Source organism: Bufo gargarizans, chromosome 1 (genome assembly GCF_014858855.1).
Source record: "Bufo gargarizans isolate SCDJY-AF-19 chromosome 1, ASM1485885v1, whole genome shotgun sequence".
In the NCBI taxonomy this organism is placed as follows: domain Eukaryota; kingdom Metazoa; phylum Chordata; class Amphibia; order Anura; family Bufonidae; genus Bufo; species Bufo gargarizans.
The window spans coordinates 247,308,490-247,885,205 of record NC_058080.1 but is presented as its reverse complement, the minus strand read 5'-3'; the positions used below and the strand labels follow the sequence as shown (position 1 = coordinate 247,885,205).

Genomic DNA, 576,716 nt, shown 5'->3' with positions numbered 1-576,716 from the left:
GACTGTTGCAGTGGTGGCTGACGTGAAGCCTGATTCTCTGCTATGACATGCAGACTAATTCTCTGCTGACATGAAGCCAGATTGTCTGTTACGGGACCTCTCTCCTCTGCCTGGGTGCTGGGCCTAAATTTATGAAAATGGACTCTTACAGTGGTGGGTGACGTGAAGCCTGATTCTCTGCTATGACATGAAGACTGATTCTCTGCTGACATGAAGCCAGATCCTCTGTTACGGGACCTCTCTCCTCTGCCTGGGTGCTGGGCCTAAATATCTGACAATGGACTGTTGCATTGGTGGCTGACGTGAAGCCTGATTCTCTGCTATGATATGAAGACTGATTCTCTGCTGACATGAAGCCAGATTGTCTGTTACGGGACCTCTCTCCTCTGCCTGTGTGCTAGGCCTAAATATATGCCAATGGATTGTTGCAGTGGTGGCTGACGTGAAGCCTGATTCTCTGCTATGACATGCAGACTGATTCTCTGGTGACATGAAGCCAGATCCTCTGTTACGGGACCTCTCTCCTCTGCCTGGGTGCTGGGCCTAAATTTATGAAAATGGACTGTTGCAGTGGTGGGTGACGTGAAGCCTGATTCTCTGCTATGACATGCAGACTGATTCTCTGGTGACATGAAGCCAGATCCTCTGTTACGGGACCTCTCTCCTCTGCCTGGGTGCTGGGCCTAAATTTATGAAAATGGACTGTTGCAGTGGTGGGTGACGTGAAGCCTCATTCTCTGCTATGACATGCAGACTGATTCTCTGCTGACATGAAGCCAGATCGTCTGTTACGGGACCTCTCTCCTCTGCCTGGGTGCTGGGCCTAAATTTATGAAAATGGACTCTTACAGTGGTGGGTGACGTGAAGCCTGATTCTCTGCTATGACATGAAGACTGATTCTCTGCTGACATGAAGCCAGATCCTCTGTTACGGGACCTCTCTCCTCTGCCTGGGTGCTGGGCCTAAATATCTGACAATGGACTGTTGCATTGGTGGCTGACGTGAAGCCTGATTCTCTGCTATGATATGAAGACTGATTCTCTGCTGACATGAAGCCAGATTGTCTGTTACGGGACCTCTCTCCTCTGCCTGTGTGCTAGGCCTAAATATATGCCAATGGATTGTTGCAGTGGTGGCTGACGTGAAGCCTGATTCTCTGCTATGACATGCAGACTGATTCTCTGGTGACATGAAGCCAGATCCTCTGTTACGGGACCTCTCTCCTCTGCCTGGGTGCTGGGCCTAAATTTATGAAAATGGACTGTTGCAGTGGTGGGTGACGTGAAGCCTGATTCTCTGCTATGACATGCAGACTGATTCTCTGGTGACATGAAGCCAGATCCTCTGTTACGGGACCTCTCTCCTCTGCCTGGGTGCTGGGCCTAAATTTATGAAAATGGACTGTTGCAGTGGTGGGTGACGTGAAGCCTCATTCTCTGCTATGACATGCAGACTGATTCTCTGCTGACATGAAGCCAGATTGTCTGTTACGGGACCTCTCTCCTCTGCCTGGGTGCTGGGCCTGAATTTATGACAATGGACTGTTGCAGTGGTGGCTGACGTGAAGCCTGATTCTCTGCTATGATATGAAGACTGATTCTCTGCTGACATGAAGCCAGATTGTCTGTTACGGGACCTCTCTCCTCTGCCTGGGTGCCGGGGCCTAAATATCTGAGAATGGACTGTTCCAGTGGTGGGTAACGGGAAGCCAGATTCTCTGCTATGATATGAAGACTGATTCTCTGCTGACATGAAGCCAGATTGTCTGTTACGGGACCTCTCTCCTCTGCCTGGGTGCTGGGCCTAAATTTATGAAAATGGACTCTTACAGTGGTGGGTGACGTGAAGCCTGATTCTCTGCTATGACATGAAGACTGATTCTCTGCTGACATGAAGCCAGATTGTCTGTTACGGGACCTCTCTCCTCTGCCTGGGTGCCGGGGCCTAAATATCTGAGAATGGACTGTTCCAGTGGTGGGTGACGGGAAGCCAGATTCTCTGCTATGGAACCTCTCTCCAATTGATTTTGGTTAATTTTTATTTATTTAATTTTTAATTTAATTCATTTCCCTATCCACATTTGTTTGCAGGGGATTTACCTACATGTTGCTGCCTTTTGCAGCCCTCTAGCCCTTTCCTGGGCTGTTTTACAGCCGTTTTAGTGCCGAAAAGTTCGGGTCCCCATTGACTTCAATGGGGTTCGGGTTCGGGACGAAGTTCGGATCGGGTTCGGATCCCGAACCCGAACATTTCCGGGATGTTCGGCCGAACTTCTCGAACCCGAACATCCAGGTGTTCGCTCAACTCTAGTTCAGACAAAACGCTGGCCGCCGGGCAGGCCAGCACCTCCAAGGCATAAAAGGCTAGCTCTGGCCACGTGGACAATTTAGAGACCCAGAAGTTGAATGGGGCCGAACCATCAGTCAGTACGTGGAGGGGTGTGCACACGTACTGTTCCACCATGTTAGTGAAATGTTGCCTCCTGCTAACACGTTGCGTATCAGGTGGTGGTGCAGTTAGCTGTGGCGTGTTGACAAAAGTTTTCCACATCTCTGCCATGCTAACCCTGCCCTCAAAGGAGCTGGCATTGACACAGCTGCCTTGGCGACCTCTTGCTCCTCCTCTGCCTTGGCCTTGGGCTTCCACTTGTTCCCCTGTGACATTTGGGAATGCTCTCAGTAGCGCGTCTACCAACGTGCGCTTGTACTCGCGCATCTTCCTATCACGCTCCAGTGCAGGAAGTAAGGTGGGCACATTGTCTTTGTAGCGTGGATCCAGCAGGGTGGCAACCCAGTAGTCCGCACAGGTTAAAATGTGGGCAACTCTGCTGTCGTTGCGCAGGCACTGCAGCATGTAGTCGCTCATGTGTGCCAGGCTGCCCAGGGGTAAGGACAAGCTGTCCTCTGTGGGAGGCGTATCGTCATCGTCCTGCCTTTCCCCCCAGCCACGCACCAGTGATGGACCCGAGCTGCGTTGGGTGCCACCCCGCTGTGACCATGCTTCATCCTCATCCTCCTCCACCTCCTCCTCATCCTCGTCCTCCTCGTCCTCCAGTAGTGGGCCCTGTCTGGCCACATTTGTACCTGGCCTCTGCTGTTGCCAAAAACCTCCCTCTGAGTCACTTCGAAGAGACTGGCCTGAAAGTGCTAAAAATGACCCCTCTTCCTCCTCCTCCTCCTCCTCCTGGGCCACCTCCTCTTGCATCATCGCCCTAAGTGTTTTCTCAAGGAGACATAGAAGTGGTATTGTAACACTGATAACGGCGTCATCGCCACTGGCCATGTTGGTGGAGTACTCGAAACAGCGCAACAGGGCACACAGGTCTCGCATGGAGGCCCAGTCATTGGTGGTGAAGTGGTGCTGTTCTGTAGTGCGACTGACCCGTGCGTGCTGCAGCTGAAACTCCACTATGGCCTGCTGCTGCTCGCACAGTCTGTCCAGCATGTGCAAGGTGGAGTTCCACCTGGTGGGCACGTCGCATATGAGGCGGTGAGCGGGAAGGCCGAAGTTACGCTGTAGCGCAGACAGGCGAGCAGCAGCAGGATGTGAACGCCGGAAGCGCGAACAGACGGCCCGCACTTTATGCAGCAGCTCTGACATGTCGGGGTAGTTGTGAATGAACTTCTGCACCACCAAATTCAGCACATGCGCCAAGCAAGGGATGTTCGTCAAATTGGCTAGTCCCAGAGCTGCAACGAGATTTCGCCCATTATCGCACACCACCAGGCCGGGCTTGAGGCTCACCGGCAGCAACCACTCGTCGGTCTGTTGTTCTATACCCCGCCACAACTCCTGTGCGGTGTGGGGCCTGTCCCCCAAACATATGAGTTTCAGAATGGCCTGCTGACGTTTACCCCGGGCTGTGCTGAAGTTGGTGGTGAAGGTGTGTGGCTGACTGGATGAGCAGGTGGAAGAAGAGGAGGAGGAAGCCGAGAAGGAGGAGGTGGCAACAGGAGGCAAAGAATGTTGCCCTGCGATCCTTGGCGGCGGAAGGACGTGCGCCAAACAGCTCTCCGCCTGGGGCCCAGCTGCCACTACATTTACCCAGTGTGCAGTTAGGGAGATATAGCGTCCCTGGCCGTGCTTACTGGTCCACGTATCTGTGGTTAGGTGGACCTTGCCACAGATGGCGTTGCGCAGTGCACACTTGATTTTATCGGATACTTGGTTGTGCAGGGAAGGCACGGCTCTCTTGGAGAAGTAGTGGCGGCTGGGAACAACATACTGTGGGACAGCAAGCGACATGAGCTGTTTGAAGCTGTCTGTGTCCACCAGCCTAAATGACAGCATTTCATAGGCCAGTAGTTTAGAAATGCTGGCATTCAGGGCCAGGGATCGAGGGTGGCTAGGTGGGAATTTACGCTTTCTCTCAAATGTTTGTGAGATGGAGAGCTGAACGCTGCCGTGTGACATGGTTGAGACGCTTGGTGACGGAGGTGGTGGTGGTGGTGTTGGTGGTACATCCCCTGTTTGCTGGGCGGCAGGTGCCAACGTTCCTCCAGAGGCGGAGGAAGAGGCCGAGGCGGCAGCAGCAGAAGAGGCCGAGGCGGCAGCAGCAGAAGAGGTAGCAGGGGGAGCCTGAGTGACTTCCTTGGTTTTAAGGTGTTTACTCCACTGCAGTTCATGCTTTGCATGCAGGTGCCTGGTCATGCAGGTTGTGCTCAGGTTCAGAACGTTAATGCCTCGCTTAAGGCTCTGATGGCACAGCGTGCAAACCACTCGGGTCTTGTCGTCAGCACATTGTTTGAAGAAGTGCCATGCCAGGGAACTCCTTGAAGCTGCCTTTGGGGTGCTCGGTCCCAGATGGCGGCGGGCAGTAGCAGGCGGAGTCTCTTGGCGGAGTCTCTTGTTCTGCTTTTGCCCACTGCTCCCTCTTTTGCTACGCTGTTGGCTCGGTCTCACCACTGCCTCTTCCTCCGAACTGTGAAAGTCAGTGGCACGACCTTCATTCCATGTGGGGTCTAGGACCTCATCATCCCCTGCATCGTCTTCCACCCAGTCTTGATCCCTGACCTCCTGTTCAGTCTGCACACTGCAGAAAGACGCAGCAGTTGGCACCTGTGTTTCGTCATCATCAGAGACATGCTGAGGTGGTATTCCCATGTCCTCATCATCAGGAAACATAAGTGGTTGTGCGTCAGTGCATTCTATATCTTTCACCGCTGGGGAAGGGCTAGGTGGATGCCCTTGGGAAACCCTGCCAGCGGAGTCTTCAAACAGCATAAGAGACTGCTGCATAACTTGAGGCTGAGACAGTTTCCCTGGTATGCATGGGGGTGATGTGACAGACTGATGGGGTTGGTTTTCAGGCGCCATCTGTGCGCTTTCTGCAGAAGACTGGGTGGGAGATAATGTGAACGTGCTGGATCCACTGTCGGCCACCCAATTGACTAATGCCTGTACCTGCTCAGGCCTTACCATCCTTAGAACGGCATTGGGCCCCACCATATATCGCTGTAAATTCTGGCGGCTACTGGGACCTGAGGTAGTTGGTACACTAGGACGTGTGGATGTGGCAGAACGGCCACGTCCTCTCCCAGCACCAGAGGGTCCACTAACACCACCACGACCATGTCCACGTCCGCGTCCCTTACTAGATGTTTTTCTCATTGTTATGGTTCACCACAACAACAAAAATATTATTTGGCCCAATGTATTGTATTCAAATTCAGCGGGATATAAATTTGAGGCCTAGTATTTAGGCGCTGGGTGACCGGTATGGATTTACTAACAGAATTAGACTTGGAAATGCACAGTAGCGTGTGTGTTAAGTTATTCTGAATGACCCTATGTGCACCTTGAATATTATATACCCTTTTAGGGATAGATTTCAAATAGCTCTGATACTGCAGAAACCACTAAATTTTTAAATTGCTAAATTGGGAATTGTATTTCAACCCAGAACAAAAAATGTGCTTTGACGGACACTAAATAACTTTCCCAGCCACAACAGGACAGCGGTAACGAGAGATTTAGCGGGATATAAATTTGAGGCCTAGTATTTAGGCGCTGGGTGACAGGTATGGGTTTAGTGACAGAATTAGACTTGGAAATGCACAGTAGCGGGTGTGTGTGAAGTTATTCTGAATGACCCTATGTGCACCTTGAATATTATATACCCTTTTAGGGATAGATTTCAAATAGCTCTGATATAGCAGGAACCACTAAATTATGAAATTGCTAAATTGGGAATTGTATTTCAACCCAGAACAAAAAATGTGCTTTGACGGACACTAAATAACTTGCCCAGCAACAACAGTACAGCGGTAACGAGAGATTTAGCGGGATATAAATTTGAGGCCTAGTATTTAGGCGCTGGGTGACAGGTATGGATTTAGTGACAGAATTAGACTGGGATATGCACAGTAGCGTGTGTGTGTGAAGTTATTCTGAATGACCCTATGTGCACCTTGAATATTATATACCCTTTTAGGGATAGATTTCAAATAGCTCTGATATAGCAGAAACCACTAAATTATGAAATTGCTAAATTGGGAATTGTATTTCAACCCAGAACAAAAAATGTGCTTTGACGGACACTAAATAACTTTCCCAGCCACAACAGGACAGCGGTAACGAGAGATTTAGCAGGATATAAATTTGAGGCCTAGTATTTAGGCGCTGGGTGACAGGTATGGGTTTAGTGACAGAATTAGACTTGGAAATACACAGTAGCGGGTGTGTGTGAAGTTATTCTGAATGACCCAATGTGCACCTTGAATATTATATACCCTTTTAGGGATAGATTTCAAATAGCTCTGATATAGCAGAAACCACTAAATTATGAAATTGCTAAATTGGGAATTGTATTTCAACCCAGAACAAAAAATGTGCTTTGACGGACACTAAATAACTTTCCCAGCCACAACAGGACAGCGGTAACGAGAGATTTAGCGGGATATAAATTTGAGGCCTAGTATTTAGGCGCTGGGTGACAGGTATGGGTTTAGTGACAGAATTAGACTTGGAAATGCACAGTAGCGGGTGTGTGTGAAGTTATTCTGAATGACCCTATGTGCACCTTGAATATTATATACCCTTTTAGGGATAGATTTCAAATAGCTCTGATATAGCAGGAACCACTAAATTATGAAATTGCTAAATTGGGAATTGTACTTCAACCCAGAACAAAAAATGTGCTTTGACGGACACTAAATAACTTTCCCAGCCACAACAGGACAGCGGTAACGAGAGATTTAGCGGGATATAAATTTGAGGCCTAGTATTTAGGCGCTGGGTGACCGGTATGGATTTAGTGACAGAATTAGACTGGGATATGGCCAAAAAATAACCACACTATTGCTGGTTAAATGCACTTGGTGACGGGCGCAGCTTGCCCCTGATGTAGTATATGGCCAAAAAAAAAACAGACTATTGCTGGTTAAATGCACTTGGTGTCACAGCTTGACCAACCACACTACTGAGGGTTAAATGCACTTGGTGACGGGCGCAGCTTGCCCCTGATGTAGTATATGGCCAAAAAATAAACAGACTATTGCTGGTTAAATGCACTTGGTGTGACAGCTTCACCCTGATGTAGGCTTTAGCCAAAAAACAACTACACCATTGAGGGTTAAATGCACTTGGTGACAGGCGCAGCTTGCCCCTGATTTAGTATATGGCCAAAAAATGAACAGACTATTGCTGGTTAAATGCACTTGGTGTGACAGCTTCACCCTGATGTAGGCTTTAGCCAAAAAACAACCACACCATTGAGGGTTAAATGCACTTGGTGACAGGCGCAGCTTGCCCCTGATTTAGTATATGGCCAAAAAATGAACAGACTATTGCTGGTTAAATGCACTTGGTGTGACAGCTTCACCCTGATGTAGGCTTTAGCCAAAAAACAACCACACCATTGAGGGTTAAATGCACTTGGTGACAGGCGCAGCTTGCCCCTGATTTAGTATATGGCCAAAAAATGAACAGACTATTGCTGGTTAAATGCACTTGGTGTGACAGCTTCACCCTGATGTAGGCTTTAGCCAAAAAACAACCACACCATTGAGGGTTAAATGCACTTGGTCGCAGCTTGGATGCACTTGGTCGCAGCACCGCACAAGACACAAAATGGCCGCCGATTACCCCAGAAAAAAGTGACTGACAAACGGTCTGGGCAGCCTAAAAACAGTGAGTGAGCATTTGAATTTCAGCAGCTCAATGATGCACACCTGCAGATCGATCGATTAATCAAGTGAAGTCCTTTGGAGGAGTTAATCTGCCTAATCTCGCCCTACTGTCGCATCCGCAACCTCTCCCTACGCTAATCAGAGCAGAGTGACGGGCGGCGCTATGTGACTCCAGCTTAAATAGAGGCTGGGTCACATGGTGCTCTGGCCAATCACAGCCATGCCAATAGTAGCCTTTCAAAAAGCGCCAAGAAAGCGTCACAAAAGCGCCAAGAAAGCGACGAACACCGAACCCGAACCCGGACTTTTACGAAAATGTCCGGGTTCGGGTCCGTGTCACGGACACCCCAAAATTCGGTACGAACCCGAACTATACAGTTCGAGTTCGCTCATCCCTAGTAGCCAGCTTTAGTAATTCCCTAAGGCTTGATCTAGGTAATAGGGAGAAAGGAGGTGGGGGAGGGGAGGGAAGGGAAGGGGAGAAGAGGGACGGGAAGCAGGGGGGGGGAGGCGATGAGATGGGTCTTTAAAGCTAGCACATAGTAAAAGCACATTTATAAGTGGTCGATAGAGATCATTGCCCTAAAAGAATAAACTGGGTTAGCAGATAACATACGTAATATACTCATGGTGATTCAGAAGGAGACTGTAGAGAAGCACCTGGGCGTGATTGAAGTAGCTTTTTCCCTCAGACACTGTGCCAAAAGAATATGTATCTGGAGGAAGGAGCATATCTCCGCCTTCTTAATACTTAGGTTAAGTAGAGCTACTTGCTAAAGTCTAGTATAGCTTAGTTCCGTGTAGCAAGGGGGGGAAGGAGAAAACGGGGAAAGGGAGGGAGAGGGGAGGGAGGAAGAAAGAAAGAAAGGAGGGGGGGTGAGAAGGAACAGGTTATGCAAAGGGAACTTTGGCTGGAGATACTATATTTGGACTTTATGAACAATAAACTAGTAAGAGAGAGAAATCAAACAGTTCTGCAATCTCTTCCATGGAGAGTAGGTCAGGTTTGGCAGTCAGATGGCACTGCGGGCTCCGGATAGATCAAAATGAGTCTGTGGAAAGACGTCTAGGAGTGATTGAGGTAGCTTTCTTCCTCTGGCGCTGGGACTTGGGGGTCCTCCTGGGTTCAAAAAGCTGCGGCCTGGGAACATCTGGTAAGGAAGCGACATCCTGGATTAAGTCCCAGTTCTCAATTTCCATGTTAGGGATCTCCAGATGCTGGAACATTTGATCCAGGTCAACATGGGACCTGATTGTGATCCTACTCCCGTTGTACAGGAACGAGATGCCAAAGGGGAAAGTCCATCTATATGTGATTTTCCTCTGGATAAGCCATTCTGTCAGAGGTTTAAGGGCCTTGCGCTTTTTCAGAGTGATCGGTGCTAGGTCTTGATACACATGGATGCGATAATCTCTGAATAAGACTTCGGATTTCTTTCTGGCGCATTCTAGAATAGCTTCCTTGTCTTGGTAATTCAGAAACCTGCAAATTATGTCCCTAGGTGGTTCGGTTGGTTTCGGTTTGGGCCTTAGGGCTCTGTGAGCCCTTTCAATGGTCGGGCTGGGGTAATCAGGGCCTAGTAACTGCTCGCATAAAGCCATCATTACCTCCGGTATTTCTGAGGAGATGATTGATTCAGGCAGACCTCGGAACCTTAAATTATTCCTTCTGCCCCGGTTCTCCTGGTCTTCTAGTGCCGCATAGACGTGATTCAGATGGGTTTGAACCGTCTGCAGGCTATTGGAAGTCGCCGCCTGAAAGTCTAACACTGCATCGTGCGCCGTCTCCAGGTCTTCCACCCTTCCCCCGATATGTTTTAAATCATGTCTCATGGAAGAGACTTCACTAACCAGAGGTTCCAGGGCTTTAGTGAGGACCGATTTCAGGTATTTCCTGGAGATGGGCAGGTTTTGACGTCCACTCGTTTCTTCCGAGTCGCTGTCTTTTCCCTCTGAGATCATGCTCTCATCTTCAGGAGCAGCCGCGGGCGCCATTTTAGTTTCTTTCGCGACATGAAGTACCGCCGCTTTTTTCATGAATTTGTCCATGTCCCCTGAGGTGACGGATGGCTTCTGTTGTTGCAGGGTGTCCCCCTGTCTCGGATTGCCGATTTTGACCATGATCTGGCCGTTGTAGCTAGCGTAGGCTGCGATAGAGCACTGCAAGTCAGACGGAGCTCAGACGCACACCACCATCTTCCTCAGGCGCTAGCTCCGCCCCCCAAAATGGGTGTTTTTTTAAACCGTGAATATAACTGTAGTATTTAAAGCTTGTATTTGACTGTGACAAATGCAGCAAATGCCCCAAATGTAGTGTCTTGCAAAAAATGGGTGTTTTTTTAAACCCAGAATATAAGTGCAATATTTAAAGCTTGTATTTGTCTGTGACAAATGCAGCAAAGGCCTCAGATGTAGCGTCTTGCACAAAATTTGTGGGTTTTTTTAAACTAGAATATAACAGCGGTATTTAACACTTGTATTGAACTGTCACAAATTAAGTGCAGGGTGCAAATGTAATTTTTAGCTAAAAATACATAAATATTTGTCCCCACAGAATCTAACAGATGGATTTACTTGGATTGTACTTTACAGAAAAAAAAATGTGAACGATTCGCTATATTATTTTGCCTTCCCCTGGGACATATGCAGTGCAGTGCAAAATGGGTATATGTTGCCCACTGAACTTAAAGAACAGGGTTAAATTATTGTCCCTGGCACATATGCTGTGCTGGTGCACTGCACTTACACAAAATGGCCGCCGACGCACGCCTAACTAACAGACGGATAAAAGTTATTTTTCTGTGTCACTGGGCTCAGGGCAGGGTAAAAAAAATGTTGCACTGCACCCACAAAACAAAATCACTGTAGATCGCTGAGTTAACAAGAACTGATAACAGATAGATTCTGTCACGACCATGGTTGTGGTCGTGACTACTTGGTTCGCATGCTGTTGTCAGCGGTTTGTCTTATGTTGTTTTCCACAGGTGTGGGCTCTGTATCTTGCCTCACGTGTGGTTGCCGCTGGCAACATAAGGTTGTTGGCAGTGGTGCGGCCTGAGCGGTTGCTAGGCGCTCGCTGTCACGGCATGTGGTTGCCTCTGGCAATGTGTGGTTTTAGTGTTCACTTTTTATGTTTGGTGAAAGGGAGTTTGATGTTTGTACACTTCCCCTTTAAGTGACACTTAACTGGTTTGGTGATGGAAGGGTTAAACTCCTTTCCTAGTGTGTGTGTGGGTGTGGCCACTTGGGCTATTTAGCATGTTGCTGGAGTCGTTCGCCTGTTATCCTGTTACCATTCTTCCAGTAAGGGCCACCCTTGCGGTCATAAAACTGAATCCCTGATGTTAAGTTGATGTCCTATGCTTTTGGTTTTTATTGCAGCTATGGATGTCCTGGTTCCTGTGTGTTCTTATGTGTGTGCTGTCTTCTTAATGTTTGTGTGGACAGCGTATCTGAACACGGGTTCCAGTCAGCAAGGCTGTGGCAGGTTAGTCTGGAACTGTTTGGTTCACCTGTCATATTCATAGGTCTGTTCATGTTCCCCTTCTCCTTGCTGCTTGGCCAGTGAGACTCCTGTTCCTCCATGCCTAGGAGGAATAGGTTGTCTTACCCTGCTCCTAGTTCAGGGCCACCCTGAGGGCTTGTAGGGACTATTAGGTTCCAGAGTATGAGCCCTCCTACCATCTGGGTCGGCTCATACGGCTAGGAGACAGGGTCAGTGTTAGGGACACAATAGGAGGTGACCTGCTCCCTAATTCTGTCATCCTGGCCGAGTAGCGACCGGACATCTTCTGATCATCGCACGGCTGAGGGTTTCCCCCATCCTCAGCTGTGACAGATTCTTTCCTATTCTCTCCCTCACAGAAGCAGCATCCTATCCCTACACTAGTAAAAGCAGAATAATGTGCAGTGCTTGGTGACTCCAGCTTATAAATAGGCTGGGTCACATGCTGCACTGGCCAATCACAGCCATGCCATTAGTAGGCATGGCTGTGATGGCTTCTAAGGGCACAAGAGTTAAATGCTTGTTGATTGACTGCTCTGCAGCCTTTCAAAAAGCGCCATTAACTCGCCGAACACCGAACCCAAACTTTTACTGAAAAGTCCGGGTTCGTGTCCGGGGTCCAAAAATCCAAAAGTTCGGTACTTAGAATAATTGTATACCTTGAATTAGCATCAGGACGGGATGGCAGCCTGTCGTCAATTTTTTCGTCTTTTGATCTGGATTCGGACTTGAGTGATGTCACGAGGGTGTCAAGAGCCACGGCTGATTCCGTTGTACCCGGGGTCAGGAGGTCGCAGCGGTTGGCTGCACGCTCTATGTAAGATAGGGATGTTTCCTTATTGTAGCTTTCTGGGTTTGCTTTGCAAACCCTTTTGGCTCACTCAGGGATCCGTAGCTCCTTCTCTCAGCTGTTCCTTGTCCAGCACTCCCAATCCTCCTTATATTCCCCTCTCACACTTCTCTGGTTGCCAGATATAGAGCTTCCTACCTGGACATCTATTCTGACCCACTGAAGCTGGGTTGCTGCGTTCTCTGATTGTTGCCTTAGAATGCTACCCTCCGGATCCCTGTTGGACCTTTGTGGACAGTTGTTGTCGTCCACCTGGGTGTTTGTGTTTGTCTGTGTTTGTCTGTCCTCTCCCTGGTGTTTCCCTCTTAGTGCAGTGGTGAGGACTAGCAATCCCACCGGCCCGTTCATTATCTAGGGTTCATTTCAGGGAAAGCCAGGGTTTAGGCACGTGATCGCCGCACGGGTGAGGAACCCGTCTAGGGACGTCAGGGCAGTCAGGTGCCAGCCGCAAGGCGAGTTAGGGGTCACCACCTTTCCCTCTCCCTTGGGCGGGACTTTCCTTTTTTCCTCCCTGTGCGTGTTGCCGGTCATTACAAGTGAGTTTCTTTTAACCATGTTGCGTTGCAACATAATTTTTTCATTTTTAAAGATCGCTTTCTCCTACAACTCCAGGACGTGGCTATGGGGGCAGCTTGCGCGCCCTCTTATGCAAATCTTTTCCTGGGGCTGTGGGAAAGACAGATCTTTCTTACTGAGCCTGCACACTTATTGACAAGGTACAACAATGGTGTCGATTCATAGATGACATGTTGTTCATCTGGCAGGGTTCTTTGGAGGAACTTAATGTTTTTGTGGACAGATTGAACCACATTGACATGAACATTAAATTGACCTATAATGTGGATTCATGGTTAATTGAATTCCTTATTGTGGAATTTTGGGTGGCAGATCATGGGACTATAGTCTCAGATCTCTTTAGAAAATAAACATCTGTCAAGGCATTATTGCATGCTGATTCTTCGCACACCAAATCTTCGCACACCAGGAGGATCTGTTCTAATTTGAAGCGATTTGAAAATCCAGTGGCTGATCAACAATGGAAATTCCTGGCACGTGGAAATAAGGAATGTGCCATTAAGGTAGGTTATACTCAGGCAAATAATTCTAATAGGAATCCTTATTGTTCTCACAGAAGAGGAAGACCCCCAAGTCATATTTCCCACATTTCATCTCTACTTATACCTCTCGGCACCATGATATGAGGAATGCAGTGGGTAAATATTTTAACAGTAGATCCCGTTTTGTCATGGTCTCTACCTACAACTCCATTAATTACATTTAGGTGTCCTCAAAACTTTAAGGACCGACTTGTTAGAAGTTATTACTCCGGTCCACCAACTGTCAAAATCTTTGGTTCCTCCAAATCACTGTGGAGGTGTAAACCTTGCAACCACTGTGTCTCATGCAAGAATGTTGACAGGGCAACCCATTTTACCAGCTAGGACAGGTTAAAAGAGTTCAAAATCACCCATGCCATAACATGCTCTACATCTGGCATAATGTATTATGCCAAATGTCCCTGTAATTTGATTTATGTGGGCCTTACATCACGAGAATTCAAATGTCGCATTTGTGAACATGTGTTGAAGAATACACTGAAGAGGCAGCAAAAGATACTTCCACATTGAAAACGATTCCTAAACACTTTCACAAATACCATAACTCTAGGGGCGATTTGCTAAGGTTTATTGGCATTTATCGGCTTCTGATGTCACAACGGGGAGGAATGTGGAAAAAGCTATTATCACAAAGGGAGACGAAGTGGATATATATTCTTAACACCATGATACCTGCTGGTCTAAATGAAAATCTGATGTTTGCCTCTTCCTTGTAAATTTAGGTTTTAACCCCTTAAGGACTTGCGCCGTACATTTAAGGCTCATCCCGACGTGACTAAAGGACCAGTGCCGTACATGTTTGGCGCAAGGTCCCCGGGGCTCTGGGGAACGAACGGGTGGAATCGCGGCTCCATGGATGATCTTACCGGCAGGCAGCCATGCAGAGAGGTTCTGTGCCTTTCTGTTCTGCTTCTGGCTTGCTGGGACTTGTGGTGCACACCACTGCGATTTAACCCCTTTCCTGCTGAAAAGAAGAAACCACCCTTTATCCCTGTCCAGTCCCTTTTGTTGCAGAAAATACATTTTTTTTTGTGCAGCAGACTTTTTTGTGCAGAAAATACTTTTTTTGTGCAGAAAATAATTTTGTTTTGCAGAAAAAACTTTTTTTTTTTACAACTTTTCTTCAAAATTTTATTTCAAATGTATTGCACATGTGAAAACACTACATACACACCCCTCACACTAAATAAAGGTTTACACATTTCACACGTCATATCCCAATAAAATTAAAATGGTACTCAGCTGAAGAGGCATACGCCATGCTTGCCTTCGATACTGAGACTGCCAATGAGGGAGAAGAGGATGCCACTTTCCTTTACTCCTCTACCCTCTCATCATCATCATCATCCGCTGATGAGGGACCCTCTAGAAGGTGCTCCAGGGTAGCAGAGGAGGCATCCCCCCAGAGTGAGCCCACATTTACCCCACCCCCTGATGATTATTAGCCCTATTATCAGCCCCAAATTCCTGAGTTTCTGGGCAACTCAGGAATTCAGATAGTGTGTGGGCTTCACTGATCTAGATTTTTTCAAAATCTTCTTCTCTGAAGATTTTGTAAATTTAATGGTGGCCCAAACCAATTTATATGCCCAACAAATTATTGATCAGAACCGTACCTCGGCATACGCTAGACCCCTAGGTTGGACCCCAGTAGATGCAGCAGAGCTGAAGTTTTTGGGAAAAAAAAAAAAAGCTAGGCAATATTGGAGTTTGGACATTTTGTACCAGGCTCCAATTTACAGTCAGACCATGACCCAGAAGCAATTTGAGTAAATTCCTACACTACAACGACAATGGACAGTGCCCACCCCAAAACAACCCAACATTTGACAGTCTGTTCAAAGTTAGGCCTGTCATTGACCACTTCTGCACCAAGTTTGGAGAAAAATGTCAGTGTAGAAGAGTCCCTATTATTGTTCAAAGGGAGGATTAGATTCCGCCAGTACCAGCCTAGCAAACAGGCAAGGTATGGCATAAAAATATACAAACTCTATGAGATTTGCTCTGGGTGCACCCACAAAGGGAAAGATTCCAGGACCCCCAGAATTCCCTCCCATCCTAGGAGTTAGTGGGAAGATCGTGTGGGACTTACTGCACCCACTGCTGGATAAGGGTTACCACCTCTTTGTGGATAACTATTATACCAGCATACCCCTATTCAGGTCCCTAACTGCCAGAGGTACTGTGGCTTGCGGCATAGTGCGCAAAAATCAGAGAGGGCTCCCTATATCTATGGTAGGGCAACCACTGAGAATGGGTGAAAGTATTGTTTTCCACAATGAGAACATGCTGTTGGTTAAGTACAAGGACAAGAAGGATGTCCTTGTACTGACCAGCATTCACACTAACGTCATTTCCCCTGCTCCTGTAAGTGGTACCACTACCACTGCCCCCAAAACAGTTTGTATCCTGGACTACAACAGGCACATGGGAGGGGTGGAATCTGCAGATTAACTTATGAAACTCTGCAGTGCCCCACAACAAACAAAAGTGTGGTCCAAAAAGCTGGTCATACACATTGTACAGATGGCAATTAGCAATGGGTACATGCTATTTTATTCTGCAGGCCACAGAGGAACTTTCCTTCAGTTCCAAGAGGTGGTAATCAAGGCCCTAATGTTTCAAACCCAGGCCGAGGAGGATCCTGGTACTTCTGGAAGTTATGGTGCATGTGTTGTACCAGAGCAACATTTTCCAGGTCAAGTCCCCCAGACAGCAAGGAAGGGAAGGACCCCAAAAACATACAGGGTGTGTTCCAAAAGGGGGATAAGGAAAGACACCATTTACCACTATGAAACCTGCCCTGAAAAGACTGACCTGTGCATGAAGGAGTGCTACAAAATCTACCACTCATCCAGTATTAATTTAATTTCATCCTTTATGCTCCCTGTAATATTTCCACTTTATATCTCTGATTTTAGTCCACCTCGCTTGCATATCCACTTTCTAACAACCAATACTTATTTTTTTCTGTGAGACAACTGTTAGGTCAAAAGTGCCCTTTCCACCCCTTAAAATGTTTATACGTGGGGTGCTATTTCCGAAATACTTGGGGTTTTTAATTTCTGGGGACCTCAGGAATTTATTTAATGTGACATGGCAGCTAAAATCCATGTCTGCCAATTCAGGCCAGCAAAATTCATATTTTGCAGTTTGCCTGCTGTGCACCCATACAGCAGGCTACAAGGTGTTTCCTGAATGGGTAGAAAATGGGGAACACATCCTGGGTTGAATTTTCTCTTTTAACCCCTTGTTGAAAAAAAATTGGGGTCTGCTAGTAATTTTTTTCTCTCACAAATGTGTGCTTTGAAATGCTTTCACAAGTGTTTCTGTCTTCTGTGAGACACCTGTTTGCTGAAAAGTACCCTTTCTACCACTTAAAATGTTTGTGCTCTTTTCGAAATGGGGTCACTTGTTGAGGTTTTTCATTTCTGGGGAATTTATTTAATGTGACATGCCACTTATGCAGCTTGGATGCGGACCCATTCAATTCAATGGGGTCACAAAAGATGCAGACAGCACTCCGTTGGGGCTGCGGACCGCAAAAAACTGCACGGTCATGTGCATGAGGCCTTAAATACATGCGCCATGCGCCCATACATAAGTTTTGAGCACATATGGGGTGTTAGCGTATTCGGGGGGGGGGGGGGGAATGAGGAACAAAATGTGGGGTGCATTTTGTCCTGAAAAATGTGGGTGTAAAGCAACTTTTTCTGGAAAAAATTGTAATTCTTCATTTTCACAGCCAAGCGTTTCCTAATTCTGTGAAACTTCTGATTGGTCAAAGTGCTCACTACACACCTTAAAATATTCCTTGAGGGGTGTAGTTTCTGGAATGGGGTCACTTTTTGGGGGTTTCCACTGTAGGGCCACCTCAGGGTATCTTCACATGCGACATAGCTCCCAATTACCAATCCAGCTAAATCCTCTCTCCCAACGCCATATGATGCTCTTTCCACTCTGAAGCCTGCTGTGCGCCCATACATAATTTTTTTTTAGCACATATGGGGTGTTGGAGTATTCAGGGGGAAATTGGGAACAAAATGTGGGTTGCATTCTGTCTTGTTTCCCCTTGTGAAAGTGAAAAATCTGGGTGTAAAATATATTTTTCTGTAAAAAAAATTATCATTTAAAATTTTCACAGCGTTTCCTAATTCTGTGAAACGCCTGATGGGTCAAAGTGCTCAATGCACACCGAGAAATATTCCTTGAGGGGTGTAGTTTCCTAAATGGGGTAACTTTTTGAGGTTTCCACTGTAGGGCCACCTCAGGGTGTCTTTACATATAACATAGGTCCCAATTAGCATTTCAGCTAAGGCTACTTTCACATTTGCGTTTTGGGCGAATCCGTCATGGATCTGCAAAAATGGATCTGTTATAATAATACAACTGCATGCATATGTCATGAACGGATCCGTTTGTATTGTCTGTAACATAGCCAAGACGGATGGACTCCGCATGCATCCATCATGAACTGCATTGAACTCCATTTAAAGTCAATGGGAGACGGATCAGTTTTCTATTGTGCCAGATTGTGTCAGAGCACAATCACAGAGTGTCATGTAGTAGTGTGAAAAGCTATCATCAAATATATCACAGAAATATCAGCTATTCAATTTAAAATTTAACATTTACTGGATATTATTTAAGAGAAGTTTTGATTCCAAGTATTTCATGATATTATCAAATGCCAGACTGAAGGTAGAATCAAAACCCACCGTAGACATCAAAAGGCAGTAGGTCACTTGGTATTGAAGGGATATAGCACTTACAGTTAGATGATTCTCATATATAGCTGGATCAGATCTGGTGAGGTCAGGAGGAATAATTATCCCTAATGATACCCTATGGTGTCTACCCCTGCCTACAGGCAGAGCACCCGCCCCGAAAGGGGCGACCCCACCTCTCGGTGGCTAAACCCTTTCCTTACCCTCACGTGACCCTAAGGTGTTACCTCACGGTGGGCTATTTGGTTCTCCCTCTATTTGAAGGACAAGGATGACAGTCCTAGATGGTATAAAATTTGTTGTCCCCTCAGGGGACTTTGTTGGTTACATTCACCATAGCCGAAGGATGGTGGCTATATACTGGCGATGATAGTGGCTGATGATACGCAACCTCTATGTATTGAAGCAGAGTTTAAATAGCAGAGTTTTTGGCGCCAGATAGATAGTACCGCCCCCTCTGACTCATAAGTGAATGATATCTAGAGTGGCCAATCATTACTAGTGCCGCACAATGCCGGTCATATCATTGGTTTTAGGTCTAGATAGCGTGGTGATGATGTACCTGTCATCCAGCCCCGCTGTTGGTTCCTTCAGAGCACGCCGATAATGCTAGGCGTCACATCCGTTCATGTGATCGGGAGTTCAAACCTCACATGATCACTACTTCCTCTCTGTGGAACGCAGGCTTATCCGGCTGTGGAACGCATCGTGTATTACATATGTATTCACTACGATCGGTCTAGTTTTAAATATATATTTACTAATATTAGCATGGTCCAATACTCTGTGACTAGGTAAAAACTGAAGAAATTAGATTGGAATATATATTATATTAAATCGATGTCTCAATTCAATAAGTCATGTAAGAAAATGTATAAGACTTGTGAACCTATTACGGTTCAGATATACTCTAGAATCCTGGTCTTATTAATGAGTTAACGGATCCCATGTCTGTGGTTAGTTGGCTGGAGACATAGTTGGAAATGAGGGAGGAGTTACATCGGATGAAGTATGTATAGGAGATTTGTTCGTTGAGTCCCTGGGGGTAAACTCTTTTCAATCTATGGATCCACTGGGCTTCCTTTCTCAATATTTTGTTATCCCAGTCACCACCCCTAGGTGATTGTCTAACTACCTCAACCACCTGGAACTTAAGTGTTTTAGCACCCCCACCATGATATTCATTAATGTGGAGTGCTTTTGTTCCTAATATCGCCTAGGTGTTCACATACCCTCCGCCTAAATTCACGTTTGGTCTTTCCAATATAGTTTAGTGGACAGTCACATGAACACATATATATTACTCCTTGAGTACGGCAGTTGGCAAAGTCATAGTTTTGATATGTAGTACCCGTGCTACTGCTAGTGAAGTAGTTGGATTTTAATATGTGTGTTCAACATACACAGTTGTTTCCACATTTATACGTTCCTGGAGGTCTATTCCCAAGCCAGGTGGGGTCACTCCGTGGTCTCTGGTAATGACTGTGTATCAGTCTATCCCGTAGTGATCTACCATGTCTGTAAGTGATGGCGGGGGTAGTTGGTAAAAATTCGGCTATATCAGGATCGGAGAGTAAGATACCCCAGTTGTTATTCAGGATGTCCCTCACTTTCCGACTTTGTTTGTCAAAGGTACCAATGATTCTTGTAATCGTGGTATCAGTTTGACAGCAAGGGGCATTTGTCGCAAGAAGAGAATGACGATCTGTCTGGTTGGCATGTTGAAATGCCTCCCTTAGTACCTGATCCGGGTACCCCCGCTGTAGAAACCTATCCCGAAAGTCTGCAGACTGTTTATAGAATGCAGAGTGGGAAGAACAATTTCTCTTCATGCGCAAATATTGGCCCCTAGGAATGCCTCGTTTGAGGCTTACTGGATGGTGGCTGTCCCACTGAAGCAAACTATTGGTGGAAGTGGGTTTCCTATAGGTTTCGGTATGTAATTGACCCAGATGTTTGGATATACGAACATCAAGAAATGCCAGTGTTTCGTGGTTAATTTCAGATGTAAACTTCAGGCCTATCTCATTGATATTGAGATGTTTTACAAAGTTTGAGAATTCCTCTCTCTCACCATCCCATAGAATGAATATGCCATCGATGTAGCGGCCCCAGTATAAAATATTGGGGGCCCATCGGTGACATGACTCATTGAATACCAGCGTATCCTCCCACCAGCCCAGGAACAAATTAGCGTAACTGGGCGCACAAGGGCTACCCATCGCTGTGCTCCTCAGCTGGTGGTGGAAACGTGTTTTAAACAAAAAATAATTGTGCGATAGTGTGAATTCCAAGATCTTGATGACAAAATCTGAATGTCGCTGGTATTGTGTACCACGAGTGCTTAGATAATGCCTAATCGCAGTGATCTATAGAGGCTAAATAGATGGTATCTGCGACTTCGATATTTTCAATTTTAACCTCTTAAGGACATAGGGCGTACAGGTACGCCCTTGTGCCCTGGTACTTAAGGACACAGGGCGTACATGTACGCCCTGTGTATTTCTGATCACTGCCGTGCGGCTGGCAGTGATCGGAACCCGGTGCCTGCTCAAATCATTGAGCAGGCACCTAGGCTAAATGCGCGGGGGGGTCCCGTGACCCCCCCATGTCGGCGATCGCGGCAAACCGCAGGTCAATTCAGACCTGCGGTTTGCTGCGATTTCTGCAGTTTCTGATCCCCGCGGTCCCTGACCGCGGGGATCAGAAACTTTAGGATTCCAAAAATGTTCCTGCATCCCTCCCCCCTGCACCCCTAAGTTATTTGAGCACGGTGGGAGGTGCAGGGGGAGGGTTGCGGGCGGTGCGGGAGGCGGGCGGTGCGGTAGGCGGGATCGCGATCCCCCGCCCGCCTCCCCTTGAATAATCGTTGGTTTCTAGTGGGTATACCAGGGTGCCAGCACATTGCTGGCACCCTGGTATAAACGGCTGACATCTGTGCTGCGATGTCAGCCGTTTAACCCTTTCCATACCGCGGTCCGTACGGACCGCTGTATGGAAAAGGTTAACAGCGCAGGGAGCTCCCTCCCTCTCCCATCGGGGGGCTGCTGTGCCTTTGCAGCCCCCCGAATGGAGAGGGAGAGAGCTCCCAGGCAGCCCCCCCAGAGCCCCGTCCTTACCCTTCCCCGTCTGCGCAGTTCTGACCATAACTGAGCAGACGGGGAAGGTTCCCATGGCAACAGGACGCCTCTCAGGCGTCCTGCTGTCCATGGTGCTGAACAGATCTGTGCTGAAAGGCATAGATCTGTTCAGACAAAGTGTAAAATACAGTAAAGTACTATATATTGTACTGTACTGTATTATACAGACATCAGACCCACTGGATCTTCAAGAACCAAGTGGGTCTGGGTCAAAAAGAAAGTGAAAATAAAGTAAAAATCAAAAAACACATTTATCACTGATTAAAAATAAAAAAAATTAAATTCCCTACACATGTTTGGTATCGCCGCGTCCGTAGCGACCTGATCTATAAAACGGTCATGTTACTTTACCCAAACGGTGAACGCCATAAAAATAAAAAATTAAAAACTATGATGAAATTGAAATTTTGCCCACCTTACTTCCCAAAAAAGTTAATAAAAGTGATCAAAAAAGTTGTATGTACTCCAAAATTGTAACAATCAAACCGTCATCTCATCCCGCAAAAATCATACCCTACCCAAGATAATCGCCCCAAAACTGAAAAAACTATGGCTCTTAGACTATGGAAACACTAAAACATGATTTTTTTTGTTTCAAAAATGAAATCATTGTGTAAAACTTACATAAATAAAAAAAAGTATACATATTAGGTATCGCCGCGTCCGTATCGACCGGCTCTATAAAAATATCACATGATCTAACCCCTCAAGTGACCACCGTAAAAAAAAAAAAAAAAAAACGGTGTAAAAAAAGCAATTTTTTGTCATCTTACTTCACAAAAAGTGTAACAGCAAGCGATCAAAAAGTCATATGCACCCCAAAATAGTGCCAATAAAACCATAATCTCATCCCGCAAAAAATGAGACCCTACTTGAGATAATCGCCCAAAAACTGAAAAAACTATGGCTCTTAGACTATGGAGACACTAAAACTTTTTTTTGTTTTAAAAATTAATTCATTGTGTAAAACTTACATAAATAAAAAAATTTGTATACATATTAGGTATCGCCGCATCCGTGACAACCTGCTCTATAAAATTACCACATGATCTAACCGGTCAGATGAATGTTGTAAATAACAAAAAAAAAAAACGGTGCCAAAAAAGCTATTTCTTGTTACCTTGCCGCACAAAAAGTGTAATATAGAGCAACCAAAAATCATATGTACCCTAAACTAGTACCAACAAAACTGCCACCTTATCCCGTAGTTTCTAAAATGGGGTCACTTTTTTGGAGTTTCTACTCTAGGGGTGCATCAGGGGGGCTTCAAATGGGACATGGTGTCAATAAAACCAGTCCAGCAAAATCTGCCTTCCAAAAAACGTATGGCATTCCTTTCCTTCTGCGCCCTGCCGTGTGCCCGTACAGCAGTTTACGACCACATATGGGGTGTTTCTGTAAACTACAGAATCAGGGCCATAAATAATGAGTTTTGTTTTGCTGTTAACCCTTGCTTTGTAACTGGAAAAAAAATATTAAAATGGAAAATCTGCCAAAAAAGTGAAATTTTGAAATTGTATCTCTATTTTCCATTAAATCTTGTGCAACACCTAAAGGGTTAACAAACTTTGTAAAATCAGTTTTGAATACCTTGAGGGGTGTAGTTTCTTAGATGGGGTCACTTTTATGGAGTTTCTACTCTAGGGTTGCATCAGGGGGCTTCAAATGGGACATGGTGTAAAAAAAACAGTCCAGCAAAATCTGCCTTCCAAAAACCGTATGGCATTCCTTTCCTTCTGCGCCCTGCCGTGTGCCCGTACAGCAGTTTACGACCACATATGGGGTGTTTCTGTAAACTACAGAATCAGGGCCATAAATAATGAGTTTTGTTTTGCTGTTGACCCTTGCTTTGTAACTGGAAAAAAAATATTAAAATGGAAAATCTGCCAAAAAAGTGAAATTTTGAAATTGTATCTCTATTTTCCATTAAATCTTGTGCAACACCTAAAGGGTTAACAAACTTTGTAAAATCAGTTTTGAATACCTTGAGGGGTGTAGTTTCTTAGATGGGGGTCACTTTTATGGAGTTTCTACTCTAGGGTTGCATCAGGGGGGCTTCAAATGGGACATGGTGTCAAAAAAACTGTCCAGCAAAACCTGCCTTCCAAAAACCAAACGGCGCACCTTTCACTCTACGCCCCGCTGTGTGGCCGTACAGTAGTTTACGGCCACATATTGGGTGTTTCTGTAAACGGCAGAGTCAGGGCAATAAAGATACAGTCTTGTTTGGCTGTTAACCCTTGCTTTTTTAGTGGAAAAAAATTGGTTAAAATGGAAAATTAGGCAAAAAAATGAAATTCTCAAATTTCATCCCCATTTGCCAATAACTCTTGTGCAACACCTAAAGGGTTAATGAAGTTTGTAAAATCAGTTTTGAATACCTTGAGGGGTGTAGTTTCTTAGATGGGGTCACTTTTATGGAGTTTCTACTCTAGGGGTGCATCAGGGGGCTTCAAATGGGACATGGTGTCAAAAAAACAGTCCAGCAAAACCTGCCTTCCAAAAACCATATGGCGCACCTTTCACTCTACGCCCCGCTGTGTGGCCGTACAGTAGTTTACCTAAAGGGTTAACGAAGTTTGTAAAATCAGTTTTGAATACCTTGAGGGGTGTAGTTTATAGAATGGGGGCATTTTTGGGTGGTTTCTATTATGTAAGCCTCGCAAAGTGACTTCAGAGCTGTAGTGGTCCCTAAAAATTTGGTTTTTGTAAATTTCCGAAAAATTTCAAGATTTGCTTCTAAGCCTTGTAACATCCCCAAAAAATAAAATATCATTCCCAAAATAATTCAAACATGAAGTAGACATATGGGGAATGTAAAGGCATCACAACTTTTAGGGGTATTACTATGTATTACAAAAGTAGAGAAACTGAAACTTTGAAATTTACAAATTTTTCCAAATTTTTGTTAAATTAGGTATTTTTTGGTGCAAAAAAAATATTTTTTTTTACTTCATTTTACCAGTGTCATGAAGTACAATATGTGACAAAAAAACAATCTCAGAACGGCCTGGATAAGTCAAAGCGTTTTAAAGTTATCAGCACTTAAAGTGACTCTGGTCAGATTTGCAAAAAATGGCCTGGTCCTAAGGTGTAAAAAGGCTGTGTCCTTAAGGGGTTAAGCAGTAAATCTGTGGTGTCTCTAATATGGGATGGTAGAGAGAGAACAAAGGGTCTCAAAACCTTGTCAATATACGAGCTGACGCCATATGTGAGGGAGTCCACGCCGGAGACAATTGGACGTCCCTTTAGTGGTGGATATCCCTTGTGGATCTTTCAATGCACTTAATCTGTCGTCAAGTGCCTGGATCAGTATGGTCTCTAACTCCTTATTAAATTTAATCGTGGGATTTGAGGGTAAGATGGTATAGCACGTAGTCTCATTTAACAAGCACAGACACATATCCCTATACGTATCATGATTCATAATAACGACATTGCCCCCTTTATCAGATCGTTTAAATATGATTGTGGGATCTTTTTCAAGCTTAATAAGGGCCTGCATTTCATCCTTGCTCAGGTTACTATTCTGGATCTTTTGTGATTTCTCTAGTTTGCTCAATTTGTCTGTTACCAATTTAACAAATAGATCTATAACTAGAGTATCCTGAGGGGGTGGAGTTCTCCTACTTTTCATTTTGTGTCAGAGAAAACACATCCATCCCCATTGACTTACATTGTGTGCCAGGACGGATCAGTTTGGCTCAGTTTTGTCAAGCATACAGGAAAACACTGCAGGCAGCGTTTTGGTGTCCTCCTCCAGAGCGGAATGTAGACTGATTGGAGGCAAACTGATGCATTCTGAGCAGATCCTTTTTTTTAGAATGCATTAGGGTAAAACTGATCTGTTTTGGACCGCTTGTGAGAGCCTATGACAGTTCTCACAAACTGAAAGCCAAAACGCGAGTGTGAAAGTAGCCTAAATCCTCTCTCCTAACACCATATGGTGCTCCTTCCACTCTGAAGCCTGCTGTGCGCCCATCCACTACTCTCTCAGTAAAGTAATACTTCCTGATATTACTTTTAAACCTTTGTCCCTCTAATTTAAAACTATGTCGTCTTGTAGCAGTTTTTCTTCTTTTAAATATTTTCTCCTCTTTTACCTTGTTGATTCCCTTAATGTATTTAAAAGATTCTATCATATCCCTTCTGTCTCGTCTTTCTTCCAATCTATACAAGTTAAGGTCCTTTAATCTTTCCTGGTAAGTTTTATCCTGCAATCCATGTACCAGTTTAGTAGCTCTTTGATATGAAAGCACAATGAAATTCCAGCACTCACGATTTTGGTAGCTAAAATCTTCGTCTTTTATTCAGGCAGTAGACATATAAACAGGACATCCACCCACAAGTGCAGCAACCTTGACGCGTTTCGAACAGTAGTTCTTAGTCGTAACAATGAGCAGTGTCTCCTCTGGCACCTTTATACCAGTCTGTACTAAAATGTAATTGCTTTTCCCCTCCACCTGAGGGGTGGGGGAGTGTAGGAGGCAGGGAACACTTTAACCTCTTGTTTTCCAGGTGAGGCACTGCTCATATGTTTCACAATAGAAAATTCATGCATCTATACAAAGTCACTGATTATTACAAAAATTTGTGTTGAAAAATAACCATTGAATAAAAACAGTGAACATATTAAAATTGTCAAAGAATGTCAATTGTCAGGATAGCATCAGAACACCATATTGGTTATATATAGCCAACTTATTTGTATGGATCCACATATATTAGTGCTGTGTTGCTAATTCTGGCATGGATCCCTTTTCTCTATTACTGCTCTTGATTGAATTGAAAAAATGCATGCATACATAGCCATGATGAAAGGAAATGTGAAAAAACAGGAAAGTCATGAGTTAGTAGAAATACATAAGTTCATTTTTCTTATTGAGGCCATTTGGCGCACCTGGCTTTCGTGTTTACTAATAAAATGTTTAGCCGCATTGGATGTGTTCACACTATGCGGATTTTTTATGTAGTTGAGGTGCTCCAGAATTCGGACCTTAAATTTTCTAGTGGTACATCCCACATATAACATGTCACAGGCTATACATTTTATGATATATACCACCCCCATAGAGTTACAATTAATATAAGATTTGATTGGATATATGTGTGAATTATTCGCATCGTGAAAAGTTTTGGTATTTACTGCGTATGTACAAGTGCGGCAGCGCAAACTTCCGCATTTAGTGAAACCCTTGTATATAAGCCAGGGATCCCGTTTATATTTGTTTCGATGTATATACATGGAGGGTGATAAATCATTCCCTATAGTTCTTGGCCGTCTTGACACAATTCTACAACCTTGTTTTAGCGCACAGTGCAATATTTCGTCATCATGAAGAATAGGTAAATATTTTTTAATAATTTGTTGAATTTTTTCAAATTGTTTACTGTACGTCAAAACAAGTGTAGGTAAATTATCTTTTTCGTTTTTATTTACATTTATATCTGAACTCTCACTTTTTGGTATCTGTTTAGAGATATTTTTATTTTTAGGAGTTGAAAAGAGTAAAGCTTCTCTATTTTTCTTTTTAGTTATAGCTAGGCCTCTGGATATCATCCAGTTTGGATATGCTCTTTGTTTTAATCTATTTATAATAGTTTGAGCCTCTATTTCAAAAGCTGCTGCGGTACTGCAGTTTCTGTAGGCACGTGTGAATTCTCCCACAGGAATTGATTTTATTGTGTGTAGGGGGTGATGGCTATTTGCCCGTAGTAATGTATTTCCTGTTATTTCCTTGCGGTAGGTTTTAGTTTGTATAATCTGGTTCAGTTTTCCTGTAAGTGTTAAATCAAGAAAATTGATACTTTGCGGATGTTCCGTATATGTAAATTTTAAATTATATGTGTTATTTTCCAGATATTGCATGAAGTGTTGTATGGCAGGTACATCACCACTCCAGATAAGGAGCATATCATCGATGTACCTGCCATACCACACCACATGGTCCGCAAATGGATTTTTAATATTATATACATATGCCTCCTCCCAATAGGACATTGTTAGATTGGCCAGGGAGGGTGAGTACTTCGCACCCATTGATACACCAGATATCTGTACATAGTATATAGAGTTGAATGAAAAATAATTGTGAGACATCAGAAATTGAGTAACCTCCAGAGTATAATCTATAAAATCCTCAGAAAAATTGCTGTATTTGTGCAAATGGAATTCAAGTGCTAGCATCGCCACATGATGTGGTATTGATGGATAAAGCGATACCACATCAATGGACAACCATCTGTAGTTTTCAGCCCAGGTCATGTCATAAAAAGATTGCAGAATTGATGTGGTATCTTTAATATACCCTGGGATTCTTTTGACAAGGGGCTGTAAACTACAGTCTAGCCATTCACCCAGCCTCTCTGTTAGGGATCCAATCCCGCTGACTATGGGGCGTAGAGGGGGAGGAAATTGGCCCTTGTGGACTTTAGGGAGGGCATGCATTATAGGTGTAACTGTAAATTCTACATTTAAATAATTAAATTGTTTTTGGTTAATGTGATTATATTCCAAACCTTTTCGTAAAATCTCAAAAAATTCCCCTTTATATTTGGGTAAAGGGTCAATATCTAACCTTTGATATACTGAGAGATCAGAGAGCAATTTATTCATTTGTTCACAGTACATGTCACAATCCAGGACGACGACGGAGCCTCCCTTATCGGCCATTTTTATAACAATACGTTCATTATCGGCTAGTTCCTTGATTGCTTTTTTATATTTCATAGGCAGGTTGGTATATCCCCCCTCGTCCTGGATGTGACTATGTATTTCTTTTAGCTCCCTCTCTATGATATCTTGAAAGGTGTCCATATTGGTAGTTCTGGACATGATAGGATAGAAATCCGGATTAGTGATTTTAAATTTCTGAGCATCAACACATCTATCATATTCCAGTGATTCCCCTTGAAGATCGGTGAGACATGTTAGGGCCAATTGTTCTTGGAACGATAAATGAAAATATTCATTTTCAATTCTACTTTCCGAACATGTCTGATCGATATTTCGTATGGGCTCATTCATATCCACATCACTGAAATGTCTGGTCACTGTCAGTTGTCTTATAAATCCATTTATATCTAATAAAGTAGAAAATAAATCAAAATTGACAGAAGGTACAAAATTTAAACCTAGTTTGAGAACTTCAATTTGTTCAGTTGAGAGGATTGTGGCAGACAAGTAGCTCTTCTCTGAACTCTCTCCAAAGTATCAATATCCTTCTGGAGATATGGTCTCCAGTACTGCGCACAATACTCCAAATGAGGTCTCATTAGTGCTCTGTAGAGCGGCATGAGCACCTCCCTCTTTCTACTAGTAATGCCTCTCCCTATACACCCAAGCATTCTGCTAGCATTTCCTGCTGCTCTATGACATTGTCTGCCTACCTTTAAGTCTTCTGAAATTATGACCCCTAAATCCCTTTCCTCAGATACTGAGGTTAGGACTGTATCACTGATTTTATATTCTGCTCTTGGGTTTTTACGCCCCAGGTGCATTATCTTGCACTTATCAACATAAAATTTTAGTTGCTAGATTTTTGACCATTCCTCTAGTTTTCCTACATCCTTTTCCATTTGGTGTATCCCTCCAGGAACATCAACCCTGTTACAATTCTTAGTGTCATCAGCAAAAAGACACACCTTACCATCGAGGCCTTCTGCAATTTCGCTGATAAAGATATTAAACAATATGGGTCCCAGAACAGGTCCCTGAGGTACCCTAATGGTAACAAGACCATATAGTGTTAGATAGTGTAGGTTAGTACAGTCATGGCCAAAAGTTTTGAGAATGACACAAATATTAGTTTTCGCAAAGTTTGCTGCTGAACTGCTTTTAGATCTTTTTTTCAGTTGTTTCTGTGATGTAGTGAAATATAATTACACGCACTTCATACATTTCAAAAGCTTTTATCGACAATTACATGACATTCATGTAAAGAGTCAGTATTTGCAGTGTTGGCCCTTCTTTTTCAGGACCTCTGCAATTCGACTGGGCATGCTCTTAATCAACTTCTGGGCCAATTAATGACTGATAGCAACCCATTCTTTCATAATCACTTCTTGAAGTTTGTCAGAATTAGTGGGTTTTTGTTTGTCCACCCGCCTCTTGAGGATTGACCACAAGTTCTCAATGGGATTAAGACCTGGGGAGTTTCCAGGCCATGGACCCAAAATGTCAACGTTTTGGTCCCCAAGACACTAAGTTATCACTTTTGCCTTATGGCACGGTGTTCCATCGTGCTGGAAAATTTATTTTTCTTCACCAAACTGTTGTTGGATTGTTGGAAGAAGTTGCTGTTGGAGTGTGTTTTGGTACCATTCTTTATTCATGGCTGTGTTTTTGGGCAAAATTGCAAGTGAGCCCACTCCCTTGGATGAGACGCAACCTCACACATGAATGGTCTCTGGATGCTTTACTGTTGGCATGACACAGGACTGATGGTAGCGCTCACCTTTTCTTCTCCGGACAAGCCATTTTCCTGATGCCCCAAACAATCTGAAAGAGCCTTCAACAGAGATTATGACTTTGCCCCAGTCCTCAGCAGTCCATTCACCATATTTTCTGCAGAAGATCAATCTGTCCCTGATGTTTTTTTTGGAGAGAAGTGGCTTCTTTGCTGCCCTTCTTGACACCAGGCCATCTTCCAAAAGTCTTCGCCTCACTGTGCGTGCAGATGCGCTCACACCTGCCTGTTGCCATTCCTGAGCAAGCTCTGCACTGGTGGCACTCCGATCCCGCAGCTGAATCCTCTTTAGGAGACGATCCTGGCGCTTGCTGGACTTTCTTGGACGCCCTGAAGCCTTCTTAGCAAGAATTGAACCTCTTTCCTTGAAGTTCTTGATGATCCTATAAATTGTTGATTGAGATGCAATCTTAGTAGCCACAATATCCTTGCCTGTGAAGCCATTTTTATGCAACGCAATGATGGCTGCGCATGTTTCTTTGCAGGTCACCATGGTTAACAATGGAAGAACAATAATTTCAAGCATCACCCTCCTTTTAACAGGTCAAGTCTGCAATTTTAACCCAATCAGCCTGACATAATGATCTTGTGCTCGTCAACATTCTCACCTGAGTTAACAAAACGATTACTGGAATGATCTCAGCAGGTCCTTTAATGACAGCAATAAAATGCAGTGGAAAGTTTTTTTGGGGATTAAGTTAATATTTATGGCAAAGAAGGACTATGCAATTCATTTGATCACGCTTCATAACATTCTGGAGTATATGCAAATTGCTATTAAAAAAAACTTTTCCAATTTCCAATATTTATGTAATTCTCAAAACTTTTGGCCACGACTGTACAGTGTAGCTGCTAGGTTCCAGTGTAGGGTGTTAGGGACATTATATAGTTAGCTCATATATATAATCCAGATTGTTAGTGTTAGTCAATGTAGGTTAGTGAGTGAATAGTGTAGCTGATAGGTTCCAGTGTAGGTTGTTAGGTACATTAGTTAGGTAGCTTATATATATAATCCAGATAGTTAGTGTTAGATAGTCAGTATAGTTTAGTGAGTGAATAGTGTAGCTGATAGGGTCCAGTGTAGGGTGTTAGGCACATTAGTTAGGTAGCTTTTATATATATATATATATATATATATATATATATGTATATATATGTATATATATATATACATATAATCCAGATAGTTAGTGTTAGATAGTCAGTGTAGGTTAGTGAGTGAATAGTGTAGCTGATAGGGTCCAGTGCAGGGTGTAGTGTAGGTTAGATAGAGATATTGCTGTCTGTTTCTTCTGTGGAAAAAAGTTTTTTCTGTGTTTTAGAGTTAGTGTTTTAAGGTTTCGTGTGGGTACTGATTAGCATCAACGTCCTTTGTATGTGAAAAAAAAAAGTATTTTTCTGTGTTTTAGAGTTAGTGTTTTAGGCCCCTTTCACACGGGCGAACATTCCGTGTGGGTGCAATGCGTGAGTTGAATGTATTGCACCCGCACTGAATCTGGACCCATTCACTTCAATGGGGCTGTGCAGATGAGCGGTGATTTTCACGCATCACTTGTGCATTGCATGAAAATCGCTGCATGTTCTATATTCGGAGTTTTTAACGCAACGCAGGCAAGCAAGTGCGGATGCAATGCGATTTGTACGCATGGTTGTAAGTAGATGATGTTAGTAAATTGATTAAAGTCAATTTACTGTATTATTTTCCCTTATAACATCGTTATAAGGGAAAATAATAGCATTCCTTATACAGAATGCTTAGTAAAATGTTGCTTGAGGGGTTAAAAAAAAAAAAAAATCACTCACCTCATCCACTTGATTGCACAGCAGGCATCATCTTCTTTCTTCTTCTTTGAGGACCTGCAAAAAGACCTTTGATGACATAATCTTCTATCTTCATCCAGCAGGACCTGGCTGATGTCACTGCGCTCACCATGTGGTGAGCGTGATTACATCATCAAATGTCCTTTTGCAGGTCCTCAAAGAAGAAGAAAGAAGATGATGCTGGCTGTGCGATCAAGTGCATGAGGTGAGTTAATTATTATTATTTTTTAAGCCCTCAAGCAACATTTTATTAAGCATTCTGTATTAAGAATGCTATTATTTTCCCTTATAACCATGTTAAAATAATAACATCTACACAACACCGAACCCAAACTCGAACTTCATTGAAAAAGTTTGGGTCTGGGTACCACATTCAGTTTTTTTTACAATAAAAACTGAACGACGCAGCACAATCGCAGTCAAAACTGACTGAAATTGTGTGCGCACTCACACTGGTTTCCCGCAATGCACCCGGGACGCATCCAGAGCAAATCCGGGACACACGTCTGAAAGAGGCCTTAGGGTTTTGTGTGGATAGTGATTACTGTCAGTGTCCTTTGTCTATGAAAAAAAATAGCTTTTTCTATGTTTTAGGGTTTCGTGTGGGTAGTGATTAGCGTCAGCGTCTTTTTTCTGTGAAAACCCCCCCAAAAAAGTATTTTTCTGTGTTTTAGGTTTTTGTGTATATTTTATTTTACTTTTTTTCCCCATTGTCCCCAACCCAATAAAGTTTGCCCAAATTCCCTCATTATTTTCCTTATATATTTTTTTATATATAAAAACACATCATGAGTGCACGTGGGCGTGCCGGCAGCCTTGGGCGTGGTGGGGGAGTTGGTTCCAGTGCAGGACCTCTGCAAGCACGGGGCCGCTCCTCTACCCACGGAGAGGGGGGCGTAGGTGGCAGGGGCATCAGCCTTATCTGTGATTTTTTTGGGCATGGCAGCTGCCCCATTTTATCTCAAGACGCCAAGGCAGTGATGTCATTCGTGACACAAACTAGTGGCACGGAGTCCTCTGCCCCAACTCTGAGCAGCAGCAGCTCTCCGCCTCCTGCAAGACCAGCCCCCAAGAATCGACCCTGATGCTGGTTGACAGCGACAGTAAAAGGGACATCTTGGGGGTCGTAACGCAGGAGCGAGCTAGAGCTTGATCCGGATTCTCAGGACCTTTTAGCAGGGATGAAGGAGGAGGAGGAGGAGGCAGGGGCATAGCGTGGGGGGGCCGGGGGGGGGGGTGCCACACTGCAGGGCACAAGTTAAATTTTTTTTTTCTTCACACAGCGTCCGGCTGCAGAGCAGAGTGAGGAGGGGATAGGGGGCGGGCTTGCACGGCAGTTCCCGATAGGCTCCGCCCACCTTCCAGACGGGAAAGGCAGTGCAGAGCCAGTAGCCGGAGCATGAATGAAGATGCAGAAGTCCAGACTCCAGGCCAGGCAGAGAGTGATTCAAGCGACCCAGAGTGAGTGACAGTCTGAGTCAGTGACTGTCCCAGAGTGCAGAGTCCCACCCTGTGTTATTAGGTGAGAGGAGGGGAGAGGCGGCCATTATATTAATAACAAAGAGGGGGACAATACATTAGTATTAATATAATGGCCCCCTCTTTGTTATTAATATAATGGCCCCTCTTTATTATTAATATAATGGCCCCTCTTTATTATTAATATAATGGCCCCCTCTTTATTATTAATGTAATGGCCCCCTCTTTATTATTAATGTAATGGCTCCCTCTTTTTTATTAATATAATGGCCCCCTCTTAGTAACATACTAACATAGTACATAAGGCCGAAAAAAGACATTTGTCCATCCAGTTCGGCCTGTCATCCTGCAAGTTGATCCAGAGGAAGGCAAAAAACCCTGTGAGGTAGAAGCCAATTTTCCTCACTTGAGGGGAATACCCTTTCTTGCCAGCCACGTTGTGGAGTACTTGGACGCGTGTGATGGAGCATTGTCCTGCATGAAAATCATGTTTTTCTTACCTTGCAGACGTCTTCCTGTACCACTGCTTGAAGAAGGTGTCTTCCAGAAACTGGCAGTAGGACTGGGAGTTGAGCTTGACTCCATCCTCAACCCAAAAAGGCCCCACAAGCTCATCTTTGATGATACCAGCCCAAACCAGTACTCCACCTCCACCTTGCTGGCGTCTGAGTCGGACTGGAGCTCTCTGCCCTTTACCAATCCAGCCATCTGGCCCATCAAGACTCACTCTCATTTCATCAGTCCATAAAACCTTAGAAAAATCAGTCTTGAGATATTTCTTGGCCCAGTATTGACTTTTTAGCTTTTGTGTCTTGTTCAGTGGTGGTCGTCTTTCAGCCTTTCTTACCTTGGCCATGTCTCTGAGTATTGCACACCTTGTGCTTTTGGGCACTCCAGTGATGTTGCAGCTCTGAAATATGGCCAAACTGGTGGCAAGTGGCATCTTGGCAGCTGCACGCTTGACTTTTCTCAGTTCATGGGCAGTTATTTTGCGCCTTGGTTTTTCCACACGCTTCTTGCGACCCTGTTGACTATTTTGAATGAAACGCTTGATTGTTCGATGATCACGCTTCAGAAGCTTTGAAATTTTAAGAGTGCTGCATCCCTCTGCAAGATATCTCACTATTTTTGAGCCTGTCAAGTCTTTACTTTTCTGAGCCTGTCAAGTCCTTCTTTTGACCCATTTTGCCAAAGGAAAGGAAGTTGCCTAATAATTATGCACACCTGATATAGGGTGTTGATGTCATTAGACCACACCCCTTCTCATTACAGAGATGCACATCACCTAATATGCTTAATTGGTAGTAGGTGTCAGTATGGGATCTGCATCTCCATTGCAGGGTGGCAGATCGCTGTCTACACATTGCAGCACTATGGGTCCCAGTACTGGCTTACCTTGTAGGAGATGCAGGTGCCCGCCAGCATACCGTCGCATCCGTCCTCTTTGCCAGGTGTCATCTGATGAGCTATAGCACGCGCGCGCGCACCTCTCCCTTTCTTATAGGAGTAGGCAGCTGGTTCCTGATTACCATCCCCACCCGGAGGCGGGACTATTTGTATTTAAGGCAGCTTCACTCATCATGAAGTGCCCAAGCGTGGTTGTTGTACCTCTTGACTCCCGCTGAAGCACTCCACTGTGTCTGTTTATTGGATTTCCTGGATTCTGACCTCCGCTTCATTTGTCTACGCATCTGCCTGCTGTCTGTTTATTGGACCTCCTGGATTATAGACCTCTGCACTGCCTGACAACGCATCTGTCCATCTCTTCAGGTAAGTCTGCCTGGATCCAGACCCTGTGCTGCCTATGAGACTGCTTATATCTGCACTGCCTGACAACGCATCTGTTCATCTCTTCCTGTAAGTCTGCCTGGATCCAGACCCTGTGCTGCCTATGAGACTGCTTATATCTGCACTGCCTGATTACGCATCTGCCCATGTAAAGTCTGCCTGGATCCAGACCCTGCGCTGCCTCTGAGACTGCTTATATCTGCATGCTATATTGCTCTGAACTTTGTGTTGCCTGTATCTGTCAAGTGACTTTTGAATACTGTCTGCCAGTAAAGAACATCTGTTACTTTATTCTGCCTTTGTTGGACTCTGTTCACACTACTGCAGGTAGCTGCATTCAAGGTAACAGGTGCAGACACCAGGGTCCTGTCTCTGAGAGTCAGCAGTCAGCAATATTGGACTAATTCCAGTCCTCTATCAGCTGACACAGAGGATCCACATCCTCTGGTCGTAACAGTACGCTTGGGCCATGGATCCCGCTGGCTCTAAACCAGGAATGTCTGAAGTACTACATGAACTTGAACAACAGCGTACCACCCAGAAACAAGTGATAAATTACTTGCAGCATGTAGCTGCTCGTCTGGACTCCCTTGCTACAGCACAGTCTGCACAGGCTCCTACTGCTCCTGCTGTCCCTGTTGCGGCTGCAGCACTGCCAAGCGTTTCCGGACCACAATTATCTGCTCCGCCCCGTTACAGCGGCAACCCGAAAGCCTGTCGTGGGTTTCTTAACCAGTGTACAATTCACTTTGAACTGCTTCCTCATCACTTTCAATCAGACCGCGCCAAAGTGGCGTTCATTATCTCTCATCTCGAGGGTGAGGCTCTGGCCTGGGCGAATCCAATATGGGAGAGATCTGGTCCTATCACCAATAATGTGGCACTATTCATGGGCTCTTTTAAGAAGGTAAATAAAAAGATATGAGTCTCTGTTTAAAATACTTGTTCTCTCTAGCGCTGCAAATCCAAAAGACGATGTGGGAAAAGTCCGCTATGTAGATAAATGTGGAGGAGGATTGCGCTGCAGGAGAAAAATCTTCTTGTAAATATAAGTTCCTTATGGAAATCCTAAACCATTAGGATCACAGACCAACTTTGCAACCTTCACTGGTATGGAAATCTGTGGTATAGAAAACGCACTATGGTGTAGCGAGTTCAGACATCAAACGCACCATGTGAACAGGATATACTCACAAGATTCCAGATGGGTGAGTGCCCGTAGAGATCTAGACGATGTTTCCTATAGGGCTCTGCTAAAAGAAAACACTATGGTGCAGTAGGAAAGGACACGGTGCACGCCTGCAGGACAAATGTACTTACAGAACTTCTCTGGAAAAATGCAAAAGGAATCCTGACAAGGTCTTCACATGCGGCCGGGCAGATCGAACGGACAGGAGTCCAGAGACGTCAGCATAGGATTTCTCAATCGCCAATTGGATACTCCCTTGCCTGGATGGTGACGAACCACAACCTTCAGGACGCTCTCAATAGAGGAATCGCATGTATGATACACACCAAAAGGTCAGATGAAAAATATTTTTAATATACTAGATAAAAACAAAAATTACAGCAGGAACTGCATATAAAATATCTGAAAAGCCCGACCCGGGTTTCGCAATGCTGCTTCGTCTGGGGCATTGATTGGTAACAGGATACCGCTGAGTTTTAAATTAGCAGAAACACCTCCCCCATCCCACATCATTGGATTAGTAGAGGGGTCATAAAACACACATAAAAACAGATTAAAACTGAACAAATAAAATACAGCAAAAAACACAGAAACTGACAGGATGGCGAAAATAAATAAATGCGAAAAATACACCCTTACAAATACATTTAAAATAAACATCTAAAATAAGCAGGCATTAACATCGCACTCAATGTTTAACCCTTGCGGTTGGATGGTGCCCAAAAGGAACATCCATTCCACCTCTTTTTTATTTATCAAGGCAATATAATCCCCTCCCCGAATTGGGTTATGTACCAATTCTAATCCAAAAAACCGCAGACCTTTGGGATTTTTATTATGATGGATCTTAAAATGCAGTGAGACACTATGTGTCTCAAGACCTTTTTTGATATTGCGGATGTGCTCCTGCACCCGAGTTTTTAAACTCCTTGTGGTTCTACCAACGTATTGGAGCCCACAAGGGCATTCCAACAAATAGATTATACCAACATTGTTGCAGGAAAAACGGCCTCTAATTTTCAAAGTCGTATCTGTAGTTCTTTTAATTACAACAGTGTCTACTGATCTCGCTCGGTCTTTTAAATTGCGGTTTTTACATGGCAGACAGAAGCCGCACCATGTAAACCTGCCTTTATTAGTACTAGTGAGATTTTTATTTTTACTAGTAGCAAGACTGGCACTACGAACTAGTTTGTTGGTAAGATTGTCCGCTCTTTTGAAGACTACAGGAGGCCTTGCTGGCAGGTCTTTTTTCAAAATTGGATCATTTTGAAGGATATGCCAGTTTTTTTGGATTATATTTTTAATACAGCCCATTTTGCTGTTATATTGGGTCAAGAATGTATATTTAAAATCCTTATTAAATTCTTTTTTCTTTATTGCCTGTGGCTTCACATTGCTGCGTTTTAATTCTATTTCATCCTTACACTGATCTAAAAAATCCTTTTCGTATCCTTTTTCCAGGAACCTGTTTTTGACCATCTGTCCCTGTTCTCTGTAGTCCTCCACCTTACTACAGTTTTTTGAGACGCGTTGGAATTGGCTTTTGGGAATATTTTTAAGCCATGATGGATGATGGCAACTTGTCAGCTCAATATATGTATTAACGTCCACGCTTTTGAAGAAGGTCTTGGTCTTAAACCTACCCTCTTCAAAAAAGATGGTCAAATCAAGGAAATCTATAGCAGTGTCATTGATATTGCTAGTGAATTTTAAATTATAATTATTCACGTTAATGCTTGCTATAAAAGCGTCTAGACCCTCCCTCTCACCAGACCAGATGAGAAGGCAGTCATCTATATACCTTCGCCACACTAACAGTCTCCCCCCTTCTTGATCTTTTTTGAGGATATGGTCAATCTTCTCCCTCTCCCACATAGTCATAAAAAGGTTGGCGAGGCTTGGGGCGAATTTCGCCCCCATCGCCACGCCTGAGTGCTGCAAATAAAAATTGTCTTTATACAAAAAATAATTATGAGTGAGACAGAACACTACACACTCCAAAATAAAATTTTTCTGTTCTAGACCCATCTCTACATCTTGATCCAATGCTTCCTGAACCCCTCTAATACCCAGAGCTTGGGGAATACAAGTGTAGAGTGATGAAACATCAACGGTGGCCAACCACACCGGTCCATGCACCTCACCCATGTCTTCCATAAGATCAATGACATCAGTAGAGTTTTTAAGATAAGAGGGAGCCACTGTCACGTATTTTTGCAAAAAGAAATCTATATACTCAGATACCCTACTGTTCAGGGAATTAATTCCTGAAACAATAGGTCTCCCTGGTGGATTAATGGGATCCTTGTGCATTTTTGGCAAAAAATAGATGACAGGGATAACAGGGCTTTTTTGGAAAAGGTATTCATATTCTTTTTTATTTAACACCTCTTTCTCCAAACCCTTCTTTAAAATAACCTCCAATTGTCCTTTATACAGAACAAGTGGGTTACTTTTCAAAACTAAATAGGTATCTTCATCAGAAAGCAATCTATCCATCTCTCTAGTGTATTGCTCGACATCCATTATGACAACCCCTCCCCCCTTGTCAGCCGGTTTAATCACTATCCTATCATTTTTTTCAAGCTGTTTTAGTGCCTCCTTTTCCCCTCTAGAAAGATTTTGTTTTCTAGGTTTATGATCTATTTTCTCTAATTCATTTAGGAGGCTACGTTTAAACGCATCAATGCACTCATTATTTTTATTTTTTGGGCAAAATCTGGATCTATTACGTAGACTGGTGTGTACGACCCCTATACTGGTCACACTATTTGCCGGCAAAGACGGTTGTGAACTTAAATGATACTTAGCTAGATTTAATTTTCTAATAAATCTGTGTATGTCGAGAAATAGACTAAACTTATTAATGCCATTACTGGGCGCAAATTTTAATCCCTTTTGTAAAACCAATTTTTCTTCTTTAGATAATGGATGTCTGCTTAAATTGAAAACTCCTATTGGCTCCCCTTGCTTTTCTTCCCTCCTGGGATGGGATTTCCGTCCCCTACCTCTACATCCTCGATATAACTTCTTTTTTGAGGTGTCCTGGTTGTTTCTTTGATCAATTTCTCCTGGGGATGGTTCCTCTGTATCCCCCGTATGCCCTGGTGGGGAAAATTTTCGCTCAGGTCTCTCTCGTGTATATCTGCTATGACTAATATCTTATCCTTACCATCCTCTATCCCTATTTGTTCAATGGTATTCTGCCGTGTATTTTTAATCATCCCACATGTTTCCGAAGGAGTGGATTGGTCTAATTTAGTGGTGTTTACTCCATAGATTTTTTTAGAATTATTAGCTATATTTTTTATTGTCGGACTCCTACAATTATTAAAGCTAAGTTGATCCCTGGTAGGGTATGTGGGAGCATACCCAGACCTGGGTGGCTGTTGTTGAACTCCACTATTATATGGACGCTGTCTATATGTTTTATGATTGTATTTATTAAAGTCACCTTGATGGTAATAGGGTATATACTGATTTCTACCCCCATAGGGGGCATGATAATAACTATCTCTGCGTTCATCGGGATTATAGCCTTGTTGCTGATATTGTTCAACAAATCTTCTATTATCGTAGGTGTCCCAATTTTCATAAGATTGTAGTGGGTGCTGTAAATTATTTGTAGTTATCTGTTTTCTATTTACTACTTGTGCAACAGATATATCCATACTCTTATCATTAGATCCTTTGTGTTCCATACTGGTTGGCGACTTCCATTTATAGACTCTATTTTTCTGATAGTCTTCACAAACTTTTAGGAACTTTTTACATTTTTTTGTTTTTACTTCCGCTTCCATTTTTATAATCTTTGTTTGGCATTGTTTAGAAAATCTTATATATTCAGCAGTCTCCCTGTGTGGTGTCAAAAGGGCCTGTAATCTCTCGATATTGGCACCAATCTTTTTTAATTTCTGTTTCCTTTTGCTTACAATGAACGCTATAGCTCTAAAGCTACATTCGTTCATTAGGAGTTCCCACTCCTCTTTGTCTTCCTCAATCTCAGAGTTTAGAGGTAGTTGCCATCTTAAGCCTTCTGGGATCTTTTTTTCTGAGAGGTATTTTTCCAGAGATACCACATCCCACATTGTTCTAACCTCCTTGGAAAAATCTCTCTCAAGTTCTAAAAAAAGACCCTCTATGGCAAATTTTTCATTAATGACACCCTCACTGGGAAAAACAATATCAATATCACAAACCAAATTCGCACGGAAGTCAAAAATATCCATTATAAAAGTAAAAAACAGAGACAACCCACAATAACAATTCAGGAAATAAAAAGATATGAGTCTCTGTTTAAAATACTTGTTCTCTCTAGCGCTGCAAATCCAAAAGACGATGTGGGAAAAGTCCGCTATGTAGATAAATGTGGAGGAGGATTGCGCTGCAGGAGAAAAATCTTCTTGTAAATATAAGTTCCTTATGGAAATCCTAAACCATTAGGATCACAGACCAACTTTGCAACCTTCACTGGTATGGAAATCTGTGGTATAGAAAACGCACTATGGTGTAGCGAGTTCAGACATCAAACGCACCATGTGAACAGGATATACTCACAAGATTCCAGATGGGTGAGTGCCCGTAGAGATCTAGACGATGTTTCCTATAGGGCTCTGCTAAAAGAAAACACTATGGTGCAGTAGGAAAGGACACGGTGCACGCCTGCAGGACAAATGTACTTACAGAACTTCTCTGGAAAAATGCAAAAGGGATCCTGACAAGGTCTTCACATGCGGCCGGGCAGATCGAACGGACAGGAGTCCAGAGACGTCAGCATAGGATTTCTCAATCGCCAATTGGATACTCCCTTGCCTGGATGGTGACGAACCACAACCTTCAGGACGCTCTCAATAGAGGAATCGCATGTATGATACACACCAAAAGGTCAGATGAAAAATATTTTTAATATACTAGATAAAAACAAAAATTACAGCAGGAACTGCATATAAAATATCTGAAAAGCCCGACCCGGGTTTCGCAATGCTGCTTCGTCTGGGGCATTGATTGGTAACAGGATACCGCTGAGTTTTAAATTAGCAGAAACACCTCCCCCATCCCACATCATTGGATTAGTAGAGGGGTCATAAAACACACATAAAAACAGATTAAAACTGAACAAATAAAATACAGCAAAAAACACAGAAACTGACAGGATGGCGAAAATAAATAAATGCGAAAAATACACCCTTACAAATACATTTAAAATAAACATCTAAAATAAGCAGGCATTAACATCGCACTCAATGTTTAACCCTTGCGGTTGGATGGTGCCCAAAAGGAACATCCATTCCACCTCTTTTTTATTTATCAAGGCAATATAATCCCCTCCCCGAATTGGGTTATGTACCAATTCTAATCCAAAAAACCGCAGACCTTTGGGATTTTTATTATGATGGATCTTAAAATGCAGTGAGACACTATGTGTCTCAAGACCTTTTTTGATATTGCGGATGTGCTCCTGCACCCGAGTTTTTAAACTCCTTGTGGTTCTACCAACGTATTGGAGCCCACAAGGGCATTCCAACAAATAGATTATACCAACATTGTTGCAGGAAAAACGGCCTCTAATTTTCAAAGTCGTATCTGTAGTTCTTTTAATTACAACAGTGTCTACTGATCTCGCTCGGTCTTTTAAATTGCGGTTTTTACATGGCAGACAGAAGCCGCACCATGTAAACCTGCCTTTATTAGTACTAGTGAGATTTTTATTTTTACTAGTAGCAAGACTGGCACTACGAACTAGTTTGTTGGTAAGATTGTCCGCTCTTTTGAAGACTACAGGAGGCCTTGCTGGCAGGTCTTTTTTCAAAATTGGATCATTTTGAAGGATATGCCAGTTTTTTTGGATTATATTTTTAATACAGCCCATTTTGCTGTTATATTGGGTCAAGAATGTATATTTAAAATCTACTGATCTAATGATAAGAGTATGGATATATCTGTTGCACAAGTAGTAAATAGAAAACAGATAACTACAAATAATTTACAGCACCCACTACAATCTTATGAAAATTGGGACACCTACGATAATAGAAGATTTGTTGAACAATATCAGCAACAAGGCTATAATCCCGATGAACGCAGAGATAGTTATTATCATGCCCCCTATGGGGGTAGAAATCAGTATATACCCTATTACCATCAAGGTGACTTTAATAAATACAATCATAAAACATATAGACAGCGTCCATATAATAGTGGAGTTCAACAACAGCCACCCAGGTCTGGGTATGCTCCCACATACCCTACCAGGGATCAACTTAGCTTTAATAATTGTAGGAGTCCGACAATAAAAAATATAGCTAATAATTCTAAAAAAATCTATGGAGTAAACACCACTAAATTAGACCAATCCACTCCTTCGGAAACATGTGGGATGATTAAAAATACACGGCAGAATACCATTGAACAAATAGGGATAGAGGATGGTAAGGATAAGATATTAGTCATAGCAGATATACACGAGAGAGACCTGAGCGAAAATTTTCCCCACCAGGGCATACGGGGGATACAGAGGAACCATCCCCAGGAGAAATTGATCAAAGAAACAACCAGGACACCTCAAAAAAGAAGTTATATCGAGGATGTAGAGGTAGGGGACGGAAATCCCATCCCAGGAGGGAAGAAAAGCAAGGGGAGCCAATAGGAGTTTTCAATTTAAGCAGACATCCATTATCTAAAGAAGAAAAATTGGTTTTACAAAAGGGATTAAAATTTGCGCCCAGTAATGGCATTAATAAGTTTAGTCTATTTCTCGACATACACAGATTTATTAGAAAATTAAATCTAGCTAAGTATCATTTAAGTTCACAACCGTCTTTGCCGGCAAATAGTGTGACCAGTATAGGGGTCGTACACACCAGTCTACGTAATAGATCCAGATTTTGCCCAAAAAATAAAAATAATGAGTGCATTGATGCGTTTAAACGTAGCCTCCTAAATGAATTAGAGAAAATAGATCATAAACCTAGAAAACAAAATCTTTCTAGAGGGGAAAAGGAGGCACTAAAACAGCTTGAAAAAAATGATAGGATAGTGATTAAACCGGCTGACAAGGGGGGAGGGGTTGTCATAATGGATGTCGAGCAATACACTAGAGAGATGGATAGATTGCTTTCTGATGAAGATACCTATTTAGTTTTGAAAAGTAACCCACTTGTTCTGTATAAAGGACAATTGGAGGTTATTTTAAAGAAGGGTTTGGAGAAAGAGGTGTTAAATAAAAAAGAATATGAATACCTTTTCCAAAAAAGCCCTGTTATCCCTGTCATCTATTTTTTGCCAAAAATGCACAAGGATCCCATTAATCCACCAGGGAGACCTATTGTTTCAGGAATTAATTCCCTGAACAGTAGGGTATCTGAGTATATAGATTTCTTTTTGCAAAAATACGTGACAGTGGCTCCCTCTTATCTTAAAAACTCTACTGATGTCATTGATCTTATGGAAGACATGGGTGAGGTGCATGGACCGGTGTGGTTGGCCACCGTTGATGTTTCATCACTCTACACTTGTATTCCCCAAGCTCTGGGTATTAGAGGGGTTCAGGAAGCATTGGATCAAGATGTAGAGATGGGTCTAGAACAGAAAAATTTTATTTTGGAGTGTGTAGTGTTCTGTCTCACTCATAATTATTTTTTGTATAAAGACAATTTTTATTTGCAGCACTCAGGCGTGGCGATGGGGGCGAAATTCACCCCAAGCCTCGCCAACCTTTTTATGACTATGTGGGAGAGGGAGAAGATTGACCATATCCTCAAAAAAGATCAAGAAGGGGGGAGACTGTTAGTGTGGCGAAGGTATATAGATGACTGCCTTCTCATCTGGTCTGGTGAGAGGGAGGGTCTAGACGCTTTTATAGCAAGCATTAACGTGAATAATTATAATTTAAAATTCACTAGCAATATCAATGACACTGCTATAGATTTCCTTGATTTGACCATCTTTTTTGAAGAGGGTAGGTTTAAGACCAAGACCTTCTTCAAAAGCGTGGACGTTAATACATATATTGAGCTGACAAGTTGCCATCATCCATCATGGCTTAAAAATATTCCCAAAAGCCAATTCCAACGCGTCTCAAAAAACTGTAGTAAGGTGGAGGACTACAGAGAACAGGGACAGATGGTCAAAAACAGGTTCCTGGAAAAAGGATACGAAAAGGATTTTTTAGATCAGTGTAAGGATGAAATAGAATTAAAACGCAGCAATGTGAAGCCACAGGCAATAAAGAAAAAAGAATTTAATAAGGATTTTAAATATACATTCTTGACCCAATATAACAGCAAAATGGGCTGTATTAAAAATATAATCCAAAAAAACTGGCATATCCTTCAAAATGATCCAATTTTGAAAAAAGACCTGCCAGCAAGGCCTCCTGTAGTCTTCAAAAGAGCGGACAATCTTACCAACAAACTAGTTCGTAGTGCCAGTCTTGCTACTAGTAAAAATAAAAATCTCACTAGTACTAATAAAGGCAGGTTTACATGGTGCGGCTTCTGTCTGCCATGTAAAAACCGCAATTTAAAAGACCGAGCGAGATCAGTAGACACTGTTGTAATTAAAAGAACTACAGATACGACTTTGAAAATTAGAGGCCGTTTTTCCTGCAACAATGTTGGTATAATCTATTTGTTGGAATGCCCTTGTGGGCTCCAATACGTTGGTAGAACCACAAGGAGTTTAAAAACTCGGGTGCAGGAGCACATCCGCAATATCAAAAAAGGTCTTGAGACACATAGTGTCTCACTGCATTTTAAGATCCATCATAATAAAAATCCCAAAGGTCTGCGGTTTTTTGGATTAGAATTGGTACATAACCCAATTCGGGGAGGGGATTATATTGCCTTGATAAATAAAAAAGAGGTGGAATGGATGTTCCTTTTGGGCACCATCCAACCGCAAGGGTTAAACATTGAGTGCGATGTTAATGCCTGCTTATTTTAGATGTTTATTTTAAATGTATTTGTAAGGGTGTATTTTTCGCATTTATTTATTTTCGCCATCCTGTCAGTTTCTGTGTTTTTTGCTGTATTTTATTTGTTCAGTTTTAATCTGTTTTTATGTGTGTTTTATGACCCCTCTACTAATCCAATGATGTGGGATGGGGGAGGTGTTTCTGCTAATTTAAAACTCAGCGGTATCCTGTTACCAATCAATGCCCCAGACGAAGCAGCATTGCGAAACCCGGGTCGGGCTTTTCAGATATTTTATATGCAGTTCCTGCTGTAATTTTTGTTTTTATCTAGTATATTAAAAATATTTTTCATCTGACCTTTTGGTGTGTATCATACATGCGATTCCTCTATTGAGAGCGTCCTGAAGGTTGTGGTTCGTCACCATCCAGGCAAGGGAGTATCCAATTGGCGATTGAGAAATCCTATGCTGACGTCTCTGGACTCCTGTCCGTTCGATCTGCCCGGCCGCATGTGAAGACCTTGTCAGGATTCCTTTTGCATTTTTCCAGAGAAGTTCTGTAAGTACATTTGTCCTGCAGGCGTGCACCGTGTCCTTTCCTACTGCACCATAGTGTTTTCTTTTAGCAGAGCCCTATAGGAAACATCGTCTCTACGGGCACTCACCCATCTGGAATCTTGTGAGTATATCCTGTTCACATGGTGCGTTTGATGTCTGAACTCGCTACACCATAGTGCGTTTTCTATACCACAGATTTCCATACCAGTGAAGGTTGCAAAGTTGGTCTGTGATCCTAATGGTTTAGGATTTCCATAAGGAACTTATATTTACAAGAAGATTTTTCTCCTGCAGCGCAATCCTCCTCCACATTTATCTTTTAAGAAGGTGTTTGAGGAGCCAGGTCGAGCCTCTTCTGCGGCCTCCTCTCTGCTGCACGTCCGTCAAGGAAGCAGGTCGGTGGGCCAATATTCGATTCAGTTCCGCACCTTAGCGTCTGAAGTTTTGTGGAATGAGGAGGCTTTGGTGGCGGCCTTTTGGGAAGGGTTGTCTGGACGTATTAAGGATGAACTTGCAGGTCGTGATATGCCTACCTCCCTTGAGGCTCTGATCTCTCTGGCTATTAAAATCGACATACGGTTTTCGGACGAGCTCGGGAGGCCCGTCAAGAGAAAAGACTTCCACAACAACTGTTTAAGTCTAATATGTCTCAACCTCCATTACGCACCTCCTTTTCGGATCCTGAACCCATGCAGGTGAATTCCACTCGGCTCTCGGATGAGGAACGTCGTCTTCGCATGTCTTCTGGACTCTGCCTCTACTGTGGTGGTTCGGGTCACCGTGTCCGCAACTGTCCCCAGAAGTCGGGAAACTCCAATGCTTAGGGTCTTTGGGAGAGGCGGCTCTAGGCGAAAACTGCTCCACTCTCCAAATTCCTGTGACTCTGGTTCTTGGGGGCATCAAGGTCTCCATATCTGCTTCCTTGGATTCCGGGTCTGCGGGGAACTTCATACACCAAGCTATGGTGAGTCAATACCACATTCCTGTACGCCTGCTTCAAAATCCCCTGCTGGTGACTGCCGTCAGTGGACAAGTACTGACGGATCCAGTCCGGTTCATCACTGAGCCGTTGGAACTGCAGGTAGGGTGGTTACATGTTGAAAAGATTTCTCTATATGTGCTCCCTGAACTGTCCCATTCTCTTTTGCTGGGGTTGCCCTGGCTTAGGATGCACAATCCAGTAATCGAGTGGAGCTCTGGAGAGGTTCTTCAATGGGGACAGCTGTGCCAAGGCAAGTGCTTATGTTCCATTCAACGAAGGGTCTCTATATCCCTCCCTAAAAACCTGGAGGCCTTGCCGGTGGTCTATCATTCCTTTGCGGATGTGTTCGATAAAAAAGAGGCTGAGACACTACCTCCCCATCGCCCCTATGACTGTCCAATTGATTTACTATCTGGGACTTCTCCTCCTCGGGGTCGTGTTTATCCTCTGTCCCCTGCCGAATCGCAGGCAACAGCAGATTACATTAAGGAGAACCTTGAGAGGGGTTTCATCAGGAAGTCTTCCTCACCTGCAGGGGCAGGATTCTTTTTTGTGAAAAAGAAAGATGGGTCTCTTCGCCCCTGTATAGACTACCGTGGTCTGAATAAGATGACCATCAAGAATAAATACCCTTTACCGTTAATTTCTGAATTATTTGATAGACTCCGTGGGGCTCGGATCTTCTCTAAGTTGGACTTGCGGGGGGCATATAATTTAATACGGATTCGTGAGGGTGACGAATGGAAGACAGCTTTTAATACCAGGGATGGCCACTATGAATACCTCGTGATGCCCTTCGGGCTCAGTAATGCCCCTGCTGTCTTCCAGGAGTTTGTCAATGACATTTTTCGAGATCTGCTCTATTCTTGTGTTGTTGTCTATTTGGATGATATTCTTATTTTTTCCAGAGACATCAGAACTCATCGCAGGCATGTGCAGATGGTCTTACAATGCTTACGAGAGAATCGTCTGTACGCTAAATTGGAAAAGTGTGTCTTTGAGAAGTCGTCCCTGCCCTTCCTGGGGTACATCATCTCGGATCATGGTCTCAAAATGGATCCTGGAAAGGTGGCAGCAGTGCTCGACTGGCCCCGTCCCTCCGGCCTGAAGGCAATACAAAGGTTCCTGGGTTTTGCCAATTATTATCGTCAATTCATCCGTAATTTTTCTACCCTAACACCTCCTATTTCTGGCCTGACCAAGAAGGGTGCCAATCCCAAACTATGGTCCCCTGAAGCAGAGATAGCATTTTCCTCCCTCAAGCAAGCCTTTTCTTCAGCTCCAGTCCTTAGACGCCCAGAAACCAACAAACAGTTCTTCTTGGAGGTGGACGCATCCTCTGTGGGAGCCGGGGCAGTCCTGTCACAGAAGAATGCCTCAGGTCGTATGTCTCCTTGTGGTTTTTTTTCTAAGTTATTTTCCGCTGCCGAAAAAAACTATTCTATTGGGGACAGGGAACTCCTAGCAATTAAGTTGGCTCTAGAGGAATGGAGATATCTTCTGGAAGGTTCTAGCCTACCAGTCATAATTTACACCGATCATAAGAACCTCACCTATTTGCAGACAGCTCAACGACTTAATCCTCGTCAGGCCCGTTGGTCTCTCTTCTTTGCCCGATTTAATTTTCAATTGCATTTTCGGTCCGCTGACAAAAATATCAAAGCGGACGCTCTCTCCAGGTCCTTTGAAACCACAGATTCAGAAGACGAACCCCAGTTTATCATTGAACCAACTAAAGTAGTCCCAGTGGCTCCAGTTAACCTGTCCAAGGTTCCCCCAGGTAAGATCTTTGTTCCGGAATCTAAACGAAGGAAGGTTTTACAGTGGGGGCATGCATCCAAGATTGCCGGCCATCCAGGTCAACGTGGGACTTTGAATCTCATCTCCAGACATTACTGGTGGCCATCCATAACAGCGGATATTGTAGACTTTGTGGCTTCCTGTACCTTGTGTGCCCAGAATAAGTCTCCCAGACTGAAACCTGCAGGTTTATTATTGCCTCTTCCGGTGCCTGAGGCCCCCTGGCAGCATATTGGTATGGACTTCATAACCGATTTACCTGTCTCTGAGGGCTGTACAGTCATTTGGGTTGTCGTTGACCGTTTTTCTAAGATGTCGCACTTTATTCCGCTTCCAGGTCTGCCATCTGCTCCTCGTCTTGCTGAGCTATTCATTTTACATATCTTCCGCCTTCATGGATTTCCCCTCCATATCGTCTCGGATAGAGGAGTACAATTCACCTCCCGGTTCTGGAGATCTTTATGTAAGTCTCTGAATGTCTCTTTGGACTTCTCTTCTGCCTATCATCCACAGTCTAACGGCCAGGTGGAACGCATGAACCAAATATTGGTCAGCTTCCTGCGACATTTCACCAATGCCCATCAGGATGACTGGGTGAAGCATCTTCCCTGGGCAGAATTTGCTCATAACAATAGAGTCAACCAAGCCACAGGTAAATCTCCATTTTTTGTGGTCTATGGACGATATCCAAGTGTTCCTCTTCCCGTGCGGCCTTCTTCTGGAGTTCCTGCGGCAGATTCCTGTGTGGAGCAGCTGTCTCGGGTCTGGTCTGACACTAAAGTATCGCTTCGGAGAACAGCGGACCAGATGAAAAGGTCTGCGGATAAGAGGCGCAGACCTCCTCCTCAGTTTGCCATTGGAGACAAGGTATGGCTTTCTTCTAAGAATATCCGTCTCAGACTTCCCTCTTACAAACTGGCTCCGCGATTCTTGGGACCTTTTTCTGTGATCAAGAAAATTAATCCTGTTGCCTACAAGCTCAAACTACCTGCTACCTTGCGGATTCCCAACTCATTTCATGTTTCATTACTTAAGCCAGCTGTCTTTAACAGGTTTTGCAAAGGCACTTCACAGAACCCTCCTCCTGTCACTATGGATGATGAGTTTGAAGTTAAGGACATTCTAGACAGGAGGATTATCAGAGGTAAGACCTTCTATTTGGTGGACTGGAAGGGCTACGGGCCTGAAGAAAGGTCATGGGAATCTGCAGAGAATATTCATGCCCCTCTGTTGCTGAAGAAATTTCTCTCCAGGTCAGCCGTGTGGAGGAGGGGGCGTAAGAGGGGGGGTACTGTCAGTATGGGATCTGCATCTCCATTGCAGGGTGGCAGATCGCTGTCTACACATTGCAGCACTATGGGTCCCAGTACTGGCTTACCTTGTAGGAGACGCAGGTGCCCGCCAGCATACCGTCGCATCCGTCCTCTTTGCCAGGTGTCATCTGATGAGCTATAGCACGTGCGCGCACACCTCTCCCTTTCTTATAGGAGTAGGCAGCTGGTTCCTGATTACCATCCCCACCACCTCTGCACTGCCTGACAACGCATCTGTCCATCTCTTCCTGTAAGTCTGCCTGGATCCAGACCCTGTGCTGCCTATGAGACTGCTTATATCTGCACTGCCTGACAACGCATCTGTTCATCTCTTCCTGTAAGTCTGCCTGGATCCAGACCCTGTGCTGCCTATGAGACTGCTTATATCTGCACTGCCTGATTACGCATCTGCCCATGTAAAGTCTGCCTGGATCCAGACCCTGCGCTGCCTCTGAGACTGCTTATATCTGCATGCTATATTGCTCTGAACTTTGTGTTGCCTGTATCTGTCAAGTGACTTTTGAATACTGTCTGCCAGTAAAGAACATCTGTTACTTTATTCTGCCTTTGTTGGACTCTGTTCACACTACTGCAGGTAGCTGCATTCAAGGTAACAGGTGCAGACACCAGGGTCCTGTCTCTGAGAGTCAGCAGTCAGCAATATTGGACTAATTCCAGTCCTCTATCAGCTGACACAGAGGATCCACATCCTCTGGTCGTAACAGTAGGCTTTCGAGCCTATACAGCTTGGAGTAAGACAACATGCATAAAGAGGATGATGTGGTCAAAATACTAATTTGCCTAATAATTCTGCACGTAGTGTAATTGAAGAACATTTTAGGGTTAGTTTTACTCTCTTTGGCAATTAATATCTCGGTCTCTAGTTTGGCCGCTTTTATTTGTTTTTTACATGTTCTATTTTTTTCCTTATAGTTTTTCAGTGCTTCCGTGCTACCCTCCTGTTTTAGTGTTTTATATGCTTTCTTTTTGTCATTTATTGCTTTCTTTACAGTTCTCTTTATCCACATTGGTTTCTTTTTGTTCCTTAACCTTTTATTCCCATACGGTATGTACCTCTCACAATGAGATTTTAGGATGCTTTTAAAGATATCCAATTTTGTGGCTGTATTTTTATTTGTGAGGACTTTATCCCATTTAGTTAGGCCTATGGCCTCTCTTAGTTGGCTAAATTTAGCTTTTTTGAAGTTTGGTATTTTTGTTCCTCCCTGTAGAAACGCTCTTTTGAATGATAATTGGAAGGTTATTACTTTGTGGTCACTATTTCCCAGGTGTCCCGCAACCTGCACGTCTGTTGTTCTGTCAGGCCTATTGGTTAATACTAAGTCCAGTATGGCCGTCCCTCTAGTCGGGTCCTGAACCAGTTGGGAGAGGTAATTGTCTTTGGTTATTGCCAAGAACCTGTTTCCTTTATTATATATACATGTTTCAGTTTCCCAGTCTATATCTGGGTAGTTGAAGTCCCCCATAATAACCACCTCATTAAGATTTGCCGCCTCATCTATCTCATTTAGTAGTAGATTTTCTGTGGACTCTGGTATATTAGGTGGTTTATAGTAAACTCCTATTAGTAATTTATTATTGTTTTTAGCGCCATGTATCTCTACCCACAGTGACTCCACATGTTCATGTCCCTCACTTATATCTTCACGGAGTGTGGTCTTTAGACAGGACTTTACATAAAGGCAGACCCCCTCCCCCTCTCCGGTTTTGACGATCCTTTCTAAACAGACTGTAACCCTGTACATTAACTGCCCAGTCATAGCTATCATCCAGCCATATTTCAGTTATTCCCACTATGTCATAGTCCTCCTCACACATCACTAATTCCAGTTCACCAGTTTTATTAGTCAGGCTTATGGCATTAGTATACATACATTTGAGAGGTTTATGTATATTTTTTACTCTACACCTTTCCTTCTGAACTGTTCTAGTCCCTCCTACCATTCCTCCCTCAGTCTCACTACCTTGACACTGGTCTCTATCTGCACTATCTTCCCATTCTATAACATAATTACCCTCCCCCCCAGTCCCTAGTTTAAACACTCCTCCAACCTTCTAGCCATCTTCTTCCCCAACACAGCTGCCCCTTCCCCATTGAGGTGCAGCCCGTCCCTACGATAGAGCCTTTAGCCGATAGAGAAGTCGGCCCAGTTCTCCAGGAACCCAAACCCCTCCTTCCTACACCAGTTCTTGAGCCACTTGTTAATTTCCCTAATCTCCCGTTGCCTCTCTTGTGTGGCCCGTGGTACAGGTAGTATTTCGGAAAATACTACCTTTGAGGTCCTTGCCCTCAGCTTTTGAGCTAAATCCCTGAAATAATTTTTAAGGACTCTCCACCTACCCCTAACTTTGTCATTGGTTCCGATATTGACCATGACCGCTGGATCTTCTCCAGCCCCTCCCAGTAATCTGTCAACCCGATCCACGATGTGTCGAACTCTAGCGCCAGGAAGACAGCACACTGTTCGGCGATCACGGTCTTTGTGACAGATTTCCCTATCTGTTCCCCTAATAATTGAGTCTCTTTGTTATTAATATAATGGCCCCCTCTTTATTATTAATGTAATGACCCCCTCTTTATTATTAATGTAATGGACCCCTCTTTATTATTAATGTAATGGCCCCCTCTTTATCATTAATGTAATGGCCCCTCTTTATTATTAATGAACTGACCCCCTCTTTATTATTAATGTAATGACCCCCTCTTTATTATTAATATAATGGCCCCCTCTTTAATAACAAAGAGGGGGCCATTATATTAATAATAAAAAGGGGGCTATTATATTAATAATAAAGAGGGGGCTATTATATTAATAACAAAGAGGGGGCTATTATATTAATAATAAAGAGGGGGCTATTATATTAATAACAAAGAGGGGGCCATTATATTAATAACAAAGAGGGGCTATCATATTAATAACAAAGAGGGGGCCATTACATTAATAATAAAGAGGGGGACATTATATTAATAATAAAGCAGGGACATTATATTAATAATAAAGAGGGGGCCATTATATTAATAATAAAGAGGGGCCATTATATTAATAACAAAGAGGGGGCCATTATATTAATAATAAAGAGGGGCCATTATATTATTAACAAAGAGGGGGACATTATAATATACAGGGGAAATAATATTATGAGGAATGGGGGACTATCTGTCTGGCTCTAGCACAGTATTGGGGGACAGCAGGATGAGTTGTTGAGACACCAGGAAGGAGAGGATGATAGTAAAGTGAGGAACCTAAAAAAAATTCTGTGAAACTCTGCAGAGACGAGAAGCAGCAGACAGAAAGTATCATGGTGGTCTTATCTCTGAATGAAGACGTCGAGGAGAGTCTACATCACAGGAGACGCCACTGGATGTAACAGGTATGGGGCGGTATTATACTGTAATAATAATGTCCATGCACATATCTGTTTCACAGTAGGGTTGGGGGAGGAGATTGAGAATATGGCCCACCCTGCCGCATTCGGCCCCAGACTTCAGGTCACACTGTGTGTATTCTGAATTCTGGGGGCTTACACCCATCTACTACATTATCTGTTATCACTGTGTTATCTGTGGTGTTACATAGGACTGCTAGTGATCCACTACAGTATCTGTTAAAAGGGGCGTGCCTGGGGTGGGGGTGGGCGCAATTTTTGGCTTGCCCCGGGTGCTGGCAACCCACGCTACGCCACTGGGAGGAGGGGTACCGCCCGTCAATACCCCAGTGACATCCCTTCCAGCAGGTGCCGCCTCCACCCGTGCACACCGAGCCCAAACAGGCGCAAGTAGGCACCACCCCATCTGACAGGAGGTGGGGGTGTAAGTCACCTGTTTTGACTTACTTCACCCTGGCAGCAGACGATGTGACAATATCCATCTGTCAGCTGTACCATGTCAGGGTGCAGAGAGGGAGGTCTGTTGCTCAGCTGAGTACCACTGCCCTTACCCAGCACCTGAGAGTCAACCTGGCGGGAGTGTTAACAGATTCAGGGTGGTCGCAGCAGCAGCAGTGCGTAGGGGACAGCAGCTCCTGCCACCGTCCTGCAGCCACCCCACCCCCTTCCAACAATGCATTTCCACTCCCCCACTCCCTCTCCTAGAGGTACTGGTGTCGGCAGCTAGACCTCTGCCTTTTCTGCACCCTCCTCTATCGCCTCCACAGCCACCCGGCACCAGCCGTCGGTTGCCAATGCATTTGAATGCACCACGCCCTTTGCCCCCGGGGACTGACACGTGCTTTCACTCAATGGGCTCCTGGCAAGGGTTATCGCCCAACATCTGCTGCCCTTCAATATTGTGGACTGCAATCCATTCTGGCAGATGTTGGAGCAGGCCCAACCCAGATGGCGTGTCCCCAGCCGCCATTTCTTTGCTAGGATCGGCATCCCTGCACTACACCAGCACATTGTGCAGAATGTATCCTTGTTTCGGAATCACGCTGTCAGTGACAGGGTGCATCTGACAATGGATGCCTGGACCAACAGACATAGGCAGGGATGATACATCAGTTTTACAGCCCATTGGGTGTCCCTCTAAGGCGTCGAGGAGGGATCATCAGATGTGGCAGAATCTCAGTTTGTGGTGCCGCCCCGGGGTGTCCGGGGGGAAACTGCTGCTTTCCCTCCAGCCACTGTCTCCACCGCTGCTGACACCCTCAGGAAGCATCCCCGTAGCTACGCAAGTGTGGGGCACGTCCGCTGCCAGGCCGTGCTCCAGCCTTTGAGCATAGGCGAACATAGACACACTGGCCCGGAAGTTCTGCCCGCCCTCCAGTCTCAGCTCCACAAGTGGCTGACACCCCGAAGGCTCCAGGCAGGTATGGTTGTCTGTGACAACGACAGCAACCTCCTCGCCTCCCTCAATGCTGGCAGTCTAACACACGTGCCCTGCATGATACATGTCCTCAACCTCAATGTACATAGGATTGCCAGCCACTTCTGACACTCCCCAACTGCTAACGCGTCCCTGTCTAAACTGCAGCAGGACAACTGCCTGCCACCTCACAGGCTGATTGTTGACAGGGTTACGTGGTGGAACTCCACCCTTCACATGCTGGAGTTGTTGTGGGAGCAGCAATGGGCGGTAAAAGAATACCTGCTGGACCAAGGCACTTCCGGGCCATCACACCCACTCCCCTACAGCATCAATGCGGAGTGGGGGCAGATACACCAGGTCTGCCATGTGTTGGCCCCATTTGAGAAGGCAACCAAGATGGTCAGCAGGGAGCATGTCGGCCTCAATAATGTGCTCCCCATAGTGTTCCTATTGGACAGGACACTAGAGCGCATGCTCAATGCTGGGGAGAGTGCCTTGGTGGAGCAAGAAGAGGCAACAGTGCTCCACCAAGACCAGGCCCAGGATGAGGAGGAGGAAGAATTTGTTGAGGAGTTTGCTGACGTCCAGGAGTCTGGGCCTGGTCAGGAGGGAGAGCCGATGCTGGGGGCACCGTTAGTCCGGGGGTGGAGCGGCTCCCACAAGGAGCAGCAGGAGGACCAACATGCCATGGTCCCGGGTGCCAAGAAGAGTCACAGCAGGATGTCCTCATGCTGTCCACATGCTGAGATGTCTCAAGAGGGACCCCTGGATCAAGAAAATTAAGAAGAGGGATGATTTTTGGTTGGACACCCTTTTAGACCCTCGCTGCAAGGGGAAACTGGAGCAGTTCATCCCAGCCCGCCGAGGGATGCACGTATGAATAACCTGAGGGCCTGTCTGATCCTCCGGCTGGAGCAGGCAATCCCCTCAGCCTCACGCTCCAGTTCTCCGCGCCCATCTCACCCAGCAGGTGGCTGGCCCATACAGCTCCAGCCGAGAAGGTGATCTTATGGGTGAGATGAGGTTGTTCTACCAGTCTGCGCAATCCAGTAGCAGCAGCAGTCACCACCACAGGCTGACCTGCATGGTGGCAGATTACATGGGGTCCGTCGGTGCTTCCGACAGCATGAGCACCAACGAACCCATGGAGTACTGGGTTGTCAGGCTGGACATTTGCCGTGAGCTACCTCAGTATGAGCTGGAAGTACTGTCTTGCCCCCCTCCAGCGTACTGTCTGAGCGTACATTCAGCGCTGCAGGTGGGGTCGTCACTGACAAGCGGAATTGTCTGTCCACTGACTCCGTGGACAGACTGACATTTATCAAAAAGAGTCCTGGATAGGCAGCGACATCTTGGCTCACGCCGTCGGTTCCAGGTGCTCAATCCCTCTCCTTGGCTCTCCCTCCCAAACTTTTTTATTTTTTTATATATATATTTTTCTGGATGAATTTATTTGTTCATTTATTTATGGATGCATTTTTAATATATTTATTTATTGATGACTTTTTTTTATATATTTCTAGATTGTTAAATTCTTACTTATTTTTTTTGGCCAACAATTATTATTATTTTTTCCAATCGATGAGTTTATTTTTATTTTTTTTCATTAATTTATTAAACCTCTTATTGATTTATTTATTCATTTAAGTAATTTTTTTAATATATATATGTATATATACTACACATTAAGCCCGTTAGAATGATGGGCGCTATAACAGTAGTGCATAAACATTAGTAGGATCAGTAGATCTTAAATGTCAAGGGAACTTGACCACATTGGCTTTTTGTGTCGAATAACACACATTAAATTGATTAATCGTTTCAGCCCTAGTATAGTGTAACCCTTAGTCCTCTGTGTGATCTCTGGACAATGCCCTCCATACATAAACCATACTGGAAAATAGACCTCTCAGATACCAATTTGTACACAGCGCTCCACGCGCTGCCCACACCGGTCTGCTCTCAGTTTCCATTACGGGCGCATTGAGTCTGGAAAAGAACACTGCAGTAACGCAGCCTGCTGCGCCGTGTGCTGATTCCTTCAAGCCAGAGGGCAGCAGGACTGGCGTGGTTGAGCAGAGGCTCTCTCATCCTCCTATTGTCTGTGAAGAGTCATGGTTACCGACGCTCGCACGACCCATATATGATCGGCGCCACACACACGCCGTGCTCCATCCATCGGCAGTACACAGCCGTCCTCTGCCCGTCAGAGCACAGAAGCCAGTAAGGAACCAGCTTGACTCTGCCCGGGTGTGAAAGTGTCCCCGGCTCTGCCACCGGGATCAGTTCCCCTCCCCTCAGTGATGACTCAGTCATGGTCCCCGGCTGTTGGCAGGGTCCTTGGCGGATGTCTCCAGTGCGCAGCCCGGATCATTGATCTCAGGTCATGCTGCAGAATAAGCCTTAATCTGCGAGGCCTGGCAACACATGGGGGTAGTGTCACACAGCCTGGGGCAGACTTCAACAGGAAGAGGCTGACAGGCATCAGGGAGCACCTACACTGTCATCCAACAGAGCAGAGTTTGGAGTCTCTTTTGAAGGCACCATGTGTTCTGGAGTAACATAGAACTGCCGGTAAACTAACCCCACAAAACGAATGCAGCTGTGCTTCATCTTTGTGAACATATTCCTGCTACAAACAAAGAACCGGCTCCAGTCTGTCCTGACTGAGTTTGGCCCAGCTATGTGTAGGACTTATACTACACCATTACCATTTACCTACTGATGTCTGTCTGAATGAGTTTGGGCGAGCTATGTGAAGGCCTTATACTACACCTTTTGCCATGTACCTGCTACTATTAATGTCTGTCCTGATCCTGCTGAGTTTTGTGTAGGCCGTTTACTCCACCAATACCTTTACCTGCTGCTACTGTCTGTCCTGATCCCGGAAAGTTTTCCCCAGGACTAGAGATGGCCTTGTGGTTCTCCCGGCAGTCGTTTCACGGCGAACTTTGCTTGTTCACTGTTCGCCGAACGGGCGAACATATGGCGATATTCGCGCCCGCCATATTCTTTAACATTGTGAAGAACTTCCATCAGGTGGTACAGGACAGCCAATTGAGATGTTTCAGCCCATGGACATACCCCCTACCTTATAAATAAACCTGATCTGGCCGCCAATTTAGATTCAGTCTTTTGCCAGTGTAGGGACAGGTTGCTGTGTGGAGCAGGGACAGACTGTTAGGGACACAAATCACTAGCTAATAGGGCCACAAAAGCCCTTTTAAGGACTGATATAGGTGTGCCTATTGCCTAATTTTTGGGGCCTGCACTGGCCGACAGTTATATATTTATCCTGTGAACGCCTAATGTACCTCCAGCCACAGAATCCAAAGTTATTTGCTGTCAGGTGAATGCCTATTGCCTAATTTTGGGGGCCTGTACTGGCCGACAGTTAATTTTTTTTATCTCTAGCCACATAATCACACCCTTGTCTCACTCCTCTGCCTCTCATTATGACGGCGTATGAACAGCATTCGCCATAAGGACCTTCTAATGTCAGAGGGTCATGTGACTGTGCCCCCCACCCTGTACTGTGCCCCTCACCCCGTACTGTGCCTCTTTATACCCTGCATTGTGCCCTCTTACCACACCCTGTGCAGTGCTCCTAGTCATTCCCTGTACTGTATCTTCTTATACTCTTTGATCCGGTCACGGTATGGCGGTGTTATAAAAACGTGGAGTGCTGCACATTTATATACATCAAACCGATAGGAAATAAAATCTCTCTAGGCTCCAGCAGGGCACATTTCTGAGAGTTTACCTTTAAGATGCCTAAAAATGGCCCCTGATTAAAATACATATTTTTTGTGGGAATTTTTGCCAATGATCCCCCTCTGATATATCACTGTCCATGTTGTGGGACTATTTGTGTAAAGGGGCCTTCCTGCAACCTTATAGGTAAAAATTAATAAAAAACATAACAATATGTAAAAACTAAAGAACACGTTAGAACGTAAAGAAATATTTATTAACAATGTTGATGAACAAATATGCCTTTAAGGCAACTTTTTTAGTTGTTTATGGAGGTGCAGCAACTCCTGGATTCCCTTACAGTGCGGCTCCTCCAGCTGATGCACCTTTTTATCCAGATGCCTCTGCTGCTGATGTAACCTTCTTTGCTGCTCCCGTATTATCTTTTGCTGGGCACTGATCTCCAGCATTGCCGTTAGGTCGGCCTGCTGCAGCTGCATAATTTTTTTCCTAATTTACCGAGTACTGTTAGGATTTAAAAAGAAATATTAAAATTACTTTCAATTAAGATTAAGAGGCAATTAGTGCATTATGTGTAGTATTTGTTAAAGCACTGATGATTTACATTACAATTTGTTAGTTAATGATATTTATGATGATTATATAGTTTGTTAGTGTCACAACCAGACAGCTGAGAAGCTCTGACAGAGGCCTTTCAGAACCTCCTCCTTGAGTTTTCTTTGTTGTGGTATTCATTTCCTCATCTCGTTAGCCTCTCTCAGCTGTCATGTAGTTGGACTGATTGCTTCCCTTTAAATTCCCCCCCATAATGCTTTACTGGGCGGCTTATACTTCTTCCTGGAGTGTGTGTGCATGCTGATCCTGTTTCCCAGTCTGCTACAAAGTTAAGTGCTGTACATTCATTTTTCTAAGCTTCAAGTGACCGGTTCAGCTGGCGTTCATGGAGTTTGTTCTGAGCCTAAGATCTCGCTCCCGGATATGTTTTCCGGGGGTAGTGAGAATTTTGTGCGTTTTAGAGAGGCTTGCAAACTCCATTTTCGCCTTCTTCCCCATTCCTCTGGTGATGAGGAATGGAGGGTGGGGATCATTATATCGCTGCTCAGGGGTAACGCTCAGTCCTGGGCCTTTTCGCTGCCGGAGGGGGCACGGCCCCTTCGTTCAGTGGATGAATTCTTTTTAGCCCTGGGTCAGATATATGATGATCCGGATCGTATTGCTCTGGCTGAGTCTAGACTACGTCTATTATGCCAGGGTAAACAATCCGCAGAGATATACTGCTCAGAATTTCGGAGATGGGCAGCTGATACTGGTTGGAATGATGCTGCACTCCGAAGTCAATTTTGCCATGGTTTTTCAGAGGGATTGAAAGATGCATTTGCCTTTCATGAAAGGCCTATTTCCTTGGACTCTGCAGTGTCTCAGGCCGTTCGTATTGACAGGCGTCTTAGAGAGAGAGGAGAGATCTCTCCTTCCTGTCATACTCAGTCCCAGGACAGTGCAGCGGTCCCATTCTGTGTGCAGGGGTCTCAGTCGCTGTCAGCCCCTTCTGAGCAGGAGCCCATGCAGCTGGGGTTGATTGCTTCTGACAATAGAAGATTCAGCCAGCTTGGGATGGTTTGTTTTTGTTGTGGAGGTATAAATCATTTGGCAAATGTTTGTCCCTCTAGGAGATTCAGGCAGTTCCCTGGGAGTAATAAAGAAACAAAGAGAAATTTTCTTTTTTTAAATGTTCCGTCTGTTTCTATTGGCAGGGTTGAGGCGAAAGATGAAGGTTTTCCGTTTGCTTGTAGTTCCCGTTTTGTCCTGCCTGCTAGGGTGGCGCTAGAGAGCAAGAGCATTTTTTGTGAAATTTTTGTGGATAGTGGAGCAGCGGTCAATCTCATTGATAGTCAATTTGCAATAACTAATAGTTTCCAGGTGTGCACTTTGGGAAAGGGTATTCCTGTTTTTGCTATTGATTCTGCTCCACTTTCTCAGAAATCATTAAAGGGCATAGTTCACAATATCCGTTTAATTGTGAGTGATGCTCATGTTGAGGATGTGTCATGTTTCGTCCTTAGCGGTTTGCCTACTCCTCTAGTGTTGGGACTACCCTGGCTCACTAAACATAATCCCACCATTGATTGGCAAGCGAGGCAAATAAATGGTTGGAGTGACTTTTGCAGAGAGAATTGCCTCACGACATCTGTTTCTGAGGTTGCTACTAAGACTGTACCATCTTTTCTCTCTGAATTTTCGGATGTCTTCTCTGAGAGTGGAGTTCAGGATTTGCCCCCGCACAGGGAGTACGATTGCCCTATTAATCTCATCCCAGGCGCCAAGCTGCCTAAATCTCGTTTATACAATCTTTCCCAACCTGAAAGGATCTCTATGCGTGCTTATATCTCTGAGAGTCTGAGAAAAGGACACATACGACCCTCGAAGTCACCTGTTGCCGCTGGTTTTTTCTTTGTTAATAAAAAAGATGGTTCTTTAAGACCTTGTCTGGATTTCAGGGAGCTGAACAGTATCACTATTCGTGACCCTTATCCGCTTCCTCTGATCCCGGACCTGTTTAACCAGGTTGTTGGGGCTAAAGTCTTTTCCAAATTAGATCTAAGAGGGGCATACAACCTGGTCAGGGTCAGAGAAGGAGACGAATGAAAGACGACCTTCAATACCCCTGAGGGCCATTTTGAAAATTTGGTTATGCCTTTTGGTTTGATGAATGCCCCAGCCGTTTTTCAGCATTTCGTGAACAGCATTTTTTATCATTTGATGGGAAAATTTGTATTAGTGTATTTGGATGACATTTTGATTTTTTCTCCTGATTTCAAAACTCATAAGGAACACTTACGTCAGGTCTTGCTCATCCTGCGGGAGAATAAATTATACGTGAAACTGGAAAAATGTGTGTTTGCGGTACCAGAAATTCAATTTCTGGAGTTTCTTCTCTCCGCTTCTGGTTTTTGCATGGTCCCCGAGAAGGTCCGCGCTGTGCTTGAGTGGGAGCTTCCTGAGAATCAGAAGGTGCTGATGTGTTTTTTGGGCTTTGCCAATTATTACAGGAAGTTTATTTTGAATTATTCCTCTATTGTTAAACCACTCAATGATATGACCAGAAAGGGGGTAGATTTTTCTTCTTGGTCGGTAGAGGCGCGTAAGGCTTTTTCTAATATCAAGGAGAGTTTTGCTTCCGCTCCCATCTTGGTGCAACCTGATATTTCTTTACCCTTCATAGTTAAGGTTGATGCTTCTGAGGTGGGTGTGGGTGCGGTCTTGTCTCAGGGTCCCTCTCCTGCCAAATGGCGACCGTGTGCCTTTTTCTCGAAAATACTCTCCTCCGCAGAGAGAAATTACGATGTGGGAGATAGGGAATTGTTGGCCATCAAGTTGTCTTTTGAGGAATGGCGCCATTGGCTGGAGGGAGCCAGACACCCTATTACCGTGTTTACTGACCATAAAAATCTGGCCTACTTGGAGTCAGCCAAGCGTCTGAACCCGAGACAGGCCAGATGGTCTTTGTTCTTTTCAAGATTTAATTTTGTTGTCACGTTCCGCCCTGGAGTTAAGAATGTGAAGGCAGATGCCCTGTCACGTTGTTTTCCGGGAGGCGGGAATTTTGAAGACCCGGGTCCCATTTTGGCTGAAGGTGTGGTAGTCTCTGCTCTTTTTTCTGAATTGGAGGCAGAGGTGCAGGCAGCCAAGTCAGAGGCTCCTGATCTTTGTCCTCCTGGGAGGTTGTTTGTGCCTCTCGCTTTAAGACACAAGATTTTTAAGGAACACCACGATACGGTCCTTGCTGGGCACCCGGGGGCAAGAGCCACACTGGATCTCATCGTTCGGAGATTCTGGTGGCCTGCGCTTCGTAAGTCGGTTGAGGGTTTTGTGGCAGCCTGGGAGACGTGCGCTCGTGCCAAAGTCCCTCATTCACAGCCATCAGGTCCTCTCCTTCCCTTACCCATTCCTTCCCGTCCTTGGATACATCTGTCCATGGACTTCATAATGGACCTGCCTCGTTCCTTGGGGAAGACTGTGATTCTGGTGGTGGTGGACCGTTTTAGCAAAATGGTGCATTTCATCCCTGTTCCTGGTTTGCCCAATGCTAAGACGCTGGCGCAGGCATTTATTGATCACATTGTAAAATTGCACTGTATTCCTTCAGACATAGTCTCTGATAGGGGCACGCAGTTTGTTTCCAGATTCTGGAAGGCTTTCTGTTCTCGCTTGGGGGTTCGGTTGTCATTCTCTTCTGCTTTCCACCCGCAGTCAAATGGCCAGACAGAGCGCGTCAATCAGAATCTGGAGACATATCTGCGCTGTTTTGTGGCGGAGAATCAAGAGGATTGGTGTTCTTTTTTGTCCCCTGAGTTTGCTTTAAATAACCGTCGTCAGGAGTCCTCTGATAAGTCACCATTTTTTGGTGCATATGGGTTTCATCCGCAGTTTGGGAATTTCTCGGAAGAGGGGTCTTCTGGTTTACCTGATGAGGACAGATTCTCCTCGTCTTTGTCATCTATTTGGCAAAAGATTCAGGATAATCTAAAGAGCATGAGTGAGAGATATAAGCGTGTGGCAGATAAGAGACGTGTGCTTGGTCCGGACCTGAATGTTAGTGATCTGGTGTGGTTGTCTACCAAGAATATCAAATTGAAGGTTCCCTCCTGGAAGTTGGGTCCTAGGTTTATTGGGCCTTACAAAATCCTGTCTGTCATCAATCCTGTTGCCTACCGTCTTGATCAGACTTGGAAGATCCATAATGTTTTTCATAAGTCCTTATTGAAACCTTATGTTCAACCCATTGTACCCTCGCCTTTGCCTCCTCCTCCGATTATGATTGATGGGAATCTTGAATTTCAGGTCTCTAGGATTGTGGATTCTCGTCTTGTCCGTGGTTCTCTTCAGTACCTTGTTCATTGGGAGGGTTATGGTCCTGAGGAGAGGATGTGGGTCCCAGTGACGGACATTAAGGCCTCTCGTCTCATCAGGGCTTTCCATAGGTCCCATCCTGAGAAGGTGGGTTCTGAGTGTCCGGAGTCCACTCGTAGAGGGAGGGGTACTGTCACAACCAGACAGCTGAGAAGCTCTGACAGAGGCCTTTCAGAACCTCCTCCTTGAGTTTTCTTTGTTGTGGTATTCAGTTCCTCATCTCGTTAGCCTCTCTCAGCTGTCATGTAGTTGGACTGATTGCTTCCCTTTAAATTCCTCCCCATAATGCTTTACTGGGCGGCTTATACTTCTTCCTGGAGTGTGTGTGCATGCTGATCCTGTTTCCCAGTCTGCTACAAAGTTAAGTGCTGCACATTCATCTGTTATTTTCTGTTTGCTGGATCCCAGGTGACCCTGACTCCCTCCGTGTCTGGTGTAGGGAGCCGGTGGTCGTGCTCCCTCACTATTGTAGGGTGTTCAGGGGTTATATAGTCGAGGTACGTGGATATGCAACCATCCACCTTTGGGATCTTTGCATAGGCTGAGCAGCCAGGGAAAGTGCTAGGTCTTGTGCAGGGGTCTCCCTTTGGTTCCATAGCTTTGGATCCAGTGAGTCATATATGCATGTTGCTTTGTCTTGTTTCCTGTACACCGTCCGTGACAGTTAGTTAGTGACAGTTCAGTATAGTATAATGTTATTTAGTTTGGTTAGTTAGTGCTAGTTCAGTACAGTATATTTGTATTTAGTTGGTTACTTTGTGATAGTTATGTAGATCACAGAAAAAAAATGCACCAAACGGATATGCCACTGACTATACTAGCTAGCCATACAAGCAGATATTAAAAGCTGAGACTTTTGCCAATATATTCCTGTCAGGAACATATCGGAGCCCATCATGCACCACGTCACGGTCTCTCAGCATGGCAAGGGTCCTACCACTACTCTAACTATGGTGTGAACACGGTCTGAAGGTAATGAAATCCAGCTCACAGCCAAGCTTCCACACAACCGCATAGCAAGACAACTAATGCAATGTGACTTACAGTCTTGCTTTGTTCACATTGCATTTGTTGTCCTGCTATGGGGTTGTGTGGAAGCTTGGCTGTGAGCTGGATTTTATCACCTTCAGACCGTGTTCACACCATAGTTAGCGTAGTGGTAGGACCCTTGCCATGCTGAGAGACTGTGACGTGGTGCATGATGGGCTCTGATATGTTCCTGAGAGGAATATCTTGGCAAAAGTCTCAACTTTTAATATCTGCTTGTATGGCTAGCTAGTATAGTCAGTGGCATATCCGTTTGGTGCATTTTTTTCTGTGATTTATATTATATTTTCATCCGCACAATGCTCCGTTTTGTGTAGGATGCCTTTGTAGTGCATGTGGACCGTGTCGGCATCCTCCATTGTACGCATTTTTTGCTGGGGATGGTCATTTGCTGCGGTCCACATGCGGTGGAACTGCTCCCCCAATGAAAAACACGCTACAGTGTTTGGGGATTGAGCAGTCCCCCCATATTTGCCACTATATTTCTGTGATAGTTATGTAGAGTATAATGTTATTTAGTTGTTTAGTTATTGGTATTTATGTATATTACATAGTTAGTGTCCAGAATAATATTGTTGTGTGCACATTTACCCTCCTGGCAGGGGCTAGTGACAACCTCCTCTTCTTCCTCATCAGGAGTTGGTGGAGGAGGGGATGCGGCTGCAGAGAGGGACCAGCCTCTTCGGCCTCCACGATTTCACTAACATCAGGTGGTGGTGGAGCATTTGTATGCTGGGAGGGTTCAGCATGCTCTCCCTCCTCCTCCTCCAATGCCGAGACCACAACCACCACCATATCCTCTGTAGAAGGCCTGCACCATACAGAGGGAACTGGAAGCCCCTGTAATCACACAGTGTTCAGAATTTAGACAAACAACTCAGAACAAATGCAAATTCACCCCTCAATGACCAGGCCATTTTTCTAATTTCTGCCCAGGCCGTTTTGAGCAAATTTGACATGTGTCACTTTATGTGATAACTGAATCTACACAGTCCCTTTAGAGATCCTCGGGATATAATTCATAATACTATGTTGGTCTGTGGGACCAAATAATCCCTTTAGGGATCTCTTTTTAACAGTTAAAAAGTTTTACTTTATTGTTTATAATATTTACTCACAAGACATAGACAAAAATTAGAGAAAATATAAAGAAAAGTTCTTTTAAAAATCTCAGTTGTGAGGAGTTAGGAGAAAAAGCAATAACTAAGCCTAGTTGCCTAGTTTTGCAACCTTTGCTGGCAATATCTTGCTAGATACAGTATATTGACAATTATCACATGGTATGGTGACTGTAGGTGTGTGAGAGCCTCACCTTTTGAATAAGAATCACTTGGATATCTATTTATGGGTTTAGCACTGGGACTATATGCTTTATTTATTTGGAGTGCAAGTAGAAAACCTTTATTTGAGGCCTCCTGTATTCAGTTCCTATTGTACTGGGGCTCACAGATTGTTTCCAGTCCCCTGCTTATGATACTTTTATGTCTGCACAACAATTGGATACAGATTGGCTTACAATGTTGCCTCTATTTATGCCATAGAGGTCAATGTAGCCGTATCTCTCTGTCCATACAGCTGCCAAACTTCTATTTCCTGACTTGCTATTCTAGCTATCTGACACTAGGGGTCGGCTTCACACACCGTATCTAATCAGTCACAATCTGCCACTATATGCTTTTATATAAAGTCTGTATCTCAGCGTGAAAGACTCCTCTTATTTCCTCACAAACTGCCTAAAACCGACATCACATAACTACACCCCTCCCGACATGTTTCGCCGCTGTTGCGGCTTCGTCAGGGGATGCGGGGTATATGTGTGCGCTCGCTCACTGTGGCCTCCCTTTATGCCTTCCAGAGTCCCACCCCCCGGAACCATGTAGCCAATCCCGTCTACACGTGTGGCCCGGTCAGGTTTCAGCTGCATGACGTGTAAACTGGGCGCTTCTCCTTTTCGGTCTCCAGGTGATGACGTCCGGTCTCCTCTTGACGACGTCAGGTAATGTTTACATGTGTACGATAGATATCTAATATAGTAGACAATCATACAAGATTCACCACATGGACCATTCGATTTTTACAATACTTAATTTTTTATGTAAGCGCTCATTACTCAGTATACAGATAGTAGTTATTACCCGATTTTCATTTTTAAATTTTTAAATGGCTATAATTAAATAGATCTACCAAATTGGATTCAGGGTGAATGAGTATTTTTTGAGATGAGGAAGAGGGGGGGGGGGGGGGATGATATGGAGAATAGGTATACACTCCTCCCATAGCTTTCAATTTCGATTTTAATAATCAAGCTTATTTTTTTATATATTTATATATTTCTTATTTTTTATATTTGTTTAATTATTGTGTCATTAATACTTGAACCAAAAATTAATGGGTAGATTTTATTATATAAAAACAAGGGTTGGTTGGTAAATTTCTGGGAATTTATATATTATATTGGTTTTATACCTAATAATAATATTTGATCTTGATTGATTCCATTTGTTTTTTTATTTTTATTATCATTAATATTATTTTTGTTTATATATTGTATCATTAATACTTGAGCCAAAAAATAATGGGTAGGATTTATTATATAAAAATAAGGGTTGGTGGGTAAATTTCTGGGAATTTTAAGGGTATCACTAATCTTCATTTCTTCTCCTTTATGTTATTTTAATTTGTCATTAACAAAATAAGTTTATTATTAGTATTCAATGCGCTATGACATTAAATGAAGGCTGTATATGAAAAGCCCTCATTTAGACCTACTGGACTTAGGGTTTGTAACCTTTGAATCCATCTGGCTTCTTCTTGTAAAAGTTTGGTGTCCAGATTTCCACTCCTAGGTCCCAACGTCTTTTTTGTCAGACCCCAAAATTTTAGGACTTCAATATTTCCCCCATGGGCATATGTAATGTGCCTATATAGAGAGGTGTCTTTCCCTGTATTTATTGCACTGATATGTCCGGATATTCTCCGCCTTAATTCCTGTGTGGTTTTACCCACATACAGTTTTGGGCAATTACATGATGCAATATAGATGATTCCGCTACTGCGGCAATTGAAATATTCTCTTATTGTATATTCACGTCCGTCTGAGGGGTTTCTGAATTTTTTTACTTTGGGTAGGTACTTACAAAAAGTACAATTCCCACATGGGAAGGAGCCAACAATACTGGATTTTAACCAAGTTTTGTTTATTGTTTCATTTGTAGGCAGGAAGCTATGAACCAATTTATCCTTCAAATTTTGTCCCCTCCTGTACGTCACACTGGGATATGATGACAGAACAGATCTCAGTTCATCATCGCTGGTAAGTATTCTCCAGTGTTTTTTCAAAATTTTCATTATTTGTTGGTTATTGCAGTCATATGTACCAATACATCTTGGACGTGAATATACAATAAGAGAATATTTCAATTGCCGCAGTAGCGGAATCATCTATATTGCATCATGTAATTGCCCAAAACTGTATGTGGGTAAAACCACACAGGAATTAAGGCGGAGAATATCCGGACATATCAGTGCAATAAATACAGGGAAAGACACCTCTCTATATAGGCACATTACATATGCCCATGGGGGAAATATTGAAGTCCTAAAATTTTGGGGTCTGACAAAAAAGACGTTGGGACCTAGGAGTGGAAATCTGGACACCAAACTTTTACAAGAAGAAGCCAGATGGATTCAAAGGTTACAAACCCTAAGTCCAGTAGGTCTAAATGAGGGCTTTTCATATACAGCCTTCATTTAATGTCATAGCGCATTGAATACTAATAATAAACTTATTTTGTTAATGACAAATTAAAATAACATAAAGGAGAAGAAATGAAGATTAGTGATACCCTTAAAATTCCCAGAAATTTACCCACCAACCCTTATTTTTATATAATAAATCCTACCCATTATTTTTTGGCTCAAGTATTAATGATATAATATATAAACAAAAATAATATTAATGATAATAAAAATAAAAAAACAAATGGAATCAATCAAGATCAAATATTATTATTAGGTATAAAACCAATATAATATATAAATTCCCAGAAATTTACCAACCAACCCTTGTTTTTATATAATAAAATCTACCCATTAATTTTTGGTTCAAGTATTAATGACACAATATATAAACAAAAATAATAATAATGATAATAATAAAAATAATAAAAAAATAAATGGAATCAATCAAGATCAAATATTATTATTAGGTATAAAACCAATATAATATATAAATGGAAGAAAAAACAAATAAAAAATAAAGGGGAGGATGAAACTATCAGGGAGGCGATGATAGATCCCTAAAAGAGGGACCACATATAATAAGAATTCACTCAATAAAACCATAGACTATATATATATATCAAAAAAAAAAAAAAAAAAAAAAAAGAATAATTAAACAAATATAAAAAATAAGAAATATATAAATATATAAAAAAATAAGCTTGATTATTAAAATCGAAATTGAAAGCTATGGGAGGAGTGTATACCTATTCTCCATATCATCCCCCCCCCCCCCCCTCTTCCTCATCTCAAAAAATACTCATTCACCCTGAATCCAATTTGGTAGATCTATTTAATTATAGCCATTTAAAAATTTAAAAATGAAAATCGGGTAATAACTACTATCTGTATACTGAGTAATGAGCGCTTACATAAAAAATTAAGTATTGTAAAAATCGAATGGTCCATGTGGTGAATCTTGTATGATTGTCTACTATATTAGATATCTATCGTACACATGTAAACATTACCTGACGTCGTCAAGAGGAGACCGGACGTCATCACCTGGAGACCGAAAAGGAGAAGCGCCCAGTTTACACGTCATGCAGCTGAAACCTGACCGGGCCACACGTGTAGACGGGATTGGCTACATGGTTCCGGGGGGTGGGACTCTGGAAGGCATAAAGGGAGGCCACAGTGAGCGCGCGCACACATATACCCCGCATCCCCTGACGAAGCCGCAACAGCGGCGAAACATGTCGGGAGGGGTGTAGTTATGTGATGTCGGGTTTAGGCAGTTTGTGAGGAAATAAGAGGAGTCTTTCACGCTGAGATACAGACTTTATATAAAAGCATATAGTGGCAGATTGTGACTGATTAGATACGGTGTGTGAAGCCGACCCCTAGTGTCAGATAGCTAGAATAGCAAGTCAGGAAATAGAAGTTTGGCAGCTGTATGGACAGAGAGATACGGCTACATTGACCTCTATGGCATAAATAGAGGCAACATTGTAAGCCAATCTGTATCCAATTGTTGTGCAGACATAAAAGTATCATAAGCAGGGGACTGGAAACAATCTGTGAGCCCCAGTACAATAGGAACTGAATACAGGAGGCCTCAAATAAAGGTTTTCTACTTGCACTCCAAATAAATAAAGCATATAGTCCCAGTGCTAAACCCATAAATAGATATCCAAGTGATTCTTATTCAAAAGGTGAGGCTCTCACACACCTACAGTCACCATACCATGTGATAATTGTCAATATACTGTATCTAGCAAGATATTGCCAGCAAAGGTTGCAAAACTAGGCAACTAGGCTTAGTTATTGCTTTTTCTCCTAACTCCTCACAACTGAGATTTTTAAAAGAACTTTTCTTTATATTTTCTCTAATTTTTGTCTATGTCTTGTGAGTAAATATTATAAACAATAAAGTAAAACTTTTTAACTGTTAAAAAGAGATCCCTAAAGGGATTATTTGGTCCCACAGACCAACATAACTTTATGTGATAGTAACTTTAAAATGATTTTACTTATCCAGGCCATTATAAGATTGTTTTCACATATTGTATTTCATGACAGTAGAAAAATCCAGTCACAAAATTTCATTAGTATTTAAAAAAATAATAATAATTTACAAAAAATTGGTTAACTTAACAAATTGCTTTTTTGACGCAGTTTTTTTTTTTTTTTAACGGTGTTCACTTGAGGGGTTAGGTCATGTGATATTTTTATACTGCTGGTTATTACGGAGGTGGCTATACCTAATATGTATATATATATATATATATATATATATATTTTTTTTTTTTTTGTATTTTATTATTACACAATAATACAATTTTTGAACCAAAATAAATTATGTTTTAATGTCTCCATATTCTGAGATCCATATTTATTTTATTTTTGTGTGATTGTCTTAGGTAGGATGAGGTGACGGTTAAATTAGTACTATTTTGGGGGTCATACACCGTTTTGATTGCTTCGTGTTGTACTTTTAGTGGTGTAATGTGACAAAAAATTTTTTATTTAGCACCGTCTTTATTTTTTATTTTTTAACGATGTTCACCTGAGGGGGTAGGTCATCTGATTTTTTTATATAGGCGGTCAATACGGATGCGGCGATACATAATATGTGTCACGGAATGTGTACAGGTAACAAGGCCAAGCAACATGTATAAACGACTCGCTGGATCCAAAAACTAAGGAACCAAGGGAGACCCCTGCAGAAGACCTGGCACTTTCCCTGGCTGCTCAGCCTATGCAAAGATCCGAATGGTGGAGGTTTGCATATCCACGAACCTTGACTATAAAGCCCTGAGCACCCTACAATAGTGAGGGGACACGACCACCGGCTCCCTACACGAGACACGGAGGGAGTCAGGGTCACCTGGGATCCAGCAAACAGATATTAACAGATAAAGGTACACTTAGCTTTGAAGCAAACAGGAGGACAGATCAGCGTGCACACACACTCCAGGAAGTAATATAAGCCGCCCAGAAAAGCATTCTGGGGAGGCATTTAAAGGGAAGCAATTAACACATGACAGCTGAGAGAGGCTGACGAGAGGAGGAGCTGAATACCATAACACAGAAATTCAAGGAGGAGGTTCTGAAAGGCCTCTGTCAGAGCTTCTCAGCTGTCTGGTTGTGACAATATGTCTACTTTTCTCTTTCTTTTTTAATTTTTTTTAATTTAACTTTATTTTTGAAAAGGACGCTTTTTTTCTAGATTTTTTTTTAAACCTATATATAGATTTTTTTTCTGTTTATTTTTTGGCCCCCTCTGGAACTTCAACTTTTGGGGATCTGATCCCCTTTACAATGCATTACAATAATTCTGTATTGTAATGCATTGGCTATAAGTGTATTACCAGTGTAATACGGGGGTTGGATCCCACAGGCCCTCCCGGAAGGCAGCCATGATGCCTAAGGAAGGCATCGGGCTACCTTCCCTGCCATCGGGTCCCTGTCACAACAGTACGGGGACCCGATGGACACTATCAGTGACTGCTGGACCCCTGCCCCTGAGCGGGTGGGCGCAGCTCTTGCACCCGCCTGATCACCATGCAGTATATTTACGTCACTAGGCTTTAAGACACATCCAGATCTGACGTACATGTACGTCATCGAGCGTTAAGGATTTAAGTGGGGGATGTATCTAATGTAATGATGTACAGGGCCTTTTACTGGAATACAAAATGATGATTGCAGTTTATGTATATACACACACATATATATATATTTCTGTGTGTGTAAAGTGCACCAAATCAGCTGGTTAAATCATACATTTGTACCTCGCCGTGTATATATATATATATATATATATATATATATAATGCAAAGAGAGAGCAGCAGCACTTGTAGATGTAGTCGGGTGCAGAAATCCTCTGACCTTAGGCAACTCGGTCAAGTATGGCTATAAAACTTTCAAAGAAGTGGCAGCACTCCAGAGTATCCGTAAAACGACCCACTTTATTTTCCCCTGTGCAACGTTTCAACTGCTCCTTGCAGTCTTTTTCAAGCATAACAATCAGTGTTACAGCATATATTTATACCCACAATCCTTAGTGGGTTCAATTAACAGAGTGATTTAACAATAACATGATCAATATCATATAAAGAAGACAAATAACATAAATTCCTTTCAAATTCATCTGTGAGGACCTGACTTCATTTCATATACTGAAACAACAATTTTATACATAGTGAAATTTCCTAGGTCATATATAAATGTATATAAACATTACCATATTAATAAAGTGCCTCGTGCTTTCAATCAATGTGGTCACCTGCATGTGCTAATTATGCGGTCAATAGGCCGCGTGGGTTAAAAACTTACAGCAAGAGGTAAGATGATGGCGGCAGTCGTCTCCGCGTCCCCATATCTCCACTGCGCATGCTCCATATCTTGGCAACCAAGTCCAAACTCTCAGGCCGCGCTCCATAATGACGTCAGCCATGACGTTAGCACCAGCCGCCAAGCCCCGCCCCTGAAGCGTGACGATGCGGGAGGACGCCTCCATGTCCGGCCCCCGGGTCACATGACTAGTCATGGGAACCGTAGCCTGGCAACAGGAAAGCGCTCACCCTCACTTATCACAATCTCCAGGGCCGGAGTGAGCCAGGCAGTGAGGCATACAGGGGGAACGGAAGCCTCATATAGGGAGTAATCGAGTTGTCAATCAATCCGAATTCGAATCTTCCTAGGTGATTATTCACATTATTGCACAGGGGAAAATAAAGTGGGTCGTTTTACGGATACTCTGGAGTGCTGCCTCTTCTTTGAAAGTTTTATATATATATATATATATATATATATATTTTTTTTTTTTTTTTTTGATATTGTAGAAGAGTACCTGGGGTGGTGGTAGACGGGAGGTACGTGCCACCGGGGGTTCTGGCCCCAGTGGAGTAAGAGCCGGAAAAGGCATTTTGCAGCGGTTATGCTGCTAACACAGCGGATCTGGGCCGGCTCTTACTGGGAGTAGGCAGATATGCGGGCAGGTGCCTGTTTCCCCACGGTCCAGGCCAGGTTTTGCAGGGAAGGGTTAAAACCCGACCAGCAACAAGGGTGTGGTGTGCAATATGGAGCTTCTGTGTTCTCTGGCTGTGGGAGTGAGAAGTGGAAGTGAGCTGGGCTGTGTGCTGAGGCCTTTAAAGGAGTGTGCAGGAACCCGCAGCTGAAGCCAGGAGGGATCCGTGTTCCCGTGGCTAGAAGCCGGACCCATGGACTTACTTCACCAAGGAGAAAAAGGTGACATTACTCCTGGCTTTAAATAGACTTTGCTTTATGTGACGGAAACAGGCCTCAAGTAGCCTGCAGCAGGGACCTGCTATGTTTGAACTATTATTTTGCTGTTGTGTGTGACCACCCTCCATATGAACTGCACCGTCTTTCATTTGTATGCACCGTGTGAATAAACAAAGCATTGTGTTTTACACCAAGACCGGTCTATGTTGCCTCTATACTGCACTCGCTACCACTGCCTACCAGAGGGGATCCCCACTATATATATACTTATGGTGAGGTAGAGCTGTATGATGTAACCGGCTGATTTACAACATGCCACACCAGTTAATAAGTAATCATTTGTAAACGGATGAAACACTTATTTTCATAACTGTATATATACATAACAGAGTGTTGGCGAGAGATATAAAAGTAATGTAAGCATTGTACCTTTGCATATTCTGTCACGAATGATCCGCTCCGAATTCCTCCTCTTCAAATCCGACCATTTTTTTAAAATATGGTCATCCTAGGGTGATTGCCCTTAAACATCCTCTTGATCTTGGAAAGAATCTCCCTCATGATGGCCTGCTTCTCAGGGTGGACCCGGGTTCAGTCATAGCCCCGCTCCAACATGCGCTGCAGGATAAATATATATAATCCCAATTTTTTTTAAATACAAGTATTGTAAATAATGTCCTCAGCAAAACATCAAAAAGTATTTTGTCTTCGAAGGGGAAATTTCGATTGCATGTGTGTAAGGTCTGAGCAAACGGATATTGGCCAGCTGAGCAGAGATGTACCTGTCTAGTGAAGTGATGGTATGGTAGGGGTGTACAGCTGGTTCGCCTCCCCTTGGTGCATCCTGGGTAACTCTAAATGAACCAGCAATCATTCGCTGGCAGGCTGTAGATGCAATTTTTTAAACCCCAAAAAGGTATATTAGACACTGTTTTGTTAGCGTCTAATATACCTGCTACCTGGTCTTCTGGTGGTCCCTTTTGCTTGGATCGACCACCAGAGGACACAGGCAGCTCTGTAAGTAGCACCAATCACCACACTACACTACACCCCCCGGTCACTTATTAACCCCTGATCACCCCATATAGACTCCCTGATCACCCCCTGTAAGGCTCCATTCAGACGTCCGTATGTGTTTTACAGATCAGCGGATCCGCAAAACATGGACACCGGCAATGTGATTTCCGCACTTTACGGATCCGCACATTGCCAGAACTATATAGAAAATGCCTTTTAGGACATGTTCTATAGGCTCTACAAAAAACGCAGTGTTCGCCCGATCAGGCCTGATCTTGTGCGCACACTTGAATTCAGTCCGCCCCACTGCAGTGACAGAATTTTTTTTTTCGATCACTGCAAAAACACCATAAAATTGCTGCGGCTCTATAAAGATCACTTTTGAGGGGCATAGCGAGTTCATAGAAGATTTTTATTTTTTTGGGCACAAGTTAGCGGAAATTGATTTTTTATTTTAATTTTTTCTAACAAAGTCTCATATTCCACTAACTTGTGACAAAAAAATAAAATCTTACATGAACTCACCATACCCCTCACAGAATCCAAATGCGTAAAAATGTCCTAAAGGTACTCATTGAAATTTGGGCCCCTTTGCGCATCTTTGCTGCAAAAAAGTGTCACACATGTGGTATCGCCGTACTCAGGAGAAATAGGGCAATGTGGTTTGCGGTGTATTTTTACATATACCCATGCTGGGTGAGAGAAATATCTCAGTAAATTGACAACTTTGTATAAAAAAAATGTAAAAAGTTTACAGAGATATTTCTCACACACAGTATGGGTATATGTAAAAATACACCCCAACACACATTGCCCTACTTCTTCTGAGTACGGCGATACCACATGTGTGACACTTTTTTGCAGCCAAGATGCGCAAAGGGGCCCAAATTCCAATGAGTACCTTTTAGGAGGGCATTTTTAGACATTTGGATTCCAGACTTCTCACGCTTTAAGGCCCCTAAATTGCCAGGGCAGTATAAATACCCCACATGTGACAGAAGACACCTCAAGGAATTCCGTGAGGGGCATGGCGAGTTCATGTAAAATTTTATTTTTTGTCACAAGTTAGTGGAATATGAGACTTTGTAAGGAAAAAAAATAAAAATAAAATCATCATTTTCCGCTAACTTGTGACAAAAAATAAAAAGTTCTATGAACTCACTATGCCCATCAGTGAATACCTTAGGGTGTCTACTTTCCGAAATGGGGTCATTTGTGGGAGTTTTCTACTGTCTGGGCATTGTAGAACCTCAGGAAACATGACAGGTGCTCAGAAACAAAAAACATTTTCAGCTAACTTGTGCCCAAAAAAAACTTCTATGAACTCGCCATGCCCCTCACAGAATACCTTGGGGTGTCTTCTTTCCAAAATGGGGTCACTTGCGGGGTATTTATACTGCCCTGGCATTTTAGGGGCCCTAAAGCGTGAGAAGTAGTTTGGAATCCAAATGCCTAAAAATGCCCTCCTAAAAGGAACTCATTGGAATTTGGGCCCCTTTGCGCACCTAGGCTGCAAAAAAGTGTCACACATGTGGTATCGCCGTACTCAGGAGAAGTAGGGCAATGTGGTTTGGAGTGTATTTTTACATATACCCATGCTGGGTGAGAGAAATATCTCTGTAAAATGACAACTTTGTATAAAAAAATGGGAAAATGGTCTTTTACAGAGATATTTCTCTCACCCAGCATGGGTATATGTAAAAATACACCCCAAAAACACATTGCCCTACTTATACGTACGGCAATACCACATGTGTGACAATTTTCTGCAGCCTAGGTGCGAAAAGGGGCCCAAATTCCAATGAGTACTTTTAGAATTTCACAGGGCATTTTTACGCATTTGGATTCCAAACTACTTCTCACGCTTTAGGGCCGCCAAAATGCAAGGGCAGTATAAATACACCACATGTGACCCCATTTTGGAAAGAAGACACCCCAAGGTATTCCGTGAGGGGTATGGTGAGTTCATGTAAAATTTTATTTTTTGTCACAAGTTAGTGGAATATGAGACTTTGTAAGAAAAATAAAATAAAAATAAAAAATAAATAAAAATTATCAAAAAAATAATAATAATCAGCGAATACCTTAGGGTGTCTACTTTCCAAAATGGGGTCATTTGTGTGAAACAACTGAAAATATGTCATATTCTAGGTTCTTCAAAGTAGCCACCTTTTACTTTGATTACTGCTTTGCACACTCTTGGCATTCTCTTGATGAGCTTCAAGAGGTAGTCACCTAAAATGGTTTTCACTTCACAGGTGTGCCCTGTCAGGTTTAATAAGTGGGATTTCTTACCTTATAAATGGGGTTGGGACCATCAGTTGCGTTGTGGAGAAGTCAGGTGGATACACAGCTGATAGTCCTACTGAATAGACTGTTAGAATTTGTATTATGGCAAGAAAAAAGCAGCTAAGTAAAGAAAAACGAGTGGCCATCATTACTTTAAGAAATTAAGGTCAGTCAGTCCGAAAAATTGGGAAAACTTTGAAAGTGTCCCCAAGTGCAGTCACAAAAACCATCAAGCGATAGAAAGAAACTGGCTCACATGCGGACCGCCCCAGGAAAGGAAGACCAAGAGTCACCTCTGCTGCGGAGGATAAGTTCATCCGAGTCACCAGCCTCAGAAATCGCAGGTTAACAGCAGCTCAGATTAGAGACCAGGTCAATGCCACACAGAGTTCTAGCAGCAGACACATCTCTAGAACAACTGTTAAGAGGAGACTGTGTGAATCAGGCCTTCATGGTAGAATATCTGCTAGGAAACCACTGCTAAGGACAGGCAACAAGCAGAAGAGACTTGTTTGGGCTAAAGAACACAAGGAATGGACATTAGACCAGAAAATCTGTGCTTTGGTCTGATGAGTCCAAATTTGAGATCTTTGGTTCCAACCACCGTGTCTTTGTGCGACGCAGAAAAGGTGAACGGATGGACTCTACATGCCTGGTTCCCACCGTGAAGCATGGAGAAGGAGGTGTGATGGTGTGGGGGTGCTTTGCTGGTGACACTGTTGGGGATTTATTCAAAATTGAGGGCATACTGAACCAGCATGGCTACCACAGCATCTTGCAGTGGCATACTATTCCATCCGGTTTGCGTTTAGTTGGACCATCATTTATTTTTCAACAGGACAATGACCCCAAACACACCTTCAGGCTGTGTAAGGGCTATTTGACCATGAAGGAGAGTGATGGGGTACTGCGCCAGATGACCTGGCCTCCACAGTCACTGGACCTTAACCCAATCGAGATGGTTTGGGGTGAGCTGAACCGGAGTGAAGGCAAAAGGGCCAGCAAGTGCTAAGCATCTCTGGGAACTCCTTCAAGACTGTTGGAAGACCATTTCAGGTGACTACCTCTTGAAGCTCATCAAGAGAATGCCAAGAGTGTGCAAAGCAGTTATCAAAGCAAAAGGTGGCTACTTTGAAGAACCTAGAATATGACATATTTTCAGTTGTTTCACACTTTTTTGTTATGTATATAATTCCACATGTGTTAATTCATAGTTTTGATGCCTTCAGTGTGAATCTACAATTTTCATAGTCATTAAAATAAAGAAAACTCTTTGAATGAGGTGTGTCCAAACTTTTGGTCTGTACTGTATGTGTGGGCCCAAAGGGTGTATCAGTGTTTTTTTTTAAGAGACCCGGCCCGCCAGGTCTCAGGCATATGACTTGCTGCACCTGGTGAAGAAGTGGCTCCAGCCAGAGACCTTAAGCCCCTCACAAATGATTGAGTGGGTGGTAGTGGACCATTTTGTGTGCACGCTGCCGAGGGCCATACAGTGCTGGGTAGGCCAAGGAGACCCAGGCAACCTTGATCAGCTGGTTAACCTGGTCGAGCAGTATATGGTGACCCAGGACTTGATGCAGGACTCTGCTCAGTTGAGAGAGACATGCCAGCCCCCCTCCCATCCTAGAGAGCCTGGAACAAGGTCCCCGGACTTCTATGGAGGAGAACGCTACCCAAACTCCTGGGAGGCGACTCCCAGGGACCCGCAAGGCCACTGTGATTTGGTGCTGGCGCTGCCAAGGCCCAGAGCATGTTGCGGCTAACTGCCCTATGACCTCGGAGCCCATGGACTGCGGGTTTGCTAGCTATTCCTCATTAATAGGTACCCAGTCAAAGAACTGCTGGACTCAGGGAGCCTGGTAACCCTTGTGCATGAGTCACTGGTTTCAGATGAAATACGAGGAGAGCAGAAAGTAGCCATAGTGTGCATCCATGGAGACCTCCGGTAGTATCCCACAACAAGGGTTACCCTGTCCGCGTCAGGCAGGGAAGTAGAATATGTTGTCGGGGTGGGGTGACATCTCCCTTATGATGCCATATTGGGAAGAGACTTACCCATTTTCTGGACACTGTGGAAGAACGGTATGCAGTCTCTTGGGGAGGAAAACTGTCCGGGCCCTGAACCCGACGACCCCAATGCTGGGGTACCAGCCATAGGGGTCACCCCCACAGATATAGAGTGTAATCCCCGTAGGTTTCCCATAGAGGTGTTGGATAGTGAAACAGTAGAGACCCCATCCATCCCGGACCTGGAGGTGTCCAGAGAAATGTTCGGGACAGCCCAGTTCCAGGATCCTACATTGGTGCATGCGAGAGAAGGGGTAACCGTAATCAATGGCATGGCTCAGCACCCAGGAGCTGTGTTTCCCCGCCTGGCTTTTAACCAAGAACTATTGTACAGGGTGGACAAGGTGAAACAAGAGGTAATAGAGCAGCTGGTGGTACCCCACCCGGATGGTGGTATACTTGGCCCACACGCATGTACTGGGAGGTAATCTCGGGGTGAAAAAGACCCAAGAGCGAATATTGCAGCGTTTTTTTTTGGCCCAGGATATATGAGGAGGTTAAGAGGTTCTGTCAGCCCTGTCCTGTGTGCAATAGTAACAGTCCAGCTCACCTGCATCAGTAGTTTGGAAGGTGCACGGATGGGAAGAGACCCAGACTCATATACTTGAAAGGAAAAAATCCAGCACCTCGATTTTTCGTGCTTAACGATGTTTTATTCCACAAAACCAAATATACAGCGGTGAAAAATCCTCAAGGTGCAAGCCCCAATACGGTCTACGCGTTTCGAACCAGATGGTTCTTAATCATGACCTTCATAATAATAAAGGAAGTATATATAGGAGTGAACATAGAAAATCCCTCCCCCCTTAAACTAGCTTGGTGGTGCAAGCCATCCCAGGTGTTACAATCAAAAGTGCTAGCAGAAATTTAAATGTACCAAACAAGTTTAAAATCTAACATGAGCTCCTATGAACAGACATTTCATGACATTAAACCCAGCAAAAATGGAGGAGTAACATAGCATTAATAATAAATATATAAATAAGTGAATAAACATGATTATAAGTGAGCAGCAGAAAAAACGCTCCATGTGAACACTCCTCAATACTTGCTGGCTGCAATCTAACTCTGACCATTCAGGCTATACAATACATTTTTTTTTTCTTGAAGTTGCAGCATGATGTGATGGTTAATAGCTAGAGGTTCAGAGTTAGATTGCAGCCAGCAAGTATTGAGGAGTGTTCACATGGAGCGTTTTTTCTGCTGCTCACTTATAATCATGTTTATTCACTTATTTATATATTTATTATTAATGCTATGTTACTCCTCAATTTTTGCTGGGTTTAATGTCATGAAATGTCTGTTCATAGGGGCTCATGTTGGATTTTAAACTTGTTTGGTACATTTAAATTTCTGCTAGCACTTTTGATTGTAACACCTGGGATGGCTCACCTCCCAGCTAGTTTAAGGGGGGAGGGATTTTCTATGTTCACTCCTATATATACTTCCTTAGAAATTTTATTATGAAGGTCATGATTAAGAACCATCTGGTTCGAAATGCGTAGACCGTATTGGGGCTTGCACCTTGAGGATTTTTCACCGCTGTATATTTGGTTTTGTGGAATAAAACATTGTTAAGCACGAAAAATCGAGGTGCTGGATTTTTTCCTTTCAAGTATATGAGCCCTGTCCTGTGTGTCAGATAACCAGGCCCCAGCCCCATTACCATAGTCCATTGGTGCCTATGCCAATCAGAGAGGTACTGTTTGAAAGAATAGCCATGGATCTGTTAGGCCCCATGAATAAGTCAGACAAAGGTCACCAGCATACCTTGGTGGTTTTAGATTTTAGGTACGCTAACAGATATCCTGAGGCAATTCCCCTGCACCATACATCGGCTAAGCTTATAGCCAAAGAATTTATGGGCATGTTTTCCTGGGTAGGGATACCTAAGGAGATCTTGACAAACCAGGGGACTCCCTTCATGTCGAAGGTCATGAAGGAACTCTGCCGGTTGTTAAATGTTAAACACTTACACACGTCTGTTTACCATCCCCAAACAGACGGACTTGTGAAAAGGTTTAACAAAACTTTAAAGACCACGCTCAAGAGAGCAGTATCCCTTAATGAGAAGGACTGGGATCTTTTGCTGCCATATGTATTTTTCACTGTACGAGAAGTGCCCCAGGCCTCTACTGGGTTCTCGCCCTTTGAACTGTTGTACGGAAGACATCCTCGGGGCTTGCTTGACGTAGCTAAAGAAGCATGGGAGCAACAGCCCACTCCACACAAGAGTGCTATCGAACACATAGAGAAAATGCAAGTAAGAATAAGGACACTTCTGCCGATTGTCTGGGAGCATATGTAGGAGGCACAACTGGCCCAAACCCGGGTATACAACCGGGCCGCCCAAGTAAGAACTTTTAACCCAGGTGACTGGGTACTGATATTTGTGCCCACTGTCGACAGTAAATTCCTTGCTAGGTGGCAGGGACCATACGATGTGATGGAGAAAGTAGGACCAGTGAATTACAAGATATACCAGCTGGGTCGGCGAAAGCCAGAGCAGGTATACCATGTTAACTTACTAATGCTCTGGAGAGATAGGGAGAGTCTGTTTGGGGACCGCCTACTTTCTGTCTTGACTGCGGGGAAAGCTCCAGTGTTCCAGAGGAAAGCCTCCTCCGCGGTGAAGATAGCGGGTGGCCTGTCTACTAAACAGGTTCAGGAGGCCAGATAGTTTGTGAGTCGGACTAGGGATGTGTTCTCCGAACTTCCTGGACGCACCTCCCAAGTCCGCCATGACATTGTCACTAAGCCCCAGGTCAAAGTTCGCTTAAAGCCATATCGGGTGCCTGAGGCTCGGCGACAAGCCATCTCTAAGGAGGTGAAGTCGATGCTACGACTAGGGGTTATTGAAGAGTCTCGGATTGAGTGGGCTAGTCCAATAGTCCTCATACGAAAGCCAGACGGAATGTTACGGTTCTGTAACAACTTCCGGAAGCTCAATGAAGTATCAAAGTTTGATGCCTACCCCATGCCTCGGGTCGATGAATTGATAGAACGACTAGGGCAAGCCCAATACTTTTCGTTCTTGGACCTCACAAAAGGGTACTGGCAGGTGCCCTTAATGGAGGCTACAAAGGAGAAAACTGCCTTTGTCACCCCTGAAGGGCTGTTTCAGTATAAGCTGTACCCTTTGGCTTACATGGCACTCCGACCACCTTCCAAAGGTTAATGGATATCATCCTCCGGCCCCACAGTCAGTATGCTTCGGCCTATTTAGATGATATTGTACTGTTTAGCTCGGACTGGGAGAGTCACTTACCCAAGGTGCAGGCGATGGTTGACTCTCTCCAGAAAGCAGGATTGATCGTCAACCCGAAGAAATGTACAATAGGCTTAAAAGAAACTCGGTACCTGGGGTATGTAATTGGACGGGTAGTCCTTAAACCCCAGGTAAATAAAATAGAACCCATACAAAACTGGCCCAGACCCCTTACGACAAGGCAGGTAAAAGCTTTTTTAGGGTTAGTAGGATATTACCGGAGGTTTGTTCCCAATTTTGCCACATTGTCATCTCCGTTAACAGACCTCCTGAAAGGGCGGAAGTCTGTGATGGTCCACTGGAGTGTTCAGACAGAGGAAGCCTTCAGGTCATTGAAGTCGATTGTTGTGTGGGATCTCGGTCCTAGTTACACCCAACTTCAATAAGGAGTAGTTTATTGTACAGAAAGATGCCTCTGAAGTAGCTCTAGGTGCTGTACATCCCGTTAGCTTCCTGAGCTGCAAACTAAAGCCAGCTGAATCCAGGTATAGTGTAGTCGAGTGGGAGTGTCTCCCCATCAAATGGGCACTTGAATCACTACGCTATTATCTGCTCGGGAGGTTGTTCTGCCTGGTGACCGATTATTCACCTCTCACGTGGATGAGTCAGGCGAAGGAGAGGAATGCTCGGGTCACCAGATGGTTCCTTTCCATGCAAAACTTTAAGTTTACAGTGGAACACAGGTCGGGGATGCTGCAGGGGAATGCGGACGCCCTGTCCAGAGTCCACTGTATGACATGTGTTCACCCCCACAGGTTTGAACAAGGGGGGGTGGTATGCCAGGCGGTGACAGGAGTCATTAATGAGGGGAGATATGTGTCACCCAGAATGTTGCAGAAAGTATTCTAAAGTGGCTTGCTTATACCCGGAATTTGTCACCAAGGTGTCCTACCTTGGTAGAGTAAAAGCCCTAGTCCAGATGTCCACTAAAGTAGTTGGAGGACACCATATAGATAGTGTAGCTGGTTCAGCTAGTTCAGAGCGGGCTTTTACAGGGAACAGGCAATGTGTTAGGTGGGTGCCTGTACTGATATGAAAAGCCTAAATAAAGAGGACTTTTGATGAAGGGTTTGGTGCCCCTGCCTTTGAACACTGGTCTTGTAAGTACGGTTCCCCACAGTATATAGTCAGATTTCTGACTGAATAGTGAATAGCGCGGGGTCTATTAGCTGATAATTATCTACTTGCTTGTGGTTACATATGTCTGAGGTCTGATCATGTGACATTTCGGTCACATGATACATCTGCTGACTGTGCAGTATGTGACACGGAGATGTGAGGGTGCGCCCAGTGGTCTAATCAATTATGACATGCTGAGGTGAGAGGCATATTATACTAATCAATTAGATATCTATCAGATGGGACCAATTGACCTATGTTGGATATTTATAGGGGCTCTATGCTCTGTGATTTCACTCAGACTGAGGAAGCTGATGCGAAACATGTGTCGGGGTCTACTTGGAGGTACTACCAACTTGGTCTGTATTTTTATATGTCAATGATTGTAATTGTGATGTTTGGAAGGGTAAACCATATGGTTTGATCAGGTATTTACTTGCAACCCTACTAATATATTTTATACTAGTGCTTTTTGCTGCCATGAATATTTGACCCCTTGGGTTCGTTTGGTTGCCTCCTTGTGTTTGTGTCGGTCATGCCAATTTATTTTTGTGTCTATGTATTTTGTTAACTCTAATAAAGATATATCTTTTATATGCTTTGTCTAGGGACCAAAAGTAATTGGACAATTGACTCAAAGGCTGTTTCATTGGCAGGTGTGGGCAAATCCTTTATTATTTCATTCAAAATTAAACACATAGAAGGGCTGGAGTTGATTTGAGGTGTGGTGCTTATATATTTTTTACTTTATTTAGGAAAAAGTACGCTTTTTTTTACTTGAAACTTTTTTCAATTTTGTATTACTTTTTATAGTTGTCCCACTGTACATTCTGTATTGTACTGAATTGAACTGTCAGTGTCGTACACAGTAAGACGCTGACAGTTACCTGAGACCCTGTCCTCAGGCTGGATCTCCTGGGCTTCTATAGCTGGCAGGCACCAATGCCTGTGGAAGGCATCGGGGCTTCCATGGCAACCATCGGCCCCATGCCAGCACAGCGCAGCGGGGCGATGGAGTCAGAGGGAGCACCCTCCCTCTGTAATCCCTGCACGTGCCGTGGTCAGTGCTGACCGCGCATGTGAAAGGGTTAATCCACCGGCATTACCACATACAGTGATGCTGGCGGATGCAGCAGGGGTCCGGCTATCAGTAACAGCTGGGCCCGTGCTGCAGGATCTGCACCCGCCCGATCACATCATGTACATGCATGTGGGAATGCGGTAAGGCACCACATTCCCCCATGTGCATGTACGTGAAAATGGGGGAAGGGGTTAACAGACATAGACTCCTATGGAAAATAACTGATGCCAATTGGTCTATTTTGCATTCCTGTCAGTTTATTTTAAATCTACCCAAAAAATATATAAAAATAAATACGGATGCAAGTTTTTCAGTTGCAATCAGGCAAAAAAATCAATTGAAGATAATAGGAGCATCAGTTAGTAGAGATGATCGAATTATTGAAATTTGTTATGGGTCCTATTCGAAAATTTGTGTAATAAGACTCTGTTTCTCTCTTTTTTATTTGTTTACATTTTTCTCTCTCCTTCTCTTTATCTTTTAAAATCTTTAAAGCAATGACAGAATGAGACATACATTGTAATAGTCCTTTGTAGAATCCAGAAATTGTCCCCTTCCTTACAGTTCTATTATTCATATATTCAAAAATCCAAGACTTTCTAACTGCAAAATATGTATTTACCATTTCCATTTTTACAGCATGAATTTTCTGCATATCTAAAAAAAAGTGACTGAACTCTGTGTTCTGTTTTAGGTTTCAAAAGTTTTAATCTCACCAATTATAAATAGATGCCCAATTTGAAAGATACTCAATCTCCTCCAGTATTTCATGTCCAAATTTTTTAAAACTCCTCTATAGAAAATGTATTCCACAAAGGGGTGAATTTTAGAAACTGCTCTATTCCTTCAACTATTTTGTATTTAATTTCACACCTTTTGCTGTAACTTATAACCTCATAATGAGTATTTAAACCAAAAACCCAAATATCCAACCACATAAACAGATTCAATCGTCTTAAGAAGACCCTTTTATAGACCAAAACTAGAGAATGAACATAGATGTGTATAATTTTAGGAAGGAGTACCATCATAACTAATGCAATTTGAGGCACATTTACACTGGGAACTCAGTGCATACCACTTATCACCAGGATGTGGCTGCCAAGTGCTAAGCAGCATTTATATTTATGAATTGTGTCACCAATAACAATTATTTTTACAGCATCGTAATTAATGATTAATAATAAGCAGTGGTTTTAACACTGATCTCCTTTATTAATGCTAAAAAGTAACTTTTGTTCAGAACTAGGCTTCATACCTAAGGTAGCATGTGCTGAAAGCACTCACATCTTTTATTTCTACTTTCTGATGCTTGGCACTATATTCTGCACGTAATATCTGGCACTGAACTCTGGAACTAGTTGTGTAATACTGGGTAACTGTTCCATCTCTGAAGAGGACTGTGGGCATTTCCTAAAGGGATATCCTGTAGTAATTTATTTCCCTATGAAGTGTGATATGCACTTGAGCACAGAAACAATTATAAGTACTGCTCGATAGCAGAGGAATACCCGGGATATCAGGTCTTTTTCCCACAGGTATGTGTCCCACATTATCCCCACGCAGATACAGTTGAATGTAGTATAACAGTGGCATATGCCACAAATACTGGTTATGTGTCTCGTTCAGAATTCCCTGTGCCTGTTTTGTATTCTCATTGATCTTGCTCGATTTTGATATCCATCCTTACTTGGAAACGTATCAGATGCTATTTGTCCGTTAAGTCTGAGGTCTATTACGTGTGGTATACTACATAGGATATGTTGAAAAGTCCATAATTTTTGAAAGCAGATACCAGGATTATTAGTCTGAGGATGCTTTTCAACATGCTATTTTGAAGTTTTTAAAGCTAAAACCAGGATTGGTTTTCCAAAAATTAGAAATGACTATAAATGGTTTGTTTAATTTACAATTCACTTCACAATTTAGATTCCTATCATTTAGACTTCTAGTTGCTAAGCTGGAAAATCACTAGGGGAGTAAAATCTGGAAGTGACAGATTTTTTATCAATATAAAAGTTATGAGCATCCTTATGGATACTTACGATACATTTTAGGAAATCTGGTCCCTGTGGATTGCTTAGACCCACTTTTGGTTTACACTGGAAACTTCTTCTAGATGTTTACTCCTTACCTCCCTTTTACCTTTTTTATTTTTTCATTTTCTTTCCAAATGTTTTCTTCCAAATGGATTTTTTGTTTACTGTTGTTTTACGTAGCTACACAATATCTTAACATTTAGTATTTTATGATGCTCGATATAACTGACTATATTAAATTATGCAAATGTATTCCTACAAATTAATAAAAATATTGTACAGGAAATAGAGAAGTACAATGTTTTCTTTAAACTCCTCAATTCTTTTATAATTCACTTCTGATAAGGACCACAAAACGGTATGTAAGAGAGTACCCAATGTCCCAGCTTCAGTTTAGCTCACATCTATTCCAAGAGTCAAAGTAAGTCCCGTTGCCATCAGAGCGAAAGCAACCCAGTAATTCATTCTGTTGTTGGCCCTATTGATAGGTCCAATATTCCCTAACTCCATTGACACCTGGTATTTCCTTTCCATTGCATACACAAAAAACAGGGAATCCCTTTGTCTACAACCTGAAAGGAACTCAGAAAGGAATTCCTTTAAATGATTTATATTTCATTTGTCAAAAATTAAATATAGTTTTGCAGGATGTATCATAGGAAGACCATCACATTAATAAATAAAAAGGTGGAAAGGGGTTTATAAGGAAATGGTTTTCATTCATGCAAATAATCTAGCAGCTGAAAAGACAATGGGACATAAATTGTGTACTTTGTGCAAGGCTAATAAATCATTCAAGCTGAAAACCTAGCCAAGTTGATACCGGGAAGATTCTCAAGGTGAAATTATGCATTTTTACTATACTACTTTTGACCAATAAATTGGTTCTAGATGAAATATTTAAAATGTGTAATGATAATTTATATAAAAAAACAAGACTCTGGTTCAAAGCAGGTAACTGCAGAAAACGTTTACATAGTCTATCAGATCAATACTTTTTGTCTGTTCCCTTGGTATTTCTAATATTTACAATCAATGGGAAGTGTTAGAGTCATGTTCTAATACCTTGAAGTGCATTTTAGGTGTTTAATGCATTAACTGGTCACTCACTACGACAGTAAATGTAATCTTTAATGACACCATCAATTCATGTGAACAGTGCCGTTGTTAGACTGAAGACTAGTTATGAGCGGGAGGTGCCATATTCGATTTCGACGAAATTCGCAAATATTTGCTAGAATATTCGTTTCATATTCGTCGAAATTGAATATTCGTCATTTTTCTAGTTATCACGATTATTATGCGATTTAAATAATCATGTATTGCGATTGTAACTTAAGGCTACTTTCCTATTGGTTTGATATCTAGAATTAGCAAAGATGACGAATATGACGAATGTATTCGTCATAGTCCTCAAAACAAAGATAACAAAGTATTCTCCATCTTCGTTTTAGCTCCATATTCGTCAACTTCGCTAATTCTAGCAATCAAATAGGAAAGTTGACTATAGAGTTGACTATATATTTATAAATAGAATAATCATAATAATTATCAAGTATTATAATTATTCTATTTATAAAATAAAAAGCAAAGTAATATAATCGCATAGCGAATTAAACTTAGCTGTCTCTATAGTCAACTTTCCTATTTGATTTCTAGAATTAGCGAAGTTGGCGAATAGGTAGCTAAAACGAAGATGGAGAATACTTCGTTATCTTCGTTTTGTGGAATATGACGAATACATTCGTTATCTTCGTTTTGTGGAATATGACGAATACATTCGTCATATTCGCTAATTCTACCAAGCCAACCATCGAAAACCATACTAGGTCCAAGTTGAAATCGCAATGCGAATAATTCAAGTTATAATAATCGAATTGCGATTTCAACTTAGAGCTGTGTTTCTAATGGATCAGCTTGCTAGAATTAATGAAGTTATGGAATATAGCAGTGCTAAGTTGAAATCGCAATTCGATTAATTCAAGTTATAATAATCGAATTGCGATTTCAACTTGGACCTGGTTTTCTATGGTTGGCTTGGTAGAATTATCGAATATGACGAATGTATTCGTCATATTCCACAAAACGAAGATAACAAATGTATTCGTCATATTCCACAAAACGAAGATAACAAAGTATTCTGCATCTTCGTTTTAGCTACCAATTCGTCAACTTCGCTAATTCTAGCAATCAAATAGGAAAGTTGACTATAGAGACAGCTAAGTTTAATTCGCTATGCGATTATATTACTTAGCTTTTTTTTTATAAATAGAATAATTATAATACTTGATAATTATTATAATTATTCTATTTATTAAAAAAAGCTAAGTAATATGATCGCATAGTGAATTAAACTTAGCTGTCTCTATAATCAACTTTCCTATTTGAGTGCTAGAATTAGCGAAGTTGACGAATAGGTAGCTAAAACGAAGCTAGAAAATACTTTGTTATCTTCGTTTTGAGGACTATGACGAATACATTTGTCATATTTGCTAATTCTACCAAGCCAACCATAGTAAAAGCAAGGTCCAAGTTGAAATCGCAATTCGATTATTATAACTTGAATTAATCGAATTGCGATTTCAACGTAATTCTCAAATCCGACATTCTAGTATGGAGACGTTCCCATGGTGATGGGGACGCTCCATGAGCACGGAAGTCGGCAGAAGCGGCAACAGGAACTGACTGGAGCAGCCAGGAAGCCAGGAATCCTAAGGGCAGGTAAGAACAAGTTTTGGGAAGTGGGAAAGAAAAAAATATAACAATAAAAAAAAAAAAGAATATTCGAAATATAGAATTATATAGCACTATATTCGAAATATTCGCGAATTAGCGAAGTACCGATATTCGCTAAAAAAATTAGATATTCGAATATTCACGCTCAACACTACTGAAGACCTAGTCAGCTACAATCCATCCAACAGAAAATCTAATAGTTTTTTGTTTTAAACTAAAGCAATCCTACATGCTTTAAGTCTGCAGGACTTAGCACAAGGGGAGTACTTTTTTTGTATAAGTTGATACTGGAACTGAGAAGGACTGAGTTTGCCAAATTCAGTCATATTCATTATTTCTTGGATACTGTTTAATATTCTAAAGCAGAAGTGCACAACCTGTAGGTTGGGAACCATAGGCGGCCCTCGATACCGTTCTTTGCGGCCTTCAATCATCTGGCAACACCATGTATGTCTAATCTATATCTTGTTGCTGCTTACATGTATTTTTCCTATATGATAGGAGACCTGGAGGTGTAATCAGACATTTATGGTATATACTGTATGTTTAATATGACATGAAATACAGTATTTCAGTTTGTTATATCCTTTTAAGTTTTGGTTTTGGGATTGGTGTAGTCTTACAATTTGGCCACCAACTAAAAAAAGTTGTGCAACCTTTTCTAAAGGGTATTTATGGCAGGGCATAGAGGATCCATAGTAAATGGATGGCTACAAAAAAAAAAATATCTTTTAAGAATGGAATCTTTGTTTTATTTTATGATATAATGCACATACATACATACTTAGACACATAGACCTAGACAGATACAAATAATTTCAATTAAATATGAATACCATTCTCTGTTATAAAACCAGAATGCCTTTTAATATTTATTTTATCTGTGAGACAGCGGGAAAATAAAATGTATGTCTGTGAAGGTTCTTATACTTCCATGTCATGGCATATTAGTATGTTAGGAGAAAATATGGCTTGCTCTCAGTATAATTGATATACAATTTATTAGGCCACATCTATACATAAAAACACTTAAAACAATAATATATCTAATATGCAGTCACGGTCCCTTCACAGTGCTTTACTGCAGACTGCTAGCAATTCATGCATAACTTCTAGTAGAAATAATAAAGGAATGGCACAACATAGAGTCATAAGAATAGATGTTCGAGAATTGCTATTACATGGGGAATGTATGAAGCTATTAAAACAGGCATGTCAGGAGTGGTGATAGTTCCTTTTTAAAGTTCAATTGATTAGAGTTAATAGCTTCTATAAACTGTATGAGTTCTAATTGTGACCAGTGCCAAATTAATAAAATATTGTCTATATACCAGCGGCAGAGCACCAGGCCGTCCCCCAGCCTTGGTTCTATCACCTCCTGCTCCCATGCCGGTGATAGCAGGACATTCTAAGTATAGAGCACTGATTGGATCTGTATGCTTACAAGGAGTGTTTAACTCGTAAAAGCAAATACCACAATGAAGCTACCTTCTTTTGCATGTTTTTAAACCTGCACACTTAATAACGCAAAGAAGCCACTAACATTAAAGGAAAGAAACACTGTTATATTGCAAAGGAACTCTTCTTACTATCTGGTTTGATTTTAAAGTAGCCGTAAATGCGATAGCTCCACAATTCGGCACTGTGTAGTGACCATAACTTCATATTAGACATAATATACATTTTTTTTTATATATATAGATGTGACTTATTATTAAATTGTATATCAATCATACTGCGAGCCAGCCATATTTTTCCTATTATTCTAAATGGTATTTAGCAGGCTGTACACCAGTACTTAGAGTGAACTTTGGTGAACGTTCCTATTTTTTGTATATTGAATATTAGTATGTTACTAGTAATTAGTCAAAGTAACAGGACTTGTTTTATATATTTTTCTCTTGATGATGTTTTGCTAGTCATCGGAATGGCTTTCTCATTTTAAAAGCCAGATGGATGAGCAGCGACACATCTTCAAGAAAAAAATATACAAGTGCAGTTGCTCTGACTTAATACTACCAATATGAAGTGAAATCTACTTTTACTATGAGATTTTTCCTTCACAGCAGTATTTCCTTCTATTTCATGCTATTTCTTCCATCATTTGCAGCATTTAAGTGGCACAGTGTGCATCAAAACTTGGAATACAATGCTTAATAAATGTGGGACCCAGTGTGTAGGCATTAAACTGCAGGTTTACAAAGGATATTATACATTAACCTTTTATAAATACAATTTTTATACATAACATTTCTAGTACATTGCACCCAAACACATATTTACTTTAAACTTTGATCTGCAAGAAGCACTTAGAGAGACATTTATTAGGACTGGCGTTTTAGACACTGGTCTTAATAACCCCTTGCAGTCGCAGTGGATCCGCCAAAATTATTTAGAGGAGTCGGCCTATACATAACTTCAGTGCGTCAACCACCGGTGTAAATGTAAGCCAGCTTCCCTGCTGGCTTAAATTTAGACCATTTTCTATGCCTAAGGGCTCATGCACACGACCTTATGCATTTTGCAGTCCACAAAAAACGGATCCGCAAAAAAAAGGATGACGTCTGTTTGCATTCCGTATTTTACGGAACGGTACAGCTGTTCCCTAATAGAACAGTACTATCTTTGTCTGTAATGCGGAAAATAACAGGACATGTTCTATTTTCATACGGAAACGGAATGCACACGGAGTAACTTCTGTTTTTTTTTTTTTTTTTTTTGCAGACCCATTGAAATGAATGGTTCTTCTTTATATGGTCCACAAGAAAAAAGCGAATGGACACGGAAAAAAAATATGTTTGTGTGCATGAGCCCTAAAACAGGAGTAGAAAATGATAAATGACATGGGTCTACAAGACCGTCCCATACCTTGCCCACGCCTTGCTCCATTTTCAGACCTGGTGTGAGCGGAAATTGTGGTGCAAAGAAAACTGGCGTATATCACTTAGTAAATGATCACCTTAGTCTTTTTCAACAGTAAATCAGTAAAAGCAGCAAAAACTAAACAGAAACATATTTTATCAAGGATAAGACTGTATATCCAGAGAATGCCACTTGGCAGAATTGAATTGAAATTTAGTTCCATTAAAAATTTCACTGTACCCTAACAATTAGTGTATTCACAAACAATTACCTTTCACAAGATAATGAGACTTTATTTGCTTAAAGGGGTTGTCCGAGTTATGAAAAAAAAAAAAATATATATAGCACTGAAAATCTGATGGGCAGAAATATATAACTAAGCTAAGCAAGCTTTATGCAAAAAAATATCTATTTCCTCATTTCCTTGGTTCTTTTCTGGCCCTTTGTTTACATGCAATAAAAACAATCTCTGCCCCTCCCCCTGCACTGCTAAGGGAGTGAATATAAGAGCTGCCCTGAGTGACATGTCTGCCTGCTGGGAGACTCAGCATCATGTTGTATGTGTAGAACTACAAGTCCCAGCTGTAAAATGACACTGCTAAGGGAGTGGATACAAGAGCTGCCCTGAGTGACATGTCTGCCTGCTGGGAGACTCAGCAGCATGTTGTATGTGTAGAACTACAAGTCCATCCTGTATAATGACACTGCTAAGGGAGTGAATACAAGAGCTGCCCTGAGTGACATGTCTGCCTGCTGGGAGACTCTGCAGCATGTTGTATGTGTAGGACTACAAGTCCCAGCTGTATAATGACACTGCTAAGGGAGTGAATACAAGAGCTTCCCTGAGTGACATGTCTGCCTGCTGGGAGACTCAGCAGCATGTTGTATGTGTAGAACTACAAGTCCCACCTGTATAATGACACTGCTAAGGGAGTGAATACAAGTGCTGCCCTGAGTGACATGTCTGCCTGCTGGGAGACTCTGCAGCATGTTGTATGTGTAGGACTACAAGTCCCAGCTGTATAATGACACTGCTAAGGGAGTGAATACAAGAGCTGCCCTGAGTGACATGTCTGCCTGCTGGGAGACTCTGCAGCATGTTGTATGTGTAGGACTACAAGTCCCAGCTGTATAATGACACTGCTAAGGGAGTGAATACAAGAGCTTCCCTGAGTGACATGTCTGCCTGCTGGGAGACTCTGCAGCATGTTGTATGTGTAGGACTACAAGTCCCAGCTGTATAATGACACTGCTAAGGGAGTGAATACAAGAGCTGCCCTGAGTGACATGTCTGCCTGCTGGGAGACTCTGCAGCATGTTGTAAGTGTAGAACTACAAGTCCCACCTGTATAATGACACTGCTAATACACACAGGATCTTCCCCCTACCTTCTTGTGCAATGCTCTCTCTAGTCCTTCAGCTCCTGTTCCCAGAATTGTCACTGCTGCAGATACCCAGTGTGTGCAGCTGAAGGGGTTAAGAAACCTAGGAGAGAGAGCAGACGGCAGTGAAGGGGGTGTGGCCAGCACAGTGACATCTCGTTTACAGGCTTGTAAACAAAGTTTATCAGAGCAGGGAGAGAAACTGACATCACAGGTCATGTGTGAAATCTGAGAAACCAGCCACTGGAGATAAAGTGAGTTAATTGGAAAGCTGTTACATTTGCTTAGTTAGGAACATAGAAAGAATAAAAAAATAACTCGGACAACCCCTTTAAATAAAATTGGCAGTAGAACTCATATAAAAAAATATTGCAATCTAAATATAATACAATATAAAACATACAAAAAATATATCAGTGGTCTTTAAGGCAGTTGAGTAAAAAACACATTTTGTTATTTTGCTATTTAAGATAAGTTTCGAATGCTTAATTTATTTTCTCTAATGATACACATAGATGGCTTCCATGTGTGCATTAATTATTATTAATAGCTTTCTTTTATTAAAATAAAGCTTGCTATGCCCAAGCTTAATAATAAAACGTCTACAAAAATAGACAAACAAGAGAGTGAACTCAAGGAATGGAAGTATCCATGAAAAGTGAAGTTCCATCTTTGACTTACATTGCTTTGCCCGCTCTTGTAAAGTGCTAACATATCCTACTGTGCAGAGATTGTCACCACACTCATCATTGTCTGAGTGGGCTCAGTAGAATCTGATGCGTCTATTGCAGATGCACACACATACACTAGAGCAAAGTAATCTACTATTATGTACTTTGAGTATGGGAGAAAACCTGCAGGAAATACAAGAAAATACAAACTCCATGCAGATATTATCTTGGTTAAATCTGAAAGCAGGTCTAAATGCTCCAAGGCAACAGAACTAGCCCCTGGTCTACCCATGATAACATTGAAAATAGGGTCAAAACATATCAATTAGTATTTTCCAATGCAGTATAGAAACAAATCAAACCAGAAACAGGTAGCTGCCAATAGCAGATTGTACTGTTTTTATTCATTTTGATATTTTGGAAGAACACGATGGACAAGGGGCTTTGGCTCTGATTGAGCTAAACGCTCATAGGTCTCATAGGTGCAGACACTGGAGCTATAGTCCCTTCCCTCAACTCCCTTATAATCAATTGCTGCCAAGGCTGGGGCTACATGGTGACATGTGTTGTGTGACCTACAGAATCCATCAGGTCAGGATTTTTTGTGACTCATGAGCTGCAGTTGCAGCATTTCGCATGTCACACAGTAACACCATTGAAGATCGTTAGATACAATATTGCACGGCTTTTATGTTGCGTGACATGTGTTGCTGTGTAGCCTCAGCCTTAGGCCTCTTTCACACGACCGTTTTTTTTTTCCGTTTTGCGGGCCGTTTTTTGCGGTCCGTATACGGTCCGTATACGGAACCATTCATTTCAATGGTTCCGCAAAAAAAACGGAATGTGTTCCGTATGCATTCCGTTTCCGTATTTCCGTTTTTCCGTTCCGTTTAAAGATAGAACATGTCCTATATTTGGCCGCAAATCACGTTCCGTGACTCCATTAAAGTCTATGGGTCCGCAAAAAAACGGAATGCATACGGAAATGCATCCGTATGTCTTCCGTATCCGTTCCGTTTTTTGCGGAACCATCTATTGAAAATGTTATGCCCAGCCCAATTTTTTATATGAAATTACTGTATACTGTATTTGCCATACGGAAAAACGGAACGGAACAACGGAACGGAAACGGAACCACAACGGAAGCAAAAAACGGAACAACGGATCCGTGAAAAACGGACCGCAAAACACTGAAATGGACATACTGTCGTGTGAAAGAGGCCTTAAACTATAACTAGGGATGAGTGAACTTCAGTTTTTGAAGTTCGAATTCAAGTTTGGGTTTACGGCGAATTGCGTCATGGAACAACGCAATTCAATGACAGATCCATTATGCTAGTGATAGACTTCTATAATGACGAAAAGCATAACGGAATGCTTTTCCTATGACCTTCACATTGACTTTGCAGGAAGTATGTGACAAGTACGTTCTGCTTCTAGGTCACATACTTTTGAGGTATCTTAAATGTTTTTTTTGTTAGCAACAAGGTCTATATGTCTGCTTTGACGTGGTTAATATTTGACAAGTAAAAAATCTATAAGGTCAAGAAGAATGACTCTGCTGTGTGATACTATTTCTACTTGAAACATGTAATTTTTTCTATTGAATATTTTTCCCAATGAATGCTTCAGAAAATATTTGCAACCAAGACTACACAGCTAATTACATTTATTATATATACAGTATATAGGCTTTTTTACATTTGATCCTTTTCCCATAAGTACAAGCAATATTGTCTGCAAGAAGCTGGAGTTAATTTCTCAGCCAGCTTCTGGTCTTAAATAGGGATGAGCAGACCCATGGATGTTCGGGTTAAAATTTAAGTCAATGGGGACCTTAACTTTGGTGCACTAAAATGGCTGTAAAATAGTCATAGTAAGGTCTAGAAGGCTGCAAAAGGAAGCAAAATGGGGGTAAGAGCAGGGCAATTGCTCTGCAAACAAATGTGAATAGGGAAATGACTAAAAATAACATAGAATAGAAAAAATATATATATAATCTTGAACTAGGAGGCGGAGGTAAAAGTAGATTAGGAGGTTGAGGAGGCAGTAGACGTAGTGGTGCAGGTGGAACCGGCGGTGGAGGAGATAGTCAAGTTTTAGTTTTTTTTCCATTTATATATTTATTTTTTCTAAATTTGGGAAGGCCCAAAAACATTGGGAAATGGAAAAGAGAATGCAAAGAGAAAGTGCGCTGGAATATAACAATGGCTGGGTGAGGCGGTATACTTGTCTACTCAGCACAAGGTACGGACAAGTCCTGAGGGATCCATGCCTGGCTCATTTTAATGAATGTGAGCTTGTCCACGTTGGCTGTGGACAGGCGGCTTTGCTTGTCTGTGATCAATCCCCTGCCGTGCTAAACACACGTTCGGACAATACACTTGCTGCAGGGCAGGCCAGAACCTCCAAGGCGTAAAGTTCAAACTCAGGCCATGTGCCTAATTTGGAGATCTAGAAGTTGAATGGGGCATAACCATCTGTCAGTACGTTTAGGCATGTGCACACGTACTGTTCCACTATGTTGCTGAAATGCTGCCTCCTGCTAAGATGTTCCATATCAGCTGATGGTGCTGGTTGTTGTGGCGTGCTGACAAAGCTTTTCCTCATTTTTGCCATACTAACCCTCCCTTCTGAGGTGCTGGTAGTGCCCCAGCTGCGTTGGCAACTTCTTCCTCCTCCTCTGCCTTCGCCTTGAGCTTCCACTGAGCCTCGGCTGTCAGGTGGGAATGCCATCAGTAGCGCATCTACCAGTGTGCGCTTGTATCTTCTGATCACGCTCCAGTGATGGAATTTAAGGATGGCACGTTGTCCTTGTAGCAGGGATCCAGCAGAATGGCCACCCAGTAATCGTCACTGGTTAGAATGTGGGCGGCAACTCAGCGGTTGTTGCACAGGCACTGCAGCATGTAGTCGCTCATGTGTTCCAGGCTGCCCAGAGGAAACAACAAGCTGTCCTCTGAAGGAGGTGCATCATCTGTATCCTCTGTATCCCCCAGCCATGCTCCAGTGATGCCTATGAGATGCTTTGGGTGCCACCCTGCTGTGAACACGGTTCATCCTCCTCATCATCCTCCAACTCCTCAACTCCAGAACTGTGCCCTGGCTGGACAGTTGTGTACCTGGCCTCTGTTGGTGCACTTGTGAATGAATGGAGTGATAATCGTGGAAATGATCCCTCTTCCTACTGTGCCACATCTTCTTCCATCATCGCCTGAAGCGTATTTTCAAGGAGACATAGAAGTGGGACAGTAACGATGAGGACAGCGTCATTGGCACTGGCTATGTTGGTGGAGTACTCGAAAAAGCGCAACATGGCACATACGTCCTACATGGAAGTCCACTCGTTGGTGGTGAAGTGGCTTTGTTCCGCAGAGCGACTCAACCATTTGTGCTGCAGCTGACACTCCACTATCGCACAAAAATGACAGGCACTCAATCAAATAGAACCACAAGAGAGAATGATCAGGAATAATTAATTTATTATGATGAATTGGGGAGTCAAGAGGTAGAAAAAACTGTGTAAAATGCCATCCTATATGAGAGCACTGGCAATAAAATAGACGATAAAAGTAATGATAAAAAATATGAAAAACAATGTGCAAGATCCTTGAGTCAAATAGTCCAATGAAGAAAGTCTATCAAGGAGGATGTGAGGCTAGAGAGAAGTCTTGGATAACTGCCTGTATAGTTAGGCAAAAAAACTTCCCTTAGCTGCTGATGTAGAGGTTGTGAGAATAGGTGCCGGGTAATAATCCGTAGCTCAAACTGGTCTGGTGGACCTAGTAGATATAGGTTTAGTATATCAAGCTACTAATAGTCCCGGACTTCTCAATGGACAACAGATGGGGCGGTGATATATATGTATATACAAGTTCGATGCCCAGATAAGTATGTCTAGTGTGGCGTCCCACACGATCGTAGTAGAGAAGATATTCGTACCTTTCTCAGCGTTTTTCACCAACCTGTACCACTTGTGTTTATGGTCCTTCTCTTTCATGGTTAGACGTCCCGCGTGAATGGAGTATTGGCATATTTTCCTCTCGTGGTGGATTGCGATCACTGGGGCTCACGTGATCTAAGCCGCTCATGTGACCTGTGACATCCACGTGGTCTGTGACGCACTATGTCACGTGCTTCTGTGTGCAGCAATTCATAGTCTGAGGACGAAAAAGTGCTGAGTCATGGTGATAAAGTTAAAAGCGCTTTCCCAAAAATGATTATTTTGCCGGAGTAGGTTTCAAAACTTCATAGGAAATTTCTTCTATGAATCCTGGATATGAGTGCTACTTAGTATTTACCAGATACGTTTCGGAGTGTATACTCACTCCTTCTTCAGTGGTAGCACTCACTGGGGTTTCTTCCATTTATATAGGATATAGTTGAAGTGGGTCTCTAAAACATGGAGTGGACAATTAAGGCCAGATATCATCAGGATTTTCTTGCGTTTTTCTTGTTTTTTTATGCGTTTTTTTATTGCTCAGTGCATTTTTTCTTCTATATATTCATTAGTAGTTGTATATCATTGGTAATAGTTTAGTTGTTTGATATAAGGTTGCAAAAAGTAAAAAATTTTAAAATAACTGAAAAAGTATAAAGATATATTAAAAAAAGGTTTATTCAAAAAGGGTATACTAAAAACATAAATAGTTGACTCGAAGTTGTAATTAGTGAAAAAGATGCCTTATCTTTTATTACAAGTAATAGTGATCAAAGCTAATTGTGTCCGAGTGGTGATCATATGTCCAAGGTTTGTGTATGGATTATAAGTCAGTCGATAAACTTGGTGAGTAGCTGGGAAATTTGGCATGAGTGACTGGGAATTTAGCATGTGTCGCATAAGTTTCTCATAGAGTAACAAGGAGGGGGGGGGGGGACTCCACTATTGCCTGCTGCTGCTCGCACAGTCTCTCCAGCATGTACAAGTTGGAGTTCCACCTTGTGGGTACATCACATATGAGGCGGTGAGCAGGAAGGCCGAAGTGACGCTGTAGCGCAGACAGGCGAGTAGCAGCAGGGTGAGAACGCCAAAAGCACGCAGAGACGGCCCGCACTTTCTGAAGCAGCTCTGACATATCGGGGTAATTTTTCAGGAACCCCTGCACCACCAAATTTAGCAAATGCGCCAGGCAAGGGATGTGCGTCAAAGATGCTGGGCCCAGAGCTGCTATAAGATTTCGCCAATTATCGCATACCACCAGGCTGGGCTTCAGGTTCATTGGCCCCAACCACTCATCGATCTGTTGTTCCATGCCCATCCACAGCTCCTGCTCGGTGTGTCCCCCCCCCCCCCCCCCAAACAGATGAGTTTCAAAACAGTTTCCTGCTGTCTTTTCCCCCTGGCTGTGCTGAAGTTGGTGGTGCAGGTGTTACGCTGACTGGATGAGAAGGCGTTAGAAGAGGAAGGGGAGTAGGAGTAGGAGTAGGAGGAGGCAACAAGAGGCAAAGAGAAACATCCTGCAATCCTCGGTGGCAGAAGGACATACACCAAACTGCTATCCGCCTCAGGCCCAGATGCCACTGCATTTAACCAGTGTGCTGTTAGGGAGATAAAACATCCCTGCCCATGCTTACTGGTCGACGCATCGGTGGTTATGTGGACCTTGCCACTGATGGCGTTGAGCAGTGCACAACTAATATTGTCCGCCACTTAGTTGTGCAGGGCAGGGATTGCTCGGCTGGAAAAGTAGTGACGGCTGGGAACCACGTACTGTGGGACAGCCACCGCCATATGGTTTTTAAAAGTCTCCGTCTCCACTAGACAGAATAACAGGCCAGGAATTTTGAAATGCTGGCATTTAGGGCCAGGGATCGCTGTTGGGTAGGGGATATGGACAGCTAAACGCTTCCATGGGACAGTGTGGACATGCTGGGTGACGGTGGTGGTGTTGCTGCAAAATCCTCTGTTTGTGGGGTGGCAGATGTCACTGTCACTCCAGAGGGGGAGGAAGAGGCTGAGACTGCAGCAGAAGTGGGAGCACGAGGAACCTGAGATCTTTTGTGGTTTTTGAGGTGTGTACTCCACTGCAGTTCGTGCTTTGCATTTAGATGCCTGGTCATGCAGGTGGTGCTCAGGTTAAGAACAATTATACCTCACTTCAGGCTCCGATTGCACAGCGTGCAAATCACTTGCGTCTTGTCATCAGCACTTTGTATGAAGAACTGCCATGCCAGGGAACTCCTTGGAGCTGGCTTTGGTGTGCTCACTCCCTGAGCGCATTGGGCAGTAGCAGGCGCACTGGCTATGGGACGGCCACTCTACTTTTGCACCCTGCTCCCTCTTTTGCTGTGCGGCTTGCACTGTGTGACCACCACCTCTTCCTCCGGACTGCACATGTCACTCGCATGACCTTGATTCCATGTGGGGTCTAGGAACATATCATCCTCCACATCATCTTCCACCCACTCTTCACCCCTGCCCTCCTTACTGGTCTGTACACTGTGGAAAGCCGCATCATCAGAGACATGCTGCGGTGGTCCTCACATCTCCACATCCTGAAACATAAGTGGTTGGGCATCAGTGCACTCAATCTCTTTCACTACTGGGGCAGGGCTAGGTGGATGGCCCACGGAAACATAAGAGATTGCTGCATGACTTGAGGCTCAGACTGCTTGGCTGATTTGCAAGGGGGTGAGGTAAAAGATAGATGCCCATGGGCTGCACGTGCCAACTCTGCGCTTTCAGCAGGGGATCGGGTGGGAGACAATGTGAAGGAACTGGAGGCACTGTCAGCAATCCAATCTACTACCGCCTCTGCTTGTTCTAGCCTCACCATTCGTACACCGGTATTCGGGCCTAAAAAATAATGCTGAATGTTCTGTCACCTACATGCACCTGAGAAAGGTGTTTCATTTGGGTATGTAGCTGGCACAGATTGACCACGTCCTCTCCCTGCAACAGGAGCTTCACCAACACCATCAGCACCACGACCAGGGCCACGTCCCTTATTTGATGCACTCCTCATTCTTTGAGGTCACCCACTGAACTAACAGACAGATTAACTATATTAATTTAATTGTCACTTATGCAGTGCAGGTGTACGTACCTCACACCAAAAATGGGAATATGTCACCCACCAAACTAACAGACGGATTAACTATATTGATTTTCCTGTCATGTATGCAGGGCAGGTGTACCTCACACCAAAAATGGGTATATGTCACCATATCTAACAGACGGATTAAGGATTAACTATATTCATTTCCCTGTTACGGATGCAGTGTTATAGTGGATAACAATTTTACTGTAGGCCAGTGGACTACAGGCCCCAAACATTAGGCATTCACCGGACAGAAAAGAACAAGTGATTATGTGGCTGGAGGTATATTAGGCGGTCAGTGGATAACAATTTTACTGCAGGTCCGTGGAGTACAGGCCCTAAACATTAGGCATTCAACGGACAGAAAAGAACAAGTGAGTATGTGACTGGAGGTACATTAGGCGTTCACTGAATAACAATTTTACTGTAGGCCAGTGGAGTACAGGCTCCAAACACTGAGCAATAGGCATTAAACTGACAGAAAAGAACAAGCAATTATGTGGCTGGAGGTATATTAGGCAGTCAGTGGATAACAATTTTAATTCAGGCCAGAGGAGTACAGGCCCCAAACATTAGGCATTCACTTGACAGAAAAGAACAAGTGATTATGTGGCTGGAGGTACATTAGGCGTTTACTGAATAACAATTTTACTGCAGGCCAGTGGAGTACAGGCCCCAAAAATGATGCATTCACCGGACAGAAAAGAACAAGTGATTATGTGGCTGGAGGTATATTAGACAGTCAGTGAATAACAATTTTACTGTAGGCTAGTACAGGCCCCAAAAATTAGGCATTCACCTGACAGAAAATAGCAAGTGATATGTGGCTGGAGGTATATTAGGCGGTCACTGAATAACAATTTTACTGTAGGCTAGTGAAATACAGTCCCCAAGAATTAGCCATTCACCTGACAGAAAAGGCCTTTTATGCTACTGTATATACATAAGACAATGACTATTCTTTGTTCTGGGTAGTGGCGGATATGTTTGGGCTGGCATGAGGAAATTCAATCACACGTGGTCATCACATGTGTAGAATTCCTCCGAGATCAATGCCTCATTAATTTTTAGAAATGTGAGGTAGTCCACACTGCCGTGAGTTAAGCGAGTCCGCTTATCGTTCATGATCCCCCCTGCTGAGCTAAACGTCTATTCGGACAGGACACTCGACGAGAGGCAAGCCAAGAGTTCCATGACAAATTGTGTCAGCTCTGGCCACAGGTCAAGCCTGCACACCCAGTAGTCCAGGGTTCCTCGCTTCTCAGAGTGTCCACATCGGCCATTAACCCGATGTAGTCAGACACCTGTCGGTCTAGGCGTTCCCTGAGGCTGGATCCGGAGAACGTCTGTCGATGGGTTTGCTGCAAGAATGATCTCATATCCGAAGTGACCAACACATCTCCAAACCGCCCTCTTCTTGCCGGCGCGGTAGGATTGGTACCCCCACACCTGTTTCGCTGTGGGTGGAAATTCCTCTGCAGTGCCCGCAAAAGCAGAATGCAGCATCTCTTGCAGCAAGGTCTGTAAATGCTGCATTCTGACAGCCCTCTATGATGCTGGTAACATGTCCCCCATTTTGCGTTTGTACCGGGGGTCTAAGTATGCTGCAACACAGTACTGGTCCTTGCTCTTTATGGTTTTTATATGGGGGTCCTTCTTCAAACACAGGAGCATGAAGGCCCCCATGCACTAAATTGGAAGCGGTGGAGCGACCTGGCTCCTGCTCATTGTCCAGAAGAATGTCGTCCTCGGTCTCCTCCCCCAGCCACGGACAACACAAGGGATCCCCGAAAAGTTTAAAGCCCCCTCAAAGCCTGCTCTTCTTGCTCCTCCTCCTACCCCCAGCCACCATCCTCCTCTGACTCTTCTTCAGACTCCTGCTGACTTGTCTCAGATAGAGTAGCCCCCCTTGGGAATTAATTCAGCATTGCGACTTCCTCATCTTCCAGCTCCTGCTCCTCGACGGCTTGATCAATGACACGATGTAATGCATGCTCCAGAAATAAGGCGTATGGTACGATGTCACTGATGGTGCCCTGGCTGCGACTGACCAATTTGGTGATCTCATCAAAGGGCCCAGAAGTCTGCATGCATCGCGCATGAGCTGCCACTGGCGAGGTGAAAAGAAACCAAGCTCCCCAGAACCTTTCCTGCTGCAGGAAATTCGAACAGATAGTTGTTAACGGCACATTGCAGCTGGAGCAGCCAATAAAGCATATACAAGGTGGAGTTCCAGCTCATCGGACTGTCACAGACTTCTGACGGGCAGGTGGTGTTGTCGCTGAACGTGAGCAAGGCGAGCCATGACCTTCTAAAATGGCCAGAGATTTTCCTGGCCTGCCGTAAGATATCCTGGACCCCGGGGGTATTTGGCAACGAATCACTGCAAGACTAAGTTGAGGACGTGTGCCATGCATGGCATGTGTGTAATTTTGCCCTGTTTCAGCGCGGTCAGCAGATTGGCACCGTTGTCACACAGCACTTTACCAACTGTCAAATTGAGCATGGTTAGCCACTTATCGGCCTGTGACTGCAGAGCTGAAAGCAGTGAAGGACCGCTGTGGCTCTTAGCGTCCAGGCACAACAGCTGCAGCACAGCATGACATCGTCTCACCTGGCACGTCGAATAGTTTCTGGGGCGCTTGGGGGGTGCAGAGGAAGAGGCGGTAGCAGTGAAAAAAGAGGAGTCAGCCAAGGAGGAGACGGAGGATGGATAAGTAGGAGGAGAATAAGAGGCAGGCCTGCATGCAATCCGTGGCGGTAACACCAAATCCACACAGGTGCCACCGGTTGTATGCTTGACGGCTGTCAGAAGGTTCACCCAGTGGGCAGTAAAATTTATGTATCTTCCCTGCCTGTGTCTTCTAGACCACGTGTCTGTGGTCAGATGTATCTTGGCACCGACACTGTGTGCCAGAGATATATTCAATTATGCTTGAACATTTCAACCACAGAAGCCTGCCTTCTGCCAGATGAACACGACGACAGCATGGTGGAAGGTGGAGTGGAGGACTAATGAGAGGAGAGAGGAGAAGGAGAAGAGGCAGGATGTGGAGCGTCCGAAGAGTGGTGCTTTGTGGGTTCTGACGGTGTTGCTCCCACTGGGCTCGGTGATGGGAGGCCAGGTGCCCTTTTAAGGCTGTCGTCCATAGGTGAGTGTTGGGCTTTCTGCGACTTTATGCATTGACAGCACAGGCTGCAGATAGCAACACAATTGTGCAACCTACTAAATCATCCAAAGAATGAACTTGATGTATGCCAATACGTTATAACACAACCAATTAGACAAAGGACACACATGTACAAATATATAACACATTTTATTTAAGTAATGAATATTACAATAGATCATAAACAATGATAAAAAATGAGTAGCAGCAATACAGGCAATCGCTGCGATAAGCAGCTCGTCCGCCGGACCCTGGGTATAATGAATATAGATAAATGGGGAAATAGGACCAAACATGTGCCGCATAACGCAGGCAATAGGACCCCACTCCCAAGAAGTAAGTAGTGGCCTCAGCTCACACACATATATGTGATAACTGCACCATACAAGCCAAAAGAGGGTCAACAATACGGCACCTAGCCCAAGCCTTTGGGCAGTATGAATAATCAACAGAAGTAGCAATATACATCATGAAATTGATAAAACATATTACCTAAAGTTGTATGGAGGCACCACTAGACAAGACAGAGAGCACACCCCGACGCACGTTTCGTTCCTCCGCTTTCTCAGGGGACGTATTGTCAGCATCTGACACATTAAAAAAGCCTACACTGCAGAGCCATGTACAGGCGTCCTGGAACGCAAGATGTGACCGTGCATGGTGGATGGCTCACTCCAGATACATTTGCAGTCTGCTTTTTGCCTCCTGTGCACTGTGAGTTCTGCCTGCTTATCCTTCTTTTCCTCCCTATCTGCTGTTCTCTGTCTCCCTCTGAACCCCCCTCCTCTTCCTCTCTTGTGGGCACCCACGTGATGTCCATCAACACGTCATCATCATGATCTTCATCACAACTGACATTAGAGATCTCGGAGTAGGCAGCAACAGCGGGGACCACCCTCCTTGGGCTAATCTGAGTACTGTCGTCAGACAGCTGTGTGGCGGTCATTACTACCTCCTCTTCCTCATCCGATGCCAAGAATGGCTGCGCATCAGCAAGGTCTGGGAATGGATAGAAAAATAATTTGGCTGACACGAGTGGAGGGGCTATGGTGGTGGTGATGGTGTCTTTGCATATAGCAGAGAGTGAAGAGGGTGCAGAAGCAGAAGGCTGAGTGAGCCACTCAACCAACTCTGGTTATTCTTTTGACATAATCGCACGCACCTTCTCCAACTTCCCACTTAGGCTCCAGCCTGGTGCACCTGCCCAACCCCAACCACCTCTGGAAAGACCTGCCTCTTCCTCTGCCTGTCATTTTCAAAATGACGCCATGCCAAAGTTCCTAGAGAAGAGCAGTATTTGTGGAAGCAGGTATATTGCAGGCCTCATTCAGTATTTGGTGGAAGTAGATATATCAAACCCCTTAATCAGTATTTTGTGGAAGCCGGTATATAGAACCCCTTAATCAGTATTTAGTAAAAGCAGATATATTGCACACCTCAATCAGAATTTTGTGGATGCAGGAATATAGAACACTTGAATCAATATTTGGTGGAAGCAGGTATATTGCATCCCACAATCAGTATTTTGCAGAACCCAGTGTATCTCAGGCCTCAATCAATATTTGGTGGAAGCAGGTATATCGCACCCCTCAATCAATATTTTGTGGAAGCAGGTATATAGAACCCCTGAATCAATATTTGGTGGAAGCAGGTACATCGCACACCTCAATCAGTATTTTATGGAAGCAGGTATATCGCACCCCTCAATCAATTTTTTGGGGGGCAACAGGTATATCACACCCGTTGCAAATTGTTGTTTCAATAATGCTTGTCCCTCTATATACCTGCGGTATCGAAGCAGAACCGAACACAACTGCTGCATAATACAAATGCACTATAATATACTTTCTCTGTTACAAAGTATATTATAGGTATATCACACCATCATTCAGTTTTTTGGGGGCAACAGGTATATCACACCAGTTGCAATTAGTTTTTCAATAGCACGTGTCCCTCTATATAGCTGCAGTATCGCAGGAGAACCGCACACAACTGCTGCACAGTACAAATGCTTTCCAAGTTAGAAAGTATATTATAAGTATATCACACCCCTCAATATATCACTCCTATTGATAGCACTTATACCAGTTCTTAAAGGGACTTTTGTGGCCGTATTAGCTAGCATTTGGTGTCATTAACAGTCTGTACCTGCTTCACAAAGCAACCTCTCCCTACAATGGCAAAACACAGAATGTAAAATGGCTTCCAGATTGGGTTCTGTTATATGGTGGGGGGGTGTCCATGTGCTGAAATGTCTCAGTTGGCTGTCCTGTCCCACCTGATGATTGTGTCATGGGTCAAAGTTTGGCGCAATGCAAAAGAATATGACGCTTGCGAACATCGCCATATGTTTGCATGGTCGGCGAATCGCGAACGAGCAAAGTTTGCCGCAAAACGACAGCCAGGCGAATCACAAGGCCATCTCTTTTAAACAATTTTAAATTCAATAATATGCAATAACACACAGTGATTTTCAGTGGCCTAAATTCGCCACTAGATGGCTCTAACACAAATACCAACGTTCCATATTACCTCTCAAACATAAAATGTAATACAACCGTCTCGATCACAATTATGAGATATACAATCAGTTGATTATACACAGTAACTTAATAGGGATAAGGATAGATACAAAACCCCTGCTCTGCTCAAACTATGACCAATCTCGGATATCGGGGAAGTATTGCTACACAACTTATAAATTATCTAGCCAGCGCTTGATTATGGAATGTGAATATTCCAATCAGAGAGTTTCTCCGATATCAATATTAGATCTTTTATTTAGTAATATGCATCCTTACTTAATCGTGATAAAATTGATGTAACACATTTAACATTACACATCTGCACTAAAGTGGGGAGTTACTAAATATCAGGCCAATTAGTTCAATCAATACTACACATAATAAAGTTATACGTTGCCTGAAAATGCAGATGATATGCAGAGTCCAAGGGAAGTCGGCTCTAAAGTCTGTTCTGATCATTGGGATTTTTCTCCTGGGGTCTCTCTCCTTTCTATTCTGTCTCTCTCTCCCTTTCTTGTGTGTGGTTTTTTTATCAAAAACTTATCAGTTAGACACACCTTCCCAACTTGGAGTTATCCAATCATTGTCGGTTAGGCGTGTACATATGATAATGACTGTGATGTCACTGTATTACCCAGAATGTATTTCTGATGTTGGTGTAATGTTACTTATTTATACCTAGGTGACCCCATTGCAAGCTATTAAGCTAAATGGGGAAATAGGACCAAACATAAGCTATTAGCATAATTACTAGTAAGGGTTAAATGTCCAGGTCTGACTTCATCTTACATTCTATACACATAACATATGGAATCCTAAATCAGAGCTACAGGGATTAACTTTGACACATGTATCAATTAAAGCATAGACATTAAGGTACAATTTTAGACATCTCCAAACTATAAAATTTATGGTACCGATAAGAATATAATAGACCTTGTACTCTCACAGACATATCTGTCTCCCCTGTCACTTCAAGGGGTAATTGATTGTTAGTTAAAATAACACCGCTTGCCCTAAATGGAGACTCATTAACAAAGTCTATACTTAAAATTCTTCTCATTATATTTTAGGAGTACATGCATTCCTAGTGAGAAATATATAAGATAGTAGATGCATTGATGTCCTCCATAATATTTAACAATATATAACAATACATATGTCCTATTGATTATCTTATTCTAAAAAAACTAAGGTTTATTATATGTATATACAGATACCAAAGATTTTATGCTTCACCAATAGACATCAACTGTAGGGGTAATTAGTACCAGATATGTCTAGAAAATATCTTTATCTCAGTCATAAATCTATAAGGAGACAAGAATGACTCTTCTCAGACTGGTACATCTATTAAGAAGAAACAATACATATGTCCTAATTGATTACATTATAAATAAAAAAAAACTAAGGTTCATTATATGTGTATACAGACACAACATATTTAGATACAAATATTATACACCTATGAAAAAGGCACAAATCCCCCTTCTTTACAATCTAATCCATTGAAATAAATTGAATTAAATTGGAATGTTAAAAGAGCTTTTCATGCGTGTTCCTCAAGAACTGGGGTGTTTGGACCCGGTTTGTAATGTTCCAGCCAGAGTTTTGATAAAGTCTTTTTGAAAATTTGCATCCAACGCATTGCTTGGATGGTTAGGAAACTCAACCATGCCAGAATAATAACAATCAACATACCCCAAATATAATCTGCATGAATAGTCATCAGATAATTTTTTAGCGAACTGATTCCAAGTTCCAATGTCTTAATAGAGATGGAATTAGCAGCTGATACACCGGTGACAACGACAGCGCCTACTACACCATAGATTATGGCAGCTGCAATAGTAGAAATGAACCGCTTTGGTCGTTGACTGGTGGGAAACTCTTCCCTAGTCAGGGTTTTTCTTGTCTGTTCCAGGATCTGTGTAATCCGTTATTGGGAATAACTGACGTGTACTTGATACCACATCTTTATCTCTGGAGACTGAATCTCGGAAACGCTGAAATGTCTTTCAGTGGAGATGCGTAGATACAAACTGACGTAGATCTTATGGGATAGAATCTTCTTATTCGCCACGATTAATCCCGTGGTATTCTGCAGCATGATCCCAGATGAAGGGCCTGGTACAGCGATCGGTTCAGCATGGAACTCCTTCCCCTTCCCTTCCATCTTGTGCCCGTAATATATTGTATGGCAAATATGAGCACATACATCTTTCCACTTTTCTTTTTATCAACTCTACAATGAAAGAAGTCATACTACCATACATCTTCAATTTGGCATAGTTTTCTTTCTTTAACAGAGCAAGTTCTTGGCTCAGAAGTGAGTCAAGAGATTAGTTACAGAGGAAAAATACATGAGGATAGGTTAGTACACTTGTTTGTTTATATGATACCGATCCTGGGTCTTTAGCTGGAACCTTGATATCTCTTCACTCCTCATCATCCGGTAATCCTTCCATTTGGTGAAGTTCTGACCTAAGATGACAAACACGTAACTGATTAATATGCACCCATTTCTCTATCCATCCATCCCACTTAGGAATTCTGATCTTGTAGACCACAGGTGACAATTTGTCAACGACGACATAGGGTCCCTTCCAGGAAGAGAGGAATTTTCTTTCCTTCACCTGATCCTGGGCAAAGTTATAGAGATAAACCTGATCGGAAATCTGGTATTCCTTTTAAGTAGTCTTCAGAGGTATGGTAGGTTTTGGCGCTTACCGTTGCTTTCTCTAAATTCTTCAGGGCATTCTCCACATACTGATGAGCTGTTGAAGCATTTATCAAATTGTGGTCTGTTGTCCGGTAGAGTAAATGCTGGGGTAACACCATCTTCCTGCCTGTGATAATTACTTAAGGGAGCGCATAATGGAAGCGCTTCATTAGTATCCGCCCCATAAGATGCAGAGGCATTTTCCCTCCACTTGGGGGGGGGGGGGGGGGGGGTGCGTCTTATGGGGTGAAAAATATGGTAATTTAATTATATTGTGCAATCAGTAAAACATGGCACAAGTGTCCATGCAAAAATATAAATGATTTATTATGCAATAACTTAAAATACAATCATAGCTTAATCAATATAAAATTCAATAATATGCAATAACACAGTGATATGGAGTGCTGCAAATTTGCCACTAGATGGGTCTAAGACAAATGCCAGCGTCCCATATTACCTCTCAAACATAAAATGTAATACAACCGTCTCGACCACAATTATGAGATATACAATCAGTTGACTATACACATCTTCTATCCCATCCAGGTTCTGTGCTCCTATCTCCCCACTTCACCATCTTAGGGAGTTTAGGGTTTGGTCAGCCCAGGCTGGAGGACACTAGCACACCTACCTTCAAGGTCTGCTGTGGGCTGAGCAGTGCAGTGAAAGAGGTCAGGGATTAGCTAGGAGGTGACCCTTCCCCTGTCTCTCGTCCAGAGCCTGGTTGGTGTGTTATCTTTTGTACAAAGTGTACGTCCGCCGTGACATTATAATCCGCCATACTGTGACGGCCATTGCTCAGCACTTTTGTGATGGCGTCAATTGATGCACTGGTTGACCACATGCAGGGTTTATCCCTAGAGGTTGCGGATCTGCGTAGTTCGGTCACACAGTGTCAGAGGGTGCTGGCAACAGGTACAGGTCAAATTGTTGGGGAGCCTAAAGTCGCTCTTCCTGAGAAATTTGCAGGGGGTACTGATGATTTTTTCCGCTTCAAAGAGTCATGTAAGTTGTACTTTAGATTGTGCCCATTTTCTTCAGGTAATGAAGATCAGAGGGTGGGTATCATCATGTCTTTGCTTAAAGGGGACGCGCAATCCTGGGCTTTTTCTCTGCCGCCCGGTTCTCTGGCACTCCGGTCGGTGGAGGAATTTTTTAAAGCTCTGGGATTGATTTACGATGACCCAGATCGAGTTTCGATGGCAGAATCAAAATTACGTAACTTACTACAGGGTAAGCATACTGCTGAGGTTTACTGCACAGAGTTTAGGAGGTGGGCTACTGAGTCGAGGTGGAACGAACCCGCGTTACGTAGTCAGTTTTGTCAGGGGTTATCTGAAAGGTTGAAAGATGCCCTGGCTTTTCATGAATACCCAAATACTTTGGAGAATGCAATGTCTTTGGCTATACGTTTGGATAGACGTATCAATGAGAGGTGTAAGGGTCCCTCTGTGCAGGGGATTCCTCCCATGTGCGGTTTTGTTTCACCAGCTGCCCAGGGTGATATTGCTTGTTACTCTGGGGTAGGGGAGGAACCCATGCAGTTAGGTCAGATTTCCGGCCATTCTGATAGTAGAGACTTTCGAAAAGTGCACAATCTATGTTTCTATTGTGGGAAGAAGGGTCATTTTATTTTTTCTTGTCCTTATGTTAAACCACAGGTGGAAGAGAAAAAGAAAAAAGAAAAAAAAACTCCCCTCACACTTGGTTGTATGAATGGTGTGGTGGAGCAGACAGGTATGCAAGCTCCCTACAGTTCCCGTTTTGCTATGGTGGCGCTAGAGTCTAGAAATGTGTTTGTTGATGTTTTCCTTGATTGTGGTGCTGGGGTAAATTTAATTGACGTTCTTTTTCTTCAGGACCTGGGACTAAGTACTTGCACGTTAGAGAACGAGATTCCTGTTTTTGCAATTGATTCTTCCCCTCTTTCTCAAAGGAGCCTTACTCACATTGTTCATGGTATTCATTTAAGGGTGGGTGATTCACATGCTGAGATTATTTCTTGTTTTGTTATGAAGGATTTGTCAGCTCCAATAGTGTTGGGGTTGCCATGGTTGTCTAGACATAACCCAATTATAGACTGGCAAGCAAGACAAATCATTGGTTGGAGCAAGTTTTGTTCGGATAATTGTCTTGTCACATCTATCGCTCAAGTGTCCATTACGGCCTTGCCTCAGTATCTCTCGGAATTTTCGGATGTCTTTTCGGAGGGTGGGGCTCAGGAATTGCCCCCTCATCGAGACTATGATTGTCCAGTGAATCTCATTCCGGGAACTAAGTTGCCTAAGTCTCGGCTTTACAACCTCTCTCAACCGAGAGAGAGGTCATGTGAAAGTTTGTTGCCGAGAGTTTGGCAAAGGGTCATATCACACCATCTAAGTCTCCAGTGGCAGTAGGTTTGTTCTTTGTGAAGAAGAAAGATGGATCACTGAGACCGTGTTTGGACTTACGGGAGTTGAACCGTATTACAGTCCGGGATATATATCCCCTGCCTTTGATCTCTGATCTTTTTTATCAGATTGTTGGAGCCAAGGTTTTCTCCAAGTTGGATTTGAGAGGAGCATACAATCTGATCAGGATCAAGGAGGGGGATGAGTGGAAAACGGCCTTCAATACGCACGAGGGTCATTTTGAGAACCTGATAATGCCTTTTGGGTTTACTACAGCGCCAGCGGTATTTCAGCGATTCGTCAATGATATTTTTCATCACTTGGTGGGGAGGTTCATAGTAGTTTACCTAGATGACATTTTAATTTATTCTCCTGATCTGAAGACCCATCAGGATCATGTGAGACAGGTTTTGACGATCCTTCAGGAGAATAAGTTATATGCTAAATTGGAGAAATGTTTGTTTGCGGTGCAAGAGCTTCCGTTCTTGGGATACATGCTTTCTGATTCCGGTTTTCGTATGGACCCCGAAAAGATCCTGGCAGTTCTGGAGTTGGACCGACCGGAGAATCAGAAAGCTTTGATGCGGTTCTTGGGGTTTACGAATTATTATAGAAAATGTATTTCGAATTATTCCACCCTAGTCAAACCCCTTACTGATATGACCAAGAAGGGCGCTGATGTCTCTGTCTGGTCGGATGAGGCATTGCAGGCCTTTTCGGCTATTAAGGAGCGTTTTGCGTCTGCTCCCATTCTGGTGCAGCCGGATGTATCTCAGCCATTCGTGGTGGAGGTTGATGCATCAGAGGTGGGGGTTGGGGCGGTGCTTTCGCAGGGTTCTTCTCCTGGCAAGTGGGTCGCGTGTCCCTTCTTCTCCAGGAAGCTCTCGGTCGCCAAGAGGAATTATGATGTTAGAGATAGGGAGTTGTTGGCTATCAAGTTGGCCTTTGAGGAATGACATCACTGGTTAGAGGGGGGGTCCCACCCCGTTACGGTGTATACAGACCATAAGAATTTGGCCTACCTGCAATCTGCCAAGCGTCTGAACCCTAGACAGGCCAGATGGTCATTGTTTTTTACCAGGTTCAATTTCGTGGTTACCTTTCACCCAGGGGTCAAGAACGTCAAGGCAGATGCCTTGTCTCGCAGCTTCCCTGGGGGAGGTGATTCAGAAGATCCAGCGCCGATTTTGTCAGATGGGGTGGTGGTCTCCACTCTGTACCCTGAATTGGAGATGGAGGTATTGGGAGCTCAGGAGGGGGCTCCTGGTTCATGTCCCCCAGGGAGGTTGTTTGTTCCTGAGGGCCTACGATACAAGGTGTTCAAGGAGCATCACGATACTGTTCTCGCTGGACATCCTGGTGGTAAGTCCACCTGTGATCTGGTGTCCCGGAGGTTCTGGTGGCCAGGGTTACGTAAGAGTTTTGAGAATTACGTGACAGCTTGTGAAACCTGCGCTCGGTCAAAGGTTGCTCATACTCGACCGCCTGGTTCACTTCTTCCATTGTCTATTCCATCTCGTCCTTGGACACATTTGTCCATGGACTTTATTACGGACCTGCCGAGTTCCTCCAGGAGTACAGTGATTTTGGTGGTAGTCGACCGTTTTAGTAAAATGGCTCACTTTATACCACTAACGAGTCTGCCTAACGCTATGACTCTTGCGCAGATCTTTGTGGATAATATTGTGAAATTGCACGGTATTCCTTCGGATGTGGTCTCTGATAGGGGCACGCAGTTTGTCTCCAGGTTTTGGAGGGCGTTCTGCTCTCGGCTTGGCATTCAACTTTCTTTCTCGTTGGCTTTTCATCCACAGTCGAAAGGTCAGACGGAGTGTACCAATCATAACCTGGAGAACTACTTGAGGTGCTTTGTGGCTGAGAATCAGGAGGACTGGTCCTCATTCTTGTCCTTAGCAGAATTTGCATTGAATAACTGTAGGCAGGAGTCCACGGGTAAGTCGCCATTTTTTGGCGCATACGGTTTCCATCCTCAGTTTGGTACCTTTTCTGGGTCTGGTTCCTCCAGGATGCCAGAGGAGGAGAGATTCTCTTCTGCCTTGTCTTCTATCTGGCGGAGGATTCAAGGGAATTTGGAGAGGATGGGTGAGAGGTATAAACGAATGGCTGACAGGAGACGTGTGACTGGTCCGGACCTGTGTGTGGGTGATCTGGTGTGGTTGTCCATTAAGAATATCAAGTTGAGAGTGCCATCTTGGAAACTGGGTCCAAGATTTGTTGGTCCGTATAAGATTTCTGCGGTGATCAATCCGGTGGCGTTTCGGCTGGATCTTCCGCAGACTTGGAGGATCCATGATGTCTTTCACAGGTCTTTGCTAAAAAAATATGTTAAACTGGTGGTACCATCGCCATTGCCTCCTCCTCCTGTTCTAGTCGAGGGAAACTTGAAGTTCGAGATCTCCAGGATTCTCGACTCGAGAGTTCTTCGAGGCTCCCTCCAGTACCTGGTGCACTGGAGGGGATACGGTCCTGAGGAGAGGATGTGGGTTCCGGCGTCTGATGTCAACGCCAGCCAACTGGTGAGGGCCTTTCATAGGTCCTATCCGGATAAGGTTGGTCTGGGGTGTCTGGAGGTCACCCGTAGAAGGGGGGGTACTGTCATGCCCCACTCTGACGATGTGTGGAGGTCAGCCAGGATAGCAGCACGAGTTTAGTGGTTGCTTTGGAGCCGTGCTGGATCCGCCTCTCATCAGGTGCACTGGGTGGGGTCTTTAGTTTAAATAGCACACTGCCCAGTGTCCTGAGCGGATTATACTGTTCATTCTGGTCTGGAAGCTTGGGGAGAAGGTTGGCTGTCAGTTCCTGCTCTCAGAGATAAGTGTCATTTCTAGTTCGGTTGTTTGTGTCTTCTATCCCATCCAGGTTCTGTGCGAGCAGACTGCTCCTATCTCCCCACTTCACCATCTTAGAGAGTTTAGGGTTTGGTCAGCCCAGGCTGGAGGACACTAGCACACCTACCTTCAAGGTCTGCTGTGGGCTGAGCAGTGCAGTGAAAGAGGTCAGGGATTAGCTAGGAGGTGACCCTTCCCCTGTCTCTCGTCCAGAGCCTGGTTGGTGTGTTATCTTTTGTACAAAGTGTACGTCCGCCGTGACATCCAGGGATGGAGATGTCCTAATTGGGTGTGGCAGGGAGTTCCAAAGTGTTGGGATGGCATGACAGAAGTCCTTCAGGTATCCAAGGCCTTGATTGTGCAAGGATTTGAATGTAAATAAGCCAATCTTAAACAGAATTCTTCATTTTATTGGCAGCCAGTGTAATCAGTGAAGAGTTGGTGGCAATGGTGGGGTTGGCTTGTTAATAGCCTTGCAGCGGCATTCTGGCAGCAGCATTTTGTACCAATTGCATGCGATGCAGGTCTTTGTTAGGAAGGCCTGAGTAGAGAACATTGCAGTAGTCCAACCGTTATGTGATGAAGGCATGAATAAGGTTTGGGAGATCTGCTGGAGGTATGAGGTGTTTAATTTTTGCAATGTTCCTTAGGTGAAAGAAGGAAAGTTTCACAACAGCTGAGATTTGATTCATGTAGCTTAATTCACCATCAATCAAGACACCCAAACTGTGCACAAAGTCTGATTTGTTCAGGTCTGAGCTCCCTATCCTTAGTGCTGCTGGCTGAGACTGGAGCTGCTTTGCTGTCGAGCGCTTACCTCCGATAACAAGAACCTCAGTTTTGTCAGCATTTAGTTTTAGCCAGTTATCATTCATCCACTCCTGAAGCTCAGCTAAGCACGCATTTATTTGTGGGGTAGGGTCTGTGATGCCAGGTTTTAAAGATAAATATAGCTGTGTAACATCAGCATAGCAGTGACAGGTCAGGCCATGTTTTTGTACAATTTTTCCATGTGGCAGCATGTACAGTATTTGGTGAACAACAAAGGGGTTACTATCGCGCCCTGGGGTACACCTTTTTTTAGTGGTGTAGAGTTGGAGAGGAAGGGCTCCAAGGATACCCTTTGAGTTCTGCCAGCCAGGAAGGAGTTGAACCACTGGAGAATTAAGCCATCTATGCCACAGTACTCTTGTAGCCTGTTAAGCAAAATTTGTGATTAACTGTGTCAAAAGCTGCTGAGAGGTCGAGCAAAATCAGGATGGAACATTGATCTCTGTCTCTTGCCATGAGCAGATCATTGCAGATCTGGGTGAGGGCTGTTTCACAGCTGTGGTGTTTTCTGAAGCCAGATTGAAGAGGGTCAAGGATGCTGTTCCTTGAGAGCCTGGCTTCAAGTTGGAGATAGACACCCTTTTCAATAACTTTCCCCAGAAAAGGGAGGTTGGAGACAGGTCTGTAGCTGTTTAGAGCATCTGGGTCTAAGGATGGTTTCTTGAGTAGCGGTCTGATGATTGCTTCTTTCAGACAGGTGGGAAACCTTCCTTCTTGTAAGGAACAGTTGATTATTTTGTGGAATGTTGGTCTAAATAGATCAGGGCATTTCAACATGAACATAGTTGGGCCAGGGTATAGTTTGCAGGTAGTTTTACGAAAGTTTAATAGGATATCTAGAATAGATATAAGGGAGAAGTGGATTGTATGGTGGTCTGAGCAAACTACTGGATCAATTTTCACATTGGATATTAAAAGTTCTGAATGGAATATGAGGTCCAAAGTGTGGCCTTTTTTCTGGGTGGGGAGGTTGATGGCTTGAAAGAAGCCCAGTTCATTCATAGTGATAAGGATAGATACAAACCACTGCTCTTCTCAAACTATGACCAATCTCGGATATCGGGTAGTATTGCTACACAACTTATAAATTATCAGGCCTGAGATTGACTATGGAATGTGAATATTCCAATCAAAGTTTCAATATTAGATATTTTATTCAGCAATATGCATCTTTAATGAATAGTGATAATATTGATGTAGCACTTTTAGCATTATACATCCACACTAAAGCGGTGAGTTACTAAATATCAGGCCAATTAATTCAATCAATACTATACATAATAAAGTTATACGTTACCCGAGAATGCCGATGATATTCTGAGTCTAAGGGAAGTCAGCTCTAATCCTGGGTTCAGACCTGAGCGTTTTACAGCGCGTTCCTACGCGCTGTAAAACGCACAACAGGCAAGAACCAATGATTCCCTATGGGAATGGTTCTCACCTGGGCGTTTTACAGCGCGTACGATCGCGCTGTAAAACGCCCGACGCTCAAACAAGTGCTTGAGCTTTTTTTTGGGCGTTTGTCGCGCGTTCCCGCACATAGATATTCGGGAACGCGCGACAATGTGTGCACGGCTGTCTCTGTATGCGCGCTTGTAAACGCCCGTACAAGCGCGCATACAGAGCGCTCCTTTCGGAACGCTCAGGTGTGAAAGCAGGGTTAAGTCTGTTCTGATCATCAGGATTTTTCTCCTGGGGTCTCTCACTGGGGTTTCTTCCATTTATATAGGATCCACCCTCATGTTAATAGGAAAGAGTGGAGTGGATCTTCAAATGTTGAAGTGGGTCTCTAAAACATGGAGTGGAGAATTAACGCCAGATATCTTATAATCAGGATTTTCTTGGGTTTTTTATGCGTTTTTTTAATGCTCAGTGCGTTTTTTCTTCTATGTATTCGTTAGTAGTTGTATATCATTGGTAATAGTTTAGTTGTTTGATATAAGGTTGCAAAAAGTAAAAAAGTTTAAAAAAAATGGAAAAGTATAAAGATATATAAAACAAAGGTTTATTCAAAAAGGGTATACTAAAAACATAAATAGTTGACTCAAAGTTGTAATTAGTGATAAAGATGCCTTATCTTTTATTACAAGTAATAGTGATCAAAGCTAATTGTGTCTGAGTGGTGATCATATGTCCAAGGTTTGTGTATGGGTTATGAGTCAGTGGATAAACTTGGTGAGTAGCTGGGAAACTTGACATGAGTAACTGGGAATTTAGCATGTGTTGCATAAGTTTCTCATAGAGTAACTGATAGACAAGGGGGGGGGGGGGACTCCACTATCGCCTGCTGCTGATCGCACAGTCTCTCCAGCATGTACAAGTTGGAGTTCCATGCTGGGACATGCTGGGTGATGGTGGTGGAGGTGATGGTGTTGCTGCAACATCCTCTATTTGTGGGGTGGCAGATGTCACTGTCACTCCAGAAGGTGAGGAAGAGGCTGAAACAGCAGCAGAAGAGGAAGCAGGAGGAGCCTGAGATCTTTTGTGGTTTTTGAGGTGTGTACTCCACTGCAGTTCGTGCTTTGCATTTAGATGCCTGGTCATGCAGGTAGTGTTCAGGTTAAGAACATTTATACCTCGCTTCAGGCTCCGATTGCACAGTGTGCAAACCACTTGCGTCTTGTCATCAGCACATTGTATGAAGAACTGCCATGCCAGGGAACTCCTTGGAGCTGGCTTTGGTGTGCTCACTCCCTGAGTGCGGTGGGCAGTAGCAGGCGTACTGGCTAGGGGACTGCCACTCTACTTTTGCACCCTGCCCCTCTTTTGCTGTGCGGCTTGCACTGGGTGACCACCACCTCTTCCTCCAAACTGCATATGTCACTCGCATGACCTTGATTCCATGTGGGGTCTAGTAATTTATCATCCTCCACATCATCTTCCACCCACTCTTCACCCCTGCCCTCCTTGATGGTCTGCACACTGCAGAAAGCCACATCATCAGAGACATGCTGCGGTGGTCCTCTCATTTCCACATCCTGAAACATAAGTGGTTGGGCATCAGTACACTCAATCTTTCACTACTGGGGCAGGGCTAGGTGGATGGCCCACGGAAACACTGCCAGCAGAGTCATCAAAAAGCATAAGAGACTGCTGCATGAGGCTCTTACTGCTTGGCCATATGCAAGGGGGTGAGGTTTAAGATAGATGCCCATGGGCTGCAGGTGCCAACTCTGCGCTTTCAGCAGGGGATCGGGTGGAAGACAATGTGAAGGAACTGGAGGCACTGTCAGCCATCCAATCTACTACCGCCTCTACTTGTTCTAGCCTCACCATTTGTACACCGGAATTCGGGCCTAAAAAAAATGCTGAATGATCTGTCAACTACATGCACCTGATGAAGGTGTTTCATTTGGGTATGTAGCTGGCACAGATTGACCACGTCCTCTCCCTGCAACAGGAGCTCTACCAACACCATCAGTACCACGACCAGGGCCACGTCCCTTATTTTATGCACTCCTCATTCTTTGAGGTCACCCACTGAACTAACAGACAGATTAACTATATTCATTTCCCTGTCACTTATGCAGTGCAGGTGTACGTACCTCACACCAAAAATGGGAATATGTCACCCACCGAACTAACAGACGCATTAACTATATTAATTTTCCTGTCACGTATGCAGTGCAGGTGTACCTCACACCAAAAATGGGTATATGTCACAGACCGATCTAACAGACGTATTAACTATATTAATTTTTCCTGTCACGGATGCAGTGTTATAGTGGATAACAATTTTACTGCAGGTCAGTGGAGTACAGGCCCCAAACATTAGGCATTCAACGGACAGAAAAGAACAAGTGAGTATGTGACTGAAGGTACATTAGGCGTTCACTGAATAACACTTTTACTGTAGGTCAGTGGAGAACAGGCCCCAAAAATGATGCATTCACCTGACAGAAAAGAACAAGTGATTATGTGGCTGGAGGTATATTAGGTGGTCAGTGGATAACCATTTTACTGCAGGCCAGTGGAGTACAGGCTCCAAACATTAAGCCAGGCATCCTCAAACTGCGGCCCTCCAGCTGTTGTAAAACTACAACTCCCACAATGCCCTGCTGTAGGCTGATACCTGTAGGCTGTTGCGACATGCTGGGAGTTGTAGTTTTCCAACAGCTGGAGGGCCGCAGTTTGAGGATGCCTGCATTAGGCAATAGGTATTCAACTGACAATAAAGAACAAGTAATTATGTGACTGGAGGTATATTAGGCAGTCAGTGGATAACAATTTCAATTCAGGCCAGAGGAGTACAGGCCCCAAACATTAGGCATTCACCTGACAGAAAATAGCAAGTGATTATGTGGCTGGAGATACATTATTCGGTCACTAAATAACAATTTTACTGTAAGCTAGTGAAATACAGGCCCCATAAATTATGCATTTACCTGACAGAAAAAGCATGTTTATGCCGCTGTATATACATAAGACGAGGACCATTCTTTGTTCTGGGTAGTGGCGGATATGTTTGGGCTGGCATGAGGAAATTCAATCACAGGTGGTCATCACAAGTATAGAATTTCTCCGAGATCCATGCCTCATTAATTTTTTAATTGGGAATTAATTGAGCATTGCAACTTCCTCATCTTCCAGATCCTGCTCCTCGACGGCTTGATCAATGACACGACGTAATGCATGCTCCAGAAAGAAGGCATAAGGTACGATGTCACTGATGGTGCCCTGGCTGCGACTGACGAGTTTGGTGATCTCATCAAATGGCCGCAGAAGTCTACATGTGTCGTGCATGAGCAGCCACTGGCGCGGTGAAAAGATACCAAGATACCAAGTTCCCCAGAACCTGTCCTGCTGCAGAGTTCGAACAGATGGTTGTTAACGGCACGTTGCAGCTGGAGCAGCCAATCAAGCATATACAAGGTGGAGTTCCAGCTCGTCGGGCTGTCACAAATCAGACTTCTGACAGGCAGGTGGTGTTGCCTCTGAACGTGAGCAAGGCGAGCTATTGCTGTGTAAGATCTTCTAAAATGGCCAGAGATTTTCCTGGCCTACCGCAAGATGTCCTGGACCCCGGGGGTATTTGGCAACGAATCGCTGCAAGACTAAGTTCAGGACATGTGCCATGCATGGTATGTGTGTCGTTTTGCCCTGTTGCAGAGCGGTCAGCAGATTGGCACCGTTGTCGCACTTTACCAACTATCAAATTGAGCGGGGTTAGCCACTGATCGGTCTGTGACCGCAGAGCTGAAAGCAGTGCAGGACCGGTGTGGCTCTTGGCTTCCAGGCACAACAGCCGCAGCACAGCATGGCATCGTCTCACCTGGCACGTCGAATAGGTTCTGGGGAGCTTGGGGGGTGCAGAGGAAGAGGCAGTAGGAGTGAAAAAGGAGGAGTCAGCCAAGGAGGAGATGAAGGATGGATAAGTAGGAGGAGAATAAGAGGCAGGCCTGCATGCAATCCATGGCGGTAACACCAAATCCACACAGGTGCCACGGGTTGCATGCATGACGGCCGTCAGAAGGTTCACCCAGTGGGCAGTAAAAGTTATGTACCTTCCCTGCCTGTGTCTGCTAGACCACGTGTCTGTGGTCAGATATATTCAATTACGCTCGTACATTTGAGCAACGGAAGCCTGCCTTTTACCAGATGAACACGAGGACAGCACGGTGGAAGGTGGAGTGGAGGATAAATGAGAGGAGAAGGAGCTGAGGCAGGATGTGGAGTGCCGGGAGTGGGGCTTTGTGGGTTCTGACGGTCTTGCTCCCACTTAAGGCGGTCGTCCCTAGGTTGGGCTTTCTGCGACTTATGCATTGACAGCACAGGCTGCAGATAGCAGCACAATTGTCAGCATCTGACACGTTAAAAAAGCCTACACTGCAGAGCCATGTACAAGCGTCCTGGAACGCAGGATGTGACCGTGCATGGTGGATGGCTCACTCCAGATAAATTTGCAGTCTGCTTTTTGCCTCCTGTGCACTGCGAGTTCTTCCTGCTTATCCTTCTTTTCCTCCCTATCTGCTGCTCCCTCTCTCCCTCTGAACTCCCCTCCTCTTCCTTTCTTGTGGGCACCCACGTGATGTTCATCAACACGTCATCATTGTGACCTTCACCACAACTGAGATTAGAGATCTCGGAGTAGGCAGCAAAAGCAGGGACCACCCTCATTGGGCTAATCTGAGTACTGTCGTCAGACAGCTGGGTGGCGGCCATTACTACCTCCTCTTTCTCATCCGATGCCAAGAATGGCTGCGCATCTGCAAGGTCTGGAAAAGGAAAGGAAAATAATTTGTCTGACTCGAGTGGAGGGGATATGGTGGTAGTGGTGGTGTCTTTGCATATAGCAGAGAGTGAGGAGGGTGCAGATACAGAGGATGAAGAGGGTGCAGAAGCAGAAGGCTGAGTGAGCCACTCAACCAACTGTGGTGATTCTTTTGACGCAATTGCACGCACCTTCTCCAACTTCCCACTTAGGCTCCGGCCTGGTGCACCTTCCCGACCCCAGCCACCTCTGTGAAATGGCCTGCCTCTTCCTCTGCCTGTCATTTTTAAAATTACACCATGCCAAAGTCTCTAGAGAAGAGCAGTATTTGTGGAAGCAGGTATATTGCAGGCCTCAATCAGTATTTGGTGGAAGTAGATATATCAAACCCCTTAATCAGTATTTTGTGGAAGCAGTTATATAGAACCCCTTAATCAGTATTTGGTAGAAGCAGGTATATTGCACACCTGAATCAGAATTTTGTGGATACAGGAATATAGAACACCTGAATCATTATTTGGTGGAAGCAGGTATATCGCATCCCTCAATTCTATATTTTGTGGTCGAAGGGATATCATACCCCTTAATCAGTATTTTGTGGAAGCAGGTACCGTATTTTTCGCCCTATAAAACGCACCGGCCCATAAGACGCACCTAGGTTTTTGGGGAGGAAAATAAGAAAAAAATTATTTTTAGCTTTTGGTGGGTTTGGAACTAATGGTGGTCTGTGGGTGGCACTATTACTGGGGATCTGTGAAGGACACCGTTATGGGGGGATCTGTGGATGACGGACACTGTTATGGGGGGGATCTGTGGATGACGGACACTGTTATGGGGGGATCTGTGGATGATGGACACTGTTATGGGGGGATCTGTGGATGACGGACACTGTTATGGGGGGATCTGTGGATGACGGACACTGTTATGGGGGGGATCTGTTGATGACTGACACTGTTATGGGGGGGGGATCTGTGGATGACTGACACACTGTTACAGGGGGGGGATCTGTGGATGGCACTGTTATAGGGGGGGATCTGTGGATGGCACTGTTATAGGGGGGAATCTGTGGATGGCACTGTTACGGGGGGGAATCTGTGGATGGCACTGTTACAGGGGGGGGGATCTGTGGATGGCACTGTTACAGGGGGTGGGGGATCTGTGGATGGCACTGTTACAGGGGGGGGGATCTGTGGATGGCACTGTTACAGGGGGGGGGATCTGTGGATGGCACTGTTAGAGGGGGGATCTGTGGATGGCACTGTTATATATGTGCCATCCACAGCCCCCCAGCCCAAAACAGTGGCATCCACAGCCCCCCAGCCCATAACAGTGGCATCCACAGACACCCCCCCCCCTTAACTGTGCCATCTACAGATCAGCTCACCCACCCGCCGCCGCCCCCGCCTCTGCCGCCCCCAGTGCTAATATTACATGTCTTATTCGATTAAAATGTATTAGATATGCCCCCTCACTCCTATATTGCTAATTGTACCTTACATCCTATTCCTAGCTTCTGTAATGCAGGCCGGGCGGCCGGCGCGTCACTCGCTGACGTCACTTGCCTGCGCCGCCTGCTTCATTCATAAAGTAGGCGGCGCAGGCACGTGACATCAGGGAGTCACGCTGCCGCCCGCCCGTCCTGCATTACAGAAGCTAGGAATAGGATTTAAGGTACAATTAGCAATATAGGAGTGAGGGGGCATATCTAATACATTTAAATCGAATAAGACATTTAATATTAGTATATCGAAGCGGCGGGGCGGGGCTATAGTACATTGATTGCACCGCCCCGCCGCTATTCCCGGCCCCCAGCTCCTCCTCCAGTCCCTCCCCCGGCCCCAGCGTACGCTACATCGCATCCAGCGATGTTAAATTGTCCGCATTCGCCCCATAAGACGCAGGGGCATTTCCCCCCGATTTTTGGGGGGGAAAAAGTGCGTCTTATGGGGCGAAAAATACGGTATATTGAACCCCTTAATTAGTAATTGGTAGAAACGGGTATATCGTACTGCTCAATCAGTATTTTGCAGAAATGGGTATATAGAACCCCTGAAATAATATTTGGTGGAAGCAGGTATATCGCAACCCTCAATCAGTATTTTGAGGAAGTCGGTGTATCTCAGGCCTCAATCAATATTTGGTGAAAGCAGGTATATCAAATCCCTCAATCAATATTTTGTGGAAGCAGGTATATAGAACCCCTGAATCAATATTTGGTGGAAGCAGGTACATCGCACCCCTCAATCAGTATTTTATGGAAGCAGGTATATCGCACCCCTCAATCAATTTTTTTGGGGGCAACAGGTATATCACACCCGTTGCAAATTGTTGTTCCAATAATGCTTGTTCCTCTATATACCTGCGGTATCGCAGCAGAACCGCACACAACTGCTGCATAATACAAATGCACTATAATATACTTTCTCTGTTAGAAAGTATATTATAGGTATATCACACCCCTCATTCAGTTTTTGGGGGGCAACAGGTAAATCACACCAGTTGCAATTAGTTTTCCAATAGCGCGTGTCCCTCTATATAGCTGCGGTATTGCAGCAGAACCGCGCACTACTGCTGCACAGTACAAATGCTTTCTAAGTTAGAAAGTATATTATAAGTATATCACACCCCTCAGTATACTACTCCTATTGATAGCACACTTATACCAGTCCTTAAAATGACTTGTGTGGCCCTATTAGCTAGCATTTGGTGTCATTAACAGTCTGCACCTGCTCCACAAAGCAACCTCTCCCTACAATGGCAAAGCACAGAATGTAAAATGGTTGCCAGATCGAGTTCTGTTATATGGTGGGGGTGTGTCCATGTGCTGAAATGTCTCAATTGGCTGTCCTGTCCCACCTGATGATTGTGTCATGGGTCAAAGTTTGGCGCAATGCAAAAGAATATGGCGCATGCGAACATCGCCATATGTTTGCATGGTTGGCGAATCGCGAACGAGCAAAGGTCGCCGCAAAACGACAGCCGGGCGAATCGCAAGGCCATCTCTTTTAAACAATTTTAAATTCAATAATATGCAATAACACACAGTGATTTTCAGTGGCTTAAATTCGCCACTAGATGGCTCTGACACAAATGCCAGCGTTCTATATTACCTCTCAAACATAGAATGTAATGCAACTGTCTCGATCACAATTATAAGATATACAATCAGTTGATTATACACAGTAACTTAATAGGGATAAGAATAGATACAAAACCCCTGCTCTGCTCAAACTATGACCAATGTCGGATATCGGGTAGTATTGCTACACAACTTATAAATTATCTAGCCTGAGTTTGATTATGGAATGTGAATATTCCAATCAGAGTGTTTCTCCGATATCAATATTAGCTCTTTTATTTAGTAATATGCATCCTTACTGAATCGTGATAAAATTGATGTAACACATTTAACATTACACATCCGCACTAAAGTGGGGAGTTACTAAATATCAGGCCAATTAAGTCAATCAATACTACACATAATAAAGTTATACGTTACCCAAAAGGCAGATGATATGCAGAGTCCAAGGGAAGTCGGCTCTAAAGTCTGTTCTGATCATTGGGATATTTCTTCTGGGGTCTCTCTCCTTTCTATTCTGTCTCTCTCTCCCTTTCTTGTGTGTGGTTTTTTATCAGAAACTTAGCAGTTAGACACACCTTCCCAACTTGGAGTTTTCCAATCATTGTCGGTTAGGCGTGTACATATGATAATAACTGTGATGTCACAGTATTACACAGAATGCATTTCTGCTGTTGGTGTAATGTTACTTATTTATACCTATGTGACACCATTGCATAAGCTATTAGCATCATTACTAGTAAGGGTAAAATGTCCAGGTCGGACTTAATCTTACATTCCATACACATAACATATGGAATCCTAAATCAGAGCTACAGGGATTAACTTTGACACATGTATCAATTAAAGCATAGACATTAAAGTACAATTGTAGACATCTCCAAACTATAAAATGTATGGTACCTATAAGAATATAATAGACCTTGTACTCTCACAGACATGTGTGTCTCCCCCATCACTTCAACGGGTGATCGATTGTTAGTTAAAATAACACCGCTTTCCCTAAGAGACTCATTAACAAAGTCTATACTTAAAATTCTTCTCATCATATTTTAGGAGTACATGCGTTCCTAGTGAGAAATATATAAGATAGTAGATGCATTGATGTCCTCCATAATAGTTAGCAATATATAACAATACATATGTCCTATTGATTATCTTATTCTAAAAAAACTAAGGTTTATTATATGTATATACAGATGCCACAGATTTTATGCTTCACCAATAGACATCAACTGTAGGGGTAATTAGTACCAGATATGTCTAGAAAATATCCTTATCTCAGTCATAAATCTATAAGGAGACAAGAATGACTCTTCTCAGACTGGTACATGTATAAAGAAGAAACCTTATGAACAGTGTTCTTTCCATGAACCTCTTTCGGCCAACTTTAAAATACATACAAAATGGCGAATACAGTTGCAAGAAAAAGTATGTGAATCCTTTGGAATGATATGGATTTCTGCACAAATTGGTCATAAAATGTGATCTGATCTTCATCTAAGTCACAACAATAGAAAATCACAGTCTGCTTAAACTAATAACATACAAAGAATTAAATGTTACCATGTTTTTATTGAACACACCATGTAAACCTTCACAGTGCAGGTGGAAAAAGTATGTGAACCCCTAGACTAATGACATCTCCAAGAGCTAATTGGAGTGAGGTGTCAGCCAACTTGAGTCCAATCAATAAGATGAGATTGGAGGTGTTGGTTACAGCTGACCTGCCCTATAAAAAACACACACCAGTTCTGGGTTTGCTTTTCACAAGAAGCATTGACTGATGTGAATGATGCCTCGCACAAAAGAGCTCTCAGAAGACCTACGATTAAGAATTGTTGACTTGCATAAAGCTGGCAAGGGTTATAAAAGTATCTCCAAAAGCCTTGCTGTTCATCAGTCTATGGTAAGACAAATTGTCTACAAATAGAGAAAGTTCAGCACTGCTGCTACTCTCCCTAGGAGTGGCCGTTCTGTAAAGATGACTGCAAGAGTACAGCGCACTGCTCAATGAGGTGAAGAAGAATCTTAAAGTGTCAGCTAAAGACATACAAATGTCTGTGGCATATGCTAACATCCCTGTTAATGAATGTACGATATGTAAAACACTAAACAAGAATGGATTTCATGGGAGGATACCACAGAGGAAGACACTGCTGTCCAAAAAAAACATTGCTGCACGTTTACAGTTTGCACAAAAGCACCTGGATGTTCCACAGCAGTACTGGCAAAATATTCTGTGGACAGTATAAAACCAAAGTTGAGTTTTATGGAAGAAACACACAACACTATGTGTGGAGAAAAAGGGGCACAGCACACCAACATCAAAACCTCATCCCAACTGTAAAGTATAGTGGTGGGGGCATCATGCTTTGGAGCTGCTTTGCTGCGTCAGAGCCTGGACGGATTGCTATTATTGAATGAAAAATTAATTCCCAAGTTTATCAAGACATTTTGCAGGAGAACTTAAGGCCATCTGTCCACCAGCTAAAGCTCAACAGAAGATGGATGTTGCAACTGGACAACGACCCAAAGCTTAGAAGTAAATAAACAACAGAATGGCTTAAACAGAAGAAAATATGCCTTCTGCAGGGGCCCAGTCAGAGTCCTGACCTCAACCTGATTGAGATGCTCTGGCATGACCTCAAGAAAGCGATTCACACCAGACATCCCAAGAATATTGCTGAACTGAAACAGTTCTGTAAAGAGGAATGGTCAATAATTACTCCTGACTGTTGTGCACGTCTGATCTGCAACTACAGGAAACATTTGGTTGAAGTTGTTGCTGCCAAAGGAGGTTCAACCAGTTATTAAATCCAAGGGTTCACATACTTTTTCCACCTGCACTGTGAATGTTTACATGGTGTGTTCAATAAAAACATGGTAACATTTAATTATTTGTGTGTTATTAGTTTAAGCAGACTTTTGATTATTGTTGTGACTTAGATGAAGATCAGATCACATTTTATGACCAATTTGTACAGAAATACATATCATTCCAAATGGTTCACATACTTTTTCTTGCAACTGTATATCACAATATGGCCTCTTATAGGCAAACAAATCCACTATAATTAGAATATTTATATACAAATGTTATACACCTACAGTATGAAAAAGGCACAACAACCTCACACAAAAAATGGATGCAGTGCATGTGTATCTCACACCAAAAATGGGAATATGTCACCCACCGAACTAACAGACAGATTAACTATTATATTTTTGTGTCAGGGGTACAAAGATGGTGCATTGCACCCACAAAAAAAATCATTATAGGTCACCCACAGAATTAACAGCCAGATGAAATTCCTAACACTATCCCTCACTTCAGCTGCCTGTCCCTGCACTACTCAGAGCTGATGGGCAGTGCTACACATGATCCAGCTTGTATAGAAACTGGGTCACATGATGCACCGGCCAATCACAGCCATGCCATTACTAGGCATGGCTGTAATGGCTTCGAAGTGCCCACAGCTTAAAAGATTGTTGATTTGCTGCCCTGCAGCCTTTCAATAAGCTCTATTGAAAACCCGAACACCGAACTCAAACTTTTACTGCAAAGTTCAGGTTCGGGTCCAGGTACCCAAACTTTGCAGTTCGGGTTCGCTTAACACTAGTCTTAAAAGAAACAACTATATCACTGTATAATTGTAAAAATGGTCAATACAGCTTTTGTATTGCCCTCTTTGTGATGTTTCTAATTGTTCATGTAAAGATATCAAGGCAATCAATTATTTTCATGTCTCTGGCTGACATAAGCGCTGTAATAAGAAGAGGAAGGAGGCATAGATGGTGAGTGATACCTTCCTGATCAAAAGTTTAAGATCATATCAAACAATCATATTTAGCATGGCTGTATGTAAGAAGAGCTTCAACATGCAACAAGAAGAAATGGGAGTGAGACAAAACATTTTTTGAGCATTCAATTTAATGAATACAATGAATAAACTGAAACAGGCTGTTTTTCAGCTGATGAAAAGTTTAGGACCACACCTCCCCAAAAAAAACTAAACCACCCCAAAATAGAAATCCAACTTCCAAACATAAACTCAGTAATGAGTAGCTCCCCCGTTATTGTTTATCACTTCAAAAATTAATTTTGCCATGCTTGATGCAAGCGTTTCCATGAGGTGAGTGGGAACATTTCTCCAAGTGGTGAAGACGGCCGCACAAAGGCCATCTACTGTCTGGAGCTGTTGTCCATTTTTGTAAACTTCCCTTGCTATCCATCCTTAAATGTTCTCAATTGGATTAAGATCAGGGAAACATGCAGGATGGGTCAAAAGAGTGATGTTATTCTCCTGGAAGAAGTCCCTTGTCCTGCGGGCATTGTGTACTGTAGTGTTGTCCTGTTGAAAAACCCAGTCATTACCACACAGACGAGGGCCCTCAGTCATAAGGAATGCTCTCTGCAACATCTGTACATAGCCAGTGGCCGTTTGACGCCCCTGCACTTCCTGAAGCTCCATTGTTCCACTGGAGGAAAAAGCACCCCAGACCATTATGGTGCCCCCTCCACTGTGGTGCGTAGAAAACATCTCAGGTGGGATCTGCTTGTCATGCCAGTAATGTTGTAAACCATCAGGACCATCAAGGTTAAATTTTTTCTCATCAGAGAATAAAACTTTCTTCCACCTTTGAATGTCCCATGTTTGGTGCTCTCTTGCAAAGTCCAAACAAGCAGTTCTGTGGCGTTCAAGGAGACAAGGTTTTTGAAGCCCTTCAGTCTCAGATGTTTATGGGGCTGCAGACCATTAAGGGCCTTAATTTGGGTAGAGGATCATCCGGTGTCTTGACGGACGGCCAATTGGATCCTCCAGCTCAGTGCCGATGAAATTTTTTTGGGTCTTCCACTAGACTTTTTTGTTCCATAACCCTTAGGATCATTTAAGAAATTCCAAATGACTGTCTTACTGTGTCCCACCTCAGCAGCGATGGCGCGCTGTGAGAGACCCTGCTTATGCAGTTCAACAACCCGACCACGTTTAAAAAGGGAGAGTTTTTTTGCCTTTGCCATCACAACGTGTGACTACCTGACAGAAAATGACAATGAATCCACATCTTTGCACAGATTTGGCCTTTTAAAGGCATGTGGTCCTAAAATTTGGATCAGCTGAAAAACAGCCTGTTTCAGTTTAATTGTTATTTTCAATTAATTGAATGCTCATTTTTTTTTTTGTCTCACTCTCATTTCATCTTGTTGCATGTTAAAGCTCTACTTAGAACCTTGTTAAGATCCAACAATGTAAAATATGATTTTTTGCCATTTTTCAAGTGGTCTTAAACTTTTGATCAGGACTGTATAACAAAGCTGAGTTGTACTTGAATGGTAACCAGTGAGTTACTGGTTGGCACAATAGTCTACTGTTTAGTAATTCTGCCTAGTAAGTACTGTCTTTTTGTAGCTTCTCCCTAGAATATGGGCAAATTTGTAAAACGAAAAAGTTGACAGGTATCTACAGAACACATTGAGGGGGTTTATTATGACCAACATTTCATACAGTATTTTGTGATGCACTGCTGCCACACACTGGGCCCCCTTAATACAATACTGTGTAGAAGTTTATAATATATGCAAGGCGATTTTCTGTTTTTGCATCTTTCATTTCCACTCCCTGCTTTTCCGGAGCCTTAACTTTTTTAATTTTCATAGTTAAATAAGGGCTTGTTTTTTGTCGAATACGTTGTACTTTCTAATGGCACCATTTGATATTACATATAGTGTAGTGGAAAGCTGGAAAAAAAATCCAAGTGGGGTGGAATTGAAATAAAAAACAACTTAACTCCGCCACAGCTTTATGGGTTTTGTTTTATGGTTCTCCCTATGCTGTGAAACTGACCTGTTACCTTACTTTCCCAGGTCAGCATGATTACAGCAATATCACATTTATATTGTTTTTCTTATCTTTTAATACTTAAAAAGAATTAAGAACTTTTTTATATTCTAACTCCCATATTTTTTTTATGTCTAAAGCAGGGGTGCACAACCTGTGGCCCGGGGGCCACATGCGGCCCTTGATACCATTCTGTGCGGCCCCCAACCATCTGGTAACAGACATGTATGCCTATGTCTTGTGGCTGCTCATATGTATTTTTCATGTATTTCTCTCATTAGATGGGAGTCCTGGAAGTGTAACTAGACATTAATGGTATATAATGTGTGTTAAATATGCCATAAGTACAATATTTCAGTTGTTAATACACCTTTAAATTTTAATTTCGGCCCTCATCATTGGTTCAGTCTCGCAATGTGGCCCCCAACCAGGAAACGTTGTGCACCCCTGGTCTAAAGAGTTGTATGAAGGCCATCTCTAGTTTTTGTTGATACAATGTTGGAGTGTGTATGGCCTTTTGTTCACTCTCTCTTACATTTTTTTGGGGAGGAAAAGAGTTCACCGTATATAATAAATACATTTATATTTTATTAGTACAAGTATTTTGGGAAACAACTCTGTATGTCAATATTTTCTGCCATCTGCTCACTTACCGGACTCCATCTCCCTTATTTCTGTTATCTGTTTGTGAGTTTACTACTGTATTTTGTATTTGTTGTTTATCAATCTGATACATGATTTTTTATAAACATTCTTGTGACTATCTGGTTGTAATTCTGCTCTACTCATGTCCTGGTGGTATTTTAGTACCAAGAGCCATTAAATAGTACTTGAGAAAGTACTAGAGAACACATCTGCTAGACAGTAGATGAAGTCAAGTTCTGCAGTCTTGCAAATAATCGGCACTATTACAACACAATGCCTTAAAAATGAAAAAAAATTAATTAAATTATCTTGCAGTCATGGCTAGGAATCGCTCTTGCTTAATGGTGCAAGTGGTGCAATTATGTACTGTATTTTCTGCTTTATAAAACGCACTTTTCCCCCCCTAAGAGTGGTGGAAAAATGCAGTGTCACATCACTCACTCGGTCACATCAGTAATGAAGTGGGAGGATCATGACCGAGTGAGTGACGTACCGCTGCAGGCCTGCCCTTTGATGGTGAGTACTACTACAGGTAAGGGCGGGTTCTCACTAGCATTAGGAATTCAGTTATAGTGTTCCGTTATAACAGTGGAAATTTAGGATGGAATGCAAAACAGAACCCTTTAAGAGGCATTCAGTTTTGCTCTGTCTTAACAGATGTCTATGGGCAGAAATAATAGATCTGTTTTGTTCCATTATGTATGATGGGAAAAAAAGTTCAAAATATTTTTGTTCTTGTTTTTCTCCTCAAAAGCCTGGGTGCGTCTTATCATCAGGTGGGTCTTATAAAGCAAAAAATATGATAATTGGGCTGCATGCATCACAGGAAAAGTGCTGATTATTCAGTTGCATGATGCAAGTACAGTTGAATTTCAAGGGGATTCAGTTCCCAGAAATGACTGTTATTTTAACTACTGGTTTGGAAGAACTTGGAAAACAGGCCAAATCCCATGCTTGGTCCTGTTGCTGGCACTAATGGAGAAGGAATGTGACCTCTATGGAAGGCAGTGTGGCAGTGTCTGTTTTAGAGTGCAACCCCCCCCCCCCCCCCCCCCATTCTAGCACAACTTTCTGAAATGGCAGTTTTCAGTTTTTGTTTTTTATTTCCTGCCTTCTCAGATCTATAACTTTCATATTTGTCCATTCATGAAGCCATATGAGAGCTTGTTTTTTGCAGGGCATGTTGTACTTTCTACTGCCCCCATTTGATAATGCATAGGATGTATTAGGAAGCTGGAAAAAAATTCCAAATGTGGTGGAATTTGAAAAAAAAAAATTAATACCGACAGTTTTGTTTTTACGGCGTTCACTATCTGGTAAAACTGACCAGTTCCCTTTTATTCTCTGGGTCAGTATGATTACAACGATACCACATTTTTATAGTTTCTCGTGTGTTTTAATACTGAAAAAAATAATGTAAGCTTTGAAAATCATAATTTCTTTTCTTTTCATCACCATATTCTGACCCCCATAACTTTTTATAGTTATGCCTACAGCACTGTGTGAGGGCTAATTTTTTTCAGGATTTTTTGTTTTTCTGATATTAATCACAAAAGACTGCAATTTTCTCAAAAAAAGTGTATTTTTAACTTTTTTCTGGTAAAATTGTTCAAATATAATTACATTTCTATACAAGTTTGTGTCAGAATTTATTGTGCTACATGTCATTGATTTAAAAAAAAATCCAATAGGTGTATATTCATTGGTTTGCGCAAAAGTTATAGCGTTTACAAACTATGGTACAAAAATGTGAATTTCTGCATTTTGAAGCAGCTCTGACTTTCTGAGCACCTGTCATGTTTCTTGAGGTGCTAGAATGCCAGGATAGTATAAATACCCCCCCAAATGACCCCATTTTAGAAAGAAGACACCCAAAAGTATTTGCGGAGGGGCATGGGTAGGGGGCAGAGTTCATGTATGATTAGTTTTTTTTTTTACAAGTTAGCGGAAAATGACACTTTGAGGGAAAAAAAAATATATAAAGTTTCCATTTCTGCTAACTTATGGCAAAAAAATATATAATCTCCCATTGACTCACTATGCCCCTCAGTGAATACCTTGGGGTGTCTACTTTCCGAAATGGGATCATTTGTGGGGTGTGTTTACTGTTCTGGCATTTTTGGCGGGGCTAAATTGTGAGCAACCCTGTAAAGCCTAAAGGTACTCGTTGGACTTTCGGCCCTTTTTACGCACCTAGGCTGCAAAAAAGTGTCACACATGTGGTATCGTCGTACTCAGAAGAAGTAGGGCAATGTGTTTTGGGGTGTATTTTTACATATACCCATGCTGGGTGAGAGAAATATCTCTGTAAATTGACAACTTTGTAAACATTTTTTTTTTAAAGTTGTCATTTACAGAGATATTTCTCACACACAGTATGGGTATATGTAAAAATACACCCCAAAATACTTTGCCCTACTTCTTCTGAGTGCGGCGATACCACATGTGTGACACTTTTTTGCAGCCTAGGTGGACAAAGGGGCCCTAATTCCAATGAGTACCTTTAGGATTTCACAGGGCGTTTTTACGCATTTGGATTCAGTGAGGGGTATGGTGAGTTCATGTATGATTTTATTTTTTGTCACAAGTTAGTGGAATATGAGACTCTGTAAGAAAAAATTTCGGCTAACTTGTGGCAAAAAAAATAATCTTCTATGAACTCGCCATGCCCCTCAAAAGTGATCTTTATAGCGCCGCAGCGATTTTACTGTGTTTTTGCAGTGATCAGAGAAAAATAAAATTCTGTCACTGCGGTGGGGCGGACTGAACGCAAGTGTGGGCACAAGATCAGGCCTGATCAGGTGAACACTGCGTTTTTTGTAGAGCCTGAGGTGACCCTAATGTACTGATATAGATCTGATTGTGATCAGTCTTGATCACTTACAGATACTATATAGTACTAGTGCTGATTAGCTACAGCGATGACGCTAATCAGTGACTGTGGTGTGATGGGCTGGGCGCTAACTACCTAACAAGTAGCTAACTAACTGGCGGTGATAAGGAACCCTTACAGGGGGGTGATCAATGACAGGGTGGTGACAGGGGGGTGATCAGGGAGTCTATGTGGGGTGATCAGGGGTTAATAAGTGACAGGGGGGGGGGTGTAATGTTTTTGTCTGGTGCTTGGTGCTACTTACAGAGCTGCCTGTGTCCTCTGGTGGTCGATCCAAGCAAAAGGGACCACCAGAGGAGCAGGTAGCAGGTATATCAGACGCTATTTACAAAATAGTGTTTGCTATACCTATTTGATTGGTTCTTTTAAAAATCTACAGCCTGCCAGCCAATGATCAGCGCTGGCAGGCTGTAGTTAAACTTGAATACTGCGCAATCCTGTGAACGTGCACTACTGTGAGCGCGCGTTCACAGGTAAACTCAGGTCTCACAAGATGACGCCAATAGGCGTCACTGAGACCTGAGAGCGCTGCCGTCTGGACCCCCATCGGCGTTACCGTGACGGTAAGCGGTTAAAAACCCAATATCCGCAATACATGTATGGCCAATGTTTGGAAGGTGTTAAAGATCAGGCATGATTATAAGCGGCAAAGGGTTTACACTGCATTCAGCCCTCCACTGAACAGGTGAAATGCACTCAAAAGGTTTATCTCTTTTTCACTCCATTTGCCTCATTGAAGTAAATGAATCCCTTGTGTACACATTTTGACACCATTATCACTTATTCAGACTTATAACCCCAATGGAAAGTCAAGTGCAGGAATAAACACCTGGTCTAATTTTAACATTGCAAAAGTGATGGCGTTTACTCCAATATACTTACTGCATAGACAACTAGGTAAATCGGTATCAAACCATTTGTATTTATTACATTTCAAACTCTATGGTTACAGCCACACATTCGGGTTTTTCTTATGAGATTTTTAACAAAAAGTGGATTCCAAAAAGAGAAGTTGCATCTGTCCTTAATACTTCTCTTCTTTTACAATCCACTGCTGATTTTGGATAAAAAAATGCATACAAAAAAACCCAGTTTGTTTGGCAGCATCTTCACATACATTCTTGATTGATTTTAGCCTCCTCCTGACCTCTAATGTTGTCCTTTCCTGTTTTTATCTACAAAGGGAAAGGGCGGACTATTTTAAAGTCCAGTAAGAAAAGGTTGGTTAATGGTGACAATAATAATCTATTTTCACTCTTCTGTAAATGAATGTGGGAAAAATTCAATAGTTTTAATAATATTCTAAATTACATTTTATTTAATTTGTAATCACTTGGCGCACTGTAAATGTCTAATTTACAGTTTGGAGGTTTCCTGGGATACTCACAGTGTTCGTGCTCACATAGTTAAAAAAAAAATCATATTTAAGAACAACACATTGAAAGGCCAGATGAAAAGAACTTCCTGTGAAGAATTTAAACAATACATCCCCCATGTCCTGAACTCCCAGCGGGAGCTTAGTGCATTTCCTCCAGTTCTTTATCAGCCCTGAAATAAGCAGAAAGAGGCTGAGCCGGCACACACCTTTTCCACATGATAATTAAACCCTGCCTCGTTAGTAAAAAGAAACCGTTATGGGACAATGCAAGGGGGATGTCATAGAGAACCATGAAGTCTGTCGGTGCACATACTCTCTTTCTATCAGTGCTAGTCCTGCTCACAGGTAAATTGTGATGTCATATATATATATATGTTACATATATACCACCACTGGCTTCTATGATGTTGCTGCATTTTATGGATAGCATTAAGACTTCACTAATGTTTGTGAGCTTGTTAAGTAGGATATTCAATGTAAAACAACCAATTCAATCTCATTTCTGGTGACATCCTGACATGAAATGTATTTTTAGGCTACTAAAAGCAAATAAAATTAATGTGTTGCCAACTTTCCCCATATCCTTCTTCAGGCACTAAAACGAGTCTCAATATGTAGTATATATGTATAGTACAGAGATTTGCTGCACACTTCTTTACATTTTCTACATTTATTTTACTCACTGATATAGTGCTACGCTTTATAGATATTCTGATTGCTTGTTGTCCCCAAAGGAACTCACAACCTAAGTTCCCTATGAGTATGCTTTTGGAGTGTATGAGGAAACCGGAGTACTTGGAGGAAACACATACAAACATGGGGAGAACATACAAACTCCATGCCAATGTTGTCCTTGGTCAGAGTTGAACCCAGGACCCCAGCGCTAACCACTGAGAAACCACTGTGCTGCCTTACTTGAATAAAAAGTAGATAAAATTAATTATACACCATTTTGGTATTTTAATCTTTTTATTTGAATATAAAGTGGGGTTTTTTCACAAAAAATTCCAATATATTTTTGTTTTATGAGTTTATTTTTATTTTTCTGCTAACCATTTTTTAAATAATAAAAACCACCATGAATTCCACCATGTATTGTTTATTGCAAAATGACAGTCATAAACTGTAAAAAGATAGCAGAACAGGTAAAAGAAAATGATGCCCCAAATATTATGGGTTAGTCTTTGTGAGGCAGGTGACCAGACCTAGAGTAACTTACAAATGAATAACTTCCCTGTAAGTAGTGGTGCATTTAGTGCGTCAGGACAGTTGTATGGAATATGATACTTGGCAAAATGTAGGAAAAGTTGTATATATATATCTGTACAAATTTAAGTCCCTCTCCTTCCTGACTATGAGGCGAATAATAAAGAGAAGCAGAAGTGAAGCCCCATTGGACCAACCTTAGTTGATGATGATGTAGCACATACATAGTCTACTTATTTGCTTTAATGCTTTACATATATTTAAATAGCTTAAAGAGCCTCTGTCAGCATGATCAAACCAGGCATACCCCCTGGCAGGGTTGATCATGCTGATTACAAGGATACTTTTCTTTATTGTATATGTTAAAAAACTGCAGTGATATCTGTGTTTTTATTCATATGCATTCATTTTTATTCATCAGCATGCTGACTGTAGAGCTGTGTCCTAGCATGTACATATCATATACACTACTTAGGGTACTTTCACACTTGCGTTAAACTTTTCCGGCAATGAGTTCTATCCAAGGGGCTCAATACTGGAAAAAACTGATCAGTTTAATGCATTCTGAATGGAGAGCAATGCGTTCAGTATGCATCAGGATGTCTTCAGTAAAGTCACTATATGTTTTTTAGACAGAGAAAATACCGCAGCATGCTGCAGTATTTTCTCCAGCCAAAATTCCGGAACACTTGCCTTAATTTCCATTAAACTGTATTAATACCAGATCCGGTATCAAGTGTTCCTGTAAAACGGATCCGGTTTCCAGGTCTGTGCATGCGCAGACCTTTAAAAATGTGAAAAATAATAAATACCGGATCCGTTGACACCGGAAAAACGGATCCAGTATCGCAATCCATTTGCCAGACTGATCAGGATCCTGATCAGTCTGCAAATGACATGCGTTTGCATACAGTTTTCCTGATCAGGCAGGCAGTTCAGGCAACTGAACTGCCTGCCGGAATCAAACAACGCAAGTGTGAAAGTACCCTTACTATATTACTGGTGTAGTTATAATCATATATTGTGCCTGTGAATAAACCAGTAATATGTATTAGCTTTCTAAACATAAAAAGCTTCTATTCTCAATATAGTAAGGCTATAGCCTTTTATTATGGGCTACATGAGTGAAAATAATAACTAAATAAAAAAATCTAGAAGTCTCTCCTGGGATATCTACATGCAAGTGTGACCACTTACCTGTATGCTACGGCTTTATCATATTAAGAATAGTGGTTTTCTGTACTTAGAAAGATAATTCATAATACTGGTTTCTTTATAATCATTTATTGTGCCTGTGAATGAACTAGTAATGTGTATTAGCTTTGTAAGCATAGAAAACCTATTCTCAGTATGGTAAGGCTATAGTAAGTAGTGTATATACATTCTAGGCCACAGCTCTAGGATACAGCTCTGCCTTCAGCATGAGGATGTCTCGTTCTGTCAATTAAAGATAGGGGGAGTGTGGAAAACACAGGGGTGTTACAAAAGGAGCATTCCAAGCATTCATTCCCGACTCCTAGTACTCCTGTATGCTAATTTGCATATGAATAAAACACAGATATCATATGGACAAAAGAAAGGTATTGTTTTAATCAGCATGATCAATCCTACTAGTTTAACCCCTTAGTGACCAGCCTGTTTTGGGCCTTACTGATGGTGTTTTTCTTCCTTTTTTCATCGTCACATTCTAAGAGCTATAGCTTTTTTATTTTTCAGTCTATATAGCTTTATAAGTCTATATTTGTTTTTGTGGGACAAGTTGTAGCTTTTAATGGCGTCATTTTGGGGTACACATAACTTTCGGATTAACTTTTAATAATTCTTTCTGGGAGGGAGATGGGAAAAACAGCAATACTGCAACTGCGTTTTTACGTTATAAATTTTACAGAGTTTATTTTTCGGTATAAATAACATAATATCTTTATTCTCTGGGTCAGTATGATTACAATGATACCAAATACATATATATTTTTTTATGTTTCACAACTTTTTTGCAATAAAACCCCTTTTTTTAAAAATAAAAAATGTTTTTACATTGCCGATTCCCTTTTTTTTATTTTTCATTCTATGGAGTGGCATGAGAGCTTGATTTTTGAGGGACGACTTGTATTTTTTATTGGTATCATTTTGGAGTAAATGGCGCTTTTTGATCGCTTCTTAAGTTTTTTGGTGGCAACTAAGAATAATTTTTATTTTTTTGTTTACAGCGTTCACCGGAGGGAATAATTTATGTGATATTTATGTAGTCCGAGTCATTATGGATGCGACAATACCAAATATACGTGGAAATTATTTTTTTGCAATTTTTTTATTGAAAAACGTATTTTCAATGGAAAAAAAATGTATTTTTTGGTGGGATTTTTTTTTTTTTACCACTTAATAGTCCCACAAGGGGAGTATAACAGACAGTATTTTGATTGCTTTTTAAATGCAATGCATTATCCCTATAATGCATTGCATTTTAATTGCAATGCTATTTTAACATTGAACAGCAGGCTGCACCAGACCAGGGCCTACATCGAAATCCAGGTAGGCTTCACACACATCGGCACCCCTCAATCGCATTTGTGGGGTGCCGATGGGAGACAGAGGGAGTCCACTCCCTCTGTCACCTCTTTACATGCAGCGGGCACCATAGCCTGTGGCATGTAAAGTGTTAAACAGCCCGGATCGGCACTCCTGCCGGTCCGTTAGAACAGGGCCGCGACTCTCAGGGGAACCGTACAGCGCTTAGACTGGCCCGCCGTAAAAAAGCGACAGCTCAGCCTAAGGCCCCTTAGTGACCGTCATAAAAACACGTATCGGTGGTCACTAAAGGGTTAATACAGTTGATCATGCTTACGAAGGGCTTCTTAAGTGAAATCTGAAAACTACCATATGCAGCATGTCCACACTGCCCTAAATTGCATTGCAGTGGGTTTGCTTTGCTCAAGTGCATGCAGCAGTACCATCCAAGTTTATCCATGTTCCCTGATAAACACAAATAGAAAAATACGACATGTCAGGATAATGGGTCACGGCCAGTATAGGACTCCATAGATTAGAGCAAAGTTCTGGATGGGGTTGCCCTTGTCATGTTATTCTGTTACTAGGCATTTCAGGTCAAACATAATCCCCACTGACAGGGTAAACCAAGGATAGAAACCATGCCCTATTCCTATGCTGTGACCCACAATAACCCCAGATTTGGGCACTTTGGACACTTTGCCAGGACTAAAGGAGGTGGTAGCACCAGTATTATATCATCAAAATTTGGCAGGTGCCGACATATTCTCTTTTCCTGCTATTTGTTGAATTTTCTATATCCCTCTGATTTCTTTATAGTGGGATTAATATTTTGGAGAATATTTTTCTTAGTGTTTGAATTACATGATTAGGTTATTGGTTATTTTCTCAGGGCCTCTATAATCCCCTTAAGTTCACCATGTTCCCACCTCACCCGAAAGAAAACACACAGAGAGCCACCAGTCAGATTAAATCGGCCACAGCAGCCATTTATTTATAATAATAAATACAAAACATAAATAACAATAAATTAACCCTGACAAGGGAGGTCCTAGAAGCCCCAAAATTAGCATCCATGAAAAACCAACATGGTAATTTCATCGTGGCCTTAGCTGTAGAACGCCAGCTTGGAGACACCAACTGATGGATGCCTCTCAGAACCAACCAATTGCCCAACTATGAGAGTCCAGCCCCACTGTTGAGGCCCTCCCATTCTCCAGTACCATGCCAAACCACTAGCTTCGAGGACCTCCTACAGCCACGACTGCCGCGACAAACAAACACAAACATTGACATACCAATTAATGAACACCACCTCAATGCCAGATTATCCCCTTACTCCTGCTAACCACTTTATTCTAAGGGAGGGCGGGAGTTCCTGCTCCTGGTCAAATTAAAATGGTGCCGGCCCCCCTACGCTCGCACCCTTATAAAACCTAAATCCCACCCCCCGCAGCCCCACCCCCTCTAACTTCTCCTTTAACCTTTTGCTGGCTGGCCCTTCGCCCCAAAACCCATCATGTCGGCCTCCCCTTACTAAAGTCTAAGTCCGGCCTCCCTTGGTTTTAACTTTTTTGTCCATTAGCAGACATGTTTTATGTATATTCACTTGAGAAATTATTGCACACATAAATCCTAAATATATAACTTACAGTTATACAGGCACAACTTTTGTGGTATCTGTTTTCCACTTCTGAATAATTAACATTAATATGGAGTTCTGTTTTCCTAGATATTTTAAGGATTGGCAATATTATTGGAAAATCATGGACGCAGTACGAGTACCACTCCCACTATTCGGCCTATGCCCGAGGAGTAAGTGTCTATATCCATAGAAATGTAGATTATGATCCATATGACCAATGGATCGATAAGGAGGGAAGATTTGTATTTTTATACGGCCGGTGGATGGGACTGGTATGCGTACTTGTGTTTATATGTATCCCGCCCCCTTTCTCTTAAGTTTTGAGGAAGCTTGTCGAATATGTATGTAAGAGGGATATGTGTTCTATATTAGTGTTGGGAGATTTTAATTCAGTTATGGATAACAACAATAAAGTATCTGTGCTCAGTGGAGGGAGGAGGATTAATGGTCAGCCCACGATCCTTAGCAGGATCTGCCAGGAGATGGGTCTTACTGATGTATTGCAGTATTTGTATATGAAAAAACCGCCTTCTCCTGTTTTAGCAGATCCTGCAGGGCTATGTCTAGAATAGATCTATCATTGGCAAGTTCAGAATTCCTGGAAAAGATCCAAAAAATAAAGTACGAGCCACATGGTATTTTTGACCACACGCCAATGTTGCTGTCGACGGTTGATTCTGTGTCCCTAGAAGGTAGAAAACTTTTTAGGCTAAATTCACATTGGATCCATGTGGTTAGTGATCAAGAAAGAATTGGGAATGATATCTTAGAATATTGGGCATTAAACTATGGATCCACACATGTGCACTTTGTGTGGGATTCCCTGAAGGCTATGATAAGAGGGGTATACAGCATGAGGATTAGAGGAAAAAGGGCGGAATATGCTAATACTGAAAAAGAACTGGTTGAGAGGGTTGGGGATTTGGAGGTAGATCTGGCCAGACAGAATGGGGAAACTGTCCGATTATCATTAACGGAGGCTAAGAGGAAATATCAGACCTTCCTATATGAAAAAACAGAACATAAGTCCATTTTTGCGGGACAGCAAGCCTTCTTTGAAAAAGGTAAAACAGGTAGAAAGCTGGCATCTGTAATCGCTAATCAAAACATCCAAACCCCAATAAAGCAAATCAAAATGTCTTCTGGCGTCTTAACCAATAACCATTTAAATATCAAATTAGCCTTTATAGAATATTTTACCAAATTATATCATTCGGACCTCGGGGAGGATGATGGAGCCCTCGCTCTCTTTTTAGATAGCGTGGTTCTCCCTCGCCTTTCCGATCAAGACCATGCTAGATTAAATTCACCAATTACTTTAGATGAGTTGGAGACTGCCGTTGACAGAATAAAAGGAAATACGGCTCCAGGTAGAGACGGCCTGCCCTTTGAACTCTACAGAGCATATCGCCAAGTTGCCCCTCCTTCTTCAAACGCTTAATGAATCTTGGAGAGGTGGTTCACTCCCCCCCTCCTTGAGGGAGGCTTCCATTTCTCAGATTTTAAAGACAAAGGACAAAGGACAAAGATAAGACTGAAATTGGGTCGTATCGCCCAATTTCATTACTTAATACCGACTACAAGATACTAGCTAAACTGCTTGCTAATAGGTTGAGGGGGGTTATTCACTGTCTGATCCATGCGGATCAGACGGGTTTTATCCCAAAATGAAATACCAGTCTGCCTTGCTGTTAAGCATTCTGTCAAAGGACTTTCAGGGACCGTATGGGATATTTTTTCTATTTTGGAGACTGGCCATCCGGGGAACAGAAAAAAACAGTGTCCAATCAGTGATACGTTAAATAAGGTCTGGAATAAAATTAAAAAGATATTAGGTGTAATATGTCCCACTCACTTTACTCCACTTTGGCACAATCACAATTTAAAAGAATGTATGTTAATTGCAGATTATAAATATTGGAATTCACGCAGTATTAATCGCTTAACCCATATAATATCACATGGAAATATTATTCCCTTAGAAAAATTAATAAAAGGCACAACCGCCACTTTTTTAGATAGATATAGATATGCACAAATTAGTCATGCATTATGAGCACTCAGGATAAACGTCTTTTGACTATTAGGCCAAATTCCTTTTTGGATTATTGTTTCAAATTTAAGGATACACAACTCATACTTTCTCAAATATACCACAGACTGCGGGACTCTCTTGGTGAAATAACAACATTTAAAAGCGAGGGAGGCTGGGAAGTTGAACTGGGTGATGAGAGTATCTCGGATTGGGATATAGTATACCAAAATATAAAAAAAGTATCGATCTCCCAGAAATATAGATTGATTCAGTTCAAGATTGTACATCGCCTATATTACTACCCCGCTTTCCTCGCTAAAATATATAAAGAAAAAAAGCATGTGTGTTGGAAATGTTCGGCAGAAAATGCTGATCTGATCTGAATATTATGGAATTGCCCAGAAATAAGTTGTTTTTGGACCTGTATTTATGGGGAATTATGCAGAAGAAATAAGATCCAACTGGACCGATGTTTTATGCAGGCAATACTCTGTTTCTTCCCCCCTAGCGATTTAACGTCCCCCCAGATACGAAGTTGTATGGAGGGGTTTATGGCCGCAAAGGCCCTGATTGTCAAATATTGGGGCACTAATAATAGCCCTAGCTTTTCCGAGTGGATGGCCTTGATGGATACCATTGATGCCTATGGCAGAATAGTTAGAAAACTAGAGCGTCGTTAGAATGGGTCGGATTTCCGCCCCTAATCACCCCGGGTATTTGTAGTATTGGAAATTGAAATAATAGTATCAACAAATGTATGATCAGATCTCGCAACAGTGAATTAAGGGGGGGATAAATAGGGTTAATTGCATTAATTCTGTGTACAATTCTTTTCTATTATTTATTATTCTTAAACTGTATGTTATGGAATTTTATACATCTGGTTTAAGAAAACAATAAAGATTTAATAAAAAAATAAAAAAAAGGATTGGCAATATTATACAATAGCTGGGGAGGGGGGTCTGCTGGTGTCTATGCACCGAGTGCCAGGATTCAAGGAAGGACACCAACAAGCTACAGTACTTTGCTTTGGGTAGGGTATATAGATAAGGGGCTCTTAAAAGGGTTGTCTCATCTCATCATTGCTATGGCGAGATGAGACAGTCCCGACCACCTCCCGGTCTGGAAACAGCAGATCACTCTGGCACTTTATCAGTAGCTCCCATTGCTGTGCATGAGAGCTATAGAAACAGTGTAGCACGGAAAGCTATTGTATGCTGCTTCCCTAACTCAGAAACAGCATAGCTTGCTGTGCTACACTGTTTCTGTAGCTCTCCTGCACAGCAATGGGAGCCACTTAAACAGCGAGTGCCATATTGATTGCTTTGCTATTTTCCCAGCCGGAAGATGGTCGGGGCTGTGTCTCATCTCGCCTTAGTAACGGCGAGGTGAGACAACCCCTTTAAGGTGCAGGAGGCCGCTCAACAAACTTAGACTGGGTTGTGATTAGCTTTTACCTTACTTAAAAGAATGCTGTAAAAGGATTTAAACTATGACAGCTGTAACAGGCTAGATATAACTTGCAACAGAAATCTGTATAATATTTGAACAGTCTATGCAACTCAGCAGTCACTCTTTAATGAGCTGAGAACAATTTTAGAATGATATTGTGCATAGCATCTGCTTTTTTCTGAGGATGCATGTCCTAGAAATGTGACTTCTCTCTCTAAGCCTATGAACCTTGTACATTCCTGAACTCCTCTGGTTCTGACAACTACTGATGATTTTCTGTATTAGATCCATGAGGTCATAATGTCTTTTGTTGCTCTGGTTCTCCACTGTGTCTGATACCTAGGCTGTGGTTCAGATCAAGCAGCACATCTGGACTCTGCACATTTGTGCACACACTGGAGCAGTATTCTCTCCCTGCCCGCTTCCTGTCTTAGCTGAAACTCCTTCCCTAGGCATTGAAACCATAGATATAGTACTCTCTGCTGGACTTAGGTCCTACAACAGTGTCACTGGGTGTTATAGGCATATGGCACCATGTTGCACTTTACTAATTTTAAGCTAAAATCATTTTTTCAATTAGTCTTTACAAAAATTGTTTTTCTAGCTGTGTGAATCGTATTTTTTACTTTCAGTTTGTGCTGGTCATCTAATAAATCTGATCTCTAAATTACTAAAAGGTCATAAACATTTATTTTAAGGTCCATTCAGACAGAAAAATTCACCAGGCGATTGAAAGCTTCCTTTCTGGCAATCTCCTGCTCCTCAGTGAAAGAGACCACTGCATTTACATGCAGTAATCTCCTCCACAGTATGGGAGGAGTTATCGCTAATGCCATCACTCATCCCCATAAAGGGTTGTTGTTGTTTGCCAGCAGCAGTGCATGTTTAGATGACACGATCTGCTGCCGGCAAATGATTTAGGTGCCTACACAAGCAATTACTTACCCAACGAATGAGCTTGTTCATCAGGTAATCAGCGACACAATTACAGCACCACATAATTGCTAATGAGCGTTCCTATGACTGCTAGTTAGCCATTATCTGGTGGATTCTGCACATTCTTAAGCCACATTCTTATCAGTAAGATAAGAATTGAGCTATAGTGTGTGTTTATAAGGTCAGAGTTCAGAGATAAGGAGGCATCAGTTGAGCTGCCTGATGGAACAGAGTAAAAATTCTGATTCTGCTACCAGTGAAACTCAAGGCTACACAAAGAAAGTGGTTAAACATTTTTAATAAAGCATCCTATTGAAAAAAAAACTAATAATTTTTAGCTCAAAAAGAATACAATGCAATAATAAAAAACTGCCCCCAAGGGTGTACATGGCTTTTAAAGACTACTGTTTTGTCTATGAATTTAATGCAAAGTAATATTTAATTCAACATCAAATAGCAATAATATAGGTAGCCTTCTTTTATACTATCGATTTATATTAATGAAAATGTACAAACTGAGTGTCCTCACAACATTAATTAGAATTAGTTCCTACCTCTAAGACCTCATGCACACGGTCCACAAATCGCAGATCCGCAAAACACGGATACAGACATTTAGCGGAAAGGAATGTCAGGCCCTCAATAGACTAGTCATATCCTTGTCCATGTTATGGACAAGAATAGGACATGTTCTATCTTTTTTGTGGGGCCTCGGAATGGAGGTACGGATGCGGACAACAGACGGAATGCTGTCCGCATCTTTTTCAGCCCCATTGGCGTTAATGGGCCTGCATCTAAACCACAAAAAATGCATCTCAGATGCGGACCCAAACAAGGTTTGTGTGCATGAGGCCTAAATCTACTGAATTTAATAGAGCTGGGTGGATTTTGGCTAGTAGAAATAGGATTTTGAAGGAATTTTTTAACTTCTGTAACCTTCCTACTTTGACTTCAAACACTCTGACCTACTTCAATGCCCCTATTAAGGCTGAGAAAATTGACATTGTCATTCAGGGTCTCCCTAATAGTAAATCCCCATAGTAAATCCCCAGGCCCTGATTTGGTGCCATACCTTTTCATGGTTTTTGACAGTTTTATGACAGGCTCCTCGGTACCCTGTACAATGTCTTATTCCTATATCACTTTAAACCTGGCAAGGACCAATTGCTCTGCTCAACTATGATTACAAAATCCTTACAAAACTTCTGGCAGATTGCCTATCGATCTAGATCCCCAACCTTATCTATAAACACCAGGTAGATTTTTTGCTCCATAGACAAGGAGGAGATAATAGCAGGAAAGCAATCGATCTTATTGATGTGACCGATAAAACTGCATGAAGCAGACTTTAGCTTAGTTTGGAAGCAGAGGAGGCCTTTGACCGACTCAGTTGGCCCTTTCTTTTTTCCACCTTGGAGGCATTAGGTTTTTGTGACCCTTTATAGCAGCACTTTAAGCACTCTATATCTCCATCTATGCAACTATAAAACTTCCTCTTGCACTATCCCAACCGCTTCGAATTTTCAATGGTACTCATCAGGGTTGCCCCCTTATTATTTGTCCCCTGTATTGAACCTTTAGATGAGGTAATCTGTATACATCCGGACATTAAAGGGGTTGTCCAGCCATTAATATTTATAACTAGTGATGAGTGGCAGGGGCAATATTCAAATTCGCAATATTTCCCGAATATTTGGGTGAATATTCATCATAAATTCGAGAATTCGCCATTATTTTCTTGCAAAAATCGGCAATGTAATATGTGTGTATTGCGGGCGTAATACAGACGTGGGTCAATTTTGCTACATTCTTCAAGCTGCTAGAAGTTTCCTGAGACTGGAGAAAATGGTTGGCACGGCAGAACATTACAATAGCTATATATGCAGATAGTGTGCTCCAATATATTCGTGGTTGTGCAAATCGGCAATTAACGGTGCGCATATTTTGGCGCAATACGTGCAACTTCACATTTTAGCAGGTCTGACTACATATTACTGATTGGGGCACTAAGTATTGTTGTGAACTTGGGACATCAGAGCACTATGTCTGCAGCATGTACAGTATGTATGGACAGCAGAACCTACACTATATCACGATCTAACCTACACTGACTATCTCCCACTAACTATCTGTATTATATATATATAGATATATATAGATATATATAGATAGAGATATATATATATATATATATATATATATATAAACTAACTATCTAATGTAATGACAAAGCAAAGCACAGAGCACAGCAATGACACTGCTCTCTCTCTCAGAACTGCAAAAAACTGCAGAAAATGGCTGCTGGGGAGGTTCTTATATAGTAAGGGGTAGGTAGGCAACTTTCCTATTGGTTGTTAGAGATGTTGCTATGCTCAGATAAAGACATTGCAGCCTTCTCATTGGCCCACAAGCAAGAAGCAGGGAGGGATCATTGGTTCAGATGAAAAAAAATCTAGAATATTTATTAATACGAATATATAGCTATATATTCTAAATCTTCGCAAATACTCAAAGTGGCGATATTCGCAATTAAAATTTGCAATTCGAATATTCTTGCCCAGCACTATTCATAACCTATTATCAGGACAACTGGCCTATGATGCTATGTAACCCTTAGAGTTCTGGAATGTATTGTATAGCACTGACAGGATTAATTCATTGTTATATAATACATTCCAGAACTCTAAGGCCTCACACGGACGAGTTTTCCGCGCGGGTGCAATGCGTGAGGTGAACGCATTGCACCAGCACTGAATCCGGACCCATTCATTTCTATGGGGCTGTGCACATGAGCGGTGATTTTCACACATCACTTGTGCGTTGCGTGAAAATCGAAGCATGTTCTATATTTTCACGCACGGTTGCTAGGAGACGATCGGGATGGAGACCTTAATCCACTTGTTCGAGCAGCCAGGCTTCTCTTCTGTCTTCATCTTTGCTGTGCACAGGAAAAGGACCTGTGATGATGTCACTACACTTATCACATGGCCCGTCACATGATCCATCAAAATGGTAAAATATCATGTGATGGACCATGTGATGAGCGCAGTGACGTCATCAACAGTCCTATTCCTCAAAGAAGAAGACAGAAGAGAAGCCGGGCTGCGCGAACAAGTGGATTAAGGTGAGTTAAATGATTTTTTATTTATTTTTTAACCCCTCCAGCCACATTGTACTATGCATTCTGTATTAAGAATGCTATTATTTTCCCTTATAACCATGTTATAAGGGAAAATAATGCAATCTACACAACACCTAACCCAAACCCGAACTTCTGTGAAGTTTGGGTTTGGGTACCAAACATGCCGATTTTTCTCATGCGCGTACAAAACACATTACAATGTTTTGCACTCTCGCAGAAAAATCGGGCATGTTCCCGCAATGCACCCTCATCTTTTCCTGGTGTGAAACCAGCCTAAGGGTTACATAGCATCATAAATCAATATAATGCTATGCAAGACCGTCAGTGCGAGGGAGTAGAGATGGCCTTGCGATTTACCGAATATGCGAACATATGGAGATATTCGTGCCCACCATATTCTTTTACATTGTGAAGAACTTTGCCCCATGACACATCCATCAGGTGGTACAGGACAGCAGATTTAGATGTTTCAGCACATGGACATACCCCCTACCTTATAAATAAACCTGATCTGGCCTCCATTTTACATTCAGTGTTTTGCCAGTGTAGGGAGAAGTTGCTGTGTGGAGCAGGGACAGGCTGGTAGGGACACCAAACTCTAGCTAATAGGGCCAAAAAAGTATTTTTAAGGACTGGTATAGGTGTGCTATCAATAGGTGTGATACACAGAGGGGTGCGATTTACTTATAATATACTTTTATAATCAGTCAAAAACACATAGATGTATATAGTGATCACCTGGAAGTCAGGGGCCTAGGGGCTAGGGGCTTACTAGGGCCATTTTTATATAGGGTAAGGTTCCAGACAGGGTCGCTCTTATCAGGGTGAGTGGTCTGTGGTTAGGCTATCAGGGCCAGAATAGCACCCCTTGTAGGGCAATATCAGGGACAGTTCTTTGCCCACCCTGTCCTTTAATACCACATCATCATCTAGCCCAGAGATAGATGTTTTTTTACTTTCCCTCCTGGATTCATCGATGTGCACTGGAACCCCACGGATTGTAGTGGGACATATGGTTTCTGATTTGGTGCCGCCGAGCACCTGATTTAGTGCCGCCGAGCACTTGTTATTGCCTACCACATCTATGCTTTTTGCTTAACTTTAATAATTTTATTTATTTTCCTTTTGAGGGATATCTTTTCCATTCACACGTCCGCAAAATGGGTCCGCATACGTTCCGGAACGGGTGCAGACCCATTTATTTTTAATGGGGCCAAAATATGCGGATCCGCAATTCCGCATCCGTGCTTATGTTTCTGCAAAAAAATAGAACAAGTTCTATTCTCGTCCGCAATTGCAGACAAGATTAGGCATTTTCTATTAGATTGCCAGAGATGTGCGGTCCGCAGATTGCGGAATGCACATTGCCGGTGTCCGTGTTTTGCAGATCCTATATTCTAATGGACCGCCTTACTTGTACAATGTTATAATATACTTTCTATGTTGAAATCAAACATTTTGTATCCACTTTAACTAGGACAGGTCAATCATTCCACCCATTTTAAAAGGCTTTGTGAAATAATATCAACTACTAAGGGGTTCATCTCAACAATATACTGTACATGATACATGCCCTCCTTCGGGTACATTGACACGTTTTCCAGATATGAATAAATGGGAGGCCTTTTTTGGTCATACCCTTCCCCCAGACACCTGGAGGCTAATATGGCAACGAGCAGCCAAGACATCTCAATGTGTCACATGTCGTGAAAATCAATATAAAAAAATAGTATCATATACCTACATTTTTTGCATCGCTTGTATCCAGTTAGTCCGGGTGTCTGGGGGAACCTTGCAACATATTTTTTGGCTTTGTCCTCTCATTTGTCCATTTTGGACAGAGGTGCAGAGACATATCCATAAAATACTGGGTATATACCTACCTCTTAGTTATTTACTTAACATTTTACCTTCAAAGGTGGGCAAATCTCCTCTCAATATTAATGTTTAGGATTTCTATAATTATATCTACTTAAAGGAGTTTTCCAAGTGTTTAATACTGATGACTTATCCTCAAGATAGGTGGGGGTCCGAGGCACTCCTCTATCACCATTCTTAGGACTACGATACAGTTGAAAACTGTAGTGAGACACTTGAACCAATGGTTCACTCTCACAGGCCATGGGTCACTAGATCTGAAGCCCATGAGAGGATGGAGTAGGCAGCATTATGACCTCTTTGTAACCCCCTGAACCAGGATAAAGACAGTGCAGAATGCAGGCCGAAAGACACCTGTCTCCTGCACTGCTTCTCAGACATCAGCATGGAACTCCATTATTCTACTGAGAGTACTACAAGGGGCATTAGTACTACAGGGGGCACTATGACTTCTGGGAGACAATATGGTGGATTTACTACTACTAAGACTATTATGAATACTGAGGCACTTTAGAGGAATTATTACAACTATAGGGCACTATGATGGGCTTTATTACTACAAGGGCACTATGGGGCAAATTAATACAATGATACTATGGAGAATATAGTCACTACTATGAAAACTATTGAGGAAATATTAATACTAGGGGCACTATTTGTTACACTATAGAGGGCACCATTAATAATGTGTGCACTCTGGGGCAGCACTTTATGGGTCACTACTACTGAGGGCAATCTAGAGAATTATTACTATTAGGGAAACTTTTGGGACCACTTTTACTGGGGGTACAGCTTAGCACAAATACACACATATTTATATATATATATATATATATATATATTATTTTTTATTTTTTGTGGGGGGGGGACTATATTTGTAGCCTTATTACTGTCAGAAGAACTATTTTCTCGACACAATTATTTTTCACGGCACTGTGTGGCAAAAATAATTAAAGGGGGCACTATTTGTGTGGCACCAGTATATGTTTCGGTAGTATAACATTTGGCAGCATTGGGGAGTACAGTGGTACAGTATTGGTGGGTAGCAGCAGAATCACACTGTGGAGGTATCAGGATGGGGAGGTTGTTTTGAGAAGGTGGGGAGGAGGATGATGGAAGAGTGAGGCATCTAAGATATCTGTGTGGCAACCCCTGCAGTGATGATATGTGACTGGAAGAAATTGTCATGGTGGTCTGGGACAAAAGGAAACCAGGAAAGAGAATGTTTACAATCAGAACAGATGTTACTTGATGTAATAGGTATACAGTACTGTATTTTTTGTAGCAAATGTAATTTAAAAAGTAATAGCCAACCATCATGGATCTAAATGTGGTGTCTGCTTTTTTTCCAGGAAGATTAGCATTGCATTCTGCATTATTCTTTCCATCAAATCTTAAGTAACTGTGGGCAGCTGTATGAGAATAGTCTTATTTTGTTAATATTTATAACTGATCACTTTCTTGGAGGTCCTTGGTTAGGATTTTTTTTCAATATAAAGTATGTGGTGTGAAGAGTTTGAGAAACCCTCCTTTAGAACACTGAGTGGTTAATAGGAGTGGCATTATAGATGTGGAGTAAGCTCGGAACATTCAGTTTTTATTTTAATGATGCTTTACTTTGTAAAACTATTTTAATGTAGTTTGAAGTACATTGTAGAGATTCATTCATTTAATTTATCTGCCCATTTAAAATATTTTCCATTTATGTAAACAGTTTTGTAATAAAACCATTCAGCAAATGACTGATGGCACATAGTGTGTGAATGGCTTTCTGTAATACTAATTTGCCACATTCTCTACTCAGTGAATTGGTTGGCTTCCCGTTCATCTCCTTATACTATATTTTTGGCCATACAATCAAAATAGATAATTAAACACAAATATAAACCGGAAAATAAAGACTGCCTTTATGTCACGTCGTTGCTAACACGCACATTACAGATTACCTTTCCTTCCATTGTTACTGCATGAATTTCTCTTCAAAGAAAATCTCTTAAGTACTGCCAGTTCTGTAAGCTGGCATGTTTCCCTCTTTCTTCTATTTGTGTGATAAAAAAGAAACATTTATGTATGGAGAAAACCTTACTGAGGCTTTTGGTAAACAGGAAGGGGATGATTGTACATATTGTGTAGGACGTCTATAATAATGGTTGGCATACCTTAATAAATGTACCCAGTAAGACACATCACTGTAATAAGAAACTTCCTTCTACCTTACTGGAGAACAACATTGATATTTTCAATTTTATTTTTGTGAAAGGTACAGAAGATATTTTGAGGAAATGTATTATGCTTGTATACAATATCTAGTCTACCTTTGGAGATAAAAGCAACTGAAGCAAACAAAATACATATCAGCGAATTCAATGACTTTATATAGAAGAGCTAGAGGTGTACTGTTGTATGCTTTAAAACTTTGAATTTAAACCTAGCATATAATGCCTAGAATATATTAGAAACAAAGGCTATTACGAAATATAAGTATGATAGCAGAGGGACACTATAGTACCATGTAAAATGGTTTTAATCAGGGTCATAACAAGAATACGATGGTAAAAATGAAGCTCTCCTGCACTTATAGTATTCGGTGGCTAGTGTATATACTGTGTATATACTGTCTTTACCTCTCCTTCTCCCCCTGTTCTGGTGCACTGCAGGGACTAGTAAGAAGCAGTGATGAGAGTCAGGGGCAATATTCGAATTTGCGATATTTCGTGAATACTTAGGCGAATATTCATCATGTATTCACAAATTCGTGATCTCTAGTCGTTATTTTCTTGATTGCAAAAATCGGCAATCAGAAAATTTGCGCAAAAAAATTTGAGATACGAAATTTCACGATGAACACTACTCAAAGATATTACAGCCTTCTCATTGGCCCACAAGCAAGAAGCAGTAAAGGATCATGGGTGCTGATGAAAAAAAATCTAGAATATTCGCAATTACGAAGATATAGCACTATATTCTAGATATTCGCAAATTCTCGAAGTGCCAATATTCGTGATAAAAATTTGCGATTAGAATATTTGCAACAAGTTTGATTGAGCTGCTGTTCAGGGCTAAAAACTAACCCTACCCCTAATCTGCTGCCTAATAATGCACTGCTACACTACACTACACTGCACCAACCCTACGAGTTTCTTTCATCACACTCATCGGGTGTCTGTATAAGGGTCCATTCACACGACCATAAGTGTTTTGGGTACCGGCATTTTGCAGAATGTACACGGCCAACCTTATGATAGAAATACCTATTCTTGTCCACGATTGCGGACAAAAATAGGACATGCTCTATCTTTTTTGTTGGGCTGCAGAACAGAACTACGAATGCGGACAGCATACTGTTTGCTGTCCGCATCTTTTTTGCGACCCCATTGAAATAAATGGGTCTGCACCCATTCCGCAAAATTGCAGAAAGGATGCGGACCTAGATATACGGTCATGTGAATGGACCCTAACAGTGTACAACTGGTAAGATGCCAAGTTCACATTTGTTTTCAGCATAATAGTGTGTTTCTGGCATTAACATTAGCCATACACACTGCTATACAAAAGAGGTATATACAGAGCAATCCCCATCACTCTTCGATCCCATTGCTATGGCCAATCACTTTGATGTGTTAATCAAGAATCGGCCCGCTGTCTGTGAGTGGGTAGGGAATATTTCCCTTCCGCCCATAACTACCTCCTATACATATACAAGGGCGATCAAACAGGCATACCCAATCGCTGAAGATTTAGTTATTTCAATTAGGGCTAGATAGGGCTTACGAATACAGTAATTTGTTGTATACATGAAAAATCATATAATTCATAATTCCATTATACATAGATTATTGCCACCTTGCAACAAGGTTTGACCAAAACAGAAATAATGTGCTATATAAGGACATTTAATGGTCACTATATAAAAAAATCTAACAAATTACAAACCATACGTGAATAATTATACAATAAAAATACATCAAGATGGCCCAAGAACGTCACCATGGTTACCAATTGAGATCTTATACAGGCCCCCTGTCGGCACAAAGTCAAAATATTATTGGTTTATCATGGGACTATACACTAAGAAATTCTAAAAAATGTCCATGCAAAATCCAGATTAAGATCCATTAGTGTCCATATAAGTTATATATTGGTGGCCTTGGTCCTGGGTATGCTTGGTGCAGTAATCCACATGTAATGAAAACCAGAGAGCATAATCTGATAGTACAGTCTCCCTAAGTGTACATGGAGAAAAAAGCATGTCCAATGTCTATAAAGAGGACTTACATAGATGCATTAATTGGAGTTCTCATATATAGATATCAGATACCATAATAAAAGAGCAATTAAACCCATAAGGTAAGGTTTAGCTGTCAGATATAAATGTTCTATAGGGCCAACCTTCAAAAGCATGCCAGATGAGGAATAAACTAAACCTCACCCACAAACATGCCCTCACTTCTAACTTCCTCCTCCAGTAAATCTTCTTGTTCCCCATCATTTGTCAGAGGAGCTCTGACAAATGAAAGGTGGAATTTGATTGGTTGCTATGGGCAACTAGGACAGTTTTGCTTTTTGGAATGGCATACATTTTTTACACAAAATTACTTTAATCAGTGAAAGGAATTAGACCTAGGGGATGAGGACCTAGTAGACCTAAATACTCTCATGTGTCTTGCAAGCGAGAGTTCAAGAACCCCCAGTGAGGGCTCATTCACTGATCTTAAACAAAAAAACTTGAAGATGCCTTCTCTCCCTGACACTGAGTGTAGACTTTTTTTTTGGGAGTGTCTTTTTTTTGGAGTGTCTTTATTCTCAATGATGCCCTGATTTAAGAATCTTATTAATAAAAAAAAGTGCATCTGTTGTATGTTTCCAACCTGCCATTTTTTGCACATTACCTAAAATCCACAAATGTACATACAATCCCTTGAAAGGTAGACCTTTAGTTTTGAGGTAGGATCCCTTTGTCTGAGCATCAGTATTTAACAAGTTTTAAGTATTTTTGTCACCTCATTACCATCATTTGTATGTGACAGTATTGCGTATTTATATAGGACTGAGGGCACTCCATTTGATGAAAATATGCTAGTATTGTGGGACTGCGATTGGGAGTCCTTGAGCACCATTGTATGGCAATTTCCTCCTGGGATGGTGAAAGAACCAGGCAGTTTTCTCAACTAGTGACACAGTCTGGACTCCACACATAATCAGTTAGTTAAGATACAGTATGGCAACCTGATTTTTGGTCTGGGACCAGACGGTCAATTTGGAATTTGCAGGATCCTTAAATAATAATGGCTTGGGGTTACATTTACTATTGAGAGTTTCAGGGGAATATCATTCATTTTTTGAATTTAAAGGGAACCTGTCTCCGGGAATTTGGGTATAGAGCTGAGGACATGGGTTGATAGATGGCCGCTAGCACATCCACAATACCCAGTCCCCATAGCTCTGTGTGCTTTTATTGTGAAAAAAAAAACACAATTTGATACATATTCAACTTGCCCCTTAGACGAGGCATCCCCAAAGGTCAGTACCTTCAAGTCTGGAGAAATTGTTCCTCAGATTGGGGGTTTCATATCAAATCTAAGAATTTAAGGGATAGATTTATAGGGAGGGCAGGGCTTAGTTCTGCAAACTGCATTTGTCTGCTGTCAGTCATTAGCTTCAGGATAAGAAAGTATGTACCATTTGATTCATCAGCAACAGAAATATTTAGAATCTTGTCTGATCATCGCAACATACTTTTGGCGGTTAAAGACCATCAGGATGCAATTGTCAATAGACTATCTACGGAATTACCTGGTAAGTAGCTTGATCAGAAACTCCTTGGTAATTTTGAATCTAAATTTTTTATTTATTTATTATTGCCTTCCTCTGGATCAACTTGCAGGATGACAGGCCGAACTGGATGGACAAATTTATTTTTTCGGCCTTATGTACTATGTTACTATGAGGTTGCAAAGCTTATTTACATCTATTTCATCAATTGCCGTTCCATAGGTGTTCTTTATCCATGTCAGTGTCATATGTCCGGACTATGATGGCAAAAAACTTTTAGGGAGTTTAGAAAGAGAATCATTGAACACTTACAGTAGGCAATATTGCTATGGTCTGACGGAAACCCATTGCTAGACATATACATGAAGCAGCAAAGGCAACCCCAGTTGGGATTGACGCGCTTGGAATCGCCACATTCTACAAAATGAAGTCCAATGGATATACCACCTGCAGTGATTTAGACATAACGATCTTAAAGGAGTTGTCCACTTTTGTAATATTGATGACCTATCCTCAGGATTGGTCATCAATATCATATCGGCATGGGCCAGACTGCCTGCACACCCTTCAATCAGCTGTATGAAGAGAACACAGCACTCTTACAAGTGCTGCCTTCTCCTCACTTCACTTGAATAGGTAGGAGCCATCTCATTGAAATGAATGGGACATTGGGGCTTTAATTACATCTGCTCACCGCTGCAATGACGACAGCGAGCAATTAAACAGTGAAGAGAAGGCAGCGCTCATATGACAGCGGTGTCCTCTTAAAACAGCTGATCAGCAAGGGTGCTGAGGATAGGTCATCAATATTAGAAAAGTGAACAACCCCTTTAATGAGTCTTTGTCCTATGCCTGCTACTTATAGCATAAGCCTTAGCCACGAGAATAAAATTAAATAAATGGAAAGTGCTGCTGTGCCTAATCATATGATGCCACTTGAAATATTGTTATGTACTTTATCTGTTGTCCTAAATGTAAAGGATTATTGGTTATATACATATCACTTATGCCCCATTCAAAAAACCTCAGGGCTCAGTGCCCGTATAGTGGACCGCAAATGGTGGATCTGCAATATATATGGGCACCGGCCGTGTACAGTCCGTGCTGCAGATGTGGACTCATTGACTTGATTGACTATGCGATCCGCAAAATACAGCGAAAAAAGGACATGTTTTATCTTTTGTAGAGCAAAGGCACAGATCAGAAGCGAACGTAAACATTCAAAAGCACTTCCGTGGGCTTCCAGATCCATGCTTCTTCACAGCAAAAGATAAGACATTTGCTATCTTTTGCGGATCATGGAGCTATTCAAGTCAATGGGTCTGCACTGCAATATGGGATTCACCTGGCCGGCATGAAGAGCTTACAGTTGTTTAAATGGGCCTTAATCTGTAGTTTTGTATATATATATATATATATATATATATATATATATATACATGTGTGTTATATATATGGGTTGCTTCTAGCTTTGTTAGACAGCAACTCTCATGTTCTATATTATGTCTGATTTTCATTTTTTACATGAATAATGGTATAACCCCTTTAAAATTGGCAGTCCTTGACCTAATAAACGCCAGCAGTTTTGAGCAGTTTTAGTGCCTATTAGGGCATAGTTTAGTTAAGTTATAACTGATTCTCTTGTCATTTTCCAGCACAGGCAATAATATAATGTCATGAACAAATATACTATATATATTGACTGTATAGCCATATGTTATGGCTTTAAAATGAATGACCCAACCCTAGAGCAGGCCATCGATCTGGATTCATGGAAGTCCATGCTCGGCACCCAGTCAGCTGCACGATGGGTCCATGGAGTTCAGACAACAGCTGCAGCCTCTTCATTCTTTAAATCAGTCCATAAACAACTGCTTGCCATACATTTAATAGTGGGTCTGCATTGTAATGCAGCTTTGTCCCATTCATGTCCAAGGGACAATGCTATAAGGCTAGGTCTACACGACGACATTTGTCACGCGACAAAAAGTCACGCGACAGATAGGGCGCAGCAGTTGTCACGCAACATTTTGTTGCACTAATGTCGCGCGACAATTTTTATAATGGCAGTCTATGGTGTCGCACTGCAACATGCGACATGTTGCGACTGCGACGCGACAGTCGCAGAAAAATCCATCTTGAATGGATTTTCTGCGACTGTCGCGTCGCAGTCGCAGCATGTCGCATGTTGCAGTGCGACACCATAGACTGCCATTATAAAAATTGTCGCGCGACATTAGTGCAACAAAATGTCGCGCGACAAATGTCGTCGTGTAGACCTAGCCTAATACCTATCATGGCTGATACAAAAGGTATGATATGCTTTGCCAAGTGGACCAATGTAAACAATGATGAGGCTGCAGTTCTTGCCCATGAGTTGGAGCCCCACCGATCTAATATTCATGGTAGTCTACCCTATGGTTAGCTCATTCATTTTTCAAACCTGGATAACCCCTTTAATCTGTGTACGTTCCAGAATGCTGTAAAACTCATAGCTACAGTTGTCACAAGTCATTAGGGTTAAAATAAAGGAAACCATTACCTACACAGACTCTTGCACTCAGTGGGTTGCTTTAAAAACTCCTCCACCCAAATATAAATAGAAGCTTTCCTGTCTCAGGATGATGCTATGTAAACTGAAATAAGGAACTGCATGCTTTGGTTTCATGCAGCTATGGGCGACTGTACTAGACTTACAGCATGCGCGGGGCTTTACATTACTGTTAATACAATGTATATGCGCAATGCGCTAATGGCATGAAGTGATTTTTGCTTTATTAATAAATCTGCAAATGTACAGTATAATATATTGTACATCTTATTGTCACTACAATCTTGTATTAATAATCCACAAACTTTCCTTTTCACAACTTTACAGCATTATCAAACAATGCCGGTGGAGAAGACGGAAACCAAACTACAACTCCACAGTCAACAGGTATTTCCTTGTCTTTTCTTTCCATTGCTATGTGACAGAACGTCATGAACTTGTTGTTTAAAAGTGTAAAATGGGATTGTGAATAAACACATTATAAATATGGATTACACATTACAAATATTTGGACGAATTACATAAAAACAGCACCCAGCACTATTTTACTCACTAAGTCTCTAATCTAGTGTGAAATGGACACTGTAAGCAGATAATAGGGAGTAAATAGGGAGATATAATTTAGGATATTTTAGGTACCTTGATCAGGAAAAACAAATAGAGAGAATGAAGGAGTGAGCTACTGGTTTTGCATTACAACATCCTGCAAGAAAATCCTATTTTTAAGCTATCCAGCTTTTTTTTTTTTTTTTTTTTTTTTTTAGGTTTCTACAGTTCACAGATTTATTGCCAGCACCCCAATAGCACAAATTTTACAGCAAGCACTCAGAAATTGCACATGTGCCTTCTCAAAACCTGTTTAAATTTGTAATTGTAGACATCAGTGCATTATTTTGTGTTACTGATAACAGGTATTTACAGCAAATTCATTTTACTGTAGTAAAGCAGATTATCATACCCGGGATGGTAAACACATTACAACAGACTGTACTGCAAAAATTTTAACCTGTGACATTTCATTTATAAGCCTCATAATTAGATATGAGCGAATCGAAGTTGACGAAGTGGTATTCGATCCGAATTTCAGGAAAAAAATGTTTTCTCACTGAAAATTAATGTCCTCACGCTTCGTGGTAACAAATCCTCTTTTTTCCTAAAATGGCTGCTGGGAACAAGAGATCACCCACAATGCCATGCATGCAGCCAATCAGCAGCCAGACAGCCCTGTGATGTCAGAGCCCTATAAATAACCTCAGACATCTTGGATTCAGCCATATTCCAGTGTTTTTAGTGCAGGGAGAGACGTGACAGGCCTAGGGACAGTATTAGGAAAGACTTTATTGTGCTGAGAAAAAGATTTACAAGTTCAGGGAAAGATTATTCAAGGTGTAAGGAAAGGATAAGGAGACATTATCTACACTATACAAAGAGAACAGGGTCCAATAGGGGAGTGTACAGCCTGGGTAATAGGAGTGATTTTATTACACCTTGTTGCACTAACTGGGATCCAAATTGTTGTTATACTTCTGCTTTTATGTTTGCACTATATAATAGCTCACTCATTCCAGCAAACCTTGCTTGTTATTGGGGTGCAAGTTGTGTGATACAGCCATTTATGTGGTGTATTATTAGGAACTATAAGTACGTCTTATTAGCTGTTCAGCGGTGGAACGTATATTGTTTTATATACATTTTTGTGGTGTATTAATAAGAAAAAATAGTATGTCTTATTAGCTGTTCAGCAGTGGACATACATACGCAAATGGCCTGATGAATGCCGAGTTGCTTGCGTAGTAACAGCCGAATTGTCACCATTCGGCAGAGGGATGACTACTGATTCTCCACCATGTTAGACCCTCTCTACTGGTCCACCCTGGTCACCCTGCCACCCCACATCAAAGATCCCCCAGGCTACTGCTCAGCCAAATTCGATTTGTGGCCAGAACTGGCCCGGTTTGCATTGGACAAGCTTTCCTGCCTGCCCAGCAGTGTGGCATCAGAGCGAGTGTTTAGTGTTGCTGCTGCCAACGCAACACTCTGTGGTCCCCTCATGCTGCTGCCAACTTACCACTCTGTAACTGGGCCACTCTGTGGTCTTCTTATGCTGTTGCCACCTCACAACTCTGTGGTCTCCTCATGCTGCTGCCATCTCATTAATCTGAGGTCTCCTTATGTTGCTGCCAACTCACCACTCTGGTCTCCTTATGCTGCTGCCACTTTACCACTCTGTCAATTGGCCACTCTGTGGTCTCCTCATGCTGCTGCCACCTCACCAATATGTTATTTATTTAACCGCCTCCGGACTGCCTAACGCAGGATCGCGGTCCGGAGGCGGCTCTCCCAGGCTCAGCGACGCATAAACGTGTAATCTCGCGTGAGCCGAGATTTCCTTTGAACGCGTGCACACAGGCGCGTGCGTTCACAGATCGGAAGGTAAGAGACGGGATCTCCAGCCTGCCAGTGGCGATCGTTCGCTGGCAGGCTGGAGATGCGATTTTTTTAACCCCTAACAGGTATATTAGACGCTGTTTTGATAACAGCGTCTAATATACCTGCTACCTGGTCCTCTGGTGGTCCCTTTTGTTTGGATTGACCAACAGAGGACACAGGTAGCGCTGTAAAGTAGCACCAAACACCACTACACTACACTACACTACCCCCCCTGTCACTTATTAACCCCTTATTAACCCCTGATCACCCCATATAGACTCCCTGATTACCCCTCTGTCATTGATCACACCCCTGTCATTGATCACCCCCCTGTAAGGCTCCATTCAGACGTCCGTATGATTTTTACGGATCCACGGATACATGGATCGGATCCGCAAAACACATACGGACGTCTGAATGGAGCCTTACAGGGGGGTAATCAATGACAGGGGGGTGATCAATGACAGGGGGGTGATCACCCATATAGACTCCCTGATCACCCCCCTGTCATTGATCACCCCCCTGTAAGGCTCCATTCAGACGTCCGTATGAATTTTACGGATCCACGGATACATGGATCGGATCCGCAAAACACATACGGACGTCTGAATGGAGCCTTACAGGGGGGTGATCAATGACAGGGGGGTGATCACCCATATAGATTCCCTGATCACCCCCCTGTCATTTATCACCCTCCTGTCATTGATCATCCCCCTGTAAGGCTCCATTCAGACGTCCGTATGTGTTTTGCGGATCTGATCCATGTATCCGTGGATCCGTAAAAAACATACGGACGTCTGAATGGAGCCTTACAGGGGGGTGATCAATGACAGGGGGGTGATCAGGGAATCTATATGGGTGATCACCCCCCTGTCATTGAACACCCCCCTGTAAGGCTCCATTCAGACGTCCGTATGTGTTTTGCGGATCCGTGACAAAAAATAAAAAATTCTAGGAACTCGCCATGCCCCTCACGGAATACCTTGGGGTGTCTTCTTTCCAAAATGGGGTCACTTGTGGGGTAGTTATACTGCCCTGGCATTCTAGGGGCCCTAATGTGTGGTAAGTACAGGGAGTGCAGAATTATTAGGCAAGTTGTATTTTTGAGGATTAATTTTATTATTGAACAACAACCATGTTCTCAATGAACCCAAAAAACTCATTAATATCAAAGCTGAATATTTTTGGAAGTAGTTTTTAGTTTGTTTTTAGTTTTAGCTATTTTAGGGGGATATCTGTGTGTGCAGGTGACTATTACTGTACATAATTATTAGGCAACTTAACAAAAAACAAATATATACCCATTTCAATTATTTATTTTTACCAGTGAAACCAATATAACATCTCAACATTCACAAATATACATTTCTGACATTCAAAAACAAAACAAAAACAAATCAGTGACCAATATAGCCACCTTTCTTTGCAAGGACACTCAAAAGCTTGCCATCCATGGATTCTGTCAGTGTTTTGATCTGTTCACCATCAACATTGCGTGCAGCAGCAACCACAGCCTCCCAGACACTGTTCAGAGAGGTGTACTGTTTTCCCTCCTTGTAAATCTCACATTTGATGATGGACCACAGGTTCTCAATGGGGTTCAGATCAGGTGAACAAGGAGGCCATGTCATTAGATTTTCTTCTTTTATACCCTTTCTTGCCAGCCACGTTGTGGAGTACTTGGACGCGTGTGATGGAGCATTGTCCTGCATGAAAATCATGTTTTTCTTACCTTGCAGACTTCTTCCTGTACCACTGCTTGAAGAAGGTGTCTTCCAGAAACTGGCAGTAGGACTGGGAGTTGAGCTTGACTCCATCCTCAACCCAAAAAGGCCCCACCAGCTCATCTTTGATGATACCAGCCCAAACCAGTACTCCACCTCCACCTTGCTGGCGTCTGAGTCGGACTGGAGCTCTCTGCCCTTTACCAATCCAGCCATCTGGCCCATCAAGACTCACTCTCATTTCATCAGTCCATAAAACCTTAGAAAAATCAGTCTTGAGATATTTCTTGGCCCAGTATTGACTTTTCAGCTTGTGTGTCTTGTTCAGTGGTGGTCGTCGTTCAGCCTTTCTTACCTTGGCCATGTCTCTGAGTATTGCACACCTTGTGCTTTTGGGCACTCCAGTGATGTTGCAGCTCTGAAATATGGCCAAACTGGTGGCAAGTGGCATCTTGGCAGCTGCACGCTTGACTTTTCTCAGTTCATGGGCAGTTATTTTGCGCCTTGGTTTTTCCACACGCTTCTTGCGACCCTGTTGACTATTTTGAATGAAACGCTTGATTGTTCGATGATCACGCTTCAGAAGCTTTGCAATTTTAAGAGTGCTGCATCCCTCTGCAAGATATCTCAATATTTTTGACTTTTCTGAGCCTGTCAAGTCCTTCTTTTGACCCATTTTGCCAAAGGAAAGGAAGTTGCCTAATAATCATGCACACCTGATATAGGGTGTTGATGTCATTAGACCACACCCCTTCTCATTACAGAGATGCACATCACCTAATATGCTTAATTGGTAGTAAGCTTTCGAGCCTATACAGCTTGGAGTAAGACAACATGCATAAAGAGGATGATGTGGTCAAAATACTCATTTGCCTAATAATTCTGCACGCAGTGTAGTTTGAAATCAAAATGTGTAAAAATGACCTGTGAAATCCTAAAGGTGCTCTTTGGAATGTGAGCCCATTTGCCCACCTAGGCGGCAAAAAAGTGTCACACATGTGGTATCGCCGTACTCAGGAAAAGTTGGGCAATGTGTTTTGGGGTGTCATTTTACATATACCCATGCTGGGTGAGATAAATATCTTAGTCAAATGCCAACTTTGTATAAAAAAATTGTAAAAGTTGTCTTTTGCCAAAATATTTATCTCACCCAGCATGGGTATATGTAAAAAGACACCCCAAAACACATTGCCCTACTTCTTCTGAGTACAGCGATACCACATGTGTGACACTTTTTTGCCGCCTAGTTGGGCAAAGGGGCCCACATTCCAAAGAGCACCTTTAGGATTTCACCGGCCATTTTTTACACATTTTGATTTCAAACTACTTCCCACACATTTGGGCCCCTAAAATGCCAGGGCAGTATAACTACCCCACAAGTGACCCTATTTTGGAAAGAAGGCACCCCAAGGTATTTCATGATGGGCATAGTGAGTTCATGGAAGTTTTTATTTTTTGTCACAAGTTAGTGGAATATGAGACTTTGTAAGGAAAAAAAATAAAAATAAAATCATCATTTTCCGCTAACTTGTGACAAAAAATAAAAAGTTCTATGAACTCACTATGCCCATCAGCGAATACCTTAGGGTGTCTACTTTCCGAAATGGGGTCATTTGTGGGAGTTTTCTACTGTCTGGGCATTGTAGAACCTCAGGAAATATGACAGGTGCTCAGAAAGTCAGAGCTGCTTCAAAAAGTGGAATTCACATTTTTGTACCATAGTTTGAAAACGCTATAACCTTTACCCAAACCATTTTTTTTTTTACCCAAACATTTTTTTTTTATCAAAGACATGTAGAACAATAAATTTAGCGAAAAATTTAGATATGGATGTTGTTTTTTTTGCAAAATTTTACAACTGAAAGTGAAAAATGTCATTTTTTTTCGTTAAATTTCGATTAATAACAAAAAAAGTAAAAATGTCAGCAGCAATGAAATACCACCAAATGAAAGCTCTATTAGTGAGAAGAAAAGGAGATAAAATTCATTTGGGTGGTAAGTTGCATGACCGAGCAATAAACGGTGAAAGTAGTGTAGTGCAGAAGTGTAAAAAGTGGCCTGGTCATTAAGGGTGTTTCAGCTAGGGGGGTTGAAGTGATTAAGCACTTTGAATATCTGAGGTCTAACTAATAGTTCACTTGCTGAATTTGGTCGCAGTTTGCAGTAAGCAGTTAGCAATAACTATTTGCAGATTGGTTCAGTATGATCTGGTATGGTTGTATGCAATTTGGATTGCAATATGGAATTTGAATATGGATTGTGAACATTGTAGTTTGCAATTGGTGTAACTGAAAGTAAACACACATATAACTGGTTCAGTATACAGTTCTAATCATTATATTAACAGTAAGAACATTATATAACTTTTAAATACCTATTTTGGCCTTTCTGCTTCCATAAAACACAGCTCTTAGTGGAGTGAATGTCTGTTCAGCTTCTCTATCTAGTGAATAATAATTTCTAGCAACTCCTGCTAGGGAATTTCCCACACAGGCTGTGTGTGAGGCTGGCTGTGATTGGCCAAGACTCCTGCTGTGTGTAAGGCTGGCTGTGATTGGTCTAGAATCTACAACAGTTTAACACTATGCTTTCTGTTGTTTCTGCTGTGTCATTGAGCTTACCTCACATCCATATAATGAATCTTAAAGGCATATTATCTTTTCTACTTCTGTGAACACACTATATATAACAGTTATATGACATCCAAACAAGAAGTCACTGTAAATAACTCTGCCATTGTATTTAACACACAAACATAGAATCTGTGTTAAGGTTATTGGCAGGTCTAGCTGTAAAAACACACAAGCTATATTATCAACCTAGGACAGGTCTCAGCTGGCCAGCTACAGGACACTGGACGGTTCTTTATACCTGGCACTAACATTGAACTGCAAGGCTGAGTTCACACTTGAGTGATTTGGTCAGTTTTGGCCCCATAACTGCCCAAATAAGCGACACCTGTCATATGCTTGTCAGGCTGACTCACAGTATTGTTTCACTACCACACCAGACTCCCTATGCATGTTTTTGCAAGGCACAGTGTTCTACACCACTATACAGGCTCTCTGAAGTCAGGAAATAGCTGACGACTGAGGGGAGATCTAATAACTATGTAAACATGCAGAGATGTTTCCCAAGATCTATTTATACCCAGCACTGTGACTGACGAGGAAAAATCCTCCATGTCTAGAGGAAAGAAGGTTTCTACACAAACATATAAAAGGATTCCTTATGGTAAGAGCTGTGAGACCAGACCCTCCTCCTTCTCAGCCGATACACCCAACGGCCGCAGCATTCACCCCATAAGACGCACTGCTATTCCCCCCCCCCCCCCCGCTTTTGGGGGGTAAAAGTGCGTCTTATAGGGCAGCCTCCTGGCTGCAACTAAGTTAGTGGTAAGTAGTACATGCGCTGGATTTCAGATGATTTGAATAGTTTAACAATACTACAGGTTAGATATGATTATACTACAGTGAGTGGGGCCTGGTGTAGTAGAATACAGTGACTGCACCGGGCCCCGCTGCCATTACAAAATCAGATGCTGGACCCCATTCACTACACAGGGACACTGTTAAGAGGGATCTGTGGATGACACATTAGATAAGATGCTATATATGTGTCATCCATAGATCCCCCCCATAGCAGTGTCATGCAATCCACAGATGCCCCCATAACAGTGGCGTCCACAGATGCCCCCATAATGATCCCCCATAACAGTGCCATCCACAGATGCCCCCCTAACAGTGCCATCCACAGATGCCCCCATAACAGTGCCATCCATAGATCCCCCATAACAGTGTCATGCACAGACCACCATTAGTTCAAAACCCACCAAAACCACACCTTTTGGTTCAAAATATAATTGTTCTTATTTTCCTCCTCAAAAACCTAGGTGCGTCTTATGGGCCGGTGCGTCTTATAGGGGCGAAAAAATTTCGGTAATTCATACATTTTAAACAGAAAGATGATGCATTAAGGTCGGCAATACATTATACATCTTGATCCCGTGCTGCTATACCTATATTTAACTAGCTCTATTCCATTTCTGATTTGCCAACTTTCTAATTGCCATAATCAATAAATCCACTTTATCATTACCCATTCCAAATATGTTCCATACAATTTAGTTTGCAAACTATACTCTTTTGGAACAGTTACTATAAATGAGATTTATACGATTATGTCACCAAGGCAATGTGACGACCACTTTGTGTGTATGTCAGGAATGTGCTATAGTAAATTCCATGTATCATTCCACTAGCAGTTACTTGGTGAAAAAACAAGATGCATGCAGACAATTCTGACAAATCTAGATTATAAACTCTGTATTATATTTATTACATTGTTAAAATATTTAACAGCCATTCTGTTACTAATAAAAAGTTATTGTACATTTATCATTTTAGCAGTATAAGTATGAAAGTTCTGTTCATGCTGGCATAATGACAATTATACCACTTGTGTGTTTTTCAATAATAAAAAAAAAAAGCTGAAATTGTTTGATTAAAGACTTTAATTGCTTTGAAACGGTCTGGTAAATGCTATTGAAGTTAACAGAATAGCTGAATCACATATTAAGATGTGCCTGTATGACAACTATTAAAATACAGATACCAGCCGTGTGCATCCCACACTTTCCATGGGCCCTAGTATAGTAATGCCTAATCTTGTCCGCAAAACCTGCAAGAATAGGACAGGTTCTATAATCTGCTAAATGGCCGCACAGATCTGGACAGGACATGGATGACATCTGTCTGCTGGCCCCAATTTTTGCAGCCCCCTAGAAATTACCGGTCCATGTGTGATCCGCAAAAAATGCGTATCGGACACTGTCCCAAAATACAGTCAGGTGAATGTGAGTCTGTCACTTGCTAAATCATTTTCAAGTAAGCATCTCCAGAGAATCAGTGCCCCACAACATAACCATACCTTTCTTGTGAAAATCCAGTTCTCTAAGGGCCCATACATACAACCGTATTTTCTTTTCGTGTCCGTTCAATTATTTATTTTTTTGCAGCCCATATGCGGAACCATTCACTTCAATGGGTCCATTAAAAAAACGGAAATGTCCGTATGTCCGCAAGTCCGTTCTGCAAAAAAATAGAACACGTCCTATTCTTGTCCATTTTGCGGACAAGAAGAGGCACTGTTACAATGAATCCGCCCAAAAAAAAGGATGCAACACTGACGTCACACGGATGTTACCCCTTTTTTTTTTTTGCGGATCTGTGTTTTGCTGACCGCAAAATACATACAGTCGTATGCATGACCCCTAATCCTGACAAATGCATCTTTTTATATTTATGCAAATAAGGATTTAAGTGCCCCATGGGTGGGGCTGCTTTATTTTGTGCACCTGGCTTTTCCTGCATTATTGCTTACAGCGCTGAAATCCCAGGGACTGTCACTCAAACAAGAAGGGATGCGCTGGGTATTGCTATGGCGGAGCAATGGTGCACCAAATGGAAAGGCCATGCCCACAGTGCACTGAAAACCTTATTTGCATAAAACTAAAAAGATACATTTCTCTGGATTACAGGACTGGATCCTCACAAGAAAGTTATGTTTTAGAGCACATATCCTACATGGTGGTATGCATACTTTGAAACCAATTTTGAAGGTGACTGACTCCCTTTAAGAGCTGTGTGCCTAGAGGAGTCCCTAAAGCATGTGCATCATAGCTATAAGCACTTTGGAGGAGATTTATCATTGCCCGGCAGTGTAGCCAGGCTACTATAACCAGGCACTGCCGGATGCTGTGCCTAATTTATGAGGAGGCATACTTAATAAAAATGCATGATATCAGAACTTAAATCCCTTCAAGGAACAAGTCTCCAATAATATAATCCAATATAATTCTCTCATATGTAATTAATGGGTCCATTCTGGACCCCTAAAATATCTGTTGGTCTTCTTACGACCATGAATCCTGAAGCCAGTGACATCTTGTGCTTGAGCATGTACAAGATGTTTTGAAGCAGCTGAAAGGTGCCTATTCTTTGGGATTGACATATCATACATTTGCTCCAAGAGTTCTGGTCATGCACCCTATGAACTGAAGGGTACAATTTACACAGACTATACTGTATATCACATACGTAAGTAGTGCTGCTATTGATCAACGTATTTATAAGGAATCTTAATCCTGTGTGACAGGACATGATTTCCTTTGTTTTAACCATCTATTGGCACAAAACACAGGTAGAACCCCAACAGTGTCAACCAAGCGCCCGCACCTGTTGTCTTTCAGTTATTATTTTTGCGACTCTATCCATTCCATAATATAGACTCTAAGATATACAATCCCCTGTTGTGATGGCTTTTCTGGCCACAATTAAACTCCTGTGGACAGGATCTGCTTCAAAGACTGATCTCTGTAGAGTAGTACATGCCTTTGTACCACGAGTTCATCTCAGCCACTCAATGCATCTATAATAATAAACTGGGTACTTTGTTAAAGAGGACCTCTCACCGCTCCTGACATGCCTGTTTTAATAGCTTCATGCATTCCCCATTAAATAACAATTCTGGAGCGTTTATTCTTATCCCTCTATGGTGTATCGTTCCTTTATTATTTCAACTAGAAATTATAATTAAATTGCTAGCAGTCTGCAGTAAGGGTACAGAGGGGGGTAACCAGTTGGGGGTATTAACAAAGTACCCAGTTTATTATCATAGATGCATTGGGTGGCTGAAATGAATTCTAGGTACGAAGGCACATCAGCCAGTATCAGCAAGTTTAAACAAGCGGTAGTGCCACACAATGTAGTGTGAATTATAATCAGATTGTGAACACTATTAGGAAGTATCTCTAATAAATCTACATAGTTTTCTACATAATATAGGCTGCTTGACATGCTGTGTAATGCCTATTTGTATGTAGTGCATTCAATCTACTGTGTGTTATGTGTCACTTTTTCAGGGAGTGGGGAACTAGGGGCTCACTGGGGAACTTTACCTGCACCTCTGTGGGCCGGTCCGAACTTGTACATGCCACACTAATTATCGAATGTGGGCAATAAGTCCCCAAACACATAGACTAATACTGTTCTCCAGCAGTCAAAGGGTGAAACACTGTTATGTTGGCTATCATAGATCTGGATTATTTTAGAGCGTGAAAGAACCAGCATTAAAATGTTAAACTTTACTAGAAAGGTGCAGTGCACATTACAAGTGCAGAAGAGAGACAGAACAATGGTTCCACATCTAGATTTGGCCCAACCATGTGAATCACAAATTCATTGACCCTGATTCATCAAGACCGGCATCTTGTGTGCCAGTCATAATAGGGCCTGTTGGAGGAGGCATGTCATTTATAATCCAGGTTTTGCAACTTTTTTAAGCCAAAAAGAGACATGGGGGAATGATACATTTCTCTCATAGTCTTTAAAGCGGTTATCTTGTTTCACTAACAAACCAGACAACACTGGGGAAGAATGTGCAATAAAGCAGTAAGCTGTGCTTAAATAGCAGCTCTAATTCTCCCGACTGAGTACTGTTTACCGGGCTATAGTGGTGACATCACATCAACAACACGTGTCCGCTACGGCTAGTCACTGGCTGCAGTGGTCATATGTTGTTTATGTGATGTCACCGCTGCAAGTGGGAAATAAAGCCCAGCTAGGAGAACTGAGCGTCAGCACTGGATAGGTAAAGTACTCAATTCTTTATTGCAGCCTCATATTTCTAGAACTGCCCATTAGTTTATATGACATCAGTGATTGGACTGTAAGGTGGAATGAGCAGGAATATTGAACAGTTCATTGTTCCTCTCATGGCTGCTGAGTTTAGATAAAGAGATGTCCCTCTGCCCTTCTGTTGAAGTTACAAAAAATAGGATTAGTCTATATCCACATATGGTATTCTTTTCTGGCAGAAAGATGGCATTTATGCTGCAAACTATACAGACCCCATTATGGTAAATGGGGATCCAGCGAGCCCTAGCAGTGTCCAAATATGCCAGATATGGCAATTCCAGTATTCTGCTCCTCTGCCTGAACAGAATACCAGAAAGTCTACCACAGATGTGGACGTAGATGCCAAATGTGACACTCTCTTCTCCAAGAGATAACCCCTGCAATATAATACCTGGCCAGTTCAAAGGGATTTATTCCTATTTCAAAGATAACCAAGTTGAGGCCAGTTACATACAGCCATCTTACCATTTAATTACCCTTTCCCCCTTTTAGACTAAGTAAATTAAACTTGGCACATAGATTTTTAAATGTGTGCAAGCCAATAACTGTTAGCAAACTGTTGGCAAATGGCAGAACCAATGTTCAGAAGAATAACTCAGATTAGTGGCTGTGTGCATAAGGCCTAAGGCTGGTCATACACATTAGCTGTTAGCTTGTGGGGCCAACAGCTACAGCAATATATCTCTTCCATCCTCTCTTTACTCCTGCCTGATTGGCTCAGGTGAGATGCATGTGTCCTAAATGGGAAGAAAGTCACTGCTGGACTCTTCTGCCAGGTGGCCTATTCCCCTGAAAAGAATTGGGGAATTGCAATCCAGCTGCCTGATATATATCACCCAGGCACATGCCATTAGGGGAGAGTGGAAAGACCCACCATACAACTTAGGTGGCTGACCACTGTCACCTAAATAGCAAATTTGGATCACTTTAATCTAATGTGTAGGGCAGACTAAATGGGCCACATGGTTCTTATCTGCCGACACATTCTATGTATGGTCAGCTTAAATCTATGAGGGTAAAACACTACATAACAAAGATATGGAAAAATAACTGATAAATGTTAACTGCTAACTTGCTAAAAGCTGAATATTGTGATTTAAAGGGGTTGTCCGGGTTCAGAGCTGAACCTGTACATATCCCAATTTTCACCTAGGCAGCCCCCCCATATGAGCATCAGAGCATTTCATGCTCCGATGCTCTCCCTTGCCCTGTGCTGCATCACTCAGGGCAAGGGCTGTTTGTTTATATTTTTTACACTGCTAGCAATGTTGCCGGTGGTATCACCGGCACTGATGGGCGGGCTTTAACGCTGCCCTAGTCGTTTTAAAGGCTAGGCAGTGCTAAAGCCCGCCCATTAGTGCCTGTGATGTCACCGGGCCGAATGCTAGGCAGAAGCCTCTGCCAAGCTTTACTTAGTGAGAGTCCAGTACGTCACTGGAACTCTATAAAAAGCCTTTGTCCTGCGCGATTCAGCGCAGGGCAAAGCAGAGCATCGGAGCATGAAATGGTCATCTCAGAGGGGCTGCCTGGGTGAAAATGGGGGTATGTCCGGGTTCAGCTCTGAACATGGACAACCCCTTTAATGTTAAAATAATTTATCTCTCTATGCACTACACTGGCAGAGTAAGTTAGGTTGCCGTTGCCTGCTCTTTAGTGTTGAGTAAGCATGCTCTGCCGAACTGCTGTTCGGATCAAGCATCGCTATGCTCGGCACATCCGAGTGCTCGGCCGTATACTGCGGATGCTCGAGTACAATTTAATACAATGAAAGTCAATGGAAGACCCGAGCATCAAACCAGGAACCCCCTGCTCTGAAGAAGAGAGGGTGTCTGGTTCACAAAAAAAAGGTTAGAAATTGATGGAAACCTCAATTACTAGCGCCCCAACAAGATGAACAGCACCATCTATTGGTTTCATAGTCTAATGACAAGACTATGAATCCAATAGATGGTGCTGTTCATTAGTAGTGTAGATCGCAAATTTTACATGCAAATGGTTTTTCAGCTGAAAAACAAGGCAGATTCTGCTCATTTGCATGTCTTTCCCATATGCCCATGTTTATGCAAATGAGTTGTTACATGACAAAACTGTATAGAAAGGTTATTGAACATTATGTTAGGACAATCAGAAAACTTTTTGTCACCCTAATGATATTGATCTAGGTGCGCAGGTCCACCCAAGCTATCCAACAGATGTGAAGCAACTTTGAGACTTACTGGCTCTCAGTCAGATGAGAGCTGGTTTGGAATGTCTCATAGCGCACAAGGCTGCCATTGTAAGGTATGCTGACTGTTATCTGTCTCATGGATAGATTGTTGGCTTCTACATACCTGGCTTTTGGCATTTAGGCTTTGTGCGGTTGTCTATTGTACGTCATAGATAATCAGAGTCCAAGACGCAGCCAGCCATCCTCATAATGCTGTTCCCAAACCGTTTTAAATGGGGTTTCCATCAATTTCTAACCTTTTCCTTTGAACCAGGCACCCTCCCCTCTTCAGAGCAGGGGGTGCCTGGTTTAATGCTCGGGTTCTCCCATCGACTTCCATTATACTTGGGTGCTCGGTAGAGCACCCGAGCATCCCGATGTTTTCGACCAGAGCACCAGCATTTTGGTGCTCAATCAACACTACTGCTCTTGCCTCCTCTGGTTAGTGAGTGTCTAGTCAGAGAAGCTAGAGACAAGAACTACATGTCTAAGCTGCTGCTAAGTTTGCTGAAAATGAAGCTTCAGCCAGAGAACACAATTCCTAAGACTGTAGAGCTGCCAAAGAACAACTTAAGGGCTCATGCACACGGTTGTTGCCCAGCCATGGCCGTAATACACATGCAGCGGCCGTGTGAAACCCATGTGCACCCCACATCAGGGATGCAGACCCATTCACTTGAATGGGTCCGCAATCCGGGAGATGCGGTGTGGAATGGAGGAATGGATCGGAAGCCCAGGAAGCACTACGGAGTGCTTCCGTGGGTTTTCTGTCCATGCCTCCACACGGTGCGAACTGTCGGATGCAGATCGCGGACCCCATTCAAGTGAATGGGTCCGCGATCCGCATAGGGCTACCCCACGGTCGGTGCTCGAGCATTGCGGACAGCAACTTGTGGTCCGCAGGACAGGCCTGGCCAGCGCATGGTCGTGTGCATGAGCCCTAACTGAGAGAATACCCCTGAGGGAAAGAGAACAGACATAGAAGGTTTAGAACTATCAAGACCATGCACTGGGTACAGACAGTAAGATACCGATCATTTATAGCATTAAGACTTTGGATCCCTGAATCTAGGATCTGCACCCTTCAGTATGGAAATTACCGAAGGAGTTAATGAGAATGGAACTGCACTCCTATGGTTATTTGGGAAGACTGCAAAGAGTGTTTAGAGTGAGACTCAAGTAGGACTACTACATCAATTCTACTGCCTATACAGAAGTATTGGCAGAATCCTACTGTAATATACCTTAGAACTGTGGCTTTTGGTGCTGTGTGAACTACTACTCTCATTATCTGTGCAGTAACGAGAGACGTTATTTATTGCAAATACACTGAGCCTGGCCACTGTCTCCATGTCTACTAACTATCACCAGGCAGGAACCCCAGAGACTCAGAAAGTGTCCTGAGGAAAATATGGTGCGTCCTCCATTTACTGCTCTACAGCCCCAGGGAGAGCAAGAATGAGGACAACCACTACTACTCCTATAAGTGGCACTGCCACTTCCATCCTCCTCACAGCACTCTCCCCTGTAGACTGCCTGCTGCAGATAGAGAGGAGAAAAGACAGAAATGAAGAAAGAGTAAGGGAGAATACGGAGTCCTGGAATAGCTAGTAGTCACCAGAGCATTTAGAGAGGGCATGTAACATCTCCTTACATCTTTCTTCCCCCTGGTAATAACAATTCTGGTGCATCTACTGTATTTTTGGGATTCTATGATGTGTCATTCCAATATTATTCTTGATAGAAGTTATGAATGAATTACTAGCAACTTACAGTTAGGGGTGTGTCCTTGTACAGTTTGACACTGTTCAATCGGTTCTGCTAGTGTTGGACTGTGCAGGGACACACATCTAACTTGTAAAATCCATCCAGATCTTCATTGCAAACTGTTAGTAATTATTCATAACTTCTAACACAGGTGTGTCAAACTCATGGCCCTCCAGCAGTTGCAAGACTACAATTTCCATCATGCCTGCTACGGTTATCAGGGCATGCTGGGAGTGGAAGTCTTGCACCAGTTGGAGGGGGCCACAAGTTTGACATCCCTGTTTTAGAAAGAATAATAAAGGAATGGCACAACACAGAGTCAGAAGTATACTGTAGATATTCCAGAATTGTTATTTCATGGAGAATGCAGGTAGTTACTAAAACAGACATGTCAGGTGACAGGTCCTCTTTAAACCCAATTACAACTGGGTATATAGTGTATGTGTGGTCATTGACTGAGTACATGTAGAAAGTAGTGGTAAGCAATGGTAGTAAAGACCACATCTGTCCCCTGGATTAACCCTACACTACCAGGCATATAGCTTGGTAGGGTTGATGATGCTGATTAAAATGATACCTGTCTCATGTCTGTGGTATCATTGCGGAGAAAAATGAACTTATGCATATAAACTATTAGAGCACCAGGAGGGGGGCTTAAGCAGTTCCAGCACCGCTACGGCGACACCCCTGTTGCTCCTTAATGATGCCCCTCTGCCTTTAGATTGACAGCGCTAGACCGAACTCGTGTCCAGAACGGCGCATGCACACAACATCTTTGGCTTCATTCTGGAGAGCGAAGTGTTGTGTGCTCGCACTGTTCTGGGCACGAGTTCTGTCTAGCACTGTCAATCTAAAGGAAGGGGCATGTGATAAAAAGCACCAGTGCAATGAGCAGGACCGTGGTAGGGTTAGGCAGACACCAAAATATGCAGTGGGTCCGGATATGGGTATAGAAGTCTATAGTTTTTGTTTGTGACGCCAATTGCAGAGTGCGCAGGGTACAGTCTTAGGGCCCTTTAAGGTGTTGCAACTCATGTACCAGGTTAGCAATGCCAGAGTGGTGTAATGTCTCTGTGTAGCAGTAGTAATAGTGTCAACAGTGTCTCCTACCTTGGTACTGCTGGACTCCTGGATCCTGGCTCACTTGCAATAAATGAGTGCGTTGCTAGTAGGAGTAATTGAGGAACTTGGTAGCAATAATTGAGATCCAGACTTGAAATATAATTCAACTTGTCTTTACTAGTTGCAGCTTTAATCCATACGAGATACAGCAATAGTCTTGGGTCCCAGCAGGTATTGGCAATGTATGGCAGGGATCAATATCTCTTCTGCTCCTATCATGTGCCTGGAGAATATGGCAGGAATCTATATCTTCTGCTCTGTCTATCTTCTGCTGTGTATGGGACTGACTAGCTGAGGAGGAATTTGGCTTCTCCTGGTCTCTGGATGGTTACTCACAGTTGGCTCACAGGGAATGGCTCTTCCTGGAGTTCTGGAGGTGCTGTTTGCTTGTCACCAGTTGAGGCTGAAGGCTCAGACTGGGATGAAGATCTTTGGTCTCATCCGAGACTCGATCCTGGGTTGGGATCCCTAGAACTGGGAGCTCCTACCAGCACAGCCTTGCCCTAGCCGGGGTGGCTGGCACACTCTAACTATAACTTCCTTCTCCTCCCCATGAGGTAGGACATGGGCCAGCCCACTTCTGCTCATAGAGGGGGAGCTAAACTGGAATGTACTATTCCAGACTATATATGCTAAACTGACCTAAGGTCCTGCTGACACATTGCTGTCACCTGCTGGTGAACATGAAAATTACAGCAAATACATTTAACAGGCTTAGAATATGCACATTTGTGAGAATGTGATGCTAAATCACACAGGATGACAACGCAGATACACTTAACAGGTTGTAGCGGGGTAAAAGAGTTTAGTAACATAACTCTGGCATGTTACACCAGGGTCATCGCTGGAGCGATGCTCGAACCGCATGAGCCCGCCTCCTGGTGCTCTAATAGGTCATTTGCATAATTTTAAAAGTTAATTTTACTCTGCAACAATGCCACCAACAGACATAAGACAGGTATTGTTTTAATCAGTGTCATCAACAGTGTAGAAACTAAAAAAACATAAATGGACAACTGAGGCTTGACTATCAATTTCTCCTTAATATACACACGTAGACGGCTACTATACCTTGTGTCTTGTAGTGATCACACATATATATATATATATATATATGCTGGTTTAATTACATTTCAGAATCCCTAAAAAAAATATAAATTTCAACCGTGTGGAAACTGAAAATATGTAAACAGGTGACTGATTTGTGAAGCTCAATTTCAACTTAACACGCACAGGTAGATAGCCTGGTTGGGCAGGGTTTATTCCGGGTGAGAGAGACGCTTTAAGATATTATCTTCTAGCATAATAGCTAATAACGCTGGATATGTGAAATCCAAAGATGTAGCCCCGGGGAAATCTATAGACACTTTTTCATCAACAGCAACACATCATCCTAAAACAGGTGTAAACTAGACAAAAGCAGGCAGCTGTTAATCTCCGAAGGGGAAATTTAAAAAAGGAAACATAACTACTGGTACATGTCAGGTTTATGGCTCTGGTACTATAGTGCTGTATTTTCTTAATTGTCCTGCTTTAAATTAAGGAGCCAAGTATGTTTTTGTACTCCAAATGGCTGCATGTTGCTTAATTCGAGCATCTTCCTGGTAATCTCACAGTGAAACAATACTAACACAATATGGAGAACTCCCTCCCCCACATGCTAGACCACTTACCAATAATACAGAACACAAAAGAAAAAAATAAATAACTAGTCAAGCACAGCCTTATCAAATCAATATAAAATATGAGATTTATTTATAACTAGTGTTGTACCGAACGTTACGATTTTGGATACCCTGACCCGAACCCGAACTTTGCTGGAAAAGTTTGTATTTGAGTTTGGTGTTCGGGCATTTAATAAAATGCATGGCAGCCAATCAGCAAGTTTTTAAGCTGTGGACACTTAGAAGCCTTCACAGCCATGCCTAGTAATGGCATGGCTGTGATTGGCCGGTGCATCATGTGACCCAGCCTCTATAAAAGCTGGATCACGTGTAGCACAGCCCATCAGCTCTAAGTAGTGTAGGGACAGGAAGCAGGCAGCTGAAGTGAGGGACAGTGTTAGGAATCTCATCTGGCTATTTGTTCTGTTGGTGACCTACTTAATTTGGCTGTTAATTCTGTGGGTGACCTATAGCGATCTTTTGTGGGTGCAATGCACCATTTTTGCACCCCTGGCACAGAAATATATTAATCTGGCTGTTAAATTTCTGGGTTACCTATAGCGATTTATTTTGTGGGTGCAATCCTTCATCTTTGTACCCCTGACACAATAATATAATAGTTAATCTGTCTGTTAGTTCGGTGGGTGACATGTTCCCATTTTTTGTGTAAGGTACACCTGCACTGTATACGTGACAGGGAAACTAATTTGGTAATCCATCTGTTAGATTGGTGGGTGACATATTCTTGGTGTGAGGTACACCTACACTGCATACCTGACAGGGAAATAAATATAGTTAATCCGTCTGTTAACTCAGTGGGTGAAATATACCCAATTTTTGTGTGAGGTACACCTGCATTGCATACGTGACAGGGAAATTAATATAGTTAATGCGTCTGTTAGATTGTTGGGTGACATATTCCCATTCTTGGTGTGAGGTACACCTGCATTGCATACGTGACAGAGTAATGAATATAGTTAATCCGTCTATTAGTTCGGTGGGTGACCTCAAAGAATGAGGAGAGCATCCAATAAGGGACGTGGCCCTGGTCGTGGTGCTGTTGGAGCTCCTGTTGCAGGGAGAGGACGTGGTCGATCTGTGCCAGCTACACGCTGAAATAAAACCCCTTCCTCAAGTGTACATAGGCGACAGAACGTTCAGCGTTATTTTGTAGGACCGAATACCAGTGTAGGAATGGTGAGGCCAGAACAAGTAGAGGCGGTAGTAGATTGGGTGGCTGACAGTGCCTCTAGTTCCTTCACATTGTCTCCCACTCGGTCCACTGCTGAAAGCGCAGAGTTGGCACCTGCAGCCCATGGGCATCTGTCTTTCACCTCACCCCCTTGCAAATCAGCCAAGCAGTCTGAGCCCCAAGTAATGCAGCAGTCTCTGATGCTTTTTGATGACTCTTATGGCAGGATTTCCGTGGGCAGGCCACATAGCCCTGCCCCAGAAGTGGAAGAGATTGAGAGCACCGATGCCCAATGACTTATGTTTCAGGATGTGGACATGGGAGGACCACCGCAGCACGTCTCTGATGTTGACGAAACACAGGTGCCAACTGCTGCGGATTTCTGCAATGTGCAGACCGGCAAGGAGGGCAGGGGTAAAGACTGGGTGGAAGATAATGTGGAGGATGATGAGGTCCTAGACCCCACATGGAATCAAGGTCATGCAAGTGACGTGTGCAGTTCGGAGGAAGAGGTGGTGGTCATACAGCGCCAGCCACGCAGCAAAAGAGAAGCAGGGTGCAAAAGCAGAGTGGCCGTCCCCTAGTCAGTATGCCTGCTACTGCCCACCGTACCCAGGGACTGAGCATACCAAAGCCAGTTCCAAGGAGTTCCATGGCATGGCAGTTCTTCAGACAATGTGCTGACGACAAGACGCGAGTAGTTTGCACGCTGTGCATAAATGTTCTAAACCTGAGCACCACCTGCTTGACCAGGCATCTAAATGCAAAGCACGAGCTACAGTGGAGTAAACACCAAAAACAATGAAAGATCTCAGGCTCCTCCTTCTCCCTCTTCTGCTGTGGTCTCAGCCTTTTCCTCCACCTCTGGAGTGACAGTGCCACCTGCCACCCCCAAACAGAGGATGTGGCAGCAAAGCCACCACCTCCGTCACGTCACCAAGCATCTCTACACTGTCCCATTGAAGCGTTCAGCTGTCCATCTCCCAAACACTGGAGAGAAAGAGGAAGTACCCCCCCTACCCACCCGCGATCCCTGGCCCTGAATGCCAGCATTTCAAAATGCCTGGCCTTTGAAATGCTGTCATTCCGTCTAGTGGAGACGGAAACTTTTAAAAACCTTATGGTGGTGGCTGTCCCACAGTACGTGGTTCCCAGCAGCCACTACTTTTCCAGGTGAGCCATCCCTGCCCTGCACAACCAAGTGGCCGACAAAATTAGGTGTGCACTGCGCAACACCATCTGTGGCAAGGTCCACATAACCACCGATATGTGGACCAGTAAGCATGGGCAGGGAAGTTATATCTCCCTAACTGCATATTGGTTAAATGCAGTGGTGGCTGGGCCTGAGGCGGATAGCAGTTTGGCGCATGTCCTTCTGCCACCGAGGATTGCAGGACGTTTCTCTTTGCCTCCTCCTTCTACTCCGCTTCCTCCTATACTACCTCCTCATCCGGTCAGCGTAACACCTTCACCACCACCTTCAGCACAGCCAGGGGAAAACGACAGCAAGGTATTTTGAAACTCATCTGTTTGGGGGAAAAAACCCACACCGCGCAGGAGCTGTGGACAGGCTTGGAACAACAGACCGATGAGTGGTTGGTGTCACTGAGCCTCAAGCCCAGCCTGGTGGTATGCGATCACGGGTGAAATCTCGTAACAGCTCTGCGCCTAGCTGGTTTGATGCACATTTCTTGCTTGATGGACATGTGCTGAATTTGGTGGTGCATAGATTCCTGAAAAATTACCCGATATGTAAGACCTGCTGCAGAAAGTGCGGGCCATCTGTGCCCGCTTTTGGCATTCTAACCCTGCTGCTGCTTGCCTGTCTACGCTGCAGCGTAACTTTGGCCTTCCCGCTCACCACCTCATATGCCACGTACCCACAAGGTGGAACTCCACCTTGCACACGCTGGAGACACTGTGCGAGCAGCAGCAGGTGATAGTGGAGTTTCGGCTGCAGCACGCACAGGTGAGTCGCTCTGCGGAACAGCACCACTTCAACATCACCGTGTTGGCCTCCATGTGGGACGTGTGTGCCGTGTTGCACTGTTTTGAGTACTCCATCAATATGGTCAGTGCCGATGACGCCGTCCTCAGCGTTACTATCCCACTTTTTTGTCTCCTTGAAAAAACACTTGATGATAAAAGAGGATGTGGCACAGTAGGAAGAGGAGGAGGGATCATTTCCACGGTTTTTAGGCCAGTCATTCACAAGTGGCTCGGAGGGTGGGTTCCTGCACCAACAGAGGCAAGGTACACAACTGTCCAGGCCAGGGCACAGTTCTGGAGGATGAAGAGAAGGAGGATGATGATGAGGAGGAACAGAAGGGTGGCACCCAAAGCAGCTCATGGGCATCACTGGAGCATGGCTGGGGGAAAACAGAGGACACAGACGATACACCTCCCACAGAGGACAGCTTGCCGTTGCCTCTGGGCAGCCTGGCACAAATGAGCGACTACATTCTGCAGTGCCTCAAATAGTAGTTCAGGAGCAAGTTTCTTTGTAATAATGAGCTATTTACCTTGAAATTCCAAACTGAACAGGTGAGTTTTGAGTCTTGTTTTAAAAGAGTCCAGTAATGATATCTCTCTCATTGATCCAGGTAATAGGTTCCCGATAGCGAGAGCTGCATGACAGAAGGCTCTGGTTTCAATAGTTTTATGGTGGATCCTATGCATGGACAGTTTGTTCATCGGGTTGATTTAGAGGGTGGTAAGGAGTGTAGGGAAGCAGTAGTTCTTTTAGATAGCTGATGCCTAAGTTGTTTATGGTTTTAATGGTATGCAAACAAATTTGAAAAGTTATTCTCCATTTTAAGGGCAGACAGTGGAGAATAGGAGTTATGGGAGCATGCCAGAGGATTATACAGTATATCCAGCTGGGTAAATCTTCTGGATGAATATACACCCAGACAATAATATATGTAATATATACAATTAGTTTTCTCTCATATTGGCCATATAATTGTGTTACATATAATGTAATTATATGGACATATCACTTAGAAACTAATGCATATTGACAGTAGTTATGTCCACACTTCTCAACAATAAAGACCATTTTCAAATCAGTTCCTCAACAAGGCGCAAGTTAAAAGGGCACCAAGATCCTAATGTGGTACTGCAAAGTAGCATAATTGTGAAGCATATACAGTCAGGTCCATAAATATTGGGACATCAACACAATTCTAACATTTTTGGCTCTATACACCACCTCAATGGATTTAAAATGAAACAAACATGTGCTTTAACTGCAGACTGTCAGCTTTAATTTGAGGGTATTTACATCCAAATCAGGTAAACGGTGTAGGAATTACAACAGTTTTCATATGTGCCTCCCACTTGTTAAGGAACCAAAAGTAATGGGACAATTGGCATCTCAGCTGTTCCATGGCCAGGTGTGTGTTATTCCCTCATTATCCCAATTACAATGAGCAGATAAAAGGTCCAGAGTTCATTTCAAGTGTGCTATTTGCATTTGGAATCTGTTGCTGTCAACTCTCAAGATGAGATCCAAAGAGCTCTCACTATCAGTGAAGCAAGCCATCATTAGGCTGAAAAAACAAAACAAACCCATCAGAGAGATAGCAAAAACATTAGGCGTGGCCAAAACAACTGTTTGGAACTTTCTTAAAAAGAAGGACCGCATCGGTGAGCTCAGCAACACCAAAAGACCCGGAAGACCATGGTAAACAACTGTGGTGGATGACCGAAGAATTATTTCCCTGGTGAAGAAAACACCCTTCACAACAGTTGGCCAGATCAAGAACACTTTCCAGGAGGTAGGTGTCTGTGTGTCAAAGTCAACAATCAAGAGAAGACTTCACCAAAGTGAATACAGAGGGTTCGCCACAAGATGTAAATCATTGGTGAGCCTCAAAAACCGGAAGGCCAGATTACAGTTTGCCAAACGACATCTAAAAAAGCCTTCACAGTTTTAGAACAACATCCCATGGACATATGATACCAAGATCAACTTGTACCAGAGTGATGGGAAGAGAAGAGTATGGAGAAGGAAAGGAACTGCTCATGATCCTAAGCATACCACCTCATCAGTGAAGCATGGTGGTGGTAGTGTCATGGCGTGGGCATGTATGGCTGCCAATGGAACTGGTTCTCTTGTATTTAGTAATGGTGTGACTGCTGACAAAAGCAGCAGGATGAATTCTGAAGTGTTTCGGTCAATATTATCTGCTCATATTTAGCCAAATGCTTCAGAACTCATTGGACGGCACTTCACAGTGCAGATGGACAATGACCTAAAGCATACTGCAAAAGCAACCAAAGAGTTTTTTAAGGGAAAGAAGTGGAATGTTATGCAAGGGCCAAGTCAATAACCTGACCTGAATTCGATTGAGCATGCATTTCACTTGCTGAAGACAAAACTGAAGGGAAAATTCCCCAAGAACAAGCAGGAACTGAAGACAGTTGAAGTAGAGGCCTGGCAGAGCATCACCAGGGATGAAACCCAGCGTCTGGCGATGTCTATGCGTTCCAGACTTCAGGCTGTAATTGACTGCAAAGGATTTGCAACAAAATATTAAAAAATGAAAGTTTGATTTATGATTATTATTCTATCCCATTACTTTTGGTTCCTTAACAAGTGGGAGGCACATATGCAAACTGTTGTAATTCCTACACCGTTCACCTGATTTGGATGTAAATACCCTCAAATTAAAGCTGACAGTCTACAGTTAAAGCACTTCTTGTTCGTTTCATTTCAAATCTATTGTGGTGGTGTATAGAGCCAAAAATGTTAGAATTGTGTCGATGTCTTTATGGTCCTGACTGTAGCTGGGTCACAACACTGCTTCCCACAAATAGAAACATCGAGTTTGTGCAATGATATATGCAGTTAGTGCAAATGGGGCTGTCCAACATAATACTAAATGTAGAAGAATAACACGCAATCCTGCTGCCTGGTAGAACATAACCAGTCCATATTGGACAGTTCACTGCAACCACAGATGTTACACACGGCCCCATATATCCAATATTTTGGTGCATCAAGGTTCCCTATCTTGGTATTCAGGACCTCTTCTGAAATGCCTAAATGGTATCAAGCAGTAAGTACAGCTGAGCAGATCAGGCAGAAATGTAGTCTTGTAGCATTCCAAATATGCAGCATGGTGAACTTGTGTGCTGCGTCTTCAACATCAACACCAACATCAACACCAACATGTTTGGTCCAAAGTGGACCTCCTCAGGGTGCCTGTGCATTCAGCTTCTTAATAAACTCTATATACCAATATCTTATAGGAACCAGTACCTCAATATTACCTCCCAAATACTTCCACCTCTCAAGGTGGTGAACATATTTAAATATGCTGCATTTAGAATTCCCTTAACTATGACGAGTCTCCCCGTCCCAGCCACTGAAAAACACCCCTACAAAAACTCATGCTTGGCCAGGCCTCCTTTATATGAAGTAGTGAAGGTATGAGTGAATCCATGTTTGGCCAGGCCTCCTTTACACGAGGTAGTGAAGGTTTGAGTGAATTCACACTTGGCCAGGCTTCTGTCACATCAAGTTCTGAAAGTATTAGTGACTCCACACTTGGCCAGGCCTCCTTCACATGAAGTACTGAAGGTATGAGTGAATCCATGTTTGGCCAGGCCTCCTTCACATGAAGTAGTGAAGGTTTGAGTGAATTCACACTTGGCCAGGCTTCTGTCACATCAAGTTCTGAAGGTATTAGTAACTCCACACTTGGCCAGGCCTCCATCATATGATGTCCCATAGGCCTGCTGATGTCTATTTCCTCTCCATCAAAAATGTTCTCCTCTTCATTCTCTCAATCCTCCTCCTCTTGCTCTTCATCCTCCTCTAGAATTGTCTCTATGGTTGGCCAAAAAGAGACACTCAAAAAAGTCTTCTTTATTAAATACATCCAAGTACTATACAAAATAATAATAAAATATTGCCCAGTATTATAAAGTACAAAATACAATGTCTCCTATCATGAGCTGCAAAACATGGCTGGAATTTACAACCAAACCTCAATCCTTTTAAAGAGCTGTCTCAAAAGCCCAACCAAAGTGCTGCTCCAGGTATAGACAAATCACATTTAAACAATCACATAGGCAAAGTCCAATGCATACTAACCCAAAACCAGGGAGGAATAAGGTTTCCCCTGACGTCCGCTTCGCCTTGCTTTTTCAAAGGGGCATGTCGCTCTAAATTATATTCAAACCATTTATACCCACTCTACAGCTGAAAACTATTTCCCCTCCTCAATAATCCCACAATGACCTGTAGATAGGGAGGGGCGATGAATCACACCACGTACTGTGCATCCAGTCACTCAGAATAGCTGCAAAATCACTTGAGATTCTGTGAGATCACGCCCAAAGTTCCGATCATGTGATCAAGTCATATGAACTTACTTTGGTGAGGCAGCAAGCTCAAGGAAGAGTCCTTGTTGTTCTAGACTAAACTTTAAGAATTCTGTAGTCCACTGTGCTCTTGGGAACTTTCACTGTAGCATCATTTTTTGTACGCTTCTCCAGGTCTTCACACAATCCTGTCTCTGGGCTGGGCTGTACTGGTAGTTCTTTCTTCCTCATGGCTTGGTTTCTGCTCTGATATGCATTGTCATCTGTGTAACCTTTTCTAGACAGTGGTGTATGTTTCCAAATCATGTCCAATCAACTGAATTTACCACAGGTGGACAATCAATGTGTACAAACAGTGTCTAAATACTTATGTCCATGCACAATTTTAGTTTTTCTGTTTCAAAAATGCTGTTTGCGCTTAGACATTATAGGGTATTGACTGCAGATTGATGAGGGAAAAACCTGATTTCTTTAGCACAAGATCGAAACAAAACAAAATCTGGAAAAGTGAGTCTGAAGACTTTCTAAATGTGCTGCGTATATAAACTCATTGACAAAAAGTATATATGTAAGTGGTTACAATATTAAAGCAAAAGAATAAAGTTAATTGGCAAAGTGGTACAACTGAAAGGGGGCTCAGGTACCCTGTTGAATCGTATCTAGCCTCAATACAAGATAAAAGCATGGAGGGCATGGAGGCATGCAGATTACATATGGTATCCTGTGGCTCATTTGCCCACAGGTGTTGGAGCTGGGCCTGTAGCTGCTGCATAGTCTGAGGTTGCCGAAGCTCGATTGGCGATCAATCTGGTGACTAGGAAGGCCAAGGAAATGTTGAAATCTGGCAGAGACATACCTGGCAAACCTTTGCTGTGTGTGGGCGAGCATCATCCTGCGAAAAAATGCCAGTTGGAAGCCCTGCCACAAGAGGGGTAACACAATAGGTATATTAGTGTTTTTTTTAATGTCCAGCTAGCTTTGTACTAAATAGAGTAATGCAGACTGAGCTGCATGAACTAGTGTATTGAGTGTGGGGATTACTGTTGAATGATGGGGTTCAGTTCAGAAGAATGAGTGGCGGGAGGGTGTTTAAAATGGATAAAGTCAGTTTAAGGAACATGATAAGCTTGCTTAACCCCTTAAGGACCGGGACATTTTTCACCTTAAGGACCAGGCCATTTTTTGCAAATCTGACATGTGTCACTTTATGTGGTGATAACTTTAAAACACTTTTACTTATCCAGGCTATTCTGAGATTGTTTTCTAGTCACATGTTGTACTTCATGACAGTGGTAAAATTGATCCAGAAGAAGATACAAGCGGCACTTCTGCTTGCAGCGATGCGGTGCACGTGTCCCGGAGAAGATCCACAGATAATTGTATAGAGAAGGACCAGCACTCACTCTAGTAGTAGTTTCAAATGAATTTAATGGTCACATACATGTAAGTGACGCGTTTCGGCTACTGATAGCCTTTGTCAAGTTTGACAAAGGCTATCAGTAGCCGAAACGCGTCACTTACATGTATGTGACCATTAAATTCATTTGAAACTACTACTAGAGCGAGTGCCGGTCCTTCTCTATACAATTATCAGTGGTAAAATTAAGTCAAAAAATATAATTTGAAATTCCAAATTTACCCAAAAAATTTAAAAATTAGCAAATTTAAATTTCTCTACTTTTATAATAGATAGTAATACCTCCAAAAATAGTTATTACTTCACATTCCCCATATGTCTACTTCATGTTTGGATCATTTTGGGAATGCCATTAAATTTTTTGGGGACGTTAGAAGGCTTCTAAAACCCACTTTTTCAGGAGCAGTTCAGGTCTGAACTCACTTTGTGAGGCTTACATAATAGAAACCACCCCATTTTACAAAATACACCCCTCAAGGTATTCAAAACTGAATTTACAAACTTTATTAACCCTTTAGGTGTTCCACAAGAATTAATGGAAAATAGAGATAAAATTTCAAAATGCCATTTTTTGGGCAGATTTTCCATTTGAATCCATTTTTTCCAGTTACAAAGCAAGGATTAACAGACAAACAAAACTCAATATTTATGGCCCTGATTCTGTAGTTTACAGAAACACCCCATACATATGTGGTCATAAACTGCTGTACGGGCACACGGCAGGGCGCAGAAGGAAAGGAATGCCATACGTTTTTTGGATGGCAAATTTTACTAGACTGGTTTTTTGACACCATGTCCCATTGGAAGCCCCCCTGATGTAGAAACTCCAAAAAAGTGACCCCATTTTGGAAACTACGGGATAGGGTGGCAGTTTTGTTGGTACTATTTTAGGGTACATATGATTTTTGGTTGCTCTATATTACACTTTTTGTGAGGCAAGGTAAAAAGAAATAGCTGTTTTGGCACCGTTTTAATTTTTTGTTATTTACAACATTCATCTGACAGGTTAGATTATGTGGTATTTTTTTAGAGCAGATTGTCACTGACGCGACAATACCAAATATGACTTTTTTTGGTTGTTTGTTTCAGTTTTACATAACAAAGCATTTACGAAAAAATAAAAAAGAATTGTGTCTCCACATTCTGAAAGCCATAGTTTTATTAATTTTTTGGGTGACTGTCTTATGTAGGGGCTCATTTTTTTCGGGATGAGATGAGGGTTTTATTGGTACTATTTTGGGGTGCGTATAACTTTTGGATCGCTTGCTATTACACTTTTTGTGATATAAGGTGACAAAAAATAGCTTTTTTTAGACCATTTTTTTTTTTTACGGTATTCACCTGAGGGGTTAGGTCATGTGATATTTTTATAGATAAGGTAATTACGGATGCGGAAATACCTAATATGTCTCCTTTTTTATTTATGTAAGTTTTACACAATGATTTCAATTTTTTAAACAAAAAATTATCATGTTTTAGTGTCTCCATAGTCTGAGAGCCATAGTTTTTTCAGTTTTTGGGCGATTATCTTATGTAGGATAAGATATTTGCAGGATGAGATGATGGCTTGATTGGCACTATTTTGGGGTGCATATGACTTTTTGATCGCTTGCTATTACACTTTTTGTGATGTAAGGTGACAAAAAAATGGCTTTTTTTACTCCGTTTTTTTTTTTTTTTTAAATACGGTATTTACCTGAGGGGTTAGGTCATATGATATTTTTATAGAGCATGTTATTAAGGACGCGGCTATACTTAATATGTATACTTTTTTATTTACTTAATTTTTACACAATATCAGCATTTTTTAAACAAAAAAATTATGTTTTAGTGTCTCCATATTCTGAGCCATATATTTTCTTATTTTTTGGGCAATTGTCTTAGATAGGGGCTCATTTTTTGAGGAATGTGAGGATGGTTAGATTGGTACTATTTTGGGGGGCATACGCTTTTTTGATCACTTGGTGTTGCACTTTTTGTGATGTAAGGTGATAAAAATTGCTTTTTTTTTATACAGTTTTTTTTTTAATGGTATTTATCGGACAGGGTGGATCATGTGATATATTTATAGAGCCGGTCATTACGGACGCGGCAATACCTAATATGTGTGTTTTTTTATTATAAAATGAGGGGAAAGGGGCGTTTTTTTACTTTATTAATTTTATTACTTTATTATTTTATTAAAAACACTTTTTTTAACCTTTTTTTTCTTTATTTTAGTTCTGATATTCACTTTTGGGGGTTTGATCCCCTCTGCAATGCATTACAATACATCTGTATTGTAATGTATTGCCTGTAAGTGTCTGACACTAACAGGTTGCCTAAGACACCCAGCCTGAGGCTGGATCTCCTCGGCTCCCGTAAAAGTCAGGTCCCGATGCTGTGCAAGGCACTGGGCAGCCTCTGCACGGTATCGGGCTGCCTTCTGAGACATTAAGTCCTCGCCACAGTAGTGCGGGGACTCGATGGGCTCACTCAAACACAATCCCCTTCTATGCCGCGGTCAGTGGCATAGAAGGGGTTAATCCGCAGCGATCGCCGATACGGGGGGGTCACAAGACCCCCCTCAGCATTGTCCCAGGGTGCCTGCTGATTGATTTCAGCAGGCACCCAGTTCCGATCACCGCCCGCCACGCGGCAGTGATCGGAAATACACAGGGCGTACAGGTACGCCCTGTGTCCTTAAGTACCGGGACATCAGGGCGTACCTGTATGCCCTGTGTCCCCAACAGGTTAAAAAGATGTGTTTTTTTAAGGTGCCTTTAAACCTAAAGAAGTTGGGTATTAACCTTATTGCCCAGGGCACTGAATTCCAGAGTGCTGATGCGGCTCCAGAAAAGGAGTGAGAGGTTCAAATAATGGAGGATGTTTATCTTTGATCAGTGACAGAACGGACAGCGACACTAGAGTAGTAGACAGAAATGAGGGAGGAGTTGCAGCACTGAGGACAGCTTTGTGGATGAGTGTGAGGAGTTTTAACTGCATTCTGTGGTGGAAAGGAAAGCAGTAAAGTGACTGGCACAGGCTAGAGGCATTGGACAGGTGGCTGGACAAAAAGATGAGCCTGGCTGCTACAGTATAAATGTTTGTCTCAATTGACTACCTACAGTTTCATTAAAGAAATTCTTATTGAACATCTTTCTATGTTACAGGTGTCTTAAACATAACTGGTGTTCCTAGTACTATACCAACTAAAATTGTTACAAAGACAGGTAAGCATAATGTTCTTACTGATGTATTAAGTACTGTAACTCTGTAGCACTTTATACTGTAACGTTTTTTAATAATATTGTGACATCAGGGGTCACATAGCTCTCCAGGATCGCCATCTTCTCCGCTTAGACGGTTGGCACACCTCAAGAAGCCACTCCAACACTGCAGATTTGGGTGCAAACTGGCAACGACCAGCTTTATTGTCACTTTAACAGCAGACCAAACATAAATCACAAACACAAATCCTGGGCCGTCTGGCCACTGACTATACAGTAGTTCTCCCTCTCTATTGGGATCTGGGTCTACTACCCAGCTCACCAAAACACAACACCATGCTTACCCCACACAGGGTCTCAGGGTCCCAACTCCAACAGGCCTTGACGCAGCCTGCTTCTTCCCCAGACAGGGAGCTTTGATTGAGGAGCTCAGCCCACATTTATCCGAGCTTCTCAGCTGGCTGCTAATTACATTTATTACCAGCCTAGCTGCTGCAGACAAATTTTCCCAGCCTTTCTTTTTCTCACCCAGCTTCCTCTGGGTGAGATACACCATTTTAATAACCTTCATATGGTCCTCTGGCAGCTCCACTGCCACAATATGTATAAAAGAAATTCTTCAATGGTTATAGTTTATTGAAGTAGTAGGAGATCAGGTATTTACCCTTCCACCAACCAACATTGGACATCTGGTAGCTAGCTTTCTTCTCTACCTACTGATAACCAAGTAACCTATCTATTCCACCATCTGCACTGAATGCATTGATTTACTACTGCTTCAAAACTAGACACCAGTTACCTACATAATGCTTCAGCCCTACTTACTGTACTCAAGGTACCTTCCAATCATTGTATATAAAAATGCCATCAGTTGTGTCCGAGTCATGCATAAAAAAACTGGACAGACACAACTGATATATATGACCAAAACCTAAGAAAAAGTCTCTAAAGAAATTTGAGAAACTTTGAGGGGAATTTATCAAAGGTTGTACAACAGTTTTCTGGTGCACAAAAGTCCCATTTTGTTGCATGTGGCATTTTACTGATATTTGCAATAGTTTGGGACTTTCCACTCGTCACATTTGTGCTGCAACCGATGTTTGGCAGAGGTATACTACAGAATTCATTAGCCCGGCCACTTCTGTACTGTACTGCGCCAAGACAGTGACACGAGAGTGCAGGCGTGAGACTTCACTGCCTGAACGTGTCAGTTAAAGTGGTGGGGAAATGGCCTGTAGGAGAGTGAATGGGGCCCCTGGGTACAAGGAGGTGCACCCATTGACTAATTTGCATATTATTACAATGTTGTTTCCTCTGCAATAAGGCTATGGAGCAAGGTGGGACCAACATTATTAGATTCAGTCGACAAGAGTAGATCTCCCACCTAAGCTGGTTTATTGAGCAATACAGTATTTAGTGACAGATTCCCTTTAAGTTTTAAGTGGAAATCACCTTTAAATACATGTTAAAAATATCCTACAAGTATATTTTATTATATTTTTATTATAAGGAGTTAAATGTTAACTATTTGTCTCTGACACTATAGTATGGAACTTGTAAATATGTAACACTACACAAACAGAACAAAGTAAATAACATAAGATAAGCTCTAGAGAACAATAACCTTTTAGTTAGTAGATGGGTTTATTTGCATGCGTTGATAAAATGTAAAGAATAAAGGGTACAGCTTGTGGAAGATATACTAATAAATTATACATAACATACAATGCCTGCTGCATATCATCATTGTCCTCGAATAACCTTAAATTTATTATATTCAATAATGAATACCTGAATTATTCATTAGAGCTTTGAATTGGGTAATACACTTGCCGACTTTGCTTAGTATTATAACTTCTTTGTTATATTGTTGCAACTCCTTTTTTAATTTACAAATCATTAATTTACATAAATTGCAGATGACCAGGCAGAGAACTATGGTTATTCAATTTTGTTGTACATAATGACCCATTAGGAATTACTTCTTCTGCATTTTATTTATGTTATTATGTTGATTTATATTACAATTGCATGCATCGGTTCCAGAATATGAATCTCTGTACAATATCTCAGTGACCATCTGCAAACTATAAATAGCAAAGAAATATATTTATAAAGTTATGATACAGATTATCACAACCATCACAAAGTGCTGTTCCAGTATTTTATTATGCCAGCTAATGGCAGTAATATGACTTTACTATTGTAAATGTACTCAACTTAGATAATGCACAGATGTCAATTGGCATGTCAGCATTTTCTTTCCTGCACAGTACATGGTACTTTCTTAGCAATCAGTGACTGTGAAGTTCAAAATATAATATATAGAGTTGAGAAGTTTTGACAAATTTGATCCGTTATAAATAGGGATGAGCGAACTCGAACTGTATAGTTCGGGTTCGTACCGAATTTTGGGGTGTCCGTGACACGGACCCGAACCCGGACATTTTCGTAAAAGTCCGGGTTCGGGTTCGGTGTTCGTCGCTTTCTTGGCGCTTTTGTGACGCTTTCTTGGCGCTTTTTGAAAGGCTGCAAAGCAGCCAATCAACAAGCGTCATACTACTTGCCCCAAGAGGCCGTCACAGCCATGCCTACTATTGGCATGGCTGTGATTGGCCAGAGCACCATGTGACCCAGCCTCTATTTAAGCTGGAGTCACATAGCGCCGCCCGTCACTCTGCTCTGATTAGCGTAGGGAGAGGTTGCGGATGCGACAGTAGGGCGAGATTAGGCAGATTAACTCCTCCAAAGGACTTCACTTGATTAATCGATCGATCTGCAGCTGTGCATCATTGAGCTGCTGAAATTCAAATGCTCACTCACTGTTTTTAGGCTGCCCAGACCGTTTGTCAGTCACTTTTTTCTGGGGTGATCGGCGGCCATTTTGTGTCTTGTGCGGTGCTGCGACCAAGTGCATCCAAGCTGCGACCAAGTGCATTTAACCCTCAATGGTGTGGTTGTTTTTTGGCTAAAGCCTACATCAGGGTGAAGCTGTCACACCAAGTGCATTTAACCAGCAATAGTCTGTTCATTTTTTGGCCATATACTAAATCAGGGGCAAGCTGCGCCTGTCACCAAGTGCATTTAACCCTCAATGGTGTGGTTGTTTTTTGGCCATATACTACATCAGGGGCAAGCTGTGCCTGTCACCAAGTGCATTTAACCCTCAATGGTGTGGTTGTTTTTTGGCTAAAGCCTACATCAGGGTGAAGCTGTCACACCAAGTGCATTTAACCAGCAATAGTCTGTTTATTTTTTGGCCATATACTACATCAGGGGCAAGCTGCGCCCGTCACCAAGTGCATTTAACCCTCAGTAGTGTGGTTGGTCAAGCTATCACACCAAGTGCATTTAACCAGCAATAGTCTGTTCATTTTTTGGCCATATACTAAATCAGGGGCAAGCTGCGCCCGTCACCAAGTGCATTTAACCAGCAATAGTCTGTTCATTTTTTGGCCATATACTACATCAGGGGCAAGCTGCGCCCGTCACCAAGTGCTTTTAACCCTCAGTAGTGTGGTTGGTCAAGCTGTGACACCAAGTGCATTTAACCAGCAATAGTCTGTTCATTTTTTGTCCATATACTACATCAGGGGCAAGCTGCGCCCGTCACCAAGTGCATTTAACCAGCAATAGTGTAGTTATTTTTTGGCCATATCCCAGTCTAATTCTGTCACTAAATCCATACCGGTCACCCAGCGCCTAAATACTAGGCCTCAAATTTATATCCCGCTAAATCTGTCGTTACCGCTGTACTGTTGTGGCTGGGCAAGTTATTTAGTGTCCGTCAAAGCACATTTTTTGTTCAGGGTTGAAATACAATTCCCAATTTAGCAATTTCATAATTTAGTGGTTTCTGCTATATCAGAGCTATTTGAAATCTATCCCTAAAAGGGTATATAATATTCAAGGTGCACATAGGGTCATTCAGAATAACTTCACACACACGCTACTGTGCATTTCCAAGTCCAATTCTGTTAGTAAATCCATACCGGTCACCCAGCGCCTAAATACTAGGCCTCAAATTTATATCCCGCTAAATCTCTCGTTACCGCTGTCCTGTTGTGGCTGGGAAAGTTATTTAGTGTCCGTCAAAGCACATTTTTTGTTCTGGGTTGAAATACAATTCCCAATTTAGCAATTTCATAATTTAGTGGTTTCTGCTATATCAGAGCTATTTGAAATCTATCCCTAAAAGGGTATATAATATTCAAGGTGCACATTGGGTCATTCAGAATAACTTCACACACACCCGCTACTGTGTATTTCCAAGTCTAATTCTGTCACTAAACCCATACCTGTCACCCAGCGCCTAAATACTAGGCCTCAAATTTATATCCTGCTAAATCTCTCGTTAACGCTGTCCTGTTGTGGCTGGGAAAGTTATTTAGTGTCCGTCAAAGCACATTTTTTGTTCTGGGTTTAAATACAATTCCCAATTTAGCAATTTCATAATTTAGTGGTTTCTGCTATATCAGAGCTATTTGAAATCTATCCCTAAAAGGGTATATAATATTCAAGGTGCACATTGGGTCATTCAGAATAACTTCACACACACCCGCTACTGTGTATTTCCAAGTCTAATTCTGTCACTAAACCCATACCTGTCACCCAGCGCCTAAATACTAGGCCTCAAATTTATATCCTGCTAAATCTCTCGTTACCGCTGTCCTGTTGTGGCTGGGAAAGTTATTTAGTGTCCGTCAAAGCACATTTTTTGTTCTGGGTTGAAATACAATTCCCAATTTAGCAATTTCATAATTTAGTGGTTTCTGCTATATCAGAGCTATTTGAAATCTATCCCTAAAAGGGTATATAATATTCAAGGTGCACATTGGGTCATTCAGAATAACTTCACACACACCCGCTACTGTGTATTTCCAAGTCTAATTCTGTCACTAAACCCATACCTGTCACCCAGCGCCTAAATACTAGGCCTCAAATTTATATCCTGCTAAATCTCTCGTTAACGCTGTCCTGTTGTGGCTGGGAAAGTTATTTAGTGTCCGTCAAAGCACATTTTTTGTTCTGGGTTGAAATACAATTCCCAATTTAGCAATTTCATAATTTAGTGGTTTCTGCTATATCAGAGCTATTTGAAATCTATCCCTAAAAGGGTATATAATATTCAAGGTGCACATTGGGTCATTCAGAATAACTTCACACACACCCGCTACTGTGTATTTCCAAGTCTAATTCTGTCACTAAACCCATACCTGTCACCCAGCGCCTAAATACTAGGCCTCAAATTTAAATCCCTCTAAATCTCTCGTTACCCACCGCTGTCCTGTTGTGGCTGGGAAAGTTATTTAGTGTCCGTCAAAGCACATTTTTTGTTCTGGGTTGAAATACAATTCCCAATTTAGCAATTTCATAATTTAGTGGTTTCTGCTATATCAGAGCTATTTGAAATCTATCCCTAAAAGGGTATATAATATTCAAGGTGCACATTGGGTCATTCAGAATAACTTCACACACACACGCTTCTGTGCATTTCCAAGTCTAATTCTGTCACTAAATCCATACCGGTCACCCAGCGCCTAAATACTAGGCCTCAAATTTATATCCCGCTGAATTTGAATACAAGACATTGGGCCAAATAATATATTTGTTGTTGTGGTGAACCATAACAATGAGAAAAACATCTAGTAAGGGACGCGGACGTGGACATGGTCGTGGACATGGTCGGACATGGTGGGTGACGTGAAGCCTCATTCTCTGCTATGACATGCAGACTGATTCTCTGCTGTCATGAAGCCAGATTGTCTGTTACGGGACCTCTCTGCTCTGCCTGTGTGCTAGGCCTAAATATATGCCAATGGACTGTTGCAGTGGTGGGTGACGTGAAGCCTCATTCTCTGCTATGACATGCAGACTGATTCTCTGCTGTCATGAAGCCAGATTGTCTGTTACGGGACCTCTCTGCTCTGCCTGTGTGCTAGGCCTAAATATATGCCAATGGACTGTTGCAGTGGTGGGTGACGTGAAGCCTCATTCTCTGCTATGACATGCAGACTGATTCTCTGCTGACATGAAGCCAGATTGTCTGTTACGGGACCTCTCTGCTCTGCCTGTGTGCTAGGCCTAAATATATGCCAATGGACTGTTGCAGTGGTGGGTGACGTGAAGCCTCATTCTCTGCTATGACATGCAGACTGATTCTCTGCTGACATGAAGCCAGATTGTCTGTTACGGGACCTCTCTGCTCTGCCTGTGTGCTAGGCCTAAATATATGCCAATGGACTGTTGCAGTGGTGGGTGACGTGAAGCCTCATTCTCTGCTATGACATGCAGACTGATTCTCTGCTGTCATGAAGCCAGATTGTCTGTTACGGGACCTCTCTGCTCTGCCTGTGTGCTAGGCCTAAATATATGCCAATGGACTGTTGCAGTGGTGGGTGACGTGAAGCCTCATTCTCTGCTATGACATGCAGACTGATTCTCTGCTGACATGAAGCCAGATTGTCTGTTACGGGACCTCTCTCCTCTGCCTGTGTGCTAGGCCTAAATATATGCCAATGGACTGTTGCAGTGGTGGCTGACGTGAAGCCTCATTCTCTGCTATGACATGCAGACTAATTCTCTGCTGACATGAAGCCAGATTGTCTGTTACGGGACCTCTCTCCTCTGCCTGGGTGCTGGGCCTAAATTTATGACAATGGACTGTTGCAGTGGTGGCTGACGTGAAGCCTGATTCTCTGCTATGACATGCAGACTGATTCTCTGCTGACATGAAGCCAGATCCTCTGTTACGGGACCTCTCTCCTCTGCCTGGGTGCTGGGCCTAAATTTATGACAATGGACTGTTGCAGTGGTGGCTGACGTGAAGCCTGATTCTCTGCTATGACATGCAGACTGATTCTCTGCTGACATGAAGCCAGATCCTCTGTTACGGGACCTCTCTCCTCTGCCTGGGTGCTGGGCCTAAATTTATGAAAATGGACTCTTACAGTGGTGGGTGACGTGAAGCCTGATTCTCTGCTATGACATGAAGACTCTCTGCTGACATGAAGCCAGATTGTCTGTTACGGGACCTCTCTCCTCTGCCTGGGTGCCGGGGCCTAAATATCTGAGAATGGACTGTTCCAGTGGTGGGTGACGGAAAGCCAGATTCTCTGCTATGGAACCTCTCTCCAATTGATTTTGGTTAATTTTTATTTATTTAATTTTTATTTTAATTAATTTCCCTATCCACATTTGTTTGCAGGGGATTTACCTACATGTTGCTGCCTTTTGCAGCCCTCTAGCCCTTTCCTGGGCTGTTTTACAGCCGTTTTAGTGCCGAAAAGTTCGGGTCCCCATTGACTTCAATGGGGTTCGGGTTCGGGACGAAGTTCGGATCGGGTTCGGATCCCGAACCCGAACATTTCCGGGATGTTCGGCCGAACTTCTCGAACCCGAACATCCAGGTGTTCGCTCAACTCTAGTTATAAATTAATTTGTCACAAATCGCTTTAAACCAGGTATACCCAGGCCACTCTGCCTAATTATATTGTTCTCGGTGGGAAGGCTTGGAAGTTAACCCTTTCCCGATCGCCAACAGTAAATTTATGTTGGCAGATGAGCATTTAAAAATGGCGCCCGCTGGCACGTGCAGCGAGCAACATGGCCAGCAGGTGTCTGCTGTTTTAAACTAATGTCTGCGACCGGCGGCAATGCCGGTTGGGGACTTTTAACCCTTCAGATGCCGTGGTCATCTGGGTGAATTCGGCCCATCCCCCCGGTGAGGATTAGGGAAGCGGCAGCGTGTATTCAGCTGCCCCTGTCCTCCTGTGATGGTACCAAAGATGGTACACAGCAGTGAGGTGGGAAAACATTCCTAAAAGCAATAAACTTGAGGGATTCACAACAGGGATGACCATAATCCCATGTGGATCCCTCCATAAGGTCCGGATCCCTCCCTACTATGAACCTAGCGGTATTTTGCATTTTAAAATGATTAGGGTTAGAAAAAGATGGCCTAACATGGTGGATGAGGATTGGCTGACTACACGGCATTATGGGTGATCTCACTTTCCTGAGCTTGTTACTTTCACCATTTAGGAAAATCTGATTTGTTACCATGAAGCGCAAAGAAATTTGGCTTCTTTGCAAATCAAAGTTTTCCTAAACTTCAGACCGAATTCCCTCAACACTAATACAGTCCTGATCAAAAGTTTAAGACCACTTGAAAAATGGCAAAAAATCATATTTTACATTGTTGGATCTTAACAAGATTCCAAGTAGAGCTTCAACATGCAACAAGAAGAAATGGGAGTGAGAAAAAAAACATTTTTTGAGCATTCAATTTAATGAAAACAACAAATAAACTGAAACAGGCTGTTTTTCAGCTGATCAAAAGTTTAGGACCACATGCCTTTTAAAAGGCCAAATCTGTGCAAAGATGTGGATTCATTGTCATTTTCTGTCAGGTAGTCACACGTTGTGATGGCAAAAAAACTCTCCCTTTTTGAGCGTGGTCGGGTTGTTGAACTGCATAAGCAGGGTCTCTCACAGCGCGCCATCGCTGCTGAGGTGGGACGCAGTAAGACAGTCATTTGGAATTTCTTAAATGATCCTGAGGGTTATGGAACAAAAAAGTCAAGTGTGGTCCTAAACTTTTGATCAGCTGAAAAACAGCCTGTTTCAGTTTATTCGTTGTTTTTATTAAATTGAATGCTTAAAAAATGTTTTGCCTCACTCCCATTTCTTCTTGTTGCATGTTGAAGCTCTACTTGGAACCCTGTTAAGATCCAGCCATGCTAAATATGATTTTTTGCAATTTTTCAAGTGGTCTTAAACTTTTGATCAGGACTGTAATATATGCAGGGGCATTGCTAGGGTCGCAAAAAATCCAGGGCCCAAGCCCCAATGCATATGGCCCAATTCTCTAAGTCAACCAACCGACCGCTAAGCTTGCTATAGCTATATATCTATACAGCAGCACGTACCTCTAACATCCAGTTCCTCCCAGGTGACGTCTCCTCTGATGTAGATCTTCTCTGTCATATTCTCCATTCCGTCGGGACAACTTCTCTCAGCCGCACCTCGTCTCTACAGAGTGTGACACACAGACATCTTAACTTCCTCATTTTTCTGTACCCCCAAATACTATCCTGAAGAAAAATGAGTGCTCCCCATAGTAATAATGCTCCTCATAGTCCCACCAATAGTAATTCCCTTTTTAGAATGCCCTCATTAGTAATACAGCCCCCTACAGTGTCCCCAACTGTGATAATGCTCCCCAAGACTGCCCCTATTAGTAGAAGAGCCCTCCAGTATTAATAATACCCTTACAGAGCCCCCCAGTAGAAATAAGGCCCCCCTATTGTTCCCCCAGTGGTAATAAAGCTATCTACTGACCCCTCAGTAGTAATAAGACTCCTCTTAGAAATAATGCGGATCTCTAAGTCCCTCCTATAGAGCACCCAGTAGTAATAAGAACGCCTAATGTCCCTTGGATTTAAAATGCCCCCACAGTGTCCCCAGCATTTATAATGCCCCCTACTGTTATAATGCTTGACCTGAAGCCATCCCAGTGTTTATAATGCCCCCTGTAGTTATATTCCTCTGTTTACTGTCCTCAAAAATTATAATTCCTAAGCCCCTCCACCATACAGTCCCATGTAAGTAACATTATTTCCCTTCTCCGCCATAGAGTGCCATGTAAATACCATCACACCATCTCTCCAGCCCCCTCCAATATACAGTCCCATGTAAATAACATTCCTTTTTATCTACAGCCCCCTCTAAAATACAGTTCCGTGTAAATAACATCACACCATCTCTTCTGCCCCCTCAATATACAGTCCCACGTAAATAACATTACACCCTCCCCAGCCGCCTTCAATATACAGTCTCATGTAAAGAACATAACCCCCTCCCCAGCCGTCTTCAACATACAGTCCCATGTAAATAACATAACCCCCTCAATATTCAGTCCCATGTAAATAACATTGCTTTCTCCCCCAGTCACTTTCAACATACAGTCCCATGTAAATAAAATCACCCCCTCCTCAGCCACCTGCAACATGCAGTCCCATGTAAATCACATTACCCCTCAACATTCAGTCCCATGTAAATAATATCACTCCCTCCCACAGCCGCCTTCAACATATAGTCCCATGTAAATAACATCACCCTGCCCCAGCCACTTCCAACGTGCATTTCTATGTAAATAACATCACTCCCCCAACTTTCAGTCCCATGTAAATAACATCACTCCACCCCACTGTCCCATGTAAATAGCCCCTCCCTTCCGCCCTAACATACAGTCCCAGTTAAATAACCACAATTCCCAGCATTCCTCTGCCTGTCCCTTCACTTACCTCTCCTTATGTAGCAGACCTCACCACAGCTTCTTCCCAGGACTTCTCTTCACTGCTGAGCCGTCCTCTCCTGCACTGGTCACATGATGGTGACATAATCGCAGGTCCTTTTCAGCTCTTGCAGGGAATTAGATTCAATTGTATTGCGGTCCTGAGGATGGCAATACAGTTAGTAACATAGTAACATAGTACATAAGGCCGAAAAAAAACATTTGTCCATCCAGTTCGGCCTGTCATCCTGCAAGTTGATCTAGAGGAAGGCAAAAAAAACCCTGTGAGGTAGAAGCCAATTTTCCTCACTTTAGGGGAATAAAAATTCCTTCCCGACTCCAATCAGGCAATCAGAATAAATCCCTGGATCAACGACCCCTCTCTAGTAGCTATAGCCTGTAATATTATTACACTCCAGAAATACATCCAGGCCCCTCTTGAATTCCTTTATTGTACTCACCATCACCACCTCCTCAGGCAGAGAGTTCCATAGTCTCACTGCTCTTACCGTAAAGAATCCTCTTCTATGTTTGTGTACAAACCTTCTTTCCTCCAGACGCAGAGGATGTCCCCTCGTCACAGTCACCGTCCTGGGAATGAATAGATGATGGGATAGATCTCTGTACTGACCCCTGATATATTTATACATATTAATTAGATCTCCTCTCAGTCGTCTTTTTTCTAAAGTGAATAACACTAATTTTGATAATCTTTCAGGGTACTGTAGTTGCCCCATTCCAGTTATTACTTTAGTTGCCCTCCTCTGGACCCTCTCCAGCTCTGCTATGTCTGCTTTGTTCACTGGAGCCCAGAACTGTACACAGTACTCCATGTGTGGTCTGACTAATGATTTGTAAAGTGGTAGGACTATGTTTTCATCACGGGCATCTATGCCCCTTTTGATGCAACCCATTATCTTATTGGCCTTGGCAGCAGCTGCCTGACACTGGTTTTTGCAGCTTAGTTTGCTGTTTATTAAAATTCCTAGATCTTTTTCCATGTCAGTGTTACCGAGTGTTTTACCATTTAATAAGTACGAGTGACTTGCATTATTCCTTCCCATGTGCATAACTTTACATTTGTCAGTGTTAAACCTCATCTGCCACTTATCTGCCCAAGCCTCCAATTTATCCAGATCGCTCTGTAGTAGTATACTGTCCTCTTCAGTGTTAATTACTTTACACAGTTTAGTGTCATCTGCGAAAATTGATATTTTACTATGCAAGCCTTCTACAAGATCATTAATAAATATATTGAAGAGAATAGGGCCCAATACTGACCCCTGAGGTACTCCACTAGTGACAGTGACCCAATCTGAGTATGTACCATTAATAACCACCCTCTGTTTTCTATCATTGAGCCAGTTACTTACCCACTTACAGACGTTTTCTCCCAGTCCGAGCATTCTCATTTTATATACTAACCTTTTATGTGGTACAGTGTCAAATGCTTTGGAGAAGTCCAGATACACGACATCCATTGATTCGCCGCTGTCAAGTCTAGAACTCACCTCCTCATAGAAACTGATTAAATTTGTTTGACACGATCGATCCCTCACGAAGCCATGCTGATATAGCGTTATTTGCTTATTTCCGTTAAGATGCTCTAACATAGCATCTCTCAGAAAACCTTCAAACAGTTTACCTACAACAGATGTTAAACTTACCGGCCTATAGTTTCCAGGCTCTGTTTGTGGACCCTTTTTGAATATTCGCACCACATTTGCCATGCGCCAATCCTGTGGGACATTCCCTGTCAGTATAGAGTCTGCAAATATCAGAAATAAGGGTCTGGCTATGACATTACTTAATTCCCTTAGGATACGGGGTGTATGCCATCCGGTCCTGGCGATTTGTCTATTTTAATCTTTTTAAGTCGCTGTTGTACTTCTTCCTGGGTCAGACAGGACACTTTTAATGGGGAATTTATTTCAACATTCTCGGCATGTCATCTGACAGTTTATTTTCCTCAGTGAATACATTGGAGAAAAAAATATTCAACAGCTTTGCTTTCTCCTCGTCGCTCTCTGCGACTCCCCCCTCATTACTCTTTAACGGGCCAACACCTTCAGATTTATACTTTTTAACATTTATATAATTGAAGAACATTTTAGGGTTAGTTTTACTCTCTTTGGCAATTAATCTCTCGGTCTCTAGTTTGGCCGCTTTTAGTTTTTTACATGTTCTATTTTTTTCCTTATAGTTTTTCAGTGCTTCCGTGCTACCTTCCTGTTTTAGTGTTTTATATGCTTTCTTTTTGTCATTTATTGCTTTCTTTACAGTTCTGTTTATCCACATTGGTTTCTTTTTGTTCCTTAACCTTTTATTCCCATACGCTATGTACCTCTCACAATGAGATTTTAGGATGCTTTTAAAGATATCCCATTTTGTGGCTGTATTTTTATTTATGAGGACTTTATCCCATTTAGTTAGGCCTATGACCTCTCTTAGTTGGCTAAATTTAGCTTTTTTGAAGTTTGGCATTTTTGTCCCTCCCTGTAGAAACGCTCTTTTGAATGATAATTGGAAGGTTATTACTTTGTGGTCACTATTTTCCAGGTTTCCCCCAACCTGCACATCTGTTGTTCTGTAAGGCCTATTGGCTAATATTAAGTCCAGTATGGCCGTCCCTCTAGTCGGGTCCTGAACCAGTTGGGAGAGGTAATTGTCTTTGGTTATTACCAAGAACCTGTTTCCTTTATGAGATATACAAGTTTCAGTTTCCCAGTCTATATCTGGGTAGTTGAAGTCCCCCATAATATCCACCTCATTATGATTTGCCGCCTCGTCTATCTCGTTTAGTTGTAGATTTTCTGTGGACTCTGGTATATTAGGTGGTTTATAGTAAACTCCTATTAGTAATTTATTATTGTTTTTAGCACCCTGTATCTCTACCCACAGTGACTCCAACATCCGATATTCACCCCAACCAAGGGATAATTACTTGTCCAAGTAATTGATTAAGCCTATGGCAGCTATCATATATATAGAACCTACACAGAAAAATGCCAGACCGCTTATACTATTCAAATTCTTTATTACAAAAATCACAATATGTTTGCATGATTAAATACAGACATGATTAAAACAAAGTGCAGGAGATAAAAAACGACATCACTGGAGGAGATCTACAGCGGATCCAAGTCCATTTATATTCAACATGATTCTCATTCATTAAAGTGCATATGCAACAAAATGACAAATAAATATATAGTAAACACTTGGACATTTACCCATGCTGTTTCTCCTCCAGGATGGCGCTAACCCCTATTAGCTATTACCAAGAACCTGTTTCCTTTATGAGATATACAAGTTTCAGTTTCCCAGTCTATATCTGGGTAGTTGAAGTCCCCCATAATATCCACCTCATTATGATTTGCCGCCTCGTCTATCTCGTTTAGTAGTAGATTTTCTGTGGACTCTGGTATATTAGGTGGTTTATAGTAAACTCCTATTAGTAATTTATTATTGTTTTTAGCACCCTGTATCTCTACCCACAGTGACTCCACATGTTCATGTCCCTCACTTATATCTTCCCGGAGTGTGGGCTTTAGACAGGACTTTACATAAAGGCAGACCCCTCCCCCTCTCCGGTTTTGACGATCCTTTCTAAACAGGCTGTAACCCTGTACATTAACTGCCCAGTCATAGCTATCATCCAGCCATGTCTCAGTTATTCCCACTATGTCATAGTCCTCCTCACACATCACTAATTCCAGTTCACCAGTTTTATTAGTCAGGCTTCTGGCATTAGTATACATACATTTGAGAGGTTTATGTATATTTTTTACTCTACACCTTTCCTTCTGAACTGTTCTAGTCCCTCCTTCCATTCCTCCCCCAGTCTCACTATCTTGCCCCCGGTCTCTATCTGCACTATCTTCCCATTCTATAACATAATTACCCTCCCCCCAGTCCCTAATTTAAACACTCCTCCAACCTTCTAGCCATCTTCTTCCCCAACACAGCTGCCCCTTCCGCATTGAGGTGCAGCCCGTCTCTACGATAGAGCCTGTAGCCGATAGAGAAGTTGGCCCAGTTCTCCAGGAACCCAAACCCCTCCTTCCTACACCAGTTCTTGAGCCACTTGTTAATTTCCCTAATCTCCCGCTGCCTTTCTTGTGTGGCCCGTGGTACAGGTAGTATTTCGGAAAATACTACCTTTGAGGTCCTTGCCCTCAGCTTTTGACCTAAATCCCTAAAATCATTTTTAAGGACTCTCCACCTACCCCTAACTTTGTCATTGGTTCCGATATGGACCATGACCGCTGGATCTTCTCCAGCCCCTCCCAGTAATCTGTCAACCCGATCCGCGATGTGTCGAACTCTAGCGCCAGGAAGACAGCACACTGTTCGGCGATCACGGTCTTTGTGACAGATTTCCCTATCTGTTCCCCTAATAATTGAGTCAGTTGTATCTAGCAGGCAGGCAGTACATTTGGGCCAGGGACAAAACATCGGGGGACCATGCCCCGAATGTTTTAACCTACAAACGCCCCTGAATGTATGTATTGTTATATTGATAAGACTAACATCTTAAATTGCACCTTCAAATTTTGGATTATCTTAAGTACCCAAGTCGCAGTTCAAAATGAGCAACATTCAGAATCATCGCACAGCATATTTTGCTGCCCCTGCTAGCTCTTTCAAAATTGCAGGATAATAAAATACAATATTCGCCCTATATACCCCTATTCTTGTTTTCTTGTTATTTTCTAATAATTTACAGAAGTTCCTAAATGGGGCATCCCAAAAAATATACCTGTTAATGGTGTAGGTGTCAGTTAAAGGGTAACATCGATGGCCACAAACCATTTAGGGGGGTAACTAATTGTCTTCTGTTCTCTCAACTGGCTAAGCAAAAATAGCATGGACAGCCTATATAAACTAATGACAGATCAACTTATTGGTGGAATTTAACAAAGATTGCAATTTGCAGTATATTGTATTTCCACAGATTACAAAAAGGTTAATGAAAGCATAAAAAATAAAACTTATCAGCGGAGGCTTAAAGTACTTAAATGGGTTGTTGATGATTGAAAAGGGGTCTGCTTTGTTTCAGAACCTGTGCCACTCATGTTGCAATACTGAGATGCAATACCAGACACAGCCCATGAATATGAGTAATATCATTTATAGAACAAAGCAACACTTGTATTTAATAATGAACACTTCCTTTAAAGGCTTTGTACACCTTTGGGGCAATTTTTTTTTTTTTATATTGCATTATACTTATTTTGAGCTAAAAATCTTTTTTCTTTATTAACAATATGTAATCCTTTTTTGTGTACATAGTGGAGATGCTGTAGTAGCATCCTTTGGATTTTATGTATTTTCTGTCATCTGGGGAGTAGATGGACTCCTTATCTTATTAAACACTCATTAAAGCTCAATCTTTATCTTACTGATAAGAACATTGCTTAAATAAGTGTTTATGACCTCTTGGTAGTTTAGAGATAAGGTTTATTAGATGACCGGCACAAAGTGAAAGTGAAAGCATGAGTCACACAGTTAGAAAAACAGTTAATGCTTTGTGACAGAATGGTTAAATATTTTTAATAAAGGCCAATTGAAAATATGATTTTAGCCAAAAATAAGTAAAATGCAATCATACACAAAAATTGCCTCTGAAGGTGTACATAGCCTTTAAACAGTTTGAGGCTACTGCTAAATGTGGTGGCTTCGAACTATTCAATTAGTGCTTTTTCATAATAAGATTTTCCTCTGGTGGAACATCAGTATTCAATTAGTGCTTTTTCATAATAAGATTTTCCTCTGGTGGAACATCAGTATTCAATTAGTGCTTTTTCATAATAAAATTTTTCCCTGGTGGTAGCCTCAAACTGTTTAATCGGTTCTTTTTCATGAAAAGATTTTTCCCGGGTGGTAGCCTTGAACTGTTCAGTGCTTTTTCATAAAAGAAAGCATACCTTTTGAGTTTCGGGAAAAAATATTTAAACTAGCTTTTCTTCCAAAATGAAAAGAACACTAAGTCTATCTGATACCAGTAGAACTAAGATATGCTAATGTGTGTATATTCTACATTGTGTAAATCTACAGTAAGTGTAAGTATACAAACCTAATGGTAATTATCTATCTATCCTAAGGGAAAAAATATACAAAGGAAATAATATAAAGGAAGACAAGATGGGCCAGGTGGTCTTTTTCTGCCCTTAGTCTTCTGTTTCTATGGTAAAACGGTACCTTTAATCTCTGTCATCCATATAAAAGATACATTTATTCTCAATAGCAGAGAGTTGTGGAATGTTCCTGTGTAACCAATAAAATAATTTGTAAAAAGGATCCCCTTTAATATACTGTAGATATAATAACATACACAATCACTGAGAAGGCAGCATAGAAATCTATTGATCTATACAATTTATATTGCTGCCACTGAGAAGTATTTTCTGTTTTGTTAACTAAATCACTATTATTAATAGCAATGTTTACAGTTGTTAAAGGATTATGGTTTTCTGTTATAAATTTAAGTATTTTCTGGGAAGGCTTATACATATTTATGATTATCCAAATAATAGTTAGCAAAATACTTTAAAAGTTTTCCACACTATGTACAATGGTATGTTTTCAGATACAAGTCACAATTTTACTTTAATATCCAGAGTAACCACTGTGTGTGGCTAAGACAACAGCTAGACAGGCTGAGAGTGATTCAATAAGATCCTGGTAATCTGGAGTCATGCTGACTGCAGTGTATCTCACAGCTGCTGAATCCACCATAATCGAGGTGGCCTCACAAATGCTCATTTGGGCTCAAGTCAGGGGAATTAGGAGGCCAGGGTAGTGCTTGGAAGTCTTGGTCATGCTATTCCAACCAATGCTGGACATTTTTAGCCCTGTGACATGTTGTAGTATCTTGCTGGAGGATCCCATCCGCCCCAAGGAGACAACCAGCATGTATGTGTGTACGCTGCCACCACCAGCTTATGTTCAACGTCCATCCTTTCAAGAAATGTGACTCATTGAAGAAGGCAACACCTTATCAATCCCTTTGTCCAATTCCGATACTGCAAAGAAAATCTAAGCCTTTTACTGTGGATGCAACTTTGTTAAAAGAGGTACAGTGACCATTCATCTGCTTTGGAGCCCCGTATGCAGTAGGGTTCTCTGAACTGTTCTTTTAGACACACCTCTGGTAGCCCCCTGGTTCATTTTGGCAGTGAGCTTCTCCACTGTAGCGTGTCGGTCCACCCTTGCACATCTTGGAAGCCAATGTTCACTTCTTACATCAATGGCACATAGTGCTCTGTGGTTTCCACATCACTTATTCGCAATGGTGCCATTTGTCCAGTTACAATACACTTTAAGCACAGCAGCAAGCAAACAGTCACAAATTGGGAAGTTCTAGAAATACTTCCATCCTTGACCTGAAAGCCAATAATCATCACTTTTTGCAACTCTGATAAATCACCCCTTTTACCCATGACAGCAACAAGGGATATGTGTGCAGACAGCCTATCAGACATTGAAAGTAGGAAGTGGTCATAATAATGTGACTCAGCTATGTATTGTGATTAGGGATGAGCGAACTCGAACTGTATAGTTCGGGTTCGTACCGAATTTTGGGGTGTCCGTGACACGGACCCGAACCCGGACATTTTCGTAAAAGTCCGGGTTCGGGTTCGGTGTTCGTCGCTTTCTTGGCGCTTTTGTGACGCTTTCTTGGCGCTTTTTGAAAGGCTGCAAAGCAGCCAATCAACAAGCGTCATACTACTTGCCCCAAGAGGCCATCACAGCCATGCCTACTATTGGCATGGCTGTGATTGGCCAGAGCACCATGTGACCCAGCCTCTATTTAAGCTGGAGTCACATAGCGCCGCCCGTCACTCTGCTCTGATTAGCGTAGGGAGAGGTTGCGGCTGCGACAGTAGGGCGAGATTAGGCAGATTAACTCCTCCAAAGGACTTGATTAACTGATCGATCTGCAGCTGTGGATCATTGAGCTGCTGATCCTCAATTGCTCACTGTTTTTAGGCTGCCCAGACCGTTTGTCAGTCACATTTTTCTGGGGTGATCGGCGGCCATTTTGTGTCTTGTGGTGCGCCAGCACAAGCTGCGACCAAGTGCATTTAACCCTCAATGGTGTGGTTGTTTTTTGGCTAAAGCCTACATCAGGGTGAAGCTGTCACACCAAGTGCATTTAACCAGCAATAGTCTGTTCATTTTTTGGCCATATACAAAATCAGGGGCAAGCTGCGCCTGTCACCAAGTGCATTTAACCCTCAATGGTGTGGTTGTTTTTTGGCTAAAGCCTACATCAGGGTGAAGCTGTCACACCAAGTGCATTTAACCAGCAATAGTCTGTTCATTTTTTGGCCATATACAAAATCAGGGGCAAGCTGCGCCTGTCACCAAGTGCATTTAACCCTCAATGGTGTGGTTGTTTTTTGGCTAAAGCCTACATCAGGGTGAAGCTGTCACACCAAGTGCATTTAACCAGCAATAGTCTGTTCATTTTTTGGCCATATACAAAATCAGGGGCAAGCTGCGCCTGTCACCAAGTGCATTTAACCCTCAATGGTGTGGTTGTTTTTTGGCTAAAGCCTACATCAGGGTGAAGCTGTCACACCAAGTGCATTTAACCAGCAATAGTCTGTTCATTTTTTGGCCATATACAAAATCAGGGGCAAGCTGCGCCTGTCACCAAGTGCATTTAACCCTCAATGGTGTGGTTGTTTTTTGGCTAAAGCCTACATCAGGGTGAAGCTGTCACACCAAGTGCATTTAACCAGCAATAGTCTGTTCATTTTTTGGCCATATACAAAATCAGGGGCAAGCTGCGCCTGTCACCAAGTGCATTTAACCCTCAATGGTGTGGTTGTTTTCTGGCTAAAGCCTACATCAGGGTGAAGCTGTCACACCAAGTGCATTTAACCAGCAATAGTCTGTTTATTTTTTGGCCATATACTACATCAGGGGCAAGCTGCGCCCGTCACCAAGTGCATTTAACCCTCAGTAGTGTGGTTGGTCAAGCTGTGACACCAAGTGCATTTAACCAGCAATAGTCTGTTCATTTTTTGGCCATATACTACATCAGGGGCAAGCTGCGCCCGTCACCAAGTGCATTTAACCAGCAATAGTGTGGTTATTTTTTGGCCATATCCCAGTCTAATTCTGTCACTAAATCCATACCGGTCACCCAGCGCCTAAATACTAGGCCTCAAATTTATATCCCGCTAAATCTCTCGTTACCGCTGTCCTGTTGTAGCTGGGAAAGTTATTTAGTGTCCGTCAAAGCACATTTTTTGTTCTGGGTTGAAGTACAATTCCCAATTTAGCAATTTCATAATTTAGTGGTTTCTGCTATATCAGAGCTATTTGAAATCTATCCCTAAAAGGGTATATAATATTCAAGGTGCACATTGGGTCATTCAGAATAACTTCACACACACCCGCTACTGTGTATTTTCAAGTCTAATTCTGTCACTAAACCCATACCTGTCACCCAGCGCCTAAATACTAGGCCTCAAATTTATATCCTGCTAAATCTCTCGTTACCGCTGTCCTGTTGTAGCTGGGAAAGTTATTTAGTGTCCGTCAAAGCACATTTTTTGTTCTGGGTTGAAGTACAATTCCCAATTTAGCAATTTCATAATTTAGTGGTTTCTGCTATATCAGAGCTATTTGAAATCTATCCCTAAAAGGGTATATAATATTCAAGGTGCACATTGGGTCATTCAGAATAACTTCACACACACCCGCTACTGTGTATTTTCAAGTCTAATTCTGTCACTAAACCCATACCTGTCACCCAGCGCCTAAATACTAGGCCTCAAATTTATATCCTGCTAAATCTCTCGTTACCGCTGTCCTGTTGTAGCTGGGAAAGTTATTTAGTGTCCGTCAAAGCACATTTTTTGTTCTGGGTTGAAGTACAATTCCCAATTTAGCAATTTCATAATTTAGTGGTTTCTGCTATATCAGAGCTATTTGAAATCTATCCCTAAAAGGGTAGATCATATTGAAGGTGCACATAGGGTCATTCAGAATAACTTCACACACACCCGCTACTGTGTATTTCCAAGTCTAATTCTGTCACTAAACCCATACCTGTCACCCAGCGCCTAAATACTAGGCCTCAAATTTATATCCCGCTAAATCTCTCGTTACCGCTGTCCTGTTGTAGCTGGGAAAGTTATTTAGTGTCCGTCAAAGCACATTTTTTGTTCTGGGTTGAAGTACAATTCCCAATTTAGCAATTTCATAATTTAGTGGTTTCTGCTATATCAGAGCTATTTGAAATCTATCCCTAAAAGGGTAGATCATATTGAAGATGCACATAGGGTCATTCAGAATAACTTCACACACACCCGCTACTGTGTATTTCCAAGTCTAATTCTGTCACTAAACCCATACCTGTCACCCAGCGCCTAAATACTAGGCCTCAAATTTATATCCTGCTAAATCTCTCGTTACCGCTGTCCTGTTGTAGCTGGGAAAGTTATTTAGTGTCCGTCAAAGCACATTTTTTGTTCTGGGTTGAAATACAATTCCCAATTTAGCAATTTCATAATTTAGTGGTTTCTGCTATATCAGAGCTATTTGAAATCTATCCCTAAAAGGGTAGATCATATTGAAGGTGCACATAGGGTCATTCAGAATAACTTCACACACACCCGCTACTGTGTATTTCCAAGTCTAATTCTGTCACTAAACCCATACCTGTCACCCAGCGCCTAAATACTAGGCCTCAAATTTATATCCCGCTAAATCTCTCGTTACCGCTGTCCTGTTGTAGCTGGGAAAGTTATTTAGTGTCCGTCAAAGCACATTTTTTGTTCTGGGTTGAAGTACAATTCCCAATTTAGCAATTTCATAATTTAGTGGTTTCTGCTATATCAGAGCTATTTGAAATCTATCCCTAAAAGGGTATATAATATTCAAGGTGCACATTGGGTCATTCAGAATAACTTCACACACACCCGCTACTGTGTATTTCCAAGTCTAATTCTGTCACTAAACCCATACCTGTCACCCAGCGCCTAAATACTAGGCCTCAAATTTATATCCTGCTAAATCTCTCGTTACCGCTGTACTGTTGTTGCTTGGAAAGATATTTAGTGTCCGTCAAAGCACATTTTTTGTTCTGGGTTGAAGTACAATTCCCAATTTAGCAATTTCATAATTTAGTGGTTTCTGCTATATCAGAGCTATTTGAAATCTATCCCTAAAAGGGTATATAATATTCAAGGTGCACATTGGGTCATTCAGAATAACTTCACACACACCCGCTACTGTGTATTTTCAAGTCTAATTCTGTCACTAAACCCATACCTGTCACCCAGCGCCTAAATACTAGGCCTCAAATTTATATCCTGCTAAATCTCTCGTTACCGCTGTACTGTTGTTGCTGGGCAAGATATTTAGTGTCCGTCAAAGCACATTTTTTGTTCTGGGTTGAAATACAATTCCCAATTTAGCAATTTCATAATTTAGTGGTTTCTGCTATATCAGAGCTATTTGAAATCTATCCCTAAAAGGGTATATAATATTCAAGGTGCACATTGGGTCATTCAGAATAACTTCACACACACCCGCTACTGTGTATTTCCAAGTCTAATTCTGTCACTAAACCCATACCTGTCACCCAGCGCCTAAATACTAGGCCTCAAATTTATATCCTGCTAAATCTCTCGTTACCGCTGTACTGTTGTTGCTGGGCAAGATATTTAGTGTCCGTCAAAGCACATTTTTTGTTCTGGGTTGAAATACAATTCCCAATTTAGCAATTTCATAATTTAGTGGTTCCTGCTATATCAGAGCTATTTGAAATCTATCCCAAAAAGGGTATATAATATTCAAGGTGCACATAGGGTCATTCAGAATAACTTCACACACACGCTTCTGTGCATTTCCAAGTCTAATTCTGTCACTAAATCCATACCGGTCACCCAGCGCCTAAATACTAGGCCTCAAATTTATATCCCGCTGAATTTGAATACAATACATTGGGCCAAATAATATATTTGTTGTTGTGGTGAACCATAACAATGAGAAAAACATCTAGTAAGGGACGCGGACGTGGACATGGTCGTGGTGGTGTTAGTGGACCCTCTGGTGCTGGGAGAGGACGTGGCCGTTCTGCCACATCCACACGTCCTAGTGTACCAACTACCTCAGGTCCCAGTAGCCGCCAGAATTTACAGCGATATATGGTGGGGCCCAATGCCGTTCTAAGGATGGTAAGGCCTGAGCAGGTACAGGCATTAGTCAATTGGGTGGCCGACAGTGGATCCAGCACGTTCACATTATCTCCCACCCAGTCTTCTGCAGAAAGCGCACAGATGGCGCCTGAAAACCAACCCCATCAGTCTGTCACATCACCCCCATGCATACCAGGGAAACTGTCTCAGCCTCAAGTTATGCAGCAGTCTCTTATGCTGTTTGAAGACTCCGCTGGCAGGGTTTCCCAAGGGCATCCACCTAGCCCTTCCCCAGCGGTGAAAGACATAGAATGCACTGACGCACAACCACTTATGTTTCCTGATGATGAGGACATGGGAATACCACCTCAGCATGTCTCTGATGATGACGAAACACAGGTGCCAACTGCTGCGTCTTTCTGCAGTGTGCAGACTGAACAGGAGGTCAGGGATCAAGACTGGGTGGAAGACGATGCAGGGGACGATGAGGTCCTAGACCCCACATGGAATGAAGGTCGTGCCACTGACTTTCACAGTTCGGAGGAAGAGGCAGTGGTGAGACCGAGCCAACAGCGTAGCAAAAGAGGGAGCAGTGGGCAAAAGCAGAACACCCGCCGCCAAGAGACTCCGCCTGCTACTGACCGCCGCCATCTGGGACCGAGCACCCCAAAGGCAGCTTCAAGGAGTTCCCTGGCATGGCACTTCTTCAAACAATGTGCTGACGACAAGACCCGAGTGGTTTGCACGCTGTGCCATCAGAGCCTGAAGCGAGGCATTAACGTTCTGAACCTGAGCACAACCTGCATGACCAAGCACCTGCATGCAAAGCATGAACTGCAGTGGAGTAAACACCTTAAAACCAAGGAAGTCACTCAGGCTCCCCCTGCTACCTCTTCTGCTGCTGCCGCCTCGGCCTATTCTGCTGCTGCCGCCTCGGCCTCTTCCTCCGCCTCTGGAGGAACGTTGGCACCTGCCGCCCAGCAAACAGGGGATGTACCACCAACACCACCACCACCACCTCCGTCACCAAGCGTCTCAACCATGTCACACGCCAGCGTTCAGCTCTCCATCTCACAAACATTTGATAGAAAGCGTAAATTCCCACCTAGCCACCCTCGATCCCTGGCCCTGAATGCCAGCATTTCTAAACTACTGGCCTATGAAATGCTGTCATTTAGGCTGGTGGACACAGACAGCTTCAAACAGCTCATGTCGCTTGCTGTCCCACAGTATGTTGTTCCCAGCCGGCACTACTTCTCCAAGAGAGCCGTGCCTTCCCTGCACAACCAAGTATCCGATAAAATCAAGTGTGCACTGCGCAACGCCATCTGTAGCAAGGTCCACCTAACCACAGATACGTGGACCAGTAAGCACGGCCAGGGACACTATATCTCCCTAACTGCACACTGGGTAAATGTAGTGGCAGCTGGGCCCCAGGCGGAGAGCTGTTTGGCGCACGTCCTTCCGCCGCCAAGGATCGCAGGGCAACATTCTTTGCCTCCTGTTGCCACCTCCTCCTTCTCGGCTTCCTCCTCCTCTTCTTCCACCTGCTCATCCAGTCAGCCACACACCTTCACCACCAACTTCAGCACAGCCCGGGGTAAACGTCAGCAGGCCATTCTGAAACTCATATGTTTGGGGGACAGGCCCCACACCGCACAGGAGTTGTGGCGGGGTATTGAACAACAGACCGACGAGTGGTTGCTGCCGGTGAGCCTCAAGCCCGGCCTGGTGGTGTGTGATAATGGGCGAAATCTCGTTGCAGCTCTGGGACTAGCCAATTTGACGCACATCCCTTGCTTGGCGCATGTGCTGAATTTGGTGGTGCAGAAGTTCATTCACAACTACCCCGACATGTCAGAGCTGCTGCATAAAGTGCGGGCCGTCTGTTCGCGCTTCCGGCGTTCACATCCTGCCGCTGCTCGCCTGTCTGCGCTACAGCGTAACTTCGGCCTTCCCGCTCACCGCCTCATATGCGACGTGCCCACCAGGTGGAACTCCACCTTGCACATGCTGGACAGACTGTGCGAGCAGCAGCAGGCCATAGTGGAGTTTCAGCTGCAGCACGCACGGGTCAGTCGCACTACAGAACAGCACCACTTCACCACCAATGACTGGGCCTCCATGCGAGACCTGTGTGCCCTGTTGCGCTGTTTCGAGTACTCCACCAACATGGCCAGTGGCGATGACACCGTTATCAGCGTTACAATACCACTTCTATGTCTCCTTGAGAAAACACTTAGGGCGATGATGGAAGAGGAGGTGGCCCAGGAGGAGGAGGAGGAGGAGGAGGAAGAGGGGTCATTTTTAGCACTTTCAGGCCAGTCTCTTCGAAGTGACTCAGAGGGAGGTTTTTGGCAACAGCAGAGGCCAGGTACAAATGTGGCCAGCCAGGGCCCACTACTGGAGGACGAGGAGGACGAGGATGAGGAGGAGGTGGAGGAGGATGAGGATGAAGCATGGTCACAGCGGGGTGGCACCCAACGCAGCTCGGGTCCATCACTGGTGCGTGGCTGGGGGGAAAGGCAGGACGATGACGATACGCCTCCCACAGAGGACAGCTTGTCCTTACCCCTGGGCAGCCTGGCACACATGAGCGACTACATGCTGCAGTGCCTGCGCAACGACAGCAGAGTTGCCCACATTTTAACCTGTGCGGACTACTGGGTTGCCACCCTGCTGGATCCACGCTACAAAGACAATGTGCCCACCTTACTTCCTGCACTGGAGCGTGATAGGAAGATGCGCGAGTACAAGCGCACGTTGGTAGACGCGCTACTGAGAGCATTCCCAAATGTCACAGGGGAACAAGTGGAAGCCCAAGGCCAAGGCAGAGGAGGAGCAAGAGGTCGCCAAGGCAGCTGTGTCACGGCCAGCTCCTCTGAGGGCAGGGTTAGCATGGCAGAGATGTGGAAAACTTTTGTCAACACGCCACAGCTAACTGCACCACCACCTGATACGCAACGTGTTAGCAGGAGGCAACATTTCACTAACATGGTGGAACAGTACGTGTGCACACCCCTCCACGTACTGACTGATGTTTCGGCCCCATTCAACTTCTGGGTCTCTAAATTGTCCACGTGGCCAGAGCTAGCCTTTTATGCCTTGGAGGTGCTGGCCTGCCCGGCAGCCAGCGTTTTGTCTGAACGTGTATTCAGCACGGCAGGGGGCGTCATTACAGACAAACGCAGCCGCCTGTCTACAGCCAATGTGGACAAGCTGACGTTCATAAAAATGAACCAGGCATGGATCCCACAGGACCTGTCCGTCCCTTGTCCAGATTAGACATTAACTACCTCCCCATAACCATATATTATTGGACTCCAGGGCACTTCCTCATTCAATCCTATTTTTATTTTCATTTTACCATTATATTGCAAGGCTACCCAAAGTTGAATGAACCTCTCCTCTGCCTGTGTGCTAGGCCTAAATATATGCCAATGGATTGTTGCAGTGGTGGCTGACGTGAAGCCTCATTCTCTGCTATGACATGCAGACTGATTCTCTGGTGACATGAAGCCAGATTGTCTGTTACGGGACCTCTCTCCTCTGCCTGGGTGCTGGGCCTGAATTTATGACAATGGACTGTTGCAGTGGTGGCTGACGTGAAGCCTGATTCTCTGCTATGACATGCAGACTGATTCTCTGCTGACATGAAGCCAGATCCTCTGTTGCGGGACCTCTCTCCTCTGCCTGGGTGCTGGGCCTAAATTTATGAAAATGGACTGTTGCAGTGGTGGGTGACGTGAAGCCTCATTCTCTGCTATGACATGCAGACTGATTCTCTGCTGACATGAAGCCAGATCGTCTGTTACGGGACCTCTCTCCTCTGCCTGGGTGCTGGGCCTAAATTTATGAAAATGGACTCTTACAGTGGTGGGTGACGTGAAGCCTGATTCTCTGCTATGACATGAAGACTGATTCTCTGCTGACATGAAGCCAGATCCTCTGTTACGGGACCTCTCTCCTCTGCCTGGGTGCTGGGCCTAAATATCTGACAATGGACTGTTGCATTGGTGGCTGACGTGAAGCCTGATTCTCTGCTATGATATGAAGACTGATTCTCTGCTGACATGAAGCCAGATTGTCTGTTACGGGACCTCTCTCCTCTGCCTGTGTGCTAGGCCTAAATATATGCCAATGGATTGTTGCAGTGGTGGCTGACGTGAAGCCTGATTCTCTGCTATGACATGCAGACTGATTCTCTGGTGACATGAAGCCAGATCCTCTGTTACGGGACCTCTCTCCTCTGCCTGGGTGCTGGGCCTAAATTTATGAAAATGGACTGTTGCAGTGGTGGGTGACGTGAAGCCTCATTCTCTGCTATGACATGCAGACTGATTCTCTGCTGACATGAAGCCAGATTGTCTGTTACGGGACCTCTCTCCTCTGCCTGGGTGCTGGGCCTGAATTTATGACAATGGACTGTTGCAGTGGTGGCTGACGTGAAGCCTGATTCTCTGCTATGATATGAAGACTGATTCTCTGCTGACATGAAGCCAGATTGTCTGTTACGGGACCTCTCTCCTCTGCCTGGGTGCCGGGGCCTAAATATCTGAGAATGGACTGTTCCAGTGGTGGGTAACGGGAAGCCAGATTCTCTGCTATGATATGAAGACTGATTCTCTGCTGACATGAAGCCAGATTGTCTGTTACGGGACCTCTCTCCTCTGCCTGGGTGCTGGGCCTAAATTTATGAAAATGGACTCTTACAGTGGTGGGTGACGTGAAGCCTGATTCTCTGCTATGACATGAAGACTGATTCTCTGCTGACATGAAGCCAGATTGTCTGTTACGGGACCTCTCTCCTCTGCCTGGGTGCCGGGGCCTAAATATCTGAGAATGGACTGTTCCAGTGGTGGGTGACGGGAAGCCAGATTCTCTGCTATGGAACCTCTCTCCAATTGATTTTGGTTAATTTTTATTTATTTAATTTTTATTTTAATTAATTTCCCTATCCACATTTGTTTGCAGGGGATTTACCTACATGTTGCTGCCTTTTGCAGCCCTCTAGCCCTTTCCTGGGCTGTTTTACAGCCGTTTTAGTGCCGAAAAGTTCGGGTCCCCATTGACTTCAATGGGGTTCGGGTTCGGGACGAAGTTCGGATCGGGTTCGGATCCCGAACCCGAACATTTCCGGGATGTTCGGCCGAACTTCTCGAACCCGAACATCCAGGTGTTCGCTCAACTCTAATTGTGATTATTTTTTAGAGTTGAGCAAATTAATTCAGCATGAGATTTTGATATGAATCTCCCAAAAGTTTTGGATTTCAATTAATCCATTTTGAGCAAATTGTTCAAAATGGTGGGCTGCCATTTTACAGATCAAAAGACAGAAAAGAAGGATCACATAACCTTGTGTGGTGGCCTGGCTTCCTCATAATGCCTTGCAAGCAGGCCTCCTTCTAGCACAGCCAATCCTCAAGGACTTTAGATGTTAGATACTGATAACTCGGATAAGTCACAGCCATTATAAAATATCCCAACCAGGAAAGGCTGGTGTTTTGAGGGCCTACATATAGAAGAATGGTTGTCAGAAAGAGAATGAGAGATGGTAAAACACACAATATAGACACATTAATGTCAGTGAGTGTGTTTAATAGTGAGGAGAAGAGAATAGCTAGTTAATGTAAATTCACAATAAATTAATCAAGAGAGTCAATCAGTGATAGCTTGCTAAAGCTGTATTAGTCCTGCAGATTTTTCAGGAAAGAAAGTGTTCTTCTATGCAGCAGAAGAGACCGCTGGATTTACATGCAGTGATCCACTCCACGGTATGGGGAGGAGCAATCGATAAAGCCATACCGAATCATTGGGTAATTGGTGGCAGTATTACACAGGCAGATCATCGCTAACAAGCGTTCCTACAAACGATGATCTACCTGACAATCGGCTGGTGTAATACAGCCTTTAGGTACCAGGGATCTGGCGAAACATTTTGGGAGTGGCAGTTTTAATAACAATCAATTGCTACTAATTGGTTATCATCTGCAAGTGCTTCTGCGGATGCAGCATGGATTAAACGCATGTGAGTAGAGGAGAGCATGGAGCAATAGTGAGACACCGCCCCTATAGGCATAGACATTCACTAAAACTACATAGTCATAGTTATCCACTGCTGTCATAAGGTTTAGGATAAAATAAAAGTTAAACTGTTATCCCATTGGGATACATCATAAATTGATCAGTGGAAAAGGGTAACTTGCTGGCCAAGTGGCTGGTTGTTAAGAGTAGGAGTCTAATACTTAGGTTTGAATGAAGTGTGTTAGTTAGGCAGTGTAAGAAGGTACCTGGAATCATCGTGGATGGAAGGTATGTGTCACCGAGGTTCCTGGCCTCGGTGAAGTAAGAGATGGTATTTTATGTATCAGCAGCAGCTATTGCTAATTGACACCTTGAGAGTTAGCATGGCTGTCATAGCTGATCCGGAACGGCTCTTACTGGGAGTAGTCAAAGTGCTGGGTGGGTGACTCTTCCTCCAGACCGGGTTTTGCCAGGCACAAAAACCAGCCAGCACTGCCAGGTGGGTGGGTTTACCTCCCTCTTACTGTGGAGCTCAGGAGTCTGTGTGCTATGAACTGAGGGCTGTGCTAGATTTGAGGTTTGAGCCGGGCTGGAGAACTCAGGCCCCTCTAAAGGCGAACAGGCCGCCTATGGACTTGATGAGGCTGAATGCTAACTGGGTGTAAATTATCACCCAGGAGAAAAGGTGACTTTTATTGATTATGGACTTTCCTTGTGTGTAAACAAACACCAAGCCACCTGCGTTTTGTGATACAGCTTAGGCTACTTTCACACTTGTGTTCGGGGTTCCGATTGTGAGTTCAGTTTGGAGGCTCTCACAAGCGGCCCGAACGGATCCGTACATCCCCAATGCATTCTGAGTGGATAAGGATCCGCTCAGAATGCATCAGTATGGCTCCGTTCCGCCTCCATTCCGCTCAGCAGGCGGACACCCGAACGCAGCTTGCAGCGTTTTGGTGTCCACCTGGCCGTGCAGAGCCAAGCGGATCCGTCCAGACTTACAATGTAAGTCAATTGGGACGGATCCGTTTGACATTGACACAATATGGTGCAATTGCAAACGGATCCGTCCCCCATTGACTTTCAATGCAAAGTCAGGACGGATCCGTCTGACTAACAATTAGAATTAGACTTTTTCCTGAAATATAATGCAGACGGATCCGTTCTGAACGGATACCATCGTTTGCATTATAGGTGCGGATCCGTCTGTGCAGATACCAGACGAATCCGCACCAAACGCAAGTGTGAAAGTAGCCTTATCTGCATTTTGTTATACACCAATGTGTAAGTAAACAAGAATTCAAGAACTGTGTATTTTGCCTCTATACTGCATCCGCTAGTCCTAACTACCAGAGCGAATCCCCACAGCAGGCACAGGCAGCCAATGTTATGAGTACTGCTGTGGCTATGCAATGCAATTTGTAACATTAACTTGTGAATCACCACTCTTTATCACATCATTTACCGATAGCCAATTTGATCAAATCAGGCCAAATACGAATTTCTTGAAATTTGCTCATCTGTATTTATTATGTGTTAATTTACAGAAACTGTCTCAACTCCAGCATCTATACCAGCTGTCCGTACAACCAGATCTTCTGGTAGGATTTTTTATGAGTTTATTTTTTTATTGAAATCTTTATGATGTTCATAAGCATGTACACCTTGAGCAAATAAGCAGTAAGGGGGAGATTTATCACAAGCAGATTTTTTAAATTTAGCTTTGCAGTTGGCGTAGCCATCATTTGCACCAAATTTATAAAATGTATGATTTTTTTATAAATTTGAACATATTTAACCTATTAGTGACTGCCAATACGCCTTTTTATGGTGGTCACTAACGATCCTTAGGCTAGGCCATCGCCTTTTTATAGCAGCCTTGTATAAGTATTGCATGGGTTTCCTGTGCAGTGGAGACAGGTGGCTCTTCTCTCACATGAGAGCCTGGCTCCTACTCTAATGACCCAGATAGGCAGAAGCGCTGAGCAGGGCCTTTTAAATCCTTAGATGCCATGGTCAATAGTGACTGTGGCATCTAATTGGTTTTGAGAAAAGGAACACCCTCTGTCTCCCATCAGCACCCTGTGAATGAGATGAAGGGTGCCTATGTCTTTGCATGGCCCCAGGCCTGCCTGAAGTGTATGCTGATCAGGCTGTGCCTTTCTGGCGCAGTCTGATGGTTCCTGTCAGTATAGCAATGACAGTGTAATACAGTATATTATAGCATATTAGCATATTATAGAAGACATCAGAAGATCACATTTTAAAGTCCCTTATGGGGACTAGTAAATGGTCAAAAAAAAGTTTTATTAAATAAAAAAAATCTCAAAGTTAGAAAATATGCCTGTTTTCCATTGAAAAAGATTTTCAATGGAAAAAACTGAAATAATAAACTCATCAGTAACAAGCCAGACTGCACAATTATCATGTAATTTCTCCTGCATGGTGAATGCCATTTGTTTTTAAGTAATCAAAAAAGTGATCAAAATATGTTATGTTACCCCAAAATGGTACTAATGAAAACTACAAGTCATACCACAAAAAATGTTGATGAATTTGGTATCAGTGTAATTGTACCGTGTCAGAGAGTAAAGTTATCTTGGCATTTATGCCGCAAAGTGAATTTCACAAAATTAACAACATTTTGGAGGAAAAAAAGTGCCTCTTATAGTCCAAAAAATATGGTATATAATTGTTTATGTTTTAGATAATAAAAGAAATAAAAAAAGACTTTGCTTAGCTTCGCCAATAATTTTTTTCATATATTTTCATCCACGGAGGCTGTGCATGGGCTCTTTTTTTATGGGGTAATCTGTAATTTTTATTGATACCATTATGTAAGTATGATTTTTTTGATCATGGTTGAGGTGGGCAAAAAATGGAGATTCAGGCAATGAAATTTTTTTCTGTTACAAAGTTCACAGTGCGAGATAAATATTTCTATATTTTAATAATTCAGCTATTTTCAGAGGTGGTGATATCAATTATGTAAATTTTTTCATTGCTTATTAATTTTTTATATGTAAAATGGAGAAAGGAGTGATTTGAAATTTTTGATCTTATTTTTTTAATACTTTTAAAATGTTTTCTCTTTTTAGCTTTATTTTTAGCCCTAGAGGGTGTGAACATGCAATCAAGCCCAATAGGAATTTAACTATGGCAGGCCTGGGAGCCTTCACAAAGCAATTTGCAGGGGAGCATTTAGCTGCTGGAAGTGGCCTGCTCTCAGTACATGATAACTCAGCTGAATGGCAAAAATTGACCATTGCACAAAAACATAACATTTCTGTGTTCAGATTTGCCTTCAATCAAGGATATTGCTGGCAATTGTCTGTTGTGAGAAAAGGCAGGTACCTGCTGTCTATGGTGTCTGCTCAGTTTCTGATTGGGAATCCTCTTTAAAGACCCGAAATCCACCGTACTTATATGGGTGATATCGGGAAGAGATTATATCTAACACTTCTGTTTTGAGCTATTACTTTACTTTCTACAACACTCCTTTACTGGAAGGAAGCTGCAACCATTTTTACCACCCACTTTTTTCAAAACTGGAGCGAGCGGAGTAAAACTGCAAAATATACAAAATGTTTTCAGAAATTAGCCTCAAAAGTCACAAAAACTATTTTGCTACTTTTTGAAGCCATAATTATGGGTTGATTAATTCTCCCCTAAATGTTTTAGGTTTCTAAATTGGAAACATCACTTTCTTACATATTGTATTTCACTTCATTTCATTTTTGATGCTTTGTCTATAAATTATTAAAACAAAGAATGATGTTATTCTAGATCCAACAGATAATCAAACAAAGAATGGAACTGAAGCAACACTGAAAGTAAGCAACACAACTGGTAAGACATGCTAAAACCTACAAGGGTAAGGCTGTGGTTTACCTAGACTTTTTATAGCACTTTTGTCGGATTTTATCGAGTGATAGCTGCAGGAACAAGACTGCAGTCAATGACTGCTTTGGACTACAGTTATCAAAATGGGTGTGAAGGAAAACTTGCCCATAGCAAGAAATTAGATTCCATCTTTCATTTTTCAGAGCTCTCTGGAAAATGAAAAGTGAAATTTGATTGGTTGCTATTGGTAACTAAGCAAGTTTTCCTTTACACCAGTTTTGATAAATCTACACCTAGGTGTCTAGGTTTCTTAGCATCACCTTATTTTGACACCAATAAGTTTGATTGTTTAAAAGTGGTCTAAAACTACTTAGAGTTCTTGTAGTGCTACAAGTAGCATTCAAAATGAATGTGTTGCTTTGGACAACAGCTATGGCTCAAATCTCGCTTAAAAAAGTCTACGTGTAGCCTCAGTCTATAAGACACCCAAGTGCTACTATAGGCAAATCTAGAAAAGGTTACTAGAACTGCTTGTATAGAAAACCATAAACTCATGGTACTATACAAAGTCATATGCAACTGTATTTGAGGTTTAAATCATGCTAACCTCTTAATGACTCATGATGGATATACGGTATATCTGTCGCAGGGGCATAGCTATAGGGGGTGCAGAGGTAGCAGTCGCTACCGGGCCCAGGAGCCTAAGGGGGCCCAAAGACCCTTGTGCTGCATAAGAAGACAAACAAAGCACTGAGGGAAGGGGGGCCCAAGCCTAACTCTTGCACCAGGGCCCATGAGCCTTTAGCTACGCCCCTGATCTGTCATCGTTGTGTGGGGTATGTATGGAGCAAACTCACGTACTGAGCCTGCTCTATATGCAGCAGTTGCCGGCTGTATAATACGGCTGACACAAGCTGCAATGACGGGGATCAGAGATAGAGAAACAGCACAATGCAGTATTCTAAGAAGATGCTATAGGACTTTCACCATCTAAAGTAATACATTTTTGTACAAAGGCGTATTTTGCCTTGTAGTCAGTTGGGGTCTAGAATTGGGTCATCTATGGACAAAATCATGACAGTATAATAAATTTTATGAAGGGATATTTAAATATCATTGATATTTAATTTACAGATCAGTACCATCCTGCAAATGCTTCTAGCACAGTATTAACTAAGGTTATTCTTACTACACCAAGCTGGACCCATGCTACATCAAACTACACCGAAATCAAGCCAGAAGGTACGTTCATGCCATATATTATTAAATTGTCTTTCTTGCAATAAAAAATGAATGTATTGATGAAGTAACCTTGTTTTGTGGCTGTGAAACTGTAAAAAATGCAACAATGATGAGCGTTATATACCTTAGATGTCTGGTCTCTCTCTTTTCAGGAGTACTTTAGTGGTAGGGGTACTTCGACGGAAATTGTAGGTTTAGAGATTAGGGTTCTCTGAACTTGGGCCTAACTGTGCAGGAGCTGTAACATGTGTCTTCTCCCTTGCACTCCTCAGACTAAACTCTCTACACACTAACTAGCCTAACTAGCCAGAGGGTGGACCAGGGGTACTGCATATACTGGCCCCACCCTGGAACAGTGCTCAGCTTTAGTGCAATTTTGGGCATATCCATAGAGTATATGATAAATGCCTAATCTAAGAAATTCCCCTGTAACCGCTCGTGGTTGTCTTGCTGCACTATTCAACTTAGTTTAAAGACATTTCTAATGAAAGAGGTGATCAATAGGAGATATTCTTTAGCTCATCAGATTTTCCTGATGTGCTTAAATGTAGAAGAATATATTTTACTCACAATTCAAGGCCAACTAGTTCTGAACTGTGTAAAGCGAATAACTGTGTGCCAAGGGGTAAGATTCTGTTATTATATCTCCATTCCTTGATTATGGTTACAAGCTACAAAGATACTACACCATAACATTTTTGAGTATTCCTAGGAATGCTCCTTCATGGTAATTGCCTTGACCATCGGACAGCTTAAAGGGGTTCTATCAGCTAGTTTGCTGAGGACATGTGCTGCTAGATCGCCACTAGCACATCCACAATATACATTTCCCACAGTTTTGAGTGCTTTTATTCAATAAAAAAAACTATGTTATATATATGTGTGCAAATTAGGTTATAAGAAGCACAGCCATGCCCATCCTCCTTGCTCCCCCAACGTCACAGAGTTGAAGCGCTGTAATCTCGCGCATGCGCGAGTATGGAGCATGTGACATGGTGTTCCTTCCCTGTGCTCGCATTAGCCTCAGGGAATTAACTGTGCATGCGCTAGCTGGCATGCGAGAGATTACGGCGCTTCAACTATGTGACATCAGGGGAGCAAGGAGGAGATTCGGAGGATGCGGGCGGTGCTGGGCTCCTTCACAGTGGGTGTGGCTGGGCTCCTGAAATGTTGGTAACAGCCCCTTGGGCTCCTTACTTGCCTCATTTGCATATATATAAAATCATCTTTTTGATTGAATAAAAGCACTCAGAGCTATGGGAAATGTATATTATGGACATGCTAGTGGCGATCTAACAGCACATATCCTCAGCTCTATAGACTCAAACTAGCTGAATGCTCATCCTCAAACGCCGGCACAGTGCTGACCGCGGCATATGGGAGGTTTGCGCTCCCTCACCTCATGCACTGGGTCCCCACTCTGCTGTGGCGGGGACTCGATCGTTTCCATGGCAGCCCCAAGCCATTCCAAGGCTTGGGGCCTGCCATTTACGGAAGCCTAAGAGGCCCAGCCCCCAGGCTGGGTCTCCTAGGCAACTGTTAGCGTCTTACAGTGTAAGACACTAACAGTTCAATACAGCACAATACAGATGTATTGAAACAAGGATCAGACCCTGTAATTTTGAAGTCCCATAGTGGGACAAAAAATAAAGTGAATTTTTTTTAAATAAAATGAAAGTTTTACAAAAATATTAAAAGTTTCAAGTTAAAAAAAAGTGTCCTTTTCAAAAATAAAGTAAAAAAAAAAAAGTAAAAAAGATAGAGTAGACATATTAGGTATCTTTGCATCCGTATCGACCAGCTCTATAAACATATCACATGACCTAACCCCTTAGATGAACACCGTAAAAAATAAAAAATTAAAACTGTGCTAAATAAACAATTTTTTTGTCACCTTACATCACAAAAAGTACAACAGCAAGCGATCAAAAAGGCGTACGCCCACCAAAATAGTACCAATCTAACCGTCATCTCATCCTGCAAAAAATGAGACCCTACCTAAGATAATCACCCAAAAACTAAAAAAACGATGGCTCTCAGAATATGGAGACACTAAAACATGATTTTTATTGTTTCAAAAATGATAATATTGTGTAAAACTTAAATAAATAAAAAGTATACATATTAGGTATCGCGCATCCGTATCGACCAGCTCTATAAAAATATCACATGACCTAACCCCTCAGATGAACACCGTAAAAAATAAAAACTGTGCTAAATAAACAATTTTTGGTCATTGTACATAACAAAAATTGTAATAGCAAGCGATCAAAAAGTCATATGCACCCCAAAATAGTGCCAATCAAGCCGTCATCTCATCCTGCAAAAAATGAGACCCTACCTAAGATAATCGCCTAAAAACGAAAAAAAAACTATGGCTCTCAGACTATAGGGACACTAAAACATGATTTTTTTTGTTTCAAAAATGAAATTATTGTGTAAAACTTACATAAATAAAAAAAATTGTATACATATTAGGTATAGCCGCGTCCGTGACAACCTGCTCTATAAAAATACCACATGATCTAACCTGTCAGATTAATGTTGTAAATAACTAAAAAAATAAACGGTGCCAAAAAAGCTATTTCTTGTTACCTTGCCTCACAAAAAGTGGAATATAGAGCAACCAAAAATCATATGTACCCTAAAATAGTACCAACAAAACTGCCACCCTATCCCATAGTTTCCAAAATGAGGTCACTTTTTTGGAGTTTCTAGGGGTGCATCAGGGGGGCTTTAAATGGGACATGGTGTAAAAAATAAACAGTCTAGCAAAATCTGCCTTCCAAAAACCGTATGGCATTCCTTTCCTTCTGCGCCCTTCCGTGTGCCCGTACAGCAGTTTATGACCACATATGGGGTGTTTCTGTAAACGACAGAATCAGGGCCATAAATAATGAGTTTTGTTTGGCTGGTTAACCTTGCTTTGTATCTGGAAAAAAAATATTAAAATGGAAAATCTGCCAAAAAAGTGAAATTTTGAAATTGTATCTCTATTTTCCATTAATTCTTGTGGAACACCTAAAGGGTTAACAACGTTTGTAAAATCAGTTTTGAATACCTTGAGGGGTGTAGTTTCTTAGATGGGGGTCACTTTTTGGAGTTTCTACTCTAGGGGTGCATCAGGGGGGCTTCAAATGGGACATGGTGTAAAAAAAAACAGTCTACCAAAATTTATCTTCCAAAAACCGTATGGCATTCCTTTCCATCTGTGCCCTGCTGTGTGCCCATACAGCAGTTTACGACCACATATGGGGTATTTCTGTAAACTACAGAATCAGGGCCATAACCAATGAGTTTTGTTTGGCTGTTAACCCTTTTTTTAATACCTTGAGGGGTGTAGTTTCTAGAATGGGGTCATTTTTGGGTGGTTTCTATCATGTAAGCTTCACAAAGTGACCAGACCTGAAATGGTCCTTAAAAAGTTTACTTCTAAACTTCTAAGCCTTGTAACGTCCCCCAAAAATAAAATGTCATTCCCAAAATGATCCTAACATGAAAAAGACATATGGGAAATGTAAAGTAATAAATGTAAAGTAATAACTATTTTTATAGGCATTAATATGTATTATAGAAGTAGAGAAATTTAAACTTGAAAATTTGCTAATTTTTCCATATTTTTGGCAAATATGGTATTTTTTTTATAAATAAAAATGATTTTTTTTTTACTCCATTTTACCAGTGTCATGATGCACAATATGTGATGAAAAAAACAATCTCAGAATAGCCTGGATAAGTCAAAGCGTTTTAAAGTTATCACCACATAAAGTGACACTGGTCAGATTTGCAAAAAATGGCCTGGTCCTTAAGGTAAAAAAATGAGCCTGATCCTTAAGGGGTTAAAAGATGCTGATTTAATCACAATCATACCACTGTTTATGTGTGAACAAACAAGACCAGGTGAGAAGAATATTTGCTTTAAGCACTTTATCTTATCAGGTGTGGACATTTACCAGTCTGTCTTCACATGCCAAGTAGATCCTGTTAGCATTTCTATCTAAACAGTTCCTGGGATGGGATGAAGTAGCCAGCTGCGTGGTTTATCACCATCATGGATAGAGTTTAATTAAATGTAATTAATGAATCAGCAATGTAGTGATTTTTATGAAGGGTCAGTCATCACTTTTCATTTTAGCTGATATTGTTGGCCCTGAATATGGCAGCCTTCACTTGTATATTAATCAGAACACTAAATAGAGAGACGCAAGTATAATACTCATCAATCTACATGGTTTTCAGTTGTTTAATTAAATGAAAATATAGTAATCCAAGGACATCATTCTATTAGGGTTTTATTGCAAGTTAGCGGCCGAGCTGTGGGTACCACAGGCGTATTACCATTAGTTGCCCTACTGCCATGATTTCAGTAATCAATATACTGTACGTGCGGCTCAGCCACATGTCTAATAGCACCCAATCAAGGTTCAGATGGACACTCTACGTGACATGATGGGGAACCTGTTTTTCATAAGTGAGTTCTTCATGAGAATTTGAAATAACTACTTTGTTTTGTCAAGTCCATTAAAGAGGAAGATGGTGTCTAGTGTGGAAAGGTGGTTTCAGTGGGAGAAAGGGTTGTCACAGCACACCACACAAGACACCACCTTTCACCACTCATTCTTTGGCTAAGCCTATAGGCTCTCTTCCCTGTGGGATGATACAAAAGGCTGTCCTCAGAATACCCCAGGCAATACAAAGCCAGCTACAGTACTCCTATAGGACCCGACCCTTATCTGCTAGGAATCCTACCTATGCTATGACTATTACCACCCACTGTGAAGCAACTACAAGCAAGTCAATACACTGCTTTAAACACAGTATCTTGTGATACAAAATATAGCCAGATTCCATCAACAGGACAACACAGCAACCAGTGACGAGTGAGAGAAAGCTAAATCCATCATACACAACTGTTGTCACTTACATTTTTCCTGCACTATATGCCACTTCCTGCCACATTAACATATGGAATGTAAGTGGTTCTGCACCTCTGGGGAACCTGTACCCATCACTAGAAACATAGTAGAAACCCACATCTGTCACGCCCATGGTTATGGTCGTGACTCCTTGGGAACCGCATGCAGTTGCCCGCGGTCTGGGTGTTGTGTCAACCGCAGCTGGAGGCACTTAGTTGTTTGCCTCAAGTGCAGTTGCCGCGGACAACAGGTATGCGTGCGGTTGCATCTGGCTTTGTGTGTGTGTTTGTGTGCACTTTCCTTGTCTGGTGTGCACGAGGTTTATTTAGGTGTGCACTGTGACAATTCCCTTCACTTGTGGCTGCCCGTGGCAACGTTTTGTATTGTGTACATGTGGTGGCAGCGTCTCGGCCACCTGGCTGACTACCAGGACATGGTTGCCACGCATGTCATTGCCGGCGGTAACAGCTCCAGTGTGTTTATTCCCTTGTTGGTGTTGGAAAGGTTAATTCCCTTTCCTGTGTGTGTCTGTGTGGGTGTGGCCACTTTGGGCTATAAAGCCTCTGTGGAGACCTGAAGCTGAGGGGTACTCCAGCCTTGTAGTAAGCTGGAGGCATCCTCCTGGTCTCTAATACCATCTGCCAGTGAGGGCCACCCTTGTGGTCATAAATGTTGTTATGTGATGTTAAGTTTATGTTTATGTGGTGTCTGTTATTATTGCAGCTATGGTTCTGGCTTCCTGTGTGTTTATGTGTGCTGTGTCCTTTTATGTCAGTGTGTGGACTTCAGCACTTGTGTCCAGGGATCCAGTCAGTGTGTCTGTGGCAGGTAGGGGTGGAAGTCTTTCACTCTCCTGCCATATCGATAGTCTGTTTATGTTTATATCCCCTTGCAGCTCGGACAGTTTAGACTCCTGTTTCTCCGCATCCAGGAGGAACAGGTGGTCTACCCAGCTCCTAGTTCAGGGATCGGCGGAGGGTGAGTAGGGATCCCAGGTTCCTGAGCATGAGCCCTCCTACCTTCAAGGTCGGCTCATGCAGCTAGGAGTCAGGGTTGGATTAGGGATGCGTTAGGAGGTGACCTGCTCCCTTATTCTGTTGTCCTGGCCGAGCAGCAACTAACATCTTGTGGCATCGCACGGCTGAGGGTTTTCCCCATCCTCAGCCATGACAACATCATCCCTTTACCAATTCTACATATAAAAATATATAAATAATATATCTGGAAAAAGTCTGAACTATTAAAATATCTAAAAAAATCCTGTCTGGTGAAAGTTGGAACATACGATTCACTGGTTTTTAGTCACCTTTTCCCCCATAAAAATTGAATAACAGTGATCAAAAAGTCATATGTACCACAAAAATGTAGAATAAATGAATCTATAGTGGCTCTCCCTCGTTTTCAAACTCTGGTAATGGTGCACTGTTTTTACAAAAAAATGTTTATATAAACAGAAGAAAAACAGGGACTCACCATCTGAATTTTTAAATTAAAATGTACAGATACCTTTATTATACACTCCACGTAGAATAAAAATAATAAAAATATAGTGATCCCAATATAATACTGCTTCCACTTTTCTATGACCACTGGCTAAGAGAGGCAATATCCTATTCTTCAGCCGTAGATCATAAATCGGTACATATCAATTGTGATAGAGTTTCAAATGCAATCTTCATATCATCCTTAGAATATATGTGTATATTAACGGTAAAACAAAACATGTAGTGGTACTTCAAATTTTAGCGGATATACAGTATAGCTATCCGAATTATACCACCTAAAATTTGTTGGACTTTGTGCCTATACTTTCAACATGAATTATAAGTGCTTAGTAGCTGAATACATAATTAAGAACTGAATACATATAATATTGTGCATAAAATAAATGCTGAGTACATAAAATTATTAGAAGCTGAGTACATACAATATAATCAAAAATATATAATAACATCATCCCCCCCCCCCCCAAAAAAAAGTGTAAATTTGATCCGCCTTAAGTGAATATAACTTTATAGCTCTGTTGAGAAAGGGATGCTATATAGTCTCTATGTCATAGAATGTGAGTTTAGTATGTTCATCAGATCAATGCTTTAAACACGGCTGCCCAGTAAATATATTAGTAGGTTCATTTTTGCGTCTTTACTGGCGGGAAACTGTTGTATTTAATCCATCTGGAATGAATATTTGTGTCACTTTGGTTAGTATAGTCTCCAATTTCCTGAATACATATAAGCTGAGTACATATAAGTAAAATTTCTGTGTAGTAAGATAAAACAAGTTGATGTGTTCCACAGGATAATATATATTGAATTCCGTGGTGAGTTAGTAGGTTAGTTATTAAGTCTCTACTCACAAAAATTGTACTAAAAAAAACTGCAAAAAAATAAATGCAATCAGCTCACCGCTAGTGTTGAGCGAGCATGCTCAGCCAGTTTGGCTCGAGCATTGCTATGCTCGGCACATTGCAGAGTTCGGCCGAACACTGCGTGTGCTCGAGCGCGATGCTCGAGTCAGTGTATTTAAATCTAATTTAGCCTCTATTTCTATGCAGAAGATCGCTGTACAGTGAGGGAAACCCTCAGTGTGAGTCCGTGGCTTAGGAGTCCCTGCACTGACTCCATATATAGCTATGTCCATATGTGGAGTCAGTGCTTGGGGGCACCCCAGTGTATTTAAATCCAATTTAGCCTGCATTTCAGAAAAGTTTCAAACTCACGACATTCTGCATTAGAGGCAAGGCACTTAACCACTCAGCTATAATAGCTGCACAGCTCAACAATTCTTAATCGTAGGTCTTCTGATAGCTCTTTTGTGTGAGGCATCATTCACATCAGGCAATGCTTCTTGTGAAAAGCAAACCCAGAACTAGTGTGTGTTTTTTATAGGGCAGGGCAGCTGTAACCAACACCTCCAATCTCATCTCATTGATTGGACTCCAGTTGGCTGACATCTCACTCCAGTTAGCTCTTGGAGATGTCATTAGTCTAGGGGTTCACATACTTTTTCCACCTGCACTGTGAATGTTTACATGGTGTGTTCAATAAAAACATGGTAACATTTAATTCTTTGTGTGTTATTAGTTTAAGTAGACTGTGATTGTCTATTGAACAAAGGGTCGTGAGACGCACAGGACTGAGGAAAAATATGGAGGAGGTGCTCACAGTAAAGAGGATCCGTCCTTCCTCTAGTAAGGAATAAATAAAAATAAAAAATTAAAAAATTAAAAATTAAAAAAGTGTGCCCAGTATTTTTTAATTTTAATTTTTAATTGTGATTGTCTATTGTTGTGACTTAGATGAAGATCAAATCACATTTCATGACCAATTTGTGCAGAAATCCATATCATTCCAAAGGGTTCACATACTTTTTCTTGCAACTGTATATATATAGATAAAATCATACTTCTGATATATATGAATGCATAATATGTGGGAAACTACTACTGATGTTTTAGCCATAATATATTATAATATATTATATATTATTAATATATAATAATATGTGTAAATATATTATGGCTGAAAACTTATATATAGATATAAAACGTGACAGCGGCTCACCCCAGACACTCCCAAAAGGATACGGTGCTCACCCCACAGGTCCACCCAAATCCAGAAGGTAAAATGTAAACTGTATATACGACTGGAGGGCACTCAATTATCTGGGAACACTGATGTGAGGTATAGATAACATTTATTGTAAAACTGACATAAAGTTAAGCATGCATATAGTAACACCTAATCGGTAATTAAATAAATTTAATAGAAGATTGCTGTCTTAAACTGGACGCGTTTCGGGGATCAAGCCTCTACCGATGTAGAGGAACAGTAACTGTACCACTAAAATAACTGATTAATGGTGAATGTTGGTGCGCTAGAATGTGATGCACACGGCGATATATTACACCTGGCTTTAATACGGAGGAACAATAACTGTATCACTAAAATAACGGATTAACTCTGAATGTTGGTGCACTAGAATGTGATGCACACAGCGATATATTACACCTGGCTTTAATACTGAGGCACACTAACTGTTTCACTAAAATAACGGATTAACTCTGAATGTTGGTGCACTAGAATGTGATGCACACAGCGATATATTACACCTGGCTTTAATACTGAGGCACACTAACTGTTTCACTAAAATAACGGATTAACTCTGAATGTTGGTGCACTAGAATGTGATGCACATGGCGATATATTACACCTGGCTTTAATACGGAGGAACAGTAACTGTATCACTAAAATAACGGATTAACTCTGAATGTCAGTGCACTAGAACGTGAGGCACACGGTGATACACTCTCCCTCCACTCTCCCTCTCTCTATTCTTCTATTAATCATGTTTAGCAGCACTGTCCATAGTGCATGAGCGCTTGCCACATCTTTCCCTATGCTCAGCTCACAGGACAATGGCGGAGACCACACAGGATGAGGATTTTATAGGGCTGTGACATCACAGGGGATGGTTATCTGTGGATTGGCTGGCTGCACGGCATTATGGGTGAGCTTGTGTTCCTGAGCTTCTTACTTTCACTTTGTAACACGTACAGCTGTTATTTTAGGAAAAACTGATTTGTTTCTTTTATCCATTTTTAGTGCATTCACCATTTTCTTTGTTAGCAGTCTGTGGAGAAGAAATACCACAGCACACTTGAGAACACACATGCATGGTGACCCCCAATTATGTATAATCCAACTTTTAAAGACTTGATGGTTTATCTGTAGCTTTTCTGCTGCAGGAACCGCTACAAAAAAAAATGCAAATTAACCCCTCTAATATGAACATACCCTGAACCTTTTTATTTTTTAGGCATGATATTCCTGTCAGGTAGGAGTAGCTGGTATATACTGCTGGCACAAGATGCAGTTTCAAAAGGATTGCAAATAAATGACAGCATACTAATTGAACTAACACACACAAGAGTCTTTGCTCTGTCATCTTAATTTGGTTTTCTCCTAAACTCTTAATTTAAGCAGAAAAACAGTAGAATAAGGCTGGGAATGCAGCAGAAGCATGCTCACTTAATTGGCCAGTGACAGGGAGCGTACATCACTGACTGCGCTGGAAGTCATTTGTTTCATTGTATTAACAGCTGCAGTATATTTCAGTCCCAGAAGACAACGCTACAATGTATCTCAAGGAATGAGATGTATAAGAACATGGCAATCATGTGCCGTTACAGGACTGGCCCCATTAAAAAGAATGTACTGTGCTCACAGCTAAGGCTACTTTCACACTAGCGTTTTGGCTTTCCGTTTGTGAGATCCGTTCAGGGCTCTCGCAAGCGGTCCAAAAAGCATCAGTTTTGCCCTAATGCATTCTGAATGGAAAAGGATCCGCTCAGAATGCATCAGTTTGCCTCCGTTCAGTCACCATTCCGCTCTGGAAACTGAGCCAAACGTTTCAGTTTTTTTCTGACACAATCTGGCACAATAGAAAAACGGATCCGTCCCCCATAGAATTTCAATGGTGTTCAAGACTGATCTGTCATGGCTATAGAAGACATAATACAACTGGATCTGCTAGTGTGAAAGTAGACTTACGTTTTAACCCTAAGGGTACTTTCACACTAGCGTTGTTAGAATCCGCCAAGTAGTTCCGGCAACGGAACTGCCTGCCGGATATGGCAATCTGTATACAAACGGAAAGCTTTTTTTTCCCGGATATTTTTCCGGATATTAACATTTTTTAGAAGATCAAAAGAGAAACCCATTCCTCCTATATCCCGGCGCATGCGCAGACTGGAAAACCGGATCATGCAATGCAGCATTAATACATCTCTATGGAAATTTATGTCGGATCCGGCAAGTGCTGTATTGTTCCGGGATTGTTTCCGGAAAAAATACCATACAACGGACGGGACGGAAGACATCCTGATGCATACTGAATGGATTGCTTGCCAGACTGATCAGATGAAAATGGATCAGATCCTCATCTTTCCCTTTCCTCTACACATATTCTCCTTGGGCAATAGTAACATAATCCCAACTATCGTAGTATTTTCTACTAAAGATCGGGAAGCATTGTATGACCACAAGTTTCAAAGCCAATCTCTATATACATGAGGCTACTTTCATGGCAGGGATCAGCAAAAAACACTTCCATTTCTGATTATACAATCGGCTGTATCCATTATGAATGAATCCAGTTTTATTATCCTTCGGCATTAAAACCATTGTAAGTCAATGGGCGCCGGATCCGTTTTCTATTGTGTCCAAGCAAACGGATCCGGCACCATTGACTTACATTGTGTCTTGCTTTGCATCCCATGCCGGACAGAAAACCACTGCTTGCTGCGGTTTTCTCTCCGGTATCGGAGCGCAACCAAACGGAATGGAATGTATTCTGGTGCATCCTGTTCCGTTCCGTTTTGTCCCAATTGATAATGAATGGGGACAAAACGGAAACATTTTTCTCTGGTATTCAGATCCTTTGCTGGATCTCAATACCTGAAAAGACAAATGCATATGTGAAAGTAGCTAAACAACCCAGTTTCTTGTTAGAACATAAGTATTATAATAATGAAGCAATTCACCACCATCCAGGATAGACAGTAAGCAGTAGACATAACAATTAACTTTAAAGGGATTGTGCAAGTTAAGTCAAAATTCAGGAATCCCCTCTAAACGTAATAAAAGGAAAAAGAAGCAGCGCTTAACCCCTTTACAGGTTATAGTTATTAGATTTCTGGAGAAGGGTCATTGATCCAGGGAGTTATTCTGATTGCCTCATAGGAGTCGGCAAGGATTTTTTTTCCCCCCTAAAGTGAGGAAAATTGGCTTCTACATCAGTTTTTCTTTTTTGCCTTCCTCTGGATCAACTTGCAGGATGACAGTCTGAACTGTCTTTTTTCAGCCTTATAAACTCTGTTACTATGTTATCATAGAAGGACAAGGAGTAGATTACATTAAATACATTAGGTATTGTTGTGTTTTTGTCAAGACTGTGGCTGTGTTGTTACGTAATATATACAACAGCCAGACCGTGCCGCATCAACTGTATTTACTTGAACTGGAGACTAGAATAACTGATAAAACAAGGCAAAGTTAATCAAGAACAGCAGAGTGAATCTAGGATGCTAAATCAATACATTTTTCTGATACATATCTAATAGATAAAAAATATGTCGGCTGAACCTTATTCATTTGTTCTTCGGGAGGTCAGCTGGGAGATTTAAGAGGTGTCTGACAGCAGATTATGCCCCTTTTTCTATTGAGAACACATGCACACTTGTCTGAACTCAGCAGTGTTCGATAGATGTCATCCGTCATCTATTGTGTATGGCAAGCTTAAAGGGGTTATTCAAGACCTATAATGCCCCCCCATAAGCCCAGGCCCCGCACGGAGGTAGTACTTAAAGGGAACCTGTCATGTGGATATTTGATTATAATCTAACTAATTATATACAATCATTAACTACTAAAAAGTACCTTAGATGTATTCACTTACTGGTGTGACAGATTGTTACCTCATAATATACACAAAAAGATGCCGCATGCCACATGCTAATGAGCTGATTCGAGTCCAGCGTGATGTCATTGAGTCCAGCGTATATTTAATTCAGAGCTATAGCCATTCCCCTGCTCACCTGCTGCTGATTCCTATGGAAGCAAACTGTCATTCAGCAGCAGGTGGGCGGGGAGAGTCAGGAGCTCATGAATATTCATGACTCATCATTATCCTATCAGCTGGAGCTTTTCAATACAAGATGTTGGCAAATTGACTGGGTCAATTAAAGAAAGTGACCCAGCATTTTGCTAAGCGAATCAGTCTCTTATTTATGTTGCCCTTATTTAGGACACCATAAAACTGGTGACAGGTTCCCTTTAACTCACTCCCGTATCACTTCTGATGCTAACATGGTCACCGCTGCATCTCCCCGTCACAGGGGGAGGGTGTCAGCCTATAGAAGGAGCCTCCATAGCATTGCAGGTGTTGCTAGAGAGGCTTGTTACCGTCCCTGCCTGCTATTGGTTGCCAACCCCGTCACCGGATGTTATCATCCGCGTGATGGGGAGATACAGCGGCGGCCGTGCCGGCATCAGAAGTGACGTAGGTGTCAGGGAGTGAGGTAAGTACAACCTCTGTGAGGGACCCTGGCATATGGGGAGGCATCATTGGTCCTAACCCCCTTTAAGAAACTGGAATGTTTACACATTTTCCTAAAGTTAGCTCAGACTAGATTATTTTAACCATAAACCAAAGATATACAGATTCTAACCTTTTTTTCTGTTATTTTTTTTATCAGTAATGTGTTTAAACATTGTATTAAATCTTGTATGTCAAGGTTTGGTCCCAGAGAGCCGACCCTGGAGACAGTAGCAGCCAGGAGGTTAGGCTTGTTTACTTGCATATGTCCATGTAGTTTGCTCGAAGCCTTAATTACATGTTTGTAGCAGCAGCCTTGATATTTGGTTTGCATTTATCAGCAGTTCATAATGCGACTCACTGTAACCACGGTGACCACCTATTCTGCACTGTGAATTTATTATCGCTGGAGGATTTTCCAAATTAACCTGTCAAATCAGGAGGCCAAGCGCGTTGTTGTTACAGTTGTATCACATTAAAGGGGTTGTCCGCTTTTCTCTTATGGTCATGAATATTAGATCGGCAGAGGTCTGACTCCAAGCACCCCTGCCAATCAGCTATTTGAAGAGACTGCTCGTGCAGATGCTGTGTTCACTTCACTATTTACCTGCACACTGAATGGGACGGACACGTAGCAGGTGTAGTTACATTGCACCACTGCTGCAATGTTGATGGCAAGCAAGTAAACAGTGAAGAAAAGGCAGTGCTCACACAAGAGCCACCATCTCTTCAAACAGCTAATAGGCGGGTTTGCCAGGATAGGTTATCAAGCAGACATACCCCATAAGGGGAATCTGCAACGTCCCGCTGTCCAGGGCCGATTGTGTTCCAGTGTTAGGAATGCCAAGTGGTGATGTGACCTGATAGCTTTGTGTCACGGTGCTCCTACCTGGATACTGTTGCTACCCAGGGTTAGGCTCCATAGCATCCAAAGAGTTGTAGTTGATGGAATAAGTTGCGCCCAGACTTGGTAAAGTTCAATGATTTGACTTGAAAAAATTTGAGATAAACTTGTGTCATCCAAACAATATGTGATCTCTTTCTTGACTCCAGCAGGCTAAGGGTAAGTGGGGGTGATTTTGGAAGTTGACCCCCTCGTAATACTCCATCTATGAGCTGCAAGGAGTCATGGTGCTCTACGAGCTGCGTCCCATGGAAGACTCCTGCTGCGGGGTGGGGGGGGGGGGAAGCTTTAGCACTCCTCTAACTCTGCAATGTCTTGTCTCCTTCCAACTCTCAACTAACTATGGCTTTTGAAAACCCCTCCCCTGTTGGAAGCAGTACTAGCCCACTTCTGCCCAATGGAATGGTAAGTTCCATTCTATCTAAGGCTCTAAGGACCTCTCTCTGCCAGATACACTGCCGCCTGCTGGACAACCAGGCACAGTGCATGTAATACAATACATAAGTTACATAGCAATATAATCAAGGCACAGTATAAGAGGACCAGGATTTAAATACACAGATGACATTCTCTGCTAGCCATTAGAGACAGTAGCTAGGTGTAAGAATGGTAGTGTCCCCTCTGGCGTACTACAAATCTGTCATCCCAATTTTGGACCATTATCTACAGTAATACCTGAGTAGTACTACAGATATGGAGTCCAGATAACTAAATAACTACAGTATTTATTTTCCTACTGCCCTCCATTCCCCCGCAGTTAGTGCTCAGAGCTACATTGAAATACATTGTCAGGACTGCTGTGCATGTGCATTCTCCATTATGTTACAACATCTCAGTAGTCCAGACTGACAGATTGCCTTTAAGTAAATTTTTCAATATGGAAAGATTTGGTAAACAAGGGTCATTCAGCTGACAACCACCTATGCTGTTTTCTAAGAACTTCCATAAATTCTTAAGAATGACATCACCACTACATAATTTGAAAAGGCTTTGTTTGGATGATAGTACAGCTTTTCCTGTGAGACACAGCATTCATCAGTCATTCACATAACAGTTTTTGAATAAAAAAAAAACACACACACACACACACACACACTGAATTAACAAATTATGCGTAATAATGTGACATTCCACCACTTGCTAGTTTACATGGAAATTAGTCAGTGGATCAATTAATTCGTTCATCCAGCATGTGCCTTTTTTTTTTTTAAAGATTAATGGGGTAATTTATCAAACTGGTGTAAAGTAGAACTGACTTAGATTCCACCTTTCATTTTTGACAGTTCCTCTGGAAATAGAAAGGTGGAATCTGATTGGTTGCTATGGGCAACTAAGCCAGTTTCTCCTTTACACCAGTTTGATAAATGACCCCATAAGAATTTACTCGGATTATCATGTACAGTGATACGCATTCATTCAAAAAATAAAACACTTTGGGCTTTATCTGTGATTTTTTTACTGTTAAGTTGCAATTAGTGTCTATGCTATTCTTTAAAAGTACAGCTAGTACTTGCCAGATATTCCTGAAGATCCTTTAATGTTGCTGTAGGCCTCTTGGTAGCCTCCCAGACCAGTTTTCTTCTAGTCTTTTCATCAATTTTGGAGGGACGTCTAGTTCTTGGTAATGTCACTGTTGTGCCATATTTTCTCCACTTGATGATGACTATCTTCACTGTGTTCCATGGTGTATCTAATGCCTTGGATATTCTTTTGTACCTTTCCCCTAACTGATACCTTTTAACAATGAGATCCCTCTGATGCTTTGGAAGCTCTCTGTGGACCATGGCTTTTGCGACTAAGAAAATTTCAGGAAAAACCAACTAGAGCAGCTGAACTTTATTTGGGGTTAATCAGAGGCACTTTAAATGATGGCAGGTGTATGCTGACTCCTATTTAACATGATTTTGAAATGTGATTGCTGAATTCTGAACTCAGCTTCTCCACACATGCTTGAAGCCAAGGAGGCAGCGCCTCCTTGCTTCAAGTCACGATAACCACACCCCCTTCGCTGCGACTGACAGCCGGCAGTTCGGCTGGAATTTGCCAAACTCTCTGCATAAGCGCTGTCAGTCACAGCGAAGGGCTAGGGAAGGGGGTGTGGTTATCGTGAATTGAAGCAAGGAGACCGCTGCCTCTTTGACCTCAAGCATGTGTGGAGAAGCACGCCGGGCAGGGGATAAAAGAATGTTTTCAGTACTTTTGCTGCATCTGCCTTCAAGAAGAAAGGCATCATCAGAAACACACTACTGGCTACATGCAGGTACTGCTGGCGGCTTGGGATGGTTTTGGGAGGTGACAGGTTCCCTTTAAACCACTCAAGTGTTGCTTTAGCAGTGTGTTTGGGGTCATTGTCCTGTTGGAAGGTGAACTTCTGTCCTAGCCTCAAATCACGCACAGAGTGGTACAGGTTTTGCTCAAGAATATCCCTGTATTTAGCACCATTCATCTTTCCCTCAACTCTGACCACTTTCCCAGTCCCGGCTGCTGAAAAACAGCCCCACAACATGATGCTGCCAACACCATGTTTCACTGTGGGGATGGTGTTCTTTGAGTGATGTGATGTTTTGTCTTTGCGCCAGACATAGAGTTTTCTTTGATGGCCAAAAAGTTAAATTTTAGTCTCATCAGACCATGGCACCTTCCTCCATACATATTGGGAGTTTCCCAAATGCCTTTAAGCAAACTCACAACGTGCCTTTTTGTTTTTAGCTGAAAGTAATGGCTTTCTTCTGGCCACTCTGCCATAAAGCCCAACTCTATAGAGCGTACGGCTTATTGTCATCATGTACAGATATTCAAGTCTATGCCGTCGAACTCTGCAGCTCCTTCAGGGTTACCTTTGTTAGGGCAAATATCCTAATGCCGGATGAGTGGTGGATTCCAAATTAGAAGCTATGGATATCCATAGAGAAAAACCAACGCTTAAAGCAGTGTTTCAAGAGTTTCTAAACTGTATTAAAGAAAGCACAGATTAATAAAAGCGATTTTCTGGATAATTTCCAACTAAAGATGTAGTCGAACATTTACGTCATTAACTCATTAAAAACACAATCTGAAATTAGCATCTTCTTGGCTATAAGCCTAAAACATCTCCTTAATCTTAACTGTGGGTGCTAGCCACATGCTAGTACTCCTGACGCTTGTTAAGATTCCTTTCTAACAAGGATTGGTAGGGGCTAGGAGTGACCTTGAAGTTACAGTAACTTTCCAGAAGAAGCTCACAGTTCACTACACAAAAAATGGCAGTATGAAACACTAACGTGGAGGCTCAGGACACAACATGGTGTCTTAACCCTCACAATTTCCCCATTTTGAGATATTCACTCACCGCAGGTGTCAGATACACATGCTTGAGCAGGACATTCCCCTTGCTGATGGTTTCCCAGATTCTGCATATCTGCACCTGTGTGAGGAATCATTTCAACATATCTCATAATCTTTTGTACCATTGTTCCTGTTACACACTCTGCTCAAGCACATCAATGTGAGCTTAATTACAATGTAAATGAGTGCAACAATCAACAAAATCTGTATTATTCCCTGGACTATACCCATATGCCACCCACCAACATTTTTAAACCGGTTTTCTGGATTCAAGAAAGAGAAGGTATCTGACTACTGTGAGGATTCACTCTGGTAGGTTAGCAGATGCAGTATAGCGGCAACCACAAAGGTTTCAACATAAACAGTTTAGTGTTTATTGACACAGAAGGAAAAACAAAATGACAGTTCGCAGTCTTGGTGTTTGTTCGTTCACACCATGGAAAGTCCACAGAACAAAACATTTACCTTGTGAGCAGTTTTTCATCAGCGGTCCCCAGCAGGCTTTAGAGGACAGTTTTCCAGCATGCAGCTCTCAGGCCTTTAACACGGCACACCGCTTCAGATCCCAAACACAGAAACTCCACAGCTTCACTTTGAGATGGAGAATAATCCATCACACCTGACAGTGCTGACTGCTTTTATAAGCCTCCCAAGACCCGGCCTGGAACGTGGGGAGTAGCCACCCACCCAGCACTTTGGTCACTCCCAGTAAGAGCCATCCCGGATCAGCTTTACAGCCATATTAATCAGCTGAAGTGTCAGACTGCAATAATGACATTTCAGGAAAAAAACAGCTCTTACCTCACCGTGGCCAGGAACCTTGGTGAGACATACTGCCCATCAATGATGACCCCTTGTTCCTTCCTACACTACCAAGTCCTTGTCAACACTATGTGCATCCAGCCATTTATATCTCATTTATTTCATCTTTTAGATACCTGCTCTTACATGAAGGTTACCTTGTGGATCCTATTAACAAGCAGATCCTATTATTTAACAGATTCCTCCTTCCTTGGTAGTAAAATAGTCTAAAACTAGAGTATGCTGGTTAGTAACTATGATTAACTGAGATTGTACATCATTAGTTTGGTTTACAAGACCTAACACATCCCATATGATCCCACATGACCTGATGATGCCTAATAAGGGCATTGTCCCAGTCACTTTTTAGTTTCACATGTAAAGCTTGAATGCTCAGACCCAGGAGTAGCAGTGCAAGGATCTCCATCCTCAGTGTTGGGCACTTTTTTTTTTAAATCAATGTGAGGCGTGGATCCAGTTAGGCTTTCCTTACACCTTTACAGAGGTTGCAGTTTTCAACAGGACTTGGAAGGGACCATCAAATCTGGGCCTCTTTATCACCACCCAATCTCCAGGCTCAAGACTGTGTGTGCCTTCTACTGAATCAGGGTCTGGAGTGGAAGCAAACACTTGTTTATGAGTGTGATCTAACCTTTCAGTAAGGGCCTTCATGTAACTGACCATACTATCAGTCTGCAACTGTAACTGTTGAGGAAAATACAATCCTAGCCTTGGGGCACTGCCAAACAATACCTCAAATGGGGATAACTCTGTCTTCTTGTTGGGAGTGGTTCTTATGGAATATAAGGTTAGAGGCAAACACTCTGTCCATGGCCTCTGGGTCTCCTGCATGGCCTTCTGTATTTTCAGTTTCAATGTGCTATTCAGGGGCTCAACTCGGCAACTGCTGAGGATGGTAAGCTGTATGGCAGTGTTCTTGGCACTGGCATTGGCCTTTGGTAAGGCTTCCGGCCAACCTAAAAAGAGATCAACACACACAAGAACAAACTCATGCACTCCTACCTTTGGTAATTGTATGTTGTCTATCTGCAGTCTCTGAAATGGGTAAAGTGGCCTAGGGGTGTGCTTGTTTGGAGTCTTCACCACTTTCCCTGGATTATTCAATGCACAGACCATACATCCTTGCACAAAACGGCTGCAACTGTAGAGAACCCTGAAGCAATCCAGCCAATATTTACCACACCACTCACCATGGCACCTTTTGACAGCTGTGTAGGCCCATGGGCCTCCTGAGCCATAACCGGTTACAAAGGGCGTAGCAGGCAGATTCTGTCTTTGTTTCTACATAGTCCTTGGTCATCTGGCCCAGCCACTTGTTTAGTCCATAGTTATTTTTCTTCAGGTGGGGCCTGCTCAGACAATTTGATCAGAGTGTCTTTGGATATATTCACAGGTTTTAAGGCTCTTACCGGGGTGGCATCAGCATTCAGTAGCCAGAACACAGCTAGCTTGGCTGCCTTATCAGCTTTGTCGTGGTACACCTTGTGTGAGCCTTTACTTTCACAATAACAACTTCTTCTGGTAACAGTAAAGAGTTAATTAGTTCAAGCACAAAGTCTTTGCTTTTAATGGGCTGACCTACAGAAGTCCAAGTCTCTAGCCCGCATATGGGTCCAAAGTCATGTGCAATACCAAAAGCATACCTGGAGTCCGTGTAGATGCTCACCTTTTTCCCTTCGGCCATTTTAGAAACCTCAGTGAGTGCTTTCAACTCTATATCCTGTGCAGACATGTGCGGAGGGAGTGGTTCAGCAACGGCTACCTCATGCTGTGTGACCACTGCATATCCAGTGTGGAACCGGCCATCCTTTCCCATAAACCTGCTTCCATCTACAAAATACTCAAAATCAGGGTCATCAAGAGGCTTTTAAAGCACATGAAAAAAATCCAGGAGTTTCTTCTTGCATCAACTGTATACAATCATGAGGATCATTTTCAGCTAAATCAGACAAAAGGTTGCCTGTGCTACCCTCCCGCATTTCTGAATCTGTGATTGGTAACAAAGTAGCAGGATTCAGAGTAGTACGTCTTGTGAAAGAAATATTGTCTGGCATGAGGTGGGCACATTGGAGTCTGAGTTGTCTAGCCATAAAAATATGTTTTGGTTGCACCTGTGTGAGAATGTCCTGTATGTCATGGGGAGTTTGCACAATCACCGGGAAGTCCAACACTACTTCTGAGGCTTTTTCAATCATTGCCTGCACTACCGCGACTGCCCTGATGCAGGAGGGGGAGCCTCAAGCAACAGGATCTAATCTAGCTGAGAAGTATGACACTGGGCATTGACGTTCACCATGCTTCTGAGTAAGCACAGCAGTACTATGACCCTGCATTTCTTAACAGAACAGGTTAAATTCCTCATCATGCTTTGGAATACCCAAGGCTGGAGAAAAGCATCAATTTGACTGGCCACTGCTCTCTCCTGGGCATGACTGGGGGTGTGTGGGGGGGTGTGGGGTACTGCTTCACTGAACGGGGCTGACATCCTGACTTAATATACAGGTCCTTCTAAAAACAATAGCATATTGTGATAAAGTTAATTATTTTCTGTAATGTACTGATAAACATTAGACTTTCATATATTTTAGATTCATTACACACAACTGAAGTAGTTCAAGCCTTTTATTGTTTTAATATTGATGATTTTGGCATGCAGCTCATGAAAACCCAAAATTCCTATCTAAAAGAATTAGCATATTTCATCCGACCAATAAAAGAAAAGTGTTTTAATACAAAAAAAGTCAACCTTCAAATAATTATGTTCAGTTATGCACTCAATACTTGGTCGGGAATCCTTTTGCAGAAATGACTGCTTCAATGCGGCGTGGCATGGAGGCAATCGGCCTGTGGCACTGCTGAGGTGTTATGGAGGCCCAGGATGCTTTGATAGCGGCCTTAAGCTCATCCAGAGTGTTGGGTCTTGCTTCTCTCAACTTTCTCTTCCCAATATCCCACAGATTCTCTATGGGGTTCAGGTCAGGAGAGTTGGCAGGCCAATTAAGCACAGTAATACCATGGCCAGTAAACCATTTACCAGTGGTTTTGGCACTGTGAGCAGGTGCCAGGTCGTGCTGAAAAATGAAATCTTCATCTCCATAAAGCTTTTCAGCAGATGGAAGCATGAAGTGCTCCATAATCTCCTGATAGCTAGCTGCATTGACCCGGCCCTTGATAAAACACAGTGGACCAACACCAGCAGCTGACATGGCACCCCAGACCATCACTGACTGTGGGTACTTGACACTGGACTTCAGGCATTTTGGCATTTCCCTCTCCCCAGTCTTCCTCCACACTCTGGCACCTTGATTTCCGAATGACATGCAAAATTTGCTTTCATCCGAAAAAAGTACTTTGGACCACTGAGCAACAGTCCAGTGCTGCTTCTCTGTAGCCCAGGTCAGGCGCTTCTGCCGCTGTTTCTGGTTCAAAAGTGGCTTGACCTGGGGAATGCGGCACCTGTAGCCCATTTCCTGCACACGCCTGTACACAGTGGCTCTGGATGTTTCTACTCCAGACTCAGTCCACTGCTTCCGCAGGTCCCCCAAGGTCTGGAATCGGTCCTTCTCCACAATCTTCCTCAGGGTCCGGTCACCTCTTCGTTGTGCAGCGTTTTCTGCCACACTTTTTCCTTCCCACAGACTTCCCACTGAGGTGCCTTGATACAGCACCCTGGGAACAGCCTATTCGTTCAGAAATTTCTTTCTGTCTCTCACCCTCTTGCTTGAGGGTGTCAATGATGGCCTTCCGGACAGCAGTCAGGTCGGCAGTCTTACCCATGATTGCGGTTTTGAGTAATGAACCAGGCTGGGAGTTTTTAAAAGCCTCAGGAATCTTTTGCAGGTGTTTAGAGTTAATTAGTTGATTCAGATGATTAGGTTAATAGCTAGAGAACCTTTTCATGATATGCAAATTTTTTTAGATAGGAATTTGGGGTTTTCATGAGCTGTATGCCAAAATCATCAATATTAAAACAATAAAAGGCTTTAACTACTTCAGTTGTGTGTAATGAATCTAAAATATATGAAAGTCTAATGTTTATCAGTACATTACAGGAAATAATGAACTTTATCACAATATGCTAATTTTTTTAGAAGGACATATATATATATATATATATATATAAAGCGAAGAAGTAGGACTGCACTCCAAAATGTAGTAAAATAGCAGTGATTTATTCACCCATAATATGGCAAGTCTTGCGACGTTTCGGCTCACAAGAGCCTTCCTCAAGCATAGTAACAGTGAAAGTCAGAACATATAAAGGCATTTACAAAGTGTCCAACCCACAAAGGTGTGGTCACAATCAATTACAATTACATACATCTGGTTGAGATCAATAAAGTGCAAATATATAAAGTGACAAGTGCTAAATAATGTACAACTCTAGGGATGCCTTACCCTCAGCGAGAGCCAAAATGTGTACAATACTTTGTATAGGTAGATTCACAATTAAATAAGTGACTTATTGAATGGGGATCACAGAAACACGGCCTTCAGTGGCGATGGGGCCCACATATACCATCGCGTTCGTTGCGGATCTTCAACTCATCAATGCGCATGTTCGCACTGACCTCATGGTGTGCGTCATAGTGTAAAGTTCGCGCGCATGCGCATGAGCGCAAATTCGCGCGCACGCGTCTGCGCGCAAATTCGCGCGCACGCGTCCGCGCGCAAATTCGCACGCATGCGTATCATGCGATCGGCGCAAAGGCACCATTTTACTTAAGGGAATCCACCCTACAATTCTACTTGTATTATATGTGACTGTTATATAAGTAGGAACGTTATATAAACATGCGACCGCTGTAGGGATCTCCTACAAAAGCCAGCTTCTGGACCGGGATCCCGACCTTACGAGCGAGACACCTGACCAGGGGGCCGTGAATGCCAGGGGAGCGCATTTCCATGATCTCTGCCGGCGGTCTAGGCCCATTGCTGGTAATTAAAGCAGTCATGAAGAGATACTCACTCCCAAATAAACAGTCATATCATATAAATATAAAGGTACAGATGTATATCTGAAGTGACGCATGGATGTAAAGACGCAAAGACGCAGATGTCCACGCTGGGCCGCATCGTCCACAAAGGCAAAAAATTCCAGGATCCACATCCAATAGTGTGAAAATATATAAAACCTAAAAACAAAGAGAGAGGAATAAATATTTCCAAATATAATACAGATATATATTGATCTTTTCACGGTTATCTTACACCAATATACCGATATAAGGAGGAGAACACATATATGCGATTGGACTAAGAACGACCCGCAGATCCACAACACTGTCACCTGAACTCGATGTTGAGACCCTTAGGGTGCAAGCTGTCAAGATCATAAATCCAGCGTAATTCTCTTTTTTTCAAGAGAGTTAAGCGATCACCACCTCTTCTAGGGAGCCTAACCTGATCGATGATCCAACATCTTAGATCCCGCTCGCAGTGTCCTAGGGATCCAAAATGTCTGGATACTGGTAGATCAGTGCGTTTCTTCCTTATTGAGTTCCTATGGTTATTCAACCTAACTTTTAATTCTGTAGAAGTTTCCCCAACATATAATAAGTTACAGGGGCAGGCCAACACATATATCACATATGACGATGAACAGTTTAAATGGAACTTAATGGGGTATTCTTTATTTGTGAACGGATGTACAAAGGACTTAGCTTTGCAAATATGTCGACAATTGACGCAACCGAGACACGGAAAACATCCGAGGCCCGGCTGCGCCAATGTCCGCTGCCAATGTCCGGACATTGGCGCAGCCGGGCCTCGGATGTTTTCCGTGTCTCGGTTGCGTCAATTGTCGACATATTTGCAAAGCTAAGTCCTTTGTACATCCGTTCACAAATAAAGAATACCCCATTAAGTTCCATTTAAACTGTTCATCGTCATATGTGATATATGTGTTGGCCTGCCCCTGTAACTTATTATATGTTGGGGAAACTTCTACAGAATTAAAAGTTAGGTTGAATAACCATAGGAACTCAATAAGGAAGAAACGCACTGATCTACCAGTATCCAGACATTTTGGATCCCTAGGACACTGCGAGCGGGATCTAAGATGTTGGATCATCGATCAGGTTAGGCTCCCTAGAAGAGGTGGTGATCGCTTAACTCTCTTGAAAAAAAGAGAATTACGCTGGATTTATGATCTTGACAGCTTGCACCCTAAGGGTCTCAACATCGAGTTCAGGTGACAGTGTTGTGGATCTGCGGGTCGTTCTTAGTCCAATCGCATATATGTGTTCTCCTCCTTATATCGGTATATTGGTGTAAGATAACCGTGAAAAGATCAATATATATCTGTATTATATTTGGAAATATTTATTCCTCTCTCTTTGTTTTTAGGTTTTATATATTTTCACACTATTGGATGTGGATCCTGGAATTTTTTGCCTTTGTGGACGATGCGGCCCAGCGTGGACATCTGCGTCTTTGCGTCTTTACATCCATGCGTCACTTCAGATATACATCTGTACCTTTATATTTATATGATATGACTGTTTATTTGGGAGTGAGTATCTCTTCATGACTGCTTTAATTACCAGCAATGGGCCTAGACCGCCGGCAGAGATCATGGAAATGCGCTCCCCTGGCATTCACGGCCCCCTGGTCAGGTGTCTCGCTCGTAAGGTCGGGATCCCGGTCCAGAAGCTGGCTTTTGTAGGAGATCCCTACAGCGGTCGCATGTTTATATAACGTTCCTACTTATATAACAGTCACATATAATACAAGTAGAATTGTAGGGTGGATTCCCTTAAGTAAAATGGTGCCTTTGCGCCGATCGCATGATACGCATGCGTGCGAATTTGCGCGCGGACGCGTGCGCGCGAATTTGCGCGCAGACGCGTGCGCGCGAATTTGCGCTCATGCGCATGCGCGCGAACTTTACACTATGACGCACACCATGAGGTCAGTGCGAACATGCGCATTGATGAGTTGAAGATCCGCAACGAACGCGATGGTATATGTGGGCCCCATCGCCACTGAAGGCCGTGTTTCTGTGATCCCCATTCAATAAGTCACTTATTTAATTGTGAATCTACCTATACAAAGTATTGTACACATTTTGGCTCTCGCTGAGGGTAAGGCATCCCTAGAGTTGTACATTATTTAGCACTTGTCACTTTATATATTTGCACTTTATTGATCTCAACCAGATGTATGTAATTGTAATTGATTGTGACCACACCTTTGTGGGTTGGACACTTTGTAAATGCCTTTATATGTTCTGACTTTCACTGTTACTATGCTTGAGGAAGGCTCTTGTGAGCCGAAACGTCGCAAGACTTGCCATATTATGGGTGAATAAATCACTGCTATTTTACTACATTTTGGAGTGCAGTCCTACTTCTTCGCTTTATACAATTTTGGGGTTTGCCACTGCCCTGTGTTGGACTTTGCACCCGTACTCTGGTGGTGCTCCCACTGGACTTTTTTCATCATATATATATATATATATATATAAATATATATATGCCAGAAATAGGACAGCACTCTAAGACTTCAAAAAATTGTGTCTTTATTCACCCATGTGAAGCAGTAGCAACGTTTCAGCTCACAACTGAGCCTTTCTCAAGCAAAGAAATACAAGCTTGTGCCTTCCTTAAATAGCACTCGAATAATCAGGTGACCAATAAACATACAGATCAAAAACATGTGATCAATTAACATGTGAAGACCATTTACCTAATTGAGTCATGTGAACAATTACATATGTAAAATATCCTAACACTTGACACATACGATTGCACCAGGGGCATAACTAGAAGTGACTAGGCCCCACAGAAAATATTTGTAAGGGCCCCTCCAGCGCGCTTCGCAACTCCCTCCTCCTGTGTAAACCCCACTCCTTTGGCACAGTGTAGCGGTATACTGTATATTGTGTGGCACAGTGTAGGCTATATGTGTATAACATAAACATATTTCATATAAAAACTTACAGTTACTTGGCCCTTGGAGATCTCGGACACCACTTCAACACTTGGCCGGGGGGCTCGGCAGAGCTGATGTTGTGCTTTATCCTAATAAGAAAGATTTCATAATAAGGATTTGGAGAAGGGGCAGAGGGATAGCAGAGCAGGGAGAGGCTGGTTGTCACGACCATGTTTATGGCCGTGACTCCTTGGGAGCCGCATACAGTTGCCCGCGGTTTGGGTTGTTGTGTCAACCGCAGCTGGAGGCATAATGTTGTTTGCCTCAAGTGCGGTTGCCGCGGACAACAGATATGTGTGCGGTTGCCTTGGAGTTGTGTGCGTGTATGTATGCACTTTTGTATGTCTGTGTGCACTCTGTTTTATGTTTGGTGTGCACTGACATCTTTCCTTCACTGTGGTTGCCCGTGGCAACGTTTGGTTGTATGTGTACATGTGGTGGCAGTGTCCCGGCCTTCGGGCTGACTCCCAGGACATGGTTGCCACCCATGTCGTTGCCTGCGGCAACAGCCACAGTGTGTTCTTAGGTTGGACACTTTCCTTTAAGTTTGTGTTTCCCTTCCCTGGTGCTGGAAGGGTTAACTCCTTTACCAGTGTGTGTGTGTGTGAGTCACTGGGTGTGTCTGACTGTTGGGTGTGGCTTCTTGGCCTATAAAGCCTCTGTGTTTAGCACATGTCTGGGGGTTGCTTCAGCCATGCTTAGCTGGAGCAGCCTCCTGTGTTTTCCACCTGCCAGTGGGGGCCACCCTTGTGGTCATAAAGTTTTATGTCACATTAAGTTTATGTCAAGTTTATCTGTGATGTCTATTTGATGTTTTTCTTGTTTTTCTGTGCAGCTATGGATCTGGGTCTCTGTGTGTGGATGCGTTGGGATCTTCAGCTTGCCACCACAGGGATCCAGTCAGCAAGGCTGTGGCAGGTAGGTGGAACTGGTTCAGTTCACCTGCCATATCCATAGATCTGTTTGTGTTTCCCCTTTTCCCCTGCGGCTTGGCCAGTGAGACCCCTTTTCCTCCGTGTCCAGAAGGAACAGGCCGTCTTACCCTGACTCTTAGTCCAGGGACCGGTCGGAGGGTGAGTTAGGGATCCGAGGTTCCTGAGCATGGGTCCTCCTACCTTAAAGGTCGGCTCATGCAGCTAAGAGTTAGGGTCAGATTAGGGATGCGATTAGGAGGTGACCTGCTCCCTAATTCTGTCGTCCTGGCCGAGCAGCCTAACATCACGTGGCATCGCATGGCTGAGGGTTTTCCCCATCCTCAGCCGTGACACTGGTGCTGCTACTAGGGGGTCATACCATGGGGGAGTAATAAAGCCCACTATAATGCCCCCCAGTAGTAATAATTCTCCTTATAATGTGACAGTGCAAAAATACCCCCTTGTAATGCCCCCAGTTGAGCTAATGTCCCCATAGTGCCCCCATAATGTGCCAGTATAAAATACCCCTATATAGTGCCCCCAGTAAATTCCCCCATAGTGCTCCTCTCCCCCTTCCTGCTAGTGCCCCCCATAATGTACTAGTATAAAATGCCCCATATATAGTGCCCCAGTAGATGCCCCTCAGTGTCCGGCCTCTGATAGGCTGCTGGCCTAGTGTCCCCCATAATGGCCCCCAATAATGTGCCAGTAAGTGTCCCCATAGATGCCCCCCCATCATGTGCCAGTATCAAGTGCTTCTCTCCTCCCCCCACATGTCCCAGTATGATAGTGCCACCCCCCCCCAATGTGCCACTATCAAGTGCCTCTCTCCTTCCCACCCCCCATGTGCCAGTATCATAGTGCCAAACCCCCCCATGTGCCAGTATCAAGTGCCTCTCTTCCCCCCCTATGTCCCAGTATCATAGTGCCACCCCCCCCCCCCAAAAAAAGTGGCAGTATCAAGTGCCTCTCCCCCCATGTGCCAGTATCATCGTGCCAAACCCACCCATGTGTCAGTATCAAGTGCCAACCCCCCCCCCACATGCCAGTATCCAGTGCCTCTCTCCCCTCCATGTTCCAGTATCACAGTGCCATCTCCCCCCCCCACAAAAAAGTGCCAGTATCAAGTGCCTCTCTTCCTCCCCCCATGTGCCAGTATCAGGTGCCAACCCCTCTCCATCCCCCATGTGCCAGTATCAGGTGCCTCTCTCCCCCAATGTACCAGTATCAGGTGCCAACCCCCCCTCCCCCCCAGGTGCCAGTATCAGGTGCCTCTCTCCCCCCATGTGCCAGTATCGGGTGCCAACCCCCCAGGTGCCAGTATCATGGTGCCATCTCCCCCCCCCACAAAAAAAGTGGCAGTATCAAGTGCCTCTCTCCCTCCCCCCCCATGTGCCAGTATCAGGTGCCAACCCCTCTCCCCCATGTGCCAGTATCAGATGCCTCTCTCCCCCCCCATGTGCCAGTATCAGGAGCAACCCCCCCCCCCAAGGTGCCAGTATCAGGTGCCAATGCCAACCCCCCTCCCCCCATGTGCCTCCCACTCCCCCATGGCAGTAACAGTCGGGTATTAAAAAAATAATAATAAACACTTCTACTTACCTCCATGTCAGCGATGCGATGCAGCCTCTTCCTGTGTCCCGCTCTGTATGTCCATATATGGAGTCAGTGCTTGTATTTCAGAAAAGTTTCTGCTGGGATTCAAACCCACGACCTTCTGTATCAGAGGCAAAGCACTTAACCACAAGACCATAAGAGCTGCCTTGCTGCTGACTGAAACAATATGAGACTTCTACTGTTATAGCTGGCTAAGTGTACATCTATACACATGACAGCTGCTCATATATAGAGAAATAGCAGAGCTGAGTGTGCTGGGACAGCTGTCATATAGAGATATAGAAGTGCTGGGTGTGTTGGGGCAGCTGTCATGTGTATAGATGTACACTTAGCCAGCTAGAACAGTAGAAGTCTCATATTTTTTCAATCAATCATTTCCAATGCAGCCTTTATGGCTGTGTGGGTAAATGCTTTGCCACTGATACATTGGAGGTTGTGGGTTCAAATCCCAGACACATTAGGAGACAGTAAGATTAGATCACATTAGCGAGGGAGCCTGGTCAGCCGCCGCTTCTGCTGTGAACATTAAGACAAGAATCGATATTTAACTAACTTGAAAATAAACTGTCACACACGCTGTCAGGGCGCCGGGGCCCGAAGCAGCTGCTTCCCCGGTAGTTATGCCACTGGATTGCACATATTTGTGTTACATCCAAACACTTTACATTTGATAGTGTATTTACCAAAGTGAATATGTGCATAACCACAGTGGATTTAATCAATGTGAAATTCATAAATAATACATTAAAATCATCAACAACGTAGACTGAGAGAAAAGGGCGTTTGACTATGTCCGACAATACCGCGCGTCCATGTGAATACTGGCCAAAATTGGCATTTTTAACTAGTACTGCAGATACCACATAGTGTCAAAGACAAACCTCTCACGCCAAGTTGCGCACGCAGCCCGGCTCCACTACATCGCCAGTAACCCGGCTCCGCTGTATTTCCTGTGTGGAAGCCAGCGCATGCGCATCGTGCGGCATCGAACTAGAGGTGCCATCTTTGTTTCTGGAAGGGTACCGGTATTACCAATGTGTCAACCTAACTATCCGGGCCAATCAGAGAAGGATTCAACCTCCCGGATGGATCAACCCCTCCAAAGTTATGGTCAGGTAAGGGGGACACCACACGTAAATGTGGTGTACCCCGAACCATCTCACCATTACGGTCCATAGATAGTCTATTGGGGATCTCCCATATATATCGCTTGCTAGCAGAGATGAATTTGACACAAAGTGGAAACAATAACGTAGGAAAAAACATCCAGTCAATTCTATACGCATGGAACCCTGCGGACTGTCACATATATTCAAGCTTCTATATTCGCCGTCTTCGCATCAGTCTACATGGTATCTAAAAGGGAAAGAGAAGAGAGAGATACTCATGTGCTTGTAAATCTATATTCCACCTATAATACAGGGATTGCATTCGAAAGCATCAATCATGGAATGTCAGGCAAGCAGCCATTCAAACACATCCAGGTTTATATTCAACATTTAATCCTTTAGGTTTTAGGCTGTCTAGGGTGTATATCCACCACATTTCTTTGTTTTTCAATATTTTGAGTCTGTTACCCCCTCTCCTTTGGGGGATGCTGCACCTGAGCCAGTTTACTGGTGCCGCCGAATCCTCTTTTTTCTATATATATATATATATATATATATATATATATAGAGATATGAGATAAAAGATAGCTTGACAGATAGTTAAATAGATAGAATGCAGCCTGGCAAAGAGGAAAATCCAGAGGATGATACACAGGAGCAAAGAAGAGTATTTTAGTGTCTGGAGGAACGACATACGAACATCACAGAAGCTGACAGTATACCAGAGCCTGCAGAGGGAGTACAAACTGGCCCCATATCTGGAGAAACTCCCCAATCCAAGAGACCAACAGATCCTAAGCCGGTACAGACTGAACGCCTATAGCCTGCTCATTGAATCCGGGCATCACCGACAGAGGTACATGCCCAGGGAGAGCAGACTGTGCCAGCAATGCGACCAGGAGGCCGTGAAGGATGCGGCTAATTTTGCTGTTACGGTGTCCCAAATACTCACCAGTGAGGGAGACTCGCGTCAGGTGACTGTCTGATCTCTGCCCAGACTTCACCTCAATGGAGGAGGAAGAGAGACTCTCCATACTGCTGGGGGAAGTGGAGAACACAGCGGTCATAGCATCACAATATATTACTGCCTGCCATAGACTGATAGGAATATGCAAAATAACTACGGAGCCCCAGTTATGGGTCTTCAACACAGAGAAAGCGAGATATCCTTCAAAGGAAGGTAAACCGAGCAAAGGGTTGTCTCCTTTACAGAGATCACCAGATCCACCATATTAAGTGGCCCCTATGTCAAGATCCCGCTCTTTTACAAGCTTTAAGGATGTGGCGGAGAAGACCTAAGCCAGTTATCCATCCACAGACAGCTGTTTCGGGGTGTTGCCCCTCATCAGTGTGGAGTAGGATTCTGGCTAACCAGGAGCAATGCCTTGGAGACTACTCAAACAGTACAATAGCTGATCTGCCTGCCATAGAGTGAGAGAAGCCTGATATACCATGGACTCCTTTATCCTCACACTGGACGTGTCCCCACCCCCCAACCCTACCCAATTATTTCCCACTTGCTTTGGCAATGCTAAAATGTACAGGCAGATATAGATATAGACACTTCACATCATGACTGCAATGCACCAATATATAAAAAAGGGAAAAATAAATGTGACTTGCAGATAAATGTTTCAGAAATCAACTCTTATTTGTTGGCAACTTAAAAGCAGTCATTCCCCAATGCATTGCTATCCTACCATTGATAATTTAACAATGTTTGCTACCATGAATGTGGTAACGTGGATCAATCTTTGAAGATGAGTAGGTTAAAAGGCAAGATCCTTTACGCTCATTAAAATGTGACAAAACACAGTGTGTGCTGAGCGCCACCTAAAGGCTGAAAATGAAATATCACTATTTCAATGCAAAAAAAAAATCTAAAAGGAAACTAAAATAATAATAAACCATTAATAATGGATGTGTGTATAAGTTTGTTCAGGATGCTCAAAATTAAAGGTCACAACATATCAAATGCCTTTTCATTTCTGTTAGACTAAACAAGACCCCTTTAGCTCTGAACTTATTTATTTTTATTTATTACATTTGTATTAAATTCAAATTTTTTATTATTCTTATTATTATTAAAATTTGTGAATATTTGTACAAGAAAAGCATATCATCACTAAACTAAATGTTGGAACATACATATAATAGAGTAAAAAAGAAATAAAAAAAGGAAATTCTCATTCCCAAAGATTCAAACACAATGGGGAATTTATCATGTACAGTAGTTTTGCTGGTGGCAATGTTGCCAAAACATTTATCAAAATGTCACATGATAATGATAAATTTATCACATCTTTAAATACACTATATGAACAAAAATATTAGGACACACCACTTAATCATTCAATTCAGGTGTTTCATTCAGTCCCATTGCCACAGGTGTATAAAATCCAGCACCTGCAGTCTGCCTTTACAAACATTTGAGAAAGAAGGGATCATTCTAAAGAGCTCCCTGAGCTTGAACGTAGTACTGTAATAGGATGCCACTGCTGCAACAAGTCAGCTTGTGAAAGTTCTTCACTCATACACTGTATATTGCATGAGCAATTGTAAGTGGTATTATTGCAAAGTGGAAGCATTCAGGAACCACAGCAACTTTTCCACAAAGTGGCAAAGCTTAAAGGGGTTATCCAAGTTATTTTTTTGTTCTTTCTATGTTCCTAACTAAGCAAATGTAACAGCTTTCCAATTAAGGCTGCGTTCACACGGGCGAGATTTCCGCGCGGGTGCAATGCAGTAGGTGAACGCATTGCACCCGCACTGAATCCTGACCCATTCATTTCAATGGGGCTGTGTACATGAGCGTTTTTTTTCACGCATCACTTCTGCAATGCTTTAAAATCGCAGCATGTTCTATATTCTGCGTTTTTCACGCAGCCCTGGCTCCATAGAAGTGAATGGGGCTGCGTTAATAACGCATTGCATCTGCAAGCAAGTGCGGACGCGATGCGTTTTTCACTGATGGTTGCTAGGAGATGTTGTTTGTAAACCTTCAGTTTTTTTTATCACGCGCGTGAAAAACGCATCAAAACGCATTGCACCCGCGCGGAAAAAACTGAACTACTAAACGCAATTGCAGACAAAACTGACTGAACTTGCTTGCAAAATGGTGCGAGTTTAACTGAACGCACCCTGAACGCATCCGGACCTAATCTGTCACGCTCGTGTGAACTCAGCCTAAGGCCCCTTTCACACGGGCGAGTTTTCCGTGCGGGTGCGATGCGTGCGGTGAACGCATTGCACCCGCACTGAATCCTGACCCATTCATTTCTATGGGGCTGTGCACACGAGCGGTGATTTTCACGCATCACTTATGCGTTGCGTGAAAATCGCAGCATGCTCCTCTTTGTGCGTTTTTCACGTAACGCAGGCCCTATAGAAATGAATGGGGTTGCGTGAAAATCGCATGCATCCGCAAGCAAGTGCGGATGCGGTGCGATTTTCACGCATGGGTTCTAGGTGACAGTCTATTCACTGTATTATTTTCCCTTATAACATGGTTATAAGGGAAAATAATAGCATTCTGAATACAGAATGCTTAGTATAATAGTGCTGGAAGGGTTAAAAATAATAAAAAAGTTAACTCACCTTCTCCTCTTGTTCGCGTAGAGGCCGGTCTGTTCTTTAGCTGTGGCTGAAGGACCTTTGATGACGTCAGATCACATGCTCTATCACCATGGTGATGGACCATGTGATTGGAGCATGTGATCTGACATCACCTCAGGTCATTCAGTCCACAGCTAAAGAACAGACCGGCATCTACGCTAACAAGAGGAGAAGGTGAGTTAACTTTTTTATTATTTTTAACCCTTCCAGCACTATTATACTAAGCATTCTGTATTCAGAATGCTATTATTTTCCCTTATAACCATGTTATAAGGGAAAATAATACAATCTTCAGAACATCAATCCCAGACCCGAACTTCTGTGAAGAAGTTCGGGTCTGGGTACCAAACATGCGTGATTTTTCTCACGCGAGTGCAAAACGCATGACAATGTTTTGCACTCGCGCGGAAAAATCGCGCATTTTCCCGCAACGCACCCGCCTCTTATCCGGGCAAAAAACATGACGCCCGTGTGAAAGAGGCCTAACTCACTTTATCTTCAGTGCCTGGTTTCTCAGATTTCACTGAGGGTCACTCTCCCTGCTCTGATAAAGGTCGTTTAGAAGCCTGTAAACTAGACGTCACTGTGCTGGCCACGCCCCCCTTCACTGCCGTCTGCTCTCTGCTAGGATTCTTAACCCCTTCAGCTGCACAAACTGGGTAGCTCTGCAGGCAGTGAGGAGACAATGCGTAGATGAATTAGCTATAGTTGTAAGGTCACAAAATAAAGAAGGTAGTCATTAAAATAATTCCAATAAGAAAAGTCTTAAAACCATGTCTTGTCCTGAGCAACAAATTGGCAATATACCAATCAAGTTACAAACGACTAATATTCTGCAGAGCCTGATGAAGGAATGGCTAAATATTGGCTTATATTTCCAAGTTACATTTGCTATTGCAGGTGCTCTTACTATATAAATCTGTTCTTCTTACTAAAGGGAGAATATAAAAAATTTGTTGTCTGAAAATTAAAGGGCAGTAACGTATAGAGTTTCCTTAATTTATTATATAGTAGCAGGTAAAGATTACTTGGAGGGCACGAAAGATACATATGAATGTTAAAGGATCCATATGGAGCCTTATTGATCCCTCTAAGGCTACTTTCACACTAGCGTTTTTGCTGGATCCGGCAGGGTTCAGCAAAAACGCTTCCATGAACTGATCCGTTTGTATTATCTTTAACATAGCCAAGACGGATCTGTCATGAACTCCATTAAAAGTCAATGGGGGACGGTTTTCTATTGTGGCAGATTGTGGAAGAGAAAACGGATCCGTCCCCATTGACTTGCATTGTCCGTCTTACTCCGCATCCCAGGATGGAAGGCAAACCGCAGAATGCTGTGGTTTGCTCTCTGGTATGAGAACGGAACGAAATGCATTTTGGAGCATTCCGTTCTGTTCAGTTATGTTTTGTTCCCATTGACAATGAATAGGGACAAAATGGAAGCTTTTTTTTCTGGTATTAAGACCCTATGACAGATCTCAATACCAGAAAAACACTAGTGTGAGAGTAGCCTTAAATAGTTTGTCATCATGACTGGTCATTATGAAATATATTCAGTATCTGGATGGACAGAAAGAGCAGCAAGTCTTTAATCTCTCTGCTGTGCCACCACTGGGAAAATGAGGCACTACGTTGCACCCATTGAACCAACCAACTGATTATCCATGTAATGAGCGGACATGTAAATTCCTCTAGAGACATGAAGTACAGAGGACGGACAAGACAGGCTGTGGTAATGGAGACTGCAAACAAGTGCTGCTGCTTATTAGGCCTCATGCACACGACCGTTGTGTGCATCCGTGGCCGTTGTGCCGTTTTCCGTTTTTTTTCACGGACCCATTGACTTTCAATGGGTCCGTGGAAAAATCGGAAAATGCACCGTTTGGCAGCCGCATCCGTGAGCCGTGTTTCCTGGCCGTGAAAAAAATATGACCTGTCCTATTTTTTTCACGGCCAACGGTTCACGGGCCCATTCAAGTCAATGGGTCCGTGAAAGAACACGGATGCACACAAGATTGGCATCCGTGTCCGTGATCCGTGGCCGTAGGTTTTAGTTTCATACAGACGGATCCGAAGATCCGTCTGCATAAAAGCTTTTTCTGATCTAAGTTTTCACTTCGTGAAAACTCATTTCCGACAGTATATTCTAACACAGAAGCGTTCCCATGGTGATGGGGACGCTTCTAGTTAGAATACACTGCAAACTTTGTACAAGACTGCCCCCTGCTGCCTGGCAGCACCCGATCTCTTACAGGGGGATATGATAGTACAATTAACCCCATCATATCCCCCTGTAAGAGATCAGGGCTGCCAGGCAGCAGGGGGCAGACCCCCCCCCCCCTCCCCAGTTTGAATATCATTGTGCGGCCCCCCCCCTCCCCTGTTGTTAACTCGTTGGTGGCCAGTGTGCGCACCCCCCTCCCTCCCTCCCTCTATTGTTTTAATACATTGGGGCCAGTGTGCGCGCCCCCCCCCCAACCCCCCCTCCCTCCCTCCCTCTATTGTTTTAATACATTGGGGCCAGTGTGCGCGCGCCCCCCCAACCCCCCCTCCCTCCCTCTATTGTTTTAATACATTGGGGCCAGTGTGCGCACCCCCCCAACCCCCAACCCCCCCTCCCTCCCTCTATTGTAATCATCATCGGTGGCAGCGGAGTAGAAGATTTTCATACTTACCTGCTTCTTGCTGCTGCGATGTCTGCGTCCGGCCGGGAGCTCCTCCTACTGGTAAGTGACAGGTCTGTGCGGCGCATTGCTGTCACTTACCAGTAGGAGGAGCTCCCGGCCGGACGCAGACATCGCAGCAGCAAGAAGCAGGTAAGTATGAAAATCTTCTACTCCGCTGCCACCGATGATGATTACAATAGAGGGAGGGAGGGGGGGGGGGGGGTGCGCACACTGGCCCCAATGTATTAAAACAATAGAGAGAGGGAGGGAGGGGGGGTTGGGGGGGCGCGCGCACACTGGCCCCAATGTATTAAAACAATAGAGGGAGGGAGGGGGGGGGTTGTGGGGGCGCGCGCACACTGGCCCCAATGTATTAAAATAATAGAGGGGGGGTTGGGGGGCGCGCGCACACTGGCCCCAATGTATTAAAACAATAGAGGGAGGGAGGGGGGTGCGCACACTGGCCACCAACGAGTTAACAACAGGGGAGGGGGGGCCCACTGGCCACCAATGAGTTAAAAACAGGGGGGGGGGGTCTGCCCCCTGCTGCCTGGCAGCACCTGCCAGGCAGCAGGGGGCAGTCATGTACACAGTTTTTTTGTATATTCTAACCTGAAGCGTCTCCATCACCATGGGAACGCCTCTGTGTTAGAATATACTGTCGGAAATGAGTTTCACGATGTAGCTCATATCCGACAGTATATTCTAACATAGAGGCGTTCCCATGGTGATGGGGACGCTACAAGTTAAAATATACCATCGGATTGGAGAAAACTCCAATCCGATGGTATAACAGAACTCCAGACTTTACATTGAAAGTCAATGGGGACGGATCCGTTTGAAATGGCACCATATTGTGTCAACTTCAAACGGATCCGTCCCTATTGACTTGCATTGTAATTCAGGACGGATCCGTTTGGCTCCGCACGGCCAGGCGGACGCCAAAACGACTTTTTTTTCATGTCCGTGGATCCTCCAAAAATCAAGGAAGACCCACGGACGAAAAAACGGTCACGGATCACGGACCCACGGACCCAGTTTTTGCGGGCCGTGAAAAAAAACTGTCGTGTGCATGAGGCCTTAGCCACATCTGCTCATGAACTCAATTCCAACAGAGATTCAGCTAAAGATCTTATCAGCGGTATTCAGGATCATAATCCCTGACAATCAGAGCAGAGAGGAGGATGAGGCAGCTCTTTACCTCGGTGTTGTGAAGTAACTTGTCCTGCTGTGGGATTAGGACGGGTTTTGTGTGTACTAATAGGTTAGCGGCCATTTTGTTTCTCCTAATGATTGCTCCCTAGACAAAACAAGTCATTGTATCTAATGAAAGGTATTTGGGAATATATTTATAACAAATTAATATTTAAGTATTTTTCTTTTCTTAATTCCCGGAGAACCCCTTTAACTTCTGTTGTTGGAAAAATGTTGGGACTCTTAAGGGACTATATACAGGACTATGTGACTGAAATAATGTTATGTGATAACCAGCATGAGTTTACCAAGGACAGAAGTTGTCAGACTAAGGCTACTTTCACACTAGCGTTCGGGTTTCCGTTCGTGAGCTCCGTTTGAAGGAGCTCACGAGCGGACCCGAACGCAGCCGTCCAGCCCTGATGCAGTCTGAATGGAGGCGGATCCGCTCAGACTGCATCAGTCTGGTGGCGTTCAGCCTCCGCTCCGCTCGCCTCCGCACGGACAGGCGGACCGCTGAACGCGGCTGGCCGCGTTCGGGTGCCCGCCTGGCCGTTCGGAGGCGTGCGGATCCGTGCGGATCCGTCCAGACTTTCAATGTAAGTCAATGGGGACGGATCCGTTTGAAGATGGCACAATGTGGCTCAATCTTCAAGCGGATCCGTCCCCCATTGACTTTACATTGAAAGTCTGGACGGATCCGTACTAGGCTATTTTCACACTTAGCTTTTTTTTGCTAAAATAATGCAGACGGATCCGTACTGAACGGAGCCTCCGTCTGCATTATTATGATCGGATCCGTTCAGAACGGATCCGATCGAACGCTAGCCGAACGCTAGTGTGAAAGTAGCCTAACCTGGTTTATTTTTATGAGGAGGTGAATAGTAGCCTGGACAGAGGGGCGGCTGTGGATGTAGTGTTTCTGGATTTTGCAAAGGCTTTTGATACTGGCCCTCATAGACGTTTAATAGGTAAAGTAAGGTCTATAGGCTTGGAAAGTATAGTTTGTAATTGGATTGAAAACTGGCTGAAGGACCATGTCCAGAGAGTTGTGGTCAATGATTCCTATTCAGAATGGCCCCAGGTTATAAGTGGTGTACCCCAAGGTTCAGTGCTGGGCCATCTATTATTTAATTTATGTATTAATGATATTGAGGATGAGATTAATAGCACCATTTCTATTTTTGCAGATGATACTAAGCTATGTAGTACTGTACAGTCTATGGAAGATGTCCATAAAATACAAGCTGACTTGAACACTGAGTGAATGGGTATCAACTTGGCAAATGAGGTTCAATGTGGACAGATGTAAAGTAAATATGGGCATAAACAATTATTCTGATTGCCTGATTGGAGTCGGAAAATAATTGTTTCCCCTAAAATGAGGAAAATTGGCTTCCTTATTGGTTTCATATGTAACTATGTACTATGTAAATATGATGCCCATATGCCCTAATAGTCTATATTTACAGCGGTTGTCCTCATGAAAAATCTTCTTCAAAGGGCATCTGTCAGGAGACTTGTACCTGTGAAACTGGGTGACCTATTACATGTGTGCTTGGCATCTGAAGGCATCTGTGTTGGTCCCATGTTCATATAGTAGGTGCTGAGAAAAATCAAGTTTTAATGACGCTCTAGGAGCAATGGGGGCATTGCCATGGCAGAGATATCTGAGCCCGTTGCTCCTAGAGGCTCATTTGCATATAATAAAACCTCATTTTTCTCAGCCATGCGGACACATATGAACATGGGACCAACACAGATATCTTCAGCTGCCAAGTGCACATGCAACAGTTCAGCCAGTTTCATAGGTGCATATATGTTGACAGATGCCCTTTAACCACTTTATTGACTATAAATGTCCTATGGGAGGTCGTTTATCTCTGAATGGACGTTCTGAAATGTCCATTCGGAGATGGCAGCTGCAAGCTAATTGTGCAGCTACCGAGCGGGGGGCCTGCTGTCAGTGACAGCAGGGCAACCCAGAGAGAAGGCAGGGACAGTTCCTCAGTGTTGAGCGCTGTGTATACAGAACAGGAAGCGTTATGCGCCTCCTGTCCCGGCCCGGTGGTCATGTGACCGCCAGGGCCGGGAGGGTGCAGGAGCTGTCGGATCTTCCATAGATCTCGATCAGACCTGCACTGAGGCTGCACAGCGGAGTATACTGCTGTACAGCCTCTCTGGGGGGTGTATTTCCCCTGTAACTGGGGCTACTATGTTAGCCTCAGTTACAGGGGAAATCAATAGTGAAAAAAAAAAGGTAAAGTTAAATGTCCCCCAGAGGTCTTGTATGATCTTATGGGGGATAAAATAAAAATAAAATAAAAAAGGTTTTACATGTAAAAAAATAAAAAATCCCCAATTAAGTAATTTTTTAAAAATGTTAAAAATAGAAAAAAAATCAAATAAATAGACATATTTGGTATTGCGGCGTAAGTGACGACCGGCTCTATAAATATATCACATGATCCACCCCGTCCGATAAACACCATAAAAAATAAAGAAAAAACTGTCAAAAAAGCCATTTTTGTCACCTTTCATCACAAAAAGTGCTACACCAAGTGATCAAAAAGGCGTATGTCACACAAAATGGTATCAATAAAGCTGTCACCTCATCTCGCAAAAAATTTGCCCTGACATAAGAAAATTGCAAAAAAAAAAAAAAATAAACTATAGCTCTCAGAACATGGAGACATTAAAACTGATTTTTTTGTTATTATTTTCTGCTATTATTGTGTTAAAGTAAAATAAAAATAAAAAAGTATAAATATTAGGTATCGCCGCGTCCGTAACAACCAGCTCTATAAAAATATCACATGACCTAACCCCTCAGATGAACACCGTAAAAAAATAAAATAAAAACAGTGCCAAAAAAGCAATTTTTTGTCAACTTACATCACATAAATTGCAACACAAGCAATCAAAAAGGCGTATACCCCCACAATACTAGTAATCAAACCATCACCTCCTCCCAATGAGATCCCAACTAAGACAAATCTGTCAAAAATAAATAAATAAAGACTGTGCTAAAAGAGCCAATTCTTTGGTCACCCTGCCCCATAAAGTGTAATAATGAATGATCAAAAAATCATATGTACCCAAAAATGGTACCAATAGAAACGTCAACTCTTCCAGCAAAAAACAAGCTCCTGCACAAGACGATCGGCGGAAAAATATAAAAAATATGTTGTTTAGAAAATGGGGACACAATTTTTTTTTTCAAAAATGCTTTATTATGTAAAATTGAAATAAACAAAAGTAGACATATTTGATATCATTGCATCCGTAGCAACCTGCTCTATTAAAATAGCACATGATCTACCCTGTCAGATGAATGTTGCAACAAAAAAAAAGTGCCAAAACAGCCATTTTTTGGATACCTTGCCTCACAAAAAACGTAATATAGAGCAATTAAAAATTGTATTTACCCCAAAATAGTACCAATAAGACTGGGAACTTATCCCCTAGTTTCCAAAATGGGGTCACTTTTTGGGAGTTTCTACTGTAAGGGTGCATCAGGGGGCTTCAAATGGGACATGGCATCTAAAAACCAGTTCAGCAAAATCTTCCTTCTAAAAACCATATGGCGCTCCTTTTCTTCTGCGCCCTGCCGTGTGGCCTTACATCAGTTTACAACCATATGTGGGATGTTTATTTAAACCGCAGAATCAGGGTAATAAATATTAAGTTTTGTTTGGCTGTTAACCCTCGATGTGTTAAAGAAAAACAATGGGTTGAAATGGAAAATGTTACTTTTTTGGCAGATTTTAGAAACATTCTATGTTTCTAAAATCTTCCAAAAATGTAAAATTTTGAAATTTCATCTCCATTTTCCTTAACAAAGTTTGTAAAATCAGTTTTGTGTAACTTGAGCACGAATATTCTAATCGTGAATTTTAATCGTGAATATCACCACTTCGAGAATTTGCGAATATTTAGAATATAGTGCTATATATTCGCGAATAGTGTTAAATATTCTAATCGCGAATTTATCGTGAATATATTACATTAACCATTTTCACAATCGAGTAAACAATGACTGGAGATCGAGAATTTGCGAATTTATGGTGCATATTCGGCCAAAAATTAGCAAAATATTGAGAATTCGAATGTTGCCTATGCCGCTCATCACTAAACTTAAGGGGTGTAGTTTCTACAATGGGGTAATTTATGGGGGCCTTCTACAATGTAAGCCCTAAAAAGTGACCTCAGAACTGAACTGGTCCTTAAAAAAATTCTAATCCTTCTAACGTCCTAAAAAAAAATTACATTACCAAAATGATGCCAACATAAAGTAGAAATATGGTGATTGTTAATTAATGAATATTTTATGAGGTATCACTATCTGTCTTAAAAAAATGCTGAGAAATTCAAATAAAAAGGTAAAACACATTAGACTCAAGTTTACCATTAACATGAAGTACAATGTGTCATGAGAAAACAATCTCTGAATGGCTTGGATAAATAAAAGCGTTCCAAAGTTATCACCAGATAAAGTGACACATGTCAGATTTGCACAATTAGGCGTGGTCAGGAAGGGGGCAAATGGCCCGGTCTGGAAGTGGTTAAAGGATATGGACACCTTTGTTAAAAAAATAAATAAAAATGTTTTACACATATGAATTTATCTTGTTGAGAAAATAATTTCTCCAACTGGTTCTATTTATCTATCTTTTTTTGTTTTTGTTCTACAGCCTGCTGTGCTTTCTATGCACAGCAGGCTGCTCTCAATGAGTTTACAGAGAGTCTGTCATCTGACGGATTTTCTGTAACTCTTCCTAAGTGCACAGGGGAGCACCCACTGTCTCCCTCTCCCTTCCCCCGCTGCATCAGAAGCTGCCATGTCTGGCACACATGAAGCCCTGCGTCTCTCCCAAAAAGCCCTGCCCCAAACGGACATCTCTCTCTCACCAAGAGCAGCTCCAGAGTCTGGACTAAACACTACATTGTGGTTACAGGACATGTGGTAATGTCACAGTCATGTGATCAGCCATGTGTGTGGGAGGAGTTGGGGAACACAGACTCCCTGTAGGCAGGGCCGTCTTCAATATTGATTGGACCCTGGGCAAAAATTTACTTGGGCCCCCTGGATCCCGCCTTCCCACACCTTAGCAGGCAATTACGCCCTCCACCACAACACACACACAAAAAATCCACACATCTGGGAGAGTACAGTGATGTAAATACTTCCAGTTCTGAAGACTCCAGCGGCTCAGGATCAGTGCTCTGGGCTCAGGCTGGAAGTGGGCACAGCTCTGCAGGAAGGAGACCAGGGCTCGGCTCACCCTAGTGTTACAGTGCACCCCAGCACCCCACAGTATGCAGTATAGCACCCTATAGTATACAGCACCCACAGTATGCAGTATAGCACCCCACACTATACAGTACCCCACAGTATACAGTATAGCAGTATAGCAGCCCACAGTATACAGCACCCCACAGTATACAACACCTCACAGTATACAACACCTCACAGTATACAACACCCCACAGTATACACGATACAGCCTCCTACACTATACAGTACAGCAGTATAGCACTCCACACTATACCGCACCCACAGTATATAGACCCCCACAGTATACAGTACAGCAGTATAGGACTCCACAATATACAGCCCATAGTATACAGCCCACCACACAGTATACAGCCCCCCACACAGTATACAGGCCCCCCCACAGTATAAGGCCCCCCACACAGTATAAGGCCCCCCCACACAGTATAAGGCCCCCCCCACAGTATACAGCCCACCACACAGTATACAGCCCCCACAGTATAAGGCCCCCCACAGTATACAGCCCACCACACAGTATACAGCCCCCCCACACAGTATACAGGCCCCCACACAGTATACAGCACCCCCCCCCCCCACAGTATACAGCCCACCACACAGTATATAGCCCCCCACACAGTATACAGCCCCCCACACAGTATACAGCCCACCACACAGTATACAGCCCACCACACAGTATACAGTCCACCACACAATATACATCCCCCCACACAATATACAGCACCCCACTATACAATAGTTTACAGTATATTAACCTAACAGCCCCTGTCACCTTTTTCTGATGTAATCTTCACACAAAAAAGCTCCACAGTTAACTTCTGCAACACTCCTGCTAGGACCTGTGATGACCTCATAGCCATGTGACCAGTAATTGCTAGGTTACTGGTCACATGGTGATGATGTCATCTAAGGTCCTAGATCACAACGTTAAAGTACACAGACAGCTTGACACCCGGAGCAGTAGCTAGCAGGGCTCAAGAGGCAGCTGCCTTGGGCCCCCCAGGAGCAACTGGGTCCGAGGCAGCTGCTCCTTTTGCCCCTTGGTAAAGACGGCCCTGCCTGTAGGACTGTGCTGGTTGAGAATGTATAGAAGGTGTGTATAAAGCAGGGCTATGTCAGTGTAAGTCTACTTTCACAATAGCGTTAAAGTTTTCTGGTATTGAGTACTGTCATAGGGGCTCAATAGCGGAAAAAACGCATCAGTTTTGTCCTATTGCATTCTGAATGGAAAGCAAACCGTTCAGTATGCATCAGGATGTCTTCCATTCCATCCCTTTTACAGTATTTGGCTGTAGAAAATACCACAGCGGCCAAAATTGCCGGATCCGGCATTAACTTCCATTGAAATGTATGTCATGGTCTTACCTTCTTGCTGTTCTCCTTCGTTTGACATGTGCTGGCGGCCATCTTGGTTTCTGGGTTTCTTGTAGCCTCCCACCCTGCGGCTTCTCCTTCCCACTGGGAGGAGCTGGATGCCTAGCTCATATATATAGGAGGTCTGTGGCTTCAGTTCCTTGCTTGGTCCTCCTGTGTTCACATGCTTCTAAGACTGCTGCTGCTTCTGGTTCCTGATCCTGGCCTCGTCTGACTACCCCGTTGGTTCCTGATCCTGGCTTCGTCTGACTACCCTTCTGGTTCCTGACCTCTGGCTACGCAAGACCCTGCTTCGGTTTAGCCATCCGTTTGGACTTTTGCTTACAGCTTGATTTTCAATAAAGCCTTCTATTCCCACTTATCTCTTGTTGTACGTCTGGTTCATGGTTCCATGACATTAGGACCAAGCCATGAATTCTGACGGTACAGGGCCATCCTCGCTACCTACGCTGATTGCCAGACTTGATCAGCAGGATCACCTGTTGGGTCGGTTCGCTGTGGCGTTGCAAACCCTGCTTGAACGCACGGCTCATTTCGCTTCCGTTGCCGATGGGTCGGTTGTCGCTCCTGGGCCCGCTCCTACTGCCGCTCCGGTTGTTGCGCCAGAGTCTACCCCGACACCTGTTGCTGCGCCTGCGGTGTCTCGGGGTATGACCGGTTCTGCCCCCCTTCCACAGCGCTTTGGGGGAGAGCCAACTCAGTGCCGAGGTTTCCTTAACCAGGTGGGCATTTATTTCGAGTTGCTGCCACATGCCTTTCCTACTGAGAGATCAAAGGTGGGCTTCTTGATCTCGCTGCTCTCGGACAAGGCCTTGGCCTGGGCCAGCCCTTTATGGGAGAACAACAATCCGGTGGTTGCCGAGTTTTCCGGTTTTGTTGCTTCTCTTCGGAAGGTATTTGATGTGCCGGCTCGTGCTGCCTCTGCTGCGAAGCTCCTTATGTCCATCAGACAGGGTTCACGATCCGTAGCTGAATACGCCATTGAGTTTCGTACCCTGGCAGCAGAGGTGGGCTGGAATAATGAGGCTCTGGTCGCTGCTTTCTCTCATGGTCTCTCGGATGCCTTGAAGGATGAGGTTGCAGCTAAGGACCTACCAGTGCAGCTCGAGTCTCTTATTTCTTCCCTGATTTTGATTGACACCAGACTCAGGGAGAGACCTTCCTTTAAGGAGAGCCTGCGGAGGCCTTCTAACAGATTGGCGCCTACGTTTGCTGTCCCACCCGTGCCTCCCTCTCCTCCCACGCCTCCTGGGGATGACTTGTCTGGGGGTGAACCTATGCAGCTGGGGTTTGCTCGCCTGTCCGAGGGGGAGAGGGTACTCCGGAGACGCGAGGGCCGATGCATGTACTGTGGTCTCGGTGGGCATTTTCGGTTGGCATGTCCGAACTGTCCGGGAAACGCTCGCACCTGAGATCCTGTCGGGGGCAGATCTTGGGTGGAGTCTCCTCGTCCCCGGTTTCCCGTGTTGACAAACCACTGATCACTGTTGTCCTCTCCTGGGTCGGGGGCTCGGTGACGACCCAGGCGTTGGTGGACTCTGGTGCTGGTGGTTTGTTCATTGATAGTGTGTTCGCTGCCGCCAATTCCATTCCTCTGCAGCCTCGAGGTTCCCCACTGGCTCTTGAGGCGATAGACGGCAGACCCCTTCTGCCGCCACACGTGACTCATGAGACCCTTCCAGTGGGGATAGCCATTGGTGCCGTTCACAGAGAGTCGGTCTGTCTCCAGGTGATTTCGTCTCCACACTACTCGGTGGTCTTGGGGTACCCCTGGCTCCAGAAGCATAATCCGACTTTTGATTGGAGATCGGCCGAGATCCTCTCGTGGTCACCGCAGTGTGGGGCTAGTTGCATCCATGGGCCTGTCAAGTTGCTGTGTACTTCCTCGGACTCTGTTGCCTCCTGAATACGAAGAGTACCGGGATGTATTCGATAAGGTGCGCGCGGTTGCCCTACCTCCGCACCGCCCATACGATTGTGCCATAGAGTTACAATCTGGTGCCGTTCCTCCTCGTGGCAAAGTCTATCCACTGTCGGTAGCGGAGAATGAGGCCATGGAGGAGTACGTGAGGGAGGCGCTTTCACGCGGACACATTCGCAAATCCTCGTCCCCGGCAGGGGCTGGATTTTTCTTTGTGAAAAAGAAGGGCAGTGAGTTGAGGCCTTGCATCGATTACAGGGGTCTCAATCGCATCACGATCAAGAACGCTTACCCGATACCCTTGATTTCCGAGCTGTTCGATCGCCTCAAAGGGGCCACGGTCTTTACCAAACTCGACCTGAGGGCGGCATATAACCTGGTAAGGATCAAGGCGGGCGATGAGTGGAAGACCGCGTTTAACACCAGGACCGGTCATTATGAATCCCTGGTTATGCCCTTTGGGTTGTGCAATGCGCCCGCAGTCTTCCAGGAATTCATCAACGATGTTTTCCGTGACCTGTTGCAGCAGTGTGTGGTGGTCTATTTGGATGACATCTTGGTATATTCTGAATCCATGGAGGCCCACATTATGGATGTCAGACGAGTGTTGCAACGGTTACGAGAGAACAGGCTGTTCGGTAAGCTTGAGAAATGCGAATTTCACCGATCCCAGGTAACCTTCTTAGGTTACATAATTTCCGCTGAGGGGTTCTCCATGGATCCTGAGAAGGTTTCGGCTGTCTTACAGTGGCCCCAGCCCAGTGGTCTCCGTGCCCTGCAGCGCTTTTTGGGCTTCGCCAATTATTATCGGAAGTTCATCAGGGACTTTTCTATGCTAGCCAAGCCTCTCACGGATCTGACCAGGAAGGGCAGTAATTTCCAGGTCTGGCCGCTCGAGGCCATCCGAGCTTTTGAGGCTCTAAAGTCCGCCTTTGTGTCGGCTCCGATTCTGTCGCATCCCAACCCTGGGTTGCCCTTTGTCCTCGATGTGGACGCGTCTGAGACGGGAGTAGGCGCCCTTCTGTCTCAGCGTAGAACACCAGAGGGTCCTCTGCTTCCTTGTGGGTTTTACTCCCGGAAACTGTCTTCCGCGGAGTGCAACTATCAGATTGGTGACAGGGAGTTATTGGCCATCGTGCAGGCCCTTAAAGAATGGAGGCACTTGCTCGAGGGTTCGGTGGTTCCGGTTCTCATCCTGACGGACCACAAGAATCTGACCTACCTTTCTGAGGCCAAGAGATTGACACCACGTCAGGCCAGATGGGCTCTGTTCTTGTCATGTTTTAATTACGTGGTCTCCTACCTACCCGGTTCCAAGAACATCAGAGCGGATGCCTTATCACGGCAGTACTCCGAGCTGTCCAGGGAGGAGTCGATTCCGACTTCGGTCATACCTCCGAATCAGATCCTGGCCGCCATTCGCACCAGTCTGACCTCTCCCCTGGGTGAGCAGATTTTGGCGGCTCAATCTGGTGCTCCCTCTGGGAGACCCAACGGCAGATGTTTTGTGCCTGAGGAGTTGCGCACTCGGTTGTTGCGAACCTACCATAACTCCAAGGCCGCGGGGCATCCTGGAAAGAATCAGCTGTCCTGGGCTGTTTCACGTCTGTTCTGGTGGCCTTCTCTACGTTCCGACATCGCCGCATATGTAGCGGCATGCTCCGTTTGTGCCCAGAGTAAGTCCCCTCGGCACCTTCCGTTGGGCCTTTTGCAACCCATAGCCACCGGGGAGCGCCCATGTTCACACCTGGGGATGGATTTCATTGTGGACCTCCCTGCATCCCGAGGCCATACGGTCATTCTCATGATTGTGGATCGGTTTTCCAAAATGTGCCACTGTGTTCCTCTCAAGAAGTTACCCTCTGCACAAGAGTTGGCCACGATTTTCGCCAGGGAGGTCTTCCGGTTGCACGGTTTGCCCAAGGAGATTGTGTCGGATCGGGGGAGTCAGTTTGTGTCCAGGTTCTGGCGCGCCTTTTGCTCCCAGTTGGGGATTCATCTCTCTTTCTCCTCGGCCTACCACCCTCAGTCCAATGGGGCCGCAGAACGATCCAATCAGGCCTTGGAGCAATTCCTTCGTTGCTATGTCTCCGATCACCAAGACAATTGGGTTGACCTCCTGCCTTGGGCTGAGTTTGCCAGGAACATGGCGGTGAACTCTTCCTTTGGGACGTCTCCCTTTATGGCCAATTATGGGTTCCAACCTGCCGTGTTACCGGAGGTATTCTCTCCCCAGGATATTCCGGCTGTGGAGGATCACCTTTCCGTCCTACGTGCTTCTTGGGTACAGATCCAGAGGTCCCTTGAGGTCTCTGCGCAGCGCCAGAGACTCCAGGCTGATCGCAGACGAGCGCCCGCTCCTTCCTACCAGGTCGGAGACCGTGTATGGTTGTCCACCCGCAACCTCAACCTTCGAGTGCCCACTCTCAAGCTGGCGCCTCGCTTTGTTGGTCCCTTCCGAGTGCTTCGCAGGGTAAACCCGGTAGCCTATGCCCTTGCGCTTCCTCCTGGCATGCGGATCTCCAACGTGTTTCATGTCTCCCTGTTGAAGCCATTGGTGTGTAATCGTTTCACTTCCTCGGTTCCTCGGCCCCGTCCGGTCCAAGTGGGCAATCGTGAGGAATATGAGGTGAGCAATATCCTGGACTCACGCCTGGTCCGCGGTCGGTTGCAGTTTTTGGTCCATTGGCGTGGTTATGGTCCAGAGGAGCGTTCCTGGGTTCCCTCCGCAGATGTCCATGCTCCTGCTTTGCTCCGAGCCTTCCACGCACGCTTCCCTCAGAAACCGTTCCTTACTCCGCGGAGGAGGGGCCCTTGAGGGGGAGGTACTGTCATGGTCTTACCTTCTTGCTGTTCTCCTTCGTTTGACATGTGCTGGCGGCCATCTTGGTTTCTGGGTTTCTTGTAGCCTCCCACCCTGCGGCTTCTCCTTCCCACTGGGAGGAGCTGGATGCCTAGCTCATATATATAGGAGGTCTGTGGTTTCAGTTCCTTGCTTGGTCCTCCTGTGTTCACATGCTCCTAAGACTGCTGCTGCTTCTGGTTCCTGATCCTGGCCTCGTCTGACTACCCCGTTGGTTCCTGATCCTGGCTTCGTCTGACTACCCTTCTGGTTCCTGACCTCTGGCTACGCAAGACCCTGCTTCGGTTTAGCCATCCGTTTGGACTTTTGCTTACAGCTTGATTTTCAATAAAGCCTTCTATTCCCACTTATCTCTTGTTGTATGTCTGGTTCATGGTTCCATGACAATGTATTAATGTTGGATCCGGTACCAAGTGTTCAGGAAAATGCCGCTTTGACATATCCGGTTTTCCGGTCTGCTCATGCGCAGACCTTTAAAAATGTGAAAAAAAATCTGTTTTTCCGGATGACACTGGAGAGACGGATCCGGTATTTCAATGCATTTGTCAGACAGATCCGGATCCAGAAACAAATGATATCCGTTTTCATACGGATTTCCGGATCCGGCAGGAAGTTCCGGCAACGGAACTGCCTGCCGGATTCTTCTAATGCTAGTGTGAAAGTACCCTAACCAGTCTATTGTACAGTTTTATGTGTGTAATGTGCACACATCAGTTCTATCTGTGTAATAGACATGTAGCAGAGCTGTGCGTGCAATGTGTATATTGTAAACTATCTGTGTAATGGGCATGTGGTACAGCTGTGTATGTAATATGTATATAGTAGTGTCAGGTGGGCCCTGTTTATGGCAGCTTCAGGTGGGCGCTGTGTATAGCAGCATCAGGTGGGAGCTGTGTATGGCAGCGTCAGGTGGGCGTTGTGTATGGCAGCATTAGGTGGGTGCTGTGTATGGCAGCGTCAGGTGGGCTCTGTGTATGGCAGCGTCAGGTGGGTGCTGTGTATGGCAGCATCAGCTGGGCGCTGTGTATGGCAGCGTCCGGTGGGCACTGTGTATGGCAGCGTCAGGTGGGCGCTGTGTATGGCAGCGTCAGGTGAGCGCTGTGTATGGCAGCGTCAGGTGGGCGCTGTGTATGGCAGCGTCAGGTGGGCGCTGTGTATGGCAGTGTCAGGTGGGCGCTGTGTATGGCAGCGTCAGGTGGGCGCTGTGTATGGCAGCGTTAGGTGGGCGCTGTGTATGGCAGCGTCAGGTGGGCGCTGTGTATGGCAGTGTCAGGTGGGCACTGTGTATGGTAGCTTCTGGTGGGCGCCGTGTATGGCAGCAGTGGTCTTGCTGTTTAGTGTATGATGTTGGATAAATGTAAAATTGTCTACGTAAATTTCTGCATGGGAGACTAGCAATGGTTTCCCTGCAGAAATATCAGCCTCAGGGCCTATGCATTATATATGGAAATTACCACAAATTTGTACTCCTCCTCGGCTAAAAATACTCCTCAAAATTGTTAAGAGGAATAATTTTACTCTTCTGGAAAAAATGTAGTGCGACCTTACCTGTCAGCTGTAACATACAGCTGACAGTGTGCTTCAAACTACAGACATAACCCCTTCATGCCATGGTCCTAAAGGAACGCTGTATGGAAGCGACTAAGCATCGGGCCACTGCTCTGCTGTGGCAGCGGCCCGATGCCGTCCCTCTCCCCCCCTTTCCCCAGCCTTGTAGGATGGCTGTCCTCACCTCTATACAAGCGGCCCCTTCCCCTTAAGGATGGCCGGCGATGCAACAAATGCGGCCTCCCCTCTCCGCCACGCTGCCCTGCTATGTACTTATTCTGATACTAGGGCTGGGTTCAAATCCTAATTTTGCCATCCATTTAATGCATACCAAAAATGCATGCGTTAACAGATGCATCAGACTGATGCCGTACAGTGGCGTCCGTTCACAATATAGTTCCATGGTAGAAATAAAATTTACGTTAACGTATGCATTTTTTTAAATAGACTCTGCAGGAAACAAAAACCTGGAGTGCCGCACATTTGTATACATCAAACCGATAGGAAATACAAGTTTTCTAGGCTCCAGCAGGACACATTTTGGAGAATTTGCCTTTAAGACGCATAAAAATGGCCCCTGATTAAAATACATATTTTTTGTGGGAAATTTTGCCAATGATCCCCCTCTGGTATATCACTGTTCATGTTGTGGGACTATTTGTGTACTTCTAGTAAGTGTTTGCTGGCTGCAAATATGAGCTGAAGATTTTTCAGGTTCGCCTGCCATTAAAGTGAATGGGACCCACTGCAAACTTGCAGTTCACGAACTAGCGATCGCACTCGCGAACCATCTCGGCCGAAGTTCGTCCATCACTAACCATCATCTTATTCCGCAAAAAATGAGACCCTACATAAGACAATTGGCAGAAGAAAAAAAAGACACGGCTTTCAGAAAATGGAGACACTAAAACACAATTTTTTTTGTTAAAAAAATGCTCTTATTGTGTAAAATAAAAATATAAAAAAAAAACAGACATATTAGGTATCGACACATCCGAAACAACCTGCTCTATAAAAATATCACATGGGCTAACCCTTCTGGTGAACGCTATAAAAAATAAAAATAAAAACAGTGCCAAAAAGGCAATTTTTTAATCACCTTACAACACAAAAAGTGTAATACTAAGCGATTAACAAATCATATGTCCCCAAAATGGTACCAATCAAACCGTCATCTCATCCTGCAAAAAATGAGCCCCTATATAAGAAAATCGTCCAAAAAAATAAATAAAAATATCGCTTTCAGAAAATGGAGACACTAAAACATGATTTCTATTGTGTAAAATAAAAAAATAAAAATGCACATATTAGGCATAACTGTGTCTGTAACAACCTGCTCTATAAAAATAGCATGTGAACCAACCCGTCTAGTTGGCAAATAAAAATAAAAAATTTGCCAAAAAAGCAATTTTTTATCACCTTGTATCACAAAAAGTACAATACCAAGCTATCAAAATGTCATATGTGCCCCAAAATGGTACCAATCAAACCATCATCTTATCCTGCAAAAAATGTTACCCTACCTAAGACAATCGCCCCAAAAATTAAAAAATATAGCTTTCAGAAACACAAAAACATGATTTAAAAAATTTAATTAAATTATTGTGGAAATCCCCCAAAAAAATTAAAAAAAATTGACATATTAGGTATTGCCGCGTCGTTATGACCCGTTCTATGAAAATATCACATTATCTACTTTGTCAGGTGAACATTGTAAAAAACAAAAAATAGAAAACTGTGCCAAAAAAGCAATTTTTGGGTTACCTTTCCTCACAAAAAGAGTAATATATATATATATATATATATATCTACAAACACGCACACACAAATACACAACTACCTCCAGCAAAAGATTTATATACTGCAGGAATAACCGTGATAAGAATTCTGTTATGGATTCTGCTACCACGAACCATACCTAATGGTCCATTCACACGTCCACATAATGGGTCCGCATCTGTTCCGCAATTTTGCGGAAGGGATGCGGACCCATTCATTTGCAAAGGGGTCACAAAAGATGCGGACAGAATCACCATGTGCTGTTTGCATTCGCACTTCAGTTCCGCGGCATTGCAAAAAAATTAGAGCATGTCCTATTCTTGTGAGCAGCCACCGTTAAGAACAGGCATTTCTATCATAGTGCCAGCCACGTGCAGTCCGCAAAATGAGGAATGCACATGGCCGGTGTCCGTATTTTACAGATACGCAATTTGCGGACCATAAAACAGTTGCAGACGTGTGAATGGACCCTTATGGTTCATGGTAGCGGAATCCATAACGGAATTCTTAGATAACCTGAACTTTGAGCACCGAACTTGAAACACAAGTTCACTCAACACTAGTCGCAACGTTTTAGCTCATAGCTTGAAAAGAGACTCTGTGAATGAGCTGAAAACATTGCGACCACAGGGTTGAATAAAGTGTTTGAGAGCACTTTAATTATATATATATATATATATATATATATATATATACACACACTGCCTGTCAAAAAAAAAAAAGTCGCCACCCAAAAAAAAAAAAGAGTCATAATGGTGTTCAGATCTGGACTTTGTGGTGGCCAATCCATATGTGAAAATTATGTCTCATGCTCCCTGAACCACTCTTTCACAATTTGAGCCCGATTAATCCTGGCATTGTCATCTTGGAATATGTCTGTGCCATCAAGGAAAAACAAATCCATTGATGGAAAAACCTGGTCATTCAGTATGTTCAGGTAGTCAGCTGACCTCATTCTTGGAGCACATACTGTTGCTGAACCTAGACCTGACCAACTTCAACAACCCCAGATCATAGCACTGCCCCCACGGGCCTGCACAGTCGGCCCTAGGCATGATGGGTGCATCACTTCATCTGCCTCTCTTCTTACCCTGATGTGCCCATCACTCTGGAACAGGGTAAATCTTGACTCATCAGTCCACATGACCTTCTTCCATTGCTCCAGAGTCCAATCTTTATGCTCCCTAGCAAATTGTAGACTTTTTTCTGGTTTGCCTCAATGATTTGTGGTTTTCTTACAGCTACACATCTGTTCAGTCCCAATCCCTTGAGTTCCCTTTGCATTGTGCGTGTGGAAATGCTCTTACTTTCACTATTAAACATAGCCCTGAGTTCTACTGTTGTTTTTCTTCGATTTAATTTCACCAAACATTTGAGTGATTGCCAATCACGATCATTCAGGATTTTTTCTGGCCACATTCCAGTTTTTAATAATGCGTTGGACAGTTCTTAACTAGGGATGAGCGAACTCGAACTGTATAGTTCGGGTTCGTACCGAATTTTGGGGTGTCCGTGACACGGACCCGAACCCGGACATTTTCGTAAAAGTCCGGGTTCGGGTTCGGTGTTCGTCGCTTTCTTCGCGCTTTTGTGACGCTTTCTTGGCGCTTTTTGAAAGGCTGCAAAGCAGCCAATCAACAAGCGTCATACTACTTGCCCCAAGAGGCCATCACAGCCATGCCTACTATTGGCATGGCTGTGATTGGCCAGAGCACCATGTGACCCAGCCTCTATTTAAGCTGGAGTCACATAGCGCCGCCCGTCACTCTGCTCTGATTAGCGTAGGGAGAGGTTGCGGCTGCGACAGTAGGGCGAGATTAGGCAGATTAACTCCTCCAAAGGACTTGATTAACTGATCGATCTGCAGCTGTGGATCATTGAGCTGCTGATCCTCAATTGCTCACTGTTTTTAGGCTGCCCAGACCGTTTGTCAGTCACATTTTTCTGGGGTGATCGGCGGCCATTTTGTGTCTTGTGGTGCGCCAGCACAAGCTGCGACCAAGTGCATTTAACCCTCAATGGTGTGGTTGTTTTTTGGCTAAAGCCTACATCAGGGTGAAGCTGTCACACCAAGTGCATTTAACCAGCAATAGTCTGTTCATTTTTTGGCCATATACAAAATCAGGGGCAAGCTGCGCCTGTCACCAAGTGCATTTAACCCTCAATGGTGTGGTTGTTTTTTGGCTAAAGCCTACATCAGGGTGAAGCTGTCACACCAAGTGCATTTAACCAGCAATAGTCTGTTCATTTTTTGGCCATATACTAAATCAGGGGCAAGCTGCGCCTGTCACCAAGTGCATTTAACCCTCAATGGTGTGGTTGTTTTTTGGCTAAAGCCTACATCAGGGTGAAGCTGTCACACCAAGTGCATTTAACCAGCAATAGTCTGTTTATTTTTTGGCCATATCCCAGTCTAATTCTGTCACTAAATCCATACCGGTCACCCAGCGCCTAAATACTAGGCCTCAAATTTATATCCCGCTAAATCTGTCCTTAGTGCTGTAGCTGGGCGAGTTATTTAGTGTCCGTTCAAGCACATTTCTTGTTCTGGGTTGAAATACAATTCCCAATTTAGCAATTTCATAATTTAGTGGTTTCTGCTATATCAGAGCTATTTGAAATCTATCCCTAAAAGGGTATATAATATTCAAGGTGCACATTGGGTCATTCAGAATAACTTCACACACACCCGCTACTGTGTATTTCCAAGTCTAATTCTGGCACTAAACCCATACCTGTCACCCAGCGCCTAAATACTAGGCCTCAAATTTATATCCAGCTAAATCTGTCCCTAGTGCTGTAGCTGGGCGAGTTATTTAGTGTCCGTTCAAGCACATTTCTTGTTCTGGGTTGAAATACAATTCCCAATTTAGCAATTTCATAATTTAGTGGTTTCTGCTATATCAGAGCTATTTGAAATCTATCCCTAAAAGGGTATATAATATTCAAGGTGCACATTGGGTCATTCAGAATAACTTCACACACACCCGCTACTGTGTATTTCCAAGTCTAATTCTGGCACTAAACCCATACCTGTCACCCAGCGCCTAAATACTAGGCCTCAAATTTATATCCCGCTAAATCTGTCCTTAGTGCTGTAGCTGGGCGAGTTATTTAGTGTCCGTTCAAGCACATTTCTTGTTCTGGGTTGAAATACAATTCCCAATTTAGCAATTTCATAATTTAGTGGTTTCTGCTATATCAGAGCTATTTGAAATCTATCCCTAAAAGGGTATATAATATTCAAGGTGCACATTGGGTCATTCAGAATAACTTCACACACACCCGCTACTGTGTATTTCCAAGTCTAATTCTGGCACTAAACCCATACCTGTCACCCAGCGCCTAAATACTAGGCCTCAAATTTATATCCCGCTAAATCTGTCCTTAGTGCTGTAGCTGGGCGAGTTATTTAGTGTCCGTTCAAGCACATTTCTTGTTCTGGGTTGAAATACAATTCCCAATTTAGCAATTTCATAATTTAGTGGTTTCTGCTATATCAGAGCTATTTGAAATCTATCCCTAAAAGGGTATATAATATTCAAGGTGCACATTGGGTCATTCAGAATAACTTCACACACACCCGCTACTGTGTATTTCCAAGTCTAATTCTGGCACTAAACCCATACCTGTCACCCAGCGCCTAAATACTAGGCCTCAAATTTATATCCCGCTAAATCTGTCCTTAGTGCTGTAGCTGGGCGAGTTATTTAGTGTCCGTTCAAGCACATTTCTTGTTCTGGGTTGAAATACAATTCCCAATTTAGCAATTTCATAATTTAGTGGTTTCTGCTATATCAGAGCTATTTGAAATCTATCCCTAAAAGGGTATATAATATTCAAGGTGCACATTGGGTCATTCAGAATAACTTCACACACACCCGCTACTGTGTATTTCCAAGTCTAATTCTGGCACTAAACCCATACCTGTCACCCAGCGCCTAAATACTAGGCCTCAAATTTATATCCCGCTAAATCTGTCCCTAGTGCTGTAGCTGGGCGAGTTATTTAGTGTCCGTTCAAGCACATTTCTTGTTCTGGGTTGAAATACAATTCCCAATTTAGCAATTTCATAATTTAGTGGTTTCTGCTATATCAGAGCTATTTGAAATCTATCCCTAAAAGGGTATATAATATTCAAGGTGCACATTGGGTCATTCAGAATAACTTCACACACACCCGCTACTGTGTATTTCCAAGTCTAATTCTGGCACTAAACCCATACCTGTCACCCAGCGCCTAAATACTAGGCCTCAAATTTATATCCCGCTAAATCTGTCCCTAGTGCTGTAGCTGGGCGAGTTATTTAGTGTCCGTTCAAGCACATTTCTTGTTCTGGGTTGAAATACAATTCCCAATTTAGCAATTTCATAATTTAGTGGTTTCTGCTATATCAGAGCTATTTGAAATCTATCCCTAAAAGGGTATATAATATTCAAGGTGCACATTGGGTCATTCAGAATAACTTCACACACACCCGCTACTGTGTATTTCCAAGTCTAATTCTGGCACTAAACCCATACCTGTCACCCAGCGCCTAAATACTAGGCCTCAAATTTATATCCAGCTAAATCTGTCCCTAGTGCTGTAGCTGGGCGAGTTATTTAGTGTCCGTTCAAGCACATTTCTTGTTCTGGGTTGAAATACAATTCCCAATTTAGCAATTTCATAATTTAGTGGTTTCTGCTATATCAGAGCTATTTGAAATCTATCCCTAAAAGGGTATATAATATTCAAGGTGCACATTGGGTCATTCAGAATAACTTCACACACACCCGCTACTGTGTATTTCCAAGTCTAATTCTGGCACTAAACCCATACCTGTCACCCAGCGCCTAAATACTAGGCCTCAAATTTATATCCCGCTAAATCTGTCCTTAGTGCTGTAGCTGGGCGAGTTATTTAGTGTCCGTTCAAGCACATTTCTTGTTCTGGGTTGAAATACAATTCCCAATTTAGCAATTTCATAATTTAGTGGTTTCTGCTATATCAGAGCTATTTGAAATCTATCCCTAAAAGGGTATATAATATTCAAGGTGCACATTGGGTCATTCAGAATAACTTCACACACACCCGCTACTGTGTATTTCCAAGTCTAATTCTGGCACTAAACCCATACCTGTCACCCAGCGCCTAAATACTAGGCCTCAAATTTATATCCCGCTAAATCTGTCCCTAGTGCTGTAGCTGGGCGAGTTATTTAGTGTCCGTTCAAGCACATTTCTTGTTCTGGGTTGAAATACAATTCCCAATTTAGCAATTTCATAATTTAGTGGTTTCTGCTATATCAGAGCTATTTGAAATCTATCCCTAAAAGGGTATATAATATTCAAGGTGCACATAGGGTCATTCAGAATAACTTCACACACCCGCTACTGTGCATTTCCAAATCTAATTCTGTCACTAAACCCATACCTGTCACCCAGCGCCTAAATACTAGGCCTCAAATTTATATCCCGCTAAATCTCTCGTTACCGCTGTCCTGTTGTGGCTGGGAAAGTTATTTAGTGTCCGTCAAAGCACATTTTTTGTTCTGGGTTGAAATACAATTCCCAATTTAGCAATTTCATAATTTAGTCGTTTCTGCTATATCAGAGCTATTTGAAATCTATCCCTAAAAGGGTAGATCATATTGAAGGTGCACATAGGGTCATTCAGAATAACTTCACACACACGCTTCTGTGCATTTCCAAGTCTAATTCTGTCACTAAATCCATACCGGTCACCCAGCGCCTAAATACTAGGCCTCAAATTTATATCCCGCTGAATTTGAATACAATACATTGGGCCAAATAATATATTTGTTGTTGTGGTGAACCATAACAATGAGAAAAACATCTAGTAAGGGACGCGGACGTGGACATGGTCGTGGTGGTGTTAGTGGACCCTCTGGTGCTGGGAGAGGACGTGGCCGTTCTGCCACATCCACACGTCCTAGTGTACCAACTACCTCAGGTCCCAGTAGCCGCCAGAATTTACAGCGATATATGGTGGGGCCCAATGCCGTTCTAAGGATGGTAAGGCCTGAGCAGGTACAGGCATTAGTCAATTGGGTGGCCGACAGTGGATCCAGCACGTTCACATTATCTCCCACCCAGTCTTCTGCAGAAAGCGCACAGATGGCGCCTGAAAACCAACCCCATCAGTCTGTCACATCACCCCCATGCATACCAGGGAAACTGTCTCAGCCTCAAGTTATGCAGCAGTCTCTTATGCTGTTTGAAGACTCCGCTGGCAGGGTTTCCCAAGGGCATCCACCTAGCCCTTCCCCAGCGGTGAAAGACATAGAATGCACTGACGCACAACCACTTATGTTTCCTGATGATGAGGACATGGGAATACCACCTCAGCATGTCTCTGATGATGACGAAACACAGGTGCCAACTGCTGCGTCTTTCTGCAGTGTGCAGACTGAACAGGAGGTCAGGGATCAAGACTGGGTGGAAGACGATGCAGGGGACGATGAGGTCCTAGACCCCACATGGAATGAAGGTCGTGCCACTGACTTTCACAGTTCGGAGGAAGAGGCAGTGGTGAGACCGAGCCAACAGCGTAGCAAAAGAGGGAGCAGTGGGCAAAAGCAGAACACCCGCCGCCAAGAGACTCCGCCTGCTACTGACCGCCGCCATCTGGGACCGAGCACCCCAAAGGCAGCTTCAAGGAGTTCCCTGGCATGGCACTTCTTCAAACAATGTGCTGACGACAAGACCCGAGTGGTTTGCACGCTGTGCCATCAGAGCCTGAAGCGAGGCATTAACGTTCTGAACCTGAGCACAACCTGCATGACCAGGCACCTGCATGCAAAGCATGAACTGCAGTGGAGTAAACACCTTAAAACCAAGGAAGTCACTCAGGCTCCCCCTGCTACCTCTTCTGCTGCTGCCGCCTCGGCCTATTCTGCTGCTGCCGCCTCGGCCTCTTCCTCCGCCTCTGGAGGAACGTTGGCACCTGCCGCCCAGCAAACAGGGGATGTACCACCAACACCACCACCACCACCTCCGTCACCAAGCGTCTCAACCATGTCACACGCCAGCGTTCAGCTCTCCATCTCACAAACATTTGATAGAAAGCGTAAATTCCCACCTAGCCACCCTCGATCCCTGGCCCTGAATGCCAGCATTTCTAAACTACTGGCCTATGAAATGCTGTCATTTAGGCTGGTGGACACAGACAGCTTCAAACAGCTCATGTCGCTTGCTGTCCCACAGTATGTTGTTCCCAGCCGGCACTACTTCTCCAAGAGAGCCGTGCCTTCCCTGCACAACCAAGTATCCGATAAAATCAAGTGTGCACTGCGCAACGCCATCTGTGGCAAGGTCCACCTAACCACAGATACGTGGACCAGTAAGCACGGCCAGGGACGCTATATCTCCCTAACTGCACACTGGGTAAATGTAGTGGCAGCTGGGCCCCAGGCGGAGAGCTGTTTGGCGCACGTCCTTCCGCCGCCAAGGATCGCAGGGCAACATTCTTTGCCTCCTGTTGCCACCTCCTCCTTCTCGGCTTCCTCCTCCTCTTCTTCCACCTGCTCATCCAGTCAGCCACACACCTTCACCACCAACTTCAGCACAGCCCGGGGTAAACGTCAGCAGGCCATTCTGAAACTCATATGTTTGGGGGACAGGCCCCACACCGCACAGGAGTTGTGGCGGGGTATTGAACAACAGACCGACGAGTGGTTGCTGCCGGTGAGCCTCAAGCCCGGCCTGGTGGTGTGTGATAATGGGCGAAATCTCGTTGCAGCTCTGGGACTAGCCAATTTGACGCACATCCCTTGCTTGGCGCATGTGCTGAATTTGGTGGTGCAGAAGTTCATTCACAACTACCCCGACATGTCAGAGCTGCTGCATAAAGTGCGGGCCGTCTGTTCGCGCTTCCGGCGTTCACATCCTGCTGCTGCTCGCCTGTCTGCGCTACAGCGTAACTTCGGCCTTCCCGCTCACCGCCTCATATGCGACGTGCCCACCAGGTGGAACTCCACCTTGCACATGCTGGACAGACTGTGCGAGCAGCAGCAGGCCATAGTGGAGTTTCAGCTGCAGCACGCACGGGTCAGTCGCACTACAGAACAGCACCACTTCACCACCAATGACTGGGCCTCCATGCGAGACCTGTGTGCCCTGTTGCGCTGTTTCGAGTACTCCACCAACATGGCCAGTGGCGATGACACCGTTATCAGCGTTACAATACCACTTCTATGTCTCCTTGAGAAAACACTTAGGGCGATGATGGAAGAGGAGGTGGCCCAGGAGGAGGAGGAGGAGGAGGAGGAAGAGGGGTCATTTTTAGCACTTTCAGGCCAGTCTCTTCGAAGTGACTCAGAGGGAGGTTTTTGGCAACAGCAGAGGCCAGGTACAAATGTGGCCAGCCAGGGCCCACTACTGGAGGACGAGGAGGACGAGGATGAGGAGGAGGTGGAGGAGGATGAGGATGAAGCATGGTCACAGCGGGGTGGCACCCAACGCAGCTCGGGTCCATCACTGGTGCGTGGCTGGGGGGAAAGGCAGGACGATGACGATACGCCTCCCACAGAGGACAGCTTGTCCTTACCCCTGGGCAGCCTGGCACACATGAGCGACTACATGCTGCAGTGCCTGCGCAACGACAGCAGAGTTGCCCACATTTTAACCTGTGCGGACTACTGGGTTGCCACCCTGCTGGATCCACGCTACAAAGACAATGTGCCCACCTTACTTCCTGCACTGGAGCGTGATAGGAAGATGCGCGAGTACAAGCGCACGTTGGTAGACGCGCTACTGAGAGCATTCCCAAATGTCACAGGGGAACAAGTGGAAGCCCAAGGCCAAGGCAGAGGAGGAGCAAGAGGTCGCCAAGGCAGCTGTGTCACGGCCAGCTCCTCTGAGGGCAGGGTTAGCATGGCAGAGATGTGGAAAACTTTTGTCAACACGCCACAGCTAACTGCACCACCACCTGATACGCAACGTGTTAGCAGGAGGCAACATTTCACTAACATGGTGGAACAGTACGTGTGCACACCCCTCCACGTACTGACTGATGGTTCGGCCCCATTCAACTTCTGGGTCTCTAAATTGTCCACGTGGCCAGAGCTAGCCTTTTATGCCTTGGAGGTGCTGGCCTGCCCGGCAGCCAGCGTTTTGTCTGAACGTGTATTCAGCACGGCAGGGGGCGTCATTACAGACAAACGCAGCCGCCTGTCTACAGCCAATGTGGACAAGCTGACGTTCATAAAAATGAAACAGGCATGGATCCCACAGGACCTGTCCGTCCCTTGTCCAGATTAGACATTAACTACCTCCCCATAACCATATATTATTGGACTCCAGGGCACTTCCTCATTCAATCCTATTTTTATTTTCATTTTACCATTATATTGCGAGGCTACCCAAAGTTGAATGAACCTCTCCTCTGCCTGTGTGCTAGGCCTAAATATATGCCAATGGACTGTTGCAGTGGTGGGTGACGTGAAGCCTCATTCTCTGCTATGACATGCAGACTAATTCTCTGCTGACATGAAGACAGATTCTCTGTTACGGGACCTCCCTCCTCTGCCTGGGTGCTGGGCCTAAATATATGCCAATGGACTGTTGCAGTGGTGGGTGACGTGAAGCCTGATTCTCTGCTATGACATGCAGACTAATTCTCTGCTGACATGAAGACAGATTCTCTGTTACGGGACCTCTCTCCTCTGCCTGTGTGTGTGCTGGGCCTAAATATATGCCAATGGACTGTTGCAGTGGTGGCTGACGTGAAGCCTCATTCTCTGCTATGACATGCAGACTAATTCTCTGCTGACATGAAGCCAGATTGTCTGTTACGGGACCTCTCTCCTCTGCCTGTGTGTGTGCTGGGCCTAAATATATGCCAATGGACTGTTGCAGTGGTGGCTGACGTGAAGCCTCATTCTCTGCTATGACATGCAGACTAATTCTCTGCTGACATGAAGACAGATTCTCTGTTACGGGACCTCTCTCCTCTGCCTGTGTGTGTGCTGGGCCTAAATATATGCCAATGGACTGTTGCAGTGGTGGCTGACGTGAAGCCTCATTCTCTGCTATGACATGCAGACTAATTCTCTGCTGACATGAAGACAGATTCTCTGTTACGGGACCTCCCTCCTCTGCCTGGGTGCTGGGCCTAAATATATGCCAATGGACTGTTGCAGTGGTGGCTGACGTGAAGCCTCATTCTCTGCTATGACATGCAGACTAATTCTCTGCTGACATGAAGACAGATTCTCTGTTACGGGACCTCCCTCCTCTGCCTGGGTGCTGGGCCTAAATATATGCCAATGGACTGTTGCAGTGGTGGGTGACGTGAAGCCTCATTCTCTGCTATGACATGCAGACTGATTCTCTGCTGACATGAAGCCAGATTGTCTGTTACGGGACCTCCCTCCTCTGCCTGGGTGCTGGGCCTAAATATATGCCAATGGACTGTTGCAGTGGTGGCTGACGTGAAGCCTCATTCTCTGCTATGACATGCAGACTAATTCTCTGCTGACATGAAGACAGATTCTCTGTTACGGGACCTCCCTCCTCTGCCTGGGTGCTGGGCCTAAATATATGCCAATGGACTGTTGCAGTGGTGGGTGACGTGAAGCCTCATTCTCTGCTATGACATGCAGACTGATTCTCTGCTGACATGAAGCCAGATTGTCTGTTACGGGACCTCTCTCCTCTGCCTGTGTGCTAGGCCTAAATATATGCCAATGGACTGTTGCAGTGGTGGCTGACGTGAAGCCTCATTCTCTGCTATGACATGCAGACTGATTCTCTGCTGACATGAAGCCAGATCGTCTGTTACGGGACCTCTCTGCTCTGCCTGTGTGCTAGGCCTAAATATATGCCAATGGACTGTTGCAGTGGTGGGTGACGTGAAGCCTCATTCTCTGCTATGACATGCAGACTGATTCTCTGCTGTCATGAAGCCAGATTGTCTGTTACGGGACCTCTCTGCTCTGCCTGTGTGCTAGGCCTAAATATATGCCAATGGACTGTTGCAGTGGTGGGTGACGTGAAGCCTCATTCTCTGCTATGACATGCAGACTGATTCTCTGCTGACATGAAGCCAGATTGTCTGTTACGGGACCTCTCTCCTCTGCCTGTGTGCTAGGCCTAAATATATGCCAATGGACTGTTGCAGTGGTGGCTGACGTGAAGCCTCATTCTCTGCTATGACATGCAGACTAATTCTCTGCTGACATGAAGCCAGATTGTCTGTTACGGGACCTCTCTCCTCTGCCTGGGTGCTGGGCCTAAATTTATGACAATGGACTGTTGCAGTGGTGGCTGACGTGAAGCCTGATTCTCTGCTATGACATGCAGACTGATTCTCTGCTGACATGAAGCCAGATCCTCTGTTACGGGACCTCTCTCCTCTGCCTGTGTGTGTGCTGGGCCTAAATATATGCCAATGGACTGTTGCAGTGGTGGCTGACGTGAAGCCTCATTCTCTGCTATGACATGCAGACTGATTCTCTGCTGACATGAAGCCAGATCGTCTGTTACGGGACCTCTCTGCTCTGCCTGTATGCTAGGCCTAAATATATGCCAATGGACTGTTGCAGTGGTGGGTGACGTGAAGCCTCATTCTCTGCTATGACATGCAGACTGATTCTCTGCTGTCATGAAGCCAGATTGTCTGTTACGGGACCTCTCTGCTCTGCCTGTGTGCTAGGCCTAAATATATGCCAATGGACTGTTGCAGTGGTGGGTGACGTGAAGCCTCATTCTCTGCTATGACATGCAGACTGATTCTCTGCTGACATGAAGCCAGATTGTCTGTTACGGGACCTCTCTCCTCTGCCTGTGTGCTAGGCCTAAATATATGCCAATGGACTGTTGCAGTGGTGGCTGACGTGAAGCCTCATTCTCTGCTATGACATGCAGACTAATTCTCTGCTGACATGAAGCCAGATTGTCTGTTACGGGACCTCTCTCCTCTGCCTGGGTGCTGGGCCTAAATTTATGACAATGGACTGTTGCAGTGGTGGCTGACGTGAAGCCTGATTCTCTGCTATGACATGCAGACTGATTCTCTGCTGACATGAAGCCAGATCCTCTGTTACGGGACCTCTCTCCTCTGCCTGTGTGTGTGCTGGGCCTAAATATATGCCAATGGACTGTTGCAGTGGTGGCTGACGTGAAGCCTCATTCTCTGCTATGACATGCAGACTGATTCTCTGCTGACATGAAGCCAGATTCTCTGTTACGGGACCTCTCTCCTCTGCCTGTGTGTGTGCTGGGCCTAAATATATGCCAATGGACTGTTGCAGTGGTGGCTGACGTGAAGCCTCATTCTCTGCTATGACATGCAGACTAATTCTCTGCTGACATGAAGACAGATTCTCTGTTACGGGACCTCCCTCCTCTGCCTGGGTGCTGGGCCTAAATATATGCCAATGGACTGTTGCAGTGGTGGCTGACGTGAAGCCTCATTCTCTGCTATGACATGCAGACTAATTCTCTGCTGACATGAAGCCAGATTCTCTGTTACGGGACCTCTCTCCTCTGCCTGTGTGTGTGCTGGGCCTAAATATATGCCAATGGACTGTTGCAGTGGTGGCTGACGTGAACCCTCATTCTCTGCTATGACATGCAGACTAATTCTCTGCTGACATGAAGACAGATTCTCTGTTACGGGACCTCCCTCCTCTGCCTGGGTGCTGGGCCTAAATATATGCCAATGGACTGTTGCAGTGGTGGCTGACGTGAAGCCTCATTCTCTGCTATGACATGCAGACTAATTCTCTGCTGACATGAAGACAGATTCTCTGTTACGGGACCTCTCTCCTCTGCCTGGGTGCCGGGGCCTAAATATCTGAGAATGGACTGTTCCAGTGGTGGGTGACGGGAAGCCAGATTCTCTGCTATGGAACCTCTCTCCAATTGATTTTGGTTAATTTTTATTTATTTAATTTTTATTTTAATTCATTTCCCTATCCACATTTGTTTGCAGGGGATTTACCTACATGTTGCTGCCTTTTGCAGCCCTCTAGCTCTTTCCTGGGCTGTTTTACAGCCTTTTTAGTGCCGAAAAGTTCGGGTCCCCATTGACTTCAATGGGGTTCGGGTTCGGGACGAAGTTCGGATCGGGTTCGGATCCCGAACCCGAACATTTCCGGGATGTTCGGCCGAACTTCTCGAACCCGAACATCCAGGTGTTCGCTCAACTCTATTCTTAACCCAATTTTAGTAGTTTCTGAAATCTCTTCGGGTGTCGTCACACTATACTAATCTGTGTGGGAAAAGTGACCGTTCACTGTGCGGACTGCACACAATACTGTGTAAAAAAAAAAGAGTGTAGGTAGTAAGAGCTGTCAGTAATGACATCTATATCCTGCTTGTGGATTGGAATGAAATCTTACTACCAAGTCATTTGCAAGTTCCAGCAGCATGTAAGTGGCTGATAGCTGTGCTGTGTAACAGGATGTGGGGGCGGGGCAGCAGAGCTTGTGCTGGTGCATGTAAAATCCACAGGAACGCCCACAGGTTCTCACAGAAGAAGACAGCCTGAGCAAAACTCATAGAATAGCATTTCTGAGAGCATGTGAAGCAAAGCTGATACCAGTAAACAAACAAGTGTAAATTTATTATGTACTGCATTACGGTAAGATATGGGTTTATTGATTTTTTTTAGTGCACAAAAAGGTGTCTATAACCTTAAACTGAGTGTGCTGTAATAGGATATATTAAAATGTTTTTTTTAATCCCTTTCATTCTGCAATCTACTTTACATTAGTAAAATAATTTAATATTTTTACCCAACTACTGTATAAAATGTTTAAAATTAAATGTAAGATCCAGATTAAGAAACACTGCTTGTAACAATAGTCTGCTGAGGCTAAACTTTTTATTGTTATCAGAAATATTCAAGCTGCTTTTCAATCACAGTCTTAACATTTTCCTATCCTTACCCTTGTATTATTAGTCTGTGGAGATGGCAGGTCATTTGACATGTCTTTGGCTGTATCCTTTAGGAGAAGCAGAAGTGCCATAAACATAGATGACAGCAATGACTAAACTGAACGCCTGGCAAAATAGAAGTCATTGGAATTTTGATGCAGTCTAACATTAACACATCTGAATAACTGCAAAAATGGGCCATTCCCAAAAAAATAAAGGATATACAGGCCATGCGGATACTATGACTACACTAGAGTATCTATCTATTTATCTATCTCCCTCTGTCCTTGGTTTGGAGCCCCTACAACAAAATCATAGGGTTCCAATTGGCTACTTTGGCAGCCTGGGACTCCCAGGCCTGTCATGGCACATTGCCTGTTAAGTCCTGTCTCTGGAAGGGTATAATAGGGAGCTTGTTAAAATCTCATATAATGCAACAGTTTACTACTGCAGTCCATGGTATAAGTGATAGAATGATTGCAGTCTCAAATCCCTTAAGGGAAGTATAAATTAAATTGTTCTACTGCAATGTTGCCCTACATTCTCCCATGTGCCCCAGTGCTTTGGGAATTATTGCAAGTGTAGTACAGCCCTGCTTGCCAGACGGAGTAGTAAAGATGACTTCAGCCCTGGACTGCACATGCTCTGATTCCTGAAGAGCTGGTGCATGTGTAAGAACAAAGGACCAGATGAGGTTACATCTCCCCTGCCTAAGGCTACTTTCACACTAGCGTTCGATCGGATCCGTTCTGAACGGATCCGATCATAATAATGCAGACGGAGGCTCCGTTCAGAACGGATCCGTCTGCATTATTTTAGCATATAACAGCTAAGTGTGAAAATAGCCTCGTACGGATCCGTCCAGACTTTCAATGTAAAGTCAATGAGGGACGGATCCGCCTGAAGATTGAGCCATATTGTGGCATCTTCAAACGGATCCGTCCCCATTGACTTACATTGTAAGTCTGGACGGATCCGCACGCCTCAGCATGGCCAGGCGGACACCCGAACGCTCCATTCAGACTGCATCAGGGCTGGACGGCTGCGTTCGGGTCCGCTCGTGAGCCCCTTCAAACGGAGCTCACGAGCGGACCGACGAACGCTAGTGTGAAAGTAGCCTTACCCTGTCACTCAAAGCTGGGGGGGATAGGGTTGGAAACAATAAGGAGCAGAGCTTTTAGTGCAACGGTGATGTCTTTCCTGCACCAGTTTGCATAGCAAAGAAAAAACATTTTTGTCAGTAATGCAGTAATTGGGATGGGGGAAAAGAATTGGAATGAGGGTAACAGAGCACATCTGACACCTGGCTTAGATTACCATGGAGGTATGTGTTGACAGATACTCACATGTGTGCTGTGGCTTCCACACGTTAACATTATGAAGTGTCCTGTTCATTACAATGCATGTGTACTGTATAACCAACATTTCTGAACACATTAGATCCTGATCTGTCTAAAGTAATGCTCGCTATGAGTGTTACATAGAGAACGACAGTTGCTACAGGCAGGAATGCCGAAGGGTATTGTCACGGACGGTGTACAGGAAACAAGACAAAGCAACATGCATATATGACTGAGTGGATCCAAAGCTAAGGAACCAAAAGGGAGACCCCTGCACAAGACCTGAGACTATCCCTGGCTGCTCAGCCTATGCAAAGATCCGAAAGGTGGAGGTTTGCATATCCACGTACCTCGACTATATACCCCTGAACACCCTACAATAGTGAGGGGACACGACCACCGGCTCCCTGCTCCAGACACGGAGGGAGTCAGGGTCACCTGGGATCCAGCAAACAGAAAATAACAGATAAATGTTCAGCACTTAACTTTGTAGCAGACAGGAAAACAAGATCAGCATGCACACACACTCCAAGAGAAAGTATAAGCCGCCCAGCAATGCACCATGGGGAGGGATTTAAAGGGAAGCAATCAGTCTAACTCCATGACAGCTGAGAGAGGCTAACAAGATGAGGAACTGAACAGTACAACAAAGAAAACTCAAGGAGGAGGTTCTGAAAGGCCTCTGTCAGAGCTTCTCAGCTGTCTGGTTGTGACAGGTATGGCCAAAAGGTCAGATTACCTGATGCAGTTTTGGAAGCCAATATCAGGAGTGAATCATAAAAGGAGAGAAAGTTATGGACAAATGTGACGTTTCTTGATTTTTATTCAACTCTGGTATTGGCTTTCAAAAATGCATCAGGAAACTGGACCCTGGATCCGTACTCCATTTGTCACATCAAGAAGCATACCCTATAGTGCTACACAGGGAGACATTTCCACGTGTTGCTTTATCTTTCAAACTCATTCTAATACATCGCGCACATGGACAATTAAAGCATGTGTTTCTGGAATTAGATTCACTTACTAGGCCATTTATATGGGGATGCTCGCATGCTAAATTGAGTTTGGAAGTCCTGTGAAGACAGAAGTGTCAGGGTGGGTATGGCCCTGCTGGATTATTATCTATCTATTACATAGCCGATCAATTATATAATTTACGTTCTTGGTTAGCCCTGGCTCCGCTCCCTACTTTTAAATACTGCTTGGTGGATTATCTAGACCTCCATAATACGTGGCCAGTAGGGATGAGCGAACTCGAACTGTATAGTTCGGGTTCGTACCGAATTTTGGGGTGTCCGTGACACGGACCCGAACCCGGACATTTTCGTAAAAGTCCGGGTTCGGGTTCGGTGTTCGTCGCTTTCTTCGCGCTTTTGTGACGCTTTCTTGGCGCTTTTTGAAAGGCTGCAAAGCAGCCAATCAACAAGCGTCATACTACTTGCCCCAAGAGGCCATCACAGCCATGCCTACTATTGGCATGGCTGTGATTGGCCAGAGCACCATGTGACCCAGCCTCTATTTAAGCTGGAGTCACATAGCGCCGCCCGTCACTCTGCTCTGATTAGCGTAGGGAGAGGTTGCGGCTGCGACAGTAGGGCGAGATTAGGCAGATTAACTCCTCCAAAGGACTTGATTAACTGATCGATCTGCAGCTGTGGATCATTGAGCTGCTGATCCTCAATTGCTCACTGTTTTTAGGCTGCACAGACCGTTTGTCAGTCTCATTTTTCTGGGGTGATCGGCGGCCATTTTGTGTCTTGTGGTGCGCCAGCACAAGCTGCGACCAAGTGCATTTAACCCTCAATGGTGTGGTTGTTTTTTGGCTAAAGCCTACATCAGGGTGAAGCTGTCACACCAAGTGCATTTAACCAGCAATAGTCTGTTCATTTTTTGGCCATATACAAAATCAGGGGCAAGCTGCGCCTGTCACCAAGTGCATTTAACCCTCAATGGTGTGGTTGTTTTTTGGCTAAAGCCTACATCAGGGTGAAGCTGTCACACCAAGTGCATTTAACCAGCAATAGTCTGTTCATTTTTTGGCCATATACAAAATCAGGGGCAAGCTGCGCCTGTCACCAAGTGCATTTAACCCTCAATGGTGTGGTTGTTTTTTGGCTAAAGCCTACATCAGGGTGAAGCTGTCACACCAAGTGCATTTAACCAGCAATAGTCTGTTCATTTTTTGGCCATATACAAAATCAGGGGCAAGCTGCGCCTGTCACCAAGTGCATTTAACCCTCAATGGTGTGGTTGTTTTTTGGCTAAAGCCTACATCAGGGTGAAGCTGTCACACCAAGTGCATTTAACCAGCAATAGTCTGTTCATTTTTTGGCCATATCCCAGTCTAATTCTGTCACTAAATCCATACCGGTCACCCAGCGCCTAAATACTAGGCCTCAAATTTATATCCAGCTAAATCTGTCCCTAGTGCTGTAGCTGGGCGAGTTATTTAGTGTCCGTTCAAGCACATTTCTTGTTCTGGGTTGAAATACAATTCCCAATTTAGCAATTTCATAATTTAGTGGTTCCTGCTATATCAGAGCTCTTTGAAATCTATCCCAAAAAGGGTATATAATATTGAAGGTGCACATAGGGTCATTCAGAGTAACTTCACACACACCCGCTACTGTGTATTTCCAAGTCTAATTCTGTCACTAAATCCATACCGGTGACCCAGCGCCTAAATACTAGGCCTCAAATTTAATTCCCTCTAAATCTCTCGTTACCCACCGCTGTACTGTTGTTGCTGGGCAAGATATTTAGTGTCCGTCAAAGCACATTTTTTGTTCTGGGTTGAAGTACAATTCCCAATTTAGCAATTTCATAATTTAGTGGTTTCTGCTATATCAGAGCTATTTGAAATCTATCCCAAAAAGGGTATATAATATTGAAGGTGCACATAGGGTCATTCAGAATAACTTCACACACACCCGCTACTGTGTATTTCCAAGTCTAATTCTGTCACTAAACCCATACCTGTCACCCAGCGCCTAAATACTAGGCCTCAAATTTAAATCCCTCTAAATCTCTCGTTACCGTTGTCCTGTTGTAGCTGGGAAAGTTATTTAGTGCCCGTCAAAGCACATTTTTTGTTCTGGGTTGAAGTACAATTCCCAATTTAGCAATTTCATAATTTAGTGGTTCCTGCTATATCAGAGCTATTTGAAATCTATCCCAAAAAGGGTATATAATATTGAAGGTGCACATAGGGTCATTCAGAATAACTTCACACACACGCTTCTGTGCATTTCCAAGTCTAATTCTGTCACTAAATCCATACCGGTGACCCAGCGCCTAAATACTAGGCCTCAAATTTAATTCCCTCTAAATCTCTCGTTACCCACCGCTGTACTGTTGTTGCTGGGCAAGATATTTAGTGTCCGTCAAAGCACATTTTTTGTTCTGGGTTGAAGTACAATTCCCAATTTAGCAATTTCATAATTTAGTGGTTTCTGCTATATCAGAGCTATTTGAAATCTATCCCTAAAAGGGTATATAATATTGAAGGTGCACATAGGGTCATTCAGAATAACTTCACACACACCCGCTACTGTGTATTTCCAAGTCTAATTCTGTCACTAAATCCATACCGGTGACCCAGCGCCTAAATACTAGGCCTCAAATTTAATTCCCTCTAAATCTCTCGTTACCCACCGGTGTACTGTTGTTGCTGGGCAAGATATTTAGTGTCCGTCAAAGCACATTTTTTGTTCTGGGTTGAAGTACAATTCCCAATTTAGCAATTTCATAATTTAGTGGTTTCTGCTATATCAGAGCTATTTGAAATCTATCCCTAAAAGGGTATATAATATTGAAGGTGCACATAGGGTCATTCAGAATAACTTCACACACACCCGCTACTGTGTATTTCCAAGTCTAATTCTGTCACTAAACCCATACCTGTCACCCAGCGCCTAAATACTAGGCCTCAAATTTAAATCCCTCTAAATCTCTCGTTACCGTTGTCCTGTTGTAGCTGGGAAAGTTATTTAGTGCCCGTCAAAGCACATTTTTTGTTCTGGGTTGAAGTACAATTCCCAATTTAGCAATTTCATAATTTAGTGGTTCCTGCTATATCAGAGCTATTTGAAATCTATCCCAAAAAGGGTATATAATATTGAAGGTGCACATAGGGTCATTCAGAATAACTTCACACACACGCTTCTGTGCATTTCCAAGTCTAATTCTGTCACTAAATCCATACCGGTGACCCAGCGCCTAAATACTAGGCCTCAAATTTAATTCCCTCTAAATCTCTCGTTACCCACCGCTGTACTGTTGTTGCTGGGCAAGATATTTAGTGTCCGTCAAAGCACATTTTTTGTTCTGGGTTGAAGTACAATTCCCAATTTAGCAATTTCATAATTTAGTGGTTTCTGCTATATCAGAGCTATTTGAAATCTATCCCTAAAAGGGTATATAATATTGAAGGTGCACATAGGGTCATTCAGAATAACTTCACACACACCCGCTACTGTGTATTTCCAAGTCTAATTCTGTCACTAAATCCATACCGGTGACCCAGCGCCTAAATACTAGGCCTCAAATTTAATTCCCTCTAAATCTCTCGTTACCCACCGGTGTACTGTTGTTGCTGGGCAAGATATTTAGTGTCCGTCAAAGCACATTTTTTGTTCTGGGTTGAAGTACAATTCCCAATTTAGCAATTTCATAATTTAGTGGTTTCTGCTATATCAGAGCTATTTGAAATCTATCCCTAAAAGGGTATATAATATTGAAGGTGCACATAGGGTCATTCAGAATAACTTCACACACACACGCTTCTGTGCATTTCCAAGTCTAATTCTGTCACTAAATCCATACCGGTCACCCAGCGCCTAAATACTAGGCCTCAAATTTATATCCCGCTGAATTTGAATACAATACATTGGGCCAAATAATATATTTGTTGTTGTGGTGAACCATAACAATGAGAAAAACATCTAGTAAGGGACGCGGACGTGGACATGGTCGTGGTGGTGTTAGTGGACCCTCTGGTGCTGGGAGAGGACGTGGCCGTTCTGCCACATCCACACGTCCTAGTGTACCAACTACCTCAGGTCCCAGTAGCCGCCAGAATTTACAGCGATATATGGTGGGGCCCAATGCCGTTCTAAGGATGGTAAGGCCTGAGCAGGTACAGGCATTAGTCAATTGGGTGGCCGACAGTGGATCCAGCACGTTCACATTATCTCCCACCCAGTCTTCTGCAGAAAGCGCACAGATGGCGCCTGAAAACCAACCCCATCAGTCTGTCACATCACCCCCATGCATACCAGGGAAACTGTCTCAGCCTCAAGTTATGCAGCAGTCTCTTATGCTGTTTGAAGACTCCGCTGGCAGGGTTTCCCAAGGGCATCCACCTAGCCCTTCCCCAGCGGTGAAAGACATAGAATGCACTGACGCACAACCACTTATGTTTCCTGATGATGAGGACATGGGAATACCACCTCAGCATGTCTCTGATGATGACGAAACACAGGTGCCAACTGCTGCGTCTTTCTGCAGTGTGCAGACTGAACAGGAGGTCAGGGATCAAGACTGGGTGGAAGACGATGCAGGGGACGATGAGGTCCTAGACCCCACATGGAATGAAGGTCGTGCCACTGACTTTCACAGTTCGGAGGAAGAGGCAGTGGTGAGACCGAGCCAACAGCGTAGCAAAAGAGGGAGCAGTGGGCAAAAGCAGAACACCCGCCGCCAAGAGACTCCGCCTGCTACTGACCGCCGCCATCTGGGACCGAGCACCCCAAAGGCAGCTTCAAGGAGTTCCCTGGCATGGCACTTCTTCAAACAATGTGCTGACGACAAGACCCGAGTGGTTTGCACGCTGTGCCATCAGAGCCTGAAGCGAGGCATTAACGTTCTGAACCTGAGCACAACCTGCATGACCAGGCACCTGCATGCAAAGCATGAACTGCAGTGGAGTAAACACCTTAAAACCAAGGAAGTCACTCAGGCTCCCCCTGCTACCTCTTCTGCTGCTGCCGCCTCGGCCTATTCTGCTGCTGCCGCCTCGGCCTCTTCCTCCGCCTCTGGAGGAACGTTGGCACCTGCCGCCCAGCAAACAGGGGATGTACCACCAACACCACCACCACCACCTCCGTCACCAAGCGTCTCAACCATGTCACACGCCAGCGTTCAGCTCTCCATCTCACAAACATTTGATAGAAAGCGTAAATTCCCACCTAGCCACCCTCGATCCCTGGCCCTGAATGCCAGCATTTCTAAACTACTGGCCTATGAAATGCTGTCATTTAGGCTGGTGGACACAGACAGCTTCAAACAGCTCATGTCGCTTGCTGTCCCACAGTATGTTGTTCCCAGCCGGCACTACTTCTCCAAGAGAGCCGTGCCTTCCCTGCACAACCAAGTATCCGATAAAATCAAGTGTGCACTGCGCAACGCCATCTGTAGCAAGGTCCACCTAACCACAGATACGTGGACCAGTAAGCACGGCCAGGGACGCTATATCTCCCTAACTGCACACTGGGTAAATGTAGTGGCAGCTGGGCCCCAGGCGGAGAGCTGTTTGGCGCACGTCCTTCCGCCGCCAAGGATCGCAGGGCAACATTCTTTGCCTCCTGTTGCCACCTCCTCCTTCTCGGCTTCCTCCTCCTCTTCTTCCACCTGCTCATCCAGTCAGCCACACACCTTCACCACCAACTTCAGCACAGCCCGGGGTAAACGTCAGCAGGCCATTCTGAAACTCATATGTTTGGGGGACAGGCCCCACACCGCACAGGAGTTGTGGCGGGGTATAGAACAACAGACCGACGAGTGGTTGCTGCCGGTGAGCCTCAAGCCCGGCCTGGTGGTGTGTGATAATGGGCGAAATCTCGTTGCAGCTCTGGGACTAGCCAATTTGACGCACATCCCTTGCTTGGCGCATGTGCTGAATTTGGTGGTGCAGAAGTTCATTCACAACTACCCCGACATGTCAGAGCTGCTGCATAAAGTGCGGGCCGTCTGTTCGCGCTTCCGGCGTTCACATCCTGCTGCTGCTCGCCTGTCTGCGCTACAGCGTAACTTCGGCCTTCCCGCTCACCGCCTCATATGCGACGTGCCCACCAGGTGGAACTCCACCTTGCACATGCTGGACAGACTGTGCGAGCAGCAGCAGGCCATAGTGGAGTTTCAGCTGCAGCACGCACGGGTCAGTCGCACTACAGAACAGCACCACTTCACCACCAATGACTGGGCCTCCATGCGAGACCTGTGTGCCCTGTTGCGCTGTTTCGAGTACTCCACCAACATGGCCAGTGGCGATGACACCGTTATCAGCGTTACAATACCACTTCTATGTCTCCTTGAGAAAACACTTAGGGCGATGATGGAAGAGGAGGTGGCCCAGGAGGAGGAGGAGGAGGAGGAGGAAGAGGGGTCATTTTTAGCACTTTCAGGCCAGTCTCTTCGAAGTGACTCAGAGGGAGGTTTTTGGCAACAGCAGAGGCCAGGTACAAATGTGGCCAGCCAGGGCCCACTACTGGAGGACGAGGAGGACGAGGATGAGGAGGAGGTGGAGGAGGATGAGGATGAAGCATGGTCACAGCGGGGTGGCACCCAACGCAGCTCGGGTCCATCACTGGTGCGTGGCTGGGGGGAAAGGCAGGACGATGACGATACGCCTCCCACAGAGGACAGCTTGTCCTTATCCCTGGGCAGCCTGGCACACATGAGCGACTACATGCTGCAGTGCCTGCGCAACGACAGCAGAGTTGCCCACATTTTAACCTGTGCGGACTACTGGGTTGCCACCCTGCTGGATCCACGCTACAAAGACAATGTGCCCACCTTACTTCCTGCACTGGAGCGTGATAGGAAGATGCGCGAGTACAAGCGCACGTTGGTAGACACGCTACTGAGAGCATTCCCAAATGTCACAGGGGAACAAGTGGAAGCCCAAGGCCAAGGCAGAGGAGGAGCAAGAGGTCGCCAAGGCAGCTGTGTCACGGCCAGCTCCTCTGAGGGCAGGGTTAGCATGGCAGAGATGTGGAAAACTTTTGTCAACACGCCACAGCTAACTGCACCACCACCTGATACGCAACGTGTTAGCAGGAGGCAACATTTCACTAACATGGTGGAACAGTACGTGTGCACACCCCTCCACGTACTGACTGATGGTTCGGCCCCATTCAACTTCTGGGTCTCTAAATTGTCCACGTGGCCAGAGCTAGCCTTTTATGCCTTGGAGGTGCTGGCCTGCCCGGCAGCCAGCGTTTTGTCTGAACGTGTATTCAGCACGGCAGGGGGCGTCATTACAGACAAACGCAGCCGCCTGTCTACAGCCAATGTGGACAAGCTGACGTTCATAAAAATGAACCAGGCATGGATCCCACAGGACCTGTCCGTCCCTTGTCCAGATTAGACATTAACTACCTCCCCATAACCATATATTATTGGACTCCAGGGCACTTCCTCATTCAATCCTATTTTTATTTTCATTTTACCATTATATTGCGAGGCTACCCAAAGTTGAATGAACCTCTCCTCTGCCTGTGTGCTAGGCCTAAATATATGCCAATGGACTGTTGCAGTGGTGGGTGACGTGAAGCCTCATTCTCTGCTATGACATGCAGACTGATTCTCTGCTGACATGAAGCCAGATCCTCTGTTACGGGAGCTCTCTCCTCTGCCTGGGTGCTGGGCCTAAATTTATGACAATTGACTGTTGCAGTGGTGGGTGACGTGAAGCCTGATTCTCTGCTATGATATGAAGACTGATTCTCTGCTGACATGAAGCCAGATTGTCTGTTACGGGACCTTTCTCCTCTGCCTGGGTTCTGGGCCTAAATTTATGAAAATTGACTGTTGCAGTGGTGGGTGACGTGAAGCCTGATTCTCTGCTATGATATGAAGACTGATTCTCTGCTGACATGAAGCCAGATTGTCTGTTACGGGACCTTTCTCCTCTGCCTGGGTTCTGGGCCTAAATTTATGAAAATTGACTCTTACAGTGGTGGGTGACGTGAAGCCTGATTCTCTGCTATGATATGAAGACTGATTCTCTGCTGACATGAAGCCAGATTCTCTGTTACGGGACCTCTCTCCTCTGCCTGGGTGCTGGGCCTAAATTTATGACAATGGACTGTTGCAGTGGTGGCTGACGTGAAGCCTGATTCTCTGCTATGACATGCAGACTGATTCTCTGCTGTCATGAAGCCAGATTGTCTGTTACGGGACCTCTCTGCTCTGCCTGTGTGCTAGGCCTAAATATATGCCAATGGACTGTTGCAGTGGTGGCTGACGTGAAGCCTCATTCTCTGCTATGACATGCAGACTAATTCTCTGCTGACATGAAGCCAGATTGTCTGTTACGGGACCTCTCTCCTCTGCCTGGGTGCTGGGCCTAAATTTATGACAATGGACTGTTGCAGTGGTGGCTGACGTGAAGCCTGATTCTCTGCTATGACATGCAGACTAATTCTCTGCTGACATGAAGCCAGATTGTCTGTTACGGGACCTCTCTCCTCTGCCTGGGTGCTGGGCCTAAATATATGCCAATGGACTGTTGCAGTGGTGGCTGACGTGAAGCCTCATTCTCTGCTATGACATGCAGACTAATTCTCTGCTGTCATGAAGCCAGATTGTCTGTTACGGGACCTCTCTGCTCTGCCTGTGTGCTAGGCCTAAATATATGCCAATGGACTGTTGCAGTGGTGGGTGACGTGAAGCCTCATTCTCTGCTATGACATGCAGACTGATTCTCTGCTGACATGAAGCCAGATTGTCTGTTACGGGACCTCTCTGCTCTGCCTGTGTGCTAGGCCTAAATATATGCCAATGGACTGTTGCAGTGGTGGGTGACGTGAAGCCTCATTCTCTGCTATGACATGCAGACTGATTCTCTGCTGACATGAAGCCAGATTGTCTGTTACGGGACCTCTCTGCTCTGCCTGTGTGCTAGGCCTAAATATATGCCAATGGACTGTTGCAGTGGTGGGTGACGTGAAGCCTCATTCTCTGCTATGACATGCAGACTGATTCTCTGCTGACATGAAGCCAGATCCTCTGTTACGGGAGCTCTCTCCTCTGCCTGGGTGCTGGGCCTAAATTTATGACAATTGACTGTTGCAGTGGTGGGTGACGTGAAGCCTGATTCTCTGCTATGATATGAAGACTGATTCTCTGCTGACATGAAGCCAGATTGTCTGTTACGGGACCTTTCTCCTCTGCCTGGGTTCTGGGCCTAAATTTATGAAAATTGACTCTTACAGTGGTGGGTGACGTGAAGCCTGATTCTCTGCTATGATATGAAGACTGATTCTCTGCTGACATGAAGCCAGATTCTCTGTTACGGGACCTCTCTCCTCTGCCTGGGTGCTGGGTAGTGTTGAGCGCGAATATTCGAAAAGCAAATTTTTTTCGCGAATATCGCAACTTCGCGATTTCGCGAATATTTCGAATATAGTGCTATATATTCGTAAAAACGAATATTCGTTTTTTGTTTCCCCCCCCCCCCCCACAAAATTACAGTACACATATAATTGATTGTTTCCCAAAGGTCCAACAGCTCAGATCTTACTCACATTGCCTAGAAAGTGATTGAGGCGCGAATCTTCGTAAGGCGATTTTATTAGCGCACATGCGAATATCGGCACGTCCCAGAACAGAGGCAAAGGGCTTTGCATTCATACATTAGTGAATTGAGTTGCGAATCTTCGTAAGGCGATTTTATTAGCGCACATGCGAATATCTACACTTGTCCCAGAACAGAGGCAAAGGGCTTTGCATTCATACATTAGTGATTGAATTGAGCTGCGAATCTTCGTAAGGCGATTTTATTAACGCAAATGCAAATATCTACACTTGTCCCCAGAACAGAGAGGCAAAGGCCTGTGCATTCATATAGTATAGCACCATATTCGCGAATACGTAGAACTTCGTAAAATTCGATTTACGAATATTCGTATTTTTTATTTTACTTTCCACCTTACAGATTACATTGATCTGTACTCTGTCAACTACTGTCATCACCCCCCACTGTATCTCGATTGATTCCCAAAAGTCTCACATTCCCTAGAAAGTGATTGAGGTGCGAATCTTCGTAAGGCGATTTTATTAGCGCACATGCGAATATCTACACTTGTCCCAGAACAGAGGCAAAGGGCATTGCATTCATACATTAGTGATTGAATTGAGTTGCGAATCTTCGTAAGGCGATTTCATTAGCGCACATGTGAATTTTGCATAGCATATGTATTATGCGATAATTCGAATTATCGCATATGCGAAATAATAACGAATTTGAATAATCGCGAATATTTTACGAATATTCTTTCGAATATTCACAAAATTTCGCGAATTCGAATATGGGACATGCCGCTCAACACTAGTGCTGGGCCTAAATTTATGACAATGGACTGTTGCAGTGGTGGGTGACGTGAAGCCTGATTCTCTGCTATGACATGCAGACTGATTCTCTGCTGACATGAAGCCAGATTGTCTGTTACGGGACCTCTCTCCTCTGCCTGGGTGCTGGGCCTAAATATATGCCAATGGACTGTTGCAGTGGTGGCTGACGTGAAGCCTCATTCTCTGCTATGACATGCAGACTAATTCTCTGCTGACATGAAGACAGATTCTCTGTTACGGGACCTCTCTCCTCTGCCTGGGTGCCGGGGCCTAAATATCTGAGAATGGACTGTTCCAGTGGTGGCTGACGTGAAGCCTCATTCTCTGCTATGACATGCAGACTAATTCTCTGCTGACATGAAGACAGATTCTCTGTTACGGGACCTCCCTCCTCTGCCTGGGTGCTGGGCCTAAATATATGCCAATGGACTGTTGCAGTGGTGGCTGACGTGAAGCCTCATTCTCTGCTATGACATGCAGACTAATTCTCTGCTGACATGAAGACAGATTCTCTGTTACGGGACCTCCCTCCTCTGCCTGGGTGCTGGGCCTAAATATATGCCAATGGACTGTTGCAGTGGTGGCTGACGTGAAGCCTCATTCTCTGCTATGACATGCAGACTGATTCTCTGCTGACATGAAGCCAGATTCTCTGTTACGGGACCTCTCTCCTCTGCCTGTGTGTGTGCTGGGCCTAAATATATGCCAATGGACTGTTGCAGTGGTGGCTGACGTGAAGCCTCATTCTCTGCTATGACATGCAGACTGATTCTCTGCTGACATGAAGCCAGATTCTCTGTTACGGGACCTCTCTCCTCTGCCTGTGTGTGTGCTGGGCCTAAATATATGCCAATGGACTGTTGCAGTGGTGGCTGACGTGAAGCCTCATTCTCTGCTATGACATGCAGACTAATTCTCTGCTGACATGAAGACAGATTCTCTGTTACGGGACCTCCCTCCTCTGCCTGGGTGCTGGGCCTAAATATATGCCAATGGACTGTTGCAGTGGTGGCTGACGTGAAGCCTCATTCTCTGCTATGACATGCAGACTGATTCTCTGCTGACATGAAGCCAGATTCTCTGTTACGGGACCTCTCTCCTCTGCCTGTGTGTGTGCTGGGCCTAAATATATGCCAATGGACTGTTGCAGTGGTGGCTGACGTGAAGCCTCATTCTCTGCTATGACATGCAGACTGATTCTCTGCTGACATGAAGCCAGATTCTCTGTTACGGGACCTCTCTCCTCTGCCTGTGTGTGTGCTGGGCCTAAATATATGCCAATGGACTGTTGCAGTGGTGGCTGACGTGAAGCCTCATTCTCTGCTATGACATGCAGACTAATTCTCTGCTGACATGAAGACAGATTCTCTGTTACGGGACCTCCCTCCTCTGCCTGGGTGCTGGGCCTAAATATATGCCAATGGACTGTTGCAGTGGTGGCTGACGTGAAGCCTCATTCTCTGCTATGACATGCAGACTAATTCTCTGCTGACATGAAGACAGATTCTCTGTTACGGGACCTCTCTCCTCTGCCTGGGTGCCGGGGCCTAAATATCTGAGAATGGACTGTTCCAGTGGTGGGTGACGGGAAGCCAGATTCTCTGCTATGGAACCTCTCTCCAATTGATTTTGGTTAATTTTTATTTATTTAATTTTTATTTTAATTCATTTCCCTATCCACATTTGTTTGCAGGGGATTTACCTACATGTTGCTGCCTTTTGCAGCCCTCTAGCTCTTTCCTGGGCTGTTTTACAGCCTTTTTAGTGCCGAAAAGTTCGGGTCCCCATTGACTTCAATGGGGTTCGGGTTCGGGACGAAGTTCGGATCGGGTTCGGATCCCGAACCCGAACATTTCCGGGATGTTCGGCCGAACTTCTCGAACCCGAACATCCAGGTGTTCGCTCAACTCTAGTGGCCAGTCCTGAAGCAATCTACTCCGTTTCTTAAAGCCTCATTCACACGTCAGTTATTTCCATCAGTGATTGTGAGCCAAAACAAGGATTGGAGCCTCCACAGACATAAGGTATAAGGGAAAGATCTGCTCCTGTTCTGTGTTTAGAGCCGCACCTGGTTTTGGCGGAAAATCACTGATGGAAATCACTGACCAAAACACTGACGTGTGAATGAGGCATAAACCTCTTATTCCTTTGCAAAGGCAAAAAAAAAAAAACTTGCCAATTTCACGCTGTCGTGCTGAATGTGCCATTATGGCAAAACCAATGTTTATCATAGCTACAATGTATCTAATGTTTATGTAATAAAGACCTTCACCGGCAGCCAAGAAGCAGTTTCTGGGTGATCTTTTTCTACACAGTATGTTGTTACCTTTTACTGACTTAATTACTAAATATGAGATCCCTCACATTCCATTATTCTCTTATTTGCAGCTACGATATGCCCTAGCTACCCAATTTCTGGTCCCATGTCAACCTTTTTCACACATAATCTGATCTGTGTTTTCAAGACTCTGAAACCAAGAGGTCTAGTATCAGTTCTTTATAAAAAATAAAAATATTACAAACTGAATTAGCAAGGACACCATTGAAAGAGCTTGACAAATGGATATTACAAATCCCAACACTCAAAGATTTATTAACACGTTCAGGACCTTGGATGAGTATACTCGTCCTGGAACACTGGTACTTAGCGCACCAGGACGAGTATACTCGTCCTGGCATTAAACTGTCACCATGTCTGCAGACATGGTGACAGCGCTGAGTGCCGGCTGTTACACATAGCCAGGCACCCAGGGTCGATGCCGAGGAGAGTCCTGTAACCCCCCCCGTATCGGCGATCGCTGCAAACCGCAGGTCAATTCAGACCTGCGGTTTGCAGCGCTTTCTGTAGTTTCTGATCCCTGCGGTCCCTGACCGCAGGGATCAGAAACTTTAAAATGGCCAAAGTCTAATTTTTTTAACCCCCCCTGCACACCTGAATGCTTTTATGTCAGCGAGGTGCAGGGGGGCGGGTTGTGGGCGGTGCGGGCGGTGCTGACAGTTGCGGGAGGCGGGCGGTGCGGCAGGCGGGATCGCGATCCCCCGCCCGCCTCCCGCTGAATATTCATTGGTGGTCAGTGGTTTACCAGAGTGTCAGCACATTGCTGACACTCTGGTATAAACGGCTGACATCGCTGCGATGTCAGCCGTTTCACCCTTTCGTACGGACCGCGGTATGGAAAGGGTTAAGTCAGGGAGCTCCCTCTGCCATCGGGGTGCTGCTGTGCCTTTGTGTCCATTTTAAAGTTTCTGATCCCTGCGGTCAGGGACCGCAGGGATCAGAAACTACAGAAAGCGCTGCAAACCGCAGGTCTGAATTGACCTGCGGTTTGCAGCGATCGCCGATACGGGATGGATGGGGGGACAGAGGGAGGGAACTCCCCTCCTTCCCCTTCCCCGTCTGCTCAGTTGTGGCAGACGGGGAAGGTTCCCATGGCAACAGGAAGCCTTCTCAGGCGTCCTGCTGTCCATGGTGCTGAACAGATCTATGCTAAAGGCATAGATCTGTTCAGACAGTGTAAGTAAAATACAGTACAGTACCCTATATAGCGTACTGTACTGTATTATACAGACATCAGACCCACTGGATCTTCAAGAACCAAGTGGGTCTGGGTCCAAAAAGATAATAAAAACACATTTATCACTGAATAAAAATTAAAAAAATTAAATACACTACACATATTAGGTATCGCCGCGTACGGAACGACCTGATCTATAAAACGGTCATGTTACTTTCCCTGCACGGAGAACGCCATAAAAAAATAAAAACGATCAGGAAATTGAAATTTTGCCCACCTTACTTCCCAAAAAAGGTAATAAAAGTGATCAAAAGAGTCACATGTACGCCGAAATAGTACCAATCAAACCGTCACCTCATCCCGCAAAAAATGAGCCCCTACATGAGACAATGGCCCAAAAAATAAAAAAACTATGGGGACACTATAACGTGATTTTATTTTTGTTTCAAAAATGATATTATTGTGTAAAACTTACATAAATAAAAACGACCAGCTCTATAATAATATCACATGAGCTAACCCCTCAGATGAACACCATAAAAAATTAAAAGTGTGCTAAATAAACAATTTTTGGTCACCTTACATCACAAAAAGTGTAATAGCAAGCGATCAAAAAGTCATATGCACTCCAAAATAGCGCCAATCAAACCGTCATCTCATCCCGCAAAAATCATACCCTACCGAAGATAATTGCCCAAAAAATTGCCCGAAAATACTATGGCTCTTAGACTATGGAAAAACTAAAACATGTTTTTTTTTGTTTAAAAAATGAAATCATTGTGTAAAACTTACATAAATAAAAAAAGTATACATATTAGGTATCGCCACGTCCGTATCGATCGGCTCTATAAAAATATCACATGACCTAACCCCTCAGGTGAACACTGTAAAAAAAAAAAAAAAAACGGTGTAAAAAAAGCCATTTTTTGTCATCTTATATCACAAAAAGTGTAATAGCAAGCAATCAAAAAGTCATATGCACCCCAAAATAGTGCCAATAAAACAGTCATCTCATCCCACAAAAAATGAGACCTTACTTTAGATAACCGCTCAAAAACTGAAAAAACTATGGCTCTCAGACTATGGAGACACTAAAACATATTTTTTTTGTTTCAAAAATGAAATCATTGTGTAAAACTTACAAAAATAAGAAAATTGTATACATATTAGGTATCGCCGCATCCGTGACAACCTGCTCTATAAAAATACCACATGATCTAACCTGTCAGATGAATGTTGTAAATAACAAAAAAAAAACGGTGCCAAAAAAGCTATTTCTTGTTACCTTGCCTCACAAAAAGTGTAATATAGAGCAACCAAAAATCCTATGTACCCTAAACTAGTACCAACAAAACTTCCACCCTATACCGTAGTTTCTAAAATGGGGTAACTTTGGAAAATTTGCCCAAATATTGAAATTCTGAAATTTCATCTCTATTTGCCAATAACTCTTGTGGAACACCTAAAGGGTTAATGACATTTGTAAAATCAGTTTTGAATACCTTGAGGGGTGTAGTTTCTTAGATGGAGTCACTTTTATGGAGTTTCTTTTCTAGGGGTGCATCAGGGGGGCTTCAAATGGGACATGGTGTCCAATAAAAACTGTCTAGCAAAATCTGCCTTCCAAAAACCGTATGGCATTCCTTTCCTTCTGTGCCCTGCCGTGTGCCCGTACAGCAGTTTACGACCACATATGGGGTGTTTCTGTAAACTACAGAATCAGGGCCATAAATAATGAGTTTTGTTCGGCTGTTAACCCTTGCTTTGTAACTGGAAAAAAAAATTGTAAAATGGAAAATTTAGCCAAAAATTGAAATTCTGAAATTTCATCTCTATTTGCCAATAACTCTTGTGGAACACCTAAAGGGTTAACGACGTTTGTAAAAATCAGTTTTGAATACCTTGAGGGGTGTAGTTTCTTAGATAGAATCACTTTTATGGAGTTTCTACTCTAGGGGTGCATCAGGGGGGCTTCAAATGGGACATGGTGTAAAAAAAAACTGTCTAGTAAAATCTGCCTTTCAAAAACTGTATGGCATTCCTTTCACATGGACATGGTGTAAAAAAAAAACTGGTTTACGACCATATATGGGGTGTTTCTGTAAACTACAGAATCAGAGCCATAAATATTGAGTCTTGTTTGGCTGTTAACCCTTGCTTTGTAACTGGAAAAAAAATATTAAAATGGAAAATCTGCCAAAAAAGTGAAATTTTGAAATTGTATCTCTATTTTCCATGAATTCTTGTGGAACACCTAAAGGGTTAACAAAGTTTGTAAAAATCAGTTTTGAATACCTTGAGGGGTGTAGTTTCTAGAATGGTGTCATTTTTGGGTGGTTTCTATTATATAAGCCTCACAAAGTGACTTCAGACCTAAACTGGTCCCTAAAAATTGGGTTTTTGAAAAGTTCAGAACAATTTCAAGATTTGCTTCCAAACTTCTAAGCCTTGTAACATCCCCAAAATATAAAATGTAATTCCCAAAATGATGCAAACATGAAGTAGACATATGGAGAATGTAAAGTAATAACTATGTTTGGAGGTATTACTATGTATTATAGAAGGAGAGAAATTGAAACTTGGAAATTTGCAATTTTTGACACATTTTTGGTAAATTTGGTATTTTTTTATAAATAAAATTTTATTTTTTTTACTTCATTTTACCGGTGTCATGAAGTACAATATGTGCCGAAAAAACTATCTCAGAATGGCCTGGATAAGTCAAAGCGTTTTAAAGTTATCACCACATAAAGTGACACTGGTCAGATTTGCAAAAAATGGCCTGGTCCTTAAGGTGAAAATGAGCTCGGTCCTTAAGGTGTTAAATTTATCAGAGTCACATCTTAAGACAGGTCTCACCATCTACTAATAATAGGCTCACTCAATTATATATTATATATCAAACATATCTCACTCCAGACTGTATAGGATGGGCAGGGTATCTACCACTGCATGCGCTAGATGCCAGGAGCTGGAAGTGGACTATTGCTTAGTTCTGGGTGATGGATGGTAACTGATTTTCTCACCACGTTGTCACTTCCAGTTCCTTGCTGACCTGAAGTTTGTCTGTTGGTCTGTTAGACAATAAAATATGGACGCACTATATGCTAATTATATTTTGTGAATCCTTTTGTTATGGTCTGTAAAAATGTGCAAAATTACATCTATAAATAGTGCAGGTGATTAACAGGGTATAAATTGATACATCATATAATAAAGTGCAAATACATAAAAATTACATCCATATTGCAAATACAGTACATATATCATCGTGTTTCAATATAGCAGCAATCTAAATATAGTGTTAAAAATTCCATAGTGCAATAAATATGATATAGAATCACAAAAAATACATAATTATTAATCAAGGGGTGACAGGTGAACAGGTGTGTTTAGTATAATAAGTAAATGAAAAAGTTAAAAACCTTTGAATGAATCACCTAGTGCAGAATGGACAATGTGGGAACTGTTGGCGTCCGGAAAGGAGAACGGCGCATGCGCCGCTTCAATTGCTATCGCGAGATTCTCAAAGGTGGTACGGAGCGTACAGACCACTTTAAAGATGGCTGCTTCTGAACATTACGCTTGGGCGCATGCAAATACAGACGCCCATGTAAATTCAACAAGATCTTATACATCGCCTGAGTCCCGCAGCATAAAACAGATTAAGCTGATCCAAAAATCGGGGACCGGCGGGTCACCGTCGGTCACCAATAGGATATCTGTATCAGTGGGATAGCGCGGTGGTCATACCGAGAATATCCCACAGTCCAGAAAGTCAGCACATCCGCTCCATGTCACTCATATATATATATATATATATATATATATATATACACACACACACAGTGGATATAAAAAGTCTACACACCCATGTTAAAATGTCAAGTTTCTGTGATGTAAAAAAAATGGACAAAGACAAATCATTTCAGAACTTGTTCCACCTTTAATGTGACCTATAAACTGTACAACTCAGTTGAAAACAAAATGAAATCTTTTAGGTAGAGGGGAGAAAAAGTATAAAAATAAAATAATATGGTTGTATAAGCGTGCACACCCTTAAACAAATACTTTGTTGAAGCACCTTTTGATTTTATTACAGCACTCAGTCTTTTTGGGTATGAGTCTATCAGCATGGCACATTTTGACTTGGCAAGATTTGCCCACTCTTCTTTGCAAAAACACTCCAAACCTGTCAGATTGCGAGGGCATCTCCTGTGCACAGCCCTCTTGAGAATACCCCACATATTTTCAATCAGATTCAGGTCTGGGCTCTGGCTGGGCCATTCCAAATCTTCTTCTGGTGAAGCCATTCCTTTGTTGATTTGGATGTATGCTTTGGGTCGTTGTCATGATGAAAGATGAGGTTCCTCTTCATGTTCAGCTTTCTAGCAGAAGCCTGAAGGTTTTGTGCCAATATTGACTGGTATTTGGAACTGTTCAGAATTCCCTCTAGCTTAACTAAGGCCCCAGTTCCAGCTGAAGAAAAACAGCCCCAAATCATGATGCTGCCACCACCATGTTTCTCTGTGGGTATGGTGTTCTTTTGGTGATGTGCAGTGTTGTTTTTGAGCCAAACATATCTTTTGGAATTATAGCCAAAAAGTTCAACCTTGGTTTCATTAGACCATAACACCTTTTCGCATATGTTTTTGGGAGACTTCAGATGTGTTTTTGCAAAATGTAGCCTGGCTTGGATGTTTTTCTTCGTAAGAAAAGGCTTTCATCTTGCCACTCTACCCCATAGCCCAGACATATGAAGAATACAGGAGATTGTTGTCACATGTACCACACAACCAGTACTTGCCAGATATTCCTGCAGCTCCTTTAATGTTGCTGTAGGCATCTTGGTAGCCTCCCAGACCAGTTTCCTTCTCGTCTTTTCATCAATTTTGGAGGGACGTCCACTTCTTGGTAATGTCACTGTTGTGCCATATTTTCTCCACTTGATGATGACTGTCTTCACTGTGTTCCATGGTATATCTAATGCCTTGGAAATTCTTTTGTACCCTTCTCCTGACTGATACCTTTTAACAATGAGCTTCCTCCAGGGGCGTAGCTAAAGGCTCATAGGCCCTGGTGCAAGGGTTCAGCCTGGGCCCCCGTTCCCTCAGTGTTTTGTGGACAGGGGCCGGGAAGCACATAGCCCTCCTGCAGCCTGAGGCAAAAACTGAAATGCCCCCCCTTGCCAAATTCTTGACCAAACCCCTTCCCTCCAGCCAGAGGTGTAACTTGAAGATTCTGGGCCCCAGTGCAAAATCTATAACAGAGCCAGCCCACCTTCTTTTATACCAGTGTGTTCTTGTAAGCACAAGGGTCTTTGGGCCCCCTCAGGCCCCTGGGCCTGGTAGCGACTGCTACCACTGCACCCCCTAAAGCTACGCCCCTGGCTCCCTCTGATGTTTTGGAAGCTCTCTGTGGACCATACAGAGACCTCCAGCAGGTTGTTCCAGTGGAGATTGATAAGGCTAGTCTGAAACTAGCATAAAGAGGGTAGGCTGGAGACAGGCCATCAGACATCCGGGCATACATCTCATTAACGCCGCTGTGTAAATTGGAAAACAAACATTGGGGACGTTTGGTTCCTGTAGACTTTTGTCTCCAGACCATTGTAATTATCTTCATTTATGAGGACATACTGTAAATCTGTCCTGGATATTTATTGAGGGTTTTAATTAACACTTGATTTTAAAGCATAACAAATAATGCCTTTTACTCCGGCTTGGATGTTAATATTACTGCTATAAATTCTAATTTGAGTGTATTACAACTTTAAGATCCTTAGCCTTGCTATTCTTCTATATCAGTAAATCTGTAGATCTCATACTTAGCTAATTGGTACCGTCTGTCATACACTGAATGATTCATCATGCTTAAATGATTGCCTGGATCTGAAAACTGTCAATACCAAACGCTTCTACTCGACACTTTGGTCAATTGTTCTTTTCTCTTTCTTCCATGATTTCACAAACTATGACAGGTGCTATCAAGTCACATTGGGCAGTTTTCTGAACTAATAGAAGTGAATTTATACAGTACATGTTAAGTCTGTCAAGGCTATGTATTATGGTTTCATAATGTTACAGTCCATGCAGTGTGAGAAGTTTCAGTGTCTGGATATTACCACTTGCAGAAAATTAAAAAGCTAATAAAAATACCTTTCATCAGGAATGAAAAATGTAAACTATATTACCAGAAAACTAAGAGATACCAAACAAGGAACCACTTGGTGAATCTATAATTTATAGTTATGCTACAGTTATGAAAACTGCAAAACCATTACATGGGGGCAAATTCTAAAGTCTTGAAGTAAGCAAATATTAGTAATACAGCAGAATATCAATAGTAATAATTCAGAGCAACTGAACGTGTTGTATTTTCTCTTGAAGACGTTTCACTAGGCATCTAACTGGCTTTCCAAATTGAGAAAACCAGTTGGATGACTAGTGAAATGTCTTCAAGAGAAAATACAAGTCCATTTGCTCTGACCTCTTAAACTGATTTACCAACCATGACATAGATGAATGAGAACCTTCATAGACAATACAGCAGAATAAATAAAGCTTTCTATTAATGCACATATACTACTAAAAGTTAGGGATATTTGGCTTTCAGGTGAAATTTATGGAAAATTTAAAAAGTTCCCGCTACAATGATATTATATCATGAAAGTAGGGCATTTAACCCTTTCAGGACCAAGCCATTTTTCACCTTAAGGACCAGGCAATTTTTTGCAAATCTGACCAGTGTCAGTTTATGTGTGAATAACTTTAAAACACTTTTACTTATCCAGGCCGTTCTGAGATAGTTTTTTTGTCCCATATTGTACTTCATGACACTGGTAAAATGAAGTAAAAAAAAATATTTTTTTTGCACAAAAAATACCTAATTTACCCAAAATTTGGAAAAATTAGCAAATTTCAAAGTTTCAGTTTCTCTACTCCTGTAATGCATAGTAATACCCCCAAAAATTGTGATGACTTTACATTCCGCATATGTCTACTTCATGTTTGGATCATTTTGGGAATTACATTTTATTTTTTGGGGACGTTACAAGGCTTAGAAGTTTAGAAGCATTTTTCGGAAAATTTCCAAAACCCATTTTTTAAGGACCAGTTCAGGTCTAAAGTCACTTTGTGAGGCTTACATAATTGAAACCACCCAAAAATTACCCCATTCTATAAACTACACCCCTCAAGGTATTCAAAACTGATTTTACAAACTTCGTTAACCCTTTAGGTGTTGCACAAGAGTTATTGGCAAATGGGGATGAAATTTGAGAATTTCATTTTTTTGCCTAATTTTCCATTTTAACCCATTTTTTCCACTAACAAAGCAAGGGTTAACAGCCAAACAAGACTGTATCTTTATTGCCCTGACTCTGCCGTTTACAGAAACACCCCATATGTGGCCGTAAACTACTGTACGGCCACACAGCGGGACGTAGAGTGAAAGGTGCGCCGTATGGTTTTTGGAAGCCAGATTTTGTTGGACAGTTTTTTTGACACCATGTTCCATTTGAAGCCCCCTAAAAGTGACCCCATCTAAGAAACTACACCCCTCAAGGTATTCAAAACTGATTTTACAAACTTTTTTAACCCTTTAGGTGTTGCACAAGATTTAATGGAAAATAGAGATACAATTTCAAAATTTCACTTTTTTGGCAGATTTTCCATTTTAATATTTTTTTTCAAGTAACAAACCAAGGGTTAACAGCCAAACAAAACTCATTATTTATGGCCCTGATTCTGTAGTTTACAGAAACACCCCATATGGGGTTGTAAACTGCTGTACGAGCACACGGTAGGGCGCAGAAAGAAAAGGTGCGCCATATGGTTTCTGGAAGGCAGATTTTGCTGGACTGGTTTTTAGACACCATGTCCCATTTGAAGCCCCCTGATGCACCCCTAGAGTAGAAACTCCATAAAAGTGACCCCATCTAAGAAACTACACCCCTCAAGGTATTAAAAACTGATTTTACAAACGTCGTTAACCCTTTAGGTGTTCCACAAGAGTTATTGGCAAATAGAGATGAAATTTCAGAATTTCAATTTTTGGGCAAATTTTCCATTTTACTATTTTTTTTCCAGTTACAAAGCAAAGTTTAACAGCCAAACAAAACTCATAATTTATGGCCCTGATTCTGTAGTTTACAGAAACACCCCATATCTGGTCACAAACTGCTGTACGGGCACACGGCAGGGCGCAGAAGGAAAGGGATGCCATACGGTTTTTGGAAGGCAGATTTTGCTAGACAGTTTTTTTGGGCACTATGTCCCATTTGAAGCCCCCCTAGGTTAGAAACTTTAAAAGAGTGACCCCATTTTGGAAACTATGGGATAAGGTGGCAGTTTTGTTTGTACTATTTTAGGGTATATATGATTTTTGGCTGCTCTATATTACACTTTTTGTGAGGCAAAGTAACAAAAAATAGAAATTCTGAAATTTCATCTCCATTTGCCACTAACTCTTGTGGAACACTTAAAGGGTTAACAAAGTTTGTAAAATCAGTTTTGAATACCTTGAGGGGTGTAGTTTCCAAAATGGGGTCACTTTTTGGAGTTTCTACTCTAGGGGTGTATCAGGGGGGGCTTCAAATGGGACATGGTGTCAAAAATACCAGTCCAGCAAAAACTGCCTTCCAAAAACCATATGGCATTCCTTTCCTTCTGTGCCCTGCCGTGTGGCCATACAGCAGTTTACGACCAAATATGGGGCATTTATATAAACTACAGAATCAGGCCAATAAATATTGAGTTTTATTTGGCTGTTAACCCTTGCTTTGTTACGGGAAAAAATGGATTAAAATGGAAAATTTCCCCAAAAGTAGCTGTTTTGGCACTGTTTTTATTTTTTATTATTTGCAATGTTCATCTGACAGGTACGATCATGTGCTATTGTTATAGAGATGGTTCCTACGGACGTGGCAATACCTAATATGTCTACCTTTTTTTAATTTATCTAGGTTTTACACAATAATATCATTTTTGAAACAAAAAAAAAATCATGTTTTAGTGTCTCTATAGTCTGAGAGCCATAGTTTTTTCAGTTTTTAGGCTATTGTCTCAGGTTGGGTATCATTTTTGCGGGATGAGATGACGGTTAGATTGGTACTTTTTTGGGGTGCATATGACTTTTTGATCGCTTGCTATTACACTTTTTGTGATGTAAGGTAACAAAAAAATTGCTTTTTTGACACCGTTTTTATTTAAAAAAATTACAGTGTTCACCTGAGGGGTTAGGTCATGTGGTATTTTTATAGAGCAGGTTCTTACGGACGTGGCAATACCTAATATGTCTACCTTTTTTTAATTTATCTAGGATTTACACAATAATATCATTTTTGAAACAAAAAAAATCATGTTTTAGTGTCTCCATAGACTGAGAGCCATAGTTTTTTCAGTTTTTAGGTGATTGTCTCATGTAGGGGCTCATTTTTTGCGGGATGAGGTGACGGTTTGATTGGCGTTATTTTGGCGTACATGCAACTTTTTTGATCACTTTTATTATCTTTTTTGGGAAGTAAGGTGGGCAAAATTTCTATTTCCTCATAGTTTTTATTTTTTTATTTTTATGGTGTTCACCGTGCGGGGAAAGTAACATGATTGTTTTATAGATCAGGTCGTTACGGACGTGGCAATACCTAATATGTGTAGTGTATTTAATTTTTTTAATTTTTATTCAGTGATAAATGTTTTTTTTTATCTTTTAATTTTTTCACTTTTTTTTACATTTTTTTTTACCCAGACCCACTTGGTTCTTGAAGATACAGTGGGTCTGATGTCTGTATAATACAGTACAGTACTGTACTTTATTTTACTTACACTGAACAGATCTATGCTTTCAGCATAGATCTGTTCAGCACCATGGACAGCAGGATGCCTGAGAAGGCATCCTGTTGCCATGGGAACCTTCCCCGTCTGTCACAACTGCGCAGACGGGGAAGGGTGAGGACTGGGGTGTCGGGGGGCTGTCTGGGGGCTCTCTCCCTCTCCCATCGGGGGGCTGCAAAGGCACAGCAGCCCCCCGATGGGAGAGGGAGGGAGCTCCCTGCGCTGTTAACCTTTTCCATACAGCGGTCCGTACGGACCGCTGTATGGAAAGGGTTAAACGGCTGACATCGCATCAACGATGTCAGCCGTTTATACCAGGGTGCCAGCAATGTGCTGGCACCCTGGTATACCCACTAGAAACCAACGATTATTGAAGGGGAGGCGGGCGGGGGATCGCGATCCCGTCTGCCGCACCGCCCGCCTCCCGCACCGCCCGCAACCCTCCCCCTGCACCACCTGCCAACATAATACCATTCAGGGGTGCAGGGGGGGTAAAAAAACATTATTTTGGGAATTTTTAAGTTTCTGATCCCCGCGGTCAGGGACCGCAGGGATCAGAAACTACATAAAGCGCTAAAAAACCGCAGGTCTGAATTGACCTGCGGTTTAATGCGATCGCCGATACGGGGGGGTCACAGGACCCCCCTCGGCATTGGCCCTGGGTGCCTGGCTGTGTGTAACAGCCGGCACTCAGCGCTGTCACCATGTCTGCAGACATGGTGACAGTTTAATGCCATGACGTTTATACTCGTCATGGAGCACTAACTAGCAGTGCGCAATGACGAGTATACACGTCATAGGTCGGGAAGGGGTTAAGTAGAAGCATGTAAACAATTTATTGAAACAAAATCCAACAGTGGTGGGTATGTAACACCCCAGAGTGGTGTTACCACTTCTGCACCTTGCTACTATTTTTCCAGGTCCCTCAACACTGTGCATTAATTTATAATAACATTATAATGTTATGTAACTGTTCGTGTTATGTGTCTGGTTCACCAGCAGGTGGCAGCAAGCACGGCAGAGCTATAGTTAGATAGAATGGAACCCACCATTTCATCCCCCCCCCCCCCCCCCCTTTGGTCAGAAGTGGGCCAGTACTGCTTTCTACCAGAAGGAGGTGGGGCAGTTCTGGTTTGTGCTGGTTGAGAGCTGCCATGTTGGAGCTACCAGTATTCTAACCTATTCCTTGGCTGAAGATAAGTCAGACTAAAAAGTGAAGTGCAGCATAAAGAATAAGCCAAGTTACCAAGTCAGCTTGTCAGTACAGCAGATTGAGAGAAAGATATAGCAGATTTGAGTTTGCCTGACAGTTTAATGCTAAAGCATGCTGGAACCAGGACAAAGCCTATAAACTGTTTGGAGAAACGTTTATTCAAGTAAAGCTGCCATTGACCTTCATCGCAAGGTCTGGACTCAAGTTATTTCTTCAAATCCCTCAATTATCCCCCCCTATTTATTTAAAAGCACTGTGACACACATAAAAATACATTTTAGGTAGCAACATACCACTCCGGATTTCCTACACCTGGGAAGCGATATAAAGAGGGCTCTGGGAGGAGGCGTCCGTTGCAGGTATACATCCACACAAAATGTCAATGTCTCAAAAACCTGTCATGTGGCCTTGAGCATCAATTACAACTTGACTTAGCCATTTACACCCCCTCCCCCGACTTTTGATCCAAGCCTAATTGTACAAATCTGAAATGTCACTATTTGTGTTAATAACTTTGGAATGCTTTTACTTATCCAAGTAATTCTGAGATAGTTTTTGTGACATGTCTCACTTCATGTTAGTGGTAAATTTGAGTCAATATGTTTTACCATTTAAAAATAATAATTAATATTTACAGAAAAGTAATACATTTTCAGAATTTTAATTTCTACGGGACTGTAGCCAACCTCCCTGGACGTAGTCGCAAAAAGGAAAATTGATGACATTGAAGATATGGATATATGAATGGTAAACAAAGAGCCCAGAACAAGAGATTAGAGGTGAACTCCAAGATCAAGGTATATCAGTGGCAGAGCACACCATCCGTTCCTGTCAGCCAAAGGTTTATGAGGAGGAAACCACTGTTGAAAGCAAATCATAAAAAAGGGAGACTGGAATTTGCGAAAATGCATATTGACAAGCCACAATGCTTCCACAAGAATGTCCTTGGATAGATGAGACAAAACTGAAGCTTTTGGCAAGTCCCATCAGCTCTATGTTCACAGATGCAAAAATGAAGCATACAAAGAAAAAAACATTGTACCTACTTTGAAACATGGAGTAGGCTCTTTTATGTTTTGGGGCTGCTTTGCTGCATCTGGCACAAGGTGTCTTAAATCTTTGCAGAGTATAATGAAATATAAAGACTATCAAGGCATTCTGGAGTGAAATGTGCTGCCCAGTGTTGGAAAGCTTGGTCTTAGTCGTAGGTCATGGGTCCTCCAACAGGATAGCGACCCAAAACAAACGGCTAAAAAAATCCAAGAATAGTTAGGAGGAAAGCATTGGACTATTCTGAAGTGGCTTTCTATGAGCCTTGATCAAAACCCTATTGAACATCTGTGGAAGAAGCTGAAACATGAAGTCTGGAGAAAAGGCACCCCTAAAACCTGAGACAGCTGGAGCAAAAATTGTGTGGGCCAAAATACCTGTGGACAGGTGTACAAATCTAGTTGAGAGTTATAGAAGTCACTTGATTGCAGTGATTGCTTGAAAAGGTTGTGCAACAAAATATTAAGTTAAGGGACAGGCCAGTTTCATTAGTTTTCTTTATAAATTATTCTGTTGAACCCCAAATCAAAAGCATTGTCTGATTTTCAAAAGTTCATTTTCAGTAAACTTTTTATTTAGTATAACTTTTGTCAGTTTTGAGTAATTTCACTGACCATTTTGGCTTTTTCTTTCTTTAACAGAAGTGTACCAACAATTTTGTACATGTGTGTATATTCAAAAGAAGATTTACCCCTGAGTACTCTTTAGCAGTGGCTATCCTTAAGCAGACCAGCTGTGTCCAAGGCATCTCATTTTACTTAGCCAGCCAGAATCCTACTCCATTCTGATGAGCGACAAACACCTCAAAACAGCTGTATATGGATGAATATTTAGCTTGGCTATTTTCCCTTGTCATATTCCAAGCCTTGGAAGAGCCCCTTTTGAAAGATTTGTTTTACTGTTGATATGTTTTGTGACTAGATTGGGTCTTCTGAGAGGTTATCTGCTGGGGTGACAGAATAAGCTAATGAAGTAGCACTTCAGACACATTCTGTTTTGAAGAGAATTGAGTCAATTTCTTAGGTGCCTATTCTTCTTTCCTGCAGTCATTCTGATTATGTTACTGAAGATAAGTACTAGTGAGGTGGTGGTTTTGTAAGATGAAAAACAGCCACTGTTTCTTGAATGCTGTTTCTGAAACTGTCATTTGGCATTTTGGGCACTAGAGGCCACTGTTTTGTAGCTACAGCCAGCACACTCTGCGACTTGAATATGCAAAATAGATGATGACGCATGCTGATGACTTATGCTGCTGTGTGTGCCAGACAGAGCAGGAAAAGGTGACCTGAGCAGACATATTTGTGCAGAGGCTGAAAGACAGGATCCAGTGCCATCCTCGGGTCTGTGAGACTTGGAGCGGTCAAAGTCACTGTCAGAAGTGATAAAGGCCTGTCAGCAATTCAGATGTTGCGCAAGGAAGAAAGGATCGGTTACCGGAAGGTCAATTGGACCGTGGAATGTGGTTTCAGACCCTGTGAGGCCTCATGGTGGATGGAAGGACCTGGGAGTTGGTGTAAGTCGCCATCAGATAAAGACCAGGCCAGGGTCAGCGATCCAGAGGGCTTCCGAGAGAGAGAGAGGGAGGACCGGTTCCCGGAAGGCTGGAAGGGGGTGCCATAAAAGGTGAGGTTGTTCAGCTTGGAGAAGAAGCAGTCCGCCATTTTTTGAGCTGCATGAGAGGACCGTGTGGATCCAGATTCTGTTCGTAGCAATGAGTATCGTGTCAGTTAGCTGATCGGAACAGAGGGTCAGAGTACAGGTTCTGCAGGATCACATTTTGTGGCAGGGACTTGCTGTCGGTCTGGAACAACCAGTGAATACAGGACATACTCAGGTCAGTGACTTAGCGGCACGGTTATTGACTTGTAGGCTCTGCGGTGTGCGCCATCGGTCAGGTCCATTACCCAGCGGCACAGTATCCACTTGCTGGCTCTGCTGTGTAAGCCGCCTTGGGTAGGGTTGTTCAGTTGGGCTGGGACTGTGACTCTGAGCCTGGGGTATAGGGTATTCTGGACACTCCGTTGTTGCTACACTACAAGGCTACTCCAGCGTCTAGGTTGAGAGTATTTAGGGCACGTGAAACAGTGTTGTTTGGGAGTTAAGGAAAGAAAATGTAACTTTGTGGTATTCACTGTATTTTGAAATTGTAAGTGATATACTCTCTGTAACTACTGTTATTATTACTGTTATAGTTTTAGTAAAGTTTCAGTTTTTTTGCATCAGGAGCTGGTGTCCGTGTCGCTTTCCTTATTCCATGAATCTGCTGTATCCTGGGGGTCTCTCCCCGGTTCACGGTCTTACAGTTTTGTGGTCTCTAAATTTGACCTAAATGCTGCTTTTGGCTCAGTCAGCCCAGAACTCTGAAACCATGCTCCAGCTTGGCTGGTTGAAACAGTTTTTATGCAGTTTGCAGTCTAGTTTCAGATGCAGTTTTCCAGCTAAAGTCATAAGTTGATCCAGAAGGAAGGAGAAGCATCATTCCTTTCTTTTGATTATACACTTGGTTTTGGAAAAAAAAATATATAAAAAGCATCAAAAACTAAACTGTATGTGTGGCTCCACTCCAAAAGATACGTCTATCAGGAACTTCCTGTTATTGTGAGATACCTGTGGCATATTTCTAAATGTTACCCTCTGAAAATGAATCTCTACTGCTAAGGAAAGCTACATAATGAAAACAGAATGAGAAGTGCATGTGAAATGACAATAATTATCTTCATCCGTATAAAATATGTACTTAGTAGTAGAAGCATGCACAGACAAATAGAATTTTCAGGATCTTTATTCTTGCATAAATCACAGATGAATGTCTGCCAGGTTGTAAAATATCTAGCAGAATATGTACTACACTGGGTATTTTACCATACTGTGGGCTTTTATAGTCACACTTTGATTTATGTTTGTATAAAAGACTGGTTTATGCAAATCCACATTCATATGTGTGCATACTTCTGAGTGCAGTACCCAGAGGGGGGTACCTGACAACTGTTTGCTGTTTAATGCTTGTCATGCTATTTAACATCATTTTATGTCTTGTATACCCAGTATACTAACATAGTTTGTAAGGATGAAAAAAAAAAACATGTGTCCATCCAGTTTAGGCTGTTATCCAGTAACATCCAGTACTGGGAAGCACAGCCAGGGTTAACAATCCTGTCTCAGCCTTTGCAGGAAGCTTGGGTGTGGATCATCGATCCACCCCTTGCGGAGTATACAGAGTTGAGAGATGAGCATTGGAATCAGTAAGGTATCCTGCTGTATAAGCTATTTAGACTGCAGTGAGGGGAATGCTGTTAAGACACCCTTTACACTTGGACACAACTTGGCTGGTCGTATCTTTTGTGTGCATCAGTTACAAATTACAGGTACAATTGCAAAAGTGAGATTGCCAGCCATAGACTCTGCAGGAAGAGACTTGAGAAATATAAAGAGGAAAGAGTACAATAATTTTCATTGTGCTCAAATCCATACAAAACCATCTGGGGAGATCCACACTGTGTTTTGCTATTGTTGGATGTACCACAACTCCCATTTTGCACTCAAGTAAATAGAGACATTTATTCTGTTACATTTGGCCTGGTAACTGACTCCTTCAACATACATCAGCCATTGCACGCTACATGCCCCACCTTACACCCATACAAACTCTCAGTATCACAGGCACCCTGAATACCATCAGGCAGGAGCCCCAGAACCACGGCTTGCGATTGGGGAAGAAAGGATGCACCCTCCTTTCACTGCACAGCCCTAGGAAGCAACAGTGTAAGGAAGGCAACTGTGATCAACTGTGACAACTGTTACAACCAGAGCCCATACTACTCCCATCCTCGTTACGGCTCCTCCTGGACTTGATTCATGAGAACAAAACTGTTAAGTCCTATATGTTCTCTAAGGCAACTCAGACTGACTGCAGATTAATATAGCTTGCATCTAGTGAGGATTCTACACAGGGGCCTAGTAGGAAAGGGGGCCTACCGAACAAGAAAACTTCATTGCATCCTCATTAGAGATGGCCTTGCGGTTCGCCGGGCTAAATTTGCTCGTTCGCGGTTCGCCGAACATGCGAACATATGGCGATGTCCGCCGGGGACATATTCTTTTGCATTGTGCCAAACTTTGATCTATGACACATCCATCAGGTGGGACAGGACAGCCAATTGAGACGTTTCAGCACATGGACACACCTCCTACCCTATAAATAAACCTGATCTGGCTGCCATTTTACATTTAGTCTTTTGCCAGTGTAGGGAGAGGTTGCTGTGTGAAGCAAGGACAGACTGTTAGAGACAACAAACGCTAGCTAATAGGGCCACAAACATCCTTTTAAGGACTGGTATAGGTGTGCTATCGATAGGTGTGACTTACTGAGGGGTGTGATATACTTATAATTAGGGATGAGCGAACTCGAACTGTATAGTTCGGGTTCGTACCGAATTTTGGGGTGTCCGTGACACGGACCCGAACCCGGACATTTTCGTAAAAGTCCGGGTTCGGTGTTCGTCGCTTTCTTGGCGCTTTTGTGACGCTTTCTTGGCGCTTTTTGAAAGGCTGCAAAGCAGCCAATCAACAAGCGTCATACTACTTGCCCCAAGAGGCCGTCACAGCCATGCCTACTATTGGCATGGCTGTGATTGACCAGAGCACCATGTGACCCAGCCTCTATTTAAGCTGGAGTCACATAGCGCCGCCCGTCACCCTGCGCTGATTAGCGTAGGGAGAGGTTGCGGCTGCGACAGTAGGGCGAGATTAGGCAGATTAACTCCTCCAAAGGACTTGATTAATCGATCAATCTGCAGCTGTGCATCATTGAGCTGCTGAAATTCAAATGCTCACTGTTTTTAGGCTGCCCAGACCGTTTGTCAGTCACTTTTTTCTGGGGTGATCAGCGGCCATTTTGTGTCTTGTGCGGTGCTGCGACCAAGTGCATCCAAGCTGCGACCAAGTGCATTTAACCCTCAATGGTGTGGTTGTTTTTTGGCTAAAGCCTACATCAGGGTGAAGCTGTCACACCAAGTGCATTTAACCAGCAATAGTCTGTTTATTTTTTGGCCATATACTACATCAGGGGCAAGCTGCGCCTGTCACCAAGTGCATTTAACCCTCAATGGTGTGGTTGTTTTTTGGCTAAAGCCTACATCAGGGTGAAGCTGTCACACCAACTGCATTTAACCAGCAATAGTCTGTTAATTTTTTGGCCATATACTAAATCAGGGGCAAGCTGCGCCCGTCACCAAGTGCATTTAACCAGCAATAGTCTGTTAATTTTTTGGCCATATACTACATCAGGGGCAAGCTGCGCCCGTCACCAAGTGCATTTAACCAGCAATAGTCTGTTCATTTTTTGGCCATATACTACATCAGGGGCAAGCTGCGCCTGTCACCAAGTGCATTTAACCCTCAATGGTGTGGTTGTTTTTTTGGCTAAAGCCTACATCAGGGTGAAGCTGTCACACCAACTGCATTTAACCAGCAATAGTCTGTTAATTTTTTGGCCATATACTACATCAGGGGGCAAGCTGCGCCCGTCACCAAGTGCATTTAACCCTCAGTAGTGTGGTTGATCAAGCTGTCACACCAAGTGCATTTAACCAGCAATAGTCTGTTCATTTTTTGGCCATATACTACATCTGGGGCAAGCTGCGCCCGTCACCAAGTGCATTTAACCCTCAGTAGTGTGGTTGGTCAAGCTGTCACACCAAGTGCATTTAACCAGCAATAGTCTGTTCATTTTGGCCATATACTACATCAGGGGCAAGCTGCGCCCGTCACCAAGTGCATTTAACCCTCAGTAGTGTGGTTGGTCAAGCTGTCACACCAAGTGCATTTAACCAGCAATAGTCTGTTCATTTTTTGGCCATATACTACATCAGGGGCAAGCTGCGCCTGTCACCAAGTGCATTTAACCCTCAATGGTGTGGTTGTTTTTTGGCTAAAGCCTACATCAGGGTGAAGCTGTCACACCAAGTGCATTTAACCAGCAATAGTCTGTTCATTTTTTGGCCATATACTACATCAGGGGCAAGCTGCGCCCGTCACCAAGTGCATTTAACCCTCAGTAGTGTGGTTGGTCAAGCTGTCACACCAAGTGCATTTAACCAGCAATAGTGTGGTTATTTTTTGGCCATATCCCAGTCTAATTCTGTCACTAAATCCATACCGGTCACTCAGCGCCTAAATACTAGGCCTCAAATTTATATCCCGCTAAATCTGTCGTTACCGCTGTACTGTTGTGGCTGGGCAAGTTATTTAGTGTCCGTCAAAGCACATTTTTTGTTCAGGGTTGAAATACAATTCCCAATTTAGCAATTTCATAATTTAGTGGTTTCTGCTATATCAGAGCTATTTGAAATCTATCCCTAAAAGGGTATATAATATTCAAGGTGCACATAGGGTCATTCAGAATAACTTCACACACACGCTACTGTGCATTTCCAAGTCTAATTCTGTCACTAAATCCATACCGGTCACCCAGCGCCTAAATACTAGGCCTCAAATTTATATCCCGCTGAATTTGAATACAATACATTGGGCCAAATAATATTTTTGTTGTTGTGGTGAACCATAACAATAAGGAAAACATCTAGTAAGGGACGCGGACGTGGACATGGTCGTGGTGGTGTTAGTGGACCCTCTGGTGCTGGGAGAGGACGTGGCCGTTCTGCCACATCCACACGTCCTAGTGTACCAACTACCTCAGGTCCCAGTAGCCGCCAGAATTTACAGCGATATATGGTGGGGCCCAATGCCGTTCTAAGGATGGTAAGGCCTGAGCAGGTACAGGCATTAGTCAATTGGGTGGCCGACAGTGGATCCAGCACGTTCACATTATCTCCCACCCAGTCTTCTGCAGAAAGCGCACAGATGGCGCCTGAAAACCAACCCCATCAGTCTGTCACATCACCCCCATGCATACCAGGGAAACTGTCTCAGCCTCAAGTTATGCAGCAGTCTCTTATGCTGTTTGAAGACTCCGCTGGCAGGGTTTCCCAAGGGCATCCACCTAGCCCTTCCCCAGCGGTGAAAGACATAGAATGCACTGACGCACAACCACTTATGTTTCCTGATGATGAGGACATGGGAATACCACCTCAGCATGTCTCTGATGATGACGAAACACAGGTGCCAACTGCTGCGTCTTTCTGCAGTGTGCAGACTGAACAGGGGGTCAGGGATCAAGACTGGGTGGAAGACGATGCAGGGGACGATGAGGTCCTAGACCCCACATGGAATGAAGGTCGTGCCACCGACTTTCACAGTTCGGAGGAAGAGGCAGTGGTGAGACCGAGCCAACAGCGTAGCAAAAGAGGGAGCAGTGGGCAAAAGCAGAACACCCGCCGCCAAGAGACTCCGCCTGCTACTGACCGCCGCCATCTGGGACCGAGCACCCCAAAGGCAGCTTCAAGGAGTTCCCTGGCATGGCACTTCTTCAAACAATGTGCTGACGACAAGACCCGAGTGGTTTGCACGCTGTGCCATCAGAGCCTGAAGCGAGGCATTAACGTTCTGAACCTGAGCACAACCTGCATGACCAGGCACCTGCATGCAAAGCATGAACTGCAGTGGAGTAAACACCTTAAAACCAAGGAAGTCACTCAGGCTCCCCCTGCTACCTCTTCTGCTGCTGCCGCCTCGGCCTCTTCCTCTGCCTCTGGAGGAACGTTGGCACCTGCCGCCCAGCAAACAGGGGATGTACCACCAACACCACCACCACCTCCGTCACCAAGCGTCTCAACCATGTCACACGGCAGCGTTCAGCTCTCCATCTCACAAACATTTGAGAGAAAGCGTAAATTCCCACCTAGCCACCCTCGATCCCTGGCCCTGAATGCCAGCATTTCTAAACTACTGGCCTATTAAATGCTGTCATTTAGGCTGGTGGACACAGACAGCTTCAAACAGCTCATGTCGCTTGCTGTCCCACAGTATGTTGTTCCCAGCCGCCACTACTTCTCCAAGAGAGCCGTGCCTTCCCTGCACAACCAAGTATCCGATAAAATCAAGTGTGCACTGCGCAACGCCATCTGTAGCAAGGTCCACCTAACCACAGATACGTGGACCAGTAAGCACGGCCAGGGACGCTATATCTCCCTAACTGCACACTGGGTAAATGTAGTGGCAGCTGGGCCCCAGGCGGAGAGCTGTTTAACGCACGTCCTTCCGCCGCCAAGGATCGCAGGGCAACATTCTTTGCCTCCTGTTGCCACCTCCTCCTTCTCGGCTTCCTCCTCCTCTTCTTCCACCTGCTCATCCAGTCAGCCACACACCTTCACCACCAACTTCAGCACAGCCTGGGGTAAACGTCAGCAGGCCATTCTGAAACTCATATGTTTGGGGGACAGGCCCCACACCGCACAGGAGTTGTGGCGGGGTATAGAACAACAGACCGACGAGTGGTTGCTGCCGGTGAGCCTCAAGCCCGGCCTGGTGGTGTGTGATAATGGGCGAAATCTCGTTGCTGCTCTGGGACTAGCCAATTTGACGCACATCCCTTGCTTGGCGCATGTGCTGAATTTGGTGGTGCAGAAGTTCATTCACAACTACCCCGACATGTCAGAGCTGCTGCATAAAGTGCGGGCCGTCTGTTCGCGCTTCCGGCGTTCACATCCTGCTGCTGCTCGCCTGTCTGCGCTACAGCGTAACTTCGGCCTTCCCGCTCACCGCCTCATATGCGACGTGCCCACCAGGTGGAACTCCACCTTGCACATGCTGGACAGACTGTGCGAGCAGCAGCAGGCCATAGTGGAGTTTCAGCTGCAGCACGCACGGGTCAGTCGCACTACAGAACAGCACCACTTCACCACCAATGACTGGGCCTCCATGCGAGACCTGTGTGCCCTGTTGCGCTGTTTCGAGTACTCCACCAACATGGCCAGTGGCGATGACGCCGTTATCAGCATTACAATACCACTTCTATGTCTCCTTGAGAAAACACTTAGGGCGATGATGGAAGAGGAGGTGGCCCAAGAGGAGGAGGAGGAGGAGGAAAAGGGGTCATTTTTAGCACTTTCAGGCCAGTCTCTTCAAAGTGACTCAGAGGGAGGTTTTTGGCAACAGCAGAGGCCAGGTACAAATGTGGCCAGACAGGGCCCACTACTGGAGGATGAGGAGGACGAGGATGAGGAGGAGGTGGAGTAGGATGAGGATGAAGCATGGTCACAGCGGGGTGGCACCCAACGCAGCTCGGGTCCATCACTGGTGCGTGGCTGGGGGGAAAGGCAGGACAATGACGATACGCCTCCCACAGAGGACAGCTTGTCCTTACCCCTGGGCAGCCTGGCACACATGAGCGACTACATGCTGCAGTGCCTGCGCAACGACAGCAGAGTTGCCCACATTTTAACCTGTGCGGACTACTGGGTTGCCACCCTGCTGGATCCACGCTACAAAGACAATGTGCCCACCTTACTTCCTGCACTGGAGCGTGATAGGAAGATGCGCGAGTACAAGCGCACGTTGGTAGACGCGCTACTGAGAGCATTCCCAAATGTCACAGGGGAACAAGTGGAAGCCCAAGGCCAAGGCAGAGGAGGAGCAAGAGGTCGCCAAGGCAGCTGTGTCACGGCCAGCTCCTCTGAGGGCAGGGTTAGCATGGCAGAGATGTGGAAAAGTTTTGTCAACACGCCACAGCTAACTGCACCACCACCTGATACGCAACGTGTTAGCAGGAGGCAACATTTCACTAACATGGTGGAACAGTACGTGTGCACACCCCTCCACGTACTGACTGATGGTTCGGCCCCATTCAACTTCTGGGTCTCTAAATTGTCCACGTGGCCAGAGCTAGCCTTTTATGCCTTGGAGGTGCTGGCCTGCCCGGCGGCCAGCGTTTTGTCTGAACGTGTATTCAGCACGGCAGGGGGCGTCATTACAGACAAACGCAGCCGCCTGTCTACAGCCAATGTGGACAAGCTGACGTTCATAAAAATGAACCAGGCATGGATCCCACAGGATCTGTCCGTCCCTTGTCCAGATTAGACATTAACTACCTCCCCTTAACCATATATTATTGGACTCCAGGGCACTTCCTCATTCAATCCTATTTTTATTTTCATTTTACCATTATATTGCGAGGCTACCCAAAGTTGAATGAACCTCTCCTCTGTCTGGGTGCCGGGACCTAAATATATGCCAATGGACTGTTCCAATGTTGGGTGACGTGAAGCCTGATTCTCTGCTATGACATGCAGACTAATTCTCTGCTGACATGAAGACAGATTCTCTGTTACGGGACCTCTCTCCTCTGCCTGGGTGCTGGGCCTAAATATCTGACAATGGACTGTTGCAGTGGTGGCTGACGTGAAGCCTGATTTTCTGCTATGACATGCAGACTGATTCTCTGCTGACATGAAGCCAGATCCTCTGTTACGGGACCTCTCTCCTCTGCCTGTGTGCTGGGCCTAAATATATGCCAATGGACTGTTGCAGTGGTGGCTGACGTGAAGCCTCATTCTCTGCTATGACATGCAGACTAATTCTCTGCTGACGTGAAGCCAGATTGTCTGTTACGGGACCTCTCTCCTCTGCCTGGGTGCCGGGGCCTAAATATCTGAGAATGGACTGTTCCAGTGGTGGGTGACGGGAAGCCAGATTCTCTGCTATGGGACCTCTCTCCAATTGATTTTGGTTAATTTTTATTTATTTAATTTTTATTTTAATTCATTTCCCTATCCACATTTGTTTGCAGGGGTTTTACCTACATGTTGCTGCCTTTTGCAGCCCTCTAGCCCTTTCCTGGGCTGTTTTACAGCCGTTTTAGTGCCGAAAAGTTCGGGTCCCCATTGACTTCAATGGGGTTCGGGTTCGGGACGAAGTTCGGATCGGGTTCGGATCCCGAACCCGAACATTTCCGGGAAGTTCTGCCGAACTTCTCGAACCCGAACATCCAGGTGTTCGCTCAACTCTACAGAATTATTAGGCAAATGAGTATTTTGACCACATCATCCTCTTTATGCATGTTGTCTTACTCCAAGGTGTATAGGCTCGAAAGCCTACTACCAATTAAGCATATTAGGTGATGTGCATCTCTGTAATGAGAAGGGGTGTGGTCTAATGACATTAACACCCTATATCAGGTGTGCATAATTATTCCTTTCCTTTGGCAAAATGGGTCAAAAGAAGTACTTGACAGGCTCAGAAAAGTCAAAAATAGTGAGATATCTTGCAGAGGGATGCAGCACTCTTAAAATTGCAAAGCTTCTGAAGCGTGATCATCGAACAATCAAGCGTTTCATTCAAAATAGTCAACAGGGTCGCAAGAAGCGTGTGGAAAAACCAAGGCGCAGAATAACTGCCCATGAACTGAGAAAAGTCAAGCGTGCAGCTGCCAAGATGCCACTTGCCACCAGTTTGGCCATATTTCAGAGCTGCAACATCACTGGAGTGCCCAAAAGCACAAGGTGTGCAATACTCAGAGACATGGCCAAGGTAAGAAAGGCTGAAAGACGACCACCACTGAACAAGACACACAAGCTGCAAGTCAAGACTGGGCCAAGAAATATCTCAAGACTGATTTTTCTAAGGTTTTATGGACTGATGAAATGAGAGTGAGTCTTGATGGGCCAGATGGATGGATTGGTAAAGGGCAGAGAGCTCCAGTCCGACTCAGACGCCAGCAAGGTGGAGGTGGAGTACTGGTTTGGGCTGGTATTATTAAAGATGAGCTTGTGGGGCCTTTTTGGGTTGAGGATGGAGTCAAGCTCAACTCCCAGTCCTACTGCCAGTTTCTGGAAGACACCTTCTTCAAGCATTGGTACAGGAAGAAGTCTGCAAGGTAAGAAAAACATGATTTTCAAGCAGGACAATGCTCCATCACACGCGTCCAAGTACTCCACAACGTGGCTGGCAAGAAAGGGTATAAAAGAAGAAAATCTAATGACATGGCCTCCTTGTTCACCTGATCTGAACCCCATTGAGAACCTGTGGTCCATCATCAAATGTGAGATTTACAAGGAGGGAAAACAGTACACCTCTCTGAACAGTGTCTGGGAGGCTGTGGTTGCTGCTGCACGCAATGTTGATGGTGAACAGATCAAAACACTGACAGAATCCATGGATGGCAGGCTTTTGAGTGTCCTTGCAAATAAAGGTGGCTATATTGGTCACTGATTTGTTTTTGTTTGGTTTTTGAATGTCAGAAATGTATATTTGTGAATGTTGAGATGTTATATTGGTTTCACTGGTAAAAATAAATAATTGAAATGGGTATATATTTGTTTTTTGTTAAGTTGCCTAATAATTATGTACAGTAATAGTCACCTGCACACACAGATATCCCCCTAAAATAGCTAAAACTAAAAACAAACTAAAAACTACTTCCAAAAATATTCAGCTTTGATATTAATGAGTTTTTTGGGTTCATTGAGAACATGGTTGTTGTTCAATAATAAAATTAATCCTCAAAAATACAACTTGCTAATAATTCTGCACTCCCTGTATAGGGAATTTTCCTGTCATTTTCAAAATGACAGTGACAGAGGAAGAGGCAGGACATTCAGCAGGGGAGGTAGGGGTCGGGCAGGTGCACCAGGCCAGAGCCTAAGTGGGAAGTTGGAGAAGGTGCGTGCAATTATGTCAAAGAACGCACCAGAGTTGGTTGAGTGGCTCACTCAGCCTTCCGCTTTAGCACCCTCCTCATCCTCTGTATCAGCACCCTCCTAACTCTCTGCTGTGTGCACTCCCAAATACACCACAACCTCCACCATCACCACCAAAGCCCCTCCACTCGAGTCAGAGGAATTATTTTCTCATCCATTCCCAGACCTTACCGATTCACAGCCATTATTGGCATCTGGTCAGGAAGAGGAGGTAGAAACCCAGCAGTACCCAGATCAGCCCAAGGAGGGTCGTCCACGCTATTGCTGCCTACTCCGAGATCTCTAATGTCAGTGGTGGTGAAGGTGACGATGATGACATGTCGATGGACTTCACGTGGTTGCCCAAAAGAGAGTAAGAGGAGGGAAATTCAGAGGGAGAGACAGAGCAGCAGATAGGGAGGAGAAGCAGGCAGAACTCGCAGTGCACAGGAGGCAAAAAGCAGACTGCAAATGTATCTGGAGCGAGCAGTCCACCATGCACAGTCACATCTAGTGCTCCCAGAACGCCGGCACATGGCTCCGTAGTGTGGGCTTTTTTTAATGTGTCAGCTGCTGACAATAGTGTTGCCATCTGCAGCCTGTGCTGGCAACGCAAAAGTCGCGGTAAGCCCAACTCTCACTTAGGTAAGACCGCCTTAAGAAGGCACCTGGCCTCCCATCACAAAGCCCACTGCGAGCAACACTGTTAGAACCCACAAAGCCACACTCCCGGCGCTCCACGTCCTGCCTCTTCTCCTTCTCCTCTCTCCTCCCATTTGTCCTCCACCTTCCACCGTGCAGTCGTCGCGTTCATCTGGCAAAAGGCAGGCTTCCGTGGCACAAATGTTCGAATGTAAAAAGTTGATGACGCCGGATAATCCTCTTGCCTAATGGCTGACCGCCGGCTTGTTGGAACTGCTTGCCCGCCATTTACTGCCATATAAACTAGTGGACTCGGAGGAATTTAGTAAATTTGTGGATGTACCTCTGGCACACAGTGTCGGTGTCAAGATACATCCGACCACAGACTTGTGGTCTAGCAAACACGGGCAGGGAAGGTACATAACTTTTACTGCCCACTGGGTGAACCTTCTGATGGCTGTCAAGCATGCAACCTGGGGCACCCGTGTGGATTTGGTGTTACCGCCACGGATTGCATGCAGGCCTGCCTCTTCTCCTCCTCCTTCTCCATCCTTCGTCTCCTACTCGGCTGACTCCTCCTTTTCCACTGCTACTTCCTCTTCTGCTGCACCCCCCACAGCTCCCCAGAACCTATTTGACGTGCCAGGTGAGACGTTGCCATGCTGTGCTGCGGCTGTTGTGCCTGGAAGCCAAGAGCCACACCGGTCCTGCACTGCTTTCAGCTCTGTGGTCACAGGCCGATCAGTGGCTATCCCCGCTGAATTTGACAGTTGGTAAAGTAATGTTCAACAACGGTGCCAATCTGCTGAGCGTGCTGAAACAGGGCAAAATGACACACATGCCGTGAATGGCACACGATCTTAGTCGTGCAGTGATTTATTGCCAAATACCCCGGGGTCCAGGACGTCTTGCGGCAGGCCAGGAAAATCTCTGCCCATTTTAGATCTTACACAGTCATGATTCGCCTCACTGATGTTCAGCAGCAACACCATTTGCCCGTCAGACATCTGATTTGTGACTGCCTGATGCGCTGTAACTCCACCTTGGTCTGTTAATGACTACCTGTACGAACTCTGCGGCAGGACAGGTTCTGGGGAGTCCTTTTTCTTTTTCACCGCGCCAGTGGCTACTTATGCACGATGCATGCAGACTTATGCGGCCATTTGATGAGATCACCAAACTGGTCAGTTGCAGCCACAGCGCCATCAGTGACATCGTACCTTAGCCCCTTTCTGGAGCGTGCATTGCATTGTGTCATTGATCAAGCCATCGAGGAGTAGAGCTGAATGAATTCCCAGGGGGGCTACTCCATCTGAGTCAAGTCAGCAGGAGTCTGAAGAGGAGTAAGAAGAGGATGGTGCCTGGGGGAGGAGGAGGAGGATCAAGAAGAGCAGGCTTTAAAACTTTTCTGGGATCCCTTGTGTTGTCTGTGGATGGGGGGAGGAGACCGAGGATGACAATCTCCTAAATGAGGAGCAGGAGCCAGGCCGCTCCACCGCTTCCAATTTAGTGCAAATGGGGGCCTTAATGCTCCAGTGTTTGAAAAATGGCAAGGACCAGCACTGGATGGCAACGTACTTAGACCCCTGGTACAAACACAAAATGGCGGACATGTTACCAGCATAACAGAGGGCTGTCAAAATGCAGCATTTCCAGGCCTTGCTTCGAGAGATGCTGCATTCTGCTGTTGCGGGCGCTGGCAGAGGAATTTCCACCCACAGAGAAACAGTTGCGAGTACCAATCCTACAGCGCATACAAGAAGAGGGTGGTTTGAAGATGCATTGGTAACTTCGGATATGAGATCATTCTTGCAGCCAACCCATCGACAGCTGCCCTACAGATCAAGGCCAACAGGTGTCTGACTTCATTGGGCTAACGGCCAATGTGGACGCTCTGAGAAGTGAGGAATCCCTTGACTACTGGGTGTGCAGGCTTGACCTGTGGTCAGAGCTGGCACAATTTGCCATGGAACTCTTGGCTTGTCCCTCGTCGAGTGTCCTGTCCAAAAGGATGTTCAGCACAGCAGGGGGGATCATGACCGATAAGTGCACCCGCCTAGCTCACGACTACCTCACATTTCTAAAAATGAACGAGGCATGGATCTCGGAGGAATTCAACACCTGTGACGACCACGTGTAATTGAATTTCTGCATGCCAGCCCACACATATCTGCCACCACAAAGAACAAATAATGGTCCCTGTCTTATGTAAATACAACAGCATATAAGGCCTTTTCTGTCCGATGAATGCCTAATGTTTGGGACCTTGGAGGAATTCAACACCTGTGACGATTGACGTGTTATCAAATTATTATAATTTGGCTTTTTTTCAAGAGGTGGGATTTCATTAGCCATGCTTTTAATCCAATTTAATATTTTTTGTTCTTTTAAACATATGTATTTGACATGTATTCGTACTGTCCTGCAGTAAAATTGATATCCATTGACCGTCTAAATACCTTCAGCCACATAATCACTTGATCTTTTATGTATGGTGAATGCATAATTTTTGTGGCCTGTAATCTAACTGGCCAACAGTAAAATTGTTATACGGTGAATGCCTAATTGTTGGGGCTTCGGAGGAATTCAACACCTGTGACGACCACGTGTTTCACCTATTATCATTTAGGGTTTAAGAGGAGGGATTTCGTTAGCTATGTTTTTAATCAAATTTTATATTTTTAGTTCTTTTAATCATATGTATTTGACATTTCTTTGTACTGGCCTGCAGTTAAATTGATATCCAATTACCGTCTAATATACATCCAGCCACATAATCACTTGATGTTTTCTGTCCGGTGAATGCCTAATGTTTGGGGCCTGTACTCCTGTGGGGCCTAAATTAAAATTTTTCTAGGCTGCAGTAGGCCACATTTTTTACAGTTTCCCTGGCCCCTGATTAAAATACATATTTTTTGTGGGAATTTTTGCCATTGATCCCCCTATGGTATGTCACTGTCCATGTTGTGGGACGATTTGTGCACTTCTTGTAAGTATTTGGTGGCTGCAATAATGACCTGAAGGTTTTTCAGGTTTGCCTGCCATTAAAGTGAAAGGGGCCCGCCGCGAACTTGCGGTTCACGAACATTTGATAGCGTTCGAGCGAATGCGTTCGCGAATCGTCCCGGCCGATGTTCGTCCATCACTAATCCTCATGTCTACTTAATTGTATGTGAAGGATTGTTAAACATGCTCATAACGGTTACTGGTGGATTAAAATTTACAAGAAAAGCTTGTACACCATTAAATAACCTTCTAGAAATGGGGCTTTATTATAGGATACTCTCAACAATCTAGTATTTACATAAAAAGGGCCCACACATTTTTCAGGGTCCACCTCTGAACCAGATACCCTATTATTGAGGATGTCCTGTATGTGCAATGATTACAAAAATTACATAAAAGTGTATGTACAGATGTCCTGTATACACAGAGGGTGGGCCCTCAGAATCATTTCCTCTGGTGGGCCCAAGAAACTTCATGTCAACACTGGTAACTATTTTTTTTTTTTTTTTCATCATTCACTAGGGTTTTTCCATGATTTTGATATTGATGACCTATCCTAAGTATAGGTCATCAGAATCAGATCAGTGGGGGTCTGACTGTGGCTGCCTAGCAGTATATTAAGCACAGTGCCGTACATTGGATAGCAGCTGTACTTTCTGTTGCAGCTCAGCCCCATTCACTTCATCGGTCACTATGCCTAGGCCACATGACCGATGAATTTGACATCACTGACCTGGGAAGAGGCTGCTGCGCTCACTGGAACGCTGCAGTCTCTTAAGGCCTCTTTCACACGGGCGTCAGTTTTTTTTGCCCGGATAAGAGGCGGGTGCATTGCGGGAAAATGCGCGATTTTTCAGCGCGAGTGCAAAACATTGTCATGCGTTGCACTCGCGTGAGAAAAATCGCGCATGTTTGGTACCCAAACCCGAACTTCTTCACAGAAGTTCGGGCTTGGGATTGATGTTCTGAAGATTGTATTATTTTCCCTTATAACATGGTTATAAGGGAAAATAATAGCATTCTGAATACAGAATGCATAGTAATACAGCGCTAGAGGGGTTAAAAAAAAAAATGAAAATTTTTTTTTACTCACCTTAGTCCATTTGAGAGCGAAGCCGGCATCTCCTTGTGTCTCCTCTGCTGAACAGGACCTGGGGTGAGCTGCTGCATTAAATAGAGGTTAAGGACCTTTGATGACGTCACTCCGGTCATCACATGGTACGTCACATGATCTTTTACCATGGTGATTCACCATGGTAAAAGACCATGTGATGACCGGAGTGACGTCATCAAAGGTCCTTAACCTCTATTTAATGCAGCAGCTCACCCCAGGTCCTGTTCAGCAGAGGAGACACAAGGAGATGCCGGCTTCGCGATCAAGTGGACTAAGGTGAGTTAAAAAATTTTTAATTCTTTTTAATTTTTTTTTAACCCCTCTAGCGCTGTTTTACTATGCATTCTGTATTCAGAATGCTATTATTTTCCCTTATAACCATGTTATAAGGGAAAATAATAATGATTGGGTCTCCATCCCGATCGTCTCCTAGCAACCGTGCATGAAAATCGCACCACATCCGTACTTGCTTGCGGATGCTATGCGATTTTCACGCTTCCCATTCACTTCTATGGGGCCTGCGTCGCGTGAAAATCGGACAATATAGAGCATGCTGCGATTTTCACTCAACGCACAAGTGATGCGTGAAAATCACCGCTCATGTGCACAGCCCCATAGAAATGAATGGGTCAGGATTCAGTGCGGGTGCAATACGTTCACCGCACGCATCGCACCCGCACGGAAAACTCGCCCGTGTGAAAGGGGCCTAAAACAGCTGACTGGTGCAGGGCCGCCTGCAGAAATTTTATGGACTCTTCAAGTAGTAGTATTGTGTCTGGAAATATTGATATTTTATGCTAAGCTTCTCTGTTTGGTCGAATTAATTAATGTATAGAGCAATATTGAAAGAAAAAAACTATTGGACCCTAAAGTAGAGACTGAGGACTTGACAGACTGTCAACAAAAAGAGTATAGCCATCTTAGCTCAAATCTATTGTTGTGCGAGTGTAGTATAGAATATTTCTAAGGCTATTTTCACACTGTCGGATGCGTCCTGCCGCTATTTCGCCGTGCCGCCGGACTGCCGCTCCGTCCCTATTGGCTATAATGGGGACAGGGGAGGAGCTCCAGCGCAGCACGGCAGTGCACGGCGAAAGGCCGCCAGACCGCGAACTGCCGTGCTGCGCCGGAGCTCCGCCCCCGTCCCCATTATAGTCAACGGGGACAGAACAGAGGTCCGGTGGCACGGCTAAATAGCGGCAGGACGGATCCAACAGGGTGAACAGCCTGTCGGATCCGTCCTGCCACTAGTGTGAAAGTACACTAAGCCAGCAGTTATTAAATAACAGAAGTTGCAGTCAGACATTTTTTGGAATCACATTTTAGTATATAAGAACACCATAACCATGGTAACATATGACTATATCATGTGAGTAGCTATACAGGTCACAACAAATCAAGTTGTAAAGATATAAATCAGATCTGAATTATTTATGTAATTATTCATAAAGTGCATTTACATTTTGCTTGATGTGGTTCACAGATGGAAAGATTGAAGGTAATTCTACTGCTAACCAGAGCAATGTCCCTGAAATTCCAGAAAATTCTTCCGATAAAATGCCAACAGAAAATACAGGTTTGTGAATACCCTCATGAGTATACTCATGATGATGATTTATAATATGTTGCTGTGATGGCTTGCAATGCCATGTATAAGAACTTAGGCCCGCAGGTGAACGCATTGCACCCGCACTGAATCCGGACCCATTCACTTCAATGGGGCTGTTCAGATGAGCGGTGATTTTCACGCATCATTTGAGAACAGCATGTTCTATATTCTGCGTTTTTCACGCAACGCAGGCCCCATAGAAATGAATGGGTCTGCATGAAAATCGCAAGCATCCGCAAGCAAGTGCATGGTTGCTAGAAGATGATGTAAGTAAATTGATAAAAGTCAATTTACTGTATTATTTTCCTTGACCCTTATAACATGGTTATAAGGGAAAATAATAGCATTCTTAATACAGAATGTTTACAAAAATGTGGCTTTAGGGGTTAATAAATAAAAACAAATTAACTCACCTCATCGTGTTGTTCGCGCAGCCGGCATCATCTTCTTTCAGGACCTGCCAAAGGACCTTTGATGACGTAATCACGCTCACCACGTGGTTAGTGCGATCACGTAATCAAAAGTCCTTTGGCAGGTCCTGAAAGAAGAAGAAAGAAGAAGATGCCGGCTGCGAAAAACAGGATCAGGTTATTAAAAAATATATATATTTATTAACCCCTAAAGCCACATTTTAGTAAGCATTTTGTATTAAGAATGCTATTATTTTCCCTTAACACCATGTTATAAGGGTCAGGGAAAATAATACAGTAAATTGACTTTTATCAATTTACTTACATCATCTCCTAAGAATGCTGTTATTTTCCCTTATAACGATGCTATAAGGCAAAATAATAAAATATACAGAACACCTAACCCAAACCCGAACTTCTGTGAAGAAGTTCGGGTCTGGGTACCACAGTCAGTTTTTTAGCACGCGCGTGCAAAACGCATTGCACCAGCGGGATAAAAACAGTATATCGGAAATTGCCTACTCAGATGATTTTCCCTGATCGCAGACGCAATGCATCCGGACCTAATTCGGACGCACTCGTCTGCAAGGGACCTTAAAGTGTGATATAGGTGCATCTCAATAAATTAGAATATCATCATAAAGTTCATTTATTTCTGTAATTCAATTAATATTGAATTACACACAGAGTGACTTATTTCAAACATTTATTTATTTTAATGTTGATGATCAATGCTTATGGCTAATGAAAACCCAAAAGCTTTTTTCTCATTTTCTGAGATACTTGTGAAAAAAATTCTATGTTGTAGACTCATTGGGGGACATTTACTAAGCATGTATCGCCAGAATTATGGTGTAAAATGCGCCAAAAAGAATGGCGTTTTGATTTGTGCCAAATATATCAACAGTTTTCTCCAGAATTTATACCATAAAGAATGCATCACTCCAGAAATGAGTTACAGTTGCAAGAAAAAGTATGTGAACCCTTTGGAATGATATGGATTTCTGCACAAATTGGTCATAAAATGTGATCTGATCTTCATTTAAGTCACAACAATAGACAATCACAGTCTGCTTACACTAATAACACACAAAGAATTAAATGTTACCATGTTTTTATTGAACACACCATGTAAACATTCACAGTGCAGGTGGAAAAAGTATATGAACCCTTGGATTTGATAACTGGTTTAACCTCCTTTGGCAGCAATAACTCCAACCAAACGTTTCCTGTGGTTGCAGATCAGACGTGCACAATGGTCAGGAGTATTGCTTGACCATTCCTCTTTACAGAACTGTTTCAGTTCAGCAATATTCTTGGGATGTCTGGTGTGAATCGCTTTCTTGAGTTCTAACACAGCATCTCAATCGGGTTGAGGTCAGGACTCTGACTGGGTCACTCCAGAAGGCGTATTTTCTTCTGTTTAAGCCATTCTGTTGTTGATTTACTTCTATGCTTTTGGTCGTTGTCCTGTTGCAACACCCATCTTCTGTTGAGCTTCAGCTGGTGGACAGATGGCCTTAAGTTCTCCTGCAAAATGTCTTGATAAACTTGGGAATTAATTTTTCCTTCGATGATAGCAATCCGTCCAGGCCCTGACGCAGCAAAGCAGCCCCAAACCATGATGCCCCCACCACCATACTTCACAGTTGGGATGAGGTTTTGATGTTGGTGTGCTGTGCCTCTTTTTCTCCACACATAGTGTGTTTCTTCCAAACAACTCAACTTTGGTTTCATCTGTCCACAGAATATTTTGCCAGTACTGCTGTGGAACATCCAGGTGCTCTTGTACAAACTGTAAATGTGCAGCAATGTTTTTTTTGGACAGCAGTGGCTTCCTCTGTGGTATTTGCTAACAGGGATGTTAGCATATGTCAGAGACTTTTGTAAGTCTTTAGCTGACACTCTAGAATTCTTCTTCACCTCATTGAGCAGTCTGCGCTGTGCTTTTGCTTTACAGGACGGCCACTCCTAGGGAGAGCAGCAGCAGTGCTGAACTTTCTCCATTTATAGACAATTTGTCTTACCATGGACTGATGAACAGCAAGGCTTTTGGAGATACTTTTATAACCCTTATCAGCTTTATGCAAGTCAACAATTCTAAATCGCAGGTCTTATAAGAGCTCTTTTGTGCGAGGCATCATTCGCATCAGGCAATGCTTCTTGTGAAAAGCAAACCCAAAACTGGTGTGTGTTTTTTATAGGTCAGGGCAGCTGTAACCAACACCTCCAATCTCATCTCATTGATTGGACTCCAGTTGGCTGACACCTCACTCCAATTAGCTCTTGGAGATGTCATTAGTCTAAGGGTTCACATACTTTTTCCACCTGCACTGTGAATGTTTACATGGTGTGTTCAATAAAAACATGGTAACATTTAATTCTTTGTGTGTTATTCGTTTAAGCAGACTGTGATAGTCTATTATTGTGACTTAGATGAAGATCAGATCAGATTTTATGACCAATTTGTGCAGAAATCCATATCATTCCAAAGGGTTCACATACTTTTTCTTGCAATTGTATAAATGTCAAAGTCGGTGGGGCTACCAAATTGGCGCATATTACGCCTCATTTATCATCCTCTTATCGACAGAAATAACTCCAAATGTTGCTGACAATTAAGCCAGCTTATGTGGTGGTGTTTTGTGTAAAAAGTCGCATTTATTGCAGAAAGATGTTACTTTTTGTCAAAAAGTCGCATTTATGAAAAGAAAACCAACTTGTGGGAACAAGTGATAGGTAAGTATTACAACAGGGTGCACTTATTTTTTCAAATAGAAATGAGCTAAACAGCAGGGTTTTGACAGTAAACTGACATCCAACTAAAACAAAACAATAACGAAAATATCCTGAGTCTGAGACAAAAGGCGCAATTTACCACTGTCACAATGTCACAAATATGCTTCAAAAATCGCAAATATGCTTAAAATGTCTAAAGTGTGGTCTGGCAGGGGTGGTGGCTGCAATGGCACATTTTAGTTTTAAAAAGTCGCATTTTAGTGCCATTGGTTTTAAAATGTCAAAAATAGAGAGAAATTGGCGGATAATCAGGTTTATATTTTAAAACGTCACATTTAAAAAGTGGTGTGCATCTTTTAATATATGAGGTGAAACAAATAACCAATTTTTAACACAAAACACCTGCAAAGGTTTCCTAAGCAATTAAATAGTACGTCAGTCTGGTTCAGTAGGCTGCACAATCATGGGGAAGGCATGGATATTGATGGAAACTTGAGTGGAAGGAAAACATTTGGTAGAAAAAGGTGCACAAGTAACAAGGATAACAGCAGCCTTGTTTGTCTATTCACGTATTTTGGGGAGATTCACAAGGAGTGGACTACAGCTGGAGTCAATGAAATATATGTAGAGCAGCACACAGTACCTTCAATTATGGAGTATCAGGAATGCATCAGCCAGTCCAATTACCCTGATCCATAGGGATTATAACGTCATCAACCACAAAAGATATGATGGCAGCATCTCCAATCCAATAAGGCTTTATTCACGCACGGTGCATGAGACAGTACACACGGTCCGGTTACAGCAGCATTTCGGCTACATAATAGCCTTTATCAAGCTAACAAAGAAGTGTTCAATAGGGCTATATAAAACACCCAAAATCGCTCCTCCCATCCCAAATTTACCAATAAAATGCCTAATTGCAAATAGATAAAAGCAGTGTACAAAAAAGTTCACCTTTACCATCTGTGCAATACTTCTGTGTCATTATACATAGCCAATCTGTGCACACATATTTTACCTTAAAAGGTGGATGCAGCTGGACACCTCATCGCATTTTTATAGAAGTCCACTTGGCGTTCTATAAGTTCTACTGCGCATACTCATTGCCTCTATGTACAAAGCCTGCCTAGCGCTCCATAGACTATACTGCGCCTGCTCCGCGCTCAATGTGAATCGTCATTATTCTGACCAATTCTGTGTAGGGACCAATGTCACGTGTCCTCCGACACTGTTATGCAACTGCACCATGTGACCCCGCCGGTCACATGTCCATCCATGTGATCCCGCTTCGATCACATGTCCACACATACGCCGATCACGTGATACCGCCAAAGGTCCTGGGGAAACAGCCTTTCCAAAAAAAAAACAACCTAGAGGCATCACGGGATCCCACGCCGTTCACATGGATATATTGGCCCCGCCCACGTGATCACTCACAACTTATTTGATATATGTGCGTCTATTCTTAACGTCAAGTACTCATAGTTCCACAGAAATAGTTTCCACTAGCAGATTGTCCTATCTATAAACTAGTACATTTTTACTCAAAAATATACTTATATATCGCGATGACATAAGAGGTTCCAGAGGCATCCAGACCATAACCTATAAAACACAAAAAAATTATATTAGAAAATAGACATATTAAAAACAACTTTAAAACACAGACGTAATCTTACACTGTAATGATAGATATACCTCAATTATCTGATGCTACTTACATTAAACTCCAAATTTATCCATATGGTTGTAATGCTTTCAGAGTAAATATGTGTTGTCTCAGAATCTCCACCCCTTCGTAACATTCCTACTGAGTCAATTACCTGAAATCTAAGTTGATTGTTGAATGGCCCATCTCTACAAAGTGTTTTGCCACCGGTTTATCCATCTTTTTCTTCCTAATAGTGCTTTTGTGTTTGTTAATTCTCTCTCTGATTTCCATGGTGGTCTCACCAATGTAGATCATGCTACACGGGCACTGGATCATATACACCACTGAAGTATTGCGCAGATGGTAAAGGTGAACTTTTTTGTACACAGCTTTTATCTATTTGTAATTAGGCATTTTATTGGTAGATGGGGGATGGGAGGAGCGATTTTGTGTGTTTTATATAACCCTATTGAACACTTCTTTGTTAGCTTGATAAAGGCTACTATGTAGCCCAAATGTTGCTGTAACCGGACCGTGTGTACTGTCTTATGCACCGTGTGTGAAAAGCCTTATTGGATTGGAGATGCTGCCGTCATATCTTTTGTGGTTGATACAGCTGGAGTCAGTGCTTCAAGAGCCACCACACACAGACACTGCCCAGGACATGGGCTACAACGGTCACATTCCTTGTCTCAAGCACTCAGGACCCAGAGACAACATCTGAAACATCTTACCTGGTCTAAGGAGAAAAAGGACTGGACTGTTGCTCAGAGGTTCAAAGTCCTGTTTTCAGATGAAAGTACATTTTTCATTTCATTTAAAAAATCAAGGTCCCAGAGTTTGGAGAAAGAGTGGAGAGGCACACATTTAAAGTTGCTTGAGGTCCAATGTGAAGTTTCCATGGCCAGTGATGGTTTGGGGAGCCATGTCATCTGCTGGTGTTGGTCCAAAGTCAGCACAGCCGTCTATCCAGAAATCTTAGAGCACTCCTTGCTTCCCTCTGCTGATAAGCTTTATGGAGATGCTTATTTCATTTTCCAGCAGGACTTGGTACCTGCTCACACCACCAAAAGTACAAATACCTGGTTTAATAACCACGGTATCACTGTGCTGGATTGACCATCAACATGCCTGACTTAAATGGGTAGAGAATCTATGGGATATTGTTAAGGGGAACATGAGAGACACCAGACTGAAAAATGCAGATGAGCTGAATGCCGTTATCAAGGCAACCTGGGCTCTCATAACACCTCAGCGGTTCCACAGGATGATTGCCTGCATGCCATGCCAGTTAGGCTACTTTCACACTAGCGTTCGATCGGATCCGTTCTGAACGGATCCGATCATAATAATGCAGACGGAGGCTCCGTTCAGAACGGATCCGTCTGCATTATTTTAGCATATAACAGCTAAGTGTGAAAATAGCCTCGTACGGATCCGTCCAGACTTTCAATGTAGAGTCAATGGGGGACGGATCCGCCTGAAGATTGAGCCAAATTGTGGCATCTTCAAACGGATCCGTCCCCATTGACTTACATTGTAAGTCTGGACGGATCCGCACGCCTCCGCACGGCCAGGCGGACACCCGAACGCTGCAAGCAGCGTTCAGCTGTCCGCCTGTCCGTGCGGAGGCGAGCGGAGCGGAGGCTGAACGCCGCCAGACTGATGCAGTCTGAGCGGATCCGCTCCATTCAGACTGCATCAGGGCTGGACGGCTGCGTTCGGGTCCGCTCGTGAGCCCCTTCAAACGGAGCTCACGAGCGGACCGACGAACGCTAGTGTGAAAGTAGCCTAATTCATGCAAAAGTAGACCCGGCCAAATATTGAATGCCTATACTGTATTTACTTTTCAGTAGGCTAACATTTCTGTATTAAAAATATTTTTTTTAATTGGTCTGTAAGTCATAATAATCAACATTAAAATAAATAAACACATGAAATTGGTCACTCTGTGTGTAATGAATCTATATAATTCACTTTCTAAATTAAATTACTAAAATAAATTAAAGCCTTTTTACTAGGGATGAGCGAACTCGAACTGTATAGTTCGGGTTCGCACCGAATTTTGGGGTGTCCGTGACACGGACCTGAACCCGGACATTTTCGGAAAAGTCCGGGTTCGGTGTTCGTCGCTTTCTTGGCGCTTTTTGACGCTTTCTTGGCGCTTTTTGAAAGGCTGCAAAGCAGCCAATCAACAAGCGTCATACTACTTGCCTACTATTGGCATGGCTGTGATTGGCCAGAGCACCATGTGACCCAGCCTCTATTTAAGCTGGAGTCACATAGCGCCGCCCGTCACTCTGCTCTGATTAGCGTAGGGAGAGGTTGCGGCTGCGACAGTAGGGCGAGATTAGGCAGATTAACTCCTCCAAAGGACTTGATTATTGATCGATCTGCAGCTGTGCATCATTGAGCTGCTGATACTCAATTGCTCACTGTTTTTAGGCTGCCCAGACCGTTTGTCAGTCACTTTTTTCTGGGGTGATCGGCGGCCATTTTGTGTCTTGTGGTGCGCCAGCACAAGCTGCGACCAAGTGCATTTAACCCTCAATGGTCTGGTTGTTTTTTGGCTAAAGCCTACATCAGGGTGAAGCTGTCACACCAAGTGCATTTAACCAGCAATAGTCTGTTTATTTTTTGGCCATATACTACATCAGGGGCAAGCTGCGCCTGTCACCAAGTGCATTTAACCCTCAATGGTGTGGTTGTTTTTTGGATAAAGCCTACATCAGGGTGAAGCTGTCACACCAAGTGCATTTAACCAGCAATAGTCTGTTTATTTTTTGGCCATATAATACATCAGGGGCAAGCTGCGCCTGTCACCAAGTGCATTTAACCCTCAATGGTGTGGTTGTTTTTTAGCTAAAGCCTACATCAGGGTGAAGCTGTCACACCAAGTGCATTTAACCAGCAATAGTCTGTTTATTTTTTGGCCATATACTACATCAGGGGCAAGCTGCGCCTGTCACCAAGTGCATTTAACCCCCCATGGTGTGGTTGTTTTTTGGCTTAAGCCTACATCAGGGTGAAGCTGTCACACCAAGTGCATTTAACCAGCAATAGTCTGTTTATTTTTTGGCCATATACTACATCAGGGGCAAGCTGCGCCCGTCACCAAGTGCATTTAACCCTCAGTAGTGTGGTTGGTCAAGCTGTCACACCAAGTGCATTTAACCAGCAATAGTCTGTTCATTTTTTGGCCATATACTACATCAGGGGCAAGCTGCGCCCGTCACCAAGTGCATTTAACCCTCAGTAGTGTGGTTGGTCAAGCTGTCACACCAAGTGCATTTAACCAGCAATAGTCTGTTCATTTTTTGGCCATATACTACATCAGGGGCAAGCTGCGCCTGTCACCAAGTGCATTTAACCCTCAGTAGTGTGGTTGGTCAAGCTGTCACACCAAGTGCATTTAACCAGCAATAGTGTGGTTATTTTTTGGCCATATCCCAGTCTAATTCTGTCAGTAAATCCATACAGGTCACCCAGCGCCTAAATACTAGGCCTCAAATTTATATCCCGCTAAATCTGTCGTTACCGCTGTACTGTTCTGGCTGGGCAAGTTATTTAGTGTCCGTCAAAGCACATTTTTTGTTCTGGGTTGAAATACAATTCCCAATTTAGCAATTTCATAATTTAGTGGTTTCTGCTATATCAGAGCTATTTGAAATCTATCCCTAAAAGGGTATATAATATTCAAGGTGCACATAGGGTCATTCAGAATAACCTTTACACACACGCTACTGTGCATTTCCAAGTCTAATTCTGTCAGTAAATCCATACCGGTCACCCAGCGCCTAAATACTAGGCCTCAAATTTATATCCCGCTAAATCTGTCGTTACCGCTGTACTGTTCTGGCTGGGCAAGTTATTTAGTGTCCGTCAAAGCACATTTTTTGTTCTGGGTTGTAATACAATTCCCAATTTAGCAATTTCATAATTTAGTGGTTTCTGCTGTATCAGAGGTATTTGAAATCTATCCCTAAAAGGGTAGATCATATTGAAGGTGCACATAGGGTCATTCAGAATAACTTCACACACACGCTACTGTGCATTTCCAAGTCTAATTCTGTCAGTAAACCTATACCTGTCACCCAGCGCCTAAATACTAGGCCTCAAATTTATATCCCGCTAAATCTGTCGTTACCGCTGTACTGTTCTGGCTGGGCAAGTTATTTAGTGTCCGTCAAAGCACATTTTTTGTTCTGGGTTGAAATACAATTCCCAATTTAGCAATTTCATAATTTTGTGGTTTCTGCTATATCAGAGCTATTTGAAATCTATCCCTAAAAGGGTATATAATATTCAAGGTGCACATAGGGTCATTCAGAATAACTTCACACACACGCTACTGTGCATTTCCAAGTCTAATTCTGTCAGTAAATCTATACCGGTCACCCAGCGCCTAAATACTAGGCCTCAAATTTATATTCAGCTGAATTTGAATACAATACATTGGGCCAAATAATATTTTTGTTGTTGTGGTGAACGATAACAATGAGGAAAACATCTAGTAAGGGACGCGGACGTGGACATGGTCGTGGTGGTGTTAGTGGACCCTCTGGTGCTGGGAGAGGACGTGGCCGTTCTGCCACATCCACACGTCCTAGTGTACCAACTACCTCAGGTCCCAGTAGCCGCCAGAATTTACAGCGATATATGGTGGGGCCCAATGCCGTTCTAAGGATGGTAAGGCCTGAGCAGGTACAGGCATTAGTCAATTGGGTGGCCGACAGTGGATCCAGCACGTTCACATTATCTCCCACCCAGTCTTCTGCAGAAAGCGCACAGATGGCGCCTGAAAACCAACCCCATCAGTCTGTCACATCACCCCCATGCATACCAGGGAAACTGTCTGAGCCTCAGGTTATGCAGCAGTCTCTTATGCTGTTTGAAGACTCCGCTGGCAGGGTTTCCCAAGGGCATCCACCTAGCCCTTCACCAGCGGTGAAAGACATAGAATGCACTGACGCACAACCACTTATGTTTCCTGATGATGAGGACATGGGAATACCACCTCAGTATGTCTCTGATGATGACGAAACACAGGTGCCAACTGCTGCGTCTTTCTGCAGTGTGCAGACTGAACAGGAGGTCAGGGATCAAGACTGGGTGGAAGACGATGCAGGGGACCATGAGGTCCTAGACCCCACATGGAATGAAGGTCGTGCCACTGACTTTCACAGTTCGGAGGAAGAGGCAGTGGTGAGACCGAGCCAACAGCGTAGCAAAAGAGGGAGCAGTGGGCAAAAGCAGAACACCCGCCGCCAAGAGACTCCGCCTGCTACTGACCACCGCCATCTGGGACCGAGCACCCCAAAGGCAGCTTCAAGGAGTTCCCTGGCATGGCACTTCTTCAAACAATGTGCTGACGACAAGACCCGAGTGGTTTGCACGCTGTGCCATCAGAGCCTGAAGCGAGGCATTAACGTTCTGAACCTTAGCACAACCTGCATGACCAGGCACCTGCATGCAAAGCATGAACTGCAGTGGAGTAAACACCTTAAAACCAAGGAAGTCACTCAGGCTCCCCCTGCTACCTCTTCTGCTGCTGCCGCCTCGGCCTCTTCTGCTGCTGCCGCCTCGGCCTCTTCCTCCGCCTCTGGAGGAACGTTGGCACCTGCCGCCCAGCAAACAGGGGATGTACCACCAACACCACCACCACCTCCGTCACAACCATGTCACACGGCAGCGTTCAGCTCTCCATCTCACAAACATTTGAGAGAAAGCGTAAATTCCCACCTAGCCACCCTCGATCCCTGGCCCTGAATGCCAGCATTTCTAAACTACTGGCCTATGAAATGCTGTCATTTAGGCTGGTGGACACAGACAGCTTCAAACAGCTCATGTCGCTTGCTGTCCCACAGTATGTTGTTCCCAGCCGCCACTACTTCTCCAAGAGAGCCGTGCCTTCCCTGCACAACCAAGTATCCGATAAAATCAAGTGTGCACTGCGCAACGCCATCTGTGGCAAGGTCCACCTAACCACAGATACGTGGACCAGTAAGCACGGCCAGGGACGCTATATCTCCCTAACTGCACACTGGGTAAATGTAGTGGCAGCTGGGCCCCAGGCGGAGAGCTGTTTGGCGCACGTCCTTCCGCCGCCAAGGATCACAGGGCAACATTCTTTGCCTCCTGTTGCCACCTCCTCCTACTCGACTTCCTCCTCCTCTTCTTCCACTTGCTCATCTAGTCAGCCACACAGCTTCACCACCAACTTCAGCACAGCCCGGGGTAAACGTCAGCAGGCCATTCTGAAACTCATATGTTTGGGGGACAGGCCCCACACCGCACAGGAGTTGTGGCGGGGTATAGAACAACAGACCGACGAGTGGTTGCTGCCGGTGAGCCTCAAGCCCGGCCTGATGGTGTGTGATAATGGGCGAAATCTCGTTGCAGCTCTGGGACTAGCCAGTTTGACGCACATCCCTTGCTTGGCGCATGTGCTGAATTTGGTGGTGCAGAAGTTCATTCACAACTACCCCGACATGTCAGAGCTGCTGCATAAAGTGCGGGCCGTCTGTTCGCGCTTCCGGCGTTCACATCCTGCTGCTGCTCGCCTGTCTGCGCTACAGCGTAACTTCGGCCTTCCCACTCACCGCCTCATATGCGACGTGCCCACCAGGTAGAACTCCACCTTGCACATGCTGGACAGACTGTGCGAGCAGCAGCAGGCCATAGTGGAGTTTCAGCTGCAGCACGCACGGGTCAGTCGCACTACAGAACAGCACCACTTCACCACCAATGACTGGGCCTCCATGCTAGACCTGTGTGCCCTGTTGCGCTGTTTCGAGTACTCCACCAACATGGCCAGTGGCGATGACGCCGTTATCAGCGTTACAATACCACTTCTATGTCTCCTTGAGAAAACACTTAGGGCGATGATGGAAGAGGAGGTGGCCCAGGAGGAGGAGGAGGAGGAGGAGGAGGAGGAAGAGGGGTCATTTTTAGCACTTTCAGGCCAGTCTCTTCGAAGTGACTCAGAGGGAGGTTTTTGGCAACAGCAGAGGCCAGGTACAAATGTGGCCAGCCAGGGCCCACTACTGGAGGACGAGGAGGACGAGGATGAGGAGGAGGTGGAGGAGGATGAGGATGAAGCATGGTCACAGCAGGGTGGCACCCAACGCAGCTCGGGTCCATCACTGGTGCGTGGCTGGGGGGAAAGGCAGGACAATGACGATACGCCTCCCACAGAGGACAGCTTGTCCTTACCCCTGGGCAGCCTGGCACACATGAGCGACTACATGTTGCAGTGCCTGCGCAACGACAGCAGAGTTGCCCACATTTTAACGTGTGCGGACTACTGGGTTGCCACCCTGCTGGATCCACGCTACAAAGACAATGTGCCCACCTTACTTCCTGCACTGGAGCGTGATAGGAAGATGCGCGAGTACTAACGCACGTTGGTAGACGCGCTACTGAGAGAATTCCCAAATGTCACAGGGGAACAAGTGGAAGCCCAAGGCCAAGGCAGAGGAGGAGCAAGAGGTCGCCAAGGCAGCTGTGTCACGGCCAGCTCCTCTGAGGGCAGGGTTAACATGGCAGAGATGTGGAAAAGTTTTGTCAACACGCCACAGCTAACTGCACCACCACCTGATACGCAACGTGTTAGCAGGAGGCAACATTTCACTAACATGGTGGAACAGTACGTGTGCACACCCCTCCACGTACTGACTGATGGTTCGGCCCCATTCAACTACTGGGTCTCTAAATTGTCCACGTGGCCAGAGCTAGCCTTTTATGCCTTGGAGGTGCTGGCCTGCCCGGCGGCCAGCGTTTTGTCTGAACGTGTATTCAGCACGGCAGGGGGTGTCATTACAGACAAACGCAGCCGCCTGTCTACAGCCAATGTGGACAAGCTGACGTTCATAAAAATGAACCAGGCATGGATCCCACAGGACCTGTCCGTCCCTTGTCCAGATTAGACATTAACTACCTCCCCTTAACCATATATTATTGTACTCCAGGACACTTCCTCATTCAATCCTATTTTTATTTTCATTTTACCATTATATTGCGAGGCTACCCAAATTTGAATGAACCTCTCCTCTGTCTGGGTGCCGGGGCCTAAATATATGCCAATGGACTGTACCAATGTTGGGTGACGTGAAGCCTGATTCTCTGCTATGACATGCAGACTAATTCTCTGCTGACATGAAGCCAGATTCTCTGTTACGGGACCTCTCTCCTCTGCCTGGGTGCTGGGCCTAAATTTATGAAAATGGACTCTTACAGTGGTGGGTGACGTGAAGCCTGATTCTCTGCTATGATATGAAGACTGATTCTCTGCTGACATGAAGCCAGATTGTCTGTTACGGGACCTCTCTCCTCTGCCTGGGTGCTTGGCCTAAATTTATGAAAATGGACTGTTGCATTGGTGGCTGACGTGAAGCCTGATTCTCTGCTATGACATGCAGACTGATTCTCTGCTGACATGAAGCCAGATTCTCTGTTACGGGACCTCTCTCCTCTGCCTGGGTGCTGGGCCTAAATATATGCCAATGGACTGTTGCACTGGTGGCTGACGTGAAGCCTGATTGTCTGTTACGGGACCTCTCTCCTCTGCCTGGGTGCTGGGCCTAAATATCTGACAATGGACTGTTGCATTGGTGGCTGACGTGAAGACTGATTCTCTGCTATGATATGAAGACTGATTCTCTGCTGACATGAAGCCAGATTGTCTGTTACGGGACCTCTCTCCTCTGCCTGGGTGCTGGGCCTAAATTTAGGAAAATGGACTCTTACAGTGGTGGGTGACGTGAAGCCTGATTCTCTGCTATGATATGAAGACTGATTCTCTGCTGACATGAAGCCAGATTGTCTGTTACGGGACCTCTCTCCTCTGCCTGGGTGCTTGGCCTAAATTTATGAAAATGGACTGTTGCAGTGGTGGCTGACGTGAAGCCTGATTCTCTGCTATGACATGCAGACTGATTCTCTGCTGACATGAACCCAGATTCTCTGTTACGGGACCTCTCTCCTCTGCCTGGGTGCTGGGCCTAAATATCTGACAATGGACTGTTGCATTGGTGGCTGACGTGAAGCCTGATTCTCTGCTATGACATGCAGACTGATTCTCTGCTGACATGAAGCCAGATTCTCTGTTACGGGACCTCTCTCCTCTGCCTGGGTGCTGGGCCTAAATATATGCCAATGGACTGTTGCACTGGTGGCTGACGTGAAGCCTGATTGTCTGTTACGGGACCTCTCTCCTCTGCCTGGGTGCTGGGCCTAAATATCTGACAATGGACTGTTGCATTGGTGGCTGACGTGAAGCCTGATTCTCTGCTATGATATGAAGACTGATTCTCTGCTGACATGAAGCCAGATTGTCTGTTACGGGACCTCTCTCCTCTGCCTGGGTGCTTGGCCTAAATTTATGACAATGGACTGTTGCAGTGGTGGCTGACGTGAAGCCTGATTCTCTGCTATGACATGCAGACTGATTCTCTGCTGACATGAAGACAGATTCTCTGTTACGGGACCTCTCTCCTCTGCCTGGGTGCCGGGGCCTAAATATCTGAGAATGGACTGTTCTAGTGGTGGGTGACGTGAAGCCAGATTCTCTGCTATGGGACCTCTCTCCAATTGATTTTGGTTAATTTTTATTTATTTAATTTTTATTTTAATTAATTTCCCTATCCACATTTGTTTGCAGGGGATTTACCTACATGTTGCTGCCTTTTGCAGCCCTCTAGCCCTTTCCTGGGCTGTTTTACAGCCTTTTTAGTACCGAAAAGTTCGGGTCCCCATTGACTTCAATGGGGTTCGGGACGAAGTTCGGATCGGGTTCGGATTCCGAACCCGAACATTTCCGGGAAGTTCGGCCGAACTTCTCGAACCCGAACATCCAGGTGTTCGCTCAACTCTACTTTTTACTCCTTTGGGGGCAATTTTTTTTTATTAGTGCATTGTACTTATTTTGAGCTAAAAATATTTTTTTAAATTTGTCTTTATTAAAAATATGGAGCCCTTTATATGTACATAGCTGAGATGCTCTAGTAGCAGCCTATGAATTTTCTCTCTTTTCCATCAGCCAGCTCACCTGATGGGCTCCTTATCTCTGCTGTCTGCCATTATAACACTCATTATAGCTCAGTTCTTATCTTACTGATAAGAATGTGGCTTAAATAAGTGTTTATGACCTCTTAGTAATTTAGAAATTGAGATTGAATGACCCATCTCTGCAAAGTGTTTTGCCACCGGTTTATCCATCTTTTTCTTCCTAATAGTGCTTTTGTGTTTGTTAATTCTCTCTCTGATTTCCATGGTGGTCTCACCAATGTAGATCATGCTACACGGGCACTGGATCATATACACCACGTATTTAGATCTGCAGGTGTAATACACATTTATCTTAAAAACCTGGCCAGTGTAGGGATGTCCAAAGGTATTCCCTTTGATCACGTGTCCGCAATTGCAGCAACCTAAACATGGAAAGTTGCCTAACCTACGTGGAGCCAGATATCGTTGGCTTTCTCCTTTTGTACTTCCTATGTCCGATTTCACCAAATTATCCCTTAGATTCGGTTGTCTCTTATATGCCATTAAGTGTTGTATCTGAAATTTCTTCACTTGGGGTAAACCCCTCTGCAAAATATGCCACTCCTTTATTATCCTCGCTCTAGGGCCACTGTAAGTGCCATATGTGGACACAAATGGGATCCTATCTGTGTCCCTGTTTTCTGGTGTACTTATTAGAGTGGTTTCCCTTTTTGTATGGATCGCCCTTTAGCGTGTTCTGTGTAATAATGTCTGTGGATAACCCCTGGCCTTACAGAAAGATGGTGCATTTGTAGCAAAGTTGCGCAGCAGTCTGTCAAGGAAGATGGCTATGGTGTTGAATATTGAGCCCCTCCCCGACATTATAGGTCTGCCCGGAGGGGTCACTCAAATTCTTGTGAATCTTGGGAAGTGCATATAGTAATGGGGTAATGGGGAACTCTACCCTCAGATAGTCACCCAATTCCTGATCAATAATTCCAGCCTTAAGGGCCTCATCAATAATGTCTCCTATGCACATCGCAATATCACATTTTGCATCACATGTCAGCACCTCATATACATCCAAATCAGCCAACGGTCTGTGTATTTCACCCATATACTTGCATTTATCTATCACGACTACCGCTCCACCCTTATCGGCGGGTTCCACCATTATCTGCTCATTTTGTTCAAATGTTGTTAAAGCCATCCTCTCTTTCCTAGATATGTTATATGAACAAATATTGTTAGGGATACCAGCAATTTTTTTTATCATTATTAAGACAGGTTGAGCTACCGGAATATTTCTACTTTGTAAGTTTTGATGTGGTCTCACTTTACACATCTATCGAACATGATCTGGGTTTGGAGGCCGTCGAGGGGGCGCTATCCGGCGCAGGGTTCTCTCTGACTAGTGCACGGTTTGTCCTCCAGCTCTTAGGGGTGGTCCTCAGGAGGAATTATTTCCTCTTTGGGGACTCCCATCAACAGAAGTGGGATATGGCCATGGGGTCCAATGTGGCCCCTACCTACGCTAACATCTTCATGGCGGAGGTGGAGGACAGGCTAGTGTAACAGTCAACATTTAAGTAGAGTGCCCTGTGCTGGTGGCGCTATATCGACGATGTCTTTCTGATTTGGTGCAATACTTTTGAGTAACTGGAGAGGTTCCATAAACATTTGAATACAGGGATACCTAGGTTGCAATTTACTAAAGTGGTGTCATGTGAGCAGTTGCAGTTTTTGGATGTGTTGGTGTATATTAAAGATGACCAAATTGGGACTGATCTATACCAAAAAGCTACTGATAGAAACAATTTACTTAGATTTGATAGTTGCCACCCAAAACGAATGATAGAGTCACTCCCCTGGAGTCAATTACTCCGGGTGAGGAGGATAGTATCCGATGAACAACAATTGAACTTGAGAATTGATGAGATGTGCAAAAAATTTAAGGCCAGGGGTTATCCACAGACATTATTACACAGAACACGCGAAAGGGCGATCCATACAAAAAGGGAAACCACTCTAATAAGTACCCCAGAAAACAGGGACACAGATAGGATCCCTTTTGTGTCCACATATGGCACTTACAGTGGCCCTAGAGCGACGATAATAAAGAAGGAGTGGCATATTTTGCAGAGGGGTTTACCCCAAGTGAAGGAATTTCAGACATAACACTTAATGGCATATAAGAGACAACCGAATCTAAGGGATAATTTGGTGAAATCAGACATAGGAAGTACAAAAGGAGAAAGCCAACGATATCTGGCTCCACGTAGGTTAGGCAACTTTCCATGTTTAGGTTGCTGCAATTGTGGCAACATGATCAAAGGGAATACCTTTGGACATCCCTACACTGGACAAGTTTTTAAGATAAATGTGTATTACACCTGCAGATCTAAATACGTGGTGTATATGATCCAGTGCCCGTGTAGCATGATCTACATTGGTGAGACCACCATGGAAATCAGAGAGAGAATTAACAAACACAAAAGCACTATTAGGAAGAAAAAGATGGATAAACCGGTGGCAAAACACTTTGTAGAGATGGGTCCTTTAATCAATCAAATTAGATTTCGGGTAATTGACTCAGTAGGAATGTTACGAAGGGGTGGAGATAGGGAGACAACACTTAGGAAAAAAGAACTGAAGTGGATATTTACTCTGAAAGCATTACAACCATATGGATTAAATTTGGAGTTTAATGTAAGTAGCATCAGATAATTGAGGTATATCTATCATTGAGTGAGGTTAGGTCTGTGTTTTGAAGTTGTTTTTAATATGTCTTGTCTATTTTCTGATATCATTTTTTTAGTGTTTTATAGGTTATGGTCTGGATGCACCTGGAACCTCTTATGTTATCGCAATATATAAGTATATTTTTGAGTAAAAATGTACTAGTTTATAGATGGGACAATCTGCTAGTGGAAACTATTTCTGTGGAACTATGAGTACTTGAAGTTAAGAATAGACGCACATATATCAAATAAATTGTGAGTGATTATGTGGGTGGGGCCAATATATCCACGTGAACAGCGTGGGATCACGTGATGCTGCTAGGTTTGGTTCTCTGGCAAGGCTGTTGCGCCAGGACCTTTGGTGGTATCACGTGATCGGCGTATGTGTGGACATGTGATCGAAGCGGGATCACATGGATGGACATGTGACCGGCGCAGGGTCACATGGTGCAGTTGCATCACAGTGTCGGAGGACACGTGACATTGGTCCCTACACAGGATTGGTCAGAATGATGACGATTCACATTGAGCGTGGACCATGCGCAGTATAGTCTATAGAGGCGATGAGTATGCGCAATAGAACTTATAGAACGCCAAGCGGACTTCTATACAAATGCGATGAGGTGTCCAGCTGCATCCACCTTTTAAGGTAAAATATGTGTGCACAGATTGTCTATGTATAATGACACTGAAGTATTGCGCAGATGGTAAAGGTGAACTTTTTTGTACGCAGCTTTTATCTATTTGTAATTAGGCATTTTATTGGTAGATGGGGGATGGGAGGAGCGATTTTGTGTGTTTTATATAGCCCTATTGAACACTTCTTTGTTAACTTGATAAAGGCTACTATGTAGCCCAAATGTTGCTGTAACCGGACCGTGTGTACTGTCTTATGCACCGTGTGTGAAAAGCCTTATTGGATTGGAGATGCTGCCGTCGTATCTTTTGTGGTTGATACAGCTGGAGTCAGTGCTTCAAGAGCCACCACACACAGACACTGCCCAGGACATGGGCTACAACTGTCACATTCCTTGTCTCAAGCACTCAGGACCCAGAGACAACATCTGAAACATCTTACCTGGTCTAAGGAGAAAAAGGACTGGACTGTTGCTCAGAGGTTCAAAGTCCTGTTTTCAGATGAAAGTACATTTTTCATTTCATTTGAAAATCAAGGTCCCAGAGTCTGGAGAAAGAGTGGATAGGCACACATTCCAAGTTGCTTGAGGTCCAGTGTGAAGTTTCCATGGCCAGTGATGGTTTGGGGAGCCATGTCATCTGCTGGTGTTGGTCCAAAGTCAGCACAGCCGTCTATCCAGAAATCTTAGAGCACTCCTTGCTTCCCTCTGCTGATAAGCTTTATGGAGATGCTTATTTCATTTTCCAGCAGGACTTGGTTCCTGCTCACACCACCAAAAGTACAAATACCTGGTTTAATAACCACAGTATCACTGTGCTAGATTGACCATCAACATGCCTGACTTAAATGGGTAGAGAATCTATGGGATATTGTTAAGGGGAACATGAGAGACACCAGACTTAAAAATGCAGATGAGCTGAATGCCGTTATCAAAGTAACCTGGGCTCTCATAACACCTCAGCGGTTCCACAGGATGATTGCCTGCATGCCATGCCAGTAATTCATGCAAAAGTAGACCCGACCAAATATACCTATACTGTATTTACTTTTCAGTAGGCTAACATTTTTGTAATAAAAATATATTTTTTAATTGATCTGTAAGTCATAATAATCAACATTAAAATAAATAAACACATGAAATTGGTCACTCTGTGTGTAATGAATCTATGTAGATCACTTTCTAAATTAAATTACTAAAATAAATTAAAGCCTTTTTACACCTTTGGGGGCAATTTTTTTTTATTAGTGCATTGTACTTATTTTGAGCTTAAAATATTTTTTAAAATTTGTCTTTATTAAAAATATGGAGCCCTTTGTATGTACATAGCTGAGATGCTCTAGTAGCAGCCTCTGAATTTTCTCTCTTTTCCATCAGCCAGCTCACCTGATGGGCTCCTTATCTCTGCTCTCTGCCATTATAACACTCATTATAGCTCAGTTCTTATCTTACTGATAAGAATGTGGCTTAAATAAGTATTTATGACTAGAGATGAGCGAACCTCTGTTTTAAGTTCGGCGTCTAAAGTTCGGCTTCCGGTTAGCGGAGAATCCCGATCTGGATCCGGATATGGATTCCGACTTCCGTTGTGGTCCGTGGTAGCGGAATCAATAATGGCCGATTATTGATTCCGCTACCACGGACCACAACGGAAGTCGGAATCCATATCCGGATCCAGATCGGGATTCTCCGCTAACCGGAAGCCGAACTTTAGACGCCGAACTTAAAACAGAAGTTCGCTCATCTCTATTTATGACCTCTTAGTAATTTAGAAATAAGGTTTGTTGGCATAAAGTGAAAGTGAACCTACAAGTCACAAAGCTAGAAAAACAATTAACTCTTTGTGACAGAACGTCTCAATAATTTTTTTTAAAATAAAGACCAATTTAAAAAAAGATTTTTAGCCCAAAATGAGTAAAATGCAATCATAAAAAAATTGCCTCAGAAGATGTACATAGCCTTTAACTTTTAAATGATATTCAAATTAATTGAGATGCGCCTGTATTTGCTGTTGCAGCTAGATATTGAAGGAGAAACCAGTGAAATTATAGCTATAAAGTGCAGGTAGAAGGAAGAGTAGTATATAGCTGACTCCATAGGGAGCTGTTTAGGGCAGGTAGAGTATTTGGCATTGACACATTACAAGAACTCTGTGCTGCCAATGAAATTCCTGAGAGAAAGAGGTGAGAGACTTCTGGAAAGTGTGGGAGTCAAGGCGTCAGTTGGGGGAGATACATGTAAGGAACGCCAACTCAAGTTTTCCCATGATCCGCCTTATTCTGGGGCATGGAAGAAGATGGTTGATGCCAACTAGCGTTATTGCACTATGGGCAAGACTTCATCTCGCTTGCACCTGAAAAGTGGCGTTAAAAAGTTGCAAACAATGTGTTTGTGATTTTTTAACATCTCTCTGATTTTACACTTCCCTTACGACTTTCAAAAAAGGGGGTGTAACAAGTGAAAGATGGGGCATGGCCAGGTGAACTGACAAATGTATTTTAATTGATGCCAGTTTTCTGTTGCAAATGAAGTTAGAAAAGTTCAGTAGTTCTGAGCTGTCATTGATTTCTGTCTAGGTGCACAGACTGCAGGAGGATGCCCCTAATTTATTACGAGGCATGCTCCTTGTCATAAATGTGGTGCATCCTCCAACAGTGCAGGGGATATCAAGACCAGCACAGTAAGCACTGATCTTGATATATTCCCCTATGTCTTTTTTATTGCTCTATTGAACAGCGGAGATCAGAACTGTGTAGACATCAATGAATAGCTGACAGTCCAACTCTGCTACCTTAATGATAAAGGGAGAGATTTATCAATACAGATGTAAAAGAAAACTGACCTAGTTGCCGATAGCAGTTGCCGATTTCAGAGACTTAAGAAAAAATGAAATATGTAATCTGGTTGCTATGAGCAACTAAACCTGTTTTCCTTTACACCCGTTTATATTTTTTTTATAAATCTGCCCCAAGGTGCCTATCTTGGGTGAAATCTTAAGGATTGACAGTTTTTTGTGTGAAAGGCAGGAAGCTAACACTGTGTCTGGAGTGCTGGTTCAATGCAATAAGTAATATATGTGAACTGACAAAATCGGACACATTTTTTTATTCTTGCTGCACCTAGCATTTCTTAGATTTTTTTGTGTTAAGAATGTTGTTATTTTTATATAATCATTTTGGACTTGAGTACGCAGCAGGATACTACTGTGGGTCCAAAGAACATGAACTGGGAGATGTTCTGCTATTCTTCAGAATGTTAAAGTTTCTAGTAAGTGCATGTTCATGTGTATACAAAAGAGTAATGTGGATATCAGTATGTTATTATGTATGTGTGCCCATACAGTATGTGGCTTGTATGTAAATGTAAGTAGTAAATGGGTGTATATACTGTATACATAGTAAGTGTATTCACTAACTACATACAGTGTACATATGTGGGTTGTGAGTCAGGGCTGAATTATAGATAATTATTAGGATACTGTATATTTTTCAATCAACAATCATAAATTTATTCTGATTTATAGTCAATATAAATGATTTCAGAATTTTAAATTTTTTCACTTTTTATTTTATTAAGGTATAAGGCAAAACTATGGAAAAGATGGAGGAGGTGAAGCACCAGCAACACCATCCAAAACCAAAAAAGGTAAGTTTTCCCACCCATAAAATCATTCCATCCATATGTGCGTATTGTCCGATGTCTACCATACAACTGCTTTCTTTCTATTGTACAGTTGGTTTAACAAGGTTGTAATATGACTGAATTTTACTGTTTGTGTTATAACCACAACTACCAGAATTTAGAATAGAACCATATGGTCATCTATGTCAAGCTCAGAAGTGCTGGAGTTGGTCCAGGTGGCCAGTCACCATATAGGGAGCAGTTTTTCCCAACTACCACCAACACACACCCCCACCACTACCGTAAAGCCCAAAGACCTGGATTCCCTCTAAGACAGCATCCCCCAGACACATAGTAGGCAAGGGGGCTGCTGCAGATTTTGGTTTGGGGACAAGAGTTTCAGGTTGCACCTATGTCAGTAACAAATCTTTTTCAACTAGAAACTGAATTGTGTACGTTGTAACCCGTGCTTTGACAGTGTTCAAAGTAGGGATCGACCGATTATTGGAGTTACTGATATTATCGGCCTATATTCATGATTTTCAAAGTTATCGGTATTGGCATCTAACCTTGCCGATAACGCCAATAATGCGTCCATCACAGAACATGAGCGTGCTGCTGTCAGCAGCACAGGGTAGAAGGAGTCACTATCTCCCTCCCCCTGTGCCATGCTGCCAATAAGGAGAGACGGGAGGAGGAGGAACGGGCGCACTGCGCCACCAATGATAATTAACATGTAATACAAATACAGGAGGCGGTGCCCGTACTATATTACAGGAAGCTGCGATCATCGTCAGTTAACCCCTCAGGTGCAGGGTGCCGGCTATGTGATTCTGCGCCGACACACCCGCCTCCTGGATTAAACGTTAATTATCTTTGGTGGCGCAGTGCACCCTCCCTAGTATTAAAAACATTGGTGGCGCAGTGCTCCCCCCCCCACCCCCCAGTATTAATAAACATTGGTGGCGCAGTGAGCCCCCCAACCCCCCAGTATTAAAATCATTGGTGGCAGTGGCCACAGGGTCCCCTCCTCTCCTCTTTATTGGTGGCAGTGGCAGCTTCTGATCGGAGCCCCAGCAGTGTAATCCTGGGGCTACGATCGGTTACCATGGCAGCCAGGACGCTGCTGAAGCCCTGGTTGCCATGGTAAGCTCCCTGCTGCTGTGTGTACTATGCACACGGCAACAGGGAGAGTGTGAAGTCCTATTCACCCTAATAGAGCTCTATTAGGGTGAATAGGACAAGGGATTAAAAGATCCTAGGTTGTATAAATAAAATAAATAAATAGCATAAATAAATAAATAAAAAAAACACACCAAAATATTAGGTATAAATCACCCCCTTTCCCAATTTTACATATCAAATATATAAACAATAAATAAATAAACATATCACATATCGTCTCGTCCGAAAAGTCCAAACTTTAAAATATATATTTTTTAATCTCCTATGTGGTGAACGCCGTAACAGAAATGTAAATTTTCTTTTTTTTTAAATCGGCCTGAAAGTTCACAGGTTATCGGTATCGGCTCAAAAAAAATCAATATCGGTCTATCCCTAGTTCAAAGTGAAGCTCCTCACATTTATCTCTCAAGTTCTCACGTTAAAGGAAACCTGTCACCATGATTTTGCACATAGAGCTGGGGACATGGGCTGCTAGATGGCCGCTAGCACATCTGCAGTACCCAGGTCCCATAGCTCTCTGCGCTTTTATTGTGTTAAAAAAAACTTTTGATTGATATGCAAATGACCTGATATGAGTCCTGTAGCCGGAGATGAGTCAAGCGGAAAGGAGCCCAGCACCACCCCGCGTCCTCCGAATCTCCTCCTTGCTGGCTGACGTCACAGAGCTAGAGCGCCGAAATCTCGCGATGCGCGAGCTAGCACATGCGTAGTTCGTTCCCTGTGCTGATGCCAGTACAGGGAATGAACATGATGCCGACACTGCGCATGCGCTAGCTCGCGCATCGCGAGATTTCAGCGCTCCAGCACTGTGACGTCAGCCAGCAAGGAGGAGATTCAGAGGACGCGGGGTGGTGCTGGGCTCCTTTCCGCTTGACTCATCTCCGGCTACAGGACTCATATCAGGTCATTTGCATATCAATCAAAACGTTTTTTTAACACAATAAAAGCGCAGAGAGCTATAGGGACTGGGTATCTCCTGAGAACAAAAGGATCAGGCAGCTGAAATCCAACATGGCTGATCTTTACCTCCCTTGATATCAGCCATTAGGGGAGAGTCTGGAGGCCACTATACACATGCAAAATATGTGGGTTTGGCTGATACACACCTAATTGGTAAGGTCCGCTTTAGGGCTCATGCACACAACCGTATGTATTTTGCGGTCTGCAAAAAACGGATCCGCAAAAGATACGGATGACGTCCGTGTGCATTCCGTATTTTGCAGAAAGGAACAGCTGGACCCTTATAGAACAGTACTATTCTTGTCCGTAATGCGGACAATAATAGGACATGTTCAATTTTTTTGCCGGAACGGAAATACAGACATACGGAAACGGAATGCAAACGAAGTAACTTCTGTTTTTTTTTTTGCGGACCGATTAAAATGAATGGTTCCGCATATGGTCTGCAAAAAACCCCGGAACAGACACAGAAAGAAAATATGTTCGTGTGCATGAGCCCTTAGGCTGATGTCTTTGGCTGGACAAGGGAAGAATTTTCTGCAGCCAAGCAGATTACTAGAATATGTGTCCGGTAGTGGGAAGTGTTTCCAATAATAACATTATAATGGGAAACTGCTTTTTAAGTAGTTCCCTGCACAACATACTTTTCCAAGATGCATACTGGACATAAAGTAGAGTTTAAGGAAACCTCACAGACAATGTGTAAACCTCATAGACGGCTGCAGGAGTAACGGCAAGGCTACATGTATTGACTAGTAGTTTAGTATCATTTGTAAGATGTTTTATCACCTTTACAATATTTTTCTTAAAGGAATTATAATCGGAGTCGGCTGTATTCTTGCTGCAGTTGTTTTTGTTGTCTTAATATTTCTGTACAAGATGTGCCAGAAAAAGCCCCCAGGTAAGAAGTCCATGTAAGTTGTCTAAAAGTTTTACTCCAAAAAATGGGGCTTCATTTGAGCTTCAGATGATTGATTTAATATATTCAATGATTTGCATACACCCACCCGAGATAACAAAACAAATGTAGCTGACATTCACTGAGATTCATTAATGTGTGTATGCTAAAGATGTGTCATCATTTTTAGCTTCAAGCCTCGATAACAATATAATGAGGGAATTAAGTGACCTGTACAACAGTAATTATTAAAGCAAATATAGCGCAGAAATCCAGGATAGCCCCAATATTTAAATTATTTTACCCCAATAAATATGAAAAGTAGCTGGTTGTGGTTTTCGATTGCCATTCACCATTCATTAACTTTCAATTTAAAGACTTTGTTTACTTAGCTGTAGTGATGATGTGCCTTAGTGGTCTCATGTAGTGAACTTCTGAGGCCAGGAATAGACTGCAGCAGTCACATGGGTACACAGGCATGTTATCACTGCAGCCAAGTAAACAATCACAGGGAGCACTGGAATGGCGGGGATTTATGAAGTTAGTAATTGTTATTTTATGGCATTTTCCCCTTTGGACAATTTTTCTTAACCCGTTTAAGGAGTGTTGAGGTTGTACTTATACACAGAAGCCAAACTGAGCAAACAGAGCTGCAGTGGGAAGGGACAGAATAGCAGTCAAAGTACCTGATAATATCACCATGGCTGTCCGAAAAAAATCTTTATTCATTCCATCCAGCACATTAATTATACGGCCAAAGTTTCGGTCCCGTCCTGTGACCTTGCTCATGGCCTATACAAACATAGGGGGTAATCTGTGACCAGATATACGGCACTTTTGTGGCATATATCAAGTGCAGATTCTGTTGCACACCATGGTGCAGCATAATCTGCAACTTTTTCTCCACGCCAGGTCTAAAAAAGTGGGCATGGCGTGGATGGGCGGGCAGGCCTGTCTCATTTATCATTTTCAGTGCCTTTTTTAGGAGTAGAAAATGGTCTAAGTGTAAGACACTAAGGAAGATTTCTTACATTTAGAAGCGGTGGTGGATCCTCCGAAGTTATCTAGAGGCTGGAACATCTACATAACTTCGGTGATCCACTGCCAGCTTTAGGGCTTATTAAGACCAGCATCTAAAACACAGGTCTTAATAAATGTGCCCCATAGAGCTTCAGGTTGGGGTAATGATATTATGTAGCACAAAATGCTATGCCTTATGATCATGACTGAACATTTAACCCAGTATGTGCTACTGTATACCATAATTTAACCCACTACTGTATGTGCTACAAAATATCATTACCCCAACCTGAAGGTGTATGCCACCAATTGGATCTTGTATTGATTGACATAATATATCCAGACACACACACACTGTATATACACACATCCATCATCAGAATATTTTTGTTGTATTTCCTTTATATATGTTTATATGTAGTTATCCATAGCCAGCTATGTATTGATCATGTTGTTACTGCAATTTTATATGACCTGGATATTGTAATTCATTACTTTGTATGTTTTTATAGGCTGTAAACAAGGTTCTGGGGTGGGACCAAAACATTGGCCATTTATTTAATGTGCTGGATGAAGTGAATAAAGAATTAATTATACACTATTTTTCATGGTGATATCTTCTGAATTATTGTGGGAATCCCCTTCCACCGAGCACCAACTTGAGACAAAAAGTGCCGACCATATATATCTTAAAGGCTATGTATAACTTCGGGAGCATTTTTTTATTAGTGCATTGTACTCATTAAGAGATAAAAAAAACATTTTTCAATTGGTCTTTATTAAAAATATGGAGTACTTTACTCTGTTCAGAGCTGAGATACCCTACTAGCAGAATCAGAATTTTCTCTCTGCTCCGTCAGACAGAGAGCCGACGGGCTCCTTATCTCTGCTGTCAAACCTTATAAACACTCATCAAAACTCAATCCTTATTTTACTGATAAGAATGTGGCTAAATTACCACAGGGCGGCTATCATAATACTCACTACCCCTACAATTGACCTTCGGTCATACTGCGCATGCGCGCATCAGTTTTTACTATTCTGGCCTCAGGCCACTGTTAAATGGTTGTTACCCCTTATGTTCCCCTGTTATTGTGGATGTGATGCATTTTCTTATGTGAGTCGACCTCGCTGCCTGATATTCCGATGTAGCACTGGGAATGGTTGGGGCTCTCAGATACTCGCAGCCAGACCGGTCGGGATGCTCCTCTCTTCAAAGAAATGGCAAATTTAAAAGTTGCATCGTATAATGTTAAAGGCCTTAATTCGCCCTCTAAGAGATGCCAAATTTTCTCTTTTATGAAAAAGAAACATGCCTCGGTTTTGCTACTGCAAGAAACCCATTTTAAATTTAACAAGTATCCCGACCTGTCCCGCTCTAATTACTCTTTGTGGTTTCACTGTGGTTCCAATTCCTCGGCATCCAGAGGGGTTAGTATAGGCTTTAACAAAAATGTCAATTTCCAATACTGTTCCCATCAGCAGGATACTGAAGGTAGATTTCTGTTCCTAAAGGGGTATATTGATAAATGTATGTTCACATTCATAAATGTATATGCCCCAAACGTCGGCCAAGCCTCCTGGTTTAAAGATCTTATGCCGGAAGTTCTTGCCTTTCAGGAAGGAGTATTGATCTTTGGCGGAGACCTTAATGTTACCCTGAATCCGCTCCTAGATTCCTCATCAAATAAATCCGCCCTCTCTAAACGGGCATTGAGATCAATTACTAACTCATTGGCGGAGCTTAACTTGGTCGACGTTTGGAGATTACTAAACCCCACTGAAAGGGATTACTCCTTTTATTCGAACCTTCATGGGTCATATCAGAGATTAGATTACTTGCTAGTACCCAAAGATCTCATCCTTAAATGCAAAGACCCCTGTATTGGCTCCATCCATATGTCAGACCACGCACCGATCTTCATTTCCATTTCCCTTACAGACCCACCCCCTAAAACATTTAAATGGAGGCTCAATGAGCAACTCCTTTCCAATCCGGAGTACATCTCAAAACTGAACACAGCCCTGAAAGACTTTTTCTCCATTAATGATGGCCCTGATACCTCTCCCAATCTACTTTGGGACACTCACAAAGCCTTCATGAGAGGTCAATTTATCAGTTTAGGCTCATATGTTAAAAAACTACGTTCAATCCAATTCGACACCCTACATAAACAGATTGCGAAATTAGAGGCCCAACATAAGATCACCTTGTCTGAAGTACATTTGAATGAACTCACAAAACTTCGCTCCGATTTAAAGAACCTCTTAAACACCACCTCAGCCAAATTTTTCCTAAATTCCCAATTTAAGTTTTTCGCCCACGGAGACAAGGCCTCTAGATTTATGTTGAACAGGATAAAACAGAGGAAATCCCATAACCGCATTGATAAGATTTCCATTGGAAATGGGGACTTTACCTATACAACTGAAGGAATTGCATCCCAATTCCAGAAATTCTATCATAAGCTATATAACATCCCTTCGGACTCCCCGAACACGCCACCCTTTGACCATACTGAGGCAACCCAGAAACTTCTTCGCTCCTTATCCCTCCCCAAACTCAGTGAATCTCAAAGTGCTCTTTTAGAAGCCCCATTTACACTCCAAGAGGTTTTGGAATCCATAAATAAGTTGCCAAAAAACAAAGCCCCAGGGCCTGATGGTTTGACGGCGATCTACTATCGCACATTTAAAGACCTCCTCGCCCCTCACCTACTTTCACTCTTTAACCAATCCCTCAGGGGCGTTCCCATGTCCCAAGACATGACGAAAGCTCACATCACAATCATTCACAAAGCAGACAAAGATCCAGCCCAATGTGGGAGCTATCGTCCTATATCATTGCTAAACCTGGACCTCAAATTAATGGCTAAAATTCTTGCTACACGTCTTTCCCCACTCCTTCCCTCTCTAATACATAAAGATCAGACCGGCTTTATTGTCGGGAGAGAGGGGAAGGACAATTCAGTACGAGTAATAAACGCCATTTCATACGCGAAGAGACATGCTCACCCCTTAGTCCTTGTCAGTACCGATGCCGAAAAAGCATTTGATAGAGTCAACTGGGACTTTATGAGGTTGACTCTGCAACATTTCGGGGTCCCTGATCCATTTATCCAATCAATTTTTTCTATGTATCAAAATGCCTCGGCATCGGTGCTGGTGAATGACAATTTCTCCCCCCCCCTTCCCTATCAGGAACGGCACACGACAGGGCTGCCCTCTCTCTCCCCTGATATTTGTCCTTACTATGGAACCCCTCTTACATTCCCTCCGACAAGACCCTCTGATTAAAGGCTTGCGTATGGGTGGCCACAACCACAAGGTAGCTGCCTTTGCCGATGATCTTTTAATCATGGCAACTGACCCAGCTACCTCCCTACCTCGCATTTACACTCATTTGGAAACTTTTAGCCCACTGTCCAACCTTAAAATCAATAGAAGTAAGTCACATATATTAGCAATAGGCATGTCTACATTTACTAAGAACAATTTAGCATCAATATCCCCTTTCAATTGGAATTCACCTACCATCACATACTTAGGAGTTAAAATTAGCCCAAATCCCTCCAATTTATTTGATCTTAATTATACCCCTCTCCTACACTCTATGCAATCTCAAATTGATAAGTTGTACCTTCCTACACTTTCATGGTTTGGCCGTAAGAACCTATTCACTTCATTGGTTATGCCAAGGCTCAACTACCTCCATCAGGTCCTCCCAATTCCCGTCGCCGGCACCTACTTCCAATCCTTCAACAGACATATACGTAGTTTTATTTGGAACAAGAAGAAACCTCGTATAAGCTATAGTGTCCTTCAGAGACCAAAAACTGCGGGAGGTATAAATCTTCCAAACCCAGAGATGTATAATATGGCCTGCTTACTATCTAGAACGGTAGACTGGTTTAGAGAGCCTTTATCTAAGTCCTGGGTAGGGATGGAATCTTCCACTTTCTTATCCTCATTTAGGATCCTTCTAATTCTCCCCGCCAGACCACAAATATCTCAGGTTCGACAGGACCCAGTTATTACAGCTACACTAAATGCTTGGAAAAAACTACAAGAATCGAACCTAGCTGTTCCCTTACCCTCCCCCATCATACAAGTGAGAGACCTTTTCGGATTGGCACCGGGGGAACTTACACAATGCATCCCACTCTCGCTTAGAAACTCCTCAACCCTAGTAAGGTCCCTCTTTAAGGACGACGGCGATTTGAAAGACCAACAAGATATCGTGAACCTTCTTAATATTAACATTCCCCCTATGTCCATTATGGCATTTATTCGCTCCTTCATATCTAAACATATTAGGCTTAGCGATTTACTCAGGCCTCTGTCGTGGTTTGAAAGCCTCATCAGTATCGACCCACCACCCCGTAAACTTATCTCTCTCATCTATAGGAAACTTATGCTCCCTGTTAATATGCCCAATCCATCCTTCATTGGCTCTTGGGAGAAAGACCTGGGTTCCCCATTTACGGTAGAAGACCGTTCCCGTATACTTATTGAACCCCACTCTTCTTCCAGATGCGTCAGAATACAGGAAAACGGGTACAAAATCCTCACCAGATGGTACAGAACCCCAGACATAACATGCTACTTTTCGTCCTCTGGATCTGACGTATGCTGGAGATGTGACGCTGAGAAAGGGTCATTTTACCATATCTGGTGGACATGTCCGCTAGTAACGAGATGGTGGTCTGACATATTTAGACAATGCAATCTAGTATGTAAGTCTTCCATCACCCCTTGCCCTAAACTGGCTCTCCTAGGCCTACATACCCAAATACCTGGCTCTTTATCATTGCAGCTGTTCAAAAAGCTACTCTCTGCAGCCCGACTTCTCCTACCTAAATATTGGTTGTCACACGATCTCCCCGCTACCGAGCATTGGCTTAACAAGATTGACTCCATTTGCAGGTTTGAGGAGATGTCGGCATGGGAGAACAGATCCTACCGCAAATTTATAGCATTATGGAAGCCTTGGCGGGACTTTAGATCGCCTCACGCAGGATAGTTTATCTTGTGAACCATGATTGACTGATTGAATATGTACCACAACCTACTCACAGTAGTTTTTCTTATGATGTAAAATGTAACCATCCACATGTTTACGTTCATGTTTCCGTTGAATATGTAATTGTCACATCCGTGACTATGAGATATCAGGTGTGGCGCTCTGTTGTGTCTCACACCGAGTGTATGCAATTATATTAACCAAAAAATTAATAAAAATATTTATAAAAAAAAAAAAAAGAATGTGGCTAAATAAGTGTTTATGATATGACCTCTTAGTAATTTAGAGATAAGGGTTATTAGGTGACACCGGCACAAGGTGAAAGTAGGATACACACAGCTAGAAAAACTGTTAACCTTTTGTCACAGAGTAGCTCAATAGTTTTAATAAAGAACAAATGAAAAAATTATTTTTAGCCCCAAATGATTAAAATGCAATCATAAAAAAAAAATGCTCCCAAAGGTGTACATAGCTTTTAAGTACCTAATGAGACATAACATAGATTTCAGACTAGTTTTCATTTCTAAAAGACAATGACAAATATTTGTAATGTTCTTTTTCTTACAGGGACTCAAAGTGCAGGGACAGTTGTGTGGCTAGGGTGACTCCCTGGGAAGTCAGTGGTTGCCATATAGGAGCTCGACCCTGACACACACTACGGTCAATTTCGTAGGAAGCCAATTCACCTATTTTGTTTATTTTTGGAGTGTGGGAGGAAACAGGAGCACCTAGAAACCTACACAAACCTTTTATAGATGTCCCTGATCAGATTCAAACTCAGGACCCCAGCACTGCAAGGCACCAGTGCAAACTACTGAGCCACCATGCTGCCCATTAAAGATTTTGTGCAAAAATGGTTAAACGTCCCCCTACCCCACACACTTGGCCAGACCAGTAAAGAGATGCTTACTTACCTGCTTACTTACCTGCTTCCTTGAGCCGGCAATACGCTCCTTTTCCTCCAGGCTTGCAATGCTCCAGAAATCTCCTTTGCTGTAAACATCTGATTTGACATTGCCGCAGCCAATCACTCTTTGGCTCACGTTGGTGCTCAGTGGAAGAGGCTGGATCTCCTTGCATCATGTGACCATTTGTCATGACATATTGGGAGCCAGTCACCACCATAGCCGGTGATTGGCTGTGGTGATGCCAAACTGGATATTTACAGGGAGACATCTGAAGCATCACAACCCTGGAGGAGAAGGAGCGGGGAATAGTTATTGATGTCAGATTAACCCCAAGGAAGAAGAATTAAAATTCAGTCACTTAAGAAAATAAATAACAGGTAGCAACTTAGTATAACTGATAAGTCTGCAAATTGATATTACTATATACAAAAATACAGTACCAAGTGATTGTTCCAGTTCTGCAGCACAAACTGTTACATGATTCACACCAAGATATCAAGTGCCATTGACTCCTAAGCATAATGTTGACTGCCGATCATACGATTCTGGCCCTGAATCCAAATTTCACTAATCTTGTGACATCCCTGGTGCATCATAACATCTATACTGGTTAACAGCTAGGAAGCCACATAGAAACTGCAATGGACAAATGTTCTGAATACGAAAAACCACACTTGTAAGAGAGTGTACTTTTTATATTTTTATATGGTCACTTTTATCTTTAATATGACTTTTGCAAAGTAATGAGGTAATCATATCTGACAATCTCTTTTCTTTTTAGCTTCTGAGAACAGTGAAATAAAAGTGTAAGTAACCTACTGCTAATGATATATTAATATGGCTCATTAAGTGAAGACAAGACAGAAGTGAATGGATTTTACACTAGTCTTTGGAGTAGATTTCAATTATGATTTATACCCAGAAACAGGTTAGGGTGGGTTCACTTCAGCGTTATGGATTGCGTTATGGCTTTCTGTTATAACTTTGTTATAACAGAAAATAACGGAATCCATAAGACGAAAGTCCAAACGGAAGCCTTTAACCCCTTAAGGACCGGGCTCATTTTCACCTTAAAGACCAGGCCATTTTTTGCTAATCTGACCAGTGTCAACCATGTGTGAATAACTTTAAAACACTTTTACTTATCCAGGCCATTCAGTTTTTTTGTCACATATTGTACTCCATGACACTGGTAAAATGGAGTAAAAAAAAAATTTCAAATTTCCAACTTTTAATTTCTCTACTTCTATAATACATAGTAATACCTCCAAAAATAGTTATTCATTTACATTCTCCATATGTCTACGTCATGTTCGGATCATTTTGGCAATGCCATTTTATTTTTTGGGAACGTTAGAGGTTTAGAAGCAAATCTTGAAGTTTTTCCGAAATTTTCCAAAACACACTTTTTAAGGACCAGTTCAGGTCTGGTCACTTTGTGAGGCTTACATAATAGAAACCACAAAAAATGACCCAATTATAGAGACTACACCCCTCAAGGTATTTAAAACTGATTTTACAAACTTTGTTAACCCTTTTGGTGTTCCACAAGAGTTAATGGAAAATGGAGATAACATTTCTGAATTTCAATTTTTTGGGCAAATTTTCCATTTTAATCCATTTTAATCCATTTTTTCCAGTAACAAAGCTAAGGGTTACTAACCAAACAAAACTCAATATTTATTGCCCTGATTCTGTAGTTTGCAGAAACACCCCATATGTGGTCTTAAACTGATGTACGGGCACACGGCAGGGCACAGAAGGAAGGGAACGCCATATGATTTTTGGAAGGCAGATTTTGCTGGACTGGTTTGTTTGGCTGTTAACCCTTGCTTTGTTACTTAAAAAATGGATTAAAATGGAAAATTTGCAGCAAAAAAAAGCTGTTTCGGGACAGTTTTTTTGTTTTGTATTTTTACATCATTAATATGACAGGTTAGATCGTGTGCTATTTCTATAGAGTAAGTTGTTACGGATGTCACAATACCAAATATGACTTTTTGGGGGGTTTTGTTTCAGTTTTACATAATAAAGCATTTTTGAAAAAAAAAAATTTTGTGTCTCCACATTCTGAAAGCCATATTTTTTATTTATTTTGGGCGACTGTTTTATGTACGGGATCATTTTTTGCGGGGTTAGATGTTGGTTTGATTGGCACTATCTTGGGGTGCATATGACATTTTGGTTGCTTGCTACTGTATTACACTTTTTGTGATGTAAGGTGACAAAAATGGCTTTTGACACCGTATTTATATTATTCTTTTTGCTGTGTTCACCCGAGGGATTAAGTCATGTTATTTTTTAGAGCAGGTTATTTTGGACGCGGCGATACCTAATATGTCTACTTTTTTCATTTAAGTTTTACACAATAATATCCTTTTTGAAACAAAAAAATAATGTTTTAATGTCTTCATAGCCATTTTTTTAAATACTTTTTTGGGCAATTGTCTTATGTAGGGGCTCATTTTTTGCGGTATGAAGTGCCGATTTGATTCGTGCCATTTTGGCGTACATATGACTTTTGATCACTCTTATTACCTTTTTTGGGAAGTAAGGTGGGCAAAATTTTTATTTCATCATAGTTTATTTTTTTGGGGGCGTTCTTGGCGTTCACAGCGCAGGGAAAGTAACATGACCGCTTCATAGATCAGGTCATTATGGACGCGGTGATATCGCGGTGATATCAAACATGTGTAGTGCATTTTATTTAATTTTTAATCAATGATAATTTTTTCTTTTTTTTTAACTTAAAAAAAATATAATTTGACCCAGACCTACTTGGTTCTTGAAGATCTAGTGGGTCTGATGTCTGTATAATACAATACAGTACCCTATATAGTGTACTGTACTGTATTTTCACTTTACAGTTAGTCTGATCAGACTTCTGCCTTTAGCAGAAAGTTGATCAGACTTAGCATTACCATGGCAAGCCGGAAGCCTGTGAAGGCGCCCGGTTGCCATGGTAACCATGGCCCGCTGCTACAACAGAGCAGCGGGTGATGGGAAGGGAGGGAGGCCCCTCCCTCTGTGATCCCATCAAGAATCGGGGGCTGAAACGGCACAGCAGCACCTGATGTGAGAGGAGGAGGGAGCTCTCTCCCTGTTAACCCCTTCCATACAGCGTTCCCTACGGACCGCGGAATGGTAGGGGTTAAACGTCTGACATCTGTGCCAGCACAGATGTCAGCCTTTTCAAGCAGAGTGTCAGCAATGTGCTGATAATTTGCTAACCGCTCGGCCATCTTATAAATAAGAGAGGGGGCGGGCGAATGATCGCGCGCCCGCCTGCACACCCCCCTCCCCCGCACAGCTTTGAATTCGGTTTCGGGTATTGATAAAGCTTGTTGAAAGGCTGCAGGGTAGCCAATCAACAAGCTTTTAAGCTGTAGGCACTTAGAAGCCAACACAGCCATGCCTCTATACAAGCTGACGTTTGGAACGCTATGTTACTGTTAAAACTAATACTTTATTATTCAGAACAAGGGAAGGGAAGGGGAACTAACCTATATTAAAATTCTAGGACGCCGTCCAACCAGTATAGGGTCGATGGATAAGACCTATAAAGCCGCAAGGTGCGGTATATACAACTGTGGATGGGGTCACTAGAAATGCCGCAGCTAGTGCTGTACTGCAGGCTGGATCATAAGGCCGTGGGGCCGTGCTAGATCAAATCCACCAGAAGTATGCACTGTGGCGCGGTCAAGGTGCTCTGAACCACTGCCAGCTAGTAGAGCCCTGGACTAAAAATTACGATAGACTAATCCATTGATAAACATCTGCCTGTAGAAGCCGACCTCACTTGAAACCATCCGTTCGGTGTGAATCAGATGTCTGAGAGTCGGCCCTGCAGGCACGAATCAATGGACCTAGGCTAAGCTGGGTGGAACAGAAGAGCTGAGTTGCACTTGCTCATCAACTGCAGAGGGCTGAGAACCGCAGACCTCAACTGCAGTGTGGGCGCAATACAGGCAATATGAACATTAATTCATCCCCACACCACACTCAACGCGTTTCGCCATAATCGGCTCGTCAGGAGCGTGAATCTGTGGATATCAGGACAAATAATCAAAGCTGCTAAGCCTCCGTAGCAGAGGCTGCAGCTGTTAGTATGAGGTGGCCGAACGCGGCCGCTCAGGTGCACGAAATATGAGGAGAGTCCTCCTCCCCTCTGCTGAGCCACGCCTACAGGGCGGCCAATGAGGATGCAGGAGGCACGGCATCGCCGCATCATCCATCCCGCCCCCATTGTACCGCCCCCTCTATGAGACAGGCCCAGATGAATGTCACAACATTCATACATTAAGGATAGAGTTAATATATGCGGCGACTTACTAATCCGGCGGCATGGTACAGCACCGGTCGGGACGAGGACCGCAGAGCGGTCTTCGGTACATTATGTTGAGGACACCAATCGGTAATGGTCGGAACAACACCACGGGATCACAGAGGACCCTGCAGCATTATTACCTAGGTGGTAACACAGTGATCAGGCGGATATAAGTGGTAATCCCTTTATAAGTTACACAGGGGGGGTGTTTAGTATGATATGGTATAGACAACCCAAAACTTATGATTACACTCCCATACCCCTGCTATCTTGTGGCCCTATCAGGGGCCCGGGTGATCACACTTCTGCTGACCTACTGGCATGGAGTCACTGGTGGTCAATACTTCTGGGACACAGGGATCGCGGGCAGTATATCATCACCCCTAATATCCCCCCCCCCCCCCGTTGCACTCCCAATCTAGGGATTTAGAGAAAACACGCGAAGGAGTTATACTCATTCAATCCATGAGGCTGGAGTGCATACAGGCGGTAAATCCACTGTGTCTCTTTTTGTAATAGACGCCTGTCAAAGTCTCCTCCTCTTGGCGATCTTCTAACCACCTCCACAGCCTGAAATTTAATGACATCCACATCACCATTGTGTATAGTTGATATGTGTCTGGCAATAGGGGTGTCAGCCCCTTTGCAGATGTCATTTAGATGTTCTGCTACTCTTCTACGGAATTCCCTTGTGGTTTTACCCACATATTGTTTTCCGCAAACACAAGTGGCCAAGTATACTAGGCCTCTCGTTTTGCAATTTACAAATGATCTGATAGTGAACCTCTGTTCAGTGACGCTGCAAATGAATGTAGCGCCCGTCTGGATTGCAGGGCAAGCCACACACCCACCACAGCGGAAGGTCCCTTTAAGGCTGGTACTCAGCCACGTGGATGTGGTAGGGGCCTGAAAGAAGCTGTGGACCAAGCGATCTCTCAAACTGCGTCCACGTCTGTACGTGATTAGAGGTGCGTCACCTATCATATCTCCAATATCTGGGTCTGATTTTAAAATACCCCAATAGGTCGTCAGCAACTCTCTCACTGTGTTGTGCGCTTCATCATACGTGGCTATAATGCGCAACTGCTCCACTCCCACCGATCCTGGCTTAGGAGTAAGGAGGGCATCCCGATTTTGGGCCAGCGAATGATGGTACGCCTTGGCTAATACATGTTGCGGGTACCCCCTACTCCTAAACCTAGTCTGTAGATCACTGGACGCCGTTCTGAAATCCGACATACTGGAGCAGTTGCGCCTTACCCGAAGGTATTGCCCTTTTGGAATTCCCCTCTTCAGGGGCAAGGGGTGGCAACTGTCCCATCTAAGGAGGCTGTTGGTCGCAGTCTCCTTGCGGAACAGTCGTGTGCCGATATTACCCATCTTGTCACTGAAGACAGTCAAATCCAGAAAATTGATTTGAGATTCCTGGATCTCCGATGTGAAGAATAATCCCATAGTGTTTATATTCAGGTCTGAAACAAACCGATTGAAGTCCTCCACACTCCCTGACCATAGAATCAGCACATCGTCGATGAAGCGTAACCACAAATTAATGTGGTCAGCCCATCTCTGATTATCCGCGAACACAACTTCACGTTCCCACCAGCCCAGGTAGAGATTGGCGAAGGTCGGGGCACAAGGGCTCCCCATCGCCACTCCCCTGAGCTGGTGGTACATACGGTGGTCAAAAATGAAACAGTTGTGCTCAAGGATAAACTTCATTAGTTCAAGGATAAACTCGTTATGCTGCCAGCAATGGGTGCCACGTTGACTGAGAAATGAGGCAAAAATATAATAGTTAGTCTGTCTGTTAGCTCTATGGGTGACATATACCCATTTTTGGTGTGAGGTACACCTGCACTGTGTCTGTGACAGGAAATTAATATAGTTAATCCGTCTGTTAGATTGGTGGGTGACAAATTTATAAATAAATTAATTAATTAAGGAAAAAAAAAACTGTGTTAGCAACCTCCTCCTCCACTGCCGCTTCCACCTACACCACCACATCCACCGCCACCTCAACCTCCTACTCCACTTTGACCTCCGCCTTATAGTTCAAGATTATTATTATTATTTGTTTCTATTCTATGTTATTTAAGTAATTTCCCTATTCACATTTGTTTGCAGGTCAATTGTCCTGCTCTTACCCCCCTTTTGAAGCCCACTAGCCCTTACTACAACTATTTTACATCCAATTTAGTGCACCAAAGTTCTGGTCCCTTTTGATTTCAATGGGGTTCGGGTTAGCGTTCAGGTCAAGTTCGGGTCCCGAACCCAAACTTTGACCCGAAGTTCGGCCGAACCCGGCAAACCCGAACATCCACGGGTCCACTCATCCCTAGATATAGGAGTACACCACATTACACTTTCTCCAAATATATTATTACTGTGCATAATTTCACAAATTTGACACAACCTCACAAAGCAAAGACAGACTTCAAAACTACCACAAATTATACATTCTCCCCATAGTTTTTTATTTCCGTCAACACAGCTGTATGATTTATATTGCTTGTTTCTATGGGATGAGCTGTATCTTTCAGAGGCACAGTTTGGGGTATACATAATTGATTGATCACCTTTCATTACCTTTTTTTTTTTTGAGGAAATGTAGCCATATTGTTTAGTTTTTTTTTTTTAGTTTAATGTAGCTATATGAGGGCTTGTTTATTACAGGATGTGTCATTTTTTTAATAGAAACATTTGGTACTTACAGATGTAGCTGAGCTAAAATTGACTATAATGTGAATGATAATACGTCACATTATCTTGTGACAAAAGCCATTGAAATCCATTGAAAAATTAACATTTTCTTGCCATTCTTTACTTAACATGTTAACCATCAAGTTTAGCTCCGCTACATCTATATAAATTACTGCTTAAAAGGGTTTTCTGAGATTTTTATACTGATGACATTAGTATCTGATCAGTGGGGGTTCAACACTCAGGACCCCCGCTGATTGGCTGTTTGAGAAGGCAGCGTGGCTCCTGTGAGCGCCTCGGCCTTCTCTCTGCTATGACTAGGCTGAGTGACGCCACGATAATGTGCCACATGGCCTAGGAGCAGCTCAGTCCTATTCAAATGAATGGGGCTGAGCACGGTACCAAGAACAGCTGCCATACAATGTATGGCACTGTGCTTTGTATGCTGTGAGAAGCCAGCGGCGCTCACAGGATCTATTGGACCCCCACCGATCACATACTGATGACCCAACCAGAGGATGACCTAACCATAAAAATGTTATTATTTTTAGAGGAGTGGAATCGAAAAAGAAATGCAATTTTGCTGTTACTTTTTGCTCTTTTTGCATCATTCACTGTGGTTTAAATGACATATTAATTTTATTATGCAGGTTGTTGTACTTCATGATTGTTGCTATGTGTGTATGTGTATTATATGTATTATTTGTATCATAAAGTGCTGTGAAAGCGTATTTGTCTCCTTAGCATTTTTCTATTTTTGCATATTTGATGTTTCAGATCACCCAACTACTTTTAATAGTAGACAAAGATAACTCAAGTAAACACAAAATGCTGTTTTGAATGATGATTTCATTTATTGAAAGCAAAATGCTGTTTTGGCCTATGTAGCCCTATGTGAAGAAGTAATAGCCCTCTTAGTTACTGAATCAGCCAGTTAACTAAATTCGGACGATTGGGTATAATTTAGCTAGCCACAACCAACATGGTTACTGCTAGACCTGTTGAATCTAAAGAACACTAAGGCCCCTTTCACACGAGCGAGTTTTCCGCGCGGGTGCAATGCGTGACATGAATGCATTGCACCCGCACTGAATCCTGACCCATTCATTTCAATGCATCAGTTCTGCGTTGCGTGAAAATCACAGCATGTTCTATATTCTGCGTTTTTCAGAAGTGAATGGGGCTGCGTGAAAAACGCATTGCATCCGCAAGCAAGTGCGGGTGCGATGCGTTTTTCACTGATGGTTGCTAGGAGATGTTGTTTGTAAACCTTCCGTTTTTTATCACGCGTGTGAAAAACGCATCAAAACGCATTGCACCCGCGCGGAAAAAACTGAACAACTGAACGCAATCGCAGACAAAACTGACTGAACTTGCTTGCAAAATAGTGCGAGTTTCACTGAACGCACCCTGAATGCATCCGGACCTAATCCGTCACGCTCGTGTGAAAGGGGCCTTAAAGGGAATGCAAAACAATGGCATTGAAATCTACTAATCTGGAAAGGGTAAAAAAGCCATTGCTAAGGCTAGGTCTACACGACGACATTTGTCGCGCGACAAAAAGTCGCGCGACAGATAGGGCGCAACAGTTGTCGCGCAACATTTTGTTGCACCAATGTCGCGCAACAATTTTTATAATGGCAGTCTATGGTGTCGCACTGCAACATGCGACATGTTGCGACTGCGACGCGACAGTCGCAGAAAAATCCATCTTGAATGGATTTTCTGCGACTGTCGCGTCGCAGTCGCAGCATGTCGCATGTTGCAGTGCGACACCATAGACTGCCATTATAAAAATTGTCGCGCGACATTGGTGCAACAAAATGTCGCGCGACAAATGTCGTCGTGTAGACCTAGCCTAAAGGTGGATTTAGACGGGCCGATGAGCAGCAGAATGTCGGGAAGGAAGCATTCCTTCCCAACAGTTGGCTGCTTGCTCAGTGGAGGAGAAAGCTATATTTACATGCAGCAATGTAAACACTATTCTGATCAATTGTTTTCGTGCAGCTCCACTGTTTCTGCTTAGACAGCATGGTCTGCTGCCCAGAAACGATAATTTGGGTGCCTGCACGACCAACAGTTTCACCCAATGAACGAGAAAGGGTTCATTTTAGTCACCATGATCAATCCTACTTGGTGCAATGCCTGATTTAATAGGGTTCATCATGGTGAAACCTATTTAAACCTAATTCCTCAAAAAAAAAAACTTGCACATTGCATTTTTTTTTAAGTTAAGAACTTTGTATTACATTTTACAAAAAAAAATTCATTTTTTTCTTACTGTAATAGATCTACTCAAACTAAAGAAAATGTTAAATTGCTTTCTGTAAAGACGGCGACTCCGTATTCTGGTAAGTGTCTGGGATTGCTCTCCATCACCATCTTCATATGCCCTTGGCAAGCATTGCCTAAATATTTAAACAGTTGTCTCTGATATTAAATATTTGCAGCCTGCTGGGCTGATGCCAGCTATATTAAAATTAAGTGTAATTTGATTTTTCTGTTCCCATGGGAAGCGAAATAAGAATGGACATTGTGCCTACATGTTACTACAAAGAAAATGAAAAGAGTGAATAAGACTATTGTAATACTACTTATTGAAATTATATTAAAATGGGTCCTTTAGCATGTACCTCCTTTTGTCAGTAGAAACCAGCAGAACATAAAATATTGTGTGTTTTTACATATAATTCAGTTACTTCAGTACACTCATTTAAAGATCCATTTAGCTAAATACGAGCTACAGTTAGGTCCATATATATTTGGACAGAGAAAACATCTTTCTAATTTTTGTTCTGTACATTACCACAATGGATTTCAAACTAAACAATTCAGATGCAGTTGAAGTTCAGACTTTCAGCCTTAATTCAGTGGGTTGAACAAAATGATTGCATAAGAATGTGGAGAACTAAAGCATTTTTTAACTCAATCCCTTCATTTCAGGGGTTAAAAAATAATTGGACAAATTAAAAAATTGTAAATAAAATGTTAATTTCATTGGCCATTCTATCTTCAAGATAGGCTATCAATATCTGATTGGCAGGGGTCTGGCACTCTGAATCCCAGCCAATTAAATGTCCATGGCATCTAAGGGGTTAAATAGCCAGGATTGAAGCTTCATCCCCAGAAAGTCACAGTACATCAAGGTATAGAAAGTCAGCCTGCACCGCAACATACAGTTATGTTGTGGTGTGGGACGGAGTTAAAGGAACACTGTTATGCTTGAGGTTTACTGTCATTTGCCACAAATAATAATGACATAATTTGTGTTTTATATTTTATTAGATTCAAACAGGATATCATCAGATCAAATGGAGTTTATTGAATGTTGAAGACATCACAAACATTAGATGCCTTATGTGTCAATTGCTTTGCATTTCATGATGAATGGAAACTGTTACACTAAGTGTATACTGCTGTTCAGCTATTCAGAACTAAAACTAGAAATGTAACTTTTTATGTTTTTTTATTTTTATATTTTATTTGATTTGTTTTATACTTTCATTTAACTTTGGTTATGCTAAAATGTGTCTTGTTTTTGTTATTTTGTATGTTTATGAGAAAATCTAGAAGTATAATGTGGTAGTTCACCCAGCATAGAACATATAGTGGTCATCTAGCTTTAGAGTTGCATTAGTCTTAACAGGAACACATTTTTAAGTTAGCATATTATTTTTGGGGTTTACCAATGAAAATTTCTGTGGGGCATGCTGAAAGTGTTGTGGCTGTAAATAGACTAAAGAGTGTCTGGTATGTCATGTCAGGGAACTAGAAAGTCCTGTGTCTCCTAAATGTTACAAATAATTCCAGTATACATTCAGATACAGTGGATGTGCCACTAGGCATGTTCTTTTAAAGTAGCTACCCCTGTCGGTTTATGTTACCCCTGTTGTTTTCCCTTTCACCCCAATGTGACATGTAATGAATTAACAATTATTGAATATTTTCTTAATAATTAAAAAAAGTTTTAATATTTGACACAAAGACAAAGATCAAATCAATGCATAATAGAAAAATTGAAACCTAGAAGATTGAAGTCAGAAAAAGACCACCTGGCCCATCTAGTCTGCCTTTATATTATTTTTGTATAAACTCACTTACTACTCTTTCAGTACAATAATATTTTTTGACGCTATTTCTGATCTTTCCCCCACATCCCAACTAACTTCAGATTGTTCTTCCTTGTTCTTATATTCAGATTGTATTAGAAATACTTTCCTCCTGAACCTAATTTAACCCTTTAACATAATTAAAAGTCTCAATCTCATTATCCGACTCTTTTCTTTCTTCAAGCTTATCCAATCAAGTTCTTTAAGTTTTTGATATGTTTTATGCTCAAGACCCTGTGCCAATTTATCAAGTTTTTGGAGCTATTTTCACGGAAGCAACGGTGGTAGCAGTCAGTCAGTGCGGAGTGTTGTGGTTAAATCACCTACTCGGTGGTGTGGCAGTTTTTTTTATTAAGCCGCCGGAGGAGGTGAACATGGCCATTTCTAGAATCTGTGGGCAGAAGGTGAATCTTGGCCAGTGTGCCAATCTTGACACCATGGCCCTGCATCAACATATGCAGTGTCACCATAAAGTGGCCTGGGAGAACCGTGGCTATGATGTGGTAGTCTAGCCTGCCTCAGCAATCACTGTATCACCCAGTGGCACACACCGATTTCAGGCTGTTAAGGCTCCGCCACCTCAGCCGAAGGGAGCTGTCTGTCCTTCCCATCATCTGCTGGTCCTGATGCTCCTGCTCCTCCTCCTACTCCTCTTCAGTCATTTTATCAGCAATTGATCACAAAAGCGATTGCCAAGAGACAACAGTATGTGTGCAGTCATTCAACGGTGCAGAAGCTGAATGTGCTCCTGGCCAAGTTGTTGGTCCCTCCCTTTCCAAGTGGTGGACTCTGCACCTTTTAGAGAACGAATGGCTTGTGCCGAGCCGAGGTGGAGAGTCCCAAAACGTCATTTCTTTGCCAAAAAAGGCAGTACCAGTCCTGCACACATATTTACAACAGAAGGTGGGCCAGTCCTTGAGCCTGTTGGTGTCTGCCAAAGTGCGCGGTAGCCCCGACGTGTGGAGCTGTAACTATGGTCAGGTACAATACATGTCCTTTACGGCCCACTGGGTGAATGTGGTTCCTGCATAGCCACACCAGCAACTTGGCCAGGTGATGCTGCTTTCTCCTCCACGTTCTCATGTCATTGGTCCTGCGACAATTTCTGCCTCTGCCTTCTCAGCCTCCACTGCAGGGACAATTCACAGTGCCCCTGCAGCATACCACATATGCAGGGCACGACAGTGTCACACTGTTCTGCACCTCGTTTTCCTGAGCGAACGGAATCACACAGGGGAGGAACTACTCCATGTCCTTCATCAAGAAATCTAATCCTGGATTTCTCCGTGACAACTCAAAATCGGAACCATGGTGACTGACAATGGGAAGAACATTATGTTGGCGCTGTGTCAAGGAGGACTGAGCCATGTGCCCTGCATTGCACATGTGTTCAATATGGTTGTCAAGTGGTTCCTAAAGTCTTCCACCCATCTGCAAGACATCCTAAAATAGGCCAGGAAAATTTGCATGCACTTCAGCCACTGATACACCGAAAAGCACACCCTCCTTGAGCTGCAGTGGCAGAATGGCATTCGCCAATATAGGCTGATATGCAACGTTTCCACCCATTGGAATTCCACCCTCCATATGTTGGACTGACTATATGATCAGAGAAAGGCCATAAACGATTTCTTGATGATCCAACCGGACAGGAGTACTCCCCTGTGTAATTTCGATGTCAGCCAGTGGCAGCTCATGAGTGACACCTGCCGTTTGCTCAGGCCCTTTGAGGAGGCCACGTTATTTGTCAGTCGCCAGGACTACGGGAATAACAACGTCATTCCACTGCTTCATGTCCTGGAACAGATGCTGCTAAATCTGGCTGGTCAGGGGACTGGAGATGTGGCGCCTAGATCTCACTGCCACATGAGCCTGTGGGGGCTGAACTGGAGGAGGAGCATAAACAATGTGTAGCGAAATGGGTGGTTTTTCTACACAAGTAACAGGAGAGGAGGAGCAGGAGCAGCCAGAGGAGCTACAGGGCGATGAGGAAGACGAGGCAGAGGACCCAGACATACCGTGGCAGTATGCAGTGGAGATGGAGGCAGGCATTTCCTCCGAGTCACTTGCACAAATGGCCCGATGCTTGCTCACTTGCTTGTGTAGTGACAGCCGAATTGTCACCATTTGGCAGAGGGATGACTTCTGGCTCTCCACCTTGATGGACCCTCGCTACTGGTCCAAAATGGGGGCCTTTTTTACACCCGCTGAGAGGGAGGACAAACTGAACTACTATAGAAACATCTTATGTAGCCAGTTGGCCAATGCCTATTTGTGCCATCGTCCATCCTCTCGCAGGTCTGACCGGGGGGGGGGGGCACTCTGCGCTCATGTTCCTCTGCCATGGCCGGGGGGTAGGAGCAGTTCCAGCTCCATCAGCAACAACTTGAGTCTAGAGTCGCTGATGAGCAGCTTTCTTCACCCGCCTAGTGAAGAAACTTCTCACCAGCAGCAGCTAGATCTGGAGCAGGACCTGAACCAGCAGGTGTTGGCATACTTGGACAGCACCCTGCCACCCCACATTGAAGATCCAATGGACTACTTGGCAGCCAAACTGTATTTGTGGCCACAACTGGCAGAATTTACCCTGGAAAATCTGTCCTGCCTGGCCAGTAGTGTGGCATCAGAGCTGGTGTTTAGTGCGGCGGGGGCCATAGTTACCCCAAGAAGAACTCGCCTGTCCATCCAAAATGTGGAGAGACTGACTTTAATCAAGATGAATCAGGCGTGGATCAGCCAGGTTTTCCATCCACCAATGCCTGATGCAACAGACTAGATCCTCCATGGTGCCACACCAACACTTTGACAAAAGAGACCGGTTTCTTCTGGCTACCTGCCTCAGCTAATATTCTGATGCTGCCATCCACCTGATGCCACACATCTGATGCCAAGTACTCCTTCTTTCACCCACCATAGTCAGATGTTACTGGTATTGCCACCCACCTCCCTACTTTGTCACCGGGTCACTCTGTGGTCTCCTGATGATGCTTCCACCTCAGCACTATGTCAACTTGGCACTCTGTGGTCTCCTGATGCTGCTGCCACCTCCACACTATGTCACCTTGCCACTCTGTGGTCTCCTGATTCTGCTGCCACCTCCACACTATGTCACCTTGCCACTCTGTGGTCTCCTAATGCTGCTGCCACCTCCACACTATGTCATTGTGCCACTCTGTGGCCTCCTGATGCTGCTGCCACCTCCACACTGTCATTGTGCCACCCTGTGGCCTCCTTCTGATGCTGCTGCTGCCGCCACCTCCACACTGTAATTGGGCCATGTTTTGGTCTCCTCATGCTGCTTCCACCTCACCACTATGTCATAGGGCCACTCTGTGGACTTCTCATGCTGCTCCCACCCTCCCCACTTCATGACTGGGCCATTTTGCCTTTCGGCCTGGCTGACATTATCATTTATTTGACCCTTCTGATCTGTCAGAAGGAAAGAAAAATTAGATGCACAACAGATCCTGTCTCTGTAGCAGCTGTAAGGCCTGTATGGTCCCATCAGAATTGACTTGTGATTTTGCAGCCAAAAGCAGGAGTGGGTACAAAACACAGAAGACTTGCAAATATTCCGCTCACGTGTCATCTCTGTTTTGGATCCACTCCTGTTTTTTTTGGCTTTAGCAATACTGATGAAGTACTGACCAAATGCTGACGGTGAAGGTGGATGCTCCTCAGACAAGATCCGTTTTTTGGGTTTTACTGTTCTGATGGATCAGAGGAAGGGCAAAATAATCAGTGATGTCAACACAAACTTACTGCTGACACCCCCTCCACTCTGTCAGGGGGGGCTCTACTTTTATAAGCATTTAATAGCACAGGTTCTGTAGACATCTATGTGGAATCAGCTGCCGATGGTGTAAAAGGAGTGCGCTTCTTCTTGATGCTAACATTGACCTATAAGGCTGAGTTCACACTTAAAGGGAACCTGTCATGTGGATATTTGATTATAATCTAACTAATTATATACAATTAACTACTAAAAAGTACCTTAGATGTATTCACTTACTGGTGTGACAGATGGTTACCTCATAATATACACACAAAGATGCCGCATGCTAATGAGCTGATTCGAGTCCTGCGTGATGTCATTGAGTCCAGCGTATATTTAATTCAGAGCTATAGCCTCTCCCCTTCCCACCTGCTGCTGATTCCTATGGAAACAAACTGTCATTCAGCAGCAGGTAGGCGGGGAGAGTCAGGAGCTCATAAATATTCATGACTCATCATTTTCAGCTGGAGCTTTTCAATACAAGATGTTGGCAGATTGACTGGGTCAATTAAAGAAAGTGACCCAGCATTTTGCTAAAAGAATCAGTCACTTATTTATGTTGCCCTTAGTTAGGACACCATAAAACTGGTGACAGGTTCCCTTTAAGTTATGTGGTCAGTTTTGGCCCCGTAACTGCCCAAATAAGTGAAGTGTGCAGTGATTCTAAGAGCGACGCCTGTCATCTGCATGTCATACTGACTCACAGTTTCACTACCACAGCAGACTCCCTATGTGTGTTACTGCAAGGCATAGTGTTCTACGCCACTATAAAGGCTCATTGCAGCCAGGAAATAGTAGTTTTGCTAATGAAATTTGCCATGAATAAATTCGGATCAAAACAAATTTTTGCAAAAAATTCAGCGAACCGGCTGAATCAAATTTTTTGTTTTATTCGCTCATCTCTACCTGCTACCACTAAATGCAGTGTACCATGTTATAGAGCAAGAGGAGCTGAGCAGATTGATAGATAGTTTTGTGGGAAAATATTCAGTATAATTTATACATTTATATGCTTTTCTGAACTTTAGTCTGCACCCATGTACAGATATCAGTGTCACGAACCAGCAGGTGTGAACCCACTGTGCCACGTGTCCTACCTTCTCTAAGGGCATTGTCAAAGTAAACTCCTCGATATTCACAGTACCCCTGATGGTGGGGATAGCCTTCTCCTGAGAAAAAAAACAGGTTACTACCTCTTGAGGAGGATAGGCGCATTAGGCAGCTGGTCCAGGCGGACCAGGAGGTACCTGAGAAATTTACCAGAAGTACAGGCGGTTTGAGCAGGGTGAGTCGTAACCAGGAGCAACAGTGCAGGACCAAAGGATGAGGCAGAGGCGAAGTCAAACAGGAAATAGGTCAGGGCAGGCAGTACAGGTACAGGTCAGGCAATCCAGGTCGGCAACAGGAGAGTCAAGACAAGCAGGCAGGGATCATACAGGTAGCAGAGTCCAGGAATACAAGTATGAGTCAGGAACCCAGGAACACAAATGGATATCAGGCACCTTAGTAGGACACAAGGACCTTGACACTGAGGCATCTGGGAAGGGGGCTGAGCCACTTATATATGTGCAGGAGGGCTAGGATTGATCAGCAAGGCCACATGACCCAACCCATAAAGCCCAGGAAATGACGCATGACAGCCCTTAAGGAAGTGCTACAGGAAATAAGCAGCAAGCATGCTGTGGCCAGGGCTGAGAGGAAACTGTGGAGCGGATCCCAGAACAACAGTACCTACACAGGCAGAGCCCAGGACTGCAGCGGTAATTGGGAAGCACTGGCCGCAGATCACCGCAGAACACAACGCCCGGGACTGCGGCGTTAAGCGGGTGAACAGCGACACACGGCAGACGCTATTACAATGAGTGACTGGTGTGCTAATGAATGGATTTAGATTTGGGCTACTCCTAAGGGTATTATCCTGATAGTCCTCTGATTTTCACACCTATTCACGGATCTGAGCTTCACTGTAAGGATGCCACCAGGCCACTACCTCCTGGAGTAGTCTCTATATGATTAACAGCTGATTCACAGGGGTGCAAGGCACTGAAGGGTCACGCAAAATTGTAATCAGTGACAAGCTGATCTACTAGTTGAGGAAATAGCTAAAATGACATTGAAGGGGGAAGTTATCATTATGGGAGACTTCAATCTTCCTGATGTAAACTGGAAAACCAAAATAGCTAGTTCTGCCAGGAGTACAGATATTCTAAATTCCCTACTGGGATTATCTCTACAACAAGTAGTTGAGGAGCCAACCCGGAAGGAGCCCATTTTAGATTTAGTATTCACAAATGGGAATTTTCTATATGATATTACTGTAGGGGAAAGCTTGGGATCTAGTGATCATCAGTCAGTGTGGTTTACTATAAGTACAGTGACTGAGTCACACCACACAAAAACAAAAGTTTTAGATTTTAGAAAAACGGACTTTTATAAAATTAGATTAGTGGTATACTAGGAGTCCCTATCAGATTGGAACAGTTTCATTGGAGTCCAGGAGAAATGGGACTACTTAAAATGAGGCACTATTGAAGGCAACAGAAAATTGCATTAGGCTTGTCAGTAAAAGCAAAAAAAAAAACTGTGGTACTCAGCAGAAGTGGCCAAAATAATTAAAAACAAAAAGATAGCATTTAGGAATTATTAAAAAAAAAAAGCAAAACGAGGATGACAGGCTAATTTACAAGATTAGCCAGAGAGAGGCCAAACAAGTTATAAGAGCTTCTAAAGCACAGGCAGAAGAGAAATTAGCTCAGTCAGGGAAAAAAGGCGATAAGGCATTCTTCAGATACATAAATGAAAAAAGGAAACTAAAACAAGGAATTACAAAATTAAAAACAAAAGAAGGAAGGTATATGGAAGAAGATAAAGAACTAGCTGACTGCCTCAATGAATACTTCTGTTCAGTCTTTACGAAGGAAAAGGAAGGAAAAGGACCTCAGTTAGGAACGAAGACTAATGAATCTTTTGATGCATGTGTCTTTACAGAGGAAGAGGTTCTAAGTCAGCTGTCTAAAATCAATACAAATAAGTCACAGGGGCCTGATGGGATACACCCAAAGCTATTAAAAGAGCTCAGCGGTGAACTAGCAAAACCATTAACAGATTTATTTAACCAATCACTGGCAACAGGAGTTGTCCCAGAAGATTGGAAATTAGCAAATGTTGTGCCGATTCACAAGAAAGGTAGTAGGGAGGAATGGGGCAACTATAGGCCAGTAAGCCTGACATCAATAGTGGGGAAATTAATGGAAACCATACTTAGGGAGAGGATTGTGGAACATCTAAAATCCCATGGATTGAAAGATGAAAAACAGCATGGGTTTACTTCAGGGAGATCATGTCAAACTAATCTTATTGATTTTTTTGATTGGGTGACTAAAACAATAGATGGCGGAGGTGCAGTAGACATCGCTTATCTAGACTTCAGTAAGGCTTTCGATACTGTCCCACACAGAAGGCTTATCAATAAATTGCAGTCTTTGGGCTTGGACTCCCATATTGTTGAATGGATTAGGCAGTGGCTGAGGGACAGGCAACAGAGGGTTGTAGTCAATGGAGTATATTCAGACCAAGGTCTTGTTACCAGTGGGGTACCTCAGGGATCTGTTCTGGGACCCATATTGTTTAATATCTTTATCAGCAAAATTGCAGAAGGCCTCGATGGTAAGGTGTGTCTTTTTGCTGATGACACAAAGATTTGTAACAGGGTTGATGTTCCTGGAGGGATACACCAAATGGAAAAGGATTTAGGAAAACTAGAGGAATGGTCAAAAATCTGGCAACTAAAATTTAATGTGGATAAGTGCAAAATAATGCACCTGGGGCGTAAAAACCCAAGAGCAGAATATAAAATCAGTGATACAGTCCTAACCTCAGTATCTGAGGAAAGGAATTTAGGGGTCATTATTTCAGAAGACTTAAAGGTAGGCAGACAATGTCATAGAGCAGCAGGAAATGCTAGCAGAATGCTTGGGTGTATAGGGAGAGGCATTACTAGTAGAAAGAGGGGGGTGCTCATGCCGCTCTACAGAGCACTAGTGAGACCTCATTTGGAGTATTGTGCTCAGTACTGGAGACCATATCTCCAGAAGGATATTGATACTTTGGAGAGAGTTCAGAGAAGAGCTACTAAACTGGTACATGGATTGCAGGATAAAACTTACCAGGAAAGATTAAAGGACCTTAACATGTATAGCTTGGAAGAAAGACGAGACAGAGGGGATATGATAGAAACTTTTAAATACATAAAAGGGAATCAACAAGGTAAAAGAGGAGAGAATATTTAAAAGAAGAAAAACTGCTACAAGAGGACATAGTTTTAAATTAGAGGGGAAAAGGTTTAAAAGTAATATCAGGAAGTATTACTTTACTGAGAGAGTAGTGGATGCATGGAATAGCCTCCCTGCAGAAGTGGTAGCTGCAAATACAGTGAAGGAGTTTAAGCATGCATGGGATAGGCATAAGGCGATCCTTCATATAAGATAGGGCCAGGGGCTACCCATAGTACTTAGTATATTGGGCAGACTAGATGGGCCAAATGGTTCTTATCTGCCGACACATTCTATGTTTCTATGTAAACCAGGCAGAGTACGTGTAGGACAGTAAAAAGTCAAAGGGCAGACAGCAAAGGCTTATAAACCAGGAAACGGACAGAAATTTGGTGAAGAGACAGACAACAGGAAAAGCACACCTTTGCGGGATACTAGCAAGGTAGAGAACCTATTGCTCATGCACCCTCCCAGAGGGGAAGATGAATTAAGTACCTTGAGGTAGCCAGCCATAGGCTGGAGCAGATTAGGGTGAATGTGATAGCCCTTTAAGACCCAAAGGGAGTGCTTGGGGCCTATAGGCAAAGGAGGAGCGGCCTGCATGGAGGGATAGAACAACCATGTTAGGCGGGCCCGCTGGGACACAGAAACCCAGGACTAGTGAGTTGAGCAACGGTGGCCTGCAGCAATGGAATGCTATCAATCACTGATAAGATGGATCCCATGTACAACTGTATTCAGAAAAAGCAGAGATTTAAATGTATACTATATTTACAGTGGGATGCGAAATAGTTTGTTGTTACGATAAAAAAATGTCAGTTAAATATATCATATAAGAGACACATAGTGATATTTAAGAAGTGAAATGAAGTTTATTGGATTTACAGAAAGTGTGCTATAATTTTTTAAACAAAATTAGGCAGGTGCATAAATTTGGGCACCACAAAAAATAAATGAAATAAATATTTAGTAGATCCTCCTTTTGCAGAAATTACAGCCTCTAAACGCTTCCTGTAGGTTCCAATGAGAGTCTGGATTCTGGTTGAAGGTATTTTGGACCATTCCTCTTTACAAAACATCTTTAGTTCATTCAGGTTTGATGGCTTCCGAGCATGGACAGCTCTCTTTAAGTCACACCACAGATTTTCAATTATATTCAGGTCTGTGGACTGAGATGGCCATTCCAGAACGTTGTACTTGTTCCTTTGCATAAATGCCTTAGTGGATTTTGAGCAGTGTTTAGGGTCGTTGTCTTGTTGAAAGATCCAGCCGCGGAACAGCTTCAGCTTTGTCACTGATTCCTGGACATTGGTCTCCAGAATCTGCTGATACTGAGTGGAATCGATGCGTCCCTCAACTTTGACAAGATTCCCAGTCCCTGCACTGGCCACACAGCCCCACAGCATGATAGAACCACCACCATATTTTACTGTAGGTAGCAGGTGTTTTTCTTGGAATGCTGTGTTCTTTTTCCTCCATGCATAACGCCCCTTGTTATGGCCAAAAAACTCAATTTTAGTTTCATCAGTCCACAGTACCTTATTCCAAAATGAAGCTGGCTTGTCCAAATGTGCTTTAGCCCACCTCAAGCGGCACTTTTTGTGCTGTGGGCGGAGAAAAGGCTTCCTCTGCATCACTCTCGCATACAGCATCTCTTTGTGTAAAGTGCGCCAAATTGTTGAACAATGCACAGTGACTCCATCTGCAGCAAGATGATGTTGTAGGTCTTTGGTGCTGGTCTGTGGGTTGACCCTGACTGTTCTCACCATTCGTCGCTTCTGTCTATCCGAGATTTTCCTTGGTCTGCCACTTCGAGCCTTAACTTGAACTGAGCCTGTGGTCTTCCATTTCCTCAATATGTTCCTAACTGTGGAAACAGACAGCTGAAATCTCTAAGACAGCTTTCTGTATCCTTCCCCTAAACCATGATGGTGAACAATCTTTGTCTTCAGGTCATTTGAGAGTTGTTTTGAGACCCCCATGTTGCTACTCTTCAGAGAAAATTAAAAGAGGAGGGAAACTTACAATTGACCCTCTTAAATACTCTTTCTCATAACTGGATTTACCTGTGTATGTAAGTCAGGGGTCACTGAGCTTACCAAGCCAATTTAAGTTCCAATAATTAGTTCTAAAGGTTTTGGAATCAATAAAATGACAACAGTGCCCAAATTTATGCACCTGCCTAACTTTGTTTAAACAATTACAGCACACTTTCTGTAAATCCAATAAACTTCATTTCACTTCTCAAATATCACTGTGTGTGTCTCCTATATGATATATTTAACTGACATTTTTTATCGTAACAACCAACGATTTATACAGGAAAATCATGATGATTAACAAGGTTGCCCAAACTTTCGCATCCCACTGTATATATAACTGGTACTACATATATATGTAACTGGTTGTGTCATCCTTGGCGGCAACAACTGCAATCAAACGTTTGCAATAACTGGCAATGAGTCTTTCACATATCTGTGGAGGAATTTTGGCCCACTCTTCTTTGCAGAATCGTTTTAATTCCACCAAAATGGAGGGTTTTCGAGCATGAATGGCATGCTTAAGGTCATACCACAGGCAGGTACTCAATCAGATATAAGTCCAGATTTTGACTAGGCCATCCTATAATCTTCATTTAGGTTTTTTAGCCATTCAGAGGTGTACTTGCTCTTGTGTTTTGTATCATTGTCCTGCTGTAGAACGCAAGTGCGCTTGAGCTTAAGGTCACGTACTGATGACATTCTCCTTCAGGATTTTCTGGTAGAGAGCAGAATTCATGGTTCTAACAAATACAGGATATCGTCCTGAATCAGCAAAGCAACTTCAGACCATCATACTAACACCACCATGTTTGACTGTCTGTATGATGTTCTTTTTCTGAAATGCTGTGTTAGTTTTATGCCAGATGTAACGGGACGCACACCTTCCAAAAAGTTCCACTTTTGTCTTGTCAGTCCAAAGTATATTTTTCCAAAAGGCTTGGGGATCATCAAGATGTTTGGCAAATGTGAGACAGGCCTTTGTGGATTTTTTTTAGCTAGCAGTGGTTTTTGCCTTGGAACTCTCCCATGGATACCATTTTTGCCTAATCTCTTTCCTTTTATTGAATCATGAACACTGACCTTTACTGAGGCAAGTGAGGCCTGCAGTGCTTTAGCTGTTTTTCTGGGTTCTTTTGTGACCTCCTGGATGAGTCGCTGATGCGCTTTTGGAGTAATTTTGGTAGGCTGGCCACTCCTGGGAAGGTTCACTATTGTTCCATGTTTTCTCCATTTGTGAATAATAGCTCTCCCTGTGGTTCGCTGGAGTCCCAAAGCCTTAGAAATGACTTTCCCAGTATAATAGATGCCAATGACTTTTTTTCTCATCTGTTCTTGATTTTCTTTAGATCGGGGCATGATGTGTTGCTTTTTGAGATCTTTTAGCCTACTCCATCTTGTCAGACAGGTTCTAGTTAAGTTAGAGAATGGGAAGGACGGCTCTCCCTGCCTGGTGATTGCAAGGTGCTCCAAACTGGTGTGGCACCCTATTCACCAAGTTGAAATAGATAAGGAAAAGTGAATGGGCACTCTTATAGATGGAGTCGCATAGACTGGGTGTAGTATAATAAAATGGATATGTCTTTAATAAATTGAATCAACTCACAGCAATAAACAATAATCTTAACGATCTAAAAAATAGATAAAAAGAGAGATCAAGAGAATGCCAAGAGTGTGCAAAGCAGTAATCAAAGCAAAAGGTGGCTACTTTGAAGAACCTAGAATATGACATATTTTCAGTTGTTTCACACTTTTTTGTTATGTATATAATTCCACATGTGTTAATTCATAGTTTTGATGCCTTCAGTGTGAATCTATAATTTTCATAGTCATGAAAATAAAGAAAACTCTTTGAATGAGAAGTTGTGTCCAAACTTTTGGTCTGTACTGTATGTGGTCAATTATTGGGGGGGGAGGGGTGCCAGAGAAATGACCCGCCCCGGGTGCCAAACACCCTGGGCACGCCATTGATCACCTGTATGATTATCATAATACACGCTCTCCTTTGGCCTGTTGAGGAGATTTTTTTTATCTCTGCACTAACAGTATTGTCAGGCCATTAGGAGGGATGTATTAAGGGGGTACATCTATTCGGTGTATCTTTGGTGTGTTGCTGATTCGCAGCGCTACTGCATTACTGCTATTTATTTACTATATTAACTACTGTCTATTTTGTTGTCTTTTATGAGGCTATTTAATAAAAATTTGTTATCCATGTATATGTGTTCTCTTGTTTGTTTGGTATATTCTGTAATTGCTCACACATAATCCTTCATCTTTTTGATGATTGTTTTGGTTATAATAGCAGCACATACCTGTCACATCTAGGGCCTCCCAGGTGACATCTCCTGTGATGTAGATCTTCGCTATCATCTTCTCCACTTGGTCCGTACAACTTCTTTCAGCCGTGCCTCATCTCTTCATAGTGTAACACACGGACATCTTAGCTTCTTCACATTTCTATCATCATCCCCTAACCTGGAGCCCTAACAGTGTTATCCTGCTGCTCGATGTGCCCCCCAATACCTCTAAATACTGGAAGAAAACTTTGTGACCCCATCATAATAGTGCTTCTCATAGTCCACCAATAGTAATTCCCTTCTAGAGTTCCCTCATTAGTAATACTGCCCCCTGCAGTGCCCGCAACAGTGATAATTGCCCCAAAGAATTCTACCATTAGTAATACTGCCCCCTACAGTGCCCCAACCGTGATAACGCTCCCCAAGAATGCCCCCATTTGTAGAAGAGACCATATGTATTAATAATACCCTCACAGTGGTAATAAAGCTATCTACAGGCCCCTGAAATAAGGACCCCATAGTGGTTTTAGTAGAAATAAGGTGGATCCCTCCTATAGAGCCCCCAGTAGTAATAAGAATGCCTATAATGTTCGCTGGATTTGCAGCCCCCCCTGCAGTTATATTCCTCCCTCCACCATACAGCCCATGAAAATAACATCATACCATCTCTCCTGCACCCTCCAAAATACAATCCTATGTAAATAACATAACTCCCCTCCCTTCAGCCTCTCCAATATACAGTCCCACAATAACACCATTTCCCTCCCTCCGCTATAGAGTCCCATGTAAATAATATCAAACCATCTCTCCAGCCACCTCCAATATACAGTCCCATGTAAATAACATCTCTCTCTATCTACAGCCCCCTCCAAAATACAGTCCCATGTAAATACCATCACCTCCTCCCCATCCGCCTCCAACATGCAATCCTATGTAAACATCACCCCATCAACATTCAGTCCCATGTAAATAACATCATTCCCCCCACCATCCACCTTTAACATAGTCTCATACAGTCTCATGTAAATAAGATTGCCCCCTTAACATTCAATTGCATGTAAATAACATCACTCCCTCCCGCTGTAACATTCAGTCATGTGTAAATAACATCACTCCCTCCCACAGCTGGTCATCAACATACAGTCCCATGTAAATAACATCACTGCCTCCCCCAGTACCCTCTGACATACAGTCCATGTAAATAACATAAACCCCTCCCACAGCCGCCTTCAACACACAGTTCCAAGTAAATACCATCCCTCCCTTCAGCCCTAACATACAGTCCCAGTTAAATAACCACAACTCCCAGCATTGCTCTGCATCTCCTTTCACTTACCTCTCCTCATGTAGCAGACGTCACCACAGGTCCTTCAGCTCTTCCAGTGCATTCCCTCTAAAGGGTTCACTTAATTTTTTTTTACTCAGAACTGTAAATATCTTTGCTTCTGCAAGTTGTAAATGTTTTAGGGCATTATATTTGATTGCAGAATCCACTCTGAAAGTACAGTCAACAATCACTAAAGCCTTTTTTACACTTGCATTTCAGAAAAAAAAAAAATTTAAGTCAAAGGTGATCAGGTTTTTAGAATCCCATTGACTTTCAATGTATTTAGTGACAGATATGGTTTGTTCCGTTATGATTTCACACAACTGCATCCTCACGGAACGGATGCATTATGATGTGAAAAATCTAAATTCTCTGCTGGATCTCAAAACCAAAATTAACAACACAAGTGTGAAACAGGCCTAAGGTTACTTGAGTTAGCCGAAACACGTTAACTGTACATGTTTCCTGTATGGAATTTTAAGTGATTTGCCAAATAAAGACACAAAAAATTTAGATGCTGGAGCCTTTCTGCATTTTCTTTATCTACAGTGTTTCCTGCACGAATTGGGAACATAAAGTGGACCTTGAAAAAAAAAAAACTAAAAGTGGCCCAATGTTGTAGGCAGGTCCAAATTTACAGAAGGCGAGGCAAAAAATACTATCTCATCAGAACCATATACAACAGTGCAGAGCAATATATTGCCTGAAAAGCTGTCCCTTTGTGGTGGCCATCAATAGATGCCATTTCCCTTCTCAGTGATGAGCGGCAGGGACAATATTCGAATTCGCAATATTTGGCGAATATTTGGGTTCATATTCAGCATATGTTTGTGAATTCGAGATCTCCAGTCATTATTTTCTTAATTGCGAAAATCAGCAATCGGAAAATTCGTGACATGAAAATTTACAATAAGAAAATTTGCGATCAACACTACTCCTAAAGTCAAAGATATAGCAGCCTTCTCATTGGCCGACAAGCAAGAAGCAGTGAGGTATCATGGGTACTGATGAAAAAAAATCCAGAATATTTGTGATTACGAAGATATAGCACTATATTCTAGATATTCGCGAATTCTCGGAGTGACAATATTCGCGATAAAAATTTGTGATTAGAATATTCACAATCAACACTAGTCCTCCTCCTCCAGTTGTCTCCGATATAGATATGAAGCATGGAGCTTGGGAGGTGAGATGCGGGCCGCAGCAGTTGAATTCAGGAGGGCATGTGCGGCCAGGTACATACCTGATGCTTAATTCTTACAAATTTAATTACCGCTGAAAGGTCTTTATGTACCCAGCCAGCGGCAGAGAGGAGGGCACGGGAAGCCCTCAGGGCATCTGCCCACTGGAAAATTTTCCCGCAACATCTATGGCCAATCCAACCCTGTGCATGTCCGTGTATCATCCGATAACTGGTGAGCTGGCTTATACTCCTTTTTCTACAGTTCGTTATTATTAAAGCATGAGAAATTACATTTTAATGCAATCTGTTTGTTTTGTTTCCCTGTAGACAGTCATCTGTCTAACAATATGACATTATGCAGAATACCTTTATAATACAGTTATTAAAGAAAATAATGCAGATTGTGGCTGGTGAACAAAGCTTGAAGCAGCACAAAGACACAATGGCACATTGTAAAATATGAATACCACAGAAATTATATTAACAGAAGCTGCAAGGAATTAAAATGATAGCAACATTATTTTTCTTCCAGTAACTAATATACCAAACCAAAGAAGTCCCATAGCATAATCTGAAGCGTGATTTCCCAACTTTTCCAAACAGGATAGAAATGTATTTATCTATACATTCAGAACGTCATATTTCTTGTATCCTTATCATGCAATATATGTACAATAGAGGGCATTTATCAAGACCCCACCTTTCATTTTTCAGAGCTCTTATGGAAAATTAAAGGATCACTCTTACTGGTTGCTATGGGCAGCTAAGCCAGTTTTCTATTTCACCAGTTTTAATACATTTTTGACAATGTATTTAACCCCTTAACCCCTTAAGGACACAGCCTTTTTACACCTTAGGACCAGGCCATTTTTTGCAAATCTGACCAGTGTCACTTTAAGTGCTGATAACTTTAAAACGCTTTGACTTATCCAGGCCGTTCTGACATTGTTTTTTCGTCACATATTGTACTTCATGACACTAGTAAAATTAAGTCAAAAAAATTATAATTTTTTTGCACCAAAAATACCTAATTTAACAAAAAATTTGAAAAATTAGCAAATTTCTAAGTTTCAGTTTCTCTACTTCTGTAATACATAGTAATACCCTCAAAAATTGTGATGACTTTACATTCCCCATATGTCTACTTCATGTGTGAATTATTTTGGGAATGATATTTTATTTTTTGGGGATGTTATAAGGCTTAGAAGTTTAGAAGCAAATCTTGAAATTTATCAGAAATTTACAAAAACTCAATTTTTAGGGACCAGTTCAGGTCTGAAGTCGCTTTGCGAGGCTTACATAATAGAAACCACCCAAAAATGACCCCATCTAAGAAACTACACCCCTCAAGGTATTCAAAACTGATTTTACATACGTTGTTAACCCTTTAGGTGTTGCACAAGAGTTATTGGCAAATGGGGATGAAATTTGAGAATTTCATTTTTCTGTCTAATATTTCATTTTTACCCATTTTTTCCACTAACAAAGCAAGGGTTAACAGCCAAACAAGACTGTATCTTTATTGCCCTGACTCTGCCGTTTACAGAAACACCCAATATGTGGCCGCAAACTACTGTACGGCCACACAGCGGGGCGTAGAGTGAAAGGTGCGCCGTATGGTTTTTGGAAGGCTGATTTTTATGGACTGGTTTATTTACACCATGTCCCATTTGAAGCCCCCTGATGCACCCCTGGAGTAGAAACTCCCTAAAAGTGACCCCATCTAAGAAACTACACCCCTCAAGGTATTCAAAACTGATTTTACATACGTCGTTAACCCTTTAGGTGTTGCACAAGAGTTATTGGCAAATGGGGATGAAATTAGAAAATTTCATTTTTTTGCTTTATTTTCCATTTTAACCCATGTTTTCCACTAACAAAGCAAGGGTTAACAGCCAAACAAGACTGTATCTTTATTACCCTGACTCTGCAGTTTACAGAAACACCCAATATGTGGCCGTACACTACTGTACGGCCACACAGCGGGGCGTAGAGTGAAAGGTGCTCCGTTTGGTTTTTGGAGGGCTCATTTTTAAGGACCGGTTTATTTACACCGTGTCCTGTTTCAACCCCCCTGATGCACCCCTGGAGTCAAAACTCCCTAAAAGTGACCCCATCTAAGAAACTACACCCCTCAAGGTATTCAAAACTGATTTTACATACGTCGTTAACCCTTTAGGTGTTGCACAAGAGTTATTGGCAAATGGGGATGAAATTTGACCATTTCATTTTTTTGCCTTATTTTCCATTTTAACCCATGTTTTCTACTAACAAAGCAAGGATTAACAGCCAAACAAGACTGTATCTTTATTACCCTGACTCTGCCGTTTACAGAAACACCCAATATGTGGCCGTACACTACTGTACGGCCACACAGCGGGGCGTAGAGTGAAAGGTGCGCCGTTTGGTTTTTGGAGGGCTGATTTTTATGGACCGGTTTATTTACACCGTGTCCTGTTTCAACCCCCCTGATGCACCCTTGGAGTCGAAACTCCCTAAAAGTGACCCCATTTTGGAAACTACGGGATAAGGTGGCATTTTTTTGGGGAGTATTTTTAGGGTAAATATAATTTTGGGTTGCTCTATATTACATTTTTGTGGGGCAAGGTTACCAAAAATTGAAATTCTGATATTTCATCTCCATTTGCCATTAACTGTTGAGGAACACCTAAAGGGTTAATAAAGTTTGTATAATCAGTTTTGAATACCTTGAGGGGTGTAGTTTCTTAGATGGGGTCACTTTTAGGGAGTTTTTACTCTAGGGGGGCATCAGGGGGGCTTCAAAAGGGATATGGTGTCAATAAAAAAGGCCATCAAAATCGGCCTTCCAGAAACCATGTCGGTCCTTTCCTTTTGCGGCCTCCCTTTTACGGATACAGCAGTTTACGACCACAAATGTGGCGTTTCTGTAAACTGCAGTATCAGGGTAATAAATTTAAACTTTTGTTTGGTTGTTAACCCTTGTTTTGTTAACGGAAAAAACGGACTGAAATGGAAAAGTGCCAAAAATAGCGTTTTTGGCACCCTTTTTTTTTTTTTTTTTTTTTTTAACCGTGTTAATCTGGGTAATTAGGTCATGGGATATTGTTATAGAGGAGATTCTTACGGACGCGGCAATATCTAATAAGTCTACATTTTTTTACAATTATTTAGTTTTTTGACTATATTATCTTTTTTGATACAACATTTTTTTTGGGTATCTCTAAAGTCTAAGTGTCATTTTTTTTATTTTATTTTATCCAATTATCTTATGTGGGGGCTCATTTCTTGCTGGATGAGCGGACGGTTTTATTGGCACTATTTTGGGGGCTATATGACTTTTTGATCGCTTGCTATTAAACTTTTTGTTATGTAAGGTGAAAAAAAAATATTTTTTGCACCTATTTTATTTTATTTTTTTACTGTGTTAATCTGGGGGGTTGGGTCATGGGGTATTTTTATAGAGGAGATTCTTACGGACGCGGCGATACCTAATAAGTCTACTTTTTTTACAATTATTTAGGTTTTAGACTATATTATCCTTTTTGATACCCTAAAAAAATGTTTGTATCTCTAAAGTCTAAGAGTCATTTTCAATTTTTTTTTATCCGATTATCTTATGTGGGGGCTCATTTTTTGCGGGATGAGATGACGGTTTTATTGGCACTAATTTGGGGGCTATATGACTTTTTGATCGCTTGCTATTAAACTTTTTATTACGTAAGGTGACAAAAAAAAAACTTTTTTTGCACCTTTTTTTTTTTTTTTTTTGGACCGTTTTATCTGGGGGGTTAGGTCATGGGGCATTTTTATAGAGGAGATTATTACCGACGCGGCAATACCTAATATGTCTACTTTTAATAAATTATTTTAGTTTTTTTGGGTGTTTCAAGTCTGAGAACCATTTTTTTTTTTTATCCGATGTCAGTGCTTAATTGGGATATAAATTTAGTACTCCATGGAAGTGTGATACTCCCTGAAGCAACCGTCAATGCAGAGGCCCCGATGATCGGGGCATGTGTCGCACTGAGTAGTCGTGTCCTTCCGTATCCCCCTCCTGTGACACACTCTGCACTTTTTTTGGGTTCGTCCCTTCTTTCCAGTATGGGGGACCACACCTGGAAAGTGTTGGCCAGGGACGATCCGGGCGCCTACAGTTCCCGAGGTACTCCGGCCTGCTCTTTCCCGGTCCGAAAAGATCAGGGCCTTGAGGACTGCCTCATAGAACTGGAGGAATGTCCCTGTGCTGCCAGCGCTTCGGGATAGTACAAAAGAGTTGTACATGGCAACCTGTACTAAGTAGACCGCAACTTTTTTGTACCATGCCCGGGTTTTGCGCATGGCGTTATATGGCTTGAGGACTTGATCCGAGAGATCAACTCCTCCCATTTACCGATTGTAGGCAACGATACAATCGGGCTTGAGGACCGTTGCCGTGGTACCTCGCACAGGGACAGGGGTGATGCCGTTACCATGAATTGTGGACAGCATAAGGACATCCCTCTTGTCCTTATACCTGACCAGCAACAGGTTTCCAGTGGTAAGGGCACGGGTCTCACCCCTGGGGATAGGTACCTGGAGGGGGTGGGCAGGGAGGCCGCGTTGATTTTTCCGCACGGTCCCACAAGCGGACGTGGATCTGGCTGCAAGGGACTGGAACAAGAGGATACTGGTATAAAAGTTATCCACGTACAAGTGGTAACCCTTATCCAGCAGTGGGTGCATAAGGTCCCACACAAGTTTCCCGGTAACACCCAGAGTGGGGGGACATTCTGGGGGTTGAATCCGGGAATCTCGCCCCTCGTATACACGAAATTTGTAAGTGTACCCTGAGGTACTCTCACAAATTTTGTATAGCTTCACCCATACCTCGCCCGCTTGGAAGGCACATACTGGCGGAAAATGAGTCTCCCCTTGAACACAATGAGAGACTCATCAACCACGACCTCCCTTCCAGGTACATAGGCCTCCATGAATTTGGCCCCAAAGTGATTGATGACCTGCCGTATCTTATACAGACGGTCATGGGCAGGATCACCTCGGGGTGGACATGCTGCATTATCGGAATAATGCAGACATTTCCGGATGGCCTCAAACCGGGAGCGTGTCATAACCGTACTGTAAAGTGGGGTCTGATATAGGACGTCCCCACTCCAGTACAGCCTGGCACTGGGTTTCTTGACCAGGCCCATATGCAGCACGAGGCCCCAAAATGTCCTCATTTCGGCTGCACTGACCGGCGTCCAGCCACCGGACCTGGCCAAAAAGGAGCCCGGGTGTTGAGCGACGAACTATTGGGCGTACAGATTCGTCTGCTCCACCATCAGATTTACCAGTGGGTCACTGAAAAAATGACAAAAAAAGTCATATTCAGTGTAGCCCACTGTGGAAATCTGGACTCCTGATTGGCCTACGAAATCAGAAATCACGGGCTCGTATCGCTCTGGGCTACACCAGACAAGTTCACCGGCAAGGTGCTCCGGTGGATTTAACTGGTGGGCCGGGAAACCAGTACGAGCCCCAGAGCTGCTCGTACTAGTGTGGGCCACAGGGTCCCTAACATGGCGGTCCCCTTGCTCCGCCTGGCGGCGTCTCCACCGCCTTGGGGGCTCATCATCATCGCTAGATGATGAGGAGGATGCGGATGACAACAGGATTTTCGGGTCATCCTCATCCTCACTGGGACTCTCGGAGTCGGAGGCAAGCTGGGCGTATGCCTCCTCGGCCGAGAACGTCCGGCGGGCCATAGGGGAGTGTGTGTTCGCGTGTATATGTGCGTGTGTGTAACTCTTTATTTGGTGTGCGTGTGTGTGGGGGCACGGGTGTTCACAAACTCACCCTAAAACTAACAGAAAAAATAAATAAACTAACTAAAAAAAGGGCAAAAAATGTGGGGAAAAAAAAATTCAAAACTGCTGATCAACCGTCCGAAGTTGATCAGCGGTGGGGTGTGCGATGCGCTAACAGTGGCCGGACGCTAAGTGCCGGCCACAGTCAGCGTACGCAAAAAAAAAAGCACCCCAAAAAAGGTGGGGGGGGGCAAGTGGCAGGGGGAGGGGGGCAAGTGGCAGCACCCCTGGGGGGTCTAGGGTCACACAGCTGTGCTGTGGACCCCAGACACCCTAACTGGGGTGATGCAATAAAAGTTCAAAAAAACTACCTTTCCCTTTTTTTTCCCTGCCTAACCCAAACTTTCCCTAGCTGTCCCTATGTACCTGATGGGGTGCTGGGGGCAGAGATCGGGTCCTGGGGGCACAGATCGGGGTGCAGGCAGCGGTGGCAGACACGTGCAGGCAGCTCCTCTCTCCTCCGGCTCCGGAACACAAAAGGAGGAGGATAGGGGTGCCTGCCTCTTTTGAATCTGCCGCCGGACCGCCCACAGACCAATCAGAAAGCGATCCTGAGTGGTGATGTCACCATCACCACTCAGGATCGCTGGATGGTGATTGGTGGAGTGAAATCACACCACCATCACCATCCTGTTCCGGGTTATCGGGTCTTCAGAGACCCGAATAACCCGGAAACGCAGAAAACCGCAGGTCTGAATTGACCTGCGGTTTTCTGCGATCGCATACATGGGGGGGTCACCGGACCCCCCGACGCATTTGCCCCAAATGCCTGCTCAATGATTTGAGCAGGCACGGGGTTCCGATCGCCGCCGGCCACGCGGCGGTGATTGAAAATACACAGGGCATACATGTACGCCCTGTGTCCTTAAGTACCAGGGCACAAGGGCGTACCTGTACGCCCTGTGTCCTTAAGGGGTTAAGGACACAGCCTTATTACACCTTAGGACCAGGCCATTTTTTGCAAATCTGACCAGTGTCACTTTAAGTGGTGATAACTTTAAAACGCTTTGACTTATCCAGGCCATTCTGAGATTGTTTTTTCGTCACATATTGTACTTAATGACACAATGCCAAATTTACCAAAAATTGGGAAAAATTTGCAAATTTCAAAGTTTCAGTTTCTCTACTTCTGTAATACATAGTAATACCCCTAAAAATTGTGATGACTTTACATTCCCCATATGTCTACTTCATGTTTGAATTATTTTGGGAATGATATTTTATTTTTTGGGGATGTTACAAGGCTTAGAAGTTTAAAAGCAAATCTTGAAATTTTTCAGAAATTTACAAAAACCCAATTTTTAGGGACCACTACAGCTCTGAAGTCACTTTGCGAGGCTTACATAATAGAAACCACCAAAAAATGACCCCATTCTATAAACTACACCCCTCAAGGTATTCAAAACTGATTTTTGTTGCACAAGAGTTATTGGCAAATGGAGATGAAATTTGAGAATTTCATTTTTTTGCCTAATTTTCCATTTGAACCCATTTATTCCACTAACAAAGCAAGGGTTAACAGCCAAACAAGACTGTATGTTTATTGCCCTGACTCTGCCGTTTACATAAACACCCCATATGTGGCTGTAAACTACTGTACGGCCACACAGTGGGACGTAGAGTAAAAGGTGCGCTGTTTGGTTTTTGGAAGGCAGGTTTTGCTGGACTGGTTTTTTGACACCATGTCCCATTTGAAGCCCCCCCTGATGCACCCCCAGAGTAGAAACTCCATAAAAGTGACCCAATCTAAAAAACTACACCCCTCAAGGTATACAAAACTGATTTTACAAACTTTGTTAACCCTTTAGGTGTTGCACAAGATTTAATGGAAAATAGAGATACAATTTCAAAATTTCACTTTTTTGGCAGATTTTCCATTTTAATATTTTTTTTCCAGTTACAAAGCAAGGGTTAACAGCCAAACAAAACTCAACATTTATGGCCCTGATTCTGTAGTTTACAGAAACCCCCCATATGTGGTCATAAACTGCTGTACGGGCACACGGCAGGGCGCAGAAGGAAAGGAATGCCATACGGTTTTTGGAAGGCAGATTTTGCTGGACTGTTTTTTTTGACACCATGTCCCTTTTGAAGCCCCCTGATGCACCCCTAGAGTAGAAACTCCAAAAAAGTGACCCCATTTTAGAAACTACGGGATAGGGTGGCAGTTTTGTTGGTACTAGTTTAGGGTACATATGATTTTTGGTTGCTCTATATTACACTTTTTGTGCAGCAAGGTAACAAGAAATTGCTTTTTTGGCACAGTTTTTTTTTTTTTGCTATTTACACCATTCATCTGACAGGTTAGATCATGTGGTAATTTTATATGTATACCATTTTTTTATTTATGTAAGTTTTACACAATGATTTCATTTTTAAAACAAAAAAAAAGTTTTAGTGTCTCCATAGTCTAAGAGCCATAGTTTTTCCCGTTTTTGGGCGATTATCTTGGGTAAGGTATGATTTTTGCGGGATGAGATAACGGTTTGATTGTTACAATTTTGGCGTACATGCGACTTTTTTGATCACTTTTATTACCTTTTTTGGGAAGTAAGGTGGGCAAAATTTCAATTTCATCATAGTTTTTTATTTTTTATTTTTATGGTGTTCACCGTTCGGGTAAAGTAACATGACCGTTTTATAGATCAGGTCGTTACGGACGTGGCGATACCAAACATGTGTAGGGAATTATATATTTTTCATTTTTAATCAGTAATAAATGTGTTTTTTGATTTTTACTTTATTTTGACCCAGACTCACTTGGTTCTTGAAGATCCAGTGGGTCTGATGTCTGCATAATACAGTACAGTACAATATATATTGTACTGTACTGTATTTTACTTACACTTTGTCTGAAAAGATCTATGCCTTCAGCACAGATCTGTTCAGAACCATGGACAGCAGGACGCCTGAGAAGGCGTTCTGTTGCCATGGAAACCTTCCCCGTCTGCTCACTAGTGGCCAGAACTGCGCAGACGGGGAAGGGTAAGGACGGGGCTTCAGGGGGCTCTCTCCCTCTCCATTCGGGGGGCTGCAAAGGCACAACAGCCCCCCGATGGGAGAGGGAGGGAGCTCCCTGAGCTGTTAACCTTTTCCATACAGCGGTCCGTACGGACCGCTGTATGGAAAGGGTTAAACGGCTGACATCGCATCACCGATGTCAGCCGTTTATACCAGGGTGCCAGCAATTTAGCCTAGGTGCCTGCTCAATGATTTGAGCAGGCACCTGGTTCCGATCACTGCCAGCCGCACGGCAGTGATCGAAAATACACAGGGCGTACATGTACGCCCTGTGTCCTTAAGTACCAGGGCACAAGGGCGTACCTGTACGCCCTTGTGTCCTTAAGGACCAGGCCAAATTATATTTTTGCGTTTTATTATTTTTTTTCCTCCCCACCTTTCAAGAGCCATAACTTTTAAAATGTTCCATTCTAATAGCCCTATGGTAGTTGTATTTTTTAATGGCACCGGTTAATGTATCATACCTTGAAGTGGAAATTGGGAACCAAATCCTTTGTGGGGTGAAATTGGAAAAAAAAATAAAAAAAATACGGCATTCTTTATTTTTAGGGGGGGGTTGTTTTTATGACTTTCACAGTGCACTTAAAAGAACATGTTGGACCTTATTCTGCAGGTCATTACAATTTATAATGTTTTTATTTTTACTACTTTAAAAAAATTAAAACCTTTATTCATCATATTATGACACAAATAACTATCGTTTTGTATTTTGAGCTGTACTTTTTTATTGGTACCATTCTATGGTACTACTTTTTGATCACCTTTTATTTTATTTTTTTCAGACATGACGATACCAATTATGTATATTTTTGTTTTGTTTATTTTTATATGTAAAATTGGGACTGATTGAATTATTAATTTGTGGTTTTTTTTAAATATTTTTAAAAACATTTTTAACTAATAGCTAGTCCCTTTAAGGGACTTAAATATATGTGATGTTCTGATCGCTTGTGCTATAGACTGCAATAGAATACAATTGCAGTCTATTGGATTTTGAGAGGCTACTTATTAAAGGAAATGTGTCATTACAAGCGTTCATGTTTAATTTTTTTGGGTGATGCTATTTTTAATTTTCCATTGTTCTGTCTTCATACACGTTCACACAGTGTGCAGTCTGAATACAGTATAAATGTCAGCTTTCAGCATTATTTGTCCACCCAAAAGCTGGCATTTATCCCGAAAACCTGCCGGATCACTATTGGACCCGTTTATAGAGGACCCGGTGGTGGGTGGCAGTCGAATACAGTAAACTCCAAACAGACTATGTGAGATTATATATATATATATATATATATATATATATATATAGTAAAAAAGGGCAGCACTCCAGAAGGTAAAAATGCAAAAAATTACTTTATTTACCCAAATGGGACATGCAACGTTTCGGCTCTATGCAGGAGCCTTCCTCAAGCAGTGTGTACAGACAAAATGCTGAGTATATACAGTATAGCATTGTGCTAAATCATATCAATTTACAAAACATATGTGTTCAATTCATAACAATTAAAAATCTATTTGATAAAAAAATACAAATAGATATACATATAGATGATAATAAAGTGTAACACAAACAATCACTAATTCATGATCATATTATAAATATCCAAATAACAAAGTGTACTCATGATTCTGCAGTGTATAGAAACTCATACATAAATCCATAATTACTATTCATAGCATTAACAGTGCCAGCTGTGATCAATAATAAAGTGCCTAATGCTTACTAAATTGTATTGCAGATGGAGGGTGAAGGAGGAGACAGAGCGTGGATGACTGCCATTCATGGTAACTCGTGCGATCCGGCGTGCCTAAAGCGCAACTGCGCATGCCCTCAATGAATTGAAACATGACCCAGAACTTACAATTAAGGCTGCAGACAAAGGCGTGTTGGACACCCATAAATATATTGTCGAGATTTTGAGGCAATTGGGTGATAATACCATCTACAGACACATTGATTTTGATCAATTTTGATTAAAATTGCTGGGCTCATCAAAAATGTTTTAACAGGTGCTTTGGGCACGGGGGTTATCGATGAGGGACTTGTGGATTACCTTACTGTAATGCATCCAGTCACTCCTGTGATGTATGTGTTGCCTAAGATCCACAAGTCTCTCATCGATCCCCCCCCCCTCCCCCGGTCGCCCCATCGTATCGGGTTCTGACTCGATTTTCAGCCATGTTGCTATTTTCCTTGATAAGATAGTACGTAGTTTCTCGTGTGGAGGCAGTTCCTATATACAAGATACTACTGATTTTTTGCTCAAACTGTGGATGGTTGATTTGGTGGGGGTACAGGGGGTGACATTGGCATCTTTTGATGTCACCTCCCTCTACACCTCAATAGATCATCTGAAGGGGTTATCAGCAGTTGCATACATGCTGGAGAGATCATCACTCACCTGTCAATCTCAACAGTTTAGAATATCCCTTTTGGAAATTGTTTTGAGGTTTAATTACTTCTTGTTTCAAGATTCTTTCTACATGCAAGAACAGGGCGTGATGATGGGATCCAATGTGGCCCAAACCTACGCCAACATATTCATGCGTCGATTTGAGGAGGATGTCGTCTATGGAAGCCAACACTTCCAACACGTTAGGGCGTGGTGGCGGTACATAGACGACATCTTCCTCATCTGGACTGGCACTGTGGAGCAGCTTTGTGAGTTCCACAGATTCCTTAATGGAATCGACAGTGCACTTCAATTTACTTTAGTGCACTCCCACACTGAAATGCAGTTTCTAGACACACGTGTGATCCTGGCGGATGGCAGGTTGCAGACTCAACTGTTCACCAAGCCGACTGACAGGAACACACTATTGACGTATAGTAGCAATCACCCTAGGTCTATGGTCAGATCCCTACCTTATTCTCCGTTTTTAAGGGCCAGACGTATTATCTCAGATCCGGAGGTGTTTGATAAAACTTTGGATATACTGAATAATAAGTTTAAGAAGCGGGGTTATCCATCCAAATTACATTATGAAAAAAATGAAATGGCTAGGAGACTAAATAGGGAGGATACTCTTAAAAGGAAAATACAACAAACTAAGTTGGTTAGGATCCCTTTCATCTCGACGCACTCTGAACAAAGCACAGAGATAGGGAACATCATTCGACGTCATTGGAATATACTGGGGGGTTGCCATAGTACAATTGAGGAATTTCATTCTCTGCCTTTAATGTCCTATCGCAGATCCAAGAGTAGAGTTGAGCGAACACCTGGATGTTCGGGTTCGAGAAGTTCGAACCCGATCCGAACTTCGTCCCGAACCCGAACCCCATTGAAGTCAATGGGGACCCGAACTTTTCGGCACTAAAACGGCTGTAAAACAGCCCAGGAAAGGGCTAGAGGGCTGCAAAAGGCAGCAACATGTAGGTAAATCCCCTGCAAACAAATGTGGATAGGGAAATTAATTAAAATAAAAATTAAATAAATAAAAATTAACCAAAATCAATTGGAGAGAGGTTCCATAGCAGAGAATCTGGCTTCCCGTCACCCACCACTGGAACAGTCCATTCTCAGATATTTAGGCCCCGGCACCCAGGCAGAGGAGAGAGGTCCCGTAACAGACAATCTGGCTTCATGTCAGCAGAGAATCAGTCTTCATGTCATAGCAGAGATTCAGGCTTCACGTCACCCACCACTGTAAGAGTCCATTTTCATAAATTTAGGCCCAGCACCCAGGCAGAGGAGAGAGGTCCCGTAACAGACAATCTGGCTTCATGTCAGCAGAGAATCAGTCTTCATATCATAGCAGAGAATCTGGCTTCCCGTTACCCACCACTGGAACAGTCCATTCTCAGATATTTAGGCCCCGGCACCCAGGCAGAGGAGAGAGGTCCCGTAACAGACAATCTGGCTTCATGTCAGCAGAGAATCAGTCTTCATATCATAGCAGAGAATCAGGCTTCACGTCAGCCACCACTGCAACAGTCCATTGTCATAAATTCAGGCCCAGCACCCAGGCAGAGGAGAGAGGTCCCGTAACAGACAATCTGGCTTCATGTCAGCAGAGAATCAGTCTGCATGTCATAGCAGAGAATGAGGCTTCACGTCACCCACCACTGCAACAGTCCATTTTCATAAATTTAGGCCCAGCACCCAGGCAGAGGAGAGAGGTCCCGTAACAGAGGATCTGGCTTCATGTCACCAGAGAATCAGTCTGCATGTCATAGCAGAGAATCAGGCTTCACGTCACCCACCACTGCAACAGTCCATTTTCATAAATTTAGGCCCAGCACCCAGGCAGAGGAGAGAGGTCCCGTAACAGAGGATCTGGCTTCATGTCACCAGAGAATCAGTCTGCATGTCATAGCAGAGAATCAGGCTTCACGTCAGCCACCACTGCAACAATCCATTGGCATATATTTAGGCCTAGCACACAGGCAGAGGAGAGAGGTCCCGTAACAGACAATCTGGCTTCATGTCAGCAGAGAATCAGTCTTCATATCATAGCAGAGAATCAGGCTTCACGTCAGCCACCAATGCAACAGTCCATTGTCAGATATTTAGGCCCAGCACCCAGGCAGAGGAGAGAGGTCCCGTAACAGAGGATCTGGCTTCATGTCAGCAGAGAATCAGTCTTCATGTCATAGCAGAGAATCAGGCTTCACGTCACCCACCACTGTAAGAGTCCATTTTCATAAATTTAGGCCCAGCACCCAGGCAGAGGAGAGAGGTCCCGTAACAGACGATCTGGCTTCATGTCAGCAGAGAATCAGTCTGCATGTCATAGCAGAGAATGAGGCTTCACGTCACCCACCACTGCAACAGTCCATTTTCATAAATTTAGGCCCAGCACCCAGGCAGAGGAGAGAGGTCCCGCAACAGAGGATCTGGCTTCATGTCAGCAGAGAATCAGTCTGCATGTCATAGCAGAGAATCAGGCTTCACGTCAGCCACCACTGCAACAGTCCATTGTCATAAATTCAGGCCCAGCACCCAGGCAGAGGAGAGAGGTCCCGTAACAGACAATCTGGCTTCATGTCACCAGAGAATCAGTCTGCATGTCATAGCAGAGAATGAGGCTTCACGTCAGCCACCACTGCAACAATCCATTGGCATATATTTAGGCCTAGCACACAGGCAGAGGAGAGGTTCATTCAACTTTGGGTAGCCTTGCAATATAATGGTAAAATGAAAATAAAAATAGGATTGAATGAGGAAGTGCCCTGGAGTCCAATAATATATGGTTATGGGGAGGTAGTTAATGTCTAATCTGGACAAGGGACGGACAGGTCCTGTGGGATCCATGCCTGGTTCATTTTTATGAACGTCAGCTTGTCCACATTGGCTGTAGACAGGCGGCTGCGTTTGTCTGTAATGACGCCCCCTGCCGTGCTGAATACACGTTCAGACAAAACGCTGGCTGCCGGGCAGGCCAGCACCTCCAAGGCATAAAAGGCTAGCTCTGGCCACGTGGACAATTTAGAGACCCAGAAGTTGAATGGGGCCGAACCATCAGTCAGTACGTGGAGGGGTGTGCACACGTACTGTTCCACCATGTTAGTGAAATGTTGCCTCCTGCTAACACGTTGCGTATCAGGTGGTGGTGCAGTTAGCTGTGGCGTGTTGACAAAAGTTTTCCACATCTCTGCCATGCTAACCCTGCCCTCAGAGGAGCTGGCCGTGACACAGCTGCCTTGGCGACCTCTTGCTCCTCCTCTGCCTTGGCCTTGGGCTTCCACTTGTTCCCCTGTGACATTTGGGAATGCTCTCAGTAGCGCGTCTACCAACGTGCGCTTGTACTCGCGCATCTTCCTATCACGCTCCAGTGCAGGAAGTAAGGTGGGCACATTGTCTTTGTAGCGTGGATCCAGCAGGGTGGCAACCCAGTAGTCCGCACAGGTTAAAATGTGGGCAACTCTGCTGTCGTTGCGCAGGCACTGCAGCATGTAGTCGCTCATGTGTGCCAGGCTGCCCAGGGGTAAGGACAAGCTGTCCTCTGTGGGAGGCGTATCGTCATCGTCCTGCCTTTCCCCCCAGCCACGCACCAGTGATGGACCCGAGCTGCGTTGGGTGCCACCCCGCTGTGACCATGCTTCATCCTCATCCTCCTCCACCTCCTCCTCATCCTCGTCCTCCTCGTCCTCCAGTAGTGGGCCCTGGCTGGCCACATTTGTACCTGGCCTCTGCTGTTGCCAAAAACCTCCCTCTGAGTCACTTCGAAGAGACTGGCCTGAAAGTGCTAAAAATGACCCCTCTTCCTCCTCCTCCTCCTCCTCCTCCTGGGCCACCTCCTCTTCCATCATCGCCCTAAGTGTTTTCTCAAGGAGACATAGAAGTGGTATTGTAACGCTGATAACGGTGTCATCGCCACTGGCCATGTTGGTGGAGTACTCGAAACAGCGCAACAGGGCACACAGGTCTCGCATGGAGGCCCAGTCATTGGTGGTGAAGTGGTGCTGTTCTGTAGTGCGACTGACCCGTGCGTGCTGCAGCTGAAACTCCACTATGGCCTGCTGCTGCTCGCACAGTCTGTCCAGCATGTGCAAGGTGGAGTTCCACCTGGTGGGCACGTCGCATATGAGGCGGTGAGCGGGAAGGCCGAAGTTACGCTGTAGCGCAGACAGGCGAGCAGCGGCAGGATGTGAACGCCGGAAGCGCGAACAGACGGCCCGCACTTTATGCAGCAGCTCTGACATGTCGGGGTAGTTGTGAATGAACTTCTGCACCACCAAATTCAGCACATGCGCCAAGCAAGGGATGTGCGTCAAATTGGCTAGTCCCAGAGCTGCAACGAGATTTCGCCCATTATCACACACCACCAGGCCGGGCTTGAGGCTCACCGGCAGCAACCACTCGTCGGTCTGTTGTTCAATACCCCGCCACAACTCCTGTGCGGTGTGGGGCCTGTCCCCCAAACATATGAGTTTCAGAATGGCCTGCTGACGTTTACCCCGGGCTGTGCTGAAGTTGGTGGTGAAGGTGTGTGGCTGACTGGATGAGCAGGTGGAAGAAGAGGAGGAGGAAGCCGAGAAGGAGGAGGTGGCAACAGGAGGCAAAGAATGTTGCCCTGCGATCCTTGGCGGCGGAAGGACGTGCGCCAAACAGCTCTCCGCCTGGGGCCCAGCTGCCACTACATTTACCCAGTGTGCAGTTAGGGAGATATAGCGTCCCTGGCCGTGCTTACTGGTCCACGTATCTGTGGTTAGGTGGACCTTGCTACAGATGGCGTTGCGCAGTGCACACTTGATTTTATCGGATACTTGGTTGTGCAGGGAAGGCACGGCTCTCTTGGAGAAGTAGTGCCGGCTGGGAACAACATACTGTGGGACAGCAAGCGACATGAGCTGTTTGAAGCTGTCTGTGTCCACCAGCCTAAATGACAGCATTTCATAGGCCAGTAGTTTAGAAATGCTGGCATTCAGGGCCAGGGATCGAGGGTGGCTAGGTGGGAATTTACGCTTTCTATCAAATGTTTGTGAGATGGAGAGCTGAACGCTGGCGTGTGACATGGTTGAGACGCTTGGTGACGGAGGTGGTGGTGGTGGTGTTGGTGGTACATCCCCTGTTTGCTGGGCGGCAGGTGCCAACGTTCCTCCAGAGGCGGAGGAAGAGGCCGAGGCGGCAGCAGCAGAATAGGCCGAGGCGGCAGCAGCAGAAGAGGTAGCAGGGGGAGCCTGAGTGACTTCCTTGGTTTTAAGGTGTTTACTCCACTGCAGTTCATGCTTTGCATGCAGGTGCCTGGTCATGCAGGTTGTGCTCAGGTTCAGAACGTTAATGCCTCGCTTCAGGCTCTGATGGCACAGCGTGCAAACCACTCGGGTCTTGTCGTCAGCACATTGTTTGAAGAAGTGCCATGCCAGGGAACTCCTTGAAGCTGCCTTTGGGGTGCTCGGTCCCAGATGGCGGCGGTCAGTAGCAGGCGGAGTCTCTTGGCGGCGGGTGTTCTGCTTTTGCCCACTGCTCCCTCTTTTGCTACGCTGTTGGCTCGGTCTCACCACTGCCTCTTCCTCCGAACTGTGAAAGTCAGTGGCACGACCTTCATTCCATGTGGGGTCTAGGACCTCATCGTCCCCTGCATCGTCTTCCACCCAGTCTTGATCCCTGACCTCCTGTTCAGTCTGCACACTGCAGAAAGACGCAGCAGTTGGCACCTGTGTTTCGTCATCATCAGAGACATGCTGAGGTGGTATTCCCATGTCCTCATCATCAGGAAACATAAGTGGTTGTGCGTCAGTGCATTCTATGTCTTTCACCGCTGGGGAAGGGCTAGGTGGATGCCCTTGGGAAACCCTGCCAGCGGAGTCTTCAAACAGCATAAGAGACTGCTGCATAACTTGAGGCTGAGACAGTTTCCCTGGTATGCATGGGGGTGATGTGACAGACTGATGGGGTTGGTTTTCAGGCGCCATCTGTGCGCTTTCTGCAGAAGACTGGGTGGGAGATAATGTGAACGTGCTGGATCCACTGTCGGCCACCCAATTGACTAATGCCTGTACCTGCTCAGGCCTTACCATCCTTAGAACGGCATTGGGCCCCACCATATATCGCTGTAAATTCTGGCGGCTACTGGGACCTGAGGTAGTTGGTACACTAGGACGTGTGGATGTGGCAGAACGGCCACGTCCTCTCCCAGCACCAGAGGGTCCACTAACACCACCACGACCATGTCCACGTCCGCGTCCCTTACTAGATGTTTTTCTCATTGTTATGGTTCACCACAACAACAAATATATTATTTGGCCCAATGTATTGTATTCAAATTCAGCGGGATATAAATTTGAGGCCTAGTATTTAGGCGCTGGGTGACCGGTATGGATTTAGTGACAGAATTAGACTTGGAAATGCACAGAAGCGTGTGTGTGAAGTTATTCTGAATGACCCTATGTGCACCTTGAATATTATATACCCTTTTTGGGATAGATTTCAAATAGCTCTGATATAGCAGGAACCACTAAATTATGAAATTGCTAAATTGGGAATTGTATTTCAACCCAGAACAAAAAATGTGCTTTGACGGACACTAAATATCTTGCCCAGCAACAACAGTACAGCGGTAACGAGAGATTTAGCAGGATATAAATTTGAGGCCTAGTATTTAGGCGCTGGGTGACAGGTATGGGTTTAGTGACAGAATTAGACTTGGAAATACACAGTAGCGGGTGTGTGTGAAGTTATTCTGAATGACCCAATGTGCACCTTGAATATTATATACCCTTTTAGGGATAGATTTCAAATAGCTCTGATATAGCAGAAACCACTAAATTATGAAATTGCTAAATTGGGAATTGTATTTCAACCCAGAACAAAAAATGTGCTTTGACGGACACTAAATATCTTGCCCAGCAACAACAGTACAGCGGTAACGAGAGATTTAGCAGGATATAAATTTGAGGCCTAGTATTTAGGCGCTGGGTGACAGGTATGGGTTTAGTGACAGAATTAGACTTGAAAATACACAGTAGCGGGTGTGTGTGAAGTTATTCTGAATGACCCAATGTGCACCTTGAATATTATATACCCTTTTAGGGATAGATTTCAAATAGCTCTGATATAGCAGAAACCACTAAATTATGAAATTGCTAAATTGGGAATTGTACTTCAACCCAGAACAAAAAATGTGCTTTGACGGACACTAAATATCTTTCCAAGCAACAACAGTACAGCGGTAACGAGAGATTTAGCAGGATATAAATTTGAGGCCTAGTATTTAGGCGCTGGGTGACAGGTATGGGTTTAGTGACAGAATTAGACTTGGAAATACACAGTAGCGGGTGTGTGTGAAGTTATTCTGAATGACCCAATGTGCACCTTGAATATTATATACCCTTTTAGGGATAGATTTCAAATAGCTCTGATATAGCAGAAACCACTAAATTATGAAATTGCTAAATTGGGAATTGTATTTCAACCCAGAACAAAAAATGTGCTTTGACGGACACTAAATATCTTGCCCAGCAACAACAGTACAGCGGTAACGAGAGATTTAGCAGGATATAAATTTGAGGCCTAGTATTTAGGCGCTGGGTGACAGGTATGGGTTTAGTGACAGAATTAGACTTGAAAATACACAGTAGCGGGTGTGTGTGAAGTTATTCTGAATGACCCAATGTGCACCTTGAATATTATATACCCTTTTAGGGATAGATTTCAAATAGCTCTGATATAGCAGAAACCACTAAATTATGAAATTGCTAAATTGGGAATTGTACTTCAACCCAGAACAAAAAATGTGCTTTGACGGACACTAAATATCTTTCCAAGCAACAACAGTACAGCGGTAACGAGAGATTTAGCAGGATATAAATTTGAGGCCTAGTATTTAGGCGCTGGGTGACAGGTATGGGTTTAGTGACAGAATTAGACTTGGAAATACACAGTAGCGGGTGTGTGTGAAGTTATTCTGAATGACCCAATGTGCACCTTGAATATTATATACCCTTTTAGGGATAGATTTCAAATAGCTCTGATATAGCAGAAACCACTAAATTATGAAATTGCTAAATTGGGAATTGTACTTCAACCCAGAACAAAAAATGTGCTTTGACGGACACTAAATAACTTTCCCAGCTACAACAGGACAGCGGTAACGAGAGATTTAGCGGGATATAAATTTGAGGCCTAGTATTTAGGCGCTGGGTGACAGGTATGGGTTTAGTGACAGAATTAGACTTGGAAATACACAGTAGCGGGTGTGTGTGAAGTTATTCTGAATGACCCTATGTGCACCTTCAATATGATCTACCCTTTTAGGGATAGATTTCAAATAGCTCTGATATAGCAGAAACCACTAAATTATGAAATTGCTAAATTGGGAATTGTATTTCAACCCAGAAGAAAAAATGTGCTTTGACGGACACTAAATAACTTTCCCAGCTACAACAGGACAGCGGTAACGAGAGATTTAGCAGGATATAAATTTGAGGCCTAGTATTTAGGCGCTGGGTGACAGGTATGGGTTTAGTGACAGAATTAGACTTGAAAATACACAGTAGCGGGTGTGTGTGAAGTTATTCTGAATGACCCAATGTGCACCTTGAATATTATATACCCTTTTAGGGATAGATTTCAAATAGCTCTGATATAGCAGAAACCACTAAATTATGAAATTGCTAAATTGGGAATTGTACTTCAACCCAGAACAAAAAATGTGCTTTGACGGACACTAAATAACTTTCCCAGCTACAACAGGACAGCGGTAACGAGAGATTTAGCAGGATATAAATTTGAGGCCTAGTATTTAGGCGCTGGGTGACAGGTATGGGTTTAGTGACAGAATTAGACTTGAAAATACACAGTAGCGGGTGTGTGTGAAGTTATTCTGAATGACCCAATGTGCACCTTGAATATTATATACCCTTTTAGGGATAGATTTCAAATAGCTCTGATATAGCAGAAACCACTAAATTATGAAATTGCTAAATTGGGAATTGTACTTCAACCCAGAACAAAAAATGTGCTTTGACGGACACTAAATAACTTTCCCAGCTACAACAGGACAGCGGTAACGAGAGATTTAGCGGGATATAAATTTGAGGCCTAGTATTTAGGCGCTGGGTGACCGGTATGGATTTAGTGACAGAATTAGACTGGGATATGGCCAAAAAATAACCACACTATTGCTGGTTAAATGCACTTGGTGACGGGCGCAGCTTGCCCCTGATGTAGTATATGGCCAAAAAATGAACAGACTATTGCTGGTTAAATGCACTTGGTGTCACAGCTTGACCAACCACACTACTGAGGGTTAAATGCACTTGGTGACGGGCGCAGCTTGCCCCTGATGTAGTATATGGCCAAAAAATAAACAAACTATTGCTGGTTAAATGCACTTGGTGTGACAGCTTCACCCTGATGTAGGCTTTAGCCAGAAAACAACCACACCATTGAGGGTTAAATGCACTTGGTGACAGGCGCAGCTTGCCCCTGATTTTGTATATGGCCAAAAAATGAACAGACTATTGCTGGTTAAATGCACTTGGTGTGACAGCTTCACCCTGATGTAGGCTTTAGCCAAAAAACAACCACACCATTGAGGGTTAAATGCACTTGGTGACAGGCGCAGCTTGCCCCTGATTTTGTATATGGCCAAAAAATGAACAGACTATTGCTGGTTAAATGCACTTGGTGTGACAGCTTCACCCTGATGTAGGCTTTAGCCAAAAAACAACCACACCATTGAGGGTTAAATGCACTTGGTGACAGGCGCAGCTTGCCCCTGATTTTGTATATGGCCAAAAAATGAACAGACTATTGCTGGTTAAATGCACTTGGTGTGACAGCTTCACCCTGATGTAGGCTTTAGCCAAAAAACAACCACACCATTGAGGGTTAAATGCACTTGGTGACAGGCGCAGCTTGCCCCTGATTTTGTATATGGCCAAAAAATGAACAGACTATTGCTGGTTAAATGCACTTGGTGTGACAGCTTCACCCTGATGTAGGCTTTAGCCAAAAAACAACCACACCATTGAGGGTTAAATGCACTTGGTCGCAGCTTGTGCTGGCGCACCACAAGACACAAAATGGCCGCCGATCACCCCAGAAAAATGTGACTGACAAACGGTCTGGGCAGCCTAAAAACAGTGAGCAATTGAGGATCAGCAGCTCAATGATCCACAGCTGCAGATCGATCAGTTAATCAAGTCCTTTGGAGGAGTTAATCTGCCTAATCTCGCCCTACTGTCGCAGCCGCAACCTCTCCCTACGCTAATCAGAGCAGAGTGACGGGCGGCGCTATGTGACTCCAGCTTAAATAGAGGCTGGGTCACATGGTGCTCTGGCCAATCACAGCCATGCCAATAGTAGGCATGGCTGTGATGGCCTCTTGGGGCAAGTAGTATGACGCTTGTTGATTGGCTGCTTTGCAGCCTTTCAAAAAGCGCCAAGAAAGCGTCACAAAAGCGCCAAGAAAGCGACGAACACCGAACCCGAACCCGGACTTTTACGAAAATGTCCGGGTTCGGGTCCGTGTCACGGACACCCCAAAATTCGGTACGAACCCGAACTATACAGTTCGAGTTCGCTCATCCCTATCCAAGAGCATTAAAGATCAGTTGGTCAAGGCCGATGTAGGCACACTAAAAACGGCTAGGCAGACAACACTGACAACAAGCAGTGTTGGATGTTTCCCATGTCTATCATGCGTTAATTGTAAATATATCCTAAAAGGTAAAAATTTTGTGCATCCTCAAACTGGGATCGCATATCAGATACGACAGTATATGACCTGCTATTCCAGCTTTATTATCTATGCACTTATGTGTCCGTGCAATCTGATTTATGTCGGTGAGACAACCACTGACTTTAAGTCACGTCTTAATAATCACCGGCTAAGCATAAGGAAAAAACGGCTTGATCTGCCAGTGTCAAAACATTTTGTTGACTTTAAACACACAGAAAGGGATTTGAGGTGTTGTATCATTGATTTTATACAAAAGCTTAGGAGAGTTGGCAACAGAATTAATTTGTTAAAAAAAAAGGGAGTTGAAGTGGATCCATACACTGAATTCCCTTAAACCGCATGGTCTGAATGTAGACTACAAAATTGGGGTTGGCTAGGGCTGTGGCTTGCCCTTTTGCTGCATATTGTGATGTCGACCGCACCTGTGTATATCTTGTGATTATTTGTACTGGAAAAAATATATGTTCTCTATGAATTTTCATGTTTTTAATCACTTTTTATTTTTTCATTACTTCCATTATAGATGGTATGCCACGGAGTATGGAGTGAGGAAACCTGAGGCTGCATTTGTGAGCGGCGTGCTGTTGTAATGTGCAGAGGATGTTTGATTTATTTTTGTTCATATTTGGGATTTTTGCAGTTACAGTCCATTATTCACTTGGCAGGTGGGTGTGAGGAGAACCCTCTTAAAAAGGTGGTGATAGGTGGATTTTGATCACGGACACAGTGTGACTGCACTAACGTGCAGATGCGCAGTTGGTCTGAAGTCCCGGATGGAGGCTCCACTTCTTAGGTTGTGGTAGCCCTCATCCGACCCCCCTTAGCCACTAATGCAGTTATATGGCACGAATATGTGCAATTACCACCTTGATCCTGTGTGAACCGGACTATGCTGGCATCTACGCATGCGCTTGTCAGTAAAGGCACTATTTCCACATTAAGAATGGCAGATTGGACATCAGGGCTGCAGTACGCAGGCGCGGCATTGCGACTATACCGAAACCCGGAAGCATGAAGTATACGTCATTCTGACATGCGCAGTTGCGCTTTAGGCACGCCGGATCGCACGAGTTACCATAAATGGCAGCCATCCACGCTCTGTCTCCTCCTTCACCCTCCGTCTGCAATACCATTTAGTAAGCACTAGGCGCTTTATTATTGATCACAGCTGGCACTGTTAATGATATGAATAGTAATTATGGATTTATGTATGAGTTTCTATACACTGCAGAATCATGAGTACACTTTGTTATTTGGATATTTATAATATGATCATGAATTAGTGATTGTTTGTGTTACACTTTATTATTATTATTATTATGTATTGTATTTTTTATCAAATTTATTTTTAATTGTTATGAATTGAACACATATGTTTTGTACATTGATATGATTTAGCACAATGCTATATATACTCAGTATTTTGTCTGTACACACTGCTTGAGGAAGGCTCCTGCATAGAGCCGAAATGTTGCATGTCCCATTTGGGTAAATAAAGTAATTTTTTGCATTTTTACCTTCTGGAGTGCTGCCCTTTTTTAAAAATTTTATCTATTTTGATTGGCTTATATCCATATTGGGCCAGCTGCACCCTTTTGTCTACACCAGTGACGGTGCTGCCACTTTGTTTTTTGTTTGTCTATATACAGTACAGACCAAAAGTTTGGACACACTCATTCAAAGAGTTTTCTTTATTTTCATGACTATGAAAATTGTAGATTCACACTGAAGGCATCAAAACTATGAATTAACACATGTGGAATTATATACATAACAAAAAATTGTGAAACAACTGAAAATATGTCATATTCTAGGGTCTTCAAAGTAGCCACCTTTTGCTTTGATTACTGCTTTGCACACTCTTGGCATTCTCTTGATGAGCTTCAAGAGGTAGTCACCTGAAACGGTTTTCACTTCACAGGTGTGCCCTGTCAGGTTTAATAAGTGGGCTTTCTTGCCTTATAAATGGGGTTGGGACCATCAGTTGCGTTGTGGAGAAGTCAGGTGGATACACAGCTGATAGTCCTACTGAATAGACTGTTAGAATTTGTATTATGGCAATAAAAAAAGCAGCTAAGTAAAGAAAACGAATGGCCATCATTACTTTAAGAAATGAAGGTCAGTCAGTCCGAAAAATTGGAAAAAAACTTTGAAAGTGTCCCCAAGTGCAGTCACAAAAACAATCAAGCGCTACAAAGAAACTGGCTCACATGCGGGCCGCCCCAGGAAAGACCAAGAGTCACCTCTGCTGCGGAGGATAAGTTCATCCGAGTCACCAGCCTCAGAAATCGCAGGTTAGCAGCAGCTCAGATTAGAGACCAGGTCAATGCCACACAGAGTTCTAGCAGCAGACACATCTCTAGAACAACTGTTAAGAGGAGACTGTGTGACTCAGGCCTTCATGGTAGAATATCTGGTAGGAAACCACTGCTAAGGACAGGCAACAAGTAGAGGAGACTTGTTTGGGCTAAAGAACACAAGGAATGGACATTAGACCAGTGGAAATCTGTGCTTTGGTCTGATGAGTCCAAATTTGAGATCTTTGGTTCCAACCACCGTGTCTTTGTGCGACGCAGAAAAGGTGAACAGATGGACTCTACATGGCTGGTTCCCACCGTGAAGCATGGAGGAGGAGGTGTGATGATGTGGGGGTGCTTTGGTGGTGACACTGTTGGGGATTTATTCAAAATTGAAGGCATACTGAACCAGCATGGCTACCACAGCATCTTGCAGCGGCATGCTATTCCATCCGGTTTGCGTTTAGTTGGACCATCATTTATTTTTCAACAAGACAATGACCCCAAACACACCTCCAGGCTGTGTAAGGGCTATTTGACCATGAAGGAGAGTGATGGGGTGCTGCGCCAGATGACCTGGCCTCCACAGTCACCGGACCTGAACCCAATAGAGATGGTTTGGGGTGAGCTGGACCGCAGAGTGAAGGCAAAACGGCCAACAAGAGCCAAGCATCTCTGGGAACTCCTTCAAGACTGCTGGAAGACCATTTCAGGTGACTACCTCTTGAAGCTCATCAAGAGAATGCCAAGAGTGTGCAAAGCAGTAATCAAAGCAAATGGTGGCTACTTTGAAGAACCTAGAATATGACATATATTTTCAGTTGTTTCACACTTTTTTGTTATGTATATAATTCTACATGTGTTAATTCATAGTTTTGATGCCTTCAGTGTGACTCTACAATTTTCATAGTCATGAAAATAAAGAAAACGCTTTGAATGAGAAGGTGTATCCAAACTTTTGGTCTGTACTGTATATATATATCTATACTAGCAGAAGAACCCGGCTTCGCACGGGTATATTTTATCTATTTTATGTCTCCGTGTGTCGTAAAAAGATAGACAGTCTCGCCCATAACTCTTTAAAAAGTGACCGCCTCTTTAACTGTGACTTTCACAGTGACCTCCCCTTAAAGAGTGACTTTCACAGTGATTGCCCCTTTAACCTGTTCCGGACACATGACGTTCCGGTACGGCATTTTGTCCCGGTACTTAAGGACACATGACGTACTGGTACGTCATGTGTATTTCCGATTACCGTCGCCCGGCGGGCGGTGATCGGATCAAGGTGCCTGCTCAAATCATTGAGCAGGCACCTTGGGTCAATGTGCGGGGGGGTCCCGTGATCAATTCAGACCTGCGGTTTGCGTCTTTTGATGGTGCGGCGGCGGCAGTGCCATCTGGTCCCTGTGGGGCTGTAGGGGGGACCCGATGGCATGGAAGGCAGCGCGATGCCTTCCTGAGGCATCGGCGCTGCCTTCCTGTGACAAGCCTGTGAGATCCAGCCCCCTAAAACAAAAACATCATGTTCCCCAAATTAAGTTAAAAAAAAAAATAGGGGGGGGGAATTGACATGTCAGGTATCGCCGCGTCCGTATCGACCGGCACATGACATAAATTCCTCAGATGAACACCGTAAAAAAACCGTCATCTCATCCCTCAAAAAATGAAACCCTACTTAAGATAATCGCCCAAAAACTGAAAAAACTATTGCTCTCAGACTGTGGAAACACTAAAACATGATTTTTTTTTTTTTTAAAGCTGTTATTGTGTAAAACTTACATAAATTAATAAAAAGTATACATATTAGGTATTGGCGCATCCGTGACAACCTGGTCTATAAAAATACCACATGATCTAACCTGTCAGATGAAAGTTGCAAATAACAAAAAATAAAAAAGGTGCCAAAACAGCTATTTCTTATTACCTTGCCTCACAAAAAGTAATATAGAGCAACCAAAAATCATATGTGCCCTAAAATAGTACCGAAAAAACTGCCAACCCTATCCCGTAGTTTCTAAAATGGGGTCACTTTTTTGGAGTTTCTACTCTAGGGGTGCATCAGGGAGGCTTAAAATGGGACATGGTGTCAAAAAACCAGTCCAGCAAAATCTGCCTTCCAAAAACCGTATGGCATTTCTTTCCTTCTGCGCCCTGCCGTGTGCCCGTACAGCGGTTTATGACCACATATAGGGTGTTTCTGTAAGCTACAGAATCAGAGCCATAAATATTGAGTTTTGTTTGGCTGTTAACCCTTGCTTTGTAACTGGAAGAAAATTATTAAAATGGAAAATCTGCCAAAAAAGTGAAATTTTGAAATTGTATCTCTATTTTCCATTAATTCTTGTGGAACACCTAAAGGGTTAACAAAGTTTGTAAAATCAGTTTTGAATACCTTGAGGGGTTTAGTTTGTAGAATGGGGTCATTTTTGGGTGGTTTCTATTATGTAAGCCTCACAAAGTGACTTCAGACCTGAACTGGTCCTTGAATAGTAGGTTTTAGAAAATTTCTGAAAAATTTAAAGATTTGATTCTAAACTTCTAAGCCTTCTAACATCCCCAAAAAATAAAATGTCATTCCCAAAATGATCCAAACATGAAGTAGACATATGGAGAATGTAAAGTAATAACTATTTTTGTAGGTATTACTATGTATTATAGAAGTAGAGAAATTGAAACTTGGAAATTTGCTAATTTGGTATTTTTTTTATAAATAAAAATTATTTTTGCGACTCCATTTTACCAGTGTCATGAAGTACAGAATGGCCTGGATAAGTCAAAGCGTTTTAAAGTTATCACCACATAAAGTGACACTGGTAAGATTTGCAAAAAATGGCCTGGTCCTTAAGGTGAAAATGAGCCCGGTCCCTTCACAGTGACCACCCCTTTAACAGTGACTTTCACAGTGACCGCCCTTTTAACAGTAACCGCCCCTTTAACAGTGACTTTCACAGTGCCCGCCCCTTTAACATGCACCTTTATAGTGCCCGCCTCTTTAATAACAGTGACCTCCATAGTGCCCACCTATTTAATAACAGTGACCTCCACAGTACCTGCCCATTTAATAACAGTGACCTCCACTGTGCCCGCCCCTTTAAAACCAGTGACCTCCACAGTGCCCGCCCATTTAAGCAGTAAAGAAAAATGGCTGGGTTGTTATGGAAACCTGGGGTAAAACTGTGTTTATGGCAGTTGGGATTTGAAGAGAAAGACTTGCAGGCTTGTATTGGCTAATGTGGGTCATTTTTGGGGAATATCTCAGGAACGGTACGTCCTAGAGAGCTGAGACCCAGTCTAAAACCTTCCCAGACACCTGATGTACCTGTGTGCCAAATTTGGTGAATATCGGTCCGGTCGTTTGTTTGCGCATAAAGAACGTCAAACAGACAGACGTCTAGACAGGCAGACAGAAACTCATATATATATATAATATTTTGTTTGTTTTCACTAATATATATTTGGCTATATTTTGCACTTAGCAAAGAGAGACTTTTATAAGTTTACTTGTACATTTTCACTGCACTGAACCCTAGGGAGCGACTGCCTCAGAGAATATACTGGGAAACAACATCTCATCAGGGCCACTACCACTCCCATCCTTTGCACCACCTCCTCAGGGGCTTACTACAGGTGCCTAGAAAACTCTTTTGCGTTTGTGGCTTATATTGGCTGCTGTAAAACACATCTCTAAATGTTGTTAAGCACAGCTCAGGTAAGGCTAATTTCACAGTCAATGGGGGATGGATCCATTTTCAATTGCACCATATTGTGTCAGTGAAAACAGAGCCGCTCCCATTGACTTACATTGTAAGTCAGGACGGATCCGTTTGGCTCCGCATCGCTGCAAGCAGCGTTTTGGTATCCGCATCCAGAGCCAAACTGATGCCTTCTGAACGGATCCTTATCCATTAAGAATGCATTAGGGCTGAACTGATCCGAATTGAACCATTTGTGAGATCAATGAAACGGATCTCACAAACGGAATTCAAAACGCCAGTGTGAAAGTAGCTTTAGATGGCAGCTTATATAATTCTGTTCATGAAACGGAATAAAAAAATTCTACAATAAGAAAATACAAACAGATTAGAAAAAAAATGGGTTGCTATATGATTTTAACTAGCAGAAAACAATTATAAGTGATCTCTTCTCAGGATAAGCCATCAATATCAGATCAGTGGGGGTCTGACGCTCAGCACCCCTGCTTATCAGCTGTTTGAAAGTGCTGCAGTGTTCATGCCTGCAGTCAGTCTTTTCATTATTTACATTGGGCTGACTATCAGCATGCTGTCTACTTAGCATCGGTGGTGTAAGGCATTGTAGCTTCATCATGTTCAAGTGAATGGGAGGAAGCTGCAATATTCTGCACCTCCTCCATTAAGTAGATGACATGCAGGTAAATGGCCGCGTGTAAACTGTGCAATTGCTGTTGTACTTACATGTTTTGCCACCCCTTCAAAAAAACGATCAGTAGGGGCTTAAGAGTCTTGAGGATAGGCTATCAATATCCTGATCCTGGAAAATTCCTTTAAATGGGGTTATTCTGAAAAAGATAATTATGACTTATCAGGATAGGTCATCATTATCACATCAATGTGGGTCTAAGTCCTGGCATCCCCACCGATCAGCTGTTTCAGGGAGCTAGTAATGTAGGAGCCAACTTTTCAAAGAGAGCACTGTACATATCGTGGCAGTGCTTGGTATTGCAGCTCAGCCCCATTGACTTGAATAGGTATGAGCTGCAAGTAGGCCATGTGGCCAATGTACAGTGATCTCACTGGCTGCGGCGCTCAAGGGCTCTTCTAACAGCTGAATGGCGGGGATCCCAGGTGTCGCACACCAACAGATCTGATACTACTGACTTATCTTAAGGATGGCATAAATATATTTTCCTGGATAACCCCTTTAAGTGCAATAGATAACACGAAGAAACCCTGACATCTATCCTGTAAAATCCTGTAATTTATTTAAATATACAGTCGTGGCCAAAAGTTTTGAGAATTACACAAATATAAGTTTTTACAAAGTTTGCTGCTGAACTGCTTTTAGATCTTTGTTTCAGTTGTTTCTGTGATGTAGTGAAATATAATTACACGCACTTCATACGTTTCAAAGGCTTTTATCGACAATTACATGACATTTATGCAAAGAGTCAGTATTTGCAGTGTTGGCCCTTCTTTTTCAGGACCTCTGCAATTCGACTGGGCATGCTCTCAATCAACTTCTGGGCCAATTCCTGACTGATAGCAACCCATTCTTTCATAATTACTTCTTGGAGTTTGTCAGAATTAGTGGGTTTTTGTTTGTCTACACGCCTCTTGAGGATTTACCACAAGTTCTCAATGGGATTAAGATCTGGGGAGTTTTCAGGCCATGGACCCAAAATGTCAACGTTTTGGTCCCCGGGCCACTTAGTTATCACTTTTGCCTTATGGCACGGTGCTCCATCATGCTGGAAAATGCATTGTTCTTCACCAAACTGTTGTTGGATTGTTGGAAGAAGTTGCTGTTGGAGGGTGTTTTGGTACCATTCTTTATTCATAGCTGTGTTTTTGGGCAAAATTGTGAGTGAGCCCACTCCCTTGGATGAGAAGCAACCCCACACATGAATGGTCTCAGGATGCTTTACTGTTGGCATGACACAGGACTAATGGTAGCGCTCACCTTTTATTCTCCGGACAAGCCTTTTTCCTGATGCCCCAAACAATCGGAAAGAGGCTTCATCGAAGAATATTACTTTGCCCCAGTCCTCAGCAGTCCATTCACCATATTTTCTGCAGATCAATCTGTCCCTGATGTTTTTTTTGGAGAGAAGTGGCTTCTTTGCTGCCCTTCTTGACACCAGGCCATCTTCCAAAAGTCTTCGCCTCACTATGCGTGCAGATGCGGTCACACCTGCCTGCTGCCATTCCTGAGCAAGCTCTGCACTGGTGGCACTCCGATCCCGCAGCTGAATCCTCTTTAGGAGACGATCCTGGCGCTTGCTGGACTTTCTTGGATGCCCTGAAGCTTCTTAACAAGAATTGAACCTCTTTCCTTGAAGTTCATGATGATCCTTTAAATTGTTGATTGAGGTGCAATCTTAGTAGCCACAATATCCTTGCCTGTGAAGCCATTTTTATGCAATGCAATGATGGCTGCACGCGTTTCTTTGCAGGTCGCCATGGTTAACAATGGAAAAACAATGATTTCAAGCATCACCCTCCTTTTAACAGGTCAAGTCTGCCATTTTAACCCAATCAGCCTGACATAATGATCTCCAGCCTTGTGCTCGTCAACATTTTTACCTGAGTTAACAAAACGATTACTGAAATTATCTCAGCAGGTCCTTTAATGACAGCAATGAAATGCAGTGGAAAGTTTTTTTGGGGATTAAGTTAATTTTCATGGAAAAGAAGGACTATGCAATTCACCTGATCACTCTTCATAACATTCTGGAGTATATGCAAATTGCTATTATAAAAACTTAAGCAGCAACTTTTCCAATTTCCAATATTTATGTAATTCTCAAAACTTTTGGCCGTGACTGTAGTTGACAAATTAGGACTCTGAAAAAGAAGGTGCGGAAGAATACAGTAAACAGCGCTGTATAGGACGCTATGGTGACAAGTGTGCATACTTCAGTATATCAAAAGATACTTTTATGACCTTAAAGCTGTTAATGATCATGACACATACACGGCTGAATGACGATCTACATAATGACCAAAAACGTTGAGTCAAGGCTTAGATGCAGGAAGCATTCTTTATAGCAGATATGTCATTGTGTCAAAGGAAAGAAGAGGCGGGCTGACGCATAGGGTACCCACATGAAAGTGCTCTCATCAACTACATATTGTACGCATCTATTCATTTCAACAATATATGAGAGAACTCATCGGGGATTTCATCTAGGAGAAAAGTTTGGTAAATCCTGCAGTTTAGCTAATGACATAAATTTACTGCACATACTGTAAAGCTGCATATCTTAAAATAGAAATGGCAGATGTGCTTCCAGTGGACTGCAATCAATGTTCAATGTGTATACAGCGACCCGGAAGCCACGGCGAATAATGGAGTTCACTGTTAATATTAGAAATCGCTGCACTCGTCATATTTTCTCATGTTTTATTAGATAAAAGTTAAGTTATTTTATTGTTATGTAACTCCTGACTGAGACAGAGAGAGTTAATTCCCAAGCCTTGCAACCATCACTAGGCAGGGGCCAACTATTGGTCTGATTGGACAGATATTGGTCAGATAATCTTAATAAGATTGTGAGAAAAAGAGAAGGGGTGTCAGCAGTCAGGTGTATCTGCAGACAAGAACTGGAGCCCGGGGGAGAAAAAATCCAGAAGACCTTCCAGACTGAGTGCAGATGAGGCGTTATAGACAGAAGGTTAAGGAGCTAGACTGGAGGGTGCGAGGAAGATAGACTGTAAAAGTAACACTTGTATTTTAGCTAATAGACTAAAGCTCCTTGGTTGGGCTTAGAGACCTCAAGTCCCCTGTCACACAACAGAGAGACAGATTACAAGTCTATTTAAACATTTAGTGACCGCCAATACATCTTTTTACAGCGGTCACTAAGTGGCCTTAGGCTAGGCCGCCATCTTTTTACAGCTACCTAGAATAAGTGCTGCATAGGTCTTCTGTGCAGCAGAGAGTGGGGGCTCAGCTCTCACATGAGAGCCAGGCTTCTGCTTTAATGGAGAGTCAATCCAGGCTGTTTAACCCCTTAGATGCCACAGTCAATTGCGACTGTGGCGTGTAAGTGGCTTAGAGAAAGGGAGCTCCCTTTGTGTCCTATTAGCACCCTGCAAATAAGATTGTGGGTTGCTGATGTCTTTGCATGGCAGCCTGGGACTTAATTAAAGCCCCTGCCTGCAATGTATGGTTATCATTATAGATGAGCGAATTTCATATTTTGAAATTCGTTTACTGGTAAAAGGTGAATTGCGTTATGGATTCCATTACCATGGACCACAACGGAATTCTATGACGGAATGCATAACAGAATGCAAAACTCATCCGTTACGTTTCCATTATGGAGGGGAGTCCACCCCTGCATAATGGAAACAGGACGGATCCGTTTTGCAGCCCATAGACTTCTATTATGATGGAATGAATATCAGAATGCCTCTAAAGGCATTCCGTTATGCATTCAGTCATAGAATTGCGTTATAGTCCGTGGTAACGGAATCCATAATGCAATTCACCTTTTACTAGTAAACAAAGCGTGAACGAATTTCTTAACCTGAAATTTGCTCATCTCTAGTTTTCATGCTCCACCTCTCTGTATAGCACTCACATTACAATACTGTATGGCACTGACAGTATAAATGTACTGCGTAAGCAGTGTATAATAGAAGTAATCAAAAGATCGCCTGTTAAAGTCGCCTTGCTGGACTAGTAAATGGTTAAAAAAAGTTTTATTAAATGACAAAAATCTCTACATTAAACAAAAAATTTCAATAAAAAGAAAGGAAAAATAAAATCCCCACCACATACTGTATTTAGTATCATATATTTGGCATAACGACCGGCATTACATAACTGTCATATAATTTATCCTGTATGGTAAACGTCATAGAAATATAAATTTAAAGCAATAAAAAAGTGTTATGTAAAACAAAATCATATCAATGAAAATTACAAGTCCTTCTGCAAAAAGGAAGCCCTTACACAGCTCTATAGAATAAAACATAAAAAAAAGTTATGGGTCTTGGGATGCTGTGATACAAAAAACATATCTTATTATTATTTTTTATTATTATTATGCAAATGTAGTAAAAAAAAATATATATATATATTTTGCATCGCTGTAATTGTACTGAACTAAAGAACAAAGTTATAATATTATTTATGCTGAAAAATTAACACTGCAAAACTTATTTTAATGTATGAACACTAGCCACAACATGGATTTTATCCAATATAATACCTATTATAAAAGTACATAATGATGAATAACTAAATGTTTTAATGGTTTTTGTTTAATAGAACTACAGCACACACTCAATGCTGCAGGATGGCTCGACTTCTACACCGCAGTTTCTAATTGGCATTGCGGCTTTATAGAATTATAGAAACATAGAATGTGTCGGCAGATAAGAACCATTTGGCCCATGTAGTCTGCCCATTATACTGAATACTATGAATAGCCCCTGGCCCTATCTTATATGAAGGATAGCCTTACGCTGGGTTCACACCTGAGCGTTCTGAAACGAGCGCTCTGTATGCGCGATTGTACGGGCGTTTACAATCGCGCATACAGAGACTGGCGTTCACACATTGTCGCGCGTTCCCGAATTTCTATGTGCGGGAACGCGCGACAAACGCCCCAAAAAAAGCTCAAGCACTTGTTTGAGCGTCGGGCGTTTTACAGCGCGATCGTACGCGCTGTAAAACGCCCAGGTGAGAACCATTCCCATAGGGAATCATTGGTTCTTGCCTGTTGTGCGTTTTACAGCGCGTAGGAACGCGCTGTAAAACGCTCAGGTGTGAACCCAGCGTTATGCCTATCCCATGCATGCTTAAACTCCTTCACTGTATTTGCAGCTACCACTTCTGCAGAGAGGCTATTCCATGCATCCACTACTCTCTCAGTAAAGTAATACTTCCGGATATTACTTTTAAACCTTTGCCCCGCTAATTTAAAACTGTGTCCTGTTGTAGCAGTTTTTCTTCTTTTAAATATTCTCTGCTCTTTTACCTTGTTGGTTCCCTTTATGTATTTAAAAGTTTCTATCATATCCCCTCTCTCATCTTTCTTCCAAGCTATACAGGGAGTGCAGAATTATTAGGCAAGTTGTATTTTTGAGGATTCATTTTATTATTGAACAACAACTAATGTTCTCAATGAACCCAAAAAACTCATTAATATCAAAGTTGAATATTTTTGGAAGTAGTTTTTAGTTTGTTGTTAGTTTTAGCTATTTTAGGGGGATATCTGTGTGTGCAGGTGACTATTACTGTGCATAATTATTAGGCAACTTAACAAAAAACAAATATATACCCATTTCAATTATTTATTTTTACCTGTGAAACCAATATAACATCTCAACATTCACAAATATACATTTCTGACATTCAAAAACAAAACAAAAACAAATCAGTGACCAATATAGCCACCTTTCTTTGCAAGGACACTCAAAAGCCTGCCATCCATGGATTCTGTCAGTGTTTTGATCTGTTCACCATCAACATTGCGTGCAGCAGCAACCACAGCCTCCCAGACACTGTTCAGAGAGGTGTACTGTTTTTCCTCCTTGTAAATCTCACATTTGATGATGGACCACAGGTTCTCAATGGGGTTCAGATCAGGTGAACAAGGAGGCCATGTCATTAGATTTTCTTCTTTTATACCCTTTCTTGCCAGCCACGCTGTGGAGTACTTGGACGCGTGTGATGGAGCATTGTCCTGCATGAAAATCATGTTTTTCTTGAAGGATGCAGACTTCTTCCTGTACCACTGCTTGAAGAAGGTGTCTTCCAGAAACTGGCAGTAGGACTGGGAGTTGAGCTTGACTCCATCCTCAACCCGAAAAGGCCCCACAAGCTCATCTTTGATGATACCAGCCCAAACCAGTACTCCACCTCCACCTTGCTGGCGTCTGAGTCGGACTGGAGCTCTCTGCCCTTTACCAATCCAGCCACGGGCCCATCCATCTGGCCCATCAAGACTCACTCTCATTTCATCAGTCCATAAAACCTTTGAAAAATCAGTCTTGAGATATTTCTTGGCCCAGTCTTGACGTTTCAGCTTGTGTGTCTTGTTTAGTGGTGGTCGTCTTTCAGCCTTTCTTACCTTGGCCATGTCTCTGAGTATTGCACACCTTGTGCTTTTGGGCACGCCAGTGATGTTGCAGCTCTGAAATATGGCCAAACTGGTGGCAAGTGGCATCTTGGCAGCTGCACGCTTGACTTTTCTCAGTTCATGGGCAGTTATTTTGCGCCTTGGTTTTTCCACACGCTTCTTGCGACCCTGTTGACTATTTTGAATGAAACGCTTGATTGTTCGATGATCATGCTTCAGAAGCTTTGCAATTTTAAGAGTGCTGCATCCCTCTGCAAGATATCTCACTATTTTTGCCTTTTCTGAGCCTGTCAAGTCCTTCTTTTGACCCATTTTGCCAAAGGAAAGGAAGTTGCCTAATAATTATGCACACCTGATATAGGGTGTTGATGTCATTAGACCACACCCCTTCTCATTACAGAGATGCACATCACCTAATATGCTTAATTGGTAGTAGGCTTTCGAGCCTATACAGCTTGGAGTAAGACAACATGCATAAAGAGGATGATGTGGTCAAAATACTCATTTGCCTAATAATTCTGCACTCCCTGTACATGTGTCACGACCATGGTTATGGTCGTGACTCTTTGGTCACATGCGGTTGTCAGCGGTTTTGGTCTATGTTTTCAACCACAGGTGAGGGCTTTGGATTTGTTGCCTCACGTGTGGTTGCCGCTGGCAACATAAGGTTGTTGGCAGTGGAGCGGCCTGAGTGGTTGCTAGGCGCTCACTGTCACAGCATGCGGTTGCCGCTGGCAACTTATGTTTGTCTGCACTTTCCCTGTGATGTTGTTTGTACACCTCCCTTTTCAGTAGCCTTCTCCCATGCCTGGTGTAAGAAGGGTTAACTCCCTTCTGTGTGTGTGAACACTGGGTGTGTCTGTGTGGTTGTGGCTACATGGGCTATTTAGCCTCTGCTTTGCTGAGAGCAGTAGTCAGAGGGGTACTTCAGCCATGGTCTGCTGGAGTCATCCTCCTACTTATATACCATCTGGCAAAGTTTTTGCGTGATGTCATTTTATGTTTATGAGTAGAGTTGAGCGAACACCTGGATGTTCGGGTTCGAGAAGTTCGGCCGAACATCCCGGAAATGTTCGGGTTCGGGATCCGAACCCGATCCGAACTTCGTCCCGAACCCGAACCCCATTGAAGTCAATGGGGACCCGAACTTTTCGGCACTAAAAAGGCTGTAAAACAGCCCAGGAAAGAGCTAGAGGGCTGCAAAAGGCAGCAACATGTAGGTAAATCCCCTGCAAACAAATGTGGATAGGGAAATGAATTAAAATAAAAATTAAATAAATAAAAATTAACCAAAATCAATTGGAGAGAGGTTCCATAGCAGAGAATCTGGCTTCCCGTCACCCACCACTGGAACAATTCTAGTAAGAAGCAGGGCGGCAATACCAGAGGGTTAGACGGATCGTTAGTGATAGGGATATGTGTCAAACAAGATTAGACGATATGACCAATAAATTTAGAGAGCGAGGCTACCCCCCTGATCTATTGAAAATACAGCGTAATAAAGCTGAGATTACACCACCAGATAGAACTAAGAAAGAAACAAGGATCCCCTTAGTGATTAAATACCATCCCTGGTCCCAGCGCCTTAGGACTATTGTTAATCAACATTGGCACATATTATCTAAGTCCTATCCACGGATAGGAGAGTTCCAGAGGCCACCCATGATATGCTATAAACGGGCAGAAAATATTAGGGATAAAATAGTCCGGGCGGATGTGGGAAGTAATAAAATAGAAAGAGGACAGAGTACTTTATCTACACCTAGACGGGGCACTTTTCCTTGTTTAAACTGTGTCAATTGTTCCAGCGTTATAAAGGGTTCATGTTTCTCCCACCCTCACTCAGGTGAAAATATTCCAATAAGGGGCACGTTCACTTGTGATAGTAGATTTGTGGTTTACATTCTTAAATGTCCATGTGGATTACTATATGTGGGGGAAACCTCAATGAGAATGAAGGACAGACTAAGTAAACACAAATCTACTATCCGTAAACAGAATTTATTACTCCCAATACCCCTTCATTTTTATGATAAAAAACACAACATCTCGCAGTTGAGGTATCAGATTATTGAAGGTGTATCATTACCCCGTCGAGGGGGTGACAGAAATAAATTGTTATTGAAAAGGGAGGCTTACTGGATCCATCGTCTTCAGACAATGGAGCCCAGGGGCCTCAATCGTGAGTACAATGTGTCCTGCTTCCTATAAGGCATTCGGCCTTATGCAATCTGATAAATATATTTCTTTTTTTCTTCAGCGTGATTAATCACTGCAAGAATGGACTATGTGACTGAAAATCTTCGCCAGTATAGAGTGGATATGTTTTTTGCGAATTTTCAATTGCGAATTTTCAGTTGCGAATTTTCAGTTGCGAATTTTCAATTGCGAATTTTCAATTTTCAATTGCGAATTTTCAGTTGCGAATTTTCAATTGCGAATTTTTCAATGCGAATTTTTCATTGCGATTATTTGATATGCGAATTTTATTTAATGAGGGAGGCGGAGCTTCTTTGATGATGTCAGTTCCTTTGTGTTTCATTTATGTATAAATAGCTGGAGTGTAAGATGTTTTATGCAGTCTGATGAAAGCACATCTGTGCTGAAACGCGTCACTATGCCATTTTGAATATGTGACTGAATAAATCTACATTGTGATCTACATCAGCGAAGTGCCGGTCCTTTCCTTTGAAACCACCACTGGAACAGTCCATTCTCAGATATTTAGGCCCCGGCACCCAGGCAGAGGAGAGAGGTCCCGTAACAGAGAATCTGTCTTCATGTCAGCAGAGAATTAGTCTGCATGTCATAGCAGAGAATGAGGCTTCACGTCAGCCACCACTGCAACAGTCCATTGGCATATATTTAGGCCTAGCACACAGGCAGAGGAGAGGTTCATTCAACTTTGGGTAGCCTCGCAATATAATGGTAAAATGAAAATAAAAATAGGATTGAATGAGGAAGTGCCCTGGAGTCCAATAATATATGGTTATGGGGAGGTAGTTAATGTCTAATCTGGACAAGGGACGGACAGGTCCTGTGGGATCCATGCCTGGTTCATTTTTATGAACGTCAGCTTGTCCACATTGGCTGTAGACAGGCGGCTGCGTTTGTCTGTAATGACGCCCCCTGCCGTGCTGAATACACGTTCAGACAAAACGCTGGCTGCCGGGCAGGCCAGCACCTCCAAGGCATAAAAGGCTAGCTCTGGCCACGTGGACAATTTAGAGACCCAGAAGTTGAATGGGGCCGAACCATCAGTCAGTACGTGGAGGGGTGTGCACACGTACTGTTCCACCATGTTAGTGAAATGTTGCCTCCTGCTAACACGTTGCGTATCAGGTGGTGGTGCAGTTAGCTGTGGCGTGTTGACAAAAGTTTTCCACATCTCTGCCATGCTAACCCTGCCCTCAGAGGAGCTGGCCGTGACACAGCTGCCTTGGCGACCTCTTGCTCCTCCTCTGCCTTGGCCTTGGGCTTCCACTTGTTCCCCTGTGACATTTGGGAATGCTCTCAGTAGCGCGTCTACCAACGTGCGCTTGTACTCGCGCATCTTCCTATCACGCTCCAGTGCAGGAAGTAAGGTGGGCACATTGTCTTTGTAGCGTGGATCCAGCAGGGTGGCAACCCAGTAGTCCGCACAGGTTAAAATGTGGGCAACTCTGCTGTCGTTGCGCAGGCACTGCAGCATGTAGTCGCTCATGTGTGCCAGGCTGCCCAGGGGTAAGGACAAGCTGTCCTCTGTGGGAGGCGTATCGTCATCGTCCTGCCTTTCCCCCCAGCCACGCACCAGTGATGGACCCGAGCTGCGTTGGGTGCCACCCCGCTGTGACCATGCTTCATCCTCATCCTCCTCCACCTCCTCCTCATCCTCGTCCTCCTCGTCCTCCAGTAGTGGGCCCTGGCTGGCCACATTTGTACCTGGCCTCTGCTGTTGCCAAAAACCTCCCTCTGAGTCACTTCGAAGAGACTGGCCTGAAAGTGCTAAAAATGACCCCTCTTCCTCCTCCTCCTCCTCCTCCTCCTGGGCCACCTCCTCTTCCATCATCGCCCTAAGTGTTTTCTCAAGGAGACATAGAAGTGGTATTGTAACGCTGATAACGGTGTCATCGCCACTGGCCATGTTGGTGGAGTACTCGAAACAGCGCAACAGGGCACACAGGTCTCGCATGGAGGCCCAGTCATTGGTGGTGAAGTGGTGCTGTTCTGTAGTGCGACTGACCCGTGCGTGCTGCAGCTGAAACTCCACTATGGCCTGCTGCTGCTCGCACAGTCTGTCCAGCATGTGCAAGGTGGAGTTCCACCTGGTGGGCACGTCGCATATGAGGCGGTGAGCGGGAAGGCCGAAGTTACGCTGTAGCGCAGACAGGCGAGCAGCAGCAGGATGTGAACGCCGGAAGCGCGAACAGACGGCCCGCACTTTATGCAGCAGCTCTGACATGTCGGGGTAGTTGTGAATGAACTTCTGCACCACCAAATTCAGCACATGCGCCAAGCAAGGGATGTGCGTCAAATTGGCTAGTCCCAGAGCTGCAACGAGATTTCGCCCATTATCACACACCACCAGGCCGGGCTTGAGGCTCACCGGCAGCAACCACTCGTCGGTCTGTTGTTCAATACCCCGCCACAACTCCTGTGCGGTGTGGGGCCTGTCCCCCAAACATATGAGTTTCAGAATGGCCTGCTGACGTTTACCCCGGGCTGTGCTGAAGTTGGTGGTGAAGGTGTGTGGCTGACTGGATGAGCAGGTGGAAGAAGAGGAGGAGGAAGCCGAGAAGGAGGAGGTGGCAACAGGAGGCAAAGAATGTTGCCCTGCGATCCTTGGCGGCGGAAGGACGTGCGCCAAACAGCTCTCCGCCTGGGGCCCAGCTGCCACTACATTTACCCAGTGTGCAGTTAGGGAGATATAGCGTCCCTGGCCGTGCTTACTGGTCCACGTATCTGTGGTTAGGTGGACCTTGCTACAGATGGCGTTGCGCAGTGCACACTTGATTTTATGGGATACTTGGTTGTGCAGGGAAGGCACGGCTCTCTTGGAGAAGTAGTGCCGGCTGGGAACAACATACTGTGGGACAGCAAGCGACATGAGCTGTTTGAAGCTGTCTGTGTCCACCAGCCTAAATGACAGCATTTCATAGGCCAGTAGTTTAGAAATGCTGGCATTCAGGGCCAGGGATCGAGGGTGGCTAGGTGGGAATTTACGCTTTCTATCAAATGTTTGTGAGATGGAGAGCTGAACGCTGGCGTGTGACATGGTTGAGACGCTTGGTGACGGAGGTGGTGGTGGTGGTGTTGGTGGTACATCCCCTGTTTGCTGGGCGGCAGGTGCCAACGTTCCTCCAGAGGCGGAGGAAGAGGCCGAGGCGGCAGCAGCAGAATAGGCCGAGGCGGCAGCAGCAGAAGAGGTAGCAGGGGGAGCCTGAGTGACTTCCTTGGTTTTAAGGTGTTTACTCCACTGCAGTTCATGCTTTGCATGCAGGTGCCTGGTCATGCAGGTTGTGCTCAGGTTCAGAACGTTAATGCCTCGCTTCAGGCTCTGATGGCACAGCGTGCAAACCACTCGGGTCTTGTCGTCAGCACATTGTTTGAAGAAGTGCCATGCCAGGGAACTCCTTGAAGCTGCCTTTGGGGTGCTCGGTCCCAGATGGCGGCGGTCAGTAGCAGGCGGAGTCTCTTGGCGGCGGGTGTTCTGCTTTTGCCCACTGCTCCCTCTTTTGCTACGCTGTTGGCTCGGTCTCACCACTGCCTCTTCCTCCGAACTGTGAAAGTCAGTGGCACGACCTTCATTCCATGTGGGGTCTAGGACCTCATCGTCCCCTGCATCGTCTTCCACCCAGTCTTGATCCCTGACCTCCTGTTCAGTCTGCACACTGCAGAAAGACGCAGCAGTTGGCACCTGTGTTTCGTCATCATCAGAGACATGCTGAGGTGGTATTCCCATGTCCTCATCATCAGGAAACATAAGTGGTTGTGCGTCAGTGCATTCTATGTCTTTCACCGCTGGGGAAGGGCTAGGTGGATGCCCTTGGGAAACCCTGCCAGCGGAGTCTTCAAACAGCATAAGAGACTGCTGCATAACTTGAGGCTGAGACAGTTTCCCTGGTATGCATGGGGGTGATGTGACAGACTGATGGGGTTGGTTTTCAGGCGCCATCTGTGCGCTTTCTGCAGAAGACTGGGTGGGAGATAATGTGAACGTGCTGGATCCACTGTCGGCCACCCAATTGACTAATGCCTGTACCTGCTCAGGCCTTACCATCCTTAGAACGGCATTGGGCCCCACCATATATCGCTGTAAATTCTGGCGGCTACTGGGACCTGAGGTAGTTGGTACACTAGGACGTGTGGATGTGGCAGAACGGCCACGTCCTCTCCCAGCACCAGAGGGTCCACTAACACCACCACGACCATGTCCACGTCCGCGTCCCTTACTAGATGTTTTTCTCATTGTTATGGTTCACCACAACAACAAATATATTATTTGGCCCAATGTATTGTATTCAAATTCAGCGGGATATAAATTTGAGGCCTAGTATTTAGGCGCTGGGTGACCGGTATGGATTTAGTGACAGAATTAGACTTGGAAATGCACAGAAGCGTGTGTGTGTGAAGTTATTCTGAATGACCCAATGTGCACCTTGAATATTATATACCCTTTTAGGGATAGATTTCAAATAGCTCTGATATAGCAGAAACCACTAAATTATGAAATTGCTAAATTGGGAATTGTATTTCAACCCAGAACAAGAAATGTGCTTGAACGGACACTAAATAACTCGCCCAGCTACAGCACTAAGGACAGATTTAGCAGGATATAAATTTGAGGCCTAGTATTTAGGCGCTGGGTGACAGGTATGGGTTTAGTGACAGAATTAGACTTGGAAATACACAGTAGCGGGTGTGTGTGAAGTTATTCTGAATGACCCAATGTGCACCTTGAATATTATATACCCTTTTAGGGATAGATTTCAAATAGCTCTGATATAGCAGAAACCACTAAATTATGAAATTGCTAAATTGGGAATTGTATTTCAACCCAGAACAAGAAATGTGCTTGAACGGACACTAAATAACTCGCCCAGCTACAGCACTAACGAGAGATTTAGCAGGATATAAATTTGAGGTCTAGTATTTAGGCGCTGGGTGACAGGTATGGGTTTAGTGACAGAATTAGACTTGGAAATACACAGTAGCGGGTGTGTGTGAAGTTATTCTGAATGACCCAATGTGCACCTTGAATATTATATACCCTTTTAGGGATAGATTTCAAATAGCTCTGATATAGCAGAAACCACTAAATTATGAAATTGCTAAATTGGGAATTGTATTTCAACCCAGAACAAGAAATGTGCTTGAACGGACACTAAATAACTCGCCCAGCTACAGCACTAACGAGAGATTTAGCAGGATATAAATTTGAGGCCTAGTATTTAGGCGCTGGGTGACAGGTATGGGTTTAGTGACAGAATTAGACTTGGAAATACACAGTAGCGGGTGTGTGTGAAGTTATTCTGAATGACCCAATGTGCACCTTGAATATTATATACCCTTTTAGGGATAGATTTCAAATAGCTCTGATATAGCAGAAACCACTAAATTATGAAATTGCTAAATTGGGAATTGTATTTCAACCCAGAACAAGAAATGTGCTTGAACGGACACTAAATAACTCGCCCAGCTACAGCACTAACGAGAGATTTAGCAGGATATAAATTTGAGGCCTAGTATTTAGGCGCTGGGTGACAGGTATGGGTTTAGTGACAGAATTAGACTTGGAAATACACAGTAGCGGGTGTGTGTGAAGTTATTCTGAATGACCCAATGTGCACCTTGAATATTATATACCCTTTTAGGGATATATTTCAAATAGCTCTGATATAGCAGAAACCACTAAATTATGAAATTGCTAAATTGGGAATTGTATTTCAACCCAGAACAAGAAATGTGCTTGAACGGACACTAAATAACTCGCCCAGCTACAGCACTAACGAGAGATTTAGCAGGATATAAATTTGAGGCCTAGTATTTAGGCGCTGGGTGACAGGTATGGGTTTAGTGACAGAATTAGACTTGGAAATACACAGTAGCGGGTGTGTGTGAAGTTATTCTGAATGACCCAATGTGCACCTTGAATATTATATACCCTTTTAGGGATAGATTTCAAATAGCTCTGATATAGCAGAAACCACTAAATTATGAAATTGCTAAATTGGGAATTGTATTTCAACCCAGAACAAGAAATGTGCTTGAACGGACACTAAATAACTCGCCCAGCTACAGCACTAACGAGAGATTTAGCAGGATATAAATTTGAGGCCTAGTATTTAGGCGCTGGGTGACAGGTATGGGTTTAGTGACAGAATTAGACTTGGAAATACACAGTAGCGGGTGTGTGTGAAGTTATTCTGAATGACCCAATGTGCACCTTGAATATTATATACCCTTTTAGGGATAGATTTCAAATAGCTCTGATATAGCAGAAACCACTAAATTATGAAATTGCTAAATTGGGAATTGTATTTCAACCCAGAACAAGAAATGTGCTTGAACGGACACTAAATAACTCGCCCAGCTACAGCACTAACGAGAGATTTAGCAGGATATAAATTTGAGGCCTAGTATTTAGGCGCTGGGTGACAGGTATGGGTTTAGTGACAGAATTAGACTTGGAAATACACAGTAGCGGGTGTGTGTGAAGTTATTCTGAATGACCCAATGTGCACCTTGAATATTATATACCCTTTTAGGGATAGATTTCAAATAGCTCTGATATAGCAGAAACCACTAAATTATGAAATTGCTAAATTGGGAATTGTATTTCAACCCAGAACAAGAAATGTGCTTGAACGGACACTAAATAACTCGCCCAGCTACAGCACTAACGAGAGATTTAGCAGGATATAAATTTGAGGCCTAGTATTTAGGCGCTGGGTGACAGGTATGGGTTTAGTGACAGAATTAGACTTGGAAATGCACAGTAGCGGGTGTGTGAAGTTATTCTGAATGTCCCTATGTGCACCTTCAATATGATCTACCCTTTTAGGGATAGATTTCAAATAGCTCTGATATAGCAGAAACCACTAAATTATGAAATTGCTAAATTGGGAATTGTATTTCAACCCAGAACAAGAAATGTGCTTGAACGGACACTAAATAACTCGCCCAGCTACAGCACTAAGGACAGATTTAGCTGGATATAAATTTGAGGCCTAGTATTTAGGCGCTGGGTGACAGGTATGGGTTTAGTGACAGAATTAGACTTGGAAATGCACAGTAGCGGGTGTGTGAAGTTATTCTGAATGACCCTATGTGCACCTTGAATATTATATACCCTTTTAGGGATAGATTTCAAATAGCTCTGATACAGCAGAAACCACTCAATTTTTAAATTGCTAAATTGGGAATTGTATTTCAACCCAGAACAAAAAATGTGCTTTGACGGACACTAAATAACTTTCCCAGCCACAACAGGACAGCGGTAACGAGAGATTTAGCGGGATATAAATTTGAGGCCTAGTATTTAGGCGCTGGGTGACCGGTATGGATTTAGTGACAGAATTAGACTGGGATATGGCCAAAAAATAACCACACTATTGCTGGTTAAATGCACTTGGTGATGGGCGCAGCTTGCCCCTGATGTAGTATATGGCCAAAAAATGAACAGACTATTGCTGGTTAAATGCACTTGGTGTCACAGCTTGACCAACCACACTACTGAGGGTTAAATGCACTTGGTGACGGGCGCAGCTTGCCCCTGATTTAGTATATGGCCAAAAAATGAACAGACTATTGCTGGTTAAATGCACTTGGTGTGATAGCTTGACCAACCACACTACTGAGGGTTAAATGCACTTGGTGTGACAGCTTCACCCTGATGTAGGCTTTAGCCAAAAAACAACCACACCATTGAGGGTTAAATGCACTTGGTCGCAGCTTGTGCTGGCGCACCACAAGACACAAAATGGCCGCCGATCACCCCAGAAAAATGTGACTGACAAACGGTCTGGGCAGCCTAAAAACAGTGAGCAATTGAGGATCAGCAGCTCAATGATCCACAGCTGCAGATCGATCAGTTAATCAAGTCCTTTGGAGGAGTTAATCTGCCTAATCTCGCCCTACTGTCGCAGCCGCAACCTCTCCCTACGCTAATCAGAGCAGAGTGACGGGCGGCGCTATGTGACTCCAGCTTAAATAGAGGCTGGGTCACATGGTGCTCTGGCCAATCACAGCCATGCCAATAGTAGGCATGGCTGTGATGGCCTCTTGGGGCAAGTAGTATGACGCTTGTTGATTGGCTGCTTAGCAGCCTTTCAAAAAGCGCCAAGAAAGCGTCACAAAAGCGCGAAGAAAGCGACGAACACCGAACCCGAACCCGGACTTTTACGAAAATGTCCGGGTTCGGGTCCGTGTCACGGACACCCCAAAATTCGGTACGAACCCGAACTATACAGTTCGAGTTCGCTCATCCCTATTTATGAGGTGTTTATGATTACTGCGGCTATGGATCTGGCTTCCTGTGTTTTTATGTGTGTGTGCTTTTATGTTTGGGTGTGGACACCAGCTTGTGTGCATGGGATCCAGTCAGTGTGTCTGTGGTAGGTAGGTGTGGAAGTGCTTTTCACCCTCCTGCAGCTTGGCCACTTTAGACTCCTGTTTCTCTGCGTCCGTGAGGAACAGGTTGTCTACCCAGCTCCTAGCTCAGGGATCTGCGGAGGGTTAGTAGGGATCCGAGGTTCCGGAGCATGGGCCCTCCCACCATCAAGGTCGGCTCATGCAGCTAGGGTTGTCAGGGTCAGATTAGGGATGCGCTAGGAGGTGACCTGCTCCCTAATTCTGTTGTTTCTGGCCTAGCAGCTTTCATGTACAGTGACATCACATGGATTAGAGTTACCCCCACTCTAATCTTTGACAACATGTTAAGGTCCTTTAATCTTTCCTGGTACGTTTTATCCTGCAATCCATGTACCAGTTTAGTAGCTCTTCTCTGAACTCTCTCCAAAGTATCAATATCCTTCTGGAGATATGGTCTCCAGTACTGAGCACAATACTCCAAATGAGGTCTCACTAGTGCTCTGTAGAGCGGCATGAGCACCTCCCTCTTTCTACTGGTAATGCCTCTCCCTATACAACCAAGCATTCTGCTAGCATTTCCTGCTGCTCTATGACATTGTCTGCCTACCTTTAAGTCTTCTGAAATTATGACCCCTAAATCCCTTTCCTCAGATACTGAGGTTAGGACTGTATCACTGATTTTATATTCTGCTCTTGGGTTTTTACGCCCCAGGTGCATTATCTTGCACTTATCAACATTAAATTTTAGTTGCCAGATTTTTAACCATTCCTGTAATTTTCCTAGATCCTTTTCCATTTGGTGTATCCCTCCAGGAACATCAACCCTGTTACAAATCTTTGTGTCATCAGCAAAAAGACACAGCTTACCATTGAGGCCTTCTGCAATTTCGCTGATAAAGATATTAAACAATATGGGTCCCAGAACAGATCCCTGAGGTACCCCACTAGTAACAAGTCCATGGTCTGAATATACTCCAATGAATACAACCCTCTGTTGCCTGTCCCTCAGCCACTGCCTAATCTATTCAACAATATGGGAGTCCAAGCCCAAAGACTGCAATTTATTGATAAGCCGTCTATGTGGGACAGTATCAAAAGCCTTACTAAAGTCTAGATAAGCGATGTCCACTGCACCTCCGCCATCTATTATTTTAGTCACCCAATCAAAAAAATCAATAAGATTAGTTTGACATGATCTCCCTGAAGTAAACCCATGCTGTTTTTCATCTTTCAATCCATGGAATTTTAGATGTTTCACAATCCTCTTCTTAACGGGCACAACATTTGCTAATTTCCAATCTTCTGGGACGACTCCTGTTACCAGTGATTGGTTAAATAAATCTGTTAATGGTTTTGCTAGTTCACCGCTGAGCTCTTTTAATAGCTTTGGGTGTAGTGTTTCTATTCTTCTGGTATATTCTATTCATCTTCGGTGCCTTCTATATAATTGCCAATTTCTCATTTAAAGAGGAGCTGTCACTACTCCTGACATGTCTGTTTCAGTAAATACCTGTATTCTCCATAATATAACAATTCTGGAGCATCCTTTCTAAGAACTCTGTGTTGTTCCGTTCTGCTGTTATTGCTCATAGAAATTTCAAAAAAAAATTCCATCTTGATGCAGACTGTGCAGAGACACAACCTTTGGCAAGGGAACTGGTAGCACCCAATTGGCAATTTATACAGTACATACGGAACAGCACAATGCAGTTATAAGAATAGATGCTCCTGCATCTTATTTTATGGGGAATACGAGCATTTACTGAAACGGGCCCTCAGCCGTTGTCATTTTCACTTATTAGGATATCCAACCGTGTTCTAAATAGTGATGAGTGGCAGAGGTCAAATTCGAATTTGTGATATTTTGCAAAAATTTTGTAGAATATTTGTCGAATATTTGTTATATTCTACTTTTTTTTTTTTAACTCGAGAATCGGCAGGGTAATGATAGAAGTGGCGATATTCAAGATAAAAATTTGCTTTTCGAACATTCGCGCTCAACACTAGTTCTAAATAACTTGATATGACTGGAAATATCAAGATTAGACTAAGCTAAACTTAAGCTGTTGTATATGGAGAGCGTGTTTGATTTCTGCTTTGCATTTTTAATCATGTTACCGACAGAACATTATGTCTATCACAAAATATTATTACCATGCCTGCAGGGTATCCTTCTTCATGCGGTAAGGAGAAGCATTATATTCTCCCCATGAAATCACAAATATCAACAACTGTGGCAGGATCTCAGCTGCGTACCTGGGAAGATTAACGACACAACATAATTCATCATTCTACCATCTTTTTTATGCCATTGCATTAGCCACATAGTGCACATAGTGCAGAATGTTGTGTGCTATACTGATCCTATAAATATGGACATTTGCATGAGCAGGGGCGGATTAAGGCTACTACGGGCCCTGTGCTAAATGAAGATTGTGGGCCTTCCACACATCCAACCCATAGACATGGTAAAAGAGCCATGCTTGCTGCAGAGATCAAAGATTATTACCTAGATATGATATCCAAACCAGGATCTGTGCACACATGAAAGAATTAGAAAAAAGACCAAACTGTAAGACCCCTTTCACATGGGCGAGTATTCCGCGTGGATGCGATGCGTGAGTTGAACGCATTGCATCCGCACTGAATCCTGACCCATTCATTTCTATGGGGCTGTGCACATGAGCGGTGATTTTCACGCATTACTTGTGCGTTGCGTGAAAATCGCAGCATGCTCCTCTTTGTGTGTTTTTCACGTAATGCAGGCCCCATAGAAATGAATAGGGTTGCGCGAAAATCGCAAGCATCCGCAAGCAAGTGCGGATGCGGTGCGATTTTCACGCACGGTTGCTAGGAACGATCGGGATAGTGACCCGATCATTATTATTTTCCCTTATAACAAGGTTATAAGGGAAAATAATAGCATTCTGAATACAGAATGCATAGTACAATTGCGCTGGAGGGAGTAAAAAATAATAATAATAATAATTTAACTCACCTTAATTCACTTGATCGCGCAGCCCGGCTTCTCTTCTGTCTTCTTCTTTGCTGTGTGCAGGAAAAGGACCTGTGGTAACGTCACTCCGGTCATCACATGATCCATCACCATGGTAAAAGATCTTTTATTTGTATTTTATTTATTTAGTATCATCACTTAAAATATTTTCTGCCACATAATATGACAGTAAACAATTTTCAACAGTTTTCTTTTACTTGTATTATTTCTTCATTTTACATCTTTTTGATAAAATTTTCTTTTCTTTTTTTTTTTATATATTTTTGCAGCAATTTAACCACTTCAACCCCCCTAGCTGAAACACCCTTAATGACCAGGCCACTTTTTACACTTCTGCACTACACTACTTTCACCGTTTATTGCTCGGTCATGCAACTTACCACCCAAATTAATTTTACCTCCTTTTCTTCTCACTAATAGAGCTTTCATTTGGTGGTATTTCATTGCTGCTAACATTTTTTGTTATTAACTGAAATTACATTTTTCACTTTCAGTTATTTATTGTTCTACATGTCTTTGATAAAAAAAAAAAAAAAAAGAATGTTTGGGCAAAAAAAAAATTGTTTGGGTAAAAGTTAGTGTTTAGGGTACAAAAATGTGAATTTCCACTTTTTGAAGCAGCTCTGACTTTCTGAGCACCTGTCATGTTTCCTGAGGTTCTACAATGCCCAGACAGTAGAAAAACCCCACAAATGACCCCATTTCGGAAAGTAGACACCCTAAGGTATTCGCTGATGGGCATAGTGAGTTCATAGAACTTTTTATTTTTTGTGACAAGTTAGAGGAAAATGATGATTTATTTTCTTTCCTTACAAAGTTTCATATTCCACTAACTTGTGCCAAAAAATAAAAACTTCCATGAACTCACTATGCCCATCAGGAAATACCTTGGGGTGTCTTCTTTCCAAAATGGGGTCACTTGTGGGGTAGTTATACTGCCCTGGCATTTTAGGGGCCCAAATGTGTGGGAAGTAGTTTGAAGTCAAAATCTTTAAAAAATGGCCTGTGAAATCCGAAAGGTGCTCTTTGGAATGTGAGCCCATTTGCCCACTTAGGCGGTAAAAAAGTGTCAAACATGTGGTATCACCGTAGAAGTTGGGGAATGTGTTTTGGGGTGTCATTTTACATATACTCATGCTGGGTGAGAGAAATATCTTGGTCAAGTGCCAACTTTGTATAAAAAAATGGGAAAAGTTGTATTTTGCCGAGATATTTATCTCACCCAGCATGGGTATATGTAAAAAGACACCCCAAAACACATTCCCCAACTTCTCCTGAGTATGGCGATACCACATGTGTGACAGTTTTTTGCAGCCTAGGTGGGCAAATGGACTCACATTCCAAAGAGCACCTTTCGGATTTCACAGGGCATTTTTTACAGATTTTGATTTCAAACTACTTCTCACGCATAGGGATGAGCGAACTCGAACTGTATAGTTTGGGTTCGTACCGAATTTTGGGGTGTCCGTGACACGGACCCGGACATTTTCATAAAAGTCCGGGTTCGGGTTCGGTGTTCGTCGTTTTCTTGGCGCTTTTGTGACGCTTTCTTGGCGCTTTTTGAAAGGCTGCAAAGCAGCCAATCAACAAGCGTCATACTACTTGCCCCAAGAGGCCGTCACAGCCATGCCTACTATTGGCATGGCTGTGATTGGCCAGAGCACCATGTGACCCAGCCTCTATTTAAGCTGGAGTCACATAGCGCCGCCCGTCACTCTGCTCTGATTAGCGTAGGGAGAGGTTGCGGCTGCGACAGTAGGGCGAGATTAGACAGATTAACTCCTCCAAAGGACTTGATTAATTGATCGATCTGTAGCTGTGGATCATTGAGCTGCTGATACTCAATTGCTCACTGTTTTTAGGCTGCCCAGACCGTTTGTCAGTCACTTTTTTCTGGGGTGATCGGCGGCCATTTTGTGTCTTGTGGTGCGCCAGCACAAGCTGTGGTTGTTTTTTGGCTAAAGCCTACATCAGGGTGAAGCTGTCACACCAAGTGCATTTAACCAGCAATAGTCTGTTTATTTTTTGGCCATATATTACATCAGGGGCAAGCTGCGCCCGTCACCAAGTGCATTTAACCCTCAGTAGTGTGGTTGGTCAAGCTGTCACACCAAGTGCATTTAACCAGCAATAGTCTGTTCATTTTTTGGCCATATACTACATCAGGGGCAAGCTGCGCCCGTCACCAAGTGCATTTAACCCTCAGTAGTGTGGTTGGTCAAGCTGTCACACCAAGTGCATTTAACCAGCAATAGTCTGTTAATTTTTTGGCCATATACTACATCAGGGGCAAGCTGCGCCTGTCACCAAGTGCATTTAACCCTCAGTAGTGTGGTTGGTCAAGCTGTCACACCAAGTGCATTTAACCAGCAATAGTGTGGTTATTTTTTGGCCATATCCCAGTCTAATTCTGTCAGTAAATCCATACCGGTCACCCAGCGCCTAAATACTAGGCCTCAAATTTATATCCCGCTAAATCTGTCTTTACCGCTGTACTGTTCTGACTGGGCAAGTTATTTAGTGTCCGTCAAAGCACATTTTTTGTTCTGGGTTGAAATACGATTCCCAATTTAGCAATTTCCTAATTTAGTGGTTTCTGCTGTATCAGAGCTATTTGAAATCTATCCCTAAAAGGGTATATAATATTCAAGGTGCACATAGGGTCATTCAGAATAACTTCACACACACGCTACTGTGCATTTCCAAGTCTAATTCTGTCAGTAAATCCATACCGGTCACCCAGCGCCTAAATACTAGGCCTCAAATTTATATCCCGCTAAATCTGTCTTTACCGCTGTACTGTTCTGGCTAGGCAAGTTATTTAGTGTCCGTCAAAGCACATTTTTTGTTCTGGGTTGAAATACAATTCCCAATTTAGCAATTTCCTAATTTAGTGGTTTCTGCTATATCAGAGCTATTTGAAATCTATCCCTAAAAGGGTATATAATATTCAAGGTGCACATAGGGTCATTCAGAATAACTTCACACACACGCTACTGTGCATTTCCAAGTCTAATTCTGTCAGTAAATCCATACCGGTCACCCAGCGCCTAAATACTAGGCCTCAAATTTATATCCCGCTAAATCTGTCTTTACCGCTGTACTGTTCTGGCTGGGCAAGTTACTTAGTGTCCGTCAAAGCACATTTTTTGTTCTGGGTTGAAATACAATTCCCAATTTAGCAATTTCATAATTTAGTGGTTTCTGCTGTATCAGAGCTATTTGAAATCTATCCCTAAAAGGGTATATAATATTCAAGGTGCACATAGGGTCATTCAGAATAACTTCACACACACGCTACTGTGCATTTCCAAGTCTAATTCTGTCAGTAAATCTATACCGGTCACCCAGCACCTAAATACTAGGCCTCAAATTTATATTCAGCTGAATTTGAATACAATACATTGGGCCAAATAATATTTTTGTTGTTGTGGTGAACGATAACAATGAGGAAAACATCTAGTAAGGGACGCGGACTTGGACATGGTCGTGGTGGTGTTAGTGGACCCTCTGGTGCTGGGAGAGGACGTGGCCGTTCTGCCACATCCACACGTCCTAGTGTACCAACTACCTCAGGTCCCAGTAGCCGCCAGAATTTACAGCGATATATGGTGGGGCCCAATGCCGTTCTAAGGATGGTAAGGCCTGAGCAGGTACAGGCATTAGTCAATTGGGTGGCCGACAGTGGATCCAGCACGTTCACATTATCTCCCACCCAGTCTTCTGCAGAAAGCGCACAGATGGTGCCTGAAAACCAACCCCATCAGTCTGTCACATCACCCCCATGCATACCAGGGAAACTGTCTGAGCCTCAAGTTATGCAGCAGTCTCTTATGCTGTTTGAAGACTCCGCTGGCAGGGTTTCCCAACGGCATCCACCTAGCCCTTACCCAGCGGTGAAAGACATAGAATGCACTGACGCACAACCACTTATGTTTCCTGATGATGAGGACATGGGAATACCACCTCAGCATGTCTCTGATAATGACGAAACACAGGTGCCAACTGCTGCGTCTTTCTGCAGTGTGCAGACTGAACAGGAGGTCAGGGATCAAGACTGGGTGGAAGACGATGCAGGGGACGATGAGGTCCTAGACCCCACATGGAATGAATGTCGTGCCACTGACTTTCACAGTTCGGAGGAAGAGGCAGTGGTGAGACCGAGCCAACAGCGTAGCAAAAGAGGGAGCAGTGGGCAAAAGCAGAACACCCGCCGCCAAGAGACTCCGCCTGCTACTGACCGCCGCCATCTGGGACCGAGCACCCCAAAGGCAGCTTCAAGGAGTTCCCTGGCATGGCACTTCTTCAAACAATGTGCTGACGACAAGACCCGAGTGGTTTGCACGCTGTGCCATCAGAGCCTGAAGCGAGGCATTAATGTTCTGAACCTGAGCACAACCTGCATGACCAGGCACCTGCATGCAAAGCATGAACTGCAGTGGAGTAAACACCTTAAAACCAAGGAAGTCACTCAGGCTCCCCCTGCGGCCTCTTCTGCTGCTGCCGCCTCGGCCTCTTCCTCCGCCTCTGGAGGAACGTTGGCACCTGCCGCCCAGCAAACAGGGGATGTACCACCAACACCACCACCACCTCCGTCACCAAGCATCTCAACCATGTCACACGGCAGCGTTCAGCTCTCCATCTCACAAACATTTGAGAGAAAGCGTAAATTGCCACCTAGCCACCCTCGATCCCTGGCCCTGAATGCCAGCATTTCTAAACTACTGGCCTATGAAATGCTGTCATTTAGGCTGGTGGACACAGACAGCTTCAAACAGCTCATGTCGCTTGCTGTCCCACAGTATGTTGTTCCCAGCCGGCACTACTTCTCCAAGAGAGCCGTGCCTTCCCTGCACAACCAAGTATCCGATAAAATCAAGTGTGCACTGCGCAACGCCATCTGTGGCAAGGTCCACCTAACCACAGATACGTGGACCAGTAAGCACGGCCAGGGACGCTATATCTCCCTAACTGCACACTGGGTAAATGTAGTGGCAGCTGGGCCCCAGGCGGAGAGCTGTTTGGCGCACGTCCTTCCGCCGCCAAGGATCGCAGGGCAACATTCTTTGCCTCCTGTTGCCACCTCCTCCTACTCGACTTCCTCCTCCTCTTCTTCCACCTGCTCATCTAGTCAGCCACACACCTTCACCACCAACTTCAGCACAGCCCGGGGTAAACGTCAGCAGGCCATTCTGAAACTCATATGTTTGGGGGACAGGCCACACACCGCACAGAAGTTGTGGCAGGGTATAGAACAACAGACCAATGAGTGGTTGCTGCCGGTGAGCCTCAAGCCCGGCCTGGTGGTGTGTGATAATGGGCGAAATCTCGTTGCAGCTCTGGGACTAGCCAGTTTGACGCACATCCCTCGCTTGGCGCATGTGCTGAATTTGGTGGTGCAGAAGTTCATTCACAACTACCCCGACATGTCAGAGCTGCTGCATAAAGTGCGGGCCGTCTGTTCGCGCTTCCGGCGTTCACATCCTGCTGCTGCTCGCCTGTCTGCGCTACAGCGTAACTTCGGCCTTCCCGCTCACCGCCACATATGCGATGTGCCCACCAGGTGGAACTCCACCTTGCACATGCTGGACAGACTGTGCGAGTAGCAGCAGGCCATAGTGGAGTTTCAGCTGCAGCACGCACGGGTAAGTCGCACTACAGAACAGCACCACTTCACCACCAATGACTGGGCCTCCATGCGAGACCTGTGTGCCCTGTTGCGCTGTTTCGAGTACTCCACCAACATGGCCAGTGCGATGACGCCGTTATCAGCGTTACAATACCACTTCTATGTCTCCTTGAGAAAACACTTAGGGCGATGATGGAAGAGGAGGTGGCCGAGGAGGAGGAGGAGGAGGAGGAAGAGGGGTCATTTTTAGCACTTTCAGGCCAGTCTCTTCGAAGTGACTCAGAGGGAGGTTTTTGGCAACAGCAGAGGCCAGGTACAAATGTGGCCAGCCAGGGCCCACTACTGGAGGACGAGGAGGACGAGGATGAGCAGGAGGTGGAGGAGGATGAGGATGAAGCATGGTCACAGCGGGGTGGCACCCAACGCAGCTCGGGTCCATCACTGGTGCGTGGCTGGGGGGAAAGGCAGGACGATGACGATACGCCTCCCACAGAGGACAGCTTGTCCTTACCCCTGGGCAGCCTGGCACACATGAGCGACTACATGCTGCAGTGCCTGCGCAACGACAGCAGAGTTGCCCACATTTTAACGTGTGCGGACTACTGGGTTGCCACCCTGCTGGATCCACGCTACAAAGACAATGTGCCCACCTTACTTCCTGCACTGGAGCGTGATAGGAAGATGCGCGAGTACAAGCGCACGTTGGTAGACGCGCTACTGAGAGAATTCCCAAATGTCACAGGGGAACAAGTGGAAGCCCAAGGCCAAGGCAGAGGAGGAGCAAGAGGTCGCCAAGGCAGCTGTGTCACGGCCAGCTCCTCTGAGGGCAGGGTTAGCATGGCAGAGATGTGGAAAAGTTTTGTCAACACGCCACAGCTAACTGCACCACCACCTGATACGCATCGTGTTAGCAGGAGGCAACATTTCACTAACATGGTGGAACAGTACGTGTGCACACCCCTCCACGTACTGACTGATGGTTCGGCCCCATTCAACTACTGGGTCTCTAAATTGTCCACGTGGCCAGAGCTAGCCTTTTATGCCTTGGAGGTGCTGGCCTGCCCTGTCTGAACGTGTATTCAGCACGGCAGGGGGTGTCATTACAGACAAACGCAGCCGCCTGTCTACAGCCAATGTGGACAAGCTGACGTTCATAAAAATGAACCAGGCATGGATCCCACAGGACCTGTCCGTCCCTTGTCCAGATTAGACATTAACTACCTCCCCTTAACCATATATTATTGGACTCCAGGGCACTTCCTCATTCAATCCTATTTTTATTTTCATTTTACCATTATATTGCGAGGCTACCCAAATTTGAATGAACCTCTCCTCTGCCTGGGTGCCGGGGCCTAAATATATGCCAATGGACTGTTCCAATGTTGGGTGACGTGAAGCCTGATTCTCTGCTATGACATGCAGACTAATTCTCTGCTGACATGAAGCCAGATTCTCTGTTACGGGACCTCTCTCCTCTGCCTGGGTGCTGGGCCTAAATATATGCCAATGGACTGTTGCACTGGTGGCTGACGTGAAGCCTGATTGTCTGTTACGGGACCTCTCTCCTCTGCCTGGGTGCTGGGCCTAAATATCTGACAATGGACTGTTGCATTGGTGGCTGACGTGAAGCCTGATTCTCTGCTATGATATGAAGACTGATTCTCTGCTGACATGAAGCCAGATTGTCTGTTACGGGACCTCTCTCCTCTGCCTGGGTGCTTGGCCTAAATTTATGACAATGGACTGTTGCAGTGGTGGCTGACGTGAAGCCTGATTCTCTGCTATGACATGAAGACTGATTCTCTGCTGACATGAAGCCAGATTGTCTGTTACGGGACCTCTCTCCTCTGCCTGGGTGCTGGGCCTAAATATATGCCAATGGACTGTTGCACTGGTGGCTGACGTGAAGCCTGATTGTCTGTTACGGGACCTCTCTCCTCTGCCTGGGTGCTGGGCCTAAATATCTGGCAATGGACTCTTACAGTGGTGGCTGACGTGAAGCCTGATTCTCTGCTATGACATGAAGACTGATTCTCTGCTGACATGAAGCCAGATTGTCTGTTACGGGACCTCTCTCCTCTGCCTGGGTGCTGGGCCTAAATATATGCCAATGGACTGTTGCACTGGTGGCTGACGTGAAGCCTGATTGTCTGTTACGGGACCTCTCTCCTCTGCCTGGGTGCTGGGCCTAAATTTATGAAAATGGACTCTTACAGTGGTGGGTGACGTGAAGCCTGATTCTCTGCTATGATATGAAGACTGATTCTCTGCTGACATGAAGCCAGATTGTCTGTTACGGGACATGTCTCCTCTGCCTGGGTGCTGGGCCTAAATATCTGACAATGGACTGTTGCATTGGTGGCTGACGTGAAGCCTGATTCTCTGCTATGATATGAAGACTGATTCTCTGCTGACATGAAGCCAGATTGTCTGTTACGGGACCTCTCTCCTCTGCCTGGGTGCTTGGCCTAAATTTATGACAATGGACTGTTGCAGTGGTGGCTGACGTGAAGCCTGATTTTCTGCTATGACATGAAGACTGATTCTCTGCTGACATGAAGCCAGATTCTCTGTTACGGGACCTCTCTCCTCTGCCTGGGTGCCGGGGCCTAAATATCTGAGAATGGACTGTTCCAGTGGTGGGTGACGTGAAGCCAGATTCTCTGCTATGGGACCTCTCTCCAATTGATTTTGGTTAATTTTTATTTATTTAATTTTTATTTTAATTCATTTCCCTATCCACATTTGTTTGCAGGGGATTTACCTACATGTTGCTGCCTTTTGCAGCCCTCTAGCCCTTTCCTGGGCTGTTTTACAGCCTTTTTAGTACCGAAAAGTTCGGGTCCCCATTGACTTCAATGGGGTTCGGGACGAAGTTCGGATCGGGTTCGGATCCCGAACCCGAACATTTCCGGGAAGTTCGGCCGAACTTCTCGAACCCGAACATCCAGGTGTTCGCTCAACTCTACTCACGCATATGGGCCCCTAAAATGCCAGGGCAGTATAACTACCCCACAAGTGACCCCATTTTGGAAAGAAGACACCCCAAGGTATTCCGTGAGGGGCATGGCGAGTTCCTAGAATTTTTTATTTTTTGTCGCAAGTAAGTGGAATATGAGACTTTGTAATAAAAAAATAAAAAAAAATCATCATTTTCCTCTAACTTGTGACAAAAAATAAATAAATTTTACATATACCCATGCTGGGTGAGAGAAATATCTCGGCAAAAGACAACTTTTCCCATTTTTTTTATACAAAGTTGGTACTTGACCAAGATATTTCTCTCACCCAGCATGGGTATATGTAAAATGACACCCCAAAACACATTCCTCAACTTCTCCTGAGTACGGCGATACCACATGTGTGACACTTTTTTGCAGCCTAGATGCGCAAAGCGGCCCAAATTCCTTTTAGGAGGGCATTTTTAGAGATTTGGATCCCAGACTTCTTCTCACGCTTTAAGGACCCTAAAAAGCCAGGGCAGTATAAATACCCCACATGTGACCCCACTTTGGAAAGAAGACACCCCAAGGTATTCAATGAGGGGACTGGCGAGTTCATAGAAAAATATTATTTTTTTGGCATAAGTTAGCGGAAATTGTTTTTTTGTTTTTTTTTCTCACAAAGTCTCACTTTCCACTAACTTGGGACAAAAATGTCAATCTTTCATGGACTCAATATGCCCCTCAGCGAATACCTTGGGGTGTCTTCTTTCCAAAATGGGGTCATTTGTGGGGTGTTTGTACTGCCCTGGCATTTGAGGGTCTCCGCAATCATTACATGTATGGCCAGCATTAGGAGTTTCTGCTATTTTCCTTATATTGAGCATACAGGTAATGAGATTTTTTTTTTCGTTCGCCTCTGGGCTGAAAGAAAAAAATGAACGGCACAGATTTCTTCATTCGCATCGATCAATGTGGATGAAAAAATCTCTGCCAAAAAAAAAAGGAGGGGAAAAAGGCGTCTGCCAGGACATAGGAGCTCCGTCCAACATCCATACCCACTTAGCTCGTATGGCCTGGCAAACCAGATTTCTCCATTCACATCAATCGATGTGGATGAATAAATCATTGCCGGGATTTTTTTATTTATTTTTTATATACAAAGTGTTTGCCAAAGCATATGAACACCGCCACCTCCTCAGCTCATATGCCTCGGCAAACGTATCTTTTACTGCAGAGGAGAAATCTCGTCTTGCAGCGCCGCATACACCGACTTGTGTGTAATCTGACAGCAGTGCAATGCTTCTGTCAGAATGCACATCAATGCTGCAGCTCGATCGGTTGGTCCACCTGGAAGGTAAAAAAAAAAAAAGAAAAAAGAAAAATCCAGGCCGCAACGCAATAATTTTATTAACTTTATAATAACTTTTGAAAAGAACATATAAACTTAAACTTTTTGAACTGAACATTAACCTTTTTGCTTACTGGTGATTTATTTTTTATTTTTACCTTTATAGGACAAACCTCTCCTTCTCCATGGGACAATGTGCAAAGCGCAAATCGCCCAAAGAAGTGCAGCAGCTCTGTGTGTGAATGGGCCCTAATAGCCCTGTGTGCCTGTCCTGGTGAGATGTGATCCCTATGCTAGGTGTAACTGTGTGTGGTACTTCCGGATACACTCCCCTAAGCATAGGGCAGGGTGGTCAGGGCAGTCAGGACAGAAATAGCGGGTGTCACGCCTTATTCCACTCCTGCTACAGACATGACATCTTTTTCGGGGTGACGGTTGGGTTGAGGTACCAGCAACGACATTGGGGAAATGTCGCTCGTGTAGACGGCTAACTACACTGGTGGATGGGGCCACGGAACCTCCTGGATACAGGAGGTTCTCGATGATCTCTTCCTGAAATTTAAGGAAGGATCGTGTTCTCCCAGCCTTACTGTAGAGAACAAAACTATTATACAGAGCCAATTGAATTAAATATACAGACACCTTCTTATACCAGCGTCTGGTGCGTCGGGAAACTAAATACGGAGACAACATCTGGTCATTGAAGTCCACCCCTCCCATTTGAAGGTTATAGTCGTGGACTGAGAGGGGCTTTTCAATGACACGGGTTGCTCGCTCAATTTGGATTGTCGTGTCTGCGTGAATGGAGGAGAGCATGTAAACGTCACGCTTGTCTCTCCATTTCACCGCGAGCAGTTCTTCGTTACACAAGGCAGCCCTCTCCCCCCTTGCAAGACGGGTGGTAACGAGCCGTTGGGGGAAGCCCGCGCGACTAGTTCGCGCTGTGCCACAGTAGCCAATCTGTTCTAGAAACAAATGCCTGAAGAGGGCCACACTTGTGTAGAAATTGTCCACATAAAGATGGTACCCCTTGCCAAATAAGGGTGACACCAAGTCCCAGACTGTCTTCCCACTGCTCCCCAGGTAGTCAGGGCAACCGACCGGCTCCAGGGTCTGATCTTTTCTCTCATAGACAAAAAATTTGTGGGTATAGCCTGTGGCCCTTTCACAGAGCTTATACAATTTGACCCCATACCGGGCGCGCTTGCTTGGGATGTATTGTTTGAAGCCAAGGCGCCCGGTAAAATGTATTAGGGAATCGTCTACGCAGATGTTTTGCTCTGGGGTATACAAATCTGCAAATTTCTGGTTGAAGTGGTCTATGAGGGGCCGAATTTTGTGGAGCCGGTCAAAAGCTGGGTGGCCTCTGGGACGGGAGGTGGTGTTGTCGCTAAAGTGCAGGAAACACATGATGGTCTCAAATCGTGTCCTGGACATAGCAGCAGAGAACATGGGCATGTGATGAATTGGGTTCGTGGACCAATATGACCGCAATTCATGCTTTTTAGTTAGACCCATGTTGAGGAGAAGGCCCGGAAAAAATTTAATTTCAGAAACTTGGACTGGTTTCCACTGGAAAGGCTGGGCATAAAAGCTTCCCGGGTTGGCGGTTATAAATTGTGTTGCATACCGATTTGTTTCTGCCACAACTAAGTCCAAGAGCTCCGCAGTCAAGAACAGCTCAAAAAATCCCAGGGCCGAACCGATCTGAGCTGTCTCAACCCGAACTCCAGACTGGGCGGTGAAAGGGGGAACTACAGGTGCGGCTGAAGTTGGGGACTGCCAATCAGGGTTTGCCAGCACCTCAGGGATTCTAGGGGCTCTACGGGCCTGTCTGTGCGGTGGCTGCGACGGGGTAACTACTGCACGTGCCACCGTACCAGCTTCAACTGCCCTTCTGGTGCTCGCCACTTCACCATGTTGTACGGCAGTGCTGGTACTAGGTGCAGGATGGGCTGCGCTGTTGGTGTATGCCTCACCACATAATCCGACAGCGCCAGCCCCACTCTGCAGCCCTTGAAGCGGATCCTGCGCAACCTGTGGTCTAGCGACATGGGGCCGGGTACGCCTGGTGCTATCAGGGACCTCAACCTCCTCGTCCGAACTTTGAGTCAGACTGCCACTGCTTTCTACAGGTTCATATTCTGACCCGCTAGATTCATCAGATGAGGGTTCCCATTCCCAGGCCTCTTCAGAAGAATACCCCCTGTTTGACATTTGGGCTACTAAATTTAGGGGTATTCCCTGAGACTACCCAAGAAAAAAAGCAAGCCTGTCTTACAAATGGGAGGCTAGCGAAGTACCGGAGGCCGCTGCGGTTGATAAAAAATATCAAAACTGATTTTTTTTATCGCCGCAGCGCTTGTGAAGTGAATGTGCAGTGATCAAAAAAATAATAATTTTTTGTCACTGCGGCGGGGCGGGCGTGGGAGAACGCACGTGTGGGTGACCGATCAGGCCTGATCGGGCAAACACTGCGTTTTGGGTGGAGGGCGAACTAAGGTGACACTAATACTATTATAGATCTGACTGTGATCAGTTTTGATCACTTACAGATACTATAAAAGTACAAATGCTGATTAGCGATACGCTAATCAGCGAATAAGTGACTGCGGTGCGGTGGGCTGGGCGCTAACCGATCGCTAAACTACCTAACCAAGGGGCCTAAACTATCCTAAAACCTAACAGTCAATACCAGTGAAAAAAAAAAAAGTGACAGTTTACGCTGATCACTTTTTTCCCTTTCACTAGTGATTGACAGGGGCAAGAAGAGGTGATCAAGGGGTTAATTGGGGTGCAGGGGGTGATCTGGGGCTATGTGTGGTGTTTGGTGCTACTCACTGTGAAGCCTGCTCCTCTGCTGGAACCAACCGACCAAAAGGACCAGCAGAGGAGCAGGGAAGCCATTTAACACATCATATTTACTAATATGATGTGTTAGATGGCTTGTGATTTGTCATTTTAAAAATCGCCAGCCTGCCAGCCACGATCATTGGCTGGCAGGCTGGTGACGAAAGTGTGCTTGTTCATTTGCCGGCCCGCGATGCGCATGCGCGGGCCGGCTCAGTCCGAAATCTCGCGTTTCGCGAGATGACGCATGGATGCGTCCAGGAGGAATGAATCGACCGCCTCCCGGACACATTCGTGCGTTACATGGTCGGGAGGCGGTTAAAAGACCTCTGGGGGAAACGGCTTTTTTTTTTGTGTTTTCATATTTTCTTAAAACTTTAAACAGACTTTTTTTTGCACTATTTCCACTGTAACTGGAGCATCCAAAGGAGCTCCAGTTACAGGGAAAACCAGCCTGCTGAGGGGGGCTTTGTACAGGGCAGAACTGGTGAGGCTCTGCAGTCCTCTGACACCTGGCGATCACGTGATCGCCGGGTCTAAACTGCACAGCGCGCCACTCACCTGTGTGAGAAGGCAGAAGCGCTGATACACTTCTTCTACCTTCTCCTGCTGTCTCCCGGGGACCCCTCCTTCTCCTGCTACAGTGCAGGAGCTGTTTTCCTGCAATTGTGCGGCACTCTGGGCAGAAACACAGCTGACCGCACGATCAGCTGTGCTTCTGCCCAGCAGGACGGGGGCTGCAAATCATGGCTCTGGGGGCCGCATGTGACCTGCAGGGCCGCAGGTTGTGCACCCCTGTGTTATACATTTTTTTTATATTCCAAAGTTTCAGAAAATTGGCAGATGGTGAAACACACAGTGTCTTGACGGGGTCAGAATTCCTGCCCATACTACATGCACAACTATTAGCTGTCAGAAGAAAAAAGTACTAGTTGTGAATTAGCCTAGAAAAATTCTCCATTTTAATTGGCAGAAGCAGCAGTGCAGTGTGGATGTGGAACGGTTAGGGTATTAGAGGCACATGGCCACAAAAGTAGTGGAAGCAGAAGCAGCATAGCATGGAACATACAAGGCAGAAGGTCAGATGTCTATGGGTGGTAGTAGTAGTAGTGGTAGATGTGAAGCGCTTATAGTGGTGGCAGTAAGTGATTAGCATCGAGCAGTAGAAGCTAAGGTGGTGGCGGCAGCAGCAGCCATACACGTTGTCAGGTAGGCAGTGGCAAGAGGCATGGCAGTGGCATGATGGAAGTGGCGGCAGCAGCCATATGGCGCATGCTATTAGGCTGGAAGGCAGGTAGACAGGAACATTGGCAAGATGGGCAACCATCAGCAAGGCCAGATCTATTCATCGGCCTCAGCCAGAGGAGTGTAAAAATTCTGCTGAATACAGGCTTGGTTCAATTTGACAAAAGTGATGTTTTGGACACTGGCGGAGGACAATTTGATCACCATGCCCCCTGTAGCACTGAAAACCCTCTCTGAGATGACACTGGAGGCTGGGCCAGAAAGAAGACATAGATCATACTGTACCAGATCAGGCCACTGTTTGAGTCTGTCTGACCAGAAATCTAATGGGTCAGGGAACAGGGTATGCACCAGAGGTAGGCCTTAACCTGGGCGTTGGAGCGGGAGGCCTCGGCTTGATAATTGGCCACAGTCTGGCGCGGAATGTGAAAAATTGCTCCATCATGTTGAGGAGACAGAACTGGTTGCTGCTACTGCTGCTTGTGTCAGTGGGAGATGGGTGAGTCTGTGAGAAGCATAGAGGGGCCTACCTTTCAGACACATTAGCAGCAGGTGTCTGCTCGCCGAAAGCTGCAGCAAGCTGCGTACACAGTTTTTAATTATACATACATTTTTAAACAGTGTTTTTTATTTTATTATGTGTCGATTTGACTAACCACCTCATTATCCTCACTAATATCTGTGGATCTAATTATAGATTTCATTTTGGATCATACGACCCTCCTAAGATGATTGTAGCTCTCATCGTTGATAACCGTTCCTGGTGGACCCCGGAGAAAGTGGTGTCCAGTACCCCCAGGGGGTGACCTTCGGCCTCAATCAATAGGGACATATATTTATTGTTATCTAGTGTAACATGAATGCATGAATGTTTGTTTGGTTATAGTTCTAAGAGGTGATGTGGACACTTGCTACAGCCATGAATTGCACTTTATGTACTATTTTATTCAATATAGGGTATTGTAATTATATGCACTAGCTGTGATACATTATGTGTTGGGGGTACAGTATGAGATGCATAATACTTAATCATATAGGAGTTGCACTTCTGCACTTGCACGTGGCATGGGTTCCCTTTTTCTCTCTCCTTTTTTTCTCTCTCTTTCTTTTTCCTTACATTTCATATCACTTATTCCCTACTTTTTTGCACATTGGGTTTGGCACTTATCACTTTTGAAATACAAACTACAAATTGGCGTGGTATTAAAAAGCAGGAAGTGCTCAACCCCATATGCAGTGGTGCATCTATACTGGGGGGGCAGATCCTGCACTTGTGGTCCGCTGCTAATGGCAATCCCCAGCAAAAATGCATACAATGGAGGATGCCTGCAGCGGACCACAAGTACCACAATGGACATCCTACACAGGATAGCAAATGTGTGGATGTGATAAACAGTAGAAATAATATAACAAAAATAAAGACAGGTGCACTCTGCGGTCTTACTAACCCTCGTACTGGTGTAATATTTAGAATTAGCCAACATATCCTGCTTGGAGGACATGTCTGAGCCCGAGCACCGCACCAAGGTGTCTCAAGTAGCTCGGGACCTAACACTAAACCTACCTGGGCCGTATATGCAATACCAGGAGCCAGTGGGCGAATTACAGGAGTGCAAGGTCCGACTCAAAGCAATCTCCCACTAAAATCCAGCATGTGACCAAATTCAAAATACAATGTAATGTAAAATTGAGAATTAGCCAATATATCCCACTAGGGAACATGTCTGAGCCCGAGCACCATGACAAGGTTTCTCAAGTAGCTCGGGTCCTAACACTAGGCCATATCAGCCAGTCTTGAGTGGGACTCGCAGACTTCTCCCTCCTCCCATTGCTAGCATGGAGGTAACTGGTGAGTTGTCTGAGTCGGACCTTTACGCTCCTGTAATTTGCCCTCTGGCTCCTGGTATTGCCCATACGGCTCAGGTAGGTGAGTGTTAGGACCCAAGCTACTTGAGAAACCTTGGCGTGGTGCTCGGGCTCAGACATGTCCCCCTAGTGGGACATGTTTGCTAATCTCTCAATTTTACCATCAGTTTGAGGGTTTAGTAAGTCTGCAGGGTACACCTGTCTTTGCTATTTTTATATTCCCACAAGCAAGAAGCAGTGAGGGATCATGGGTACTATATATTCTAGATATTCACGAAGTGCCAATATTCGAGATAAAAAATTTGTGATTAGAATATTCGCCATCAACACTACTCTTTAAATGCAAAAAAACTATATATACATTTGTGTATATATATACAGTGGATATAAAAAGTCTACACATCCCTGTTAAAATGTCAGGTTTCTGTGATGTAAAAAAAAAATTAGGCAAAGATATATCATTTCAGAGTTTTTTCCACCTTTAATGTGATCTACAGACTGTACAACTCAATTGAAAAACAAACTGAAATATATATAATATATATATTTAAATAAATATTATATTTTAGGTATAGGAAAGAAAAAATATAGAAATGAAATAATATGGTTGCACAAGTGTGTACACATTTAAACTAATACTTTGTTGAATCAACTTTTTGATTTTATTACAGCACAGTCTTTTTGGGTATAAGTCTATCAGCATGGCACATTTTGACTTGGCAAGATTTGCCCACTCTTCTTTGCAAAAACAAAGATCACCCCACGGATTTTCAATCGGATTCAGGTCTGGGCTCTGGCTGGGCCATTCCAAAACTTTAATCTTCTTTTGGTAAAGCCATTCCTTTGTTGATTTGGATGTATGCTTTGGGTCGTTGTCATGCTGAAAGATGAAGTTCCTCTTCATGTTCAGAAGCCTGAAGGTTTTGTGCCAATATTGACTGGTATTTGGAACTGTTCATAATTGCCTCTAGCTTAACTAAGGCCTTAGTTCTAGCTGCTGAAAAACAGCCCCTTGGCATAATGCTGCCACCACCATGCTTCACTGTGGGTATGGTGTTCTTTTGGTGATGTGCAGTGTTTTTGCGCCAAACATATCTTTTGGAATTATGGCCAAAAATTTCAACCTTGGTTTCATCAGACCATAACACCTTTTCCCACATGCTTTTGGGAGATTTCAGATGTGTTTTTGCAAAATGCAGCCTGGCTTTGATGTTTTTCTTCGTAAGAAAAGGCTTTCGTCTAGTCACTCTACCCCATAGCCCAGACATATGAAGAATACGGGAGATTGTTGTCACATGTACCACACAGCCAGTACTTGCTAGATATTCCTGCAGCTCCTTTATTGTTGCTGTAGGTCTCTTGGTAGCCTCCCAGACCAGTTTTCTTCTCGTCTTTTCATCAAATTTGGAGGGACGTCCAGTTCTTGGTAATGTCACTGTTGTGCCATATTTTCTCTACTTGATGATGTCTTCACTGTGTTCCATGGTATATCTAATGCCTTGGAAATTCTTTTGTACCCTTTCCTTGACTGATACCTTTTAACAATAAAAATCCCTCTGATGTTTTGGAAGCTCTCTGTGGAACATGGCTTTTGCTGTGGGATGCGACTAAGAAAATTTCAGTAAAGACCAACTAGAGCAGCTGAACTTTATTTGGGGTTAATCAGAGGCACATTAAATCATGGCAGGTGTATGCCGACTCCTATTTAACATGATTTTGAATGTGATTGCTTAATTTTGAACACAAATACATCCCCAGTTATAAGAGGGTGTGCACACTTAAGCAACCATATTATTATTATTTTTTTTGTTTTCTTCCCTCCACCTAAAAGATTTCAGTTTGTTCACATTAAAGGTGGAAAAAGTTTTTTTTACAGCACAGAAACCTGACATTTTAACAGGGGTGTGTAGACTTTTTATATCCACTATGGTGTTTATTCACACATTAGGAAAGTCCATAAACAATAAAAGTCACTTTTTCTCCTGGGTATTAATTCACACCCTGTTAGCAGTTCAGCCTCATAAAGTCTATAGGCGGCCTGTTCGCCTTTAGAGGGGCCTGAGTCCTCCAACCTGGCTTAAACCTCAAATCCCAGCACAGCCCTCAGTTCACAGCACACAGACTCCTGAGCTCCACTGTCAGAGAGAGGTAAATCCACACACCTGGCAATGCTGGCTGGTTTTTATGCCTGGCAAAACCCGGCCTGGAACATGGGGAGTAGTCACCCATCATTAATAAAAGCCAATGGACCCTTATGATACAGAAACTAAATATAAATAAAGAAGTAAATCAAAAACCTAAGTGTGGAAAAAATATTCCACTAGCCTACTTTTGCAGGATGGCAGACAAATGTTTAATAGGCTGTTGGGGCAATGTCCCTGATTCTAGCCCTGGTATTGTTGCCCTGCCTGCAAACGATAGGGGCGATCCCGTGTCTCGTGCCTCCTATTTATCCCTAGTGGACCCTAGCACGGGTATTGGATACAGCAATATAAGATGCTGGCCCTATATTGAGACCTTGGCCTCTATCATACCCTTACCTTGGAGACTCCGAGACAGCATGTATCTGCACTTGAACACCGCTATATCACCTTTATCTGTGGACGTATAATGGGCTGAGCTACACGAGATGCCGCTGTGTACATCTTAGGGTCACGCAAGTACTGCTGGCTACACCAGCTTGTCTCCATATCAAGGAGACCTTGATGTATGATTACCATATGTCACAGCATCATTATATATCTGTTTCATTGACATCATATGTGATAGCTATTATCCCTTACATATATATACACGTGTCTCTATCTATACTCTTGTTTATAAAGGATTTTAGCACTTCAACTATACTGAGTGACTGGACACTGAAATATATTAAGTATACAAACAGGGGCTTTGACAAGTGCCCCTTATTTTATCATGATCTTTATCCTGGCATACTGTAGTGCCATCTAGATAGTGCCACTAGAGTGGTTCGCAATAAATGACGATTCGGCCATTACGTTTGACTAGTCCTTGAACCTGCTCGATTAAGCTATATAGCTCTGTACAAAATAGTGGTTCTTCATAGTAATAACCACTGATTGATGAGAGAAGCAATATCTTGGCCTCTCTATACTCTGATGATAGATCTTTGGTGTGGGACACCCTGTTATGTTTTTGTCCCCTTAGGAGCCTGAAACCAACTAGGCGAAACGCGTAGGGACGGTCAGGAGTGTCAGTCTGACACATGACCTGTATACTTGCTACATCACTTATTATCTTTTGGCACTGTTTGTTTAATGGGTGGATTCTCGCCACCTCACTGGGGAGCTATTGATGCACTTTGTTTGTTATTTTCTCGGTATTTATATTAGCCTAGGTCTCAATATAGGGCCAGCATCTTATATTGCTGTATCCAATACCCGTGCTAGGACCCACTAGGGATAAATAGGAGGCACGAGACACGGGATCGCCCCTATCGGGGCTGCTATTCCGTTTGCAGGCAGGGCAACAATAGCAGGGCTAGAATCAGGGACATTGCCCCAACAGCCTATTAAACATTTGTCTGCCATCCTGCAAAAGTAGGCTAGTGGAATATTTTTTCCACACTTAGGTTTTTGATTTATTTATTTATATTTATTTTCTGTATCATAAGGGTCCATTGGCTTTTATTAATGATCGATTAAAAGTTATGTTTTAGAACTAATGGTATTTCTGTGAAGTCTATTACAATTGACCATATTCTACTATATACCCTTGAACGGGGTTGTGTTCATTCTGTGAGACCGAGTAGTCACTCACCCAGTACTACTCCCAGTAAGAGCCGTTCTGGATCAGCTATGACAGCCATGCTAACTCTCAAGGTGTCAATTAGCAATAGCTGCTGCTGACACATAAAATACCGGCTCTTACTTAACCTAGGCCAGGAACCTCTTTGACACATACCTTCCATCCACGATGATTCCAGGTACCATATTATATATATATATATATATATATATATATATACACAGTGGGATGCAAAAGTTTGGGCAACCTTGTTAATCGTCATGATTTTCCTGTATAAATCGTTGGTGTTTACGATAAAAAATGTCAGTTAAATATATCATATAGGAGACACTCACAGTTATATTTGAGAAGTGAAATGTGGTTTATTGGATTTACAGAAAGTGTGCTATAATTGTTTAAACAAAATTAGGCAGGTGCATAAATTTGGGCACTGTTGTCATTTTGTTGATTCCAAAACCTTTAGAACTAATTATTGGAACTCAAATTGGCTTGGTAAGCTCAGTGACCCCTGACCTACATACACAGGTGAATCCAATTATGAGAAAGAGTATTTAAGGGGGTCAATTGTAAGTTTCCCTCCTCTTTTAATTTTCTCTGAAGAGAAGCAACATGGGGGTCTCAAAACAACTCTCAAATGACCTGAAGACAAAGATTGTTCACTATCATGGTTTAGGGGAAGGATACAGAAAGCTGTCTCAGAGATTTCAGCTGTCTGTTTCCACAGTTAGGAACATATTGATGAAATGGAAGACCACAGGCTCAGTTCAAGTTAAGGCTCGAAGTGGCAGACCAAGAAAAATCTCGGATAGACAGAAGCGACGAATGGTGAGAACAGTCAGAGTCAACCCACAGACCAGCACCAAAGACCTACAACATCATCTTGCTGCAGATGGAGTCACTGTGCATCGTTCAACCATTCGGCGCACTTTACACAAGGAGATGCTGTATGCGAGAGTGATGCAGAGGAAGCCTTTTCCCCGCCCACAGCACAAAAAGTGCCGCTTGAGGTGGGCTAAAGCACATTTGGGCAAGCCAGCTTCATTTTGGAATAAGGTGCTGTGGACTGATGAAACTAAAATTGAGTTATTTGGCCATAACAAAGGGCGTTATGCATGGAGGGAAAAGAACACAGCATTCCAAGAAAAACACCTGCTACCTACAGTAAAATATGGTGGTGGTTCCATCATGCTGTGGGGCTGTGTGGCCAGTGCAGGGACTGGGAATCTTGTCAAAGTTGAGGGACGCATGGATTCCACTCAGTATCAGCAGATTCTGGAGACCAATGTCCAGGAATCAGTGACAACGCTGAAGCTGCGCCGGGGCTGGATCTTTCAACAAGACAATGACCCTAAACACTGCTCAAAATCCACTAAGGCATTTATGCAGAGGAACAAGTACAACGTTCTGGAATGGCCATCTCAGTCCCCAGACCTGAATATAACTGAAAATCTGTGGTGTGACTTAGAGAGCTGTCCATGCTTGGAAGCAATCAAACCTGAATGAACTAAAGATGTTTTGTAAAGAGGAATGGTCCAAAATACCTTCAACCAGAATCCAGACTCTCATTGGAACCTACAGGAAGCGTTTAGAGGCTGCAATTTCTGCAAAAGGAGGATCTATTAAATATTTATTTAATTTCTTTTTTGTGGTGCCCAAATTTATGCACCTGCCTAATTTTGTTTAAACAATTATAGCACACTTTCTGTAAATCTAATAAACTTCAAGGGTTTCTACCACTTCGGTGTCACATATTTAGCTGTCAGACACTAGCGATCCGCTAGTGTCTGCTCTGCCCAACCATCCTAATATAATTGCTTTTGGGGCAGCCGTTTTGCTAAAAAAAGAACTTATATTAATATGCTAATGAGCCTCTAGGTGCTATGGGGGCGTCATTAGCACCTAGAGGCTCCGTCTACCTTCAGAAACTGCCACCGCCGAGCGCGTCCCTCCAGCCCGCCCATCTCCTCCTGAATGTGATCCTCCTTGTGAGCGTATGTATTCTGCGCATGCGCAGTGAATGTCTGACCGCTTCCTTGCTCAGACATCTCCACTGCGCCTGCGTGATGACGCCATAGTGCTCCGAGGAACAGGCGCAGTGGAGATGTCTGAGCAGGGAAGCTGTCAGACATTCACTGCGCATGCGCCGAATACAGGCGCTCACAAGGAGGATCGCATTCAGGAGGAGATGGGCGGGCTGGAGGGACGCGCTCGGCGGCAGTTTCTGAAGGTAGACGGAGCCTCTAGGTGCTAATGACGCCCCCATAGCACCTAGAGGCTCATTAGCATATTAATAAAAGTTTTTTTTTGCAAAACGGCTGCCCCAAAAGCAATTATATTAGGATGGTTGGGCAGAGCAGACACTAGCGGATCGCTAGTGTCTGACAGCTAAATATGTGACACCGAAGTGGTAGAAACCCTTTAATTTCACTTCTCAAATATCACTGTGTGTGTCTCCTATATGATATATTTAACTGACATTTTTTATCGTAACAACCAACGATTTATACAGGAAAATCATGAAGATTAAGACTCCATTCACACGTCCGCAATGTGTTTTGCGGATACACGGAGCCACGGATCCGCAAAAACACGGAAAGCGGCAATGTGCGTTCCGCATTTTGCGGACCGCACATTGCCGGCACTAATAGAATATGCCTGTTCTTGTCCGCAATTGCGGACAAGAATAGGACATGTTCTATTTTTTGGCGGAAACGGAAGCACGGATCTGCAAATGTGGATGCGGACAGCACATTCCGGCCCCATTGAAAATTAATGGGTCTGCACCCGTTGCGCAAAATTGCGGAACGGATGCGAATCCATTTTGCGGACGTGTGAATGGGCCCTAACAAGGTTGCCCAAACTTTCGCATCCCACTGTATATATATATATATATATATATATATATATATATACACACAGTGAGGAACATAAGTATTTGAACACCCTGCGATTTTGCAAGTTCTCCTATTTAGAAGCATTCCCAGTCTGAAAGACAGAATTAAAAAAAAATTATCTGGAAATCACATTGTATGATTTTTAAAGAATTTATTTGTCTTGCACTGCTGAACATAAGTATTTGAACACCTGAGAAACGGCAAGAATTCTGGCTCTCAAAGACCTGTTACTGTGCCTTTAAAATGTCCACCTCTACTCCATTCATTAATCTAACTTAGTAGCACCTGTCTGTGCTCTTTAAAGACACCTGTCCACCCCAGTGTCAGTCAGACACCAACTACTACCATGGGCAAGACCAAAGAGCTGTCAAAAGACACCAGAGACAAAATTGTGAACCTCCACAAGGCTTGAAAGGGATACAGGGCAATTGCCAAGCAGTTTGGTGAAAATAGATTAACTGTTATGCAATTATAAGAAAATGGAAGAGGCTAAAGACGACTGTCAGTATCCCTTGGACTGGGGCTCCATGTAAGATCTCACCTCGTGGGGTATCACTGATGATAAGAAAGGTGAGGACCCACAACTACAAGGGAGAAGCTGGTCAATAACATGAAGAGAGCTGGGACCACCGTTTCAAAGGTCACTGTCCGTAGAACACTACGCCGTCATGGTTTCAAATCATGAATTGCACGGAAGGTTCTCCTGCTCAAGTCATCACATGTCCAGGCCCGTCTGAAGTTTGACAATGACCATCTGGATGATCCAGAGGAGGCATGGGATAAAGTCATATGGTCAGGTGAGACCAAAGTAGAACTTTTTGGTCTAAACTTCACTTGTCGTGTTTGGAGGAAAAAGAAGGATGAGTTGCATTCCAAGAACACCATCCCTACTGTGAAACATGGTGGTGGTAACATCATGCTTTGGGGGTGCTTTTCTGCGAAGGGGACAGGGCGACTGCACTGTATTAGGAAGAGGATGAATGGGGCCGTTTATTTTGAGATTTTGAGCAACAACCTCCTTCCCTCAGTCAGAGCATTGAAGATGGGTCACGGCTGGGTCTTCCAACATGACAACGACCCGAAGCACACAGCCAGGATAACCAAGGAGTGGCTTCGTAAGAAGCATATCAAGGTTCTGGACTGGCCTAGCCAGTCTCCAGACCTAAATGCAATAGAACATCTTTGCAGGGAGCTGAAACTCAGTGTTGCTCAGCGACAACCCCAAAACCTGACAGATCTAGAGGAGTGGGCCAAAATCCCTGTTGCAGTGTGTGCAAACCTGGTCAAGAACTACAGGAGACGCTTAACCTCTGTAATTGCAAACAAAGGCTTCTGTACCAAATATTAACACTGATTTTCTCAGGTGTTCAAATACTTATGTTCAGCAGTGCAAGACAAATTCTTTAAAAATCATACAATGTGATTTCCTGAATTTTATCTATATTTTTTTTTATTCTGTCTCTCGGAGTGGGAATGCACCTACAATGTGAATTTCAGACCCCTCTATGATTTCTAAGTGGGAGAACTTGCAAAATCGGTGTTCAAATACTTCTGTTCCTCACTGTGTGTGTGTGTGTGTATATATATATATATATATATATATATATACACACACACACACACATATACACATATACACACACACACTCACATATACACTGTACATATACTGATATACTGACACACTGTACATATATCTATATACACAAATACTTTGTACGTTTAAAGACTATTTATGTCTGTGTATGTACAGTGCATTTATCACCAGACACCCAAACCACCCATATTCTAATCCACCATTCAGATTCAGTTAATCAGCATATTTTTACTGCAATTATTTTGTTAGTGACAGGGTCTGCTTCAAATCGCATTATTATTGGTGCAGCTGTCAGTTTGCGCCTTTTAAATTCCCAGCAGCATGATGGATTGCTCAGCAGCCTACATGATCACATTCCTATTTGTTTTATTTCTGCTGAATTGCCTGGAAAGCTGAGCTAGTTTGTAACTTTTTTGGCAGGGAAATTCTGGAAGATAAATCATCTTCAGACGCAGATCAGCAATCTCTGCAGTCTTGTTAGCTCAAAGGTACATGGCAAGTTGTACGTAGAACAGGAAAAATATTAGATTTTATATGGGTTAGCTAAAATCACTGTCACTGGAGTCATGCCCTATCTATGCCACTCAGTGTCACATGGATGAAAAATAGTTCAGACAGCAGAGCTGGAATAGAATGCTAGAGTAAATGAACTTCAGAACACACATAAAACAATTTGCATCCGCCTAACCTGCTTAGTTTTTCCATACGATTAATATGGATGTGTATGTAAAAAAAAATCTTCCAAACGAAGCCGAAGTTTTTTCGATTCGATTTATATGAGTTGCTCAAAATGCATCCGCCATTTTACATATCAAAGTATGGTAGTGAGCACAGCAGGGTAGGGAAGAAGAGGCACTATGATCCCAAATGAGGTAATTATGTCAATCTGAGCTTGGACAAAACATAAATCAAGGAAAGTTATCTTTAGACACACAACCAATACAGCGAGCACCGGGTTTGGGATTTAGTTGGATAGATTGATATAACTAATAGAGAGAGGTTTTAGGGTCAAGTAGTGTACTGTGTGTTACTTTGCTGCAGCCAGCCAATTATATTCCTCCCTCCGCCATACAGTCCAATGTAAATAACATCACACCATCTCTCCTGCCGCCTCCAAAATACAGTCCTATGTAAATAACATCACTCCCCTCCCTCCAGACCCTCAAATATATAGTCCCATGTAAATAACGTGCTTAAAGACTGTATTACACTGGCGCTTCTATCTTCTGTACCTATTAGTGTTGATCGAGAACCAAAGTGTTCGGGTGCTCGAGTAGAACACCTCGGGATGCTCGGTGCTCTACCGAGCACCCGAGCACAATGGAAGTCAATGGGAGAACCCGAGCATTAAACCAGGCACCCCCTGCTCTGAAGAGCGGAGGGTGTCTGGTTCACAGGAAAAGGTCAGAAATTTATAGAAACACCACTGAAACGGTTCAGGAACAGCATGGGGAGGATGTCTGGATGCATCTTGGACTCCCAGGTTGCTGCTCGGAACGATGTTGTCCGAGTAGTATGCAAATTTTACAGACTAACAATAATACGCACAAAACCAAAGATAAAATCGATTTTTAGAGGAAAAATTGTTAGGAAACATTCTTTCCTGTATATTTACTTGTATATAAAGTGAAAGGGCTGCCAAAAATTACAAGGAACCGGCACTCCAATACACCCTTTATTACACATAAATATCATACACACCCTTGGAAAATTATGATTGATGGCCTGCTGGTGACCCTCAAAAACATTAGGAGCAAGGGTCTGCTGGTGACCATCTAAAACATTATGGGCGAGGGCCTGCTGCTGAGCTGACCATCTAAAACATTAGGGGTCAGGGTCTGCTGCTGAGCTGACCATCTAAAACATTAGTGGTGAGGGTCTGCTGCTGAGCTGACTCTCTAAAACATTAGGAGCAAGTGCCTGCTGCTGATCTGACCATCTAAAACATTATGGGCAAGGGCCTGCTGCTGAGCTGACCATCTAAAACATTAGGGGCGAGGGCCTGCTGCTGAGCTGACCATCTAAAACAGGCATCCTCAAACTGCGGCCCTCCAGCTGTTGCAAAACTACAACTCCTAGCATGCCCGAACAGCCTACAGGTATTAGCCTACAGCAAGGCATTGTGGGAGTTGTAGTTTTACAACAGCTGGAGGGCCACAGTTTGAGGATGCCTGATCTAAAACATTAGGAGCGAGGGCCTGCTGCTGATCTGACCATGGAAAAAAGTATGGGCGAGAGCCAGCTGCTTATCTGACCATCTAAAACATTATGGGCGTGGGCCTGCTGCCGAGCTGACCATCTAAACCGGGGGTGGCCAACCCACGGCTCGCGAGCCGCATGCGGCTCCTTGCGCCTTCATTTGTGGCTCGCAGGGGAGTGGTGCGGCCAGCAATTACTCTCCTCTCTGCAGCGGTGGAAGGCTGGAGGATTCAGAGTGCCGAGAGCGGGCACGTGACTCAGTCACTCACTGCAGCCCCGCCTCCTCCTCCGGAAGAGAAGGCAAAATTGCCGTGCTTAACCCCGCCACTAGCTGCTGATGTGCCCGCCCACGGCCACACCCCCCCATCTGTGAGTGTGTTTGTGTGTGACTTAATGCCCGCCCATAATCTTCCCAGAGCCAGCCCAGCAGCCAGATTCATCAGACCACAGGCTGGGTCTATGGGGGCGGCAAGAAGTGGCGCAGCAAGCAAGGAGGACCTGGTTCCAGCTCCATAGTAAACTTTAATGAATGTTAATGGTGGACAGCAGGGCAGGACAGTGGGCACTCAATCAGAGCAGCAGTGGCAGAGATACTCACTGATGCCAGCAGCAGCCATTTTAGTCTGATTACAGCCACTCTGCAGTTTTGGCTCTAATCTGACTGAAATGGCTGCTGCTGGCCTCAGTCTCTCTGCCACTGCTGCTCTGCCTTTTTTTTCACAGGTGCCACTGCCCAGCACACCAAGTGTGTTTGAGCATATGGGCGGTCGTCTAAGCATGGGTGGTCATCTGAGCATATGGGCGGTCGTCTGAGCATGGGGCAGTCATCTGAGCATGGGGCAGTCATCTGAGCATGGGGCAGTCATCTGAGCATGGGGCAGTCATCTGAGCATGGGGCAGTCATCTGAGCATGGGGCAGTCATCTGAGCATGGGGCAGTCATCTGAGCATGGGGCAGTCATCTGAGCATGGGGCAGTCATCTGAGCATGGGGCGGTCCGCCTTCATTTTGAGCAGTGAGCGTTTCAGTAGACACAGAATTGGGATGGTTACAATGATAATAGAGTCACGCTCACCATCTGTGTTGATTCCTCAAAGTTGTGTAAAACATCACAGAGGTCAGACATCCATGCCCACTCGTCGCTTGTGAAGAGCGGAAGCTGACTGGAAAGGTGATGACCATGTTGTAGCTGGTATTCCATTACTGCCCTCTGCTGCTCACAAAGCCTGGCCAACATGTGTTCCAGCGTGTGTTTGCGTCGCACAACAGTCTGTGAGATGACAATTGCAAGCGCTGCTGCAGCGTTGCCAGGCCGGCGGCAGCTGTAGATGACTTTCGGAAATGGGCACACATGCGGCGCACCTTCACCAGTAGCTCAGGCAAATTGGGGTAGGTTTTGAGAAACCGCTTAACCACTACGTTTAACACGTGGGTTAGTCTTGGTATGTGTGTGAGCTTGCCGAGCTCCAAAGCCACCACCAAGTTACGGCCATTATTAGACACAACCCTGCCTGGTTGTAGGCTGAGTGGCGAGAGCCGCAGGTCAGTCTGGTCCCTTATACCCTGCCACAGCTCTGCGGCGGTGTGCTGTTTGTCACCTAAGCAAATACACTTCAGCACAGCCTGTTGCCGCTTCCCCACTGCAGTGCTCCACTGCTTCCAGCTACTGACTGATGGCCGACTGGTGCTGCAAGATGACAATTCAGAGGTGGAAGTGAAGGAGGAGGTGGAGGAGGAGAAGGGCATCATGTGGAGAGAAACAAAAAAGAAAATCACGGCACTCACTGGAGTTGAAATGATGTTGCAACTTTATTGGAAAAACTTCCTGGAGAGGTAGTGCATGAAGGGTCCTGGGGCAGACACACTGTAGCAAGCGGCGGCGACCGTTTCGCGCGCTGGATCGCGCTTCCTCTGGCCGCTATGCACGTCATTGCGCAAGCCTGCGCTTTATAGGGGCGGAATCAGAGCAGCCGGCACCATCAGCTACAGCTGTGCGCCCATCAGTCGGTGACGTGAACTAAAAACATGACTGCAAGCCCATATAAGCGTGACAAAGGGTTTTGGTATAGCAATATAGATTAAAGCGCATATGTGCAGACTGCAATCTAAACAAAAATGACATTTGGGCTAAACATATGCAAAGTGTAGAGGTCAAAGGCCATATACGGCTGCTAACCCACCTAATGACAGCATCCCGTATATTAAAAGACGGCCATGTCGTTTTTGTCATTTAACCCTGCCGCTCCCATGGCTCCAGTCTGCATGATCCACCTTGCTTCCCTCTGCAGGAGCAGGCGATGCCGATCACCCCCCCTGGGGATAGGTCGGACATGCTCTACCCCTGCAAAGGGGAGACAACGCGGATAGGCATCGTGGGCGGTGCGGATATGGTCAATCAGACGTGGGCAGCCTCTGCCCGACCGTATAGAGCCAACATGTTCGCGGATGCAATACAAAACATACAGGGTAAGGCTACTTTCACACCTGCGGCACTAAGCTCTGGCCACCTGATCCGGCCGAAAATTTAAGGAATCAGCAGGACACAAACCGCAGCATGCAGCGGTTTGTGTCCCGCTGATTCTCTGCATTTTTGCCAGATTGTGGCCGGATCTCTGCCGTACCCCATTATAGTCAATGGGGCTGGTTCTCATTCTGTCTACATCCAGCAGTGCTGGATCCAGCGAATTCCAGCAGGCTGTTCTCTGTTGAACCAGCCTGCCAGAATCACTAGCGCAGATGTGAAAGTAGCCTAATACAGGTCCACATACCTCTTCCATCCAGTGACGGCTCCTTTGATGTAGATGTTCTCTGTCCTCATCTTCTTTTATACCAGATCGCCATGATGATTTCTTTCAGCCATCTCTTCTCTGTAGAGTTTGACAGACATCTTAGTTTCCTACTTTTCCATTATCTTCCCACCTTCTGAACACCCCATCCTGCCACCCCCAATACTGTGCCTGCTGTGCTCCCTATACAAGTTACACACAGATAGTTCCCCTTCAATAATTATTGGCACACAGTGTCCTAAAAAATAACTGTGCCCAGGAAACAGTGTCCCTGACACTAATAGTGTAAACATGTGGGAACACATTGTTCCCCAAAAATAATTGTGCTAAGCTGATACTGTGCCAGGGTTCCCCCCACAGTAATACTGCTCCCCAAAGTCCCACCAATAGAAATAATTATTTGTGGTCGTGGCAACCAGGAGAGCGCCCCTGCCCTGCCTAACTACCCTGTTCCCTATGGGGTTAGAGTTGTGCCGCAACCGCGCCGTAGTGGGGACGCCTGAAAGAGGGCAAAAGACACACTGGTTAGCAGGAATAATTTATTACAACATAACTCACAAAACCAAACTTTTGAAAGCCATAGACATCTCAGTTTTGGGATGAGGTACATATCGGCTAAAACACGCGGAGCGCCAACGCCCTAACTTCTGGATGACATGCGCTGGCACCTGATTCTTGGAGGCCGCAGACGCAGCACCTATGCGAAATGAGTGTCCTGAGATCGCAGCTGGATCACCGCCCAAACTGCCACTAAGGAGCGTACATGGGACACGAACTGATGAGTAGTGAGTGGCATCACTCCGAACGGCAATAAAGGACTATCCGGCCCGTGCCCAGTTAACGCTGACTGCAACTGACGGAAGACTGCAACGGGGCACCACTGATGAGACGTGGGGAAAAAGGACACCGGAACTGGGGGGCCCATCTGCGAGGTTTTGGACGTCCTGAGTAGTAGCACGTAACCCTTGGTGCTCTGAACCAACTGGCTGACCGTGAGAAACCTGCCACTACCAGGAGAACAAGTGAACTCCCCAGGTCTCAAGAAGCCATAGAAAGCTAAATAAATGGCGGATTTAAGCACCAGGCTGGGCAAGGCCCCAAAAGGGCTCCTATCCAGGACGTCGGACAAGTTGCGGAAAAGGAGCCCGGTGACAGCTTGTCTGCGCACTTGGCCTCCAGATCCACATCTGCCCAGACCCCTCAATGCAGCTTTGACAGCATGTATGGAAAAAACCGATGCCCGTTCAGGATGACTGACCGAGAGGAAATGCTGCACCCCCGACAAGTATGTCTTCACTGTGTTGTGGGACAGCCTAAGCTCTGAGTGGCAGTAGCCAATGAAAGCAAGGATATACTCCACGAAACTGGACTCCCCCTGAGGACACTCCTGCTGAAACCTGCAAAATACCCTCCACCCGGTGTTATACGCCCTGGTCGTGTTTAGTGAAAGGGACTTGGCTATTAAGGCGTGGGCCGTCTCTAGGTGACTGGTCACATTAGTATTAATGACTCGTGGGGAGGGACGGTAGCGCCCACGACATCTGCCTCTGGCATGACCTGCAAGAAAAGGGAGAAATTAGCCCTTGATAAGGCGTCAGCAGCCACGTTTTGTGAGCCTGGTACATGCGTGCTATTGACAGGGAAATGATAATGAAGGGAGAGTTGAACTAAACGTCTCAAGAGACACATGACATGCGAGGATTTAGACAACCCACTATTCAGAACGTCAACCACCGCAGCGTTATCAGTAATAAACAAGACAGAGCGATTTACCCAGCTACTGCCCCACACATGGGCGGCTACCACAATGGGGTACAGTTCGAACAGTGCTGAGGTTTGTAGGAAACCTGGGATCTGTCTCACCTCAGCCGGCCATTCGTCTGCGACCCAGTGGGTGCCAAAAATAGCAGCAAACCCTGAGCTAGCAGCCGCATCAGAAAACACTACAGGGGATTGGCTGGACAACTCAGGGATAAACAAAGACACCCCATTCCACTGGCAAAGAAAGTGGTCCCACATGTGAAGGTCTGCTAAGGCCTGACTGTCCAGACGCACTGGGCTGTCTTGTTCCGGGGCCGTGGCAAGAAGCACCAGCAAACGGGAGATGAATGACCTGCCTTGCGGAATGATGCGCATGGCGAAATTCAACATGCCCAGTAGCGACTGTAAGTCCGCCTTGGGGACCACCGTTGTGACAGAAAACCTGTGGATGACTTCCCTAATTCTAACTAACTTGTCTGATGGCAACCTGGCTAACATGTCCTGCGAGTCTAGCTCAATGCCCAGGAAGGTGATGACTGTGGACAGGCCTTCAACTTTCTTGGGGGAGACTGGTACACCTAGCTGGGACAAACACCTCAGTAACTTCCCCAAGCCTAGGGGAGCTGCCCCTGGCCTCTCGATCAGCAGGAAGTCATCTAAATAATGGATTACAAACTCGCAGCGGACTTTATGTTCTAATATCCAATGAAGAGCCTGAGCCAACTGATCAAAGAGCCAGGGGCTGCTCTTAGAACCGAAGGTGAGCTTGGTGGAGAAATAATATTGGTCCTTCCACTTAATGCCGTGCCACTGCCAGAGCGCTGGCATAATGGGAAGTAACTTAAAGGCGTCCGAAATATCAGCCTTAGACAACATCGCTCCGGGCCCTAACTGTAAAATAATGGCGATGGCCTGATCGATGGAAGAATACCTCATGCCCACTTCCTCAGAAGGGATAAGGGAGTTAAGACTAGGGACATGGGAACCATGTGGGGCTGACAGGTCGATAATGAGTCTCTCCTTCTTACTAAATTTGCCCGTGACCACCCCCACAGGACTAACTCTCCACCGCTGAAAGGGGGGCACTTCGAAAGGACCGATCAAGAAACCCTTACCCAACTCGGACTCTATTAGTTTGTCTACAGACTCAGGATTCCTGTCGGCAGACTGGAGGTTCTTGCACTCATACGTGTATTCGGGTGTTGTGATTAACCCCGTATGAAAGCCCTTGCAGAATCCTGCAACTAGAAACTGCACGAACCCTGAATTATGGTGTCCTTGCAAAAACTTTTGTAAACAATCGGTATTGACCACACTCATGTAGGCTTTAACTGATTTTAATGAGCATGCAACTCTGGCGTGGGCCCTAAAGCAATTGGTACAGATGTGTAACAGACGGCATTGACCAAAATTACAAGACCCGTAATTATAATTATTACAAATCTGGGCCCTTCCCAACTGAACGATGGGCCGGCCTAACTTGTCGACTGAGCTAGGAGGTCTGAACACATCGAGTGGCCCAGCCGACGAGCCAGAAGGGCATGACTGCACTGCTGGCTGATTTGTGGCACCACTCGGTAGAGTGGAAGATGGACTGACAGGCCGAACAGGAGGGAGCTTTAAGACCCGCAAAATGCCGGCAAAATAATTCAGTATCCAAGTTGGACCAATCTGTGACATATCCAAACTGAGTAAAAGCCGCAGCTGCCTTGGCTGAGAAAGAACAATGGTAATCATAAAACGAAACCCCTCCGTACTTATGACCCAACTCCGTAACGCGAAAAAGGTACAGATCAAGTTCCTCCCTCCTATCCTGCCTAGCAGAACATATAACATCTCTGAAAAGGCTAAATGCCATGACAAATTCGGGGATGGTTAATTTGCGGTTAAGCCTGTGGTCACGGCCTCTCAGTACCACCGAGACTTCCCCGCAAGCTATAACCTTATTATCGGACAAATCCCTGGAAGCTATCAGTAAAGAAGCAAGGTTAACATCCCTACCCTCTAGGATGTCTTTCCTGACGTTGGTCGGGACAAAATGAGAGGGAGCCACATTGGGAACGGCCAGGGTAGTACGGGTTTCCCCTACAGCAGAGGTAGTGGCGACCGGAACCTCAGGGGGGGAGCAGGAACGACCAAGTCGCGAGACTCAACTGACTCCAACCTCGCTTGTATGGAAGTTACAGCTGCCGTTAGGCCGTTCAGCATGACATGTAGCTGCGCGAGCGATGTTTGCACCGTAGACATGGGGAGAACATCTTGACTGGACGCCACAGAGTCTTTCCACAACCGATATAATTCCGCCTTCCTGGCGGCAGCCGGGAAGGGGATACCCCTCTTTGTCAGTTCCGACATGAGCCTAGGGATAGTCCAAGCTCTCAGGGACGGTAAACTGCCCCCTTCAGACATTCCTGACACATTCTCGTCCAGACGCCTCGACGATGTCCGATGCGTGCGACATCACAGCTGTGGAAACAGTAACGTAAATGACCGGCTACACTGGACGACCGCCAGCACCAGTGACCTGCCCAGCCGTGTATAGAAAGGTGACCCGCCCCCGTATAGCTCCGCACATTAACACCAGAAGGATCGTGAGGAAGTGGACCGTAACCGACACCCAGAAGTACCACACAGAGAGAACATGATATACTTACCAGCTTAGAAAACTACAGAATGACCACCGCGGGGAGCTTGTGAAACAATGCAACCTGAACGTGAGACAGTGCATGAGACACGACCCCGCTTGTACGGCCTCTTCACCCCCTACCCCCACATGTACCCCTACTACCTTGCCGACAGGCCACAACCTCAGGATGTAAGTAAGACAGACTAGGACCTAGAAGCAAAACAATAAGCATCAACTCTGGATGTGCACGCGTAGCAAAGAACCAAGCGAATAAGTAAGACATGAAAGACGTGGTAGTGAACCTAGTGAGCAGCCGGTAGGAGGAGGCCAGCCAAAGGCTAACATATGTTCCCCCTGACCGACCTTAGTGTAATCACGGATCCCTGCCTATCTATGCGGCACGGCGGCCCGTGCCAGACTTTAATGCAGGTGAGGGGCGGGTCCACCGCGCCGCCCACGCCCCTCAACGATAACCGCGTGGGGAGCGCGAAGCTCCCTGGCATCATGGGACAGCGCTGTGGGATTCTTTCTGCGCGGTGGCCCCCGCCCCACACCAACAACGTTCGTGAGCCTTGTGGGGAGCATACGCGACTCCCTGATAGAGCGCCCAGTGCGGGGAAGCCCTCCGACACCTATGGGCCGACCCACCTGCCGGCTGGGCGCTTCTATCATCTGGGGAGCAGCGCAGCTCCCTGGCATGAACCGGTAAGGGGGGATCCCAGACTAACGTGGGCCCCGCCCCCACCGGTCGGTGAAATGTTGCCACGTGGGGGGCCGCACCGCTCCCTGGCAGAGAGCCCAGTGCGGGGGAGCCCCCCATTGCCTAAGGGGCTGACCCTCCGCCGGCTGGGCACTCCACCACGTGGGGACACGGCGCAACCCCCTGACATAGAGCCAGGCAGGGGGAGGCTCTAAACATCAAGGATCCGCCCCCGGCGGAAAACAAGCGTGGCACGAGGGGGCAGCACTGCTCCCAGGCAGAGCGCCCAGTGCGGGGGGGCCCCCCATTGCCTAAGGGGCTGACCCTCCGCCGGCTGGGCACTCCACCACGTGGGGACCCAGCGCAACCCCCTGACACATAGCCGGGCAGGGGGAGGCCCCGAAACATCCTGGCTCCGCCCCCCGGACAAACATGCATGCCACGTGGGAGGCCGCACTGCTCCCAAGCAGAGCGCTCAGTGCGGGGGTGCCCCTCTTCGCCTAAGGGGCTGGCCCGCCGCCGGCTGTGCGCTCCGCCACGTGGGGAGTCAGCGCGGCCTCCTGGCTCATTACCGGAGCAGAGAGCTCCCCAGTATGCTCCGCCCCCGGCTGCAAGCAGCGCAGCTCTCCGGCACTCAGAAGGGGGGAGGAGGAGAGCCCTCCTCCAGTCGCAAGTCCGTCCGGAGCACGGGGTCCCCACTCACCAAGGAGCCGACCGCGCTGACCAGACCCGAACGCTCCTTACCCTCGCCTGCAGGATCGATACCAGGTACGTGCTCTTTCAGGAACGCTGAAACGACGTACAAGGTGGGAGGGGCGCTAGCCGTTGAAGTAGGCAGCCCAGCCCCTCCCACAAATCCAGGCCAATGAATCGGCCTTACACCTATCAAACAACACGTAGTAGTAATAGTGCCCATACAGTAATAATTTCCCACTGTGTCCGAGAAGTAATAATGCTCCCATAGTGCTCATACTAGTATTCATGTTCCTCATAGTCCCTCAACTGTAATAAAGCCCACTGTAATGCCCACGGTAGTAATAATTCTCTTTATAATGTGTTACAGTAAAAATAAAAATGCCCTGTTGTGTGGCAGTATTAAAAATACCTCCTCTTAGTGCCCCCTGTAGAGTCAATGTCCCCATAGTGCCCTCATAATGTATGCCAATGTCCCCTACTGTGTGCCCAAAAAACCTTAATGCCCCCAATTGAGACAAGGTCCCCATAGTGCCCTATAATTTGTGCCAGTATAAAATACTCCTATATCGTGCCCCAATAGAGCGCCTTCCCTTATCCCCATGGTGCCTGACAATGTGCCAGTATAAAATGCCTCCATGATGTGTGCTAGTATAATTCCCTTATATAATGACCCCAATAGTGCTCCTCTCCCCCTTTTCCATAGTGCTCCCCATGAGTGTCAGTATATAAGATAGGGTCCCCAGTAGATGCCCCCATAGATGCTCCCCCCTTCTCCATAGTGCCCCCCATATGTGCTAGTATATAATAGGGCCCCAGAAGATGCCCCCATAGTGCTCCTTTCCCCCCTTCTCCATAGTGCCCCCATGTGTACCAGTATATAAGAGGGTCCCCATAGTGCTCCTACCTCTCCGTAGTGCCAACCCATGTGTGCCACTATACAAGATAGGGCCCCCATAGTGCTCTTCCCCCTTCATAGTGCCCCCATGTCTGCCAGTATATAAAATAGGCAGGACCCCCATATGTCAATTGCTCAGGCCTCCCCCCCATATGTCACTTGCCCAGAATCCCCAGAGTCAGGAGGACCCCCCCCCTCCCTAATATCAGTTGTTAATTATTTATTCAGGCCCCCCATATCGATGTGACAGACTTCAGATCAGGCTAAAAATAAATCATTGAAACTTACCTCTCCTGCGCTCACTAGCATGAATGGGCCCCCTCACATGCCGGGCCCCTGTGCAGCTGAACCGGCTCCGACCGGATGTCACAGATTTTTTTAGTATGCGCACACTTTAAACAGGAGATGTAGCGCAGGTAATGTCACTGTCCGCAGCATCTACGGAAAAAGTACACTGGATGTCACAGATATTTTTAGGATGCGCAAATGTTATATAGGAGATGTAGCGCAGGTAATGTAACTGTCCGCAACAGACACCATCTACGGAAAATGTACACTGGATGTCACAGATATTTTTAGGCTGCGCACACGTTACACAGGAGATGTAGCGCAGATAATGTCGCTGTCTGCAAGCTATTTAGCGCAGGTTGCGCTAAAAATACATATTGCTGCCAGATACAACAATTGGGTCTCTAACACCAACCCTGCCTACCAAAATTTTTTAATTCAATTCCCTACACTATCTGTCCCATCTACAGCACAACTCTCCCTGACTAAGACTGAGCCGAACCATATAGCACCCTATGACGCGTTCCAGCCAGCCAATCACTGTAGTGCCAGTAACCAACATGGCTATGTGCGGAGAGGAGACTCGGCCGAACACAGCGATGTGCCGAGCATCGCGATGCTCAAGCCGAACTGGTGTTCGGCCTAGCATGCTCGCTCAACACTAGTACCTATCACTGACACTGCGGTACCACAACAGTACCGCGGCTGCTGCAAAGAAACAGGAAGACTAATATAAAAAAATCTGGTTCCGTGCGACAATACCCCACACTCCCTACAATATCATAAGTAGAGGTAAAACGTGTATTTACAGCATCAATACAATTGTACATATATGTATCTGTTTGAACGTGCCAATCCTCTTATATATGCTGGCATTTGTATGTTGCGGTGGGATAAGTAGCCCTATATACTTTATAGAAAATGTGCTTGCCCCGGCTGATAGCACTGCTCAATATTAAACTCACTAGCTCGTGCTCAATTCCAAGGGCTATGTGACGTCAGAGTGTCAAAAAATCCCCAGCGCATTTCGGATAATCGTTATCCTTCATCAGGGATGTAGACTACTTCTCCTAGTCCTCCTTATATAGGGTGCTCCTCCCCTCCCATTTTTAACCCTTAGTTCTCTGTCATGTGCTTCTCCTTCATTTAAATGCAAATAATTCAATCTCTGAGTGAACCTTATTGGTGCTAATGTATTCATATTAAAAATCCAACGTGTCTCCACTTTAGACATTTTTTGGATAAAATCCCTTCCTCTTTTATCTCCCTTAACTATTTCCATTCCACTAAATGGAGTTCCCTCACTTAGACCCCCATATTTTTCCTTATTATGACGGGATAAGGGATGGCCATCATATTTTTTATGAATATTGTAGATATGTTCCCCCATTCTCTTCTTTATTGGCCTTTTTGTGTGTCCTACATGTATCTTATTTCATGGAGACGTTAGTTAATAAATGACACTTCAGCTATCACATGCAATGTAATCTCTAATGTCATACACAAATGAGCTATCTGTATTTTAACCCCTTAAGGACGTAGGACATACCAGTACGCCCTATTTCCTGAGTCCTTAAGGAAACACTAAACATGAACATCTTTTTGCTTCAAAAATGAAATCATTGTGTAAAACTTGCATACAAAAAAAAAGTATACATATTAGGTATCGCCGCGTCCATATCAACTGGCTCTATAAAAATATCACATGACCTAACCCCTCAGATGAACACCGTAAAACTGTGCTAAATAAACAATTTTTTGTTACCTTACATCACAAAAAGTGTAATAGCAAGCAGTCAAAAAGTCACACGCACCCCAAAATAGTGCCAATAAAACTGTCATCTCATCCCGCAAAAATCATACCCTACCCAAGGTAATCGCCCAAAAACTGGAAAAATTATGGCTCTCAGACTATGGAAACACTAAAACATGATTTTTTTTTGCTTCAAAAAAGAAATCATTGTGTAAAACTTACATAAATAAAAAAAGTATACATATTAGGTATCGCCGCATCCGTGACAACCTGGTCTATAAGAATATCACATGATCTAACCTGTCAGATGAATGTTGTAAATATCAAAAAATAAAAACTGTGCCAAAACAGCTATTTCTTGTTATCTTGCCTCACAAAAAGTATAATATAGAGCAACCAAAAATCATATGTACCCTAAACTAGTACCAACAATACTGCCACCCTATCCCATAGTTTCTAAAATGGGGCCACTTTTTTGGAGTTTCTACTCTAGGGGTGCATCAGGGGGGCTTCAAATGGGACATGGTGTCAAAAAAAACTGTCCAGCAAAATCTGCCTTCCAAAAACCGTATGGCATTCCTTTCCTTCTGCGCCCTGCCGTGTGCCGGTACAGCTGTTTACAACCACATATAGGGTGTTTCTGTAAACTACATAATCAGGGCCATAAATGTTGAGTTTTGTTTGGCTGTTAACCCTTGCTTTATTACTGGGAAAAATGGATTAAAATGGAAAATTTGCCAAAAAATTACAATTCTGAAATGTCATCTCCATTTGCCAATAACTTTTGTGGAACAACTAAAGAGTTAACAACGTTTGTAAAATCAGTTTTGAATACCTTGAGGGGTGTAGTTTCTTAGATGGGGTCACTTTTATGGAGTTTCTACTCTAGGGTTGCATCAGGGGGGCTTCAAATAATACATGGTGTAAAAAAAAAAACAGTCCAGCAAAATCTGCCTTCCAAAAACCGTATGGCATTCCTTTCCTTCTATGCCCTGCCGTGTGCCCGTACAGTAGTTTACGACCACATATGGGGTGTTTCTGTAAACTACAGAATCAGGGCCATAAATATTGAGTTTGGTTTGGCTGTTAACCCTTGCTTTGTAACTGGTAAAAAATTATTAAAGTGGAAAATCTGCCAAAAAAGTGACATTTTGAAATTGTATCTCTATTTTCCATTAATTCTTGTGGAACACCTAAAGGGTTAACGACGTCTGTAAAATCAGTTTTGAATACCTTGAGGGGTGTAGTTTCTAGAATATAAGCCTCGCAAAGTGACTTCAGACCTGAACTGGTCCCTAAAAATTAGGTTTTTGAAAATTTCTGAAAAATTTAAAGATTTGCTTCTAAACTTCTAAGCCTTGTAACATCCCCAAAAAATAAAATATCATTCCCAAAATGATCCAAACATGAAGTAGACATATGGGGAATGTAAAGTAATAACTATTTTTTGAGGTATTACTAGGTATTATAGAAGTAGAGAAATTGAAACTTGAAAATTTGCAATTTAAAAAAAAATTGGGGTAAATTTGGTATTTTTTTATAACTAAAAATCTATTTTTTTTACTTCGTTTTACCAGTGTCATGAAGTACAATATGTGACGAAAAAACAATCTCACAAATGGCTTGGAAAAGTCAAAGCGTTTTAAAGTTATCAGCACTTAAAGTGACACTAGTCAGATTTGCAAAAAATTGCCAAGTCCGTAAGGTGAAATAAGACCAAGTCCTTAAAGGGATACTGACGGGCCCAAAAAGCATATTTAGGTATATATATGACAGTACAGGTCATATAAAGTGTATTAGAATCATCTAAGTATCAGGACGGGCATGTCTAATCCTAGACATCAATATGGAATGCTAAATACATTCCACCCCCCTCTAACCAACTACACGTCACATGACTTCAGGCATGGGCAAATCCATTCAAGGATATAACTTAGAAGAGATAACTGTATCCTTCTGCCCCATCCTGGACTATTTTCACACATATAACTTTGGTAAGACTATTAAGACAAATGACAGGGATATAGGATCTTTGCTAGACCATATCTTAAATGGGAAGGACTTGAAATAAGTCTTTCCTGTGGGAATCCATCACTTAGCTTGGCGAAGAATGTTCTATCAATATATATATATATATATATATATATATATATAAGCAATTATTTAATGCTTTGCTAGATTATGAGTCTTGATTCTTCTGCAGGTAGAATGAAGCCTCACAATATCCTAAAACTACATCTCAATATGGAGATGATCAATTAATTAATGTATTTATTCGCCAATCTAGATGGTATAATTTCACCCACACTATCAAATTAGTCTTAATAAAATGAAATATAATTTTCTGTGTCTCTTACCAAGTCCTAGTAGAAATCTCACTTCTGCTCCTAGGAAAGCTGGGTGGTCCATCATAGCGCATCTAACCATGGCTTTCATCCTGATAGACCCCTCTAGAGAGCTCAACTTCTCCTCTCTCCTCTCCTCTTTCTTGTGTGTGTCTTTTCTGTCCTTTTCTCCCCCCTGTGTATGGTTTATGAACACAAACTTATCAGTTAGACACACCTTCCTAGTTTGGAAGTTTCCAATCATAATCAGATGGGCGTGACTATTGATAAGAAATGACATCATAACCTTACCCAGAATGCACTTTTGCTACTGTTGTAATGTCACCTACTCATACCTAGGTGGCACTGCTGTGTAAGCTATTTGCATCATAGTATAAAGGGTTAACTTCTGTAAGTCTGAATAAAGGTATAATATACATTTTGACCTTAAAAGCTTTAATTCAAGGCTATAGGGATTAGATTTGACACTTGTAGCCATTAGAGACAGACCTCTAGGCGTCTCTCTGAATGTTTCTCACACTGTTTATTTGCGAATCGTAAATAACTTGAATGGCTTTGTTTTCTCAGAGATATCAGTACCTCCTCTCATACCAAAGAGGTGAATAATTGTTACAAAACACACATCTAAGTATCAGGACGGGCATGTCTAATCCTAGACATCAATATGGAATGCTAAATACATTCCACCCCCCTCTAACCAACTACACGTCACATGACTTCAGGCATGGGCAAATCCATTCAAGGATATAACTTAGAAGAGATAACTGTATCCTTCTGCCCCATCCTGGACTATTTTCACACATATAACTTTGGTAAGACTATTAAGACAAATGACAGGGATATAGGATCTTTGCTAGACCATATCTTAAATGGGAAGGACTTGAAATAAGTCTTTCCTGTGGGAATCCATCACTTAGCTTGGCGAAGAATGTTCTATCAATATATATATATATATATATATATATATATATATATATAAGCAATTATTTAATGCTTTGCTAGATTATGAGTCTTGATTCTTCTGCAGGTAGAATGAAGCCTCACAATATCCTAAAACTACATCTCAATATGGAGATGATCAATTAATTAATGTATTTATTCGCCAATCTAGATGGTATAATTTCACCCACACTATCAAATTAGTCTTAATAAATGAAATATAATTTTCTGTGTCTCTTACCAAGTCCTAGTAGAAATCTCACTTCTGCTCCTAGGAAAGCTGGGTGGTCCATCATAGCGCATCTAACCATGGCTTTCATCCTGATAGACCCCTCTAGAGAGCTCAACTTCTCCTCTCTCCTCTCCTCTTTCTTGTGTGTGTCTTTTCTGTCCTTTTCTCCCCCCTGTGTATGGTTTATGAACACAAACTTATCAGTTAGACACACCTTCCTAGTTTGGAAGTTTCCAATCATAATCAGATGGGCGTGACTATTGATAAGAAATGACATCATAACCTTACCCAGAATGCACTTTTGCTACTGTTGTAATGTCACCTACTCATACCTAGGTGGCACTGCTGTGTAAGCTATTTGCATCATAGTATAAAGGGTTAACTTCTGTAAGTCTGAATAAAGGTATAATATACATTTTGACCTTAAAAGCTTTAATTCAAGGCTATAGGGATTAGATTTGACACTTGTAGCCATTAGAGACAGACCTCTAGGCGTCTCTCTGAATGTTTCTCACACTGTTTATTTGCGAATCGTAAATAACTTGAATGGCTTTGTTTTCTCAGAGATATCAGTACCTCCTCTCATACCAAAGAGGTGAATAATTGTTACAAAACACACATCTTCACAGACACTCTTTTAGAGACAAATATTCTCCTAATGAGAAATATATATAATATACTGGATACATGTTGTCTTCATCACATATAACAGTATAATATATATTATATGTTCTACTGATTGTCTTATGCTAAGGACTAAGGCTCATTAAATGAATACATACATATTATATATTTGCTTCATTGATAAATGCCTAATTGTATAGGTAATTATCACCAGCTGCATAGAGCTTATCTTTACCTCCTGTCATAAATTTAAGAGTAGACAAGGAGTATTCTTCTCAGACTGGTACATTCATGAGAAGAATAACACTAAAAAGCAGAAACCTTTGTACGACCTTAATTTGGCCTACTCAAGACATACAAAATTGTAACTATAGTCGAGCATGGCTCTTAAAGGTAATGAACATTCATCTTGACTAAAATAAATTGGATATCAATGCATTTACCTATGAAAAGGCACAACAGCATGCGCCAGGCACAGCAGCGCTTCAGAGTAGCCACCCAGCGAAGTGAATATTGATTAGCTGGGCGGCGCTTCAAACGGCAGTTGGGAGCAGCTGGCTGGGCGCAAGTTGAGATAAAACACAGCCCCTTGGGCAGATTGAACACGATTAAAGCAGGTTATAAAACTTCTTTTTACTGTATTTATAAGGTGGAAAGGGGGGATATTTAGATGATTCTAATACACTTTATATGACCTGTACTGTCATATATATACCTAAATATGTTTTTTGGGCCTGTCAGTGTCCCTTTAAGGGGTTAAAGGACTGGGAGTACTCTTGTATCGGGTGATATCTAGACTTAATTTTCAAGTCAGTATGTTTATAATCATTATTGGATCTCCTCCTTTCTACTATCATTATCACCTCTTTCATTTTTATTTTTTATTTTTATTTATAAAATATGTCTTTAATGCTAACCTCCTCATGAATTTTCGTATCCCTATAAATGCCTCAAATTAATTTAAAAAATGTTGGCGCAAATTTCAAGCCTTTCTCTAATATTTTTAATTCTCCTTCCAGTAGTACATATTTACTCAAATAATACATTTTTCATTGATTCATTTAATGATGACTTCTTATTTTTGGTGAGTTTCCCTCCCCTACTTCTTGTTTTGTATTTCCTTTCCTTCTGACCTGAAAAAGTTCCTGTTTTACAGTTTTTCTTATTCTTCTTATCTCTTTGTTCATTGACCTCTTCACCCTCCATCTCGTTCTCTTTCTTTTTATTTATCCCCATCCTTCTATTGCTCTTTTCACCTTTCATCATTGTATTTGATGCTCTTTTTTGTACCACATTTTTCTCTTCTTTTTCTTCCCAGTATACAGGTGAATAATTAAAAAATAAAGCAACCATTGAAAGTTTTTTTTTCCATGTGGATTATGTATGGTATGCAAAAAGTTTAAAATTACAAAGACATTTTGAAAAAATACACAATTAAAAAATACAGATGGTTCATTTGGGTATATGACATTAGAGATTATATTACACGTAATAGCCGAAGTGTCATTTATTCACTCATGTAATAATATATATTTAGGACTCACAAAAATGCCATTAAAGAAGAGAATTGGGGAACATATCTACAATATTCATAAAAAAAATATGATGGCCATCCCTTATTCCGTCATTATAAGGAAAAACGTGGGGGTCTAAGTGAGGGAACTCAATTTAGTGGAATGGAAATAGTTAAGAGAGATAAAAGAGGAGGGAATTTTATTTAAAAAAATGTCTAAAGTGGATACATGTTGGATTTTTAATATGAATACATTAGCACCAATAGGATTAAACGCTGAGATTTAATTATTTGCATTTAAATGAAGGAGAAGCACATGACAGAGAACCAAGGGTTAAAATTGGAGGGGAGGAGTACCCTATATAAGGAAGACTAGGAGAAGTAGTCTACATCCCTGATGAAGGAGAATGATTATCCGAAACGCGTTGCCGCTTTGATACTCCTAGATACCCGTACTCTAATTCTGTGACGTCAGATAGCGCTTGAGCACGAGTTAGTGTGTTTAATATTGAGCAGTGCCACCGGCCGGGGCAAGCTAATTTTCTATAAAGTATATAGGGCTCCTTATCCACACCACAATATACAAATACCAGCATATATAAGAGGATTGCCACTTGCAGATAAGCGACAGCAACGTTCAAACAGGTACATATATGTCCAATTGCATTTATGCTGTAAATGCACGTTTTACCTCTGCTTATGGTATTGTAGGGAGTGTGGGGTATTGTTGCGCGGAACCTGTTTTTTTTTTATATTAGTCTCCATGTAAATAACACTATTTCCCTCCCTCTGCCATAGAGTCCCAGGTAAATAACATCACGCCATCTCTCCAGCCCCCTCCAATATGCAGTCTCCTGTAAATAACATACCTCTCTATCTACAGCCCCCTCCAAAATATAGTCCCATGTTTATAAAATCACCTCCTCCTCAGCCGTCTTCAACATACAGTCCCAAGTAAATAATATCACCCCCTCATCAGCTGCCTCCAACATCCAATCATCACCCCCTCAACATTCATTCCATGTAAATAACATAATTCCCCCCACCAGCCACCTTCAACAAACAGTCCCATGTAAATAACATCAATGCCTCCCCCAACCCCTCCAACATACAGTCTCATGTAAATAACATAATCCCCTCCTACAGCTGCCATCAACATTCAGTCCCATGTAAATAAAATCTCTCCCTCCCCCAGCCCCTCTAACCTACAGTCCCATGTAAATAGCATCACTCCCTCCTACAGCCACCATCAACATACAGTCCCATGTAAATAACATGACCCCCTCCCCAGCCACCTCCAACACACAGTTCCATTTAAATAACATCCCCCCCTTCAGCCCTAACATACAGTCCCAGTTAAATAACCACAACTCCCAGCATTGCTCTGCCTCTCCCTTCACTTACCTCTTCTCATGTAGCAGACATCACCAATGCTTGTTCACCCAGGACTTCTTTCACTGCTGTCCTCTCCTGCACTGGTCACTGGATAATGGTGACCTCATCGCAGGTCCTTCTCAAACACTGCCTGTTTTACTGGTCACATGACCTGTGATGTCATCACAGGCCCTCCAGCTCTTCCAGTGCATTAGATTCAATTGAACTGCCATCCTCAGAATGGCAATACAGTTGTATCTATCTGGCAGGCAGAACATTCTGGACCTGGGAGAAAACATCAGGGGCCCAGGCCCCAAATGTTTTAACCTAGCAACGCCCCTGCAGGAAGACCAAGGATGTGTTGTAATTAGTGATGAGCGACAGGTGCCATATTCGATTTCGACGAAATTCGCGAATATTCGATAGAATATTCGTTTTATATTCGTCGAAATTGAATATTCGTCATTATTCTTGTTATCGCGATTAATATGCGATTTAAATAATCGAATTTCGATTTTAACTTAAAGGCTACTCTCCTATTGAAATAGCAATGCGATTATTTCAAGTTATAATAATCGAATTTCGATTTTAACTTAGCACTGCTATATTCCATATTCGTTAATTGTAGCCTAATATGGAATATAGCAGTGCTAAGTTAAAATCGAAATTCCATTATTGTAACTTGAATTAATCGAATTGCGATTTCAACTTGGACCTGGTTTACTATGGTTGGCTTGGTAGAATTAGCGAATATGACGAATATATTCGTTATATTCCACAAAACGAATATGGCGAATGTATTCGTTATATTCCACAAAACGAAGATAACGAAGTATTCTGCATCTTCGTTTTAGCTACCTATTCATCAACTTCGCTAATTCTAGCAATCATATAGGAAAGTTTACTATAGAGACAGCTAAGTTTAATTTGCTATGCGATTATATTACTTTGCTTTTTTTTTATAAATAGAATAATTATAATAATTATCAGGTATTATAACTATTCCATTTGTTTTTTTTTTTAAAAGCAGTCATATAATCGCATAGCGAATTAAACTTAGCTGTCTCTATAGTAAACTTTCCTATATGATTGCTAGAATTAGCAAAGTTGATGAATAGGTAGCTAAAACGAAGATGCAGAATACTTCGTTATCTTAGTTTTGTGGAATATGACGAATACATTTGTTATCTTCGTTTTGTGGACTATAACGAATATATTCGTCATATTCGCTAATTCTACCAAGCCATTGAAGCCAACCATAGTAAACCAGGTCCAAGTTGAAATCGCCATGCGATTAATATAACTCGAAGTAATCGCATGGCGATTTCAACTAGGTAATTACATTCCTCCGCTCTCACACTCCTTCATCCAGCATAGGGCTGCTTCCCCAGGCTGTCAATCCAAGTCACCTCCCCCTCCTAACCCTACTATCCACAGCAAAGACAAAGACTTATATACTACCGGCACATACTGCAGCGCAGTGTCCGGCTTCACGTCTCACTCTGCCGATTCGGCTGTGTGCAGAGCAGTAGTTATGATTGCGATATTATGTCCCAGTTGTATATTCTGTTTGTTACACCAGGGTGGAGGGGGGGGGGGGGAGCTTGGACATAATATCGCTATCATAACTACTGCTCTGCACGCAGCCAAATCGGCAGAGTGAGACAAAAATTTGCATAGAAAGATAGCCTAATCCCTAATTAAATAAATAAAAATACATACAGTACAAATATATATTACTGCATATGGTGTTACTTTACTTTATGAATAAAAATGAATAATTTATATACATGTATATGTGCGTGTATATAAATATATATTATAATTATTATTATTTATATTATAATATAACTTGTAATATATTTTTATATTTGTAAAAAATGCATTGCTAGTTATCAATAATATCAGTATTTACATTTCTATGCAGTCATGCATTGCGATTGGTAGTGGAACTATGTATATACACAATATACTGCTGCACTGGATATAAATATAACATAAAAAACTTCTGGGGACTTAAGCTTATATTAGCAAATGTATATCAAATGAACTTTACTGAGGCTCTGAATAAGGTTGCACCCCATCCCCCCTCCCCTACAGGCAGTCTGTGAATGAGATCGCACGCTATCTTTCTACACACTGATGCCCTGCCCTCCCATTCACTGAAAGCCCGTAGACAAAAGGAACTCCCTGTTTGGGGGAAGGGGGGTATTGTCTGCAGGCTGAAAGTGCAGGTTATTTTCTGGCTGGAGACCCTTTCACTGCGCTTCTGGTGAAGTACGTGTTTATTAACTAAAATCAGGACAATAGCTAAAATAATGACCAGCAATAAAAAATAGCAATACATATAAATAAGTGATAGATCCAGGAGCATACACAAACAAATAAATTAATATCCCATAAATACTGTAGGTCCTTCACTAACTGCCTGCTGTCTCTGTTATATGGCAAATTCCATTAAAAGATCGAAGCGCTGACATTGATAGTTGCTTACCAACTACTGCCACCTTGTCTATACTGCAACAAATTGCTGTGAACTTTGATACATATATATATATATTCTCTATTCTCCTATTCTATGCTGCTACAATTATATTAGAATATGGAAGTGTCGTATTCCCCTCTGTGAATTGGAACACTATCTAACTCTGCTACATAAACTATGATATTTATGGGATATTATTTTATTTGTTTGTGTATGCTCCTGGATCCATCACTATTTTAAATTTATTGCTATTTTTTATTCATTGCTATATTTTATTGCTGGTCATTATTTTAGCTGCTATATTGATTTATTATATGTAAATATATTTTATATATTTATATTATATATACATTTACATTTAGTATAATTAGTGTAATATTGTATAATTATTTTTTTAATACAGAGGTTATCTATATATGTCCATTATACTGAGGAAAAAAAAAGGAATTGTTGGTCCAGCTTGTATTCGTGGTAATCCAAAGCTTTATTCAATATTCAGTAAAATCCAGGTACAGGAATGCAGGTCTACATGTTTCAGGCACAATAAAATCCTAGCCCTTACTCATGACATTTTCCAGTACACTGCAGGAAGTTTTTATAGAGAGGAGGGAGGGACTGACTTTCTCACCTGAGGTAATCAGGCTGAGGTTCAACCACTCCCATCCCATCCACAAAACAACACTCAATTAAAAGCATACCATAAATTTATGTAGTTTATAAAAACATAAAAAGGAATAACAATGACATATTCAGAAAAAAATATATATAGTAATGATGACGGAACTGGGTGAGAAAAATGAGAAAGGAGGAATACTATATGATCCATGGTTTAAAGATCAATATTGTAGGATGAGGTCAAGTTTTTTATTCAGACCATGGGGTTGGCGACTTTCTAACTGGAAAATCCAGTAGGATTCTCTATTCAGAAGTTTGCGTTTTCTGTCACCACCTCTTAAAGGTTTTTTGACTTTTTCAATACCTTGTGCTGACATATATGAGACATCCCCACCATGCACTGTGGCAAAGTGGAGACTTGCCGCAGATACATTGCGGTTTGCATGGTGCGGTATGTCTGATATATGTTTTCTAATGCGCGTTTTTATGGCATTTGTTGTACATCCTATATATTGCAACTTGCATTTAGTGCATGTTATGCAATAAATAGCAAAAGTAGTGTTGCAATTGAGAAAGGAGTGAATCTTAAAAGTCTGGCCATTAACAGTAGATTCAAAATTCTGGCTGATTTTCATGTATTTGCAACAAATACAAATGGAATGACCACATTTGTAATTCCCCTTTGTAGATAACCAAGTGCTCTGAGTAGAGCAAGATTTGTCATTTCTAAAAAGGGAGGGACTTACTGAGCTAGCTATGGTGGGTGCTTTTTTAGCTGCACATTTTACGCCTTTTTGTGCCATTGCTGCCCATGCCTTGTCGCAGGCCAGAACCGGAAAGTGTTTTTTTACAATATTACAAATTTGGGTGTATTCTTTGCTATATTGTGTTACAAAAATATTTTTTCTTTCATAATTCAATGTCTCTCTGATATTGTGACTGTGTTTTTTCACATTAGTAGTTAATAGTGAATTTCTGTCAATATTTGATACCTCTCTATTGCATTTGTCCAACATTTTTTGTGAATAAGCCCTATGTGTCAATCTTTTAATAATGTTTTCTGCCTCTGTTTTGTAGGTTGACTCGTCACTGCAATTCCTTCTAGCTCTAATTAATTCTCCCTTAGGTATATTCCTGATGGTATGTGTAGGATGGCATGATTGTGCATGCAGTAGTGTATTACCAGCTGCTTGCTTTCTGTGTGTGCTGGTGTATATGGAGGCTGTGGCGGAGTCCCCCCTGAGTCTGAGATCTAAAAATTCGATGTTATTCGTACTGTGTTGAACGGTAAATTGGATACCATCTACACAGGAATTCAGATAATCCGTGAACAGTGGTACGGCCGCCACATCGCCCGACCAGATAAAGATCAGGTCGTCGATGTAACGGCCACACCACCTCACGTGATCCGAAAAGGGATTAGTGTCGATGAGGAGAAAGCTCCTCTCCCACCATGCCATGAAAATATTAGCGATGGAGGGAGAGAACTTGGCCCCCATCGAAACCCCTGATGTCTGCAGGAAAAACTTTCCATCAAACATGAAGTAATTTCATCTCAGTAGGAAGTCCACCACATACTCTGATAGCACCACAGAGAAATTTCCAAAGTTTTCCAAAAACCAAATCAGTTTTACAAGCAATACAGGAGTTGGAATGGTCCCAGAAATACTCTTGGGTTACTGCGGATGTAATTGCACTTTACCCCAGCATCCCTCATAATATGGTCCATACCTCCCTGGTTTGGTTTTTGGAAAACTTTGGAAATTTCTCTGTGGTGCTATCAGAGTATGTGGTGGCTGTGGTGGACTTCCTACTGAGACGAAATTACTTCATGTTTGATGGAAAGTTTTTCCTGCAGACATCAGGGGTTTCGATGGGGGCCAAGTTCTCTCCCTCCATCGCTAATATTTTCATGGCATGGTGGGAGAGGAGCTTTCTCCTCATCGACACTAATCCCTTTTCGGATCACGTGAGGTGGTGTGGCCGTTACATCGACGACCTGATCTTTATCTGGTCGGGCGATGTGGCGGCCGTACCACTGTTCACGGATTATCTGAATTCCTGTGTAGATGGTATCCAATTTACCGTTCAACACAGTACGAATAACATCGAATTTTTAGATCTCAGACTCAGGGGGGACTCCGCCACAGCCTCCATATACACCAGCACACACAGAAAGCAAGCAGCTGGTAATACACTACTGCATGCACAATCATGCCATCCTACACATACCATCAGGAATATACCTAAGGGAGAATTAATTAGAGCTAGAAGGAATTGCAGTGACGAGTCAACCTACAAAACAGAGGCAGAAAACATTATTAAAAGATTGACACATAGGGCTTATTCACAAAAAATGTTGGACAAATGCAATAGAGAGGTATCAAATATTGACAGAAATTCACTATTAACTACTAATGTGAAAAAACACAGTCACAATATCAGAGAGACATTGAATTATGAAAGAAAAAATATTTTTGTAACACAATATAGCAAAGAATACACCCAAATTTGTAATATTGTAAAAAAACACTTTCCGGTTCTGGCCTGCGACAAGGCATGGGCAGCAATGGCACAAAAAGGTGTAAAATGTGCAGCTAAAAAAGCACCCACCATAGCTAGCTCAGTAAGTCCCTCCCTTTTTAGAAATGACAAATCTTGCTCTACTCAGAGCACTTGGTTATCTACAAAGGGGAACTACAAATGTGGTCATTCCATTTGTATTTGTTGCAAATACATGAAAATCAGCCAGAATTTTGAATCTACTGTTAATGGCCAGACTTTTAAGATTCACTCCTTTCTCAATTGCAACACTACTTTTGCTATTTATTGCATAACATGCACTAAATGCAAGCTGCAATATATAGGATGTTCAACAAATGCCATAAAAACGCACATTAGAAAACATATATCAGACATACCGCACCATGCAAACTGCAATGTATCTGCGGCAAGTCTCCACTTTGCCACAGTGCATGGTGGGGATGTCTCATATATGTCAGCACAAGGTATTGAAAAAGTCAAAAAACCTTTAAGAGGTGGTGACAGAAAACGCAAACTTCTGAATAGAGAATCCTACTGGATTTTCCAGTTAGAAAGTCGCCAACCCCATGGTCTGAATAAAAAACTTGACCTCATCCTACAATATTGATCTTCTAACTATTGATCATATAGTATTCCTCCTTTCTCATTTTTCTCACCCAGTTCCGTCATCATTACTATATATATTTTTTTCTGAATATGTCATTGTTATTCCTTTTTATGTTTTTATAAACTACATAAATTTATGGTATGCTTTTAATTGAGTGTTGTTTTGTGGATGGGATGGGAGTGGTTGAACCTCAGCCTGATTACCTCAGGTGAGAAAGTCAGTCCCTCCCTCCTCTCTATAAAAACCTCCTGCAGTGTACTGGAAAATGTCATGAGTAAGGGCTAGGAATTTATTGTGCCTGAAACATGTAGACCTGCATTCCTGTACCTGGATTTTACTGAATATTGAATAAAGCTTTGGATTACCACGAATACAAGCTGGACCAACAATTCCTTTTTTTTTCCTCATATCTATATTTCTCCTACTTCGGGTGAAGGAGCCGGTCCGCGCTATATCAGTGGAATCCTTGGCAGGTGAGAGCTGCTCAAACTCCTGATTTTCACAATGTCCATTATACTGTACAATACATTATATCTAAATCACCATACCTCATATGGATCATGGAATAAATAATTATACAATATTACACTAATTATACTATATGTAAATTTACATATAATAAAAATACTGTATTAACATTCAGCCACTATAGGAACATAGTTAATAAATACACTGTATCCACTACTTCAGAGGAAAACAAATAAATAAAAATAAATATGGAAAACTCCATCAAGATACAAAACAATATACACTTGAAGGATAAAAAAAAAAAAAACAGATGAATGCAATAATATTGATTGTGTATCTGACATACTTGAAGCAAACTATCTTATTACTTGAAATTGGGACATTCTCTAATAACTTTCCTACCCCCACTCTCAGTATGGCTACAATAGGATCTAAGGCCCCTTTCACATGGGTGAGCAGGGGCTGGAGGGGTTAAAAATAGGGCTGGAGGAATTAAAGATAGGGCTGGAGAGGTTAATAAGGGGTATAATACTCAAGTATGTCAGATACACAATAAATATTATTGCATTCATCTGTTTCCTACCCCCCCCCCCCCCCCCCACTCTCAGTATGGCTACAATAGGATCTAAGGCCCCTTTCACACGGGCGAGGAGGGGCTGGATGGGTTAAAAATTATTAAAAAATAATTTAACTCACCTTAATTCACTTGTTCGCGCAGCCCGTCTTCTCTTCTGTCTTCTTTCTTCAGGACCTGGGTAAAAGACCAGTGGTGACATCACTACGCTCATCACATGGTCCGTCACATGATCGATCACCATGGTGATAAGCGCAGTGACGTCACCACAGGTCTTTTACCCAGGTCCTGAAGAAAGAAGACAGAAGAGAAGACGGGCTGCGCGAACAAGTGGATTAAGGTGAGTTAAATTATTTTTTATTAATTTTTAACCCATCTAGCCCCTCCTGGCCCGTGTGAAAGGGGCCTTAGATCCTATTGTAGCCATACTGAGAGTGGGGGTAGGAAAGTTATTAGAGAATGTCACAATTTCAAGTAATGAGATAGTTTGCTTCAAGTTTGTCAGATACACAATCTATATTATTGCATTCATCTGGTTTTTTTTATCCTTTAAGTGTATATTGTTTTGTATCTTGATGGAGTTTTCCATATTTATTTTTATTTATTTGTTTTTCTCTGAAGTAGTGGATACAGAGTGTATTTATTAGCTATGTTCCTATAGTGGCTGAATGTTAATACAGTATTTATATTATATATAAATTTACATATAGTATAATTAGTGTAATATTGTATAATTATTTATTCCATGATCCATATGAGGTATGGTGATTTAGATATAGTGTATTGTACAGTATAATGGACATATATAGATATAGATAGATAGTAAGATAGATAACCTCTGTATTAAAAAATTACACAATATTACACTAATTATACTATATGTAAATTTATATATAATATAAATATATAAAATATATTTATATATAATAAATCAATATAGCAGCAACGCTGTATATATTGGTCTATTTTTGCCTGTAAACTTTTGGTGTATTTTAAAACTCACCCAGCGCTGGAGCTGTATTAATTTATTTATTTTTGTTTTTCATGTAACAATATTATTTGTTTTAATGGTGTCAGTGTTAACATCATAATTCATATTAGGTTTCCATTGCGCAATTGTGGAGAAAGAGATCCAACATTAAGAATAGCAAGAATAGGTGTGGGAATTGTCCTGGCAGAAGGGGGGGGGGGGTCGGGGGGGGGGATTGCCGTCAAGGAGGAAATGTTCAAAAGGCTTTGCTAAATACAAATCTATCCATACTGTACATGTTGTTTTTCGATACTGTAATAACATTCAGCCACTATAGGAACATAGCTAATAAATACACTCTGTATCCACTACATTATATATCTGTATACTGTTCACTGCTCCATTACATATCTGTATACAACACTTCGTTATATATCTGTACACACCGCTCTATTATATATCTGTATGCAGTAGACCGCACAAAATCCGGTACAATGTATCACCAGGTGTTATCCAAATCGAATCCACTTGTATCACAGATGTAAAGACATAATGGAGCGGTGTATACAGATATATTATAGAGCTGCATATGCAAATATATAGTCTAATATTCTAGATGTACTGAATCATAATTGTGATTCAGTACATAAATATATGAATGTATAGTTAGTCCATTGTACAGTAGTTTATTATTTTTTATTTATTCTTAACCCCATGAGCCCTATTTTTAACCCTTCCAGCCCCTCCTCGCCCGTGTTAAAGGGGCCTTAGATCCTATTGTAGCCATACTGAGAGTGGGGGGTAGGAAAGTTATTAGAGAATGTCACAATTTCAAGTAATAAGATAGTTTGCTTCCAGTCAGGCGCCGGCAGTGTAGTCAGCGATACTGAGGTATAATACTGCAATGTACACCATTAGTCGATCCTTTTGTATGTACTTGCAACCTTAATGAAGGGCGGCATTAGCATATAAATCGCGATTTGCATGTAAATACCTTCAGTGTTTAGGGGATAAGAAAGTTATTAGAGAATGTCCCAATTTCAAGTAATAAGATAGTTTGCTTCAAGTATGTCAGATACACAATCAATATTATTGCATTCATCTGGTTTTTTTTTTATCCTTCAAGTGTATATTGTTTTGTATCTTGATGGAGTTTTCCATATTTATTTTTATTTATTTGTTTTTCTCTGAAGTAGTGGATACAGTGTATTTATTAACTATGTTCCTATAGTGGCTGAATGTTAATACAGTATTTATATTATATGTAAATTTACATATAGTATAATTAGTGTAATATTGTATAATTATTTATTCCATGATCCATATGAGGTATGGTGATTTAGATATAATGTATTGTACAGTATAATGGACATATATAGATAACCTCTGTATTAAAAAAATAATTATACAATATTACACTAATTATACTATATGTAAATGTATATATAATATAAATATATAAAATATATTTACATATAATAAATCAATATAGCAGCTAAAATAATGACCAGCAATAAAATATAGCAATGAATAAAAAATAGCAATACATTTAAAATAGTGATAGATCCAGGAGCATACACAAACAAATAAATTAATTTCCCATAAATATCATAGTTTATGTAGCAGAGTTAGATAGTGTTCCAATTCACAGAGGGGAATACGACACTTCCATATTCTAATATAATTGTAGCAGCATAGAATAGGAGAATAGAGAATATATATATATATGTATCAAAGTTCACAGCAATTTGTTGCAGTATAGACAAGGTGGCAGTAGTTGGTAAGTAACTATCAATGTCAGCGCTTCGATCTTTTAATGGAATTTGCCATATAACAGAGACAGCAGGCAGTTAGTGAAGGACCTACAGTATTTATGGGATATTAATTTATTTGTTTGTGTATGCTCCTGGATCTATCACTTATTTATATGTATTGCTATTTTTTATTGCTGGTCATTATTTTAGCTATTGTCCTGATTTTAGTTAATAAACACGTACTTCACCAGAAGCGCAGTGAAAGGGTCTCCAGCCAGAAAATAACCTGCACTTTCAGCCTGCAGACAATACCCCCCTTCCCCCCTTTTGTCTACCGGCTTTCAGTGAATGGGAGGGCAGGGCATCAGTGTGTAGAAAGATAGCGTGCGATCTCATTCACAGACTGCCTGTAGGGGAGGGGGGACGGGGTGCAACCTTATTCAGAGCCTCAGTAAAGTTCATTTGATATACATTTGCTAATATAAGCTTAAGTCCCCAGAAGTTTTTTATGTTATATTTATATCCAGTGCAGCAGTATATTGTGTATATACATAGTTCCACTACCAATCGCAATGCATGACTGCATAGAAATGTAAATACTGATATTATTGATAACTAGCAATGCATTTTTTTACAAATATAAAAATATATTACAAGTTATATTATAATATAAATAATAATAATTATAATATATATTTATATACACGCACATATACATGTATATAAATTATTCATTTTTATTCATAAAGTAAAGTAACACCATATGCAGTAATATATATTTGTACTGTATGTATTTTTATTTATTTAATTAGGGATTAGGCTATCTTTCTATGCAAATTTTTGTCTCACTCTGCCGATTTGGCTGCGTGCAGAGCAGTAGTTATGATAGCGATATTATGTCCAAGCTCTCCCCCCCCCCCCCCCCCTCCACCCTGGTGTAACAATCTGAATATACAACTGGGACATAATATCGCAATCATAACTACTGCTCTGCACACAGCCGAATCGGCAGAGTGAGACGTGAAGCCGGACACTGCGCTGCAGTATGTGCCGGTAGTATATAAGTCTTTGTCTTTGCTGTGGATAGTAGGGTTAGGAGGGGGAGGTGACTTGGATTGACAGCCTGGGGAAGCAGCCCTATGCTGGATGAAGGAGTGTGAGAGCGGAGGAATGTAATTACCTAGTTGAAATCGCCATGCGATTACTTCGAGTTATATTAATCGCATGGCGATTTCAACTTGGACCTGGTTTACTATGGTTGGCTTCAATGGCTTGGTAGAATTAGCGAATATGACGAATATATTCGTTATAGTCCACAAAACGAAGATAACGAATGTATTCGTCATATTCCACAAAACGAAGATAACAAAGTATTCTGCATCTTCGTTTTAGCTACCTATTCATCAACTTCGCTAATTCTAGCAATCATATAGGAAAGTTTACTATAGATACAGCTAAGTTTAATTCGCTATGCGATTATATTACTTTGCTTTTTTTTATAAATAGAATAATTATAATAATTATCAGGTATTATAACTATTCCATTTGTTTTTTTTTTTAAAAGCAGTCATATAATCGCATAGCGAATTAAACTTAGCTGTCTCTATAGTAAACTTTCCTATATGATTGCTAGAATTAGCGAAGTTGATGAATAGGTAGCTAAAACGAAGATGGAGAATATTTCGTTATCTTCGTTTTGTGGAATATAACGAATACATTCGCCATATTCGTTTTGTGGAATATAACGAATATATTCGTCATATTCGCTAATTCTACCAAGCCAACCATAGTAAACCAGGTCCAAGTTGAAATCGCAATTCGATTAATTCAAGTTATAATAATCGAATTTCGATTTTAACTTAGCACTGCTATATTCCATATTAGGCTACAATTAACAAATATGGAATATAGCAATGCTAAGTTAAAATCGAAATTCGATTATTATAACTTGAAATAATCGCATTGCTATTTCAATGGGAGAGTAGCCTTTAAGTTAAAATCGAAATTCGATTATTATAACTTGAAATAATAATCGAATTGCGATTTCAACGTAATTCTCAAATCCGACAGTACATTCTAGTATATGGAGACGTTCCCATGGTGATGGGGACGCTCCATGAGCACGCAAGTCGGCAGAAGCGGCAACGGGCACTGACTGGAGCAGCCAGGAAGCCAGGAATCCAAAGGACAGGTAAGAACAACTTTAGGGAAGTGGGAAAGAAAAAAATATAAAAAAAAAAAAAAAAAAAAAAAAAAAACGAATATTCGAAATATCGAATTTATATCACTATATTCGAAATATTCGCGAATTAGCGAAGTGCCGATATTCGCGAAAAAAATTCGATATTCGAATATTCGCGCTCAACACTAGTTGTAATCTGGCAGAGGCATTCCTGGGAAAATCTTGCTGTGTGTGTGTGAGCATTATCATGCAGAAAAAAGCCAGTTGGAAGCCCTGCCATGAGATGCAATACATGTGGCCACAGGATGTCCTGCATATATCACTGAGCTGTCAATGTCTCTTGTATCACTACTAGGGGTGATCGACGGTTGCATGAAAATGCTCCCCAGCTCATCACACCAGTTGAACAATCTGTCGCTTCACTGCAAAAGCAGGATTGGAGCGCTCACTACGAGGCCTCCACACTGAAACCTGACCACCACCAGACCCAAACAGAACCTGGATTCGTTGCTAAAAATGATACAGTTCCAATCTGTATCAGTCTGCGTTTCTCCTTCATGACACCACTGCAAACTAAGATGATGGTGGCTGGCTATCAATGGCAGGGCACACGATGGGTGGCTTGACATCAAATTTCCTTCTACTAAGGGCCTGGAAATAGTCTAACCAAAGACAGGGCTGTGGAATGAAGGTGCCACCTATGTCTGGGTGGTGGACCACGAAACTCTGGGAGCTGCTCATGCTTGTCAGCAGGTTAAATGATCCTCTCTATTGATGTCTGTCTGAGCCATTCGAGCCTGTTCACTGTGTGTCTGTGCCCTCATGGAACTGCAGTTCCCAACACCTCTGTACTACCCAGAGCGGGTTACTATTCCTACACCCTGCTACTGTCTCTAACGGCTAACAAAAATGTCATCTGTGTACATAATTCCAGGTCCTTTGATATTGTCCCTTAATAACATGGCTATGCAATTTATGTATTGGTATTTCATACACTGTATCTCAATAGTATTGCTATGAAACTGTTATGTTCATGTACTGTGCCTGTTTCACCAGCAGGTGGCAATGTATCTGGCAGGGACAGATTTTTTGATAGAATGGAACATACCATTCCATTCTCCCCCTTTTGGGCAAAAGTGGGCTAGTCCTGCTTCCTACCAAGGGAAAAGTTGCTTGCTTATTGCCCTTGTTTTATCTCTCACCCAGAGGAGCACAGATTGTTAGGACTCCGCCCATCTGTTCAAACAATTCACAGTAATATTATTGCATATTGGGTAGGTATATAATCTGTAAATCACTGAAGAATTAAACCTACTTTAAAACTTAACCTTTATGCAAGATAATTATTAAAATAAATCCAACAAGACAATATATGTTTCGGATAACTGCAGATAATTATCTAGCGGAGTGTATTAGTAGGGTGTGCAGTACCTAGGGACATATAATTAACACACTCATTTGCTTACAACCACTCACGGTTCAGATGTGCGATAATTAGGATGTCTGTACTGGATCCAAGATCACGGATTCCAATGCTTCTGATTTCTTTTTTCGAGCTGTACATATGGTCCTTCCACTGCAGAAAATATTCCAGAAGGTACAGGATGGAACATAGGAAAAAATGGGGAGAACTGGCCCTATGATACTATTGTGGTCTTGCCTAAAAATGGAGAAATCCCCCGCCTAAATGCAGAAGAATCACCCCCTATTAGAGCGACCCCACTTATCGGTGGCTGACCCTAGGTAGCTGACCCTAGAAAAACGTTTTCCTTCCACAAAAAAGCACACAATCCCGACGCGTTTCCTCTGTGGCAGAATCATCAGGGGATAAAGATGATGAACAAGTGGCCTAATAGCCAAAAACTAGATAGTCTATGCTGGTCCTCCCAGATGAATAAGATGCAGTCCAGAGCGATGTCTGGCACTGCTGCTATTAAATACCCCAAAACTAATTGATAAACCAATACCGGTGTGGATTGTGTTGGCGCGCGCTCCAGACGAAGCCATCTTCCGCCGAAGAAACGAGTTGTGGAACACAATGACGTCATCAAGACCCGTCCCGGAAGTGCGTCCCGATAGGATGAAACATTGCATCCTGTGCGTGAAACACATCTGGTACGCACGTCCGGGCGGCGATCACGTGCGGAGTACATCAGCAGGAAGTGGAGGCACAATAAGAGCGAATGGAACGCATATTAACCGCAAACCGGATCCAAAACTTACGTTTATGCAGGCCATTTATGCCCGATTATTAGGAATGAAAAGTTGCATATTAGTTAATAGTTAGTGCCCTATTACAGTAGACAATTTATCATGTATATATATTTTTAAGATATTATCACCGGGGGTTCTGGCATATTCAAAATCATCATGGAATACCCTAATCTAAATACATATAGATGGGAATGGTGATCAAAGGGAGAAGGACGAATGATTACTAAGTTCCATCAGTTAATCCACTGATAGCCTAGATCACCGCATAAATCAAATTTATTAGACCTTTTGCAGTCAGATATAACTAATTTTTTCTGACGGATCAATTTATATTATGTACACAGGGGTTTCACAGTATACTCCTTAAAAAGCACTGATGAGCGAAGAAATCAAATAAAACATCCAAAAGAGAGGATCTCATTGAGGCCCAGTGGGCTCACAGTTTTTAATCTGTGAGTCCACTCCGCCTCCTTTTGTAGAATCCTCCTGTTAAGGTCCCCACCTCTAGGTGAAGGGCGTACCACCTCTACCATGCAGAAGTTAATTGCCTTATCATTGCCATCATGGAAGAGTTGAACGTGTCTAGCAATTGCTGTATCTCTTTTGTTCCTAAACTCTCTTTGTTTTTCCTACGTACTGTAGTCCGCAGGTACAATTAACCAAATACACCACCCCTGTGGTTTTACAGTTGGCGAAGTCCCTACTTGTATATGTCTTATTGGTTGAGTTGCTTTTAAAGCTTTTAGCTTGACAGATAAAAGGGACAAGCTATACATGTGCCACAACGAAAAGTTGGATTGACTGATGGAACTTAGTAATCATTCGTCCTTCTCCCTTTGATCACCATTCCCATCTATATGTATTTAGGTTAGGGTATCCCATGACGATTTAGAATTTGCCAGAACCCCCAGTGATAATATCTTAAAAATATATATACATGATGAATTGTCTACTGTAATAGGGCACTAACTATTAACTAATATGCAACTTTTCATTCCTAATAATCGGGCATAAATGGCCTGCATAAACGTAAGTTTTGGATCCGGTTTGCGGTTCATATGCGTTCCATTCGCTCTTATTGTGCCTCCACTTCCTGCTGACGTACTCCGCACGTGATCGCCGCCCGGACGTGCGTACCAGATGTGTTTCACGCACAGGATGCAATGTCTCATCCTATCTGGACGCACTTCCGGGACGCGTCTTGATGACGTCACTTGTGTTCCACAACTCGTTTCTTCGGCGGAAGATGGCTTCGTCTGGAGCGCACGCCAACACAATCCACACCGGTATTGGTTTATCAATTAGTTTTGGGGTATTTAATAGCAGCAGTGCCAGACATCGTTCTGGACTGCATCTTATCCATCTGGGAGGACCAGCATAGACTATCTAGTTTTTGGCTATTAGGCCACTTGTTCATCTTTATCCCCTGATGATTCTGCCACAGAGGAAACGCGTCGGGATTGTGTGCTTTTTTGTGGGAGGAAAAAGTTTTTCTAGGGTCAGCCACCGATAAGTGGGGTCGCTCTAATAGGGGGGTGATTCTTCCGCATTTAGGCGGGGGATTTTTCCACTTTTAGGCAGGACCACAATAGTATCATAGGGCCAGTTCTCCCCATTTTTTCCTATGTTTCATACTGAACCTTCTGGAATATTTTCTGCATATGTACAGCTCGAAAAAAGAAATCAGAAGCATTGGAATCCGTGATCTTGGATCCAGTACAGACATCTTAATTATCGCACATCTGAACCGTGAGTGGTTGTAAGCAAATTAGTGTGTTAATTATATGTCCCTAGGTGCTGCACACCCTACTAATACACTCCGCTAGATAATTATCTGCAGTTATCCGAAACATATATTGTCTTGTGGGAATTATTTTAATAATTATCTTACATAAAAGTTACGTTTTAAAGTAGGTTTAATTCTTTAGTGATTTACGGACTCCACCCATCTGCTAAAAACTACCTCCAGGATGTGGACGTTATCACCCATTCCTTTTTCCCCCTTCTCAGGTTAAATGGGAACTCTACGTGCCCTGTGGGTTCTCACTAACAATTAAATGACACTGCAGTGACCTATGACTCCTCATGAATCCACTAGCGGGAGCCTCACCTGTGTGTTTTTGCAAACACGTGCCTTTGAACATTCACAGGTTGGGAGCCTTACATATGTCTGCACTATAAGTTTTACTGTTTTGGCAACGTTCAAGCACTTTTGCCCATTGTATGGACCAACAATGTGATTTTTGATGCACTATTTGAATGGACTTTGGTGAATTAGTACTGTTAGCTAGATAATTAGCTATCCCTTGTTGCATTGCTCTTGTGGACTGCCTCTGAGGACTCAGAAATATAAAATGGTCATTTTGCTCTGTGATAGTTTAGTTAGCCTAGGTATTGTACTGTGTTTGCTTATACCCATAACAGTTTTATCTCCACAGACTTGGAGGGGAAGGAGCCAGTATGTCCTGTGTCTTTGGGATCATGTGTGGTTGCTACACAGGAGGACCATCATAGTTACAAGCAGTACCATTGCTGTAAGCAGTACTATTGCTACAGGCAGCAACAGTGCCTAAATAGCTTAAAGGGTAAGCCTGCTGCCTAGAATATGTAAGTTAAGCTATTTATTAGAGAGGCTCTGCCCTCATGGGAGCTAAGGATGGTAGGCTGGTTCCTCCTCCTGGTTCTAGGTGCCTTAAACACTATGTTCTACCTCAAGAAAAAAATGGAAAGCTACCAGATTTTGATGTCAAGGTGACGAAGCGAAAGCATAATTAGACTTTGATGTAGCGAAGAGATTACAGGATGAAGCCACCCTTCTACTTGCAGGTCTTCATTGTATAGTGGTGAGATTACAGAGTAATGACACCCCCACGCTTTCAGTGGTACTAGAGCTCGGTATACACAAAAGAGAGAAACAGAGAGCAGCAGGAGTCATTTGTTGTTTTATGCCGTTTGCAGGTTATTTTTATATAACTCGGACACACCTTTACCTAGCTATTCTGTTAGATATTGATGCAATACCTGTATGCAGATTTATATATACTATACCCTTTCAGACTAAAACTATTTTTCAATGTCGGGTAATAGGTGCAGAGAAATGTTGAATTATTAGACTCAGGATTACTCATGGAAGAAGGATATCGAGACTTTGCCTTTTGTGAGCTAATCTCTAGCTTTAAAGAACAGTCTGGATATAAAGGGATTTATTATGAGTTTTACTCCTCTGTGGGGAAATAGTATTTTAAAAGAATTATTGGGCTTGATGTAGAAAAGGTATTACTTTGATTAAACACTTATTTTTTATGAGAAATTGATGTCTTTTAGGAACCTTAGCACTTTATATGATTTAGGAGAAACAGATATAGATATTATCAGGCTTATAAAAGAACAGATCATAAGGATACATTTCTGATTTCTTCTCACCAGGGTAATAGATTTTCTTATGCACACTGGGAGTAAAAAGAAGGCTGTTTCTATATAAAGGGGGAGATCATAGGTGAAATTAGCTTTATATGAAGATAGGTAGATATTGGTAAATTATTTGCGCATATTGTTCGAATATTGGCCTCAGAAATAACTCCAGGTGTACAAGATGTGAAAAGGATAAGGCAGATATGTTGCATTTGTTATTGAACTGTAAAAAATTACAGAAATATTGAAGTGTTAAAGTGTTTACATGTATTGAAAGAAACCTGGATACCTGGAAACCTTTAATCAATGGCATGCATTCAATGGAGGCAGACCACAAGACTGCACCAAAGCCCAGGGGGAGGGGGCGCCTAGCACTGAACTCATTCTCTTCCTTATGTAAAAACACTGCATGTTCATGCAGCTGCCACTAGGGGGAGTTCAGTGAAAACAGATTATTGCAGCTTTTAATTTAGTCAGTTGTAACTGCATAGACTCCTGTGCACTGAGCGCCCCCCCTAGCGGTAGCTGCTGCAGACAGCTTTGTAATAGGAAGCAGTAGATTTATCTATGTAGTGGCCAGTGTTGGGCAAATCAGGTTTGAACTGCTGTATCTTAACCTGATTAGATTGAAAACTTCATTAACAATATAGTCTGCGTACTACCGTGGAATGTATGGGCTCCGCAGAGGTATTTGCGATCTTGCTGAAAATATCGCGAGACTTGCTTTATCTCAAGTCTATGATGCTGGCCTGCCTGCCGCCAGCGTTTTGTCAGAGAGGGTATTTAGTGCTGCTGGAGACATAATAACTGATAAGCGCATCCGCCTGTCAACTGAAAATGCTGACCGGTTGACTCTTATAAAAATGAACCAGGCCTGGTTTGTCCCTGACTTCTCTACTCCACCAGATAAAAGCGGCTGAACATAAAGGCACTTTAAATGTGGCTTTTATGGTGTATTGAATGCACTGTATTCCCATGTACCCCTTCCACCACAAAAAAGGGTATATGGTTCAATCTTCCTTTTCTCGTTCCCCTCCTCCTCCATCATATCAACATGCTGCCCTCGCTCCTAATGTTTTAGAGGGTCAGCTCAGCAGTGGGCCCTCACCCATAATTTTTCCGATGGTCAGCTCAGCAGCAGGGCCTTGCCCAGAATTTTTTCCATTGTCAGATCCGCAGCAGGCAATGGCCCCTAATTTTTTAGAGAGTCTGCTCAGCAGCAGACCCTCAACAATAATTTTTTAGATGGTCAGCTCAGCAGCAGGCCCTCGCACATAATTTTTTCCATGGTTAGCTCAGCAGCAGGCCCTCACCCCTAATGTTTTAGATGGTCAGCTCAGCAGCAGACCCTCATTTCCAATTTTTTAGATGGTCAGATCAGTAGCAGGCCCTCGCCCCTAATGTTTTAGAGGGTCAGCAGCAGGCCCTTGCTCATAATGTTTTAGAGGGTCACCAGCAGGCCCTTTCTCCTAATGTTTTTGAAGGTCACCAGCTGTCGATCAAACATAATATTTCAATGGTGTGTATGATGCCCTCCTTTATGTGTCACGCTGGGTAGGATACAAGATACAATAGAAACACAGAAAACCATAAAACAAGTGTCTAGGCCAGAAGCTGTGGCTAAAGGTCACCTCCTGACAAATCCCTACCCAGTCTCCCTGGACTTCTGTGCCCACGTTCAGACCGTGAAGGTGGGAATAAACGTGCCCCCGTGCCTAAGACTGAAGAAACCCTAAGATCCCTAAGATGGTGGAAAAGGGGAAAAAAGACAGCCTGCTTCCTCAAGCAAGGAGGGAGCAGGTGTCTCCCTAACAGCCCAGACAGAACACAAGAGAGAAAAAAAACCAACTTATCTGTAGCTGAGCAGAAACAGTGATTACTTCCTTCCTTCCTCAGAGCAAGATAGAAACTATAACCCGCACAGGACACTGGGAAGGGGCGTAATTTAAACTCATACAAACTACCCCACCCAGTGCACCTGAAAAAAGGCGGATACAGCTGAAATCCAAACCCCAAAAACAAAAACAAACTACACACGTGCTGCTAACCTGGCAGACCTCCGCACATAACCTGAGCAGGGCATGACAGTACCCCCCCTTCTACGGGTGACCTCCGGACACCCCGGCCCAACTTTATCCGGGTGGGTCCTGTGAAAGGCCCTCACCAGTCAGCTGGCACTAACATCCACAGCCGGAACCCACATCCTCTCCTCGGGGACGTATCCCCTCCAGTGCACCAGGTACTGAAGGGAACCCTTAAGAACCCGTGAGTCGAGAACCCTAGAGATCTCAAACTCTAAATTTCCATCAACCAGAACAGGGGGAGAAAGATTGTAAAGCCGAGACTTTGGCAACTTAGCCCCGGGATGAGATTAACTGGACAATCATAGTCATGATAAGGACGCAATTCTTGAGCCCCACCCTCTAAAAAGACATCCGGAAAAAACTGAGAGATACTGAGGTAAAACTGTACTAGACACACCCGAGATAGATGTGCCAAGACAATTGTCTGAACAAAATTCACTCCAACCAATGATCTGTCTTGCTTGCCAATCTATAATTGGGTTATGTTTTGTCAACCACGGTAAACCTAAGACTATAGGAGCGGTCAAGTCCTTCATGACAAAACAAGACATGATCTCAACATGTGAATCACCCACCCTTAACTGAATACCATGAGCTATATGAGTGAGACTCCTTTGAGAAAGAGGGGAAGAGTCAATTGCGAAAACCGGAATCTCTCTTTCTAAAGTGTAAGTACTTAGGCCCAGATTTTGAAGAAAAAGAAAATCAATAAGGATTACCCCAGCACCACAGTCAATGAATACTTCAACATTAAATGTTCTTGAGTCTAGCACCACCATAGCTGGAAGGAGAAAATGAGTATTACAGGGAGCTTGCATACCTGCTTGCTCCGCCACCCGATTCACACTACCAAGAGTCAGGGATGTTATTTTTTTTCTTTATGTAAACCTCTTTGTGATTCTTTATCATCAACATGCGGTTTAACAAAAGGACAAGCAAAAATAAAATGACCTCTCCACAGTTATAACATAGCTTATGCAATCTTCTAAAGTTCCTATTACCAGAACGGAAAGACACCTGACCCAGCTGCATGGATTCCTCCCCTACCCCAGAGTTACATGTCATATCACCCTGGGGAACAGGTGAGACGAAACCACTCACAGAAGGGATCCCTCGCGCGGAGGGAACCTTACACCTCTCTATCTAACCGTACTGCCAAAGACATAGCATTCTCCAATGTATCCGGGTACTCATGAAAAGCAAGGGCATCTTTCAATCTCTCAGACAACCTCTGACAAAACTGACTACGTAGCGCGGGTTCATTCCACTCTGACTCAGTAGCCTATCTCCTAAACTTAACGCAGTAAGCCTCTGCAGTATGTTCACCTTGTAATAAATTACGCAATTTAGATTCCGCCATCGAGACCCGATCTGGGTCATCATAAATTAATCCCAAGGCTTTAAAAAAATTCTTCCACCGAGGACCAGGATTGCGCGTCCCCTTTAAGCAGGGATATTATTATCCCTACCCTCTGAATCCGCACAGGACACTGGGAAGGGGCGTAATTTAAACTCATACAAATGACCCCACTCCGTGCACCTGAAAGGAGGCGGATACAGCTCAAATCCAAACCTAAAAACAAACTACACACGTGCTGCTAACCTGGCAGAACTCCGCACATAACCTGATCAGGGCATGACATTATGTTTAATAAAGGGTGCATTGGAGTGCCGATTCCTTGTAATTTTTGGCAGCCCTTTCACTTAGTGCATAGGCTTGATGAGTGTAGGAGTCCCACTACCTGAACAATTGTACCACAATGTGAATGAGGCCCTCCTTTATGTGATATACAGGTTGTATTGGAGTGCTTCTTCCTTGCAATTGTTGGCAGCACTTGCACTTTATATACAAGTAAATATACAGGAAAGAATGTTTCCTAACAATTTTTCCTCTAAAATCGATTTTATCTTCGGTTTTGTCAGTCTGTAAAATTGGCGTACAACTCAGACAACATAGTTTCCAACAGAGACCTGGGAGTCCAAGAAGCATCCAGACATCTTCCCCATGCTGTTCCCGAACCGTTTCAGTGTTTTTTTTAATCAATTTCTGACCTTTTCATGTGAACTAGACACACTCCCCTCTTCAGAGCAGGGGGTGCCTGGTTTAATGCTCCGGTTTTCCCATTGACTTCCATTGTGCTCTGGTGCTCCCAAGCATCCCGAAGTGTTCTACTCAAGCACCCGAGCACTTTGGTGCTTGATCAACACTACTCACAACGTCAGGCCGCTAGCATTAGGACGTTCTGTGAGGAATGCAAACCTAGTGCTGCCTCCTCCTTCTTACCACACTACTGAGCTAGGGTAGAAGCTAGAAAGGATTTGTTAAAAGAAGGTTCGTTAAATCATTGGTCACATGCTCTTTAACCCTTTCCTGATGTGGCAATATTCAGTTTTTTGCATTTTCATTTTTCGCTCCCTGCCTTTCCAAAGCCATAACTTTATTTTTCTGTTCACACAGCCATTAGAGGGCTTGTTTTTAGTGGGACAAGTTGTACTTTCTAATTACACCATTTAATATAATTTTTTTTTTTTTACATAGAATGTAGTGGGAAGCAGGAAAAAAATTCCAAATGGAGTGGAATTGGAGAAAAAAAAAAACGCAATTCCACCACAGTTTCACGCATTTTATTTTAACAGCATTTCCTATGTGGTAAAACTGACTTGGGCTCTTCATTCTCCAGGTTAGTACGAATCCCGAGACACCACAAATGTATAGTTTTTCTTGTATTTTAATAATGAAAAAAATTATAACCTTCGGAAAAAATTTTTATTTTATTTTCATCGCTATATTCTGATCCCCATAACTTTTTTTATGGTTATGTCTATGGATATGTGTGGGGGCTCATTTTTTGAAGGACAATTTATAGTTTTTGTAAAAATCATTTTGGGGTGTGTATGAGTTTTTGATCACTTTTTATGTAATTTTCTTGGGAGATAAAGTGATGAAAAATCGTCTATTGTTATTTTATTTGTTATGCCATTCACTATGTGCGCTAACTTTTTTCTATTGAGGTTTCATTTTATTTATTTTGATTTTGATTTTGAAGAAAGTAGGGTGATTCAAGCTTTTATATATTTCTTATATTTTCAAAACTTTTTTTAACTTTTTTTTAACTTTTTGTTAGGTTCCCAAGTGGATCCCAACTTGCAATCATCAGATTGCAATTTATACAGATTAATGGAAATTGCTCCATTATCCTATATAGAAATTACTATATCACAGTTCAGTGCTGCCACCTAGTGGCCTGAACTGGGATATACATATAATGGGCCTGGAAGCCTAGTATAGGCTGCAGCCCTTTATTAGAACAGGGTGCTTTCCCTGATCTCTGCCGAAAAAAGCGGGCCGGGCCGGAACAGGAAGCGTACGTTCCCGGTTTTTAACATTCTCAGATGTCATGATGACATTTGACCATGGCATCTGAGTGATTAAATGTCCACAGTCAGAATTACTGCAGATCGCAGACATTGGCCACGGGTGCCTGCTGTATAAAACAGCAGGCATCCGTTTGCTATGGTGCCCATCTTTAAAGACATTAGTACATTATTACAAGATTTGGGGCCCCACTTTTGATTTTGCCAAGGGTCACATTTTGTCTAAAGCTGGCCCTGGATGTCAAATAGAAAGCTTACTAGAGCCAGCAACAACCCGTCTCTCTCTGATGTTCTGCAACAGCTTCCTTCTACATCCCTCCACTCTCCAAATTGAGCTTGTGGTGTCAGGTGAAAACTGAAAAGAAAAATACATAAAAACAATGATGAAAATAACAATTTCCTTGCCCAGTTTTATTGCAATAATTGCATCTTCATATGCAACTTGCTGATTTATTCTTATCAATTGCTCAATCTTTCTGAAACCTGGTTGTCTGTAAACAATTTGTCCCAAGAAGCAGAGCAGTAATCTGCTCAGTTTATTTGCATTTTCTGATCACAGGACCAGGATGTCGCTATTATGCTATGGTGAATCGTATTTATCAAGCATCTGCCATGCTCTCTCTTTTAATAACTGGCATGTGGTCACATTCACTGACTTGTCTCCTTGTGGCATATATAAATTTAAAATCATGCCAGGGTTGGGAAGCATGCTGGGCAATCTTCCTGTGTTATACTAAAGAGGTTTTAAATGTCAATTTTTTTCTGGAATTGCAAGCAAATAGAAAGCAGATGAATTTATATTTAAATGAGTTTTCAAAGCAAATATACAGGTTTGGGAAAGAAGCATATGAGTTGTGAAGAAACACCTTAAAGGGTAACTGTAATATTTTTATTTTATTTGCTAGTTTATTAGAGCTAGGCATGTATCCCTGAGTTAGTCTGTCAATGATTGTCAAAAGATCTGTAATTACCTTATAATACCAGCTTTCATTAATGTCCTCTGTCCCTTTCCACTGCTCCCTTAAAAGACCGTTGCTAGAGCTTGTCTGTCTTCCTTTTAGTATAAACAGAAGACAGAGGGGCGGTCTTCCCCCCCTGCATTCGGCTTCAGAGTGAGGAGGCGTGTCTCTCAGTAATCCAATCTGATTGGCTGACAGGGAGCTGCTGGCTACAGCAAGTGTGTGTGGGAAGTGAGGGTAAGCTGTTTTGGCCTCAGAGAACTGGCAGAGGAGTCATCTTGAGAAGGTCCTCATATTGTAAATGTTTAAAAAGCCGTAACAAAGGAAAAAACTCAAGAAGAACAGTGGTATGTGAAGGAACTAAAGATTGCTTTATGCATAATGCTGCTGCAGCAGTAACATATGCTAAAATATTTTTTTTTATGAAAACTAGTGTTGAGCGCGATTATTCGAAATTACAAATATTTATTGTGAGTATCGCAACTTCGAGAATTCACGAATATTTTGAATATAGTGCTATATATTGGTTTTTCGAATATTCAGCATTTTTTTTTACTCGAAAAATCGGCAAGGTAATGATTGCGTAATATGCAATTATTACGCGATCAATACAGGCCGTGGGTCAAAAATAAATATATAGCACTATAGAATATACTATAGTGCTATATATTAGTTTTTAAGAATATTCGTCATTTTTTTCCATCTGAAGTTATGATTCCTCCCTCCTTAAGTTGCTTGTCAAGCAACTTAAGCAGGGAGGAATCATGACTTCAGATGGAAAAAAAATGACGAATATTCTAAAAAAATTATATATAGCACTATATTGAATATAGTGCTATATATTTGTTTTTTAGAATATTTGTAATTTTTTTCCATCTGAAGTCATGGTCATGATTCTTCCCTGCTTGACAAGCAACTTAAGCAGGGAGGAATCATAACTTCAGATGGAAAAAAAATGATGAATATTCAAAAAAACTAATATATAGCACTATATTCTATACTGCTATAGATTCGTTTTTGACCCACGCTTGTATTGTTCGCGTAATATTCGCATATTACGCGATCATTACCTTGCCGATTTTTCAAGTAAAAAAAAAGTATAATATAACGGATAGTCGAATTTGCGAATATTCAACGAATATTCTACAAAATATTTGTGAAATATTGCCAATTCGAATATGACCCCTGCTGCTCATCACTAATGAAAACACGACAGTTACCGTTTAAGTATGGGTTTAGCAGCAGGAAATTTATAACGCTGGTAGGTAGGGACAGCCAAGTATAGTAAGCCCTAACCTATAACCCAGCCTGCTTTTCCTACCTACTTGCAGTATAAGCCCTGCTTGGGAGAACTGCAACTGGACGACAGTCCCTACTATAAGTCCCTAAATGAGTGCAGAGACGGACAAACACCAACAGACAAACAAACACCAAAGCAGAGTCGAATAGAAATGGGTCAGATCCAGACATACTATGCAATAACAAACAGAGGGTGGTCAGAAGACAAGCCAAAGTCAGAAGCACAAAGGAATCAGTATGCAAATGCAGGAAAAGGGAACAAGGAACCTAGCAAGTGAGCCAAACAAGACTATCACTGGCAATGGTGTATGGCCAGGAAGGATTTAAATAGAGCACAAGTGCCTGGATCAGAACCTGATAGGTCCATTGACTCAGTGCTCCATTAGTCAGAAACACTAGCACACAGTAATAGATCAGCTGAGCTAATCAGCCCACTTCTAACCTCCCCCAGCACACGCCCGCTGCAGACAGAAACAGAGCTTTGCATCCTGTTACTAAGGATAAAGTCGTGTCACCAGGGTGCGTGACTCAGCAGCGCGTCTCTCCCAGTGCGGCCGTGTCGAGGCTGAGGATTGTGCCACTGGAGTCCGGACAGATCCGTTTATTACATTACCCCACCTCTTAGGAGGGGCCACCGGACCAAGGAGCAGATTTTGATTGAAAATCAAGATGACACTTCCTCTTTAAACGAGGAACGTAAACATCCTGAGCAGCGACTCATGTCCTTTCTTCAACACCACATACCTTCCAATGGAAATAGGTACTGAAGAGAATCCTGGACTCTCTGAGAGTCAGGGAATTTTTCAACATCGTACACTAAATTGACCTGGCGCAATCACAGGAGGAATGTACTTTTTAACCCCTTAGTGGCCACCAGTACCCCTTTTTACTGCTGTCACTAAGGGGCCTTAGACTAGACCATTGACTTTTCATGGTAGCTCGGTAGTGCTGCACGGGTCCCCTGTTTTTACATGAGCCACACTGTGTACGGCATTTTGGTTGGTAAGCTGTGAGAAGGCCGCGGTGCTTAAAGGAGCGCCAGTGCCTTCTCACACAGCTGATCAGCGAGTGACCCGGGAGTTGTATCCCCATAGATGAGGTACTGATGACTAGAGATGGCCTTGCGGCTCACCCGGTGGTCGTTTTGCAGCAAACTTTTGCTCGTTCGTGATTCGCCGAACATGCGAACATACGGCGATGTTCGTATGTGCCATATTCTTTTGCATTGCGCCGAACTTTGACCCTTGACACATCCATCAGGTGGGACAGGACAGCCAATTGAGATGTTTTCAGCACATGGACACACCCCCACCCTATAACAGAACCCGATCTGGCAGCCATTTTACATTCTTTGCCAGTGTAGGGAGAGGTTGCTTTGTGGAGCAGGGACAGACTGTTAGGGACACCAAACGCTAGCTAATAGGGCCACAAAAGTCCTTTTATAGACTGGATTAGGTGTGCTATCGATAAGTGTGATATACTGAGGGGTGTAATATACTTATAATATACTTTCTAACATAGAAAGTATATTATAGTGCATTTGTATTGTGCAGCAGTTGTGTGCGGTTCTGTTGCGATACTGTAGCTATACAGAGGGACAAACGCTATTGGAATAACTAATTGCAACTAGTGTTATATACCAGGGGCCCCCCTAAAAAACTGATTGAGGCAGGGGTGTGATATAACTATATAGAAAGTATATTATAGTGCATTTGTATTGTGCATCATTTGTGTGCGGTTCTGCTAAGATACCGCGGCTATATAGAGGGACAAACACTATTGAAATAACTAATTGCAACTGGTGTGATATACCTGTTGCCCCATAAAAAATTGAGGTGTGCGTATACCTGCTTCCACAAAATACTGATTAAGGGGTTTGATATACCTGCTTCCACAAAATACTGATTGAGGGGTGCGATATTCCTGCTTCCACCAAATATTTAATGAGGCCTGCGATACACCGGCTTCCACAAAATACTGATTGAGGGGTGCGATATACCTGCTTCCACCAAATATTGGTTCAGGGGCTCTATATACCTGTCTCCACAAAATACTATTTGAGGGTTGCTATATACCTGCTTCTACAAAATACTGATTAAGGGGTGCAATATACCAGATTCCACCAAATACTGATTGAGGCCTGCAATATACCTGCTCTTCTCTAGTGACTTTGGCACAGGGTCATTTTGAAAATGACAGTCAGAGGAAGAGGCAGGCCGTTCCGGAGGGGTGATAGGGGTCAGGCAGGTGCACCATGCTGGAGCCTAAGTGGGAAGTTGGAGAAGGTGCGTGAGATTACGTCAAAGGACGCACCAGAGTTGGTTGAGTGGCTCAGTCAGCCTTCCGCTTCTGCACCCTCATCATCCTGTGTATCTGCACCCTCTTCACTCTCTGCTGTGTGCACCCCCAAAGACACCACCACCACCATAGCCCCTCCACTCGAGTCAGAGGAATTATTTTCCCATCCAATCCCAGACCTTACCAATGCACAGCCATTCTTGGCATCGGATAAGGAAGATGAGGTAGCAACGGCCGCCACCCAGCGGTCTGACGACAGTACCTAGATCAGCCCAATGAGGGTGGTCCCCGCTGTTGCTGCCTATTCCGACATTTCTAATGACAGTGGTGGTGAAGGAAACAATGTGTCACGGACGGTGTACAGGAAACAAGACAATGCAACATGCATATATGACTCACTGGATCCAAAGCTAAGGAACCAAAAGGGAGACCCCTGCACAAAACCTGGCACTTTCCCTGGCTGCTCAGCCTATGCAAAAATCCCAAAGGTGGATGGTTGCATATCCACGTACCTCGACTATATAACACCTGAACACCCTACAATAGTGAGGGGACACGACCACCGGCTCCCTACACCAGACACGGAGGGAGTCAGGGTCACCTGGGATCCAGCAAACAGAAAATAACAGATAAATGTACAGCACTTAACTTTAGTAGCAGACTGGGAAATAGGATCAGCATGCACACACACTCCAGGAAGAAGTATAAGCCGCCCAGTAATGCATCATGGGGAGGAATTTAAAGGGAAGCAATCAGTCCAACTACATGACAGCTGAGAGAGACTAACGAGATGAGGAACTGAACAGCACAACAAAGAAAACTCAAGGAGGAGGTTCTGAAAGGCTTCTGTCAGAGCTTCTCAGCTGTCTGGTTGTGACACAATGATAACGTGCCGATGGACATCGCGTGGGTGCCCACAAGAGAGAAAGAGGAGTGGAGTTCAGAGGGAGAGACAGAGCAGCAGATAGGGAGAAGAAGCAGGCAGAACTCGCAGTGCACAGGAGGCAAAAAGCAGACTGCAAATGTATATGGAGCGAGAAATCCACCATGCACGGTCACATCTTGCGCTCCCAGGATGCTGGCACATGGCTCTGCAGTGTGGGCTTTTTTTTTTTATGTGTCAGCTGCTGACAATAGTGTTGCCATCTGCAGCCTGTGCTGTCAATGCATAAGTTGCGGTAAGCCCAACACTCACCTAGGGACGACTGCCTTAAGAAGGCACATGTCCTCCCATCACCGGGCCCAGTGGGAGCAATGCCGTCAGAACCCACAAAGCCCCACTCCTGGCGCTCCACACCCTGCCTCTTCTCCTTGTCCTCCCATTTGTCCTCCACTACACCTTCCACCGTGCCGTCATCGTGTTCATCTGGCAGAAGGTAGGCTTCTGTGGCCCAAATGTTCGAGCATAAAATGTTGATGACGCCGGATAACCCTCTTGCCCAACAGCTGATCGCTGGCTTGTCGGAAATGCTAGCATGCCAACTACTGCCAAATAAAGTGGTGGACTCTGAGGCCTTTAAAATATTTGTGGCCATTGGCACACGGCAATGGAAGATCCCCGGAAGGAGATATTTCTCCCAGAAGGGCATTCCAGAGCTATATGGCCACGTTTAGCGGCAATTGAATGTATCTCTGGCACACTGTGTCGGTGCCAAGGTACATCTGATCACAGACACGTGGTCTAGCAAATACGGGCAGGGAAGGTACATAACTTTTATTGCCCACTGGACAAACCTGACGGCTGTCAAGCATGTAACCCGTGGCACCCGTGTGGATTTGGTGTTACCGCCAAGGGTTTCATGCAGGCCTGCCTCTTTTTCTCCTCCTCCTACTCCATCCTCAGTCTCCGCCTCGGCTGACTCCTCCTTTTCCACTTCTACCGCCTCTTCAGCTGCACCTCCAAGCTCACCAGAATCTATTTGATGTGCCAGGTGAGACGTTGCCATGCTGTGCTGCGGCTGTTATGCCTGGAAGCCAAAAGCCACATCGGTGCTGCACTGCTTTCAGCTCTGCATTCACAGGCCGATCAGTGACTAACCCCGCTCAATTTGGCAGTTGGTGAAGTGGTCTGCGACAAAGGTGCCAATCTTATGAGCGCGCTGAAGCAGGGAAAAATGACACACATCCTTAAATTAGTCATGCAGTGATTCATTGACAAATACCCCGCGGTCCTGGCTGCAGGCCAGGAAAATCTCTGGCCATTTTAGATCTTACATGGCCATGGCTCGCCTTGCTGACGTTCAGAGGTGACACCACCTGCCCGTCAGACGTCTGATTTGTAACAGCCCAACGCGCTAGAACTCCACCTTGTATATGTTTTCTAGGCTGCTCCAGCAGCAACGTGCCGTTAATGACTACCTGTGCAAACTCTGCAGCAGGACAGTTTCTGAGGAGCTTGGTTTCTTTTCACCGTGCCAGTGGCTGCTCATGCGCGACGCATGCATACTTCTGCGGCCATTTGGTAAGATCACCAAACTGGTCAGTTGCAGCCACAGCATTATCCTGAATCTTTTGCCAAATAGATGACAAAGACGAGAAGAATCTGTCCTCATCAGGTAAACCAGAAGACCCCTCTCCCGAGAAAGTCCCAAACTGCGGATGAAACCCATATGCACCAAAAAATTGTGACTTATCAGAAGACTCCTGATGACGGTTATTTAAAGCAAACTCAGCAAGGGACAAAAAAGAACACCAATCCTCTTGATTCTCCGCCACAAAACAGTGCAGATATGTCTCCAGATTCTGATTGACGCGCTCTGTCTGGCCATTCGACTGCGGATGGAAAGCAGAAGAGAATGACAACCAAACCCCCAAGCGAGAACAGAAAGCCTTCCAGAATCTGGAAACAAACTGCGTGCCCCTATCAGAGACTATGTCTGAAGGAATACCGTGCAATTTGACAATGTGATCAATAAATGCCTGCGCCAGCGTCTTAGCATTGGGCAAACCAGGAAAAGGGATGAAATGCACCATTCTGCTAAAACGGTCCACCACCACCAGAATCACAGTCTTCCCCGAGGAACGAGGCAGGTCCGTTATAAAGTCCATGGACAGATGTGTCCAAGGACGGGAAGGAATGGGTAAGGGAAGGAGAGGACCTGATGGCCGTGAATGAGGGACTTTGGCACGAGCGCAAGTCTTGCAGGCTGCCACAAAACCCTCAACCGACTTACGAAGCGCAGGCCACCAGAATCTCCGAGCAATGAGATCCAGTGTGGCTCTTGCCCCCGGGTGCCCAGCAAGGACCGTATCGTGGTGTTCCTTAAAAATCTTGTGTCTTAAAGCGAGAGGCACAAACAACCTCCCAGGAGGACAAAGATCAGGAGCCTCTGACTGGGCTGCCTGCACCTCTGCCTCCAATTCAGGAAAGAGAGCAGAGACCACCACACCTTCAGCCAAAATGGGACCCGGGTCTTCAAAATTCCCGCCTCCCGGGAAACAACGTGACAGGGCATCTGCCTTCACATTCTTAACTCCAGGGCGGAACGTGACCACAAAATTAAACCTAGAAAAGAACAAAGACCATCTGGCCTGTCTCGGGTTCAGACGCTTGGCTGACTCCAAGTAGGCCAGATTTTTATGGTCAGTAAATACGGTAATAGGGTGTCTGGCTCCCTCTAGCCAATGGCGCCATTCCTCAAAAGCCAACTTGATGGCCAACAATTCCCTATCTCCCACATCGTAATTTCTCTATGCGGAGGAGAGTTTTTTCGAGAAAAAGGCACACGGTCGCCATTTGGCAGGAGAGGAACCCTGAGACAAGACCGCCCCCACACCCACCTCAGAAGCATCAACCTCAACTATGAAGGGTAAAGAAATATCAGGTTGCACCAAGATGGGAGCGGAAGCAAAACTCTCCTTGATATTAGAAAAAGCCTTGCGCGCCTCTACTGACCAAGAAGAAAAATCTACCCCCTTTCTGGTCATATCAGTGAGTGGTTTTACAATAGAGGAATAATTCAAAATAAACTTCCTGTAATAATTGGCAAAGCCCAAAATCCGCATCAGCGCCTTCTGATTCTCAGGAAGCTCCCACTCAAGCACAGCGCGGACCTTCTCGGGGTCCATGCGAAAACCAGAAGCGGAGAGAAGAAACCCCAGAAATTGAATTTCTGGAACCGCAAACACACATTTTTCCAGTTTCGCATATAATTTATTCTCCCGCAGGATGAGCAAGACTTGAGGTAAATGTTCCTTATGAGTTTTGAAATCAGGAGAAAAAATCAAAATGTCATCCAAATACACTAATACAAATTTTCCCATCAAATGATAAAAAATGCTGTTCACGAAATGCTCAAAAACGGCTGGGGCATTAATCAAACCAAAAGGCATAACCAAATTCTCAAAATGGCCCTCAGGGGTATTGAAGGCCGTCTTCCATTCGTCTCCTTCTCTGACCCTGACCAGGTTGTATGCCCCTCTTAGATCTAATTTGGAAAATACTTTAGCCCCAACAACCTGGTTAAACAGGTCCGGGATCAGAGGAAGCGGATAAGGGTCACGAATAGTGATACTGTTCAGCTCCCTGAAATCCAGACAAGGTCTTAAAGAACCATCTTTTTTCTTAACAAAGAAAAAACCAGCGGCAACAGGTGACTTCGAGGGTCGTATGTGTCCTTTTCTCAGACTCTCAGAGATATAAGCACGCATAGCGATCCTCTCAGGTTGGGAAAGATTGTATAAACGAGATTTAGGCAGTTTGGCGCCTGGGATGAGATTAATAGGGCAATCGTACTCCCTGTGTGGGGGCAAATCCTGAACTCCACTCTCAGAGAAGACATCCGAAAATTCAGAGAGAAAAGATGGTACAGTCTTAGTAGCAACCTCAGAAACAGATGTCGTGAGGCAATTCTCTCTGCAAAAGTCACTTCAACCATTTATTTGCCTCGCTTGCCAATCAATGGTGGGGTTATGTTTAGTGAGCCAGGGTAGCCCCAACACTAGAGGAGTAGGCAAACCGCTAAGGACGAAACATGACACATCCTCAACATGAGCATCACTCACAATTAAACGGATATTGTGAACTATGCCCTTTAATGATTTCTGAGAAAGTGGAGCGGAATCAATAGCAAAAACCGGAATATCCTTTCCCAAAGTGCGCACCTGGAAACTATTAGTTAACGCAAATTGATTATCAATGAGATTGACAGCTGCTCCACTATCGACAAAAATCTCACAAAAAATGTTCTTGCTCTCTAGCGCCACCCTAGCCGGCAGGACAAAACGGGAACTACAAGCAAACGGAAAACCTTCAATTTCCGCCTCAACCCTGCCAATAGTAACAGACGGAACATTTTTAAAAGATTTTTTCCTGTTTGTTTCTTTATTACTCCCAGAAAACTGCCTGAATCTCCTAGAGGGACAAATATTTGCCAAATGTTGTATACCTCCACAACAAAAACAAACCCTCCCATGCGAGCTGAATCTTCTATTGTCAGAAGCAATCAACCCCAGCTGCATGGGCTCCTGCTCAGAAGGGGCTGACATCGACTGAGACCCCTGCGCACAGAATGGGACCGCTGCACTGTCCTGGGACTGAGTATGACAGGAAGGGGACATCTCTCCTCTCTCTCTAAGACGCCTGTCAATACGAACGGCCTGAGACATAGCAGAGTCCAAAGAAATAGGCCTCTCATGAAAGGCAAATGCATCTTTCAATCCCTCTGAAAGACCATGGCAAAATTGACTTCGGAGTGCAGCATCATTTCAACCAGTATCAACTGCCCATCTCTGAAATTCTGAGCAGTATATTTCTGCGGATTGTTTACCCTGGCATAATAGACGTAGTCTAGACTAAGCCAGAGCAATACGATCCGGATCATCATATATTTGACCCAGGGCTAAAAAGAATTCATCCACTGAACGGAGAGGCCGTGCCCCCTCCGGCAGCAAAAAGGCCCAGGACTGAGCGTTACCCCTGAGCAGCAATATAATGATCCCCACCCTCCGTTCCTCATCACCAGAGGAATGGGGAAGAAGGCGAAAATGGAGTTTGCAAGCCTCTCTAAAACGCACAAAATTCTCACTACCCCCGGAGAACGTATCCGGGAGCGAGATCTTAGGCTCAGAACAAACTCCATGAACGCAAGCTGAACCGGTCACTTAAAGCTGAGAAAAAGTCTTATGGAGATCAGCTACCTCCAATGAAAGACCCTGGAAGCGTTCAGCCAAAAGTGAAACCGGATCCATGCTTGAGACGGTTTTGGCGGCTTATAATGTCACGGACGGTGTACAGGAAACAAGACAAAGCAACATGCATATATGACTCACTGGATCCAAAGCTAAGGAACCAAAAGGGAGACCCCTGCACAAAACCTGGCACTTTCCCTGGCTGCTCAGCCTATGCAAAGATCCCAAAGGTGGAAGGTTGCATATCCACGTACCTCGACTATATAACCCCTGAACACCCTACAATAGTGAGGGGACACGACCACTGGCTCCCTACACCAGACACGGAGGGAGTCAGGGTCACCTGGGATCCAGCAAACAGAAAATAACAGATAAATGTTCAGCACTTAACTTTGTAGCAGACTGGAAAACAAGATCAGCATGCACACACACTCCAGGAAGTAGTATAAGCCGCCCAGTAATGCATTATGGGGCGGAATTTAAAGGGATGCAATCAGTCCAACTCCATGACAGCTGAGAGAGGCTAACGAGATGAGGAACTGAACAGCACAACAAAGAGAGCTCAAGGAGGAGGTTCTGAAAGGCCTCTGTCAGAGCTTCTCAGCTGTCTGGTTGTGACACCTACCAAGCGACAAGGTGGTCTCAGTTCAGGCGGGTCCTACGCTAAAACTACCAATGCCGTTGTGCATTTATGTTCAGGAGTGCAGACGCTGCACATATAGTGTGTTGTTCCTAGTTACCTCCATGTGCAGCAGCAACAGGTGGGAGGAGGAGCACACACTCCTACTTGTACCTATTAGATAGGTGGGGCAAAAGTGCAAATGAATACTACTCCCAAGATAGGAGCGTATTCACAAATTAAAGGGATTCTGTCACCTCCCCTAAGCCAAAAAACGATTTTAAAGCAGCCATGAAGCACAGCTTACCTGGATTAGGCTGTGCTCTTTTATCTTGAAATCCGTCCAGCAGTTACTGCAAAAAACGACTTTGATTGATATGTAAATGTGTCCTGAAGGTGCCCAGAGGGGCGTTTTTTTCTTCTTAGAGAGCCCAGTACCGCCCCTCTTTCAGTGCCCAGCCCGCCTTTTTTGTACTGTCTAACCGCCGCCTCCAGCCTGCCACAGCCTCTCCTCCCTCTCCTCCCCCTCCCTCACGCCGAACGAACTCTCGCACAGGCGCAGTACCCACTGAGGGCTGCGCCTGTGCGATCAGCAGGAGACTGAGGGCAGCAGCTTCATCTTCGTCACTGGGCATGCGCCGAGCCCAGTGACGTCCGATGCTCGCTCTTCCCTGCTGACTGAGGGAAGAGCGAGCATCGGACGTCACTGGGCTCGGCGCATGCCCAGTGACGAAGATGAAGCTGCTGCCCTCAGTCTCCTGCTGATCGCACAGGCGCAGCCCTCAGTGGGTACTGCGCCTGTGCGAGAGTTCGTTCGGCGTGAGGGAGGGGGAGGAGAGGGAGGAGAGGCTGTGGCAGGCTGGGGGCGGTTAGACAGTGCAAGGAAGGCAGGCTGGGCACTGTAAGAGGGGCGGTACTGGGCTCTCTAAGAGGAACAAAACGCCCCTCTGGGCACCTTCAGGACACATTTACATATCAATCAAAGTCGTTTTTTGCAGTAACTGCTGGACGGATTTCAAGATAAAAGAGCACAGCCTAATCCAGGTAAGCTGTGCTTCATGGCTGCTTTAAAATCGTTTTTTGGCTTAGGGGAGGTGACAGAATCCCTTTAAGGTGCAACTCCTTCAAGACAAGTCAAACAAATTAAGGAAAAAATATATATAAAAGATCCTGCACGATATGATAATAAATGTTGCAGATGTACATGGCTACATTTATAGGGTCACAGAAAATAATGAACTATAATAATAGATGCAAGCAACATTCATTATCATATCGTGCAGGATCTTTTATATTTTTTTTCCTGAGATTTGTTTGAATTGTCTTGAAGGAGTGGCACCTTCATTTGTGAATACGCTCCTATCTTGGGAGTAGTATTCATTTGCACTTTTGCCCCACCTATCTAATAGGCGACCTTGATTAAGGTTGTACATATAGTTGTGTGTGCTCATCCTCCCACTAGTTGCTGCTGCACATGGAGGTAACTAGGAGCAACACACTATATGTGCGGGGTCTGCGCCCCTGAACATAAATGCATAACTGCATGGGTAGGTTTAGCGTAGGACCCGCCTGAACTGAGACCACCTTGTTGCTTGGTAGGTGGTCTTAGATGTGTTTTGATCAAAATGTACTGACCAAGTGTCTCAGATTTTATCAATAGTGTGAGGGCTTAGTCCATATGTTATGCTTGCATCTATTATTATAGTGCATTATTTTCTGTGACTGTATAAATGTAACCATGTACATCCGCAACATTTATTATGATATTGTGCAGAATGTTTTATGAATTTTTTTCCGTGATTTGCCTGTACTGTGAATTGTTATCCACTGACTGTCTTATATACCTCCAGCCACATAATCACTTGTTCTTTTCTGTCTGTTGAATGCCTAATGTTTGGGGCCTGTACTCCACTGACCTGCAGTAAAATTGCTATCCACTGACCGCCTAATATACCTCCAGCCACATAATCACTTGTTCTTTTCTGTCTGTTGAATGCCTAATGTTTGGGGCCTGTATTTCCTCGCCTGCAGTAAAATTGTTATCCTATGACCGCCTAATATACCTCCAGCCACATAGTCACTTGTTCTTTTCTGTCAGGTTAATGTCTAATGTTTGGGGCCTGTACTCCACTGGCCTGCAGTAAAATTGCTATCCACTGACCGCCTAATATACCTCTAGCCAGGGGCGTTGCTAGGGTCTCAAAGGAGCCCCAATGAATATGGCCCAATTCTCTAAAGCTACTTCCACACTTGTGGTAGCTTTCTCCTGCAGGCTGTTCGGTGGGGTAACAGCCTGCTGGATGCATGCTACCACTAGTGCACCGTGCCGCCGGAAGTCCACTCCGGCCCCATTCACTATAATGGGGTGGGCCGACGTCCGGCTGCAGCACGGCAAACATGCCGAGAGGCGGCTGGAATAAAACTGCAGCATGCTGTAGTGTTTTTTAGCCCACCTCTCAGCATGTTTGCCGTACTCCCCTGGAAGTCGACCCTCCCTGCTCATACCGCATTTTGCTGTACTTGTTATACAACAGCACATACAGTACCTCTTACATCCAGGGCCTCCCAGGTGACGTCTCCTCTGATGTAGATCTTCTCTGTCATGATCTTCTCCACTCGGTCCAGACAACTTCTCTCAGCCGCCTCATCTCTGCAGAGTGTGACACACAGACATCTTAGATTACTCACTTTTCTATCATCATCCCCTAACCTGGAGTCCCCACAATGTTCTCCTGCTGCTCGCTGTGCTCCCCAATACCCCCAAATACTATCCTGAAGAAATACTTCTCCTCGCAGTCCCACCAATAGTAATTTCCTTTTAGAATGCCCTCATAGTAATACTGCCCCCTACAGTGCCCCCAACAGTGACAATGCTCCCCAAAAGTGCCTCCATTAGTAGAAGAGTGGAAGATGCCTCCAGTATCCCTCCTTTAGAGACCTTAGTAGTAATAAGAACGCCTAATGGCCCCTAGATTTAAAATGCCCCTACAGTGCCCCCAGTATTTATATTGCCCCCCTCCTGTTATAATAGTCTCCCCTGAAGTGCCCCCTGTAGTTATATTCCTCCTCTTCGTGTATTCCTCCTCTTCGTGTCCTCACAAATCATAATTCCTCAGCCCCTCCACCATACAGTCCCATGTAAATAACATTACACCATCTCTCCAGGCCCCTACAATATACAGTCCAATGTAAATAACATCCCTCTCTGTCTACAGCCCCCTCCAATATACAGTCCCATGTAAATACCATCCCTCTATGTCTACAGCCCCCTCCAAAATATAATCACCCCTTCCCCAGTCTCCTCCAACATACAGTCCCATGTAAATAACATCACCCCCTCCCCCAGCCACCATCAATATTCAGTCCCATGTAAATAACATCACTCAATCCCACAACCACCATCAATATACAGTCCCATGTAAACATCACTCCCTCCCACAACCGCCATCAATATACAGTCCCATGTAAATAGTATCACTCCCTCCCACAGCCGCCATCAATATACAGTCCCATGTAAATAGCATCACTTCTCCCACAGCCACCATAAATATACAGTCCCATGTAAACATCCCCCTCCAACATTCAGTCCCATGTAAATACCATCATTCCCTCCCAAGCAACCATCAATATACAGTCCCATGTAAATAACATCACTCCCTCCCACAACCACCATCAACATACAGTCCTATGTAAACATCACTCCTTCCCACAGCTGCCATCAACATACAGTTCCATGTAAATAACATCACTCCTGAACATTTAGTCCCATGATAACATCCCTCCTTTCAGCCCTAACATACAGTCCCAGTTAAATAACCACAACTGCCAGCATTGCTCTGCCTCTCCCTTCATTTACCTCTCCTTATATACAGACATCACCACAGCTTCTTCTCCTCTTCACTGCCATCTTCTCCTGCATTGGTCACATGATGGGGACATCATCGCAGGACGGCAATACAGTTGTATCTGCCTGGCAGGCAGTATATTCGGGGCCTGGGACAAAACATCAGGGGACCAGGCCTAGCCACGCCCCTACCTCCAGCCTAATGTTTGGGGCCTGTACTCCACTGGCCTGCAGTAAAATTGTTATTCCGTGACCGCCTAATATACCTCCAGCCACATAGTCACTTGTTCTTTTCTGTCCAGTGAATGCCTAATTTTTGTGACCTGTATTACACTGTCCTACAGTAAAATTGTTATCTACTGACCGCCTAATATACCTCCAGCCACATAATCACTTGTTCTTTTCTATACGTTGAATGCCTAATTGTTGGGGCCCGTACTCCCGTGGCCTAAAATAAAAAATTTCTAGGCTCCAGCAGGGCACATTTTTTGAGTTTCCCTTTAAAACGCATAGAAATGGCCCCTGATTAAAATACATATTTTTGGTGGGAATTTTTGTCATTGATCCTCCTCTGGTATGTCACTGTCCATTTTGTGGGACTATTTGTGCACTTCTAGTAAGTATTTAGTGGCTGCAAATATGACCTGAAGGTTTTTCAGGTTTGCCTGCCATTAAAATGAATGGGGCCCGTTCACGAAAAGTAATCAGTATCAAAACCTCAGAAAACCCCTTTAGGGCTGTTTCACACGAGCGGATGCCGTGCGTGACATCCGCTGCGTGAATGACAGCCAAGACCCGATGCGGACTGCAGAGGCACGGAGCATTAACATGACTGATGATGCTCTGTGCCTCTCTGTGATCTCTTTACTACAAAATCACAGTGAGATAAAGCGGTCACTGTGATTTCGTAGTAAAGAGATCACAGAGAGGCACAGAGCATCATCAATCATGTTACTGCTCCGTGCCTCTGCAGTCTGCATCGGGTCTTGGCACTCTTTCACGGAGCGGATGCCACGCACGGCATCTGCTCGTGTGAAACAGCCCTTAAGCAAAGATTTGCCGAACCCATTATGAGGGAGATTTATCAAACTGGTGTAAAGTAGAACTGGCTTAGTTGCCTATAGCAACCAATCAGATTCCACCTTTCATTTTCCAAGGGAGCTGTCAAAAATGAAAGGTGGAATCTGATTGGTTGCTATGGGCAACTAAGCCAGTTCTACTTTACACCAGTTTGATAAATGACCCCCTATATACCCTGAATGAAGAAGGTAATTGAAGACGGAACGATACAGGGTTTATTATAGGGGTGATCTTATATGGGTCAATAAACTTAGGAGCAAGTTTAACAGACGCTACCATGAGATCATCTTAATCAGCATCAGCAACCCCCCTACCAGGTTATATGCCTGGTTGTATAGGGTTGATCAAGGTGACGCTTTAAGGCAAAGATTTGGAGGAACAAACAATTTACCAGAGGGAAGATTACCGGGAGCCAAATCCTGACATTGTATTTCAGAGGCAAGATCAGGATTAACGGCAGCAATGACAATACCAGGAGGAAGAATGTTACCAGGTTCAGCATTGATAAAATGACAAATACCAAAACCGTCCGCTTTCACATTACCTGACCCAGGACAATATGTAACAATAAAATAAAACTGGGTTAAGAACAAGGCCCAGAGTGCTTGTCTAGGATTCAAGCGCTTAGCAGTGTCCAGATATGTCAGGTTCTTGTGATGAATAACCCCTAAGACAGTACTGCACTCGTCCCTACCTCAGAAGCATCCTCAACAATGAATGGTTTGGTGACATCAGGCTTAATAAGTACGGGTGCGTGAATGAATCCTTCTTTCAGTGTTTCAAAGGTGGGCAGAGCATCAGGGGACCAATGGAGAAGATTTCCCCCCTTCCTGGTTAAGTCAGTCAAAGACTTGACAATAACTGAAACATTTTTAATGAATTTTCTATAATAGTTTGCAAAACTGAGGAATTGTTGAAGGGCCTTAAGAGAAGTAAGCCTAGCCCAATCAACTACGTCTTGCATTTTTGAGGGGTCCATGCAGGGACAGGATATAGCTCAGGAAGGAAGCTTCTCCTACCTCAAATTCATATTTACTTAGATTAGCAAACTGTTTATAGTCCCTCAATTTTTGAGGGACTTTTCTCACATGCATAACACGAGAAGACTGGTCAGGAGAAAAAAAATATCAAAATATTGTCCAGATACACGACAACAAACTGATCCAGGAACTTTCTGAAAATTTCATTGACAAGATTTTGAAACACAGCTGGGGTGTACCGTGTTACACAGCCCAAAGGGCATCACAAGGTATTCAAAATTAGTTTAAAGGGATTGTCTGGGCTTTTAATATTGATGACCTATCTCCGATATGATATTGATGACCTATCCAGAGAATAGGTCATCATCAATATAAAAAGCCCAGACAACCCCTTTACCTTCTTATAATACAGGAATTAACAGTTCATTGGGTGATTATGTGAAATCTCGTGCTTTGCTGAAATGAGCTGAATTTGATTGTTCATTACTGCAGACCCAATACTATAAATTTAATTCAGAAGAAAAGTTGCTTAAAAATGGGAAAAAGAAACACTAAATAAGTAAATGGTTTCAATTACTAAATAAAGCTCAAACACTGGTGACAGGTGCATTTTAAAGGGGATGCGGGTTACACAACTGAAGCTACAGGCTTCAAAACTGCTGCCCCGTTTCCTTATTTCTCTCACCTCTCCTAATACTCTGTATATATAATTGTCAATCATTATATATATATATATATATATATATATATATACATACATATAAAAATGTGTTTCTGTCTGTCTGTCTGGACGTTCTTTATGGGCGACCAAACGACTGAACCAATCTTCACCAAATTTGGCACACAGGTACATCAGGTGTCCAGGAAGGTTTAGTCTCAGCTCTCTAGGATGTACAGTTCCTGAGATATTCCCAAAATATGACCTGCATTAGCCAATTGAAGCCAGCAAGCCTTTCACTTAAATCTGAACTGCCATTTACATGGTCACATGTCCCTTATCAGCTAATAGAAGCTCGCAGGTCCTACTCCAGGTTGCCATGGTCACAGGTTTTAGCAGTTCGCAGGTCCTTAAATATTCAGTCATATGACGGCACAACTACACTGCTACATGCATGGGGGGCAGGGGCCACTATTAAACGGATGGGCGTTATGGAGTTCACTGTTAAAGAGGTGGGCACTGTGGAGGTCACTGCGGAGGTCACTGTTAAAGGGACGGGCACTGTGGAAGTCACTGTTAAAGGGTTGGTGAATGTTAAAGGGGTGGGAACTGTGGAGGTCACTGTTAAAGGGGCAGGTACTGTGGAGGTCACTGTTAAAGGGGCAGGCACTATTAAAGGGATGGGCAAGATGGAGGCTACTTTTAAAGGGGTGGGCACTGTGGAGGTCACTGTTAAAGGGGTGGGCACTGTAGAGATCACTGTCAAAGGGGCGGCCACTGTGGAGGTCATTGTTAAAGGGGCGGGTACTGTAGAGGTCACTATTATGGGGGAAACTGTTGATATCTTTTTACGACACATGGAAACATAAAAGGAAATAGATGAAATATACCCGTGCGAAGCCAGGTCCTTCTGCTAGTTTTCAATAAACCTTACATTTCTATATAGTTCATTCTAAAATCCTACTACACAGTACAATATATGAATAAACTGAAGCAGAGAAAATTCCTCACTTCTCTCATAGACATTATTATATCCCACCAAATCCATGCTCCAGCAATAACGACATGACATGAAGCATTAGTATGGCTGCTTCATTAGTACTTGATTTTTCATTTGCTCAGGAACTTTCTCAGCAGTAAATCTATGCAGCCCAGGTGAGTGGTGAATTGTGATGCTTAATGATCTAGTTGTACTAAGTGACAGCGACGAATCCCCGGAGGGCGCCTCACCTACTGTAAATTACAGACAATTTTACATTCCCTATATGAATAAACTTGTCCATCAATAAATTCACTGTGTTGTTTCTGGTAATGGCCACACCCCTTGCCTCAGGTGTTGCTAATGTGGTCATTTAACCTTCATTATTGTTGCTTCTCCCACAATGCTGTGCAGTTTATAGCTCCAGTTTCAGCTGTGGATAGCTGGTGTGTGGTTCTTGGCGGAGTTCCTGATGCTTCCATAGCCCCTTAGAAGTTAAGTCTTTCCTTTCCCTTTTTGTATTTTGTTTTGGTTCAGTGTGTTGCATTTCACTATTGTTTGTATTAGGCCTGAGGGAGACTCCTGTTCGTCCTACCTTTTAGAGGAACAGGTAGTCTAGTCCCTGCCATTAGTACCAGGGTCCTATGGGGTTAGATAGGACACACCTACCTCTGGGGTCTGTTCATACTGGTAGTCAGTCAGGATTTTGGTTAGGGTTTTACTAGGAGGTGTCCATCTTCCTTTCCTAGTTCTCAGGCCAGATTCCCTGTTCCCCTCCTTCCCTCTTATGCTCGGTGTGGGGTTTCCCTCCCACACTGAAGCATGACACTGTAAGGGATCGATAACTTTATTTTATTATGCAATTACTGATGTGTTCGCAAGTAAAATCCATATTACAGGAAAATACTATATGCATATAGCATATACTGATGACACAAATGCTTCGCTCTAAGACTTGCTATAGAAAACACAATAGAAAAAAAACTAGTTTACTAAAAAGATGTTCTTAATAAATCTTCATGATTCCTCCCTACTTTGTAAAAAAAAATAACACATTGTTCACAGCATATGATATCCATTCCAAAAACAAAAACAAAAATGTCTTGGTGGTTTTGGTGTAGGTGAAGCTTTTGTGTGTGTGTATATATGAAATCTTTTCAGTGTTAGTTCGCTGTATATTTGCTAGTTAGTAGTGCTGGCGGCATTCCGTTACTGTCTTGATCCGGAGAGCTCCAGCAGGCTGTTCTCTGCTGGTGCAGCCTGTTGGATCTCTGGCTACAAATGTGAAACTAGCCTTAATTATTTATGTACTGTATTAGCATTTGTACTTTATTGTTATATATTGATCCTAGTGATCGGATCAATATGAGGTAGTTTCTCCACTCATGTTTTGCGTGTGTTTAATTATATTAAATGTGCAATTAAATAATGTTGTCACTGATTTGTATGAAATTGGAGGGGAAAGCCTTTGTTCATAGCAGTAGCAATGTCTTTCAATTATTGAAAAAGTAGACTAAGGCTAGGTCTACACGACGACATTTGTCGCATGACATTTTGTTGCACCAATGTCGCGTGACAATTTTTATAATGGCAGTCTATGGTGTCGCACTGCAACATGCGACATGCTGCGACTGCGACGCGACAGTCGCAGAAAATCCATTCGAGATGGATTTTTCGCCGACTGTCGCGTCGCAGTCGCAGCATGTCGCATGTTGCAGTGCGACACCATAGACTGCCATTATAAAAATTGTTGCTCGACATTAGTGCAACAAAATGACGCGCGACAACTGTTGCACCCTATCTGTCGCGTGACTTTTTGTCGTGCAACAAATGTCGTCGTGTAGACCTAGAATTTCTGTCAGTAAACAGAAATTAAGCTGTATTATTGTAAATTATACATAAAACTTTCTGTCGTTTTTCATTATTAATTTTTTTGTATATACTTAAGTCACTTTTAGGCACGTGCAGTCTTTTGCCATTAGTATCTATGGAATTGCCGTGATATTTCTTCCTGTTGTCACTTGCAGCTTCCCCTCTACATTCTTCTTTCACAAAGACACAAAACCAGGAAATAAAACTGATCACCAACTTCACACAAAAGATATGTCCCAAATATCGTACCTGGAGTTTGGAAACTTGATCTCAGGATCCTCTTAAAGTCAAAACTCTGGGCTTTGATATGCTATCAAACCTTTCCCACAAGATAAATGTCAGCAGACCCCACTAATTTGGGGAGACCAGCTGACCATTTAATGTGCATGGGGCCACTTGATCTTTTCTTTATACTTAACAGTCATAAGGGCACGTGCCCTTATTTTATATTGGACTGATGTTTCTGGGTGACATCTATTGTGACTGTTGACTTCAGATGTGGGTTTCTGAATCTTTGACAATTCTTATTAGTACAACTGAGTTTGACCAGGTTGGTAAAGTTGTACTTCGAGACATATTTTACATTATATTGTACAGTATATTCAGTGCAACAAAAGTGCAAAAAGAAAACAAAATTTACTCTAAACTGCAGTCACCACTGCAATCTGTCAATTTAACCGAAATTGTACCAAAATCTGTGAACCGTGTTGCAATATTTGCTAAAGTTGATAATGGCACTTAAATGTTTATAGGAGGACTTAAAAAGACTTGTGGAGCATGAATATTTTAACTCATTAACTACACAATCAACTGATATTCAAAGGGCCAATACACCAAATTTACTGATGTAGTCACTAATACGTGTATACCTAAATAAATTACTACAGGCTGCCACAGTTCATAAAAATACCAATTCATCTTTATCAATATCTAAAATACACAGCATCCAAAATGTCACGACCATGTTTATGGCCGTGACTCCTTGGGAGCCGCATACAGTTGCCCGCGGTTTGGGTTGTAGTGTCAACCACAGCTGGAGGCATAATGTTGTTTGCCTCAAGTGCGGTTGCCGCGGACAATAGGTATGTGTGCGGTTTCCTTGGAGTTGTGTGCGTGTATGTATGCACTTTTGTATGTCTGTGTGCACTCAGTTTTGTGTTTGGTGTGCACTGACATCTTCCCTTCACTGTGGCTGTCCGTGGCAACGTTTGGTTGTATTGTGTACATGTGGTAGCAGTGTCCTGGCCTTCGGGCTGACTCCCAGGACATGGTTGCCACCCATGTCGTTGCCTGCGGCAACAGCCACAGGGTGTTCTTGGATTTGGACACTTCCCCTTTAAGTTGTGTTTTCCCTTCTGTGGTATTGGAAGGGTTAACTCCCTTTCTGTGTGTGTGAGTCACGGGGTGTGTCTGACTGTTGGGTGTGGCCTCTTGGCCCTATAAAGCCTCAGTTGTAGGCAGTAGTCAGAGAGGGTGCTTCAGCCATGCTTGCTGGAGACATCCTCCTGGTTACTTACCAACTGCCAGTGGGGGCCATCCTTCTGGTCATAGCAAAAACTATAATGTCGTTTGGTGTTTAGTAGATGTGTTTCTCTTTATTGCACCTATGGTCCTGGGTTCCCGTGTGATGTGTGTTGTGTGCTAAATCCTTTGGTTTCCCCAGTCGTCTCCATGACACCAAGTCCTGACACCAAGTCCTGAGATTGACTTCCTTCGGATTGGACAGGAAAAACACAGAGAGGTTAAAACCCCCACCCCCTCCTCACATCACCAGTGTTTTTCCTGTCCCATCAGGATAGGAAGCAGGAGAGGTGCACTGAGCTCGTTTGGGCTCACCTGGATTGATTCACTTACAGGCCGAGGTCGGATCTGCAGTGCAGCTCTCCCTCCTCCGTTCGGTTAGGCCTGGGCTCGAGCGCATATGAGTTGCCCCTGCGAAGATTCCCTCTGCGGCGGTCCCGGAGGGCTTGATGCAGGGGGAAGGAAGAACGCGGCGGATCGGCATTATGATGTGTCCCTTCCGGCCGGCAGGAGAATGACGTCAGATGCTGGGGGCGGAGCAAAGCGTGCTGACGTCATTCACATGCGCCACAGGTCCTGAAGCCTAAGAAGGCACTATAAAACCTCACAGGACCTGTGTAATGGCGCCCCTGCATAGCGTGGCTCACGTGTTTGGTGGAGTATCTCTGGAGCGGTCGGGGGTAAGGATGAGTACCCCCCTCACGCCGGGCTCTGGAACCGAGCCTGCATCAAACCCTGGGACAGTGAGTAACCTGCTCTCAGGCACATGCTTTGTATGGATGGTTCAGTCTGCTCATCCTTTCCTCCCTTACCATTTCAGGGAGAAAAGGATTCGGCTTCTACAGCTAAAAAAACTAGGAAATGTGGTATCTGCTGCAAAACATTGTCTAACACTGGATCCAAGCCCCTGTGTAAAGAATGTACCTCCAGTGTCGTCAAATCTGAGTCTTCTAGTTTAATTGAAGACATTAGGAAAGTAGTTAAGGAAGAGGTCCAGCTGGCCTTAACTGCCAAGGAACCTACTCCCCCCAAAGTCCCCCCCCCCCCCAGGACTCCCGTAGCATTAAATCGCTTATCCTGGATTCCGACTCTGAGGGGCTGGCGGTCTCAGACTCCGAATCAGTGCAAAAACACCCGGCATCTTCAGACGAAGAGGGTGAATACAATCGCTTCCTGTTTAATTCCGAAGATATTGATGAACTCATCAGGGCCACCATTCAGATGGAGATACCTAAAGCTCCTAAATCTACCCAACAATAAATTTTTGGGGGTCTAGGGGAAAGGAAGAAGGCGGTTTTCCCAGTTCCAGATAGTGTCCAAAAACAAATTCGGTCAGAATGGGAAAAAACGGATAAAGGATCCTTTATCCCAAGGGGAATTAAGAGGCGCTACCCCTTTAGCCAAGAGGACTGTATGGACTGGGAGACCATACTGAAAGTAGACGCACCGGTGGCTAAGGTGGCAAAACATACGGCTCTACCGTTCGAGGACTCAGCGCAGCTAAAAGATCCTCTAAACAGGAAAGCGGAGAGTCTCTTAAGAAAGACCTGGGAGACTACGGCGGCCCTTCTCAAACCAGGCGTAGCCTCTACATGTGTGGCCAGAACACTAAACCTTTGGCTAGAACAGCTGGAGATACATCTGGTCAATAAGACACCGCGGGATCAAATTCTAGAGAGCATGCCTCTGTTAAAGATGGCAACCTCCTTTCTAGCAGATGCAGCAGCCGAATCGGTTAAACTATCCGCCCGTACAGCTGTTCTCTCAAATACAGCGAGGAGGGCACTATGGCTTAAAGCGTGGTCAGGAGATATCACGTCAAAAAATAAATTAATCGCACTCCCCTTCCACGGTCAGTACGTTTTCGGAGAAGATTTAGATAAAATCCTAGAAAATGCGACGAATAAAAAAAGTGGCTTTCCAGAGGAGAGATATAAACAAAAAAGGCAGCCCTTTCGTGACCGATTCTTTCAGCCCGAGAATAAAAAAGATAAAGGGAAGACTGGGAGGTGGAGCTATGCGAAGGGAGGCAGGGGGAGAAGTTTCCTCTTCAACCCAAACCGGGCTGAAGCCTCCCCATCCAACAGCAAGCAATGACGCCATACCAGTGGGGGGAAGACTCAGCTCCTTTCTGGGATCTTGGGAGCACGTAACAAACAGCCGGTGGATTTTAAGTATTATAGAAGAGGGTTATTTGATAGATCTACTCTCTTCCCCTCCACAGAAATATGTGATCACTACCCTTCCCCCATCTCAAACTACTACCTTAAAAAACGACATAAAGAACTTGTTAACCTTGGCCGCCATAGAGCCCATTCCAAAAAATCAGACAGGACTGGAATTCTATTCCAGTCTCTTCATTATAAAGAAACCAAATGGGAAATCCAGAGTGATTATAAATTTGAAACACCTAAACAAATATGTGAGATATCAAAAATTCAAAATGGAGACCCTGAAGTCAACAGTGAAGCTCTTAAAGAAGGATGCAGTGATGGCCACAATAGATTTAAGCGACGCCTATTATCACGTCCCAATTCACAGGTCATCAAGGAAGTTCCTAAGGTTCGCGATAGAACTGGAGGGAAATATTCAGCATTTCCAGTTCAAGTGTCTCCCCTTTGGGATCTCTTCTGCCCCAAGGGTTTTCACCAAAATAATGGCGGAAGCCTTGACAACCCTGAGAGAAAAGGCAATTTGTGTGATCCCCTATCTGGATGACCTACTGGTAGTGGCAGACAACATAGAGACCCTGGAAACCCATCTCAGGTTAGTCCTGGATCATCTACAGAACCTAGGTTGGCTCATCAATTGGGGAAAATCGAATTTAATCCCGTCCAAACGGAAGGTTTTTTTGGGCATAACTTTAGACACAGTTTCACAAAGATCCTTTCTTCCACCCCAAAAGATAGTAAAACTTTAAACAGCCTTGAGGAAATTCAAGAAGGAGAAATTCTGTTCAATAAGACAAGCCATGACGGTGTTAGGGAGTCTTTCAGCCTGCATCCCAACAGTAGCCTGGGCACAGTTCCATCTAAGGCCGCTCCAGAAGTTTATTTTAGACAAATGGAACAGATCACAATTAACTCTAGAGAGGAAAATATTCCTAGATGCGGAGACCAAAAAATCACTAAATTGGTGGCTCAGCAAATCCAACCTAGAGAATGGGATCTTCTGGGCACAAGATCTCCCCCTTGTCATCACAACAGATGCCAGCCTCCACGGTTGGGGAGCGGTCGTCCAGGGGAACTCCTACCAGGGAACATGGAGGAATTACGTGAGACAACAATCCTCAAATTTCAAGGAGCTGAGGGCAGTGTGGGAAGCACTGAAACACACAAGTCAGTTGGCAGAGGGTCGTCATGTACTAGTCTACTCGGACAATGCTACAGCCGTGGCCTTCATCCAACACCAGGGAGGCACAAGGCATCGCCTACTACAGAGCCTGGCAAACAAAATCTTTTCCTGGGCAGAAGACAAAATACAATCTCTTTCAGCGGTTCATCTGAAGGGAGTTTTAAACATTCAGGCCGATTACCTAAGCCGGCACAGACTAGACCCAGGGGAATGGATGTTAGCACCAGAAGCCTTCCACCTAATCACAAAGAAATGGGGCAAGCCGACGATAGACCTGTTTGCATCCAGGAGAAATCATCAACTAAAACCAATTATTTTCCCTCAACCCCAGGGATCATCCTCGGGCAGTAGACACCTTCAACCAGAGTTGGACAACAAACTTAGTCTACGCGTTCCCCCCATTTCCGCTTATCCCCAGAGTGTTACAGAAGTTCCTAAAAGAAAATTGTACACTAATCCTGATAACCCCCTTCTGGCCCAAGAAGTTGGTTCTCTGTCTTGAAAGCCCTCAGCATGGAAGCTCCTCTCCCTCTACCTCGGAGGCCGGACCTTCTAAGTCAGGGGCCCATCACTCACCCAGACCTAAAAATACTAAAATTAACAGCCTGGATTCTGAAGAATCCAACTTATTAAAGTTTGGTTTGTGACGGTAGTAGAAAATATCCCCGTCAAGCATTCCCTTCTTCCCATGAAAGAAAGTCACCCAATATTCCACGAGTAGGAATATCCCTGGAATCGCCGAGTAATCCACACATGAGTCAACTTAATGCTGGAAACACGAGACTAACTTTACTGGCGCACAGAACTCACAATTTATGCAGCATAAAACTCCTCCTCTGGGCCCGGCTAGATAATTGAGTTTTAACAATACACACGGCTCAATTGTCTGCTGGCCAGAACATTTACAACTTTTAACACTTTCAGAATACACACAGCTCAATTGTCTGCTGGCCAGAACATTTACAACTTTTAACACTTTCAGAATACACACAGCTCAATTGTCTGCTGGCCAGAACATTTACAACTTTTAACACTTTCAGAAAAGTACTTTCCATCCCACATACAAACATAATTTCAGCCTCCCTGTTCGGTACACGAATACATTCATTCTTGACATTTGGAACCAAACAATATAGACCTTAAAATAGCAGGGAGAGAATTAAACTGAAGCATATAGGCAATTGCATCAAAGTCCTTCACAATGGCCCCCCTTTTTCTCCCTGCTCCGGCAACTCGGTTGGACCTTTCCTGGTCCAGTAGGGTTGACGGGTTCAGAGCTTTTAGTCCGAGGTTAAATCCGTTTGGCGTGACAATCCATCGGCATTCCCGTTTTGCTTGCCTGGGCGATAATGAATCGTAAAGTCATAGGGCTGTAAGGCCAAGCTCCAGCGTAGCAAACGGGCGTTGTCCCCTGAAACCCGGTTAAGCCACACCAAGGGGTTGTGATCGGTGATGAGAGTGAACGCCCGGCCATAAAGGTAAGGTGTGAGCTTTTTGAGTGCCCACACCAAGGCCAAACACTCTTTTTCAATGGTGGCATAGCTGACTTCCCTTGGCAACAGCTTCCGACTCAGGTATGCCACCGGGTGCTCACCTCCATCCTCCCCGATCTGGCTCAGTACTGCCCCCAGTCCAAACATTGAAGCGTCTGTGTGGACAATAAATCTTTTGTTAGGATCTGGGGTAACCAACACCGGAGCATTAACCAGAGCAGTCTTTAGTGCTTGGAAAGCCACCTCGCATTCCGGGGACCACAGGACTTGTCGGGGTAGCTTCTTTTTGGTCAAGTCGGTCAGGGGTTTGGCCAGGGCGCTATAGTCGGGTACAAAGCGTCTGTAATAGCCGGCTGTGCCTAAGAAAGCCATGACTTGTGTCTTGGTGTGGGGAGTGGGCCAATTGGCAACAGCCTCGATCTTAGCCGGCTCCGGCCGTTGCTTACCACATCCTACTCGGTGGCCCAAATATTGTACCTCCGCCATACCCAAGTGACATTTGTCGGGTTTCAGGGTCAGCCCGGCCCCCCTGATCCTATCTAATACTACCCCTATGTGCTCTAGGTGCGCCTCCCAAGTATCGCTATGGATGGCGATGTCATCCAGGTAAGCGCATGCAAAGCTCTGGAGACCCCCAAGTAACTGATCCACCATCCGTTGGAAGGTGGCCGGGGCGTTCTTCATCCCGAACGGCATAACCCGGAATTGGTATAGGCCGAACGGGGTGATGAAGGCCGACTTGGGTATGGCATCTTCTGCTAGGGGAATCTGCCAATATCCCTTGCATAGGTCTATTGTGGTCAGATACTTCCCTGCAGAGATACGGTCAAGCAGCTCGTCCATCCGTGGCATCGGATAGGCGTCCGTAACTGTCTTGTCGTTGAGGCGCCGGTAATCTACACAGAAGCGGGTTGTCCCATCCTTCTTTGGCACTAAGACTACCGGCGAGGCCCAAGGACTTTCTGAGGGCTCAATTACGCCTAGCCGAAGCATCTCATCTATTTCCTTCCGCATCCCTTCCCGGACTGCTTCGGGGATACGGTAAGGGGGCTGTCTCAGGGGTGCCTGTCCTGGAGTCTCTACCTTGTGTATGGCTAGGAGTGTGTATCCAGGCTCCTGAGAGAATGTGGCCTGTTTTGTTTCTAGTAAGCGGACAGCTTGAGCCCGCTCTTGCGGCTCCAGCTGTTCACCTAGCTGGACTTTCTTTATCTGGGTCATCCCGTCGTTACTGCCCAATAGGTCGGGAAGGGGTAGGGTCTCTGTGTCTTCTCCTGCTGGTGCACAGATAGCGGCTACCTCCTCTGCCCGTTCCTGATAGGCCTTGAGCATGTTGATGTGAAAGGTTCGTTTCACATCTTCATCCTCGCAGCTGGCTATCGTGTAGGTCGTGTCGCATATCTGTCCTATAACTTTATAGGGGCCCTGCCAGGCGGCCTGGAGCTTGTCTGTTCGGACCGGTCTTAATACCATGACCTTTTGGCCTATCTGAAAGCTCCGCTGCCTAGCCCGTCGGTCATACCATACCTTCTGGCGCTGCTGGGCCGCCCGGAGGTTCTCTCGCACTGTCTGGGCTAATTCCTCCATGCGGTCCCTCAGCTCCAGGACATAAGGTACAACCGGGGTCCCCTCAATCTCTGTCTGCCCCTCCCAGTGATCCTTGATGAGATCTAAGGGCCCCCTCACCCGCCTCCCATAGAGAAGTTCGAAGGGTGAGAATCCGGTCGATTCCTGCGGCACCTCTCGGTAGGCAAAGAGAAGGTGTGGCAGGAATCGCTCCCAATCCTTGTATGCCCCCGTGAACGACTTCAACATTTGCTTTAGCGTTCCGTTGAAGCGCTCGCACAGGCCGTTAGTCTGGGGATGGTATGGGGAGCTAGTCAGGGATTTAACTCCACAGGTTTTCCATATCTGCTGGGTTACCTCGGCCGTGAATTGGGTACCTTGGTCGGACAGAACCTCCTTGGGAAAGCCTACTCGGGAAAATACTTTAACTAGGGCCTCTGCTACGGTCTCAGCCTGTATGTTAGAGAGAGCTACCGCTTCGGGGTAACGGGTGGCGTAGTCTACTATGGTGAGTATATACCGCTTGCCGGAACGGCTAGGTTGGGCCAGGGGCCCTATAATGTCCACGGCTACCCTTGTGAACGGTTCTTCAATAATGGGCATGGAAACTAGTTTAGCCTTTGTGTGGTCTCCCTTTTTACCTATACGTTGGCATACCTCACACGTTTGACAATACGCCCTGACGTCGTCAGATACCCCAGGCCAGAAAAAGTTCTGAGTTACCCGATACCCTGTCTTGCGTATTCCCAAATGGCCTGCCAAGGGTACGTCGTGCCCAATCCTCAATAACTCCTGCCGGTATTTCCGGGGAACTACCAGCTGGCGTTTTTGCTTAGGCCCTGGTGCATTACCCCGGGTCTCGGTGAGCCTGTACAAGCGGCCGTTCTCCCAGATAAATTGCTCCTTCTCTAATCCCCCTTGGCCCCTCCTGGCTTTCTCTCGATACTTTCTGAGGGAAGGGTCTCCGGTCACCTCCCGCCCAAAGTCCTCTGGGGTGTCCCAGGGTAGGGGTTGTACAGTCAAGGGTAGGTTGGGTTGGCTTACCTGGGTCTCAGTAGGAAGTGGATGGATCTCGGCAGCGCGACTTTGTGCTCTGGTGGTTACTGCGTGGGCCTCCTGAGCGGGGGTAGAGGCGAACGCCGAAGTCAGGGGGCCAATGTCGTTGCCCAAGATGACTTCAGAAGGTAAGTCTTTCATGACGCCCACATGAACAATGCCAGCTCCCGCCCCCCAGTCTAGGTGTACCTGTGCAGTAGGGATACGGTATACTGCCCCCCCTGCCACTCTCACAGCAATTGATTTCCCCGGTTTCTCTGATGCCTTAATAAGGTGTCTTTGTACCAACGTGATGGTTGCCCCACTGTCTCTTAATCCCCGGGCGGTTTTTCCATTAACCATGACCAGCTGACAATGGTGTTTCCTGTTGTCCGTAATAACAGATTGTACCATGAGGGCTTCGTAAAGGGTGCCCAATGGTTCTTCCTGACCCAGTTCCTGGGGATCCCAAGCCGAGTCTACACAATGGGCTGCTGCTGGGGGGCGGTACCCAGGTCGAGACCAATTTGACCTGGTGTTGTTGTCCATGGGGCAATTCTGCTTGTAGTGACCCAGCTGTTTGCACCGGAAGCAGCGTTGTTCATTGCCCTCCTGGCGTGGATAGCGAGGGCTAGATGTCACCGGTCTGTTAGGAGGTTGGTATCTAGCGGCGGGTGGGTATGAGGGCACCGTTGGTCGTGGAGGTTGTACCCGTGGTGTGACCGGGTTCGTCTTGCGAGTATCCGCATATTCATCCGCCAACTTAGCGGCCTCTGGTAGAGTCATGGGCCGGCGATCTCTCACCCAGTCTTTGACATCCGTCTGGATGTGCTCGTAAAATTGTTCCAGGAGCATTAGTTGCAAAATGTCCTCTGCGGTGGTGGCCTGGCTGCTGTTGACCCAGTTAGAGGCCGACAGGGATAACTGGCATGCCCATTCCACGTAAGAGTCTTTCGTGGTTTTGCGTGAGTCCCTGAACTTTTGTCGGTAGGACTCCGGGGTTACTGCATAACGAGCCAGGAGCACTTCTTTAACCCTGGCGTAGCTATGGATCTCCTGCTCTGGCACGGTCCGGAAAGCATCAGAAGCTTTGCCTGACAGTTTGCCTGACAATATTGCGACCCACTCTCCTCTATCTATTCGGTGCAGGTTACATTGTCGCTCAAAATCTGCCAGGTAATTATCAATTTCACAGTCTTTTTCATCAAAAGCTTTAAAAGCGCTAAACGGAATCTTCCTTGTGTCTGCTGTACTGTACTCACTGTTTGGAGAATGTGCGGCTGCTTGTTGGACTGCTGCCAGTTTTAACTGTAGCTCTGCGTCTCTTATTTGTTTAGCCTCCTCCGCTAACAGGTTCATCACTTTCAGCACCACATCCGCCGTTGGGTTCGGACCGAACCATGCTAGCTTCTCTCTCATTGCCTTGTTGGCTGGTGATTCCTCCTCCTGAATCACTGGTGTCCCCATCTCTTGTACTGCTGGCGTTGCTGCAACCAAGTTCTCCTGGTCTAGCTCCATTAATTCTGCTATAATGACCCGCTTGGTTTTGTTGCTAGCAATCCTTCCACGGACTTCCAGTAGTTCTTTCAGTGTATTTCTTTTAAGCAGGGTGTACCAGCCTTCCATTCACTGTTCCCAGTGTCTGCTTGGAATCCTGGTGTAAAGGAAAGTAGAAGGGAAAATCCCGCTGCTGCCAACCAGTTGTGACGGTAGTAGAAAATATCCCCGTCAAGCATTCCCTTCTTCCCATGAAAGAAAGTCACCCAATATTCCACGAGTAGGAATATCCCTGGAATCGCCGAGTAATCCACACATGAGTCAACTTAATGCTGGAAACACGAGACTAACTTTACTGGCGCACAGAACTCACAATTTATGCAGCATAAAACTCCTCCTCTGGGCCCGGCTAGATAATTGAGTTTTAACAATACACACGGCTCAATTGTCTGCTGGCCAGAACATTTACAACTTTTAACACTTTCAGAATACACACAGCTCAATTGTCTGCTGGCCAGAACATTTACAACTTTTAACACTTTCAGAATACACACAGCTCAATTGTCTGCTGGCCAGAACATTTACAACTTTTAACACTTTCAGAAAAGTACTTTCCATCCCACATACAAACATAATTTCAGCCTCCCTGTTCGGTACACGAATACATTCATTCTTGACATTTGGAACCAAACAATATAGACCTTAAAATAGCAGGGAGAGAATTAAACTGAAGCATATAGGCAATTGCATCAAAGTCCTTCACATGGTTTATCTAAAAAAGTAGTGAACACCTTACTCCTTAGCAGGAAACAGAGTACCAACGACAAGTATCTAAAAATATGGCAGAAATTCGCTAATTGGTCTGGAACCTCCTTCAACCAGTTCAGAGCCAACATCTCACTAATCCTCGATTTTCTTCAGGAAGGGCTAGATTTAGGTCTATCCCCCAATACCCTTAGGGTCCAGGTATCGGCTCTAGGAGCACTTTATAATACCAAGCTAACAGAACATCCCTGGATATCCAGATTCCTTAAGGCAGCAGATAGGATCAGACCTACGATTAGAAACATGGTGGCACCATGGAACCTCAATACAGTACTAGGGGGTCTAACCTCCGATCCATTCGAACCTCTGGACTCTACCCACATCAAATGGCTTACCATTAAAACTATTTTTTTGGTGGCAATAACCTCAGCCATAAGGGTCCTGTGAGCTACAGGCCTTGTCCATCGAAGAACTATTCCTTGGAGTATTTGAGGACAAATTAATTTTCAAATTAGATCCGACTTTCCTCCCCAAGGTAGTTTCGACCTTCCATAGGTCTCAGGACATCATTCTTCCTTCATTCTGTGACGATCCGAAAAATGATCAGGAAATCACTTACCACACACTAGACGTCCGGAGAGCGGTCTTAAAGTACCTGAAAGCTACCAGTCCTTGGAGAATAGACAAAAATATGTTTGTCCAATTTTCAGGTCCTAACAAAGGGAAGAAAGCGGCGAAAAGTTCAATCTCCAGATGGATTAAGATGGCAATCTCAAAAGCATACAAAGCCCAGGGAAAAGACGTCCCTGCTTCCCTAAAGGCACATTATACGAGAGGCATGGCTGCCTCCTGGGCGGAAAAAGCTTCAGCCTCCTTTCAACAGATTTGCAGGGCAGCAACCTGGAAAAGAGTTCATACTTTCACTAAGCACTACAGACTAGACTTAGCTGCTAATGATGACTTAAGATTCGGACGTAAGGTCCTGTCGGCAGTCCCCCCCCCCTAATTGTATCTTTGATATTGTCTCAGGACTTGGTGTCATGGAGACTGGGGAAAAGAGTATTACACTCACCGGTAATCCGGTTTCCTGGAAGTCTCCATGACACCAAGTCCTGAGATTGACTTCCTTCTGATTGGACAGGAAAAACACAGAGAGGTTAAAACCCCCACCCCCTCCTCACATCACCTGTGTATTTTAACGAAGAACCCCAGGATGAAAGGATAATAGCTAATAGCATAAAAAAGGGTGGGATGTATGTGGTGTCATGGAGACTTCCAGGAAACCGGATTACCGGTGAGTGTAATACTCTTTTGTGGATAGCAGTACTTCCACATGGGTTCCAGGCTTTGTGTCTGTGGCAGGTGAGTGTTATGTTTGTGGCAAGTACCTGCCATTGCCATAGGTGGTATTTGTTCTCCCTTCCTTGCAGCTTGGCCAGTGAGACTCCTGTTCCTCTGTATCCAGAAGGAACAGGTTGTCTTACCCTGACTCCTAGTCCAGGGACCGGTTGGAGGGTGAGTTAGGGCTCCGAGGTTCCTGAGCATGGGTCCTCCTACCTTAAAGGTCGGCCCATGCAGCTAGGAGTTAGGGTCAGGTTTGGGACGCTTTAGGAGGTGACCTGCTCCCTAATCCTGTTGTCCTGGTCGAGCAGCGACGGGTTTTCCCCATCCTCAGCCGTGACACAAAATCAACGTAATAAATAAGGAACAGAAATGCTCCATGTGAACATGGTACTACCTCATATATATTGTAGATCAATAAAGTCACATAACAAGCTAAATACCATAAAGAGTCCCCCCTCAGTCCCAAATTAGGCTGAATAGGGCACAAAATCTAAAGTAAAAAAGCCACACAAAATGCAAAGTAAAAATCCATTTGCACATATAAAAAAAAGACATACAGACTAATGTGGGAGCACTGGAACCCAGACGTACGTTTCGCCTTCGCTCCCTTAAGGGGTTTAATTCCATAATACACAATCAACCCTTATATATCCACCTCCATCAGTTAAAAAAAAAATCCCCTTTTTTTATGTGGCCAGTACTCTTTGGGCTACATAAAGGGATTACTTAAATTGATAATCACTGTGCATTGTATCATGCTCATGCTGGGGAAAAAGATGGCTTCAGCAAGCCATAGAGGAGCCAGAATGGGGAATGCAAATGGTAGTGAAATCAATCCCTCAAAAGTATGGTTAGCTATAGTTGCAGGTTACCCTGACGCCTATGCTTGACCATGCAGATTCTACGTTTTTATTTCTCTCTTTCTTGCTGTAACAGAAGCAGTAACTTTTAAAGACAGGGGCATAGCTAAAGGCTTATAGATCCTGGTGCCTCCCTTCCTACAGTAATAGTGCTCCCCAAACTCCCACCAATATGAATAATAATCTACCAGAGTACATAGTGTTAACAGTTTCCCCAGTAGTAATAATGCCCCCATTGTGCCCATACTAGTAATCATGGTCCTCATAGACCACCAGTAGTAATAATTCTCCTTATAATGCCCCCTTATGTGTGCCAGTACAAAAATATCCCATTGTAATGCATGCCGATACAAAAAATACCCCCTAACAATGTGCACCAGTTCCAAAAAAAATACCCCCTTGTAATGTGCGCCAGTACAAAAAAAATTGCCTTATAATGCGCACCAGTACAAAGAAATACCCCCTTATGTGCACTAGTACAAAAAATACCCCTTATAGCATATGTCAGTACAAAAAATACCCCCTTACATACTCCCTTACTTTTCAGCTAAGACCCCCATATGAGACTGCAAATCAGACCCCCATATTAGACCTCAGAATAGACCCCCATATCAGACTTCCATGTTAGACTTTAAATCACAGACCCTTTAGACCTCCACGTCAGACCCCCATGTCAGACTCCCTTTAGACCTCCATGTCACACCCCCATTTCAGACTTTAGATCAGAGCCCCTTTAGACCTCTATGTCAAACCCTCATTTCAGACCACAGACCAGAGCTCCTTTAGACCTCCATGTCAGACCCCATCAGATCTCAGATCAGACTTGAGTGTAGACCTGGATACCCAGAGAAGACCAGGGAGGGCGAGTACAGTGCTAGCAGTACTTCACTCCATCCCTCCTGCATACTAGTAAGTGCGCCCATAATGGAAGGGCTCATTAGTATTTGCTTTAGACACACTGCTTCCTATAAAATACAGTAATTGGTGGTGCGCCACTGGTGAAGGGGGGGGGGGGGTGTGAGCCCTCATTACTTAGAGGCCCAGTGAGGAAAAGGAGTAAGACCAAAATTATACTCCGAAACGCGTTTGGTCCATTTTAAGAATCGGTTTCCAGTGCCATCTGAAGAAAAAAGCTTTAAGAATACTGCCGGCAGTGAACATCTTCGAAAACATCAATTTGATATGAGAGTAAAGTGAACATTTGCTAAGGATATCCAGCAACAAGGAAGTGAGACACGGAGGTAATCTCGCGATAATATACCAAGGAACTTTGGGAAACGAGCGCAACACACGCCAGCACCATGTGGTAATTCGGATGCCTTTGAACATATAAACTGAAACTTAAGGCCTAGAAATCGTGAGTACCTCATTCTATAACGAATCTTTGCATCAAAAAGTTTGCATGAATACATCACGTGAATTTTGATTGATAAACAATTACGAATATTTGATAAGGGCCGCTCAAACAAGTGTGCACACTGAACCACTGCTTTATCAAGTTCCTACTAAACTCTCGCTTTATCAAGCTCTTATAACGAACGTGTGTCACCATTTGAAAATCATCTAGCTGCTTTGGTCTTGTTAGTTTAAAGAGGTATAACCACTGATATATGGAGTATAATGCTTGAACAACTGACATTTGACATACGATTTAATATTTGAAGAATCTTCCGTTTTACAACAAATATGTGCACGTTTGGCTTCAACCAGTGTTTTTTTGTATATGAGCCTTTGATTCAATTTAAGAAGCTGTCTTAAGAACTGCTTATCTTGATTAATTTTTTGTATAATCCTTCCGAATCAGTTATCCCAGTATTCGAGTATTGGCCAATACGTACTGTGCGAGTTTTATGTATATGTAATTTTAGTAGTGTGAATAAATGTTAATTTTAATAAATCTGCGTGACCCATATATTTGTGAGTGCCGATCTCTTTATGGAATAGGCTACTTTCACACTCGCGTTTGGTGCGCATCCGTCATGGATCTGCACAGACGGATCCGTTCAGATAATACAAACGTCTGCATCCGTTCAGAACGGATCCGTTTGTATTATCTTTAACATAGACAAGACGGATCCGTCTTGAACACTATTGAAAGTCAATGGAGGACGGATCCGTTTTCTATTGTACGAGATTGTGTCATAGAAAACGGATCCGTCCCCATTGACTTAAATTGTGTGTCAGAACGGATCCGTTTGGCTCAGTTTCGTTAGACGGACACCAAAACGCTGCAAGCAGCGTTTTGGTGTCCGTCTCCAAAGCGGAATGGAGATGGAACGGAGGCAAACTGATGCATTCTGAGCGGATCCTTTTCCATTAAGAATGCATTAGGGCAAAACTGATTCATTTTGGACCGCTTGTGAGCCCTGAACGGATCTCAAAAACAGAAAGCCAAAACCACTGTGAAAGTAGCCATACTGGGAACATCTACCTACCTATCAAATATAGACTGGTGTGAACCTGGTACTCTGACACAGATATCTAGAAAACATTATGATTTGGAGTGGATCTTGTTCGGGTCCATAAATCTTTGTCCAAGAATTAAATCACAACAGTTTCAACCTTCAGTTCACACCTGTAATCAGTCAGGTAGCGGTGGAACTTATTATAAAACAATACCCTGAAGGTCCTCAGGATTACCAGCACGGATAGCTGGTGAAACTACTAACATCTCCTGCCATAAACCACACGATTCAAAAGTGTTGTTACCTATTCAATCCAGCTCTGATTATCTACTGGTCATAAAGGTGGATTTTCCTATGCATGTTTTATTTGAGACATTTAGAACATTTTTGAAACATTCCATTAGGTATATTTTATCTGATCAATACAATCAAGACTGTGATTCCTACAGTGATATCATTTGGCCTATACGGTTTTTATACTTCATAGGTGGGACAACTATTCTGAATCAACATACTGAATGAATCCTCCTATTGCTATCATGATATTGTAAAATCTTTTAGGGGACTAATTATTACTGATAGAGTCCAGCAGCATAGACCCTATGTCCTATTTTTATTCTTTATTGCTTAAATTCGATCCTTTAGGCCTCATGCCTATGACTGTATCTATTTTGCGGTCTGCAAATTGCATATTGCAGCCAAGCATACATGTTTTTGAGAAACTGGTATATGGCTGTGAAAAGCACATGGATCATTTGTGTGTTTTCCTCATCTGTGTGTCAGTTCCACACAATAAACTATATGTACCCGAAATGCGGACACAGACCCATTGAGATCAGTAGGACTGCAAATAAAATGCTGACAGCACACAGATTGTATCCATATTTTGCGGATCCACGAATTGCAGACCGCAGAATGGATAAGGTCATGTGCATAAGCCTTATTGTGTAATGTGGATTTTTTTGCAGTCGTGTTTTATCAGTAAATATTTTCGACAAACTGGTAATAGCTGCATTCATACCTAGAGTACTAAATCATTTATTATTATGGATTTGTAAAATGCTTATTTTAATAATTAGATGAGAAAACATTCAAAAAGGATTCTAGAGCTATTCTGACATGGATTTTCAAAATAAGGGCATCAGCCTCATCAGGTCTAAGAGATCTATTTATTAATGTATGCAGAGTACATTCTGAAATCTGGTGACACATCCTATTTAAGATGTGGGCTATATTTGTGAATTGTAAAAGATGATGAAGAAATGTAATCCATGCAAACTTCTGTTAACCCATGGACACATAGGACAGGATCTCAGACCACTGAATGGGCTCTACAGGGTAGTTACTAAGGTCAAAGAGATTGTATGAATTAGGGAGACTGCATGAGCTTATCTTCTTTAATACCAGACTTAGCCTATGGACCAGACAGTACTGGTTAGATGATTATAAGGAATTCATTTTTTATAGGATGATAAAAGGGTCCAGAGGGTCCCTTTAAAAACGGATTTTTTTTCTTACAATTGTTTTATATTTTTCACATCATGACTTTGCTGTCTTCTGTCTGACAGATGACAGCTTAGAGATGTGCTCAAGGAAACAGATAAGAACATGCAGTATTTTTTGTTTTGTGTCCTTCAGTCTGCAAACATCAAAGCTTCTCTAAGATCAGCGCTCAACCAATTTAAACTCCAATAAAACTATCTGCACATCTCTTCAAACTGAGTCAGATTGAAAGCTGCAAACCTTGAACCATCTCTGTAATTTATTTTCTATTTCAATCTTATGCAGAACAAAATGGATTGCATATATTTAATAAATTGCAGATCTCAATATGCATCTTAAATGTAGGAAGGCCGCAGCTCATTCAGCTTATACCAGTGATCAGGGAAAAAAGAGCCACTAGCCCTCCAAAATTTTTCCCATTTCTTCATCTCTTGACAAGAGGGTTTTTCTGAAAGAGCCTAAAAGGAAAGACATTTAGAGTGATTATCATTATTGCCCTATTTCTATCACGCAGTATGGTAGGAATCAACCTGAATGAACTGGTTCCTATGACAACACAATCCTGACAAATTTGCTTTTTTTCTCAGTATGTTGTTCATATTTATTTGAACAAATGGAAAAGGTTTATCTGAGTATAAATCCTCGTTCCCCTTTACTGATTTGTGGTGTGGTTAGATAAAATGGTGCACTTTTTTCTTTAAAATAATTGGTATGCGTTATTGACAAAATCGAATTTTCTCACAGACGGTGATTTTTTTTTTTAAAATGACCACACCATTTTAAATGGTGCCAAATTTTGGATGTGATAACGGGCTGTACATCTAGGATTTAGTCACAAGTGACCTCCATAGAACAGTGATGGCCCACAAATATACCAATAATAGTGACAGCCCATAGATGACCACACATAACTGGAGAGGTCTACAGATGCCCCCCTTAGTATTGATGTTCACAGATGCACCACAAATCAATGACAGCCAACAGACCCAGACATCAGTGACCTCTCTCAGATGCATCCCATATAATAGCCAAAGTCCACAAATGTCCCTCCATATAACCAAGACAGTCCACAAATGTCCACCATATAACACAGACAGTTACCCTGTCCCAACTCACCCAATCATGCCTTTATGCACTGGGGCACAGTCATCTTATCACAGAAAAACCCCAAAACGTTCCCACAAAGATGGAAGCATACATATTTCCAAAATGTCTTGGTATGCCGAAGCATTAAGACTTCCCTTCACTGGAGCTAAGGGGTCTAGGCCAACCACTGAATAACAACTAGCGTTATGTCTCATCCACTAAATTTACAGTTGACACAATGCAATGAGGCAGGTAATATTCTCTTGGTATTCCACAAATCCAGACTGCCGGAGAAGTCTTCTACTGTTGTCCCGTGGCAGCATGATTTCCACCATTCTATACGACACATGGCATTGTGCTTAGTGATGAAAGGCTTACATGCAGCTGCTCTGCCATGGAAACCAATTCCATGAAGCTTCCAGAGCACAGTTTTTGTGCTGATGGTAATGCCAGAGGAGGTTTGGAGCTCTGCAGTTGGCAGTGTTGGCGCCTTTTGCACTGTGCCTCTCAGCATTCAGCTACCTCACTGTTCCTTTATGTGGTTGCCACATTGTGACTAACTTGCTGTGATTCCTAAATTCTTCCACTTTGTAATAATGCCGTTCACAGTTGATCATGGAATATCTAGGAGGGAAGAAATTTGATAAGCTGTACCACGCTAAATTCAGTGAGTTCTGTAGACAAATCCATTCTTTCACAAAAGTTTTCAAGGCAGACTGCATGGTTTGGGGTTGTTGTTTTTTTGTTCTGGTAACTGGACTTAAAACACGTTAATGCAATGATTAAATGGTGTGCCCCAATACTTTTGTCATCTTGCGTTTCTTTAAAGGAAACCTTTTCAAGGCCTCCCAAACAAACCAGCAGGCTCTCACTGGACCTGACATCAAATCACACTCCCTAGTACTTTGGCATGGGCATTGCCTGTTTTAAACAAGATAAGGTAATAGGCTAATAATCGCAATAATAACTAGATGTGCATTTTTCCCCTCCCCAGCGACAGCACCACTGAGAGAGATGGCTCAGCCTCCATGGACAGGAAACCTAAAAAAGGTGGAGCCACTCTCCCACCTCAGTGAGGTTTCCTGTCCCTGGAGCAGGAGACTTGTAGCTTTTTCCTTCTAGGGGCCCATGGCTAGGAAAGCCTAGAGAGTCATGGGTCTCACCAGCCAGAGACCGGGTGCCGGGTTTTTTTCTTTAAAGGATGGGGGTAAATTCTTCATCTTTGAGGCTGAGGACACCGGTCCCTCAGAGGAGTGAGACTGCGTGGGGGCCGCAGAGCAGGAGAGCGGCTGATAGCGAACACGCCAGAGGGCAGTGTTCCAGGCGCGCACGTGTAGGCTGCAGACTGTCGGCACAGGAGCAGTGGAGCGCGCTGGGAGCCGGAAACTGGAAGTCGCAGGAATGACGTCACAAGGTGAGACGTGCGTTCCACAGGCAAGTTCCGGTCAGGGTACCGGAAATAAAAGCTGCAAGAGGCTGATCAGCGTTCTCAGCTTCGGTTGAGGCGGTCCGATTGTCGGCCAGGTCTGCTTCCATTTCAAACTCTGCCCGTAGAGCCCTATGGCTGAAGAACTGGAGGGGAGGTGACATGGCTTCCAAACAGCGCTTGTGCAGTATTCCCTGTCAGGGACAGTTCCTGTTTGGCCCAGAACTTGATGCCATCCTAGAAAAGGCAGCTGATAGAAAAAAGAGATTGCCACAGGAATCCTCTTTCTCACAGTTTAGACCCTACAAACGTCCCTTTCGTAATGCATCTAGGTTTCAGGGAAAGAGGCAGTCGGGGGACAGAGATCAGTTTCCCAGGCCCAGAGGGTCAGGGGGTAGGGGCTTCATGTTCGGGAGTACCTCCTCCCAGAAGGACAAGTTGTCCAAGAAATGACGCCAGGCTGCAGGTAGGAGGGAGACTAAAATTCTTTCTTTCTGCCTGGAAGGAAATTGCAGGAAGTTGGGTGAGAGATATTATGACAGAGGGCTTAAAACTGCAGTTCAAAGGACATTGTCCACAAAGGTTTGCGGTCACAAGAAAATCAGAAAAATTGTCAACGGAAGTGGATCAGCTGATAGACAAAAAAGTGTTGATATCGGTGCCAGAAGCAGAGTCAATTGAACAACTCTCTAGTCGTAAAGAAATTCAAGATGGAGACCATAAAGTCTGCAATTCATTTCGTTTTTCAGGGATGTTTCATGGTGGTGGTAGATTTGAAAGATGGGTATCTGCATATCCCGATGCATCCTTCATTCCAAAAATTCCTACGGGTGGCGGTAGTCGAGAACAAAAGGACCAGACACCTACAGTTTCAGGCTATGCCTTTCGGGCTGTCGAGTGCACCAAGAACTTTTACAAAAGTAATTGCAGAAGTGGCCTCATTCATTCGCAGGGAAGATATTCTTTTCCTGCCTTATCTAGACGACTTCTTGATAATAGCGAGTTCCCGGAAGAAGTGTCAGAATTCTGGATGGAACATCTGGGGTGGATAATCAATGTAAAGAAATCCAGATTAGAACCCAGCACAAGCCAGACATTTTTGGGTTTACAGCTGGACTCCTTGCAACAGAGGACTTTTCTTCCATTAGAAAAGATCGAGAAAGTTCAGAACAAAGCCTGAAGAGCTCAGGAAAATCTGAGTATGTCTGCCGGAAGGCCATGTCACTACTAGGGTCAATGACCGCTTGTATTCCAGCAGTACAATGGGCACAATTTCATTCAAGTCAGTTGCAAGAAGAGATATTGGAGATAACAAGACGAAAGGGGATTACCTGAAACTCTGCAGGAGGACTCTTATCTCCCTCAACTGGTGGTTGGAGATAAAGAACTTTGACCAGGGTATCACGTGGAATTACCCAGACCCTGTAGTTATCACGACAGATGCCAGCCCATGGGGGTGGGGGGCACATTTCCAGGGTCAGTTGAGGCAGGGAAGTTGGTCCCCGCTGCAGAGAGAATTCTCCTCCAACAGAAAGGAATTAAGAGCAGTATTATTAGCCTTAAGAGCAGCCCTTCCAGAGATACAACACCATGTCAGGATTATGTCAGACAACAAAACGGTGGTATCATACCTGAACCGTCAAGGAGGTACCAAATCCCGATCTTTAATGAGGGAAACAGAATTAATATTCTCGGAAATAAGGGTCCAATTAACACACATATCTGCTCTGCATATAAAAGGGAAAGAGAATATCCAGGCCGACTTTTTAAGTCACCATCGCTTGAGACAGGGAGAGTGGTCCCTAGATCCCTTAGTATTTGCGAAGATTGTGGAGTTATGGGGAAACCCGGAAATAGATCTTTTCGCCACCAGGGAGAACAGACAGGTGGAGAAATTTTGCTGTCTCAGCCCTTACGAATCCCCATTTGGGGTGGATGCTTTCCTCCTAGAATGGAATTTTCATCAAGGATATGCCTTTCCCCTGCTTCAGCTTCTTCCCAGGGTTCTCAGGAAAATAAGAGAGGAGAAATCAGACATGATAGTGATCGCCCCTTTTTGGCCAAAGAGGGCATGGTTCTCTTTTCTCAGCTCCATGTCAGTGGTAGAACCTTGGGTTCTTCCCGAGATTCCAAATCTCCTGAGGCAGGGCCCAGTAATGCACCCAGAGGTGGAGTCCTTACATCTTACGGCATGGAGATTGAAAGGGCGCACTTAGTCAAGGAAGGGTTTTCTGAGGCTCTGGTTTCTACCATACTTAAAAGCAGGAAAAAAGTGACTAACACTATTTATGCTAGAATTTGGAAAAGATTCCTATCCTTTGCAGGTCTTGAAACCAATGTTTGGCCAGAAAAAAATTCTACTAGACAGGTGTTAGAGTTTTTACAACGAGGGTTATCTTTAGGTTTAGCAAAGAGCACTCTGAAGGTTCAGGTTTTGGCCCTCTCAGGATTAAGCGGTAGAAGTCTAGCCATGGATCCCTGGATAGTCAGGTTTTTCAGGGCAGTGGATAGGTTGCTCAGGTTAAGGGACCTAGGTTTCCCCCCTGGGACTTGAATTTAGTGTTGAAAGCTTTGACCAGTCATCCATTTGAGCCTATCGAGGATAGTTCTATAAAAATTCTCACCCTAAAGTTGGTTATTTTGATAGCTCTCACTTATGCGCGAAGAATTAGTGAGATTTAGGCCCTGTCTATTAATCCCCTGTTTATGACCATATGCAAGGATAGAGTAGTATTAAGGCCAGACCCAAAATGTATTCCTAAAGTCCCTTCTAAGACCAACAGATTACAGGAAGTAGTTCTCCCAGGTTTTTTTTTCCAGAGCCAAAGAATGAGGATGAAGAAAAATGGCATCTTCTAGACGTAAGAAGGTGTCTGATCCAGTCCCTAGAAAAAAACAAGGACTGGAGAAAATCCTCATCTTTATTGGTCTTGTACGCTGGGGCTAGGAAAGGTAATGCTGCCTCTAAGAGTACCATCGCTAGGTGGATTCGAGAGCTAATTTCTTTAGCTTACTCTTGTTCTGGGTCTTCTCCTCCGCTATCCTTGAAAGCTCACTCTACTAGGGTGGTATCTACCTCCTGGGCAGAAAGATCCAGTGTGTCAATTGACCAAATCTGCAGGGCTGCCACTTGGGCTTCTCCATCTACCTTCTATAGGCACTATAGACTTCAGCTCGACTCTATCTCTGACCTCCTTTTTGGTACAAAGGTGTTAGAAGTTGTTACCCACCCTTAAATTCTATTTAATCTCTCTCAGTGGTGCTGTCGTGGGGGAGGGGAAAAATGATGATTACACTTACTGGTAATTGGATTTTCCTGACCCCACAACAGCACCCGTCTAATTCCCTCCCTAGGGTGGTGGTTTGGTGTTAAATTTCACGTGGTGGGATGCAAAAAATATATAAAAAATGTGTGTGTGTATATATATATATATATATATATATATATATATTGTATTAACCAAAAGGGGAGTCCCTCTCTTACTCTGTAAACCCACTGAGGTGGGAGAGTGGCTCCACCTTTTTTATGCTACAGGTTTCCTTCCATGGAGGCGGAGCCATCTCTCTCAGTGGTGCTGTCGTGGGGTCAGGAAAATCCGATTACCGGTAAGTGTAATCATCATTTTCTGAAAAGTACCATATTTTCCGCTTTATAAGACGCACCAGATGATAAGGCGCACCCCAGATTTTAAAGGAGTAAAATAAGAAAGAACTCTTTTTCATCAGACCTCATATCAGATCAGACCCCCATAAATATCCGGACATCACATCAGACCCCCATATCAGCCCTCCATGTCAGACCCCCGACAGACCTCAGAACAGCCCTTTTTTTTCAGACCTCAGATCAGCCCTTTACTTTTAGACCCCCATCAGACCTCAGATCAGACCTTTTCTTTTGGACCCCCATCAGACCTCAGATCAGACCTTTTCTTTCAGACTCCCATCACACCTCAGGTCAGCCCTTCTCTTGCGCCGCAGCTCCGCTCAGGGTCCAGCGGTCTCTTTAGAAGTCACGCTCTCCTGTCTTCTCTGGCCCGCGCTGCACTGTCACCTGTCTGCGGTGTCGGGTTGTAATAATTCAATTAAGAATTATTAATTATGGTCATAAAAATAATTAACCATAAAAAAATCACATTTATAAAACTTGTCATAAATTCTTAAAATTATGACCTGGTGAATTGTAGACAACCTAATTGATACAATTCACATCTGAGTCCGACTATTTCCTCAGATAAATAAGTTCTTTTTGACGTGAGATGACGTTAATGATAAAACATGTAGTTCTGCATTATACAATAATACACAGGTTTATAAAAATATGCAGATTTATTGGTTACAAGATTATAAACATATATAAGTAAATAAACACAATGATACATGCAAATGAATATATATAGCATTACAAGCTTAACAATACATGTGAGTGGAAATAACTTGTCACATTATAACCAAGCTATTATTAGGTTAGGATATCAAAATATAAACATAAATTATATACATTACTTCTGTTCAGAGGAAACCTCATGATATCAGGATGGGCATGTCTAATCCTAGACATCAATATGGAAGGTTAAATACATTCCACCCCCTCTAACCATCTACACATCACATGACTTCAGGCATGGGCAAATCCATTCAAGGATATAACTTAGAAGAGATAACTGTATCCTTCCGCCCCATCCTGGACTATTTTCACACATATAACTTTGGTAAGACCATTAAGACAAATAAAAGGGATATAGGATCTTTGCTAGACCATATCTTAAATGGGAAGGACTTGAAATAAGTCTTTCCTGTGGGAACCAATCACTTAGCTTGGCGAAGAATGTTCTATCAATATATATATATATATATATCTAAGCAATTATTTAATGCTTTGCTAGATTATGAGTCTTGATTCTTCTGCAGGTAGAATAAAGCCTCACAATATCCTAAGACTACACCTCAAATATGGAGATGATCAATTAATTTATTTACTTATTCGCCAATCTAGATGGTATAATTTCACCCACACTATCAAATTAGTCTTAATAAAATGAAATATCATTTTCTGTGTCTCTTACCAAGTCCTAGTAGAAATCTCACTTCTGCTCCTATGAAAGCTGGGTGGTCCATCATAGCACATCTCACCATGGCTTTCATCCTGATAGACACCTCTAGAGAGCTTAACTTCTCTTTCCTCTTTCTCTTGTCTGTTTCCCCCCTGTGTATGGTTTATGATCACAAACTTATCAGTTAGACACACCTTCCTAGTTTGGAGCTTTCCAATCATTGTCGGATGGGTGTGACTATTGATAAGAAATGACATCATAACCTTACCCGGAATGCACTTTTGCTACTGTTGTAATGTCACCTACTCATACCTAGGTGGCACTGCTGTGTAAGCTATTTGCATCATAGTATAAAGGGTTAACTTCTGTAAGTCTGAATAAAGGTATAATATACATTTTGACCATAAAAGCTTAAATTCAAGGCTATAGGGATTAATTCTGACACTTGTAGCAATTAGAGACAGACCTCTAGGCGTCTCTCTGAATGTTTCTCACACTGTTTATTTGTGCATCGTAAATAACTTCAATGGCTTTGTTTTCTCAGAGATATCAGTACCTCCTCTCATACCAAAGAGGTGAATAATTGTTACAAAACACACATCTTCACAGACACTCTTTTAGAGACAAAGATTCTCCTAATGAGAAATATATATAATATACTGGATACATGTTGTCTTCATAACATATAACAGTATAATATATATTATATGTCCTACTGATTGTCTTATGCTAAGGACTAAGGCTCATTAAATGAATACATACATATTATATATTTTGCTTCATTAATAAATGCCTAATTGTATAGGTAATTATCACCAGCTGCATAGAGCTTATCTTTACCTCCCTGTCATAAATTTTAAAGTAGACAAGGAGGCCTCTTCTCAGACTGGTACATTCATGAGAAGAATAACACTGAAGAGTAGAAACCTTTTGTGTGACCTTACTTAAGACATACAAAATTGTAACTATAGTCGAGCATGAATGTCCAGCTTAGTCAATATAAATCAATAGAAAGGATCTGAAAGTCAAAATATAATGTCCAGCAGTATTGATCCCTTTAAAACATAACTTTTACTCATCGAATTATAAAATAATACCACCGTAGTGGTTCACCAGTGAAAAAGTGATAAGACAAACGACAATTATCATAGATACATAAATGTTCCTGGGAGCTAGTCGTAAATACACTTATAGAGGGGTGAGTGAACACAAGGCAGCTGAGGGGAGCAGTGGGCAAAACTATACTCTCCCTATGCTCACCCTGGCTACAACCTCAGCCCAGGGACGTCCCCTGGTGGTGGAGACTCCCTGTCCTCGTTCCTGGGCTGACTGCCCTGCGTTTACCCTCCTCTCAAAAAATAACAAAATGTGCTCCCCAGGAAGCTGACGGGTGTAATAATGTGTCCCTGGTAATTAAATACTAGCAGGGCCACTATAATAGATAAAGACCAATTCAATGAACAGGTGAATTAGATAAATGTCCCCTTTAAACATACGGGACCAAGCACTGGGGCATCAAACCGGTGCGTTCCCAGGCTGGTTCCACAAAAGCCCCTACGCGTTTCCCCTATTACTAGGTTCATCAGGGGGCATACATGGTCAGAGATACAACCATCAGAGTGATAAATCAAAGATACTTAAGATATAGTTGAGGCAACAGGACCAGAGACGCAGATGATGTTAAGCATAGGACCAAGGGACCCGTTTGAGAAGTCCCACCTGTAAGAAATAAAGACATTCTCAGTTCAGGTGCTGGATATAATATATATATATCCCCTGTATCTCCTTTAGATCAGCACTTACTTAATATCCTGTGCAGTCAGGAGGCTAAAGGGCCCACATGATACGGGCCAATACTTCACCCAGGAAGCTGTGAGCAAAAGGTCAAATATAGTGTGAAACACACTACATACTATGATGGTATCAACTCTAAATAGATGGTCCAAACTTACATTTAAGCTGCGTCCTGGTAGCGTCCTGTTCCTCCTCTCATTCACATACGCTCTCATTCCCCTAAATACCCACTTACCGGCTGTACCGAGTTCGCGCTAATTAGCATGCAATCAGCTTATGCCACAAAGTGAGGTGTCGCAGCCGGCGTCACTTCCGGTCTGTGAGCTATATGCACATGTAGCGATTCGTCCCTCCTATAGTTAGGGGCGTACCCCCCATCACGAACCGGAAGTGACGTGATTGTGCGTTCCACGCAACCGGATGCTATGTCCGAGTGCGCTCCACTTGATCCGGCCGGCTCCCAGTGATGGGGGGTACGCCCCTAACTATAGGAGGGACGAATCGCTACATGTGCATATAGCTCACAGACCGGAAGTGACGCCGGCTGCGACACCTCACTTTGTGGCATAAGCTGATTGCATGCTAATTAGCGCGAACTCGGTACAGCCGGTAAGTGGGTATTTAGGGGAATGAGAGCGTATGTGAATGAGAGGAGGAACAGGACGCTACCAGGACGCAGCTTAAATGTAAGTTTGGACCATCTATTTAGAGTTGATACCATCATAGTATGTAGTGTGTTTCACACTATATTTGACCTTTTGCTCACAGCTTCCTGGGTGAAGTATTGGCCCGTATCATGTGGGCCCTTTAGCCTCCTGACTGCACAGGATATTAAGTAAGTGCTGATCTAAAGGAGATACAGGGGATATATATATATTATATCCAGCACCTGAACTGAGAATGTCTTTATTTCTTACAGGTGGGACTTATCAAACGGGTCCCTTGGTCCTATGCTTAACATCATCTGCGTCTCTGGTCCTGTTGCCTCAACTATATCTTAAGTATCTTTGATTTATCACTCTGATGGTTGTATCTCTGACCATGTATGCCCCCTGATGAACCTAGTAATAGGGGAAACGCGTAGGGGCTTTTGTGGAACCAGCCTGGGAACGCACCGGTTTGATGCCCCAGTGCTTGGTCCCGTATGTTTAAAGGGGACATTTATCTAATTCACCTGTTCATTGAATTGGTCTTTATCTATTATAGTGGCCCTGCTAGTATTTAATTACCAGGGACACATTATTACACCCGTCAGCTTCCTGGGGAGCACATTTTGTTATTTTTTGAGAGGAGGGTAAACGCAGGGCAGTCAGCCCAGGAACGAGGACAGGGAGTCTCCACCACCAGGGGACGTCCCTGGGCTGAGGTTGTAGCCAGGGTGAGCATAGGGAGAGTATAGTTTTGCCCACTGCTCCCCTCAGCTGCCTTGTGTTCACTCACCCCTCTATAAGTGTATTTACGACTAGCTCCCAGGAACATTTATGTATCTATGATAATTGTCGTTTGTCTTATCACTTTTTCACTGGTGAACCACTACGGTGGTATTATTTTATAATTCGATGAGTAAAAGTTATGTTTTAAAGGGATCAATACTGCTGGACATTATATAGTCGAGCATGGCTCTTAAAGGTAATGAACATTCATCTTGACTAGAATGAATTGGATATCAATGCATTTACCTATGAAAAGGCACAACAGCGGGCAGCGTAAAGTCATAGTGCGCGCACTACGTCCTGATGCTGTACGGGCTCAGGACAGTGCAGTGCCAGCCCCAGGAATGAAGACTGGGAGGGTGAGTATTACAAGCGCTTGCAGCGCTTCACTCCCTACTCCCAGTAACTAAAGCATACTAGTGAACGCTTCCATAATGGAAGAGCTCATTAGAATTCGCTTTATAAAACGCACAGCCATTTTTCCCCTACTTTTGGGGGAATAAAGTGTGCCTTATAAAGCGAAAAATACGGTAAAATATCTAGTGCTTGAAAAGAGCTGAAAGCTTCTGTGTGTGAGAGAGTTTTACATGTAGCGAACGGCACAGTTCAAAGTATATAGTAATCTCTGCACAATATTGTAATTGGTGTGTTATTTTGCCTATAATGAAAATAATAATAGTCTATACTGATACCAAGAGTATCTATATCATAGCATACATAATAAAAAATTGCAGTGAATACTGGTACAGTTTAAAGTATACTGTAAATATTGCTCAGTCAAAAAAAAGCATAAATGTGTATTATTTTAACTATCATGCACAAATCCAATACGTACTGACACCAAATGTTTTTGAATTGTATTATGAACAATTGTAACACATAATGGAACAGTTCAAAGTATATAGTAAGTTTTGCATAATAGTGTGGTTGGTGTGTGTTATTTTAAATATAATTATTAGAATACTAGAGGTGCAGTGTATACTGACAACAAGCATATCAAAATCATAGTATATGGAATATAGAATTGTAGCGAATACAGTCACCGTCGAGTTAAGCGATTCAGGCTGTATTAATTGCAGAGTTTTGCCATTCATTTCTATGGGGCATTATATTTTTTTTTAAACAGAAATTTATTAAAAACAACAAATGCGACTTACTTCAAAAATACATAGCGCACCTCTCAGTGCTGAAAGCTTTGAAACGCAGTTTGAATGGACAAGCAAAGAACCGGCCGGACACAAACCGCGACATGCAGCCAGAACAGTCTTGTCGGTGTTTCACACTGGAGGTTCAGCCTGTATTAATTGCAGAAAATTGGAGAAGAATACATAATAAATATTGTGCTTTTCAAGCATTAAAATATTAATAGTTGGTCAGCAAGTTATACATACTTTTTGCCTGGGATAATTGTATTTACTTCTTGTCACATCTCATTTGTGTTTCTGTATCACATTTTTTATTTTGCAATAAAAGTATTTACATAAAAAATAGATGAAACAGAAGAAAAATAACACAGCTGAAGACTGTAAGACTAACGCATCTGTCAGGTGACACTACTTGCTGTCGGAATGTACAGCACTTTATATGATGTAATAGCTTAGATCTTTCTTACAAGTACAAGGTGCTGTGTGAGCCGGAACATAAGGTTGTAACTTCTGTCCTCTGTAGAGCAAAATAAGTGGCAGAGGGAGATGGAGTATTTATCATGTTCCATGACTGTGCTGACAAAAATTGATTTCATTTTATATATGTATGGCCTCTTGATCTATTTGCAAAAAAACCATAGGGAGAAATTTATCAAAGCTGGTATAAAAGAAAACTGGCTTAGTTGCTCTTAGCAACCAGAGTCCACCTTAATTTTTCAGAGCTACTTTGGAGAATGAAAAGTGGAATCTAATAGGATGCTATGGGTTACTAAGCCAGTTTTCCTTTACACCAGTTTCGAGAAATCTGCACGATGTTTAAAATGTAAACAATTTGTGTGTGTGTCTGTGAAGTTTCTCATTTATCCAGGTCATGGTATATATCTGTAAAGAATAAATCAAGGCAACTGGACGTACTGTAGATTTCTTGAAAACGTTTCACTCGTTCTTCCAACGAGCTTTCTCAATTCTGAGTGATTGTACAAAAATTCTGGGAATAAATATGTAACTGAATCCACATCTGGTAATTATACCCAGCATTGGGTCAAAGGTGTTGATTCCATTATCCTAATTGGAGTCAGTAGGTGATAAAGACTTCCCAGAAAAAGGTGTCAAGACAGCATTGTATGTGGCAGACAATAGATGTCTAACCCCCCCCCCCCCCCCACCTCTATTCAAGCTTGGCTTCTCCATTTTTACGTAGATGGCCTCCTTCACGCCTCGTTTGTACCAATCGGCCTCCTAATCCAAAACACGTCAAGTACGTGTTTGAAGACAGTCAAGTACGTGTTTTGGATAAGGAGGCCGATTGGTACAAACGAGGCGTGAAGGAGGCCATCTATGTAAAAATGGAGAAGCCAAGCTTGAATAGAGGTGTGGAGGTTAGACATCTATTGTCTGCCACATACAATGCTGTCTTGACACCTTTTTCTGGGAAGTCTTTATCACCTACTGACTCCAATTAGGATAATGGAATCAACACCTTTGACCCAATGCTGGGTATAATTACCAGATGTGGATTCAGTTACATATTTATTCCCAGAATTTTTGTACAATTACTCAGAATTGAGAAAGCTCGTTGGAAGAACGAGTGAAACGTTTTCAAGAAATCTACAGTACGTCCAGTTGCCTTGATTTATTCTTTACAGATATAATTTGTGTGTTTGTGTATGTATTGTGACACCATGAGGGGTTGGCAAGGCAGGTATTTTCCTCCCAGCATGTGCGGATGAGCTGGTTTCCAGCCAGGTGAGGTCAAATACCGGTCGGGGTTTTGCCAGCACCTGGCTGTCCTTAAATAGGCAGCTGGGCTCAGCAGAGATGTCTGTTTGTGGGATCTGAGGATTTGTGCCGTGCTGGAGGGCTGAGAGCCGCATGCTGGGGAAAAAGGCCCCCTAAAGCCTGCTATGGACTACTGGAGGCAGAACTGCCAGCAAGGTGACTTGTGTTATATGAACTTTCCATTGTGTGTGAATTGACACCAAGACTGCAAAGTTACGTGCTGTTTTTGAGTTAAGAACTTGTATTTTGCCTTTGTACTGTGCCCGCTTGCCCTATCTACTAGAGCGAAACACCACGGTAAATATATATATACAGTCAGGTGCATAAATATTGGGACATCAACACAATTCTAACATTTTTGGCTCTATACACCACCACAATGGATTTGAAATGAAACAAACAAGATGTGCTTTAACTACAGACCGTCAGCTTTAATTTGAGGGTATTTACATCCAAATCAGGTGAACGGTGTAGGAATTACAACAGTTTGCATATGTGCCTCCCTCTTGTTAAGGGTCCAAAAGTAATGGGACAATTGGCTTCTCATCTGTTTCATGGCCAGGTGTGTGTTATTCCCTCATTATCCCAATTACAATGATCAGATCAAAGGTCCAGAGTTCATTTCAAGTGTGCTATTTGCATTTGGAATCTGTTGCTGTCAACTCTCAAGATGAGATCCAGAGAGCTGTCACTATAAGTGAAGCAACCCATCATTAGGCTGAAAAAAACAAAACAAAACTGTTTGGAACATTCTTAAAAAGAAGGAACCGGTGAGCTCAGCAACACCAAAAAACCCGGAAGACCATGGAAAACAACTGTGGTGGATGACCGAAGAATTCTTTCCCTGGTGAAGAAAACACCCTTCACAACAAAATCAAGAACACTCTCCAGGAGGTAGGTGTATGTGTGTCAAAGTCAACAATCAAGAGAAGACTTCACCAGAGTGAATGCAGAGGGTTCACCACAAGATGTAAACCATTGGGGTACCTCAAAAACAGGAAGGCCAGATTAAAGTTTGCCAAACGACATCTAAAAAAGCCTTCACAGTTCTGCAACAACATTCTATTGACAGATGAGACCAAGATCAACTTGTACCAGAGTGATGGGAAGAGAAGAGTATGGAGAAGGAAAGGAACTGCTTATAATCCTAAGCATACCACCTCATCAGTGAAGCAAGGTGGTGGTAAGTGTTATGGCGTGGGAATGTATGACTGCCAATGGAACTGGTTCTCTTGGATTTATTGATGTGACTGCTGACAAAAGCAGCAGGATGAATTCTGAAGCATTTCAGGCAATATTATCTGCTCATATTCAGCCAAATGCTTCAGAACTCATTGGACGGCGCTTCACAGTGCAGATGGACAAGGACCCAAAGCATACTGCAAAAGCATCCAAAGAGTTTTTTAAGGGAAAGAAGTGGAATGTTATGCAAAGCCCAAGTCAATCACCTGACCTGAATCCGATTGAGCATGCATTTCACTTGAAGACAAAACTGAAGGGAAAATGCCCCAAAAACAAGCAGGAACTGAAGACAGTTGCAGTAGAGGCCTGGCAGAGCATCACCAGGGATGAAACCCAGCGTCTGTTGATGTCTATTCGTTCCACACTTCAGGCTGTAATTGACTACAAAGGATTTGCAGCCAAGTATTAAAAAGTGAAAGTTTGATTTACGATAAGTCACAAGGGATAAACCCAAAGCTATTAAAAGAGCTCAGCGGTGAACTAGCAAAACCATTAACAGATTTATTTAACCAATAACAGGAGTCATCCCAAAAGATTGGAAATTAGCAAATGTGCCCATTCACAAGAAAGATAGTAGGGAGGAATCAGGCAACTATAGGCCAGTAAGCCTGACATCAATAGTGGGGAAATTAATGGAAACCATACTCAAGGAGAGGATTGTTGAACATCTAAAATCCCATGGATTGAAAGATGAAAAACAGCATAGGTTTACTTCAGGGAGATCATGTCAAACTAATCTTATTGATTTTTCTTGATTGGGTGACTAAAATAATAGATGGCGGAGGTGCAGTAAACATTGCTTATCTATACTTTAGTAAGGCTTTTGATACTGTCCCACATAGACGGCTTATCAATAAATTGCAGTCTTTGGGCTTGGACTCCCATATTGTTGAATGGATTAGGCAGTGGCTGAGGGACAGACAACAGAGGGTTGTAGTCAAAGGAGTATATTCAGACCTTGGTCTTGTTACTAGTGGGGTAACTCAGGGATCTGTTCTGGGACCCATATTGTTTAATATCTTTATCAGCGAAATTGTTGAAGGCCTCGATGGTAAGGTGTGTCTTTTTGCTGATGACACAAAGATTTGTAACAGGGTTGATGTTCCTGGAGGGATACACCAAATGGAAAAGGATTTAGGAAAACTAGAGGAATAGTCAAAAATCTGGCAACTAAAATTTAATGTTGATAAGTGAAAGATAATGTACCTGGGGCGTAAAAACCCAAGAGCAGAATATAAAATCAGTGATACAGTCCTAACCTCAGTATCTGAGGAAAGGGATTTAGGGATCATTATTTCAGAAGACTTAAAGGTAGGTAGACAATGTCATAGAGCAGCAGGAAATGCTAGCAGAATGCTGGGATGTATAGGGAGAGACATTACCAATAGAAAGAGGGAGGTGTTTATGCCGCTCTACAGAGCACTAGTGAGACCTCATTTGGAGTATTGTGCTCAGTACTGGAGACCATATCGCCAAAAGGATATTGATACTTTGGAGGGAGTTCAGAGAAGAGCTACTAAACTAGTACATGGATTGCAGGATAAAACTTACCAGGAAAGATTAAAGGACCTTAACATGTATAGCTTGGAAGAAAGACGAGACAGAGGGGATATGATAGAAACTTTTAAATACATAAAGGGAATTAACGAGGTAAAAGAGGAGAGAATATTTAAAAGAAGAAAAACGGCTACCAGAGGACACAGTTTTAAATTAGAGGGGCAAAGGTTTAAAAGTAATATCAGGAAGAATTACTTTACTGAGAGAGTAGTGGATGCATGGAATAGCCTTCCTGCAGAAGTGGTAGCTGCAAATACAGTGGAGGAGTTTAAGCATGCATGGGATAGGCATAAGGCCATCCTTCATATAAGATAGGGCCAGGGGATATCCATAGTATTCAGTATATTGGGCAGACTAGATGGGCCAAATGGTTCTTATCTGCCGACACATTCTATGTTTCTATGTTTCTATGATTATTATTCTGTCCCATTACTTTTGGTTCCTTAACAAGTGGGAGCCACATATGCAAACTGTTGTAATTCCTACACCGTTCACCTGATTTGGATGTAAATACCCTCAAATTAAAGCTGACAGTCTGCAGTTACAGCACATCTTCTTAGTTTCATTTCAAATCCATTGTGGTGGTGTCCCAATATTTATGGACTTGACTGTATAGATATATTGTGGGGATTCGCTCTGGTAGTTGGGATAAGCGGGTGCAGCACAGAGGCAAAGTACAAGTTCGTAATTCAAATGTCTGTATTTATTCACACATAAGGTCAAACACTCTTTGCAGGGTTGGTGTTTGTTTACACTGAGTAGAAAGTACGTACATAACAAAAAAAAACATCACCTTGTCGGCAGTTCTGCTTCCAGCAGTCCAAATGCAGGCTTTAGGTGGCCTGCTCTCCCAACACACAGGTCTCAGCTTTTCAGCCCAGCACAAGGCTCAGTTCCCACACCAGCGATTGCCAGAGCTCCCAGCTGACACTGACGGCTAGTTTTTTTATAGGCCAGTCAAGACCCGGCCCCAAAACATCACTGCTCTAGAGGAAATCTGCATAGAGGAATGGGCCAAAATACCAGCAACAGTGTGTGAAAACCTTTGCCTTCTGTCATTGCCAACAAAGGGTATATAGAAAAGTATTGAGATGAACTTTTGTTATTGACCAAATACTTATTTTCCACCATAATTTGCAAATAAATTATTAAAAAAAAGTGATTTTCTGGATATTTTTTTTCTGGATTTTTTTTTTTCCTCATTATGTCTCTCATATTTAATGTATGCCTATGATGAAAATTACAGGCCTCGCTTATCTTTTTAAGTGGGAAAACACAATTGGTGGCTGACTAAATACTTTTTTGCTCCACTGTGTATATATATATACAGGGAGTGCAGAATTATTAGGCAAATGAGTATTTTGACCACATCATCCTCTTTATGCATGTTGTCTTACTCCAAGCTGTATAGGCTCGAAAGCCTACTACCAATTAAGCATATTAGGTGATGTGCATCTCTGTAATGAGAAGGGGTGTGGTCTAATGACATCAACACCCTATATCAGGTGTGCATAATTATTAGGCAACTTCCTTTCCTTTGGCAAAATGGGTCAAAAGAAGGACTTGACAGGCTCAGAAAAGTCAAAAATAGTGAGATATCTTGCAGAGGGATGCAGCACTCTTAAAATTGCAAAGCTTCTGAAGCGTGATCATCGAACAATCAAGCGTTTCATTCAAAATAGTCAACAGGGTCGCAAGAAGCGTGTGGAAAAACCAAGGCACAAAATAACTGCCCATGAACTGAGAAAAGTCACTTGCCACCAGTTTGGCCATATTTCAGAGCTGCAACATCACTGGAGTGCCCAAAAGCACAAGGTGTGCAATACTCAGAGACATGGCCAAGGTAAGAAAGGCTGAAAGACGACCACCACTGAACAAGACATACAAGCTGAAACGTCAAGACTGGGCCAAGAAATATCTCAAGACTGATTTTTCTAAGGTTTTATGGACTGATGAAATGAGAGTGAGTCTTGATAGGCCAGATGGATGGGCCCGTGGCTGGATTGGTAAAGGGCAGAGAGCTCCAGTCCGACTCAGACACCAGCAAGGTGGAGGTGGAGTACTGGTTTGGGCTGGTATCATCAAAGATGAGCTTGTGGGTCCTTTTCGGGTTGAGGATGGAGTCAAGCTCAACTCCCAGTCCTACTGCCAGTTTCTGGAAGACACCTTCTTCAAGCAGTGGTACAGGAAGAAGTCTGCATCCTTCAAGAAAAACATGATTTTCATGCAGGACAATGCTCCATCACACGCGTCCAAGTACTCCACAGCGTGGCTGGCAAGAAAGGGTATAAAAGAAGAAAATCTAATGACATGGCCTCCTTGTTCACCTGATCTGAACCCCATTGAGAACCTGTGGTCCATCATCAAATGTGAGATTTACATATATATAAAGAAAATCTGGCAGCACTCCCTTTGTCACACAGATGTAGGGTGCCCGCAGTGGACCCTTGATTCAGGACGGAAGACAGCAAAGAAAGTCCGCAGCACTCCTTGAAATAAAAAAATGTGGTCTTTATTCACACATGTCAGATATTGACAACGTTTCGGTTCTCTCACAGAACCTTTCTCAAGTCAGGTGAAACACAAAGTGCATACGTGCAAGTATAAATACATAATCAGGTTGTTACCAATTATTTCATCAACCAATAAACAAACAGTGCACTCCCCTTTCTGGAAGTGTTACAATTCACCCATTAACATCACATGCTAACGTGAATACAAGCGGATCCAGGTGTACTACATATATAACTTCAATGTCCACAATCGTTTTCATGATCATACTATTTGTGTTAAAGTACATATAATAATGTGCATAGTACAATGACAAAACTGTCTAAAAACTCTAATACCTTGCTGGGAACCTATGGAGTAGAAGAAGGTGGAGTCTTAGATTCTGTAAATACACACCACTACTCCGCGTCTACTCCTCGTCAATGCGCATGTGCCGATCCTTCGCTTCCTCTTCGGCGGTACATAACCCCTGCACGCCGCCGGTAGGCGGAGACCAAGCGTCGTGACGTCTGGTAGGCTGCGTCAGCACGCTCCACGCGCTTCATGTGCCCGCGAGGGTGGTGCAACAGCCACCTGCGTCACCGCGCCTGCCTTTTTCCACCATTTTTCAAAAGGGCAATATTTGGGCAGTAATTAAAACTGGCACCTTTCTTGCTCCTACTATTTCCCACTGTCTAAATTATCAACCCAGCTTGGTACACACCGGACTCTATTTTCAAATAATGTAATATATATCCACATCACATTATAATATAATTGATCCATATAACTTCCATTGGGTCCACCCCATACAACAAACTGGATACATCAGAACACAGGCACTAGGGAGGGGCACTAGCTAACCATCCCTCCTGTTACCCTAAATTCCACATTTAACCCTTTGGGTTTCAAAGTATCTAACCGAAAAATCCACCTGAGCTCAGTTTTCTTTAGGATAGTTAACCTATCACCTCCTCTTTCTAGCAGTTTTACGTGATCCAAGATCATAAATCTCAGGTCATTTTCCTTATGATTTTTTTCCACAAAGTGCTTTGACATGGGCAAATCTTTTCTTTTTATTTCTAATGGATTGTCTATGGTTATTTAACCTAGTTTTTATTTTATATCACATGTGGTTTCCCCCACATAGAGCATTTTGCAAGGGCACCATATAACACATATATTACCCAGTGTAAACAAACACCAACCCTGCAAAGAGTGTTTGACCTTATGTGTGAATAAATACAGACATTTGAATTACGAACTTGTACTTTGCCTCTGCGCTGCACCCGCTTATCCCAACTACCAGAGCGAATCCCCACAATATATCTATACAGTCAAGTCCATAAATATTGGGACACCACCACAATGGATTTGAAATGAAACTAAGAAGATGTGCTGTAACTGCAGACTGTCAGCTTTAATTTGAGGGTATTTACATCCAAATCAGGTGAACGGTGTAGGAATTACAACAGTTTGCATATGTGGCTCCCACTTGTTAAGGAACCAAAAGTAATGGGACAGAATAATAATCATAGAAACATAGAATGTGTCGGCAGATAAGAACCATTTTCTATGTATCTCCCCACTTCAATTAGGTTTTGACGTGGTGGAGATACATAGATGACATTTTCCTCAGCTGGACCGGCACCATGGAGGCACTGATGGATTTTCATGTATTTTTGATCAACTCCATTGATCAGGAGATCCAATTTACATTAACGGCATCGGTGCACCGGGTGCAGTATCTAGATACTCGGGTATATATAGAGGATGAAGAAATACACATGGATTCGAATATTAAACCGACTGATAAGAACACATTATTGCATTTTGCAAGTGGACACCCGAGGAGGATGGTCAATTCCTTACCGTTCAGTCAAATGCTCAGAGTAAGGAGAATAGTTTATAAGGATGAAAACATGAATCAAGCATTAAGAAATATGGAACAAGCCTTTGTAAACAGGGGCTATCTCACAAGCCTGGTAAAAAGGAATGCAGATAGAGCAAGAGAAATACCTAGAGATGAACTGTTAACCACGAAAGTAAAACGGACAAGTGAAAGATTACCTTTTGTGTCATCATATAATGAATTGAGCCCAAGTGTAGAACGGATAGTGAGGCGTCATTGGGGACTACTTAGCAGTTGGCACCCCACCATAGCTGCTTTTAAAGAACCTCCTATGATGGCATATAAAAGAGCAGGGAATATCAGAGACAAGGTTGTACACTCTAGACTGCCAGAAAGGGGTCAGTTAAGACAGACTTTTTTGAAGACAAGACATACAGGATCGTTTCCGTGCCTGGGATGCGTGAATTGTAAACTGATGCATAAGGGATCAGCGTTCACGCACCCAGATACGAAAGAAATATTTAACATAAAATATTACCTTACATGTGATTCATCATGGGTAATATATGTGTTATATGGTGCCCTTGCAAAATGCTCTATGTGGGGGAAACCACATGTGATATAAAATAAAAACTAGGTTAAATAACCATAGACAATCCATTAGAAATAAAAAGAAAAGATTTGCCCGTGTCAAAGCACTTTGTGGAAAAAAATCATAAGGAAAATGACCTGAGATTTATGATCTTGGATCACGTAAAACCGCTAGAAAGAGGAGGTGATAGGTTAACTATCCTAAAGAAAACTGAGCTCAGGTGGATTTTTCGGTTAGATACTTTGAAACCCAAAGGGTTAAATGTGGAATTTAGGGTAACAGGAGGGATGGTTAGCTAGTGCCCCTCCCTAGTGCCTGTGTTCTGATGTATACAGTTTGTTGTATGGGGTGGACCCAATGGAAGTTATATGGATCAATTATATTATAATGTGATGTGGATATATTTACATTATTTGAAAATAGAGTCCGGTGTGTACCAAGCTGGGTTGATAATTTAGACAGTGGGAAATAGTAGAAGCAAGAAGGGTGCCAGTTTTAATTACTGCCCAAATATTGCCCTTTTGAAAAATGGTGGAAAAAGGCAGGCGGCTGTTGCACCACCCTCGCGGGCACATGAAGCGCGTGGAGCGTGCTGACGCAGCCTACCAGACGTCACGACGCTGGTAATATTTTATGTTAAATATTTCTTACGTACCTGGGTGCGTGAACGCTGATCCCTTATGCATCAGTTTACAATTCACGCATCCCAGGCACGGAAACGATCCTGTATGTCTTGTCTTCAAAAAAGTCTGTCTTAACTGACCCCTTTCTGGCAGTCTAGAGTGTACAACCTTGTCTCTGATATTCCCTGCTCTTTTATATGCCATCATAGGAGGTTCTTTAAAAGCAGCTATGGTGGGGTGCCCACTGCTAAGTAGCCCCCAATGACGCCTCACTATCCGTTCTACACTTGGGCTCAATTCATTATATGATGACACAAAAGGTAATCTTTCACTTGTCCGTTTTACTTTCGTGGTTAACAGTTCATCTCTAGGTATTTCTCTTGCTCTATCTGCATTCCTTTTTACCAGGCTTCTGGGATAGCCCCTGTTTACAAAGGCTTGTTCCATATTTCTTAATGCTTGATTCATGTTTTCATCCTTATAAACTATTCTCCTTACTCTGAGCATTTGACTGAATGGTAAGGAATTGACCATCCTCCTCAGGTGTCCACTTGCAAAATGCAATAATGTGTTCTTATCAGTCGGTTTAATATTCAAATCCATGTGTATTTCTTCATCCTCTATATATACCTGAGTATCTAGATACTGCACCCGGTGCACCGATGTCTTTAATGTAAATTGGATCTCCTGATCAATGGAGTTCAAAAATACATGAAAATCCATCAGTGCCTCCATGGTGCCGGTCCAGATGAGGAAAATGTCATCTATGTATCTCCACCACGTCAAAACCTAATTGAAGTGGGGAGATACATAGATAAGACGTTCCTCAAATGACCGTACAAATATATTTGCATAGGTGGGCGCGGCATTGGACCCCATTGCCGCGCCCATCAACTGCAAATAGAACCATCCCTGGAACACAAAGTAATTGTTCCTCAAGGACAACTCCAATAGTGTCAAAATAAACTGGTGGGTTGGGGCGGGATACTCAGAATCCCGCAACATCTCCGCTACAGCCAACAAGCCCTTTTTTTGATTGATCGAAGTGTATAATGATACAATATCAAAAGATGCTAGGATCGCCCCTTTCGGGATCCGCATCCCTTTAATCTTGCTAATAAAGTCTCCAGTGTCCCTAATGTATGATTTTGCACCCATAGCATATTCTCTCAATATTTTGTCAAGAAAGACATTAATATTTGAGAAAATCGAATTCCTGCCTGAAATTATCGGCCGCCCAGGAGGGTCAATCAACCTCTTATGTATTTTGGGTAATACGTATATAGTTGGTGTGACTGGAGACTTTACTACCAAGAAATCTTTAAGTGGTTTGTCAATAATGCCCTTGTCCTCTGCTATAGTTAATTGTACCTCAATTTTCCTGGCAATGTCAAACCTGGGGTCCCCACCCAATGGTTTGTAGACACCAGGTTCTCCCAATTGCCTATGTATCTCTTTTATGTATTGGGAGGTGTCCATAACCATGATTCCACCCCCCTTATCCACGGGTTTTATGGTGAGATCGGGGTTCTTGGACAACCTCTCCAAAGCAGACATTCCCTGTGCCGTGATATTTGGTTTCACACAGTGGCGTACCGCCCATAGAGGCAGACCACGCCACTGCTATGGGGCCCGCGGCACTGGGGGGCCCGTAGCGCAGATAAGGCCCCGCCCACTGATGACCAGCAGCCGGCTATGCGGCTGCTTTTCTCCCCAGGGCCCCCCCCATGTTTAGCTGAATCGCCTCCCAGAGGCGCGGCTAAGTCCTAGACACCCGCCCCCCTCCTCAGCGCTGCGCTCTGAAACACCCGATCCTCCTCTCGTCGGCGTCCCAAATCCCGCACAGGCGCAGTGCCGGCGATTGCCTGCGCCTGCGCTCTGATAATACGGCTGAGGGCAACAGCTTCAACATCGTCACTGGGCATGCGCCGAGCCCAGTGAGGATGTTGAAGCTGTTGCCCTCAGCCGTATTATCAGAGCGCAGGCGCAGGCAATCGCCGGCACTGCGCCTGCGCGGGATTTGGGACGCCGACGAGAGGAGGATCGGGTGTTTCAGAGCGCAGCGCTGAGGAGGGGGGCGGGTGTCTAGGACTTAGCCGCGCCTCTGGGAGGCGATTCAGCTAAATGATGGAGGCGTTAGAGTTTTCATATTTAGGCGGGCACGGCACTAATCAGAGGGGCACCGTGGAGAAAGAAAAACGCCCCTCTGGGCTCCAGTCCTTACAGCAAGAATCGATTTTTAGAAGAAAGGACAAGACTGACATGGAAAAGAAGAACACAGATGGAAAAAAGGTACTTTATTAAACATGGATCCATGAGTACCTCTTTTCCATCTGTCTTGTTCTTTGGATTGTGAGTCTTGTCATTTCTTCAAAAAATCGATTCTTATGATATGTAAATGACGCTGTAAGGAGCCCAGAGGGGCGTTATTCTTTCTCCACTGTGCCCAGGAACGCCCCTCTGAAGTGCCGTGCCCGGCTAAATTTGAAAACTAGTAACGCCTCCAAGTTCATCTAAATCGCCTCCCAAATCCGATCCTCCTCTCGCTGGCATCCCAAATCCCGCGCAGGCGCAGTGCCGGCGATTGCCTGCGCTATGATAAGATGACTGACGGCACTGCGCCTGCGCGGGATTTGGGATGCCGGCGAGAGGAGGATCGGGGTGTTTGCCGCAGAGCGCGGCACTGAGGAGGGGGGTGTTGAGCACTTAGCCGTGCCTCTGGGAGGCGATTTAGATGAACTTGGAGGCGTTATTAGTTTTCAAACTTAGCCGGGCACGGCACTTCAGAGGGGCGTTCCTGGGCACCGTGGAGAAAGAATAACAGCGTCATTTACATATCATAAGAATCGATTTTTTGAAGACATGACAAGACTCACAATCAAAAGAACAAGACAGATGGAAAACAGGTACTCTGTTAAACATGGATTCATGAAAAAAAAATTGGGGGTAAATTGCTAGTGACAGATTCCCTTTAAGGCTACTTTCACACTTGCGTTCAGAGCGGATCCGTCTGGTGTCTGCACAGACGGATCCGCACCTATAATGCAAACGCTTAGATCCGTTCAGAACGGATCCGTTTGCATTAACATGAACAAAAAAAAAAACAACATTTTTTTTTTTGTTCATGATAGTGCAAACGGATCCGTTTTGACTTTACATTGAAAGTCAATGGGGGACGGATCCGTTTGAAAATTGAGCCACACTGTGTCAACTTCAAACGGATCCGTCCCCATTGACTTAGATTGTAAGTCTGGACGGATCCGTTTGCCTCCGCACGGCCAGGCTGCAAGCAGCGTTCAAGTGTCCGCCTGCTGAGAGGAGGACAGACGGAGCCATACTGATGCATTCTGAGCGGATCCGCATCCACTCAGAATGCATTAGGGCTGGACGGATCCGTTCGGTGCCGCTTGTGAGAGCCTTCAAACAGAACTCACAAGCGGAGACCCGAACGCAAGTGTGAAAGTAGCCTAACATGGCACCCCAAATAAGGAGACCTGCAGGCTGCAGCAGATATCCCATGTGACAGGTCACCCCCAGGAAACCCCTAACAGTTTCTGTAGGTCATGTATAAATTTATTTAATGGGGGTGTGGCATGGGAGGAGCAAAGTCAGGAAGTGGGAGGGGCCATGGTGGGTAGTGGGCGGGGTTAAGGGGCCCAATTCAGATTTTTGCTATGAGGCCCAGTGATTCCTATGTACGCCTCTGGTTTCACATATGCATCAGATTTAGTTTTTTGTCTTAACAAAGCTACATCTCTTTTACTGCTTCAATAAAACACTCTAGGGCATGTGAATTTACAATTGGGAAGAAATCACTTTTCAAATGCAAACCAAATTGTTTCAAAGTTAACCCAACAGCTGATGTAGTAACCTCATTAGCAATCTTGGTCTCAGAGGAACCAGAGTCGAACCACACCCTCAGTCTCAAATTCCTGAAAAGGCGGTTCAAGTCTAGTTCCAACTGAAACCAATCAGGCCTCGCCTGTTGACAAAAGGACAGTCCTTTATTCAATACCTTCAATTCATGTTCAGTCAATGTATAGGATGAAATGTTTACCACTACAATTGTCTCTATTTCTTCTTTGTCACGTTCATCTGTCTGGAGTTGTTGGTCCTCATGGATCTTTGTGCTCTGGTCTTTCCTAGATCTTCTGTGCCTATGACCTCCCCTTCTTGTGGGGCATCTCCCGTAGCGATACGTGTTCCTAAAAAAGTTCCAGACAGACTGGTGTTGACATCATCATTTGTATCTTTATTTCTCACCCATTTATTAGTTTCTTTATTCCGTTTGGGTGTCTTTCTTGGCATCTGACCCCCCTCCATATGCCAGGGTTGTTCCCAGGTATAGATATGACCAGACCCGTAATCATTTTGGTCTCTATGCCATTTAGACCTTTTAATTTCTTCAAGGTCTTTCCGCATTTATTCCAGGAACACCTGTTTAGCCAGGAAAACTTCAACTTCATTAGTAGACAAGGTAGATTTAAGCTGATGTTCAGTGTCCTGCAATATTGCTCTTCAGGGCCGCCATTTCCTTCTGTGAAAATTCTATATTTAATAACATGACATCCATCGCATATTTATTTGAGATGGCTTCAAAACATGCTCTAAAATCACCATCCTGTTAAAAAACATATTTGGTTTCAAACGGGATCGCATCCCCCTTGGTATCCGTTTACTCTTATAATATTGTGCTAATGTAAGCGAATGTAGCTCAATGGATAACAGTTTTTTGGTAATGCTTTCATAATCCCTCTTAATATTGATGGCTGAGGGTACATTGAGGAAGGCAGCGTCCCCCTCCACATTTCCCATGATCCTCTGTATATCCACATTGCTGTATGAAAAGACATGTGTGTCCATATCATCTTGTTGTGGCATAATACCTTGTGTACTGGTAAGGTCGGGTGCAGAGCCTTCAATCGCAAGTAGATCCATAAAGAAAATCTGGCAGCACTCCCTTTGTCACACAGATGTAGGGTGCCCGCAGTGGTCCCTCGATTCAGGACGGAAGACAGCAAAGAAAGTCCGCAGCACTCCTTGAAGTAAAAAAATGTGGTCTTTATTCACACATGTCAGATATTGACAACGTTTCGGTTCTCTCACAGAACCTTTCTCAAGTCAGGTGAAACACAAAGTGCATATGTGCAAGTATAAATACATAATCAGGTTGTTACCAATTATTTCATCAACCAATAAACAAACAGTGCACTCCCCTTTCTGGACGTGTTACAATTCACCCATTAACATCACATGCTAACGTGAATACAAGCGGATCCAGGTGTACTACATATATAACTTCAATGTCTATAATCATTTTCATGATCATACTATTTGTGGTAAAGTGCATATCACTTCAGTTGGAAACCAATCAGGCCTTGCCTGATTGGTTTCAGTTGGAACTAGACTTGAACCGCCTCTTCAGGAATTTGAGACTGAGGGTGTAGTTCGACTCTGGTTTCTCTGAGACCAAGATTGCTAATTAGGTTACTACATCAGATGTTGGATTAAAGGGGTTGTCCGGGATCAAACATTTTTTTTTAAACTGCTTACTCACTGTTAGTAGCCAAATCTATCTTCCTAAGATGTTTTTAGGTAGCTTTTGCACTGCTGCATGGCTCCTACAGTCCCCAACAGACTGTGTACATATAGAATAGAATAGACGGCTCTACTACTTAGGTAAATGCTAGAGGTGCAGGCTGCTAGATCTGACTCACCCAGTCAGGGGCATGTAATCATAAAAAGAAGGAAGTTAAGCAGGCACACTCTATTTGGGTTCTAATAAATATTTATTTTGAATTAATAATCAGATGTTGGGTAATTTAGTGTTTAGGTATATGTGGCTATAGGAGTACTGTATGGGTATTATCACTCTGTGGTGAATATCCTGGAAACAAAGTAGCATAAAAAGTTTTCAAATATAATAGAGTTCCGATAAAAAATGGTCTAAAATAAAAATGATGCAAAAAAAACGGCTGCAATAAAAAGGACAGCTGCAATAAAAAAGGTTGGAAAGAACGATGTGTTTGTTACGTCTTTCAAGTGCTATTTTCTTTATCACAGTGGCTGCTGTTCAAAGGGTAAAAACAAACCAAGTATAGTTGGTAGGGAT

At 43.5% G+C, this 576,716-nt stretch overlaps 1 protein-coding gene across 3 annotated transcripts; it reads left to right on the top strand.

The window, feature by feature from the left end:
• Positions 1–135,566: 135,566 nt before the first annotated feature.
• EMCN (endomucin) lies at positions 135,567–378,928 on the top strand. Of its 3 annotated transcripts, none has more exons than XR_006390945.1 (12): positions 135,567–135,707; positions 158,812–158,871; positions 189,192–189,251; positions 219,281–219,334; positions 221,520–221,582; positions 222,711–222,818; positions 335,722–335,814; positions 357,590–357,655; positions 360,587–360,680; positions 368,410–368,434; positions 376,948–377,009; positions 377,944–377,997. XR_006390945.1 is itself a non-coding variant. In XM_044302421.1 (12 exons), the coding sequence occupies exons 1-12, from the start codon at positions 135,653–135,655 to the stop codon at positions 377,988–377,990; spliced, it is 786 nt and encodes a 261-aa protein (XP_044158356.1). In that variant the 5' UTR covers positions 135,568–135,652; the 3' UTR covers positions 377,991–378,928. The 3 variants fall into 3 exon arrangements, 2 of the variants coding, with proteins under 2 accessions (XP_044158356.1, XP_044158360.1); XM_044302421.1 differs by having other exon boundaries at positions 135,568–135,707; positions 357,590–357,658; positions 360,591–360,680; positions 377,944–378,928; XM_044302425.1 differs by lacking the exon at positions 135,567–135,707 and adding an exon at positions 140,816–140,888 and having other exon boundaries at positions 357,590–357,658; positions 360,591–360,680; positions 377,944–378,928.
• The last annotated feature ends 197,788 nt before the right edge of the window (positions 378,929–576,716 follow it).

What these genes read in the sequence shown, in the direction of transcription:
- EMCN (XM_044302421.1), top strand. Translation starts at nt 135,653, where the DNA reads ATGAAGTCTGTCGGTGCACATACTCTCTTTCTATCAGTGCTAGTCCTG. An exon ending in CACCGAAATCAAGCCAGAAG is followed by an intron (nt 222,819 to 335,721) that starts GTACGTTCATGC and finishes TGTGGTTCACAG; the next exon opens with ATGGAAAGATTGAAGGTAAT. An exon ending in GAGAACAGTGAAATAAAAGT is followed by an intron (nt 368,435 to 376,947) that starts GTAAGTAACCTA and finishes TTACTGTAATAG; the next exon opens with ATCTACTCAAACTAAAGAAA.